The sequence below is a fragment of the Mytilus californianus genome, unplaced genomic scaffold, assembly GCF_021869535.1.
Source record: "Mytilus californianus isolate M0D057914Y unplaced genomic scaffold, xbMytCali1.0.p SCAF_4, whole genome shotgun sequence".
Lineage (NCBI taxonomy): Eukaryota > Metazoa > Mollusca > Bivalvia > Mytilida > Mytilidae > Mytilus > Mytilus californianus.
This window is the reverse complement of record NW_026262690.1, coordinates 100,331,622-100,819,208: the sequence shown is the minus strand read 5'-3', so window position 1 is coordinate 100,819,208 and position 487,587 is coordinate 100,331,622. Positions and strand designations below refer to the sequence as shown.

Genomic DNA, 487,587 nt, shown 5'->3' with positions numbered 1-487,587 from the left:
CAAAAATTAGTAGACTGGTTTTCTACCTTGCAACATACGGGTATTAGAGCCAAACAAATAAAGGACAGGGAACCAGTCTACAAAAATTAGAAGTCGTACCATAGATTAGAAATTTCGTATTAAAATCGTCTAAAAATAAGTTAATATTTCTGATACCAATAATGATTATCTTGATGTGTAGATATATGATACAAATTTAAATTATTATGATAATACAGATGTAAAAAATTTATATCACTATTTTACGACTTAGAAATAAGCCAATCAATTTAGGTCTTTCTTAAAGTTCTTGGAGACAATTTGTTGTCAATATGGCCGCGTTCTCACGTTCCTGATTACTTTTTTGAAAGGTGGATACATGTAATGGTATTCCTGTGTAAGAAATTTGCTTATAACTTTCGATAGACTGTCTGATAATTCACTATTTCTGTGATAGATAAACTATGTGCAGTATTTTTTTAAAACTAGAATATGAAATACTTAATACTCCTTTTCGTACGTGTTGGTGCAGCTCATTCGTCACATTATGCTTATCACTGGGTCCATAGATATTTATCTAAATTCGCCCCAAAACAATGAAAGTGACCCTATAAACATGCATAACATAGTTTAGTCATTATAATGTGTTTGAAATTGATTTGTGACAATAATTCTTCAGAACATTGTTTATAATATATTAATATGAGTTAATCCGGGTCCGTTCACCCAAAATTATGTTTGCTCCCATTCACGTTCGCACCCTTTTTAAAGGTTATGTTTTGAATAATTTTTTAATTGTGCTTTAGTAAGTTTTGAACATACATGTATTGCTATAAGATAAAGATAATAAATTTTTTTATTGTTTAAAAATAAAGTGACATTCTAAAAACGTAAACCGGTTTTGATTTTGTGAATTTTTTTGACGAAATGAATAATGAATATTGTCATGATGATCAAAGGCCTAGTCAGTTGTCTCGAAAACATGTAAAGATCTGTAAAAGAAAGGAGGAAGATACCAATTGGCTTTCAAACTAGTCACAATGACATTGCTATGACAACAATGAATAAAACAAAACCGGGCTACAAAACACAATGAAGGTCCCACCATCCAGACCATCTATCATGTTTGACCTTGTTGTATATCATTCTTGTCCAAACACACATGAGATCAAAGGGCACAAGCTGTTAAAAACAATTATCTTTCGTGTTTTCTGGTCTTTTCTATTTAAATTCTTCATTGTTTTTACTCCTACCAAACTAGCTACTTTTGCATACATGTGACATAGTTGTCAAGTCACAACTGGAGATTTGAAAATTTTCAGCATGAGTTTGGGCCTCATAACTGGAGATTTTTTATCGACATATTTATCACAGTTTTCAGTGTTCATCATGTTCATTTTGATGATAAAGCTACATATTTCTCCTTTTTTTTAAGATAACAGTATTACTATTAATGTATTCTCTCTGAATTGTTACCATGTGAAATGTTTGTCAACACTAAGCTGTACTGTTTGTATGTGAAGTTTTCCCTTTCCTCATCTTTGTCATCATTAGTGTGTTTCTCAGTTCCATCATCCAATAATTATTTATGTGTTCTAAAGTGTTTATTCATTTGTTGGAGCTACATGTATAGTTTATTAAGCCAGATTTAGGAAAAACTCTCACACTCTCGAGGGTGGATTTTAAACAAAGAAATGCTATCATCAGGAAAATTTTTTTTTTTCATATCAAAGAATTATTGAAATAAAATTGTTATAATTTATATCTTTTAACTACGAAAATACCAAATCAGCTTGCAATTTCTATCGATCACATACTGAAATCTGACTGATTGATCAGGTGTGTTTCCCAAGAAAATACATTTTGTTTGCTTATAAAATCTTATGTTAAATAAAGTCCAGACTCATTTTAAGATGTATGGAATTTATTTTGATTGTTTAACTGGCAGTATTCTTTGGTAATCAAAAACAACAAATTTGCGGGAAACAATAGGATGCTCCTTCCTATATTTTACTCAAAGTCCTGTGACAAGCGCGACCTGAAGAAATAAAGAGATTTCTGCGCAATTGCAGGAAACTGAAAAAAAAAAAGTTAACGATTTTGAGTTCATTAGTTCATGTTTATAGATTTGTTTTTTCTCTAATTTATTGATTTTCTTACTGAAATTGGGGACTTCATCCCCATATAAAGAAAAGTAAAATAACAAAAACACCAAACTCCAAGCAAAATTCAAAATGGAAATTCTCTTATAACAAATGGCAAAATCAAAAGCTCAAACGAATGGAAAACAACTGTCATATTCCTGACTTGGTACAGGCATTTCCTTATGTAGAAAATGGTGGATTAAACCTGGTTTTATAGCTAGCTTAACCTTTTGCTTGTATGACATACAAACAAATGTATGTGAAGTGCAATGAGACCATAAAAAACTGAACGAAAAAAAATGCCTAACAAAATAAAAAAATTTTCTTTTATCTTTCTGAAACACAAAATGCACTTCAGTTTTATATACATGTAACTAGTGGATACCAGGCCTTTTCCAACTGCACAGGTTAGTCTGTAATTTTTAAGACCATTTTTGTTTTTTTTTCTAAATCTATAACATATACATGTATATAAAACAACTTTAAATTTTTTTATTGCATTTTTTTAAATAACTGTCAAGATAACCAGATGTTATATAGTCTCTTTTAAGTGACTGACTTCATGGTGTTAACATGGTTAAGGAATATATCTGTTGTATGGTTAAATTAATATTTGATAAATCTTCATTGAACCATGTTCATGATGAACTAATTAATTGTGACTTTTTGTCCTATTACAATGTAGTAAATAAGTGACTTTCTGTCTTGTGACTATATCTTCATTTACCAAGTAATTGACCAGGTAGGGACTGGTTGTCGAGCCTGCAACTTTTGTCGCAAAAGCGAGACATAGCGATCCTAACTTCCGTCGTCGTCTTCTGCGGCGTCCACAAATATTCACTCTGTGGTCAAAGTTTTTGAAATTATAATTACTTTCTTAAACTATCCTGGATTTCTACCAAACGTGGACAGAAGCTTGTTTATGATCATAAGATAGTATCCAGAAGTAAATTTTGTAAAAAAAAAAATCCTGTTTTTCCGTATTTTACTTATAAATGGACTTAGTTTTTCTGCCTGTTAACATAACATTCACTCTGTGGTTAAAGTTTTTAAAATTTTAATAACTTTCTTAAACTATCCTGGATTTGTACCAAACTTGGACAGAAGCTTGTTTGTGATCAAAAGCTAGTATCTAGAAGGAAATTTGTAAAAATATATTTCCTGTTTTTCCGTATATTACATTGTACTTATAAATGGACTAAGTTTTTCTTCCAGTTAACATTACATACAGTCTGTAGTTTTTATACAACCGCAAAAAATTTTGGTGGTTGTATATTGGTATCACGTCGTCGTCATCGTCCAAAGACACTTGGTTTCCGGTCAATAACTTTAGTATTAGTAAATAGAAATCTATGAAATTTAAACACAAGGTTTATAACCACAAAAGGAAGGTTGGGATTGATTTAGGAATTAGGGGCCAAAAAAGGGGCCCAAATAAGCATTTTTGTCGAGCCTGCGACTTATGTCGCAGAAAGCTCGACATAGGGATAGTGATTTCCGCGGCGGCAGCTACGGCTACGGCGGCGGCATTAGCTTACTTCTTAAAAGCTTTATATTTTAGAAGGTTGAAGACCTGGATGCTTCATACTTTGTATATAGATGCCTCATGTTACGAAGTTTCTGTCAGTCACATGTCCAATGTCCTTGACCTCATTTTCATGGTTCAGTGACTACTTGAAAAAAAAGTTCAGATTTTTTGGAATGTTAAATTCTCTCTTATTATAAGTAATAGGATAACTATATTTAATATGTGCGTACCTTGCAAGGTCCTCATGCCCATCAGACAGTTTTCACTTGACCTCGACCTCATTTCATGGATCAGTGAACAAGGTTAAGTTTTCGTGGTCAAGTCCATAACTGAGATACTATAAGCAAAAAGGTCTACTATATTTGGTGTATGTAATGATAGTAAGGTGTACATGTCCAACTGGCAGGTGTCATCTGACCTTGACCTCATTTTCATGGTTCAGTGGTCATAGTTTAGTTTTTGTGTTTTGGTCTGTTTTTCTAATACTGTATGCAATAGGTCAACTGTATTTGGTGTATGGAAATATTTTACGATGTTCATGTCAGTCTGGCAAGTTTTATTTGAACTTGACCTCATTTTCACGGTTCATTGCTCAATGTTAAGTTTTTGTGTTTTGGTCTGTTTTTCTAATACTGTATGCAGTAGGTCAACTATATTTGGTGTATGGAAATATTTTACGATGTACATGTCAGTCTGGCATGTTTTATTTGACCATGACCTCATTTTCAAGGTCCATTGCTAAATGTTAAGTTTTATATGACCGCAAAAAATTTTTGCGGTCGTATATTGGTATGACGTTGGTGTCGTCATCGTCCGGTGTCGTCCGAAGACACATTGGTTTTCGCACAATAACTTTAGTTTTAGTGAATGGATCTCTATGAAATTTTACCACAAGGTTCAATACCACAAAAGGAAGGTTGGGATTGATTTTTAGGGTTATGGTACCAACAGTTAAGGAATTAGGGGCCATAAAGGGGCCAAAAATAAGCATTTTTGTAACTTCCAGACAATTACATGTTCTTGTGTGTTAGTGTATGGATCTCTCTGACATTGTACCACAAGGTTCCATATCACAAAGGGAATGCTGGGATTGATTTAAAGGGTAATTGCCTGAAAATTTTAGGAATTGGGGGCAAAAAAAGGGGCAAAAAACAAGCATTTTTCTAGTTTCATGACAATAACTTGTGTGTAAGTGTATGGATCTTTCTGAAATTGTACTACAAGGTTCCATATCACAAAGGGAAAGCTGGAATTGAGTTTGGGGGTAATTTCTTAAAACGTTTAGGAAAAAGGGGCCAAAAAGGGGCTAAAAATAAGCATTTTTCTAGTTTCCAGACAATAACTTGTGTTCAAGTGCATGGATCTCTCTGAAATTGTACTGCAAGGTACCATACCACAAAGGAAAGGCTGGGATTGATTTTGGGGGTAATTGCCTCAAAATATTAGGAATTGGGGGCCAAAAAGGGGCAAAAAAACAAGCATTTTTCTAGTTTCAGGACAATAACTTGTGTGTAAGTGTATGGATCTTTATGAAATTGTACTACAAGGATCCATATTACAAAGGGGAAGCTGGGTTTGAGTTTGGGGGTAATTGCCCTAAACATTTAGGAATTTGGGGCCAAAAAGGGGTAAAAAAACAAGCATTTTTACAGTTTCCAGACAATAACTTGTGTTCAAGTGTATGGATCTCTCAGAAATTGTACTGCAAGGTACCATACCACAAAGGAAAGGCTGGGATTGAGTTTGATGAATCATAAGGGTGTTCAAAAAATTGGGGGGGGATTTTTTTTTTCTTTAAAATTTTCCATTTTCAGTTGGTTATTTTTGATTTATATATAAAAGCAAATAATAATGATATGGTTTGATTTCATCAAAATTTGAAATATTGGGTTCTTTGATATGCTGAATTTAACCGTGTATTTAGATTCTTAATTTTTGGTCCCATTTTCAAATTGGTCTACATTAAGGTCCAAAGGGTCCAAAATTAAACTTAGTTTGATTTTAACAAAAATTGAATTCTTGGGGTTCTTTGATATGCTGAATCTAACCGTGTATGTATTTAGATTTTGGATATTGGACCATAATAGGTAAATTAAAACTTTTTAAGTTCTAAGACCACCTTCATTCTGTGTCAGAAACCTATGCTGTGTCAAATATTTAATCACAATCCAAATTCACAAGCTTGAATGTTGTGTCCATACTTGCCCCAACTGTTCAGGGTTCAACCTCTGCGGTCGTATCAAGATGCTCCCAGCGGAGCATTTTATTGTGTTTTGGTCTGTTTTCCTAATACTGTATGCAGTAGGTCAACTATATTTGGTGTATGGAAATATTTAATGATGTACATGTCAGTCTGGCAGGTTTTATTTGACCTTGACCTCATTTTCATGGTTCATTGCTTATGTTAAGTTTTTGTGTTTTGGTCTGTTTTTCTTACACTTTAAGCAATAGGTCAACTATATTTGGTGTATGGAATGCTTGTAAGGTGTATATGTCTGTCTGGCAGGTATCATCTGACCTTCACCTCATTTTCATTGTTGATTGGTCAATGTTCAGTTTTCCTGGTTAACTTTTTTTCTTAGATACCTTAAGCAATAGGTCAACTATATTTGGAATGATTTTAATGTGTACATGTCTGTCTAGCAGGGTTCAAATGACCTTGACTTCATTTTCATGGTTCATTGGTCAATATAGAATTTCCATGGTTTGGTCTGTTTCTTTTATACTATAAGCAATAGGTCATCTATATTCTGTGTATGGAGGGATTGTATTAAAGGTGTACATGTATTTCCGGCTTGGTTTATCTGACCTTGACCTCATTTTCTTGGATCATAAATGTTAATGTGATACTTGTAGGTAAACTTTATTATAGTTTATATGTAGGACTATCAACATAAAATCAATGGTCAGTATAGTAGGCGAGACATTTCAGCGTGTGCACTCTTGTTCTAGTTTTCAGACAATAACTTGTGGAACGGTGTATGGATCTCTCTGAAATTGTACAAGTTTCCATACCACAGAGGGATGGTAAGGATTGGCTTTGGGGTTTAATGGCTCAAACCGTTTAGGAATTAGGGGCAAAAAAGGGGGAAAAACAAAGGTTTCCTTGTTAATTAACAATCACTTTTAAGTACAATGTTAAATTTGGATTACCTCCCTTACACTGCTTTAAAATTATGTATAAAGAATTTTGTATTGTTTTGAGGTGATTAGCTGTCAATTTATTTTTTGAAGTTACTTATAAAAATGCTGATTAAAGATATATTATTTTTAGACATGACTACATGTATGTATGTCATTTTCTATTTTAAGACTTTTATAATGTATTTAAATGGGTAATTATGGTTGCAAACTCCATTGGAAATTTGAATTGAGATTATGACCATATGATGGCATATCTTCAGGGAAAGATTTTTTTTTTGGATAAAGGGGAGGGGGAGGGGGATGTTAAAAAAAAATAGGGGGGGAGGGGGGTAAAAAAGAAATTGTGGGTGGGGACAATTTTTTTTTCTCATTACAGATTTCAGAAATTAAAAAGATAATTTCTTCAAATATTAAATTTTTTTTTTGCAAAAAAAAGGGGTGGGGTGAAAAAAAATTTTTGCCAAAAAAAAGGGGGCAAAATTTTTTTTTTTGGGGGGAGGTCAGTTTTCAACAGTATAGTGTATTGCACAAAAGAAAAAAAAAGGGGGGGGGGTTAATTTTTTTTTGGGGGGGGGGGGATTCGCAACAGCATAGTGAATTGCACAAAAGCAAAAAATTGAATATAAATTCAAATCATATAACCAATTCTAAGTTCTTTGACTACAGTTATTCTAGATCTGTGTCAGAAACCTAATATGTGTCAAACATTTAATTTCAATCCAAATTCAGACCTGTATCAAGCACGAATATTGTGTCCATTTTTGCCCCAACTGTTCAGGGTTTGACCTCTGCGGTCGTATCCAGCTGCTCTCGGCGAAGTAATTTTCTAAAACATTTATTAGATTCATAAACCATTCTGGATTTTTACCAAACTTGGACAGAAGCTTCTTACAATCAAAAGATAGTATCTATAAGAAAATTTTTAATAATTTTTTCCCCATTTTGTTGAGCCTGTGACTAGCAGCAAAAATAGGCGAGACACTGGGTCTCTGGAACCCTTACAATTTTTTTTTACAGTAACTTATAATGTCCTATCAAAATTTTAATTGACCAGTATTTGCCAGTATTGAGCAGTATATCACTGTATTCACCCCGGCATGGTCAATACTAGTATTGACCGCTTTTTTGCCAACCTGGTAATATAACTCAAGAGTATTTTGAGAGCTGTAAACACAGCCATTTTCATTTTATTTGTAATGATGAACCTTAAAAACAATCTGTTACTTTTGAATATGGTACCCTACATTATTGGCTTCATGACTTACATGACTTAGGGCTGAACAGTACATGAATCTTTACCAAATAATGAAATTGCCCAAAAAAATGAATTCCCAGCATTATTTAATTTCTGTTGAAAAGGAAACTTAAATACAGATGCATATCTGACTTTGGTCATCTTGTTAGGATTTTTACTTACATGTATGATGTTATTTCAAGGTAAATACTATCAGTCAGGGGTAATACTTGTACAAGTGTTTTTTATTTACTGGTACAGGTAAATTATTTTGGAGGTAGAGTTATATCCTTTAGACATTCCGATATTTTTTACTTATTCAAGTAAAAAAGTCTTATTTTCTTCTACTCTTTAATTTCTCTTAACTACATTGCTCTAATCGGACTATCATACTAACTTTAGTATAATAGTTCCAGCTCTGATAGAGTGTTTAATTGTGCGTTGAAAATCTCATTTGTCTGGTATCTTCAAAATATGTTCATTTACAAGCCCCCAGAGAGCAATTTTTGAAGGCCTTGCACAGTTACTTAACATCTTTGCACAACAGATTTCTTTGCTTAGTTCTTGAGATACAAGGTTGAACTCTAATGAAAAAAAAATTAATTGGCAAACCAGAAAAATTCTCTTTAGGCATGTTTTGCAATTGACCTCCCAAAACTTGAGAATTTAAGGGGTTGTAAAAAGAAATTACTGGTATAATTAAATTTTTGGAGAAGATTAAGGGGAGATAATTTGAATCTTGAAAATAAAATCAAAATCAAAATTCTTACAAAATTCTTTATACTTACATCTTCAAGTAAATAAAAATGACTTGTTTAAGTATTACCCCTGACTGACTATCTTTTAGATAATGTTTTTATGCCCCCGCCGTGGCGGTGGGGGCATTAAGTATTACCCTTGTCCATCTGTACGTACGTACGTCCGTCCGTACGTCCCAAAATTGGTTTCCGTTCTCTAACTTGAGTTTGCCTCAACCAAATGTTATGAAACTTATACACAATGCTTATTACCACAAAACACAGATCAAGTTTGAATTTTGGTGGCGTCACTTTAACCGTTCTAGAGTTATGCCCCATTATAAATGGAAAAATTGCAAAATTTTGAGTTTCTGTTCTCTAACTTAAGTTTGCCTCAACCAAATGTTATGAAACTTATACACAATACTTATTACCACAAAACACAGATCAAGTTTGAATTATGATGGCGTCACTTTAACTGTTCTAGAGTTGTGCCCCTTTATAAATGGAAAAATTGTAAAATTTTTAGTTTCCGTTCTCTAACTTAAGTTTGCCTCAACCAAATGTTATGAAACTTATACACAATGCTTATTACCACAAAACACAGATCAAGTTTGTATTTTGGTGGCGTCACTTTAACCATTCTAGAGTTATGCCCCTTTATAAATGGAAAAATTGCAAAATTTTTATTTTCTTCTAAATATAAAGTAATTTTTAAAATTGGAGTTATCTTCCTTTGTCCATGATTATAGTTGAATCAACTACAATCAATGCTTTATACAATGCAATGTTTAATTTTGACTTCCACTGATAAAACACAGATCAAGTTGAATTTGGGTAGTGTCACTTTAACCATTATTGAGTTATACCCCTTTATAAATCGAAAGATTGCACATTTTTTAGTTTCCATTCTGTAACTTAAGTTTGCCCCAACCAAACATTATGAAACCTATACACAATATTTATTACCACAAAACTAAGATCAAGTACACATTTTTTGTTTCCATTTTCTAACTTTAGTTTGCCTCAACAAAATGTTATGAAACTTATACACAATGCTTATTACTACATAATACAGATTAAGTACAAAATTTGGTGGTGACACTTTTACCATTCTTGAGTTATGTCCATTTATAAACATAAAAATTGCTGAATTTTTCGTTTCCGTTCTCTTACTTTAGTTTGTCTCAACCAAATGTTATAAAACTTATACACAACCCTTCTAGAGTTATGTGTGTTTACAAATAGAAAAATTGCTTAATTTTTAGTTTCTGTTCTCTACTTAAGTTAGCCTCAACCAAATGTTATGAGACTTACACACAATGCTTATTTCCACAAAACTCAGATCAAGTTCAAATTTGGGTAGCGTCACTTTTACCGTTCTACAGTTATGTCCCTTTATAACTATATGATATGCAAGTGGGGGGCCAAAAACAAGCATTTTTGTAGTTTCTGGACAATAACTTATGTGTGAGTGTATGGATCTCTCTGAAATTGTACCACAAGGGTTCCATATCACAAAGGGAAGGCTGGGATTGAGTTTGGGGGTAATTGCCCCAAACGTTCAGGAATAAGGGGCAAAAAAGGGGTCAAAAACAAGCATTTTTCTAGTTTCCAGACAATAACTTGTGTTTAAGTAGATATAAGAAGATGTGGTATGAGTGCCAATGAGACAACTCTCCATCCAAGTCAAAATTTATTAAAGTAAACCATTATATGTCAAAGTACAGTCTTCAACACGGAGCCTTGGCTCACACCGAACAGCAAGCTATAAAGGGCCCCGAAAATTACTAGTGTAAAACCATTCAAACGGGAAAACCAACGATCTAATCTATATAAAAAACAAGAAACACTTATGAACCACATCAACAAACGACAACTACTGAACCTCAGATTCCTGACTTAGGACAGGTGCAAACAATTACAGCGGGTTTTAACGTTTTAATGGTACCAAACCTTCACCCTTATCTGAAACAATAGTGTAACATTTTGTTTTTTTTCTCCTAATTATTTTCCATTTTTACATTGATTATTTCTGATTTATATATAAAAGCAACAAATACTGAAATTGCAGGAGATACACACCAAACAGGGTGTGTAAGTTATTTCATATAACAGATTAACTAAGTATTGTGCAACAGCACATTATTGCGCAATAGCACAGTATTGCGCAATAGCAAGAAATCTTCAATTGCACAGTATTGCGCAATAGCATTAGCAATAAATGGGTCAATATCTTTAATTGTTTTTACATAGGCGGTAATGGTAACGTTTTTTCCTGTAGCTCAGTCCATATCGTAAACTTGGATATGTATGATAGCTCGTTTCGAAGCTGTGACATTTTCACATATGTGTTTAAATTTTTCGGGGTACGAAATGAGATTACTTTTTCCGTAAATTAGCATACCCCGAACATCCTTTCGTGATGCGGCTCCTCGTGGTAAAAAATCCCTTTTTTGACACAATAAGTTCTTTGAAAATTTAATACTTTGAACACATTTAATAGCTCCATAGTTTTTACACATTTATTCTATGTTCCTCTACTTTCCTAATCACCACAAATGGTTAAGCTCAGTCATTTGTTAAAAATAGAAACATGTCCAATATCACTACACAGAGATTTTTTGTTTACACACAACTTTTGAGTTCCTCATTTCGAGGCGCATTAGGGAATTTGACCCATATTGAAATCCATAGTTCTGATTTTTCCAAATATTTTTATGTGATCTTCATCGGTATGACATTCTGAATAAATCTGTGTATTTTTGTCCATTTCTGAAAAAAAATAAAGTTGTTTCAGCACTATAAGGCAATGACACTTTTATCGCTATATTTATTTGTTTTGAATACAATGTGTATGTATAATTAATTTCTTCCAGTATACCTTCACTAGTCAAAACATGGACAAAACATCTGATGACAACCTTAAATTACAATACACAGACCCTGTTAAAGCATTCAATAAAATTTTCTGGTGCCTAAAAGTGCATTTTGACAGAGAAATTATGCAAAAATGTAGATTTCATAAAAAAAACACCAAAATACTTAATTATTTTTACCAGTGGAAATCTGGTATTTTATACTGTAGAAACCACTCTAAACTACTGTGAATGTCATTTTTGTCGAGCCTTCGACTTGTCGAAAAAGCGAGACATAGCGATCCTACATTCCGTCAGCGTCGTCGTCGTCGTTGTCGTCGGCGGCATCCACAAATATTCACTCTGTGGTTAAAGTTTTTGAAATTTTAATAACTTTCTTAAACTATCCTGGATTTCTACCAAACTTGGACAGAAGCTTGTTTATGATCATAAGATAGTATCCAGAAGTAAATTTAAAAAAAAAAATAAATCCATTTTTTCCGTATTTTACTTATAAATGGACAGATTTTCTGCCAGGAAACATTACATTCACTCTGTGGTTAAAGTTTTTGAAATTTTAATAACTTAAACTATCCAGGATTTCTACCAAACTTGGAAAGAAGCTTGTTTATGATCATAAGATAGTATCTAGAAGTAAATTTTGTAAAAAAAAAATTCCATTTTTTCCGTATTTTACTTATAAATGGACTTAGTTTTTCTGCCAGTTAACATAACATTCACTCTGTGGTTAAAGTTTTTAAAATTTTAACAACTTTCTTAAACTATCCTGGATTTCTACCAAACTTGGACAGAAGCTTGTTTATGATCATAAGATAGTATCCAGAAGTAAAATTTGTAAAAAAAATCCAGTTTATCCGTATTTAACTTATAAATGGACTTAGTTTTTCTGCCAGTTTACATTACATTCACTCTGAACTTTCTTAAACTACAATGTATCTTGGATTTGTACCAAACTTGGACAGAAGCTTGTTTATGATTAAAAGCTAGTATCTAGAAGGAAAATTTGTTAAAATTTGTTCCATTTTTTCCGTTTTTTACTTATAAATGGACTTTGTTTTTCTTCCAGTTAACATTACATACAGTCTGCAGTTTACGTTTTTAAAACATTTATTAGATTCATAAACTATCCTGGATTTTTACCAAACTTGGACAGAAGCTACTTACAATGTACAATCAAAAGATATTATAGAGAGGAATATTTTTATTAATTTTTTTCCTCATTTTTGTTGAGCCTGCGATTAACAGCAAAAGTAGGCGAGACACTGGGTTCCGCGGAACCCTTACAAATTTTTATCATATAATTAGAGTGCAATGAAGTGCAAATTTTCAAAACTTGTCCTTTCACATAATTCTATTTGAAAAAAAATGTTTTTTACATGTATTTCAATGAAAACCTTTTATCAGTGAGAAATCCACATGAGGTTTTAAAGGAAACATTGTGACATCACACGTATTATGGCGTCATTAAATAACGACGGATCAAAATAAGGCTAATTATAGTTTGCAGTGTTACATGAGAAACAGTTGCCGCAAGATTTAACTCGAAATATGGATTCGAAAAGATCAGTAACTAAGCATTTTTATATAATATCAAGACCATAGTAACAGTTTTCATATCAGCATATTTTTAACATACCGACTGTATTTCAATTGCATAAATACCATAAATAAACAATTTAAACTTGCCTAATAAAACAAAATGCTTACCAGTTATTCAGAACTTTTTAAAACCTCTATTTTGCTGTCTCAGGTTAAAAAGTATTGATATGTCTGGAACTGAAATAAGACAAAAAATTTTACTTCGGCTGTGTTATCATTTGATTTAAATACACAAGTATTATTGAGAGAGAAAACATCAAATTTTGAAAGTTTTACCACAAAGAAAGAAAAATGCTTCTCCCTTGTGGCTTATCAACCTTCATTTAAACATTAGGAGCAATGAGTAGTAGCTTAATAGTTGAATAGGCGCAGCACTATTGTTTTCAAAAGGTTTGACCCTCCCCCTTTTTCACTGAGAAAAGACAATATCTTGTGATTTGCTAGTGTGCATTGAAATATATAATAATTCATGATTTTCTTAATACATGTTTGTCTGTTTATTTGCATATGATTTCTAATGACCAGGGGTCAAATTTATTGGATAAAAGCACATGTGATGATGTACATTGTGTATCTCACTTTACTCGTATCTGAAGTGTGTTATTTCCCTTGATTATCAGTTATCCCTGTAGACCGGAATGATAATTACATAACAAAGACTTTATTGTGTCATGTTTACTTACAATTTAATAATATAAATGTTTTCATAAGTTAGTTCATGCCTTTTTCAATTAAATAAGGTGTTCCTTTCGGATCTCTCGGGGTAAACGAAGCTATGATTGTGCCTAAAAAAAGTGTTCAGCCCCGTGCCAGTAATGCATTTTAAAAGCGAAAATTTCATTGAATTTTTGCTGATCTTTATCGATAATGTTTATCTAAAACTAGCTGGGATAACTTGGTTTAAATAAAAAACTACTAACCGTCATTTTCACACTTTTCTCTGGTGTACAAGGTGCAATCATCCATAAATCAGTCTGAAAATTGTTGAAAATTTTCTTGTAATTTGGGTCAATATCTTTAATCGTTTTTACATAGGCGGTAATGGTAACGTTTTTTCCTGTAGCTCAGTCCATATCGTAAACTTGGATATGTATGATAGCTCGTTTCGAAGCTGTGACATTTTCACATACATGTATGTGGTTAAATTTTCGGGGTACGAAGTGAGATAACTTTTTCCGTAAATTAGCATACCCCGAAGATCCTTTTGTGATGCGGCTCCTCATGGTAAAAAATCCCTTTTTTGACACAATAAGTTCTTTGAAAATTTAATACTTTGAACACATTTAATAGCTCCATAGTTTTTACACATTTATTCTATGGTCCTCTACTTTCCTAATCACCACAAATGGTTAAGCTCAGTCATTTGTTAAAAATAGAAACATGTCCAATATCACTACACAGAGATTTTTTGTTTACACACAACTTTTGAGTTCCTCATTTCGAGGCGCATTAGGGATATTGACCCAAATCTTCAATAGCACAGTATTGCGCAATAGCACATTATTGTGCAATAGCAAGAAATATTCAATTGAAAATAAATACAAATCTTTTAACCAATTTCAATGGGATTAATTTAATGTCTTTAATTTTTGGGGGTTCTAACCTTGTATTACTATTTTGGATATTGGGCCCTATTTTTAAATTGGTCTACATTGAGGTCCAAAGGGTCCAAAATTAAAGTTTTTTTGATTTCATCAAAATCTGAATTATTGGGCTCTATGATATGCTGAATCTTATTGTGCATTTAGATTTTTTATTTTGGGCCCTGTTTTCAAATTAGTCCATATTAAGGTTTGAAGGGTCCAAAATTAAACTTTTGTTTGATTTCAACTAAAATTAAATTTTTGGTGTTTTTTTATATGCTGAATCTAACCATGTTGTTAGATTTTGGATATCAGACCATACTAGGTGAATTAAATGTCCCATTTCAAATTGTTAAGATCTTTGACCACATTTATTTTGTGTCAGAAACCTATATTATGTCAAAAATTTGATCACAATCCAAATTCAGACAGTATCAAGCTTGAATATTGTGTCCAAACTTGCCCCAACTGTTCAGGGTTCGACCTCTGCAGTCGTATCAGGCTGAGCTCGGAGAAGCATTTTATTGTCACCAAAGACTGTTCCCTCCAATTGACAAACCTGAAGATCATAAAGAATATTTTCTAAAAATAAAATACATTGATAGAGGTATTGATTTTATTAATTTGTCTAGTATTTTTCATGACTCTACTGTTCCAAACTTTATACCTCCATATTTTGATAACATCGAGCGACCTATAATTTCTTATTCGTATAAAAAACCCAGTAGAAGTTTATATTTTAATTATACGTCAGTTACATCAGACGTCAGTATAGAAAATAATGCTCCTTCAACATGAGACAGTGACACATCGAAGTTTAGATATGATCCCTATTGCCATGTAATTACAGGGGACCTCAACATCGTTCAAGACCGAGAGGTTATAAACTTTCTGAAAAAAGGACCAAAATATCGTCCACTATTGAAAATAATTGGGAAGAGTGTCGTCAGGTTAATAAAGATGCTCTTTCATTCTATTGTGAAAAATGGTGTAAGCGGGAGAAATCTGACAAAAAATCACTTGATTCCTATTTGAATAATTGTCTGAATATTGTTAATATCTGCATATCACATTTCGAAAAAAAATTTAAGAAATCAATAAAATACGCCAATTTCTAGGATTAAAAACAAAGTTCAAGTATTCGCAAAGGGTTTGGTGTTCTTACCATGTCACTACCACAGTTCAGCTTAAGGCCTCCCCTGAACATTTGAAGGTCCCCAATATGTATTGATTACCTAAACTACACAAAAAACCTGTATAATATCGTTTCATCTCAGCCTCTAGTAAGTGTTCTACACTAATCTTTCGGTGCTTTTAACGAGTTCCTTAACTACTATCACAGAACTTATCATTAATTTTTGTAATAAAACATATGAAAATAGTGGAATTAACCATTTTTGGAGTGTAAAAAATCCTTTGGATGTTTTAAATAAATTACTTGCTTTTGATGGTCCTTTTGATTCGGTTGACAGTTTTGACTTTTCCACTCTTTATACTACACTTCCACACAATCCTATCAAACATAAGTTTTCCTATCTAATTAATGGTCGTTTGATAAATCTGATTGCAAATTTATTTGCTGCAACTCATATGAAGCCTTTTTCTCAAATGAGAAAGGTGAATATGCTAGATATACTTACTGGAGGTGTGATGAGATGATTAAACCCCTAAATTTTCTCCTTGACAACATTTATGTACGTTTCGGCAATCAAGTTTATTGACAGGTTGTAGGTAGTCCTATGGGCACCAATTGTGCCACTTTAATAGCAGACTTGTTCCTATACTGTTATGAATCACAGATAGGCCAAACTCAGTAAAGAACCGTCTAAATTCCATTTGATTGATAAATTCAACAACACTTACCGTTATCTTGATGCTATTGTTTCGTTAAATTATTAAGAATTCTCTAAATATACTGCTGAAAATTATCCAAAGGAACTTAATTTAAATAAATCAAATATCAACAGCAATAACTGTCCTTTCCTAGATTTAGATATTTCAATATTACACCAGAAACTCTAAACAAAAATTTACGACAAAAGGGATGATTTTTCTTTCCCTATTGTTAATTTTCCTTTTTTGGACGGAGATGTTCCTTTGGAACCGTCTTGTACGGTGTTTATTTATTTCAACTCATTCGCATTCAATGTGTAATTAAACTTTTGAGATCATTAATAGGTGATGTTTATCCAGGTGGGCGAAGTTTTTACCATATCAGTAGCAACTGACTTAGACAAGGTCAATGGTGATTTAACTTCACCTGCCAGATCTATCTGATTTTTTATGTTCAGGGTTCCATTATTTATCCAATTGTGACACATACATACATTTTTGTCATGAAAATGTAGTTATAACAAATTTTTAAGGTAGCACAATACAAAGATTTTTTCACCCCCAATCAGACAACTTTAAACTGATGTAATTTCTTTCATCCAGCTTTAAATTTTATAAATGAGGTACCAAAAGAAAGAAGAAAGATTAATCTTTCAAATGGTGAAAACGTCAATTTGACATAATTATTACATAATTAATTATTATGTAATTAGTTGCTATATTGAGATGTCCACACTTGAATGAAAATAGCTTCTTTGTTATTCATAGCATCCCAAAATATTTTATAGATTCTTGTATAACACAGTTTGACCTCCAAAAGGGTGTCTCAGATTTTTCCTATTGTATTTTCATTTTCTCATAAACCTTCAATGAAGTTTGCAACCTAAATTCATAAGAGATCACTAAATTTAATTGGGTATAAAATTTGTTCTATTGATGTTTTTGGAAATCTGAGACACCCTTTTGAAGATAACTGGTCAAGGAACAACATGTGTGAAAATCAGACATATAGGGGCACCTATCTAGGAGCTAAATTCATTTAAAACTACATTTTCATGACAAAAATGAATGTGTCACAATTGAATAAATAAGGATTTTCCTACTTGTACCCCATTAACTTCAATATAATTCACACATGTACCATTGGGATATTTCAGGATTGGCCTTCAATCATAAATCAATTAGGTTTTGACCAGTAAGAAAGCATTCAATTTCAGCAATTCTTAATATATAGAGAAAATGCACACCCTATGCATCAAAAACCAGATCTGGCGGGAGATGTTACATCATTATTGACCTTGTTGTAAGTCAGTTGCTACTGATATGGTCAAAACTCCGCCCACCATGATAAACCTTTACTACTAATGATCTCAGAAGTTTAATTACACATTGCATTTACTTTTTTCAATATGGATTTTATTCATTTAGTACATAACATAATATATTTTGTTTTTTTATTGTTACAAAAAGTAAGTTATGCATGTGTACACAGAATGATCAGTTGGTCAGTTTAGGGGATCCTTATGGGGGATTTTTAGAATTGTAATTGTATACAAGGACACTATAGTGTTTTACACAAAGTAGATTTTGTTCAATTTTGCAGTTTGAAAATGAAATATTTAATTTGTATTTTCTATTAAAAAGAATTCACATCTAAACATTCTCCCCCAAGAAATTCCAGTACATTAATTGTTATACAATTACATTTGTTTAATTTCTGTACATTTATATTTTAATTCCCTCTATATCTCCAAATTGTTACTTTGTTTTTTTTCTCCTGGCAGCTACATTAATGAAATGTATTTTTATTTGGAATTCATTATCTTCATTTTTCCATTAATCCCTAATCCACCTCTTTTTCGTAACGGGTATTAGTATTGCTGGTCAGTGGTCATAAAGCTATCAACTGATTCTATTGATTAACCACAAAGTACTGCCCACACGTTTTTATCTTGTATCAGTCAGACACGTGCATTTGTTTATACATGTTGTAAAACTAATTATCATCAAAACTCATTAACAGTTCAAGATATGTAAATGAAATTTTCTTCTGTGGTTTTGGAATATTAAGAAGTAACAAAAACAGCTGAAAATGAAATTTTGATAAAATTTAGTTGCTTTTGTATTGTGCTACCTTAATTTAAACATATTTTATTTGCTAAATTAGAGCAAAATAGATTAGACAAAAATAAATCATAATTATGATGTCTTCTTTCCATAATACAATACGAATAAATACAATAATAGTATAACGAGCATACATGTAAAGCAATTTATAGAATTAAATAGGAGCTATAGGTAAAAAGAAATCTGTTTGACCTTTTGATGAAATTTTGAACATATTTGAAAATTCCGATATTTTGTTTATTTATAACAAATTTAATGGGTATATAGGAATCACCATATCCGTCTATCTGTCTACAAAAAAGTGACATGGTTGAAATCAGTAATTGTCCCCTGAAACCATAATACATGTATATATACAAATAAGTCAACATGGCCGAAATTGTCAACTGACTCCTTGTAGGAGTTATTGTCCCTAAATGACCTTTTTTTTCCTATTTCTAAAATATTGCCAATTACATTTTGTATTTCAAAAACTTTAAAAGATAAGTATAAACTGTAAACAGTTAAAATGATCATCAATACAAGATTTACAAAAATGCCACAAAATAAGGTTTACAAGTAAGCAAACATACTTGTAACTGATGGTGTTAAAGTAAAATAAATATCAAGATTGCATATTTTTATCAGGTGAGCAATTCAGGCTCTTGGGAGCCTCTTGTTTTTATTAGCTCACCTGGCCCAAAGGTCCAAGTGAGCTTTTCTCAACACTTGGCTTTCCTTGTCCGTCGCTGTCTGTTAGCTTTTACAAAAATCTTTTCCTCTGAAGCTTCTTGGCCAGATTTAACCAAACTTGGCCACATTTATCATAGGGGTATCTAGTTTGAAAAATGTGTCTGATGACCCACCTGCGAATTGACATGTCCGACATGGCTAAAAATAGAACAAAGGGATAAAATGCAAGTTTTGTCTATTATCTTATATAGAAAACCACTATAAAAAGAGAAAATCTGACAGGGCAGAAAGGTTCAAAATGTTGAGATCCATCTACTGTCAATTTCAATCAAAACTGTCAGACGGCTTCTTATAGGGATTTAATGATGTGAAATGATTAATATTAACAATTATTTTGCGTTTTTGCCTAATATCTTTATCAAAGTGATCGTAATCACTTATGGAAAGATTGGTAGAGTAGTTTGAATAATTTCAAATTATATGTACATTGTAGGTTTGGTGTGGACCCCAAAAAAGCTTGATTGATAGCACTATTGCAGACAGTTGCGTTTACTGCAGTTAATATATACCGGTAGTATTTCAGCTAAATGTGAGTCAATGATAGTAGGCCCCTTAATTTACATAAAAATTTTATTTAAATTGCAATTTTATATTTTAATCAAATAATGTTCCCTGTTTCATGTTTAAGAAATAATTCATGCAAGCCATAGATTTGTTGGAAATTTTCACATTGCCTGGTTCGTTATATTTGAATTTTATCTCGAGCATTAGCGAGGGATAAAATTAATGAATATAACGGCCCAGGCCATGTGAAAATGATAACAAATCTATGGCTTGCATGAATTATTTCTTAATTAAATCCTTTAATTTGAAAGCAATGAAACAAACTACCAAATAACCTGGAATTTTGTAAGATCAATATATAATTGAGTAGGATGGGCTGATTCAGACCAGTCTAGACTAAATTTAAAGGTCAAGACTGGTCGAGACAGGTCGAGACCGGTCAAGACAGGTCAAGACTGGTCGAGACTGAGTTGAACCTGGTTGAGCATTTGTTGAGACCATTTCAGACTATATCAAGATTATCAAGTACTGAATCAGACTTATTAAGTAAAGTCGAGACCAAAGTCGAGTACAATTAAGTACTGTCGAGAATATGCCGAGTCGTTATCAAGTAAAATCTGTGCTCGACCGAGCACAAAATATGGTCTTTTCTGACTCTGAGCAGTTTGTAGTGGTGGGAAGTAAATAGTAACAGCCATAAATATGTACATCTCTTAGTCTGCGCTAAGTATAGATATATCAAGAATTTTATCACGCTTTTGTTTACAAAGCGAAAGAAGCACGTCATATTAGAATTTACGTTTACATCTTTAGAATCAAAAGAAATTATCGAATAAAGATTATTCTAATAAAGTTTTTTAATATAGGAGATCTCAAACCAATAGATAAAGAGACTTGAAACTAAGACATTTGTCTCCCAAAATTAACCTGAAAAGGATGTTTTGTGAGGATTTTGTATGATGAAACATAGGTATACCATTGTTCTCCTCTTATGGTCACTAATTGATTTTGAAAACAATTTTATTACACTGTAGATGAATGTTACCAGGTTCTCACTTACATGTAGGTGAGTCCATGAGTCCTGGACTCATGAAAGTCTGTCTGGACTCATCATTTTCAAAACTGCAGGTGAGTCCAAAGTGAACACATATAACATCAAAAGTATAAGAATAATCAAAATTTGCTGTCAAACATTTTCAAATTTCATCACCTATGAGATGGCTAGCTTTTCAGAAAACTTTTTCAAAAGCTATTACTTGTTATAACAGTTGTTAATCATATTGTCAAACCGGTATTGTATCAGTGCTCTTACGTAATCATGCTAATAAAATTGACATAACTAGCCAGCAAAGTGACAAAATAATAGATAATACATACCTAAATGAACTGTTTTAAAGATATAACCCAAATTTTGCCCAGTTCATTATGTACACATGTACACATAATGAGAATTATTGGGAACTATATATTTCAGTGTGTATAGATTTAGTACAAAAAGTAGCTAATCTGTCTACTTTCTGTTTGGGAGGCTGATACCTCAGGAAAGAATTGGAACAATAGTTCCAATCTTTCAAAAAAACTATAATAGCAAAAATGATCTGCAGGACAAGATCTACAAATATGTCAAATTTTGACAAAATTGTTAGTAGACTATATTTTTTGGGGTAAAGATTGCATAAAATGCAATTAAAACCCTATGGTACTGACTTGATATCTAAATCTTCCAAGGTTTATCACTACTTTTTAAGATACACAAAATATAGTGCATTGATCATAACATTCTAAACATCCTATCCATGAACATTCCCAGAAATTTATCAATGAAATATATGCTTAGATATTGAAGTTACAAAATGATATTAAACTTGTCAAGAAAATTACATGTAACTTGTGTAAGTGCAGGAAACTTAATATCTGTTCTAAAAATATCAATGATGTCATTGTTAAAGTAATCTTTAAGATTGTAGTTATCTACCTTTGTCCATAATTGTAGTACATCCAATGCTTTATACAATGCAAGGTTTAATTTCACTTCCCACTGATAAATTAAAGCAATCTTTACCCTTCAGTGCTTACAAGCACTTTGATTTAACCCTTTTTTGTGTTTTGGGCAACAACTAAAGAAGATAAAGTTTGTGAAATGGAAAAATGATAAGCAACACAAGATCAACCAAAAAGAGATTTTAATCATGAATTCCATTTTAGTCTACAATGATGGAGAGTGTGAATTGACGAAGATGTACATAGACCTAGGTGCACACCCTCTAGTAATACAAGTTATTGCCCTTAAATGTCGATTTTTACCAATTTTTGGCATTTTTGTCTATTATCCCGAAAACTATAAGAGATAAATAGAAATTTAAAACAGCAAACAAGATCAGCAGGACACAGAAATATACAGCATGGTCAAATACAATGTATGTTGGTCAACTCTTTGGTGTTATTGCCCATTAAATGATGATTTTTACGCATATTCAATTTTTAGGTTGCTTTATAGTATAATATTGTTACATTTTATATTAGTATTTTCATCAAAATGATCACAAGTATTTTTAGGATTTATTTATCGCTAATTATTAACTCAAATGTAAATTTTTATCTTTGAAATTATCTCAAATCATTAAAAAACAAATGGGTTTTAATTTTACTCCCACAGAATATTCTAAAGAATCCAAAAATCATATCCAAGTTAAAACAAATATGACTGAGCCAGTTTATCAGCAAGGTAGGGCCAAAACATAAACACATTTTTTCTAGAGTTTATTGATGTGTAAACTGGGGCGATTAACTAACTCACAATCTGAATAAAAGTCTTTCATAAAGTGTGTTAGTCAGTGGCCTAGTTTACACACCAATAAGTTTTAAAAAATATGTTTAAGCCTTATAGAATAACTAATCCAAGAATTCAAATATTTAAAAAAAAGTCAAAGAGTGACCAAATATTCATTTATTCAGGAATGCACGTATCACATGAATGAGTAAATCATCATTGCCATGTTTTTTCATGAGTTAAATATTTTTCGATACTTGAATTCTTGAATTAGTTATTCTTTTTATTAAATTTACTTTTTTGGGGAAATAAAGTATACAATGCAAGGAACTATATCTTTTCTATGCATTATTAATTTGTATTGATGCAAAGTCATCAACAATATCTTGACAACACACATTGTTGTATGACGTCAGAGGAGTGAAGTTATCAGATTTATTTTACATGTGAAATTATCTGTTTTTATTTCGCTGGGAATTCAAAGTATCTCATTGCAACCAATGTAATAATTATACATTGTAACTTTCAACACAAATATTTGCAATTTATAATTAGCAATAATTTTCATTGGGTACCAAAGAAATTTCAGGATTAGCTGGGATATTTCACCCCAGTATACCAGTATACCAGTATAATACATATTGTTATATTTATGATTTATAATTCACAAATTTTCTTTTTTCTTTACAGAAAAAATTTGACTGTAGTGATGTCAGACTCCAGTCTCTTAGAGTTACTATCAGTAACTGATAAAGCTGTTAAAGCTTTGAACAAATCTCATTCCTTGCATTCAAATCAGTCTTTAGAATCATCAGTGGAGTCAACTAGAAGTCAGTCTGTAGATAATTGTATTAAAAGTCAGAAAGAAAATAAAAAAGAAGAGCACAATTGTTATCTATCTGATGTTAGTACAACAGCCAGTGATGTCCTTATAAGGTCTACTTTGATAGATGATGAAGGAAAACAACACTTATCAAGCAGCTTAGTTGCAGTCAGAGGTGGAAAAAATGAGTCAAAATGTTCAAAAACATCAATAGGTATAGACAATTTTAATAGCTCAGGACCACAGAAAGTTAAAATGTCTACCAAAAAATTAAGGGAGATCAGATCTCCATGTGAGGATGAACCAAACACACCATTTTCAAATATTTCATCTCAAACTGTAAATTCTTTGACAAATGAATGCTTAGAGATATATTCAGATGCTAAAGCAAAGCCTTATGTGACAAGACACTTTAAAGAAATTAATTCTCAGTTACATATTCCAATAAAAGATTCTTCAATTAAAGATGAAATATTTTCATATTGGTCAGAGAAAAACACACCAAATTTAGATATTATATTACAAAGCGACAGTCTTGTAACTTCTGATGAAACTGAACAAAGGCAATTTGAGTATGAAAATAGTATTTTACTCAGTTCTAAGAACAGCAGCGAAGATAGTGAAGTTCTTATTGAGCGTCATACACCAAAAGTTACAAGAGCTATAAAAAACAATCTTGTAGGAAATAAGGAAGGTTTACAAATGAGACCTAAACAGTTGGAGTCAAAAGATAGCATAGATTTGATACCACATAAAGAATTAGGTAAGTTTAGTATTAACTTTAAGTTGAAGTATACCTAGATATGTGGTACATGTATATCAGATTTTTAGCGGTCGTATATTGGTATCACGTCGTTGTCGTCATCAGCGTCGTCCGAGGACATTTGGTTTCTGGACAATAACTTTAGTATAAGGAAATATAAATATATGAAATTTAAACACAAGGTTTTAAACCACAAAAGGAATGTTGGGATTGATTTTGGGGGTTATGGTCCCTATGGTTTATGAATTAGGGGTCGAAAAGGCGCCCACATAAGCATTTTTCTAGTTTCCAGACAATAACTTGTGGAACAGTGTATGGAATTGTCTGAAATTGTACCACAAGTTTCCATACCACAAAGGGATGGTTAGGATTGGCTTTGGGGGGTCATGGCTTAATCTGTTTAGGAATTAGGGGCAAAAAAGGGGGGAAAAACAAGGGTTTTCTGGTTAATGGACAATTACTTAAGCTTTGTTTCTTTATGTTGGTACTTTTTGCTATTTGTTTGCTAGTTCTAGGATGAAATATTTTTTAGCTGTTTCTAGAAACATCAAATACTGTGATTTAAATACATATAATATTATAATAGTGTATATCAAAGGGTTCAGTGGTAATAAATTTTTATACTCAGAATTGGTTATTGTTTGTTTGTTTTTTTTTTTTTGCATTAGAGTTACCTCCTTTACAATGGTTTTGTTATAAAGAAATGTTATATTCTCTTGAGGTGATTAGCTGTCAATTTATTTTTAGAAGTTACTATTAAATGCTGATGAAGGAATTTTATTTTTAGATACAGTTAACTCTCGTTGTCTCGAACTCGGTTGACTCGAAATTTCGGATGAGTCGAAGTTTCCACGTGGTCCCGAAATTTGCTCCATATAAATGTATGTATTTCGACTCCTGATAAGTCGAAATTGGATGAGTCGAAATTTCGGTTGAGTCGAATTTAATTTACGGTCCCAAGGTTAACAAAAGCATTCAAAATTCATTATTTATCTCGAACTAATACACAAATGTCAAAACATGACCTCTGGGATTTAAATGGATTGAAGAGTTAATCTGACAATACACGTGTAATTAAATTTCCGGTCACTGACCACTGTATTGATTTATGACATGCTATTTCCACGAGTGTTTACCTAAGTTTATCTTTTATAAAAATTTTATAAATAATTAGTGATACATTGTTAATACTCATGAAAAAGTATTTAAAATGTTTACAAAAACAATTAATCGTGATTTACACTGATGCGCTTGGATGTGCATAAAGTGGGGATAAGACTTCCGTTGGTGATCACCTAAAAACTACTCAATCGGCGTCTTTAATCTTGTATTTTCTTTTTAAAAAGAAAGAGTGAGATGAAAGAAAATGAAGAGAAATCTAAATTTTCTAAAATCTCTTGTATCCGAGAATAAACAATTTTGTCAACTTTAAATGACCTAAATAACGCTAAGATTGATTGGAAAATTACTCTCTTGGATAAAAGCCATAGAAAACAATTGAATAAGTAAAAATAATATTATTATGATAATAATAATGAAAGACCACGACATACAAATACATCGATCTGATACCAGAACATTGATCCCCTTTCCAGATTTATTTTAGCTTTACCAAGCTAAGCAAGAGTTGTGTCCTTTGGTCTGTCAAACTTCTGGTTTTCGTTTGAGTCGAACTACGTGTATCTCGAAATATTTCTCTGGTCCGGCTGAGTTCGAGATAACGAGAGTCGACTGTATTACTATAAAATGTTGCTGATGAAGGTTTTTTAATTTTAGCCATGATTATGATGTCATTTTCTATTTTTAATACTTTTATGATGTATTTAAATGGGTTTTTATGGTTGCAAAGTCCTAGCTGTCAATTTATTTTTAGAAGTTACTATTAAATGCTGATGAAGGAATTTTATTTTTAGATATTACATTGTACTATTAAATGTTGCTGATGAAGATTTTTTTAATTTTAGCCATGATTATGATGTCATTTTCTATTTTTAATACTTTTATGATGTTTTAAATGGGTTTTTATGGTTGCAAAGTCCTAGCTGTCAATTTATTTTTAGAAGTTACTATTAAATGCTGATGAAGGAATTTTATTTTTAAGATATTACTATAAACAAGCATTTTTCTAGTTTCAGGACAATTACTTGTGTCTAAGTGTATGGATGTCTCTTAATTTGTACCACATTTTACAAAAAGAAAATTTCTTCAAAATTATTTTTTTTGGAAGGGGGGTAACATTTTTTTTGGGGGGGGGGGGGGGGAATTTTTTTTCCTCAAAAGAAAATTCTCTTCAAATATAATTTTTTTTGGAGGGGGTAAAAAAAAATTTTTTTTGGAGGAGGGGGGCAATTTTTTTTCATCAAGATTTAAGAAACTCAATTTTCCAAAGAAAAAAATTGGGGGTCACAATTTATTTTCCTAATTCTTTGTATATAGTCTGAAAACAGATTTACTAAGTATTGCACAACAGCACAGTGTATTGCACAACAGCAAGAAATCTTCTATTGAATATAAATTCAAATCATACATTTGGATTACAGACAATAACTTTAGTTTAAGTGTATGGATCTCTATGAAATATAACCAAAAGGTGCAATACCACAAAAGGAAGGTTGAGATTGTTTTTGGGGGTGATGGTCCCAACCGTGTAGGAAATAGGTGTCAAAAAGGGGCCAAAACAAGCATTTTTCTAATTTTTTTTTGGGGGGGGGTTCAATTTTTTTCCTCAAGATTTAAGAAATTGTCAATTTTTTAAAATTGGGGGTCACAATTTATTTTGCTATTTCTTTGTACAAAAAAAATGTATATAACTGTCAGATATTATTATTCTTCCTATTATAAACCTATAATCTCAACCAGATTATTCAAGAAGCAACAAAGGTTACACCTGATTCTAGTACACTAATTGATAATTTTTATGTCACCAATAAAGATTTGATACTAGAATCACATGTTGCTAAATTCTCAATAAGTGATCATTATCCAGTTCGTTTAACTAGAAAAGAAAAAAATTCCACTTATATCAAAAAAGATATTCATACTACCATTTCTTACAGAAATTTCAAAAAATTCAATGAGACAAGTTTTCTAAGTGACTTTGCTATTGCACCTTTTGATAAAATTGTATACATGTATTCAGATGTGGTATGACATATTTAATGGAGTTCTAGATAAACAGGCATGTCAGTAACTGCTAGTAGTCTGTTGTTATTTATGTATTATTGTCATTTTGTTTATTTTCTTTTGTTTCCTATTCTGACATTGGACTCGGACTTCTCTTAAACTGAGTTTTACTGTGCGTACTGTTGTACGTTTGTTTTTTCTACATTGGCTAGAGGTATAGGGGGAGGGTTGAGATCTTAAAAAACATGTTTAACCCCGCCGCATTTTTGCGCCTGTCCTAAGTCAGGAGCCTCTGGCCTTTGTTAGTCTTGTATCATTTTTAATTTTAGTTTCTTGTGTATAATTTGGAGTTTAGTATGACGTCCATTATCACTGAACTAGTATACATATTTGTTTAGGGGCCAGCTGAAGGACGCCTCCAGGTGCGGGAGTTTCTCGCTGCATTGAAGACCCATTGGTGGCCTTCAGCTGTTGTCTGCTCTATGGTCGGGTTGTTGTCTCTTTGACACATTCCCCATTTCCATTCTCAATTTTACCAATTGTTACTAAAAGAGTAAAAAGAGACAGACAACCTGAATGGTTCAATAATGAAATTACATATGCCAGGAAGATGAGAGTGAAATACCATAGACTAGGAATGTGGTCCAAGTTCAAATTTTGGAGAAACAGGACAAAACACATAATCGATGAATCTAAAGGAAATTTTTATTCAAAGATGGTAAAAAATTCAAAAGCTTCAAAAGATTGGTGGAAATGTATTCACAGTCTCAACCCATCCCAACAAGAAAAACCATATGAACTTTTAAATGAAGATGGTGCTAAAACTAATAATGTCAGTGATATTTGTAATGTTTTTAATAAGTTTTTTACATCATGTGTTGAAAACCTGAGGACTGACAGATGTATGAGCAAAAATCATGATTATGCAAAATTAACTCAATTTGTACAAAAGAAATTTACTAAGTCAAAACAAGTAAAATTTTCAATTCCACCAATCACAGTAAATGATCTATTTAATGAGATGATCAAACTTGACATTAATAAATCCACCGGATCTGATAACATAGGACCAAAAATTTTAAAATTGAGTGCTCCCTTCATAACTTCATCTTTAACTTACATTTTTAACAGAATAATAGATACAAGTACATTACCCAGTGTTCTAAAGAATGCAAGAGTAACCCCTGTTTTTAAAGCTGGGGAAAAATTCATGGCAACAAATTATAGACCAATTTCTGTACTTCCTGTTTTATCAAAACTTTTAGAAAAGCATGTTTCAAAATATTTGTATGACTATCTAAAAAGATTAGATCTTTTACACCCAGCACAGTCTGGGTTTCGACAAGAACACTCTTGACAAACTGCCCTTATCAATATCATAGATAAATGGGTACAGGATATGAATGAATGTAATATCAACTTAGCAGTCCTATTGGATTTTAAGAAAGCTTTTGATGTAGTAGATCATGATATTCTCCATAAAAAACTTGAAATTTATGGATTTGATAATGCTGCTGTTTGTTTTTTTAAATCCTATTTGAATGAAAGAACTCAACAAGTACAAATTGGTAATACTCATTCCAAAAAACTTATATCAAGTATGGTGTCCCCCAAGGCTCCATATTAGGGCCCCTTCTGTTTATATTATACATAAACGACCTTCCTATCTATATGAAAAATTGTTGCACTGATTTATATGCTGATGATTCAACTTAACATCTTTCTGGTAATTGTTATCAAACTCTGCAGTCAAAGGTACAAGAAGATTTACATGGTGTTGAGGAATGGTGTAATGATAACAATATGTTCATCAATAAAAATAAAACAAAATATATGATTATTGGAACAAAGCAAAAAGCAATGCCACATTACAATGAGAGTTGTTTAACTATTAACAATCAAGTGATACAATCTTCCACATGCGAAAGTCTCTTAGGCATTAAAATTGACCCTTCCCTCACATGGACAAACCAAATTGATTTGATCTGCTCAAAAATTTCATCTAGGCTATATCTACTATTAAAGATTAAGAAATTTCTAAATCTAGACTGCAGAAAATTATTCTATAATGGTTATATCTTGGCACTAATTGATTATTGTTGTATAGTGTGGAGTATTTGTAGCAGTGAGGGTTTAAATAGGATATTAAAATTACAAAAGAGAGCTGCTAGAATAATACTAGAAACAGACCCTTTCGCTCCTTCCGAGCCCTTATTCAAACACTTAAACTGGATGACAGTTGAACAGAGAATAAAATATCACAAGTTTGTGATGACATTTAAGTGCATCAAAAATGACGCACCATCATATCTTACTAACAAGTTTCATTATGTTTCAGACAGAAATCCATACCCCTTGAGAAATGCTATTCAAGGAAACCAGCTCATACTCCCTAAACCAAAAACAGAATTGTTCAAAAAATCTTTTATGTATTCTGGACCATTCTTATGGAATAATTTGCCAATACCGTTAAGAAATATTACAAATGTTAATTCTTTCAAATACAAAATAACAGATCATTTATTGAAATCAACCTAGCTGTATAAAAAATATTGAAAACTGATTATGTCATCACGTTTATTTTTTCATAACATTTCATCAAGTTGTATTGAATATTATTATCATACTTGTCTTTTTATACTAATGTATGCAATGTATATGTTTGCATTTTGTTTGATTTTTTATGATGAGGGCCTCAGGGAAGATTAGTTATATAGCTAACTGTGTAACCCTCTTAAAATAAAGTATTGTTGTTGTTGTTGTTATATAGTCTGAAAACAGATTTACTAAGTATTGCGCAACAGCACAGTGTATTGCACCACAGCAAGAAAACTTCAATTGGATATAAATTCAAATCATACAACCAATTTCAAGTTCTTTGACTACATTTATTCTGTGTCAGAAACCTATAATGTGTCAAACATTTAATTACAATCCGAATTCAGACCTGTATCAAGCTTGAATATTGTGTCCATTTTTGCCCCAACTGTTCAGGGTTGGACCTCTGCGGTCGTATCCAGCTGGGCTTGGTGAGGCAGTTTATTAAAAATCTGTCAGACAGGACATACAAATGTATAATTTATACCTATGTGTGTCCATTTGTCAGTTTTTGAATCTCACATATATTGTTCAATAAAATGCTCCGCTGGGCGCAGCTTGATACGACCGCAGAGCTCGAACCCTAGATTCAACATATCAAAGAACCCCATATATTCAATTTTTGTTGAAATCAAACAAAGTTTAATTTTGGACCCCAACTTGGACCAACTTGAAAACTTGGCCCATAATCAAAAATCTAAACACATGTTTAGATTCAGCATATCAAAGAACCCCAAGAATTCAATTTTTGTTAAAATCAAACTAAGTTTATTTTTGGACCCTTTGGACCTTAATGTAGACCAATTTAAAAAATGGGACCCAAAATAAAAAATCTAAATACACGGTTAGATTTGGCATAACCAAAGAACCCCAATAATTCAATTTATGAAGAAATCAAACAAAGTTTAATTTTGGACCCTTTTGACCTCAATATGAACCAATTTGATAGAGGGGCCCACAAATAAAAAATCTAAATACATGGTTAGATTCTGCATATCAAAGAACCCCATTTATTCAATTTTTGTTGAAATCAAACAAAGTTTGACCAACTTGAAAACTGGGCCCAAAATCAAAAATCTAAATACATGTTTAGATTCAGCATATCAAAGAACCCCAAGAATTCAATTTTTATACGACCGCAAAAATTAAAAATTTTTTGGTCGTATATTGGTATGACGTTGGCGTCGTCGTCGTCGTCTGGCGTCGTCCGGCGTCGTCCGAAGACCATTGGTTTTCGCACTCTAACTTTAGTTTAAGTGAATGGATCTCCATGAAATTTTACCATAAGGTTCAATACCACGAAAGGAAGGTTGGGCTAAGGAATTAGGGGCCAAAAAGGGGCAAAAAATAAGCATTTTTGTAACTTCCAGACAATAACTTGTGTGTAAGTGTATGGATCTCTCTGACATTGTACCACAAGGTTCCTTATCACAAAGGGAAGGCTGTAATTGATTTTGGGGGTAATTGCCTCAAAATTTTAGGAATTAGGGGCCAAAAAAGGGGCAAAAAACAAGCATTTTTCTAGTTTCATGACAATAACTTGTGTGTAAGTGTTTGGATATTTCTGAAATTGTACTACAAGGTTCCATATCACAAAGGGAAAGCTGGAATTGAGTTTGGGGGTAATTGCCCGAAATGTTTAGGAATTGGGGGCCAAAAAGGGGCCAAAAATAAGCATTTTTCTAGTTTCCAGACAATAACTTGTGTTCAAGTGTATGGATCTCTCTGAAATTGTACTGCAAGGTACCATACCACAAAGGGAAGGCTGGGATTGAGTTTGGGGGTGATGAATCATAAGGGGGTTCAAAAAATTTGGGGGGGGGGGGATTTTTCTTTTTTCTTTTTTTCCTTTTTTTTTTTTCTTTTGAAATTTTCCATTTTAAGTTGGTTATTTCTGATTAATATTTAAAAGCAAATAATAATGATATGGTAGGAGATACACACCAAACAGGATGTGTAATTTATTATATAATAAGTATTGTGCAATAGCAAGAAATTTTCAATTGCACAGTATTGCACAATAGCAAGAAATCTTCAATTGCACAGTATTGCGCAATAACAAGAAATCTTCAATTGCACAGTATTGCGCAATAGCAAGAAATATCCAATAGCACAATATTGCGCAATAGCAAGAAATTGTCAATTGTACAGTATTGCGCAATAGCAAGAAATATTCAATTGCACAGTATTGTGCAAAAGAAGATACTTCGTATAAATTGCTTATTTCTTGATCAATTTCAATGGGGTTTTATTCTTGAATTCTTGGGGTTCTTTAATATGCTGAATCTAACCGTGTATTAAGTTTTTGGATTTTGGGCCCCGTTTTTAAATTGGTCCACATTGAGGTCCAAAGGGTCCAAAATTTAACTTTGTTTGATTTCATCAAAAATTTAATTATTGGGGTTCTTTGATATGCCGAATCTAACCGTGTATTTAGATTCTTAATTTTTAGTTCCGTTTTCAAATTGGTCTACATTAAGGTCCAAAGGGTCCAAAATTAAACTTAGTTTGATTTTAACAAAAATTTAATTTTAAGGGTTCTTTGATATGCTGAATCTAAACATGTATTTAGATTTTTGATTATGGGCCCAGTTTTCAAGTTGGTCCAAATCGGGGTCAAAATTAAACTTTGTTTGATTTCAACAAAAATTGAATATATGGGGTTCTTTGATATGCTGAATCTAACCATGCATTTAGATTTTTGATTTTTGGTCCCCGTTATCAACTTTGTCCACATTGAGGTCATAAGGGTCCAAAATTAAACTTTGTTTGATTTCATCAAAAATTGAATTCTTGGGGTTCTTTGATATGCTGAATCTAACCATGTATTTAGATTTTGGATATTGGACCATAATAGGTGAATGTCCAATTTAAAATTTTTAAGTTCTTAGACCACATTCATTCTGTGTCAGAAACCTATGCTGTGTCAAATATTTAATCACAATCCAAATTCAGAGCTGTATCAAGCTTGAATATTGTGTCCATACTTGCCCCAACTGTTCAGGGTTCGACCTCTGCGGTCGTATCAAGCTGCGCCCTGCGGAGCATTTTATTGATAAAATCAAACTAAGTTTAATTTTGGACCCTTTGGACCATAATGTAGACCAATTTGAAAACTGGACCCAAAATTAAGAATCTAAATACATGGTTAGATTAGGCATAACAAAGAAATAAATGTGGTCAAAGATTTTACAAATCTAATGCGCCATACTGTGCAATTAAAGATTACTTCTTGAAATTTTTCAATATTTGAAATTTGAAAAAAAAATAATATTTGAAGAATAATTCTTTTTAATTTCTGAAATCTGAAATGAGAAAAAATTGACCCCCCACAATTTCTTTTTATACCCCCCCCCCCCCCCCCCCCCCTCCCCCTTTTTCCCCCATAAAATTCTTTCCCTCAAGATATGGTCATAATCTCAATTCAAATTTCCAATGGAGTTTGCAACCATAATTACCCATTTAAATTTACCATAGTGCTAACTTAATCTATTTTATAATAGAATTTAAAATATGGTGTCAAATCTTTCATATGGATTTTTTTGTAAAAAAAAAAAGATGCAACATTTGCAGATATTTTTACTGGTCTTCCTTTATAAATATGCATTTCTTTAAACATAATTTAAAAGCAGTGTAAGGGAAGTAATCAAAACGTTGTATTTGGATTACCTCCCTTACACTGCTTTTGAATTGTCTTAATTGTTCATTAACCATTACTTTATACATAATTTAAAAGCAGTGTAAGGGAGATAATTCAAATGATGTATTTGATTTATATCCCTTACACTGCTTGAAATTATGTTTTGTACTAAAGTATTTGTCCATTAACCAGGACAACCTTGTTTTTCCCCCTTTTTTGCCCCTAATTCCTAAACGGTTTGAGCCATAACCCCCCAAAGCAAATCCTAACCATCCCTTTGTGGTATGGAAACTTGTGGTATAATTTCAGAGAGATCCATACACCGTTCCACAAGTTATTGTCTGGAAACTAGAAAATGCTTATTTTTGGCCCCTTTTTGGCCCCTAATTCCTTAACTGTTGGTACCATAACCCCCAAAATCAATCCCAACCTTCCTTTTGTGGTATTTAACCTTATGGTAAAATTTCATAGAGATCCATTCACTTAAACTAAAGTTATAGTGCGAAAACCAATGTGTCTTCGGATGACAACGACGACGATGACGCCGCCGCCGACGCCAACGTCACACCAATATACGACCGCAAAATTTTTTTGCGGTCGTATAAAAACTAGGAAAAACTTTAATCAAAGGAAGAGGTATATTTTTTGCCCCTGAAATTGAGAAAAACATGAACTTATCCAAGCCATTCAAAATTGTGTAAATTTTATTGATTAGTGAACATGTAAATATATCTTTAGGTAACTTGTGATATGTCACTATGATGTCATAAAAAATCACAAAATTAACATATTTGACCTAAAATGGTCATTTCACTCATGGTTTTTGGTTAAAATATAAATGAACAACAGCTTTACCCCAAAAAAAAATTATACCCACCCTCCAAATGAGTGGGGGAATACTGTTTTACCCCTATCTGTCTGTCTAAATTTTCGTTGCATTTTTTCTCAGGAACTACAAATCAGAGCTTTCTGAAACTTATTATATGGATTCCTTTTGTCAGCATTGTGACTTGTTTTTTGAATTTGTGGCTGATCAACTTCCTGTTTACCAAATACTTCTATATTCTAAACATATTCTGAAAATGAACCTATATGAAATTTTGTAGCAATTTTCTAGGGAATTTCAAATCAGATCTTTCTAAAATTTATTATCAGGCTTCAGCAAACTAGTTTAACCCCGCCAAATTCTGTATGTGCCTGTCCCAAGTCAGGAGCCTGTAATTCAGTGGTTGTTGTTTGTTGCTGTATATCATATTTGTTTTTCCTTCATTGTTTTGTACATAAATCAGGACGTCAGTTTTTAACCGGATTTTTTGAAGTAAAAATCGGTTATTAATTTGGCGATGTACGGCGGGCGGGCAGGCGGGCGGGCGGCTGCCAAACAGTGTCCTTTAATTTACATGAAAATGCTTTGAAGAAATTTTTTCAAATTTAGATATGTTGTTTCCTGTGACTAAATGAAGGTCAAGTTCAATTTTCACGATTTTAGCTTTTCTCGTTAGTCAGTTATAGCCCTTTTCCAAGAATTCAATTTTTTATGAATTGATCCATTTATGTACGAAGGGAAATAACTCATTTTTAAAAAGATTTTTAAAAGACATTGTATTAATGATTAATGACATTTTGGATTTTTTTTTCTTTTCTTTGGTAAATTGTTTGAACAATTTTGTGGTAGGTTTGTTTGTTATTCTGTATAAACTAATTGTCTGAGTGTGTGTTAATTTTAATTTTTACTTGATCCTGTTCCAGATTTGCAAATTCATTAGATAATAATCTATTTGTAATAAAGGATATATTTCATTACATTACCTTGTGTAGATAAAGTTGTAGAATTTCATAGATAAGTTGCAGATCTTTATTAGTTTGTTACAAATGAAAGAAAAAATATTGAGAACTATTAACTATATATATAAAGTTTGATTACACTAAGTGTTTTTAAATGATTTTCACCTTTTATGAAGATAACACACCATCTGGTAATTGTCAATCTCCCAATTATAATTGTAGTGACAGATTTATTTGAAAACTATTAATTATATTAGATTATTATTTGAAAATAAATATAACATCATATCTAATTTTAGAGGACTATAGTTAAATCATATCTAAATTTAGATTTACATTATTGGTTCATGGAAATTTTAAAGTTATTTCCCTTTGAACAGAAATGGTTTAACTAAGAAGTATTTCATCAAAAATTGAATTCTTGGGGTTCCTTGATATGCTGATTCTAGCAATGTACATAGATTTTGGATATTGGACCATAAAGGGTAAATGTCCAATTTCAAATTTTTCAGTTCTTTGACCACATTCATTTTGTGTCACAAACCTATGCTGTATCAAATATTCAATCACAATCCAAATTCAGAGCTGTTTTAAGTTTAAATGTTGTGTCCATACTTGCTCAACTGTTCAGGGTCTGACCTCTGCAGGAAAATCTGGTTTGCTGTCTCTCTGACAGCCTCTTGTCTCATTTGAATTGTTTTACATTTGTCATTTCAGGGCTTTTTATAGCGGACTATGTTGTATGGGTTTTGCTAAAAATTTTGAAGGCCATATGGTGACCTACAGTTGTTAACTTCTATGTCATTTTGGTGTCTGGTGGAGAATTGTCTCATTGGCAATCATACCACATCTTCTTATTTTAATATTCATGTCAGCATGCTCTTCTGTGTGACATTGTTTCAGATTCATTGCTCATCGACTTCCTGTTTACCAAATACTTATATATTCTTAATAAGATGGGCATGTATGAAATTTTCATAGGAATATATTAGGGAACAACAAATCAGAGCTTCCTGAAATTTATTATCAGGCTTCATGTCAGCATGCTTTACTGTGTGACATGCTTTCAGATTCATTGCTCATAAACTTCCTGTTTATTAAATACTTATATATTCTAAACAAAATGGTCATGTATGAATTTCTTTCCATTTTTCTAGGGAAGTACAAATAATAGCTTCCTAAAATTTGTTATCAGGCTTTATATCTGCATGCTGTACTATTTGACATGGTTTTAAATTCATCGCTAATCAACTTCTTGTTAATTGAATACTTGTACACATGTATAGTATTCTAACACATACAGGAAATGTATAAAACTTTGTCACATTTTTCTTGGGAACTACAAATAAGGGCTTCCTGAAATTTGTTTCCAGCCATTATGTAAACATGTAATATGTTTCCAGATTATTCTCTCTTCACCTTCCTGATTATCAAAAACTTAAAGCGGGGTAATCATTAATGAGTAAAAGCTCACAGTTCTAGTTGTATTACACACATTAACATCTTTTTAGTATGCATCTCGTATCAAAATATCTTTTTGGGTTAAGCTGTTGCTGCTATCTAGAATATTAATGAGGATATTTTGGCAGTTTTTGTTGTTTTGCACAAAATGTTAGAACTTTGAATTAAGCCCTAATGCCAATATGTGAGACAAAATTCAAAATTATACACCTAAAGATATCTTCCAGCAGAGATCTCCATGGATGAAAATTTAATCATGGAGGAACTTGCACCTGGACAAAACCAAGCACATCATGATTGAAATTATTTTGTTCCTCTGTTTCATTTTAAGGAATACCCAGACTCACCGTGTAGAACACCACATGCAGGGTGTTGGCTATGTTTGACACTGGGTGGCGGTTTTGAATAGGAGAAAAGAAAATCAAAGTAAGTAAAAGTATCAAAATTTTGTTAGCACCAAATAATATATTGCACGGAAGTAACCAAACCAAAATTTATTTCCAGCAAGCAGAAGCAGACGTTTCCAGTGCTCTGTTTTCTCAAACACCTCTCCCTAGTTTTCTGTGTTGCAGATATTGTGACTTCAAATGCAAGTTTGAGGATAAAAAACTACTTTTGGTGATTTTTTCCCGTATAATTTATATAGAAATGAATTCCTATCATAGAATTTAACCAAATGCCAGCTTCTTAGTCAAAATTTATTGTTTTTAAAGTGACAAACTTAAGGTATTTTATTTGGCCCAGCGGAAACTGGTGAAGAAATTTGATGAAGTGTAGGTGTTTGTGGCTTTGGTTTCGGGTTAATCTTATAAAGAGGTCTGCTTTATGATTTTGCTCCATGTTTTAGTGTATTAAGCCAGAGCCGTGACTTATTCCTGACCATGATAGTAAATGAAAAGGAAAACAAATCATGTTCAGGTTTAAAACAAAACACTTTGAGGCTTTTTCTTTATTTCTAACATTAGAAATGCATGTTACTTAAAAAACTAAAATATGGGCCAAATGAAATACCTTAAGTTTTTAATGAGTCATCATAACAGAGTATGTGTGTTTGAATTACAAACTATCAGATAAAGACCGAATTATAGGCAAATCTATCCTTATTTTAAGAAATGCTCACCCCCTTGAGACGCAAAATCTGACACCCCGAGGGACACGTTACATTTCGATGAAAAATTCTTTAAAAACTAAGTTTTGACTAAGAAGCTGGCATTTGGTTAAATTCTATGATAGGAATTCATTTCTATATAAATCATAGGGGAAAAAATCGCCAAAAGTAGTTATTTGTCCTGAAACTTGCATATGAAGTCTCAAAATTGGAAAACTAGGGAGAATTGTTTGAGAAAACGGAGCACTGGAAACGTCTGCTTCTGCTTGCTGGAAATAAATTTTGGTTTGGTTACTTCCGTGCAATACATTATTTGGTGCTAACAATTCTCAAAAAAGATATTTTGATACTATTACTTACCTGGATTGCCTTTTCTCTGATTCTAAACCACCATCCTGTGTCAAACATAGCCAACACCCCACATGTGGCGTTCTACACGGTGAGGCTGATTTATTGTTTATTATATTAATTTCACTATATAATAACAAAAATTTTCATTAATGGTCATTTGTAACAATTGCAATATCAAGTCTGGCTCTTAGTCAAGGATGACCACATTTCAGATGTCCTGTTTCCATGAAAGTCATTGCCTTCAGGAGGTTCCTCAGATTTTCTCTTTCTATTTTGGTTATTCTATTTGGACTTAAAAATCTTGGTAGTTTTTCTCACTGTCAAATTCAAATCTGTATCGATGATTTGCAGCATCCACAACAAGAATTTTCGTACACTTTTTTGTGAAATGTTGAATAAAATATTTGGGGCGGGCAATAATTTAACACTGAATGATTTAATGACCTAAAATTGCAAATGCCATAGTAATGGACCATGTAACTTGCATCTTTCGATTTTTAATGTAAACTGGATTTATTAAATTTATTGTAAACTACGAAATGAATTCGGAATTAGGATACAAATTTCTTTAGATTATAAAGGTGTTAGACCACCAATTCAAAACCCCTATTTAATCAACCATATTAAAATTTTCACAGCTTCCTAAATATTATACCTTAAGTTTAAATTCATAAAAAACAGGTATATTCTGAATTGTACATGTATCACCTTTCTATATGCCAATTTTCAACCAATGTTTAAAGTCTTGTAGTGAAAAAGTCAACTAATTCTAAAAATAACCCCTGAAAATCTTGAATATTAAAGTATACAATGGAGAGCATTAATCCTCAATATTAAATGCAAAATCAGGGACAAGTAAATTTTGGATAAAAATAGTCTGAATACATTTCTCTTTCACCAAAAGTTTAATATCTGCAAATTTTTTTGTTAGTTTATGTAAACAATGACATCAAAGGCACTATTTTTTGTCAGAGTAGAGCTGTTTTATTTTCTATATTGGAGTGGGTGAATAAGTGGTCCGACACTTAAAGAGACATAAAAGTTTTTCAGAAGTCGTTTGTTTTGCTTTATTCTAAATCCTTGGTCAATATGTAGTAAAATAAATCATATCTTATCATATTGCAACTTATATTTGCAAAATGCAATGCTCAATTTGAACTGACTGTAATGTATGACTTTAATAGAAAATACTTGAAATTCAATTTCTGACAACAGGAACATAAACTTTCAACAACAAGATCAATTTAGGTTGATTTTTTTTCCTAATGCATTAAAGACTTTTTACAACCTTCACCATGAGTTTAGTAAAAAATCAAAGGTAATGAAGTGTCAAGGAATATTGCCATGCCCTCCTTTTTTCTTAGTTATCGGTAATGGACCATTAATTGATCAATAATACAGTTATGGTCATGAGTTGATTTCAAAACCTACAACCATATCAGGAACAATAATAGATCTTGTTTTCTCACTGCAACCACCAGATATACTGCTTAATATGGGACTTCTTATTAAGAATAGGCAAAGTATTACCCGGTTCCAGGTTGTCCCAGGCTGGATAATACTCAAAGAAACGGGTAATACTGTTTAAAGCTTGTTTTTTTACACAGAATAGTAAAGACTTGTTATAGTTTCATAGTATTATAGCTAAATATATACATTTTATACAGATAACCATTCAGAGTAATTTCAAGAGGATTGAAAATTCAATTTCTTCCTTTTCTCCAATAATTCTATGTAGGCAGAATACAAGATTTGCACATTTTAGGATACCTTGTAAATTTCCAAGCTTTGTTTCAATAAACCAAACTTTGAACACTTGTAGAAATGAAAAGGCTCCCAGAAGGCATTTCAACATTTCAACAAAGTTGAATCAACGTTGATCTGTAACGTTGAAAAGACGTTGAATTAACTGTTGGTTTTGAAAGGTTAGAACAGCGTTGAATATCTGACATTGAAACAACGTTATATTTTCAACATTGTATTGACGTTGATTTTTGATTGAATATAAGTCGAAACTTAACATTGAAACAACGTCACCCTAATATTGCAGCAACATTGTTTCATGTTGAAATAAGTAATTCATTGCTTGTTGTTGGTTCATCTGTCATATTTGTTTGTTGTTACAAATTTAGGCGGTTGTTTTTTCTCCTTTGAATTGTTTAAAACAAATTGTGTCCGAGTCTTCTATCGCAGACTATACGGTGTGGTGTTTCCTTATTGTTTAAGGCCGTTTAGTGACCTCCATGTCAATCGAACTCTGGTGGATATTTGTCTCATTGGCAATCATACCACATCTCCTTATATCTATAATACTTAGTAAACACAAAAGATATTGAAGCCACATGACTCTACAGAGGACATCAGCAAGATTTGATCTTTGAAAAAAACCCAGATGTGTAGGTATGACGAAAGCTCATATAGCCAAAAGGTGATCTGGTAAATGAATACAAATAATCTCTTTTAATTCATTTTTATACGACCGCAAAAATTTTTGGGGATCGTATAATGGTATGATGTCGTCGTCTACGTCGTCTGCGTCGTCTTCCGAAGACACATTGGTTTCCGGACAATAACTTTAGTTTAAGTTAATGGATCTCTATGAAATTTTTTAAGGAGGTTTAATACCACAAAAGGAAAGTTGGGATTGATTTTGGGGATGGTGGTCCCAACCGTTTAGGAATTAGGGGCCCAAAACAAACATTTTTCTAGTTTCAGGATAATAACTTGTGTATAAGTATTTCGATTGCTCTGAAATTGTACAACAATTTTTAATACCACAAGTAGAAGGTTGGGATTCATATAAGGGGTTATGGGGCAAACAGTTTAGAAATTAAGGGCCTAAAAGGGGCCAAAAAACAACAATTTTTGTAGTTTCCGGACAATAACTTGTGTGTAAGTGTATGGATCTCTCTGATATTGTACCATAAGGTTCCATATCACAAAGGGAAGGCTGGGATTGAGTTTGGGGGTAATTGCCTCAAACATGTAGGAATTAGAGGCCAAAAAAGGGCCAAAAACATGCATTATTCTAGTTTCCAAACAATAACTTGTGTTAGATGTGTATGGATCTCTCTGAAATTGTACTACAAGGTTCCATACTACAAAGGAAAGAATTGGATCGAGTTTTGGGGTAATTGCTCCAAGGGGGGATTCCAAAAGTTGCGGGGGGGGGGGGGGGGGGTGGGGGGTTCCAATTTTTTTTTTAAATTTTAAAATTTCAAATTTTGTAAAAGTTTCAAGAAGTAATCTTCAATTGCACAGTATTGCGCAAAATATTTGTAAGATCTTTTACCACATTTTTTTTGTGTCAGAGACCTATATTATGTCAAAATTCAGACAGTATCAAGCTTGAATATTATATCCAAATTTGCACCAACTGTTCAGGGTTCGACCTCTGCAGTTGTATCAGGCTGCGCTCAGCGAAGCATTTTATTAATATTTTCGTGAAAATGAATTGTAGTCTCCAAACTCCTCCAACCATTTCTGGTGCATATTCCTTCTTTAATTCAGCTTCTGTTATTTTTGTGTAGACATCCATTACTCTTCCTGAAAAGAAAACCACAAATAATATTTTGTAAACATAAGTTAACAATTATGTAGAACGTCAAAGGCAGGGAATAAAATGTTATATAAGGCCAGGTTTTTTTAATTAATTTACTGGTTTACAGAAACGTGGATTTGTTTTTACCATTTTTCGCTCCTGTACATGTACCAATGCCACCCATCTGGAGCACCAGGATCTATTGTTAAAATGCCACCCATCTGGAGCACCAGGATCTATTGTAACAATGCCACCGGTCTTATTGATTGCAGTTTATGTTTTAAATTTGATTATTCTCGTGTATCAGCTGTGTAGATACCGCACTTTCACATGCTGTGTCTTATCTATGTTTAAAATATATCTGGATAATAACAGATTAGTTAGTAGCATATTTCGATGAACGTCCCGGTTAGACGTCAATTTGAGCTTATATTTCTTTGGAATATTCCTCATTTTACTAAATAATGTGCAAAAAAATTAAAAGGCTTAATTGATTACAATTTTCTATAGCAAAATCCTTATTTATGAACTTTAGTTGATGCAACAACAAACGATGTACAACCATAATGATTCCTCTTAACACTGAAGGTGAATAATTTTTTACACCACTGCATACAATCTGTTTTCTCCATGAACCTCCATTGTCGACATGTCAACCAACATTAAACGTTGAAACAATATATTTACTTCAAAATTAAAAATATCAACCACATTTCAACGTTGAAATGACGTTGTGTGCCGGGTGGGCTGATTATTGTTAAATAAACAAATCTGTGTAATAATCTGAACAATTACTTATTAATTAGTGATGTACATATATACTGCTTAGTAAACATTTTTAGCAATGAACAAAAATTGTTAAAAAGTAATTTTCCTTACATATAATTGTTAATTCTTAATAGTTATATACATGTATATATATATTTTAAAAAATCAAATTGAATTCTTTGGCTTTATGTTAACAGTTTGGTTGACTAATCTTGACAGAATGTCGAATAAATAGATTTTTAGGAGGATTATTGAGAAAAGCTTTTCACATTTGTCTAATGTATCTTCATGTACACTTGTCTTAGAGTTGCTGGAACAATAGTTTCTCAGATTTATATATTTTATAATAAGAGTCTCAAACAAGTGAACTTATAAATTAAAATAATATTTTTATGCCACACCTACGATAGTAGAGGGGCATTATGTTTTTCGGTCTGTGTGTCCATTCGTTTGTCCGTCCATTCGTTCGTCTGTCCGTCCGTCCGTCCTGCTTCAGGTTAAAGTTTTTGGTCAAGGTAGTTTTTGATGAAGTTGAAGTCCAATCAACTTGAAACTTAGTACACATGTCCCCCATGATATGATCTTTCTAATTGTAATGCCAAATTAGAATTTTGACCCCAATTTCATGGTCCACTGAACATAGAAAATGATAATGCGAGAACTATGGACACATTCTTGTTTATTTTTATAAATATCATTAATATATTGCATTTGTGATTAATCATTGAATTCTCTTTAGAATTCAGGCCAGTTTTCACATGTTTCATATTACCCAGTATTACCTGGTAAAACCCAGTAAAACACGGTTTTCACAGTATTTCCCTCTGGACTGGGCAATAAATATAAGTTTTGCCAACTCTGCTTCTTAATGGGACCATCATATTATGATTTTTTTGTTTCAATGAAATAACTTTTATGTTTTAGGTAAATAACAACCTTTATAATATCATAATCACAGGCACTTGTCTCTGATTTTTTTTTACATATATACCTTAATATATTAATAAACAAATTTTGATGCATCAGTTTCGATATAATAAGATATTTTTTCTGGTCTTATATACTTTTACCATCTTATTTCTGAGATTGATTCTGCTGATAAAAACATTTTTTCATCAAAATTATCACCAGAAGCTGCAAGAGCTTGGACTTTATCTCTATTTAGGTATCTATAAAATAAAGGTGCCAACTTGGCGTCCGTCGTCCGTCGTCGTCCGTCATCGTTAACTTTTACAAAAATCTTCTCCTCTGAAACTACTTGGCCAAATTAAACCAAACTTCATCATTGGGGTATCTAGTTTAAAAAATGTGTCCGGTAACCTGGCCAACCAACCAAGATGGCCGCCATGGCTAAAAATAGAACATAGGGGTAAAATGTAGATTTTGGCTTATATCTCTGAAACCAAAGCATTTAGAGCAAATCTGACATGGGGGTAAAATTGTTAATCAGGTCAAGATCTATCTGCCCTGAAATTTTCAGATGAATCAGACAACCCGTTGTTGGGTTGCTGCCCCTGAGTTGGTTATTTTAAGGAAATTTTGCCGTTTTTGGTTATTATCTTGAATATTATTATAGATAGAGATAAACTGTAAACAGCAATAATGTTCAGCAAAGTAAGATCTACAAATAAGTCAACATGACCAAAATGGTCAATTGACCCCTTAAGGAGTTATTGCCCTTTATAGTCAATTTTTAACCATTTTTCGTAAATTTTTGTAATCTTTTACACAAATCTTCTCCTCTGAAACTACTTAGACAAATTTAACCAAACTTTTCCACAATCATCATTAGGGTATCTAGTTTAAAAAATGTGTCCGGTGACCCCGCCCCATACCAAGATGGCCGACATGGCTAAAAAATAGTACATAGGGTAAAATGCAGTTTTTGGCTCATATCTCTGAAACCAAAGCATTTTGAGCAAATCTGACGAGGATAAAATTGTTGATTAGGTCAAGATCTATCTGCCCTGAAATTTTCAGACCAATCAGGCAACAGGTTGTTGGTTTGCTGCCCCTGAATTGGTAATTTTAAGAAAATTTTGCCGTTTTTGGTTATTATCTTGAATATTATTATAGATAGAGATAAACTGTAAACAGCAATAATGTTCAGCAAAGTAAGATCTACAAATAAGTCAACATGACCAAAATGGTCAATTGACCCCTTAAGGAGTTATTGCCCTTTATAGTCAATTTTTAACCATTTTTCGTAAATTTTTGTAATCTTTTACACAAATCTTCTCCTCTGAAACTACTTAGACAAATTTAACCAAACTTTTCCACAATCATCATTAGGGTATCTAGTTTAAAAAATGTGTCCGGTGACCCCGCCCCATACCAAGATGGCCGACATGGCTAAAAAATAGTACATAGGGTAAAATGCAGTTTTTGGCTCATATCTCTGAAACCAAAGCATTTTGAGCAAATCTGACGAGGATAAAATTGTTGATTAGGTCAAGATCTATCTGCCCTGAAATTTTCAGACCAATCAGGCAACAGGTTGTTGGTTTGCTGCCCCTGAATTGGTAATTTTAAGAAAATTTTGCAGCTTTTGGTTATTATCTTGAATATTATTATAGATAGAGATAAACTGTAAACAGCAATAATGATCTACAAATAAGTCAACATGACCAAAATTGTCAATTGACCCCTTAAGGAGTTATTGCCCTTTATAGTCAATTTTTTACAATTTTCATAAATTTTGTAAATTTTTACAAAATATTTTCCACTGTAACTACTGGGCCAAGTTCATTATAGATAGAGATAATTGTAAGCAGCAAGAATGTTCAGTAAAGTAAGATCTACAAACACATCACCATCACCAAAACACAATTTTGTCATGAATCCATCTGTGTCCTTTGCTTAATATGCACATAGACCAAGGTGAGCGACACAGGCTCTTTAGAGCCTCTAGTTTGCTGATGGAAACAGACCAATTAAGTGTGCTACTGATCTAATTGACAATGATTTTGAAGTTAATATATCTGAACAAGATTTTAAAATTTTTTCAATTTTGTCGTCAGGCAAATATACCTTGAAAGTTACAGAGTCAATAACATGTCCTAAATACTTTATCCTTGTAGAGGGTACTAATGAGGACTTTTCATAATTTATATAGAACCCAACTTTTGAGAGCATGGTGATCAAAATACCAGCTTGAGATTGACATAGTTTTGATGAATTAGCTTCGATAAGTGAATCATCAATATAATGAAATGCTGAAATTCCCATCTTTCTAATATGTGAAAATATAACCTTCATTAGTTTTGTAAAAACTCTTGGAGCTGATGAAATTCCAAAACATAAACAGTTGAATTGATAAAGTTTTCCTTTCCATTGAAATTTTAAATATTTTCTATATGATTCATCAATTGACACTGAAAAATATGCATTTTGGAGATCAAGTGACACAAAATATGAGTGTTTCTGAACTGAATTTAAGACATTTTCTATGGTCTCCATTTTAAAATGATGATATTCAATAAAATGATTAAGTCTTTTCAAATTAATAACCGGACGAAAACTGCCATTTTTCTTTTTCACCAAAAATATATTAGATAAAAATTCTTTATTTTCATGCTTACATTCAGATATAGCACCTTTTTGTAATAAATCTGATACTTCATCATCAACTATTGCATTTTGCATTTTACCAAAATCTATCACTTTAGGAGCAGTGAGTACAAATGTATACTGAAAAGGATCTTTCCAAAATTCAATACAGTAACCCTGAATTGTTTCTAAAATCCATTTATCGGATGTAAGCTTTTTCCATTCTTTCTTTTTTGTTTGCAAAGTACCTGCTTTAAAAGTAACATTTACACTTACGCTTACATTTGAAATTTTCACCTGTAAGACCCTCTTGGTCTTCTTTGGTAGCCTCTGTGGTAGCCTCGCCCTCTTGGCGGATACCACTAGGATGCCTGGCCCCTCATACTGGGCCTTCCTCTTGAGTTATATACGACCGCAAAAAAATTTTGCGGTCATATATTGGTATGACGTTGGTGTCGTCGTCGTCCGAAGACACATTGGTTTTCGCACTCTAACTTTAGTTTATGTGAATGGATCTCTATGAAATTTTACCATAAGGTTCAATACCACAAAAGGAAGGTTGGGATTGATTTTGGGGGTTATGGTACCAACAGTTAAGGAATTAGGGGCCAAAAAGGGGCCAAAAACAAGCATTTTTGTCACTTCCAGACATAACTTGTGTGTTAGTGTATGGATCTCTTTGACATTGTACCACAAGGTTCCATATCACAAAGGGAATGCTGGGATTGATTTTGGGGGTAATTACCTCAAAATTTTAGGAATTAGGGGCCAAAAAAGGGAAAAAAAACCAAGCATTTTTCTAGTTTCATGACAATAACTTGTGTGTAAGTGTATGGATCTTTCTGAAATTGTACTACAAGGTTCCATATCATAAATGGAAAGCTGGAATTGAGTTTGGGGGTAATTGCCCGAAACGTTCAGGAATAAGGGGCCGAAAAGGGGCCAAAAATAAGCATTTTTCTAGTTTCCAGAGAATAACTTGTGTTCAAGTGTATGGATCTCTCTGAAATTGTACTGCAGGGTACTATATAACAAATGGAAGGCTGGGATTGATTTTGGGGGTAATTGCCTCAAAATTTTAGGAATTAGGGGCCAAAAACGGGGCAAAAAACAAGCATTTTTCTAGTTTCATGACAATAACTTGTGTGTAAGTGTATGGATCTTTCTGAAATTGTACTACAAGGTTCCATATCACAAAGGGAAAGCTGGAATTGAGTTTGGGGGTAATTGCCCGAAACATTCAGGAATAAGGGGCCAAAAATAAGCATTTTTCTAGTTTCCAGAGAATTACTTGTGTTCAAGTATATGGATCTCTCTGAAATTGTACTGCAAGGTACCATATCACAAATGGAAGGCTGGGATTGATTTTGGGGGTAATTGCCTCAAAATTTTAGGAATTAGGGGCCAAAAAGGGAAAAAAAAACAAGCATTTTTCAGAGTCAAAGAGTGCATCTACACATGCAAATTATCATTTTTGTAAAGTTTCATTAAGTTTGGAGCGTTTTGAAATTTTGGACATTTTTGCTGTTGCCATGGTTACAGTGGATAATTCCAAAATTCTAAAAGCAGACATCTCATTGCCACATGTCATGTTATATATCAATACAGTTTCATTGACTTTGGTGAAATACTCTTTAAGAAAATGCTGATTTTATACATTTTCCCACAGGGTCAATGTTAAACTTGCCCCCAGTTTCCATGACAACAGCGGCCATTTTGGAGTATCCAAATATCATCTTGGCATCTTGGCATACTGGGTAACATTTTCATTAAGTTTCATCCAGTTGGGTCTTATAACAAAAGAGTTAGAATTTTTGATATTTTAGCTGTTTCCATGGTAACGGCAGCCATTTAGAAAATTCCGAAAAAACTCCAAATCAGCACATGCCAGTTACCATTTCTGTGGAATTTCTTCCAGTTTGGAACACTTTGATTTTTTTCGCATTTTTGCTGTTTCCATGGAAACGGCGGCCATTTTTTACCATTCCATAGCAAGGTGCACAACTTAACATGGGGGTCCTCATTATAGTAGAGTTCCATCAACATTGATCCATTGGATTCCAAGAACTCGCGCGGACAAAATTTGTGCAAGAAAAATAATAAGAAAAAAAAGAAACGTAGAATAACAGTATGTCACCCCAACTCCATTGAGGGTGCCATAATGATAAGGTTTGAATAGGTAAATCAAAATTTTTATGTTCTTAGACCACATTCATTCTGTGTCAGAAACCTATGCTGTGTCAAATATTTAATCACAATCCAAATTCAGTGCTGTATCAAGCTTGAATGTTGTGTCCATACTTGCCCCAACTGTTCAGGGTTCGACCTCTGCGGTCGTATCAAGCTGCGCCCAGCGGAGCATTTTATTGACATCTGTGGTCGATATTGACGGATATTAGAAGCATCACTTATTTCCTTCATTCTTTTTCCTACATCATTAGGGAAAAGTTGTTCTATTGGGCAGCTTGATGAGCAAAGCTGTTGAAAGCGTTTGTTAACATATGGTCGAATAAAGTACATTCTTTTGATATTTAACTCAAAAAACGTATTACATGAGAGAGCCAAGGCCTGAGCCACATACTGTTTTGCCTTTGATAAGTCAAAACGACAAGTTTTAAGCATTTCAGTGAGATTGATCAGAGGAACAATAGCCATGCCCAATACTTTTTGAACGTCCTGAAGACTTTTATCACGTTGTTGAATGTTACTGAACAAGCAACTCCAGATTTCTGGATTTATCAGAGGAGGCACCAGACTTTTACAATTCACTGGAATTTGTGTTTCTTTTATGAAAGAAGATACATCAGCTTTTTGCGTGCATGCAGAAGTTACAAATATTTTTTGAGGAATCGTCAGATACGGCCTCTGAAAACTTCGTTTGGTCATTAAAGATTTTAGGCATTTCAAAGTCTTGTACTTCAGAATTATCAATAACAAATTGTTCCGAAAGCTGATTATGATTGCTAAATACGTTATCAATATTTAACTGCCTCTCGGGCACACCAACAGAATCAAAATCATATTCTGAGACTTTGTAAAATTGTTGATTTTCATCAATTTCCAGTTCACATGTACCGGTCTTGCTAGTACTTGGAACTTCGTCAGAAGTACGCTTAAAGTATTCAGATACTAAATCAGCAATTAAACTAGGATCAATAGCATAAATCTTCTTAGACTTAGGCTCTGACTTACGTTTTTTCATTGGTGCTTTACCCTTTACGTTCTTTCCGGGACCTTTCCCTGGGCCTTTTTTCCCCGTCTCGAACCCGACCTCGTCGTGGCTCCTTAGTAACCTTAACTTTTTCTTCAGTAATAACGGCAGTTTTTCTTACACTCTTGTTCTTTCATTCTGGGTTCATTTTCAAAACCCGAAAAACTTGCATCTAGTTCGTTCTCTGAGTCAAACAATTTAACTGCTTCTGTGGTGTCCATACGGGATTTTTCACCTTCACTCTCAGACATAATCGAACTTATATCGCTACATGACCGAGCCATCGGCAACGGAGAAAGTTGAAACTAATATATTAAATTTGGAAGAGAAACGTTCTTCACTTCACGTGGCCTTTGTGACAAAAAAGCGCGGGGACATGGATGTATTGGCTTATATATCATGCTGGCAATCACCCGTGCATGAAATCTTTTATTTCTTTAAATAGCAAAGACACGTGGCTATTTTGTTGACAGATATTCACATTAAACACGAAGCATCCAGGCTTTATGATAAATAATAGATAGATAGAAAGAAACTTAAGAAGACAAAAATAATAGCACAAAATTGTCCAATTTTTGTGTTGCCTCACTCCACTCTGCTGTACATATTTAATTTTCTGGAACTAAGCCCCCCTTCCAAAAATCCTGGATCTCCCCCTGTGAGTTATATCCCATGAGGGGGAGGTTAAGCTTGATTTACAGAAAAATACATCTTTTTACATTGTTCACATGACATTTCGTACATATATTGAGTTCATTACCTACACCTGGATATACTATTGAATTAGTGACTGAAAAATTGAAATGTCAATTATGCTGAGAATTTTAAGGTAAGATGACCTTCACTGTTATGTAGCGTCTTAAGCTTGTTTCTGGACAGTTTCATAGAATTAACTAAAGTTGTTGGATGAATTAATATGATGGCATGTTTTTCATAAGACTGTTCATCAGATAATGACATTATTACCAACTACCACTAACCAGTAACAAATGTATTAAGTCATGCACGTATAATGTGCTAATGAAGCTAGAAAAAAAAATTGGGTTCTTAAATTGCTATTTTTTTTGTAGAATCAGTGAACTGCAGCTTTTCAAACAGTGAAAAAATAGAAATAATTACTGTTCCTGAAAGAATTGTAACTGTATCAGCTAGGACATCTTTGTCAACAGAATTATCTTACAAAGAAAAGGAAGACATAATGATACCTCCAAGATTATCTTCAGAGTCACAGCCAGCCAAAAAGGTAGCAATTTATGTAATTTAACAATATAGCATTATACATGTTCCTTCATGAATGGCTTTTACAGGGGTCTGGAAATGCTATGTCTGACTAGTCCGACTCTTTCATTTGAACAACCAGACAAGTATTTTGTTTTATCTGGGTTGCCCGTGGACAAGTAAAAAATTGCATTTGACTACATTTAATTAAAAATATAGAATAATTTTCACAACTTATTAAGATGTATAACTTTATGTAAAAGAAACTAATGATCAACACGTGAAAAACATATATTTAAGTCAAAACAAAAAATGGCAACAAGACATTCCAGACGTCTTGGCTTACAAATTCACCTGACTATCCAGTGAAGAAACTTCTGAAATTTAATTAAATTTTTGCACAATTTGTAGGAAACACCCACAACTTGCTGGTCAAAGTCTTACTCATTTTTTGGCAAATTAATAGATAGGACTTTCAATGTTCTGCAAAACACCAAGCTTGTCAGATGAAAGAAAACAATAAAATTGAATAGGTGTCTGGGGAAATGGACAAAACAGTAATTGCCTTCCAGATTCAATTTTGTTGTTATGCTTTTGGGTTTCTGTCTCATTTATGTTAACCCCATACCTCCTTTTATGCATAAACAAATATCACAAACATCATTTATATTGTGATACAAAACAGTTTTAAGAGTCACACAAGCTTACAGTAAAAAGTAAAATAACAAAAACACCGAACTCCAAGGAAAATTCGAAACGGAAATTCCCTTATCAAATGGCAAAATCAAAAGTTCAAACACATCAAACGAATGGAAAACAACTGTCATATTCCTGACTTGGTACAGGCATTTCCATATTAAGAAAATGGTGGATTAAACCTGGTTTTATAGCTAGCTAAACCTCTCACTTGTATGACAGTCGCATAAAATTCCATTATATTGACAACAATGTGTAAACAAAACAAACAGACATAATAGGTAAAAATGTCAAAAAAATAAAATACTCCAATATTCATTGTGAAATTCAGGGCAAATTACTTTTTTTCCGGACAAGTAAAATTTACAGTTTAACTTACCCAGGGACAAGTGTTCACAACAAGTATTTCCACACCCCTGTTTTACAACAATAGTTAAAACTGTTCCATGAAGCCAGAGTTTGTAGGTAACATTTAGGACTTAAGGTCAATTAAATGACCTTTGTGTAAAAACAGTCATTTGTCAAAACATCTTTATTCAAGAAAATAACATCATCAATATGTATGGCAATACAAATTAAATGTGAGCAGGAGGACAACTGTCAGTGCAGGACTGTGGGTCCAACAGTCCAAAAACTGTTGCCCAACAACAGATACTTCCAAAACAGTTTTATAGCAATGTCCATAGTTTGAAATAAAACAATTAATCAAGATAATACATGTACTGGTAGTTAGAATTTTTTTTTTATTATTTAAAAAAAATGGGATAGAAGGACTATTGCTAATTACATTTTTGAATTTAAAAAAGTATTTCTTTAATTGCATAATTTTTTTTTTACATTTCCATAAATAAACACACTAACGGGAGAGGGTTAAGATTTAACAATGGAGCATGTTATTGTGCCTGTCCCAAGTCAGGATCCTAGTCAGTAGTTGTCGTATGTCATATCTTAATGTTTTTTTGGTGTTTGGAGAATTAAGTGATAATGGCAGATATTACATTGGTTCTGTTAAATTTATATACTGGGGAATATTAACAACTTGACAATTTTTGTGTAGAGACCTGTCTATTTTTGAAACTGTATGTTTGTGCTAGATTTCTTTTGTTAATTTTGTCATTTATGTATACCCCACATCTTCTTGTATACATATATATATAATACAAGTTTTCCACTAGACATAATTATAGAATAAGTAAAACAACACTGAGTAATACCACATCAATATAAAAATAAGAAGATGTGGTATGATTGCCAATGAGACAACTCTCCACAAGAGACCAAATGACACAGAAATTAACAACTATAGGTCACTGTACGACCTTCAACAATGAGTAAAACCCATACCGCATAGTGACATAGCCCCGAAATGACAAATGTAAAATAATTCAAATGAGAAAAATAATGGCCTGATTTAGTTTTCTTTAGACTTCTTGTGAATTGTCATACTGACTTAATTGAGAATTTTTGTTGACAGGATTTTTTTTTTCTTGTGTTGAAATACACATAGGGAACGCATTTTACATTATGGTAGTAATTAAACCATTTTTAGCTCACCTGACCCAACAGGCCAAGTGATCTTTTCTCATCAGTTATTGTCCGTTGTCGTCCCTCGTCATTGGTTAACTTCTACAAAAATATTCTCTTTTTAATAGTCCAGTGGATAAGTGGAAAGTTTTGTTTTATTTTTAATTTTTTTTTTATTATTTATAACTTCCTATTTACAGCATAATATACACAAATATAATAAGTTATTAACAATATATAATGTATTGGCAAATTATTCCACAAGAATCAGGTCTCTACAATAACTTTTTTTTCAACTTGCCCAATAGGACAAGTACATACCAAAACTTGCTTGTCGGAATGGAATTGTAACTTGTCCAAAAAAAATCTTAATATTTAGCTTTTTTGCATTTTAAGTTGATTTAATGAACAAAATAATTAAAACAATAGAAAAGAATTTGATTTATATCTCTTGATATCCTTTTAAAAAATATGAGTCGAGAACAACTGAATCTAGTCAGTTCACAAGACTTAGGTTATAGTTTTCATCAATGCCAAAGTCTAATCAGACTCTGCAAATGAGACACAGTCTGGTAGGCCTGTCAGTCTACACTCATTTGGTTTGTTTCCTGGTCTTTTATGTTGATAAAATATTGATTATGATTATTGCCTTACTACAATCAGCTTTGTTTTTAATATATTAAAATGTTTATTCAAACACAATCAAGTATTATTTTGTCTACATATGATAAAAATATGATTTTATGAATTTTATGGTCAATAATTTCTTCATTTTCATTTTAAAAATATTTTTGTTAAATAAAATTTATCATATTTATTATAAAGCAACAGCATAAGGTAGGGAAACGAAGTAATGGTTTGTCTTGGTCCCGAAATGTCTTCTACGGTGCGGTCCGTCAGACTGGATTCTGAGAATAATTTGCATTTCATCTGTTATAAATTATCTGACAAAGAACCAGTTTCAAGTTTCAAGTAAACTTGTCAAATGAATATTTGTTTTTATCTTTTCTTGTTTTTGTTTATTACTTTGATCATCAAAGTTGGATTTTAATTTATTTTCTACAGAATGATTTTACTTGTCCCTTCGGACAAGCTTGATATGGCTTTTACTTGTCCGACCTTTTTTTCCTCTGGTACCGGACAATCAGACAAGCCTTATTGTCGAGCCCTGAGAATGGTCCAGAATAAAAGATTTCTTGAACAATTCTATTTTTGGTTTAGGGAGTATGAGGTTTCCTTGAACAGCATTTCTCAAGGGGTATGGATTTCTGTCTGAAACATAATGAAACTTGCTAATAAGATATGATTGGGCATCATTTTTGATGCACTTATATAATTAAATGTCATCACAAACTTGTGATATTTTATTCTCTGTTCAACTGTCATCCAGTTTAAGTGTTTGAAAAAGGGCTCGGAAGGAGCGAAAGGGTCTGTTTCTAGTATTATTCTAGCAGCTCTCTTTTGTAATTTTAATATCCTATTTAAACACTCACTGCTACAACTACTCCACACTATACAACAATAATCAATTAGTGGTAAGATATAACCATTATAGAATAATTTTCTGCAGTCTAGATATAGAAATTTCTTAATCTTTAATAGTAGATATAGCCTAGATGAAATTTTTGAGCAGATCAAATCAATTTGGTTTGTCCATGTGAGGGAAGGGTCAATTTTAATACTATAAGCAATAGGTCAACTATATTTGATGCATGGAATGATTTTAAGGTGTACATGTCTGTCTGGCAGGGTTCATCTGACCTTGAATTCATTTTCATGGTTCATTGGTCAATATAGAATTTCCATGGTTTGGTCTGTTTCTTTTATACTATAAGCAATAGGTCATCTATATTCTGAGTATGGAATGATTGTATTAAAGGTGTACATATATTTCCGCCTTGGTTTATCTGACCTTTACCTCATTTTCTTGGATCATAAATGTTAATGTGAAACTTGTAGTATAACTTTATATGTAGGACTATCAACATAAAATCAATGGTGAGTAAAGTAGGCGAGACATTTCAGCGTGTGCACTCTTGTTCTTGTTGGGATGGGTTAAGACTGTGAATACATTTCCACAAATCTTTTGAAGCTTTTGAATTTTTTACCATCTTTGAATAAAAATTTCTTTTAGATTCATCAATTATGTGTTTTGTCCTGTTTCGCCAAAATTTGAACTCAGACCACATTCCTAGTCTATGGTATTTCTCTCTCATTTTCCTGGCATATATAATTTCATTATTGAATCATTCAGTTTGTCTGCCTCTTTTTACTCTTTTAGTAACAATCGGTGCATGTCTATCTAGAACTCCATTAAATATGTCATACCACATCTGAATACATGTATTTGGGTGACTTTCATGTTCAATTTTATCAAAAGGTGCAGTAGCTAAGTCACTTGGAAAATTTGTCTCATTGAATTTTTTAAAGTTTCTGTAAGAAATGGTAGTATGAATATCTTTTTATGCCCCCGCCGTAGCGGTGGGGGCATTAAGTTTTACCCTTGTCCGTCTGTACGTACGTACGTACATCCGTCCGTACGTCCCAAAATTGGTTTCCGTTCTCTAACTTTAGTTTGCCTCAACCAAGTGTTATGAAACTTATACACAATGCTTATTACCACAAAACACAGATCAAGTTTGAATTTTGGTGGCGTCACTTTAACCGTTCTAGAGTTATGCCCCTTTGTAAATGGAAAAATTGCAAAATATTTAGTTTCTGTTCTCTAACTTAAGTTTGCCTCAGCCAAATGTTATGAAACTTATACACAATGCTTATAACCACAAAACACAGATCAAGTTTGTATTTTGGTGGCGTCACTTTAACCGTTCTAGAGTTATGCCCCTTTGTAAATGGAAAAATTGCAAAATATTTAGTTTCTGTTCTCTAACTTAAGTTTGCCTCAACCAAATGTTATGAAACTTATACACAATGCTTATTACCACAAAACACAGATCAAGTTTGTATTTTGGTGGCGTCACTTTAACCGTTCTAGAGTTATGCCCCTTTATAAATGGAAAAATTGCAAAATTTTTATTTTCTTCTAAATATCAAGTAATTTTTAAATTTGGAGTTATCTTCCTTTGTCCATGATTATAGTTGAGTCAACTACAATCAATGCTTTATACAACGCAATGTTTAATTTTTACTTCCACTGATTAAACACAGATCAAGTTGAATTTGGGTAGTGTCACTTTAACCATTATTGAGCAATGCCCCTTTATAAATCGAAAGATTGCAAAATTTTTAGTTTCCATTCTGTAACTTAAGTTTGCCCCAACCAAACATTATGAAACCTATACACAATATTCATTACCACAAAACTAAGATCAAGTACAATTTTTTTGTTTCCGTTTTCTTACTTTAGTTTGCCTCAACCAAATGTTATGAAACTTATACACAATGCTTATTACTACATAAAACAGATTAAGTATGAAATTTGGTGGCGACACTTTTACCATTCTTGAGTTATGTCCCTTTATAAACATAAAAATTGCCGAATTTTTCGTTTCTGTTCTCTAACTTTAGTTTGTCTCAACCAAATGTTATAAAACTTATACACAACGGTTTTAGAGTTATGCGTGTTTACAAATAGAAAAATTGCTGAATTTTTAGTTTCTGTTCTCTACTTTAGTTAGCCTCAACCATATGTTATGAGACTTACACACAATGCTTATAACAACAAAACTCAGATCAAGTTCAAATTTGGGTAGCGTCACTTTTTCCGTTCTTCAGTTATGTCCCTTTATAACTATATGATATGCAAGCGGGGGCATCATCTGTGTCCACATGTGGACACTATCCACATTTATTTAATATAGGTGGCATTTTTTTCTTTTCTAGTTAAACATACTGGATAATGATCACTTATTGAGAATTAAGCAACGTGTGATTCTAGTATTAAATCCTTATTGGTGACATAAACATGATCAATTAGTGTACTAGAATCAGGTGTAACTCTTGTTGCTTCTTGGATTATCTGGTTGAGATTATAGGTTTCTAATAAATTTAGCCATTTTTGTGTTGTTTATTAAGTTTCAAAAAATTTATACTAAAATCACCAACTAAAATAATATCTGAATTATGATTGATGGCAGTTGTTATTTCTTTTTCAAATTCATCAATCCAATTAATTAATGAACTAGGAGGTCTGTATACTGAACATAATAAAAATGATTTTTTGTGAACCGGTTTAATTTCAAACCACATTGTTTCAATGTCACTTATTTCAAATTCAGCTTTTCTATTAAATGTAACTTTTTCTGAAAAATAAGCAACCAGACCACCTCCACCCTGTGATATTCTATCTTTTTGGTTTAAAATAAATTCAGGAATTTGTATAAAATTATCCTGGGTTTTCCTGTCCAAAAATGTTTCACAACAACAGTATATATCTGGAGGATTTTCGGAGAACATTAAATTGTATTTGATTTCATCTAACTTTTTTTCAAGTCTGTTGACATTATGTTAATATATTTTTACCCTTCGTTGAAGAAAAGTCATAAACATTATCCTTTCCTTTAGATACTTCTTGTAGATGAGTTAATTCATAACAATTATTTAGTAAGGCAAATAAACATGCTGTAACTAATACACTTAATCCAATGGAAAAACAAAGCTTAAAATCAACAGGTGATAAGGCCTCAGGGGGATTGCATAAAACATTTGTTTCAGTACATTGCAAATTAATTACCTCATCAATAGATTCATAAGTACCATAATATTACTAGCATGACAAATGAAAAAGTTCTGGCCAGAACAAGCTTGTATACGAGAAGAATTAGAACACCAATAACAACAACGAGAAGAATTCACAGTATAAAACAAAAGTTCTTCCTTTGATGAAGGGGAGACATAATAACGATAGTGGCGAGTTTTTGTTGTTGTTGATTACATATAAAGCTAGCCTAGCGCCTGTGGGTTGAGGTGACCAAATTTTTGTGCGGACCTTCTATTACTTGTAGTTGCTTTGATCTGGACCTTAACACAAAATTCAACCAGAATCATTCATGCGTAAATATAGGCCCAGGTGACCAACTTTTTTCGAGATCCTTCATTACCATCAAAGATGTGCTCACTGAAAAGATATCATTCCACTCTGACTTTTATAGTTGCTTAGACTCTGTATCGTAATGCAAAACTTAACCAGAATTAATTATGTGTAAAATGTAGGTCGAGGTGATCAATTTTTTTCATGGACATTCGTTACTATCCAATATGTATGCACTAATAGAATATCATTCCTCTATAACTCGCTGTTTGTTTCGATCTAGACCTTATTGCAAAATTTAACCGTGACAGAAAGACAAACAAACAGACAAAACACTATATCCACTCCCAAACTTTGTTCGACTAAGGGATGATAAAGAGGTAAAAACTATGAATAAACACATTAAACTGGGTCTGGAAAAGGGTAAAATTTCCTAATGAAAGTTTATATTTTGATATGAGCATCAACTGTAACCAAAAATATACTTATCTGAAATTGTAAAATACGATGCTTTTATATATAATTAATTATTTATTATATCTTTTTGGCTAAGGCTGTTGCTCATATTTAGAAAAAAACCTGCTCTACGTGCTAAAAAAAGCTTGCAAAAGTTGGATACAAGTGATGTAAATTTATGATAAACATGGCATATATAAACGAGATGTCAGGTTTAGTGTTCAGTAAGAAATAAAGTTGAGGCATATAGTATAACAAAGTGCTATTTAATGTTTCATTATTATTGTCGAGCCTGCGACTTTTGTCACAAAAGTGAGACATACATGTAGCGATCCTACAGTCCGTCGTCGGCGGCGTCCACAAATATTCACTCTGTGGTTAAAGTTTTTGTAATTTTAACAACTTTCTTAAACTATCCTGGATTTCTACCAAACTTGAACAGAAGCTTGTTTAAGATCATAAGATAGTATCCAGAAGAAAATTTTGTAAAAAAAAAAATCCTGTTTATTCGTATTTTACTTATAAATGGACTTAGTTTTTCTGCCAGTTAACATTACATTCACTCTGTGGTTAAAGTTTTTAAAATTTTAATAACTTTCTTAAACTATCCTGGATTTGTACCAAACTTGGACAGAAGCTTGTTTATGATCAAAAGCTAGTATCTAGAAGGAAATTTTGTAAAAATATATTTCCTGTTTTTCCGTATATTACTTATAAATGGACTTAGTTTTTCTTCCAGTTAACATTACATACAGTCTGTAGTTAAAGTTTTTAAAACATTTATTAGATTCATAAACCATTCTGGATTTTTACCAAATTTGGACAGAAGCTTCTTACAATCAAAAGATAGTATCTATAAGAAAACTTTTAATAATTTTTTCCCCATTTTTGTTAAGCCTGTGACTAGCAGCAAAAGTGGGCCAGACACTGGGTTCCGTGGAACCCTTACAAATTTTTATTATTCATTATTTTACTTACTTTATGCCATGTGTAGTTAGGACAAACAGAACTATAATGTATGCAGCTCTTAGTTTCATTATTTACTCAGAATGAACTACCCCTAATTTGATAAAAATAATGTCTGTCCAAGTTTCAGACAATAGCAGGTGTTATTTTTTCTCTTATAAAGTTTTTTAATCAAATTGCCTAAATTACATGACTTCAAGAGCTGTCCTTTATTCATGTGGGGCATTATCAAATATGACCAGATTCTGCAATTTCAGATAAAATTTACGAGGTTTACCAAATTTGAACCACCATCATCACCATATTCAATCATCATCATCACTATCACTGATCATCATCTTCATCAACAAAACATGTATAATGTTGTAACCACTGCATATAAAGTTGTGACCACTGCATATAATGATGTGACAACTGCATATAATGTTCCGACAACTGCATATAATGTTGTGACAACTGCATATAATGTTCCGACAACTACATATACTGTTGTGACAACTGCATATAATGTTGTGATAACTGCATATAATGTTGTGACGACTGCATATATGTTGTGATGACTGTATATAATGTTGTGAACGCTGCCTATAATGTTGTGACCACTGCCTATAATATTGTGACCACTACATATGCTTTCACTACTGCATATAATGCTGTGACCAGTGCTTATAATGTTGTGACCACTGCATATAATGTTATAACCACTGCATATAATGTTGTGACAACTGCATATAATGTTTTAACCACTGCATATAATGTTGTGACAACTGCATATAATGTTCCGACAACTGCATATAATGTTGTGATGACTGCATATAATGTTGTGACAGCTGCGTATAATGTTGTGACCACTTCATATAATGTTGTCACCACTCAACATTAGGCAGTCATGGTGTTCCATACAAGCACAGGTTCTCTCTTTATTTAATAGTATTGAGCACAATTGTGGTCAAATCAAAACAGACTTTCGCTTGAGATTTGAGATACAGCAAAATTATTATCTATTTATCTATTATCTATAATCTATTATTTTTCGATTCCTTCATCAATTCATATTACCACAAACAAGGAAATAACACCTTTTAAAACAGTTGTCATGCAAAAGGCTACTAAAAACAACAAGAAGGTAGAGATGGTAGGAAATTAATACCCGGTACATAAATAAATAAAGCATTAATGTGATACTTCAATTCTCCCTGAAGTCTCCTTGTTGGGTCTTATAAGCTGCCAGGTAGAAGTCACTTCTCCCTACAATTGTTTATTATGGTGACTCCTGTAACTGATGTGGCTATTATTGATATGTTCATTTTATGGTATCAATTTTGTGTTGTTTGTCTGTAGACTATGGAGATTTAGGGTAGACATAAATGAGATGGAAATCCTAGCTGGTAATATTCAATGATTATAATAAATCTATACGTTAGCGTAGATGTTTAAAAGTTTGATAACCTTGCTTCTATATTTACAGGTATCTAATCACCTACTAAGACAAGGTGCCCCAGTAGAAGGAATGGAATTACAAGACAGAAAGAAACTATCATCTGATGTACAAATTTCTCAGTCAGCAGTGTTTGATAGAGAGAAAATCAAAGAAGCTCTTGCTAAAAGGTACATTCTATAGGTTAGACACTTGGAAAAAACACTACCTGTAAATGGTACCAATTTTGTCTTGCAGATGAAATTTGTATGACAGGGCTTCAGTACCTTTCTAATATAAATACATTTAAATAAAGAACTTTTTCGCCAGAGATATCCAGTCTTTGACAAAAAGTGGTGAGATTGACTGTACTTTGCATTGTGGGAAAATTTATTTTAGCTCACCTGTTACAAAAGGACATGTGAGCTTTCCCATCATTTAGGGTCCACTATCTGTCGTTTTCCGTGGTCTGTGTCGTCATCCATTAACTTTTACAAAAAATCTTTTCCTGAAGTTGCTTAGTAAAATTTAATTAAACTTAGCCATAATCATTATTGACTGGGGTATTTAGTTTAAAAAATGTGTTGAGAAAACAAACTGCCTGATCTACGTACAAAACAATAAACGTAAATAAATATGATATACAGCAACAAGCAACAACCAGTGGAGGACAGCACATCACAAGAACAATCTACAAATAATAAATATAACATACAGCAACAAAAGACAACTACTGAATTAAAGGCTCCTGACATAGGACAGGCACATATAGAATGTTGCATGGTTAAACATATTTGAGTATGCCTGACACTCTCCCTAACCTGGGACAATGTAAGAGCAAACTATAAAAATCAGTTGAAAAGGGCTTTCAAAAAATCATCAGATAGATACAAAGCACAAAAACAACTAACAAAAACACTAACCACACAAAGTACAGATCTAAGAGTGCTCCACAGTGCCTGAAAGCTAGTTTGAAGCCAATGATAACTATGATCTTGTGCAATGCCAAACTTTAAGTATCGACAGAATGTAGAACCATGAATGTAGATTAATGCATAGCAGCTATATTTAGTTGGGTTTTAATTAATTAAAAACAATATCAATATTTATACCGATAAAATCAATATTCAAAGATCTAATTACTGTGATAAATTTGTAACCTTTTAGAATAACTTTATTTAAAGTATTGATAAGTATTTGGTTTTATGTAAATTTACAGGCTTGATAAAGATTATGTTCACCAAGACTAAAAAGTAATTCAGTATATCTCCAACCTTTTTTTAGTGTAAAGACATCATAAGCAGTCTAAGAAAAGCATGATCCATTGTCATTGTTATTCATATTTTGTAGACATGAAAATTCTGGACCTGTGAAAAGAGTTATCCAACCAAAGTTTGTTAAACATAAGGGTACAGATTCAACAGAGACAAACCAGACTGACACAGTAACCGCTTCAGTAGCAGCAAGTGTGGCAATGGCTGCTACAGCACCTTTTCTTAAAGTAACTATATATATCTTTTTTCAAACTGAGAACATATTTTTGCCTTTTTTATTTGCCCAAATGCAACTTATACTTGTTCAAAATTAGAAATGCATATCAAATTGAATCCTCAAATCTTTCAATTGAAAACTGTGTTAGTGAATAGAAATAAATGCGTTGTTATTACCGGTACTCAGAATTTCTCTTTTCCAGAATGGTGTTATTTATTTTTCTCAAAATACAAAATAATCGTTATTAGGATTTACCAAAAATATTAGTCATTTATTGGTCATTAATGATTGATTGATTTATGGCTGCAAAGTTGCATAGGGTATTATATTTTTGACCCTTCAGTCGTCTGTCCGTCAGTCCTGTTCTTGTCATCGCAACTCCTCTGAAACCACACAACAGAATTTCATGAAACTTTGTAGATAATAAAGACATACTATGGAGATGTGCATATCGACAGGAAATTATGATTGAGTTTTTTTTACTATGAGTAAATGCTCCTTTTAACTTAGACTTTAAATATACCTTGTGTGCAACAGTTTGTCATCACAAATCCTCTGAAACCACACAACAGAAGTTCATGAAACTTTATAGATGATTAGAACATACTATGTAGATGTGCATATCGACAGGAAATTATGATTCAATTTTTTTATACGCCCGTCAAAATTTTGACGGGACGTATTATGGTATACAAATGTCGTCTGTCTGTCTGTCCAGCGTAAACATGTCGCACCGTAACTTGAGAACGACTTATTCAAATTTCTTGAAACTTGACATAGTTGTTTCTTATGATGGTCAAACGATCTGTATACTTTTTGGTGAAAATAAGATTAAAACTTTTTGAGTTACGGGACTTAGTAACTAAAACAGGTGTGTGTTTTTTTTCACATGTCGCGCCGTGTCTCAAAAACAATTTATGATTATTGCTTAAAACTTTACACACATCTTAGTTATATTAATCTTAAGATCTGTATACTTTTTGGTGATGATTCAAAATTTTTATTTTTGAGTTATTGAGTATTTTGTAAAAAAAGGGGGAGGGGTTTTTCACATGTCGCGCCATATCTCAAAAACGATTTATGATTATTGTTTAAAATTTTACACACTTCTTAGTTATATTAATCTTAAGATCTGTTTACTTTTTGGTTTTGATTCAAAATTTTATTTTAGAGATATTTTTTTTTTTTTTTTAAAAAGGGGGTTTTCACATGTCGCGCTGTATCTCAAAAACGATTTATGATTATCGCTGAAAATTTTACACACTTCTTAGTTATATTAATCTAAATATCTGTATACTTTTTGGTTTTGATTCAAAATTTTGTTTTAGAGATATTGAGTTTTTTTGTAAAAAAAAGGGGGGTTTTCGCATGTTGTGCCGTATGTCAGAAACTATTTATGATTATTGCATAAAAATTAACACACAAGTCGACGGGCGTATCATGCGCTTATGGCGCAGCTGTTTATTTCTATGAGTTATACCCCTTTGAACTTAGAATTATAAATATACTACTGCAACAGTTTGTCATCACAACTCCTCTGAAACCACACAGCAGAATTTCATGAAACTTTGTAGATAATAAGGACATACCATGTACATGTGCATATCAACAGGAAATTATAATTCAATTTTTTTTCTAGGAGGATGTAGGGTTTGAGCGTGCTCACAAAGGTTCTTTGATTTAAAAATTTTTCTGCATTTTACTGATAAATAGACTAAGTACTTGGTAGTCAACATTATATAAATAACACATAGCTGAGAGGGTGATAGAGCAGATTGTTATCCCGAGAAAACATTGTCAACTGAGGCGAAGCCAAGGTTGACAATGTCTTTTCGAGGGGTAACAATCTGCTCTATCACCCTCTCAGATATGTGTTATTTAATTTATTATACTGAATGTCATTACTGTCGATTAAATTTCAAATTCAAAGTAATAAACTATGACGTCTTGTACATAACCATTCGTATTTAATAAAGCGCACACTTGATCAAGAGTCTCCGTGAAGGGTAATAGAGTATTTGCCATAGGATAGAGTCGTATTTAATAAAGCACACACTTGATCAAGCGTCTCCGTGAAGGGTAATAGAGTATTTGCCATAGGATAGAGTCGTATTTAATAAAGCGCACACTTGATCAAGCGTCTCCATGAAGGGTAATAGAGTAAATTAACACCCTCGTATTAGCCAATCAAAATATGGCATTTTAACGTGAAGTATAATAATATATAAATAGCACATAGCTTAGAGGGTAATAGAGCAGATTGTTTCCCCGAGAAAACATTGTCAACTGAGGCGAAGCCGAGGTTGACAATGCATTTTCGAGGGGTACCAATCTGCTCTATCACCCTCTCAGCTATTTTATTTTGATAGTCTATGAAAAAGTTCTTCTGAGGTCAAAATGTAGACCTTGAGTATTGTCTTTAATTTATTCATTGTCCTTTAAATTATCGATTTTTGATTGGTCTGCACGAGAGGCCAATCAAAATCTGGCATTTTGACATGAAGTATAATAATACAGTTTAACATCTGACATCAGAAATAGTAGGCAAAACATGATTCCACAGAACCCTTTCCCAAAATTTTAGATTTACATGCCCTATTTTTACACCCAACTGTATATATAAAGTAACATAAAACAAAAGTTGAATACAAATTTTTATGCCCTGCTTATGATAGTGGGGAAGCATTATGTTTTGTGATCTGTGTGTCCGAATGTCCATTAGTCTATCCATTCATCCCTTTGTCTGTCTGTCCAGAATCAAGTTAAGTTTTGGTTTAAGGTAGTTTAACTTGAAGTTTGGTCAAATTGAATTGAAACTTAGTACACATGTTCATTATGATGTGAACTTTTAAAAATATATATGCCAAATTAGGGTGGATCCAGATTTCCCATTTTCATTGAACTTTGAAATGTGATAGTGTGAGTTGGGCACATTGTCAACTGGCCGCATATTCCTGTTTTTATATTTAAATGTAATTTACATACTATAGTTATATGCCCAATTTAAATTAAAATTCTAAAGATTGACCATTAACACACTTCTTACCTTAAAACAAAAGATTTACAGTTGTTGAAAGACACTGTTTTGATATTTATATTGCCATGCATGTAAGCTGAAAAGAATTGTATTCATTAATATATTTTATTGGTATACTATACAGGCACAACAAGAACTTGAAAATAGAATGAAAGATATGTTATCAAAAATTGCTGAAATACAGAATAGTAGGAAAGTAAATACAAGTGTAGAAGATGACAGAGTGAAAGAACTTGAGAGGCAAGTGACATCACTCACTGAACAAAGAATTCAACATTTAGAAAAATTACAAGAACATCAAGCTGAATTACAGGTATTTTTTGCAATTGTCTACTGGGTCCGTACTGAAATTAAACAAATTTGACATGATTTTTTTTTTTTCGCTTTTTATTGCTGAAGTGTGATATAATCATGCTGTTGCCTACATTGACAATTGAGGAATCGAGAATTGTTTAAGTTTTATGATTAGGTTAATTTGATTGAACCACTAATGGTAAATCAATGATATCTTGTATGAACTTGTATTGACATTGGCACATCCTATTTCAATGGAGATAATTTGTGGAATCCCCTCAATCATAATCCTTTTAACTTGGAAACTTTTTCATGGTTTACATGTTTAAAAAAGTTTGGGATTAGGTCAGTTTATCATATTAACACTTTCGCTCCTGAATTAATTTTTTTTCGCGGGATTTGGTGGCCGAAGTTTATTTCCTCGAGCTAATTCCCCGACCGGGTTTCATTTTGCAAGGTTCCACAGAAAAAAATTGTGATTACGGAAATCGTCGAATTTCAGCAAACGACAGTAAATTGGTCGTTCATAAGCCACGTGGTGAAAGAAAAGTTTGTTCTCCAAGGGGGGTAAATGCCATTTTGTTGATTGACTGCGATTTAAAGCAAAATTATTCTACTTTCCCGTTGAAAATTTGCGTACGGAATTTTTTCAACCTCGGTACTGTTTAAATGCGCTTAAATTACGTTTGAACCAATTTTACTTCAAACAAGTGTCATGCAAACGAATAACAGTCATACTACTCAAGTTCCTTATCCGTAAAAAGTATTCCAATCGATGTCTTCCAGACAAAAAAATGCTTAATAAAGTGTCTGTCGTTTACGAGAAAATTGCGACCGCCATATTGTTTACATGGTTAAAGAAGAGAGACAACTCCAACAAAATCAGGAACATTAATCCTACTATAAACAAGAGTTTGAATTTGGAAACTAACAAAATCCGTCAAAATTGCAAGCAAAATTAAAACCAAAATATTTTATCGAGACAAACAATAAAATGTTGCAGTATTTTATCATTTTCATCCCCATTTGGTTCAGCAAATTAATTTACTTCACACAAACCATTTGTTATACTTCAGTAAATTCCTATATGTACTGTACATGCTGTATGAGATAATTATACAGATCTATGATTTTTTTTCACTTGATGAAAATTTATTGTATAAACGTGGATGCATTAAAAGACTGGATCACATTCATAATTAATAGTTCAAGATCAAGATCAAGATGAGAAAAAGTTTTAATGTTGAATTTTTTTTTTTAATAGTTTATAAAATTTTTGGCATCTTTTTAAATTCATATTTTTTTCATGTTCATACTTCAAAGTTTCTGTCTAGAATTTTTTTTTAACTAAAACTATTCTGCCAGTTCATATGATTTTTTACAAAAATATATGTTTAAAATGTAACATATATAACTTACAAAAATTTACAGATAAATCCTCTAGCTTGAATGTCAACACTGGCCTGCCTGCATGAATTGATATCGGGTATAAGGATTGTTTATATGTGGTAAATGTTCAGTTTTTTTTTAAAACAACTAGTCAACAATTAAAACTTTAACAGACGTCTAAACAGCTTAAAAGTAACAGTCAACATTAACAAAACAGTTCTATCCACTTCCTTGATCAGTTGTAACAATTCCTTACAGTGTGGAATTTGGTAAAGCATTCAGGCAGGCACAGATGTTTTCCACAATCATTACAGCCAAATTTGGTTTGTTTAACCGTCTCCTGATTTCCATTTTTTGTCCTCATGTAGCATAAATGGCATTTTGACTTCTTGTTGAAACTAGATGGCATATGTCTCTGAACAAGTCTGTTTTCAAGTGGAACTTGTGATGGTCTTCCCCTGCGGATGTCAGATGAATAGCCTGCGACTAATCCTTTTGCAATATTTAAAGAAAAGTCAAGGAATGTCATTGAAGATGGATGGTTTTTGCTCATGATAAACAGTTTAAAAGCATTAAATTTTGCCATTTCCAGTAGTACAAAGAAAACCCTCTTACTCCATTTGATTTTTTTGTGATTGTAGCAGTAATATTGGATATACTGGTCGGCACGGTCCACACCTCCCATATTACTAGTATAATCTGCAACCATTTTTGGACAAACAAAGTTTTGCCTAGAGAAATTGCCATCTGTATTGACTAGTCTCTGCACTTCAGATGTACTGTTGTCATGAATAGTTGACAAGACATTTACAATTTTTTTATCTTTCCAAGCTGAAGCTACAAGACATCCTTTTTGGCGGAACTTCATATCCCCACATTGATTTATGCCTTCTGGTCGTTTACAAATTATATCAACGGGTAGTCCCCTACGGTTTATTCGGACTGTTCCACACGCTGCTGTACCATAATTTTCAAATAAATCTACAAAAAGCTCTGGACTTGAAAAATAATTATCAGTATACACATGGTACCCTTTACCCTCTAGTTGTGCTCCCTGTAGACACCTTTTGACAACATTACTGGCGAGGTGTAATTGAGGAGTTGCACGTCTCCCTGGATATATGTCTACGAACTGTATGTAGCTACTTTGAGACTCAGCTAGCATCCACACCTTCACTCCCCATTTATGTGGCTTTGCTGGCATGTATTGTCGAAACTGAACTCTACCTTTAAACGGAATCATACTCTCGTCTATAGTGACATTTCTTTTAGGGTTATACTCCTGGTTGAAGCAGGCATTGAAGTGATTTACCAATGGTTTGACTTTAAACAAGGGGTCATAATTTTCAGCACCTGGTAATGGTTCTAACTCTGAGTTTGAAAAGTGGAGGTATCTCATTATCTGTGTGAACCTGTCACGACTCATGGTTTGCGGAAATACAGGTGTATGCAAAAAATGATCAGTTGACCAGTACATTTTAGTAGATGGTTTCCTATCAACACCCATTTGGAAACAGAGTCCAAGAAAAGCGTTCATCTCAGCAACTGAAGGTCTTACCCAGGCCATTTTGTTCTGATTTGGGTGTTGCTCTTTCTGTTTAAGGGCATAGCGGTCAGTTTCATCTATCAAATTTTCAATTAGCATGTCAGTCAGGAAAAGTTTAAGGAAATCTATAGGATCCTTGTCTTGTGGCATGATCCTAGTTGGCCCTGAGATTCCAGATGGTGTGAAAAGGTGAGGCATTCCTCGTTCATGATATATAAAGTTTTCATGCCAACCATTATGATTATGAAAGACATAACCAGCATCACCAGCAGGTCCAGGGATATCATCATTGATATCAATGTCTGAATCACCGGATTCTATGTAGCCGTCACTGTCATCACCTAAACCCTGCTGAAGTAACTGATGCTGGTATCTAGCTTCAGCTTCATCTATTTCACCTTGAGAAAACCCTTCAAATTCGTCAGATTCATCAGACGACATTTTGTTAACCTTTTTTGACTGAACAAGTGACCCAACGGTGATACGAGACTTACCTTTCATCACTTCTTTTACTTAAATTAACAGATTAAAATAGCAGAAAACACCACTACAGTGTCAGGTTACATGTCTTACTTAGTTGATAATTTTATTTTTACAAGTAAGTAAACGAAATATAAGCGAAAACAAACTTTTTACCGGATTGCATAAATTGTGTAATATTTTTCCGCCATGATTGTTGACATATTTTCCATAACGATGTCTATTTCCGGTTCAATTTAAGGTCGTTAGAATTTTTGTATTTTTAGCACACAAAAAAAGAAATTAAGGATTACATTAATATGCCAAAATTCTCGAGATTTTTATGAATTCGTTGATATGTAAAATGATCGACAAGAACTATTTTTAATTAGCTTTATTTGTGTTTGCAAATGTGATGTCACCGAGATAAATTTTACTATTGTACAAGCACCTGCTCGACATTTTAAGCATTTAAAAATAAACTACGATCCTGAAGTTAAAGCAAAAATAACCTGAAGTTTGTAATTTTATATTATAAATTTAATTTGATTCGTTGTTGCTTTGAATACTTACACTATTTTCATGAAAAAAAACAATTCAACGAGGAGTTTTTCGTTTCGCCATTTTGCAAATGGAGTCGATATTTTTTCATGTTTTATTTTCAGTTTTCGCATTTGATGAACAATATATCCTTTCAACCATTGTAAAACTAAAATTATGTTATATTATTTTAACTTCATTTACACCATGAACCGAAACCTATGGTTAGAATTTAGTATTTTTACTTTTGAAGTTGTCGTTCTAAAAATAGAATTTTAGGTATCCTTAAGGATAATTTCGCCCGCAGCTCCGTGGTGCCAAAAGGATAATTTCGGCTCGCGCTCCAGGGTGCCAAAAGGATCATTTCGGTACGAAAGGGTTAAGCAATTAGAAGCTATTTCATATGATGAACATAAAATATGGCTTTTTCATAGGTGGTAAAATAGTAATGAATCTCAAAAAAAATTGTGTTTTCATTTTTTTAAAGGAGTTATTTCCCCTTAAAGTTGGTTTTCCTTACAATTCATTTTTTTCTGATAATTTAAAACATAAACCAACTTATTTTACATTTTAAATGCTAGAGATGATCATTTTAATAAAAATGAGGAAGGCTTCGATTGTTTTGTTTTTAAGACTACAATAAATTGAAGAAAAAAAATAATTACTTAGTAGACTATACTTTCAATTCATATCCAAAGTACGATGTCCAGTTATACTAAACTGCTGTTTAAGATGTAAACAAATAATTTAGATCTAGTAAAAGAGATTTATATTGAGACAAATACAATATATCTGCTATATCTGCTGATTTACAGGTAGAGCAAAACATTGCAATGTAGCAGGATACCCTCAACTTACTTACCGGTACAATGATTTAACATGTTATAGACATCTTTATATATGAATTAATGATAAATAACAATTGAAAAAAGGCAAGAGAGTGAATTTTTTTTTATAAGGCTTTGCAATAAGCAAGTTGAGTTTGGGTTAAGAAAAAGGATAGAGAAAATCTCTTGTCAAAAAGAAGTGCCCTTTTTCTAAAACTGTTTCTCTCTGTCCTGAGTTTCCAGCTCGAACAATGAAGTTTATTATTGTCTTTTATTATACTAGCTTTCCTTTCATCGTACAGATATTTTATGTCATTCATATTATACAAAAAGTCATACTATGTTGCTTTTTAAATTTCATCATTTACATTGTACTATTGAAATTACAAACAGACATATCTCTATGTCAACAGTTAATACTAGATATATTAGTGGTAATTAGGTCTTTCCACTTCTCCGTGGAAAGAAGCATTGATTCTTGAAAAAGAAACCATTAGTCTGGAGGTTTCTTTGTAAGAGTTATCTCCCTGAACACTGTTTTTCTTGTTATGCCATCGCAACCGTAAAATAAACCGACAAATTTATTTTACCAAATTGCTTGTTATATCTTCAGGATTAGGAGAATAATTTTGATCCTGAGACTCCATATGAGAGTTATTTCCACTTATGCATTTAACATAAGGGATATGCATTTGTAACTGGTGAACCATAGGTGATAGAGACCTAGAGTCTTTTGATTTGAGGTCCTTGGTCCAAAAAAAAGAAAATAAGGTTAAGGTCATATTCTAAATTTTTTATTTTGGCTTATCACTTCTTTTTAAGAACCATAAAAGATATTGACAAAATATTTTTACTTAATTGTTAGTTGCAACATGTCGTTACCAGGGCTTCCAAAATTATTTTTAGCCAGCCGGACATTTTATATATTATCCCGATTTTAATCCCTTAAGACTAAATAAACAAAAGGCAATTATGGTAATCAGTTGCCGAGTTGGCCATCCCAATGATTGATATTTAAAAAAAAAACGATATTAAACTTTCTTTGATTCAAATTCGAAGTTCTGACGTAAACTGTTAAATTGGCAATGCATCATCCGAAGTGTGCAACATCAGCGTACTTATATCTGCCTTAGACTCTTTATTTGTGCAAAATAACGTTGTCAAAAACTGTACTTTCGTTTTGAAATCTGAAACCGGATGTTATCTTGACAATGGTAAAACATGGACCAGAGACCGATACGTTAATTCCGTGTATGTATGAGTGTAAGTAGCTCATTCTACGTTATTTCTTCAAGAAAATAACCGAAATAAACGTGAGATAAAGGTATCAATGACAATTTAAGCATTTTTTGAAGAAATTAGGATGCATAATTAAATTTCACACCTGCGCACATGCACATGCGCACACTTGTACTAGTTCAAACAGAGACATGTCTCTGGTTCAAACAACGTGGTTATGACGATTTTTCATTTTCACCTCTTTAATTTTTTCATCAAATCTTATTTGTAAATGTATTTCTGATAATTTAAATCTTTTTGACTAAATTAATTAGATGTAAACCTGTGAAATGTAAGAAAATAACTTTGAATAGACCGATCAATGTCCGGTTCAAAATAGTTTACCTGTCACCTGAACAGGTAAATTTCAGCTGTTCGACAACTAATTAGCCTTGATTAAAATGAGAAGGTATTAAAGTAGGGGTTGTTTTGATAGTACTTAATCATCATGTCACTTTAATGACCGGAAATGTGTGGCTGTTAAAGGCAAAATGTTAGGTCAAAAAGATCGCAAATTATGTTAAAATGACCATCTCTAAAGAAAGCCTTGAAATCTAAAAAGTGGATGTTCGTTTCGTGCTTTGCACAGCCGGACTTTTACCGGACATTATACAAATGTCCGGAATATATGACCGTTTTGGAAGCCTTGGTCGTTACACATAAATTTTGGTTGAAAGGGTACGTTGACATTAAATGGGAGTTTTCTTCCTCTTATATTTAAAATTGCGCATATGGTGATATAACTCATTAACCATATATAATAAAGACCTAGGGTCTTTTGATTTGAGGTCAAGGTCATAGGTAAATTTGACATTCTAGATTTTGACCTTTGCTTTAACTTCATATGTATACATGATAAAGCCATTGAACTTTTTGCATTAGGTTGCAAGCCATATGACCTTGAAAAAGCCAACCGGAAATGACCTTGTGTAAACTGGAAGTAGCTATTTTTTGTACTTATTTAATGTAAAAGTATATAGAATCATATATTTTTGGAATCAGTGTCAAGTTAATTATCAAATAATACCGGAAGTGACATTTTTCAAACTGGAAGTAACAAATTATCTCCCTTATTTCAAACAAAAGTTTATAGAAACCATATATTTTTGGAATCAGCATACAATAAGCTATCATTTGATACTGGAAATGACACTCTTAACTAGATTTTAATATTTTCATATCAAAATAAATCGTTTCATGTGGAAAGACCTTCAATTGTTCCCTGAACAATTGGTTTTTAATTTGTTTTATTTATTTTGCAGTCAAACCTGCCTTAACAGTCACCTCAATTCAGCGGTGAACTGCCTCTAATGGTCACTTTCAGAATTAGTAATTTTTTATAAATTTGGAATTATAAAGGAAATAAATATACCACTTTATATTAAAAATTTGGGCCATTCGATTTCACTTGTTTCATTTATGTGCAACTCACATGTGAAAAGTTGATGTCAGGTGATTAAAAGGGGTGTATTATTAGTGAGCAGTAGCTCATAGTTGGAACGGGGACCAAATTATTTCCCCCATTACTTCAATGCAATTTTATCCAATTTGAGGGGCAGATTTTTTATTCCATGTATTAGACTGCAAAATTTCAATTACTTTCTCGAACTAGTAGCCCCCTTCATGGTTTCTGGGAGAATTCTTAAAAGGTCATGACCGGCATTTAAGGGAGCAATTCTGTTTTGAGTATTAATAGGGTCATTTTATTAACTTCTGGTTAAAATTGAATAGAGAATTTAAACCATTTACTCAGACAATCATTTAAAAGTTAGCAGAAGTTGAAAGTTTAATGAATACCCTTTAGGTATACAGTCTCACCTCGTTGTGTCGAAAACTCGGATGAGTCGAAGTAATTTCTCGGTCCCGGTAAAATTCCCATTTGATCAATGCATAATTACCTCTGATGAGTTGAACTCGGTCGATTTGAATACTCAGTTAAGTTGACCACATTTTATAGTCCCGTCGATGTAAAATGAATGTAAATTGACCCCAATGTCTCGAAGTTCAAAAGTAAGAATTTTCGAAAGATGCAGACCTAATGATACAAATTCGGATCGGATTGTTTCTTATGTAACCTAATCATTTTCAAAAGAGATTAAAGCTGAGTAAACAAATTTGTTTGTATAACAGTTAAAATGACATGATTATGGTGACCGATAAACAACAAACACCTTTGTTGATCGTCCAAGCGGAAAGTTAGTGTGTTGAACGTATTTCACCTGACATAAAAACGAAACGAATTTAAATGACCCAAGCTGAGATTAAATGAATAGTTAGAATTAAAATTCATTAATTACAATGAATAAAAGGATTAAGACAATTATGATAAATTTATAATGATTTAATGTAAAGCAGACGACCTCATCAGAGACCGTTCAGAACTTGTTTCGTTCCGCGAGTGATTTCATAATTTATAGTGACTGACCTTTGTAAATATTTGTGTATACTATTGATTTTATCTGTGAATGATTTATATCAGTACTTGTGTGTTTAATTATGATGAAGGACAAAAAATATAAGATATGGAGATTAAATACACAAACATAAAGTGTCATATCGAAAAAAGGCACACTGTTCAAAGTATCTAGTTTACACAAATCTCATACAGTATTTCATGCATTCCAAATTTTTGATCCGGTCCCTTTGACATAACGAGGTTCAACTGTACTACAAATTTAAGCATCTGTACATTATTATCATCTCGGTACAATATCCCATTTAAAAGATGGTAGATTTATTAAGGGACTGCATTCGTGGGTACTGGACTGATATCCTGTAACTGGGATCCTATTCCAGTTCAGATTGTTTTATTTTATTTTATTCCAAGTTGACAGTATTTCATCAACCACATTGAGACTTAACATCCACAATAAAGAAAGAACTTTTTTATTATATGAAGATCGATGACTCTCAAATAAAACTTGAATCTGTAGGCTGACATAAAATATATATGCTTGTGGTGGTTTTAGAGTGAATGAATATAAAACTGAAGCCATATGGGTTGGCAAGATTAGGCAGTAATGAAAATTTTTTACCAAATAAGAAATTATCATGGACTACATCAGGAACTTTTAAACATTTAGGGATTCATTTCATTCTCTTAAATGAGGATAAAATGGTAGAAAACTATACAGAAGCCTTCTCAAATTATGGGCATACATGAACTTGACATATATAGGCAAAACCATTGTTATCAAAAACTTTTGTTACCCACTTTTGGTACAGGTTCGGTCAGTACTTCCAAACCACCAGTTCAGGTTATGCAAGAAATACAAGATATTTTCATCAAATTTTTATGGGATGGAAAGCCAGATTAAATAAAAAAGAAGGTTATTATAAATAATTATGATATTGGAGGTTTAAAATTCCCCCATATAGAATGTTTTAGCATGTTACTTTAAATGGCATGGCTATATAAATTACTAGATCCCTTGAATCTTTCCCCCTTGAAGATTTTATTATTTATAGAATAACTAATCGAAGAATTCAAATATAAAAACATTGTTCAACGAGTGACAGAACAACACATTAATTCACAAATGCGTGTAGCACATTAGTTAATTATCAGTGTTCTCATTTGATGCAACGTCATCGACCATGTCTTGACAAACCTCTTGTTGTATGACTTCAGAGGAGTGAAATTATCGGTTTTTATTTCACTGGGAAATTACGGTAAGTCATTGCAACCAAAGTAATAATAAATTAAATAGAAAAATATGGGATGATAAAATAACGTCGTCGTCTGTCGTCGTTAGCTTTTACAAAAATCTTCTCCGTTGAAACCACTGGGCCAAATTTTACCAAACTTGGCCACAATCATCATTAGGGTATCTTGTTTAAAAAATGTGTATGATGACCCCGCTAACCAACCAAGATGTCCGCCATGGCTAAAAATAGAACATAGGGGTAAAATAGATTTGGGCTTATATCTCTGAAACCAAAGCATTTAGAGTAAATCTGACATGATGTAAAACTGATTATCAGGTCAAGATCTATCTGCCCTGAAATTTTCAGACAAATCTGACAACCTGTTGTTGAGTTGCTGCCCCTGAATTGGTAATTTTAAGGAAATTTTGCAGTTTTTGGTTATTATCTTGAATATTATTATAGATAGAGATAAACTGTAAACAGCAATAATGTTCAGCAAAGTAAGATCTACAAATAAGTGGTCATGACCAAAATTGTCAGTCGACCACTTTAGGAGTTATTGCCCTTTAGAGTCAATTTTTAACAATTTTTCGTAAATTTTTGTAATCTTTTACAAAAATCTTCTTCTCTGAAACTACTGAGACAAATTTAACCATACTTGGCCATAATCATTATAAGGGTATTTAGTTTAAAAAATTTGTCCGATGACCCCACCTTCCAACCATCATGGCCGACATGGTTAAAAATAGAACATAGGGGTAAAATGCAGTTTTGGGTTTATATCTCTGAAACTAAAGCATTTAGAGCAAATCTGACATGTGGCAAAAATGTTCATCAGATTTAGATTTATCTGCCCTGAAATTTTCAGACGAATCCGACAACCCGTTGTTGGGTTGCTGCCCCTGAGTTAGTAATTTTACAGAATTTTTGCAGTTTTTTGTTATTATCTTAGATATCATTATCATATCTAATATCTAATACTATTAATTATGTTTTTAACCTTATTTTACATGATTTCCAAAGCATCAGTAAATACAGGTGAGCGACACAGGCTCTTGAGAGCCTCTTGTTTTTTATTTTTCCTATACCCCTATTTAATTATCATGATTTTACGTAATGGAAAGAAAATTATTAACAACACAACTTCTAGGATATCCACGTGCTTAAACAAACGTATTTGTAATGCCTCTACAGCCAGATTGTTTAACAAAAATGGACGTGGATATCCACAAATTTTCCCGTGCAATGCCAAAAAGTGACTAACCTGTTTTAGATTAACTTCACGAAATACTGTAAGGTCAACAGTGAACGGGAGAGCTTTTTTCGCTCTCCTTTTCCTGTGACATCACCTGAAAAACTCAAAACCTTGTATATGTGGTAACTTGAACCCAACATAAGTGTGGTATTCAATATGTGGGACAGACGGGACGAGAGTATTACAAAAGAAATCAAGAACACCTTTACCGCTTTCGTAGACCTAAAAAAGTGTGATCAAATTTCTTTTTTTAGCCCAATGTATGAATTCACCGGAATTATTACAGCCTTTTGTCATCATAGGATATTACCTATAGCTAGTATCGATAAACCTGAAAATCATAAACGGCATTTTCTTAAATTAAAATATATAAATAAAGGTATTGATTTTATTGTTGAGCCTTCGACTTTAGTCGAAAAAGCGAGACATAGCGATCCTACATTCCGTCGGCGTCGTCGGCGGCCTCCACAAATATTCACTCTGTGGTTTAAGTTTTTGAAATTTTAATAACTTTCTTAAACTATCCTGGATTTCTACCAAACTTGGACAGAAGCTTGTTTATGATCATAAGATAGTATCCAGAAGTAAATTTTGTAAAAATAAAATTCTATTTTTTCCGTATTTTACTTATAAATGGACTTAGTTTTTCTGCCGGGAAATATTACATTCACTCTGTGGTTAAAGTTTTTAAAATTTTAATAACTTTCTTAAACTATCCTGGGTTTCTACCAAACTTGGACAGAAGCTTGTTTATGATCATAAGATAGTATCCAGAAGTAAATTTTGTAAAAAAAAAAAATCCATTTTTTCCTTATTTTACTTTTAAATGGACTTAGATTTTCTGCCAGGAAACAACACATTCACTCTGTGGTTAAAGTTTTTAAAAAATTAATAACTTTCTTATACTATTTTGGATTTGTACCAAACTTGGACAGAAGCTTGTTTATGATCAAGTGCTAGTATCTAGAAGGAAATTTTGTTTTCTTCCAGTTAACATTACATTCAGTCTGCAGTTAAAATTTTTAAACATTTATTAGATTCATAAACTATCCTGGATTTTTTACCAAACTTGGACAGAAGCTTCTTACAATCAAAAGATAATATCAAGAGGAATATTTTTATTGATTTACTTCCTCATTTTTGTTGAGCCTGCAATTAACAGAAAAAGTAGGCGAGACACTGGGTTCCGCGGAGCCCTTACAAATTTTTAACTTATCTAGTATATTCAATGACTCTACCATCCAAAGCCAAATACCTCGAAATTTTGATAATATAGAACCACCTATTATTTCGTATTCTTATAAAAAAAAACAGCAGAAGTTTAATTTTTAACCAGATTTTCGAAGGTTATTAAATTGGGGATGTAGGGCGGGCGGGCGGACAGGCGGCCATCACCATCGATTTTAAATTGAGAGTATCAATTCTCTGCATGCGGCCCACAATCGTTTTTAAATTGAGAGTATCAATTCTCTGCATGCAGCCATTTTGTCATCTGTCCGGTTTACGAAACCACTTGATATCTATAAACCACAAAGGACCAAAACCAGCAGTAACCTAACGTAGTCGTAATTGAGTGTCGATATCTTGTCAAGAGTACGGTTGTTTTATTCGACAAGGAAAGCATAAACAGTTAACCGGGTCACAAAAATAATTGTAATAGACATGGTTGTGCAACCTTTTCTAACTAACTTAATACGGAAAATGTAATTATTTTTTTTAAATAACTATGGTCTGTCGTTTTTGAAACAAGAAATTTAAATGGGAATTAGTTAAAAAGTCAAAGTTAAATTCAAAAATAAGTATTCCATGTAAGATTGTTTTCGAAAATCTAATTTGTTGATAATTCTTTTAGTTTTATGTAATAAACTTATTTAAATCACCAGCATGGCTAAAGGAATTAAACCCGGAGGTATTGTGAGGTGACACGTCCAGGTATTCAAGCCATTTCCTGTCGGGCTAAAAAATTCTTATTACACAATTACATAATGCAAGTTCATGCATCGCTTCACTTCTGAGGGTATTGATCAGTGCATGGACACGGCCGATCACTTGTAACTTTCCATTTAAACTATCAGGTGTAATATACATCTTTGTCTTGCGTGTCCAATAATGATATACTATAGTCATTACTAAACTCATACGCTTGTTTACAAATAACATTTCTGGTGTAAAGAATGATATTTATGAAAATCTAAATAATCCAAAAAAAAGATTTGATAAAATAAAAATCTATTTACATATTTTCCAAGGGTAAATTGGGGAAAATGTAAGTATATACTCGTTGTCAATAATTATGGACATTTTGAAACATACAAATATTGATTTATACGCCTAGATAGAAAGTTACGGAACTATAGATAGCCACAATTTAAAATAAATATAAACATGTATATTGAATATAAGAGAGAAACATCCAGAACCAATCTGAATTAAATACAGGTCGATATCTAACTTGCAGATTTATATTTCAATTAGATTGTTCTCGAACAGTTTAAGAAATTCATCATCATCACAATTGTTGGGTATAATGTATAATATGAACATGGTTCTATTAGTAGCTTATGTCAATTTTCCTGTTCCGACATGCATGTTATATATATGCTACTGGACGTACACTTATGATCCCCAAAAAGCCTATATTTGAAGAAATAAAGAAACTTCACTCCGGATAGACTGATAGTAGTTGTATTAACGTCTGATCAGCTAGGGGGTTGATTAATTTATTTAGTTAGATTGTGCAGGAATAAACCATTCCCAATATTGCACTTATGCATAAAATATTAAATGAGAGTAATATAAGAGAAAATATAAATACGAAAAGTCGCATATCTGGTAGAAAAAGTCTCACCAACTAAAATAGGATTTTAAAGTACAATTGTCATTCTTAACAGTCATTAAAATACATGCATGTACGCTGTGATAAAAAGGGGTGCCGCAGTTGCATAGTATTCATCATCAATCTATTTCAAGTTTATATTTTCCTGTTATTTTTATACGCCCGTTTACGGGACGTATTATGGTATACCGTTGACCGTCTGTCCGTCCGTCCGTCTGTCCGTCCGTCTGTCGTCAACATGTCGGACATTAACTCAAAAAAGCTTTAACAATATGCATGAAACTTTGGTGAATTGTTTATATCTATTGATGTGAGCTCCCTTTCGTATTTTATAAATTTCAGATTTACTGTTTCTGAGTTTTGGGGTTTTATTCATTAAAAAAGGGGGGATTTTCCAGTTTTCCGACAATAACTCAAGAATGCTTTCACCAACTTGCAAGAAATTTTGGTGAATTGTTTATATCTATTGACATGAGCTCCCTTTCGATTTTTATAAATTTTAGATTTTACCTTTCCGAGTTACAGGGTTTTATTCATAAAAAAAGGGTGATTTTCCAGTTTTCTGACAATAACTAAAAAATGCTTTCAGCAGTTCTCATGAAACTTTGGTGAATTGTTTATATCTGTTGATGTTAGCTCCCTTTAGAATTTTATAAATTTTAGATTTTACATTTCTGAGTTATGGGGTTTTATTCATTAAAAAAGGGGGGATTTTCAAGTTTTTTGACGATAACTCAAAAATTCTTTCAGTAGTTCTCATGAAACTTTGGTGAATTATTTAAAGCTATTGATGTAATCTCCCTATTGATTTTCATAAATTTCAAATCTGACATTGAGAAGTAATTGAACTTTATTTGTTTATAGTCTGACAACAGATTTACTAAGTATTTCACAACAGCACAGAGTATTGCACAACAGCAAGAAATCTTTAATTGAATACAAATTCAATTCATATAACCAATTTCAAGTTCTTTGACTACATTTATTCAGAAACCTATAATATGTCAAATATTTAATTACAAACCAAATTCAGACCTGTATCAAGCTTGAATATTGTGTCCATTTTTGCCCCAACTGTTCAGGGTTGGACCTCTGCGGGCGTATCCAGCTGCGCTCAGCGAAGCAGTTTATTATAAGTTAACGCAGAGACATGTATGCATCTCTAGTTAATGACAATCAACTATATAAATATCTGAATCTGATGTGACTTACGGTTCATCACTTTCTTTTTTCTTTTTTTTTATTTGGGCAGGAACATATACATTGTTAGATATATCAAGGATTTGTATAGTACTTAGTGTCTTACTATACAAATCCTTGGATATATTGTTCCCTGGTTGGGGGGGGGGGAGGGGTTCTTGGTCAAGTCTAAGAAACATTGTATTTATGAATTTTCAAGAAGAATTCTGTTCTTGGACGTAGTTTTCTTTTTTTTTAGTTCAGTGATTTAAATTGAGAGAAAAAATCTAGTCAGAATTTAAATCGTTCCGGCAATCCCCCACCTAAGACTACTCTAAAATCATGAATGGTCATGCTTCACAATCATCAGAATTTTCTTTGCATTGGTACATTCTGTATCGGTAGTGATTAAGGTATAACAGATAAAGGCAACAGTAGTATACCGCTGTTCGAAATTCATAAATCAATTGAGAAAAAAACAAATCTGGGTTACAAACTAAAACTGAGGGAAACACATCAAATATAAGAGGAGAACTACGACACAACAGAAACACAACATTAAAATGTAACACACACAGAAACGAACTATAATATAACAATGGCCATTTTCCTGACTTGGTACAGGACATTTTAAGAAAAAATGGTGGGTTGAACCTGGTTTTGTGGCTAGCCAAACCTCCCGCTTTTATAGCAATGTTAAATATAACATTAAAATGACAACATTACATGACAGGACTACAATACAAATAAATGGGAGAACATATAGGACAGAGAAACATACGAATAATAGCTAACAAAAGGTACCAGGTTTAAAATTTAAGACGCGCGTTTCGTCCACACAAGACTAACCAGTGACGCTCAGATAAAAAAAGTTCGAAAGTCAAAACAAGTACAAAGTTGAAGAGCATTGAGGACCAAAAGTTCCAAAAAGTAGTGCCAAATACGGCTAAGGTTATATGTCTGGGATAAGAAAATCCTTAGTATTTAGAATAATTCATACTTTTGCAAACAGTAAATTTATATAAATGACTATATAATAGATATACATGATAACACAGAAGTGGTGACTAACTACAGAATAAAAACGGATACATAAAACAACATAAACCAGCACATAAAAATTCACAGCCGAGTTAGCCAAAGAGATCAACGCAAAAAAGTGACGTCACATTTGAATTTCTGAAATTTTCCCAAAATAGGATAGAATTAGGATAGAATTCAAGATTTGGTTTAAAATACTCATATAACAGAGCTACTTGTATATTATCTGTATGTGGTTAGGTGACGTCCCATGATGTCTTACGTATGCAGGTTCACATTAATAATGGTTTCTGATATAACAAGGTTTTATGACATTCACACTGCTACATGTTCTGTATACTAAATTCTTTTGTTATTTTCGGACCGAATGAGGATGTGAATATTTTCCAGGAATAATATTGAGTATCAAATTAATTTCGGGATTTTTTTCTTTCTTGGTATTAAATCACAGAAATTTATAGAATATACTGCTTGTCCGCTTTAGGAGTATTCTTGTCATTTTAGACAGACATATATATGTGTGTATATGTCTCTGGTTTAGAGTGGGTTTATGAATGAATGATAAGTCTTGCAAAGGTACAAGATATAAAGCACATTGAAAATTTATTCCGCCGGTCTGTCTCCGTTCAAAAAAGGAAAGTTGACGTTAGATTGATTCTGTTAATTTTTTTAAACATCGTTGGTCAAATAGCTAAATCAGAAACATATATACGCATATGTATATATGTCTCTGGCTAAAGTATTTATATGTTGTGAGATTTAAAATATTTTAATAAGGGCATTCCCGATTAGGTAAATGTAAATCGCTTGGACGGACCAAACTATATTAATGTACTGTTATAATTTTCTCTGCACATTAAAATATTCAAGGTTACTGATGATAATTTAAAATAGTACAGTTTTTATATGCCCGTTTACGGGACGTATTATGGTATACCGTTGACCTTCTGTCCGTCCATCTGTCCGTCTGTCTGTCCGTCTGTCTGTCCGTCGTCTGTCGTCAACATGTCGGACATTAATTCAAAAACGCTTTAACCAATATGCATGAAACTTTGGTGAATTGTTTATATCTATTGACATGAGCTCCCTTTCGTTTTTTATGAATCTTAGATTTACTATTTCCGAGTTTTGGGGTTTTATTCATTAAAAAAGGGGGGGATTTTCCAGTTTACTGACAATAACTCAAAAATAATTTCACCAATTTGCATGAAACTTTTGTGAATTGTTCGTATCTATTGACGTGAGCTCCCTTTTGTTTTTTTTATAAATGTCGGATTTACCGTTTCCGAGTTATGGGTTTTTTTCATTAAAAAGGGGGGATTTTCCAGTTTTCGAACAATAACTCAAAAAAAATTTCACCAATTTGCATGAAACTTTTGTGAATTGTTCATATTTATTGATGTGAGCTCCCTTTCGTTTTTTATAAATTTCGGATTTACCATTTCCGAGTTTTGGGATTTTATTCATTAAAAAAGGGGGGATTTTCCTGTTTTCAGACAATAACCAAAAACAATTTCACCAATTTGCAAGAAACTTTCATGAATTGTTGATTATGAGCTCCCTTTTGATTTTTATAAATTTCAGACTATATGTTTCCGAGTTATGGGGTTTAATTCATTACAAAAAGGGGGGATTTTCAGTTTTCGGACAATAACTCAACATTTTTGATGAAACTTTGGTAAATTGTTTATATCTATTTTTGTAAGCTCCGTTTTGATTTTTATAAATTTTCGATTTTACGTTTCAGAGTTATATGATTTTATTTGTTTATAGTCTGACAACAGATTTACTATGTATTGCGCAACAGCACAGTGTATTGCACAACAGCAAGAAATCTTTCATATAACCAATTTCAAGTTCTTTGACTACATTTATTCAGAAACCTATAATATATCAAATATTTAATTACAATTCAAATTCAGACCTGTATCAAGCTTGAATATTGTGTCCATTTTTGCCCCAACTGTTCAGGGTTGGACCTCTGTGGGCGTATCCAGCTGCGCTCAGTGAAGCAGTTTATTATATAGATTAGACCGTTGGTTTTCCGTTTGAAATGGTTTTACACTAGTAATTTTTGGGGCCCTTTATAGCTTGCTGTTCGGTGTGAGCCAAGGCTCCGTGTTGAAGACCATACTTTGACCAATATTGGTTTACTTTTATAAATTTTGACTTGGATGGAGAGTTGTCTCATTGGCAATCATACCACATCTTCTTATAACTTTCAACCCATTTGCCTGAATATTAATATTAAAAGAGGAGGGTATATTATTATATATATTTTGGTACTATTATGTGATGGTGTTGTCTGTCTCTGCTTCTGCGTTTGAAGACATTTTAGTTCGCAGACAATAACTTGAGTATAAGTTCATGGGTCTCTATGAAATTTTAGCACAAGGTTCCATACCATTAAAGGATGGTTGGGATTGTTTTTGGGGCTATTGTTCCTGCGGTTTTGTAATTAGTGGCCAAAAAAGGTCAGTTTTACTGGTACATGTAAAATAAATTGGTTCACAGTACAATAACTTTAGTGTAAGTGTATGGATGTGTAAGAAATTTTACTACAAGGTTCCATTCCACAATAGGAAGGTTGGGATTGATTTTGGGGGTATTGTATTAGCGGTTTTGTATTAAGGGGCCAGAAAGGGGCCAAAAACAATTATTTGTCTGGTTTCAAGACAATAACTTGAGTATGAGAGATATTTATTTGGTCAATATTTAAGCACAAGGTTCCACACCACAATAGGAAGGTTGGGATTAATTTTGTGGGTTATTGTCATAGCTGTTAAGGAATTAGGGGCCAAAAAGGGTCTAACAAAAACAATTTTTTGTCAGGTTCACAGACAATAACTTGTGTATAAGTGTATGGATCTCTATTAGATTTTAGCACAAGGTTCCATACCACAATAGGAAGGTAGGGATTTATTTTGGGGGTTATTGTCGTAGCTGTTTAGGAATTAAGGGCCAAAAACAAGCATTTTTCATGTTACAGGACAATAATTCGTGTATAAGAGTATAGATTTCTATGAAATTTTACCACAAGTTTTCATACTTCAAAAGGAAAGTTTTGATTGATTTTTGGAGGGTCATGGCCCAAATCATTTAATAATTAGGGGTTGAAAAGTGGCCGAAAACAACTATTTTTAGCTCACCTGTCCCGAAGGGCCAAGTGAGCTTTTCTCATCACTTGGCGTCCGTCGTCCGGCGTCGTCCATCGTCATCCGTCGTCGGCGTAAACTTTTTACATTTTGAACTTCTTCTAGAGAACCACTGAATGGAATGAAACCAAACATGGCATGAATGTTTCTTATAAGGTGCTGACCAAGTGTTGTTACTTTGTAGCCGATCCATCATCCAAGATGGCAGCCAGCGGGGGCACTTAGTTTAACATAGGACCCTATGGGAAATGCATACAAATGACTTCTTTTAGAGAACCACTGAATGAATGAAACCAAACATGGCATGAATGTTCCTTATGAGGTGCTGACCATGTGTTGTTACTTTGTAGCCGATCCATCATCCAAGATGGCCGCTAGTGGGGACTTAGTTTAACATAGGACCTATGGGAAATACATAAAAATGTCTTCTTTTAGAGAACCAATAAATGGAATGGAACACCAAACATGGCATGAATGTTCCTTATGAGATGCTGACCAAGTGTTGTTACTTTGCAGTCGGTCCATCATCCAAGATGGCCCCCAGCAGGGGGACTTAGTTTAACATAGGACCCTATGGGAAATACATACAAATGTCTTCTTTTAGAGAACCACTGAATGGAATGAAACCAAACATGGCATGAATGTTCCTTATGAGATGCTGACCAAGTGTTGTTACTTTGTAGAGGATCCATCATCCAAGATGGCCGCCAGCGGGGAACTTAGTTTAACATAGGACCCTATGGGAAATACATACAAATGTCTTCTTTTAGAGAACCACTGAATGGAATGAAACCAAACATGGCATGAATGTTCCTTATGAGGTGCTGACCAAATGTTGTTACTTTGCAGTCGGTCCATCATCCAAGATGGCCGACAGCAGGGGACTTAGTTTAACCTAGGACCCTATGGGAAATACATACAAATGTCTTCTTTTAGAGAACCACTGAATGGAATGAAACAAAACATGGCATGAATGTTTCTTATAAGGTGCTGACCAAGTGTTGTTACTTTGCAGCCGATCCATCATCCAAGATGGCTGCCAGTGGGTGACTTAGTTTAACATAGGACCCTACGGGAAATACATACAAATGTCTTCTTTTAGAGAACCACTGAATGGAATGAAACAAAACATGGCATGAATGTTTCTTATAAGGTGCTGACCAAGTGTTGTTACTTTGCAGCCGATCCGTCATCCAAGATGGCTGCCAGTGGGTGACTTAGTTTAACATAGGACCCTACGGGAAATACATAAAAATGTCTTCTTTTAGAGAACCACTGAATGGAATGGAACCAAACATGGCATGAATGTTCCTTATGAGGTGTTGACCAAGTGTTGTTTCTTTGTAGCTGATCCATCATCCAAGATGGCCGCCAGCGGGGGGACTTAGTTTAACATAGGACCCTATGGGAAATACATACAAATGTCTTCTTTTAGAGAACCACTGAATGGAATGAAACCAAACATGGCATGAATGTTCCTTATGAGGTGCTGACCAAGTGTTGTTACTTTGCAGTATGTCCATCATCCAAGATGGCTGACAGCAGGGGACTTAGTTTAACATAGGACCCTATGGGAAATACATACAAATGTCTTCTTTTAGAAAACCACTGAATGGAATGGAACCAAACATGGCATGAATGTTCCTTATGAGGTGCTGACCAAGTGTTGTTACTTTGCAGCTGATCCATCATCCAAGATGGCCGCTAGGGGGGGGGGGGGGGGGGGGGGGGGCTTAGTTGAACATAGGACCCTATGGGAAATACATACAAATGTCTTCTTTTAGAGTACCACTGAATGGAATGAAACCAAACATGGCATGAATGTTCCTTATGAGGTGCTGACCATGTGTTGCTACTTTGTTGCTGATTTACTGTTCAAGATGGCCACCAGGATATTTTATTAAATAACGGGACCAATATTAATCCAAATTTGGCCTCAATCATTATTATTTGGGTATCTGTTATGATTTTTATCTATCTTTACATGATTTCTAAAACCAAAGTAGAGTCAGGTGAGCGACACAGGCTCTTGAGAGCCTCTAGTTCTGGTTTGCAGGCAATAACTTGAGTATCAGTGTATGGATCTCTATTCAACTTTAGCACAAGGTTCCATACCACAATAGGAAGGCTGGGGTTTATTTTGGAGGTTATTATAGTAGCTGTTTGGGAATTAGGGGCCAAAAAGGGCCTAACAAAAACAATTATTTGTCTGGTTCACAGACAATAACTTGAGTATAACTGTTTCGATCTGTATTAAATTTAAGCACAAGGTTCCGTTCCACTACAGGAAGATTGGGATTTATTTTGGGGGTTATTGTTGTAGCTGTTTAGTAATTAAGTACCAAAAAGGGGTAAAAAAGAAGCATTTTTTATGTTTCAGGACACTAATTTGTGTATTAGAGTTTGGATTTCTATGAAATTTTACTACAAGGTTCCATACTTGAAAAAGGAAAGTTTGGATTGATTGTAGGGGGTCATGGTCCAAACCGTTCAATAATAAGGGGCTGAAAAGGGACCAAAAAACAAGGATTTTCTGATTTCTGGACAATCAATTCTGGATTTCTTGGATGGAGAGTTGTCTCATTGGCACTCATACCACATCTTCTTATATCTAATAACTTGAGTATAAGTCTATATATTGCTATTTAAATGTGCCACAAGGTGTTATACCAGAAAATAAAGTTTGGGATTGATTTTAGGGGTTATGACCCTATTGGTTTAGTTAAAAGGGGCCATAACCAATACTTTGTATAAATTGCTTATTTTTATGCCCCTGCCGTACGGGAGGGGGCATTAAGTTTTACCCTTGTCCGTCTGTAAGTTTGTCCGTCCGTACGTCCCAAAATTGGTTTCCATTCTCTAACTTTAGTTTGCCTCAACCAAATATCATGAAACTTATACACAATGCTTATAACCACAAAACACAGATCAAGTTTGAATTTTGGTGGTGTCACTTTTACTGTTCTAGAGTTATGCCCCTTTACAAATGGAAAAATTGCTGAAATATTCGTTTCTGTTCTCTAACTTTAGTTTGCCTCAACCAAATGTAATGAAATTTATGCACAATGCTAATTACCACAAAACACAGATCAAGTTCGATTTTGGTGGTGTCACTTTTACCGTTCTAGAGTTGTGCCCCTTTATAAATTTAAAAATTGCTGAATTTTTCGTTTCCGTTCTCTTACTTAAGTTTGCATCAACTAAATGTTATGAAACTTATAAACAATTCTTATTACCACAAAACTCAGATCAAGTACAAATTGGGTAGCATCACTTTTACAGTTCTTCAGTTATGTCCCTTTATAACGTTATATGCAAGCGGGGACATCATCTGTGTCCCATGGACACATTCCCTATTTATTTTAGCAATTTCAATGGGGTTTAATTCAAAAGTCTTGAATTCTTAGGAGTCTTTAATATGCTTAATCTAATTGGGTATTTTATATTTAGATTTTAGGGTCTTTAAAAATTAAATTAATGGTGTTCCTTGATATGCTGAATCTAATTGTGTATTTAGATTTTTTTAATTTTGAGTCCTGTCTTCAAATTGGTCCACATTAAGGTCCAAAGGGTCCAAAATACAATTTAAAAAAAAAAAAAAAAATTGAATTCTTGGGGTTCTTTGATATGCTGAATCTAAGCGTGTATTTAGATTTTTGATTTGGGGCATGGTCGGCCCACATTAAGGTCCAAAGGGTCCAAAATTAAACTTTGTTTGATTTCTTCAAAAATTAAATCATTGGTGTTTTTTAATGTAATGTGTGCAATCTAACAATGTTGTAAATTTTTGATTTTTGGTCTGTTTTTCAAACTGGACCATTATCCAAAATAAAACTTAGTTTGATTTTAACAAAAAATTAAACAATGTGGTTATTTGATATGCTGAATCCAACCATGTATTTAGAATTTGAATATTGGACCATAATTGGTAAATGTCTAATTTTAAGAATTTATACCACATTCATTCTGTGACAGAAACTATGCTATTATTACATATTTGCTCAGAATCTAAATTCAGAGATGTTATTGCACAATTAATCATATCTAAATTTAGAGAACTATTTTTGTGGTTTACATCACTGGTTCATGGAAAATAAATTGGTTCACAGTCAATAACTTTAGTATAAGTGTATGGATGTGTAAGAAAGTATAAGTGTATGGATGTGTAAGAAATTTTAGCACAAGGTTCCATACCACAATAGCAGGGTTGGGATTTTAAACAGTTAATCAAGCTCTACATTTATAGATTTATTGTAAACTAATAGAAATTTTTAATTGAGTCATAGTTTAAAATAGATTTGCTGATTCAATATATTAATTGTGGTGATAATTATGTATGCGTTGTGTTCTATTTAAAGATTGTTAACATGTTTGAATATTTTCTTATGGTTGAAAATTCCCTTGGAAATTAAAATAGACCTTTGTCCATCTGTTGAAGTGGAAGTTTTATGTAAGTGAAGTTTTTGAATACAATTGTGCCATACATTATGTTATGTTAAATCTTAAAAAAAAATGTTATTTTTTTTAGATAATATATTTTTATTAAAGGATATATTTCATTACAATACATTGTGTAGATAAAGTTGTTGACATTGATAGATAAGTTGCAGATATTAGTTTGTGACAAATGAAAGAAAAAATATTGGGAACTATTAATTATATATATAAAGTTTGATTACGCTAAGTGTTTTTAAATAATTTTCACCTATTACCAAGATAACATACATGTGGTTATTATCAATCAAACAATTATAATTGTAGTGACAGATTTATTTGAAAATTTTGTTTTTCCTAAGTGGTGTTGATGATAAGCTCTGTAGGACAGTTTAAATATAGTTTGAAATTTACTGTTCATTATTAGATATTTTGAAGATAATTACAGATAAGTTTTATAGGATTTTTAAAGACATTGTATTAATGATAAATGATATTTTGGAAATTTTTTTTTTTTCTTTGGTAAATTGTTTGAAGAATTTTGTGGTAGGTTTGTTTGTTATCCTGTATAAACTAATTTTCTGAATGCTATATATAAATATATTTTTTTTTATGAAATGAACTCCTTTAAAAACTAAGCTTATATTGTCTCTTAATAAACATGTATTTAGATTTTTGATTTTGGGCCCAGTTTTCAAGTTGGTCCAAATCGGGGTCCAAAATTAAAGGGAAAATCCGCGATTTTTTACTTATCATCTAAATATGTACATCTTAACATAAAAAACACATTCACAAAGTTTTAAATTTGTATTCCTTCTAATAATAGAGAAAATCGAGTATTTTTAAATTTTTTGGTTGACATCTGTTAGTGGGTTGTGACGTTTTAACCCGATTTATTGAATGCTGGGAAAAAATTAAATCTGTTAAAGTCTTAATTGCTTATCGATATTTTACGTAATTAAAAGCGCACAAATGACCATTTCTCGTAGCTAATAACCACAATATAAGAATGAAAGAAAATGAACACACGTGTACCGTTTTGCATTGATTGAATAAATCTTCCTATATGAAATATATAATTATTTCCGAAATTAATTTCATAAATTATTGTTGAGATTTTTGCATAAAATATCTATTGAACATTTTTACTGATGTTGAACTGAAAATATTTTCCACTTTTATTTTCCTTAATAATTTCGGCAACCATTTCAAAGCAAAATCTGTGTGAATAGAGAGTGTGAATAGAGAGTGTATATTATTTTGTAAAGTCATTGTCTATTTCTCGATTTGAGGACAATTCGTTTGAACTTTACCTTGGAGCAATTTAGCCTCATGCCGTACACAGGTGTGAATTCAAGCGTACACAGGTGTGTATGTTGTCATTTTGAATGGATTAACAGAAAGAGTATGGCGTGTTTAATGCACCAAGATCGAATACCCGATGACAATAGAGATACAATAATAAAATTGTATAAATTATTTGAAAATAACATTCAACTTTTTAATTCCGGAAGTGTATAAAATTAAAATGAAACAATTTTTGATTACGTTCTATGCAATTAGCATAAAGATTCAAATATGAAGTTAAAAGAATAGTACTTTTAATCTTAAAAAAATAATGTTATATTTTCCCAATTTAATAGAGAGATACCATTGCACATCGGTTTAATTTACTTTACCGGAATTCTTTAACTTGTATTTAAATCTTAGACGAATTATTTGTGAAAAGAATGACAATTATCATTTATTTCATTAATGGATTCACATTCATTATAAATCTAAGCTAATAAATTAATTATTTATTTTGTATGATGATTTTTTACAAGTTAATTCGAGATCAAAGGAGACTAATTTCCCAACAAATGAACTTTTACTCGCTTATTCGTTTTCTTATAATCCTTTTTTTATGAGGTGTTATAAATGTCTTTAAGTTTGAAAACATGAAAATTAAATATAACCATTTTTATATTCTATGATAATTTAGTGCAATGCTTTACAAGGTAGCCGTCATTAATCCAAACTAGTAATAGTAGTAATTAAAGGCATAGCTTAGTAATGTATTTCTGATATTGACAATTTTCGTCTCAACCTCGTTGTTCTTGAAACAAGCCTTTCCTAGTATAAGTTTACTTTATATATATATATACTGTTCCCGGAGTAACTGACGGACTTAACAATGATCTACAGACATCGACCTCTAATTCTTGATATTACAAACAGCATGCATGTACGTTTATGAGAGTGATTATTTATCTTGTGCCTGACGAAAACTAAATGCCTGCATGGTTATATCTTGCCATATGTTTTTATTGGTTTGGTGGAAGTTCACTCAAAATCGTAATTCAAAAATAATGTTTGTGAGATGTAGATTCAATACCGAAGTTCGTATATATATATATTTCACAGGTGTATACCACGGAGAAGCTCTGATTGTATATAACTCCTAATATTTGTTAACAGCAATATTTGATGAATCAGATGAGACTAGTATAAAGAAATATGAGCGTCATGATTTTTTTTTCCAATACAACCATATTGAGTAGGAATTTTTACAAGCTATACTCGTACAAGTATTACAGGGTTCTCATGTCATTTGACTCCGACACACATCTTTTACTTTAAGAAGTATGAAAGGTTCTATATATATATATATATATATATATATATATATATATCTTTAATGTAACACTAATCAAACTCCTAGGCAATAACTAAACGAGTTTGAAGTTTTCATACAGATTTATTCTTATTTACACAATCAATAACAAACTAAATAAATTTAACAAAGAAACACAGTGAAACTACGATATAACAAATGAGATACATAATTATTTTGCTATGCAGAAACTTAACACATCAAGTTTAGTGCACGTGAACACCAATTAGGTACACGATGTTTGATTTTGTATAACAAAAAATATATAATCGAGAAATAACTTTGTAAAGCAAACATTTTTTTTTCACAATGCCTCTCTTTATCTCCGCTTCCTTACAATCACTATTTCCCCTTTCGTCGCACATTCTCTATATTGTTCTCTATTCGGTTAATTTATTTTTTTTCACTATGCCACACTTTATCTCCGCTCCTTTACAATGACTATTTCCCCTGTCGTCATAATCCTTATAAAGATAGGGACATTACACATGGAAGGTGCTCTCTAATCTTCGATAGTGACGATAAGTGCTGCATTACTTTATATCTGCATGTTTGCCAATCGACAATTTTTAAAGGTCATGTCTATAATTTTGTTTTTTACTTATTATCAGCAAAAAATAATGGATAATTAATATCAGAATATCATTCATTAACAGGTGGAATTTATAATTTCAATCACGCACACGATCAACAACATTCATTATGCCTTTTCAGACACAAATATATAAATTGTGCACATGATGTATATTACAGCTGATAGTTTTATGGTTCAATAACACACTGCCGGGTACCTCAATAGAGAGGCCATGCATGGACCTGTATTATGTAATTGTGTAATACGAATTTTTAGTCGACAGGATGTCACTGGCCATGGAATACCTACCTGAATGTGTCGCTTTGACACGACCTCAATCAATAATTTATTTAGTCTGACATGCCGATTATCAATTGGGAGGAAGCCAAAACATTTATAAAAAGATAACGTAAATAAAATTTTAAAAGAAAAAAAACCTATTAATTTTACATCGAACATACCAGATAGGGTCACACGTTAAACAGAATTAAAACCTGTAAAGCATCTTTATAAGTGACCGTTCTGAACTGATCCCGTATCAATTTGATATCATATAAAGCTTAGTTAAAAAAAACACTTAATAAAACACACCATATATGATAAAAGTTGAGATGTCCGATATTCCGACATTTACATATCTATAACCTGGGAATATTATACTATATCAACATGTTATGTCCCAGCTTAAACCTCTACCTAACACTGCTCCTTGTCATTAGCTGTTAATTATCATAATAAAAAGAATGTTATTCATCCGACGTATAACTTTATTAATTAAAAAAATTATCTTGTCTAAATATGGAATTATCTTATATATGACAAGACATTTTGACACTGAATGAGGACTACGGTAATCAGCGATTGATGATGGGAGTTTTTGACGCACGGTCGGTAAATCCCCGATTCTTTTGGTACTTTGTGGTTTATAGATATCTCGAGAGTTTTTAGATCAGGGATGCCGACAAAGTGGCGGCATGTCGAGAACTGATAGTCAATTTCAAAAATCGATTTTGATATCTTTACAAAGAGAATAAATTTTTTTTATTTATGAACACGTGATTTATTATGCTTAAAGAACAAAATATCAATTTTTCATTTTTTTATGCAGAGTTTCCCTTTAAACTGTGTTTGAAATCAACAAACATTGAATTTATGGGATTCTTTGAAATGCTGAATCAATCCATGTATTTAGATTTTGGATTTTGGGCTCCTTAATCAAATTGGTCCACATTGAGGTCAAAAGAGTCCTAAATTAAACTTTTGTTTGATTTCATCAAAAATTGAATTCTTGGGGTTCTTTGATATGCTGATTCTAACCATGTACTTAGATTTTGGATATTGGACCATAATAGGTATTCTTTGACCACATTTATTTTGTGTCACAAACCCATGCTGTGTCAAATATTCAATCACAATCCAAATGTAGAGCTGTTTTAAGCTCTAATGTTGTGTCCATACTTGCCTCAACTGTTCAGGTTTCAACCTCTGCAGTCATATCAAGCTTGCGCCTAGCGGAGCATTTTATTTATAAATGATCTAATCTCAAATGGAAAAAACAAACTGACATTTGAACAGTTTCAATCTCAGTATACAGATAATACCAGTTTTGTTGAATATTATGGTCTTGTTAGTGCAATCCCAGTTAGCTGGAAAAAAATTATATCAGAACAAGTTAGATTAGATATTATTAAAAATTATATTGTAGAAAAACTCAGAATTGATATGAAAAAAAAAATGTAAATATTTTTATCGACTTTTTCTAGAAAATATTAAAGAAAACTGTTTCAAGTCATAAAACAAATGGTTAAAATGTGTTGAAATTGATGATAGGGGGAAATCTACTCCACTGCTTTTCTAGCAACTAAAAACACACATCTTCAAAATTTTCGCTATAACACAGAAGTTTAGGTTCAAACTCTTTTCTTTAAAAATATGGTTTAACAGAAACAGAAATTTGCACTTTTTGCACTGAATCGAAAGAAAGATTATTGCAATTTTTTTGGGAATGTGTATACAGTAGAAATATTTGGATTGCACTTCCAAACTTATTATAAAATTGATGATTTACACTGAAACAGACATATGTAAGGGATGTTATTTTTGGTATGGTGGAAAATTTTTGACACATATAATACAGTTAAACATATAATGTTGATTTTGAAATATTATGTTTATAGCTGTAAAAATTCAGGAGAAAAATCTTCAGTGAAAGGTAGTACTGAATATCTTGAATATTGTATAAGAATAGAGCAACAATATGGTTAATTATTTATCCTCAATACAAAAAGAATATATACATATATGAAAAATGGTTGCCATAAGAAACTGTCCTCGGTGTTTTAAATATTGCATAACTGATAAAACAATTATATTTATATCATTTTTTTGTATTGTTACTTAGAGTTGATGTAATATAATAGACTTTAAAGGAAATATTTTATAGACCATACTTGAAACTGTACACATGTAATCAATCTTAATGTATTTATCTGTCTTTATGTAAAAAAATAGACAAATTACAAGAAGAAATAGAAAAGATATATGAACAAAGCTTAATTCTAATGAAACCATTGATATATAAATGTAAGAAAAAACAAAATATGCTTCACAAGAATCGGCATGCAAGAGCACACATTGTGCATACCTAGATAATACCTAGCAAATGATATTGAAGTTTGAGATCATGATACATCCAGATACCATATCATTTTCACAACAAGCAATAAACAGAAAGTGTAAACAGAAAAATTGATCAGCTATATAAGATCTCCAAAAATAGACCAACAGTGGACTCCTAATAGGAGATTTTGCCCATAAATTACAACATTTTACCAATTTTAACATGTTTTTTGTTTAACCTTTTATCTTTTATTAAACTATTGTGAATAGACAGAAACTGTAAATAGCAAACATTATCATCGAGGAAAGATATACACATAAGTCACAAAACTGAAGCTTATTTCCAGGTGAGTGATACAGACTCGATAGTGTCTCTAGTTCTATGAAACTGAAACAGAAATGCAAGTGAGAAACTTTTCTTACTTTGATTTCAGGCAAAAATGTTGTTGATGACCAGAAGTGCACCTAAAAGAGGAGGAGCATCTCCAGAGACACATCTGCATACTCCTGTCATATACAGAAAACAGGGAATATCCAGTTTTAGGCCAAAAAAAGATTTTGACCAGAGTTCAAGTAGAACAAAAAGTACCAGCCCAGCTAGACCAAAAACAACAAGCCCAGCAAGATCAAATCACAGCAAATGGGTGACAGATGATCCACGTGAATCACCATTTGACACACCAAACCCAAGAAGTAAAGCCCCAAAGCCAGTAGCATTTAATTCATCAAGAATAAAGAAACAGGATAATGAGCTTATAAAAAACAACCACACAAGTAAGACATTTAAAATAAACATGTAATGAGGTCATTCTAGAGCTCATTGCCTGAAATGACCACATAGGAAAAAGTCATTACTTAGTTCTGTCTATCTTTCATTAATATCAATAAAAATACAGATCTTTTCTAAAACCACTGGAAGTTTTCAAATCAAACTTTACACAATCATGTCTAGCTTAAAAATAGTATTTAATCCTCTCTCACACTTCTTTATAACAGGTGAAATTAGTTTAAGAAAAGACAATATAAAAATTGCTACAAAATCTTTGAGTAATGATACATTAATCTGTTAATACCCGGTATCTGAGGATCCAATAAACCCACTCCGTTAATACCCTCTACAACACCCACAACAAAGCTTTTTCTCTGCCTCCCTGCCAACACTTGATTCATATCAGCTTGAACCTACTTATCGAGGTTGGATACACCCAATGTTCCAGATACAGTGGTTGAGTTGAATATAAAGCCATGCAGAACAAATAACCTCTTTTGTAATAGGCACAACACTGCTACTTCTTTACCTCCCAGCCAATACTTGATGGGTTTGCAATTAAAACTTCAAGGTTGGATACACCGGATAAATATAATTACCCGATACAGTGGCGAGTAGAATGTAAAGCAGTGTAGGATGTTTATGATCCCAATGAAGAATTATAGTTGAAAGCCCCCAGCTGCCAAAAGAAAAAATGGCCACTGTTAATTTCTTCTGAATACATCATATTTTGGGGACAATGGATTTGTGACCCATTGTGGTTGTTTTGTTTGATAATAATGTATTAGAATTTTGACAGTGCATTATTTACATTATAAACAACTCTGCCAAATGAAAAATGATAAAAAAAATTGGCTCTCCTTGAAAATCTGAAATAGGTTATGTGTATGCCATGTACACATGATACCGGTACATAAAATTGAGAATGGAAATGAGGAATGTGTCAAAGAGACAACAACCCGGCCAAAGATCAGAAAACAGCCGAAGGCCACCAATGGGTCTTCAACACAGCGAGAAAATCCCGCACACGGAGGCGGGCTTCAGCTGGCCCCTAAACAGCAATGTGCACTAGTTCAGTGAAAATGGACATCATACTAAACTCCAAAACATATAAATGAACTAAAATTAAAAATCATACTAGGTTAACAAAGGCCAGAGGCTCCTGACTTGGGACAGGTGCAAAAATGCGGCGGGGTTAAACATGTTTTGTGAGATCTCAACCCTCCCCCATACCTCTAGCCAGTGTAGAAAAAACATAACACACAGCAATACGCACAGTAAAACTCAGTTTAAACAAAGTCTGAGTTCGATGTCAGAATAGATAAAAAAAGAAACTTAGTAAAATGACAATGATACATAAATTAACAAAGGACTACTAGCAGTCACTGACATGCCAGCTCCAGACCTCAATTAAACTGATTGAAAGATTATGTCTTCATCATATGAAAATCAAGCACAATCCCTCCCGTAAGGGGTTTAGTATCATACCATCATAAAATATATGAGAAGAACATAACCCGTATCATGCCAACAACTGGTTTTAGAATAAATGTGTTTATTTCTGATGCAAAGACCCTATTAGTGAATCAATATTAATATCAAAATATGCCATCTTTAATGACCTGACAACAGTATCGTAACTATATCCCTTCTGAATAAGTCTGTTTAAAGGTTTGGTAAGCTTTTGAGGTGAATGGCGACATTTTTGTGCTTTGTAAAGAGTATTACCATAAAATATTGGATGTGAAATACCTGAACGTATAAGATGTCTGCATGTTGATTTATATTTACGGTTGATGTCCTTGTACCGATGATAAAATTTAGTAAATGTTTTGACTAGTTTGTGATATTGAAAACCCTGGTGTAATTTTTACGTAATACAGAGATTTCTTTCGTTAAAATCAAATCGTTGTTACATACACGAGCGAATCGAACAAGTTGAGATATATAAACACCATAAGATGGTGACAAGGGAACGTCACCATCTAAAAATGGATAATTAACAATAGGAAATGAAAAATCATCTCTTTTATCATAAATTTTGGTATTAAGCTTTCCGTTAAAGATATAGATATCAAGATCCAGGAAAGGGCAGTGTTCATTGTTAGTATTAGCTTTATTTAAAGTCAGTTCAGCAGGATAAATCTCTTTAGTGTAAATACTGAAGTCATCATTATTGAGAGCCAATATATCATCCAAATATCTAAAAGTGCTATTAAATTTTTGTATCAGATGTTGTTTCGATGAGTCTTTGCTGATTTAAGTCATAAATTGTAACTCATAACAATACAGAAACAAGTCCGCAATAAGTGGTGCACAATTAGTCCCCATTGGAATTCCGATAACTTGACGATATATGGAATCTCCATAGCGAACAAAAATGTTATCTAGTAAAAATTCAAGGGCAGTTATAGTATCAAAGCAGGTCCAATTGACATAGTTCTTTTGTTAGTTGTTACTAAAAAAAGACCTAAAAGAATTTAATGAACATACTTTTATAAATTGTAACTTGGATGGAGAGTTGTCTCATTGGCACTCATACATGCACCACATCTTTTTTTATCTATATATATTGGCATTCTGACTTTTAAATGCCCATTTAATTAGGTGTGTGAATTTTTTCTTAATAAGATTATGAGGCAAAGTAGTATACAGGGTAGAAAAATCAAAACTTTGAACAGATTCGAAATCACCAATATAAGCATGTAATTTATCAAGTACTTCCAACGAATTTTTGACACTCCAAAAGTATTTAATTCCACTATTTTCAAAGGCCTTATTTGAACAATTTATTACCAGGTTTTTGTATATTTCAAACTATATGAATCTCAAAGATTTTTAACCGGATTTTCGAAGGAAATATCGGTTATTGATTTGGGGATGTACGGTGGTCATGCGGGCTGACAAGCAGGTGGACGGGCGGCTGCCAAACAGTGTCTCTTCAATAACAAGAAAACGCTGTGATGATTTTTTTTCAAATTTAGATATGTTGTTTCTTGTGACTAAACGAAGGTCAAGTTCAATTTTCACGATTTTAGTATTTCCCCTTTTTAAGTTATCACCATTTTTAATATCCAAAAGTGGTATTTTTAAATAATTTTCTCTTGTTATCATATTATGACTAAGCGTATAGTAAATGTCTTATCTCACAATAAAAATTGGAGTGACAGATTTATTTGAAAATTTTCTGTTTCCTGATAAGATCTGTAGGACTGTATATATAAAGTTTGAAATTTACTAGTAGGACTGTATAAATGAGGTTTAAAATTTACTCTTCATTATTAGACATTTTGTAGATAATTAAATCTCCCTAAACCATATATATTCTTACCCCCACCCCCCTTCAATTTGAGAATGTGCTTTTATTATACCCCACGCAACGAGTTGCGGAGGGTATAATGTTTTTGACCAGTCCGTCCGTCTGTCCGTCCGTCCGTCAGTCTGTCCGTCAGTCCGTCAATCCTGTTTCTTGTCATCGCAACTCCTCTCAACCACACAACAGAATTTCACGAAACCTTTTTAGATAATAAGGACATACTATGTAGTTGTGCATATCGACAGGAAATTACGATTCAATTCTTTTTCTAGGAGTTACGCCCCTTTGAACTTATTTACTTTAATGTACTACTGCAACAGTTTGTCATCGCAACTCCTCTCAAACCACACAACAGAATTTCATGAAACCTTTTCAGATAATAAGGACATACTACGTAGATGTGCATATCGACAGGGAATTACAATTCATTTTTTTTCCCAGGAGTTACGCCCCTTTGAACTTATTTGCCCAATATACTACTGCAACCTTTTGTCATCGCAACTCCTCTCAAACCACACAACAGAATTTCATGAAACCTTTTCAGATAATAAGGACATACTACGTAGATGTGCATGTCGACAGGAAATTACGATTCAATTTTTTTTCCAGGAGTTACGCCCCTTTGAACTTATTTGCCCAATATACTACTGCAACCTTTTGTCATCGCAACTCCTCTCAAACCACACAACAGAATTTCATGAAACCTTTTCAGATAATAAGGACAAACTACGTAGATGTGCATATCGACAGGAAATTACGATTCAATCTTTTTTCCAGGAGTGAGGCCCCTTTGAACTTATTTGCCCAATATACTACTGCAACTTTTTGTCATCGCAACTCCTCTCAAACCACACAACAGAATTTCATGAAACCTTTTCAGATAATAAGGACAAACTACGTAGGTGTGCATATCGACAGGAAATTACGATTCAATCTTTTTTCCAGGAGTTACGCCCCTTTAAACTTATTTGCCCAATATACTACTGCAACCTTTTGTCATCGCAACTCCTCTCAAACCACACAACAGAATTTCATGAAACTGTGTAGATAATAAGGACATACTATGTAGATGTGCATATTGACAGGAAATTATGATTCAATTTTTTTTTCTGATACAATTTTTTTTTCTTACACTTATTTTATTTCTCCAATGACAATGTGGGGACGTGGGGTATGTGAGCGCGCTCACTAAGGTTCTTTAATCTTGTAAACGGTTGAGATCCCCAGCCCTAAACTATATATATTCTTGTATGGGACAATAAAACAAATCAAATGAAATATTGGGGGAGTCCCCGGGTTCAGCCCCACCCCCCTTCTTTTTGAAAACTTGTTAACGGTCAAGATCCCCACCCTGAAACCATATATATTCTTGTATGGGACAATAAAACAAATCAAATGAAATAAAAGGCAAGTCCCCTGGAGTCACCCACACCCCCCTCCTGTTTGAGAACTTGTAAACGGTCGAGATCCCCACCCCTAAACCATATATATTCTTGTATGGGACAATAAAACAAATCAAATGAAATATAGGGGAAGTCCACGGGGGTAACCCCCACCCCCCTTTTTTTTGAAAACTTGTAAACGGTCGAGATCCCCACCCCTAAACCATAAATATTCTTGTATGGGACAATAAAACAAATCAAATGAAATTTAGGGGAAGTCCCCTGGGGTAACCCCTACCCCCCTTCTTTTTGAAAACTTGTAAACTGTCCAGATCCCCACCCCGAAACCACATATATATTCTTGTATGGGACAATAAAACAAATCAAATGAAATTGAGGGGAAGTCCCCTGGGGTAACCCCAACCCCCCTTCTTTTTGAAAACTTGTAAACTGTCCAGATCCCCACCCCGAAACCACATATATATTCTTGTATGGGACAATAAAACAAATCAAATGAAATTTAGGGGAAGTCCCCTGGGGTAACCCCAACCCCCCTTCTTTTTGAAAACGTGTAAACTGTCCAGATCCCCACCCCGAAACCATATATATATTCTTGTATGGGACAATAAAACAAATCATATGAAATAAAGGCGAGTCCCCCTGGGGATCACACCCCTCTCCCCCCCTTTTGAGAACTTGTAAACGGTCGAGATCGCCACCCCTAACCCTAAACCATATATATATTCCTGTTCGTCATTTCAAGAAGATTTGAATGACATACAGGGTCAATCCATAGGCGTCACTTATGCATATCACAAACCAATTTGTACTGGACTTTGCCCAATGTCAGGCGACCATGGGAATGACAATTATTGGAGCTTTGTTTGGGAGACTTCGTAACAGCATCCTGTTACAATAATTTCTTGTTACTGATAAGTTTTATAGATTTTGAAAAGACATTGTATTAATGATAAATAAAATTTTGGATTTTTTCTTCTTTTCTTTGGTAAATTGTTTGAAGAATTTTGTGGCAAGTTTGTTTGTTATTCTGTAAAAATTAATTTTCTGAATGCTATATATTTTTTTTGATGAAGTGAACTTTAAAACTAAGCTTATATTGTCTATTAATAAACATATATTTAGATTTCTGATTTTGGGCTCAGTTTTCAAGTTGGTCCAAATCGGGGTCCAATGAAATGCTTAAACTAAACCTGTATTTCTTTTCATTATTAGTAAGATAATACCACATTGAGTTCCATAGGGTCCTAAATTAAACTTTTGTTTAATTTCATCAAAAATTAAATTCTTCGGTTCTTTGATATGCTGATTCTAACAATGTTTGAGTGTTAAATCATATCTAATTTTAGAGAACTTAGTCATCACTGGTTGTTGTTATTATATTATTGATTATTATTTGAAAAATTGCGTCATATCTTAATTTAGAGAACTATTTATCCAGTTTGAGTTATTTCCCTTTGCACAGAAAATATTATGGATAAAATTAACCTGTGTTTTATTTCAACATAAATTAAATATATATAGGGTTCTTTCAAATGCTGAATCTAAACCTGTATTTAGATATTAGATTTTTGGGCCCAGTTTTCAAGTTGGTCCAACTCAGGGTCCAAAATTAAACTTTGTTTGATTCAACAACAAAAATTGAATTTATTGGGTTCTTTGAAATGCTGAATCTAACCATGTATTGAGAGATTTTGGATTGTGGGCTCCTTTATCAAATTGGTCCACATTGAGGTCCAAAGAGTCCTAAATTAAACTTTTGTCTGATTTCATCAAAAATTGAATTCTTGGGGTTCTTTGATATGCTGATTCTAATATGTACTTAGATTTTGGATATTGGACCATAAAAGGTAAATGTCCAATTTCAAATATTTCAGTTCTTTGACCACATTCATTTTGTGTCACAAACCTATGCTGTGTCAAATATTCAATCACAATCCAAATTCAGAGCTTAAATGTAGTGTCCATACTTGCTCAACTGTTCAGGGTTCAACCTCTGCAGGAAAATCCGGTTTGCTGTCACTCTGACAGCCTCTTGCTACCTGATCTTTTGAAAAGCTTTAGTCCAGGGTACATTGCCTGCTCCTGAAAGAGCTACAGTAGATACAAACTTTTTTAATTTTCAAGACAGAACAACCCCCCCCCCCCCCCCCCCCCCCAAAAAAAAAAAAAAACAACAAGAATTTTCCAGAGTTGTCCACCTCTAAAACCAAGAATATCTATTCGAAAATTTTACAATCATTCTTATCATTAAACATCCATAAATTGAAAGCTAACTAACTTCTATTTACTATTAAATACAAAAAACAATACTTTTTCACTAAATATTTAAATAATAAGACTTCCCTCTATTGCCATTTTTATTCTGGAATTTATTGCTAGTGTTTTATATGAAACTTTTGATTGCAACTTCAATACAGCTGACTCTGGCTATCCCAAAGTCAGCAGGACCAAAAAAATATTTAGAGATACCTACAGTTCGATTAAAAGGAATACCAGAAGTTTGACAAATCAAGGGACACAACTCTTGCTTAGGTTGGTAAGGCTTAAATAAATCCAGATGAATATGGGTAGGGGGTTTGATATTCTGTAATGGTATTTTATTATTACGAAATTATATGATTTTTTTGTCTCTCAGTTGTTTCTTTGTACAGTTACAGCCTGCTTTTTCTGTTAATATAGACAATGCAGTTTCCCATAGGAACTTCTTTTAAGACTAAAACTGCGCCACTTTTACTATGACGTTTTCCAAAAAAATTATGTCTAGGAATGGAAAGTTTACATGCACCACTATTCTTTGCAAAGGTCAAAACAAAGGGCTGTGCAGCTTATTTTCAACATTTATATGCCTCAAACTTCTAAGAGTTTAAACTTAAACTAAAATTCTATACTACCCCTTCCTTAACTTTGAGTCTTCCTGAGAATTCAATTTGAGCGCTTTCCAACTGTTTTGGTATTGGTAAAATTCCAAAGTTGTGTCTATGATATGAAATATGGAGATCATAACAGGGAACTAGTAGGTACATTTGTAATTGAAAAAAAATATCTAAGAAATATTAAGTATCTCCCCAAAATAGTTGTATTTACAAAGAGGAACCTACAAGTTTTCCTATGGTTTTTATCCGAGAGAACAATTTTTATACGACCGTAAAATTTTTGCGGTTGTATAATAATATGACGTTGTCGTTGTTGTCGTCTTCCTCCAAAGACATTTGGTTTCCAGACAATAACTTGATTATAAGTGTATGGTTCTCTATGAAATTGTACCACAAGGTTCCATACCACAAAAGGAAGGTTGGAATTGATTTTGGGGGTTATTGTCCTAACTGTTTAGGAAAAGGGGCCAAAAACAAGCATTTTTCTTGTTTTAGGACAACAATTTGTGTATAAGTGTATGGATCTCTTCGAAATTGTACCACAAGGTTCCATACCTCAAAAGCAAGGTTGGATTGATTTTTGGGGTTATGGTCCAAACCGTGAAGGAATAAGGGGCCAAAAACTAGGATTTTCTGGTTTCTGGACTATAACTTGAGTATAAGTCTATGAATAGGGATGAAGTTGAAACACAAGGTTTCATATCAAAAAAGAAGGTTGAAATTGATTTTTTGGGTTATGACCCTAACAAATAGGAAAAAGGGGCCAAAAAAAAAAACTTTTTTAAAACTAAATGTATAAATGCTTATTTCTTGACCAATTTCAATGGGGTTTAATTCAAAGTCTTGAATTGTTGGGGTTCTTTAATATTCTGAATCTAACCATGTATTAAGTTTTTGGAATTTGGGCCCCAATTTTAAATTGGTCCACTTTGAGGTCCAAAGGGTCCAAAATTAAACTTTGTTTGATCTCATCATTATTGTGGGTGATATGTCGAGTCTAACCTTGTTTTTAGAGTTTTTGTCTCGCCTTGACGGTGTCAAAAAGCGAGACATAGGTATGCTGTTTCTGGTGTCGGCAGCGGCTACAGCGGCGGCGTCAACAATGTATTAGTTTGTGATTAGGTCTAGTTCATGGTGAACCACTAGTGGTAGGTCAATGATATTTGGTATGCAGTTGTATTAGCATTGGCACATCTCATTACCATGGAGATTATTTGGCCCCGCTTCCTCAGTCAAGGTCTATTGATTTTGAAACTTTTCATAGTTTACATGTATTAGTTTGTGATTAGGTCAATTTATGGGGAACCACTAGTGGTAGGTCAATGATATTTGGTATGCAGTTGTATAAGCATTGGCATATCTCATTTCCATGGAGATTATTTGGCTCCGCCCCCTTAGTCATGATCTATAGACTTTGAAAATTTTGCTAAGTTAACATGTATTAGTTTGTGATTAGGTCAGTTCAAGGGGAACCATTAGTGGTAGGCCAATGTTAATTGGTGTTCAGTTGTATAAGCATTAGCACATCTCACTTCCATGGAGAATATTTGGCCCAGCCCCCTCAGTCATGGTCTATTTACTTTGAAACTTTTGCTTAGTTTACATGTATTAGTTTGTGATTAGATCAGTTCAAGATGAACTGCTGATGTTAAGTCAATGATATTTGGTATGCAAATTTATTGGCATTTGCAAGTATCGTTTCCATGGAGATTATATAGCCCCACCCCTGATCATGGTTCATTGACTTTGAAACTTTTACATAGTTTACAAGTTAATGTTTGTGTTTAGGTTTGTTTAAAGGAACGACTTATAATAAGTCAAAGGTATTTGGTATGCAGTTGTATTAGCATTGGCACATCTCATTCCATGGAGATTGTTTAGCCATGTACCTTTAGTCATGGTTCATTGACTTTGAATATTTGCATAACTTACATGTTAAAGTATTGCTATTTTAATTTCAACATTTGCATTATCAAAATTACAAAAAGGCGAGACATATCTCTGTGATAACAGTTTATTAATTTGGGGCCTGTTTTCAAATTGGTCCACATTAAGGTCCAAAGTTTACCAAATTAAACTTTGTTTGATGCAACAGAAATTGAATTTATGGGGTTATTTGATATGCCGAATCTAACCGTGTACTAAGATTTTCAGTTTTGGGGCCGTTTTCAAATTGGTCCACATTAAGGTCCAAAGGGTCCAAAACTAAACTATTGTTTGATTTACAAAAATTGAATTCCTGGGGTTCTTTGATATGCCGAATCTAACCGTGTATTTAGATTTAGGATTTTGGGACCCATTTTCAAATTGGTCCACATTAAGGTCCAAAGGGTCCAAAATTAAACTTAGTTTGATTTTAACAAAAAATGAATTCAAGGGGTTCTTTAGTGTGCTGAATCCATGTATTTAGATTTTGGATATTGGACCATAATAGGTAAATGTCCAATTTCAAATTTTTCAGTTCTTAGACCACATTCTGTGTCAGAAACCTATACTGTGTCAAATATTTAATCACAATCCAAATTCAGAGCTGTATCAAGATTGAATGTAGTCTCCATACTCACCCCCAACTGTTCCAGGTTCGACCTCTGTGGTCATATCAACCTGCGGCCTGCTAGCATTTTATTGAAATTGTTTCACAAATGTTTTCCATATAATTTGTGATTTTAAGTTGACGAAGTTGTTCATTCTAGTATACAAGAGATTTGAGAAAATTTAGATGTCTTTGCTTTTATTTCAATCTTTTTACACAAGATAATACAAGATTAAAGACACTGATTGAGTAGTTTTGAGTTACTCAATTAATCCTCATTTTATGCACAACCAAGCTCATTCATGTATGATTATAGTTAATTGATTCTTAAACAACTTAAATAATTTTTGCTAATCTGTAACAGTTATGTATTACTAATTATTAGCTCACCTGGCCCAAAGGGCCAAGTGAGATTTTCTCATCACTTGGCGTCCGTCGTCCGTAAACTTTTACAAAAATCTTCTCCTCTGAAACTACTGGGCCAAATTTGACCAAACTTGTCCACAATCATCAATAGGGTATCTAGTTTAAAAAATGTGTCCGGTGACCCGGCCAACTAACCAAGATGGCCGCCATGGCTTAAATTAGAACATAGGGGTAAAATGTAGATTTTGGCTTATATCTCTGAAACCAAAGCATTTAGAGCAAATCTGACATGGGGTAAAATTGTTTATCAGGTCAGGATCTATCTGCCCTGAAATTTTCAGATGAATCTGAAAACCCGTTGTTGGGTTGCTGCCCCTGAATTGGTAATTTTAAGGAAATTTTGCCGTTTTTGCTTATTGTCTTGAATATTATTATAGAAAGAGATAAACTGTAAACAGCAATAATGTTCAGCAAAGTAAGATCTACAAATAAGTTGGCATGACCAAAATTGTCAGTCGACCCCTTTAGGAGTTATTGCCCTTAATAGTAAATTTTTAACAATTTTTTGTAAATTTTTGTAATCTTTTACAAAAATCTTCTTCTCTGAAACCATTGAGACAAATTTAACCATACTTGGCCATAATCATTATTAGGGTATCTAGTTTAAAAAATTTGTCCGATGACCCCGCCTTCCAACCATCATGGCCGACTTGGTTAAAAATAGAACATAGGGGTAAAATGCAGTTTTTGGTTTATATCTCTGAAACTAAAGCATTTAGAGCAAATCTGACAGGTGGCAAAAATGTTCATCAGATTTAGATTTATCTGCCTTGAAATTTTCAGACGAATCCGACAACCCGTTGTTGGGTTGCTGCCCCTGAGTTAGTAATTTTACAAAAATTTTGCAGTTTTTTGTTATTATCTTAGATATCATTATAATATCTAATATCTAATACTATTAATTATGATTTTAACCTTATTTTACATGATTTCCAAAGCATCAGTAAATACAGGTGAGCGACACAGGCTCTTGAGAGCCTCTAGTTTTAAGTCATGTGCGTTATGAAGGTAGATGCCACAGTTGTTATGTGGTATTTTATTTTTGTTGTGTGTGTTTAATTTTTACATGATCCTGTTTGGGGGTTGAGATTTGCAAATATCATTTTTATTATTAATTAGATAATAATCTATTTTAAATATTCAATCACAATCCAAATTCAGAGCTGTTTTAAGCTTAAATGTTGTGTCCATACTTGCTCAACTGTTCAGGTTTCGACCTCTGCAGGAAAATCCGGTTTGCTGTCATTGGACAACCTCTTCTCTAACTTGTTAGCATTTTTGATTATTCAAATAAGGTAAAAACACTTGTCAATCAATTTTCTAGTGTGGATAATCAAAGGCTAAGTATTGCATGATTGGTTGTATGATTGTTGTACTGTGGATTTGTTATAATTTGTGGGATATCAATTTTTATGTATTTCATGGGTATAGGCAAACCACTATTTTAAATGTTCCAGCAAAGTACAAATTATACATGGACTGTGATGCAGACTTTGGCAAAACCAGGAAATCAAACAGGGGTTAAAAAAATTTGTTACAGCTCACTAGCCCAGGACTTATTGGTAGCAGGATTTTACTAGCCCTGTTGAAAGAGCTGCTAGCCCATCAAAACTGACCTGCTAGCCCGAGTATACCTTACAAATTTAGAGTGGGTGTCCCTTGTTTTGAATGCAGCATTATACACGGTATTTGATAAAATAAATCAAATAAATTTTTGTTTTATTAATTATAACAAGGATCTCTAGACATCTTTTTGGATATCCCTTGTACTATGGGTTGTTAAATATTTTCGGGCACAGAAAACATGTTCATTGATCTTGTCATGTGAAACCAGTGGTTCAAATCGTATATGTGTTGTTCCCACATACAAAGCAGACTTTTTATCAGCGTGATCAGGAAAATAACGGCAATATTCACAAAACATCATCTCTTGTTTATCATCAGTAACAGTCGACCTTGCCCATGGGGAATCTTTCTGTCCATGACACTATAAATGTTTTTTTTTCCGCTTTTCCTGGTCGTATTTGGCATTTTTTGGGATAAATTTTCAGCCTCATTACCCCCTTCATCTACTGTTTTTCGTTTTGAAACTGACAAAGTTCCTATGGTTGCCGTACTAAATTGTTTAGAAATACTTTGTGCATGGTTTCAAGCTCAAATTAACAGCTGTCCGACAAGACAGGTCAATATCGATCATTACATCATACACCCAAGTACCATTAATTGAAAATCTCAGCATAAGCGATGTAAAATACCCCCTGTACTGAGAAATTGATATTGAAAGTACATGAATTGCGATCAATACATGATACCGGTCCACCCAGAGTTAGTTGTTCTATTTTTAAAATATGTACAAAATCGGTTCAAATTCTTGGAATCCCGGATGACGTACGTAATTGAATCTGATTGGCTAAGATAGAATAGTGATGAGGGGATTTTCCACTTACTATTTCGGAAATGCCAAGAATTGTTTGTTACTAGTCCGTCGGGCATATTCGGTTACAAGTTTTAATTGCCCGAAGTGTAAAAGTCTAGTCCCGGGCGTCGGGTTAGTGGATTTTTTAACCCCTGTCAAATATCCATGAAAATGCATTTTTTCTCAATCCACAAAAATTAGTACCCACAAAAATAAATGAATTCACAGTAGGTCAATCATAGCACACCTGCTGATATATACTATTCGCTAACTCTGGGTTATATCAAGGTACTATGAGTGTTGTAGTGAATATGTCTGCTAATGATCCCCAAAAAATCCTATTTTGAAGAAATAAGTAACCTTCAGTTGGATAGACTGATTGATAGTTGTTTATTTACGTCTGATCCACTAAAGGGCTGACGGAAGTTTTTATGGCCCCGCCATAGTGGAGGGGGCATTAAGTTTTACCCTTGTCAGTCCGTACATCCCAAAGTTGGTTTCCTTTCTCTAACTTAAGTTTGCCTCAACCAAATGTTATGAAACTTATACACAATACTTATTACCACAAAACTCAGATCAAGTACAAATTTTGGTAGTGTCCCTTTATAACTTTATATGATATGCAAGCGGGGGCATCATCTGTGTCCCATGGACACATTCCTCATTTATTTTCAGGTATACTTTCCAAGTTAATTGATTAATTTATTTAGTTAACTTTTTTGGGAATAAATCTCTCCCGAAATTGTACTAAAGCAAAAGGGAGAGGTAATAAGAGAAAAGAATTATTATGAAGTGCATACATTAAGCATATTTCTGTACATCAAAAGAAGGGGTAAACAGAAAATTTAACAAATTTTGTAGGAGAAAAAGACACACATTAGGTATATATATACGGTCGACTCCACTTAATCCTATTATATACTATTCAATTGCATATTTCGGTTAATTGCATAATTTTCTCCTGTGCAAAACCATTTCTTATTCATCTAATGTTAAAAAACCTGGTTATCTGCATAGCCTAACAAGTGTCCTTCGGTTAATTGCATAGAAAACAAACTTCAGCTAGATATTCCTAGTTAAAAAAAAATGTTTTTTTTACCAGAAACAGCAATTTGGTTAGTATATTAATGCATTGTTCTTTTCAGGCGTTGCCAGAGAATAATACACACATCATATTTACACAGTCCTAAAGTAGACATGTTTCCTTGAATTAAAAGATCAATAAATGTACACTTATTGTCCTTACAACTTAAATTATATACTTATAAATCCCCATTTCCATTTTCAATTTTATTTAATTTGTTCACAATATCCGTCAGAAAAAAAAATACATAAAAAAATTAAAAAAGATATACCAGGTACTTTTTGCGCTGTCAACATATCAAAAATAGAAATATATTTAGTAAACATAGATAATTTAACTCATGAATGTAAAAAGTTGCATGTCTGTTCATTTTATTAGCTCACCTGGCTGAATGGGCCAAGTGAGCTTTTCTCATCACTTGGCGTCCGTCGTCCGTCGTCGTCCGTTAACTTTTACAAAAATATTCTCCTCTGAAACTACTGGACCAAATTTAACCAAACTTGGCCACAATCATCATTGGGGTATCTAATTTAAAAAAGGTGTCCAGTGACCCGGCCGGCCAACCAAGATGGCCACCATGGCTAAAAATAGAACATAGGGGTAAAATGTAGGTTTTGGCTTATATCTCTGAAACCAAAGCCTCTAGAGCAAATCTGAAATAGGGGTAAAATTGTTCATCAGGTCAAGATCTATCTGCCCTGAAATTTTCAGACAAATCAGACAACCCGTTGTTGGGTTGATGCCCCTGAATTGGTAATTTCAAGAAAATTTTGCAGTTTTTGGTTATTATCTTGAATATTATTATAGATAGAGATAAACTGTAAACAGCAATAATGTACAGCAAAGTAAGATCTACAAATAAGTCAGCATGACCAAAATGGTCAATTGGACCCCTTAAGGAGTTATTGCCCTTTAAAGTCAATTTTTAACAATATTTTGTAAATTCTTGTTATCTTTTACAAAAATGTTCTCCTCTAAAACTACTGAGACCAATTTAACCAAACTTGGCCACAATCATCATAAGGGTATCTAGTTTAAAAAATGTTTTGGATGACCCTGCCTACCAACCAACATGGCCGACATGGCTAACAATAGAACATAGGGGTAAAATGCAAGTTTTGTCTATTATTTTTTGAACCGTTATAAATAGAGAAAATCTGAAAGGAGCAAAAATGTTCAGAATAATGAGCTCTACCAATTGTCCATATACGTCAAAACTGTAAGACAAATTCTTATAGGAGTTATTGCCTATAAATGACAAATTTTACCATTTTTTAGCTCACCTGGCCCAAAGGGCCAAGTGAGCTTTTCTCATCCCTTGGCGTCCGGCGTCCGGCATCGTCGTTAACTTTTACAAAAATCTTCTCCTCTGAAACTACTGGGCCAAATTTAACCAAACTTGGCCATAATCATCATTTGGGTATCTAGTTTAAGAAATGTGTCCGATGAACCGGCCCACCAAACAAGATGGCTGCCATGGCTAGAAATAGAACATAGGGGTAAAATGTAAATTTTGGCTTTTATCTCTGAAATCAAAGCATTTAGAGCAAATCTGACATAGGGGTAAAATTGTTCATCAGGTCAAGATCTATCTGCCCTGAAATTTTCAGACGAATCAGAAAACCCATTGTTGGGTTGCTGCCCCTGAATTGGTAATTTTAAGGAAATTTTGCAGTTTTTATACGACCGCAAAAAAATTTTGTGGTCGTATATTGGTATGATGTTGGCGTCGGCATCGTCGTCGTCGTCGTCCGGCGTCGTCGTCGTCGTCCGGCGTCGTCGTCCGAATACATATTGGTTTTCGCACTCTAACTTTAGTTTAAGTGAATGGATCTTTTTGAAATTTGATCATAAGGTTAAATACCACAAAAGGAAGGTTGGGATTGATTTTGGGGGTTATGGTACCAACAGTTAAGGAATTAGGGGCCAAAAAGGGGCCAAAAATGAGCATTTTCTAGTTTCCAGACAATAACTGTGGAACGGTGTATGGATCTCTCTGAAATTATACTACAAGTTTCCATACCACAAAGGGATGGTTAGGATTTGCTTTGGGGGGGTTATGGCTCAAACCGTTTAGGAATTAGGGGCAAAAAAGGGGGAAAAACAAGGTTGTCCTGGTTAATGGACAAATACTTTAGTACAAAACATAATTTAAAGCAGTGTAAGGGAGATAAATCAAATACATCATTGAAATTATCTCCCTTACACTGCTTTTAAATTATGTATAAAGTAATGGTTAATGAACAATAAAGATAATCTAAAACAGTGTAAGGGAGGTAATCCAAATACAACGTTTTGGTTACTTCCCTTACACTGCTTTTAAATTATGTTTAAAGAAATGCATATTTATAAAGGAAGACCAGTAAAAATATCTGCAAATGTTTTCATCTTTTTTTTTTACAAAAAAATCCATATGAAAGATTTGACACTATATTTTTATTAATTCTATTATAAAATAGATTAAGTTAGCACTATGGTAAATTTAAATGGGTAATTATGGTTGCCAACTCCATTGGAAATTTGAATTGAGATTATGACCATATCTTGAGGGAAAGAATTTTTTTGGGGGAAAAAGGGGGGGGGGGGGGGGTAAAAAGAAATTGTGGGGGGGCCAATTTTTTCTCATTTCAGATTTCAGAAATTAAAAAGAATTATTCTTCAAATATTATTTTTTTTTCAAATTTCAAATATTGAAAAATTTCAAGAAGTAATCTTTAATTGCACAGTATGGCGCATTAGATTTGTAAAATCTTTGATCACATTTATTTATTTGTTATGCCGAATCTAACAGTGTATTTAGATTTTTAATTTTGGGTCCAGTTTTCAAATTGGTCTACATTAATGTCCAAAGGGTCCAAAATTAAACTTTGTTTGATATTAGCAAAAATTGAATATATGAGGTTCTTTGATATGCTGAATCTAAACATGTATTTAGATTTTTGATTTTTGGCCCAGTTTTCAAGTTGGTCCAAATTGGGGTCCAAAATTAAACTTTGTTTGATTTCAACAAGAATTGAATATATGGGGTTCTTTGATATGCTGAATCTAACCATGTATTTAGATTTTTTATTTGTGGACCCTGTTATCTAATTGGTTCATATTGAGGTCAAAAGGGTCCAAAATTAAACTTTGTTTGATTTCATCTAAAATTGAATTATTGGGGTTCTTTGATATTCCAAATCTAACCGTGTATTTAGGTTTTTATACGCCCGTTTACGGGACGTATTATGGTATTAATTTTGGGTCCTGTTTTTTAAATTGGTCTACATTGAGGTCCAAAGGGTCCAAATTAAACTTAGTTTGATTTTAACAAAAATTGAATTCTTGGGGTTCTTTGATTTGCTGAATCTAAACATGTGTTTAGATTTTTGATTATGGGCCCAGTTTTCAAGTTGGTCCAAGATAGGGTCCAGTATTTAAACTTTGTTTGATTTCAACAAAAATTGAATATATGGGGTTCTTTTATATGCTGAATCTAAACATGTATTTAGATTTTTGATTATGGGCCCAGTTTTCAAGTTGGTCCAAATTGGGGTCCAAAATTAAAATTTGTTTGATTTCAACAAAAATTGAATATATGAGGTTCTTTGATATGCTGAATCTAACCATGTATTTAGATTTTTTATTTGTAGGCCCCGCTATCAAATTGGTTCATATTGAGGTCAAAAGGGTCCAAAATTAAACTTTGTTTGATTTCATTGAAAATTGAATTATTGGGGTTCTTTGATATGCCAAATCTAACCGTGTTTTTAGATTTTTAATTTGGGTCCCGTTTTTTAAATTGGTCTTCATTGAGGTCCAAAGGGTCCAAAATTAAACTTAGTTTGATTTTAACAAAAATTGAGTTCTTGGGGTTCTTTGATATGCTGAATCTAAACATGTGTTTAGATTTTTGATTATGGGCCCAGTTTTCAAGTTGGTCCAAGTTGGGGTCCAAAATTAAACTTTGTTTGATTTCAACAAAAATTGAATATATGGGGTTCTTTGATATGCTGAATCTATCCATGAATTTAGATTTTTTATTTGTGGTCCCCGCTATCAAATTGGTTCATATTGAGGTCAAAAGGGTCCAAAATTAAACTTTGTTTGATTTCATCAAAAATTGAATTATTGGGGTTCTTTGATATGCCAAGTCTAACCGTGTTTTTAGATTTTTAATTTTGGGTCCTGTTTTTTAAATTGGTCTACATTAAGGTCCAAAGGGTCCAAAATTAAACTTAGTTTGATTTTAACAAAAATTGAATTCTTGGGGTTCTTTGATATACTGAATCTAAACATGTGTTTAGATTTTTGATTATGGGCCCAGTTTTCAAGTTGGTTCAAGTTGGGGTCCAAAATTAAACTTTGTTTGATTTTAACAAAAATTGAATATATGGGGTTCTTTGATATGCTGAATCTAACCATGTATTTTGATTTTGGACATTGGACCATAATAGGTAAATTAAAAAAAAATCAAATTCTTAGACCACATTCTTTCTGTGTCAGAAACCTATGCTGTGTCAAATATTTAATAACAATCCAAATTCAGAGCTGTATCAAGCTTGAATGTTGTGTCCATACTTGGCCCAACTGTTCAGGGTTCGACCTCTGCGGTCGTATCAAGCTGCGCCCCAGCGAAGCATTTTATTGGTTATTATCTTGAATGTTATTATAGATAGAGATAAACTGTAAACAGCAATAATGTTCAGCAAAGTAAGATCTACAAAATTAGTCAACATGACCAAAATTGTCAATTGACCCCTTAAGGAGGTATTGCCCTTTAAAGTCAATTTTTAACAAATTTTTGTAATCTTTTACAAAAATCTTCTCCTCTGAAACTACATAGACAAATTTAACCAAACTTGGCCACAATCATCATTAGGGTCTCGAGATTAAAAAATGTGTCCGATGACCTCGCCTGCCAACCAACATGGCCAACATGGCTTAAAATAGAACATAGGGGTAAAATGCAGATTTTGGCTTATATCTCTGAAACTAAAGCAAAAGTATAATGGTTTCATTATTTCATGCATCAATTGTAAGCAAAAATATCAGGTGAGCGACACAGGCTCCTTGGAGCCTCTAGTTTCATTCTGCCTATCATCATGAAAACTATGATATTTAGAGAGAAACATTTTTTTCCCGTTATGCCTTATATGATTTAAATTATAATAGATAAATAAACACTTTAAATCACAAAAATGATCAGCAAGGCAAGATCTATTAAAAAGTCAAATTTTGCCGATATTATGAGTTAGTAGACTGTCACTCTTCATAGGAGTGAATGTCCTTAAATGAGGATTTTTTTTACCCTCTTTTGTGTTTTGAGCAAAAACTAAAGAAGATAGAGAGAAACTAAACAGACTAAAAGATCAGTAATACAAGATCAACAAAATAGAGATTTTTTTGTCTTGAAGTCTATTCTCGTCTACAATGTTGGAGAGTGTCCTTTGTTTGATATGCACATAGACCAAGGTGAGCAACACAGGCTCTTTAGAGCCTCTAGTTTTCTTATTGGATGGTAATTAGCTATGAAAATCAGTCATCTGCTTACTTATGATTACGTTGAAATATGATAAAATCAGTCATCGGCTCGCTTATGATTACGTTGAAATATGATTTAAGAACAAGACTTTAAATGCTTGTACTTTAAATCCCTGCATGCAATAGTAGTCTGATTTTCTTCTTTATTACTACACATATATAGATAAAACATTGTGAATATATATTTTATGTTATAATGAACATAATTATTTAGGTTATAAGTCAAAAATCGCAAATTTTGCCTTTAAGATTTGCATTAAATTCAAATCACTATATAAATAAATAAATCTAAATAACATATAACTGAGACGGTCGTAGAGCAGATTGTAACCCCAAGAATACAATGTCAACCCAGGCAAAGCTCTATTGCCATCACTTGGCGCCAGTTGTTGTCATCTGTGGTCAGGTATATATCATAAATTGTTTAAAAGATCTTTTCTGAAAGTACTGTTCAAATTTTAACCAAACTTGTGGTGAATGATCCTTAGGATATCTAGTATAACATTTGTGTTTTTTTCCCTTGGTCAGTCAACAAACATGGCTGCTATGGCTTAAAATAGAACATTAGGGTAAAATGCATTTATTTTGACTTAAGTCTTGAAAACATAAGAGATAGATACAATCTGACTGGGGGAAAAAGCTCACAATGTCAAGACCTACTTCCTGTTATTACTGGAATTACCAGATGAAGATGACTCCTTAAAGAGATTGTATTTTTAGTTACAAGTTGAAAAATTCTTAATTGCAATTCTTTTCAAGTAATAAAGCTGCCACTCTGAACTGTATGCTAATCCACAAGGCCCTACAATATACTATCTAATGCACCCAGCGATCATTTGTGTACAATGAATTTACTAATCGTATTGACAGAACACTTAAGTCCTGGATATTTCATGGCAATGCACTGTAAATAATTGCAAAGGTATTTTACCAGATTCTCTATTTCCTCACCGTCTTTTGGCATCACTTTACCTTCAGCAGAATTCAGACATACTACAAATGACCCGGAATCATTCCATGCTCACTACAATGAGCAATTTTATTCAGCCATTCCATGTATCTTTGTGCACTTTACAACATGTATAATCAGTACTTTTAATCTTTAGATTTACTATGTTTTTTTACATTTTTATGTGTTAATATTTCCAGGACTAAATGCTTGGTTGCAATAAAACGGACTTATCCTGCTTGAAAATAATAGTTTAGATAAATAAATAAGTATAATCTACCTGTATTTACCTGAGTTTACCTGTAAAAGAATGCACGCAAATGTATTCAAAAGCTGCACGCAAATGTAATGATTTTTGCGCGCAAATGTAATGCACCGATGCTCACTTATTATGTTTACCTGTGTTGACACCTGATAGCAGAAAATACTGACCAAGCCGGAACATACAATTTCTATATTATGAAATAACTTTTCAACAAAGACTATATATAAAAAGTAAAATAAAAAAAAAATACGAACTCCAAGGAAAATTAAAAACGGAAGGTCCCTTAACAAATGGCAAAATCAAAAGCTGAAACACATCAAACTAATGGAAAACAACTGTCATAATCCTGACTTGGTACAGGCATTTCCGTATGTAGAAAATGGTGGATGAAACCTGGTTTTATAACTAACTAAACCTCTCACTTATATGACAGTCTCATAAAAATTCAAATGTATGACAACAGTGTAATAATTTAGATTTTAGAATTTAAAGTTTTAATGCAATTTTGTTAAAAATAAAAATTTAAGATTCAGCCGAACATGCTTAGGGTGCAATCAACAGTTTTTTTCTATGACGTCATATTTTAAGGGACCATGCCTAAGTGACCCTTAGTGGTGGAATGGTTAATAAAGATACTTGTATAAAACTAGATATTACTGGAATCAGAATTTTCTCTAGTTTATATTGAAATAATAATATACTGTACTTTTAATATAGTAAAAAAGTTCTATCCAGAGAAAATGGGGAAAAAGTTGCCTAATCTGAACATAAAAAACCTGAAATCAGGTCATGTGCATACCCATGTAAACATGATACAGGCACATTTCCCATAATCAAAACTGTATGAAATTCATAGGTTTTTACCTGGCCTTTAATAAAAATCTTGTTTCAGGGTACGGTTTCCTGCTTCGAAAAGAGCTACAGTGGCTGCAAATAAGTTTTCAATTTTCACTGCCAAAAAAACAGGATGTTTACAGTGTTGTCTCCCCTCAAAACATGAATATTTAATCTTATTTTTAAAATTATTTTAATCATTCAACCTGTTTAATTTGAAAGCTAATTAACTAATTTTTACAATCAAATACAAAAAACATGATACTTTTTCACCAATTATATGAATAAAAAGGGATTTCCCTCCATGGTTATTTTTAGTCGGGGAATAACCCCTAGTTTTTTATACGAAACTGTTTATAGCATCCTTAAGCAAAACTTTGTATGCGATATATAAAAAATTCTCTACTTTTCTGAATCTGTACATTATATCGATTAAAATGATGTCTTACTTTAAGGATTGCGACCATCGATAGTGAAACTACAGCTCATTTTTTATGTCGCATAGTATTGGCATATTGGCCAGTGGCAAATAGTTAAACTGGCATATTCCAAACATTTCCTGTATCACATTTTCATCAGTTATACAAAGAAAACAAATCATAAAATTGGGTTTCTATTGAATAAATAGAATAAAAACTATGAAATAAACATAAATAAAGTTACTTTAAACAGATTTTGTCCCTAGTATTATATGAACTAAGGTGTAGCTGAGTTGAGAAAAATATTGAAATAGTGTATTTCTTAGGAACGGCACTTGTAGCTATTTGACTATAAAAAGTACCAAATATATAATATAATGAATAAAAATGTATGTTACACTGATCAGTAGTAAAGGTCAAAGTAGAAAAAATCTACACTTTTCATGTGCAACTTTTGGTTCCAAATATATGAGAGAATGAATAAAATTATTATGACGTCTCAAAAAGATGAAAAAACTTCAAAATTTGCACACAGTCTGGTTTTCTTATATCTGGTTGCTATGTACAAATCTGTAATATTTGCATTAAATATACCAAACTGATGCTTTTAAATTAATGTATGCATGCCATATGATATTTTTCAGAATTGTTTTACTCCATTCAGTAACACATTTCTATGCTAAAACCTCACTATATTATATGTTTGACCCTTTAAGGGTGCAATCAACAGTTTTTTTCTATGACGTCATATTTTAAGGGACCATGCCTAAGTGACCCTTAGTGGTGGAATGGTTAATAAAGATACTTGTATAAAACTAGATATTACTGGAATCAGAATTTTCTCTAGTTTATATTGAAATAATAATATACTGTACTTTTAATATAGTAAAAAAGTTCTATCCAGAGAAAATGGGGAAAAAGTTGCCTAATCTGAACATAAAAAACCTGAAATCAGGTCATGTGCATACCCATGTAAACATGATACAGGCGCATTTCCCATAATCAAAACTGTATGAAATTCATAGGTTTTTACCTGGCCTTTAATAAAAATCTTGTTTCAGGGTACGGTTTCCTGCTTCGAAAAGAGCTACAGTGGCTGCAAATAAGTTTTCAATTTTCACTGCCAAAAAAACAGGATGTTTACAGTGTTGTCTCCCCTCAAAACATGAATATTTAATCTTATTTTTAAAATTATTTTAATCATTCAACCTGTTTAATTTGAAAGCTAATTAACTAATTTTTACAATCAAATACAAAAAACATGATACTTTTTCACCAATTATATGAATAAAAAGGGATTTCCCTCCATGGTTATTTTTAGTCGGGGAATAACCCCTAGTTTTTTATACGAAACTGTTTATAGCATCCTTATATTCATTACACATTATGCATGTGTGCAAGTGTCCCTATCTTTTTGATAACTACAAGTTTTAGAGGCTTTATTGTAAAATATGTTTTTGTATTAGTTTACACTGAATACATGAGTAAAATGATTATTATTCATATTGAAAACCATAATAGATAGAGAAAATCTGACATGGGGAAATGCTCTAAATCTCAAGATCTACCTATTTCCTATTGTCAACAAAATTATCAGATGACTCCTTATTTCCCTTCATGATAATGTATGACTAATTTTCATGTTTTTGCCCAATATCTCATTCTCAATAACTAAATTAGATAGGTAGAAACTGTTATCCCTTTGGTATCTTCTGGCTCTCTAAAAGGCAAAAATGATCAACAATACAAGTAATAATATAGCAGATAAAAATTAAAAAAAATAAAATAAAAATGATCAACAAAATAAAATCTACAAATAAGTTAACATGATAGTAATAGTCTACTGACCCCATATAGGAGTTATAACCCTTGAAACATGAGTTTAACCCATTTTTGGATTTTTTGCAGAAGCTTCACAAAAAGTCACAATTATAACCAATTAAATTTTTTTTAAATTTCTGCTTATAATCATTTAAACAATAATAGATATACAGAAACTTGATCCAGTTTTAATGATCAGCAAGACCGATTTTAGTCTACAGAGTTTCTATTCAGCACACACACAATCTTGTTGTATTGAATAAATTTATTTTTTGTCAAAAATACCAGAAATGTGATACAGACTCCTGTTAGCCTCTTGTTTGAAAATATGTGATCCAAAAACTCACAATTAAAGACAAATACACTCACCAAAATAGGTTTCTCAAAAGATGTAAAAAAAGGCAGTAATCATGCAAATGTTTAATATTCTTTTAACTTTATTTTTTCAAAGAAAACAAAGTAAACTTTTCCTTATTTATGCATATGGACTGGGCTAGGTGAGTTATACAATGCAAGCTCATACAAATGTCTTGTTTTCTACTAAAAAATTATAAAAGTATTCATGTTATTATTGACTACATTACTTAATTTACTAGTGATTGTTTTTTTAATTAGGCATGGGTATCCTTGAAGAAATACTAGCCTCATCAGAATCTCCAAGACAGACATTTGCATCACCTCAGCTTCCAATGTTACAGTAAGTTTTGTTGTCTTAATTAAAAAACAATCTTTTGTATTTATGGTTTTGAGCCTTCAAATACTTCTTTTAAAAAGAAAGAAAAAACTACACAGCAAAGTTTGGTTTGTAAAGGACTACTGGATTACTTTGACATCCTCCTCTGAATGTCCATGTCCAACTTAAAGGAGTAGGCCTGGTAAGACCCCTTTTTGGCCCCAAAATATAGCATGCTTACAAATTTGTTAAAATATTAACTTTTAGCTATTTATAAGAAAGTAGAATACTTTTGTTCCATAAATATGGACTGTTTTTGACAATACAATGCACATGCATTAGGTACTAGCATCATTAATTGATGCAAAATTACTGTAAACTTCTCAATTTTAGCATTTGTTCTAATTTTTAGATGGTTTTGTCTAAAATGGAAGTGGCCGCACTTGTGTTCAGTCTTAATATTTAGATATATGTTGTATTTGATGATAATATATAACATATATAAATTGTATTTGATGATAATATATAACATATATAAAGGTTGAGATGGAACATGAATGGGGCCACTTACATTTTAGACAAAATACATCTGAAAAGTGAATTTTTATGGCATAATTGATAGATTTTTCATATTCAAGCTTGAATTTGAGTGTCTTTAATGACCAAATCAGTTCAAATCTTTTACATAAATTAATTGAATTGATTGAAGTAGACACATTAGTGTTTAAAAAATGTCAAAAATCTTTCATCAGATGTACTTAAAATTTTAGGCCAAAATTAGCCCTTACCGGACCTTCTCTTTTGATAAATAGTTAGAAAAGGGTTGGTAAAATTTTCTGTGCAAATGTGTTTCTGAAGATGAGCTGTATTTCATCCTTGCTTGATGTTTAAAACACATCTGATATACAAATGATATGTCTGAGTCTCTGAGGCACTGTAAGTTGTATGATCTTCTAAACTGTGGAGGTGCACTCTAGTGAATACATTCAGCAAAACTATGTAAGTGTAACCTTTTCTTAAAGTATGACTGTTTTTGGAAAGATTGGAACCATTCATCTAAATCTTTCTGAAGGCATTGACCTTAGCTTGTCCATCATGTTGCAGCCAGGTTAGCCACTAAATCCCAATGCATGTAATTTTCAGGTGTATGAGAAATAAATGGACATGTTAAAAATATTGGTTATATCTTAAGAGTAGTATGATTGTCATTAGTTTTGTGAATTTCCTGGCTAGTTTAGTCTTTGTTATGAAGTAAAAGTACTGATACAATACCAATATGATTGACAACTATCATTGGCAACTATACAATTAGACAAAAAGGCAGAGTTATAATAAGAATCCCATGTCTTTACCATATTTACTACAAATGTTAATTGACCAAATTACAGAATAACACAATTTAGCAGACACTTTATTACACAACCTAGTACACAGCTGAATATACAGTTTTTGACCTTAATAGTATAAAATTATGTTAGCTGTTGGATAGATAGAAATGAAAGATTTAAGTATTTACATAATATTTTTTATTCAAAAAATTTACGGAAGCCATCATGAAATGATTGACCATTATTGAATATCTTTGTCACAGATGACCAAGGATATGTTCCAATTGTTGTAACCACAACCATGTCCTCTTTTCTTCAACTGTGACATCAGTGAATGAGACTTATCACTGAAGTTTTACAAAGTTATGTCCCTTGGAAATGTAATTTCTATAGGAAATTGCATTGCATGTGTTCTCAATGTAAAAATAAGGAGATGTGGTACAATTGCCATTGAGACAACTATCCATCAAAGTTCAAATGAAGTGGATGTAAGCAATTATAGGCAAGCAAGCCTACATATCTTGTCAGGTTTTAATGAAATTTATTTCAAGGTTTATATCAGTAAGGCCTTGGATAAGTTCAAAAATCAGTACTGATCAACTATTTTTTACAGGAATTATGTCCCTTTGAAATGTGTGATATATATATATATACATATATATAAACACTCTCAATCCTGGTATTATGATGAGTTTACCTACAGTTCTTGTCAGATCTCAATGAAAATTATATCAGAGGTTTATATCAGAAATGGTTGGATGATTTCAAAAGAAATTGGAAAACTTAAAAATGATTGCAATCTTTCCTCCAGTGAGCTTTTACATCAAAGTTCATGTTTTTTACCTTGTACTATAAGATATGGGATCATATAAACTTGCCTGGATATTTTTTTCTCGTCTGCGACAAAAGTCACGGAAAAGGCAATACATAGGTGTTGCTTTTCCGGCATCATCGTTAAGTTTTCTGCTCAAGTCAGTTTGATAGGAACTACTTGTGATAGATCAGTGATATTTTCTATAAGATTTTTAGTGTGTCACATTTTGGATTGGCTATTTCAAAGGACAAAATGGATCTAAATTGGAAAGATAGTATATCCAGTGTATTTGATTGGTGATGTGGATGTTGTCCTTTTTGCAAGGTTATTAGTGGTACAACCTATAATATGACAGAAAATCTCTCAATTGTTTCATTATCTATTGTCATCTTTCTGAAAGAGGCATAAGCTGTCAAATTCATGTTCACCAATTCGACTCAAAATCTTATATTTTATTTATAAAATACTTAAACGTCTATCCAAATCCCTAAAAGTTCTAAAGAAACAATTTACAATGCAGGGACTCGTTATATTGTATCAGCATTTCATGTGTATTTTAGAATAGTTGCCATTCAATTAACCATGAGATGATCTATGAAGAACTTAGGTCATATGACCTAATGTAAACATAAATATAAATATAAATACACAGCATGCACATGCAATTGTATAATGACGATTTTCTAGGTGTTTTTGGTTTCATGTCATCTCATAGATTAAAATGATATATAAATCATCATTTTACCTGTATTTGAATGATTTTTTTGTGGACAGAATCAGTCAACCAAACGGATCTTATCAATGGCAGCCTTGTTTCACTTTTCAGTGGTGACATTCTTCCTTTTTGATAACTTAACAGTTAATACTTGTTACCAGGTGGAATAAGGCTTATGATGACTCGAATGTGGAACTTTCAAATACTTATTAAATATAACAAAGACACGGCTGTCATACGGTAACGACAACCACTGAAATACATGCTCTTGACTTGGGACAGGCACATATAGAATGTGGCAGGGTTAAACATGTTTGAAAGCGCCAACCCTCCCCTTAACCTGAGACAATTGTGTAACAGTACATCATAAGAACAAACTATAAAAATCAGTTGAAAAGGGCTTAACTCATCATATCAATACAAAGCAGAAAAAACATCTAACAAAAACACAGACCAGGCGTGGCAGGGTATTTATACATCCCTCACAACAAAAAAGATACTAAGTACAGATCTTAGAGTACTTGCAGTTACTGAAAGCAAGTTCAAAGCCAATAACAGCTAATAAAAAAATCATGTATCTAAGACTAAAATATCAATCTGTACACATCCAACATCCAATGGATTTAGTGTAAAAATGTCATTAACAGTCAGAGAAAAACATGACCTTGTGCAATGCCAAAATATAGGTATTGACAGATTGTAGTACTGTGAATGTGCATATGTGTTGAGCAATGATATTTAGTATGGTTTTAATTTTCTGATAATAAAATCAATATTTATACTAATAATAACAATATTCAAAGATTTAAATAATTTAAGAGTGTTGAATTGGTAACCTTTTAGAATTAGTTTATTTAAAGGATTGATAAGTTTTACCAGATTGTATATAAATTTCTTTCTTGGTATTATTCAAGTTTGTTTATTTCACACTGTTTTGTATGTAAGATTTGTACGATGTTAATACATGTATGTCATCAGTCATTATATATAGTATACAAAAATGATAGCTCTGTTCACTAATGTGTTTACTCGATACTTCGTACAATGTTGCAAATAGTACATTTCTTCATTTTGCATTGAAGGACTTCCATAATCAATTTAACTTGAGTAAAGAGTGTTCTTCTTTTTTCGTTTTTCCATAAATCCTTTTAAACTTGCCGAAAGCTTTCAAAAATACAGTTTCAAACCATGTTTAACATTTTTTTCTCGCCTTTATGATATTTGGTATGCAGTTGTAATAACATTTGCACATCTCATTCCCATGGTGATTGTTTAGCCCTGTACCTTCAGTCATGGTTCATTGACTTTGGATATTTGCATAACTTACATGTTAAAGTATTGCTATTTTAATTTCAACATTTGCATTATCCAAATAACAAATAGGCGAGACATATCTCTGTGTTAACAGTTTATTTAATTTGACAGTGATTTCGTGTTCTGAAATTTTACAATATGTTGTTAAAACCCCAGTGTGCTGTAATATTGTAAAATGTTGACAAAAATGAAGGAATTTTCTTAACCCCCCCCCCCCCCCAAATATTGTTTTTAATCAGTTGCATTCCCACATAGGTCACATGGTTTCGTGGTTTGTCCAGCCACATATAGTACTATTGTATTATATGTCTCAGATCCAGCTAACACTTTCAGTTTTCGAGGTAGAACTTTAATATGATGCAATGTGATGATACATATGATACAAATTCAGACATGTCCATCCCATCACACGTGTCTATTTTGCCCAATCGTGTCTACAAATTCATATCTCACCTAAACATGTCCGATTTCCTTCCACCCAAACGTGTCCAATTATTTACTTAGCTCAAACGTGTCCAATTTTTACCTCGCCCAAACGTGTCTGAAAATTGTTAACTATTAAGATGCCTATAAACTTTATGCTCTAATATGTCTAATATGACGTCTGTGATGTCAGTAATGTCTATAGCAAATTCAATCAATGGATACAATTGAAGAAGTCGGGTTTCTACTCGAGTCCAAAGGAATTATTATGCCCCCGCCGTAGCGGTGGGGGCATTAAGTTTTACCCTTGTCCATCTGTACGTACGTCCCAAAATTGGTTTCCGTTCTTTAACTTGAGTTTGCCTCAACCAAATGTTATGAAACTTATACACAATGCTTATTACCACAAAACACAGAGCAAGTTTGAATTTTGGTGGCGTCACTTTAACCGTTCTAGAGTTATGCCCTTTATAAATGGAAAAATGGCAAAATTTTTATTTTCTTCTAAATATCAAGTAATTTTTAAAATTGGAGTTATCTTCCTGTGTCCATGATTATAGTTGAATCAACTACAATCAATGCTTTATACAATGCAAGGTTTAATTTTGACTTCCACTGATAAAACACAGATCAAGTTGAATTTGGGTATTGTCACTTTAACCATTATTGAGTTATGCCCCTTTATAAATCGAAAGATTGCAAAATTTTTAGTTTCCATTCTGTAACTTAAGTTTGCCCCAACCTAACATTATGAAACCTATACACAATATTCATTACCACAAAACTAAGATCAAGTACAAATTTTTTGTTTCCGTTTTCTAACTTTAGTTTGCCTCAACCAAATGTTATAAATCTTGTACACAATGCTTATAACTACATAATACAGATTAAGTACAAAATTTGGTGGCGACACTTTTACCATTCTTGAGTTATGTCCCTTTATAAACATAAAAATTGCTGAATTTTTAGTTTCCGTTCTCTAACTTTAGTTTGTCTCAACCAAATGTTATAAAACTTATACACAATTGTTCTAGAGTTAGGCGTGTTTACAAATAGAAAAATTGCTGAATTTTTAGTTTCTGTTCTCTACTTAAGTTAGCCTCAACCAAATGTTATGAGACTTACACACAATGCTTATTACCACAAAACTAAGATCAAGTTCAAATTTGGATAGCGTCACTTTTACCGTTCTTCAGTTATGTCCCTTTATAACTATATGATATGCAAGCGGGGGCATCATCTGTGTCCACAACTATCCACATTTATTTTTTTATAAAATCCGCTATCCAAGGTTATCAATGCAAATGTATTTTTGGCACAATTCCCGAAAATTAAACAAGGTAATGAATTAAAAGAAGTTAAGGGAGCTACCATTTGATTTTTATGGGGAGCTAGGATGAAATTTGAAGAAAAAAAAGGCAGGACCTGTTTCGAGTAAAAAATAAAGACAGGATGAGCAGCTTGGCAAAAAAAATGCAGGATGACAATTTATGTATAAAAAGTCAGGATAAACTAATAAAAAAAAAGGCAGGACCGAATAGAGTGAAAAATAAAAAGGCAGGACAGAGATTACAACTAAAAAAAGGCAGGACAAAATTTTTCATCCAATGGAGACTTTGTAAAATTGCAGAGATGTTCAGAGGTCATAAATGTGAATTGAAGCAATTTTAAATTGGCAACTTAACTTTAATTTAATAAACAAAAAAATTATATTATTGTAGTAAATAAACCATTTTTTAAGACGTTTCGGCCACTGGCCTTCTTCAGTTTCTTTATTATCCTTTTTCACTACATGGTAGACATTTTACTTTCACAATCATTAAAATGTTATAGATTTACTTCCTTGGTGATGTTATGAAGGTCAAAATTGGTCAATTCAAGCAATATTTGTCTGCTATAAAAAGGGGGAATAAAGAGCAAGGGATAGGAAACGAATGGGAGTCTGAGAAATGATGTTGTTGATTTTTTTTTTAACCGCACAGCGTCCATTTCTCCTTCCCTTTCCCCCTCTCTCTCTCCCACTAATCAAAACAATATTGAAGCCTTGGCTTCCGATCTTCCGCTTAGCTACACCACTGTTATGCAATCTTACTATTTAGGTCTCTAATAATATTTTTGACAAATTAGTATGCCCAGTCTTGAGTCTTGACTCAGAAATTGATAGTTATTTGACCTATCATAGGGCTAAACTTTGAGCTGAAAGAAGTGGGAAAAGTCTAGATCCATTCTATTTATTGACAAAACTCCCTCTGAAACAGTTCATTTAAACTTTTGTAAATTTATATTAGAAGTAAAAAAGTCTGCTTCAAATGTTGGGGCATGATCTGAACTTGGATGATTGATTTATTGGTGTTTAACGCAACTTTCAACACTACTGTGCTATTTCGTGGCGGTCAGTTTTTATTGGTGGAGGAAGCCGGAGTGCCTGGAGAGAACAACCGACCTTATGTAGGAAATCAGACAATCCTAGTTAATTTAGATTGGAGTCGAGTGCACCTGCCCCGTGCAGGATTGGAACTCACAACCTCAGTGTTGACTGGCTAGTGATACAGTAGTTCGACTACTTAGACCACTCGGCCACAAAGGTCCCTATCTGAACTTGGAAGATAGCCAGTAGAACATTTCATTTCAATTCAGTCTTTGATTTATCTAGCAAGACTTTACACCGAAAACATAAACCCCCATCTAAAAGAGGCTTTCGTGTTGTCGAAATCTCTTGACAACAACGGTACATATTCTTGGTATACATATGTCAAGAATATTGTACCTGGTAGCAATATCTTACATAAAATAGAATATTGTAAAAATTTGAAAGCAGTTAAACTACTCAAGATTCTTATCAAGAGAGAAATAGAAGCCAAGTTTAAATTTTTAACTGAAAATAAATTACGGTAAATAGTTATGACGAAAAAAAGTATTTTTATACAAAATATAAAACTTGATCAAGATAAAGAATTTTACTTAATGTAACCACAATTTTATTACAAGAAAATGTTTCCCCAAACTCTGTATAAGTGACCAGAATCTTAAAATTAAAAAGGGTAGATATCTTAAAATCACGCGAGAAGATAGACTTTGTAAACTATGCCCAGTTCTTGAAAACGAGGAGTCAAATTGTTATATAAATAATAAATTAAGATTGGATCTATTTAAAAAGTTAAAATGGGAAGACAGATTTTTGTCACTTTCAAAAGACCATTAAATTATTAAACCCTATATCAACAGAACATGTGAAACTAATCAGATTTTTTTTTAAACAGTCATTAGCACTGAGGACAGAAGCAGCTTATTTTTTCAGGTTTTTATAAAGATATTTCTTGACTGCATTAATGATTCATGTTCAATTAATATTGCATGTCACAAACATTTTGATTTGTTTATATGACAATAAAGATTATAGTTATTATTACAAAAGATATGATGGTCTTTTTGAACTTTTTTGATTCGAGCGTCACTGATGAGCCTTTTGTAGAAATGCGCATCTGGGGTACAAAATTAAATAGAATCACATTTATTAAAACTCACATTTGGGATGGTCATCAGAGATTCTGTATTAAATGGATGCATTAATTTCTGAATTTACAGCATATAAACCCCCAACTTTGTTCCTGAGTCAGTGTAATTCTGTCAGATTGACCTCTCAGTTACCAAGTGTCAACCTAAGAAAGAGGGCAATGATTATATATAAGGAATGGCTGGAAGCCATAAATCTCATAATGTCAATGTCTCAATAGTGAATTTCTCAGCAGCAACTAAAATTCATGTACAGTGTCATAATATAAAAATAAGAAGATGTGCCAATGAGACAACTCTCTACCAGAGACCAAATGATATAAAAGTTAACAACTGTAGGTCACTGTACGGCTTTCAACAATAAGCAAAAACCATATCGCTAAAGGGTAATGAAAAAATTAAATGAGACCCAAAGTCATAACATTGAATAAGGATTCCAATAACAGAATATATAAACAATTTATAAAGCACTCAAAGAATTCTTATAAAAAGTATAATGAACAGCCTGACAGAATGACGTTAGTAAAACAAAACAGACATATAAGTCCAGCAATGCAGAAAATCCTAGAAAGGTATGATAATGTATTGAATAAAATTTAACCATTTGGCAAAGTTAATTGTAGGCCATTGTAGCAGTTAGGTTTCAATTTAGACCATTTTTAGTTTTGATTTTCTCAAACCTTTTATTATTAGCTCACCGGGGCCCGAAGGGCCCCATGTGAGCTTATGCCATCACTTGGCGTCCGTCGTCTGTCGTCGTCGTATGTCGTCGTAAACTATTTCAAAAATCTTCTCCTATGAAACTACTGGGCCAAATACCTTCAAACTTTAACTAAATGTTCCTTAGGGTATCTAGTTTATAAATTGTATCCGAAGTTTTGATCCATCGACAAACATGGCCCCCATGGCTAAAAATAGAACATAGGGGTCAAATGCAGTTTTTGGCTTATATCTCAAAAACTAAAGCTTTTAGAGCAAATCTGACATAGGATTAAATTGTTCAATTGGTCAAGATCTATCAGTTTTGAAATTTTCAGACGAATTGAACAACCTATTGTTGGGTTGCTGCCACCGAATTGGTAGTTTTAACAAAATTTTGCAGTTTTTTGTTATTATTTTGAATATTATTATAGATATATATAAACTGTAAGCAGCAATAATGTTCAGCAAAGTAAGATCTACAAAAAAGTTAATATGACCATAATTGTCAATTGACCCCTTAAGGAGTTATTGCCCTTTAAAGACAATTTTACACAATTTGTTCATCAAGTTTGCTAACATTTAAAAATCTTCTCCTCTGAAACTACTGGGCCAATTACCTTCAAACTTTAAGTAAATGTTCCTTAGGGTATCTTGTTTATAAATTGTATCCGAAGTTTTGATCCATCGACAAACATGGCCGCCATGGCTAAAAATAGAACATAAGTGTCAAATGCAGTTTTTGGCTTATATCTCAAAAACTAAATCTTTTAGAGCAAATGTGACATAGGGTAAAATTGTTTAATTGGTCAAGATCTATCTGCCCTGAAATTGTCAGACGAATCGAACAACCCATTGTTGGGTTGCTGCCACCGAATTTGTAGTTTTAACAAAATTTTACAGTTTTTTGTTATTATTTTGAATATTATTATAGATTTATATAAACTGTAAGCAGCAATAATGTTCAGCAAAGTAAGATCTACAAAAAAGTTAATATGACCATAATGGTCAATTGACCCCTTAAGGAGTTATTGCCCTTTAAAGACAATTTTACACAATTTGTTCATCAAGTTTGCTAACATTTAAAAATCTTCTCCTCTGAAACTACTGGGCCAATTACCTTCAAACTTTAAGTAAATGTTCCTTAGGGTATCTTGTTTATAAATTGTATCCGAAGTTTTGATCCATCGACAAACATGGCCCCCATGGCTAAAAATAGAACATAGGGGTCAAATGCAGTTTTTGGCTTATATCTCAAAAACTAAAGCTTTTAGAGCAAATCTGACATAGGATAAAATTGTTCAATTGGTCAAGATCTATCAGTTCTGAAATTTTCAGACGAATTGAACAACCTATTGTTGGGTTGCCGCCACCGAATTGGTAGTTTTAACAAAATTTTGCAGTTTTTTGTTATTATTTTGAATATTATTATAGATATATATAAACTGTAAGCAGCAATAATGTTCAGCAAAGTAAGATCTACAAAAAAGTTAATATGACCATAATTGTCAATTGACCCCTTAAGGAGTTATTGCCCTTTAAAGACAATTTTACACAATTTGTTCATCAAGTTTACTAACATTTAAAAATCTTCTCCTCTGAAACTACTGGGCCAATTACCTTCAAACTTTAACTAAATGTTCCTTAGGGTATCTTGTTTATAAATAGTATCCGAAGTTTTGATCCATCGACAAACATGGCCGCCATGGCTAAAAATAGAACATAGGGGTCAAATGCAGTTTTTGGCTTATATCTCAAAAACTAAAGCTTTTAGAGCAAATCTGACATAGGACAAAATTGTTCAATTGGTCAAGATCTATCAGTTCTGAAATTTTCAGACAAATTGAACAACCTATTGTTGGGTTGCCGCCACCGAATTGGTAGTTTTAACAAAATTTTGCAGTTTTTTGTTATTATTTTGAATATTATTATAGATATATATAAACTGTAAGCAGCAATAATGTTCAGCAAAGTAAGATCTACAAAAAAGTTAATATGACCATAATTGTCAATTGACCCCTTAAGGAGTTATTGCCCTTTAAAGACAATTTTACACAATTTGTTCATCAAGTTTGCTAACATTTAAAAATCTTCTCCTCTGAAACTACTGGGCCAATTACCTTCAAACTTTAAGTAAATGTTCCTTAGGGTATCTTGTTTATAAATTGTATCCGAAGTTTGTATCAATCGACAAAAATGGCCGCCATGGCTAAAAATAGAACATAAGTGTCAAATGCAGTTTTTGGCTTATATCTCAAAAACTAAATCTTTTAGAGCAAATGTGACATGGGGTAAAATTGTTTAATTGTTCAAGATCTATCGGCCCTGAAATTATCAGACGTATCGAACAACCCATTGTTGGGTTGCTGCCACAGAATTGGTAGTTTTAACAAAATTTTGCAGTTTTTTGTTATTATTTTGAATATTACTATAGATATATGTAAACTGTAAGCAGCAGTAATGTTCAGCAAAGTAAGATCTACAAAAAAGTTAATATGACCAAAATTGTCAATTGACCCCTTAAGGAGTTATCGCCCTTTAAAGACAATATTACACAATTTGTTCATCAAGTTTGCTAACATTTAAAAATCTTCTCCTCTGAAATACAGGTGAGCGATTCAGGCTCTTGAGAGCCTCTTGTTTGGTTTCCAAAACTTGAAACCATTACGAATCCAAATAAAACCACCAAAATCGTCTTAGGTAATATTTTCAAGTTTTAAATAATCACACAATTTCTTACAGAGAAATATAATATGTCACTGATTCATGTAAATATAGAGACATTGGGTACTAGGAGAGTACATTTCGTCCTCCACAATTCACCAACATTGCATACAAACGGTCCAACGATTTACAGAAAAGAACCAAAAAGATTAAAAAAGGAACGGAAAAGAGAATACCTCTGTATGAAATCTGGATAGTGTTAACAATTCCTCGTAAAAAGTGAACAGATGATTAAATTTAGATAGTAAATTTTAAAGGGAATACAGCAACGGATTCAGGATTTTGAAAAAGAGAGGGCCTGCAGGCCCCAAACTAGGTAATAAGTAGCTCCATAAGGGGGACCAGGCACCCTCCCCCCTAACTCCCCTCTGGGATATGTGAACAAAAATATGACTTGGTTTATTACTACCGATAATAGTTTTTTTGTCTTGCCTGTGAAGAAAGAGGCGAGACATAGGTGTTACTTTTCCGGCAGAGTCGGCATCAACAATTGTTAAGTTTTATGCTGAAGTTTGTTTGATAGGACTACTTGTGATAGATCAATGATATTTTCTATAAAGTTGCATTACTATCAGCACATATCACTGTAGGCAGTGACTTTCAATTAATAACCAATTTTCAATGTTAAGTTTTCTGCACAAGATAGTTTGATAGGAACTACTTGTGATAGACAATGATATTACTTTCAGTTTGTCGACCATATCCAGGCCCTGCCCCATAGGTCATGGTCCAACAACAAAAATAAATGAAAAACAAGTACTATCATACAGTACTATTAAATTTTAGATTGTTTATATGAAAGATGTCAGCATATTTGCTTGTGGCATTGTGGATGCTAATACAATAAATATACAAGTCTTCATCACAATTTCCTATCGGATGTTAAATGTCAAATAAACTTGTTAATGTGCCAGTGTGTCATTTGATTCAATCTGGGACTATATATATAAAAGAAGTCAATACATTATGTCCCAGATTCAATATAATTGTCAACTGAAAATAAATAAAAAGGCTTGTATTCTCACTTATTTTCCAAACCAAGTAAGAAAATTTTGCGGAAACTATCTTTTTATTTATAGATGGACTTTAATGATTTAAATTTTTGCAATTTGCTAGTCTCCTTCAGATTTTTACAAAAACGGTTTCATTATCGGTTCCTTCCGGTCCTTTTCTGTAAAATCGTCGCTCTTTTCTGTAAGTCGTTGGACCCCACACAAAGTGGTAAAACTGATGACAAAACATAACTAAATTTTACGGGAGCGTAGCTATAATCCGACACCCCGAAATTCCGACAGTCCAGTAGTCTGACAGTCCGATAGTCCGACAGTCGGTTAGTCCGACGGTCCAATAGTCCGACGATCCGATAATCCGACAGTCCGAGGGTCCGACACAAAGCCGTGCTGCTGCAAAGGATATGGATCTCAGTCGTCTTCATATAAGCTTATTAGTATACTGTCGAAACGCGAGCAGTGTTTAAAATTTAAAATTTGGAATGCGTTGTAATGGGATCCAAATTAAATCCTATACTGTTCGAACAATTAATTTAAGATTCCATTCCTGTTCATCATGTTCCTCTTCTTCTTTCTGTAACTCCCTCCTGTGGATAGGAGCACATCAATTGCTTGATTTTTACATGGGCTTATATTACACGGACGAAAATAGCTAAAATCACTTTGGTATTTTACATTATAAAACGCACTTGCTTATTAAAAACGATGGGCTTATATTAGACAGAAGATATTAAAAGTTATTCACTTTGTTACTTCGTTTTACGCTGAAGTTTCTAATAGTCTAAAATCTAATATGTTACTGATTCACTTTATGACGAAGTTGATAACGAGAATGTCTGTTTACATACATGCGCGTGCATGTAACGCATTATGTGGTTAAATGTGAAATGTCACATGTATTAGATGTATTTTTCTCATATCTGAGGGGCGTTAGCCCCGAAGATATGAGACGACTTCATAGGATTGATTTACATAGAAGTAATAAATAATTTTGTTTATCTGTTCTCTTGTTCTTAAAAGAGCAATTAGTTTTGATAAAATAGGAATAGTGTCATTATCTCAAATTTTCCAGATGCAGTAACACTTTCAGAAGATGTTTCATAGTTACAGATTTGGAATGAAATCTTAATAGATTGCGTCTATTTTTCTGTCATCAAAATGATACCTTATCACTATTAACTATTTCTGGTTTAATTGCCAAAACCTGAACTTTTTGCTGATATGATAACACTTCTATGTAAATTATAATATGGATCTAAGCATTCCTAGTCATAGAATCATCACGACATGACACCAATTATATGAAAAAGAACGGAACAAAGATGGGCAATGACATTAAGACAGTACTTATTCACACACAGCAGACAAAGCAAATAGTAGTTAAGACCGATGGCTGCAGTGCTGAAGGTCCGGGGTTCGATTCTGACTCTGGGCGCGAGACATTTCATTAATTAGAAGTGTGAATTTCACCCTCCCTCTCACATCTCTGGTACCCAGATAGGAGTTTAAACTTTGGGGCCTCGGTGGTCAAAGTTGTCCCCAACTTTGACCTGGAAATCAATCTGCTGATAACTCTTCGGTTTGTCTGTTCCTGCCGAGCAGCCCCGTGGTTCTCTACGAGTACTTCGGCTTCTTCCACCATAATTACAGACTTCCCGATGTCCTAGCGCTCCCTTTGTGTTGGGGTGGGGATTGCCCAGGCCTTGTATATATTGTTGTAAATACGTTAGTGACACACCTCCATTAATCCCGATAGGGAGTGTACTCGGATTCCACTGTATCCTTGCAGCTTTTGAGGGGTGCTCTGAATAACGAAGGATTCTACCAGAATATACATAGTCATACGATACCACAAGCTCCAACTGTATTATCCTCAATGCGAAGTGAACCCTCTTTTTCCTCACAAACAAACAGCTCTATTATAATACGAAGAATATTGTGTGTATAAAAATGTGATGTGAACAAATGTAAGTGAAAATAGTTTCTTTCTTAGCCTTCCCCATAACATTCAAATGGTTGCCCCCAGTATGACACCCGTCAATCAGGGCTCTACATTGCAAGTAAATGTTTTCACGTCAAAGACGTCACGTGTAAAATCATACGTTTATGAACATCGCAAATTCCTCTGTCATTTGATACTTCAAGTTTGCTTGAACGGATTTTCGTAAATATTGATGTAAAAATAAAGCCTCATATTTTAAATCATTTAAGGGTATTAGCGGATTCATCCGAGGAGTGCTGATTGAATATTTAGCCCGCTGCGTTCATTTCCGGTTCGTATGGCTACTGACTGATTTGATAATTTTCTGTGTGAAAAAATATACCAATTTACAAACGTTAATGTCTATATAGTAGATATAAGAAGATGTGGTATGAGTGCCAATGAGACAACTCTCCATCCAAGTCAAAATTTATAAAAGTAAACCATTATAGGTCACAGTACGGTCTTCAACACGGAGCCTTGGCTCACACCGAACAGTAAGCTATAAAGGGCCCCAAAAAATTACTAGTGTAAAACCATTCAAACGGGAAAACCAACGGTCTAATCTATATAAAAAACGAGGAACGAGAAACACTTATGAACCACATCAACATCTATAGAGGCATATTTTTCAGAGACAAGTGACCGCGCGTCGGGCTGTCGGATTATAGGACTGTCGGACTATAGGATTGTCGGATTATTAGACTGTCGGACTACAGGACTGTCGGATTATAGGTCTGACCCCAAATTTTACTAGAACTCGTTCAATTCTTGGTGCGTTTTCTGCTAGGTCTTTATTCATTGTATATATAAAATTAAGAAGATGTGGTATGATTGCCAATGAGACAACTTTCCACAAGAGACCAAATGACATATGTATGTTCACTACAAAGTGTCCTGCAAAATATTTAAAGTGAGATAACAAATAACATTAAAAACTGAGTGTTATATTAATGTCACCATTTCCCTCTACATATACTGTGACATGCAAATATTATATTAGGCAGGTTGGCAGTGGCTATTTTACCGGCTCAAACAAAATAGTCTCCTTGGCGCTATTTTGCCAGCCCCGGCAAAATAGCGATTTAGATAGAGTTTTGCTATTTTGCCGGTCTTAATTCAGATTTTCAGTATATTAATTAAGAATAGAAAAAATATAGAAACACGCACTTTAATAAGTAATCTCTAAAAGAAAATATGTCTTCTTTAAAACATTTATACATAAGCAAAGCATGCATATTAAAATCGATATTCTAATTAAAAATTATAATTAAAATATCCTACAAGTTTTGAAATTAAAAGTATCATTCAACAACCTCAAAATACTTTACAAGTGTTACTAAACCATTGCCTTGCTTTTGGTGCATTATTTAGTCTTACACAAGGAAGATGCTGCCAGTGCAGACATGAACTACACATAACACTTGTTTCTTTTTCGTCTGCATCACTTTTGCAAAATTGCAGATGTATACATTATATTCAACTTTCATAGAATAAATGCTGTCAATAGATTTCCATGCATCGTCTTCTGTATCCTTGGGAGACTTTTATATGTTAAGGACACAAATAAATACGAATAAAATAGTTTTGTTATAATATGCTGATCTCACTAAAAATAACGTCTGCTACCCGCATTGACAGGAAACAAGAGAGAGAGAGAGAGAGAGTAATTATCAAACCGAATACGGAATAACCCTTTCTAATTCCGGAACGATACAGATATAACGAAAATTAGATATACAACACGTCTGCACAATATTTCTTTATTAATTTTCTCTTCATATGAGTCGGACTTAATTCAAGTTTGTTTAATAACGAAGTGTCGACTTCCATTTTTGAACGTCAATGTTCAACAGAAATTAATGTACATGTAATTTAATTAGTGAAGTTCACCAAAAGTGAATAAACCAGACCCTGAAGGCAAATCGAGGACTAAAAGGTTATGGACATCTAGCCATACATATCATTTGTGCATAAATAGTTTCAATAAAAATTTAATTTCATATAGTCTGAAAAAAAACCCTGAAATAATACCAACAAAATAGCGCAAAGGAGACTATTTTGCCGGAGCTGGTAAAATAGCCACTGCCATTGTATTCTATAGATGGAAGAGAATTGTATGCTAAATAAGTTCATAACGTAACCAACACCAATTTATCTTTCTGCTGGCTGTATATATCACATGAGCACGACATTCTCCGTATACGAGGCTAGACTAGAGATCCAAAGAAAAAATTATCAGCAAAACGACACTTTTTCACTGAGATAAATCAGGAACATATATATTGACGTTAGATATACTGTTCCCAGGATAAATTAAAGGGACATTTTTCGGACATAAATTTGAAATGTGAATAAATCGAGGATATCTTACTTATTTAAGCAAGACGACTTAAGGATGTTCGCTACTCTGTTTCAAAATAGCAAACTTTTTAAAAGACTGTTATAAATTGATTGTATATAAATAAAGAAACTAAAAAAGCAGAAAAAAATGAAGGGTCCGTGTGCTTTTTTTCGAGATATAAGCCATTGAAAATTTGGCGGGAAATAATTCTCTCTAGACCTTTCATACATTAAACATTGGCACCTTTTTTCTTTCAAAAACGATGAAAAAATAACAAGGATTTTATAAGATTTATAAAGATGACATTTTAAACTGTATGTTATCAAATTATGGAAAGAAAAGTAGGGGTTAGTGGGCAAAATTTTTAATGGCACTACATGGATAAAACCAGAGGATTCCGAATATCTGGCAAAAATTCAAAACCAAGAGGAGCGAACATCCTTAAAAACTAGTAATTGTTTTTATAGCTCCTCAAGTATGCATATATCCCAAGTTTCATATTGTTGGATCTGAGTGTTCCTGACGACGGTAAACCTAAACTGAATTGCGCTTCGGACGCACCAAAGTGTTATTTTCATATTCTACGTATATATTTTTTTCTCTTAGTGTAATCAGTAATTGTCTTTATAACGGATATTCCTTTTGTAAACAAAAACAGAATGCATGTCAGCATATTTTGGAATACTTGCAGGTAGCTTGCGGTCCATGTTAAAGGTCTTGTAATCCTATGTATAGGACTTTCTATTTCGTTGTGAATTGCTTATATCTGTCACCAAATCTGTCTATACGTTGCATTGTATTTCTTTGTTAAATTGACACGTTTGCTAGTCAGGGTTCAAGAGCGCTTTGCTTTCGAGTTTCCGTGTGCTCGTAGCGATTTTTTTTGTCATGAATTGATACACAATATCCTTTCTTTTACATTATAAGTTGAGGAATTGATCTGATCGGTATGTTTCGCATAAGGTATTGGTTACGAAACTAGTCACCACAGTTTGCCGTACTTCTCTAGAAGCATACAATTATTCGCCAAGTTTCCATCTCAGCAGACTTTTTAGTTCGTGTCATGATTTGTTTAGTGTTCGTAGAGACATTATATGTCTCTGGTGTTCGTTTTCATGCAAGTAAAAATAAGTCTCCATTAATGACATTGTTTGTTATCAACTTGAATGGAAATGTTGCTGAAATGCGACACGATCAAGAATTCATAGCATGCAAACTAATTCTCATGATTTATTTTAGCACGGAAAGTTTTGATTTATAGATAGTGTTCCTGACATAGTGTAGTGAAAGTGAACGTAGAAAATATTTAATTTTCATCCCAATCGCCGATATCTATGATCAAAATTCAATTTAGTGTTGTTATGGGCGTAATTTATATGCTTTTTGCGTGTCAATGGTCATTCGCAGGTTAGAAATGATTAATGTCTGATAAATCAATTGAATTATCAAATCACTTGGTTCTAACAATGTCTACCTGGGATAACTACCATGCACGATACACTGTCATCAGCAGATTTTTTTTCTGAAGATTGCGTGAACAACGAACCAATTATCTGTCGTTTAAGGAGGGGCATATTAATGGTTTTTTGTTTATATTGCGAACCCTAAGAGAGTCGGCCTTTAAAACAGTTTCATATTATTTTTTTGCACGCAATGTATTGTAATTTAATTTGTTAAACTCATCCATGTGCAGGTAAAGTTTTCCTGAACGATCTAACGACATTACTTGAAGAATGCATTAACTGATTATTTTAACATATGACATATTTTGATCATATTTTTGTCAATTCTTTACATAGTGTGTCGATAAAATGGTATTATTGTTACCTGCACTTTCCGTATGAAATCGGGTCCCTGTCTGGAAATTCTTTTCGGCAATTAGTCTCAGAAGTAACAATAATTATTAGCTCACCTGGTCCAAAGGGCAAAGTGATTTTTTCTCTTCACTAGGCGTCCGTCGTCCGTCGGCGTTAGCTTTTACAAAAATCTTCTCCTCTGAAACTGCTGTGTCAAATATAACCAAACTTGGCCACAATCATCATTGGGTTATCTAGTTTAAAAATGTGTCCGATGACCCAGTCTGCCAACCAAGATGGCCGACATGGCTAAAAATAGAACATATGGGTAAAATGCAAGTTTTGTCTTATTTTGAAAAACGTTATAAATAGAGAAAATCTGATAGGGAAGAAATGTTCATAATGTTGAGCTCTACCAATTGTTCATTTACGCCAAAACTGTCAGACGACTTCTTGTAGGAGTTATTGCCCTTAAATGACAAATTTTACCATTTTTTCATTTTTGTCTATTATCTTGAAAACTATAATAGATAGTGAGAAACCTTTAAATGCAAAAATGATCAGCAAGACAAGTTCTTTACAAATAAGTCTCATTGTCGAAATCGTCAGTCGACTCCTTATAAGAGTTATTGCCCTTTGATGACGATCTTTACCAATTTTTTGCGTTTTTGCCTTATACATGTATCTTAAATCTTAGTAGACTGTCACTTTATATAGGAGAGATTACCCTTAAATGAGGATTTTGTTTACCCTCTTTTGTGTTTTGAGCAAAATCTAAAGAAGATAGAGAGCCCGGAAACTAAACAGATTAAATGATCAACAAAACAGAGATATTTGTCATGAATTCTATTCCCGTCTACAATGTTGGAGAGTGTCCTTTGTTGAATATGCACATAGACCAAGTCCAAGGTGAGCGACACAGGCTCTTTAGAGCCTCTAGTTTCTTATTGTTACTTTTTATGGGTAATCGTAGCCAGTGCCCAAACCTTTACGATTGTGTGCATTTCTTCAACATACTTTCTACATCTACATCCAGAGAACATAACAAAATATAAAGACTAAACTGAGAGCAGCTACAGAACAGGATTTTATCTATGTATTGGCTCTCCTAATTTACACAAGTAATGTTATAACGGGGTAAGGCCACTTTTTCCTGAATTTATTTCTCACTAAGGCCATTTTACTCAGTCAAAGTATCACAGCCAGATATATGTACTTTATAATTATGCCCCCGCCGTAGCGGAGGGTGCATTAAGTTTGACCCTTGTCCGTCCGTACGTCCGTCCATCCGTCGGTCCGTACGTACGTACGTCCCAAAGTTGGTTTCCGTTCTCTGACTTATGTTTGCCTCAACCAAATGTTATGAAACTTATACACAATACTTATTACCACAAAACTCAGATCAAGTACAAATTTGGGTAGTGTCACTTTTAACGTTCTTCAGTTATGTCCCTTTATAACTTTATATGATATACAAGCGGGGGCATCATCTGTGTCCCATGGACACATTCCCCATTTATTTTGTATATTTCTAAACAAGTCACATCAAATTATAAACGCCCGAGGCAAATTTTGAGCATTTATCCCTATAATGAACAAGACTGTGGACATCGTTATTCTGTTGGGCATAAAGCTATGTATTGTCGTTCGGGTACAAATTAATTTATTTTGGTTAGCGATGTCATTCTATGCAGATTTGACAAAAACATGTAAAATTTTGCAATTTGGTATAAAAATGCCGTCAACAGCAACATATAGGGCGGAATAACTTTTTGATTTAATGGATTGTATTTAGTGTTGTAATTGAACCAAAAGATGATTCATCAATATTCATGATTTACTTCAAAATGGGGAAATAGTAAAAAATTAAACAAATGGTATTAATCTAGGTTTTACATGTATACATATTTTTTTTCAAAAGTATATTATTTATCAATGATGAATCACCTTAAAGTTCAATTCAACAATTTATAGTCATGGTCTAAGCTGTATAATCAAAAAGAAAAAAACACAACAATGGTATTATTTTTTTATTTACAAAATCAATTAATAAAATGTCATCTCATATGAGCACAACATCAACAATTCAAGGATACACAGATCATCGCACCACTGAAATATAATTTAAGAAGATTCAAAATGAACATGCAAATCAATAGACATAAATGTGATGATCAAGTAAGTCAAATTTTAATGTTCATACCAAAAATATAAGTTAAATCAAGAAAATTCCCTGAACAAAGCACTACAGTCTACGGAATGTTTATTTTTTAATCACTGATGGTTAGTTTTTTCACAATGTCTTTCAAAACCTGTCTCAAACTAGAGGATGATTTCTTGCTAGACCTTGAGGATTTGCTTATCTTATTCCGATCAAATCTGGTAACTGCAAAACCACGAATCCTCAAAAATAAATGGGTAATGTCTTCAGTAACAGATGAAACAAATATACTATCTTCATTTGCCATAAGAATGTTACAATCCTACTTGACCATGAAACCTTCCATAATCCTTTCTCTTAAGGGCTCAGTAAGAAGTGAATTTGGACTTAGAACTGAGCTAGTAGACTTGCGTACAATAAATTTCATCTCATGCACTAGCAAAAACAAAGTGTTTCATGCCTTTTGGAGACCACAACGATCTTGTACATTGTACCATTTTGCTGTATTGGGTAACACAATTATGACTATCTGAGTTCATAGTGAAGTATGAAATAAACCAAGTTAATGCGCACTATATCTTGTATATCTTTTATGTATAGTGAATACATAATATATCCTGATATGTATAATAAAATGGACCGGTCATTGCTGCTTAGGTTTGATTGTTCTTTTTCAGAATTGTCTTTTTGCACCTTGGTCATCTGTGCCATAATTTCACCAAATATGTCTTAAAAAATCAATTGCATAAATGTTGTTACTACATTCTCTGAATATGTTGAAAAATAGTCTAAAACTGCTGTCTTAGGGAAAGATCTGAACGCACCTAATGAAGTTTGCGAAAAATATATATTCTCTATTATTGCTTTGTGTAATTTTGCTGGTTGACTCTTCAAAAACAGTGTTAATAACCTGTTGTAAACAATCCTTAGCAGAGGTATTGTTTTTAAGTTGATGGAATAAATATTGAATCTCTTGTGAATTTACATTAAATGGATCACTTGCAATGTTACACAGTGATGCAACTGTGTAGATTCAGAACTACAAGATGTGGAAGGTTGTGTTGCAGAAGAACCTTTGTTAACACAAAAGTCTCTGGCCTGAATTTTTTGACCATTCTGTTTTTAGGTATCCCCCCGAAGGCCGAGATGGTTTTCAGTTTCTTGTCACACAAACTGGACATTGATACTCGGTATCGGGTCCTTTCGCTTCAAGAACACGTTCGAACCCTACACGTTCGCACTCCTGGATTCGTTCGCACCCTATTTTTATTCAAAGACAGGTTGAATAATTAGGTGTTTTTTTTAGATGTTTATATCCAAATATTTATATTTTCATGAATAAAAATAAAAAAATGAAATATTGTTTTTTGTGATTACTAGTAGATGATTAATTCTTAAACGTTAATCATTTATGATTACTGTTAATTTGTATTTACAAAGCTAATTTGAAATTATTGTTATGTGTTTGAAAATCATAGCTGTTGTTATAACTATGGAGTTACCCTCAATATTTTATTGCTCTATTTTAGTTGCTCTCGTGGCAATGTCATTGTGACGAGTTTGATAGCCTTTTCATATCTTCCGCCTTTCTTTAACAAATCTTAGATGAGCGAACATTATTCATTTCAGTCAAAATAATTCACAAAACACTAAAGGAAACCTGTTTACGTTTTTAGAATGTCACTTTATTTAAAACATTAAAAAAAACTTAGTATCTTTATTTTATAGCAATATCTGCGACTCATTTCACAAAAAACTTAGGGGAAAAGTTTTCGCAAGTCATGAACAGTTCTGTATAACTTACGATCAATTTTAGTCATAAGATTTTTGTGTGAAAAGAGCCCCAGAGCTATTTCTGTTTTGGGGGATATTCAATTCATTTGAAATTTTATATATATATGTCGAAAAAACCCTAGAACTCCTCTTTTGGTTGTTGTCTCAGTGACGAAAACCCCATTTCGCATTAATACCGGTTTCGTATCTTTTGATTGGTCTCTCTTTCTCTAATGTTTTGTCAGTTTTATTTACATTTGTCATTCTACTTTTTATAATAGCACATAGATGTATATGTAAGATACACTAATTAAAACACGATTAAAAAATTATTAAAAAAAAAGACCTTTAAAAAGAGTGCAAATGTGTAGGGTGCGAACGGACCCAGTTTGCGAACGTGACGTCGTGTGGGGATGCGAACGTGAAAGGGGGCGAACATGAATGGGAGTGAACGAGATTTTGGATCACTATCTGATACCTGTACTGTGGGGTGAGCATTTTTTTGTCTTTTTTTTAACTAGGTACAGCGAAATAGTTGCTACAGTCACTATCACTTGGGTCATATTCTGTACTGTCCCAAGATAAACAATCTGACATGTTTGAGTCCAAACCAAATTGAGAATACCAGATTTTCAACTCATTCTATTTATGGCATGCTTATGTTTTTTAGCTCACCTGGCCCGAAGGATGTGAGCTTTTCCCATCACTAGGCGTCCGTCGTCTGTCGTCGTCCGTCTTCCGTTCACTTTTACAAAGATCATCTCCACTGAATTAAACTAATGGGCCAAATTTTACCAAACTTGGCCAAAATCATCAATGGGGTATATAGTTTAATAAATGTGTCCGATGACCACGCCTGTAAACAAACATGGCCGACATGGCTAAAAATAGAACATAGGGGGTAAAATGCAATTTTCGTCTATTGTCTTGCAAACCGCTATAGATGGAGAAAATCGGTATCGGGTCCGTTCGCCAAGATTGCATGTTCGCCCTGGGTCCGTTTGCTCTGAGTCCGTTCGCCCATAGAGTCTGTTCGCCCTGGGTTCGTTCGCCCTACTTTTTATAAAAAACATGATAAATATTAATGTCATAATGTTTTATGAGCTTATTCAGATATATATATATATGGTAAATATGAAATAAAATACATGTTTCTAAAAAAAATGATAAAAACATAGAAGTAATTAAGAATTAATGGCTTGTTTTGGAGCATTATTGGCTTCATTGTTAAGTATGTTTTTGTTTAGAATTACTTTTAATGACTGTTGATTGTAATGTAAAATGCTGATTGGGTAAAGTTATGATGTCTTTGATCTCACTGATTGTTTTATTAATTGTCACTGGTGTATTAATAAGGTCGGAAAATTAAAAACATTTTTTTTTTTTTTAAATTAACTTGTCGGCTTGGAATGAGTGAAAACAATGATGTATGAATTGTTAGACATGAAAGGGAAATTTAGTTTTCGCAGCTCAATTGAACTCTTTGATCTAAAAATTTGTTTTATTTAATAAAGCATGCTGTAGAAATGTAGAGTGAATGGCTGTGTGATTGTGTCCTTTTAGTATTTTTTTTATATAGAATATTTCACTTCAGTGCTCTTCAAAATAATAGTGATAAGACATAATTGGTGTGTGATGCGAACTGAGGATGCGAATGACTAAGTTCGAGTTGGGTCTTATTATTACTGATCAAGAAAAATAATTATCTGGTAGCAGCATTACAACATAAATATTCGGCGAAATTTTCAACAAACTTTGACATACTTTATTCAAATATTTAACATTAAACAACAAGACAAAAAATTAAAATAAAAAACAGGGCGAACAGATCCGGGGCGAACGGGTATCAGGGCGAACGGACCCAGGGCGAACAGGTATTTGGACGAACAGGTACTAAGACGAACAGGTACTAGGGCGAACGGACAGTTGCAAAAATTTTGAGAATGATGAGATCTACCTAATGACAATTGACATCAAAACTGTCAGATGACTTCTTATGAGTTATTGTTCTTAAACAACAAATTTTACCTTCTTTTTTTTTAAAATTTTTGCCTAGTATATCGAAAATTGTAATAGATAGACAGAAACTGTAAATATGATAAATGATCATCAAGACAAGATCTACCAATAAATCAATATGCTCGAAATCGTCATCGACGCCTTATTAAAGTTATGGCAATTTTTCCATTTTTTTTCCATTTTTGTCTATTATCTTGAAAACTATAATAGATAGATAGAAACTTGAAATAGAAAAAAATGATCAGCCAGACAAGATCTACAAATAAACCATCATGGCTGAAATCATGTTTGATTTATTTGTAGATCTTGTCTTGTTGATAATTTTTGCTGTTCAAAGTTTCTATCTATCTATTATAGTTTTTGAGATATAAGGCAATAATGCAAAACATTGGTAAAAATCGTCATTAGAGAGCAATAACTCCAATAAGGAGTCGTCTGACGATTTCGGCGGTGTTGACTTATTTGTAGATCTTGTCTTGCTGATCACTTTTTCGCCTTAAAGATTTTATCTGTCTATTATTGTTTTCAAAATAATCAGCAAAAATGTAAAAAATTGGAATAATTTGACATTTATGGGCGATAACTCCTATAAGAAGTCGCCTGACAGTTTTGACGTAAATGAACAGCAGATAGATCTTTACATTTACCAAATGTCTCCCAGTCAGATTTTATCTATGCAAAGCGGTTTTCTAGATAATAGACAAAACTTGCATTTCACCCCTATGTTCTTTTAATAGCAATGTCGGCCATGTTTGTTTGCAGGTTGGGTCATCGGACACATTTGTTTAATCTAGATAACCTAATGATGATTGTGGCCAAGTTTGGTTGAATTTTGCCCAATAGTTTCAGAGGAGAAGATTTTTGTAAGATATTAATCAAAAAACGCAAAAAAATTGTAAAAGTCATTAATGGGCAATAACTCCAATAATGTGTCGTCTGACAATTTCGGCTTATTTGTCATTCTGATAATTTTGTCAGTTTTTTCTGTTCATAGCGGTTTTCAAGATCAAAGACACAACTCGTATTTTACCCCAATGTTCTATTTTTAGTCATGTCGGCCATGTTGGTTGGCAAGGCGTGGTCATGGGACACATTTTTAAAACTAGATACCCTAATGATGATTGTGGCCAAGTTTGATTAAATTTGGCCCAGTAGTTTCAGAGGAGAAGTTTTTTGTAAAAGTTAACGACGACGGACCCCAAGTGATGAGAAAAGCTCACTTTTGGCCAAGTGAGCTAAAAATCGTACAAGCTCATTAAATCTATCTAATATTATGTCCCAGATTAAATATACAACATGTAACAGTATCTATTTATAATTAGTTCCCTACCGACGAAGTCGATGGGGACTTTAGGTTTGCACTCCGTCCGTCCGTCCGTCTGTATGTCTGTCTGTCCATCCATCCGTCAGTCCGGCAAATCAGTTTTCCACACTTTTTTTCTTCATGCTTGAAGATATTGATTTGATATTTTGTGTATTGTTTTATCATGACAAGTTACAGATCAAGTTTGAATTTTGTTCTGGTCTGATGATTTTGTGCAGAGTTATGGTCCTTTGACTTAGAAAATTCACTAAAATAATCAGTTTTCCACACTTTTTTTTGTTATTGATGAAGATATTGATTTGATTATTGGTACATAGTTTTATCATGACAAGTTACAGTTCAAGTTCGAATTTTGTTCCGGTCTGATGATTTTGTGCAGACTTATGGTCCATGGACTTAGAAAATTCACTTAAATAATCAGTTTTCAACACTTTTGTTCGTCATGCTTGAAGATATTAACTTGATATTTGTTATATAGTTTACACCATTATAAGTTATAGATCAAGTTAGAATTTTGTTCCGATACAATGAATTTTTAACTGGCAGGGGACTATGTATTGCCATGCAATACTCACAGAATGCTTGTTAATTTATTCATGATAATAATTAATTATAAATCATCTCCGGAATCAGGAATGCAAAGTTAAATGATCAAACTAAATTTTTAAATAAATTAATCAAAATCAATATTGTTATTGGCATTTAAATTCGAATAATACGTGTACAAATGAAAATCTAAAACTTTAATTGAAAATTATACGTTTTTCAACGGTCCTAAAAGAAATATTTGATAGGAAATTATAAATTTTATAAATGTTTTTTTTTTTTTTTATTTGGGGGGGGGGGGGGGGGGGGACATCGAAGATGTTAATCACTCTTAACTTTGCCTACTAATTAACAAAAGTGAAAACTGAACAGAGAATGTACATCGAACAAAGGTTGATGGGGTAATCGTTGTTTACATTATTACATTATCGTAACTACCCGGAATCATTCAGTTATAGCGCGCAGAATTGTAGGTTACAATCACCCATTAGATATTATGGGCACATCCATTGTATTCAGAATTAAAGACAATGGCTAATCCTGATTGGTCGATGTTTGCAGCCGGTAATTTTTATCACTAGACACTTCGTGCATTGTTCATTATAAAAAAGGCAAAATAATATATTTTCCTAAGCCCTAACGGAACTGAAAGGTCTTTTCTACGCTGTGACGAGACAGTGGTTTTTAAGTGCAGAATTGATAGGTAAGGGAGATGAGTACAAATTACAAGAAAAGCAACGAGAACCTATATTTTTGGACTAAAAAATACTGTCCTAATATTTTTTTTGTCAAGCCTACGACTTCTGTCGCAGAAAGCTCGACATTGGAATAGTGGTCCGGCGGCGGCGTTAACTAACTACTTAAAAGCTTTATATTTTAGAAGGTGGAAGACCTGGATGCTTCATACTTTGTACATAGATGCCTTCTGAAGTTTCCGTCTGTTATATGACCATTGTTCTTGACCTCATTTTCATGGTTCAGTGACAACTTGAAAAAAAAGTTAAGATTTTTTGTAATGTTAATTTCACTCTTATTATGAGTAATAGGATAACTATATTTAGTATGTGCGTACCTTGCAAGGTCCTCATGTCTGTCAGACAGTTTTCATCTGACCTCGATCTCTTTTCATGGATCAGTGAACAAGGTTAAGTTTTCGTGGTCAAGTATATAGATCAGATACTTTAAGCAATAGGTCTACTATATATGGTGTATGGAATGATTGTAAAGTGTACATGTCCAACTTGCAGGTGTCATCTGACCTTGACCTCATTTTCATGGTTCAGTGGTCATAGTTTAGTGTTTGTGTTTTGGTCTGTTTTCTAATACTGTATACAGTAGGTCAGCTATATTTTGTGTATGGAAATATTTTACAATGTACATGTCAGTCTGGCAGGTTCTATTTGACCTTGATCTCATTTTCACGGTTCATTGCTCAATGTTAAGTTTTTGTGTTTTGGTCTTTTTTCTAATACTGTATGCAGTAGGTCAACTATATTTGGTGTATGGAAATATTTTACGATGTACATGTCCGTCTGGCAGGTTTTATTTGACCTGACCTCATTTTCATGGTTCATTGCTTATGTTAAGTTTTTGTGTTTTGATGTGTTTTGATCTGTTTTTCTTTAAACTATAAGCAATAGGTCAACTATATTTTGTGTATGGAATGATCGTAAGGTGTACATGTCCAACTGGCAGGTATCATCTGACCTTGACCTCACTTTCATGGTTCATTGGTCAATGTTAAGTTTTCACGGTTAAGTTTGTTTCTTAGATACTATAAGCAATAGGTCAACTATATTTAATTTATAGATTGATTGTAAGGTGTACATGTTTGTCTGGCAGGGTTCATCTGACCTTGACTTTATTTTTTTGGATCATGTTAAGTTTATGTGACACTTGTAGTAAAGCTTTGTATTTAGTACTATCAACATAAAATCAATGGTCAGTAAAGGAGGCGAGACATTTCAGCGTGTGCACTCTTGTCTTTAATTCTAGCAAGGTTTCTTTCTAAAAATCAACTTTCTAAAGACTTTATCTCGAAAAAGGGTATTACTTGTATAAATCCACGGTATAAATGATCCACTCAAGGATTTGTATAGTAAGATACAAATCCGTGATCCACTGCAAACATATTTTGGTTCTTCTGAACAGTGTTCTATAAAAAAAATTTAAAGATAAAATCAAAAATCATACTTCGAAAAATGACAGACGAACAAACAGACAACTAACTTATCCTCTTCATGCCGACTGGCATATAAGGCTGATGACAGGTCTCTCCACTGTTGTCTGTCCTTTGCAATCTTTTCCATTTCACCCCAGGTCTTTCCCATGCTTTTAAATTCACTGTCAATTGTCCTTCTCCATGTTTCTTTTGGTCTTCCTCTGTTTCTTTTACCTTCCGATGGTGTCCATTTCAGAGCTTTTTTGGTGATGTTATTCTGGTCTTTTCTTAAAGTGTGTCCTAGCCATCTGAATCTCCGTTGTTTAATGGTGGTCATCAGATCTTTTTGTCCTGTTCTTTCGTACTGTTCTTTATTAAATATCTTTGCTGGCCAATATATCTTACAAATTTTCCTCATGCATTTGGTGTGAAATCCAGAGAGTCTCTGGCTGTCTTTCTGTGTTATTCTCCAGCATTCTGCACCATACAACAAGATAGAGAGCACATTACTCTGGTGGATCTTTATTTTTGTTTTTTTCACGTATTTTGCATGTCCTCCATTTTTTTTTTAGTTGGTGAAAAGATGTTCTGGCCTTCTGGAGTCTGTTTGAGATGTCTTTTTCTGTTTCGTTGTTTTTGCTGAGTATACTGCCCAGATAGGTAAAGTCGTCTACTTCTTCTACTGGTTCACCCTCTTGTTTGATTGCAGTGAAGGTAGATGTAAGCTGCATTGTTTTTGTTTTCTTCTTGCTGATGTTCAATCCAATTTGGTGTGCATATTTGTCTAGATCTTGGGTTTTCTTTTGTAGATGGTCAGCATTGCTTGAAAGTAGAGCTATATCATCTGCAAATTCAAGATCTTCCAGCATTGTTGTTAAGTTCCATCTAATTCCTCTATTTTATTCCCTATTGCTTGCCTCATTACCCAATCAATAGCGACAAGGAAAAGCATAGGTGACATGAGGCATCCTTGTCGTACTCCACTAGTGATATTGAACCAATTGCTTATTTTGTTGTTGTGGATAACGCTACATGAGAAGTTGTTGTATAAGCTCTTGATTATTTGGACGAGTTTTTCTGGACATCCATATACTTTGAGGATCTGCCATAGACATTCCCTGTGGATACTATCAAAAGCCCTTTCAAAATCGACGAAATTTATATGTAATTTGGTGTTCCATTCTATGCACTGTTCCATGATGTTTCTTAAAGTGAATATGTGATCCATGCATCCAACCCCAGGTCTAAACCCTAATTGTTCCTTTCTTATAATTTCATCTATTACAAAGCTGAGTCGCATGCAGATAATTTTGCAGAAAACTTTACTAGAAGTGTGATTCCACGCCAGTTTGTGCAGTCCATCTGATTACCCTTCTTCTGTAGTTTTACAATTAGCCCTTTAAACCAGTCATTTGGGAGTATCTCTTCAATCCATACTTTTGTGAATAGTTTGTGAAGTTGTTCTGTTGCAAGTGTAGTGTCTGTTTTCAACATTTCACTTTCAATATTGTCAATGCCTGGTGACTTGTTGTTCTTCAATTTATTAATAGCCTTTGATATTTCTTCTTTGGTTGGCGGTCCTAGTTCAATATCGAATGGTTCTCCTATGGGTTCATCAACAGATGGTGTTTCTACTGGTTCTGGTCGATTTAGAACCTAATTAAAGTGTTGTGCCCATCGTTTCAGCTGTTCATATTCTATGGTGATCTTCGCTCAATTTTAACAGGTCCACTACAGGAGTTAAAGTTTCCTGTTAATTCTCTCGTGATTCTATAAACTTCACTCATATCTCCTCTGTTGGCTGCTGTTTCTGCCTCATTTGCCTTGTTGTCATTATATTCTCTTTTGTCGTTTCTAAGTTTCCGTTTGGTTCTTTATTAACTTGAGAGTACTCTTTGTTATATTTTTCTATAATTCTCTTTGATCTTGCACTCTGTTTTTTCTCCTTCAGGTTTCTTCTTTTATCTATAAGGGCCCATGTTTCCATTTTTATTCATTTCTTGTCATTCTTCTTTCTGTTACCAAGCACTGTTCTGCATGCATGAGTGTAGTAACTGTCTTTAATATCTTTCCAGGTGGATTTCACGTCTTGTTCTAATCCTTCACCTTCACCTTAGTTGCATTTTATTTTGCTAAGTTTGAATTCCTTGTTCTTTGGAACATAGAAAATATAATTGATATGTTCAATAACTTTCATCACCTTTATTTGATATATATATATTTCTGTGACTGCATCTTACGATCCTTTACGACAGATAATTTAGCTAATCTGCAATTAATTACATCTTCATGCCTTATATATCATGAACTGTGTTACAACTCTAGATTATACTGACGAGGAAAGGTAACACTAGGCCACCGAAAGGTGAATTTTTATTCAGTCTAGGTGGTCAAGTGGCCTAGAGCGCTGACACAGTGCAGGCGGTTTTGTCAGGATATGCCAATAGCATGAGTTCGAATCCCGGCGAGTGATGAACAAAAATTTGCTTCCGCAAATTTACAGATTTAACATTGTTGTGCTGATATTTAGAGTAAAAACAAACCCGCAATTTTTATACGTGTGCATGCAAAACAAATTTCTTGGTAGAGGGGTCTAAATACAGCACAAACAACATTTTCCAAAAGACCAAAAAGGTGAAAAAGTATATTTTAACAAAACGCATTTGACTAGCAGGTCGAACAACGGATGTTCTTAAACCCTGCTGACTGCCATTGGCGATTGCCAAATAAACGGATCACCAGATGTAACAAAATGGATCTTAACTATTAATTTAATACCAAACAGAAAACAATAAACTTGCGGAAAAGATGGTTTACCGCAAACAAAAGATGCAAAAATTAGTACACCATATCCGGATTTCGACAATTAATGTCTCTTCAGTGATGTTAGGAATCGAAACGGTATTTGGAAGGCCATATAATTTACCTCAATTTAGGATAAACTCTTGAATTTTGAAGAGTCGAAATAGGATGAACGGATCATATAAACCCGAAGGCAACTATAATACAAGCCCAAACGAAAAAATATAAACAAGTTTATATTGATGACAACGTTCAAACCTATGATTGCGTTGGATAAAAACCGCAATGTTTATATGTGTGCATGCAAAACAAATTTCTTGGTAGAGGGGTCTAAATACAGCACAAACAACATTTTCCAAAAGACCAAAAAAGTGAAAAAGTATATTTTAACAAAACGCATTTGACTAGCAGGTCGAACAACGGATATTCTTAAACCCTGCTGACTGCCATGGGCGATTGCCAAATAAACGGATCACCAGATATAACAAAATGGATCTTAACTATTAATTTGATACCTAACAGAAAACAATAAACTTGCGGAAAAGATGGTTTACCGCAAACAAAAGGGGCAAAAATTAGTACACCATATCCGGATTTCGACAATTAATGTCTCTTCAGTGATGTTAGGAATCGAAACGGTATTTGGAAGGCCATATAATTTACCTCAATTTAGTATAGACTCTTGAATTTTGAAGAGTCGAAATAGGATGAACGGATCATATAAACCCGAAGGCAAATATAATACAAGCCCAAACGAAAAAATATAAACAAGTTTAAATTGAAAACAACGTTCTAACCTATGATTGCGTTGGATGAAAACCGCAATTTTTATATGTGTGCATGCAAAACAAATTTCTTGGTAGAGGGGTCTAAATACAGCACAAACAACATTTTCCAAAAGACCAAAAAAGTGAAAAAGTATATTTTAACAAAACGCATTTGACTAGCAGGTCGAACAACTGATGTTCTTAAACCCTGCTGACTGCCATTGGCGATTGCCAAATAAACGGATCACCAGATGTAACAAAAAATGGATCTTAACTATTGATTTAATACCAAACAATAAAACAATAAACTTGCGGAAAAGATGGTTTACCGCAAACAAAAGGTGCAAAAATTAGTACACCATATCCGGATTTCGACAATTAATGCCTCTTCAGTGATGTTAGGAATCGAAACGGTATTTGGAAGGCCATATAATTTACCTCAATTTAGGATAGACTCTTGAATATATATACACACTTAGTATCTTAAGAAAATGAAATCCTTGAACCCTCTCCCACCTGAATCGATCCTTGTCTCGCTTGATGTTACCTCTCTCTATACTAACATCCCCCATGACGATGGTATTGAAGCCTGTAGGGAAGTCTGGAACTCCCGCAACACCTTACATCCAGCTACTGAATGTGTAGTCCAGCCTCTAACTTTGGTATTGAAATGCAATAACTTCACATTCAATGGTGAACACTTTCTCCAAGTTAATGGAACAGCAATGGGAACAAAGATATTATGCCAATATTTTTATGGGGAAATTAGAACAGCGAATTCTCAACTCTTCTCTTTATCCACCTCTCTCTTGGTTCCGATTCATCGACGATATTGACATGAAGTGGAATAATACTAAACAAGAACTAAATTTGTTCATTCAACATGCCAACGATGCTCATCCCTCAATAAAATTCACTTATGAAATCTCTGACTCTAAGATCACATTTCTTGACACTTCTACGCAAGTGAAGGATAGGATCAAATTTACAGATCTGTATTGCAAGCCCACCGACAAACATCAATATCTTTCTCCTTTGAGTTGTCATCCTAAACATTGCACCAAGAGCATTCCCTACAGTCAGGCCATACGAATAAAACGGAACTGCTCCACCATGATACTGCAAAAAGGCGACTACAAGAACTTCGCAGTCACCTAAAAAAAATGGGGCTACAAAAGAAAATACATTGATAAAGGTTTCTCTCGTGCTAACAACATTAGCCGAGATGAACTTTTACAATATAAAGACAAAAAGGTCATCAAAAGAGTGCCGTTTGTGTTGACTTACCATCCCAAATTTGACAAGTTATCACACCTAATCCGCGAAAAATTGGAAAGAAATTGAAAAACATCCTAAACTATCCAAGATCTTTCCCGAGCCACCTGTACTGACTTTCCGTAGGCCCAAAAGCCTTAAAGACTTACTGGTGATAGTTGTTTTATCCTCTAAAGCAGGCTCTTCGTCTGTGGGCTCTTGCAAGGGATGCGGAAACAAACGATGTCTGACTTGCAAACAAATACTGAATACCCAGACTTTTAACAGTCACTCCACTGGTACGGAATACACCATATTTTGCAATGTTAATTGCAAGACTACAAATGCTGTGTATCTTCTATAGTGTAAATGTGGTAAACAGTATGTTGGCGAGTCAGAACAGCCATTTCATAAACGAATGAACGGCCATCGTAGCGACTATGAATGCAAGCCAGACCTTCCTCTGAGTCGACATTTGAGATCCCCTGGCCACACTAAGGCAGATCGCAATCGACTGACCATTACAATCATAGACCACAACACTGCTTGGTCTAGGGAGGATAGACTCACTCGGGAAAGATTTTGGACAGATCTCTGTCCTGATTGTTCTTCCTTTTATTTGTATTGTAGTCCTGTCATGTAATGTTGTTATTTTAGTGTTATATTTAACATTGCCATTAAAGCGGGAGGTTTGGCTAGCCACAAAACCAGGTTCAACCCACCATTTTTTCTTAAAATGTCCTGTACCAAGTCAGGAAAATGGCTATTGTTATCTTATAGTTCGTTTCTGTGTGTGTTGCATTTTAATGTTTCTGTTCTGTCTTTGTTCTCCTCTTATATTTGATGTGTTTCCCTCATTTTTAGTTTGTAACCCGGATTTGTTTTTTCTCAGTCGATTTATGAATTTCGAACAGCGGTATACTACTGTTGCCTTTATTTGGATAAGAAAATTCAAAATTTTGGCACCAAATGGGATAAATGAAAAGGTGTAGTTGTAATTCGCACAGTGCTTGTCATTTGGGTTATATAAATATTACTATACACAGTCTCTGTTGCTATTTCTTTACCTTTGTTAACTCTAAAATTCTTGAATTATACTAGTTTAAATCGCAGGGTTCTATTCATTTGGGATATACAAGTACGCAGCCACGTTCAATTACTTAACCTTTGTCAAAATTTATTATTATTGTTTTCATCATTATCAACTGCTATTTATTTGGATGTTTAAATACGCAGCCTCTTTTGTTATAAATTTACCGTTGTCAAATTGGAAATATTAATTCGGAATGTATTTCCACGCAGTCTTTGTTGTAACATCTTAACTGTCGTCACCTTTGAAATTTTAGAAATGTACCAGTTCATATCGCACATTACTATCTTTATAAGAAGCATATCTATGCAGTCTCTGTTGTAAATACCTATGTAACCTACGTCATTTTTGAAATTTTACAATTGTACAAGCGTTTTTGTGTTCGGTTTTTAATTGTATAAAATTCAAGATCGTTATACTGAAATCAGAATAGATTGATATGATTCATTTTACATCATAATCATACTGATGAAGGATATCTGTTATCCGAAATATTAATAGATAATTACATTTAATGTTTCCTTTTTTTAATATTGGTGTTGTTTTGTACACTTTCTAGGCGTTTATATATATATATATATATAAGTTGCCTAGAAAATCAACCAAACGATGTTAGAGTAGATCTGTTTCTTTACTTCCTCCCCGAGTGGGGCTGGAACCTGTACTTTTTATTTCTAACTTCTACGACAACACCGCCTAGCATTGCGCAGACACCTTATCCCCTCTTCTAACTATAGCTGATAAAAATCAGCTTTCGTTTCGGGAGGTGTTACCTTCTCGTAGGAATTAAACAAGGATGTCTGATACAATACACATATATATATATACTTTATATGATCTGTGCATTTATATTCAGAACATGAACGTGCATTTGTTACTTTTTTCGGCAAGCAATACAATTCATGGCATACATGTACAGTTATCAGTATCATTGAGAATATTGGTATTATTAATTTCAATTTTAAAAAACATTTTTGTTTATGAGTTAATGTGGTTCAACACAGTTAAATGGAATATCACTGAAAAACTGTTCACTTAAGATTTGATAAATGGACAGTGATTGCAAACAGTCCACTTAAACTATTCTTCATTATCCCTGATTATACAAATTCACTGTAACATATATAAAGTTAAAAAAATAAAGCATCCGCAATACAGGCTAATTCCATTGAGTGGACACATTGATACATGTAGCAATGGAAAATTTCAAAATATTTCCATTTTTCAAGTGCAACAGAGGGTGCTAAATATACCGACATGAAATGGAACAATATTTCATAAAATTTTTCAACCAAATCTAAACGCTTAATGTTATAGAACATAACTTGCGAACAATGACATAAAGTCATAGTCTCTTCTACGGCAATTTTTCCTTTAACAACGTTGCCAGAATCTTGACAAGTCCATACAGAAGGATAAAAGCGCAACAGAACACCGTTTGTTTAATTTATTTTTTCTTGAATATATGATATGAAACTTGGGACCTTTTATGTTGAAATCCTTGGTCTTTGATGTTGAAATTGAGTTCAAGGTCACCGGTCAATTTGATGTGCTATATTTTGACCTTTGCTTGAACTTCCTACTGGTAAATGAAATACCATAAAGTGTTTTGTATATGGTTGGACGACATATGGCTTGAAAAATTCAATTACGTGACATTCTGTAAACCGAAAGTAGCCATTTTTGCACTAGTTTCATCTAAAAGAACATAGACTCCATATAGTTTTAGATTCAGTGTGTAATTACCTATCACATGAACCAGAAGTGACATTTTGTTTACCGGAATTAGCTCATCATCTCCCGTATATTTCGAGCAAAAGTATAAAGAAACCATATATTTTTCAAATAATGTGAGCTATCAGATGACACCTGAACTGACATTTTGAAGACCGGAACTAGTCAATAATCTCATGTACATGTATTTCAAAGGGAAATACTAGCCTGGCATCTTGGCCAAAACGCTTTCATATGACACCGGAAGAGGCATTTTTTTAGACGGGAAGTAGTCAAGTATCTCCCTTTTAGGTGTCAGACCTCCAATTCACCCACTCTTAATTAAGAACATATGTAAAAGATGCCGTTCCCTGATAAAAAATAGTGCTTTTGATGTCACTATTTTCTTAAACTAACATACAAATTTGCTGAGATTAACCTTTTGGTTTTTAATTCTTTTAATATTTACTTTTACCTAATTTCTGTAAGAAAAAGAAATCGTTTGATAATATTTGACCCTTTAGTTTCAGAGAAAGAATTTTTTTTTATTTAAAGTTTCGGTGGACGACGACAACAGACCCCGTGTGATATAAATAGCTCACATGGCTGGGTTTTGTGCTAGGTGAGCTAAGAACGATGCATGTTGATGAAAATTACCATCTCAAGTACAGTTTAATACTGTAATAAAAAATTATTTTAATATGTTTCCGTCTGATATAGAACTGATGATATTGCCCTTTTAAGTAGTATGAAGTAACTATTATTTAAAAACGCTTATTAAAAGTCAAGTGGATGTCCAAAATTAAAAAAGGAATACAAATACGATTGAATATAATTATTTGCCTAATTTTATTGATTCTGACGTTTGATTCAAATAGGACTAACGTCTTGTCCACAAATCACCAGCACCGTATCAGGATCCACCAGCACAACGCCAGGACCCCCCAGCACAGACTCAGGACAGGTCTAAACTGAGAAAATGTACAATTTTGATAAGTAGCTACGGTTTTTCACCAAAATGATTTGCGGATTTTGTTATAGAAAGCGGACTCCATGAGCTTTTTTGTTTATTTTTTTTCGTCCTAGATAATTTCAAAATTAGCACTTTTGTGTTAAGCAATTCGTGTTACGCATACATACATGGCCAATTTTTTTAATTTTATGCCTTTGAATCCATAAGAAACAAAATGTTATATTATGTTATATTCGAGAAAACGTCAAAAATCATCTTTTTCATCTATGTTTTAATTTGTTCAAAAATAACTTTTTCATACGTTTTTTTATTGTTACCTGCAAAAGTTTACATAACAATTGCAAATTATGTCTTTTTGTGTGTGTGTGTGTGTGTAGCATTTTGATACTTTGTACTGTCTTCGTGTTATTGACTTGTATACATTGTTTTACATATTTGAACAAACTTATATGAATAGATGACCCAAATTAAAGACCCAAGTTTTGAAATGAAGTTGACAGTACCAGCGATGTTTTTTTATATTTTATTTTGACGAAATTGAAACCAATTGATTTCTAATAGCGAAATATAATTGCTACATTCCACATTTATGAATGTTTGTATCAAAACAAATATATTTTTTTGTTTAATTCGTAACTAATGCTAATTTAAGCTCCGCTTGATATTGTATTTTATTTTGATATTTGTTAGTTATAAGAACACGATAAGAAATAATTAAAGAATTTGAGACATTCATTACGTATAGGAAGACAACGTATGTATTGTCACGGTTGATATCTTAAGGAAATTGTACGTATAACATGTTAGTGTATTTATTCCCAATTGAACTGACAGGACATAAATTTTGACAAGAGAAATGTTGGCTATTATCCAACCCTGTTTATAACTTCTGACGTCATGTTCATTGACAAGTGTGTGTTTCCATGGTTGGAAATGTAGGACATAAACCTCTCACAATAGATTTTCCGATCGATTGCCGACAGAGACGGCTCTTTAATAGCAGGTGTAGAATTGCAAATAATGTTTCCCCATTTCAATCTTAAATATCGATGCGAACTTGCTTTTGAACTATACTGGCTTAACTAATAGTTGAATTCATCACGCAGGCGAATAGACACGATCGCACGTAAACTAATACTTGTTTAAAACACACAATCAAGTAATGATTAACTGAAAAGAAATGTTTCTGCATAAATTTTAGTTGTTTCCTCATAGCCTCATAACAATCAACTTGCAACTGATACGTTATCTGACTGAATATTGCCAGTCTGAAACCTAAATATAAATATAATTGAAATACTTTAATACGGATATATGAACACTCCACGGTTTCTAAGCAGCTACTAATGATATATGATTTAAATTGTTGACAGGCGATCAGTATGTTCGATCCAATTTTAAAGTGACAATCCGTGTGTGCGTGTTTAATTTTGCAAAGAATTTTCTAGTGATACCGTACACCACAGTATACATATTGAATTTTTTGGTATCCTTTGGTGATTCACTTCTGTAATAATAGAGTAACTACTTTGCGTGATCACACAAAATGTGAATATCAAAAGAAAAAGGCCGATTAGTTTCACGGAATATAAAACGCATGCGCCGAAATAGAAAACATTGTTAATTTTCAAGTGGAAGGCGGTAGTAGTATATCATTCATACTAGCAAAGACATAGTATATGTCTATGATACTAGTTACAGTCAATGAACGTAAAACGTAAATGGAAAAAGTTTAATTAATGAGGAATATTGTCAACAATGTCGATGCCACCTAGGACTCAGAGACAACAGTGCTATCTATGTGATTTACCACGTATGCCATGGGCTATGGTTCATGATTTTTCTGAACCCGTGTGTCGGGGTTGTGTAAACTATGAAGGGGCTGATAGAATTGAAATGGTACTCGATGCGGCAAGGAATATGAAACGGAATCATGGGTTCCATGACGGTCGCCAGTGTATAAAACCTATTGGACAAATTCCCGGAACTAGAGCTAATTTGGAACACTTTGAACAATCTAGAGCTTCATCTGCAGACCGTTTTGAAGGTAGGCAAAGAGGTGTAATGAACGAATTCCCACCTCGACTGACGAATGGAATTCACAACAGACCGGAAGAAAATATTGCTGAACATTCAAGGGGACACATTTTCCCGGTGTCTGTTAACCGTTCAGTGTTTCCAATACACCCATCGATTCACAGCAGTGGAATGAATGTACCGACTCGACATCCCTATGGCGCAATGCCGGGTACGAATATGGCTCATGTTCCAACAGTTGGTACAATAAATGGAAAGAGAGAGCACGATGACGAAGATCTGACAAACAGTAGTTCCAATGCAGACGATATTTTTAAGTTCAGTAGTCAAGAAGAGATAGTTAAACGACCACCAATGATACGTGATTCAACTAACCTCCTTTCTACGTCAGCACCATTCGAAATTCGATTCAAAAAGGATCACAATATTTACGGCAGAGTGTTTGCATTTGATGCTACTTCAAAAAATGGAATCGAATATGAGTTAAAAGTATACATTGAATACCCTCTAGGTTCTGGGAATATCTATACAAGTGCGACAAGTGTTGCAAAACAGATGCACTATGATAGTATGAAAGAAATTGGAAAGGGACTTTCCTCTGGTTATAAATATATTGAATACGAAATGAAACATGGGGGTGGAGACTGGAAAAATTTAAGTGACTTCTTATCAGAGACTGTGCGTTTCTTTAAAGAACCTGCAAAGCAGGATCTTGTTCCAACTCAGTATAAGCATCCAAATTTACCACCACTTCCCACACCAGGAAATATTCATAGAACTTTACCAACTGGTCATGCAAGAATGATCGGACACCAGGCATCATTTGAAAGTCAAATTAAGAAGCGCAAAACATCTCCTGAACCAGAAAATGACTTCGGTGAACAAAGAAAGAGGCAACAATGGATTCAAAGCCAATCGGAAGCCCTTAAATTGACAATTAATTCAGCAACGTACGGACCTACAAGTTCGACTTCCATGTCGCCCAATGGAAACAACACTGTGACATCAACACCCCCAGATGGAGTAAATGGACCTCATAACGGACCATCACCAATGGCAGCTTTAATGAATGTCACAGATAACATTTCGTCTGGTTCTTGTTCTCCGGGCCGTAACAGCACTCACCATTCCCCTAACGGCGTTCTTCCAAGGAGCAGATTGACAACAGGACATCCACAAATAGCAGACGGAATTAGTGGTAACACTCATCCGGAGTCGTCAGTTTCAAGTTCAGAATCTTTACGATGTACACTTTGTCACGAACGTCTAGAGGATACTCATTTCGTACAATGTCCATCAGTTGCGGATCACAAATTTTGTTTTCCGTGTTCTAGAGACAGCATAAAGCGACAAGGTGCAGGGACAGAAGTATATTGTCCGAGTGGAAAGAAATGTCCTCTTGTTGGGTCTAACGTTCCTTGGGCATTCATGCAAGGAGAGATCGCTACGATTCTTGGAGATGATATGAAAGATATAGCAAAAATAAAAAAGGAAAGGGACACATGAAATTTAAGCTTATGTACCCTGCCCTGGGTATATTTTTTCCTACGACACTGTTAAGATAGATTTTATATCAAGAGAGCACTGAATTCTACAGTTGAGTTCAGAATTGAGAACGAAGACATGATTCATTGCTATATGTAAGTTGGATTATATCTTGATGTGCACTTTTTTTTTTAGAAAGGTGTGAATGGAATCAGGAATAAGATTCTCTTCAAGCGGATGTCATTTGTATCCGAGTAACGTCAGACAGTTTGAGATTTTCAGAAGCATTTAGCTAGTGTACTGAATGTCTTATAGACTATTAATAGATGAGCCGTTTTGAACGAGCTTGATGTGTTTCGTTGATGGGAGGACACATGTAAAGTTATGAACATCATTGTTGTTATTTATGTTTTAATACTAAGCATTGTGTATTATTGCTGTTTTGTGACAGTTAACTCAATAATTATCGAGAATTCGGACTCATTTGACTTACTAATAACAGGGGAAAATACTCAAAATGGAACATGTTTATTGACAATTTCGTAAATAATGTGAATCTTCTCGAGAACATCGTTTCGAATGAAATTAGGTGACAAGCATTTAACTTGATTTATTTGAACGTTAAACATGTTAAAGGGGAACAAACTCAATAATGTAATATAAAATCAATTGAATCGTATATTGGGTCAACAGATATTAATTGTTTGTATACATCGTTAGCTGTTGCAATCGTATTTTTTATCATAGACACGAGTCCATCATATGAAATTTGATAGAAATTTGAATTGAAAAAAAGCAAACAAACAAAAAAAAACCCGTTCCGGAACGTGTGCAAGCTGTGCAAGTTAATATACTGTTTGTAGAGACTGCTACAAATAAATATTTTGTTCCAATATCTTTTTAGCAGAGACATATATGAGGGTATGGATGGGGGTCTTTCAATTCTGTATTCTTTAATTTTTTCGCTCATTATTATTTATCTTTTATTTTTTTCCCCATTTTTCTCTATTCTTTAATTTCTTTTGCCCATTATTCTCTATTCTGTAAACCCCATCCACACCCTCATATATTACATGGTATTTTGTTGCTGCTTTTACCAAGCTTGCAAAGCCTACAACTAATTTCAAAATTTCTGAAGCTAAATTTATGATGTGCACAATTTTCATTTATCGATTTTGGTGAAAGGACAAGGGATAAGAAATCCTATTTTTTGGTCTCGGATTTAGTTCATGTCGACTTTAGTTTTCATAATGAAATAAATAGATATTTTAAGTTCCAATATTTGAACATTTTATTGGCTGGACTATTGATTGCCTGTATGAGCAAAATTGAGTGAAATAAAGAAAATTTAGGATAAATTTCAATGTTGATTTTAAGCTCACCTTTCCCAAAGGTCCAAGAGAGCTTTTCTCATCCATTGGCTTCCGTTGTCGTTAAATTTCACAAAAATCTTCTCCTGAAACTACTTTGCCAAATTTAACCAAATTGAGGCACAATCATCATTAGGGTATCTAGTTTAAAAAAATGTGTCTGATGACTGGTCTGCCAACCGACATTTTTGTCGCCTTCGTTCTCAGAGTCAAAAGGCAAGAGAGACTCAGCTGTGCTGTTTCTGGTAGCGTAGGTGTCTGCGGGGTATCAACAATTTGTTAAATTTTGTGATTAGGTCAGTTGAAGGGGAACCTCTAATGGTAAGTCAATGCTATTTGGTATGCAGTTTTATTAGCATTGGCATATCTTATTTCCACAGAAAATATTTGGCCCTGTACCTTCAGTCATGGTTCATTGACTTTGAATATTTTACATGTTAAACAAAGTATTGCTATCTTATTTCAACATTCACATTAAAATTACATACAGGCAAGACATACCTCTGTGTCTGTGTGTCAGCTTATTCTCAGAAACTATACAAATCAAAGCCTCATGAAATTTGGTATCAAGCTTAATGTTATACCTTGGAATGCATTTTTTTACATCAACTTCCTGTTAACAAAAGCTTCATGTTAGCTGCAACCAATACATGAGATAAAAGATAGACTGAAATTGTTCAGGAAAGGAGTTTCTGAATTATTATTTTAACCTTACATGAAGTTTGCAACTAAACTCATACATGGTCACATAAAGTAAGGATTAAAGGTCTGAGAATACGCAAGGATTGTAGTGACTAATAATAAGAATAAAACAAAGTAAGTTAAAAAAGGACTTTCCACAATAACTACCTGCTTACCATTCCAGAGCATTTGATTTTACCCACAGGTTTTGATGGGGTTTGTGTTGCTCAGTCCTTTGTTTTTTTTATTAGTGTTGTGTGTGACACTGGATTAGTTTTCTCATCACTTGGCGTCCGTCGTCGTCGTCGTCATGGTCTTTCGTCGTAGTTAGCTTTTTACAAAAATCTTCTCCTCTGAAACCACTGGGCCAAATTTAACCAAACTTGGCCACAATTATCATTAGGGTATCTAGTTTAAAAAATGTGTCTGATGACCCCGCCAACAAACCAAGATGGCGGCAATGGCTAAAAATAGAACATAGAGGTGAAATGTAGATTTTTGCTTATATCTCTGAAACCAAAGCATTTAGAGCAAATCTGACCGGGTAAAACTGATTATCAGGTCAAGATCTATCTGCCCTGAAATTTTCAGACAAATCTGACAACCTGTTGTTGAGTTGCTGCCCCTGAATTGGTAATTTTAAGGAAATTTTGCAGTTTTTGGTTATTATCTTGAATATTATTATAGATAGAGATAAACTGTAAACAGCAATAATGTTCAGCAAAGTAAGATCTACAAATAAGTCGTCATGACCAAAATTGTCAGTCGACCCCTTTAGGAGTTATTGCTCTTTATAGTCAATTTTTAACAATTTTTTCGTAATTTTTTTTATCTTTTACAAAAATCTTCTTCTCTGAAACTACTGAGACAAATTTAACCATACTTGGCCATAATCATTATTAGGGTATCTAGTTTATAAAATTTGTCCGATGACCCCACCTTCCAACCATCATGGCCGACTTGGTTAAAAATAGAACATAGGGGTAAAATGCAGTTTTTGGTTTATATCTCTGAAACTTAAGCATTTAGAGCAAATCTGACAGGTGGCAAAAATGTTCATCAGATTTAGATTTATCTGCCCTGAAATTTTCAGACGAATCCGACAACCCGTTGTTGGGTTGCTGCCCCTGAGTTAGTAATTTTACAGAAATTTTACAGTTTTTATACGCCCGTTTACGGGACGTATTATGGTATACCGTTGTCCGTCTGTCCGTCCGTCTGTCCGTCCGTCCGTCTGTCCGTCTGTCCGTCCGTCGTCAACATGTCGGACATTAACTCAAAAACGCTTTAACCAATTTGCATAAAACTTTGGTAAATTGTTTATATCTATTGACGTGAGCTCCCTTTTGTTTTTCATAAATTTTAGATTTTACGTTTCCGAGTTATGGGGTTTTATTCATTAAAAAAAGGGGGATTTTCCAGTTTTTGGACAATAACTCAAGAATGCTTTCACCAACTTGCAAGAAATTGTAGTGAATTGTTTATATCTATTGGCATGAGCTCACTTTCTATTTTTATATATATTTTAGATTTTTCTTTTCCGAGTTACAGGGTTTTATTCATAAAAAAAAGGGGGATTTTCCAGTTTTCAGACAAAAAATCAAAAATGCTTTCAGCAGTACTTATGAAACTTTGGTGAATTGTTTATATCTATTGACATGAGCTCCCTTTTGATTTATATATATTTTAGATTTGACATTTCTGAGTTGTGGGATTTTATTCATTAAAAAAGGGGGGATTTTCCAGTTTTCTGACAGTAACTCAAAAATGCTCTCAGCAATTCTCATGAAACTTTGGTGAATTGTTTATATCTATTGATGTAAGCTCCCTTTACATTTTCATAAATTTCTAATATGACATTGAGAATTAATTGAACTTTATTTGTTTATAGTCTGACAACAGATTTACTAAGTATTGGGCAACAGCACAGTGTATTGCACAACAGCAAGAAATCTTTAATTGAATATAAATTCAATTCATATAACCAATTTCAAGTTCTTTGACTACATTTATTCAGAAACCTATATTATGTCAAATATTTAATTACAATCAAAATTCAGACCTGTATCAAGCTTGAATATTGTGTCCATTTTTGCCCCAACTGTTCAGTGTTGGACCTCTGCGGGCGTATCCAGCTGCGCTCAGCGAAGCAGTTTATTTGTTATTATCTTAGATATCATCATAATATCTAATATCTGATACTATTAATTATGATTTAACCTAATTTTACATGATTTCCAAAGCATCAGTAAATACAGGTGAGCGACACAGGCTCTTGAGAGCCTCTAGTTCTTTTTGTACTCTTTTCATTTTTTGCCATTGCATTGTCAGATTCTCTTCGACTATAGTTTTGATTTCCCCCTTGGTATTTTTCTCCCTCTCTTTTTCTACTTCAAATTGAGTGTAATTTTAATACATGTCAACAGGATAGGGCTTTCCATAAGGCCATATGTTAAAGCATCACTTGGGGGACATCTTCTTTATAAACCTTTTTAAAGATCTTCTCTCCTAAAATTTCTGAACCAATTTTCGACAAAACTTTGGATGATTGATCCTTAGAGTATCTAGTAGAAAGATGGTGTTTTTTCTCAGTCAGTCAGCAAACATTGTCCCCATGGGTATAAATGTGTAGAATGCATAAATTGTCATATCTTGAATATCATAATAAATGGAGAATATATGTGAAGGGGAAAATGATCAGAATGTCAATTTCTATCGACCTTCTTCCAATTCTTTACCAAAATTGTAAGATGACTTCTTTGGGGAGTCATTGGTCTTAAATGATGATTTTTGGCTACCGTGGATTCATTTTTATTTGTGAGATACTAATTTTCGTAGATTTTGTGGGTGTACATGAACCATGAATTTTAATGTTCAATGAAGTACAAATTTTATAAAGGCTTGTATGTAGACTTTGGCAAAACCATGAAATCAAATATACAAGAAAATGCAATTTTTCCTCAATCCAAGAAAATTTGTATCCATCAAAATAAATGAATTCACTGTAATTTTCATGATTTTGCCTATTATCTCAAAAATTATATTACCTTAGATAGGTAGAAACTGTAAACAGCAAAAATGACCTGCAAAACAAGGTCTTCAAAAATGTTAAATGGCCAAAACCATTGGATGACTCCATCTGGAATTAAAATCCTTCAATGATGAATTTTGACTAATTTTAGTGTTTTTGCCTTATTATCTCGAAAAACTGTAACTTATAGGTAAGAAACTATAAAGGGCAAATATAATCAGGAATGCAAGATCTGCAAAACTTCCAATACAACCAAAACAATTAGGTTCGTATGAAACTACTGAACTAATTTCAGCAAAACTTTGGATGATTATGATCCTAAGGGCATCTAGTATAAAGTTGGTTTTTGGAAAGATTGGAACTATTATTCCAACTCTTTCCTAAGTCACCGGCCTCCCAAATATGAAGACTAGCCAGATTAGCTACTAAATTTATACACACTGAAATACAGTTCTCAATAATTTCCATGTCTGTGTATATATGCACATATGAACAGTGAAAAATTTGGATTATATCTTTCGAGCAGTATATTCAAGTATGTATGTTTTTTAAATTTTGTCAATCTGCTGGCTAGTTTGGTCATTTTTATTAGGTAAGTGTACTGATACATTACCAGTATGAATGACTGCTGCCTTGATAACAAACAATCAGAGACAAGGTGGGGCCTTAATTGGAATGTCCAACCCTACTAAATGCCAATCATATTGATTTGATTAATAATAAGCCTCAGTCTTGCATAATTAATCAGACACTTTATTACATAACTCAATACACCATGCCAGACCTCAATAATGAAAACACAAATGTATAAAAAAAGAGAGGCGAAAGATACTAAAGGGACATTCAAACTCAATTGTCGAAAATAAACTGACAATGCCATAGCAAAAAAAGAAAAGACCAAAAGACAAACAACAGTATACAACACATAGAAAATAGAAAACTAAAGACTGAGCATCACAAACCCAACCAAAAACAGGGGTTGATATCATGATTGATTTATCTAGAAGTGATAGATTTAATAAATTACCCATAACTTTTGATCTACACTACATAAAATGATTCTATAAATTATGTCTGATAGATTCGAGATTAAGGATTAACAATATCTACTTTTTCAAATGAAAAGTCAAAATATTGAATCTGGTTTTATAAAGATATTCAAGTGGGGTCTATGATAACTTAATAAATGAGTGTGATAATGATCGGTTATTAATCAATAATTTAGGTTACATTTATCAGTGACTGATGTTTTGAAACAATAAGTAAAATTTCAGTGGTCTTAAGTAGCTCATCTACAATATCTCTAATCACTGAGATTGAGAGTTCTAACCTCAAAGGTGGCAGTTGTGTTCGACTCTGATCTAAATTGACTGAATAAGGATTGCCAGTTTGCCTTTTTTACTCAAAATCTATAGTGGAAAATATAAACAGCAAAAATATAAGAAATACAATATCCATGTTCAAAGAAGGACCAGAGTGCAGAAGGTCATATCCAGACTTTTGTTGTATATTAATAGCTAATCTTAAATGTTACAACTCTCACTTCTAAGTTGAAAGCAGAAGCAGCAGATTGGTTATTAAAATATATATTCTATTTTACTGTAAAGGTTGTATCATAAGTTGATGAATGGATTTGAAGTAAAAACGATATCATTAAAAAGCAAATTTGATTACTTAATGAACAAACAAACAAATTCTGAAGATAAACAGAAAAGAAAAAAGGTGTTAAATTGACAAAAATTACAATAATGTAAAATGAAATAAAACAAAAAATAAAATACATTGAAAATATGAATAAAATAAGATAAGAACACAAATAAGATAAAATAAACCCAACTTTTAGGTATTAGGAGGACTTATTTTTTCTCATTTTCTACATGCGTTCTTGCTAACTGTAAATTCAGAAATTATATTGTGTGTATTTATAATTGCGATATTTGAAGACCAAAAAAAATGTGAGATTAACTATTGTGATTTCAGGAAAAGCTTCATACAGATATATGTATCAGAATGCGAGTTCTTATTATTTCGATACTCCCCAGTTGCAATATTCACATTAATAAAAACCTCTCAATAATTTCTGAATTTACAGTATATTGATTATTTTATCAAAATTTCAATAATTTTCTAACATAAACAAAGCAATTATAATAGAAATAATGCACTATATAAGCACATTATTCAGCATTAACAATGTAGTTGTAAACAACCCAACTCTGAATTCAATAAATGCTGCTGTAACTGTTTTAGTCATAATAAACCTTAGTAAACCTACCAACAACCTGAAAACATCAACTTCTTTTTAAATTTTACTTATTAATTGAGTATTAGTATCAAATGTACTAGTGTGTAGGTTTACCCTTAATAGCAAAAAGCAACAAGCAATAAGAACTGCCATATACCTCCAAAACTTGTTGGTACAGATAAGGGTAAACAGAAAAAAAAAACACCTTTTCCTGCAGAAACCTTGTTTAATATTGATTGATACTAACTTCCTTAACACTTTGGCACACTGTTCTTAAACTATAGTTATGTGTTCAAGGCTGAAACAGATACTTCATGTCTGTGTATTTAGCAAGGATAAAATATGAACAGACATTAGAAAGTTTTGATTTCAAATGCAAGGGCATTCATTTTCTGCTTAGTTTCTTTGTTGTCTCGTGGTAATGTATTCAAAATTTGCCTTTTGATCGATATGACATTTCGATGAGATATAGGACTGGTATATTTTTTATATATATATAAAATAACTATACATGCATGGTCTCGAAATATAAAGTTTATTGTACAAGGCTTAGGACCAGGTAGAAGGCGAGGCTTTGCTGAGCATTTCTATCTTGTTTCGAGTCGAGAACAAATAAAATTTATATTTCGCTACAATCAATAGTTATTCTCTTTATACTGCACTTCTTACAACTATTCAAATAAAGTATTTTGGATAAAAACCACCAATGTTGGATATGAAATGGACGAAGTACAAAAATCTTGAACCTCGTATTCCTTATTGACATCATTAATAAAACTGTATGGAAGCTGACATTGTCAACATCATAAACAAGGCGATATATGGTCAATGACTGCTACTAATATCATTATACGGCTGAATATAATCATCTTTTTCTTAATGTGCCACTCCACTATAAACATATGAACTATAAAAGGCACTATAAAAATTCTATGAAAAAAGCTGACATTGTTGGTTTAATTAAGTCTCCCAAACAAAGTTTGGAGACTTATTGTTTTTGCTCAGTTATTAGGTCTTTCCACTTTTCCGTTGGAAGACCTATTGCTTTTGTTCTGATAATTTTTTATGGCCCCGCAACAAAGTTGTCGGTGCCATATAGTTTTACCCTTGTCCGTCATTCTGTCATTCTGTCATTCCGCAACAAACCATTATACAGACTTTTTTTCTAAACGCCTTCAGATATTGGGCTGATTTTTGGTACATGTATGTGAGTTAACCATGATGAGTTACAGATCAAGTTTAAGTTTCCTTCCGCTCTGCTAATTTTTGCCAAAATTATGGGCTTTGGACTTTGAAAATTGTTGAAAATCACAGTTATACAGACTTTTTATCTAAACCCCTTCAGATATTGGGCTGATTTTTATACGACCGCAAAAAAAATTTTCGGTCTTATATTGGTATGACGTTGGCGTCGTCTTCGTCTTGACACATTGGTTTTCGCACTCTAACTTTAGTTTAAGTGAATGGATCTCTATGAAATTTTACCATAAGGTTCAATACCACAGAAGGAAGGTTGGGATTGATTTTGGGGGTATGGTATCAACAGTTAAGGAATTAGGGGCCAAAAATAAGCATTTTTGTAACTTCCAGACATAACTTGTGTGTTAGAGTATGGATCTCTCTGACATTGTACTACAAGGTTCCATATCACAAAGGGAATGCTGGGATTGATTTTGGGGGTAATTGCCTCAAAATTTTAGGAATTAGGGGCAAAAAAAGGGGCAAAAAACAAGCATCTTTCTAGTTTCATGACAATAACTTGTGTGTAAGTGTATGGATCTTTCTGAAATTGTACTACAAGGTTCCATATCACAAAGGGAAAGCTAGAATTGAGTTTGGGGGTAATTGCCCAAAACGTTTAGGAATAAGGGGCCAAAAAGGGGCCAAAAATAAGCATTTTTCTAGTTTCCAGACAATAACTTGTGTTCAAGTGTATGGATCTCTCTGAAATTGTACTGCAAGGTACCATACCCCAGAGGGAAGGCTGGGATTGATTTTGGGGGTAATTGCCTCAAAATTTTAGGAATTAGGGGCAAAAAAGGGGCAAAAAACAAGCATTTTTCTAGTTTCAGGACAATAACTTGTGTGTAAGTGTATGGATCTTTATGAAATTGTACTACAAGGTTCCATATCACAAAGGGAAAGCTGGGTTTGAGTTTGGGGGTAATTGCCATAAACGTATAGGAATTTGGGGCCAAAAAGGGGCCAAAAAACAAGCATTTTTCTAGTTTCCAGACAATATTTACTTGTGTTCAAGTGTATGAATCTCTCTCAAATTGTACTGCAAGGTACCATACCACAAAGGGAAGGCTGGGATTGATTTTGGGGGTGATGAATCATAAGGGGGTAAAAAAAATTGGGGGGGGGGGATTTTTTTTCCTTTTTTTTCTTTTTTTTTCTTTAAAATTTTCCATTTTAAATTGGTTATTTCTGATTTATATATAAAAGCAAATAATAATGATATGGTTTGAATAGGTAAATTAAAATTTTTTAAGTTCTTAGACCACATTCATTCTGTGTCAGAAACCTATGCTGTGTCAAATATTTAATCACAATCCAAATTCAGAGCTTGTATCGAGCTTGAATGTTGTGTCCATACTTGCCCCAACTGTTCAGGGTTTGACCTCTGCGGTTGTATCAAGCTGCGCCCAGCGGAGCATTTTATTAGTATGTGAGTTAACCATGATAAGTTACAGATCAAGTTTAAGTTTCGTTCCGCTCTGCTAATTTTTGCCGAAATTACGGGCTTTGGACTATGAAAATTGTTGAAAATCACAGTTATACGGACTTTTTTTCTAAATGCCTTCAGATATTGGGCTGAGTTTTGGTATGTAAGTTAACCATGATGAGTTACAGATCAAGTTTAAGTTTCGTTCCGCTCTGCTAATTTTTGCTGAAATTACGGGTTTTGGACTTTGATAAATTGTTGAAAATCCCAGTTATACGGACTTTTTTTCTAAACGCCTTCAGATATTGGGTTGAGTTTTGGTATGTGAGTTAACCATGAATTGTTACAGATCTAGTTTAAGTTTCGCTCTGATCTGCTGATTTTTGCCGTAGTTACGGGTTTTGGACTTTGGTAAATTGTTGAAAATCACAGTAATACAGACTTTTTTTCTAAACGCCTTTAGATATTGGGCTGATTATTGGTATGTGAGTTAACCATGATGAGTTACAGATCAAGTGTAAGTTTCTTTCCACTGTGATAATTTTTACCGAAATTACGGGTTTTGGACTTTGGAAACTGTTGAAAATCACAGTTATACAGACTTTTTTCTATACGCCTTCAGATTTTGCGCTGATTTTTGATATGTGAGTCTACAATGATGAGTTACAGATGAGGTTTATGTTTTGTTCCAATATGCTGATTTTCATGTCGTTTCAACACATCTTCAGTACACCCACTTCCTGTTTACTGATAGTTTGAAATTTAACTACTCATTGATCAAGGAAATTTTTCATCAAACTAGTATTGGTCTAGAGAGCTGGATACTTTCCATGCATGTTTGTGTTCACATGTGTTATTGAAATTGCAGATTTTAAAACTTTTTGAGACGGGGCCATTCGTGTCGTTCCCACACATCTAGTTGTTTTTTTCTTCTGTCTAATTTTTTTCTTGCACGGTATTGTTGTTTCAAAAGATGTCGCTTAGATTTTTGTCGAGCCTGCGACTTTTGTCGCAGAAATCTCGATATAAGGATAATGATCCTGCAGCGGGGGAGTTAACTAACTTCTTAAAAGCTTAATATTTCAGAAGGTAGAAGACCTGGATGCTTCATACGTTGTATATAGATGCCTTATGATATGAAGTTTCCATCTGTCATATGTCCACTGTCCTTGACCTCATTTTCATGGTTCAGTGACTACTTGAAAAAAAAGTTAAGATTTTTTGTAATGTTAATTTCTCTCTTATTATGAGTAAGAGGATAACTATATTTGGTATGTGCGTACCTTGCAAGGTCCTCATGCCTGTCAGACAGTTTTCACTTGACCTCGACCTCATTTCATGGATCAGTGAACAAGGTTAAGTTTTCATGGTCAAGTCCATATCTCAGATACTATAAGCAATAGGTCTACTATATTTGGTGTATGTAATGATTGTAAGGTGTACATGTCCAACTTGCAGGTGTCATCTGACCTTGACCTCATTTTCATGGTTCAGTGGTCATAGTTTAGTTTTTATACGACCGCAAAAAAATTTTTGTGGTCGTATATTGGTATGACGTTGGAGTCGTCGTCGTCGTCCTCTGGCGTCGTCCGAAGACACATTGGTTTTCGCACTCTAACTTTAGTTTGAGTGAATGGATCTCTATGAAATTTTACCACAAGGTTCAATACCACAAAAGGAAGGTTGGGATTGATTTTGGGGGTCATGGTACCAACAGTAAAGGAATAAGGGGCCAAAAAGGGGTAAAAAATAAGCATTTTTGTAACTTCCAGACATAACTTGTGTGTTAGTGTATGGATCTCTCTGACATTGTACCACAAGGTTCCATATCACAAAAGGAATGCTGGGATTGATTTTGGGGGTAATTGCCTCAAAATTTTAGGAATTAGGGGCCAAAAAAGGGGCAAAAAACAAGCATTTTTCTAGTTTCATGACAATAACTTGTGTGTAAGTATATGGATCTTTCTGAAATTGTAATACAAGGTTCCATATCACAAAGGGAAAGCTGGAATTGAGTTTTAGGGTAATTGCCAAAACGTTTAGGAATTGGGGGCCAAAAAGGGGCCAAAAATAAGCATTTTTCTAATTTCCAGACAATAACTTGTGTTCAAGTGGTTGGATCTCTCTGAAATTGTACTGCAAGGTACCATACCACAAAGGGAAGGCTGGGATTGATGATGGGGGTAATTGCCTCAATATTTTAGGAATTAGGGGCCAAAAAGGGGCAAAAAACAAGCATTTTTCTAGTTTCAGGACAATAACTTGTGTGTAAGTGTATGGATCTTTCTGAAATTGTACTACAAGGTTCCATATCACAAAGGGAAAGCTGGGTTTGAGTTTGGGGGTAATTGCCCTAAACGTTTAGGAATTTGGGGCCAAAAAGGGGCCTAAAAACACATTTTTCTAGTTTCCAGACAATAACTTGTGTTCAAGTGTATGGATCTCTCTGAAACTGTACTGCAAGGTACCATACCCCAAAGGGAAGGCTGGGATTGAGTTTGGGGGTGATGAATCATAAGGGGGTTCAAAAAATTTGGGGGGGGATTTTTTTATTTTTCCTTTTTTTTCTTTTTTTCCTTTTTTTTTTCTTTTAAAATTTTCCATTTTAGGTTGGTTATTTCTGATTTATATTTAAAAGCAAATAATAATGGTATGGTAGGAGATGCACACCAAACAGGATGTGTAAATTATTATATAATAAGTATTGTGCAATAGCAAGAAATTTTCAATTGCACAGTATTGCACAATAGCAAGAAATCTTCAATTGCATAGTATTGCGCAATAGCAAGAAATCTTCAATTGCACAGTATTGCGCAATAGCAAGAAATATCCAATAGCACAATATTGTGCAATAGCAAGAAATTGTCAATTGTACAGTATTGCGCAATAGCAAGAAATATTTAATTGCACAGTGTTGTGCAAAAGAAGATACTTCGTATAAATTGCTTATTTCTTGACCAATTTCAATGGGGTTTTATTCTTGAATTCTTGGGGTTCTTTAATATGCTGAATCTAACCGTGTATTTAGTTTTTGGATTTTGGGCCCCATTTTTAAATTGGTCCACATTGAGGTCCAAAGGGTCCAAAATTAAACTTTGTTTGATTTCATCAAAAATTGAATTATTGGGGTTCTTTGATATGCCGAATCTAACCGTGTATTTAGATTCTTAATTTTTGGTACCGTTTTCAAATTGGTCTACATTAAGGTCCAAAGGGTCCAAAATTAAACTTAGTTTGATTTTAACAAAAATTGAATTCTTAGGGTTCCTTGATATGCTGAATCTAAACATGTATTTAGATTTTTGATTATGGGCCCAGTTTTCAAGTTGGTCCAAATCGAGGTCCAAAATTAAACTTTGTTTGATTTCAACAAAAATTGAATATATGGGGTTCTTTGATATACTGAATCTAACCATGTATTTAGATTTTTGATTTTTGGGCCCCGTTATCAACTTTGTCCACATTGAGGTCAAAAGGGTCCAAAATTAAACTTTGTTTGATTTCATCAAAAATTGAATTCTTGGGGTTCTTTGATATGCTGAATCTAACCATGTATTTAGATTTTGATATTGGACCATAATAGGTGAATGTCCAATTTAAATTTTTTAAGTTCTTAGACCACATTCATTCTGTGTCAGAAACCTATGCTGTGTCAAATATTTAATCACAATCCAAATGCAAAGCTGTATCAAGCTTGAATGTTGTGTCCATACTTGCCCCAACTGTTCAGGGTTCGATCTCTGCGGTCGTATCAAGCTGCGTCCTGCGGAGCATTTTATTGTGTTTTGGTCTGATTTTCTAATACTGTATACAGAAGGTCAACTATATTTTGTGTATGGAAATATTTTACGATGTACATGTCAGTCTGGCAGGTTTTATTTGACCTTGATCTCATTTTCACGGTTCATTGCTCAATGTTAAGTTTTTGTGTTTTGCTCTGTCTTTCTTATACTGTATGCAGTAGGTGAACTATATTTGGTGTATGGAAATATTTTACCATGTACATGTTAGTCTGGCAGGTTTTATTTGACCTTGACCTCATTTTCACGGTTCATTGCTCAATGTTAAGTTTTTGTGTTTTGGTCTGTTTTTCTAATACTGTATGCAGTAGGTCAACTATATTTGGTGTATGGAAATATTTTACGATGTACATGTCAGTCTGGCAGGTTTTATTTGACCTGACCTCATTTTCATGGTTCATTGCTTATGTTAAGTTTTTGTGTTTTGGTCTGTTTTTCTTAAACTTTAAGCAATAGGTCAACTATATTTGGTGTATGGAATGATTGTAAGGTGTATATGTCTGTCTGGCAGGTATCATCTGACCTTCACCACATTTTCATGGTTGATTGGTCAATGTTCAGTTTTCCTGGTTAACTTTGTTTCTTAGATACTTTAAGCAATATGTCAACTATATTTGATACATGGAATGATTTTGAGGTTTACATGTCTGTCTGGCAGGGTTCATCTGACCTTGACTTCATTTTCATGGTTCATTGGTCAGTATAGAATATCCATGGTTTGGTCTGTTTCTTTTATACTATAAGCAATAGGTCATCTATATTCTGTGCATTGAATGATTGTATTAAAGGTGTACATGTATTTCCGGCTTTGTTTATCTGACCTTGACCTCATTTTCTTGGATCATAAATATTAATGTGATACTTGTAGTAAAACTTTATATGTTGGACTATCAACATAAAATCAATGGTCAGTATAGTAGGCGAGACATTTCAGCGTGTGCAGTCTTGTTTGTTGTACACTTTATACGCTTTTGAAATTGACCCTGACACTTTTCTTTGTAATAGTGATCTCCCTGAACACTGTTTTTTGTTATGACATCTCCTTCGCATGAGAGCTATTTCCCCTTTTTTATCTAACATAAGTGAAATGTTATAGTAACTCATAAAACATAAGTCATAGAGACCCAGGATCTTTTGATTTGAGGTCCTTGATCCAACAAAATTAAAATGAGGCCAAGGTCAAAAATCAAGGTCATATTCTAAATTTTGATTTTGGCTTATTTTCACTTATTATCATAAACCGTATAAGATAATGACAAAATATTTTTACTATTTTGTTAGTTTAGGCATGCCGGTACACCAAAATTTTGGTTGAAAGGGTACGTTGACAATTAGCGAGAGTTTTATCCTCTCTTATATTTCAAATAAGCTTTATGGCTATATACTCATTAGTTATATATAGAAGAGACCTAGGCTCTTTTGATTTGAGGTCCTGGCTTTATGACCTTGAAATTGATGTCAAGGTCAAATGTGATTTTGACGTCCTAGATTTTGACCTTTTGTGAAACTTCTTATTGGTATATGATAAGTCATCAGCTCTTTTACATTAAGTTTCAGACATATGACCTTGAAGAAGGTCAATCCGAAGTGACCTTTTGTAAACCGGAAGTAGCTGTTTTTGCATTGTTTTCATGTGAAAATTACTAGAACTTTGAATTTTGGAATCAGTATGAAGTAAGTTTCAATTAACTGAGACCGGATGTGAAATTTTGTAAACCGGAAGTATCTTCTTATTTCCCTTTTATGAATCAAAGGTTTTGAGAAACCATATATTTTTAGAATCAGCGTTAATTAAGGATGTTAGCTACTCTATTTAAAAATAACAAGCTTTTTAAAAGACTGTTATAAAATGATAGTATATAAATAAAGGAACTAAAAAATCTGAAAAAAATGAAGTGTCCCTGTGCTTGTTTTCGAGATATAAGCCATTGAAAATTTGGGGGGAAATGATTCTCTCTAGATTTTTCATCCTTTTAACATTGGCCGCTTTTTTGTTTCAAAAACTATGAAAAAATTACAAGAACTTTATGAGATTTTCAAATATGGCTTTTTAAACTATTTGTAATAAAATTATGAAAAGAAAAGTATGGGTTAGCGGGCAAATGTTTTTAATGAAATAACATTGATAAAACCAGAGGATTCCGAAAATCTGGCAAAAATTCAAAAACAAGAGGAGCAAACATCCTTAAGCTATTTTATGTCACCAGAATTGACATTTTAAACCGGAAGTGAATATATTCCTATCAAAACATGTGCAGTAAGGGTGGAAAGACCTTCAATTGTTCTTTGAACAATTGGTTTTTAATTATTATTATTCTTTTTTTTCTTCTTCATCTTCTTCTTCTTCTTCTTCTGCCACTTTTAAACTTGAACTTGTCTGCACCGATTCTCCAAAACCACTTGTCAACAATATGTTAGACTAACATGTTTAGTGGTGCAATCAGGATTTTGTTTGTGAAATGGGGTTTATAAAGGGTAATTTGAGATGCCAAACGAAAGGAGGGGTTTATTATAGAACCCTATGGGATTTTAATTTTTTTAATTTTCAAATGATTATGACTTGAGAACAGTTAGTGATAGACACATGGCGTCTTCAGTAATGACCATGAGAACATATGGCCAACTGAAAGGTCAAAAGGTCAATGGTCAATTATAACCTTGACCTTTGACCTTGAACTTTTTTAATTTATTCAATAGGGAGAGTCCTTAGGGGTTTATACTTATGGGGAATTTGTTTGGGAGACTTCGTAACAGCATCCTGTTACAATCATTTCTTGTTGTTCTTATATGAGTTGTTGCTCTGAATGATGATTTTATCATACACATTTTTGGCAAAATAGGTTCTCTGAATTTACTTGGGCAATTAAAAACCAAACTTGATCCCAATCATCCTTGGGGTATCTAGTTAAAAAGTGTGTCAGCTAGATGAAACTGCCTTCCAGCCAACATGGCCAACAAGGCTAAAAATAGAACATAGGGGTCAAATCATTCAAATGCAAGTGTTGTTTATTATTTTGTAAACCCTTGGAGTTAAGAGACAATCTGATGTGCAAAAAATGGTCAGAATATATTGTAAAGGTCTACATACTGTCTATTTTGACCCAAATTATATGAATGACAACCTTTAGTACAATATTGGTGTTTTTCTATTGTCTTGAAAACTATTATAGATATAGATAAACTTTGAAAAGCAAGAATAATCAGCAAGGCCAGATCTATAAATAAGATAGCTGTAATTGTCAGTCAACTCCTTACAATGACATAACCAAATTGTAATGAGACTTATCACCCAATAAGTCAACATTTACCTAAATTGTTAATCAACTCCTTATATTAGTAATTAATTGCCCTTAAATGACAAGTTTTAACCATTTTCGTCTTGCATTGACAGAGTCAAAAAGCGAGACATAGGTATGCTGTTTCCGGTGTTTGCGGCAGCAGAGTCGGCGTCTATAATGTATTAGTTTGTGATTAGATCAGTTTATGGGGAACCACTAGTCAGTAGTGGCAGGTCAATGCTATCTGACATGCAGTTGTATTAATTAGCATTGCGCGTATGGCACATCTCCTTTCCATGGAGATTGTTTAGCCCTGTACCTTCAGTCATGGTTCATTGACTCTGAATATTTTGCATAACTTACATTTTTAAGTATTGCTATTTTAATTTTCACATTTGCATTTTACTGTCAAAATAACAAAAAGGACATATCTCAAGAGAGATATATGATAGCTAAGAGAGAAAATGTATGACACACAGATAATTATTATGAACATAAGTACAAATAGATGAACATAATTGAATTTGTGGATGGACTTATAGTAAAACTTACCCTTTCAAGTCTATAAAAGTTTAAACATATTCAGATTTTTTTTAAATTTGAAGTTTCATATGACTTTAAGCTTAGGAATCTCTGGCCGTAAATTATGATTTTTACCAATTTTAGCATATTTTTGCAATTATCTAGAATATTAAAAGGTAGTATTCACCGAGCATTTTTTCTTGCTACAGGTTGTGCAAAATTTTTAGAAAAAAACGAATTTGTGTGATAGAAAGAAAACTAAACTATTAAATTATATGATAAAACTTGAGATGAAAGTTCTTGAGTATGCGCTTTCAGAAAATAAATGTAATGATTGGGATCAAGGCAGGTCTGATTTTCTTGCTACAAAACAAAATAGGTAAAGTTATTACACATTCCTTTATAAAAGTTAGGTAAACACATGATTTTCTTCATTGTAATGGAAAGTCTTGCAAATGAATTACATTTCTCTCTCAAAATTTGCATATTGAATTAGACTGTAATGTGTTCTGCTATTTTACAATCCAAAATGGAGCATCTTAGACACCCCGTCTAATGTAAGTATAAAGTTGAGGTTTCAAACTGTTTCTATTTTGAAAGCCTCACAGATTGGAGTTTGTTGCATGCCTGTGTAATGAATAAATTGAGTTCAAACCAATATCTTGTATATGATAGCCAATTCTCAAACCACTTTGACTAATATTTGTTTTCATTTTTCCAGCAAGCGTAGTATTATGTTATGATGTTGTCTGCGTCTGCGTCTGAAGACATTTTGGTTCGCAGACAATAACTTGAATATAAGTTCATGGATCTCTGAAATTTTAGCACAAGGTTCCATACCACTAAAGGATGGTTGGGATTATTTTTGGGGGCTAATGTAATTAGGGTTTTGTAATTAGGGGCCAAAAAGGTCAGTTTTACTGGTTCATGGAAAATAAATTGGTATGCAGACAATAACTTTAGTGTAAGTGTATGGATGTGTAAGAAATTTTAGTATAAGGTTCCATTCCACAATAGGAGGGTTGGGATTGATTATGGGGGTTATTGTCTTAGAGGTTTGGTAATTAGGGGCCAGAAAGGGGCCAAAAACAATTATTTGTCTGGTTTTAAGACAGTAACTTGAGTATAAGAGATATTTATTTGGTTAATATTTTAGCACAAGGTTCCACACCACAATAGGAAGGTTTGGGATTAATTTTGGGGGTTATTGTCATAGCTATTAAGGAATTAGGGGCCAAAAAGGGTCGAACAAAAACATTTTTTGTCAGGTTCACAGATAATAACTTGAGTATAAGTGTATGGATCTCTATTAAATTTTAGCACATGGTTCCATACCATAATAGGAAGGTTGGGATTTATTTTGGGGGTTATTGTCGTAGCTGTTTAGGAATAAGGGGACAAAAGCAAGCATTTTTCATGTTTCAGGACAATAATTGGTGTGTAAAGTATAAGATTTCTATGAAATTTTACCACAAGGGTCCATACTTCAAAAGAAAAGTTTTGAATGATTTTTGGAGGGTCATGGCCCATATCGTTTAATAATTAGGGGTCGAAAAGGGACCGAAAACAACTATTTTTCTGGTTTGCAGGCAATAACTTGAGTATAGAAGAGGGACGAAAGATAACAGAGGGACAGTCAAACTCATAGATCGAAAACAAACTGACAACGCCATGGCCAAAAAGACAAACAGACAAATAATAGTACAGATGACACAACATAGAAAACTAAAGACTAAGCAACACGAACCCCACCAAAAACTGAGGGTGATCTCAGGTGTTCTGGAAGGGTAAGCAGATCCTGCTCCACATGTGGCACCCGTCATGTTGCTTATATAAGTGTATGGATCTCTATTCAATTTTACCCGTCATGTTGCTTATATAAGTGTATGGATCTCTATTCAATTTTAGCATAAGGTTCCATACCACAATAGGAAGGTTGGGGTTTATTTTGGGGGGTTATTATAGTAGCTGTTTAGGAATTAGGGGCCAAAAAGGGCCCTAACAAAAACAATTATTTGTCTGGTTCATAGACAATAACTTGAGTATAACTGTATAGATCTGTATTAAATTTAAGCACAAGGTTCCATTCCACAATAGGAAGGTTGGGATTTATTTTGGGGGTTATTGTTGTAGCTGTTTAGTAATTAAGGACCAAAAAGGGGTAAAAAAGAAGCATTTTTCATGTTTCAGGATGTAATTTGTGTATTAGAGTTTGGATTTCTATGAAATTTTACTACAAGGTTGCATGCTTTAAAAGGAAAGTTGGGATTGATTGTAGGGGTCAGGGTCTAAACCGTTCAATGATAAGGGGGTGAAAAGGGGCCACAAAATTAGGATTTTCTGATTTCTGGACAATAACTTGAGTATAAGTCTATATATTGCTATTTAATTGTGCCACAAGGTGTTTTACCATAAAATAAAGTTTGGGATTGATTTTAGGGGTTATGACCCTATTGGTTTAGTTAAAAGTGGCCAAAACCAATACTTTATGTAAATTGCTTATTGTTTTAGCAATTTCAATGGGGTTTAATTCAAATGTCTGGAATTCTTGTGAGTCTTTAATATGCTGAATCTAATTGGGTATTTAAAATTTGGGCTTTAGGGTCTGTTTTTGAAATGATTCATATTAAGGTCCAAAGGGTCCAAAATTAAACTTTATTTGAATTCTTTAAAAATTAAATTGTTGGTGTTCCTTGATATGCCGAATCTAATTGTGTACTTAGATTTTCTTAATTTTGAGGTCTGTCTTCAAATTGGTCCAGATTAAGGTCCAAAGGGTCAAAAATACAACTTTTTTTTATTTCAAAGAAAATTAATTCTTGGGGTTCTTTGATATGCTGAATCTAAGCGTGTATTTACATTTTTGATTTGGGGCATGGTCGGCTCACATTAAGGTCTAAAGTGACCAAAATTAAACTTTGTTTGATTTTCAAGAAAAAAGAATGGTTGGGGTTCTTTGATATGCTGAATCTAAGCGTGTATTTAGATATTTGATTTTGGGCACAGTATTCAAGATGGACTGAATTGGGGTCCAAAATTGAACATTGTTTGATTTCATCAAAAATTAAATTGTTTGTGTTGTTTGATATGGTCAATCCAACAGTGTTTTAGATTTTTGATTTTGTGCTTGGTTTTCAAAGTTGGTCCAAATTTGGGTCCAAAATTAAACTTTGTTTGATTTCTTCAAAAATTAAATCATTGCTGTTCTTTAATGTGTGCAATCTAACAGTATTGTAAATTTTTGGTTTTTGGTCTGTTTTTCAAACTGGACCCCATAAAGGTCCAAATTATCCAAAATAAAACTTAGTTTAGATTGATTTTAACAAAAATTTAAACAATGTGGTTATTTGATATGCTGAATCCAACCATTTATTTGGAATTTGAATATTGGACCATAATTGGTAAATGTATAATTTAAAAATTATTGAAGAACTTATACCACATTCATTCTGTGTCAGACACTATGCTATTATAACATATATTTGAAAAGGGGTGGTCATAGTTGAAAATAATTATAACATCATATCTAATTTTAGAGAACTATTTTTGTGGCTTACATCACTGGTTCATGGAAAATGAATTGGTTTACAAACCATAACTTTGGTATAAGTGTATGGATGAGTAAGAAATTTTAGCACAAAGATCCATACCACAATAGGAGGGTTGGGATATTAAATAGTTGATTAATTCTACATTTATAGATTTATTGCACAACTAATGGTTAGTCATAGTTTAAAATAGATTTGCTTTTTCAGATATATTAATTGTGGTGATAATTGCTGCTATGTGTATGCATTGTGTTCTATTTGAAGATTGTTAACATGTTTGAATATTTTCTTATGGTTGAAAATTCCCTTGGAAATTTAAATAGACCTTTGTCCATCTGTTGAAGTGGAAGTGTAATGTAGGTCAGTGAAGTTTTTAAATACAATTGTGCCATACAATGCAAGAAAAATGAGAGATAAATATAATTCACTGGGAATGTGGGCTGAATATAGTTCTGGAGAAACAGAACAAAACATATTATTGATATATCTAAACAGAAATATTACAATGATATGATAAAAGACTCAAAAGATTCTAAAACACTATGGAAATGTATTCACAGTCTAAATCCATCTAATCCATCAAAACCACATGAACTTATTGCAACCGGAGACCATATAACTACAGATCATAAAGAAATTGCTAATGAATTCAATAATTATTTCACCTCATGTGTTGAAAAATTAAGGCATAGCAGGACACCAAGTAACTCAAATTTTAATACTCTGACAAACTATGTACAAATGAAATTCTTAAAAAAAAGGCACAACAAGTTCATCATTCCTCCAGTAAAAGTTTCAGAACTATTTGATGAAATAATTAAACTAGATGTTAAGACATCTTCTGGTTCTGACAATATAGGTCCAAAAATTTTATAACTGAGTGCTCCTTTCATAGCATCTTCCTTAACATACATTTTTAATCGAATGATTGATACTGGTATTTATCCATCTGTTTTAAAAAATTGCCAAGGTAGCTCCAATTTTCAAATCTGGTGAAAAAAACGTAGCTAGCAATTGCAGACCAATATCTGTTTTGCCAACATTATCAAAATTAATAGAGAGACATGTATCTTAAACATCTGTATAATTATTTGACAAAGTTTCAAATTTTACATCCTTCCCAGTCTGGTTTTAGACCTAACCATTCATGTCAAACTGCCCTAATTAATATCATTGATAAATGACTACATGAAATGAATAATGGAAATATCAATTTGGCAGTCCTCCTGGATTTTAAGAAAGCTTTTGATGTTGTTGATCATGAAATTTTATGTAAAAAACTTCAAATTTATGGCTTCCATGAAGATACTGTTGATTTTTTTAAATCATATTTGAGTGAAAGAACACAGCAAGTCCATATAAATAATCAGAAAAGGGCTGCAAGACTTATTTTAGATGCTGATCCACTTTCATCATCAACTCCACTGTTTAAACAGCTTGGGTGGATGACAGTAGAGAACAGAATCTCATACCACAAATCTGTTTTGATGCAGAAATGCCTTATGAACGAAGCCCCTGTATATCTCACTGAAAAATTTAAAGAAATGCCAGAAATAAACCAATATTGTTTGAGGAATGCGTCTTGCAAAAATTTACAAGTTCCAAAAGCCAAAACAGAGCTGTATAAGAAATCTTTTATATATTCAGGATCTATTTTATGGAATAACTTACCAACATCCCTGAAAAAATCAACCTCAAGTACAAGCTCATTCAAAAAAGATTTAAAAAAATTACTTGTTGGAACATTAAGAAGCTGTGTAATTTTATATGTATAATAATTTTCACACACTTACTCAAACTTAAGATATTGTTGAGGTAATTTGAATGATGCCAATACTATTTGAATTTGTAATTTTTACTTGTTTTGAAAATTGTATATTTCATAACAATTTTTTATTTCATTTTTTCATATATGTGTGTTTGTTTGATATTTTGTAATTGTTTGTTTTATTTCATTGTATTTCATGAGGGCCTCGGGGAAGATTAGTTTTATAGCTAACTGTGTAACCCTCTTTAAATAAAGAATTATTATTATTATTATTATTATTATTATTATTATTATTATTATTATTTTATGTTAATCTTAATAAAAAAAAAAATTTTATTTTTAGATAATAATCTAAAATTTATTAAGGATATATTTCATTACAATACATTGGGTAGATAAAGTTGTTGACATTGATAGATAAGTTGCAGATATTAGTTTGTAACAAATGAAAGAAAAAATATTGGGAACTATCAATTACACATGTATATATATAAAGTTTTATTACAATAAGTGTTTTTAAAAACCATGTTCACCTATTATCAAGACATGTTGTAATTATCAATCACACAATTATAATTGGAGTGACAGTTTTATTTGAAAATTTTGTGTTTTTCCTAAGCGTTGTTGCTGATAAGCTCTGTAGGACAATATAAATATAATTTGAAATTTACTGTTCATTATTAGATATTTTGAAGATAATTACACATGTACGGATAAGTTTTATAGATTTTTTAAAGACATTGTATTAATGATAAATGATATTTTGGAAATTCTTTTTTCTTTTCTTTTGGTAAATTGTTTGAAGAATTTTGTGGTAGGTTTGTTTGTTATTCTGTATAATCGAATTTTCTGAATGCTATATATATTTTTTTTTTGTTGAAGCGAACTCCTTTATAAACTAAGCTTACATTGTCTATTAATAAACATGTATTTAGATTTTTTAACCGGATTTTCGAAAGAAAAATCGATTATTGATTTGGGGATGTACGGCGGGCTGCAGGCGGCTGCCAAACAGTGTCCATTCATTAACATGAAAACTCTTTGATGAAATCTTTTCAAATTTAGATATGTTGTTTCCTGTGACTAAATGAAGGTCAAGTTCAATTTTCACGATTTTAGCTGTTCTCGTTGTTGAGTTGGTGTTGAGTATGGTGTAATTAATAAGTATATGGATAGATAGTCTATCTATGATTGTATCTGTTCAATTGATTTTAGTCATTAGTTTATTTTTATTCTTCCTATAAAACTACACACAATTTGTATAATAGATTTTTACAATTAACTAAATATACACATTTGTTCATGTATTTGGATTAGGACAATGTATTTACTATTAATTTATTCATGCAATAATTTCCACTTTTTATCAAGATAACAATCATGTGGTAATTATCAACTAACAAAATTATAATTGGAGTGACAGATTTATTTTTGATTTTGGGCCCAGTTTACAAGTTGGTCCAAATCGGTGTTCAAAATTAAACTGTGTTTGATTTTAACATAAATTGAATATATATGGGGTTCTTTGAAATGCTGAATCTAAACCTGTATTTAAATTTTGGATTTTTGGGCCCAGTTTTTTAAGTTGGTCCAAATCAGGGTCCAAAATTAAACTTTGTTTGATTTCAACAAAAATTGAATATATATATGGTTCTTTGAAATGCTGAATCAAACCATGTATTTATATTTTGGATTTTGGGCTCCTTTATCATATTGGTCCACATTGAGGTCCAAAGCATCCTAAATTAAACTTTTGTTTGATTTCATCAAAAATTGAATTGTTGGGGTTCTTTGATATGCTGATTCTAACCATGTACTTAGATTTTGGATATTGGACCATAATAGGTAAATGTCCAATTTCAAATTTTTCAGTTCTTTGACCACATTCGTTTTGTGTCACAAACCTATGCTGTGTCAAATATTCAATCACTATCCAAATTCAGAGCTGTTTTAAGCTTAAATGTTGTGTCCATACTTGCCTCTACTGTTCAGGGTTCAACCTCTGTGGTCTTATCAAGCTTGCACCTAGCGAAGCATTTTATTTTTTTAGTTAACATTCAGATTTAGTCTGAGGTTAAAGTTTTCAGTCATCAATAACTTTGTAAAACCTTCATGGAATTTTATGAAATGTGGACAGAAGCTTGTTTATGACCAAAAGACAGTATCCAGGGCGAATTTTTGAAAATATTTATTTTCATTTTTCTGTTTTTTTACTGATAAATGGACTAAGTTTTTTTTTGTCTTGCCTGCGACGTCGCAGCATTCTAGACATAGGTTTTACTATCCGGCGGCGTAAACTTTTTGTATAAAGCTTTATATTTCAGAAGGTGGAAGACCTGGATGCTTCATACCTTATATGCAGATACCTTATGTGACGAAGTTTCCGTCTGTCATATGCCCATTGTCCTTGACCTCATTTTCATGGTTCAGCGACTGCTTGAAAAAAATTACAGTTTTTTTATCATGTGAATTTCTCACTTATTATGAGTAATTGGATAACTATATTTGGTATATATGTTCCTTGCAACGTCTACATGTCCGTCAAACAGGGTTAACCTGACCTCGACCTCAATTCATGGATTAAAGTTCCTTGAATAGGTCTGTTTCTCAGATACTACAAGTAGGAGGTCAACTGATTGTAAGGGGTACATGTCAGACACAGGTTTCATCTGACCTTGAACTCATTTTCATGGTTCGTTGGTCATTGTTAATTTTTTGTGTTTTGGTCTGTTTTTCAAGTACTATAAGCAAAAGGTCAACTATATTCGGTGTATGGAATGATTGTAAGTTGTACATGTCTGTTTAGCTGGTGTCATCTGACCTTGACCTCATTTTCATGGTCCATTGGTTAAGGTTAAGTTTTTGTGCTTTGGACTGTTTTTCAATAACCATAAGCAAAGGGTCAACTGTATTTGGTGTATAGAATAATTGTAAGGTGTACATGTCTGTGTGACAGTTTTTATCTGACCTTGACTTCTTTGTCATGGATCTTTAAAAATGTTAAGTTTATGTGATACTTGTAGTAAAATCTTTATCATAAAATTAGTGGTCAGTAAAATAGGATCTACTTGTGATAGATCAATGATATTTTGTATGAAGTTGCATTACTATCAGTACATATCAGTTTGAAGACTATTTTGAGGCCCTGGCTCCAAGGACATGGTCCAGTGACTTAATTAATTAGCAATTTTCAATGTTAAGTTTTCTGCTTAAGTTAGTTTGATAGGAACTACTTACAATAAACAACGATATTTTCTATAAAGTTACATTACTGTCTGTAAATCTCAGTTTGTCGACCAATTTCAGGTCCTGCCCACTAGATCATGGTTCAGTGACTGAGTTAATAAGCAATGTTGCTGTCCATCAGATTGTCTTTTTCTGAATTTTATGCTGATAGGCGAGACATATTTCTGTGTCAACAGTTTATATTTTAACTTCTGTATTTTACTGATAAATAGACTCAGTTTTTAAGTCAACATTACAATTGCAGGGGAGACGCAGGGTTCCTCGGAACCCCTTACAAATTTTTAGTGAATACTTCTTTAATGGTGCAAAGATTTATATATAGCAGCAATATCAGCACAATATGTAGAATCTTTTGAAGAGGGTCTCTTATCATCGTGCAGTCTTATTAAATTTCATAAGTTTTGTTTCTGTAGTTGAAGTTTGGTATTCAAATTTAAATATAAAGGTTTATGCTCAGCTTAAAAAGTGTTTTTCAAAACACTGCACATTGCATTATTCCAAACTTTTATTATTGAATCTGTTTTATTGAATCATTAGTTTTGGCAACACCCATTTAAAGTAAATCTAATGAAGGAAAAAACAATCTTCATCAAATATTCCTGTTACCTTTCAAGTTGGTTGTAAATCAATAGGTAGAAAAAGGTTAGATAAACCAAAAGAAAATTTTAAAATTAAATGGATTGATGATAAGTCCTAGACTTTCTATTCTTATCAAGAAATGATTTCTCTGCTTGTTACTGCACAACAGTGTTATGTTGGAATACATGTATTAGGAAATGTTGAGCAACAGAAGGATTTGCCGACCAACTGAGAGCATTAATTATTGTTATAGTGACAAATAGATAGAGAATTATCCAATGATTTGAATTGTACATACCTAGGAAACTTGATTACTAGTACAAATGTTATCTTCTGACTCACTTTAACATATGAAGCTACACTTAAGTTGACTGCCTATATAGACCAGAATAATTATTGAAGAGATGTATTGAAAGATCAAAAGGCCAGTACTATATAAAAATAAGAAAATGTGGTACAATAGATTGAGAAAACCAGAAACATCAACTAGGACCTGCACACCATACAAACTATTTACAGATTTTTTTTACATTAAATAATTTAATGTAAAAAAAATCTGTAAACAGTTTGTGTTTTGTTAACATCAAGTTCATGCAAGTTATGTGATTATGTGCAAAATATATAAGGCAATATTCCTTAGTCTTCTCATGATCATGAATACTATTTTTTATCTTGGTTTAATCAGGGGTGTACAGAATTTTACACCGGTGTATGCATTTTCAACACCGGTGTAAAATTCCGTACACCCCTGATTACACCAAGATAACAAATTTATTTCTTATGAAGCCTTCCTGCGCATTGTCAAATATTACATTTTGTTATTTTTCTTTATTTTCAAGAAATTTAAATTTTTAATTTTTTTTTATTATTATTTTTTTTTTTTCATTAATTTTTTTTTTTTTATTAATTTTGGCAAAATTTTATTCCCAGATGAACAAGGGTGGGCTGTTATTAACACCTGGATAATTAACCAATCAGATTTCAGGATTCTTGCTGCGAAAGAAATAAAATATGTTATTAATGGTTGTAGACACACTCTCTGTGGTTTTTATATTCAGACTGTAAACAATCTTTGTGGTCCTCAGATTTTTGTGGATTGACCATTCATTTTCCTATGTTGCTTTACATGCTTACTTTTGTACATAATTGTTTCCTGCATTTTGTGTTGCAGAATTTTCATTTGTATCCTGTCTTCTTCAAGATTATTTATTTGTAGCTCTTACTATTCATTTTGAAAATCCTCCTGCCCTACCTCCCCCACCCCAGAAATCAAATGGTCTTCCCCTAAGGAATAATTCATGAATTCCCTTGAAGATTGTTCTGATAAAAGCATTAATTTGCATGCCTGCCAACAGCAACAAAATGAACTATTTTGAGAGAAAAATTCTGAAATTGGTTGATTATATTCTAATTGTTAAAGAGTAACGAAGTTTGGTACACCTTTTACACTCTGGCATGTTTACTTTTTGCTAAATTTTAATAAAACAAATGATATATATGACATGTCTGTCCAGCAGGGTTCATTTGACCTTTATCTCATTTCCATTGTTCATAATGGTAAATTGTAAGTGATCTTGGATTTTTATTATGCCCCCGCTGTAGCGGAGGGGGCACTAAGTTTTACCCTTGTCCGTCCGTACGTACGTACATCCCAAAGTTGGTTTCCGTTCTCTAACTTTAGTTTGCCTCAACCAAATGTTATGAAACTTATTCACAATGCTTATTATCACAAAATACAGATCAAGTTTGAATTTTGATGGTGTCACTTTAACCGATCTAGAGTTATGCCCCTTTACAAATGGAAAAATTGCTGAATGTTTCGTTTCTGTTCTCTAACTTTAGTTTGCCTCTACCAAATGTTGTGAAACTTATACACAATGCTTATTATCACAAAATACAGATCAAGTTTGAATTTTGATGGTGTCACTTTAACTGTTCTAGAGTTATGCCCCTTTACAAATGGAAAAATGGCTGAATTTTTCGTTTCCGCTCTCTAACTTAAGTTAGCCTCAACCAAATGTTATGAAACTTATACACAATGCTTATTAACACCCAATACAGATCAAATTTGAAATTTGGTGTTGTCACCTTTACGGTTTTAGAGTTATGCCCCTTTACAAATGGAAAAATTGCTGATTTTTTTGTTTCCGTTCTCTAACTTCAAGTTTGCCTCAACCAAATGTTATGAAACTTATATATAATACTTATTACCACAAAACTCAGATTAAGTACAAATTTGGGTAGCATCACTTTTACCATTATTCAGTTATGTCCCTTTATAAATTTATATGATATGCAAGCGGGGGCATCATCTGTGTCCCATGGACACATTCCCCATTTATTTTGTTTCTCAGATACTATAGGCAATAGATCAGCTATATTAAGTGTGTAGAATGATTGTAAGATGCATATAGTTCATCTTACCTTGACCTTATTTTTGCAGTTCATTGGTCAACATTTAATATTTGTGATTAGGTTCATTTTTCAGATACTATTAGCAATAGGTCAACTATACTTATGTATTGATTATAAGTAAAGTATGCATTTCATGTGGCAGGGTTCATCTAGCATTGACTTCATTTTCATGGTTTATAAGTCAACATTCAGTTAATCGTGGTGAGGTCCATTTCTCAGATAATATAGGTCAATTGTATTTGTTGAATGATGAATGATGTTAGGTGTAAATGCCTGTCTGGCAGGATTCATTTGAACTTGACCCAAGATTCAGGTATCTAAGATTTTATTCTTTAGACATCTGTCTGAAAGAGTTCATCTGACCTAATGCCAGGTCATCGGTAAAATTTCAATTTTTGTGATAATATAGATATTTTAAGGTAAACTCTATTTGGTATATAGAATGACTGTAAGATGTATATTTTCAATTTATTTGTCAGCTTTATGTTTTCGCTATTCGGTCAGTTTCTCTGATACTAGTGGTTAGGTCTGTTTCTCATTCATTGTTTTTAGTCCCCTACCGACGAAGTCTATATAGATGTGTAAACATTCTGTATCAGACTATGGTACCAACCATAAATGCTGAATTACAGCTAGTTCTGCATGAAACTGTGTAAAGTTATCCAGGCAGATCTTTTAATCAATTGTAGTTCCCCCCTGCAAGAACAAAAAATAGTCCACAAAGAATCAATAGTTTCAGATATTTGGTAAAAATAAACAGATTTTTAAGAATTAATAAATTCTATTTTATTTAATCAATGTTGTTTTTAATTATTTTTCAAATTTACAATATAAACATGAACTTGTACATTTTATTTCAGGCCATTAGGAAATAAATAATTTTAAAATCCCCCCTTTTTTCCTTACACACAAATGAAGAATGGTTGATGCCTTATTAATTATTTTAACCAAGGAATTAGATATTATGCTCACGTTTCACTTTGTACAATTCTATTAGTTATTCATTTTTAGAAATTTAAAACATAAACGAATCATTGTAAATATCATCATGATAATCAGTTTATGCTGTCAGACATAAGGCCACTTTCTGCTGTTGATTTGCTAAAATGAAAGCCTCTTAATGCCTCAACAAACTATTACATGATAAAAAAAAGTTCGAACAAATTTCTTATATACTTATCTGATTACAAATCGGCTTTAGGTGAATCTGGATACAGTACATCAAACTCTCCGTTTGTATTTTTAAGGCGTAATTACATTTGCTGACGTCACTTCTGCTCCAAGTCCTTATAATTTTCTAATTTAAACAAACGTTTCACTCTAAGTGAAACATACATTACCATTGATGATAATTATTGACATCGCATATTTTTGAGACAATTCGAAGGAATTTGCAAAGAGTTTAAAACGATGATTCATTTCATTATCATTAATCTGAGATTTTTTCAAGTTCTATCTGCCTTATTATGATAAAGAAAGGCAAATTTATGAACTTTGATAGAGATTCAGAAATTACGTCTTTGGAAGACAGAAATGATAATTTGGCAGTGTACCACTATAAAAAACGAGTAGAAATTGAATATTAAAAGTCTCAAAGTAAGTTATAGTTTGTTAAAGTCCCAGATTTCGTATAACTCTCACAATCTCTCTTCTGCTGTATTAAGGTTGAACAAACTGCTGAGTTTATATGTATTTTTAAATGTAAAGAGAATATATTTTTATCGACATAAACATGATAAATCTGCTATATTATTTATTCAAGTAATTGTTCTATTGTATTAATTTGACTATAGTTAACCAGATCGTTTTTGTCTCGCCTACGACTTTTTTGTCGCGGAAAGCGAGACATAGGGATTGCTTTTTCGGGGACGGCAGCTCCAGCGTCAACAATTATTAAGTTTTCTGCTTAAGTTAGTTTGATAGGAACTACTTGTGATAGATCATTGATATTTAATACAATGTTGCATTACTATCAGTACATATCAGTTTGACAACTATTTTGAGGCCCTGCCCCCAAGGACATGGTCCAGTGACTTTGAATTAATTAGCAATTTTCAATGTTAAGTATTCTGCTTTAGTTAGTTTGATAGGATCTACTTGTGATAGATCAATGATGTTTTGTATGAAGTTGCATTACTATCAGTTCATATCAGTTTGACGACTATTTCGAGGCCCTGCCCCCTTTGTCATGGTCCAATGACTTTGAATTAATTAGCAATTTTCAATGTTAAGTTTTTCTGCTTAAGTTATATTAATAGGAACTACTTACAATAAACAACGATATTTTCTATAAAGTTACATTACTGTCTGTACATCTCAGTTTGTCAACCATTTTCAGGCCCTGCCCACTAGATCATGGTCCAGTGACTGAATTAATAAGCAATGTTGCTGTTCATCAGATTGTCTTTTTCTGAATTTTATGCTGATAGGCGAGACATATCTATGTGTCAACAGTTTATTTAATTCAACATGGTTGTCAGATTGACCATGCATGGTCAACCATGGTGTGATGAATGACCATGATTGACCATGCATGGTAAACCATGGTGTGATGAATGACCATGGTGTAAAACACATCCCACCATGGTTATCAATGATGAGTGATCGTAACTATGGTTGCATTTTGACAGGGCCATAAAAAAGATATGAAACTTTTTTCAGACAAACTTTGATCTGCTTTGATTTTTTGTTGGCTCGAATTAAAAAATTTTTTTGAGATTTTCAAATTTTCTTTTAAAATGTATGTTTGTAATGCCTATTATTCATCCAAAATACAAAATTTCTCCTTGTTTAATTTGGGTTTCACTTATCTGTACATTTTATTTTTATTTTTTCCAGTTCATGTGCAGTTCCTCCTGTGTAAATATGACCACAGAGTTTTAAGAATGTTTCTTTCTCCATAAACAACTGTTCAAGAACTAATATTTTATACTTTTAAGTAATGTTTTAAACATCATGTTATATCATAGAAGAACAGTTCTAGAACACTTATATTCTAGAACCTGAAATCAAGATCAAATTGTGTTTTAGAACCTGAAATCAAGAACAAATAGTGTTCTAGAACTACAATGTTCAAGAACTTTCTTAGTGATTCAAGAACAGTTCTTGGTGTTCTAGAAAAGTTTTTCAAAGTTCAAGGACTAAAAACCTGTTCTAGAACATCTTTCACAGGAGCAAATTGAGTGAGTGAGTGAATGCAACACTCAGCATGGCTTTTAATAGAAGCTGATATCTGACGGTTTTCTCCATCTATAGCACAGGAATCAGCCAGCTACTTTGCCCCAAAGTATATTGTTGAAAATCACAAAAAAATGTTTTAGAGAGAGATCGATATGTTGACAATAGTTCTATTTCTAAAAGAATAAAAATCTAAAAATAATCTGTAGTGTTTGTGTGCCTAGAAATAGACAATCAAAACTGACATTGAAATGTTTTTACGCAAATAATTTTGCGAAATAAAACCTATGTTAAAAGCCCTTTACAAGAAGATTTTTCAACTCATAGATGACCCGAACAAACATGAAAGACCTGAATTTAAAAGTAACAAATATCCTCAAACAATTTGGAATTTTATTGTCATAGATAGTCTGATTGAAAAAAAGTTCTTCTATTTGGATATCAAAAGCGAGATTGCCTGCCAAAGGATGAAGCCAATATCTTTGTTTTTTCATTGGACGGGTTGGGTCTACTTCTTTTATGACACAGATGGTTAAGTGTTATTTTCTTGTGACGTGTGTGAAACTTTTATTTCAAGTATTTCATGCTTGAAGCTCGTCATTCACGTTGTTTTCTGAAAGTTGATAAAAAGAAACGAGTGGCTTTTTTTTTCATTGTTGAAATGGCCATTTATTTCCTGTTTGTCCATGGACATACCCACGTTTTACAAACTTATGTGAAGATAGTATGCATTGTACGTTTAAAACAGCTGCGCAATAATGTTTGGAACAAGAAATTATTAGATAACCATACCAAAAACTAATGTTAGTAAGCTGAAATATTTATAAATTTACACATATATCTGTCTTGTAAGAATTTTTTCTTTCCTTTTTCTGACTGCCCGACCTGACTTTTTGACATAAAAAAATCCGTAAACCAACAAATTAAAAAACCCTGGCTTTGGAAAAGAAAAGATATCTTTCTCATAATGTAGATCGATTTTCTAACCCTAATCTTACAGTAAAACATGCTGATTGCCCCTTCCATGGTATTGTTAATAATCATAGTTTACACTTTACAGCTAAGATACCTGTTACCTATTACTTTGAATTTTGTTGTAACCATGGACAATGCTGATTCAAGTTTCCTTTGAATTGTTAATTAAATGCAAAAGCATGCCATATACGAAAAAGTTTGTTAAAGTTATTTATTCATTTTCAAATTTTCAGGATTAAAACAGAATTTTTAACTTGCATACTTGTTTGATCAATTTAGTGATAAATATCAAAAAAGTTATATAATAGAATAGAAATAGAATAGAAAATTTTATTTTAAGTCGGGTTTACATGAAACATTACAAACATAAGCTCTGTAGAGCTTTTTGCCGACATAATTAACAATAACAACACATACAATATTAAGACATGTTAAACATACACAATTTTGTACTATGTATTTTTTTTAGCAGTTGAGACAGAATTCTTTTTTCCCTTTGAAACTTGTGAAATGTATGTTAAAACTGAAATAATAATCACGAGGATTAGTTAAAAGAAAACAATAAATATACCAGAAGAAAACAATAAATATACCAGTTTATACACAAAATATTTTTAAGAAAACTTTTATTATATAACATACTAAATCTAAACATCATTATCCAAATTAGATACCATTACATAGCAATATACATTTCTATAACTTAAAATGTTATATTATTGGCTTTCTTGGGGCTACTCATTCATTGACAAATTTAACCTTTAATTTTTTTTAAACCTAATAAAATATATGTAAATTGAAAATGCCTACTGGTAAAATTATGTGAATACTTGTACAAAAAAGTTTGATAAATACATAACAATGCTGGGGAGATCCCTGCACCAAACTTAAAATTGTATGAAATGTCACCTGGGGAGATCCCGGCAGGTGTGAGCTACTTGACTAAAGAAAATTACCGACCTGGGGAGATCCCGGCAGGAATTAACTTAATACCTTAAAATACATAATTGTTCCTGGGGAGATCTGATCCTGGCAGGAATTAACCTATCTGATGTATTATTGAATTGGGGGAGTATAATTCCCCTTGAATTATAAAGGCCGAGTATAAATCCATAATATGAGTAGCCCCTAAATTAGTGAGAAAACAAGTCTAAATATACAATGTACATATGTATAAAACTAAACTTAATGATTAAGATAGTTATTAATGATTAAAACAATTCATACATGTGAACCTCCCGACAGGAGTACAATAATCCCGTTTTCAGGGGTCTCCTCCCGTTCTCCCGTTGAAGAGAAATAAATCCCGTGTATGAAATATTTCATGAATAAAAACTTTAAGCCGCCATATCCTGTGTAACTGACATTACCTGAAGTTAAATTTTACATGTAAATCAAAGAACATGCATAATTATATGGCTTCACTTGCCAGCTTGGGTGTCAAACATACTGGTAATCAACGATTTTTACCTCAGGCTAACTGTAGTTACGACATAAGGAACATATCCGATATCATCTGTGAAACAGTTATTCCATAACAGTCAACCAACTGGTGATGGCGTCTGTAAAATTTACGAAGGGATGATTTCAACTTCACCATTTGGAACTCTTGGTTTAATAGCTTCCTTGTGAGCAGCAATCCTCTATCAAGGAAATCATGATAGGAAATACAAGCCTATGAATATCGTATCAATTGGGAGATATATACTCCGTATGCAGGCGCTGCTGGAATGTTGCTACATAGAAATGGAAAGTTCACAATTGGGAAGCTGAAATCATCTCTTTTGTCGTAAAGTTTTGTTTTCAACCGACCCTCATTGTCAATTTCTAGATGTAAGTCAAGATATGAGGCAGACTTAACTGTATCTGTAGTATCCTTTATCTCTAGTTCGATGGGATAGATTTGTTCAACATAGTCACCAAACAAAGTTACTTCCCTTGTTTGATTCTGTTTAAAGTTATTTTCCTTTAAATAATGTAAATTGTTAAAAGAATATGAATAAAATATAAATTGAACAAAATAATCATAAAAGGATGGTAATAAAATGATTTTAAATATCTTAGGACAAATACAAAAAATAATAATTTGGAAATTATTTGAGGGTTCTATACTTCTTTTCAAGGCTTAAATTGAAATTTATTTAATAAGTATGACCATTATTATTGGATTTATCGACCGTACAAGGGCTGTATAGCCTAATTTAATCGGGGTTGTTAAAAGCTTCCATATACTATAACAGTATATGCATGTTTAATATCAAGAAATAATGTTCCTTCTGCAGTGAATGTTGTATAGAATAAAGACAAAACAAAAGAAAAAAAAAATGAAATTAAAGAATGTATGAAAAACAGAATGTTAGATTGAATAAAGTTAAAGAAAATTTAATAGTACAAGGGTACTATAAACATATTACATTCTGATGGAAAGTTGAAGAAAAAAACACTTTAAAAGACAATTTCTACATCACACGGTTACATTTACGACACAATTTATGTCGATAAAAATCCTCCTGATCTGAGTCCTAATCTCCTGACCAAAATTTCCCAATCTCCTGATCTGAGTTTCACAGTCCATCACATGTATGACAATTACTAAAGAACTAATATCATAAAGTCAATATTATGTATAATTATGTGATGTATATTATTAAAAAGTCTTGTGTGAAAAATCCCTTAGGTTCAACTAATAAAATATGAAGCTTACTATCTATCTATACACTAAACAAATACATACTGGTAAGATACAAAGTATCTTATTCGAAACCCAGATGGTGTAGCTGGGAACAGTGGGTGGGATAGCTGATTACAAAACTTATGTTAGGTCAGCTTGTTACTTTTATAATGAGGTCATAAAAACACATACCACCTCTAGGAGTAATCTCTAATAGAATCTAAAATAAATTACCTAAAAATAGATTGACTGACTTCTTAACTCTTAGATAGAAGATACTTTGTGTCGTGTATAAACTATAATTTAATAAATCAAATTTCCTTTTTAATGCCCTGTATCATATATGGCTGTTAACTCTTTTGTACATGTTGAAAGTTCAATAAGAATTTGTTTCAAAAAATCTTTTTCAGACAGTCCCATCTTGGTTTGTAATAACGGACAATTTCTAAAAGCTTTGTTACCTAAATTTAAAATTTACAAATGATTTCAAGAGGCAGTAAATGAACAAAAGACACTAGCTTGGTATACTTAAAAATTTTAATAAGGAAAGTTAAACCAAAATTCATTAAAAAATAAAAACCAGGAGACTGCCAGAATGCAGGATTTTGCTTCAAAAAACCTTAGAGCTTCTGGGGGCCTTAAGCAGCCCCCATACCCCCGGTCATAAAAACTAGCGATCTAGCTTCCCACGGCAGATAGGAAGGCGTCTGCATTGGTGAGTTGGCTACTTTTTGGTTTCAGCCTCCTACTTCAAATTCTAATGAAAGCCCTGATACAGCAGTTATAAGCAGGCATAACTTAGTATAGAAAACACTTGCCAACGAAAAATACCAGAATTATTCAAGAGGAGAATTCCATCAGTCATAAAGATTACAATATTCAGCCGTTTAATATAATTTTGTTGTTTGACTTTTAATAGAGTTTTATTGTCTCACCTTGGACGAAAGACACAGAATGCGAGTCAAAGGGATTAAAATCCAGCTGAGGTGGCTTAAACTATTTGTATAAAGCTTTATATTTCAGGTAGAAAACCTGGATGCTTCATACCTTGTATGGTATACCTTATGTTACAAAATTTCCATATGCCATTTGTTCATTGTCCTTTACCTCATTTTCATGGTTCAGTGACTGCTTGAAAAACAATTATAGTTTTTGTCATGTGAAAAAATCAAGTATTATGAGTAATAGGATAACTTTATTTGGTAAATTGCTTCCTTGCAAGGTCTACATGTCTGTCCGACAGGGTTCACCTGACCTCAACCAAATTTTATGGATCAGTGATCAAAGTTGAGTTTACTTGGTCAAGTCCCGTATTTCAGATAGTATAAGCAATAGTTCAACTATTATTTGGTGTATGGAATGATTGTACAATGCACATGTCTGACTGGCAGGGTTCATGTGACTGAAGTTGAGGTCATTTTCATGGTTTATTGGTCAATGTTAAGTTTTCATGGTTTTTGTCAGTTTATCAGATACTATAAGCAACGGGTCAACTATATTTATTGTATGGAATGATTGTAAGGTGAACATGTCTTTCTGGCAGGGTTCATATAGACTTGACCTCATTTTCATGGTTCATTAGTCAATGTTAGGTTTATTTGGGTTGGTCAGTTTTCCAGGTACTGAAAGCAATAGGACCCCTATATCTAGTGTATGGAATGATTGTAAGGTGTTCATGTCTGTCTGGCATGATTCTTCTGACCTTCACCTCATTTTCATGGATCATTGAAAATGTTAAGTTGTGATACTTGTAGTAAAACTCTCATATTACAAACTTTCAACATAAATTCAATAGTAAGTAAAACAGGTGAGACATTTCAGTGTGTGCACTCTTGTGTTTTGTCTGCATAAGTTCAAACTAGTGTTTTATTAAAACACTTATTATTATTATTAAAATAAATTGGTGCAATTGTGTACTTTATTTTAGGGGCAAATGCTACTAAGCATTTTGAAAAATAGAGAAAAAAAGGACACATTTTGGCCCAAATAGATTTCTCCCCTATTTTTTCAATATCAACAAGTAAATTTCCACTATAATTATACATGTAGTCTGTTGTTGATTGGGTTACTAGATTGTATGAGGGAAATGTTGACTGCATTGCAGCCTGTCTGTTCTTAGTTGGTCTGTCTGTCCCTCTGTCCACATGTCATACGAAAGCAAGAGAATGCTTTGATCAAATTTCATGAAATTTGAATGGAACATTTCATTTGATGGAAGAAAGCTCCATTTTAATTTTGAAAATCATTTGGTTTGTCATTCCAGAGATGCAGGACTATAACCATCAGATTTAAGACAATTTTTTACATATCACTCACTTTTTTTAACTTGATTATTTATGCTTTGATTGATTTACGCTGTTAATGAGATTGATAAAAGGAAGCTCTCCTTTCCATTTTGAACAATTATCTGGTTGTGGTTCCAGAACTATTTTTAGGGAATTTACCTGTAAGAATATTTCCATTTCTATGTAGCAACATTCCAGCAGCACCTGCATATGGAGTATATATCTCCCAGCTGAGACTATATTCCAGAGCTTGCATTTTCTATCATGATTTCCTTGATAGGGGGTTGCAGCTTACAAGGAAGCTATTGAACCAAGAGTTCTAAGTGGTAAAGTTGAAATCATCCCATTTGAAAATTTTACGGACACCATCACAAGTTGGTTGACAGTTAAGGAATATCTGTTTTACAGATGAGGGATAATATAATAATGTTCAAATTGTTGTAACCACAATCCTGTCATCTTTTCCTCAAATATGACCTACCAAATAAGACTTCGTTATCACCTGGTTTGTACTTTAATGAACAACACTACAGATGCCTCATGTGGAACAGGATTTGCTAACCCTTCTGGAGCTTCTGAGATCCCCCAGTTTTTGGTGAGGTTCCTGTTGTCTGTAGTTTTCTGTGTTGTGTACTATTGTTTAATTGTCTTTTCATTCATTTTTCTTTTGATGCCATGGCCTTGTCAGTTTGATTTCAACTTATGAGTTTGAATGTCCCTTTGGTATCTTTCACCTCTCTCTTATCCATTTAGAGCAAAATTTTGAAACATTGTTTTTCTCAGTTTTCTGCATTTTACTTGTAAATGAACTACCATCTGTTTTTATATGACCGCAAAAAATTTTGCGGTTGTATATTGGTATGACGTTGGCGTCGTCGTCATCGTCTGAAAACACATTGGTTTTCGCACTCTAACTTTAGTTTAAGTGAATGGATCTCTATGAAATTTTACCATAAGGTTCAATACCACAAAAGGAAGGTTAGGATTAATTTTGGGGGTTATGGTACCAACATTTAAGGAATTAGGGGCCGAAAAGGGGCCAAAAATAAGCATTTTTGTAACTTCCAGACATAACTTGTGTGTTAGTGTATGGATCTCTCTGACATTGTACCACAAGGTTCCATATCACAAAGGGAATGCTGGGATTGATTTTGGAGGTAATTGCCTCAAAATTTTAGGAATTAGTGGCCAAAAAAAGGGCAAAAAACAAGCATTTTTCTAGTTTCATGATAATAACTTGTGTGTAAGTGTATGGATCTTTCTGAAATTGTACTACAAGGTTCCATATCACAAAGGGAAAACTGGAATTGAGTTTGGGGGTAATTGCCCAAAACGTTTAGGAATAAGGGGGTCAAAAATAAGCATTTTTCTAGTTTCCAGACAATAACTTGTGTTCAAGTGTATGGATCTCTCTGAAATTGTACTGCAAGGTACCATACCACAAAGGGAAGGCTGGGATTGATATTGGGGGTAATTGCCTCAAAAGTTTAGGAATTAGGGGCCAAAAAGGGACAAAAAACAAGCATTTTTCTAGTTTCAGACAATAACTTGTGTGTAAGTGTATGGATCTTTATGAAATTGTACTACAAGGTTCCATATCACAAAGGGAAAGCTGGGTTTGAGTTTGGGGGTAATTGCCCTAAACGTTTAGGAATTTGGGGCCAAAAAGGGGCCTAAAAACAAGCATTTTTTCTAGTTTCCAGACAATAACTTGTGTTCAAGTGTATGGATCTCTCTGAAATTGTACTGCAAGGTACCAATACCACAAAGGGAAGGCTGGGATTGCATTTGGGGGTGATGAATCATAAGGGGGTTCAAAAAATTTGGGGGAGGGATTTTTTTTTCTTTAAAATTTTCCATTTTAAATTGGTTATTTCTGATTTATATATAAAAGCAAATAATAATGATATGGTTTGAATAGGTAAATTCAAAATTTTTAAGTTCTTAGACCACATTCATTCTGTGTCAGAAACCTATGCTGTGTCAAATATTTAATCACATCCAAATTCAGTGCTGTATCAAGCTTGAATGTTGTGTCCATACTTGCCCCAACTGTTCAGGGTTTGACCTCTGCGGTCATATCAAGCTGCACCCAGCGGAGCATTTTATTTTAAATTAATCTTTAAGATAGTCTAAGGATTAAAGTTTCAGAGATCAATAATTTTGTCAAACCTTCATGGAATTTTACAAAACTTGGATTGAAGCTTTTTTATGATCAAAAGAGACTAACAAGGACAAAATGTGGAATCATACTAGGCCTAACATTCTTGAATATCTAGTTTTTAGTCCCTTCCCGATGAAGTCGAAGGGGACTTTAGGTTTGCACTCCATCCGTCTGTCTGTCTGTCCACACTTTTTTTCTTCTTGCTTAAAGATATTGATTTGATATTTGGTATATAGTTTTATCATGACAAGTTACAGATCAAGTTCGAATTTTATCTAGGTCTGATGATTTTGTCCAGAGTTATGGTCCTCGGACTTAGAAAATTCACTCAAATAATCAGTTTTCCGCATTTTTTTCGTCATGCATGCAGATATTCATTTGATAATTTGTATTTAGTTTTATCATGACAAGTTACAGCTCAATTTCGAATTTTGTTCCGGTCTAATGATTTTGTGTAGAGTTATGGTCATTGGACTTAGAAAATTCAATAAAATAATCAGTTTTCCACACTATTTTTTGTCATGCTTGAAGATTTTGATTTAATAATTGGTATATAGTTTTATCATGACAAGTTACTTATCAAGTTTGAATTTTGTTCTGGTCTGATGATTTTGTGCAGAGTTATGGTCCGTGGACTTGAAAATTCACTCAAATAATCATTTTTACCCACTTTTTCTCGTCATGCATGAAGATATTGATTTGATAATTTGGATATAGTTTTATCATGACAAGTTACAGATCAAGTTCGAATCTTGTTCTGGTCTGATGATTTTGTGCAGAGTTATGTTCCTCGAACTTAGAATATTCACTCAAATAATCAGTTTTCCACACTTTTTTTGTCATACTTAAAGATATTGACTTGATATTTGTTATATAGTTCACACCATGACAAGTTATAAATCAAGTTAGCATTTTGTTCCAGTACAATGAATTCTTAACCGGTAGGGGACTATGTATTGACTTATTAAGAAGGGATATAGTTACGATACTGTTGTCAGGTCATTAAAGATTGCATATTTTGGCATTAATATTGATTCACTTATAGGGTCTTTGCATCGGCACTAAACACATTTATTTAAAAACCAGTTGTTGGCATGACACGGGTTATGTTCTTCTCATATATGTTATGATGGTATGATATTAAACCCCTAACGGGAAGGATTGTGCCTGATATTCATATGATGAAGACATAATCTTTCAATCAGTTTAATTGAAGTCTGGAGCTGGCATGTCAGTTAACTGCTAGTAGTCTGTTGTTATTTATGTATTATTGTCATTTTGTTTATTTTCTTTGGTTACATCTTCTGACATCAGACTCGCACTTCTCTTGAACTGAATTTTAATGTGCGTATTGTTATGCGTTTACTTTTCTACATTGGCTAGAGGTATAGGGGGAGGGTTGAGATCTCATAAACATGTTTAACCCCGCCGCATTTTTGCGCCTGTCCCAAGTCAGGAGCCTCTAGCCTTTGTTAGTCTTGTATTATTTTTAATTTTAGTTTCTTGTGTACAATTTGGAGTTTAGTATGGCGTTCATTATCACTGAACTAGTATATATATTTGTTTAGGGGCCAGCTGAAGGACGCCCCCGGAGTGCGGGAATTTCTCGCTGCATTGAAGACCTGTTGGTGACCTTCTGCTGTTGTCTGTTCTATGGTCGGGTTATTGTCTCTTTGACACATTCTCCATTTCCATTCTCAATTTTATTGCCATGCAATTCTCTCAGAATGCTTGTTTTACTATTTTTTTATGTTTTTTTGCCCATTACACATGTATTTTAAAAACTATTATAGATAGAGGGAAACTTTGAATAGCAAATTAGATCAGCAAAACAAAATTTACCAATAAGTCAATATGGCCAAAATTGTGAGTCTAATCCTTATAGCAGTTATTGCCCTTAAAAGACAATTTTTACCAATATTTATAGATTTTGCTCATTGTCTTAAGAATTATGATAGAAAGAGAGAACCTTTAAATAGCAAAAAAGATCAGCAACACAAAATCTTCAAAATAAGTGATTAAAAGTCAATATTATGAATAGAAATCTTCAGTGATAGGCCCTGAATAACAATTTTAACATTTGTTTTTGGTTATTGTCCATTATCTTGAAAACTATAATATTTAGAGGGAAACTTTTAAACAGCAAAAATTATCAGCAAAACAAGATAAAAAACAGAGATTTAAGTCACAAATTATATTCTTTGTACTGTTGAAGATGCACAATGATTCAAGTGAGCAACACAGGCACTTTAGAGCCTCTAGTTTAGTTGTAATATTATATAAAACTTAAACATGAAGTTAAAATTGGAAAACTATAAATCTGAATGTGATAAAGTGAACTGAATAATTTCAAGTAGCTGATAATTTTTCCCAAATTTATACTATTTTTTTTTTATTATTTTAGGGCAGATATTGATGAACACCTGTCTAAATCACCTGAATTAAGAAAAGCAGAAAAGCTAGTAGGTGACTTATCTGGTATAAATGATGATGTCAAGTCACTTGTTCATGTAAGTTCATTTAGTCTATATAATTGTTTGTTTGTTTGTTGGTATTTACTGACACTTTCAGCTACTGTTGCTATATCAGCCTGTTTTTTTTTATTGGTGGAGGAAGTTGTTGTAGTACCTGGAGAAAACCACAGACCTGTAGCGGGAAAACTATTAATAAATTTCAATTAAGATCTCTAACTGTGAGTCTAACACCTCTACCTCAGAGTTGATAGACTAGTAATCACTGTAGAGACCACTTGACCACTTGGAGGCCTCCTTAAGTGAACGATTGAATAAACAAATGGGGTAGATACAAATGAGAAATCTTAAACAATTTGCATAACTCATATTATTTTAAGGACTCTGTACAGTCTTCAGTGGTAAATAGTGTGCTTCAATTGGTTAAGAATTGCTTTAGGAAAACACATTAAGCAGATATACATTGTAACTTTGCTATCAGGAATATGTCAACCAAGTAGTTCTTAAATACAATTCAGTTTATTTTATAATGAATAGAATTGATTCCAAGACATGATACAATGAGAACAAGTTAATGGTCATCTTGTGCTTGAGTTATCTATTACAATGCTGTTTTAGTTGCTAGTCAAGTGATATCCTGCAAATATCTAGAATACCTGAAGAAAAAAAAAACTATATTACAATATTAAGGCAGCTTTCACAAAAAAAATCCATTAACCTCATTTCTTTTCAAGTTATATGAGTGCTTCATTTGCTCAAGCACATTTTCCAAAAATTTGATCTTTAATCTGTAAAATTTTTAGGCTGTTCCAAAGAAATGTGTATCTTACCACTACTCACGCCTTACTATGTACTGTTCCCCAATTTTATACATGAAAAAGCATATAACTCTAAAACAGGAGATTATTTTTGCAGTTGATTTATTTATTGGATTTTCAAATGAACTGCTTGAAATTTGCAAGGGGTCTATTTATTCAAACATTTTTGGTTCAAGCCTCTACATCAAACAGCTTGATATATTATACCTTAGAATATAATTGATTACTCCAGTAAATGTTTTTCAACCATTAACCTTGTCTTATAATTTCTACACATAATTTTGATTGAATATTTCAGAAAATAAGATTAAAAGAACATTTATTGTTTCTTTGTCACATGGTATCTCTCAAAAAGTCATGTTACTTGCTCCAAAAAGTTTTAAAAATCTACAATTTAAGTGTGGAAAAATGATGAACAGACATATTATTTCCAAAATAGGATATAGTTTAAGTGCACTTATCCACCTAAATTCTCAAAAAGAACATAATCTCCTCTTATCTTAACTTCTGCATGTTTTTAATTGTCTTTTTGAAATTTAAATTTAAAATAACACTATATACCCAAACCAAAACTGCAAGCATTAATTACAAGCATGCAGCATTTTCATTTGTATGACGTCAGGTTTTACATTAATGTAAAAGATCATTCATGAAATTTTGCGTAATTTTATTTTATTATAAATTTGTACATTTGCCAAAGCTATAATGCATTATTTCTTTATGTGATGCATTAGAACAGGAATAACAGTTCTGTAGTGTTTTTGTTTCAATATTTCAATTTTCTTGAAACCCCAGGATCTCATGCATGTGTATTGCACATGAATAGGATACGAAAAAAGTTTCAGCAACATCGTCTATGGGAGTGTAAACCAATGGAAAAGATTCAAACAGACCAATCCCATTTAAGTATTTAAAGATATGCAAATCATGTAAGAATTATAATCTAAATTTATTATCTGAATATTTGTCAATTTTAACTCTGTGAAAGTTTTTGAATCAACTCTTTGAATAATTGTGAGTTGTGTCTATACTGATGCTGAATGAAAAAGGAATAGAAGTCTGATCACTTAATTATGATTAAAGGCTTTTGTGACATTTTTGAAATGGAGAAAGATGTTAAAAAGGGTAGGTAGGCACCGCAACATCAAACAATCTAAATTTTACTTTTGGCCCTATTTCATTTTTTAATTAAGTAAATGATTCTGTGTACAATAACATTATGATTTGGTTTAATTCCTTCTCCCATTAACATACACTTGAATTTCTATAAATCTAATATTTTCATTACTTTAATTACAATATACAAAAAATGTACTTGATAGATTATCTTTCAGTCAAACAATTTCGTTTTAAATGATTTTAGTCATTTGTGGGTTAGATAGGGATAAAATATATGTCAGTATGTTGAGCAAAGGTATGAACATCTTAATTAGGATAGTTTGCATATTACATCTTAGATAAATGTGCTAATTGGTAGAATTAACATATTTCTGTAGATCAGGTTGAATAATGTACTTAAAAATACAGACAGATGCTTGAAAAATGTCAAACTATCAAGCATGCAGGTATACAGCTTGCCATGAAACATAGAACAAGTCTTTAAAGAGCCAAAATTATCAGCACGACAAAATCTACAAATGTGGCAAATGGCCAAAATCTATATTTGGTGTATGGAAAGATTTTACGATGTACATGTCAGTCTGGCAGGATTTATTTGACCTTGACCTCATTTTCACGGTTCATTGCTCAATGTTAAGTTTTTGTGTTTTGGTCTGTTTTTCGAATACTGTATGCAGTAGGTCAACTATATTTGGTGTAAGGAAATATTTTACAATGTACATGTCAGTCTTGGCAAGTTTCATTTGACCTTGACCTCATTTTCACAGTTCATTACTCAATGTTAAGTTTTTGTGTTTTGATCTGTTTTTCTAATACTGTATGCAACAGGTCAACTATATTTGGTGTATGGAAATATTTTACGAGGTATATGTCAGTCTGGCAGGTTTTATTTGACTTTGACCTTATTTTCATGGTTCATTGTCTATGTTAAGATTTGTGTTTTGGTCTGTTTTTCTTAAACTTTAAGCAATAGGTCAACTATATTTGGTGCATGGAATGATTGTAAGGTATATATGTCCGTCTGGCAGGTATCATCTGACTAGAACCTCATTTTCATGGTTCATTGGTCAATGTTCAGTTTTCCTGGTTAACTTTGTTTCTTAGATACTATAAGCAATAGGTCAACTATATTTGATAGATATAAGAAGATGTGGTATGAGTGCCAATGAGACAACTCTCCATCCAAGTCACAATTTGTAAAAGTAAACCATTATAGGTCAAAGTACGGCCTTCAACACGGAGCCTTGGCTCACTCCAAACAGCAAGCTATAAAGGGCCCCAAAAATGACTAGTGTAAAACCATTCAAACAGGAAAAACAACAGTCTGATCTATATAAAAAACGAGAAACGAGAAACACTAATGAACCACATCAACAAACGACAATCACTGAACAACAGGTTCCTGACTTAGGACAGGTGCAAACAAATGCAGCGGGTTTAAACATTTTAACAGGCGCCAACCTTCACCCTAACCTGAAACAATAGTGTAACATCACAACATAGAAAGACACACTATAAAATATCAATTGAAATGGCTTAACAAAATCAAGACATATAAACAAAAACGAGTAAACATACACTTAAAGAATAAAATTGATCTATGAAGCAATGTAAATACAAAATTAATAAAAAAAAAAAAGGGGGGGGGAGATGTAAAAAAAATATCAGAAAGATAACCATAACCTTGGACAAAATGCCGCCCAATAAAATAACGTACACAGGTAAATAAAAATAATTTTGTTGTAAGGTATACATGGAGTATGGAAATATTTTTTTGTTGTTCATAGTACGAGAACAGAAGTGAAAATTTATCTTCATACCAAACACTTATCAAATGTGGTATATATTAAAAATAGTGAGACGAGATATAACACTAAATAAGTAAACATTAAATAACAAAAATGCATTACGAAATGTATCAACAGGTCAAATTAACACGAAAGTACGATTTGAGAGTACTCGCAATTACTGAAAGCTAGTTAAAAGCCAAAAACAATTAGTAATAAAAAATCATGCATCAGAGACTAAAATCAACTAAAACACATCCCAGGGATTTAGTGTTTTAACGTCATGGACAGTCAAAGAAGACATGACTTGTGCAATGCCAAAATAAAAGTATCGACAGGCAGTAGGATAGTTAGCAGTTAACCTTTTAATAAATATGTATAATGTTATATATAGATAAAGTAATCTCTATCTAGAAAATGAACGTGGATGTGTATTTATACATCCCAAAAACCGTTTGAAAAGAATACAAATTTAGTTATGTTTTAATTTGCTGATGACAAAATCGATATTTGTGCCAGTTTTACTATATTCAAAGATCTAATTACAACATTGGTAAGATAACCTTTACTAATAAGTTTGTTTAAAGGTTCGATGAGTTTACACGGATCACATAGTGATTTCCGCACTTTTAGTACAATATTACCGTAAATAAAGGCAACAGTAGTATACCGCTGTTCGAAACTCATAAATCGATAGAGATAAAAACAAATCTGGGTTACAAACTAAAACTGAGGGAAACGCATCAAATATAAGAGGAGAACAAAGACACAACAAAAACACAACATTGGAATGTAACACACACAGAGACGAACTATAATATAACAATGGCCATTTTCCTGACTTGGTACAGGACATTTTAAGAAAAAAATGGTGGGTTGAACCTGGTTTTGTAGCATGCCAAACCTCCCGCTTTAGGATGTGAAATACTGTTTTTAATCAGTTTTCTACAGGTACAGCCAAATTTACTAATCAAATCTTTGTATCTATGAAAGAATTTAGTAAAAGTTTTAAGTAATTAATGGTAACGAAATCCCTGACTTAATAATTTACCAGTGATGCATTGATTACGTTCGTTAAAATCTATGACATCACTACACACACGGGCATAACGAACGAGTTGGGATATATAAACACCGTATGATGGAGCCAAAGAACATCGCCGTCTAAAAAAGGAAAATTAACAATAGGGAATGAAAAATCGTCTCTTTTGTCGTAAATTTTAGTATGGAGTTTCCCTTTAGAAATTGAAATGTCTAAATCTAGAAAAGGACAACTACTGCGGTTTATGTTAGATTTATTTAAAGTAAGTTCCTTTGGGTAAATTTCGGTAGTATATTTAGAGAACTCTGGATTATTTAACAAAAAAATATTATCAAGATAACGGAAGGTTTTGTTGAATGTATCATCCAAATGTAACAATGATGTGTCTTTTCTGAGTTTGGTCATAAACTGAGATTCATAGCAATACAGGAATAAATCTGCTACTAAAGGGGCGCAGTTAGTGCCCATAGGAATACCTACTACCTGTCGATACACTTTATCGCCGAAACGTACATATATGTTGTCCAGGAGAAAATTTAAAGCTTCAATCATATCTTCACATTTCCAGTAAGTGTATCTAGCATACTTTCCTTTATCGTTACAGAAAAAGGCTTTAAACGAGTTACAGCAAATAGATTTGCAATGAGATTTTTCAAAAGACCATTTAATTAAATTTGAAAACTTTTTCTTGATAAGATTGTGTGGAAGTGTAGTGTAGAGAGTAGAAAAATCATAAATGTCAACAGAATTAAAAGGACCATCAAAAGCATGTATTTTATCTAAAACCTCTAAAGAATTTTTAACACTCCAAAAATAATTAATACCATTATTTTCATAAGCTTTATTACAAACGTTAATAAGTTCTTTGATAGTAGTAAGGGAGGTAGTTAGAAGCACTGACAAATAAGTAGTAGAATACTTACTAGATGCAGAGATGAAAGGGAATTTAAATGGTTGTTTGTGTAATTAAGGTAACCAGTACATAGTCGGGACTTTCAAATGTTCGGAAGAGGCTTTAAGCTGGGTAGTGGCAGTGATATGCTTGTTTACAATTTGACTCTCTGTGGAGCGTACAGACCTGAATGTAGAAGAATTGATAATTTCGTTTTGGAGAACTTCCATGTAGTATATGCGTCACACCACCACTACATTATTGGCTGCTTTGTCTGCCAGTACAAACACAAACCGCTTTGCGAGTACTTGGAGTTTATTTTTTATTCTAGAAATGGGTATATCATGGGCCCTATTATTAATTTCAGAGTTGTTTTCAAAATGAGATATACGAATATCAACAGTATTCATAATTTTATTCAAAAATCTGTCTAGAGATTTTTCACATTTACACCAATTTTAACAGTAGGCAGACAGAGTGTCTTTAAAGACCTGACGACACTGTTTCCAATCTATCATAGATGGAGGACGATATTTAGGTCTTTAAGAAAAGTTTTGATGATGTTGAGGTCTCCTGTAATGACATGACCATAGGGAACATATCTAAAACTAGATGTTTCACAGTCTCAAGTGGAAGGAGCATTATTTTCTATATTGACGTCTGATGTAACTGACGTATAATTAAAAATCAAACTTCTGCTGGTTTTTTTTATAAGAATACAAAATAATAGGTGGTTCTTTATTATCAAAATATGGAGGTATTTGGCTATGGATGGTAGACTCATTGAATATACTAGATAAGTTAATAAAATCAATACCTCTATTTATATATTTTAATTTAAGAAAATGCCGTTTATGATTTTCAGGTTTATCGATACTAGGAAACAGCCTGTGATGACAAAAGGCTGTAATAATGCGGGTGTATTCATACAACGGGCTACAAAATGAAATTTTATCACACTCCTGAAAAATAGCATGCATGGAATGATTTTTAGGTGTACATGTCTGTCTGGCAGGGTTCATCTGACCTTGACTTCATTTTCATGGTTCAATGGTCAATATAGAATTTCCATGGTTTGGTCTGTTTCTTTTATACTATAAGCAATAGGTCATCTATATTCTGTGTATGGAATGATTGTATTAAAGGTGTACATGTATTTCGGGCTTAGTTTATCTAACCTTGACCTCATTTTCTTGGATCATAAATGTTAATGTGATACTTGTAGTGAAACTTTATATGTAGGACTATCAACATAAAATCAATGGTCAGTATAGTAGGCGAGACATTTCAGCGTGTGCACTATTGTTTGAGTTTTTAACCGGATTTTCGAAGGAAATATCGGTTATTGATTTGGGGATGTAAGGCAGACGGGTGGGCGGACGGGCGGCTGCCAAACAGTATCTCTTCAAAAACATGAAAACGCTGTGATGAATTTTTTTTCAAATTTAGATATGTTGTTTCTTGTGACTAAATGAAGGTCAAGTTCAATTTTCACGATTTTAGTATTTCTCCTTTGAGTTATCGCCATTTTTAATATCCAAAAGTGGTATTTTTAAATATTTTTCTCTTGTTATCATATTATGACTAAGCATAGTAAATGTCTTATCTCAAAATAAAATTTGGAGTGACAGATTTATTTGAAAATTTTCTATTTCCTAAGTGGTGATGATTATAAGCTATATTATTAGACATTTTGAAGTTAATTACATTATTTAATTATTATATATGTAATGTTAGAGTACTATGTTAAACCATAGTTCTTTTCAAAGGGAAATAACCCTTCAGATTTGCAAGTATGATTTTCATTATTAATAAGATCTTGGAAATATCTTAGCATATGATAATCATTGGGAGTGACAGATTTATTTGAAAATTTTCTGTTTTCTGATAAGATCTGTAGGACTGTATATATAAAGTTTGAAATTTACTAGTAGGACATTATAAATGAAGTTTGAAATTTACTGTTCATTCATTAGACATTTTGTAGATAATTAAGTCTCCCTAAACCATATATATTCTTACCCCCATCCCCCTTCAATTTGAGAATGTGCTTTTATCTTGTAATCGGTCGAGATCCCCACCCCTAAACCATATATATTCTTGTATGGGACAATAAAACAAATCAAATGAAATGTTGGGGAGTCCAAGGGTTCACCCCCACCCCCCTTCTTTTTGAAAACTTGTAAACAGTCAAGATCCTCACCCTGAAACCATATATATTCTTGTATGGGACAATAAAACAAATCAAATGAAATAAAAGGGCAAGTCCCCTGGGCTCACCCTCACCCCCTCCTGTTTGAGAACTTGTAAACGGTCGAGATCCCCACCCCTAAACCATATATATTCTTGTATGGGACAATAAAACAAATAAAATGAAATATAGGGGAAGTCCCCTGGGGTAACCCCCCCCCCTCCCCCCCCCCCTTCTTTTTGAAAACTTGTAAACGGTCAAGAACCCCACCCAAAACCATATATATTCTTGTATGGGACAAAAAAACAAATCATATGAAATAAAGGGCGAGTCCCCTGGGAATCACCCCCCCCCCCCTTACTGATAAGTTTTATAAATTTTGAAAAGACATTGTATTAATGATAAATAAAATTATGGATTTATTTTCTTCTTTTCTTTGATAAATTGTTTGAAGAATTTTGTGGCAAGTTTGTTTGTTATTCTGTAAAAACTAATTTTCTGAATGCTATATATATTTTTTTGATGAAGTGAACTCCTTTAAAAACTAAGCTTATATTGTCTATTAATAAACATGTATTTAGATTTCTGATTTTGGGCCCAGTTTTCAAGTTGGTCCAAATCGGGGTCCAAAATTAAACTGTGTTTGATTTCAACATAAATTGAATATATATAGGGTTCTTTGAAATGCTTAATCTAAACCTGTATTTCTTTTCATTATTAATAAGATAATACCACATTGAGGTCCAAAGGGTCCTAAATTATACTTTTGTTTAATTTCATCAAAAATTGAATTCTTTGGTTCTTTGATATGCTGATTCTAACAATGTTTGAGTGTTAAATCATATCTAATTTTAGAGAACTTAGTCATCACTGGTTGTTGTTATTATATTATTGATTATAATTTGAAAAATTGCATCATATCTTACTTTAGAGAACTATTTATCCAGTTTGAGTTATTTCCCTTTGCACAGAAAATATTATAGATAAAATTAACCTGTGTTTCATTTCAACATAAATTAAATATATATAGGGTTCTTTCAAATGCTGAATCTAAACCTGTATTTAAATATTAGATTTTTGGGCCCAGTTTTTAAGTTGGTCCAAATCAGGGTCCAAAATTAAACTTTGTTTGATTCACAAAAATTGAATTTATGTGGTTCTTTGAAATGCTGAATCTAACCATGTATTGAGAGATTTTGGATTGTGGGCTCCTTTATCAAATTGGTCCACATTGAGGTCCAAAGGGTCCTAAATTAAACTTTTGTATGATTTCATCAAAAATTGAATTGTTGGGGTTCTTTGATATGGTGATTATAATATGTACTTAGATTTTGGATATTGGACCATAATAGGTTAATGTCCAATGTCAAATATTTCAGTTCTTTGACCACATTCATTTTGTGTCACAAACCTATGCTGTGTCAAATATTCAATCACAATCCAAATTCAGAGCTGTTTTAAGCTTAAATGTAGTGTCAGGGTTTAATCTCTGCAGGAAAATCCGGTTTGCTGTCACTCTGACAGCCTCTTGTTGCCTATTATTTTGAAATTGTAATAGATAGATAAAAACTTAAAATAGCACAAATGATAAGCAAGACAAGATCTACAAATAAGTCATATGGCTGAAATCTTAAGTCAACTCTTTATTGGAGTTATTGCCCTTTAATGATAATTTTCAACATTTTTGTGCATTTTCTGCCTATTATCTTGAAAACTATAATAGTTAAAATGAAACTTTAAAAAGGAAATCAGATAAGATCTACAAATATGTCAACATGAATGAAATTGTCATTTGACTCTTAAAAGAGTTATTCTCCTTTAATAATGATTTTTACTAAAAAAAAAATGGCCATTGTTGAAGATGCAGGTGAGTAACACAGGCTCTTTAGAACCTCTGTTTTTTGTAACATAATGGTTTAAATTGAAAATAAATATAAGCTGTAATAATCCATTTATATTTTTAATATTTTTTTATTAGGAGGTTGACAGATGTAAATTATTAGAGGACAGGAAAAAAAAGGTAAAGCACAACCATTTTTATGACCTTGAATGACATTGTCTTCCAGTATCTCACAAATGGGTTTCCATTCAATAATTTGTCAAAAACATTTAAAATTTTATCATTGTAAGGCTTAAACACTAGTCAAGTAGAATTTGACTGTTATCATTTGTCATTTCAAGGTTTATAGGGAAGTAAATAGACAGATTCTATGTTTCTGCTCATGCAATGATTGAGGATGCTCAAATAAAACCTTTGAAACTTAAAGGAAATAGAAGATACCTTTTAACACTATTGAGGTTGAATTAAACAATTTTGTAATTTAGAATTTGTTCCCTTTGATATAAATATAAAGACTAGCAAGGTTTCATATTTTTTGGATTCAATGACTTGAGTAACAAGACAAAAAAGTTTATGCTTGTTGATGATGTTTGTTAAGTTTCACAAACACTTTTGGAAAAATCTTCACTTCTGAAACATACAGACCATTTTAAACCAGGTTTTAGCTGATTGCTTTAAGGGTATCTTGTATAAAATGTTTTAGCTCAGCTGGCCCAATGGCAAAGTGAGCTGTTCTCATCACTTTGCGTCCATTGTCATCTGTCATTGTCTGTTGATTTTTGTCTCACCTTCGAGGAAAGTTGTAATGTAACACCGCTGTTCTTGGTTAGGGGGAGGGTTTAACGCCAGCAAACATGTTTAACTCTGCCACATTCTGTATGTGCCTGTCCCAAGTCAGGAGCTTTTAATTCAGTGATTGTCGTTTCTTGCTGTTTATCATATATGTTTTTCGTTGGTTGTTTTTTACATAAATCAGGTGGTTGGTTTTCTTGTTTGAATTGTTGTACATTTGTTATTCTGGTGCCTTTTATGGCTTACTATGTGGTATGAGTTTTGCTCATTGTTGAAGGTTGTAATGTGACCATTAGTTGTTATCTTCTAAGTCATTTGACTCTGGTGGATTGTTGTCTCATTGGCAATCATACCACATCTTCTTATTTTTATACGACCGCAAAAAATTGGTATCAAATCGTCGTCGTCAGCATCTTGGTTTCTGGACAATAACTTTAGTTTAAGTGTATGGATCTCTATGAAATTTTACCAAAAGTTTCAATACCACAAAAGGAAGGTTGGGATTGTTTTTGGGGGTGATGGTCCCAACCGTTTAGGAAAAAGGGGCCAAAACAAGCATTTTTCTAGTTTCAGGACAATTACTTGTGTATAAGTATTTTGATTGCTCTGAAATTGTACCACAAGGTTCAATACCACAAGTAGAAGGTCGGGATTCATTTTGGGAGTAATTGCCCAAACCATTCAGGAATGAGGGGCCAAAAAGGGTCTAAAACAAGCATTTTTCTAGTTTTCAGACAATAACTTGTGTTTAAGTGTATGGATGTCTCTTAATTCTTAATTTGTAACACTTTTTTTTTTTTGGAAGGGGGGGGGTAAACAAAATTTTGTTTTTTTTTTGGGGGGGGGGGGCAATTTTTTTCCTCAAAAGAAAATTTTCTCTAAATATTATTTTTTTTTGGCAGGGGGTAAAAAAAACAAAAATTTGGGGGGGGGGGGGGGGTAAAAAAAATTTTTGGGGGGTAAAAAATTTTTTTTTTTGGGGGGGGAGGGGGACCAATCTTGATGGAACTATCCTATAATGTTGACCACCTGACTTTGGAATGTGCAAGATGGCCACGGTTACCATGGAAACTTAAAATGTAAAAAAAAAAATCAAAATTCTAAATCTTTCATTAATTAAAAATTTCAAAAATTTCAAAATGCTTCAAACTTGAAAAAACTTCATAGTAATGATAAGCACCATTTATAGATGTGGCATTTGGCGTTATAATTTCCAAAATGGCTGCCGTTACCATGGAAACAATGCAAAAAAGGTTAAAATGCTCCGAAAACCTTAAAGTAGCATTTCCTCTCTTAAAATGGTAGGTCAATTCCATTGAAACTTTGATGGTATGTTCCCTCCCATGTACCAATGTAGCATCTGTCATTAAAATTTTTGGAATGGTCTCTGTTACCATGGAAACCAGCAAAAATGTCAAAATTTTCAAAATTCTCCAAACTTAATGAAACTTAATATGATTGTTAACTGGCATCTATAGATGACACTTTTGACTTTGGAACTTTCAAAATGGCCGCCGTTGCCATGGAAACAGAAAAAATGTCAAAAATTTCAAAATGCTCTAAATGTTCTGAAAATTTATAGAAAGACATATAGCAATATATTTATGTGCATTCACTGTTTAAAATGTTTCGAAATGGTTGCCGCTTAGTGGCAATGGGGGACAGGGTGACATCCGCTATTGCTTACAATGGCAATTCTAGTTTTTATTATTATTATGGCACCCTCAACGGAGTTGGGGTGACATATTGTTATTCTACATTTTTTTTTTCTTATTATTTTTCTTCCACTTTGTTTGTCCAGCTTATATCTCGGAATTTTATGAACAAATGTTAATGGAACTATTCAATAATGTTAACCAGGATGTGCAGATTTGCAATCGGGGTATGGCATTTTCAAGATAATCTAGGTATAGTCTGAAATGGTCTCAACAAATGCTCAACCAGTTTCAACTCAGACTCGACCAGTCTCGATCCAGTTTGACCTGTCTTGACCAGTCTTGACCTGTCTCGACCTTCAAGTTTAGTCTAGACTGGTCTGAATCAGCCCATCTTACTCAATTATATATTGATCTTACAAAATTCCTGGTTATTTGGTAGTTTGGTTCATTGCTTTCAAATTTAAGGATTTAATTAATAGGTAAAAAAAAAAGCTAAAATTTTCAGTTTTGACTAAATTCAGATAGATACCTATAAATTGAATATTTAAATTTGGCAGCAATAAACCAAACTACCAATTAACCTGGTATTTTGTAAGATTAAAATATAATTGAGACAGCTGTAGATTTTGATGAAAATCAAAGTTGATTTGAAAAAGTTATAGAAATTGTTAAAGGTGACTATCTGAATTTAGTCCGAACTGAAAATTCCAGCTTTTTTTTACCTACAAATTAAATCATAGAATTTGAAAGAAATAAACCAAACTACCAAACAACTTAGCATTCTGTAAGATCAAAATATAATTGAGATAGCCCTATAGTTTTATGAAAATCCAAGTTGATTTGGAATAGTTATAAAAAAAATTCAAAGGTGACGACCTGAATTTAGTCCGAACTAAAAATTCTAGCTTATTTGACCTATCAATTAAATCCTTAAATTTTACAGCAATACACCAAACTACCAAACAACCTGGCATTGTGTAAGATCAATATATAATTGAGAAAGCTGTAAAGTTTGATGAAAATCCAAGTTGATTTGAAAAAAGTTATAAAAAAATTTAAAGGTGACTATCTGAATTTAGTCCGAACTGAAAATTCTAGCTTTTTTTTTACCTATTAATTAAATCCTTAAATTTGACAGCAATAAATCAAACTACCAAACAACCTGGCATTCTCTAAGCTCAATGCATAATTGAGATAGCTGTAGAGTTTTATGAAAATCCAAGTTGATTTGAAAAAGTTATAGAAATAATTAAAGGTGACTATCTGAATTAAACAAAACTGAAAATTCTAGCTTTTTTTACCTATTAATTAAATCCTTTAATTTGACAGCAATGAACCAAACTACCAAATAACCTGGAATTTTGTAAGATCAATATATAATTAAGTTAGATGGGCTGATTCAGACCAGTCTAGACTAAATTTAAAGGTCAAGACTGGTTGAGACAGGTCGAACAGGTCAAGACTGGTCAAGACAGGTCGAGACTGGTCAAGACTGAGTCAAGACTGGTCGAGACAGGTCAAAACTGAGTTGAGACTGGTCGAGCATTTGTCGAGACCATTTCAGACTATACCAAGATTATCAAGTACTGAATCAGACTTGTTAAGTAAAGTCAAGACCAAAGTCGAGTACAGTTAAGTACAGTAAAGTACTGTCGAGATTATGTCAAGTCTTCTCAAGTAAAATCTGTGCTTGACCTTACAGGTCCAGTAAAGTGATATGCATTAGTGACGCCTTACAGGTCGAGCACAAAACATGGTCTTTTCAGACTCTGAGCAGTTTGTAGTGTTCTTCTTCCTCCTCTTCTTCTTCCGCCGCTTTTAAATTTGAACTTGTCCGCACGCTTTCTCCAAAACCGGTGGTCAGATTAACTTAGGGTTCCACAATATGTTAGAATAACATGTCTAGTGGTGCATTCAGGGTTTTGTTTGTGCAATGGGGTTTATAAAGGGATACTTCGAGGGGCCAAAAGAAAGGAGGGTTTTACTATAGAACCCTATGGGATTTTATTTTTTTTTATTTTCAAAAGATTATAACTTGAAAACAGTTACTGATAGACACAATCTTTATAATTGAAAGTGTTCTAAATGATAAAGCACATTAAATGAAATAAAAGGTTAGTCCCAAGGGGTTACCCCCACCCCCTGCCATTTGAGAAAGTTTTAATATCTTGTAAGTGGTCAAGATCCCCACCCCTAAACCATATATATTCTGGTTTGTCATGATAAAGCACATCAAGTGAAATACAAGGTTAGACCCCAGGGGTCACCCCCACCCCCTGCCATTTTAGAAAGTTCTAATATCTTGTAAGTGGTCAAGATCCCCACCCCTAAACCATATATATTCTGGTTTGTCATGCCAAGATGATTTGAATGATAAACAGGGTTAGTCCCCAGGAGTCATCCCGACCCCCTGACGTTTGAGAAAGTTCTAATATCTTGTAAGTGGTCAGGATCCCCACCCCTAAACCATATATATTCCTGTTTGTCATGTCATGAAGATTTGAATGATATATAGGAGAGGTTCCCAGGGGTTCCCCTCACCCCCAATGTTTTAATATCTTGTAAATGGTGGAGATCCCCACCCCTAAACCATATATAATCCTGTTCGTCGTTTCCCGAAGATTTGAATGACATACAGGGTCAGTCCCTAGGCTTCACTAATGTATATCACTTTACTGGACCAAACTAATTTGTACTGGGTTTTGCCCAATGTCAGGCGACCCTGGGAATAACGAATTATGGGAGCTTCGTTTGGGAGACTTCGTAACAGCATCCTGTTACTATCATTTCTTGTTATATATATAAAGTTGAATTTTTTTATTCGTCGTTTTTACGTCCTGCTGGCTAACAAATTGGGCCTCGTTATTTAAGTAGTATAGATTATGAGTTTGAAAAGCTGTGACATTTGGAAATCTCTCTTTTAATTCTACTTTCATGTACACGCACTGAAGTTCCTCAATATTTTACAAAAGCTACTGCCAATAACCCAGCCAGGTCTTTTCTACTGACTGTCTCATAGGAAGAAAACTTTGTCACCATTTTTGAATTTTTCTTTTGAAGTCTTGATTTGCTTACGTAGTGCTCTTCTACCTTTTTCAGACGATGCTGCTGCAATAAAAGCTTTTCTAGCTTTGTATAAGCCAACTAAATGCTTTTCCATAACATTACTAATGGTTGTACCTTCTAATGCAGGAGACTTGTTAACAATAGATGATGGCATGTTTGGTTTCCTTCCAAAAGCTATATGATATGGACTATCGCCATAGACATTTAAAAGACTGTTATTAGCATGAACTGCCAAACTGACGGCAGTCTCCGAAGAAAGGTTACAGCTCTCTTTCATTTTTTGATTGTTTCTGTAAGAGTTGCATTGTTTCTTTCCACTACTCCATTTGACCAAGGACTGTATCCTGCTGTTGTTTTCACTGACGTTCAATTTTTATGCCCCCGCCGTAGCGGAGGGGGCATTAAGTTTTACCCATGTCCGTCTGTACGTCCGTTTGGTTTCCATTCTCTAACTTTAGTTTGCCTAAACCAAATGTTATGAAACTTATACACAATGCTAATTACCACAAAACACAGATCAAGTTTGAATTTTGGTGGCGTCACTTTTACCGTTCTTGAGTTATGCCCCTTTACAAATCGAAAAATTGCTGAATTTTTCGTTTCCGTTCTCTAACTTAAGTTTGCCTCAACCAAATGTTATGAAACTTATGCACAATGCTTATTACCGCAAAACACAGATCAAGTTTAAATTTCGGCAGCATTTTCCATTCTAGAGTTTCGGCAGCGTCACTTTTACCATTCTAGAGTTATGCCCCTTTACAAATGGAAAAATTGCTGAATTTATTGTTTCCATTCTCTTACTCAATGTGTCTAAATATCTCTGAATTAAATTCCCCTCCAGTATCTGTGTAAACACCAACTTCAGGAGCACCATATACATCAACCCATATCTGCATGAACTTGTGTACAATAACTTTAGAATTCTTCCTTCTGATGATTGCAGCTGCACTCAGTCTGCTGAATAAGTCATAATATGTACAAAATAAAAGTGATGGCCAATTTTATGAAGGTCCATTGCTACAATTTGAAATCATTGAACCTAAAGTATTCAACTATAAGCAAGCATTGCAGCACCTCGATTTAGGAGAATACTTAAAACACCCTCTGACATGTGACTGTTCCCACTCGCCTAATAATTACTGCCCCTCTGGCCATGTTATTACTTGGGATCTAAACATTATTCAACATGAACATCTCCAAAAGGTGATATCTCATGGTCCTAAGTTCAAAGAACCCGAACACAACAGTTGGAATCATAACTTCAAAATAATTATGGATTCTATTGAGGGCTACACCAGAGCATGGGCTAAACGAGAAGAAGTTGAACTGGACAACTTTGTCAGAATGGATCAAAACAATCAGGTCTCTTCTAAAATGTTGAATTCATAAGTTGAAAAACTGCGTGAATGATCGACCAAAGACAATTTTTAGAGACAAAGAAGCTGTGAAATGTCTATCATCTCTTCACGATAAATATGTTGTTGTCCCTGCGGACAAAGCTTCAAATAATATTGTATATGTACGTAAATCTTACTACTACGAGTGTCTTGTAAAAGAACTAGGAATAAGTGAGCACTCAGGTAATCCCACATACAAAAACATGTGGTAGCATACGCTTTAAATTTATTGCTTTAAGATACCATGCGGCATATTTTGTTAATAGTGAATAAAAAGGTAAAACATGCTATACAGAGGAACAAGTGATCAGTAATGCTGGAGTTTTTTATTGACAACATATTTGTTGAGTTTGGAGGTAGACTTTTTCAAAAAATTGTTGTCATTCCTATGGGAACGAACTGTGCACCTCTCCTTGCCCACCTCTTCTTATTTTCATACGAGTCTGAGTTCCTTAAGACACTTGTCAAAAACAAGAAGATCAAAGAAGCCAGATCTTTTAATTCCACATTCAGATATATTGATGATGTTCTTTCCATTAACAATCCAAACTTTTCTGATTTGACACGACTTCCTTTGCCTCATTTTAAGACTTACACCTCATATTTGACATAAGCGGCCATCTCAGTACCAGAATCTATGACAAACGAGATGATTTTAATTTTGAAATTATCAATTTCCCTCACCTTAGCAGCAATATACCAACTTCACCTGCATATAGGATATACATTTCCCAACTCATTCAGTATTCAAGAGCTTGTAGCTGCTACTCAGACTTTTTAAAACGTCACCAGTGTCTGAACAGAAAGTTGATGAACCAGGGTTATGTCAAAGAATGACTCGTCCTTTTTCTAAATAAGTTCATTGGAAGATACCAAGACCTTGTTGATAAATATTCCGTATCAACTTCACAAATAATACATGATGGTCTTGGAAGTATAGATTGTAGGTACTAACAGGCTTTGTTTATCATCTTAATTACCTTTTATTAGTTTTTGTATTTTTAACCTTTACTGTTTAGTTCATTTTTGGTAATATACTTTTAACCTGGCTCAGTACTTGTACATCCCACCATTGTGTTATTGTGCTATGGTGGAGTATGGTCATGTTTGTATTCTTTTCTTTCATTTTTGTTTATGTACTTTGTCTATCATGTCGATAGAGTGTTTATATGCCATTTTGTTTTTCTTTGTTGAAATAGTTATTTGTTTTTATAGTGATTAAGTTTATTGACCGCTATACCCCAGTTTTTGACATTTTTACCTATTATGTCCGTTTGCTTTGCTCACACGTCAATATAATGGAATGCTGTCATACAAGTGAGAGGTTTAGCTAGCTATAAAACCAGGTTTAATCCACCATTTTCTACATAAGGAAATGCCTGTACCAAGTCAGGAATATGACAGTTGTTTTCCATTGGTTTGATGTGTTTGAGTTTTTGATTTTGCCATTTGGTTAAGGATTTTCCTTTTGAATTTTCCTTGGAGTTCGGTATAGTTGGAACTTGTGGCAGATTTAATACTTTGAGCAGATTTCTTTAAGAATCGTCTTTGTTTCAGAATCAACTTTGCAAAAGAGATAAAAGTGTAGTGTTCATACTAGTTCAACGACTATTTCAAGGCCCAATTGGTCATGGTCCAGGGACTTTGAATTAATAAGCAGTTTTCAGTGTTAAGTTTTCTGCTTAAGTTAGGTTGTAAGAACTACTTACGGTGGACAATGATATTTTCTATAAAGTTGCATAGTCAGTAAATCTCAGTATGACAATCATTTCGACGCTCGCCCACCAGTTTATGGTTCAGCGACTTTGAATTAATTAGCGATCTTGCTGTCCATCAGATTGACTTTTTCTGAATTTTCTGCCAACAGGCAAGACATATCTCTTTGTCAAGACAACAGTTTATTGTTTCTGTTTGTATAATACTTGTCTTTAATTCTTATACAGTAACGACCACTTGACTTAGGTTCACATCAACTAGCTGTCCAAACATGGTAACCTTGTTATATTTGAGATCCAGAATAGTGCTTGCTAGCTTAAGAGTGGTTTTACTTAACAGTAACAGTATTTCACAATCAACCACTTCTGTTTCAACTGAGCATTTAATTGACCCAATTATTGCTGGGATTTTCACTTTCTGATATGAGTAGACTGTCCATCACCAAACTTGAATGGTATATGACTTTCATAACAAGTCCTGGATCAAGTGATTCTACAAATTCATACAACCTTTTAGAATCACTCAGAGGTAAACTGTTAAAAATAAATGGTATATTTACAGTTTCATTTGATTCATCACTCTCATGTTCTGTTACAACAGATACAGTTAAGTCTGCCTCATATCTTGACTTGCATCTAGAAATTGACAATGAGGGTTGGTTGAAAACAAAACTTTACGACAAAAGAGATGATTTCAGCTTCCCAATTGTGAACTTTCCATTTCTATGTAGCAATATTCAAGCAGTGCCTGCATATGGAGTATATATCTCCCAGTTGATACGATATTCTAGGGCTTGTATTTCCAATCATGATTTCCTTGATAGAGGGTTGCTGCTGATAAGGGAGCTTAATTAAACCAAGAGTTCCAAGTGGTGAAGTTGAAATCATCCCTTTGTAAATTTTATGGACGCCATCACGAGTTGGTTGACCATTATGGAATATCCGTTTCACAGATGATAGCGGATATGTTCCAAATGTCGTAATTACAATCCCGTGCCCTTTTCCCCAAATTTGACCTACCAAATTAGATTTATTACTGGGTTTGTACTAACATGAGCAACACGACGGGTGCCACATGTATAGCAGGGTCTGCTTACCCTCCTGGAGCACCTGAGATCACCCCCAGTTTTTGGTGGGGTTCGTGTTGCTCAGTCTTTCTATGTTGTGTTTTGTGTACTGTTGTTTGTCTGTTTATCTTTTTCTTTTTTAGCCATGGCATTGTCAGTTTATTTTCGACTTATGGGTTTGAATGTCCCTTTGGTATTTTTCGTTTCTCTTTTTCTGTTAAATTCACATCAAGCTCCCTTGTGTGGACAATCTTTGATCTAATGAAATTTGGAATCACATATTCTACATCTTGAGTTATTTCCATTAAAGACTGGATTCATTTAAGTCCTAAGTCAACTAATGTTACTTGATCTATCAGCTTGATTACGAGAAAATCGTCTTCTTGAACTGAGACAACTATGATAATAACCATCACTAACAAAAAGCTGATTCTTCTTTTATAGTTACAACAGACTCTGGTTCTTTAGGGGCAAGTTTAGATTTTGATGCAATTATTCTATTCAGAGCGGACTTCATCGTGTCGAATTTAAGGTTAACATGCAGTTAATGCCAGCTGACGATTACTTTGACTGAAAGCTGATTCCTATTTTATAGTTACAACAGACTCTGCAGAAGTTTTTAAAAGCTAGAATTGCATCCGGAAGTGCCATATCATGTTTCTTAAATTTATTGTATCTCTGCTCTAACTCAATAGTATAATCAGACATGCTTACATCCTCTTCTCTGTGGAACTTATTAAATACAATATAAGCAGTATTTTATCCTTTTCAAAGAATTTGTCCAACTCAGGTATCAGCTTATCTACTCCTTCATCAACATTCAAATCACTGGGATCTACTTCTAGGGCTACCTCCCTTGGTTTTCCTTGGGACGACAAAGCTAAAGCTAGACCTCTCTTTTTCTTGTCAAGATCAGTCACAAGTTGCCACATTTTTACCTCATTTTTCCATTGTTGATAACTTTTATCTTCGGTCAAACCTGGTGGGTTCTTGTAACTAGGTGCTGTTGGCGTTGCCATCTTTATTAGCTCTGCTACCACTGTTTGTTGGCTAATTATGGCTTGTATTCTATTGTCTGATCTCATGTCTTTACTAATCTATAAATAAAGGCAACAGTAGTATACCGCTGTTCAATAGTCTTGATTCGATTGAGCAAAAACAAATCTAGGTAACAAACTAAAACCGAGGGAAATACATCAACTATAAGAGGAAAACAACAGAACAACAGAAACACTGAACTACAACAAAAGCAAACACAACATACATAGAAACAGACTGTGTGATAACAACTGCCATATTCCTGACTTGGTACAGGACATTTTAAGAAAAAATGGTTGGTTGAACCTGGTTTTATGGCTAGCCAAACCTCACGCTTATAAACAAAACCCACCAAGTAACATATATCTGAAAATAATATAAACAAAATAATAGAAAACACAATAGTTAACACAACAATCAATCAATCAACTTAACTTTTTTTCCAAATTAGATTTATTGTTAATTTATTTCTGTGAATTTTGCTCAATATAAATCTTGTTTTTTCGGGATATTTTAGATTGACACAGAGAAAGACCTGTTACTTGGACCATCACCATTAGATCTTTATCTTATTGTAAGTAACTTTAATATCTTTATCATGAAAAAGGGATTACAAGCAAGGAAGTCAATAACCTCTTTATAATGATGGACCTATAATACATACAAAGGATGACAGGAATCACTCTAAGTACTGGACAGTATAACAGATGGAATTATTGAAATACATGTACGTATGGTACAAAAAAAAAGAATAAATGTTGGGAAAAAAATGTATGGTAATGAGGTGGAAGGGACTTTTGGAGCTGAAGACAGCATCTAGTCCTTAAGTACCTGTTGTTATGTTAGATCTTCAGGATAAGGTATGTTCCTAAGTAATTTTTTATGATAGGTCAACAATGTTTGGTATGTGGGTTGGTTGTTTAAGGCAACACCAATTTAATGTTTAGTTCTTTGGATTTTTAAATGTAAAAAAATGGGGTGAGCTAGCGAAATTTTTATTTTTTTTTATTTTATAAAAATGACCTTTTTTCAGGCGTAGAGAATTTTATGGAGCATGTGATATTTTTTTTTTATAATTTTGTTCTCCAAAAAAATAAATTATATCAAGCAATGGAAAATTTGATGTTCGAGAATATAACCAAAATCATAATGAAGCATGAAATATAGGTCGGTACTCTATAGTCCAACTAATTATGATGTCTTGAAAGGCTATTTATATTTTGTTTTCTGTCAGAGGAAGTCATTAAAGAAAAATTAATTAAATACAGTCGCACCTCATTGTGTCGAACTCGGTAATGTGTCGAAAACTTGGTTGAGTCGAAGTAATTTCTTCGTCCCAGTGAAATTCCTGTTTGATCAATGCATAATTACCTCTGATGAGTCGAACTCTGTTGACTCGAATACTCGTTAAAGTCGAGTAAATTTTATAGTCCTGTAGATGTAAAATTGATGTAAATTGACCTGGAAGTTCGAAAGTAAGAATTTTCGAAAAGATGCAGACCTAATGATAAAAATTCAAATCGGATGTATTTCTTATGCAACCTAATCATTTTCAAAAGAGATTAAAGCTGAGTAAACATACTTGTTTGTATAACAGTTAAAATGACATGTTTATGGTGACCGGTAATTAACACCTTTGTTGATCATCCAAGTGCAACGTTAATGTGTTGAACATATTTCACCTGCCATCAAAATAAAACGAATTTATGAATAGTTAGAATTAAAATTCATGAATTACAATAAATAAAAGGATTAAGACAATTGTGATAAATTTATAACAATTTAATGTAAAGCAGACGACCTCATCAGTGACAGACCTCATCAGTGACCGTTCAGAACTTGTTTCGTTCCGCGAGTGATTTCATAATTCATAGTGACTGACCTTTGTAAATATTTGTGTAAACTTTTGATTTTATTTGTGCATGATTTGTATCTATACTTGTGTGTTCAATTCTTATGAAAGACTTAAAAATATTGAGATTGAATACACAATCATAAAGTGTCATATGAAAAAAGGCACACTGTTCAAAGTATCTAGATTACACAAATCTCTTATAGTATTTCATGCATTCCAAATTTATGACAACACACTCAACCTCAGATGAGTTGAACCTCGGATAAGTCTAATACTTTGGTCAGGTCCCTTCGACTTCGACATAACAAAGTTCGACTGTATAAAATAAGTAGATGTGGTATGATTGCAAATAAGACAACTATCCACCAAGTTCAAATGAAGTGGATGTAAGCAATTATATATACTATTATGGTTCATTGGTCAATGTTCAATATTTAAGTCTCCCAAAGTTATTGGTTTTGCTCAGTTATTATCATTATTAGTCCCCTACAGATGAAGTCGAAAGGGGACTTTAGGTTTGCACTCTGTCTGTCTGTCTGTCCATCCATCCGTCAGTCCGGCAAATCAGTTTTCCACAATTTTTTTCTTCGTGCTTGAAGATATTTTTTTTTATCTTTTATTTGTTTTTCAATAGTCAGGATTTAATATACATGTACCCCTACACTACCACCTGACAAGGGTATCAAGGGGTTACATATAAAAAATAATTCAGTATACAATATATATCACTGACAAGTTGACTTTTATAATTATACATGTAGTATTTAAGGTTACATATAAATTTTATTTGATTATATTCTCTCGCTCTCTGACTTTCTCTCATACAATACAAATACTCTTCACTCATTTGCTTTGCTACAATATGTACATGATGTATCTTGACTTACATTTTAAAAACAAAATATTTTAAAGAAAAAAAAAAACAAAAAAAAACTCAAGGCTAAATATTTGCTCATGATATATAGATATTTTATTCTCTCACTTATATGAAACAATAATTAATTAAATATTACATGTAAAGGAGACCAAAATTTTTCACACACTTGGACTCTATTATTTTTCTTTGCAATATAATATTCAAGAAATTGGTATTTCTTTATTCTATTCTTTAACCCAACCATATTTGGTTTTGTTTCATTTAATTTACATTTGTATATATAGTTTGAAGATATTGATTTGAAATTTGGTATATAGTTTTATCATGACAAGTTACAGATCAAGTTCGAATTATGTTCCGGTCTGATGATTTTGTGCAGAGTTATGGTCCATGGACTTCGAAAATTCACTCAAATAATCAAGTTTCCAACACCTTTTTATGTCATGCTTGAAGATATTGATTTAATAATTGGTATATAGTTTTATCATGACAAGTTATAGATGAAGTTTGAATTTTGTTCCGGTCTGATGATTTTGTGCAGAATAATGGTCCTTGGACTTAGAAAATTCACTCAAATAATCAGTTTTCTGCACTTATTTTGTTATGCTTGAAGATATTGATTTAATAATTGGTATATAGTTTTATCATGACAAGTTACAGATCAAGTTCAAATTTTGTTCCGGTATGATGATTTTGTGCAGAGTTATGGTCCTTGGACTTAGAAAATTCACTCAAATAATCAGTTTTCCACACTTTTTTTCGTCATGCTTGAAGATATTGACTTGATATGTGTTATATAGTTTACACCATGACAATTTATAGATCAAGTTAGCATTTTGTTCCAGTACAATGAATTCTTAACTGGTAGGGGACTATGTATTGCCATGCAATACTCTCAGAATGCTTGTTATTAGTATTATTATTATTATTATTATTATTATTATTCTTCCTCTTCAACCACTTTTAAATTTGAATTTGTCTGCACCTGTTCTCCAAAATCGCTAATCAGATTAACTTAGGGTTCAACAATATGTTAAACTAACATGTATTGTGGTGCGATCAGAGTTTTTTTTTTGTTTGTGCAATGGGGATTATAAAGGGGTATTTTGATGGAGCAAAAGAAAGAAGGGGTTTACTATAGAACCCTATGGGATTTAAATTTTTTTTATTTTCAAATAATTATTACTTGAGTGATAGACACATGGGGTCTTCAGTAATAACCATGGGAACATGTGACCTACTGAAATTATGACCTTGAACTTTGACCTTGAACTTTTTTTTCTCAATTTATTCAATAAGGAGAGTCCTTAGGGGTTTATACTTATGTGGACTTTGTTTGGTAGACTTTGTAACAGCATCATGTTACAATCATTTCTTGTTTTAATTAGATCTTCTCCAGATACAACAAGCAATAGGCTAACTATATTTGGTGTATGGTTTGATTGTTAGGTTTACTTGTCTGCCTAGCAGAGTGTATCTGACCTTGACATCATTTTATGGATCATTGATAAACTTGTAGTAAAACCCTCATATTACAGACTTTCAACATAAATTCAATTAAAGTAAAGCTGGCGAGACATTTTAGTGTGTGCACTCTTTTGTACCTTAAATATTTGATATTAATAAACTCATTCTTCAATCATAAAATCTAATAAATATGATTAACCACTTTAGTTACTCAAATATAATAGACTTATCTTTTATCTACTTACTGTTTCTTATGATTCTTTCAGACATCCTCCCTCAAGAATATTTCTACACCATACAAATCAGTACCAGAGCTGTCATTTCATCATTTTAATGCTCCTCTTCTACCTGGATTCAATGAAGCAGAACAGGTGTTACAAGATGTCTCTAAGGCAAGAAATTGCCTAGAGGCTAACCTGCAAAGTGTATTAAGGTCCCAACAGGAGTATGAGGTTTATACCATTTTAGAGAATTTGCATCAAAATAGGTAATTTATTATTATTATTGTGGAAGTTACTTCAACTGTTCTTTATTCATTTTTAGGAAATTCCCTGGACAGGTCACAAAAACAAGTGGTGGGGTTGAATTATTTTTATGCCCCCGCCGTAGTGGAGGGGGCATTAAGTTTTACCCTTGTCCGTCTGTACGTCCGTCCGTCCGTATGTCCCAAAGTTGGTTTCTGTTCTCCAACTTTAGTTTGCCTCAACCACATGTTATGAAGCTTATACACAATGCTTATTACCTCAAAGCACAGATCAAGTTTGAATTTTGGTGGCGTCACTTTAACCTTTCTAGATTTATGCCCCTTTACAAATGGAAAAATTGCTGAATTTTTAACCGGATTTTCGAAGGAAATATCGGTTATTAAAATGGGGATGTACGGCGGGCGGTCGTGTTGGCGGACGGTCAAACTTGAAATTTACTAGTAGGACTGTATAAATGCAGTTTGAAATTTACTGTTCATTATTAGACATTTTGTAGATAATTAAGTCTCCCTAAACCATATATATTCTTACCCCCACCCCCCTTCAATTTGAGAATGTGCTTTTATCTTGTATGGGACAATATAACAAATCAAATGAAATATTGGGGGAGTCCCTGGGTTCACCCCCACCTCTCTTCTTTTTGAAAACTTGTAAACCGTCAAGATCCCCACCCTGAAACCATATATATTCTTGTATGGGACAATAAAACTAATCAAATGAAATAAAAGGCGAGTCCCCTGGGGTCACCACCACCCCCTTCTTTTTGAAAACTTGTAAACGGTCAAGATCCCCACCCCGAAACCATATATATTCTTGTATGGGACAATAAAACAAATCAAATGAAATATAAGGCGAGTCCCCTGGGGTCCCCCCCCCTTTTGAGAATTTGTAAACAGTGGAGATCTCCACCCCTAAACCATATATTCCTGTTCCTAATTTCAAGAAGATTTGAATGACATACAGGGTCAATCCATAGGCGTCACTTATGCATATCACAAACCAATTTGAACTGGATTTTGCCCAATGTCAGGCGACCATTGGAATGACGAATTATTGGAGCTTTGTTTGGGAGACTTTGTAACAGCATCCTGTTACAATTATTTCTTGTTACTGATAAGTTTTATAGATTTTGAAAAGACATTGTATTAATGATAAATAAAATTTTTGATTTTTTTCTTCTTTTCTTTGGTAAATTGTTTGAAGAATTTTGTGGCAAGTTTGTTTGTTATTCTGTAAAAACTTATTTTCTGAATGCTATATATTTTTTTTATGACGAAGTGAACTCCTTTAAAAACTAAGCTTATATTGTCTATTAATAAACATATATTTAGATTTCTGATTTTGGGCCCAGTTTTCAAGTTGGTCCAAATTGGGGTCCATAATTAAACTGTGTTTGATTTCAACATAAATTGAATATATATAGGTTTCTTTGAAATGCTTAATCTAAACCTGTATTTCTTTTCATTATTAATAAGATAATACCACATTGAGGTCCAAAGGGTCCTAAATTAAACTTTTGTTTAATTTCATCAAAAATTGAATTCTTTGGTTCTTTGATATGCTGATTCTAACAATGTTTGAGTGTTAAATCATATCTAATTTTAGAGAACTTAGTCATCACTGGTTGTTGTTATTATATTATTGATTATAATTTGAAAAATTGCATCATATCTTATTTTAGAGAACTATTTATCCAGTTTGAGGTATTTCCCTTTGCACAGAAAATATTATGGATAAAATTAACCTGTGTTTCATTTCAACATAAATTAAATGTATATAGGGTTCTTTCAAATGCTGAATCTAAACCTGTATTTTAATATTAGATTTTTGGGCCCAGTTTTCAAGTTGGTCCAAAATATCAGGGTCCAAAATTAAACTTTGTTTGATTCAACAAAAATTGAATCTATGGGGTTCTTTGAAATACTGAATATAACCATGTATTGAGAGATTTTGGATTGTGGGCTCCTTTATCAAATTGGTCCACATTGAGGTCCAAAGGGTCCTAAATTAAACTTTTGTCTGATTTCATCAAAAATTGAATTCTTGGGGTTCTTTGGTATGCTGATTCTAATATGTACTTAGATTTTGGAATGTCCAATTTCAAATATTTCAGTTCTTTGACCACATTCATTTTGTGTCACAAACCTATGCTGTGTCAAATATTCAATCACAATCCAAATTCAGAGCTGTTTTAAGCTTAAATGTAGTGTCCATACTTGCTCAACTGTTCAGGGTTCACCCTCTGCAGGAAAATCCGGTTTGCTGTCACTCTGACAGCCTCTTGTTCGTTTCTGTTCTCTAACTTTAGTATGCCTCAACCAAATTTTATGAAACTTATACACAATGCTTATCACGACAAAATACAGATCAAGTTTGAATCTTGGTGGTGTCACTTTAAATGTTCTAGAGTTATGCCCCTTTACGAATGGAAAAATTGCTGAATTTTGCGTTTCCGTTCTCTAACTTAAGTTAGCCTCAACAAAATGTTATGAAACTTATACACAATGCTTATTACCACAAAATACAGATCAAGTTTGAATTTTAGTGGCGTCACTTTAACTGTTCTAGAGCTATGCCCCTTTACAAATGGAAAAATTGCTGAATTTTTCGTTTCCGTTCTCTAACTTAAGTTTGCCTCAACCAAATGATATGAAACTTATACACAATACTTACCACAAAACTCAGTTCAAGTATAAATTTGGGTAGCGTAACTTTTACCATTCTTCAGTTATGTCCCTTTATAACTTTATATGATATGCAAGCGGGGGCATCATCTGTGTCCCATGGACACATTCCCCATTTTTTTCAGTCTAATTTAGTGGAATAGCAACAGATTTAGGTGACTTTTTAGCTCAGCTGACCCAAAGGGTAAATTGAGCTATTCTCATCACTTGGTATCTGTCATCTGTTAACTTTTACAAAAATCTTCTCCTGAAATTACTGGGTAAATTTGAACCAAACTTGGCCATAAACATCATTCAGGTATTTAGTTTAAAAAAATGTGTCTAATGATCCTGTTTGCCAACCAACATGGCCAACATAGCTAAAATTACAACATAGGGGTAAAATGCAATTTGTCTATTATATTGAAAATTGCTATAGAAAGAGTAAAGGAGTTATTACCTATAAAGGACTATTTTTACCATTTTTATGTCCCCGCCCCAGCCGTAGCGGATGGGGCATTAAGTTTTACCTTTGTCCATCTGTACGTACGTCCATACGTCCGTCAGTCCATACATCCCAAATTTGGTTTCCATTCTCTAACTTAAGTTTGCCTCAACCAAATGTTATGAAACTTAAACACAATGCTTATTACCACAAAACGCAGATCAAGCTTGAATTTTGGTGGTGTCACTTTAACTGTTCTAGAGTTATGCCCCTTCAAAATTGAAAAAAGATGCTGAATTTTTCATTTCCGTTCTCTAACTTTAGTTTGCCTCAACCAAATGTTATGAAACTTATACACAATGCTTATTACTACAAAACTCAGATCAAGTACAAATTTGGGTAACGTCACTTTTATTGTTCTTGAGTTATGTCCCTTTATAATGTTTTATGCAAGCGGGGGCATCATCTGTGTCCCATGAACACATTCCCCATTTATCTTGTTTATTACTTGTTCTAAGTTATTATCATCTAGAATATTAAGCAGTTGTTGATGTAATGCTGAGTCAGGTTTATTTGGTCTATCGAATGTTTCTCCCATGTATGTGGCCTAGGTTAAAGGAGGTAGATTCCTTATAGGAGGTATTTTTAGCCAAACTATAGTAATATTAGACTTACAGTAAACAGCAGAAAAGATCAGCAAGACAATTATATGTGCAACTATATTAACATGGCTTAATTGTTGGAATTGGTGAACATACCAAACTGTTTGATTTAAAAAATAGTATCTTGGGTCATTTTTTCTACAGAGCCATTTTATTTACTAATGATTAAATACCTTTGAAATATCACATTTTATTCTTGCAACAATTTCAACATGAACAAATAAGGGCTTATCATGCCCTCTTTGCGCAGAATTTTATTTTTGCGTTCGTATATTGGTATGACGATGGCGTCGCTGTCGTCGTCCGGAGTCGTCGTCCGAAGACACATTGGTTTTCGCACTCTAACTGTAGTTTAAGTAAATGGATCTCTATGAAATTTTACCATAAGGTTCAATACCACAAAAGGAAGGTTGGGATTGATTTTGGTGGTTATGGTACCAACAGTTAAGGAATTAGGGGCCAAAAATAAGCATTTTTGTAACTTCCAGACATAACTTGTGTGTTAGTGTATGGATCTCTCTGACTTTGTACAACAAGATTCCATATCACAAAGGGAATGCTGGGATTGATTTTGGGGGTAATTGCCTCAAAATGTTATGAATTAGGGGCCAAAAAAGGGGCAAAAAACAAGCATTTTTCTAGTTTCATGACAATAACTTGTGTGTAAGTGTATGGATCTTTCTGAAATTGTACTACAAGGTTCCATATCACAAAGGGAAAGCTGGAATTGAGTTTGGGGGTAATTGCCCAAAACGTTTAGGAATAAGGGGCCAAAAATAAGCATTTTTTTTAGTTTCCAGACAATAACTTGTGTTCAAGTGTATGGATCTCTCTGAAATTGTACTGCAAGGTACCATACCACAAAGGGAAGGCTGGGATTGATTTTGGGGGTAATTGCCTCAAAATTTTAGGAATTAGGGGGCAAAAAGGGGCAAAAATAAGCATTTTTCTAGTTTCAGGACAATAACTTGTGTGTAAGTGTATAGATCTTTATGAAATTGTACTACAAGGTTCCATATCACAACAGGAAAGCTGTGTTTGAGTTTGGGGGTAATTGCCCTAAACGTTTAGGAATTTGGGGCCAAAAAGGGGCCTAAAAACAAGCATTTTTCTAGTTTCCAGACAATAACTTGTGTTCAAGTGTATGGATCTCTCTGAAATTGTACTGCAAGGTACCATACCACAAAGGGAAGGCTGGGATTGAGTTTGGGGGTGATGAATCATAAGGGGGTTCAAAAAATTTGGGGGAGAGATTTTTTTTTCATTTTTTTCCTTTTTTTTTCTTTAAAATTTTCCATTTTAAATTGGTTATTTCTGATTTATATATAAAAGCAAATAATAATGATATGGTTTGAATAGGTAAATTAAAAATTTTTAAGTTCTTGGACCACTTTCATTGTGTGTCAGAAACCTATGCTGTGTCAAATATTTAATCACAATCCAAATTCAGTGCTGTATCAAGCTTGAATGTTGTGTCCATACTTGCCCCAACTGTTCAGGGTTCGACCTCTGCGGTCGTATCAAGCTGCGCGCAGCGGAGCATTTTATTGTAATTTGGCAAATTTTTATTTTTTTGGAATTTTAGCAATAATTTATACCCAGGTGTTCATAATTTAGCTGGGATGGGATGTTATTTACATCAGGGTAATTAACCAATCAGATTGCAAGATTCTTGCCTCATAAGAAATAAAGATTTTAATATTTTTTTTAAGGCAATTGCTTTTTTGCCTTTATGCTATGGTGAGACTGCCATATTTGTGATGTATGTATGTGGACTCATGTCAAAGTGGTTGAAGGAGATTCCTTTTCAGCTATGATAAATTTCCTACATTTTTATGATTAAACTATTTAGAGTAAGACCAGTTAAAAAGACAATAGTGGACTGGTGAAGTTTCAAAACATTAATTTATAGATGTATTTTGCATTTTTTCATGTTTTCCGATTGACTTGGGTGAATTAAGTAGAAGGTGAAAACGTGCTTTTTTATCAGTGTCATTTAGATAGATTTTTCTTAATAATATCAAATGATGTCTGTTGTTGATTTAAAATTGAAAATTCCAATGAACAATCTCCTATATCATTATTTAGTGAGAAACATATCTGTTTTTCCACAACATTTGGTAAACAAATATGATAATTCTGGATCGTGACCTTCACACGTTTTGCTGTGAAATAATTACATAACTGCGTTACGAGTACACTACTTGTTAAATAAAATTGAGAACCAAGCCCATTGAATTTGTAGACTGGTACAGTCGAACCTTGTTATGTCGAAGTCGAAGGGACTGGACCAAAGTATTAGACTTATCCGAGGTTTGACTCATCCAAGGTCGAGTGTGTCGTTATAAATTTGGAATGCATGAAATATGGTATGAGATTTGTGTAATCTAGATACTTTGAACAGTGTGCCTATTTTCGCTATGACACAATGATAGTGTATTCAATCTCCATATTTTTAAGTCTTTCATAAGAATTTAACACACAAGTACAGTTACAAATCATGCACAAATAAAATCAATAGTATACACAAATATTTACAAAGGTCGGTCACTATGAATTATGAAATCACTCGCGGAACGAAACAAGTTCTGAAAGGTCACTGATGAGGTCGTCTGCTTTACATTAAATTGTTATAAATTTATCACAATTGTCTTAATCCTTTTATTTATTGTAATTAATGAATTTTAATTCTAACGATTCATTTAAATTCGTATCATTTTTATGGCAGGTGAAATATGTTCAGCACACTAACATTGCGCTTGAATGATCAACAAAGGTGTTAATTACCGGTCACCATAAACATGTCATTTTAACTGTTATACAAACAAGTATGTTTACTCAGCTTTAATCTCTTTTGAAAATGATTAGGTTACATAAGAAATACATCCAAATGAATTTTTATCATTAGGTCTGCATCTTTTTCGAAAATTCTTACTTTCGAACTTCGAGACATCAAGGTCAATTGACATTAATTTTACATCGACGGGACTATAAAATTTACTCGACTTAACGGAATATTCGAATCAACAGAGTTCGACTCATCAGAGGTAATTATGCATTGATCAAACGGGAATTTCACTGGGACCAAGAAATTACTTCAACTCATCCAAGTTTTCGACACAACGAAATGCCACTGTAATATGATATTTGAAAAGAACAATTTTTTATGCCAAAGAATATTTTTGTTCACTTCCAGTCTTTGTAATTTAAGTGTACTTCAAAAGATTCTGATTTCCAGCAAAATAATGTTTCACTTCATTAAAACATGATTATAATTGCCTTAAGTTAATTTTTAATCCATTTATTTGAATATAAACGTCATATTCCTTGCTAACTCACTCCTCAAAGATAGTCTATTTTCGTGAATTTTTCTTCATCTGCCATTGAAATTGATACTAACCACTGATATGACTACAACTGCAATGATATTAGAGTTATGCTCCATTCATCTGAGAAATTTTGACCCTGTCCAGCAACAACCTTGTCATCTGAACTCCTCCTACATGTTTTATTGTATCTAGAAAAATGTTGGTATCCTAATATACAGATGTGCATGTAGGATGCTCATGTCCATTGAGATTTTCCAGAGACATGCCTCAAAAATTTTTGGCCCCGTCCTGCAACTACCTTGTCATCTGAACCTTCATGGCTTATCATATCTTCATGTAATTTGGTACATCAAAAGACCCTAATATGCAGATGTGCATGTGGGAATGATATTCCAGTAATAGTCCATTGAGCTTTTCTAGAGTAATGCCCCTGGAACTTGAAGCTTTTGGTACTGTCCAGCTCCTACTTTGTCATTGCAACTGATTATGTTATGATTCATTATATCTTTTAAGAAAATTACAATATTGTTAGAACCTGATATACAAATATGCATGTATGTGGGATGTAAATGCATCTGAAACAAAAATAAAACACTAGAAAAAATTCCCTGTAATTAAGTTACAAAGCATGTTTAAAAGTTAAACCAGGCCTCAGGGTTTTTTGTCCAGCTAAGGGGACAGTTCTAGTTCATCGTAATTATTTTCATCAATAAAAATAAGGAGAATATACCAAGAAAGCAATTGTAAACCATAAGTAAAAAAAAGCAGCCAACAAGAAAAATTGAGGAAAAGACAAACAGCAAAACACTACACAGACAACTAAAGATAGAGCATCACAAACCCCACCAAATAAATAATGTGGTCCTGGCACTCAAGAAAAAATATTGGATTTCACTTTATTTAAATAATCTGAAAAGGCTTTATTTGAAATAAATTAATTTGTTTTCAGAAAAAGAATTTGGGATTAAGAGAAGGGTTGAAATTTATATTAAATAGCATATTTTTGTCTGATGACCAATTGATGTTAATCCATACTGGAATATAAGGACAAAAGTTCTGGGCTCTGCATTGAACAGAAAAAGATGAAAAAAAGACAAAAAAGACCTGTAGCTGTGTCATTTTAAAGCTTTATTTTTCAGATCAGATCCAGAAAGAGCACATTTGAAACAAAAAATTGATAAATTGGTTACAAAACTAAGACAGCAAGTTGAGGTATGCTTATCAGAAAAAAATGAAAAAGAAAAGAACATAATGATATGAATTAGTGTGCAGAACACATGTTCTGGAATTATTTTCATTAGGTTTGCTTATAACCAAAAGTTTGGAAAGCCAGAACTGCATTATATTTGAAAGCTTAAAAATCAAAAGGGTATAAATAGAACAGCCAAAACCATCTAAGGTCACCATTGCAACCTTAATTTTAGCACAATTACACAGTTTTGTGATCTTGAACTTTACAAACAAAATGTGTCATTTAAATCGTAACAATACCTAAACATTAGATACTTGTGAATGCTATCCTAAATGACTGAGATAGTCCAATAGCAATTATGCAGTGATAGTAAAATCAAATTATATTATTTCTGTTCACACAACATTTGTTACTGAAATAACCTTCATGAAGTATGCTAGTGACTATAAGTTTGCTAGCAAAAAACACAAAAGGTTATAAATAGAACTGCCCAAAATGTCTAAGGTCAACTTTGACATAAAGAGTTGCAAACTTAGCTTTACCACAAATACATTATTTTTATTATACGACCGCCAAAAAATTTTGCGGTCGTATATTGGTATGACGTTGGCGTCGTCGTTGTCCGGCGTCGTCGGTGTTCGAAGACGCATTGGTTTTCGCACTCTAACTTTAGTTTAAGTGATTGGATCTCTATGAAATTTAACCATAAGGTTCAATACCACAAAAGGAAGGTTGGGATTGATTTTGGGGGTTATGGTACCAACAGTTAAGGAATATGGGGCCAAAAAGGGGCCAAAAATAAGCATTTTTGTAACTTCCAGACATAACTTGTGTGTTAGTGTATGGATCTCTCTGACATTGTACCACAAGGTTCCATATCACAAAGGGAAGGCTGGGATTGATTTTGGGGGTAATTGCCTCAAAATTTTAGGAATTAGGGGCCAAAAAAGGGGCAAAAAGTAAGCATTTTTCTAGTTTCATGACAATAACTTGTGTGTAAGTGTATGGATCTTTCTAAAATTGTACTACAAGGTTCAATATCACAAAGGGAAAGCTGGAATTGAGTTTGGGGGTAATTGCCTAAAATGTTTAGGAATAAGGGGCCAAAATGGGGCAAAAAATATGCATTTTTCTAGTTTCCAGACAATAACTTGTGTTCAAGTGTATGGATCATTCTGAAATTGTACTGCAAGGTACCATACCACACAGGGAAGGCTTGGATTGAGTTTGGGGGTAATTGCCTCAAAATTTTAGGAATTATGGGCCAACATATTTTAGAAGGTGGAAGACCTTGATGCTTCATACTTTGTTTATAGATGCCTTATGTTACGAAGTTTCCGTCTGTCACATGTCCATTGTCCTTGACCTCATTTTCATGGTTCAGTGACTACTTGAAAAAAAAGTTTTGATTTTTTGTAATGTTAATTTCTCTCTTATTATGAGTAATAGGATAACTATATTTGGTATGTGCGTACCTATCAAGGTCCTCATGCCCTTCAGACAGTTTTTACTTGACCTCGACCTCATTTCATGGATCAGTGAACAAGGTTAAGTTTTGGTGGTCAAGTCCATATCTCAGATACTATAAGCAATAGGTCTAGTATATTTGGTGTATGGAAAGATTGTAAGGTGTACATGTCCAACTGGCAGGTGTCATCTGACCTTGACCTCATTTTCATGGTTCAGTGGTTATAGTTAAGTTTTTGTGTTCTGGTCCGTTTTTCTCATACTTTATGCAATAAGTCAACTATATTTGGTGTATGGAAATATTCTATGATGTACATGTCAGTCTCGCAGGTTTATTTGACTTTGACCTCATTTTCACGGTTCATTGCTCAGTGTTAAGTTTATGTGTTTCAGTCTGTTTTTCTTAAACTATAAGCAATAGGTCAACTATATTTGTTGTATGGAAGGATTGTAAGCTGTTCATGTCTGCCTGGTATGGTTCTTCTGACCTTGACCTCATTTTCACGATTCATTGGTCAATGTTTAGTTTTCTTGGTTAAGTCTGTTTCTTAGAAACTATAAGCAATAGGTCAACTATATTTAGTGTATTGAATGATTGTAAGGTGTACATGTATTTCTCGTTTGGTTTATATGACCTTGACTTCATTTTCTTGGATCATGTTAAGTTTATGTTATAGTTGTAGTAAAGCTTTTTTAGGACTATCAACATAATATCAATGGTTAGTAAAGAAGGCGAGACATTTCAGCATGTGCACTCTTGTTCTAGTTTCAGGACAATAACTTGTGTGTAAGTGTATGGATCTTTATGAAATTGTACTACAAGGTTCCTTATCACAAAGGGAAAGCTGGGTTTGAGTTTGGGGGTAATTGCCCTAAACGTTTAGGAATTTGGGGCCAAAAAGGGGCCTAAAAACAAGCATTTTTCTAGTTGCCAGACAATAACTTGTGTTCAAGTGTATGGATCTCTCTGAAATTGTACTGCAAGGTACCATACCACAAAGGGAAGGCTGGGATTGCGTTTGGGGGTGATGAATCATAAGGGGGTTCAAAAAATTTGGGGGAGGGAAGTTTTTTTTCTTTTTTTTTTTCTTTAAAATTTTCCATTTTAAATTGGTTATTTCTGATTTATATATAAAAGCAAATAATAATGATATGGTTTGAATAGGTAAATTAAAAAGTTCTTAAGACCACATTCATTCTGTGTCAGAAACCTATGCTGTGTCAAATATTTAATCACAATCCAAATTCAGTGCTGTATCAAGCTTGAATGTTGTGTCCATACTTGCCCCAACTGTTCAGGGTTCGACCTCTGCGGTCGTATCAAGCTGCGCCCAGCGGAGCATTTTATTATAATTATGCCCACACCGTATGCAATGAGGGCATTTAGTGTTACCCTTGATTTTCTGTCCTTCCATCCCTCTTTCTCGTCGTCCCCCCCATGTTCGTTTCCGCACTCTCACTTAAGTTTTTCTCATCCTAATTTTATAAAACTCATACACAATGCTAAGACAGAGTTCGAATTTGGGCAGTGAGTCAATTACTGTTCTAGAGTTATGCCTCATTATAACTTGGAAAGTTGCAAATTTTTTCGTTTCTGCACTCTTACTTAAGTTTTCCTCATCCAAATTTTATGAAACTCATACACAATGCTAAGAACCAAAACTTGAAGAAAGAGTTCGAATTTGGGCAGTATGTCACTTACTGTTCTAGAGTTGTGCTCCTTTTAAACTTGGAAAGTTGCAAAGCTTGAGCAGGGGTATATGTGTCCTCAGACACATTCTTCTTTTATTCTTGTATGAGTTTCTTATCCACAAATAGTTCAATGTGATTATTCTGCTAGATTTTTTTCCCTTAGTTTACAATTCTGTAGTCCATGTTGTGGAAACTACTTTCTTAACCTTCATGAACACTATGTAGATATCGATGTCACTGTAATGTATCCTGTGGTTCAAAGAAAGTTGAAATTAAAAAAAAAACAATTTTTTGGATTGAGAATTATAAGGATTAAACACATATTTTCCAGGGGGCCTCGGTGGCCGAGTGGTCTAAGTAGTTACTACTGTAATCACTAGCCAGTCAACACTGAGGTTGTGAGTTCGGACCCCGCTCGTGGGGGTGCACTCGACTCCAGTCTTAATTGACTAGGATTGTCAGTTTTCCTATCGAAGGTCGGTGGTTTTCTCCGGGCACTCCGGCTTCCTCCACCAATAAAAACTGGCCGCCACGAAATAGCCCAAAAGCGGTGCTTAAAAGTGGCGTTAAAACACCAAAAATCAAATCAAATCAATCATACTTTCCAGCTGTTATTGAGGCGTTAACTGGGACACAGACTCACAAACTTTACATAAAAGTCTATCCGACATTAATTCAGTTTGTGAGTTGATGAGTGAAAATCTCACTTATTATGAGTAATAGGATAACTATATTTGGTATGTGGAATTCTTGCAAGGTCTACATGTCTGGATCATTGATCAAGGTTAAGTTTTCGTGGTCAACTCCTTATCTCAGATTACATGAGCAATAGGTCAGCTTTATTTGGTGTAAGGTGTACATGTCCGACTGGCAGGTTTCATCTGACCTTGATCTCATGGTTCATTGATCAACATTAAGTTTTTGTGGTTTGGTCTATTTCTGAGATTCTATATGCAAAAGAGCCACTATATTTGGTGTATGGAATAATTGTAAGGTGTACATGTCTGTCTTGCCAGTTTTTTCTGACCTTGACCTTTATTCATGGTTGATTGGTCAGTGTCAGTTTTTCATGGTTATGTCTATTTCTCCAATACTTTAAGCAATAAGTCAACTATATTTGGCATGTAGAATGATTGCTTGGTAAACATGTTGTCTTGTAGGGCTCATCTAACCTTGACCTCATTTTTTTGGTGCATTGGTCAGTGTTAAGTTTTTGTAATTAGGTCTGTTTCTCAGATGATATAAACAATAGGCTCAATATATTGGGTCTATGGCATGATTGTAAGGTGTACATGGCTGACTGGTCCTTACCTTGACCTCATTTCCATGAATAATTTATGTGATACTTGTAAAAAAAACCTTGAAATTGAGTAAAGGAGGCGAGACACTCTAGCGTGTGTCAACCCAAAGCACTGAAGACATAAAAGCATTTGGCTCTTTTTTTGGTCTGATTGGACAAATTCCAAAACCAGCTTATAGTATGGTGATATCAGCTGGCGGATGGGCTGCAAGAAAAAGTGGGTACCTAATTTGTGTAAAAGAGAGGCGAAAGATACCAAAGGACATTCAAACTCAAAGTAGAAAATAAAACTGACATTGCCATGGCTAAAATAAAGACCAACAGACAAACAACAGTACACAAAACACAACAAAGAAAAATAAAGACTAAGCAACACGAATCCCACCAAAAACTGGGGGTGATGTCAGGTGCTCCAGAAGGGTAAGCAGATCCTGCTCCACATGTGGCAAATGTCGGGTTGCTCATGTTAGTACAAACCCGGTAATAAGTCTAATTTGGTAGGTCACATTCTGGGAAAATGGGACAGGATTGTAGATACGGCAATTGGAACATATCCGCTTTCATCTGTGAAACGGATATTCCATAATGGTCAACCAACTCGTGATGGCGTCCATAAAATTGACGAAGTGATGATTTCCACTTCACCACTTGGAACTTTTGGTTTAATATCTTCCTTGTCAGCAGCAACCCTCTATCAAGGAAATCATTATAGGAAATACAAGCCCTGGAATATCGTATCAACTGGGAGATATATACTCCATATGCAGGCGCTGCTGGAATGTTGCTACATAAATATGGAAAGTTCACAATTGGGAAGCTCTTGAGTCATAAACTTTTGTTTTCAAACGACCCTCATTGTCAATTTCTAGATGTAAGTCAAGATATGAGGCAGACTTAACTGTATCTGTTGTATCCATTATCTCAAGTTCGATTGGATAGATGCGTTCAACATAGTCACCAAATTTTGAATTACTGTAAATTCTGAAATTATTGCGTGCATTTATTATTGCGATTTTGTCATTTTAGACTAAAATGCGATTTTATTTTTTAGTGATATTGAGAAAAATCCTGTTTAATTCATATAAAAAATTTCAAAATGCGAGTTTAAATTATTGCGATTATAAACTTGTCGCAATTTTTGCAATAATAAAAACATCGCAATAATTTCTGAATTTACAGTATTTAGTGAGAGAGCATCATCTATATAGCGGAAAGTAAAGTTAAAGGATACTGCTAACTTCTTTTCTTTCTTCCTAAGAAGTTCCTGTATGAAATCAGCCTCATATGAATAAAGGAACAAGTCGACAAGAAGAGGAGCACAGTTGGTTCCAATTGGAATACCAATTTTTTGTTGAAAAACACGTCCTCCAAATGTAACAAATATATTGTCAATCAAGAATCTTGATAATGTCAGTTTCAGAGAATTTTTTGTTTGAATCAGAGTGATTCTTTACAAAGTACAATTTATCCCTCCCTAAGACAAGATACTTGTATCTAAGTTTGCCATTTTTATGCCCCCGCTGTAGCGGAGGGGGCATTAAGTTTTACCCATGTCCATCTGTACGTCCGTCTGTACGTCCCAAAATTGGTTTCCGTTCTCTAACTTTAGTTTGCCTCAACCAAATGTTATGAAACTTATACACAATGCTTTTTACAACAAAACACAGATCAAGTTTGAATTTTGGTAGCGTCATTTTTACCGTTCTTGAGTCCTTTAATAACGTTATATGCAAGTGGGGACATCATCCGTTTTTGTCTTGCCTTGACGGAGTCAAAAAGCGAGACATAGGTATGCTGTTTCCGGTGGCGGCGTCAATAATGTATTAGTTTGTGATTAGGTCTAGTTCATGGTGAACCACTAGTAGTAGGTCAATGATATTTGGTATGCAGTTGAATTGGCATTTGCACATCTCATTACCATAGAGATTATTTGGCCCCGCCTCCTCAGTCAAGGTCTATTGACTTTGAAACTTTGCTTCGTTTACATGTATTAGTTTGTGGTTAGGTCAGTTTATGGGGAACCACTAGTGGTAGGTCAATGATATTTGGTATGCAGTTGTATAAGCATTGGCACATCTCATTTCCATGGAGATTATTTGGCCCCGCCCCCTCATTCATGGTCTATTGAATTTGAAACTTTTGCTTCGTTTTCATGTGTTAATTTATCTTCTTTTGAACTGAGTTTTACTGTGTGTATTGCTATGTGTTTCTTTATTCTACATTGGCTAGAGGTATAGGGGGAGGGTTGAGATCTCACAAAACATTTTTAACCCCCGCCGCATTTTTGCGCCTGTCCCAAGTCAGGAGCCTCTGGCCTTTGTTAGTCTTGTATGTTTTTATACGACCGCAAAAAATTTTTGCAATCGTATATTGGTATGACGTTGGCGTCGTCGTCGTCGTCCTAGACACATTGGTTTTCGCACAATAACTTTAGTTTAAGTGAATGGATCTCTGTAAAATTTTACCATAAGGTTCAATACCACAAAAGAAAGGTTGGGATTGATTTTGGGGGTTACGTTACCAACAGTTAAGGAATTAGGGGCCAAAAAGGGGCAAAAAATAAGCATTTTTGTAACTTCCAGACAATAACTTGTGTGTTAGTGTATGGATTTCTCTGACATTGTACCACAAGGTTCCATATCACAAAGGGAATGCTTGGATTGATTTTGGGGGTAATTGCCTCAAAATTTTAGGAATAAGGGGCCAAAAAAGGGGCAAAAAACAAGCATTTTTCTAGTTTCATGACAATAACTTGTGTGTAAGTGTATGGATCTTTCTTAAATTGTACTACAAGGTTCCATATCACAAAGGGAAAGCTGGGTTTGAGTTTGGGGGTAATTGCCCAAAACGTTTAGGAATAAGGGGCCAAAAATAAGCATTTTTCTAGTTTCCAGACAATAACTTGTGTTCAAGTGTATGGATCTCTCAGAAATTGTACTGCGAGGTACCATACCACAAAGGGAAGGCTGGGATTGATTTTGGGGGTAATTGCCTCAAAATTTTAGGAATTAGTGGCCAAAAAGGGGAAAAAAAACAATTTTTCTAGTTTCAGGACAATAACTTGTGTGTAAGTGTATGGATCTTTATGAAATTGTACTACAAGGTTCCATATCACAAAGGGAAAGCTGGGTTTGAGTTTGGGGGTAATTGCCCTAAACGTTTAGGAATTTGGGGCCAAAAAGGGGCCAAAAAACAAGCATTTTTACAGTTTCCAGACAATAACTTGTGTTCAAGTGTATGGATCTCTCTGAAATTGTACTGCAAGGTACCATACCACAAAGGGAAGGCTGGGATTCAGTTTGGGGGTGATGAATCATTAGGGGGTTCAAAAAATTGGGGGGGGGGATTTTTTTTTCCTTTTTTTTTTCTTTAAAATTTTCCATTTTAAGTTGGTTATTTTTGATTTATATATAAAAGCAAATAGTAAGGATATGGTTTGAAAAGGTAAATTAAATTTTTTTTAGTTCTTAAACCACATTCATTCTGTGTCAGAAACCTATGCTGTGTCAAATATTTAATCACAATACAAATTCAGAGCTGTATCAAGCTTGAATGTTGTGTCCATACTTGCCCCAACTGTTCAGGGATCGACCTCTGAGGTCGTATCAAGCTGCACCCAGCGGAGCATTTTATTTTAATTTTAGTTCATTTATAATTTTTGTCGAGCCTGCGACTTTTGTCGCAGAAAGCTCGACATAGGGATAGTGATCCGGCGGCGGCGGCGGCGTTAGCTAACTTCTTAAAAGCTTTATATTTTAGAGGGTGGAAGACCTGGATGCTTCATACTTTGTATATGGATGCCTCATGTTACGAAGTTTCCGTCAGTCACATGTCCAATGTCCTTGACCTCATTTTCATGGTTCAGTGACTACTTGAAAAAAAAGTGAAGATTTTTTGTAATGTTAAATTCTCTCTTATTATAAGTAATAGGATAACTATATTTGGTATGTGCGTACCTTGCAAGGTCCTCATGCCCGTCAGACAGTTTTCACTTGACCTCGACCTCATTTCATGGATCAGTGAACAAGGTTAAGTTTTCGTGGTCAAGTCCATATCTCAGATACTATAAGCAATAGGTCTAGTATATTTGGTGTATGGAAGGACTGTAAGGTGTACATGTCCAACTGGCAGGTGTCATCTGATCTTGACCTCATTTTCATGGTTCAGTGGTTATAGTTGAGTTTTTGTGTTTTGGTCTGTTTTTCTTATACTGTATGCAATAGGTCTACTATATTTGGTGTATGGAAGGATTGTAAGGTGTACATGTCTAGCTGGCAGGTGTCATCTGACCTTGACCTCATTTTCATGGTTCAGTGGTTATAGTGGAGTTTTTGTGTTTTGGTCTGTTTTTCTTATACTGTATGCAATAGGTCTACTATATTTGTTGTATGGAAGGATTGTAAGGTGTACATGTCTAGCTGGCAGGTGTCATCTGACCTTGACCTCATTTTCATGGTTCAGTGGTTATAGTTGAGTTTTTGTGTTTTGGTCTGTTTTTCTTATACTGTATGCAATAGGTCTACTATATTTGGTGTATGGAAGGATTGTAAGGTGTACATGTCTAGCTGTCAGGTGTCATCTGACCTTGACCTCATTTTCATGGTTCAGTGGTTATAGTTGAGTTTTTGTGTTTTGGTCTGTTTTTCTTATACTGTATGCAATAGGTCTACAATATTTGGTGTATGGAAGGATTGTAAAGTGTACATGTCTAGCTGGCAGGTGTCATCTGACCTTGACTTCATTTTCATGGTTCAGTGGTTATAGTTGAGTTTTTGTGTTTTGGTCTGTTTTTCTTATACTGTATGCAATAGGTCAACAATATTTGGTGTATGGAATGATTGTAAGGTGTACATGTCTAGCTGGCAGGTGTCATCTGACATTGACCTCATTTTCATGGTTCAGTGGTCAAAGTTAAGTTTTTGAGTTTTGGTCTTTTTTTCTAATACTGCATGCAATAGGTCTACTATATTTGGTGTATGGAATGATTGTAAGGTGTACATGTCTAGCTGGCAGGTGTCATCTGACCTTGACCTCATTTTCATGGTTCAGTGGTCAAAGTTAAGTTTTTGAGATTTGATCTTTTTTTCTAATACTATATGCAATAGTTCAACTACATTTGGTGTATGGAAATATTTTATGATCTATATGTCAGTCACACAGGTTTTATTTGACCTTGACCTCATTTTCAAGGTTCATTGCTCAGTGTTAAGTTTTTGTGTTTTGGACTGTTTTTCTTAAACTATAAGCAATAGGTCAACCATATTTGTTGTATGGAAGAATTGTTAGCTGTACATGCCTGCCCAGCATGGTTCATCTGACCTTGACCTCATTTTCATGGTTCATTGGTCAATGTTTAGTTTACTTGGTTAATGTTAAGTTTATGTGACAGTTGTAATAAAGCTTTATATTTAGGACTATCAACATAATATCAATGATTAGTAAAGAAGGCGAGACATTTCAGCGTGTGCACTCTTGTTGGAGTTTAGTGTGACGTCCATTTTCACTGAACTAGTACACAATTTTATTTAGGGGCCAGCTGTGGACCACCTCCGGGTGTGGGATTTTCTCGCTGCATTGAAGACCCATTGGTGGCCTTCGGCTGTTGTCTGCTCTTTGGTCGGGTTGTTGTCTCTTTGACATATTCCCCATTTCCATTCTCAATTTTATTATTGTGATTAGGTCAGTTTAAGGGGAACCGTTAGTGGTAGGTCAATGATAATTGGTGTGCAGTTGTATAAGCATTAGCACATCTCATTTCCATGGAGAATATTTGGTCCCGCCCCCTCAGTCATGGTCTATTGACTTTGAAACTTTTGCTTAGTTTACATATATTAGTTTGTGATTAGATCAGTTTAAGATGAACCGCTAATGTTAAGTTAATGATATGCAAGTTTTAAATAGTTTACAAGTCAATGTTTGTGTTTAGGTTTGTTGAAAGGGAACGACTTATGATAAGTCTATGGTATTTGGTATGCAGTTGTATTAGCATTGGGACATCTCATTTCCATGGAGATTGTTTTGCCATGTACCTTATTACCACAAAACACAGATCAAATTTGAATTTGGGTGGCATCACTTTTACACTTCTAGTTATGCCCCTTTACAAATGGAAAAATTTGCTGAATTTTTCGTTTCCGTTCTCTAACTAAAGTTTGCCATAACCAAATGTTATGAAACTTATACACAGTGCTTTTTACCACAAAACTCAGATCAAGTTTGAATTTGGATAGCGTCACTTTTACCTTACTTGAGTTATGTCCCTTTATAATATTATATGCAAGCGGGGGCATCATCTGTGTCTCATGGACACATTCCCCATTTATTTTTTATGAAACAAAGCAGGACCAACTCAATTTGTCTTTTAGTTTGGAATGGGGAATACTTTTGTAAAGTATAGAAAAGTCAAATGTTTTAATACTGTTGCAAGATGAAATAGTCTTAGATTATATGTACTCTAAAAGAGCTTTGAAATTTTTTAGTATCCACATCTGATTCCCGCCACCTCTAGAATAAGCAGTTTCACAATAACTTTAAAGCCTGGCTTTAATTGCTAATAAAATTGATGTGAATAATTTAGAAAGCGGTTTCGTGGAGCACTTGGAAGACCCAGCAATATAACATTGTTTGTAAAGACACTTGTGTAGTTTAGGTATCCAATACAGTGATGGAAGATCCAGTTCTTCATATTTTATTGAAATTCCAAAGGAACATAGGACAGACCTATGATTATCCAGGATTTCCTCCTTGGTAAGTGTCCTGGGGGGTATAAGTTGAGTTTCCAAGTGAATTGTCAATACCCAATTCAAGCAGTTAATGTAATGTGCTTTACACACAAAAACGATGTTGTTTGAGGCTTCATCTGCAGGGACAACAACATATTTGTCATGGAGGTAGGACAGGTGTTTTGCAACATTTGAGTCTTTAAAGATTGATGTAGCATGGATATACATAGACCCATTCAGTTTTTTAATTCTGATTTGTATCAACGACCTCACAGCCTTAATCAATTCAGAAAGAGTATCTATGTCTTCTTTCTCGCGTTTAACCCATTGCCTGGCATAGTCCTCAACTGAATCCATCAGTATTTTGAAGTTGTGTTTCCAATTGATGGATTCAGGTTCATGATATTTCGGACCTTTGGATATTACATAAATATGTCCATTGTCCTTGACCTCATTTCATGGTTCAGTGACTGCTTGAAAAAAAAAGAAGTGTTTTTGTCCTGTAAAATACTCAGATAGGGTTCACCTGACCTCAACCTCATTTCAGGGATCAGTGATCAAGGTTAAGTTGATGTGGTCAAGTCCATATCTCAGATACTATAAGCAATAGGTCTACTATATTTGGTGTACAGAATGATTGTAAGGTGTACATGTCCAAATTGGCAGGTTTCATTTGACCTTGACCTCATTTTCATGGTTCAGTGGAAAATATTTAGGTTTTGTGGTTTTGTCTATTTCTCAGATACTATAAGCAATAGGGCTCTATATTTGGTGTATGGAATGATTGTAAGGTGGACCTTTCTGATTGTCAGATTTCATCTGACCTTGACCTCATTTTCAGGGATCATTGGACAATGTTTTGTTTTTGTCCCCCGCTTATAAGCAATAGGAAAATTGAATTCGGTGAATGGAATAATTGTTTGATGTCCATGTCTGTCTGGCTTGGTTCATCTGTCCTAAACCTCATTTACATGGATCATTGATATTGTTAAGATTATGTGATATTTGTGGTAAAAGCTTCGTATTACAGACTTTCAACATAAATTCAATCATAAGTAAAGCAGGCGAGACATTTCAGCGCGTGCACTCTTGTTACATTTTTAGCAATTTTTTTTAAAAACACAATGATATTAGAGAGATTCTGTTAACAACAAAAATGATCATCAAAAATAGTACCCCAAATAAAATAATGAATTTTTTATGTGCCCCCCAGGTTGTCTAAATGTTGATATTGTTATTGTATTTTGTGTTGAGTTTGCCAGCTTATTTAACAAACATGCTGGTTAGATTTCTTTGTCTTATATTGTTGATATGTATCACTTCAGGTATTTTCTTCAATGCACAGATTTAGTGTAATGAAAATCTAGAGCTGACTTGGACTTACAGTGAGGTGTGAGCTTTTGCTCAGTTAAATGGCAAAATAATTTTGAGATGAAGGACAGCAATAAAAGTGTGTTCTTTTGAAAAATAAAATTTTAGTGTGAGTGTAGGGGTTTTGAGTAATGAATTAATACACAATATCCTCTCTTTTTTATAATGGTATATCAGAATGAAGTGCTGCCTCAAGTTGAATAAAACTGGAGAGGAAATTAGCCTTTACTTACTGCTTGTTAATTTCTTTAATTTATGATCTTTCTTTAACAGAGGGAGATTACTGATGATGTAGTGGTAGCAGAAATACAAAAAGCCCATCTTCCTATCTATAGAATACCTCCACCACCAGTTGTTTCTACACAAATTGTACAAGGCAGAGAAAAATTGGGTGTGACAAAAACAGTTTCAGGACGGGCTAAACATGGAGCAAGGATTAATTTAGGAGTAGGCAGGAGACAACCTGGAAACGAAAACAAACAAGATGTGGTTAAACCTATAAAGAAAGTAAGTGTCTTACTAAATAGATTAAAGCTTGCCTCAATGGAGTTGATAGTGCAGTGACAAATCAAGAAAAAATATCTTTGTTTAATTGACGTCACAGCTGAAAATTCACCTTAGGATAGAATAAACTTTATACCATTATTTTAGCCATATTTTCCTATGTTGCAGATTTTACTTAAATCTTCATAAAGTGTGACTTTCAGGTTTTTTTTTTATTATCTAATACTAGAACGGTTATAATTAATACCTGAATGATGATTTAAATAATTCTTTATTATAAAATGTCACCCAATTGTAGCAACTTTCATTCAACATCCAACTTAAAATCATATGAGGTAAGTTTGATATTGTGACTATTTAGCTCACCTGCCCTAAAACATGTAAAAACAGGGCTAAAAAAAAAAATTTGAGCCAGCCAGACATTTTTTGTCTGATCATGATTTTAATCCCTGGAGACAAAAGGCAAACGTGGTAATCAGTTGGGCATCATATTAACGATGATTGACACTAATATAATATAATATTATAAACTACTTTTGATATAGATTTGATGTACTGAGGTAAACTGTTAAATTGACAGTGCATCATTCCGAGTGTGCAACATTAGCGTACTAATATCTGCCTTAGACTCTCTATTTGTGCAAAATTACGCTGTCAAAAACTTTACTTTTGTTTATAAAAAGCACATTTTCCTAATACCGGATGTTGGCATGACAATGGTAAAACACGGACCAGAGAAGGATGCGTAAAATCCATGTCATTTACAAAGCACAATTGAGTTTAAGTAGCTCTTTCCACGTTTTTTCTTCAAGAAAATACTCGAATGAATGTTAGATAAAAATATCTGTTAGTTTTAGCATTTATAAAGAGTTCAGATGCATAATTAAATCTCGCACTTGCACACACATGTACTAGTTCAAACAATGTGGTTCTGACAATTTTTTTTAAGTAAAACCTTTCTTACAGCTTTTTAAATTTTTCATGAAATCATATTTGTATACGTATTTCTGATAATCCAAATCTTTTTGACTCAATTAATTAGAAGCAAACCGCAGAAATTTAGGAAAATGAACTTTAGATAGACCAATCAATGTCTGGTACAAAATAGTTTACCTGTCGCCTGAACAGGTAAATTTCAGCTGTCCAACAACAAATTAACCATGATTGTAATAAGAGGGTATTAAAGTAGGGTTTGTTTTGATAGTAATTATTCATCATGTCACTCTTATGACTGGAAATGTGTGGTTGTTTAAAACAAAAGGTTAGGTCAAAAAGATCGCATAAACTTTTTTTTTTTTCTGAATTATGTTAAAATGGCAAGCCCACTTTATATGTCCATTTCAGGCTCGTCACAACAAGTCAGAAACACAATTTATCGGACAAGTCCGGACAATACATACATTTTGGAAGCCCTGTCTAAAAGGTGTCTGCCATCCCTTTGCATCAGTCGTCTGGTTTAAACTTTTTCAAAGATCTTCTCCTCTGAAACCACTGCACCAAACTCAAACCAAACTTGGGCTGAATGATCCTTAGGGTATCTAGTATAAAGTTTGTGTTATTTATTATTGTCCATCAAGAAACCACTAGTAATCCAATTTTGATCTGAAACAGTCAGCTCTTATAAAACTGAACAATAAATCACAGGGGTTAAAAAATCCACTAGCCCGACGCCCGGGACTAGACTTTTACACTTCGGGCAATTAAAACTTGTAACCGAATATGCCCGACGGACTAGTAACAAACAATTCTTGGCATTTCCGAAATAGTAAGTGGAAAATCCCCTCATCACTATTCTATCTTAGCCAATCAGATTCAATTACGTACGTCATCCGGGATTCCAAGAATTTGAACCGATTTTGTACATGTTTTAAAAATAGAACAACTAACTCTGGGTGGACCGGTATCATGTATTGATCGCAATTCACGTACTTTCAATATCAATTTCTCAGTACAGGGGGTATTTTACATTGCTTATGCCGAGATTTTCAATTAATGGTACTTGGGTGTATGATGTAATGATCGATATTGACCTGTCTTGTCGGACAGCTGTTAATTTGAGCTTGAAACCATGCACAAAGTATTTCTAAACATTTTAGTACGGCCACCATAGGAACTTTGTCAGTTTCAAAACGAAAAACCGTAGATGAAGGGGGTAATGAGGCTGAAAATTTATCCCAAAAAATGCCAAATACGACCAGGAAAAGCGGAAAAAAAAACATTTATAGTGTCATGGACAGAAAGATTCCCCATGGGCAAGGTCGACTGTTACTGATGATAAACAAGAGATGATGTTTTGTGAATATTGCCGTTATTTTTCTGATCACGCTGATAAAAAGTCTGCTTTGTATGTGGGAACAACACATATACGATTTGAACCACTGGTTTCACATGACAAGATCAATAAACATGTATTCTGTGCCCGAAAATATTTAACAACCCATAGTACAAGGGATATCCAAAAAGATGTCTAGAGATCCTTGTTATAATTAATAAAACAAAAATTTATTTGATTTATTTTATCAAATACCGTGTATAATGCTGCATTCAAAACAAGGGACACCCACTCTAAATTTGTAAGGTATACTCGGGCTAGCAGGTCAGTTTTGATGGGCTAGCAGCTCTTTCAACAGGGCTAGTAAAATCCTGCTACCAATAAGTCCTGGGCTAGTGAGCTGTAACAAATTTTTTTAACCCCTGAATCATTAAGTAATTTTTAGACTAAGCCACTGCATTAAATTCAGGACTGCAGACAATTCGATTGCAGTCAATTAAGATCTGTTCAGTCTATGTTAAGACTGTTATGCAGTTGTTAGTTACCTGTTCACATTAACATCACACTCAATTGTTTGAAAAGGTACTGAACAACACTGAATTGACTACAAGGAAATTTTATGAACAGTACTGATTTTACCACAGTGGATAAGTCTGAAAATTGACTGAAAGACTTAACATGACTGAATAATTTCTTATTCAGACTTTTCAGATGATGTTAAGATCAGAATGTCTGTTTAAGACTAAGCTTCATTTACTAGTGAACATGAATGCTATGGCTGAAAATAGAACATATGGGTAAAATGTAGTTTTGGGGCTTATATCTCAAAAACTAAAGCAGTAAAAGCAAAACTGACATGGGTATAAATGATTAGCATGCTAAGGCTTATCTGCCACGAAATTTTCAGGCCAATCGGTCAACCCTATTTGGAGTTAATGCCCCTGATATAATAAAGGAGAAGGTCTGGTAAGGGCTAGTTTTGGCCTAAAATTTGAAGTACATCTGTTGAAAGATTTTTGATATTTTCTAAACACTTAAGTGTCTACTTCAATCGATTCAATTGGTTTATGTAAAAGATTTGAACTGATTTGGTCATTAAAGACGCTCAAATTCAAGCTTAAATATGAAAAATCTATCAAATATGCCATAAAATGTCACTTTTCAGATGGTTTATGTCTAAAATGTAAGTGGCCGCATTTGTGGTCAGTCTCAACCTTTATATATATTATGTATTATCATCAAATACAACATATATTTAAATATTAAGACTGAACACAAATGCGGCCACTTCCATTTTAGGCAAAAACCGACTTAAAATTAGCACAAATGCTAGAATTGTGAGATTTCAGTAATATTGCATGAATTTATGATGCTAGTACTTGATGCATGTGCATTGTATTATCAAAAACGGCCCATATTTAGGTTAAAAGTGTAAATTGCAAAAATTATCAGTATGACAAGATTTATTTACCCGGAAAATTTGAATAAAAAACTAACTATATGAAAATGAGGAGTCAAGGTATGATTGCCATTGACTACTTGTTTAGGAGATATTGTCCCTGAAAAATCTATTTTTGTCAAGCCTGCGACTTTAGTCGCAAAAGCGAGACATGGCGATCCTACATTCCGTCGTCGGTGGCAGCGGCCACAAATATTCACTCTGTGATTAAAGTTTTTGATATTTTAATAACTTTCTTAAACTATCCTGGATTTCTACCAAACTTGGACAGAAGCTTGTTTATGATCATAAGATAGAATCCAGAAGTAAATTTTGTAAAAAAAAAAAATCCTGTTTATCCATATTTTACTTATAAATGGACTTAGTTTTTCTGCCAGTTAACATTACATTCACTCTGTGGTTAAAGTTTTGAAATTTTAATAACTTTCTTAAACTCTCCTGAATTTCTAACAAACTTGGACAGAAGGAAAAAAAATCCTGTTTATCCGTATTTTACTTATAAATAGACAGAAGCTTGTTTATGATCATAAGATAGAATCCAGAAGTAAATTTTGTAAATAACTTTCTTAAACTATCCTGGATTTATACCAAACTTGGACAGAAGCTTGTTTATGATCAAAAGCTAGTATCTAGAAGGAAGTTTTGTAAAAATTTATTTCCTGTTTTTCCATATATTACTTATAAATGGACTTAGTTTTTCTTCCAGTTAACACTACATACAGTCTGCAGTTAAAGTTTTTAAAACATTTATTAGATTCATAAACCATCCTGGATTTTTACCAAACTTGGACAGAAGCTTCTTACAATCATAAGATCATCTTTATCACTTGTTCATTTAATAAATTTATGTTTCAACTCTTTTATAAATCTATAGATTTGATTGCTTCCTGTATTCATTTTTTACAAGCATAACTTTTTTCTTACATTTCAAACGTTTAATTTTATTAACTGTAAATCTATTATGTGCATTCCTCTATCACACTGAAAACATAGACAACAGCAAAAGTAGGCGAGACACTGGGTTCAGCGGAACCCTTACAAATTTTATTTTCTAATTTTTAGCAGTTGTTGGCTGTTATCATGAAAACTATAATAACTAGTTGAAAAGTGTAAATTGCAAAAACGGTTGAGCACAACAAGATGTATCTACCCTTAAAATTGGAGAAAAACCTGTTAACCTGTTTTGGAGTAATTGCCCATACAGTACTTGCAACTTTAGGCGTTACTATTTTAGCGATCAATCAGCAGTCATCGATCAGTCACCGATCAGTCAAGTTCGTTTCAAACTCTCGTCACCAATTCGTCAGACTTATAGTAAAAATATTTGACGGATCGGACGGATTGGATCGATTGACCTTTCTGACGGTTTGAACTCTACTACATCACATGATGAACTAATACAAATTACGGAATCTTAGTTTCGTTTCATTTAATTAAAATGACGCCACGGAAAATACGAAACGTTCAAGTACAAAAGATCAACATTTGTGTTGGTAATCATTCAGCAAAGTTTTAAGAATTTAAAATGAAAAGAAATATGCAGATAAAACTGATTTTAAATATTATTAGCTCACCTGACCTGAAAAGTCAAGTGAGCTTTTCTCATCACTTTGCGTCCGTCGTCCGTCGTCCTGCGTCCGTCGTCCATCGTCCGTAAACTTTTACAAAAATCTTCTCCTCTGAAACTACTGGGCCAAATTTGACCAAACTTGGCCACAATCATCATTGGGGTATCTAGTTTAAAAAATGTGTCCGATGACCCCGCCAACCAACCAAGATGGCCGCCATGGCTAAAAATAGAACATGGGGTAAAATGTAGATTTTGGCTTATATCTCTGAAACCAAAGCATTAAGAGCAAATCTGACATGGGGTAAAATTGTTTATCAGGTCAAGATCTATCTGCCCTGAAATTTTCAGATGAATTGGACAACCCGTTGTTGGGTTGCTGCCCCTGAATTGGTAATTTTAAGGAAATTTTGCCGTTTTTGGTTATTATCTTGAATATTATTATAGATAGAGATAAACTGTAAACAGCAATAATGTTTAGCAAAGTATGATCTACAAATAAGTCAACTTGACCAAAATGGTCAGTTGACCCCTTAAGGAGTTATTGCCCTTTATAGTCAATTTTTAACCATTTTTCGTAAATTTTTGTAATCTTTTACAAAAATCTTCTCCTCTGAAACTACTAAGACAAATTTAACCAAAATTGTCCACAATCATCATTAGGGTATCTAGTTTAAAAAATGTGTCCGATGACCCTGCCCGCAAACCAAGATGGCCGACATGGCAAAAAAAAATACATAGGGTAAAATGCAGTTTTTGGCTCATATCTCTGAAACCAAAGCATTTAGAGCAAATCTGATGGTATAAAATTGTTCATTAGGTCAAGATCTATCTGCCCTGAAATTTTCAGACCAATCAGGCAACATGTTGTTGGGTTGCTGCCCCTGAATTGGTAATTTTAAGAAAATTTTGCAGCTTTTGGTTATTATCTTGAATATTATTATAGATAGAGATAAACTGTAAACAGCCATAATGTACAGCAAAGTTAGATCTACAAATAAGTCAACATGACCAAAATTGTCAATTGACCCCTTAAGGAGTTATTGCCCTTTATAGTCAATTTTTTACAATTTTCATAAGTTTTGTAAATTTTTGTAAATTATTTTCCACTGTAATTACTGGGCCAAGTTCATTATAGATAGAGATAATAGTAAGGAGCAAGAATGTTCAGTAAAGTAAGATCTACAAACACATCACCATCACCAAAACACAATTTTGTCATGAATCCATCTGTGTCCATTGTTTAATATGCACATAGACCAAGGTGAGCGACACAGGCTCTTTAGAGCCTCTAGTTATAAAAGAATGGTGACTTTCGTTTCTATTAAGGTTATACATTTTCATCCCCGAAGAGTGCTAAAATGGTGTTTATCGCGATTGGGATTTTTTTTCCCGAAAATGCTCTGGAAAATGAAATGATATGATCATTTATTGCCAATTTCGTTGTATTATTTTCAACATTTTTAAGTATTTCTATCCTTATTATCATAAAATTCTTATAAAAAACTTATCTGGGGGCCTTTAAAATAACTAATTACAAATAACATTGCTGATTTTTAAAAAAAAAAAAAGAAATATTGGTAATTTGTTAGGGTTTAAACAATGCGAATGACTTTTAGTATCTTTCCTCCAATATTCATTTAATTTTGTGAAAAACAACACATAATGATGTAAAAAAATACAATGGCGGTCAATAAGTTCCATTAAATGAAGAAATGATTGCATTCTTATTCAACAAAAACAAAAGTTTATGCATATTTATCCTTCAATTATTCACATTTTATACAAAATTACTCATCTAAAGGCATTTATAATGACTGATTGCAATTGGCATTGCATTATTTCTGATATAAAAGAAGAAATATTTGCATTTTTAAGCAACACAAACAAAAATTTAGTATTTTTTCCCTGAAATTCAGCATAATTTATGAAAAACAACTAATCCTGATGTACAAAAAGTAATGAAATCAAATGGCGCTTCAAAATTTCTATCAAAATAAAGAAATTATTGCATTCATATATTTAACACAAGCAAAATTTTAAGCCTTATATATTTAAAATTCTCATAAAAAATCTTATCTTGAGGCCTTTGAAATAACTAGTAACAAAAAACATTTTTTTCATCAAAAAAAGAAAAATTGGTAATTTTAAACAATGCGAACAACATTTCAGTATATTTTCTCTGATTTTCTTTTAATCTTATGAAAAACATACAATCCTGAACTATAGAAAGTACAAAAATCTAATGGCGGTCAATAATTTCCATTACAATAAAGAAATGATTGCATTCTCTATCAAAATAAGAGAATATGAAGTTATACGTATAATGCGTGAAAAGTAATTTATATATTTTTTTTATGTGTAATTGCGATCAAGTTGATTACAAATTAACGAGTAAAGGTGTCTTCGTAGAGGTCCGCGTTTATCGAATGTAAATACTGTGGAGTTCATTTTACATAAGAATTTTAATTATATAGGTATCCGTCCGATCCGTGCATATAATTAATTTACTGATCGATCGCTTAACGTCGTCACGGTAACTCTTACATAGCTTATTTGACGAATCTGACGGATTCTATGGGTCATCGATCACTGATCAGTCATCGATCAGTCAAACATCTGTCACTGATCATTCACCAATCAGTTAAGTTCACGTCAAACAGTAACGCCTAAGGTTGCAAGTACTGTAAAATAATCAATTTTTGCTGTTATCATGAAAATTATAGGAGCTAGGTTAAAAGTGTAAATCACAAAAAATTATACTCATGACAATTTCTGTCGGACCTGGGGTCAATTTACATGCCAAAGTAATTAATTACATTTCAGTAGCATTGATTTTCAAATGTAATTAATTACATCACAGTTACATTGATTTTCAAATGTAATTAATTATTAATTACATTTCAATTACTTTTGTCCGAAGACATGTAAGAGATTTATCATATAGGATAAAATCATAGGACAATACTCTAGAATGAAACTTTTACACATGCACTATTTTTAACAGTGAAAACATTTGTACAAGCTTTGTTTTCAAATTTCAAGCGTCATTATTACATTTAATCATCATTAGATTTTTAATGCTGATTATCTGATTGCATTTCTTATTTTTAGGGAACTTTTTTGGTAAAAATTATAAATAAAGATAGATACAACGGAATACATTTATTATTCTTATAAAACTTTTTCTTAAAATTTCAAGTTTCTACTAAAATGTAATTTTAGATTTTTTAGAAAGGTTTTCTTATTTACTTCATGTGTGTAACAAAATTTAAAGTAACTTTCAAACTTGTCTTTTTGCAAGTCAGAATTGTCAAGTATATTGGACTCCATTCTTGTATGTTTTGACAGCTATATTGAAATAATATCTATCGAATTAGATTGAAACATATGAATATGATAGTTTAGAATAAAAAATACTGTAGCATTATAATCAAAGGTCATTCTTGTACTTCAAATTAAAGTAAATATCTTGAGGCTAAGATTGTCAGAACAACATATTTAGAAATGATATGTCAAGCATGTCAATAAATTGCTTTTGTTTTTAATTTTTAAATTTTTATGTATGCATGTGAAAAAAAATAATTAATTAATTAAAAACAGATAAAGATTATAATACATGCTGTTATTCATTGGTTGTCGTTTGTTGGTGTGGTTCATAGATGTTTCTCATTTCTCGTTTTTTATATAGATTAGACCGTTGGTTTTCCTGTTTGAATTGTTTTACACTAGTCATTTTTGGGCCCTTTAGAGCTTGCTGTTCGGTGTGAGCCAATGCTCAGTGTTGAAGGCCGTACTTTGACCTATAACTGTTAACAGTTTATACATTGTGACTTGGATGGAGAGTTATCTCATTGGCACTCATACCACATTTTCTTATTTATATTTAATGATTAGTGAAGTATTAAGGAATGTTATATATTTTTTCAACACATTAAAATGTTTATAGCATTGAAAATGAGTAAAAATCAAAGTACCAAGTGCATATTAAATGTAGGAAAAATACAAATAACAGGTGCATGATGTGTGATTGCATCAGAAAAGCCAACAATGTTTAAAATGTCCCAGCCGATATCAATTTGTAATTGAAAGTAATTGAAATGTAATTCATAATTACATGACAAAAAGGCAATGTAATAAATTGTTTTCAATTACTTTCAATTACATGTAATTGAAAACATGCTCAATTACACATTACATTGAATTACTTCTAATTTGTAATTAATTACAGCTAATTACAATTCATTTTTTTAATTACTACAGGTCTGATTTCTATCAACACTGAAAATTTCAGAAAATTCTGTCAACATGTGTTAATACCCCTGAAATATACATTTTTTGTCTTGCCTGCGACAAAAGTCACAGAATGTGAGATATAGGGATTACTATATGGAGGCGGTGGGAGCATTTACTATTTATAAAAAGCTTCATATTTTAGAAGGTAGAAGACCTGAATGCTTCATACCTTGTATGCAGATACCTTATGTTATGAAGTTTCTGTCTTTCATATACCATTGTCCTTGACCTCATTTTCATGGTTCAGCAACTGGTTAAAAAAAATTACTGTTTTTTTTATCAGGTGAATTTCTCACTTATTACAATAGGATAACAATATTTGGTTTATGGGTTCCTTGAATCCTTGCAGCATTAATATGTCCTTCAGACAGGGTTCACATGACCTCGACCTCATTTCATGGATCAGTGATCAAAGTTAAAGTTACATGATTAAGTCCATTTCTCAGATATTGAAAGCAGTAGGTCAACTATATTTGGTTTATGGAATAATTGTAAGGTGGACATGCCAGTTTGGAAGGTTTTCATCTATTCTTGAAATCAGTTTCATGGTTCATTGATCAATGTTAAGTTTTTGTGGTTTGGTCTATTTCTCAGATAGTATGAACAATGGGTCAACTATATTTAGCGTATAGCACTTTATAGAATGAGTGTAAGGTGAACAGGTCTGACAAGGTTCATATGACCTTGACCTCATTTTAATGGTTAATTAAATAAAGATAAACCCAACGTCCACGGATTACCTCCTCATCTTCATGCAATTACTGTAATTTTTTAGAAAGTACATGGCTCGTTTACGGAACCCAATGGAACATATTAGTTTAACTAATGTCCTACAAATATTTTGTTACATAATCTATAATTATGTATATGAATAGATAGATTCCACCTGATAAGAAATTTTCATATTTGTATCAATAATATCTGTTATTGATCAATTATATGTTTGCATCAATCCTACACTAATCTTGTGTTTCGGTGGTTTTTTCTATATGATGAATAAATATTGTTATATCAGTCGCCATCATCAGGGATTATTATGCTGAGCCTGACTCAGCTAGTATAACCAATTGGGAAGGACTGAATCGGAATCTCGGCAAATCATAAAAATAACAACTTGTGCTTGAAGGTTGTAAATTATAATTCCACCAGAATTAATACAGAAATTATTTGTGTGAATGTTTGTTTATTATGTAAACTTAAAGAAATAGAAATACAATATTTTACAATATGTTTGAATAAAATATATGAACATTAAATGCAAACATTATATGAATAAATCAAGTCAAAAACGAAAGTAGAATTTGCAGTTCAATTCAAAGAAATAAACAATTACAGTTCATATTTGTTGAATAAAAATGTAAGTCATGTTAAAGGAATCATAAGACTATATATTTAAAAAGTTTATAATCGATTTGAAATGTACTTGACAGTGATTTGTCACTATATCCTCAGGATAAAATTGTCTTGTCATCCATTTGTAATCAAGGTAAGGCAAGGAAGGTAAATGAAAATTCACACGGTGATGTCCAGATTTAATTTCCGGAAAATATGAATGACTGTTAATACAATCGAATAACGGTGTTAATCATTATAGGAGATGTGAAAAGAATACTCCCCATCTGATATCAATATTATATATATATATATATATATATATATATTCCAAAAAGATAACACATATGAATGTCACTATATAAATCCAAAATTTCAATAATTACACAGAATTATATACAGTCGTTCTCTAAGAGAAGAATCATGTCCATGATTTGTTGTTTGTAGATGGTTGGTTTTCCCTTTACGACTATGCGTACTTCTGCTTTCCGTACATGTTTGTCGAAACTTTTAAATGAGTTCACTATAATTCCTGGTTATGGCAAAGGTTTTTGTCCTTAAGAAGAATGATGTCTCCTTCAATGAGATCACGGCGATCTTCAGTCCATTTTCGTCATTGTTGTAACGGCAGATACTCTTTCCTCCAACGGTAGGACAAATGCGGCAGATTGAAGATCCAAGTTGTACCAGAATTGAACAAAAAATTCTTGAAGGGTCCGTCCTCAATGTTGATTGAGCCAATCCTCAAGTCGTCGATTGCACCAATAAAGTTTGTTCCACAGTCAGATCGGAATATCTTAATTTGGCCTCTTAGCGATAAATCTTCTGATGGCATTTATGAAGGCTGAAGAGCTCATTTCTTCGATGAGTTTGATGTGAACATCTCATGTCACTAAGCATGTGAATAAAATTGACCAACATTTTGAGTTGGCTATCCATCACAGGTTTTACATCAAACAATTGTCCATGGTCTAAAAGTGTCTATTCTAATGTAAGTAAACAGAGGTGACAGATCAAGACGGTCCTCTGGCAAATCAGACATGATTTGGTACTCGGTTTTTCCTCTGAGTTTGCGACATGTCACACTTCTGTGAATAATAGATATCAAGTGTATAGCGCCAACGATCCAGAATCCTGCGGATCTAATCGTTCCATCTGTGAAAAGGCGACCTTGATGTTTAATCTTGTCATGGTAGTGTTGCGATATTAATGGTTTCTTTTCGAGAAGGTCTAAGTCAGATTTGAATATACGGCCTCCCATTCGTAATAGTCCTCCTTCGTCATAAAGCAGGTTGAGGTTAGCTATCGGGCTTCATTTATGAATTTGTTCGTTACTTCGAATGCTATCTATTTCTTCTCTGTAAACTTGGTATTGTGCGGACATCAAAATGAAATTTTCGGCATTCCAAAAGTTTTCTAGAGAAGTCACTGATTCTGCCTTTCTTGTCCGTGTAAACTGGAGAAATGTTCCAAATAGGCTATCGCTTGCATAAGCGATGTTGGAGAATTGAAGGAATCTATCAGTTCCGATACCTTTACACACTGGTTTTGCATATGTCTTTGCAACATTAACAGTTGCACAGATTTCTCCATCGTCGTCTGGATCGATTAGATGATATTCGTCCTCAAAATTTCCTTTCTGTTTTGAGAAAAGAAACTGTTTCGGTCCTAGAAACCATTCACTACTATGAATTCCATGGGCTGGTATGGATCTTGTCCCTGAATCTGCAGGGTTACAATTTGTTGGTACGTAATTCCATTGACTTGGAAGGCTAAACTTCCTTATTCTTTCTACTCTATTAGCAACGTAGATAAAGAATCTTCTTGTCTCGTTACTGATATAACCTAAGACCACTTTACTATCTGTATAAAATTTCACGCTGAAGTGAATTTTAATCACACTTAAGTGCAATGGTGGCATTGTGAAGCTATCTTGTTGATTTTTTTTTTTCACGTTCACATGTTGATGTAGAGGAATAGCCTTCCAGCAAGTCTTCGAAATGAACAATCACTTGAGCTTTTTAAAAAAGGACTAAAGACGCATTTATTCAAAGTTGCATTTGTGGATCACTTATAGTATTGACCTGGATCTGTGATTGATTGTGTTTGACTGATGTTGATTTGCTACAATAATATTTTGTACTTTTTAATTTGATTTGTTGTGTTTCTGTATATTTGGATATAACTTTTTACTATGAGTCGTTGTCTTTCAGTAACAAATTTTATGAATACAAAGTAGTAGCATTCAGCAATTTCAAAAGATAAGTCTATGACTTCAAATTCTAAGTCCATTTATATTTTTTAGTTTAGAAAATAATTTTTTAGATTTTTACTAATTCATTGATAATTCTTTTAATCCATTTTCTATCCAATTTGGTGAAGTTTTTAGAGTCTTAAATTTTTATATTTGATTTGATTTTGTATGGTTTTAAATGTATTTTTTACTTTGCAGTTTGGGGTATGAACGAATTTGTGTATACTTCTAACATGTAAAGCACTTAGAGTAATTGTATTGTTATATAATGGGCTTTAAAAATGCCTTGTAATAATAATAATAATAATAAATGATAATAAATAGAGGTCAATTTGTTTGTTAGAAGCAGCTTTTCAGGTTTTTAAGTAAACTTTAGGCTGAAACTGTAACTAAGGACACACATAATTTTGCAATTCTTTTATTTCAAATGTTACAAACCTTTTTTTAAAGAGATGTAGGTACTTAATAATGATATTCAAACAGTATAAGATTATCTTTCAATCCTGATTTGTATGGAAAACAGGCTTACTGCAGGAAGATAATTCTTTTATTTCAACCATACACATACATATTGTTGATACCCAAATGCCATAAAAGATTTATGGACAATAATGAATGCAAATTTAAACACAACTAATAAAAAAGAATCTACTTGTCATAATAATTGCACATCTGTAGATTTTAAACTAACAATCAGGCATTATGTATATAGACCATCCCACATCTGCAAAAGGCCCATCACACTTTGGGTGAAGACCATTGCAGTTCAGCTTGACCATCGCATTTCAGCATCCCCATCGCATCTCTGAGTTCTACACATATATACTGTTTCTATATAGAAATCGAAATATTCACAATTGGAAGCTGAAGTCCCCTTCCCTAGATTTTCCATTGAACATGATGGAATTTTGTGATGGAAAAAATGCCATCAAAATTACATCATGTTGATGGAGTATTGGAACAACTTTCCATCAACTTTCCATCAATGCTGGAAAATGGTTGATGGAAAATGTTTAATGGAAATTTTTTTTATGGTGATGGAAAATTGATGGCATATTTTAATATTGATGGAAAATATGCCATCAATTTTCCATCTGATCGATAATTGATGGTATGTTTGCCATCTGATGGAAAACTGATGGTATTTTTGCCATCTGATGGAAAACTGATGGAATATTTTCCATCTAATGGAAAAATGCATGGAAACTTGATGGAGAATTTACCATCGGATGGAACTTGATGGATGAGTAAGGAAAATATCTTTAGAAAATCTTTCCGTATATGGCATTTTCTGTAATTTAATAAAACAATATTTTTTCTCTTTCATCTATAGGTTGTCCTGTTACATGTGTGTATCTTTTAGTTCAGTGTCCCATTGTACTTGCTGTCCTTAAAGTTGAATTTATTGATTGCTAATGCTGCAAAATAAAAGTAAAAGAATCTAGCATATACAAGAATAACTAAACATTATAAAAATATAAAGTTGCATCTACTGTAAATTCTGGAATTGTAAAATGAAAATAACACTTTTATTAAAAAAATAGGGCAAATTTCTACTGTATTTGTTTCACTTGCAGGGTCAATATCTAGAAGTTGTCAAATCCTTCTAGAAATTGAATATTCAGAGGTGGATTTAAGGGGGGTTGGGGTAGAGCTCTCCCCCTTTTGAGCTTTTGAGCTACATAAACTGTTTTTGCATAGAAGTTTTACAAGTCCTACTCCTAATGTTGACTTAACTGCCATCCTTTTCAAAATCCTGGATCAGCAACAGACATAACTGTAAAATACATTTAACCTCCTGTCAGTACTATATGTCATCATAGTGCCCATCCCAAGACACTGCAGGTGCAACCGTTGTTCTTGCTTTTGTTTAATATTTGTTTTTCATTGTACATTAACATAATGGGTCTTGCCCATTTTTTTAAATCATGATTTTGGTGCGTAATTGTGTATATAAAGATATATTGTTTTGTCATTTGTGGATAGATGTCTTATTGGCAGTCATACCACAGATCTCTAATTTTATACCAAAATTACTTTATTAGAAGATTCTTATTTTAAGTAATACTTTATTAAACAGATTGCCTTAAAAAGATACAAAACAACAGATTGTCTTAAAAAGATACAAAACAATATTAGTCTCCTGTCTTACACAATTTTAATAATATTTATATGCATAAATCTATTGTCTAGATTTTTTTCTTGTCTCTCAAAAGTTAAGAAGAAAATATCACTATTTTGAACTAAAAAAGCATGCTAATATTCAAAATGGTGGACATTCTAATTCATTGTACTTACTCAAAAGATGTAATCCAAAATATGTGTGAACATCAATCTTCCTATTATCAAAGAGTCATGTCATCAGAAGACTAAATCTGCACTATTCAATGTCAATAGAATTAATTGGAACTTTTTGATCTACATCCATTGTAAAATTCATATTTTGTTCATGATAGAAGACATCTTTGCTTGTTGTCTGCATATCTATGTCAAGTTCAAATTTGAATTTGTTGATATGTTGAGGTAGTTAAGGGTATTGTGACAATCTGATTCCTTTGAAATGTGACCCTAATAAATACTGTTAATTACTTAAATCTTGAATATTTGCTATAGATATAAGAAGATGTGGTATGAGTGCCAAAGAGACAACTCTCCATCCAAGTCACAATTTGTAAAAGTAAACCATTATAGGTCAAAGTACAGTCTTCAACACGGAGCCTTGGCTCACACCGAACAGCAAGCTATAAAGGCCCCCAAAAATTACTAGTGTAAAACCATTCAAACGGGAAAACCAACGGTCTAATCTATATAAAAAATGAGAAACGAGAAACACTTATAAACCACATCAACAAACGATAACTAACTGAACATCAGATTCCTGACTTAGGACCGGTGCAAACAAATGCAACGGGTTTAAACGTTTTAATAGGTACCAACCTCCACCCTTATCTGAAACAAGATATATATATATATAACTATATAACTATAAACAAGTCTAAATTGAAAACAACTTTCAAACCTATGATTGCGTTGGATAAAAACCGCAATTTTTATAAGTGTGCATGCAAAACAAATTTCTTGATAGAGGGGTCTAAATACAGCACAAACAACATTTTCCAGAAGACCTAAAAAGTGAAAAAGTATATTTTAACAAAACACATTTGACTAACAGGTCGAACAACAGATGTTCTTAAACCCTGCTGACTGCCATTGGCGATTGCCAAATAAACAGATCACAAGATGTTGCAAAATGGATTTTTTAAAATTATTAATTTAATACCAAACAGAAAACAATAAACTTGCGGAAAAGATGGTATACCGCAAACAAAAGGTGCAAAAATTAGTACACCATATCTGGATTTCGACAATTTATGTCTCTTCAGTGATGTTAGGGATCGAAACGGTATTTGGAAGGCCATATAATTTACCTCAAATTAGGATAGACTCTTGAATTTTGAAGAGTCGAAATATTAGAAATAGGATGAATGGATCATATTAACCCGAAGGAAAATATAATACAAGCCCAAACAAAAAAATATAAACAAGTCTAAATTGAAAACAACGTTCAAAACCTATGATTGTGTTGGATAAAAACCGCAATTTTTATATGTGTGCATGCAAAACAGATTTCTTGATAGAGGGGTCTAAATACAGCACAAACAACATTTTCCAAAAGACCTAAACAGTGAAAAAGTATATTTTAACAAAACGCATTTGACTAACAGGTCAAACAACAGATGTCCTTAAACCGTGCTGACTGCCATTGGCGATATCCAAATAAACGGATCACAAGATGTTACAAACTGGATCTTTTAAAATTATTAATTTAATTATAACCAAACAGAAAACAATAAACTTGCGGAAAAGATGGTATACCGCAAACAAGAGGTGCAAAAATTAGTACACCATATCCGGATTTGGACAATTAATGTCTCTTCAGTGATGTTAGGAATCGAAACGGTATTTGGAAGGCCATATAATTTACCTCAATTTAGGATAGACTCTTGAATTTTGAAGAGTCGAAATATTAGAAATAGGATGAATGGATCATATAAACCTGAAGGAAAATATAATACAAGCCCAAACAAAAAAATATAAACAAGTCTAAATTGAAAACAACGTTCAAACCTATGATTGCGTTGGATAAAAACCGCAATTTTTATACGTGTGCATGCAAAACAAATTTCTTGATAGAGGGGTCTAAATACAGCACAAACAACATTTTCCAAAAGACCTAAAAAGTGAAGTATATTTTAACAAAACGCATTTGACTAACAGGTCGAACAACAGATGTTCTTAAGCCCTGCTGACTGCCATTGGCGATTGCCAAATAAACGGATCACAAGATGTTACAAAATGGATTTTTTAAAATTATTAATTTAATAATAACCAAACAGAAAACAATAAACTTGCGGAAAAGATGGTATACCGCAAACAAAAGGTGCAAAAACTATATATATATATATATAAAATATCCATTTATTGTTTATTTTTTATCATTATGTTATAAGCCATAGTAATTGCAGGAAAATATATAAAAACATGTGCTCCCCTTCATTTGGCCTCAAACTCTGTGTACATTTATAATAATTCCTGTCTACAGAGATAAATGGAAAACAGATGGCACATTATGTTTCTATCACCAGCTCATATTTCAAATTGATGAGAAAGAGGGCATGCAAATAATTTGTGTATACACAATTAAATAAAGATGCTAGAAATTAAACAAAATGTAACCTGCAACAGGTGAGGCTTAATTCATTTGATGGAAAATATAAAAATAAAAATGTTGTTCACAGAACAAAGTCACATAAATAGTGACAAAAAGTTATTGAACAAAAATTAATTTGTCACAATTAATTAATTTACACTGGTTGAAATAAAAACCAAAGTATTCTTGAAATCCTTTCCTGTTACAAGATATCATAAGTGTATTGTACAGTTTAGGAAATTATTTGTAAGCATTTTTATTTGAGGATCTTTTTTTTTATAATTTATACCACAATACTTCTGAGCAACATGAAGCGTGAGTCATTAAGGATGAAATAAATAGATAATTATAAGGAATCATAACCAATAATTCAAAGAAACATGTTGTGTAATGAAAGTAATTGTTAAAAACTAATCATGTGTAAAATTTTAGAAGAAAAATGCTTGAAACATCCTTTGAAACTATTATGTCTGACATTTTAAAAGACAAGTTTCAAATTCCATCCCACTTTCCATCCCACTTTCCATCAAAGAAATTTTCTAAGTCCAATTTCCATCAAACTTTCTACATTTCCATCCTACTTACCATCAGATGGAATAAATGCCATCATATTTTCCATCAAGGGGTAAAAATGCCATCAAATTTTCCATCAGGGGTTAAAAATGCCATCAAATTTTCCATAAAAAAAATGTTGATGGAAATAACATTCCTTATTTCCATCATCCTTTGATGGATTTTTTGGGCTTGAGATGGAATTCCATCAAGTACCATCAACTTTCCATCAATTGTCCATCAAGTGTTGATGGAAAATGAAGAAATTGATGGAAGATCTAGGGACGGGTCATCTTTATTGTCATAAAATTTAGTTTTCAAACTGACCCTCATAATCAATTTCCAGATGTAAATATAATAATAAGATGATGTGGTATGATTGCCAATGAGACAACTCTTCACAAGAGACCAAATGACACAGAAATTAACAACTATAGGTCACCATACCGCCTTCAACAATGAGTAAAACCCATACCGCATAGTCAGCTATAAAAGGCTTCGAAATGACAAATATAAAACAATTCACAACAGGTCACAACAGGCACATACAGAATGTGGCGGGGTTAAACTAGCTTGGAGGCGCCAACCCTCCCCTAACCTGGGACAGTGGTATAGCAGTACAATATAAGAACAAACTATAAAAATCAGTTGAAAAGGGCTTAACTCATCAGATAGATACAAAGCAGAAATACATCTAACAAAAACAAAGAGTGGATGTGGCAGGGTACTTATACATCCCCACAACAAAAAGACACTAAGTACAGATCTGAGAGTACTCGCAGTTACTGACAGCTAGTTCAAAGCCAATAACAACTAATAAAAAAAATCATGCATCTAAGACTAAAATATCAATCAGTACACATCCAACATCCAATGGATTTAGTGTAAAGACGTCATTAACAGTCAGAGAAAAACATGACCTGGTGCAATGCCAAGATACAGGTATCGACAGATTGTATGAATGTGCATATGTAAATAAAAGTAATATTTAGTTTGATTTTAGTCTACTGATAACAAAATCAATATTAATACCAATAAAAACAATATTCAAAGATCTAATTATAGTGTTGAATTGGTAACCTTTTAGAATTAGTTTATTTAAAGGATCGATAAGTTTACCCGGATCGAATCTAAAAGTCAAGATATGAAGCAGACTTAACTTGACTGTGGTATAGTCTTTTTTTTCAAGTTCAATGGGATGGATGCATTCAACATATAGTTATAAAACTTTGACTTATTTAGTGAGGCAAACACATCTTTATTGGAGAGGATTATTCAAGCTAGAACTGTTTTATTCTTATTGCAATTAGCATAATCTTACACTGATTTAAAAAAAAAATATTTGAATTTTAGTACTTTTATAAAATAAGGAAAATAGTTAGCTATTTCAGGTTTAAACAATGTCAACTAATATCATGTGATAACTTAACTATATTTGCTCTATAAAATCACTAGATTCATCTGATTTTGACCTCATTTCATGGTTAATTAATCAATGGTAAGTTTTTTTTTATACATGTAGTAAGTCAGTTATATATAATTAAGATGATGAGATGTTTAAGTGTATGCACTCTTGTCTTATGAAATCACTGTAGTTTTAAATGTTTTGCAACTTCATTATCATATTTCTAGGATTCCAGGAATTTATACGAAGATGAAGATTTTATGAACAGAGTTTATGGAAAAACCAGATTCCAAGGAAAGAGGACAATTGCAAAAGACCCTTATCTTCACTTCAAAACTGAACCAAAACAGAAAGTAGAACAACCTCAAGGAATGACTTATACTAAAGGTAGTCATAAATTAGTAAACTTGTGAACTTTAGAAAATAAAAAAGATATGATAAGAGGTATGATGGGATTTAAAAAAGAATCAAATTAAGGTAATCATTTGGCAGTTAACATTTTCACTTCAAAGTTTACTGCCAAATGATTACCATAATTTGATTTTTTTTGTGTCAATGATTTTATATGAAGAGCTCAGATATGTTATTTTCAATGTACATTCTTTATCCCTTAAATTGCAACATCAAATTTATCTCAAAATAATCTGAAATTTCCCTATTTGTAGACAATATTTTAAAGATTTAAATATCTCTAATTTAGTAAAGAGGGCTGAGATTCCATATTCCATTTATGGACTAATAAGCTACTTTGCCACATCTTGAACTTACAGTTTGTTGATGGTCAACTCCAACAACAACTTGCTTGAAAACGATTTTAGTTCCTCATTTCTTGATGAGATCACTGTGTCTAATTAACCCTGGCGAAAAAAGGTTTAGCCTCAATAGTAACTAAAAGAGGGACGAAAGATACCAGAGGGACAGTCAAACATATAGAGTACAGTGGTGGACCACTTAACAGACAGAGAAATGGCAGGATTGATTTCTGTGTTCTTATTTGTTATTTGTATGAAATTGTAGAATATAGATACACGTATTACTATTTTCGATTGTGAGTGTAATATTTTGTACAACCATTCTAGATTAAGGTTCAGGTGGACCCTTTACATGGATTGTAATGTCGTCATATCAAGGAGGGTTTAGTACAGTGAATTTGTCATAGTTTGGTCCAGTTGGTCATGATTTGGGTCAGTGTTTTTGAATAACAAACAAATGACAAAATGTAAACATTGGATGTTTTCCTAAAAGAAGTTATGCAGATAAATTTTACCTGGTAAATAGCTTTGTGTAAAGCTATTATATTTGTAAATGCAAATTTTGTATCATACAGGTAATAAATAGTATGAAACCTACAACACTTGATTACAACAATTTTTAAATTTGGGTTATTGTTTTTCACACGTAAAAAAAAATGTTCTCCTTCTGCTGGTAACAACACATTATTTGTTATAATTTACAACTGCTTTTAAATATTCTGAAAATTTTAGCTGCTTTTGCAAATAATTCTATTTATATGAAAATTCAGTGTCATCATGTTTGGTCCATGTTCGACATGGTTCAGATCTGTAATTCATAGATGTATATCATACATATGAAATAAACTTAGTGAGATAGATGAACAAATGAACAAACATGATACAATTATTTAAATAATTTTTAAGCCTATAGCATTATTGAAAATACATGTACAAGGATAACAAAAATATACTCTAAATCAAATTTTATATTTAATAGATTTTTTTTATTTCATAGAAAATTAAATGAGACTTCATTGCATATGACTATTGTCATTTATTTTTTTAATTCAATGTTTTAAACAAAATCCAAGCATTAAAAAAAAGTCAATATTCAAATTTTAACTTGTGTACAAAAATTGTCATTGCATACATTTCAACATTGTATACCCGCCAATATTTATCGACCTGAATAAGACTGATAAAGTTGGGTATGATTATTTTTTTCATCTCTACTTCCTTTAAATGCTTGAATTTTAAATTATATATTCTAGTATCATCTACCTTCAAATGGAATATTAAGTAAAGCTGTATAGTGATGCTGTATAGCCTTAACAAACAATAAAACTTGTGGCTTGTAGGTTGATTTAAAACTCTGAATGAAACAATAAGAGGGGGTGTGGCTTGGCTTGAATTGATATAGTATAAAAGATTAATATTTCAATGGTTTATAAATGCAATGAAAAAATAAAATTAAAGTTTTAAATTATTTTCAGTTAATACTTTACCATGTGAACATGTTTTGGAAACTGTTTGATTTAAAATATAAAAAAATGTTCCCTAAATACTTAAATTCATCTGAAAAAAGTTTGTATGCGTTATTACCTGAGATTTTCTTCTTCAATTCAGGTCATGACCTGCATTTTCATTTTCATAGGTTGACAGGTATGTTATAGAAAATATTATATCTCACAAGACCTACCAGTACACCCCACTAATAAATAGAAGTCATATCCCAATGAATTCAGACCTACCAACTTGCCCCATTGATGAAAAGGAGTTTTATCCTGCTGAATAAAACCCTGCCAACTCACCCCACTAATGAATACTGATGAAAAGCTTAGAAAATAGAAATGTCTTTTTTTTTTTTCATTTTTTGTATCAACTATGTAGAAAATACTTTGACTCTGTTACTTACGATGTTATTGACCATTTTAATGTTTAAACTTCTTGCTTTACAATAAAATAAGACATGAATCATGACTGTTTTACATAAATTGATTTGCACTTGACAGGACTTTTAAAGGCTGGATCAGTAAGATAATACCATGTGTCTGTAGAAGTCTTCATGGATGTCTGCTAGGGTAAACCTTGTAGAAATGGCAACAAAGCCTGCTTTGACGTCTTTTACTTACAAAAACACTTTAGACGCTTATTGTAATTACAATAAGGACATTCTCTTTGATGCTGATTGGAAAGATATACTTGTCTTTCACTGATTGCTCGTTAGTGTTTAATTATTCTCAATTTAAAGAAAAAAGTTACCAATCTGTTAATTAGTTTAAAAACAAATTGCTGTTAAATTATTATGATAATATATAACGCTATGATTTCATTAACTGGTTGCTTTTCCAATATTATGTACAGGAATAAGGGCAATAAAGCCCTTATTTGGCCCAAATATAAGTGCAAATTGAAAAGATACCAAATATTTTTATGCCCCTGCCGTAGCAGAGGGGGCATTAAGTTTTACCCTTGTCCGTACGTACGTACGTACGTCCCAAAGTTGGTTTCCGTTCTCTAACTTTAGTTTGCCTCAACCAAATGTTACGAAACTTATACACAATGCTAATTACCACAAAACACAGATCAAGTTTGAATTTTGGTGGCGTCACTTTAACCATTCTAGAGTTATGTCCCTTTATAACTTTATATGATATGCAAGCGGGGACATCATCTGTCCCATGGACACATTCCCCATTTATTTTAAATTTGTCATAACTACATTAGTATTCAGAAAATAAAAACTAATTTCATATTTAAAGAGTTACCATGGCAACAAACTATGACAAAATGTGTATATTTTTTACAAATTCTTGATTTTCCCTGTTTTACTTCTAAGTTTAATTATATTTTAGATTGGAAAAGTATGTGCACACCCAAACAACAACTTTATATTTGGTTAGAATATATCAATAGATATAATAAAGCTTCTCTTAAATTATTTTGTTGTTTTTATTAAACTTGGCCACAATCATCATTATGGTATCTAGTTTAAAAAATGTGTCCGATGACCCTGCCTGCCAACCAACATGGGCTACATGGCTAAAAATAGAACATAGGGATAAAATGCGGTTTTTGGCTTATATCTCTGAAACTAAAGCATTTAGAGCAAATCCGACAAGGGGTAAAATGTTCATCAGGTTAAGATCTATCTGTCCTGAAATTTTCAGACAAATCAGACAACCCCTTATTGGGTTGCTGCCGCTTAATTGGTAATTTTAAGGAAATTTTGGAGTTTTTGGTTATTATCTTGAATATTAATATAGATAGTGATTAACTGTAAACAGCAATTATGTTCATTTAAGAAAGATCTACAAATAAGTCAACATGATCAAAATTTCAATTGACCTCTTAAGGAGTTATTGCCCTTTATAGTCAATTTTTAACAATTTTTTGTAAATTTTTGTCATCTTTTACAAAAATCTTCTCCTCTGAAACTACTGAGACAAATTTAACCAAACTTGGCCACAATCATCATTAGGGTATCTAGTTCAAAAAATATGTCCCATGAACCCGCCTGCCAAACAACATGGCCGACATGGCTAAAAATAGAACATAGAGGTAAAATGCAAGTTTTGTCTATTATTTTGAAAACCGTTATGAATAGAGAAAATCTGACAGGGCAAAAATGTTCAGAATGTTGAGCTCTACCAACTGTCCAGATACGTCAAAATTGTCAGACGACTTCTTATAGGAGTTATTGCCCTTAAAAGACAAATTTTACCTTTTTTATTCATTTTTGCCTATTTTCTTGAAAACTTTTAATAGATACTGTGAAACATTAAATTGCAAAAATGATCAGCAAGACATTGTTGAATTCGTCAGCCTACTCCATATGAGAGTTATTGCCCTTTGATGATGATTTTTACAATATTTTGCGTTTATGCCTTATTTCTTAAAAATTATAATAGATAGATAGAAACTTAAATAAGCAAAAATGAACAGCAAGACAAGATCTACAATTAAGACAATATAGAGGAAATCATCCAATCTGCTAACAAGTCACATTTTGGTGATAAAGGTAGTAGGCTGTCACTCTTCATAGGAGTGATTGCCCAACCCTTAAATAAGAATTTATTTTTACCCTCTTTTGAGTTTTGAGCAAAACTAAAGAAGATAGAGAGAACCTAAATAGACTGAATGATCAGCAAAACAGAGATTTTTCTTATGAATTCTATTCTCGTCTACAATGTTGGAGAGTGTCCTTTGTTTGATATGCACATAGACCAAGGTGAGTGACACAGGCTCTTTAGAGCCTCTAGTTTGTTTATAGTGATATTTCAAAATTTGGCAATTGTGTGAATTTATCTCCTTTTCGTTAGTAGGGCTTGTTAGCAGGCCTTAATTTAGTGGGAGTCAACTCCTTTTCATTATATTAGTTGACATCAATGTTTGGTATAATTTATATTATGTTTATTATAAGAAAATTTGATTTATTAAATTATAGTTTATACATGACACAATGAATCTTCTATCTAAGAGTTAAGACTTCAGTCAATCTATTTTTAGGTACATTTATTTTTAGATTCTATTTGTGATTACTCCTAGTGGGGGTTATGTGTTTTGATGACCTCATTATAAAAGTAACAAGCTCAGGACATATCATACGTTTTTTAATCAGCTATTATTTTCACTGAAATCGAACTATCTACACATATTGTTAATCTACAACATTTCATATGGATTTATTTAATCTTTGAACATTAATTGACATTATTCTTTGATCTTTGAAGACTGTGTCTATGAATTTGATCAGCTCTTTATTATCCATGTGACAATTGTGCGTCCTAAACGAACTCCGTCTGATCCGGAACTTGGAGAATTGGGCTTTCACAAGAATCTGCTCTAAGTCTGAGCCAAGTAGAAATAACTTTGGTTTCCCATTAACGCCCGTAGATCCTCATAGGATGGCTCTAGTTTGTATTGTTAGAATTCCAGGGCCGATATCTTTGAGATTGGCCATGACATCATGTACAATAGACAAGACACGCCCACTGATTTGAATATGAGTGCGCGATCCCAAGATGATCAACACCTCCATACAAATATAAACAATGAGGATTGGACTCTGTTCTCGTTGACCTGGTGTTAAAGCTATCGTCGAATATCTACAACCTTCAACAGAACGTGATTTCTTTGAACAATAAAGTAACTGACAATCTTAATATTTTTTATAATAGTAATAACTTTTTAATCGTAGCGATAATCTTTCCTACTTCTAAGACACTGTTGGTAAAAGTCCGCAAGTCCTTCCAAACATGATCAACACTAGTCCAGTTGTTCGGACGATTCTTAATTCAACAGCACCCTCGGCAACTCTTAGTTTATCCACAATTACACAATTGGGGTTTACCATACTACTGCAGCAGGGAGTGAAGAAGAAGCACGGAGATTCGAGGACACAAACAGAATATACATATATACGTCTGCACTACTTTAGGATATGCAACTGAATATCTTCTATTGGTGGAACTTTGCCTTTATAATTCGAGGATCATACTCCCCCAATTCAATAATACATCAGATATTTTTTTTTTTTTTTTTTTTTTTTTTTACTCCGCTGGGATCTCCCTGGAGTCTTGTAGGCCTGTTGGGATCTCCCCAGGTCGTTTATTCTCTTTATTCTATATTGCTCTACACCTGCCAGATATCCCCAGGTGAACATTGCATAAGTATAAGTAATAATTATGTATTTTAATGCAGGGCTTCCAAAATTAATTTTAGCCAGCCGGACATTTTATATACATGTATTATCCTGATTTTAATCCCTTAAGACTAAATGAACAAAAGGCAATTATGGTAATCAGTTGCCGAGTTGGCCATCCCAATGATTGGCATAAAAAAAGCGATATTAAACTTTCTTTTATTCAAATTCGAAGTTCTGACGTAAACTGTTAAATTGGCAGTGCATCATTCGGAGTGTGCAACAATAAATTACATCAGCGTACTCATATTTGCCTTAGACTCTTTATTTGTGCAAAATAACGTTGTCAAAAACTTTACTTTCGTTTTTTGTCTCGCCTACGACGAAAGTCGCAGAAAGTGAGACATAGGTATTACTATCCGGCGGCGAAAGCGGCATAAACTATTTGTAAAAAGCTTTATATTTCAGAAGGTAGAAGACCTGGATGCTTCATACTTTGTATGCAGATACCTTATGTTACGAACTTTCCGTCTGTCATATGTCCAATGTCCTTGACCTTATTTTCATGGTTCAGCGACTGCTTGAAAAAAAAGTTTAGTTTTTTTGTTATGTAAATTTCTCACTTATTATGAGTAATAGGATAACTATATTTGGTATATGGGTTCCTTGCAACGTCTACATGTCCATCAGACAGGGTTCACCTGACCTCAGCCTCATTTCATGGATCAGTGATCAAGGTTAAAATTACGTGATTAGGTCCGTTTCTCAGATACTACAAGCATTAGGTCAGCTATATGTGGTGTATGGAATTATTATAAGGGATACATGTCAGTCTGGCAGGTTTCATCTGACCTTGACCTCATTTTCACGGTTCCTTGGTCAATGTTAAGTTTTTGTGTTTTGGTCTGTTTATCTAATACTATAAGCCATTGGTCAACTATATTTGGTGTATGGAATGATTGTAAGGTGTACATGGCTGTCTGGCAGGTGTCATTTGTCCTTGACCTATTTTCATGGTTCATTGGTCAATGTTAAGTTTTTGTGTTTTGGTCTGTTTTTCTAATACTATAAGCAATAGGTCAACTATATTTGGTGTATGGAATGATTGTAAGGTGTACATTTCTGACTGGCAGGTGTCATTTGTCCTTGACCTCATTTTCATGGTTCATTGGTCAATGTTAAGATTTTGTGTTTTGGTCTGTTTTTCTAAAACTATAAGCAATAGGTCAACTATATTTGGTGTATGGAATGATTGTAAGGTGTACATGTCTGTCTGGCAGGTGTCATTTGTCCTTGACCTCATTTTCATGGTTCATTGGTCAATGTTAAGTTGCTCTTGTTTGGTCCTCTTCTCAGATACTATAAGTATTCACATTTCCAACTGGCAGATAAGTGATAAGTTCATAAAATTTTCTGTATGGAATGAATGTTATGTGTATATGTCTGTCTGACAGGTGTCATCTTACCTTGACCTCATTTTATGGTTCATTGGTCAAAGTTCAGTTTCCTCAATGAGGTTTGTTTCTAAGATACTTTAGGCAATATTTGTTAAATAAATTTGTTGTATGGAATGATTGTACGGCCTACATGTTTGTCTGATAGGGTTTATCTCACCTTGACTTCATGTTCATTCATCATTAAAATGTTAATTTAATGTAAAGCTTATATAAACTTATTTTTTTACTTTCAACATAAATTCAATTATGAACACTAAAACAGGCGAGACATTTCAGTGTGTCCACTCTTGTTAAATTTTATACCGGATGTTATCTTGACAATGGTAAAACATGGACCAGAGACGGATACGTAAATTCCGTGTACGTTTGCAAAGCATGAATGAGTGGAAGTAGCTCCTTCTCGTTATTTCTTCAAGAAAATAATCGAAATAAACGTGAGATAAAGGTATCCATGACAATTTAAGCATTTTTTGAAGAATTACGATGCATAATTAAATTTCACACCTGCGCACATGCGAACACGTGTACTAGTTCAAACAGAGACATGTCTCTAGTACAAACAACGTGTTTATGACGATGTTTCATTTTCACCTTTTTAATTTTTTCATCATATCATATTTGTAAACGTATTTCTGATAATTTAAATCTTTTTGACTAAATTAATTAGATGCAAACCCCTGAAATGTAAGAAAATAACTTTGAATAGACCAATCAATGTCCGGTTCAAAATAGTTTACCTGACACCTGAACAGGTAAATTTCAGCTGGTCGACAACTAATTAGCCTTGATTAAAATGAGAAGGTATTAAAGTAGGGGTTGTTTTGATAGTACTTAATGATTATGTCACTTTTATGAAAATGCGTGGCTGTTAAAGGCAAAACGTTCGGTCAAAAAGATCGCGAATTATGTTAAAATGACCGTCTCTTAAAGCCTTGAAAACTAAAAAGTAGATGACCGTTTCATGCTTTGCCCAGCCGGACTTTTACCGGACATTATACAAATGTCCGGCATATATGACTGTTTTGGAAGCCTTGTTTTAATGTATTATTTTTACTCCGCTGGGATCTCCCTGGAGTCTCGTAGTCCTGCTGGGATCACCCCAGGTCATTTATTCTCTTTATTCTATATTGCTCTACACCTGCCGGGATCTCCCCAGTTGAACATTGCATAAGTATAAGTAATAATTATGTATTTTAATGTATTATTTTTAATCCGCTGGGATCTCCCCGGAGTCTCGTAGTCCTGCTGGGATCTCCCCAGGTCATTTATTCTCTTTATTCTATGTTGCTCTACATCTGCCGGGATCTCCCCAGGTGAACATTTCATACAGTATAAGTAATAATTATGTATTTTAATGTATTATTTTTACTCCGCTGGGATCTCCCTGGAGTCTCGTAGGCCTGCTGGGATCTCCCTAGGTCGTTTATTAGTCCCCTACTGACGAAGTCGAAGGGGACTTTAGGTTTGCACTCTGTCCATCTGTCTGTCCGTCCGTCCGTCCGTCTGTCCATCCATCCGTCTGTCCATCTGTCAGTCCTGCAAATCAGTTTTCCACATTTTTTTTTTTCGTTCTTGAAGATATTGATTTGATATTTGGGATATAGTTTTGCCATGACAAGTTATAGATCAAGTTCAAATTTTGTTCCGTTTTGATGATTTAGTCCAGAGTTATGGACCATATCTAATGTTAGAGTACTATATGTTAAACCATATTTCTGTACAAAGGGAGATAACTCATTTTTTAAAAGACATTCTTTGGTAAATTATTTGAAGAATTTTTTGGCAGGTTTGTTTGTTATTTTGTATAAACTAATTTTCTGAATGCTATATATATATATAAAAAAAATTATGAAGTGAAATCCTTTAATTAGATAATAATCTATTTTTATTAATGTATATATTACATTACATTGTGTAGATAAAAATTGTTGACATTTTATAGATAAGTTACAAATCTATATTAGTTTGTGACAAATAAAAGAAAAAAATATTTGGAACTATTAATTATATTTGATTATAATTTGAAAAAAGATATACACTGTATTAAATCATATCTAATTTTAGAGAACTATTAATCATATCTAATGTTAAAGTGTTTTCCACACTTTTTTTCATCATGCTTGAAGATATTGATTGATAATTGGTATAGTTTTATCATGACAAATTATACAGATCAAGTTAGAAATTTTGTTTCGGTCGGATAATTTTGTGCAGAGTTATGGTCCTTGGACTTGAAAAAAATTCACTAATTTAATCAGTTTCCACACTGTTTTTAGTCATGCTTGAAGACATTGACTTGATATTTTCTTTTTGTTTACACCATGACAAGTTATAGAACAAGTTAGCTTTTTGTTCCAGTATAATGAATTTTTACCAGGTAGGGGACTATGTATTGCCATGCAATACTCTCAGAATGCTTGTTCTCTTTATTCTATATTGCTCTACACCTGCCGAAATCTCTCCAGGTGAACTTTTCATATAGTATAAGTAATAATTATGTATTTTAATGTATTATTTTTACTCCGCTGGAATCTCCCCCCGAGTTTCGTAGGCCTGCTGGGATCTCCCCAGGTCGTTTATTCTCTTTATTCTTTATCTACACCTGCCGGGATCTCCCCAGGTAAACATTTCATACAGTATGAGTAATAAGTATGTATTTTAATGTATTATTTTTAAACTCCTCTTGGATCTCCCCAGAGTCTCGTAGGCCTGCTGGGATCTCCCCAGGTCGTTTATTCTCTTTATTCTATATTGCTCTACACCTGCCGGGATCTTCCCAGGTGAACATTTCATACAGTATTAGAAATAATTATGTATTTTAATGTATTAGTGTTACTCATCTGGGATCTCCCCGGAGTCTTGTAGGCCTGCCGGGATCTCCCCAGGTCGTTTATTCTCTTTATTCCTCTGTACCTGCCGGGATCTCTCCAGGTGAACATTTCATACAGTATAAGTAATAATTATGTATTTTAATGTATTATTTTTTACCCAGCTTGGATCTCCCTGGAGTCTTGTAGGCCTGCTGGGATCTCCCCAGGTCGTTTTTTTTCTTTATTCTATATTGCTCTTCACCTGGTGAACATTTCATGCAGTATAAGTGATATTATTTTTACATATTTACTCCGCTGTGATCTCCCCGGAGTCTTGTAGGACTGCTGGGATCTCCTCAGGTGAAATTTCATACATTATAAGTTAGCTGCAGGGATCTCCCCAGAAACATTTATGTATTTTAATGTATTATTTTTATTCCACTGGGATCTCCCTGGAGTATCGTAGGCCTGCTGGGAATTCCCAGGTCGTTTTTCCTTTTTTTATTTACAGTATAAATACAGATACAGGTACAGATACAGATACAGATATTAGTACCAATATTACTGATTCTCTTTATCGTTATCAGATGCAGAATTCAGAACACTCACACCGGAATTAAAGGAAAGCAGTACCTTGATTCCTGCCACCACAATAATGATGTGTTAGAACGACAGGCACGCAATTTATGGGACTTATCGTTAAGCATAAGAATGCAACAAGCTTATAAATCAACTTTACGGTTTTTTTTTTATCATTTCTGAATATAAGTGGCATACAGAGTTCCATGAACTGTCTCCTACTTTTACAGAGAACCATTTGATTTACTTTACAACATACTGTAAGAACCGAAAAGAAATTGCAGCATGATAATAATAAATTGTATATAGCTTGGATTTGATATCATTATTTGCTTGTCATAACTACCCTACAACAGGGACCGAGCAATTACCTTATACCGTATAGCGGGTTATTTTTGCGGGGTGTTTATTTTCGCTTATTTTGGCGGATAAACGAAAATTGCGAAAATAAATTCCGTGAAAATTTATGCATACGTTGGGTACTTTCTAATAGCTAAAGCGTTTTGTGAACAATCTATTTTTTCCGGTCGGCAAGTCAATAGCGGTATATGTTAGTTTTAACAACATAAATGTCAAAGGGCATTGTACATACATGTATTTTATAAAATGACTGTCAGGTGTGTATACCCTTATTAATAAGTGTCAATTAGAATAAGAGTGTAAGGAACTCTTATCAGATAATTACCCTAATTAATTAGTGTCAAACTATAACTCATGATAATTTTGTAACCTAATTAGTAAGTACATCAAAGGTCCGGTCAATTTCGTAACTAATCAACTGTAAAATTTACAAGACTTTTGAATACCTGTAACAAATATCTAAGTCATCGGTATTCTATAAACTGTATCGATATCAGAATATAATCAATAAATACGACGTCATTCAGGTAAAAACAAATCATTTTACCATAACAATAGACACTTGTTTGTCAAGTTTTACAACTTTTTAACTGCAACAATTTCAGTATCTGCCAAAATATTTAATTGGGTATTTAAGAATCCACCAAAATAAAAACCACCAAAATTTTTCTTATACTTTGTTGCCCCTTAATCGCGAAATTTTATACCCGCAAAAATAACCCGCTATACGGTATATTGTGTTGATCAAGAAATAGCAACTTATGCTTCTATGAACAGGCCACCATTTTCATCACCCATGTTACAGCGTTTGTGCAACATGTTATCAACAGGAGTTTCTCACTTTTCATAAATAATGTTGCATTGTGCATTTAAACAGCTTTCTTTGGTTTATTTCGATGTGAAAAATTCACTTGTCAAAATAGGGATGCAATCTAAATTGCTTAATAATCAGTGATGTTGATACCAGTAGTACCTTTACTTTTTGTGTGAAACTAAGAACACCAAAGACTGATCCTTTTAGAACAAGAGTGAATTTAACAATCAATGAGAACAGTTTGAACCAGTTGAGACAATGAATAAGTACTAAAAGTACATTTTAGAATGGGAGCAGTATAACTTTCTCCTCTATTCTTTGAGGTGACTTTGATGCAAGGCTTTTATTAACCATTTTGGACAACTTTAAATACTCCTTGGTTATAACGTAAGCAGTTTTGTGATTATTCTTGAGAGATGGTCCTCAGAATGTTGTATAAGATACATCAAGACTGAGAAGAAGGTTATTTGTAAAGATCATGAAAAATGTATCTTTTAGTCTTTGTTATAGTTTTCATATAACCAATTTATATTTTTATAAGGCATTATTTTTTAGTCTTTGTTATAGTTTTCATATAACCAATTTATATTTTTATAAGGCATTATTTCTTGGGGTCTTTCACTCATTCATTTTTATGAATTCATTCAATTTCGCCTTTATAATTCAAGGGGAATTATACTCCCCCAATTCAATAATACATCAGATAGATTAATTCCTGCCGGGATCTCCCCAGGAACAATTATGTATTTTAATATTTAAGGTAATTCCTGCCGGGATCTCCCCAGGAACAATTATGTATTTTAATATTTAAGGTAATTCCTGCCTGGATCTCCCCAGGAACAATTATGTATTTTAAGGTATTAAGTTAATTCCTGCCAGGATCTCCTCAGGAATAGGCCTGCCGGGATCTCCCCAGGTTGGTAATTTTCTTTAGTCAAGTAGCTCACACCTGACGGGATCTCCCCAGGTGAAGTTTCATACAGTTTTAAGTTTGCTGCAGGGATCTCCCCAGCATTGTTATGTATTTATGTTAAACTTTTTTGTACAAGTATTCACATAATTTTACCATTAGGCATTTTCAATTTACATGTATTTTATTAGGTTGCATTGCTATCAGTTCATATCAGTTTGACGACTACTTTGAGGCCCTGTCCCATAGGCCATGGTTCAGTGACTTTCAATTAATAAGCAATTTTAAATGTGAAGTTTTCTGCTTAAGTTAATTTGATAGGAACTAGTTGTGAAACAATGATATTTTCTATAAAGTTGCATTGCTATCAGTACATATCAGTTTGACGACTATTTCCAAGCCCTGCCCGATAGTTTTCAATGTTAAGTTTTCTGCTTAAATCAGTTTGAAAGGAACTAATTACAATAGACAACAATATTTTCTATAAAGTTGCATTGCTGTCTGTACATCTCAGTTTGTGAACCATTTTGAGGCCCTGTTCACTAGTTCAGGGACATTGAATAATTAGCAATGTTGCTGTCCATCAGATTGTCATTTTCAGAGTTTTATGCTGACAGGCAAGACATATCTCTGTGTCAACAGTTTATTGTATAATTGTGTTTTTATTATTTATTTCAGGACATACAGTTAGATCAACTAAGTCACAAACATCTGTTGGAATAAAGCAGTTTTATTTCAATCCAACACATGGAACTTATATACCAGTCAATACCAATGTTACATCAGGTAGGTTTGACATCCTTACAGTGTGCCCAGCAAACAATATTACCAAATTTGTTTTAGACATATAGTGACATAAAAAACAGAAATGTTGTCTCTTTATCCTATTCAAAATAAATACTTGAGCCTTCCCTGAAACTAGATAAACAAAAAGCTTAAGAATAAATTTTGCAGGGGGGTATTTAAATATATTGAAGGAGATGCTTTTATACTCTGTAATTTGATCCAATTTAAAAAAAAAATGAGAAAAATATGGCAGAAATGTCAATGTCTTAAAGAGGGTTTTAGAAAAATTATGTGCTTTTGATGGTCCTTTTAATTAATTCGCTTGAAAATTTTGACTTTTCAACTCGGAATCTACTCAGCTAAAAAATTTAATTTTTTGCTCCATGCCTAAACCAAGAGCCTAGCTATGTGCATACTGAAAAGTAGCAAAGTATAGACCCCTGGCTTGACATCGCACCAATCCAATTGGAACGATGGTTCCAAATAAATGCGTGAGGCTATCAGGAAGCCTATGAGGCTATCATGCCTAGAGGCTATCATGCCTATGAGGCTATGAGGAAGCCTATAATGAGGCAATGAGGAAGCCTATAAGGAGTCTATGAGGAAGCCTAGTAATGTTGATGTTGAATTGGTGTTGGAATGAATTTGTATGAAATTTGACAGTTTATCCCCAGAAATTCTTGGGGGATGAGTGAAATTTTTGAAACAACCAGTGATAAAATTTCATAAATGAAATCAATAAAATCTGCTATAAACTGTGCTGAGATTGATTCCCCTGTCATGGCAATATTGAAGGTGAAAGGAGGGGTTGGTGGGTGGCAAGTTTTTAGCTAAAACACTATAAGAGCAAAAATAGTACTGTTATTTTAATGATATTTTTTCGTTAAATAGTCAAGATTTCTCTAGATATACTGGTTCTCTGACCGCCATAAAATAGCACAAAAGTTCTGAAAGTGGCTTTTAAAAACACTAATCAATCAATCAATCAATCAATCTAAGTATACTATCGAAATTCACCCAAATGAACTGACTTTAAATAAATCAAATATAAACAGCAATAACTATCCATTCCTAGATTTAGTTATTTCAGTTTTAGTTGGGAAACTCTTCACATAAAATTACAACAAAAGGAACGATTTTTCGTTCCCTATTGTCAGTGATTGTAAATTTTCATTTTTTAGATTTTGATGTTCTATTTGCATCATCTTACAGTGTTTATATATCCCAACTCATTCGCTATGCCCTTGTCTATAGTGACATTTTGGATTTCAATGAAAATAATCTATATATTACTGGTAAATTATTATGTCAAGGATTTCATTACCACAAATTACTAAAAACCTTTACTTAATTCTTCCATAGATACAAAAACTTGGTTTGGAAGTTTTGCCTGTACCTGTAGAAAACTTACTGCAAACAGGATATCATATCTAAATTTTTGCAGTGATGTCGTTTACCCAGCTCGTAAATTTAGTAAACTTATTGATCCTTTAAATAAACTTATTCTAAAACGTTACCAATTCAACATTGTAATTAGATCTTTGAATATTGTTTTTATCAGTAAAAATATTGATTTTGTTATCAGTAAATTTAAACCAAACTAAATAACAGTCCTACAATCTGTCAATGTTTTAAAGCAAGTGCTTTTATGATAGGGGGAATCTGTGTGACATAGATTCATGCAGAGGGATTCAAAACTGGTCGAAGTAAAAAAAAACAATCTCGTCCCCTTTCCCCTGAATGTGACCTACGTTTGCATATCACCGGGCTTGTACTTACATGAGCAACACGACGGGTGCCACATGTGGAGCAGGATCTGCTTACCCTTCCGGAGCACCTTAGATCACCCCCAGTTTTTGGTGGGGTTCGTGTTGCTCAGTATTTGGTTTTCTATGTTGTTTGGTGTACTGTTGTTTGTCTGTTTGTCTTTTACTTTTTTGGCCATGGCATTGCCAGTTAGTTATCGATTTATGAACAATTTCTGTTGATGCCAACGAATCCAAGTATTTTTTAGCTCACCTGGCCTTCTTTTTCTTCTCAAAGGAACAATTTCTGTTGATACCAAAGAGTCAAAGTATGTTTTAGCTCACCTGGCTTAAAGGCCAAGTGAGCTTTTCTCATCACTTGGAGTCTGTCGTCGTCGTTGTTCGTCATTAACTTTTACAAAAATCTTCTCCTCTGAAACTGTTGGGCCAAATTTAACCAAACTTGGCCACAATCATCATTAGGGTATTTAGTTTAACAGATGTGTCCAATGATCCCGCCAGCCAACAAGCATGGACGACATGGCTAAAAGTAGAACATAGGGGTAAAATGCAAGGTTTGTCTATTATCTTGAAAACTGCTATGAATAGAGAAAATCTGACGGGCAGAAATATTCAGAATGTTGAGAACAACCTGCTGTCCATTTACAGGAAAACTGTCAGACATCTTCTTATAGGAGTTATTGCAACTAATGTCAAATTTTTACAGATTTTTATGCCCTCGCCGTTGCGGAGGGGGCATTAAGTTTTACCCTTGTCCGTCTGTACGTACGTACGTCCCAAAGTTGGTTTCCGTTCTCTAACTTTAGTTTGCCTCAACCAAATATTATGAAACTTATACACAATGCCTATTACCACAAAACACAGATCAAGTTTGGATTTTGGTGGCGTCACTTTAACCGTTCTAGAGTTATGCCCCTTTACAAATGGAAAATATGCTGAATTTTTTGTTTCCGTTCTCTAACTTTAGTTTGCCTCAACCAAATGTTATGAAACTTATACACAATGCTTATTACCACAAAAAACAGATCAAGTTTGAATTTTGATGGTGTCACTTTTAACCGTTCTAGAGTTATGCCCCTTTACAAATGGAAAAGATGCTGAATTTTTCGTTTCCGTTCTCTAACTTTAGTTTGCCCCAACCAAATGTTATGAAACTTATACACAATGCTTATTACCACAATATACAGATCAAGTTTGAATTTTGGTGCCGTCACTTTTACTGTTCTAGAGTTATGCCCTTTACAAATGGAAAAATTGTTAAATTTTTTTTTTTTTTTTTTTCTAAATATCGAGTCATTTTTAAAATTGGAGTTATCTTCCTTTGTCCATGATTATAGTTGAATCAACTACAATCAATGCTTTATACAATGCAATGATTAATTTTGCCTTCCACTGATAAATTAAAGCAATTTTTACCCTTCATTTCTAAAAATATTTAAAGTCTTCTTTGAAAATTGGAGTTATCTTTCTTTGTGCATAATGGTAGTTGAATCAACTACAACCAATGCTTTATACAATGCAATATTCAATTTTACTTCCTACTGATAAATTAATTTGTTTCCGTTTTCTAACTTTAGTTTGTCTCAACCAAATGTTATAAAACTTATACACAACCGTTCTAGAGTTATCCGTGTTTACAAATAGAAAAATTGATGAATTTTTAGTTTCTGTTCTCTACTTAAGTTAGCCTCAACCAAATGTTATGAGACATACACACAATGCTAATTACCACAAAATTCAGATCAAGTTCAAATTTGGGTAGCGTCACTTTTACCGTTCTTCAGTTATGTCCCTTAATAACTATATGATGTGCAAGCGGGGGCATCATCTGTGTCCACATGTGGACACTATCCACATTTTTTTTATTAGAGCGTCACTGATGAGTCTTTTGTAGACGGAACGCGCGTCTGGCGCAAATACAAAATTTCAATCCCGGTATCTATGATGAGTTTATAAACAATGCTTATTACTACCAAACACAGATCAAGTTTGAAAATTTTGGTGGTGTCACTGTCTCCATTCTTGAGTTATGTCCCTTTATAAATGGAAAAAAATGATGAATTTGCCGTTTCTGCACTCTAAATTTTCTTTGCCTCAACCAAATGTTTTTAAACTTATACACAATGCTTATTACCACTAAACACAGATCAAGTTCAAATAAGGGGGGTGTAACGTACATTGTTTCTTAACTTACCATATTACTGATTGTTATTGAACAATGAGAGCACTCAAACACCCAAGCAATCTCTAATGACAACATACAGAAACAAATGTCCTTAAGTTTCAAAGAAAACAAAACATCAATCGGTATGAATTAGTACATTGATCTTGTATATTTACAAGTGGGGTCATCTGTTTCTTCTTTCAATTGGTCTAAATCGGGATCCAAAATTAAAATTTGTTTGATTTCAACAGAAATTGAATATATGTTGTTATTTGATATGTTGAATCTAGCAATGTATTTAGATTTTGGATTTTGGGCCCTTTACAAATTGGTCCACATTGATGTCGAAAGGGTCCAAAATTAATCTTTGTTTGAATTTAAAAAAATGAATTCTTGGGATTCTTTGAATCTAACCGTGTATTTAGATTTTAAAATTGGGCCATGATAGGTAAAAGTCCAATTTCAAATTTTTCAGTTTTTCGACCACATTCATTCTGTGTCAGAAACCTATGATATGTCAAATATTTAATCACAATCCAAATCCAGAGCTGTATCAAGCTTGAATGTAGTGACCATACTTGCCCCAACTGTTCAGGGTTCAACCTCTACAGTAATTTCAAGCTACACCAAGCGGAGCATTTTATTAACCGGATTTTCGAAGGAATATCGGTTATTGATTTGGGGATGTACGGCGGGCGGACGGGCGGCTGCCAAACAGTGTCTCTTCAATAACATGAAAACGCTGAGATGATTTTTTTTCAAATTTAGATATGTTGTTTCTTGTGACTAAATGAAGGTCAAGTTCAACTGGGCACAGCTTGATACGACCGCAGAGGTCAAACCCTGAACAGTTGAGCAAGTATGGACACTTCATTTAAGCTTAAAAAAGCTCTGAATTTGGATTGTGACTGAATATTTGACACAGCAAAGGTTTGTGACACAAAATGAATGTGGTCAAAGAACTGAAATATTTGAAATTGGACATTTACCTTTTATGGTCCAATATCCAAAATCTAAGTACATATTAGAATCAGCAAACCTCAATGTGGACCAATTTGATAAAGGAGCCTACAATCCAAAATCTCTCAATACATGGTTAGATTCAGCATTTCAAAGAATGTCATAAATTCCAATTTTTAACCGGATTTTCGAAGGAAATATCGGTTATTAAAATGGGGATGTACGGCAGCGGCTGGGCAGCTGCCAAACAGTGTCTCCACAATAACATGAAAATGCTTTAACAAATTTTTTTCAAATTTAAATATGTTGTTTCCTTGGACTTAATGAAGGTCAAGTTCAATTTTCACTATTTTAGTATTTCTCCTTTTTGAGTTATCACCATTTTTAATATCCAAAAGTGGTATTTTTTAAAAAATTTTCTCTTGTTATCATATTATGACTAAGCGTATGGTAAATGTCTTATCTCACAATAAAAATTGGAGTGGCAGATTTATTTGAAAATTTTCTATTTCCTAAGTGGTGATGATTATAAGCTATATTATTAGACATTTTGAAGTTAATTACATTATTAATTATTATATATGTAATGTTAAAGTACTATGTTAAACAGATTTGCAAGTATGATTTTCATTATTAATTAGATCTGGGAAATATCTTAGCATATGATAATCATTGGAGTGACAGATTTATTTGAAAATTTTCTGTTTCGTGATAAGATCTGTAGGACTGTATATATAAAGTTTGAAATTTACTAGAAGGACTGTATAAATGAAGTTTGAAATTTACTGTTCATTATTAGACATTTTGTAGATAATTAAGTCTCCCTAAACCATATATATTCTTACCCCGACCCCCTTCAATTTGAAAATGTGCTTTTATCTTGTAAACAGTCAAGATCCCCACCCTGAAACCATATATATTCTTGTATGAGACAATAAAACAAATCAAATGTAATAAAAGGCGAGTCCCCTGGGGTCACCCCTAGCCCCTCCTGTTTGAGAACTTGCAAACGGTCGAGATCCCCACCCTTAAACAATATATATTCTTGTATGGGACAATGAAACAAATCAACTGAAATTTAGGGGAAGTCCAGGGGGGTCACCCCCTCCCCCTTCTTTTTTGAAAACTTGTAAACGGTCAAGATCCCCACCCCGAAACCATATATATTCTTGTATGGGACAATAAAACAAATCAAATGAAATATAGGGGAAGTCCAGCCCCACCCCCTTCTTTTTTGAAAACTTGTAAACGGTCAAGATCCCCACCCCGAGGCCATATATATTCTTGTATGGGACAATAAAACAAATCAAATGAAATAAAAGGCAAGGCACCCCCACCCCCTCCTTTTTGAGAACTTGTAAATGGTCAAGATCCCCACCCCGAAACCATATACATTCTTGTATAGGTCAATTGAACAAATAAAATGAAATATAGGGGAAGTCCATGGGGGTAACCCCAACCCCCTTCTTTTTGAAAACTTGTAAACGGTCGAGATCCCCACCCCTAAACCATATATATTCTTGTATGGGACAATAAAACAAATCAAATGAAATAAAAGGTGAGTCCCCTGGAGTCACCCCAATCCCCTCCTGTTTGAGAACTTGTAAACGGTTGAGATCCCCACCCCTAAACCATATATATTCTTGTATGGGACAATAAAACAAATCAAATGAAATATAGGGGAAGTCCATGGGGGTAACCCCCACCCCCCTTCTTTTTGATAATTTGTAAACTGTCAAGATCCCCACCCCGAAACCATATATATTCTTGTATAGGTCAATTAAACAAATCAAAATGAAATATAGAAGTCCACAAGGTAACCCCACCCCCTTCTTTTTAAGAACTTGTAAACGGTCGAGATCCCCACCCCTAAACTATATATATATTCTTGTATAGGACAGTAACACAAATCAAATGAAATTTAGGAGAAATCCCCTGGGGTTACCCCCACCCCCCCTTCTTTTTAAAAACTTGTAAACGGTCAAGATCCCCACCCCAAAACCATATATATTCTTGTATGGGATAATAAAACAAAGCAAATGAAATAAAAGGCGAGTTCCCTGGAGTCACCCCAATCCCCTCCTGTTTGGGAACTTGTAAACGGTTGAGATCCCCACCCCTAAATCATATATATTCTTGTATGGGACAATAAAACAAATCAAATGAAATATAGGGGAAGTCCATGGGGGTAACCCCCACCCCCCTTCTTTTTAATAACTTGTAAACGGTCAAGATCCCCACCCCGAAACCATATATATTCTTGTATAGGTCAATTAAACAAATCAAATGAAATATAGAAGTCCACAGGGGTAACCCCACCCACTTCTTTTTGAGAACTTGTAAACGGTCGAGATCCCCTCCCCTAAACTATATATATTCTTGTATGGGACAATAAAACAAATCAAATGAAATTTAGGAGAAATCCCCTGGGGTTAACCCCACCCCCTTCTTTTTAAAAACTTGTAAACGGTCAAGATCCCCACCCCGAAACCATATATATTATTGTATGGGATAATAAAACAAAGCAAATGAAATAAAAGGCGAGTCCCCTGGGGTCACCCCCACCCCCCTCCTGTTTAAGAACTTGTGAACCGGTCGAGATCCCCACCCCTTAACCATATAAATTCTTGTAGGGGACAAAAAAAAACAAATCATAGGAAATAAGGGCGAGTCCCCTAGGAATCACCTCCCACCCCCCCCCCACCCCCCCCCCCCCCTTTTGAGAACTTGTAAACGGTCGAGATCTCCACCCTTTAACCATATATATTCCTGATCGTCATTTCAAGAAGATTTGAATGACATACAGGGTCAATCCATAGGTGTCACTTATGCATATCACAAACCAATTTGTACTGGACTTTGCCCAATGTCAGGCGACCATGGGAATGACGAATTATTGGAGCTTTGTTTGGGAGACTTCGTAACAACATCATGTTACAATTATTTCTTGTTACTGATAAGTTTTATAGATTTTGAAAAGACATTTTATTAATGATAGATAAAATTTTGGATTTTTTTCTACTTTTCTTTGGTAAACTGTTTGAAGAACTTTGTGGCAAGTTTGTTTGTTATTCTGTAAAATCTAATTTTCTGAATGCTATATATTTTTAGCTCACCTGGCCCAAAGGGCCAAGTGAGCTTTTCTCATCACTTGGCGTCTGTCGTCCGTTGTCCGTTGTCCGTCGTCCGTTAACTTTTACAAAAATCTTCTCCTCTGAAACTACTGGGCCAAATTTAACCAAACTTGGCCACAATCATCATTGGGGTATTTAGTTTAAAAAAATGTGTCCAGTGACCCGGCCAACCAACCTAGATGGCCGCCAAGGCTAAAAATAGAACATAAGGGTAAAATGTAGATTTTGGCTTATATCTCTGAAACCAAAGCATTTAGAAAAAATCTGACATGTGGTAAAATTGTTTATCAGGTCAAGATCTATCTGCCCTGAAATTTTCAGATGAATCGGACAACTCGTTGTTGGGTTGCTGCCCCTGAATTGGTAATTTTAAGGAAATTTGCCGTTTTTGGTTATTATCTTGAATACTATTATAGATAGAGATAAACTGTAAACAGCAATAATGTTCAGCAAAGTAAGATCTACAAATAAGTCAACATGACCAAAATGGTCAGTTGACCCCTTAAGGAGTTATTGCCCTTTATAGTCAATTTTTAACCATTTTTCGTAAATTTTTGTAATCTTTTACAAAAATCTTCTCCTCTGAAACTACTAAGACAAATTTAACCAAACTTGTCCAAAATCATCATTAGGGTATCTAGTTCAAAAAATGTGTCTGATGACCCCGCCCGCGAACCAAGATGGCTGACATGGCTAAAAAATAGTACATAGGGTAAAATGCAGTTTTTGGCTCATATCTCTGAAACCAAAGCATTTTGAGCAAATCTGACAGGGCATAAAATTGTTCATTTGGTCAAGATCTATCTGCCCTGAAATTTTCAGACCAATCAGGCAACAGGTTGTTGGGTTGCTGCCCCTGAATTGGTAATTTTAAGAAAATTTTGCAGCTTTTGGTTATCTTGAATATTATTATAGATAGAGATAAACTGTAAACAGCAATAATGTACAGCAAAGTAAGATCTACAAATAAGTCAACATGACCAAAATGGTCAATTGACCCCTTAAGGAGTTATTGCCCTTTATAGTCAATTTTTTACAATTTTCATAAATTTTGTAAATTTTTGTAAATTTTTACAAAATATTTTCCACTGTAACTACTGGGCCAAGTCCATTATAGATAGAGATAATTGTAAGCAGCAAGAATGTTCAGTAAAGTAAGATCTACAAACACATCACCATCACCAAAACACAATTTTGTCATGAATCCATCTGTGTCCTTTGTTTAATGTGCACATAGACCAAGGTGAGCGACACAGGCTCTTTAGAGCCTCTAGTTTTTTTTATGAAGTGAACTCCTTTAAAAACTAAGCTTATATTGTCTATTAATAAACATATATTTAGATTTCTGATTTTTGGCCCAGTTTTCAAGTTGGTCAAAATCGGGGTCCAAAATTAAACTGTGTTTGATTTCAACATAAATTGAATATATATAGGGTTCTTTGAAATGCTTAATCTAAACCTGTATTTCTTTTCATTATTAATAAGATAATACCACATTGAGGTCCAAAGGGTCCTAAATTACACTTTTGTTTAATTAGTCCCCTACCGACGAAGTCGAAGGGGACTTTAGGTTTGCACTCCGTCCGTCTGTCCGTCTGTTCATCTGTCCATCCGTCAGTCCGGCAAATCAGCTTTCCACACTTTTTTTCGTCGTTCTTAAAGATATTGATTTGATATTTGGTATATAGTTTTATCATGACAAGTTATAGATCAAGTTCGAATTTTGTTCCGGTCTGATGATTTAGTCCAGAGTTATGGACCATAACTCTGGACCATATCTAATGTGAGAGTACTATGTTAAACCATATTTCTGTACAAAAGGAGATAACTCATTTTTCAAAAGACATTCTTTGTTGAATTATTTGAAGAATTTTTTGACAGGTTTGTTTGTTATTTAGTATAAACTAATTTTCTGAATGCTATATATATATCAAAAAAAATTATGAAGAGAAATCCTTTAATTAGATAATAATCTATTTTTATTAATGTATATATTTCAATACATTACATTGTGTAGATAAAAGTTGTTGACATTTTATAGATAAGTTACAAATCTATATTAGTTTGTGACAAATGAAAGAAAAAAATATTTGGAACTATTAATTATATCTGATTATAATTTGAAATAGATATACACTGTATTACATCATATCTAATTCTAGAGAACTATTAATCATATCTAATGTTTTTTTCATCATGCTTATAAGATATTGCTTGATAATTGGTATATAGTTTTATCATGACAAGTTACAGATCAAGTTCAAATTTTTGTTTCTGTCTAATAATTTTGGGCAGAGTTATGGTCATTGGACTTGAGAAATTCACTCATATAATCAGTTTTCAACACTGTTTTTAGTCATGCTTGAAGATATTGACATGATATTTACTTTTTGTTTACACCATGACAAGTTATAGAACAAGTTAGCATTTTGTTCCAGTATAATGAATTTATACTCAGTAGGGGACTATGTATTGCCATGCAATACTCTCAGAATGCTTGTTTCATCAAAAATTGAATTCTTTGGTGCTTGAATATGCTGATTCTAACAATGTTTGAGTGTTAAATCATATCTAATTTTAGAGAACTTAGTCATCACTGGTTGTTGTTATTATATTATTGATTTATGATTTGAAAAATTGCATCATTTCTTATTTTAGAGAACTATTTATCCAGTTTGAGTTATTTCCCTTTGCACAGAAAATATTATGGATAAAATTAACCTGTGTTTCATTTCAACATAAATTAAATATATATAGGGTTCTTTCAAATGCTGAACCTAAACCTGTATTTAAATATTAGATTTTTGGTCCCAGTTTTCAAGTTGGTCCAAGTCAGGGTCCAAAATTAAACTTTGTTTGATTCAACAACAAGAGGCTGTCAGAGTGACAGCAAACCGGATTTTCCTGCAGAGGTCGAACCCTGAACAGTTGAGCAAGTATGGACACTACATTTAAGCTTAAAACAGCTCTGAATTTGGATTGTGATTGAATATTTGACACAGCATAGGTTTGTGACACAAAATGAATGTGGTCCAAGAACTGAAATATTTGAAATTGGACATTTAAATACCTATTATGGTCCAATATCTAAAATCTAAGTACATATCAGCATATCAAAGAACCCCAAGAATTCAATTTTTAATGAAATCTGACAAAAGTTTAATTTAGGACCCTTTGGACCTCAATGTGGACCAATTTGATAAAGGAGCCCACAATCCAAAATCTCTCAATACATGGTAAGATTCAGCATTTCAAAGAACCCCATAAATTCAATTTTTGTTGAATCAAACAAAGTTTAATTTTGGACTCTGACTTGGACCAACTTGAAAACTGGGACCAAAAATCTAATATTTAGATACAGGTTTAGATTCCACATTTGAAAGAACCCTATATATATTTAATTTATGTTGAAATGAAACACAGGTTAATTTTATCCATAATATGTTCTGTGCAAAGGGAAATAACTCAAACTGGATAAAAAGTTCTCTAAAATAAGATATGATGCAATTTTTTAAATTATAATCAATAATATAATAACAACCAGTGATGACTAAGTTCTCAAAAATTAGATATGATTTAACACTCAAACATTGTTAGAATCAGCATATCAAAGAACCAAAGAATTCAATTTTTTATGAAATTAAACAAAAGTTTAATCTAGGACCCTTTGGACCTCAATGTGGTATTATCTTATTAATAATGAACAGCTCGACCGTTTCCAAGTTCATAAACAGGAGGGGGTGGGGGTGACCCCAGGGAACTCGCCTTATATTTCATTTGATTTGTTTTATTGTCCCATACAAGAATATATATGGTTTCGGGATGGGGATCTTGACCATTTACAAGTTTTCTAAAAGAAGGGGGGTAGGGGTTACCCCAGGGGACTTCCCCTCAATTTCATTTGATTTTTTTTATTGTCCCATTCAAGAATATATATGGTTTAGGGTCGGGGATCTCGACCGTTTACAAGTTATCAAAAAGAAGGGGGGTGGGGGTTACCCCCATGGACTTCCCTTATATTTCATTTGATTTGATACAAGAATATATATGGTTTAGGGGTGGGGATCTTGACCATTTACAAGTTTTCAAAAAGAAGGGGGGTGGGGGTGACCCCCCCTTGACTTCCCCTATAGTTCATTTGAATTGTGTTGTTGTCCCATACAAGAAAATATATGGTTTAGGGGTGGGGATCTCGACCGTTTTCAAGTTCTCAAATAGGAGGGGGTGGGGGTGACCCCAGGGGACTCGCCTTATATTTCATTTGATTTGTATTATTGTCCCATTCAAGAATGGTTTAGGGGTGGGGATTTAGACCGTTTACAAGTTATCAAAAAGAAGGGCGATGGGGTTTACCCCCATGGACTTCCCCTATATTTCATTTGATTTGTTTTATTGTCCCATACTAGAATATATATGGTTTAGGGGGTGGGGATCTTGATGGTTTACATGTTCTCAAACAGGAGGGGGGTGGGGGTGACCCCAGGGTACTGGCCCTATATTTCATTTGATTTGTTTTATTGTCCCATACAAGAATATATATGGTTTCGGGATGGGGATCTTAACCATTTACAAGTTTTCAAAAAGAAGGGGGGTAGGGGTTACCCCAGGGGACTTCCCCTATATTTCATTTGATTTGATTTTATTGTCCCATACAAGAATATATATGGTTTAGGGGTGGGGATCTTGACCATTTACAAGTTTTCAAAAAGAAGGGGGTGGGGGTGACCCCCCTGGACTTCCCCTATAGTTCATTTGAATTGTGTTGTTGTCCCATACAAGAATATATATGGTTTAGGGGTGGGGATCTCGACCGTTTTCAAGTTCTCAAACAGGAGGGGGTGGGGGTGACCCCAGGGGACTCGCCTTATATTTAATTTGATTTGTTTTATTGTCTCATACAAGAATATATATGGTTTTGGGGTGCGGATCTTGACCGTTTTCAAGTTTTCAAGAAAAGGGGATGGGGGTGACCCTCAGGGGACTCGCCTTATATTTCATTTGATTTGTTTTATTGTCCCATACAAGAATATATATGGTTTAGGGGTGGGGATCTTGACCGTTTACAAGTTCTCAAACGGGAGGGGGGGGGTGGGGGTGACCCCAGGGGACTTGCCTTCTATTTCATTTGATTTGTTTTTTTGTCCCATACAAGAATATATAGGGTGGGGATCTTGACCGTTCACAAGTTTTCAAAAAGAAGGGGGGTGGGATGAACCAGGGGACTCCCCCCAATATTTCATTTGATTTGTTTTATTGTCCCATACAAGAATATATATGGTTTAGGAGTTAGGATCTCGACCGTTTACAAGATAAAAGCACATTCTCAAATTAAAGGGGTGTGGGGGTAAGAATATATATGGTTTAGGGAGACTTAATTATCTACAAAATGTCTTATAGTGAACAGTAAATTTCAAACTTCATTTATACAGTCCTACTAGTAAATTTCATACTTTATATATACAGTCCTACAGATCTTATTAGGAAACAGAAAATTTTTAAATAAATCTGTCACTCCAATGATTAACATATGATAAGATATAACCCAGATCTAATTAATAATTAATAATGTAATTAACTTCAAAATGTCTAATAATATAGCTTATAATCATCACCACTTAGGAAATAGAAAATTTTCAAATAAATCTGTCACTCCAATTTTTATTGTGAGATAAGACAAGTCATAACATGATAACAAGAGATAAATATTTAAAAATTCCACTTTTGGATATTAAAAATGGCGATAACTCAAAAAGGAGAAATACTAAAATCTTGAAAATTGAACTAGACCTTCATTAAGTTCCAGGAAACAACATATTTAAATTTGAAAAAAATTTGTTAAAGCGTTTTCATGTTATTGTGGAGACACTGTTTGGCAGCTGCCCAGCCTCCCGCCGTACATCCCCATTTTAATAACCAATTTTTCCTTCGAAAATCCGATTAAAAATTGGAATTTATGGCATTCTTTGAAATGCTGAATCTAACCATGTATTGAGAGATTTTGGATTGTTGGCTCCTTTATCAAATTGGTCCACATTGAGGTTTGCTGATTCTAATATGTACTTAGATTTTGGATATTGGACCATAAAAGGTAAATGTCCAATTTCAAATATTTCAGTTCTTTGACCACATTCATTTTGTGTCACAAACCTATGCTGTGTCAAATATTCAGTCACAATCCAAATTCAGAGCTTTTTTAAGCTTAAATGAAGTGTCCATACTGGCTCAACTGTTCAGGGTTTGACCTCTGCAGGAATTCCGGTTTGCTGTCACTCTGACAGTCTCTTGTCGAAAATACTTTAGATCCGTTTAAATCCAAAATCATATCATCAAGTGTTGGTGTAATATGATGTGAACTCAAAATAGCCTTGTTCGGTTCCTTCATATCCACGCATCCTATATTGGTATCACGTCGTCGTCGTCCGAAGACAATTGGTTTCTGGACAATAACTTTAGTGTAAGTAAATAGAAATCTATGAAATTTAAACACAAGGTTCATAACCACAAAAGGAAGGTTGGGATTGATTTTGGGGGTTATGGTCCTAACAGTTTAGGAATAAGGGGCCAAAAAGAGGACCAAATAAGCATCTATTTAGTTTCCAGACAATAACTTGTGTTTAAGTGTATGGATCTCTCTGAAATTATACACAAGTTTCTATACCACAAAGGGATGGTTAGGATTGGCTTTGGGGGGTTATGGCTCAAACCGTTTAGGAATTAGGGGCAAAAAGGGGGGAAAACAAGAGTTTCCTGGTTAATGTACAATTAAGACAATTTAAAAGCAGTGTAAGGGAGGTAATCCAAACACAAACAATGTTTTAAATTATGTATAAAGGAATGTTGTATTGTCTTGAGGTGATTAGCTGTCAATTTACTTTAAGAAGTTACTATAAAATTTATGATGATTAAGGAATATTGATTTTAGCCATGGTTATGTATGTCATTTTCTATTTTAAGACTTTTATGATGTATTTAAATTGGTAATTATGGTTGCAAACTCCAATGGAAATTTGAATTGAGGTTATGACCATATCTTGTTTTTTGTTTGGAAAAAGGGTGGGGGAGGTGAAAAAAGGGGGGGGGGGGGGGGGGGTAAAAAAGAAATTTTGGGCGGGGGACAATTTTTTCTCATTTCAGATTTTAGAAATTAAAAAGAAAATTTCTTCATTTATTTTATTTATTTTTTTTTGCCAAAAAAAGGGGGGATACATTTTTTTGTTTTTTTTTGTTTTGGGGGGGTTGTTTGGCAAAAGGGTGGGGGAGGACAAAAAAAGAAATTGTAGGAGGGGGACAATTTTTTCTCATTTCAGATTTCAGAAATTAAAAAGAAAATTTCTTCATATTTAATTTTTTTTGCCAAAAAAAAAGAGGGGGGGGGGGGTAAAAAATTTTTTTTTTTTATTTTGAAGGGGGGTCAATATGCAATAGTGTATTGCACAAAATCAAATAAAAAGGGGGGGTAATTTTTTTAATTTTGGGAGGGGGCAATTCACAACAGCATAGTGTATTGCACAAAAGCAAAAAATTGAGTATGAATTCAATTCCTATAACCAATTCTAAATTCTCAATGGTTTTGTTATAAAGAAATGTTGTATTCTTTTGAGGTGATTAGCTGTCAATTTATTTTTAGAACTTATATTAAATGCTGATGAAGGAATTTATATTTAGATATTACTATTAAATTTTGCTGATCAAGGGTTTTATGCCCCCGCCATAGCGGAGGGGGTATTAAGTTTTACCCTTGTATGTATGTACGTCCGTCCGTACGTACGTCCCAAAGTTGGTTTCCATTTTCTAACTTAAGTTTGCCTCAACCAAATGTTATGAAACTTATACACAATGCTTATTACCACCAAATACAGATCAAGTTTGAATTTTGGTTGGGTCACTCTAACCGTTCTAGAGTTATGCCCCTTTATAAATGGAAAAATTACAAAATTTTTAGTGTCCGTTCTGTAACTTAAGTTTGCCTCAACCAAATGTTATGAAACTTATACATAATGCTTATTACCACAAAACACAGATCAAGTTTGAATTTTGGTGGCGTCACTTAAACTGTTCTAGAGTTATGCCCCTTTATAAATGGAAAAATTGCAAAATTTTTAGTTTCCGTTCTCTAACTTAAGTTTGCCTCAACCAAATGTTATGAAACATATACACAGTGCTTATTACCACAAAATAAAGATCAAGTTTGAATTTTGGTGGGGTCAATTCAATCATTCTCGAGTTAGCCCCTTTATAAATGGAAAAAAATGCAAAATTTTTAGTTTCCGTTCTCTAACTTAAGTTGCCTCAACCAAATGTTATGAAACTTATACACAATGCTTTTTACCACAAAACACAGATCAAGTTGAATTTTGGTAGCGTCACTTAAATCATTATCGAGTTATGTCCCTTTATAAATCGAAAAATTGCAAAATATTAAGTTTCCGTTCTGTAACTAAAGTTTGCCCCAACCAAACATTATGATACATATACACAATACTCATTACCTTGAAACTCAGATCGAGTACAAATTTAGGTAGCGTCACTTTTATCGTTCTTTAGTTATGTCCCTTTATTATGTTGTATGCAAGCGGGGGCATCATCTGTGTCCATGGGGACACGTTCTCCATTTTTTTTTTATAAAGACGTGTAAAGTGAGCTATGACACTGGTAGTGATTTTCTGTAAACCGGAAGTGGCAGATTATGTCTTTTATTTCACAGAAAAGTCCCTTGCAACCGTATGTATTTCAGATCAGTCTAAAATATGCTTTCATATGACATCAGAATTGAAATTTCTAAACCAGAAGTAGCTAACGAGTTACCTTGTTTCAATTGAAAGTACTTAGAAACCATATATTGTTTTGGTATCAGTGTTTAGGCTACCTGTTTTCTCATACCTTTAGTGTTTGTTTTTACCTTTTTATCTTTCTTATCAATCACTTTAAAATCTGAACAATTGGGTTTTAGTTGTTATTACTATTATTGTTATCACACATCAGCATACTTAAATTTTAGATTTGCAAAGTGCAATGAAGGATTAATTTTCTGTATAATTTTAGAATTTCAGTCCCAGAGATAAATGAAAATGATAATAGCAGAAATCTTGTTTCGTGAGCTGTTTGACAATCTAAATTGAATTGGCAACTTGCAAGAGAGTAAAATAGTGATGGGAATCATGAGATCTATTTTATTGAACAATATATGACTTATTTGTTTATTAGGGGGAAAACTGAAGTTCTTAACCTCCAAAGACCGATTAATTTCGAAATTTCTGCTGTGAATATGTTAATCAAATTTGTACAACAATGTATAAAGAACCAACATCCTTTCTTTGTAGGGCCTATTCCTGGAAGTCTTATTCCAATGGCAATACCACTTGGTGGACCTAGGATGGAAGGAGGATTAACAGCTCCTGTTACCATGGCAACACAAGGGGGTCTAATTACATCCACTCCTGTGTCAAAAATTCAGGTCACAGCTGAAAAAAACTTTGCTCTGATAACAATTCCAGCAAAAGAAAATATAACTAATCAAAGGAGAGCACAAGAACTTTCAAAACAGGTAAAAAGATGGCAAATAGTTTTTCTAACTTTTATATATTTAGTAAAATAAGGTCGCATGAGACAGTTTTAACAGACTCTTTTGATGAATATTAGTGAAATTCTGATGATCAATTTATGCATTTTTTTAAAATTAGTTTGAGACACTTAGTTAATTCAACCTTATAATGACTTTCAAATTCTATAACCAATTTTATTAAACTCCATGTTTAAAATTCTAGTATTTTATTGGTTAGTATGAGGATTTTGTTACACTCTTTAACACATGTTTAAGTTGTTATGATATTGTAATTATTATATTTATTTATCTTGGCCTAATTTGTTTTGTGTGGCATTGTAGTTGTTTACAAAATAATCTTATAACTGTGCAGTTCAGAAATCACTGTAACAATCAAGGAATGATTAGAACTTTCTATTTTACTTACATAACGATTCCAGAATGATCAGAATAAACGATGCGTAATTAAAAACGTCAATATTGTTCTAGAAATTTCCGTTCTATACTTTTCTAGGAGTTTCCTTTCTACAGTGTTCTAGAAGTTTCCGTGACTATATATATATACATACACTAAAGTTAAACTTTCAGACATAGACATTAATATTCTCATAAGTTCTCTCAGTTGGATTGATACTTTTATTCACGTTAACTACATCATACTAGATTGTGACTTGTGACTAATTGGACATAATATTCTGTTTGGATTCCCGCAACAGTGAAGAGAAGAATTCCAGATAAAGATCGGACATATATTTTGACAGTTAAGTTGACAATTCTATTTGTGTAATCCTTCTTGTAAACTTGTGTATAATAAATCTTGTTAAATTTTATTATTGATTTGTGTCTTTTGTTGGCTACAATTTGAAGGTGATTTCTGGCCGTAACAGAAATTGGGGACTCGTCCGGGAGAACGTTAATATCAGATTAAATTTTTCTGTATTTATAGAATTAGAATTAGCCAACAAAATTCGACAAAATGGCATTTGATGCTGGTAAATTTTTGAAAACGCCAGACCTGAAAGGGTTTGATAAACTAAAGAAAGACGAATTAGTGTTGCTTGAGAAACATTTACAAATAGATTTTAGAGCATCTATGAGAAAACAAATTATAAAAAATTTGGTAATAGACAATTTAGTTGACGCAGAAATTTTTGGTGAAGAGGCTCTTGAACTTAAGGTCGAAAATGTTGATGCTATCAAATTAAAACAGCTTGAATTAGAACATGAAATTAGATTAAAATAATTAGAAAAGAAAGATGAATTTCAATTAAAACAAATGGAAAAACAATTGGAAAACGAAGTTGAAATAAAACAATTGGAAAAAGAAAAAGAAGTAAGACAGGCAGAACTTGAAATGAAGGAAAGGTTAGAGATGGAGAAGATGAAAGAAAAGGAAGATGAATTCAAATTAAAACAGGCAGAACTTGAAATGAGGGAAAGGTTAGAGATGGAGAAAATGAAAATTGAAATGGACAATAAAGTAGAAAACAACACTAATGTAGTGTCAAAATTATTTCATTTTGATGCAGCAAAAAATATACGTTTGGTTCCTAGATTTTGTGAAAAAAACAGTTGATAAATATTTTCCACAGTTCGAAAAAATTGCTCAAAATTTGAAATGGCCAAAGCCTTATTGGACTACAATGCTGCAAAGTGTTTTTGAAGGCAAGGCACTTTCATCAGAAAGAAGTTCTGATTATGACATGGTAAAACAGGCAGTTTTGAAAGCTTATGAGGTAGTGCCAGAAGCATATAGACGGAAATTTAGGTCTTATAAAAAGTTTGATTCACAAACCTATGTTGAATTTGCTAGGGAAAAAGAAGATCTATTTGATAAATGGCTTACGTCAAAGAAAATAGATAACAATTTTGATAAAATAAGACAATTGATGTCATTACAAGAGTTCAAGCAGTGTGTTCATTTAGACTTAAAAAACACATTTAGATGACAAAACTGTTAAACATTACAAGATGCAGCTGTTATTTCCGATAATTATACCATTTCACATAAAAGAAATTTCAAAAGTCAAAATTTTAATACTTCGAGCGGAAATTACAAAAATCAAAGTACTGAGCGTACTGATAGTAAGCCTGTTGCACAGAATAAGAGTCAGTCTAGTTATAATATGTCTAGTCCGAAATTTGATACTTTTAGGAAGACGTCACTAACTTGTGCTTATTATAAGAAAAGTGGTCATTTGATGGCTGATTGTTTTAGACTCCAGAAGAAGAATGAAAGAGATAATAAACCCAAGTCCAGTGCTTGTACGATACACCTTATTACCAATATGTTGGAATGTCCTGCGAGTCAGGCTTTTAAATCCAGTTTTTGTGATTACATGGAAGATTATAAACCCTTTATGACTGATGGGTTTGTTTCTATTGTTGATAATACATCTCCTCAGCATATTAAGATTTTACGAGACACTGGAGCTTCTCAGACTTTATTGTTAGAAGGTGTGTTGCCTTTGTCTGAAGAGACTTCTGTTGGTGCCTCCGTTTTGTTACAAGGTGTGGAGTTAGGTTGTATAGATGTTCCCCTCCATCGTATTTATCTGAAGTCAGATTTGATTACTGGACCAGTTGTTGTGGGTGTTCGTCCTAATCTCTCCGTTGAGGGTGTTTCTTTATTGCTAGGAAATGATCTAGCTTTAAACAAAGTGGTTGCTGAACCAATTGTTACCAGTGAACCGGTGGTGGATGTTAAATCACCCAAAGATTATGCTGAACTGTATCCAGCTTGTGTTGTTACTAGGGCGATGGCAAGAAAACAACAAAATGAGGATATACAAGAAGACCAGTTTGATTACATGGACCTTTCTGACACTTTCCTTGCTGACATTGAAGGTCCCGGTAGCTCAGAAAAGGCCGTAGTAAGACCACCTAGTACTAACACGAATGTAATTATGCCATGACCAGATGTTAACAGCCATTCATTAGACAGAAGGAAATTTGTTGAAGAACAAAATAAAGATTTGAGGTACTTCAGCTCCGCAAGAGGGCTCAACCACAGGAGGATGCAGACAAAGTGGCCGAATGCTACTACCATCAAGACAGCATTTTGATGAGGAAGTGGAGGCCCCCTGATGCTACCCCAGAGGAGGAATGGAGAGTGGTATACCAAGTGGTGGTGCCTAAAGTTTATAGGCAAGAAATTATTGGTCTTGCCCATGACACCGCCTTGGCTGGAGTCTGGACACTTAGGTATAAGGAAGACTTGCCTTAAGATCTTGCATCATTTCTACTGGCCCAGACTTAGAAATGATGTCGCAGAATACTGCAAATCATGCCATATATGCCAGGTTGTTGGTAAGCCTAACCAGAAAATACCACCAGAACCAGTTCTGCCAATTCCAGCCTTTGAAGAACCTTTCAGCAGAGTACTAATTGGCTGCGTTGGACCTTTACCAAAGACCAAAACTGGAAATGCATATTTATTGACGATCTTGTGTACATCTACTCGCTTTCCTGAGGCTATTCCGTTAATGAATATCAAGACACCAACTACTGTCAAAGCTCTTATCAAATTTTTCAGGTTAGTAGGACTTCCTAAGTCTATCCAGTCCGACCAGGGTTCAAACTTCATGTCAGGTTTATTTCAGCAAGTCGTGTACCAGTTAGGGATGGCTCAGTATATATCAAGTGCTTATCATCCAGAATCTCAAGGTACCTTAGAATGTTTTCATCCAACATTGAAGATCATGATTAGAACTTTTTGTCTTCAATTTGACAGAGACTGGGATAATGAAGTTCACTTTCTACTTTTTGTGGTCCGTGAGACTGTTCAAGAATCCCTTGGTTTTAGTCTCTTTGAGTTGGTGTTTGGTCATACTGTAAGGGGACCTTTGAAATTGGTTAAGGAAAAATGGCTTACGGAACACACTGACTTGAATCTTCTAGACTATGTATCTAGATTGAAAGAAAAATTGTAAACTGCTTGCCAAATTGCTCAGAAAAATTTAAAAACTGTTCAGAATAAGATGAAAATATGGTATGATAAAGATGCCAGGGACAGAGTTTCTGAGCAGGGTGATAAGGTACTTGTATTTTCGCCAGTCCCTGGACATCATTTACAGGCCAAATAATGTGGTCCTTATACCATAGAGAGTAAAATTAATGATTTGAATTATATTGTAAAAACACCAGGTCGGCGTAAACAAAATAGTGTGTGTCATATTAATATGTTAGAACCATATTTTGATCGTGCTAATGAAGATGAGAGTAAACCAGTTGCCACTTTAGCCATGGTTAAATTGGAGAACAATCACGACAAACCAGATATAATTGAACCATCTTTTGATTCAAAGACTATGGAACAAACTGTTAGATTGGAAATTTCAGAAATTTTGTCAAATTTATAGACTCAGAACTTGCACATCTGACTTTTAGTCGTAAGGAAAAATTAAAAACTTTGGTATTTTTTTTTTTAAATCTTTTTCCATATGTGCCAAACAAAACCGCTGTTGTTTGTCATGATGTTGATGTAGGCGATGCTTCTCCAATTAAGCAACATCCTTACCGGCTCAATCCACTCAAACTTGAATTTATGAGACAAGAAATTAAATATATGCTTGACAATGATATTATTGAGCCGAGTAACAGTGAATGGAGCTCTCCTTGTCTCCTTGTGCCCAAACCAGATAAAACCTTTTGTTTTGTAACTGATTTCAGAAAAGTAAATTCAGGTTCAAAATCTGATTCCTATCCGATTCCAAGGATAGACGATTGTATTGACAACATTGGTCAAGCAAAATTTGTGAACAAATTTGATTTATTGAAAGGTTACTGGCAAGTACCATTGACACAGAGAGCTCATGAAATATCAGCTTTTGTAACACCAGACGGCTTATTTCAGTATACTGTCATGCCGTTTGGTATGAAAAGTGCTCCAGCTACATTTCAAGGAATGATCAATAATGTTATAAAAGATTTAGACTGTTGTTATGCTTATATTGATGATCTTATTGTATATAGTGATAGCTGGGAAGAGCATTTTACACATTTATATGATACTTTTGATATTGTCACAATCAAATTTGACTGTTAATCTTGGTAAAAGTGAATTTTGTCAGGCCACTGTTCATTATTTAGGGCACACAGTTGGCCAAGGTCAAGTGAAACCTATTATGGCTAAAGAGGATGCAATTACCAAATTTCCTCCTCTTACAAATAAAAAACAACTTATGAGATATTTAGGCATGATTGGATTTTACAGGAAATTCTGTTCAAATTTTGCTACTGTTGTTCAACCATTGACTCATCTTTTACGGAAAGATTCTAAATTTATCTGGAGTGATAATTGTCAAAACGCTTTTGAAAATAGCAAATCACTTTTAATTAATAGTCCAGTTCTGATTACTCCAGACTTTGAAAAACAATTCAAACTTGCCGTTGATGCAAGTGATGTAGGAGTTGGAGCTGTTTTATATCAAGAGACAGATAATAATGTTGAGAAACCTATATCATATTTTTCTAAGAAATTAGATAAACATCAGAAAAATTATTCAACTATTGAAAAAGAGTGTTTTGCACTGTTGTAATGATAGGTAAGCACGGAGGTGTATCTCAGCTTTTAAAAGACACTTCTCCACACTTAGTAGAGGTTCATTGCGTAGCTCATCGTCTAGCATTAGCCTGTGTCGACACGGCAAAATAAATTCCTGACATTAAATGTTTGGAAAGCATTGTTAGCACTGTATATTCGTATTACAAACGTTCACCCACAAACCTTGCCGAACTATGATCATGGCAACTTATCATAGATGATCCGTTGATAAATCCGCTTGACATTCATGAAGTCCGCTGGCTTTCTATGGGAAACGCTTTAGACAATCTCCGCCGTTCTTTCTTTTCCATTGTAAACATGTTAGGTGACCAGAGTGACAGCGCCATTGTGGCTAATTCTCTTCACAACAGTATGACAACATACAAGTTCTTTTCCATGATCTAATTTTTATCCGACCTGTTTGGTAAAATTAATCAGCTCAGTAAATCACTTCAGAAACGTGACTTGTCTTATGCCACCGTGAAACAATAAGTTGACTCTTTTCTCATGGCCATAGAGGCCGAATACTTAACAGAGCTTTCTTCATTTGGACCATTATGTGCCGAATTTCTAAAATCAACAGACCAATCTGATAGCTACAACACTATCATCTTTAAACGTAACCACCGTGATATTCATCTAAAGACAAAAGCCGTGCAATGTGCCTAATTGATACATGATAATATTCGTGACAGATTTCCAGACTGCAAAATTTTCAAAGCATTCTCTGTATTTGAACCGTCGAACTTTCCTAGTAGTGTTGCCGACCTTCCTCGCTACGGTGAACAACAGTTAGAGTGTCTCGGAGACCATTATAGTATAGTCAACAAAGAAGAACTACAAATATAATGGGGCATACTTAAGTGTTTGATCTTCAACAACTACAAGGGACTTTCGTTTGCCGATCTGTTGACTGCAATTATTTCCAGAAAAGACTAGTTCCCAAATGCAATTTCGCTAATGGAAGTTTCACGTGTATTGCCGGTTTCAAGTGTTGAATGTGAAAGGGGTTTTTCAAGGCAGAACATTATAAAGACAAAACTACGGTGAAGTCTGGGTATTGACGCTTTAGATCAACATATGAGGATAAGCTTAGGAGGTGTAGATGTTAAGGACTTCGACCCTGTTCCTGCTATCCGCAAATGGCAGTCCGTTCGTAACCGCCATGTTTATCAGAACAATGCATTTAGCAAGCTCATGAATGTAAAATCTTAAATTAGACTAAATGAACTCTAATCTTGTGCTGACCTGTGCTTCTTTTCAATGTGCTCATTGTAATATTTATTGCTTGTGTTTGTCAACATTGTGCTCTTCTGATATCTTATTGTTGTTATATGCTTACGTAAAATATCATGTTGTTATTCATTTAATTATTTATCAACTGAGTATGTTTTTATTTGTTCCTTATTTTCTAAATCAGGTTGGGAAATTGTACAAAGAAAAATGTTATCACTGTTCAGTAGATTTGACACGGTTTGATGGTTATCTAAACACTATCCTTCATTGGGCCTCCTCAATGTTATTTATAAATACCGCGTTAGTTGTAAAAGTCACGTGGTCAGGTAATCAATACACAAAAAGAAATGTTTCATGTGTATTGATGATCAAGTTGTACTGCAATTAAAGCCAACATCAACAATTTCAAATAAGATGTCCTTAATTTACAAAGTGTTAAGTACTCACAGAGAGAAAATAGATTATATAAACAAAAACAAAAACATGAGAACAGTCAGGTACTGAAGCTGATTGATGGTTACTGTATCACGATACACAGAAAAATGACACAATACCAAGGATAATATTTTATTTATTTTTAGAATGAAGAAAACAAAACAGTTATAAATAATTTTATTGCATATAACACTACTAATTATTCAAACACATATATATCAATTTATCCATCCTCTCAGTTACATTTAAGTATCCAGCTGATCATTGACTGTCAAAAATATTTCCTTGAAAAATGTCCGGCTGTCATTAGAAAATTTTGGAAACCCTGGTCTGCACTTCAACATTTTGATGTTTATTTAAATCCTTGAATGCATCCTATTCTGGTTTATACTGATCATAATCCTCTCACCTTCATACATAAAATGAGAAACAAGAACCAGTGGTTGACTAGGTGGAGTTTATTGTTACAGGAATATGATGTTATTGTAAAACATATTAATGGTAAAGATAATGTAATAGCAGATGCTTTATCTAGATCTTATTAAAACACTGTATACATACTATGTATGTTTGTATATATTGTTCATGAAAAGTTCTTGTTGCACTCAAACTTTTTTTTAAAGGGGGAGGTGTTACGATATTGTAATTATTATATTTATTTATCTTGGCCTAATTTGTTTTGTTTGGCCTTGTAGTTGTTTACAAAATAATCTTATAAATGTGCAGTTCAGAAATGATAACGATTCCAGAATGATCATAATAAAAGATTCGTAATTTAAATGTCAATATTGTTCTAGAAATTTCCGTTCTACAGTTTTCTAGGAGTATCCTTTCTACAGTGTTCTAGAAGTTTCCGTGACAACTATATATAAACAGACTCTAAAGTTAAACTTTCAGACATTAAAATTAATATTCTCATAAGTTCTCTCAGTTGGATTGACACTTTTATTCACGTTAACAACATCATACTAGATTGTGACTTGTGACTTATTGGACATAATATTCTGTTTGGATTCCCGCAACAGTGAAGAGAAGAATTCCAGATAAAGAAAAGACAAAAGATCGGACATATATTTTGACAGTTAAGTTGACATTTCTATTTGTGTAATCCTTCTTGTAAACTTGTGTATAATAAATCTTGTTAAATTTTATTATTGATTTGTGTCTTTTGTTGGCTACAATTTAAAGGTGATTTCTGGTCGTAACAAAGTGGATAACTACTTTTTAGCTCACCTGAACCAAAGGGCCAAGTGAGCTTTTCTCATCACTTGGCATCCGTCGTCCATCTTCGTTAGAAAAATCTTCTCCTCTGCAACTAATTTAACTAAACTTGGCCACAATCATCATAAGGGTATCTAGTTTTAAAATGTGTCCAATGACCCCGCATGCCAACCATGATGGCCAACATGGCTTGGGGTAAAATGCAAGTTTTGTTTATTATCTTGAAAACTGCTATAAATAGGGAAATCTGAAAGGGGCAAAAATGTTCAGAATGATGAGAACTACCTATTGTCTCTTTTCATCAAAACAGTCAGATGACTTCTCATAGGAGTTATTTCCCTTAAATAACTAATTTTATCAATTTTTTTCAATTTTGCCTATTTTATCTTGAAAATTATAATAGAGAGAAACTTGAAATAGAAAAAATGATCAGCAAGACAGGATCTACATGTTAGTCAGCATGGTTGAAATCATCAGACGACTCCTTATTGCAGTTATTGCCCTTTAATGACAATGTTTATCAAGTTTTTGCGTTTTTGCTTAATATCTGAAAATATGTAATAGATATATAGAAATTAGATAAGAAAAAATAAGTTACATGGTTGTTATCGTCTGACCAACCCTTATTGGAGTTGTTACCCTTTAATGACAATCTTTACCAATTATTTGTGTTTTTGGCTTACATCTGAAAAAACTATAATAGATAGAAATTTAAATAAGCAAAAATGATCAGCAAGACAAGACCTACAAATAAGTCCACTGGCCGAAATCATCAGTTCACTCCTTATTTGGAGTTTTTGCTCTTTAATGACGATTTTTTTTACCCATTTTTAGTGGTCTGCGTCTTATCTTAAAAACTGTTATAGATAGATAGCCACTTTAAATAGCAAAAATGATCAGCAAGACTAGATCTACAAATAAGTCAACATGGCAGAAATCATCAGTCGAATACTTATTGGAGTTCTTGCTCTTTAATGACGATTTTTACCAATATTTTACGTTTTTGCCTATTGTTTTGAAAACTAGAAAAGATAGATAGACACTTTAAATAGCAATTATAATCAGCAAGACAAGATCTACAATCAAGTCAAATTTTGCGGAAATCCTTAAAAGACACTTTAAAGGAAAGTTTACCCTTAAATTACAACTTTTTATCCTTTTTTGTGTGTTGGGCACCAACTAAAGAAGATATAGAGAAACTTTAAAACAGAAAAAAATGATCAGCAATACAAGATAAACTAAAAAAGAGATTTTTGTCATGAATTCTATTCTAGCCCACAATGCTGGAGAGTGTCCATTGTTGAAGATGCACATAGACCTAGGTGAGCAACACAGGCTCTTTAGATCCTCCTACTTTAATGTTACTCTCTCTGTGTGGTTCTCTTGGTATTACTTACCTTAATTTGACACCATGACATCAGATTGGACTCTAATTTGAGGAATAGATGTTGCTTAGAGACCAGATTTCGATCTTAAACTAATATACAGTCGAACCTCGTTGTGTCTAACTCCCCTTCCCTAGATTTTCCATCAAACATGATGGAATTTTGTGATGGAAAAAATGCCATCCCATTCCATCATATTGATGGAGTATTGGAACAACTTTCCATCAACTTTCCATCAATGCTGGAAAATGGTTGATGGAAAAGGTTTGATGGAATTTGTGTTCATGATGATGGAAAATTGATGGCATAATTTCCATCTGATGGATAATTGATGGTATTTTTGCCATCTGATGGATAATTGATGGTATTTTTGCCATCTGATGGAAAACTGATGGTAATTTTGCTATCAGATGGAAAACCAATGGAATATTTCCATTACATGTAAAATGCATGGAAACTTGATTGAGAATTGACCATCAGATGGAATTTGATGGATGAGTAAGGAGAATGTCTTTAGAAAATCTTTCCATTTATGGCATTTTCTGTGATTTAATAAAACAATATTTGTTCTCTGTCCTCTATAGGTAGTCCTGTTACATGTGTGTATCTTTTCGTTCAGTGTCCCATTGAACTCGCTGTCCTTAAAGTTGAATTTGTTGATGGCAAATTCTGAAAAAATAAAAGTAAAAGAATCTAGCATATAAAAGAATAAGTTAACATTTGTACAGATATAAAGTTAGTTAGTTACATTTGTTGTCAATTCTGAAATTATCAAATGAAAATAACACTTTTTGAAAAGATTTGTATTAATGTGTTTTTTTGCAGGGTCAATTTCTAAGAGTGTCAAATCCTTCTAGAAATTTAATATTCAGAGCTGGATTTAGGAAAGGGGGCTCCCCCTTTCTGAGCTTTAGAGCTACATACTTATTGCATAGAAGTTTTATAAGTCTTACTCCTAATGTTGACTTAATTGCCACCACCACCACCCTGGTTCAGCAGCTGATATATACATCTGTACAATACATTAAACCTCATGTCAGTACTAAATTATCATCATTATAATAAGTGACTGTCCCAAGAAATAAAGAGGTTTTCCTTTCTTTTTTGTTTAATACTTGTTTTTCATAATCATTGTACTATAACATAATGGGTCTTGCCCATGTTTTATATCATACTTTTGGTGAGTAGTGTATATACTATACATGTATATATAATGATATATTATTTTACCATTTGTGGATATATAAATGTCATATTGTCAGTCACACCACAGATCTCTAATTTTATAGCAAAATTACTTTTTCAGAAGTACTACCGGTATTTTATAAAACAAATAATGTTTTAAAATGATACAAAATATGACTCATGTCCTACACAATTTTATGATATGTATATGCAAATTTTTTGTGTCATTTGGTCTCTTGTGGAGAGTTGTCTCATTGGCAAGCATACCACATCTTCTTATTAATACTTTTTATAAATCTATGACCTTCTTTTTTTCTTGACTCTTAAAAGTTAATAAAACACTTTAAATGTCACTACTTTGAACTAAAAGAGCATGCACATATATTCAAAATTGTGGAAATTCTAATACATTGTACTTACCAAAAGATATAATCCAAAATATGTTTACACCCGAGACGTCCCAAAAATATATATAGGCGGTAACACTACACAGTTTTGTACATACACATGGCGACACGAAACACAATCGGAAATCCATTTTACGATATCAAATGTTTCAAAACGGAGTGGAAAACATCGTGTGCATGACGTGGGTGCTTACATTTGTCACTCTATGCGCAATTTCTGGTGGAAAAGGGCAATTGGCGCAAGGCGGACGTCCTTCCCGATCACTGTGTTTAATAGCTTATTTAAATGGCTGTCAAGTTCCCATTAAAAAAAATTGACTTGTATTTATTTTAATGTCAGATCCTTAAACTCCCATCAAAATAAGATACTAGTACTTACTACTAGCAAATTTCTTGGCCATTTTTGATGGCTGCTTAGATTGTTAAATTACCAATCAAAATGGTTCCCTTCCCCACCCCCTCCTCCTCATGTTCACTAATACCCTTAAGCATTTCATTGTCTTAATTCAATAATTGTATTTAGATACATATTGTTCACCATGGCTTAACGATGCTCGCTGTTCAGTTTCAAATATTAAATTAGGCCTAAAATAAAATATTGTCTGTTTCAACAATCCCTACCGACCCTGCAAAAACGGGTCCGACTCCTACAATTTTATTGTCAAAACTAAGTCAAATATTATTTTATTCAGTTCTAATTTTCAGGCTTGCCAGATCCACCGATATTGTTCCAGCTTTTTGGAAAAAATAAAATTATTTCCCTACCTACCTATCCACACCTGGCTTGGCGGTGTCGGGATTGGGGAAACAAACAATATATTAATTTAGGCTTAATAAAAACCAGATATAAAGGATACATGTTAAGTTCTTCTCCTTTCTGTAATTAAATTTGCTGTCTCTGTACTTCCAACTAGTATTGCTGAGTAAAGGTAACTGGAATCTGCATGCAATCTGTTTACTATCAAAGTTGGCAGCTCCATTTTAAAATCATTAAATCCCCTAAAAGTAAAAAAAAAATCCACAAAAAATCAATTGTTCAAGACGTTTTGAAGCAATAAATTCAATAGAAATATTATTGCATGTTTATACAGTACATTGGAAGCCATTTGGAATCAAATTAATTACCCTCCCCCTTTTTTTATCCCCTGAAGATTAAAAACCGGCGACTTATTATTTTCACCAAATAACCATTCACACAACTCAATATTTTTTTACCCAGTTATGCCTGTTATGTGACAACAAGATTATTCATTGTCAAATACTCATGTTAAAAATAAATATATAATTTTCAGTTTATGATTTCAGACTTTCTGATGTTGATTTGCTCAAATAAAAACAATAAAAAAATCATAGTTCCTCAATAAATTATAATTTATAATCATAATATACACACACATGTTGAATTAAATTTTTAATGCACTTATCTGAAAACATCTGCATCGGATTTTCCAGCATCGGATTTTCAAGTTTGATCTCCATATCAGCGTAATCACATTTTGATGACGTGTTTCTCAAGTGCGCTAACGTCGAAGTGACAATCTCGCCCCATATTATATCGACCAGAAGTTGATCCGTTCCCGTACCGGTATTATGAAAATAGATCAAGGGTGTTGCATAAAAATATTACAACTGGCCAGTTTTAAATAAAAGAAAAAAACAACGTTAATTTAATCGGCACAGGGTGCATGCGGATGAACTTTTGGCCGCATTAGGCCGAGAAAAAAAAATCTGTGTTTCCGGTAACCCGACCGACCCTGTTTTTTTAGCCCCGACCCTTATATTTTTATTGAATCTTCCAAAAAAAAAAAAAAAAGTATCAACCGACCCTTTTTTTGACACAGGCTTCTGTTAATCGACATAATTATTTATCTAACTTGCTTCTACTGGCACAGAAAGCCAGTAAAACATTTTATTTATGTCAAAAGGTATTCGAAATAGGTTAAATCCAAGAAATTTGCACAGCAGGTGCTTCAAAAACATTGCAAATGGCAAATGGCAAAAAAAAAAAAAAAAAAAAAAAAAATCCGACCTACCGACCCTATTTTTCAAAATGATGTTACCGGAAACACAGATTATTTTTTTTTAGGCCTTATCTAGAACGGTATTTTCTAGGGTCGAACTGTTCAGTACAATTACAAAAAACATGTGGTCATGATTTGTTTACATTTTACACAAGTTGAGAAACCAATGTTTCACGTTGTCGATCATTGATCTGATAATTAATAGAAACGCACTTATGTGAACTTGGGAGAAAATCAGCTTGTCTGGCAAAACAGCCGTTGGCGTTTCTCGAGTTCCCTGCCGTTTATATCGCGAAAATCTCGGCATTTTTCTTACTTTGAAATACGGCCAAACTGAAATTCGTAATTCTTCCATGAACAGGAAGATAGCTAGCTGTGTAAACTATAAAATTAAGTGACCCATTAAGTGCATGGCTTCACCTGACAGCTTTGGTGTCAAACACATTGTTAATTAAACACCAATAATCTTTGCTTTATGTCAAAAACAATTTGTCTATTTCAAAAATGTTTGCCAAAAAAAAAATGAGTTACTTCCCCTTTTTTATCACCTTTTCACAATATATTCCGTTAATTTATGGGTTTTTTTTTCGTAATTAAATAAATATAAAACAAATTGAATGCAAATGCATATTAGAATATTTCTTTTAATTATTTTTAACCTGAAAACACTTAAAATATAAATATTTTGAAAATTGTTTTTTTCATCTTCACCTCCATTCATTGATCTATAAAGTGCATAAAAATAATAATTCAAATTGGTTAAAAGTAAGTTTGCATAAGATACTAAAGATGAGTAACTAACAGGGTAACAAGTTGCTTTCTTTAAAAAAAGAAATGCAATCGTAAACCCAAATGCTTGTTTGGCATTAAATATTAGATAATTGTTTTTGTTTTAGATAAGAGTTAGTTTCTAGGCTTATGTTCAAATACAAATGTGAAGAAATTTAATCAATTAATGATTATTTTTGCTTAAAAACAGAAATGCAATACGTGAAACTTAATAGCTGTTTTTATTGGAATTTGAGATATGTTCATGGTTATTTGAACAATGGCTTGATATTGTTCATTATTAAGATCCTTACACCTGCTCTGCAAGGTTTTGTGATGCTTAGGGTAGTAAGCATTGGCAATTTTAAGTTGTGTGCTTTGTGCTCTTAAAAGTTTTAGATGACAAACCTCTTTTGTTAAAAACAAAAACTTTTTAAAACCTTTAACTCGATTTGAAGATATTTTTTGAATGTCCCTTTTTATTTTGATGTTTTCTTATATTTTAAATTGTGGGTCATGAAAAAAGGTCTGCAAGTTTAATTGTAAATATATATAATTTGAATTGCACTGTATTCTCTTCACCTTGATGACCAAAACCAATTCATTAAGAAAGCAATTTACAGCCTAGACAAAACATGTTACACCTTGTACTTATAAATAAACAAATAAATTGAAAACAACAAAACAACTAACATAATCAAACCTGAAATTATCACTGAATACCCATTTCTAAACATTAGTTTGTTTAAAGGCCACATTTATGAACTGTTGTAAGGTGTTTCTTTTTTTTATTTGAACAAGTTTTTTCATTAACTTTCAAAGGGTGTCTTTTACATGGTAAAGTTACACTACTGTCTTATGGTATGTATGTAAATTCTTTTAAAACAGGTGTATTCATAAGCACATGTCCCAAGTCAGAAGCATGTTGTTTAGTGGGGTTTTTTTTGGTGCAGTTCATATTTGCTTTTTGTTTCTGGTTTGATGTTAAATTAGATTTGATTTTTCCTGTTTTGAACTGTTTTATAACAGTGTCTTGGGGCCCCTAGTAGGATGCAGTTCAATGTGAGCCAAGCCTTTGTGTTGAAGGCTGTATTATAACCTATAATTGCTTACTTTGACTACACTGTGTCTTGATGGAGAGTTGTCTCATTGGTATTCCTACCACATTTAAAACAGATATTCCGTCTGACATTTGACAAATCCATTAGAATAATCTAAATATTGAAATGGAACTGAAGTTGCCTTGTAGGTTTCTTATATTGACCTATCCTTTTTCTCTCGTGCTGGATAGTTTTATACTAGTCATTAAATACTTTTTACAGTTATAATAAAATGAATAATTCGAAAAGTGCCCAATCAATTATTAAGGAAAAACCTCGAGGGAAAAACATAACATTTAATATCCCAACACAAATGCAAGTACATAAAATACAACATAAGCTTGAAATCATAAAAAAATATAAATCCTTGTTACTGCTATAAGCAACAATTTGATAGATTAAAAGGTTTAAGAAAAATTATTTAAGGAAAACAAAAGGAGGAATTTTTTTTGGCGAGCTACCTTTTGATAAATTTTTTATGGATTTTAAAATACTGTAAGTGGGAGACACCTTCAATGTCGTCCCTCCTCTGGGTACGGTGGGGAGAAAAAGGTTTTTATTATTGCGAGCAACCATTTGATGAAAAATAACTGGGTATAAGAATTTTTAATTAAGACAGGAGAAAGATTTTTCCGCGACCATTTGATGAACTAAAAATGGATTTCAGATTATTGTATTAAAAAAGGCAGGACATATGTATTAAGAAAGGCAGGACAAATGTATTAAGAAAGGCAGAACAAATAGCAGATTTTATTTATTTAGTAAGGGGTAAATCTCTTAGTTAATTTATCTTAAACCGGCGTTTTGCATTTGCGCCGATCTGCATTTCACTTGTGACGATTTTTTCTTTCAATTGCACAAGTTTTATATGAGAGCATGACATATGTAAGGTATCCTAAAGTATTTAACGACTAAAAAAACCCATTTAAAAACATAATTATAATAAGAAAAAAAATCATTAACCTCGCAAGATCTTTCTATGATTTTTTTTTAGTATTTATATTGTCTTTCTATTTTTTCCAAATTAGATTACTAAAAAATCATTTGAATAGGCTATTGTCTCATTCGTAAAGTCTACATCTCACTCCACCTGCATGGACTTTCAATGTAGCCATTATGTCAACATATGGTAACAACAGGCGTCGCTCTATATACAGTTGACCAGGAGCTTTTGATTAATTAGATAACGCGTTTACATCGGTACATTATCACAATGGTCACACAAAGCTCTTCTACTTGTGGTCAAAAAAATAAAAATATAACATAAATAAAACAAACTTCAAAATTTCCTAAAAACTATTTTTTACATGCATAAAACCTAAGTGTCAATTATCCTGTCGTCTTTCAAAATCTTCTTGCACTAGTCTATTTTACATTTTCGTATTTAATATATTAAATTCGAAAATTCATCATCTAATCGTTTTCAAGAAATAATAATTTATTTTTTTTTATTTTGACGAACATTTTGAAGAGCCTAAATATTACTACAGGTTAGATAATCTGTTCCCTGGCCCAGATAACTATAAATAGAAATTATTATTTCTTATCTCTTGCATCTGTCATCACTCGGTGTCTATAAATAGACATTTGATATCTTATCGCTGATCCTGTTAAGTCTGCTGAAATTGCATGCATGATTAATTTTAAGGTTATCGATCGTAATTAAAGCGGCACATTTTGAACAGATATATCATGTTAAGGAGGGGTATTTGCGAAAAATAACAGTCGTGAGAATGTTTGAATTTCGCGAGCCGTAAGGCGAGGGAAATAAATTCTCAAGACTGGTATTTTTCGCAAATACCCCTCAAGAACATGCTATATCAGTTTAATTACACCGAATGTTAACGTACAAAACGCATTGATGATCGTGACATTACAAGCGTCCAGTCGGATAGAGTATTTTTTGGCAAATACCACGGCAGAGAGGGTTAAAAAGGCATATCCTTTTTGCATATAGCCCGGCGCTGTTTAAAAATGAACGATATTCATTTGATAAAAGTAAATTGGTGAAAAATACACTGGCTATCAACCAATCAAAACCCAGGATTCTTACATAAGGTGTAATTAAATTCATTATTTCATTGCTTGAAGTATTATTTCTTTCATCTGCATGGTCAAATGTATTTTTTTTAAATACATTTTAGATTTAGATTTCAGTTTTAGTTTTTTTTTTCATATTCAATATCAATTTATTCACATTCTAATAACGAAATAGGATCCAGATATACCTATAACAATCTGATTTGTTATTTTAATCAAGGAGGTTATATGACCTCCTTGTTTTTTAAAAAGGAAATAATGTTGCAATATTTAAACAAAGAAAATAACTGTATCTCAATTTGCAATGTACTTTCATAATTAATTTAAACGTTATTGTCGAGCCTTCGACTTTTGTCGAAAAAGCGAGACATAGCGATCCTACATTCCGTCGGCGTCGTCGTCGTCGTCGGCGGCGTCCACAAATATTCACTCTGTGGTTAAAGTTTTTGAAATTTTAATAACTTTCTTAAACTATCCTGGATTTCTACCAAACTTGGACAGAAGCTTGTTTATGATCATAAGATAATATTCAAAAGTAAATTTTGTAAAAAAAAAATTCCAATTTTTCCGTATTTTACTTATAAATGGACTTAGTTTTTCTGCCAAGAAACATAACATTCACTCTGTGGTTAAAGTTTTTGAAATTTTAATAACTTTCTTAAACTATCCTGGATTTCTACCAAACTTGGACAGAAGCTTGTTTATGATCATAAGATAATATTCAAAAGTAAATTTTGTAAAAAAAAAAATTCCATTTTTTCCGTATTTTACTTATAAATGGACTTAGTTTTTCTGCCAAGAAACATTACATTCACTCTGTGGTTAAAGTTTTTGAAATTTTAATAACTTTCTTAAACTATCCTGGATTTCTACCAAACTTGGAAAGAACCTTGTTTATGATCAAAAGATAGTATCCAGAAGTAAATTTTGTAAAAAAAAAATTCCATTTTTTCTGTATTTTACTTATAAATGGACTTAGTTTTTCTGCCATGAAACATTACATTCACTCTGTGGTTAAAGTTTTTGAAATTTTAATAACTTTCTTAAACTATCCTGGATTTCTACCAAACTTGGAAAGAACCTTGTTTATGATCAAAAGATAGTATCCAGAAGTAAATTTTGTAAAAAAGTAAAAAATAAATTCCATTTTTTCCGTATTTTACTTGTAAATGGACTTAGTTTTTCTTCCAGTTAACATTACATACAGTCTGCACTTTAAGTTTTTAAAACATTTATTAGATTGATAAACTATCCTGGATTTTTACCAAACTTGGACAGAAGCTACTTACAATCAAAAGATAGTATAGAGAGGAATATTTTTATTAATTTTTTTCCTCATTTTTGTTGAGCCTGCGATTAACAGCAAAAGTAGGCGAGACACTGGGTTCCGCGGAACCCTTACGAATTTTTTTTAATAACCGGTTCTTTTTTGAAAAATCCTCGTTTTTACATCCATTCAAGGACGTATAAATATAGATTCTACCACTGCATCGAGTGTGATACGATATTTATCCACACGAGACAGTTAAATATTTAAAATTTAACTGTCGAGCGTGGATAAATATCGTATTACACGAGATTTGGTGGTGGAATCTGTTTCTCTAATGATTTTCAAACAATATGCAGGCAAATTTATTCCTTCTTTTCGAATGATCTGCAAAAAGATGTGTTCTTTCTATGTGACGTCATCAGGCATGGTCGCCTTTTTTCATGCCGTCACAATAGGAAATTCAGAGGAAAGCAAGAAAATTCGACGTCATAATCGGATTTTAACCAATGAAGAACTGAGATCAAACGAACCACACGTTGATTAATTTTTTTTTTATACAATGGGTGCAGAAAGGGATAAATTGACGAAGAATTAGAGAATAGATTATATATATACGTCCTTGGTCTATTCTAGACGTAAAATTTTAATAAAGTGCAAGAAAGACTTCTTTTTAATTTCAGTATAAAAAAACGAATTAGCCTGCTTTGTACATCAAGTACATCTTCCCTAGACTCAAAATCTTAAATGAAATGCTAGTAATACTTCTTTTATAGATTTTAGTTTTAACGATTCTCGTTCCGAATATAAATCGCATTGTTTACATGAAATCTTATCTCATATCTAAACACAGCTGGTTTCAACGTTCGACTCTAATTAAAATAAGTACGCATATATGTAGGTAAATATTAGCAGCTTGTGATTGCGTGCAAGGAAGTATTCAAATGCTTATTAAAGTAGCTTGCATCATAACAAATTTCGCATCATATGTAACATATCTCTATAGCAACTTTAAGATGCTAATGCTTATTCAACAGGTCAATTAATAAGCTATTGCGCATGTATATGAAAGGTGGTCATAGAAAGAACAGATGTATTCCGAATAACATCCGGTGTTCCGAAAGACTACGGACATCGTCCAATATATACTGCGTAAACCCTCAGGGGTTTACACAATAAAGATAAAAAAAAGTAACTAACAGGTTAACTTGTATGAAACTCATTAGCCACTAAATATTTAAATTCAGCTGCAGTGTGAACATGTTATTAGTCACTATTTATGACCAGAGATTTTTATAAAGCTAAACATAAAAAATTGTGCCAAAAGTATTGAATTTTATTACTCCCCTTCAACTGAAACTTGATTTTACCTTAGTGCCCGAGTTTTATTTTAGTTTAATTGCTCTTTTTTCAATGACATTTTACGAATAAAATTGTTATTTTTCTGACTAAGAGCACCCTGCCCTTTTTAAATCCTGGCTAGAACACTGTATCTTCATGTGAATGTGAATATATATATATTTAACAAACAATAGTTAATTTCAGTCCCAAAGATTTTCTTTTTTATTTGGTTGAATTTGTAATACAGATTATATTTTTTCTCAAGTCAAAATACCAGGAATCATCCAGGACTTTTTTTTTTTTTTTTTCCATTCAGGTAGAATTTGTAAATGTCCTGAAAGTTGGATGAATGATGATCGAAAAGTCCTGATATATTCTGGTTTATATAATATGATTTTTGAAAGTCTTGAGATATCCTGAGAATTTCCCCAGTTTTAAACTGCTTGATTTGAAAGTCCTGACATTTTCTGGAATTCTCCCATTAAGTTTTTTCCTAAAAAAAGGACTTATAGCCTAACAGGATATTTTCAGGATATCCCAGGATAATCTTGAGATATCCTTATTATAAAAGTTGTCAGGATTTATTTCTGCAAGGGGTGTATACATCATTTGATGGAAAATGTAAAAATAAAAGTATTGGTTACAGAACAGTCATATAAATAGTGACAAAAAGTAATTTTAACAAAAAATAATATGTCACATTTAATAAGTTTACACTGGTTGAAATAAAAACCAAAGTATTCTTGAAATCCTTTCCTGTTACAAGATATCATAAGTGTATTGCATAGTTTAGGAAATTGTTTGTTGCAACTTTCTAGCAAACAAACTCTTTCTTGCAACATTGCAGCAAAATACTGCAACTTTCTCACGAACAAATATTATTGCAGTAACATGATGAGATTATGTTACAGGTTACAGCTGCAACAACATGTAACTTTCTTGCTAGTACTTCTTGTAAACAAATTTGTTTGCTCCAATATAATAGAAAACTTTTTACTTCAGTAAGGGATGTTAAATTTTCAGACACAATTTTGCTGAAATTTTCTAAGGTTTTTTTCCATCAAGCAAAATGACAGAGTTTAAATACCATCATACTTTCCATCAAAAAAATATTCTAAGTCCAAATTCCATCTCACTTTCCATCAAAGAAAATGTTAAAGTCCAATTTCCATCAAACTTCCTTCATTTCCATCCTATTTTCCATCAGATGGAATAAATGCCATCATATTTTCCATCAGAGGGTAAAAATGCCATCCAATTTTCCATCAAAAGAATGTGGATGGAAATAAAATTCCTAATTTCCATCATCCTTTGATGGATTTTTTTGGTTTAGGATGGAATTCCATCAAGTACCATCAACTTTCCATCAATTGTCCATCAAGTGTTGATGGAAAATGAAGAAATTAATGGAAGATCTAGGGAAGGGTCAGTTGTGTCGAAAACTCGGAGGAGCGGAAGTAATTTCTCGGTCCCAGTAAAATTCCCGTTTGATCAATGCATAATTACTTCTGATGAGTCGAACTCAGTTGATTCGAATACTCGGTTAAGTCGAGTAAATTTCAAAGTCCCGTCGATGTAAAATTAATGTAAATTGACCCCGATGTCTCGTAGTTCGAAAGTAAGAATTTTCGAAAGATGCAGACCTAATGATGAAAATTCAAATCGGATGTATTTCTTATGTAACCTAATCATTTCAAAAGAGATTAAAGCTGAGTAAACAGTCTCTGATGCATGATTTTTTATTATTAATTGTTTTGGCTTAACTAGCTGTCCGTAACTGCGAGTACTCTCAAATCGTACTTTCTTTTTAATTTGACCTGTTGATACTATTTGTAATGCTTTTTTGTTATTTAATGTTAACATGGATCTTGTCTATATACCAGCTTTGATTATTTGGTATTACTACAAATTTTCACTTCTTCGTACTATGAACATCAAAATTATTTAATTTTTCCTTAGATGCTGTTCTTGGATCTGTACAGGAAGTTTTATCTAGCACTAATTGTATAGTTTTATTGTTGATATTCACCCCATATGTACCAAGTGTTAGCTTAGTTTTATTGTCGAGCCTGCAACTTTTGTCGCAGAAAGCTCGACATAGGGATAGTGATCCGGCGGCGTCAGCTAACTTCTTAAAAGCTTTATATTTTAGAAGGTGGAAGACCTGGATGCTTCATACTTTGTATATAGATGCCTCATGTTACGAAGTTTCCGTCAGTCACATGTCCAATGTCCTTGACCTCATTTTCATGGTTCAGCGACTACTTGAAAAAAAAGTTAAGATTTTTTGGAATGTTAAATTCTCTCTTATTATAAGTAATAGGATAACTATATTTGGTATGTGCGTACCTTGCAAGGTCCTCATGCCCGTCAGATAGTTTTCACTTGACCTCGACCTCATTTCATGGATCAGTGAACAAGGTTAAGTTTTCGTGGTCAATTCCATATCTGAGATACTATAAGCAATAGGTCTACTATATTTGGTGTATGTAATGATAGTAAGGGGTACATGTCCAACTGGCAGGTGTCATCTGACCTTGACCTCATTTTCATGGTTCAGTGGTCATAGTTTAGTTTTTGTCGAGCCTGCGACTTTTGTCGCAGAAAGCTCGACATAGGGATAGCGATCCGGCGGCGGCGGCGGCAGCGGCGGCGGCGGCGTTAGCTAACTTCTTAAAAGCTTTATATTTTAGAAGATGGAAGACCTGGATGCTTCATACTTTGTATATGGATGCCTCATGTTACGAAGTTTCCGTCAGTCACATGTCCAATGTCCTTGACCTCATTTTCATGGTTCAGTGACTACTTGAAAAAAAAGTTCAGATTTTTTGTAATGTTAAATTCTCTCTTATTATAAGTACCGGTAATAGGATAACTATATTTGGTATGTGCGTACCTTGCAAGGTCCTCATGCCCGTCAGACAGTTTTCACTTGACCTCGACCTCATTTCATGGATCAGTGAACAAGGTTAAGTTTTGGTGGTCAAGTCCATATCTCAGATACTATAAGCAATAGGTCTAGTATATTCGGTGTATGGAAGGACTGTAAGGTGTACATGTCCAACTGGCAGGTGTCATCTGACCTTGACCTCATTTTCATGGTTCAGTGGTTATAGTTAAGTTTTTGTGTTTTGGTCTGTTTTTCTTATACTGTATGCAATAGGTCTACTATATTTGGTGTATGGAATGATTGTAAGGTGTACATGTCTAGCTGGCAGGTGTCATCTGACCTTGACCTCATTTTCATGGTTCAGTGGTCAAAGTTAAGTTTTTGAGTTTTGGTCTTTCTTTCTAATACTGCATGCAATAGGTCAGCTATATTTGGTGTATGGAATGATTGTAAGGTGTACATGTCTAGCTGGCAGGTGTCATCTTACCTTGACCTCATTTTCATGGTTCAGTGGTCAAAGTTAAGTTTTTGAGTTTTAGTCTTTTTTTCTAATACTATATGCAATAGTTCAACTATATTTGGTGTATGGAAATATTTTATGATCTATATGTCAGTCACGCAGGTTTTATTTGACCTTGACCTCATTTTCAAGGTTCATTGCTCAGTGTTAAGTTTTTGTGTTTTCGTCTGTTTTTCTTAAACTATAAGCAATAGGTCAACTATATTTGTTGTATGGAAGAATTGTTAGCTGTACATGCCTGCCTAGCATGGTTCATCTGACCTTGACCTCATTTTCATGGTGCATTGGTCAATGTTTAGTTTACTTGGTTAATGTTAAGTTTATGTGACAGTTGTAATAAAGCTTTATATTTAGGACTATCAACATAATATCAATGATTAGTAAAGAAGGCGAGACATTTCAGCGTGTGCACTCTTGTTGTGTTTTGGTCTGTTTTTCTAATACTGTATGCAGTAGGTCAACTATATTTGGTGTATGGAAATATTTTACGATGTACATGTCAGTCTGGCATGTTTTATTTGACCTTGACCTCATTTTTAAGGTTCATTGCTAAATGTTAAGTTTTTGTGTTTTGGTCTGTTTTCCTAATACTGTATGCAGTAGGTCAACTATATTTGGCATATGGAAATATTTAATGATGTACATGTCAGTCTGGCAGGTTTTATTTGACCTTGACCTCATTTTCATGGTTCATTGCTTATGTTACGTTTTTGTGTTTTGGTCTGTTTTTCTTACACTTTAAGCAATAGGTCAACTATATTTGGTGTATGGAATGATTGTAAGGTGTACATGTCTAGCTGGCAGGTGTCATTTGACCTTGACCTCATTTTCATGGTTCAGTGGTCAAAGTTAAGATTTTGAGTGTTGGTCTTTTTTTCTAATACTATATGCAATAGGTCAACTATATTTGGTGTATGGAAATATTTTATGATCTTTATGTCAGTCGCGCAGTTTTTATTTGACCTTGACCTCATTTTCACAGTTCATTGCTCAGTGTTAAGTTTTTGTGTTTTGGTCTGTTTTTCTTAAACTATAAGCAATAGGTCAACTATATTTGTTGTATGGAAGAATTGTTAGCTGTACATGCCTGCCTAGCATGGTTCATCTGACCTTGACCTCATTTTCATGGTGCATTGGTCAATGTTTAGTTTACTTGGTTAATGTTAAGTTTATGTGACAGTTGTAATAAAGCTTTATATTTAGGACTATCAACATAATATCAATGATTAGTAAAGAAGGCGAGACATTTCAGCGTGTGCACTCTTGTTGTGTTTTGGTCTGTTTTTCTAATACTGTATGCAGTAGGTCAACTATATTTGGTGTATGGAAATATTTTACGATGTACATGTCAGTCTGGCATGTTTTATTTGACCTTGACCTCATTTTTAAGGTTCATTGCTAAATGTTAAGTTTTTGTGTTTTGGTCTGTTTTCCTAATACTGTATGCAGTAGGTCAACTATATTTGGCATATGGAAATATTTAATGATGTACATGTCAGTCTGGCAGGTTTTATTTGACCTTGACCTCATTTTCATGGTTCATTGCTTATGTTACGTTTTTGTGTTTTGGTCTGTTTTTCTTACACTTTAAGCAATAGGTCAACTATATTTGGTGTATGGAATGATTGTAAGGTGTACATGTCTAGCTGGCAGGTGTCATTTGACCTTGACCTCATTTTCATGGTTCAGTGGTCAAAGTTAAGATTTTGAGTGTTGGTCTTTTTTTCTAATACTATATGCAATAGGTCAACTATATTTGGTGTATGGAAATATTTTATGATCTTTATGTCAGTCGCGCAGTTTTTATTTGACCTTGACCTCATTTTCACAGTTCATTGCTCAGTGTTAAGTTTTTGTGTTTTGGTCTGTTTTTCTTAAACTATAAGCAATAGGTCAACTATATTTTTTGTATGGAAGAATTGTTAGCTGTACATGCATGTCTGGCATGGTTCATCTGACCTTGACCTCATTTCCATGGTTCATTGGTCAATGTTTAGTTTTCTTGGTTAATGTTAAGTTTATGTGACAGTTGTAAGAAAGCTTTATATTTAGGACTATCAACATAATATCAATGATTAGTAAAGAAGGCGAGACAGCGTGTGCACTCTTGTTGATATTAAAGAAATTTCTTGGTATTCCTAAACGGAAGATTTTATACACACAGAAGAAGAAGTATACTTAACAACAAAATTATTTTCATTTACCTGTGTATAATATGACGCAGGTTTCTTCAAAAATGATGATTTTCTAAAAATTGTTTGACATTTCACAGTGATATCATACTTTAACTTTGTTTAAACCTGTTTATTTACTTTTGACTTTAATTATTTATCCCTTCTAATTTTTTATTAACTGTGTATTTGCATTCAGGTGTCACAGGTCAAATTTATTCGTTCATTGTGTGTTAATTTACGTTTTTTGATTGAGTTAAGCCTTCCAATTGATATTTTATAGTGTGTTTTTCTATGTTGTGATGTTATACTATTGTTTTAGAAAAGGTAGAAGGTTTGGTACCATTAAAACGTTTAATCCCGCTGCAAATGTTTGCACCTGTCCTAAGTCAGGAATCTGATTACAGTAGTTGTCGTCTGTTTATGTAGTTCATACGTGTTTCTCGTTTCTCGTTTTAACATAGATTAGACCCTTGGTTTTTCCGTTTTACACTAGTAATTTTTTGGGGCCCTTTATAGCTTGCTGTTCGGTGTGAGCCAATGCTCCGTGTTGAAGGCCGTACCTTGACCTATAATGGTTTACTTTTATAAATTGTAACTTGGATGGATAGTTGTCTCATTGGCACTCATACCACATCTTTCTATATCTATTGTTTGTATAACAGTTAAAATGACTTGTTATTGGTGACTAGTAATTAACACCTTTATTGATTGTTCAAGCGGAATGCTAGTGTGTTGAATATATTTCACCTGACATAAAAACGAAACGAATTTAAATTACCCAAGCCGAGATTAAATGAATCGTTAGAATTAAAATTCATTAATTACAATAAATAAAAGGATTTAGACAATTATGATAAATTCATAATAATTTAATGTAAAGCAGACGACCTCACCAGAGACCGTTCAGAACTTTTTTTGTTCCGCAATTGATTTCATAATTTAAAGTGACTGACCTTTGTAAATATTTGTGTATACTATTGATTTCATATGTGCATGATTTGTATCTGTACTTGTGACGTTGTGTGTTTAATTATTATGAAGGACCAAAAAATATGGAGATGGAATACACAATCATAAAGTGTCATATCGAAAAAAGGCACACTGTTCCAAGTATCTAGTTTACACAAATCTTATATCGTATTTCATGCATTCCAAATTTATGACGACACACTCAACCTCAGATGAGTCGAACCTCGGATAAGTCGAATACTTTGATATGGTCACTTCGACTTGACACAACCAGGTGCGACTGTATTTATTTATATAAATATGTAACCTTTTTTGTAATAAATTAAGATTTTTAGTGTAAACAAATAGCACCTTAATTAAACATATAGCACCTTAATATTTAGTATTGCATGCATACAATATACCTACTAAGAGCAGATAATAAACTTTATTATTCCAATTTTTTTTATTATTTTTTGAAGGATATGAATTTTTCTGGATTTTGATCTCGCCTGTGACAAATGTCTTAGAATTTGTTAAAGCTTAAAGCTTTATTTCGAAAGGTAGAAGACCTGGATACTTCATATCTTGTGAACAGATGCCTTATGTTATAAAATTTCCTTCTGACATATATCAATTGTCCTTGACCTCATTTTCAAGGTTCAGTGGCGGCTTAAAAAGTATATTTTGTTATCACATGATTTTCTAATTTGTTATGAATATTATGATATCTATATTTGGTATATTTAACCGTTGCAAGGGCAATGTCAGTCCAGACAGGATTCACCTGACCATGGCCTCATTTTACAGATTTGTGACCAAGGTTAAGTTTTTGTTGTCAAGTCTGTTTTTCAGGTCAACTATATTTGGTGTATTGAATCATTTTAAGCTGAACATGCCTGGTCTTGCAGATTTCATCTGACCTTGACCTCATTGTCATGGTTCATTGGTCACATTAAGTTTTGTTATTTTGTCTGTTTCTCAGATACTATAAGCAAATAGGTCAACTTTATTTAGTATATGAATGTTTGTTAGGTGAACATGTCTATCTTGCAAGGTTCAAATGACCTTGACCCCATTTATAAAGGCAAGATTCTGTTATATCTGTAGGTAGATCTTAATATTAATGATTTCAAAAAAGAATTTAATCATAATCAATAAAGCAGATGATAAACATTACAGGCCTCTCTTGTGAGGTTTAAAGGACAAAACTGAATTTATATTTCCAACCAATTCATTAAAAAACATGAAAAATCAATAAATCAATGATTTTTTCACAAACAAAAAAACATGGCAAACTGGTACCTCTTTTAAAGATGGAAAAAAAAAGCTGTTCACAGAATGTCTTTTTTTATACGAATGAAAGGTTTTATCAATCTTATTATCACAGTGAGTGGGGATGGACTTCTCACAATTTTTTTCTGCGTTTCTGGACTAATCGTGATCAGATCGGGACTTTTTGTGATTTTTAAAGAAAAACAAAGGTGGTATGCCCAGAAAACATGGAAATTAATTTGTTTTTATGTATTTTTATGATAAAGAAATTGTCCTACTGAATTTAGTTATGATCCATACCTATTAAACCACTCAGAAATAGTTTTTTTCATTGTGTATTATAGTAAAATTCCCTGCCAACATCATGGGAGAAATGCAACAACATGATCAGGTAGAATGAAAATGTGTTGATTTCATTACAATTTTGAAATTCAGACCAATATATGAAAGTAAATGGGTATTATATCTATAATTATTTTCCTTTTAGACACAGTGCGCACCAGATTTCATGAAATTTTAAACATAAAAGCGCTTTCTGTTGATTTATCAAGAGAACGGAGGACTAGCAGTGATCGAGGCACTTGACTAATCTTGGTTTAAATATGTTTTCTTTCGTAAAAAACTAGTGCATTTTTTTTCTTTGAAAAGAACAGTTAAATTAACACTGCTGAATTATTGGTATGACTATATCGTTATTCGTTCATAGAATTACCCAAGAGGACCAAAGAATACCTTAAAATACCCTCAAAGACTAAAAGTAGAAGAAAAAAATCATTAATTAAGTGTATTTATTAGACTTAAAGAATTTATTATTGGAAAATACGCTGAATTGTTTTGATCTAAAAAGTAGGGTGTTGTCTGATATAATTAGGTCTTTCTATGTTTCAATCCATGTCCTGGTTCATTATTACAATAAAATGGAAATTCGGATAACAAATCTATTTCATATTTTATCAATAAATGAGTGATGTCAGATTTTCAAAGTACATACATGGAGCTGTTATACAGTGGATACAATAATACTGTGTTATAGACGTCTCACATTAAGGTACAAAACAGTAATTAGAGATCGAAAAACTTCAATAAAGTGGCCCTGCCGTGAAATTAGTTCAGGGGAAATTATAGCCATATCTCATTGTTTAGAAAAATAGAATTTCCAGGTAGAAAATAGCAAAACACTGAAGCTGAAAAAAACAATTAAACCCCTGAATTGCGCTATAATACTTCGTGTAAAAACTCATGAAAGATATATATACATGCAGCTTATACTTTTGTATAACAAACTATTTAGTATTTCCTCTTTGCAAGACTTATCAGTGAAGCTCGAATCAAAATAGTCGACCAAGAATTGTAAAAGCCTCATGTAACAACCCCCTCCCCAACAAACAAATAAAAAATCCAATAAATGGTTCACTTTTGCCTTTATTTGATTTTGTGACTTTAGTTTATATAAGGTTTTAAATGGATTTTAGTGAATTGTTGGAATCTCTGTAAAAACTTTTTTAACTTTTTTGATTCGAGCGTCACTGATGAGTCTTTTTATAGACAAAACGTGTGTCTGATGTACAAAATTTCAATCCTGGTATACATGCTCTCTACATAAAGAATTTCACTCATTTTGTTTTGATGAATAAAGCACACATATTCACACACAAACCAACTTACAAAAAGACAAAAGACCTAACGATCTAAAATAAAAAAAACTGGAACTTACTAAAAGCTCATTTAAAGCTAGACTTAAATATCAATTAGTAAACATACAACAGATCTAGTTTAAAGAAGTCATAAATGGTCTGAAGTAAGCATGATGACCCTTTACAATAAAAAAAAATAAGAATACCGATAGTGTGGACAATGTGTAAACCCACAAGTTTTTATAACTGTAAATTATTACATCTTTAGTTGAGCTTTAATTAATTGATAACAATGTAAATATCGATAAAGACAATAATTAAAAATTTTACTATAGTGTTAAATTTATATTGTTTAAGAGTTAAGTTTATTCAAAGGAGCCATCCCTGTGGTTGACTAGGGTATGGAAATATGGTCACCCTGGCTTCTGTTTTCCTTCATTAAAACCGTTGCTTAAAGTTGTGCATCCCTTTGTCTATGTGGGATGTATAAATACACACGCTCTCAATGGAAAGGATAAATCCAATGTGTCCTGTAGAAGAGATACGGAAGATACCAAAGGGACAATCAAACTCATTAGTTGAAGACAAACTGAAAACACAATTGCAAAAAACAAAATAAAGACGAAAAGACAAACTAAATAGGGTTAGCCATGCATGCATGGCCAAGGTTAATTCTACTTTCACTGATATTTCATTATGAACTAACTAATCCCCCTTAGCCATGCATGCATGGCTAACCCTATTTAGTTGGGTTAATTTTCATCATACATTTCTTATCAATTTTCCAGAATTCAAAATTATTCCAGATTCAAATAATTCCTTGATATAAAATGAAAGGAATATTATTGTACAATTCTGTGCTCATAACATAAAGTAGACACTTACAATTAAGTGTTTTCATTTTCAATCATTTCAACAGCCGTGTGAATGTTTTGATCACAAAAAGTCCTGATCTGATCATGATTAGTTCAACAAGGTGGGAAAATCGTGAAATTCCGTCCTCATTCCGCACTGTTATTATGATATATACAGATCCTGTGTCTATGCTTCACTAACAACTATCTGACATTACTTTATTTATAATTCAGTTGAAAAAATCTTTCAGGATCCTTGGGTTTTGTCAGAATGATACACATTTTAAATTTCAATGTAATTTCATTGCTTGACCTAATATTTATCAGAAAAGAAATTGTCAGATCCTTGAAAGTGAAGCATGTTGATTTGTTTATTATCATGCATAATTTTTTTAACCAACTTCTTTTTAGGTATTACCTAATGTTGATATTGATACAGATTTATCTGAGATGTCAGATAAACATATGCACAAAATATCTGTGCCTACATCACCAAGGTCAGAGCAATCAAATTTCAGAAGACCATCACCAACCAGATCAGAGAAACAAACAGATCTGACTAATAAGAGATCTGAACAATTGTTAGATAGATCAAATTATATTCAGTCTCTGCATTATTCTCCAAAAGACAAATATCAAGATACTAATAAGGTAAAACTGGTGTTGGATATTGTTTGGTTTTATAAAATTAACATGTATTTGTTTTTCCTTATTCATCTCAACCTGCATTTAATGTGAATTGTTCTGTGAAATATGATGGTTTTTAACAAGGAAAAATCCAGTTATTAAATTGGTGAAGTACGGCTGGCTGCTGCCAACAGTTTCAGTCAATTACTTATGAACCATTGAATGAATGCATTTCAAATTTTAATATGTTGATACTAATGACAAAATGGAGGTCAATTTGGAGATTGATGATTTTCACTTTTACGGTTCAAGAGTTATGGTCCTTGATATATTGGAAAATGGCACTCTATGTCATTTCTGGTCAATAACTTATGAACCGTTCTCCAATTAATTTGGTTTTCCAATTATAATTATAATATGCAACTGATGACTAAATCTAGGTCATGTTTAATGTTGACTATCATTAATTATACTGTTCAGGAATTATGATCCTTGATCTATTGGAAAATGGCACTTTATGTGGTTTCCGTACAATTACTGATGAACCGCTTGACCAATGCTTTTAAAATTTTAATATGTTGTAACTGATTAAAAAATGGAGGTCATGTGTGATATTGATGATTTTCTCTTTTGCCTTCCAGAATTTATGGTTCTCGATCGATAGATTGAAAATTTGCACTTTATGTCGTTTCCGTGCAATTACTTATGAACCATTCAGCCAATGCTCTTAAAATTTTAATATGCTGTTTCTGATGACAAAATGGTGGTCGAGTTTGATATTAACTATTTCCATTTTGGAGGTCAGGAGTTATGGTCCTTGATAGATTGGAAAATAGGCTTAGAATGTGGCAGGTCAAAAAAGCCTGAAAGCACCTTTCAAAATACAGAAAACCCAGTTTGCTGTCAATTGGACAGCTCATTCCTTTTTTTTTTTGTCTGTTATGAAACAAATGTTGCAGAATTCTAGTCATAGGGATGCTAAAGGGAGTTTTGTTATTTCCCAGCTTTGAGGAGGCAATATATAGTGATGCACATGTCTGTTCTTTCATCTATTTTTCTTCAGTTCATTGATCCCTTCATCCGTCCATCACAAGTTTGGTTCCAAATGATAAAGTACTGCTTGACAAAATTGAAATTTTAAAACAATGTCATGGACCATTAAATACAGGTCACATTTGATTTTGATGGTTTTGCCATTTACCATTCAACAGTATGCCCTTTTGTTACCTGCAGATTTTCTTTTTTTTCAGTTTCAATGATAATAAAAAATACCAAATCTTTTGAAACTTAAACGTTTGTCATGTCAGTCTTTGAAGTTCTGTCTTTAACTTCAGCTTAAATGCAATAGGTATGCATTTTAAAGGAGGCCTAACAGGAGATATGGACTCATCAATTTCTAATTTTAAGACTCCCTTAAATGTTCCTTCTGACCCTCAAATACGTCTGAGTATTCCGAGATAATGCTTTTCATAGACGAAATGCCTGTTACATTCTGGCTATCGGACACACCATAATGTTTTGAAATTGTATCTTAATTAGATTCATAGCTTGAATAGCATTTGCTCCCAGTAGAGGTGTGTATTTATCAGCAACAACAATAAACTTGACATTGTGTCGTTTATATGTTTTTGGATTCTTTAGACACAGCATGCATGTGCCATACAATTTCATAGTAGACTTATTATACATTGTTAGCTTGTCATTTCCACTCTCAATTTGGAATGATTGAGATAAGAACTGGGTATTAGATTAGCAGTCACACTGCTATCTAATTGAAATTTAACCCCTTTGTTTTCATCTATTAATTAAGCATCGGTGCAAATATTTTATTCTGGATCGTGTTTACGTTTTATACATCGTGTGTTTCTACAGCCATAATTTCGTATTTGCTCTTGTTCTCATCTGTTAAATTGCCTTACATCTAACCTTCTACTCCTAGGTTTATTTTTTTGTCTACATTGCGAAGCAAAATGATTCTGTTTCCCACAATTGTCACATTTGTTCCCATATGCGGGACATTTGCCTTTAGTGCACTGTTTTCCACAATATAAAAAATTTCTTTTGTTTTGCTTTTGTGTAAATGTTTTTTTGCTTGATGAAAGAGAATTTATTTCTTACCGCCTTAATGTCTTCTATGTCCAAGTTATTAGATGCTCCTGTCATTGTTTTCATTTTTGCTGAAGTAGATTCTAAAGCACGACAAATGTCTATGCACTTCTTTAATGTCAATTTGTCTTCTTGCAAAAGTCTTCTTCTTGCCGTGTTGTCCCGTATTCCACATACAATCCTATCACGAATGCGGCTTTCTATTTAATCTTGATAGTTGCATGTTTTTGCAAGTTTTCTTAGCTTTGAGACGAAAGTGTCGATGTTTTCTGCTTCTCTTTGATTACATATGTTTGAAAGTGTATCTTTCAAATGTTTCATTTGTTTTGCCTATACAAAATGCTTCAAATTTCTCAATCACTTTTGCCTTCTTCATTGTCGAAATCTAGTCCATCAAAAATATCCATTGCCTCTGGACCAATGCATGTAAGCAATGTAGCAGTACGTAGTTTTGCCTCTTTTGCAGATAAACCTGATGTGATTTCATAATTGTCCCATGTCAGCTTTTTCCAGTTTGTTGAGGAGCCTCGGTGGCCGAGTGATCTAAGTAGTCGATCTATTGTATCACTAGCCAGTCAACACTGAGGTTGTAAGTTCGAAGCCGGCACGGGGCAGGTGCACTCGACTCAAATCTTAATTGACTAGGATAGTCAGTTTTCCTACCTAAGGTCGGTGGTTCTCTTTGGGCAGTCCGGCTTCTTCCACCTATAAAAACTGACTGCCACGAAAAAGCACAATAGTGTTGAAAGTGGCGTTAAACACCAACCAATCAATCCAGTTTGTTGAGATATTTCAATCCAAGTCCGTTTTCATCAGTAATGGAATACCATATACCGGTAGCGGGTTATTTTCGTGGGTGTAAAATTTCGCAATTATCATTGAATAAGGTATACAAAATATTTTGGCAATTATCATTTTGGCAATTTTAAAACTTTTATACAACACCATTGCATGTGCACTTTTAAATTGGCGGAATTTATTTTGGCATTTTTGTTCTATCTGCGAAAATAAGTGAAAATTTACACCCCGCAAAAATAAATGTATGCAGATACCTTATGTTATGAAGTTTCCGTCAATCATATGTCCATTGTCCTTGACCTCATTTTCATGGTTCAGCGACTGCTTGAAAATAAATTTTGAGTTTTTTTGTCATATGAATTACTCACTTATTATGAGCAATAGGATAATTATATTTGGTATATGGGTTCCTTGCAACGTCAGACAGAGTTCACCTGACCTCAACCTCATTTAATGGATCAGTGATCAAGGTTAAAGTTACGTGATTAGGTCCGTTTCTCAAATACTATAAGCAGTAGGTCAACTATATTTGATGTATGGAATTATTGTAATGGTTACAAGGTCAGTCTGGCAGGTTTCATCTGACCTTGACCTCATTCTCATGGTTCATTGGTCAATGTTAAGTTTTTGTGTTTTTGTCTGTTTTTCAATTAGCATACGCAATAGGTCAACTATATTTGGTGTATGAAAAAATTGTAAGGTGTATATGTCTTTCTGACACAATTAATCTGACCATGACATCATTGTCATAGATTTTTAAAAATGTTAAGTTTCTGTAATGCTTTTAGTAAAACCTTTATCTTTAAGACTTTCAACATAAAATCAATGGTCAGTAAAGCAGGCGAGACATTTCAGCATGTGCACTCTTGTTAACATCTGACACAATGTTTATATCCCATAGTATATCTTTAAGAGAAAACCAAGTTACAGTCAACTGACCCATATCCTATGGGTGACACCCGTAAATTTCACCCCTCACCTGGGATTTTTTTAATACCCTCCGGGTGTTTAAATAACCTGGGAATTTGGAAAATGACCCGTTTAATAAGTTTAATGGTTTAATAATTTAGTCCAAAAAAAAAATTTGAGTTACTCCCCCCTTTTTTGCCACCTTACAATATACTCCTTAAATTTATGGGTTTTTTTTTTGTAAAAAGATTAAATCTAAGGCAAATTGAATACAAATACATATCAGAATATTGTTTTCTTTTTTTTTTTGTACCCCTCGCAATGCATTGCAGGGAACATAGAAATACCGGGTGTCCGTCTGTCTGCCTATCCGGTCTTGTTAGCGCTCTCACCTGTACAGTTCTAGCCAGAATTTTATGAAACTTATATCATAGGTTTATATCAGCAATGTCTTGGACAAATTCGAAAATCAGTGCCACAGATCAATTATTTTTAAAAGAGTTAAGCCCCTTGGAAACATTAATTATATAATTATATGGAAAGTTGCATCGTTCGGGCTCTCATGTATACAATTCTTGCCAGATTTTTATGAAACTTATATCATAGATTAGCATGTCTTGATCGAGTTCGAAATTATCAGTGCCTATCAACTATTTTTAAAAGAGTTATGCCCCTTAGAAACATTAGTTATATGTAAAATTGCATTTTTAGCGCTCTCATGTGTACAATTATTGCCAGATTTTTATGAAACTTATATCATAGGTTTATATTTGTAATGTCTTGGACGAGTTCGAAAATCAGTGCCGATCAATTATTGTTATACACCCGTCAAAATTTTGACGGGACGTATTATGGTATACAAATGTCGTCTGTCTGTCTATCCGTCTGTCGGTCTGTCTGTCAGGCGTAAACATGTCGCACCGTAACTTGAGAACGACTTATCCAAATTTCATGAAACTTAACATAGTTGTTTCTTATGATAGTCAAATGATCTGTATACTTTTTGGTGAAAATAAGATTAAAACTTTTTGAGTTACGGGACTTAGTAACTAAAACAGGTCTGTGTTCTTTTTCACATGTCACACCGTATCTCAAAAAACAATTTATGATTATTGCTTAAAACTTTACACACTTCTTAGTTATATTAATCTTAAGATCTGTATACTTTTTGGTGATGATTCAAAATTTTATTTTTGAGTTATTGAGTATTTTGTAAAAAAAAGAGGAGAGGTTTTTCACATGTCGCGCCGTATCTCAAAAATGATTAATGATTATTGCTTAAAATTTTACACACTTCTTAGTTATATTAATCTAAAGATCTGTATACTTTTTGATTTTGATTAAAAATTTTATTTTAGAGATATTGATTTTTTTTTTTAAAAAGGGGGTTTTCACATGTCGCGCTGTATCTCAAAAACGATTTATGATTATTGCTTAAAATTTTACACACTTCTTAGTTATATTAAACTAAAGATCTGTATACTTTTTGGTTTTGATTCAAAATTTTATTTTAGAGATATTGAGTTTTTGTAAAAAAAAGGGGGGTTTTCTCATGTCGCGACGTATGTCAGAAACTATTTATGATTATTGCATAAAAATTCACACACAAGACGACCGGCGTATCATGCGCTCATGGCGCAGCTGTTTATTAAAAGAACTATGCCCCTTGGAAATATTGATTATATGGAAAATTGTAATATTAGCGCTCTCGTGTGTACAATTCTTGTTAGAATTTTATGAAACTTATATCATAGGTTTATATCAGCAATGTCTTTGAAGAATTTCGAAAATCAGTGCCGATCAATTATTTTTAAAAGAGTTATTCCACTTGGAAATATTGATTATATGGAAAATTGCCTTATGAGCGCTTTAATGTGTACAATTCTTGCCAGATTTTTATGAAATCTTTATTATAGGTTTATATCATCAATGTTTTTGACGAGTTCAAAAAATCAGTGCCGATCGATTATTTTTAAAAGAGCTATGCCCCTTGGAAATATTGATTATATGGAAAATTGCACAAATGCTAGCACTCTCATGTGTACAATTCTTGCCAGATTTTTATGAAATTTGTATTATAGGTTTATATCATCAATGTCTCAGACAACTTTGAAAATCAGTGCCAATCAATTATTTTTAAAAGAGTTGTGTCCCTTGGAAATATTGATTATATGGAAAATTGCATTGTTAGTGCTCACATGTGTACAATTCTTGCCAAAATTTTATGAAACGTATATCAGGTTTATATCAACAATGTCTTTGAAACTTTTGAAAATAAGTGCTGATCAAATAGTTTTAACGAGTTATCACCTTGGAAAAATTAATTATATCGGAATTTGCATTGCATTTGTTCTGAAGCCTTCATTTCTCTAAGTTATTTATTATTTGTTTTAAAGAAAGTGTTTTTTTAGTTAATGCCCTTGTAACTTGGATAGATAAAATATGTGCAACGCGGGGGACATTGGAACTCTGTTCTTTTATTCTATTTTAGAACAATTAAAAAATTTATGTTTTGAAAATAATTTTTTCATCTCTATTTCCTTTAAATGCTTAAATTTTTTATTATATTATAGTATCAACTACCTCCATGGAACAATAATTAAAGCTGTACATTTTCGTGCATTTTGTGAAACATTTGGCTTGTGACTTGAATTAAACTATGAATAAAACAAGAAGAGGGGGTATGGCTTGGCTTGAAATGATTCAATGGTTTATAAAAGCAATGAAAAAATTAAATTAAAATTTTAAATTATTTTCAGTTAATACTCATCCATGCCATGTGAACATGTTTTGGAAACTTCGATTTGAAATATAAAAAAATGTCCCCTAAATACTTAAATTCAGCTGAAAAAAGTTCTTACATGTTATGACCGGAGATTTTCTTCTTCAATGCAGGTCATGACCTGCATTTTCATTTTCATAGGTTGACAGGTATGTGAACTACGTTTAATATACAGCATGGTTAATCTACATTGTTTAAATCGGGTAAGAATTAGAGAAAATGATTTATAAAGTATAATAACCCTAAAATTAAAAAAAAACAAGAATTATAAAGGGCTATACTGCTTACTGAGTAGCCCCTTAAACACAAAGAGCAAACCAATATATCTGATTGTATATTCAGGTAAACTTACTAGAAATGTTAGCTTATTATAATCATACAGCAGCTTCATAGATATACTAACATAGTGATGCACATATGTTATTTCTAATGCTATATTTTACATTTTGTTTGTAGATGTTGATTAAAAGGGCATTAGCTATGAGATGTAAAAAAAATAAAATATGATTTTTTTGTTTTGTTCAACCATTAATGAAAGTGAAATAGTGAAATAATAAATCACTTTTAGTAGCCAGTTTGGTTCAATTTTGTTAAAATAGGCTAAAAAAACATCGCTGATGAATTATTCACTTGCAAGTAAATAATTCTACCTTTTTCAATCCGTATTTATGTGACCTTCAATTTAACCCCTTAGCTAATAAACTAGGCATGTTCAGCTATTAAAATGAAAAGAATGTCAACATTGAAAGTGAATAAAGGGTATTGCTTCTCCTAAGATACAGTATAAGATACCGACAAAATATTTTTACTAAACTGTTAGTTGCAACATGTCGGAACATATTTATTTTTGTTAAAAGGGTTTGCTGACAGTTAATGGGAGTTTCATCCACTGTAATGTTTGAAATAATCTGTATTGTGATATAACTCATCAACAAGTAGAGACTTAAGGCCTTTTGATTTGAGGTCCTTGCTTTATGACCTTGATCTTTAAGTCAAGGTCAAAGGTAAATTTGACATTCTAGATTATGACCTTTGCTATAAATTCATATTTAAACATGATAATACTATAGAGGTTTTTGCATTAGGTTGGTAGACATATGACTTTGAAAAGGTCAATCAGGAGTGACCTTTTGTAAACCGGAAGTAGCCTATTTCCTGCACTGATTTCATAAAAAAGTATCTAGACACATACATTTTTGGAATCAGTGTGAAATAAGCTATTATTTAACACAGGAAATGACATCTTATGGGAGTTTTCTCCCCTCTTATATTTGTCCCTGTGCAATGCGTTGCTGGGGACATAGAAATAACGGGCGTATCTCCGTCCATCCGGTCCTTGTTGGCGCTCTTACATGCACAATTATTGCCAGATTTTTATAAAACATATCATAGATTTATATCAGCATTGTCTCGGACAAGTTTGAAAATCAGTGCCCATCAACTATTTTTAAAAGATTTATGCCCCATTGAAACATTAATTATATGGAAAATTGCATCATTAGCGCTCTCATGTGTACAATTCTTGCCAGATTTTTATGAAACTTATATTGTAGGTTTATATCAGCAATGTCTTGGATGAGTTTGAAAATCAGTGCCGATCAACTATTTTTAAAAGTGTAATAGAAATATAAATTTTATCCCCGAAATTTGCATTGTAAGTGCTCTCACATGTACAATTTTTGCCAGATTTTTATCAAATTCATATCAAAAGTATATATCACCAATGTCTCGAACAAGTTCAAAAATAAGTGCCATTCAAATATTTTTAAGGAGTTTCCCCTGGAAATATTAAATATATTGGAATTCGCTCTCAAGTCTTCAACTCTCTAGTAAGATAATTTAAAAAAGTTTTAAAGAACAAAAAAAAAATGTTTGCCCTTGGACAGAACAGATAAAATATGATGCCGCCTGCATCATGCGGGGGACATTTAAACTCTGTTCTTTTATTAAAATTAGCTGTATGATGACATAGCTCATTAACCATATATGGTAGATACCTAGGGCTTTTTGATTTGAGGTCCTTACTCTATGACCTTGAACTTTATTTCAAGGTCAAAGGTAAATTTGACGTTCTAGATTATGACCTTTTCTATAAATTCATATTTAAACATGATAATGCCATAGGGGTTTTTGCATTAGGTTGGTAGACATATGACTTTGAAAAGGTCAACCAAATGAACTTTTGTAAACCGGAAGTAGCCATTTCCTGCATTGATTTCATATAAAAGTACCTAGAACCATATATTTTTGGAATCAGAGTGACATAACCTATCAGATAACACCAAAAGTGAAATTTTGTAAACCGGAAGTAGCAACTTATCTCCCTTATTTCGAACAAACGTATATAGAGAGCATATATTTTTGGTATCAGCCATAGTAAGTTATTATTTGACACTGGAAGTGACTGATTTAACTGAAAGTGGCTTGTTATCTCCCTTAATTTATGAAAAAAGTGCTGTAAACATTGTATTTTTGGAATCAGTGTGTGATAAGCTATCTTTTAAAGCCAAACATACTGTTTTTTATCCAAATTTTCTTATCTTAAGGGAATTTTGGTGGAAAGACCTTCAATTGTTCTCTAAACAATTGGTTTTTAATTATTTTTTTTCATTCTTGAACCCGGTCATTAGATAATTCCAGATTTCAGCAAATGATCTGTTTTCATCATTATTCTAGTCACCAACCTTATCACTTTTCAGGTCTAAAATGCTAATTTTGTTTTGAACAATGTGATTGAAATACAGATCCTGTGTACCAGCTTTGTTTACTAGTATCTGACAACACTTCTTTGTTTTGATTTTCATCATGGTAAAGGAGTTATTTCCCATGGGAAGTATAAAATATAAAGGTGTTGTCCAAATGATTGCAAACATACTAACTTATACAATTCTTGCCAGATGTATTGAAGCAGGGAACAAAAAGGAGATGTGGGGTAAATGTGAACAAGTTGGTAACCATTTGAGTTCTAAAAAACCAAATATAATCAGCAAAACATCACTCTTTTGTCAATTGGTATCAAATTTCTGTTTTGACCTCTTGCTATGGTCAATCAAAGATGAATTATTTAACCCTATTTTTATACGACCGCAAAATATTTGCATTCGTATATTGCTATCATGTCGTTGTCGTCTTCCAAAGACATTTGGTTTCCGGACAATAACTTTAGTATATGTGAATGGATCTCTATGAAATTTAGCCACAAGGTTCAATAGCACAAAAGGAAGATTGGGATTGATTTAAGGGGTTATGGTCCCAACTGTTTAGGAATTAGGGGTCAAAAAGGGGCCAAAAAAGGCATTTTTCTAGTTTCCGGACAATAACTTGTGTATAAGTGTATGGATCTCTATGAAATTGTACCATAAGGTTCCATACCATAAAGGGAAGGTTGGGATTGACTTTGGTGGTTATGGCACAAACCGTTCAGGAATTAGGGGCAAAAAAGGATTAGGGGCAAAAAAGGGGGGAAAAAACAAGGTTTTTCTGGTTAATAGAAATCTATGAAATTTAAACACAATGTTTATAACCACAAAAGGAAGGTTGGGATTGATTTTGGGGTTTATGGTCCTAACAGTTTAGGAATTAGGGGCCAAAAAGGGGCCCAAATAAGCATTTTTCTAGTTTCCAGACAATAACTTGTGGAAAGGTGTATGGATCTCTCTGAAATTAGACCACAAGTTTCCATACCACAAAGGGATGGTTAGGATTGGCTTTGGGGGGTATGGCTCAAACCGTTTAGGAATAAGGGGCAAAAAAGGGGGAAAAACAAGGGTTTCCTGGTTAATGGACAATTACTTAAAAGTACAATGTTATGTTTGGATTACCTCCCATACACTGCTTTTAAATTATGTATAAAGAAATGTTGTATTGTCTTGAGGTGATTAGCTATCAATTTATTTTTAGAAGTTACTATTTAACTGATTAAGGAATATTAATTTTAGCCATGATTATGTATGTCATTTTCTATTTTAAGACTTTTATGATGTATTTAAATGGGTATTTATGGTTGCAAACTCCATTGGAAATTTGAATTGAGATTATGACCATATCTTGAGGGAAATATTTTTTTTTTTTGAAAAAAAGGGGGGGAGGTGAAAAAAATTCGCAACAAATTTGGATGACCTCCCTTACACTGCTTTTAAATTATGTATAAAGAAATGTATTGTCTTCAGGTGATTAGCTATCAATTTATTTTTAGAAGTTACTATTTAACTGATTAAGGAATATTAATTTTAGCCATGATTATGTATGTCATTTTCTATTTTAAGACTTTTATGATGTATTTAAATGGGTATTTATGGTTGCAAACTCCATTGGAAATTTGAATTGAGATTATGACCATATCTTGAGGGAAATATTTTTTTTTTTTGAAAAAAAGGGGGGGAGGTGAAAAAAATTCGCAACAAATTTGGATGACCTCCCTTACACTGCTTTTAAATTATGTATAAAGAAATGTATTGTCTTCAGGTGATTAGCTATCAATTTATTTTTAGAAGTTACTATTTAACTGATTAAGGAATATTAATTTTAGCCATGATTATGTATGTCATTTTCTTTTTAAGACTTTAATGATGTATTTAAATGGGTATTTATGGTTGCAAACTCCATTGGAAATTTGAATTGAGATTATGACCATATCTTGAGGGAAATTTTTTTTTAAAAAGGGGGGGGGGGGGGGGGAGGGTGAAAAAAATTCGCAACAGCATAGTGTATTGCAAAAAAGCAAAAAATTATAAAATTATAAATATATAAACTCAAATCATATAACCAATTCTAAGTTTTTATACGACCGCAAAAAAATTTTGTGGTCGTATATTGGTATGACGTTGGCGTCGTCGTCCGAATACATATTGGTTTTCGCACTCTAACTTTAGTTTAAGTGAATGGATCTTTTTGAAATTTGACCATAAGGTTAAATACCACAAAAGGAAGGTTGGGATTGATTTTGGGGGTTATGGTACCAACAGTTAAGGAATTAGGGGCCAAAAAGGGGCCAAAAATGAGCATTTTCTAGTTTCCAGACAATAACTGTGGAACGGTGTATGGATCTCTCTGAAATTATACTACAAGTTTCCATACCACAAAGGGATGGTTAGGATTTGCTATGGGGGGTTATGGCTCAAACCGTTTAGGAATTACGGGCAAAAAAGGGGGAAAAACAAGGTTGTCCTGGTTAATGGACAAATACTTTAGTACAAAACATAATTTAAAGCAGTGTAAGGGAGATAAATCAAATACATCATTGAAATTATCTCCCTTACACTGCTTTTAAATTATGTATAAAGTAATGGTTAATGAACAATAAAGATAATCTAAAACAGTGTAAGGGAGGTAATCCAAATACAACGTTTTGGTTACTTCCCTTACACTGCTTTTAGATTATGTTTAAAGAAATGCATATTTATAAAGGAAGACCAGTAAAAATATCTGCAAATGTTTTCATCTTTTTTTTTTACAAAAAAATCCATATGAAAGATTTGACACTATATTTTTATTAATTCTATTATAAAATAGATTAAGTTAGCACTATGGTAAATTTAAATGGGTAATTATGGTTGCCAACTCCATTGGAAATTTGAATTGAGATTATGACCATATCTTGAGGGAAAGAATTTTTTTGGGGGAAAAAAGGGCGGGGGGGATAAAAAGAAATTGTGGGGGGCCAATTTTTTCTCATTTCAGATTTCAGAAATTAAAAAGAATTATTCTTCAAATATTATTTTTTTTTCAAATTTCAAATATTGAAAAATTTCAAGAAGTAATCTTTAATTGCACAGTATGGCGCATTAGATTTGTAAAATCTTTGATCACATTTATTTATTTGTTATGCCGAATCTAACAGTGTATTTAGATTTTTAATTTTGGGTCCAGTTTTCAAATTGGTCTACATTAATGTCCAAAGGGTCCAAAATTAAACTTTGTTTGATTTTAGCAAAAATTGAATATATGAGGTTCTTTGATATGCTGAATCTAAACATGTATTTAGATTTTTGATTTTTGGCCCAGTTTTCAAGTTGGTCCAAATTGGGGTCCAAAATTAAACTTTGTTTGATTTCAACAAAAATTGAATATATGGGGTTCTTTGATATGCTGAATCTAACCATGTATTTAGATTTTTTATTTGTGGACCCCGTTATCTAATTGGTTCACATTGAGGTCAAAAGGGTCCAAAATTAAACTTTGTTTGATTTCATCTAAAATTGAATTATTGGGGTTCTTTGATATTCCAAATCTAACCGTGTATTTAGGTTTTTAATTTTGGGTCCTGTTTTTTAAATTGGTCTACATTGAGGTCCAAAGGGTCCAAAATTAAACTTAGTTTGATTTTGACAAAAATTTAATTCTTGGGGTTCTTTGATTTGCTGAATCTAAACATGTGTTTAGATTTTTGATTATGGGCCCAGTTTTCAAGTTGGTCCAAGATAGGGTCCAGTATTTAAACTTTGTTTGATTTTAACAAAAATTGAATATATGGGGTTCTTTGATATGCTGAATCTAAACATTTATTTAGATTTTTGATTATGGGCCCAGTTTTCAAGTTGGTCCAAATTGGGGTCCAAAATTAAACTTTGTTTGATTTCAACAAAAATTGAATATATGAGGTTCTTTGATATGCTGAATCTAACCATGTATTTAGATTTTTTATTTGTAGGCCCCGCTATCAAATTGGTTCATATTGAGGTCAAAAGGGTCCAAAATTAAACTTTGTTTGATTTCATCGAAAATTGAATTATTGGGGTTCTTTGATATGCCAAATCTAACCGTGTTTTTAGATTTTTAATTTGGGTTCCGTTTTTTAAATTGGTCTGCATTGAGGTCCAAAGGGTCCAAAATTAAACTTAGTTTGATTTTAACAAAAATTGAATTCTTGGGGTTCTTTGATATGCTGAATCTAAACATGTGTTTAGATTTTTGATTATGGGCCCAGTTTTCAAGTTGGTCCAAGTTGGGGTCCAAAATTAAACTTTTTTTTATTTCAACAAAAATTGAATATATGGGGTTCTTTGATATGCTGAATCTAACCATGAATTTAGATTTTTTATTTGTGGGCCCCGCTATCAAATTGGTTCATATTGAGGTCAAAAGGGTCCAAAATTAAACTTTGTTTGATTTCATCAAAAATTGAATTATTGGGGTTCTTTGATATTCCAAATCTAACCGTGTATTTAGATTTTTAATTTTAAGTCCCGTTTTTTAAATTGGTCTACATTAAGGTCCAAAGGGTCCAAAATTAAACTTAGTTTGATTTTAGCAAAAATTGAATTCTTGGGGTTCTTTGATATGCTGAATCTAAACATGTGTTTAGATTTTTGATTATGGGCCCAGTTTTCAAGTTTGTCCAAGTTGGGGTCCAAAATTAAACTTTGTTTGATTTTAACAAAAATTGAATATATGGGGTTCTTTGATATGCTGAATCTAACCATGTATTTTGATTTTGGACATTGGACCATAATAGGTAAATTAAAAAATTCAAGTTCTTAGACCACATTCTTTCTGTGTCAGAAACCTATGCTGTGTCAAATATTTAATAACAATCCAAATTCAGAGCTGTATCAAGCTTGAATGTTGTGTCCATACTTGCCCCAACTGTTCAGGGTTCGACCTCTGCGGTCGTATCAAGCTGCGCCCCAGAGAAGCATTTTATTTTACTACAGTTATTCTGTGTCAGAAACCTATTATGTGTCAAATATTTAATTACAATCCAAATTCAGACCTGTATCAAGCGTGAATATTGTGTCCATTTTTGCCCCAACTGTTCAGGATTGGACCTCTGCGGTCTTATCCAGCTGCGCTCGGCGAAGCAATTTATTCTGGTTTCCAGACAAATACTTAAGTATTAGTCAATGGATCTCTATGAAATTGTACCACAAGGTTCTATACCACACACAGAAGGTTGTGGTCCATTTTGTGGGTTGTGGCTTTAATTGTTAAGAAACTAGAGGCCAAATAGGGGCCAAAAACAAGACTTTTCTAATACTGGCTAAGCTGGTTCTAACATAAATTATTTCTGATCGATATAAAGAAACAACAAATACTGATATGGCAGGAGATACACACCAAACAGGATGTGTAAATTATTATATTTAGTTTGTAAACAGATTTGGAATTTTTCCTATACCCCTATTTAATTATCATGATTTTACGCAATGGAAAGAAAATTATTAACAACACAACTTCTAGGATATCCATGTGCTTAAACAAACGTATTTGTAATGCCTCTACAGCCAGATTGTTTAACAAAAATGCGCGTGGATATCCACAAATTTTCCCGTGCAATGCCAAAAAGTGACTAACCTGTTTTAGATTTACTTCACAAAATACTGTACGGTCAACAGTGAACAGGAGAGCTTTTTCGCTCTCCTTTACCTGTGACATTACCTGAAAAACTCAAAACCTTATATATGTGGTAACTTGAACCCAACCTAAGTGTGGTATTCAATATGTGGGACAGAAGGGACGAGCGTATTACAAAAGAAATCAAGAACAACTTTACCGCTTTCGTAGACCTAAAAAATTCAAAAGTTTGATATATCAACATATAGATAAGCATAATCAAAATCTAAAATTTATTAAATTCCAACCACTTGAAACAGTTCAGAAACAACCAGGAGAATCACACAAGCAATTTGAAAAATCACGTGAAGTTCGCGAATTATTTTGGATAAAAAGACTTCAAACAGCTTATCCTCTCGGTCTTAATGACAAAATATTAGGACAGGGGAACATAACTAAAACTTCAATCGATTTCATTAATATTGTCGATAAACGACTTAGGAATAAAAGGTCTCATGGCAAACGCAAAAACCGTAATCAACGTATTAAACATCGTACAAATTATACTCTTGCTGATCTGTTATCTATAATAAAAAATAATGGCAGACATCAAGTATTATGCAAACTGGGTCAGATACCAATAAGTAAATTATATGCTATTTTTCTGGAGTGTGATACAATTTCTTTTTTTAGCCCAATGTATGAATACACCCGTATTATTACAGCCTTTTGTCATCATAGGCTATTTCCTAGTATCGATAAACCTGAAAATCATAAACGGCATTTTCTTAAATTAAAATATATAAATAGAAGTATTGATTTTATTAACTTATCTAGTATATTCAATGACTCTACCATCCAAAGCCAAATACCTCCATATTTTGATAATATAGAACCACCTATTATTTCGTATTCTTATAAAAAACCCAGCAGAAGTTTGATTTTTAATTATACGTCAGTTACATCACATGTCAATATAGAAAATAATGTTCCTTCCACTTGAGATTGTGAAACATCTAGTTTTAGATATGTTCCCTATGGTCATGTCCTTACAGGAGACCTAAACATCGTCGAAGACTGTCAGGTCATAACTTTTCTTAAGAAAGGACCTAAATATCGTCCTCCATCTAAAATAGATTGGAAACAGTGTCATCAGATCATTAAAGACGCTCTGTCTGTCTACTGTAAAAATTGGTGTAAACGTGAAAAATCTGATAAAAAATCTCTAGACAGTTATTTGAATAAAATTATGAATACTGTTAATATTCGTATATCTCATTTTGAAAACAACTCTGAAATTAGTAATAGGGTCCATGATATTCCCATTTCCAGAATAAAAAATAAACTCCAAGTACTCGCAAAGCGGTTTGTGTTCGTACCGGCAGACAAAGCAGCAAATAATGTAGTGGTGGTGTGACGCATATGCTACATGGAAGTTCTCCAAAACGAAATTACAAATTCATCTACATTCAGGTCCGTACGCTCCACAGAGAGTCTAATTGTAAACAAGCATATCACTGCCACTACCCAGCTTAATGCCTCTTCCGAACATTTGAAAGTCCCTACTATGTACTGGTTACCTAAATTACACAAAAAACCATTTAAGTTCCGTTTCATCTCTGCATCTAGTAAGTGTTCTACTACTTATCTATCAGTGCTTCTAACTACCTCCCTTACTACTATCAAAGAACTTGTTATTAACTTTTGTAATAAAGCTTATGAAAATAATAGTATTAATTATTTTTGGAGTGTTAAAAATTCTTTAGAGGTTTTAGATAAAATACATGCTTTTGATGGTCCTTTTAATTCTGTTGAAAGTTATGATTTTTCTACTCTCTATACTACACTTCCACACAATCTTATCAAGAAAAAGTTTTCATATTTAATTAAATGGTCTGTTGAAAAATCTCATTACAAATTTATTTGCTGTAACTCGTTTAAAGCCTTTTTCTGTAACGAAAAAGGAAAGTATGCTAGATACACTTACTGGAAATGTGAAGATATGATTGAAGCTTTAAATTTTCTCCTGGACAACATATATGTACGTTTCGGCGATAAAGTGTATCGACAAGTAGTAGGTATTCCTATGGGCACTAACTGCGCCCCTTTAATAGCAGATTTATTCCTGTATTGCTATGAATCTCAGTTTATGACCAAACTCAGTATCTAGATGATATGTTTTCGTTAAATAATCCAGAGTTCTCTAAATATACTACCGAAATTTACCCAATAGAACTTACTTTAACTAAATCTAACATAAACAGCAGTAGTTGTCCTTTTCTGGATTTGGACATTTCAATCTCTAAAGGAAAACTCCATACAAAAATTTACGACAAAAGAGACGATTTTTTATTCCCTATTGTTAACTTTCCTTTTTTAGACGGCGATGTTCCTTTGGCTCCATCATACGGTGTTTATATATCCCAACTCGTTCGTTATGCCCGTGTGTGTAGTGATGTCATAGATTTTAACGAACGTAATCAATGCATCACTGGTAAATTATTAAATCAGGGATTTCGTTACCATTAATTACGTAAAACTTTTGCTAAGTTCTTTCTTAGATACAAAGATTTGATTAGTAAATTTGGCTGTACTTGTAGAAAACTGATTAAAAACTGTATTTCACATCCTAAATTTTACGGTAATATTGTACTTAAAGCACGGAAATCACTATGTGATCCGTGTAAACTCATCGAACCTTTATAGTTTACATTGGCACTAATATCGATTTTCTCATCAGCAAATTAAAACATAACCAAATTTGTATTTTTTTCAAACGGGATGTATAAAGACACACCCACGTTCGTTTTGATCTATAAAGAGGTTAAACTCCTACTGTCTGTCGATACATTTATTTTTGGCATTGCACTAGTCATGTCTTCTTTGACTGTCCATGACATTAAAATACTAAATCCCTGGGATGTGTTTTAGTTGATTTTAGTCTCTGATGCATGATTTTTTATTATTAATTGTTTTGGCTTTTAACTAGCTGTCAGTAACTGCGAGTACTCTCAAATCATACTTTCTTGTTTATTTGACCTGTTGATACTAATTGTATTGCTTTTTTGTTATTTAATGTTATTCAGGGTTATATCTGGTCTGTGTGCCATCTTTGATGGGTGTTTGGTATTACTTTAAATTTTCACTTCGTACTATGAACATCAAAATTATTTATTTTATAAAAATATTTCCTTTCTCTATTGGTACTGTACACGTATACCTAACACCAAAATTATTTTCATTTACCTGTGTTTAAAGTTATTGCAAATGGCTGATATTTTTGTTCCAGCATATTGTTTTTCTTTATTTGTTTAACATTTCTTACCGATATAACATGTTACTTTTATTATTCTTCCCTTACTTTATTTATTTTGTATTTACATTGTGTCATAGGTCAAATTTATTTGTTCAGTGTATGTTCAATGGTGTTAATATGTCCTTTGATTGAGTTAAGCTATTTCAGTTGATATTTTATAGTGTGTCTTTCTATGTTGTGATGTTACACTATTGTTTCAGAAAAAGGGTGAAGGTTTGGTACCATTAAAACGTTTAAACACGCTGCATTTGTTTGCACCTGTCCTAAGTCAGGAATCTGATGTTCAGTAGTTGTCGTTTGTTGATGTGGTTCATAAGTGTTTCTCGTTTCTCGTTTTTTATATAGATTAGACCGTTGGTTTTCCCGTTTGAATGGTTTTACACTAGTAATTTTTGGGGCCCTTTTCATAGCTTACTGTTCGGTGTGAGCCAAGGCTCCGTGTTGAAGACCGTACTGTGACCTATAATGCTTTACTTTTATAAATTTTGACTTGGATGGAGAGTTGTCTCATTGGCACTCATACCACATCTTCTTATATCTATTTACTAAGTATTGCGCAACAGCAAAGTGTTGCACAACAGCAAGAAGTCTTCAATTGAAAATAAATACAAATCTTTTAACCAATTTCAATGAGGATTGATTTAAAGTCTTGAATTGTTTGAGGTTTTTACCATGTATTACTATATTGGATATTTGGACATTTTTAAATAGGTCTACATTTAGGTCCAAAGGGTCCAAAATTAGACTTTCTTTGATTTCATCAAAAACTGAATTCTTGTGGTTCTATGATATGCTGAATCTAACTGTACATTCAGATTTTTAATTTTGGGCCCTGTTTTCAAATAAGTCCATATTAAGGTCTAAAGGGTCTAAAATTAAACTTTGTTTGAATTCATGGGTTTTTTTTTTATATGCTGAATCTTAACCATGGAAATAGATTTTGAATATTGGACCATTAAGTAGATTTAATGTCCCATTTCAAATTTTTTAAGTTATCTGACCACATTTATTCTGTGTCAGAAATCTATAATGTGTCAAATATTTAATCTCTATCCAAATTCAGAGCTGTATCAAGCTTGAATAGTGTGTCCATACTTTCCCCAACTGTTCAGAGTTCGACCTCTGCGGTCGTATCCAGCTGCTGCAGGCGGAGCGCATTTTTTCCTGATTGCAAACCTTACTAAAAGTATGGTAACAAAAATCATTACACTTTATGTATAGGGATCAATTTGTTTGTATCACACCAACTTCAGTACATGTACTTTTCAAATTTCCAAGATTTAATCAGGGTCCATGCATTATAGAAATAAAGGCTGACTCTGGTAAATATAACACCAAACAAGTACTATCTTTAAAAAAGATATCTGACGCATTCAGATGTGAGCATAAAGACAAAAACAAACCATGAAAAAGGCTGATGAATCTGAAAGTTGAGTATATGCACTTTTCCCTAAAAAATTAAAATATATACTGCATGGTACTTAACTAAATGTATATATATATATATATATATATAGGCAAGTCTAAATTGAAAACAACTTTCAAACCTATGATTGCGTTGGATAAAAACAAATTTCTTGGTAGAGGGGTCTAAATACAGCACAAACAACATTTTCCAAAAGACCAAAAAAAGTGAAAAAGTATATTTTAACAAAACGCATTTGACTAGCAGGTCGAACAACTGATGTTCTTAAACCCTGCTGACTGCCATTGGCTATTGCCAAATAAACAGATCACCAGATGTAACAAAATGGATCTTAACTATTAATTTAATACCAAACAGAAAACAATAAACTTGCGGAAAAGATTGTATACCGCAAACAAAAGGTGCAAAAATTAGTACACCATATCCGGGTTTCGACAATTAATGTCCCTTCAGTGATGTTAGGAATCGAAATGGTATTTGGAAGGCCATTTAATTTACCTCAATTTAGGATAGACTCTTGAATTTTGAAGAGTCGAAATAGGATGAATGGATCATATAAACCCGAAGGAAAATATAATACAAGCCCAAACGAAAAAATATAAAGAAGTCTAAATTGAAAACAACGTTCAAACCTATGATTGCATTGGATAAAAACCACAATTTTTATACGTGTGCATGCAAAACAAATATATATAGGTATATTTCAAAGACAAAGAAGTACCTATAGCTCTGCTATATAGACACAAAAATAAGATATTAGTAGGTTACAATCTGTAATGAATAACAAATTTGAAACAGTTTAGATCCATGAAGAAATGTCAATTATAACTAAATGTCAAGAACTTTAACAATTAGAGATACAACCTTTTTCGGTGTGTATATCGAGGACGGACGGACGCCAAAGGGAGATGATCTATATAATACAGCTTTTGACAAGTAATTAAATTTGCGGATATATGTATTTTGACATTTCTTATTTCAAGAATAATATTTTGTACTCTTTGAGATTGTTATTACGCCTTGGAAGTTTTAGTCCATAAGATATATATTTATAGCACTCAAGCTATTTCATATAGCTTAATTGACCTGGTAGATCTAATGAACCTGTCAGTGATATTTACCTACTCATGTATCAAAGGCTAAGCCTACAAAATCAAAATAATTTTACAGTGGTGATAATGACACCTTCTTTACCTGAATTAATTTTTATTTATCTGGATAATTTCATTTTTAAGTTTGATTTTATGTCCGTAATGTTTTCCTTTTATTATAGCATATATCTTTTATTGTTGGTTTTTGTTCAATTCTGTTATTTTGTCCAATCAGAGTAAAGATTTGTGACATCATGCATGCCGTTACCATAGTGAAGCGTCCTTTATAAATAGGTCACAAACCGAAATTATTACCGACTGCATCAGAAAAAACCTCTTTTAAAAACATCTTTCATGATTGTAGCAATTGAACCAGAGAGTAATAAAGATTTTCTTTGCTCTATCATTCACTGAATTTTTCATCATAAATGATTGTGATTTCAGGTGTTACAGTGCAAATAGAATGGATGTATTCAAATCCCTGCACTTTGGTTTAAAAAAAACATAAAAAAAGATGTAACTGAATGAGTATGATGTAAATACGAACATTTGAAATCAATTAATTACAAGATTTTGTGCCTATATATAATTTTCATTTTGACTTTTGGTGTAGTATTCTCTTAGTATCTAAGATATTTTAAGATTTCTTGAATAGTTTAATAGATGGTTTTCTAATACAGCATGCTTTTAAAATTTTGAAGTTTTAGTAAACTGGCAATTAAAAATTTGTTGCAACATGACTTACTAAACTTGCAACTTGACTTTCAGTATCTGCAGGTACTCTTAGATTTGTACTTTGTGTCTTTTTAATTTATGTGAGTTGTTTTTTGTGCTTTCTCCCAATCTGATGAGTTGAGCCATTTTTAACTGATTTTTATGCCCCACTTACAATAGTAGAAGGACATTATGTTTTTCGGTCTGTGTGTCCGTACGTCCGACTGTCCGTCTGTCCCGCTTCAGGTTAAAGTTTTTGGTCAAGGTAGTTTTTGATGAAGTTGAAGTCCAATCAACTTAGACTTAGTACACATGTTCCTTATGATGTGATCTCTCTAATTTTAATGCCAAATTAGAGTTTTGACCAGAATTTGATGTTCCACTGAACATAGAAAATGATAGTGCGAGTGGGGCATCCGTGTACTATGGACACATTCTTGTTATGGTTTGTTATAATGTTTTAATATTACACCACTGTCCCAGGTATGCGGAGGGTTTAGCACTCACAAACATGTTTAACCCAACCACATTCTTTATGTGCCTGTCCCAAGTCAGCAGTCTATCTCAGACAGTCATTGTTGTTAATTGATGTATGTCATTTTTATGTTTCATTTAATGTTTTGTCATAAATCAGGCCTTTGGTTTTTCTCGTTTTAATTGCTTCACATTTTGTCATGTAAGTGCTTTTCATAGCTGACTATACAGTATGGGTTTTGCTCATTGCTGATGGCCTAAGATGACCTATAGTTACTTGCATCCACATCATTTAGACACTTGTGGATAGTTTTTGTCTCGCCTTGACGGGTGAAAAAAGCGCGACATAGGTATGCTGTTTCCGGCGGCGGCTGTGTCAACAATGTGTTAGTTTGTGATTAGGTCTAGTTTATGGTGAACCACTAGTGGTAGGTTAATGATATTTGGTATGCAGTTGTATAAGCATTGGCATATCTCATTACCATGCAGATTATTTGGCCCTGCCCCCTCAGTCATGGTCTATTGACTTCTTAACTTTGCTTAGTTTACATGTATTAGTTTGTGATTAGGTCAGTTTATGGGGAACCACTAGTGGTAGGTTAATGATATTTGGTATGCAGTTGTATAAGCATTGGCATATCTCATTTCCATGGAGATTATTTGGCCCCGCCCCCTCAGTCATGGTTTATTGACTTTGAAACTTTTGCTCAGTTTTCATGTATTAGTTTGTGATTAGGTCAGTTTAAGGAGGACCGTTAGTGGTAGGCCAATGTTAATTGGTATGCAGTTGTATAAGCATTAGCACATCTTATTTCCATGGAGAATATTTGACCCTACCCCCTCAGTCATGGTCTATTGACTTTTAAACTTTTGCTTAGTTTACATATGTATTAGTTTGTGATTGGGTCCGTTTAAGATGAACCACTAATGTTAAGTCAATGATATTTTGTATCCAAATGTATTGGCATTTGCAAGTTTCATTTCCATGGAGATTATATAACCCCACCCCCTCAGTATGGTTCATCGACTTTGAAACTTTTACATAGTTTACAAGTTAATGTTTGTGTTTAGGTTTGTTTAAAGGGAACGACTTATGAAAAGTCAATGGTATTTGGTATGCAGTTGTATTAGCATTGGCACATCTCATTTCCATGGACATTGTTTAGCCCTGTACCTTCAGTCATGGTTCATTGATTTTGAATATTTGCATAACTTGCATGTTAAAGTATTGCTATTTTAATTTCAACATTTGCTTTATCAAAATAACAAATAGGCGAGACATATCTCTGTGATAACAGTTTATCTTATTAGCAATAATACTACATCTCCTTATTTTCCTTTTATATTGCTATGATTTGTAGGATGAAGATTTAACAGAGTTATCAGAAGTGGTATATGATGAAGATTTCTCACCGGAATCTGCACCAGGAATTGAATTACCAGGTTACAATGAACCTTCACCACCAACTCAAAGGGAATCCTTCCAACCTGATATTTCTGGTCATAACAGAGTAATTTGGGTCTCAGATCAAATAGCAGAAGATATTAAAAGACAAGAAGCATTAGAAAACAAGGCTGTAGAATGGTATTTAAGAAATACAAGAAAGAATGTAAAGCATTTAGGGTTTATTACAACAGTAGACATAATTGTTCAAACAGGAACAAAAGCAAATCAAGAATTATTATACATTTCATTTGTTTAGCTGAGCTATCTTGCAGGATCTCTAAAGGTACCCTGGTATGTCATCCTAAAACAAGATCTGTAAACATCCATTATTCCTCTTCCATTCGAAATAAAATTGTTAACCATGAGTTTCCAGTCAGAATAGGAGACAACATTTAGCTATGGTTTTTCTCCCCAAGGTAGAAACAAAATTTAATGAATTAATAAAACTTTCCTCATTGATACAGCTTCTTCCTGAAAAAAACATATGACCTGTATCTTGAGTATAGGACAATGGCTATCTGAGATTGTTCTATCCATGCTAAGAAATTTACTGAGCAAGATGTATTAATAAAATACACAGTCATGTCTAGTCTAGAAGGTAATGTTGGAAATGTTGCACAAGACTTTACATTTTTTTCTTATTTATCCTGCATGATTGTAATGTCTTGTGTTCTAAGTGATATTTAATTTAAATTATAGAATAACTTATCTAAGAATTTAGATATAGAAAAATATTCAACTAGTGACCGAACATCACATTAATTCATGAATGCCCTTAGCCCATGAGTTTATTATCAGTGTTTTTTGGTCACATGTTGAATATTTTTCAATATTTGAATTCTTTGATTAGATATTCATTTTATTACATTGACAATGGGATTTTTAATGGAAATAAAGTAGAAAATGCAAGAAACTATATCTTTTTCTACGAATTTACTATTTGCTCTGATGTAACGTCATCGACAACGTCTTGACAACACCTATTTAACAGTTGCATAGGGTATAATATTTTTGACCCATCCATCTGTCCGTCCGTTTGTCCATCAGTCCTCTTCTTGTCATCACAAATCCTCTGAAAAACGCTGAAAGCGAGACATAGGGATTGCTGCGACGGTGTCAACAAAAGTTTTCTGCTCAAGTCAGTTTGATAGGATCTACTTGTGATAGATCAATGATATTTTGTAAGAAGTTGCATTACTATCAGTACATATCAGTTTGATGACTATTTTGAGGCCCTGCCCCTAGGTCATGGTCCAGTGACTTTGAATAAATTAGCAATTTTCAATGTTAAGTTTTCTGCTTAAGTTAGTTTGATAGGCCTACTTGTGATAGATCAATGATATTTTGTATGAAGTTGCATTACTATCAGTTCATATCAGTTTGATGACTATTTTGAGGCCCTGCCCCCTAGGTCATGGTCTAGTGACTTTGAATTAATTAGCAATTTTCGATGTTAAGTTTTTATGCTTAAGTTATATTGATAGGAACTACTTACAATAAACAAATATATTTTCTATAAAGTTACATTACTGTCTGTACATCTCAGTTTGTCGACCATTTTCAGGCCCTGCCCACTAGATCATGGTCCAATGACTGAATTAATAAGTAATGTTGCTGTCCATCAGATTGTCTTCTTCTGAATTTTATGCCGATAGGTGAGACATATATCTGTGTCAACAGTTTATTCCATGAGTTATGCCCCTTTGAACTTAGAATTTTTGCATAAATATGTTACTGCAACAATTTGTCATCGCAACTCCTCTGAAACCTCACTACAGAATTTCATGAAACACTGTAGATAGTTAGAACATACATGTTCTATGTAGATGTGCATATCAACAGGAAATTATGATTCATTTATTAAGTCATCCAAACAAAGTTTAGAGACATTGGTTTTGCTCATTTCTTCTTATTATTATTCTTCTTTTTCTTCTTCATCTTCAAAAAATTTTTGTGGTCATATATTGGTATGACGGCGTCGTCGTCGTCCGAAGACACATTGGTTTTCACCCACAATAACTATAGTTTAAGTGAATGGATCTCTATGAAATTTTACCATAAGGTTCAATACCACAAACGGAAGGTTGGGATTGGTTTTGGGGGTTATGGTCCTAACAGTTTAGGGATTAGGGCCCAAAAAGAGGCCCAAAAAGGCATTTTTCTAGTTTCCAGACAATAACTTGTGTTTAAGTGTATGGATCTCTCTGAAATTATACCACAAGTTTCCATACCACAAAAAGATGGTTAGAATTGGCTTTGGGGGGTTATTGCTCAAACCGTTTAGGAATAAGGGGGAAAAAAGGGGAAAAAACAAGGGTTTCCTGGTTAATGGACAATTTAAAAGCAGTGTGAGGGAGGTAATCCAAAAACAAAATTGTACAATGTTGTACAATGTTGGATTACCTCTCTTACACTGCTTTTAAATTATCTATTTAAGACTTTTATGATGTATTTAAATGGGTAATTATGGTTGCAAACTCCATTGGAAATTTGAATTGAGATTATGACCATATCTTGAGGGAAAGAATTTTTTTTTTTTTAGAAAAGGGGGGGGGGGTCAATTTTTTTTCATTTCAGATTTCAGAAATTAAACAAAATTTCTTCACATGTTTTGGGATTTTTTTGTTGGGGGGCGGGTTCAATTCGCACAGGCACAGTGTATTGCACAAAAGCAAAAAATTGAATATAAATTCAAATCATATAACCAATTCTAAGTTCTTTGACTACAGTTATTCTGTGTCAGAAACCTATTATGTGTGAAATATTTAATTACAATCCAAATTCAGACCTGTATCAAGCGTGAATATTGTGTCCATTTTTGCCCCAACTGTTCAGGGTTGGACCTCTGCGGTCTTATCCAGCTGCGCTCAGCGAAGCATTTTATTCAAATTTGAACTTGTCTGCAGCAGTTCTCCAAAACCGCTTTTCAGATTTACTAAGGGTTCCAAAATATGTTAGACTAACATGTCTAGTGGTGCCATCGGGGTTTTGTTTGTGCACTGGGGTTTATAAAGGGGTACTTTGAGAGGCCAACAGAAGGGAGGAGTTTACTATAGAACCCATGGGATTTTTGAACTTTTTATTTTCAAATGATTATAACATGAGAACAGTTAGTGATAGACAAATGGGGTCTTCAGTAATGACCATGGGAACATATGGCCTACTTCAGGTCAAAAGTTCAATGGTCAATTATGACCTTGACCTTTGACCTTGAACCGATTTTATTCATTTATACAAAATTTTTGCAAAAAAATTGGAAATTCTATTGAATTGAATGAATAATAGGGAGAGTCCTTATGGGTTTATACTTATGGGGAATTTGTTTGCAACAATTTGTCATCGCAACTCCTCTGAAACCTCACTACAGAATTTCATCAAACTTTGTAGATAATTAGGACATACTATGTAGATTTGCATATCCTTAAGAAAATTTTATTAGTTGACTTTTGTAGGATTTAGGAGTCTTTGAGCTTAGTAATCTGATGAGATTTTGTTTAGCCAATGTGGGGACGTGGGGTATGTGAGCGTGCTCACAAAGGTTCTTTAATTTCACATGTGAAATTATTGGTTTTTATTTCACTGGGAAGTCACAGTAATTCTTGCTATCAATGTAATAAAAACACATATCTATTCGTTAAGGGAAATGAAATTAATATCCTAGCCTAATAAGAACTGGAAAAAATGAATCTTGGCAAAAACAGGATTATGCCCTACAAAATACAGGAAGTAATTTTGTACAAAGATGAAAATAAATTTGCATGCTGCTTTGTTTCTCAAAATGAATAAGCAGGTGTCATATGGAAAATTGAACCCCCTTTATTTCCTTTCAATGAATTTCAAAAAACATAAGGTTAAGCGTTATAACTATATAAAGTAGTTTGAAAAGCTATGACAATTTGAAAAACTGAGGTCTAGAGGGGGTTCAATTTTCCATGGCTAAGTTAAAAATTTTAAAAATATATTTTTTGACCAGTTTTATTCCTACCAAGTACTTATAGATGTATTTTTACTATATGCCACGGCTGGAATAACTGTGACAGTTTGAAAATCTGAGGTCCATTAGGGGGGTTCAGTTTTCCATTGTAGTTGGGGGGGGGGGGAGGTAAATTTTCCATGGCTGAGTAAAAATGTTTAAAAATATTTTCTAACATTTTTTATTCTTACCATGTTCTTATTAATGCATTATAACTATACCATGTACTTACTAATTTATTTTATATTATAACTATATAACATAGCTGGAATAGCTATGACAATTTGAAAAACTGAGATCTATAAGGGGGTTCAGTTTTCCATGGTAGTCGCAGTATGACATAGGGATTACAATCAGGTGGTGGCGATGTAAACTATTTGTATAAAGCTTTATATTTCAGAAGGTAGAAGACCTGGATGCTTCATACCTTGTATACAGATACTTTATGTTACAAACTTTCTGTCTGTCCAATTGTCCTTGACCTCATTTTCATGGTTCAGCAACTGATTAAAAAACAAAGGAGTGGGCCCGGTAAGACCCCTTTTTGGCCCCAAAATATAGTACTTTTACAAATTTGGTAATAATGTAAAATTTTAGCTATTTTTTGGAAAGTAGAATACTTTTGTTTCATAAATATGGGCTGTTTTTTGACAATACAATGCTTCAGGTACTAGCATTATAAGTTCATGTAAAATTACTGAAATCTTCACAATTTTAGCATTTGTGCAAATGTTTAGACGGTTTTTGTCTAAAATGGAAGTGGCCGTACTTGTGCTCAGTCTTAATATTTTAATATATATTGTATTTGATGATGATACATAACATATATAAAGGTTGAGACTGAACACGAATGCGGCCACTTACATTTTAGACAAAAAACTATCTGAAAGTGACATTTATGGCATATTTAATAGATTTTTCATTTTTAAGCTTGCATTTGAGGCCTCTTTAATGAACAAATCAGTTCAAATCTTCTACATGAACTAATTGAATCGACTGAAATAGACACTTGAGTGTTAAAAAAATGTCAAAAATCTTTTATCAGATGTACTTCAAATTTAAGGCCAAAATTAGCCGGACCTTCTCCTTTTGTGTATTTTATGTGAATTTCTCTCTTATTCTGAGTAATAGGACAACTATGTTTGGTATATGGGCTACTTGCTAGGTCTACATGTCCATCAAATAGGGTTCACCTGACCTGGACCTAATTACATGGATCAGTGATCAAGAATAAAGTTACTTGATTAGGTCTGTTTTATCAAATACTGTAAGCAGTAGGTCAACTATATTTGGTGTATGGAATGATTGTAAGATGGACATGTCAGTCTGGCAGGTTTCAGCTGACCTTGACCTCATTTTCATTGGTCAATGTTATCTTTTTGTGTTTAGGTCTGTTTTTCTAATACTATAAGCAATTGGTCAACTATATATTGTGTATGGAATGATTGTAAGGTGTACATGTCTATCTGGCTGGTATCATCTGTCCATGACCTAAATTTCATGGTTCATTGGTCAGTGTTATATTTTTGGTCATTTTCTTAGATACTATAAGCAATAAGATCAACTATGTTTATGTATGGAATGATTGTAAGGTGTGCATGTCTGTCTGGCATGGGTCATTTGACCTTGACCTCATTTTCATGGTTCATTGGTCTATATTAAGTTTTCATGGTTTTGTCTGTTTCTTGTATGCTATAAGCAATAGGTCAACTATATTTTGTGTATGTAATAATAATAATAATAATTCTTTATTTAAAGAGGGTTACACAGTTAGCTATAAAAGTAATCTTCCCTGAGGCCCTCATGAAATACATTGAAATATAACAAACTTATCAAAACAGCTTTATGGTATGATTTATGTAATGATTGTAAGGTGAACATGTCTGTTTGGCTTGGTTTATCTGACCTTGACCTCATTTTCATGGATCTTTAATAATGTTGAGGTTATGTGATACAAGTAAAACTTTATTTTTAGTACAATCAATATAAAATAAATCATGAATATTAAAGCAGGTGAGACTTTTCAGTGTGTGCACTCTTGTTAGTGTTTTACATCATTTAAAATTTCAGAAAACAATAAACCAAACTTGCCATAGTTTATTAAAACATCTTTTTTATATAAACTCTTTTCTTCAGATCCTAAAGTTTTGTCTTTGATATAAAGTTGATGATAAGTTAAAATAATGTTGTTTGATTAATATTTAACTTAAGAATAAATTTACAAAACTCTTCAAATTTGAGATGCTTATACTAGTATAAGTACAATAAAAATTATTGGCATATCTTATTTCTATTCAGATTACTTTGCCAAGCAGCTTAAGTCTTGGATTCATTGGCTACAAATGTTTTACATAGATTACATGTTAAAGCATTTCAATTTTAATTTCAATATATGCATTTTACTGTCAGGATAACATGTACAGAGGAGACATCTCTGTCAACAGTTTATTGTTTTTTAATAGATCATCCTTCCTGTCTCTGTAGACAAACTCACTCACTCGGCTGTGTTTGTATCATCATGATGCATGATTTTAATCTTTATTTTAAAACAATCATGATGTCAGTGTTAAAGAAATTTTTATGCCCCACCTACGATAGTAGAGGGGCATTATGTTATTTGTTATGTGCGTCTATTCGTTCGTACGTCCATCTGCTTCAGGTTAAAGTTTTTGGTCAAGGTAGTTTTTGATGAAGTTGAAGTCCAATCAACTTGAAACTTAGTACACATGTTCCCTATGATATGATCTTTCTAATTTTAATGCCAAATTAGAGTTTTGACCCCAATTTCACGGTCCACTGAACATAGAAAATTATAGTGCGAGTGGGGCATCCGTCTACTATGGAGACATTCTTGTTATACATTCGTCAAAATGGGGATGTATTATGGTATACCAACATCCGTCCATCAACTCTTTGTACTCAAAATCGCCCCAACAAATTCTCATATAACTAACTCCAGTATTCCTGGATTGATTTCCTTCAAATTTTACATTGTTGTACAGATTGATGAATTGGAGCTCTCTTTTGATTTTTAACCAATTTTCGGGTTTGGCGCTCCACAGTTGTGGGACTATCAGATTTTAGTAAATTTTTCACATTTTGTACCATAACTTGAGTTTGCTTGGATTGATTTAGTTGAAACTTTACATAATTGTTGGAATTGGTGAATATAACAAACTGTTCGATTTAATAAACGGTGTCCTCAGGCATGTTTTTTTTTACAGAGCCATTTTATTTGCTTATGATAAAATACCTTCAAAATATCCTTTTATTCCTGCAACAATTTAAGAATGCACAACAAGTGTGTATCATGTGCTCTTTGCTCAGCTATTTATCAAAATTAGAATTATCTTCCTTTGTCTATAATTGTAATATTAATTGAACAAACAACAATTATCTACAAAGGAACACATCTCCAATTCATACATAACATTGCCTTCCAATGGTTGATACAATGCTATGCTTAATTTTTAGTTCCCATTGTCAAATGAATGCAATCAGTATACTTTAGTGCTCACAAGCAATGCTATAGTCTCTAAGTTATGGATAGAGAGAAACTTTAACCTACAAATATAATCAGCTAGAGAAAATCTACATATAAATCAACATGTCAGTTGACACCTTAAAGGAGTTATTGCCCTTCAATGATGATTTGTTCCCCAATTTTTTGCAATTTTGGCAGATACCATAGAAGATACAGAAAAACTGTAAAGAGCAAAACTAATCTGCAAAATAGGATATAAAAAAAAATGACTCGATCAAACAAACCATGTCAAAATTTAATTAGTTTATATAAGATGGCATCTACTGTTGCTGGTAACTTTATTGTTTCCTATTGTTACCAGGTGAGCAATTTTTATATTTTTAGGGTGGAACAAGAGTTGATGGCCAAAGTAATATCGCAGATGTCAACAAAAAGAACAATTGAAACACCTCATATCAGCCATTTTGTTGAGGAAGTTGAAGAAAGTGTTTGTAGTGATCATGAAAATTCTATGTTTTGTAAGTTAGTTTTTTCCTGCAATTTGTTTGCTTTGATGTTATCACTACTTTGCATAGGTGAACTAATAATCTCTTCATTGCAAAAGGACTATTTAAAATCAAAGATAAGGTTTTATAAAATGTAATTAAAAGCTTATAATTATTTTATTATACCCAAAGCTATGAAGAAGTAGTGAACATATTTTTTTTGTCTCTTGCGTGTCTTGCAGCCGGGATAAGTAATGGTCTGTCTCCATCCATCCAAAACACATCAATACTTAGAGACATACAACTTTCATACTTTGTAGGATTATTTGTCATCATATTCTCTTGACCATGCTGTATCGTCAGTTTGTTTTGATAATTTAAACTTGAGGTTTTTAGCTCACCTGGCCCATTACGTGGCATCCTGCGTCCATTGTTGTGGTCCGTCCTGCATTTTAATGGTCTAATATTTACAAAAATCTTCTCCTCTGAAAATACTGGACCAATTTTAAACAAACTTGGCCACAATTATCATTTGGGTATCTAGTTTTAATGCCTGCCAACCAACATGGCCAACATGGCTAAGAATTGAACATGGGGGTGAAAAGCAAGTTTTGTGTATTATCTTTATAACTGCTTTAAATAGAGAACGCCTGACAGGGGCAGAAAAGTTCAAAATATTGAGATCTACCTACTGCCAATTTTCATCAAAACTGTCAGACAACAGCTTATAGAAGTGATTGCCCTTTAATGATGAATTTTACCAATTTGTTTTTATATTTGCCTATTAGCTTGAAAACTATATTAGATAGAGAAATACTTTAATCAGCAAAAATGATCAGCAAGACAAGATCTACAAATAAGTATCATGGTCCAAATCCTAAAACGACTCCTCATTGGAGTTACTGCCCTTTCATAATGATTTTTGCCTAGCCTGCCACAAAAGTCATGGAAAGCATGTGATAGATCAATGGCATTTTGTATAAAATGCAATACTATCAGTAAATATCAACTTGACGACTATTTTGAGGCACTGCCTCCAAGGTCATGGTCCAGTGACTTTGAATTAATTAGCAATTTTCAATGTTAAGTTTTCTGCTTGAGTCAGTTTGATAGGAACTACTTGCAATTGTGATAGATCAGTGATAGTTTGTATGAAGTTGCATTACTATATCAGAACATATTAGTTTGACAACTATTTTGAAGCCCTTCCCCTGTATGTTATGGTCCAGTGACTTTTAATTAAGTACCAATTTTCAATGTTAAGTTTTCTGCTTAAGTAAGTTTGATAGGAACTACTTATGGTAGACAATGATATTTTCTATAAAGTTGAATTACTATCAGTTCATCTTATTTCGTCGATTATTTTTAGGCCCTTCCCCCTACTTCAAGGTCCAGTGATTTTGATTAATTAATTAGCGATGTTGCTGTCCATCAGATTGTCTTTTTTCAAATTTTCTGCCGACAGGCAAGACATATCTCTGTGTCAACAGTTTATAATTGTTTTGTGTTTTTGGCTGATACCTTAAAGACTATAATAGATAGATAGACATTTGAAATAGCAAAAATGAAATGCAATACAAGATCTACAAATAATTCAACATGGGCAATATTGTTAGTCACCTCCTTATTGGAGTTATTGCCCTTTAATGACGTAATATCTTAAAAACTATAATGGATAGATAGACACTTTAAATAGCAAAAATGAAATACAAGTCATGATCTCCATGAGTCAACTTTGCCAGGTTGCTCTTTAATGAAGATTTTCACCAATTTTTGGCTATGTTGCCTATTATCTATTAAAGATAGATAGATACTTTAAAAGGCAAAAATTATCAGCTAAACAAGATCTACAAACAATGCAAATTTTGCTGAAATTGTTAGTAAATTGCTTATAGGAGTGATTGCCATCAAATGACTATTTTTTTTACCCTTTTTGTGTTTTTGGCAAAAACTGAAGATTGTAGAAGAAGCTGTAGGCAGAAAAAAATTATCACCAACACAAGATAAACAAAAATATATTTTTGTCATGAATTCCATTCTATAAAAATAAGGAGATGTGGTACTCCATAATGTTGGTAAATGTCTATTGTTGAAGATGCACATAGACCTAGGTGAGCAACTGTGACAGGCTCTTTTAGAGCCTCTAGTTTTAGTATTCTAATAATGGTACATTGTGAAAGCAACTCCTCTGAGAATATAAAACAGAAAGCTCTGCTTATTGGTACTATTGTTTGCCATTATATGTAGTTGACCATATTACCCCCATATATATATAAATCTTTATTTTGAAATGACCATTTTTATGGGAGTTGTTGGCTTTGACTTTTTTTGGAGTATTGTGACACCTTGTGAGTGGAACTCATCTGACACAAAGAGCTCTTATACTTGGTTGTGTTGTTTGCCATCATTTTCAGTTGACTGTATTAAACTGTCATTTTGTTCTGACCATTTTTAGTGAGATTTTCTCCTCACTTGGAGTCTGTCGTCTGTTGTGGTCTGTTAGCTTTTACAAAAATCTTCTCCTCTGAACCTACTGTCAGAGCCAAATTTGACCAAACTTGACTGCAATCATCATTTGGGTATCTAGTTGTAAAAATGTATCTGATGACCTCGCCAGCAAACTAACATGTCCATCATGGCTAAAAATAGAGCATAGGGGTAAAATGCTAGTTTTGTCTAATATCTTGTAAACTGCTTTATATAGAGAAAATCTGACAAGGGTAGAAATTTCACAATGTTGAGCACTACCTAATGTTCCTTTATATCAAACTGTCAGACAACCTCTTATAGTTTATTTTACCAATTTCTTTCATTTTTGCCCATTTTCTTGAAAACTATAATAGATAGATAGACATTTAAATAGCAAAAATGATCAGCAAGACAAGATCTATAAATTAATCAATATGGATGAAATTGTCAGTCAACTACTTATTGGAGTAATTGCTCTTTAAAGTCACATGAAACGAGTTTCGTGTAAATATATTGTTAAAGAAATTATTGAACCAATGCATACATATATACTTAATTAGCAGAATGTTGAGCTCTACCAATTGTTCATATATGTCAAAACTGTCATACAACTTCTTATAGGAGTTATTGCCCTTAAATGACAAATTTTACCATTTTTGTCTCGCCTTGACGGAGTCAAAAAGCGAGACATAGGTATGCTGTTTTCCGGCGTCGGCGGCGATGTCAACAATGTATTAGTTTTTGATTAGGTCTAGTTCATGGTGAACCACTAGTGGTAGGTCAATGATATTTGGTATGCAGTTGTATTAGCATTGGCACATCTCATTACCATGGAGATTATTTGGCCCCGCCCCCTCAGTCAAGGTCTATTGACTTTGAAACTTTTCATAGTTTACATGTATTAGTTTGTGATTAGGTCAATTTATGGGGAACCACTAGTGGTAGGTCAATGATATTTGGTATGCAGTTGTATAAGCATTTGGCATATCTCATTTCCACGGAGATTATTTGGCTCCGCCCCCTTAGTCATGGTCTATAGACTTTGAAAATTTTGCTAAGTTAACATGTATTAGTTTGTGATTAGGTCAGTTCAAGGGGAACCATTAGTGGTAGGCCAATGTTAATTGGTGTTCAGTTGTATAAGCATTAGCACATCTCGTTTCCATGGAGAATATTTGGCCCCGCCCCCTCAGTCATGGTCTATTTACTTTGAAACTTTTGCTTAGTTTACATGTATTAGTTTGTGATTAGATCAGTTTAAGATGAACTGCTAATGTTAAGTCAATATGATATTTGGAATGCAAATTTATTGGCATTTGCAAGTATCATTTCCATGGAGATTATATAGCCCCACCCCTGATGATGGTTCATTGACTTTGAAACTTTTACATAGTTTACAAGTTAATGTTTGTGTTTAGGTTTGTTTAAAGGGAACGACTTATAATAAGTCAATGGTATTTGGTATGCAGTTGTATTAGTATTGGCACATCTCATTCCATGGAGATTGTTTAGGTATGTACCTTCAGTCATGGTTCATGGACTTTGAATATTTGCATACCTTACATGTTAAAGTATTGCTATTTTAATTTCAACATTTGCATTATCAAAATTACAAAAAGGCGAGACATATCTCTGTGATAACAGTTTATTTTCATTTTTGCCTATTATCTTGAAAACTATAATAGATGGGGAGAAACTTTAAAATGCAAAAATGATCAGCAAGACAAGTTCTACAAACAAGTTCCCCCATGGTCGAAATTGCCAGTTGATTCCTTATTAGAGTTATTGCCCTTTGATGACGATTTTTACCATTTTTTGGCGTTTTTGCCTTGTATCTTAAAATTATAATAGATAGATAAAAACTTAAATAACCAAAAATGATCAGTAAGACAAGATCTACAATTAAGACAATATGGAGGAAATTGTCGGATGACTCCGTATTGGAGTTATTGCCCTTTAATGACGGTTTTTACCATTTTTTTTGTGTTTTGCCTTATATGATAAAAAATATAATAGATAGATACTTTAAATCACAAAAATGATCAGCAAGGCAAGATCTACTAACAAGTCAAATTTTGCTGATATAGTTAGTAGACTGTCACTCTTTATAGGAGTGATTATCCTTAAATGATGATTTTGTTTTATTGTTTTTTTATTGAATATGCACATAGACCAAGGTGAGCGACACAGGCTCTTTAGACAGACACGTCACAGTTTTAATACACAAATCTTCAAAAAATTAATTTTTATTCTTGTCTGTACTAGGAGGATTCTGAATTGTACTAAATTTCTAGTAGGATTCAGGATATTATTACTTTTAGCACTGCCAAAATATCAACATTATCAAAAATCAAAAATATCTTTTAACTAATAAAAGTAAAAAATTGCATGTCTGTCCGTTTTATATTTTTATTGTTGGATTGTTTTAAGCTTTGAAAAAGAATCATTGTCGTGATTCAAAATTGCACTAAATAGATTAGTGAACAAGGCTTTAAATGATTTAGATTAGCTCCTGACATACCACAGTCATAAAATACATCACAATTGACTAGTAAAAGTCAATAAATAAAATTAATGGTTTATCATTTTCTTCCTTATTAGTGTCATATATCCATAAAACTTGTGAATATGTATTTTATTTTATCTTACCTCCTATACATTTCTTGGAATATGATTGGTTAAAAGCGTCCGCATGGAGACCGTGTATATTCCATATTAGGTTAGTAGGGAGGTGGGGCTTATTTCATACACGGTTTGTAGTGGTGTTACGTCCCTTTATAAAAACAAAACGGTACTGAGAAAATTGATGATGAAGATTGAAATAAATTTATAAAACACATTTAAACCTAACAAGTTGTTATTGTTGGCATCTGTTTTTGTAGGATCAATTGAAGTAGTTTCTTAATGCTAACGGTATTGAAGACTTGCTCATTTTGATAGGTCACTAGTTTAAATTTCACACGTTAAGATAGTCGGTAAGATAAATTCGTTACATAGTGTGCTAGTGACGTAATACGGTATATATGGGGTCAGTAAATTCCATATATACCGTATTAGGTCACTAGCACACTATGTAACTAATAGTATTATTAACATATTTAGATGACAAGTCAAAATTCACGAATTTACCCTTTAAGTGAAAGGTTATAAGTACCTTTTAAATATGCAAAGTACTGTAAACTGAAGTAAGTGATATAACTGCACAATATTACCCTAGATGGATCACAGAAACATAATTATATTGTAAATCAATGTTAGAACAATGTATTTTGACAAAGAACAACTAGCTGCCAGATGGATGTGAAATATTTGAAGTTTGCCAAAAATTGTTAAAAATTTTTCTAAAATTATTACAAAAGACTTTGAACTCAAAAGAATCTAAATCTTTATAAATCTTTAACTAATCTGATTTATTGAATGACACATTGTAGTAATGGAAGCGCTTGGTCATAAAGGACTTCAATTGTTTATTGATGCTGGTCAACCTGTAGACATGTCCTTGGTTAACTCATTAGTCAAAGAATGTGTACTTGAAAAAGTCTTCAGTTTGTTAGGGAAGAAATCTGATGATGCACAAACTGGTATGGCTCATACAGAGATTAGAATATCCACAGCTAGTAGCACAGAACATGAACAAATCAGAGGTTTACAAAAGGTAATAGCATGTTACAAAGTAAACTTATAGTTGAAAGTGAATTTCTATGAGTAATTGCACATGACAAGATCTAACAGAATTACCTAAAACAAGAAAAGCTGTAGTCTCTTAAACGTCTTTTATTTTTTATTTTTTGTTTTTTTTTGGGGGGTTCTTAATAACAAGTTAGTTTAATACTCTAATCACTGACAATATGTATTATGTTTGAATTAAATATGTTGGAAAAGATATCACATTAATTGTTTGTCCCATGGTATCCCTCCCCCTCTAAAAAACATAGAAAATTTATCATCTTTTTAGCTCACCTAGAGTAAAAGGCCATGTGAGCTTTTGCCATCACTTGGCATCCATTGTCTGTCTGTCCATCCGTAATCAGATTTTTTTTTTTAAATCTAATCATAAACTAGTGGGGCAAATTACACAAATCTGTATTTGAATGTTCCTAAGGGTATCTTGTTTAAAAATGTATAAGGGGATTTGATCCATTAACAAAAATGGCCACTGTTGCTAAAAATAGAATATGGGGATAAAATGCAGTTTTTGGCTTATATCTCAAAAATCAAAGCAGTCATAACAAAACTGACAAAACTTAAAATGATCAGCAGGTTAAGGGTATCTCCTATTACATTTTAAGAATAATTTGATAACCCATTTTGGAGTTACTGCCCCCAAAATTTCAGTTTTTGGCTCATATCTCAAAAACTTAAACACTTAGAGCAAAACTGACAATGACAAATTATATTATAAGCAGGTCAAGATCTATCTCCTATGACATCTTTAGTAAAATTAGACAACTCATTTTGCAGTTATTATTGCCCTCGATCTAAAATGTCGATGTTTAGCTAATTATACCCCACGTAACAAAGTTACCTAGGGTATAATGTTTTTGAACCATCAGTCTATCTTATCTGTCTGTCTGTCCGTCCATCAGTTCATCAATCCTGTTCTTTTCACCTCAACTCCTCTAAAACCACACAACATAATTCCATGAAACTTTGTGGATAATAAGGACATACTATGTAGATGTGCATATCAAAAGGAATTTATGATTCAATTTTTGTCGAGCCTGCGACTTTTGTCGCAGAAAGCTTGACATAGGGATAGTGATCCGGTGGCGGCAGCAGTGGCGTTAACTAACTTCCTAAAAGCTTAATATTTCAGAAGGTAGAAGACCTGGATGCTTCATACTTTGTATATAGATTCCTTATGATATGAAGTTTCAGTCAGTCATATGTCCATTGTCCTTGACCTCATTTTCATGGTTCAGTGACTACTTGAAAAAAAGTTAAGATTTTTTGTTATGTTAATTTCTCTCTTATTATGAGTAATAGGATAATTATATTTGGTATGTGCGTACCTTGCAAGGTCCTCATGTCTGTCAGACAGTTTTCACTTGACCTCGACCTCATTTCATGGATCAGTGAACAAGGTTAAGTTTTCGTGGTCAAGTCTATATCTCAGATACTATAAGCAATAGGTCTACTATATTTAGTGTATGTAATGATTGTAAGGTGTACATGTCCAACTGGCAGGTGTCATCTGACCTTGACCTCACTTTCATGGTTCAGTGGTAATAGTTTAGTTTTTGTGTTTTGGTCTGTTTTTCTAATACTGTATGCAATAGGTCAACTATATTTGGTGTATGGAAATATTTTACGATGTACATGTCAGTCTGGCAGGTTTTATTTGACCTTGACCTCATTTTCACAGTTCATTGCTCAATGTTAAGTTTTTGTGTTTTGGTCTGTTTTTCTAATACTGTATGCAGTAGACCAACTATATTTGGTGTATGGAAATATTTTACGGTGTACATGTCAGTCTGGCAGGTTTTATTTGACCATGACCTCATTTTCTTGGTTCATTGCTTATGTTAAGTTTTTGTGTTTTGGTCTGTTTTTCTTAAACTTTAAGCAATAGGTCAACTATATTTGGTGTATGGAATTATTGTATGGTGTATATGTCAGTCTGGCAGGTATCATTTGACTTCACCTCATTTTCATGGTTCATTGGTCAATGTTCAGTTTTCCTGGTTTACTTTGTTTCTTAGACACTATAAGCAATAGGTCAACTATATTTGATGCATGGAATGATTTTAAGGTGTACATGTCTGTCAGGCAGGGTTCATCTGACCTTGACTTCATTTTCATGGTTCATTGGTCAATATAGAATTTCCAAGGTTTGGTCTGTTTCATTTATACTATAAGCAATAGGTCATCTATATTCTGAGTATGGAATGATTGTATTACAGGTGTACATGTATTTCCGCCTTTGTTTATCTGACCTTAACCTCATTTTCTTGGATCATAAATGTTAATGTGAAACTTGTAGTATAACTTTATATGTAGGACTATCAACATAAAATCAATGGTCAGTATAGTAGGCGAGACATTTCAGTGTGTGCACTCTTGTTTATCTAGGAGTTATGCCCCTTTGAACTTAGAATGTTTGCCTAAATATACTACTGCAACAGTTTGTCATAGCAATTTCTCTTAACCACACAACAGAATTCCATGAAACTTTGTAGATAATAAGGACATACTATGTAGATGTGCATAGATAGGAAAGTATGATTCAATATTTTTTCTAGCAGTTATGCCCCTTTGAACTTAGAATTTTTGCCTAAATATACTTCTGCAACAGTTTGTCATCACAACTCCTCTGAAACTACACAAAAAAAAATTCTTGAAACTATGTAGTTAGTGACATAAAATGTAGATGTGCATATCCACAAGAAATTTTGTTTACCCAGATATAATGTGGGGGCATAGAGTATGCTTACAATTTTGGCTTATATTTTAAAAAACTGAAGCAGTAAGAGCAAAATAGGCTCCAGAGAAATGGTCAGCAGGTTAAAGTCTACCTCTAAATGAGATATCAGTAATTTTTAGAATTGCAGTAATCTTCCTTTATACATTATTGTAGTTTAAAGAACTACAATTATATCTCCAATTCAAAGTAATGCTTTCCAAAGCTTAAAAAGGGGGGCCTCGGTGGCTGAGTTGTCGAACTACTGTATCTGTGAACACTGAAGTTGTGAGTTCGAATCCTGCACGTCACAGGTGCGCTCGACTCCAATCTGAATTGACTAGGATTGTCAGTTTTCCTACCAAAGGTCGGTGGTTCTCTCAGGGCACTCTGGCTTCCTCCACCAATAAAAACTGACTGCCACGAAATAGCACAATAGTGCTGAAAGTGGTGTTAAGCACCAATCAATCAATCAACAATCCAAAGCTTAATACATTGCAAATTTTAGTTTCCACTGCAAAATGAATACAATCTTTTATATAACATAGATATTTAATGCAAAGGGAATTCTAAAGATGAAAGTCCATTAGGCTGACACAGTTCCATAATGCTTCCAATTATATACAAACAGAGAATATCAAATAACTGCCATATGCCGAATTCCTGACTTCAGCGGTTTATTTGTGAAATAGAAGAAAAGAGAACAATCGGTATCTGAGTGAATCTATATCTTGATCAATCTTCATAAATTGATTACAGAATATTCAGAAACCGTACAGCTTAACTAAGTTTAAGAGTACACAACAACCCTATTGTTTGTGCATTATACGCTCGGGAATACATATGTCTTACTATTTTGCATGTATTATTAGCAAATGCTATATTTTAACTCTAGTCCTAAACAAAAGCGCTGTTCTTTTTTTACCTGACAATCTTAATTTCAGATCAAAGTAAAGAGGCTAGGATTTATCATTTGGGTTGGCTTTGGCTGACTTTGTGTAATACACCGATCCCGTCCTCGTTATTTTTCACATAAAACATTTAAATTTCATATCCTTCAGTTTGCATATAAATATTATTATTCAAATTTCTTCTAAAAACTTACACACCAGAGACGAATAGTAACGTTTGGCTTAGTTCACCATGCAGGAATTAATCTATCGTCGACAGAGATAAGAGATATGATTACAAGACATTGATACTACAGATTCCCTAAAATCCTTCAGTTTGCATAAAAACTATCATTATTCAAATTACGATTTTGAATCAACACCCACCAAACCAATATAAAAATGTAAGGCAAAGTATACCATGCAGGCATAAAGCTATCGTCAGACATAAGAGAAATAATCACTCTTATAAATGTACATGCATGCACTTTACAATATCAAACTTTCGTAAATGAAATAAGTCTTATAAATCAAATAAGAAAGCGAAATAAAGTGAGGAAAATATATTTATTGATACACAAAATATATATGAAATTGAAAGTCTATATAAAAAGTCCATGACTGTTTATCAATGTTTAGTCTGTTTACTGACTATTCAGAGTCAGACATGTCACTTGTACATTCTTTGAAGCCTTCATATACCCCATCCGGTGATGGGAACTCTTTTCTGATAGTGTTGACAACATAAGCTTGTAGGGTTCTTCTGTTTTTCTTGCCAAGTTGTTGGCCTCTCCTGACCCAACAAACAAACTGACGATACGCCATAAGTCGGCTTTGTCTGTTAGAAAGTACCTCTGGAGCTCATCCTCGATGGCGCTTTTATCTCAGGAAAGTAATATAGCTTGTTTCAAGAACAATGGGGTTGATACAAACTGTTCTTAAATCGTCATTGTCAGTAATACATTCCCCCATTTCTATTTTACCTTCGAACAGTGTAAATTTGTTGCAACATAGACATTCAGCCGTCAATGGCATGACAATACATTTTATAAATGAACAGCATTTTGTATTATGCTGACGAGGGTTGATTACTATATCAAGATGTCGAGAACTTTCGGCATCTTCTATTTGCCGGAGTTCTTCCTCTGTATACTCTGGTTCTAGTGCATACCAAAATTGACCATTCTCATCAAAATATGTTTTACATGAGGGACTTGAAACACTGTAATTACATTTGCTCTCCGAACTAGATATTTTAAGCTAGGACATAAAAGATACATTGAGGGACCATTAAAACACCTCATATAAAAACAAACACGTTCTATTCATAAGAAAACAAATACTTGAGGAAAATTGGTCTCCTTTGATCTCAAATTAACTTGTTAAAAAAAATCCTCAAACAAAATAGATGATAAATTAATTTGCTTAAATTTATAATGAATGTCAATCCATTAATGAAATAAATGATAATTGGCATTCTATTTTAAAATAATTCTCCCAAATTATCTCCAGGTGATTGTTATTTAAATTTTATTATGTAAGAATGAAATGTTCAATACACAGAAATTTAAAAAATAATGCACGTTGTACTGTTGTATTTTTTTCATTACAATTTAGATTATAGTTTTCAATTTTTTTCACCTGTTGGCTTTTATATATTTCCAGATTTAAATACAAGTCAAAGAATTTTGATAAACTAAATTGAACACATGTGCAATGGTATCTCTCTTTTAAATTGGAGAAATATAGCATTGAAAGTATTATTATTTTATTCTTTATGCTTGAATCTTTATGTTAATTGCATAGTTCGTAATCGAAAATTGTTCATTTTATAGTTTTATACACTGCTGGAGTTAAAAATTTGAATTTTAATTCCAATGTATTTATACATTAAATTTTTTTTTTTTATTGTCATCGGATATTTAATCTCAATGTATTAAACTCGCCATTCTCTTTCTGTTAATCCATTCAAAATGACAACATTCACACCTGTAACAGTGTACGCTTGAGGCTAAATTGCTCTCATTGTGAATCTGAATTGTTTTACAAAATGCTATCTATTTATATGTCTATAAACAATGCCTTTCTGTTATAATATACACATTCTCACACAGACTTTGCGTTGGAATGGATGTCAAAATTATTAACGTAAATAAAAACGAAAAACATTTTCAGTTCAATATCAGTAAATAATTTGTGTTCAATAAATATTTCTGGAAAAAATCGCAACTGTTAATTTATAAAATTAAATCGAAAATATATACCAAAACCATAGGAACTTTTATTTAATCGATGCAAAACATGTGTTCATTTTCTTTCATTCTTATTTTGTGGTTATTAGCTACAAGAAACAGTCTTCTGCACGTTTTTAATAATGTAAAAATGGGACAAGTGATTAAGACTTTAACTGATTTTAATTTCATACCCAGCATTCAAAATCGGGTTAAAAACATCACAACCCTATGATGTATCAACAATTGTTAAGTTTTCTGCTTAAGTTAGTTTGATAGGAACTACTTGTGATAGATCATTGATATTTTGTAGGAAGTTGCATTACTATCAGTACATATCAGTTTGACAACTATTTCGAGGCCCTGCCCCGTTAGTGATGGTCCAGTGACTTTGAATTAATAAGCAATTTTCAATGTTAAGTTTTCTGCTTAAGTTAGTTGAAAGGATCTACTGGTGATAGATCATTGATATTTTGTATGAAGTCGCATAACTATCAGTACATATCAGTTTGACAACTATTTTGAGCCGTGGCCCTTAGGACATGGTCCAGTGACTTTGAATTAATTAGCAATTTTCAATGATAAGTTTTCTGCTTAAGTTAGTTTAATATGAACTACTTGCGATAGGACAATGATATTTTGTATGAAGTCGCATTACTATCAGTACATGTCAGGTTGACAACTATTTTGAGCCGTGGCCCTTAGGACATGGTCCAGTGACTTTGAATTAATTAGCAATTTTCAATGATAAGTTTTCTGCTTAAGTTAGTTTGATATGAACTACTTGCGATAGGTCAATGATATTTCCTATAAAGTTGCATTACTATCAGTACATATCAGTTTGAAGACTATTTCAAGGCCCTGCCCCTTGGTCATTGTCCAGTGACTTTGAATTAATTAATGAAGCTAGATTGATAGGAACTACTTACAATAGACACTGATATTTTCTATAAAGTTACATTACTGTCTGTACATCTCAGTTTGTCGATCATTGCTAGGCCCTGCCCGAAAAGTCATGGTCCAGTGACTTTGAAATAAAAAGCAATGTTGCTGTCCATCAGATTGTCTTTTTTTTTAATTTTATGCCGACAGGCGAGTCATATCTCTGTGTCAACAGTTTATTTATATTATAATTAACATATTTAGATGATAAGTAAAAAATTGCAAATTTTTCTTTACCAATTCAATTGACATCTTATAGGAGTTGTTGCACTTGAAATACAATTTTTTATACATTTTTACAATTTTGCAGAAACTATAGTAGAAAGAGAGATTTTTTTTTTAAATTCTAGTGAAAGAAGATCTAAAAATAAGTCTGCAAGGCTGAAAATTGTCAATTTACCATTCTGATGTTGAAATGAACATGACATGAAAGAATTATTTCTTAATTGATCCCTTGTAAGAGTTATTGAAATGGAATGATGTTTTTTACCCTTTTTGGCAGTAACTATAGTAGATAGAATGAACTGTTTAATGGTAAAAAGTAAAATCACAAAAATACTGAACGCCGAGGAAAATTCAAAAAGAAAAGTCCCTAATCAAATGGCAAAATCAAAAGCTCAAACACATCAAATGAATGGATAACAACTGTCATATTCCTAACTTGGTACAGGCATTTTCTTATGTAGAAAATGGTGGATTGAACCTGGTTTTATAGCTAGCTAAACCTCTCACTTGTATGACAGTCGCATCAAATTCCATTATATTGACAACGATGCGTAAAATTGTTCAGCAAAATAAGATCTTCAAATTAGTCTAATGACCAAAATCATAGATTTACCACTTATAGGTGTTATTTCCCATGAAAGATGATATTAACCCATTATTTGTGTTTTTTTAAAGACTATAAACAAGGAATTATTTAAATCTGGAATAATTTTGAATTCTGAAAAATTGATAAGAAATATATGATGAAAACTAATTAGGAGGGTTATCCATGCATGCATGGCTAAGGGGGGTTAGTTAGTTTATACTGAAATATCAGTGAAAGTGAAATTAACCTTAGCCATGCGTCTTTAGTTATGTTAGTTTTGATCATACATTGCTTATCAATTTTCCAGAATTCAAAATTTTTCCAGATTCAAATAATTCCTTGTTTATAATAGAAAGAAAGAATTGTAAATTGCTAAAATGTTTAGCAAATAAGAGCTGCTAATATAATAAGTCTACATGGCTGAAAATTGTCAATTGACCCCTTATAGGAGTAAAAGAGGGACGAAAGATACCAGATGGACAGTCAATTGCCCTTGAAATATGATTTTTACCTCTTATTTAATTTTTTTATTTATTTTGGCAGAAACTTTAATAGATTGAGAGAAATTGTATATAACAAAATTTTTCAGCAAACTAATATCTGCAAATAAGTCAGTATGGACAAATTCTCAATTGACCCCTTATAGGAATAAATGTCCTTTGCCTATTATCTTGAAAACTAGAATAAATAGAATAAAAACTGTCTGCAGAAAAATGATCAACAAAACAAGATATACAAAATATACAGAAATTAATGGATTTTTTTACTTATTTCCTGTTTTTGTCTTGCCTGCGAGACATAGGGATTACAATCCAGTGGCTGCTATGGTATAAACTATTTATATAAAGCTTTATGTTTCAGAAAGTAGAAGACCTGGATGCTTCATACCTTGTAAACAAATACCTTATGTTAAAAATTTTCCCTCTGTCATATGTCCATTGTCCTTGATCTCATTTTCATGGTTCAGTGGCTGCTTGTTTTTTTTGTCAAATGAAATACTTATTATGAGTAATAGGGTAACTATATTTGGTATATGGGTTCCTTGCAAAGTCTACATGTCCATCAGGTAGAGTTCACCTGACCTCAACCTCATTTCATGGATCAGTGATGAAGGTTAACATTACATGGTCAAGTCTATCTCAGATACAATAAGCATTAGGTCAACTTTATTTGGTGTTTGGAATGATTGTAAAGTGTACATGTACGACTGGATGGTTTCATCTGACCTTGTATGCTGTATCTTGTATGCAGATACCTTATTACATAGTTTCAGTCTGTCATATGTCCTTTGTCCTTGACCTCATTTTCATGGTTCATTGACTGCTTGAAAAAAATTAAGCTTTTTTTGTCATGTAAATTTCTCATTTAATATGAGTAATAGGATAACTATATTTGGTATATGGGTTCCTTGCAAAGTCTAAATGTCAGTCAGACAGGGTTCATCTGATCTCGACCTCATTTCATGGATCAGTGATCAAGGTTAAAGTTTGGTGGTCAAGTCCCTATCTCAGATACAATAAGCAATAGGTCAACTATATTTAGTATATAGAATGATTGCAAGGTGTATATGTCTGACTGGAAGGTTTTATCTGACCTTGACATTTATTTCATGTTAGTTTTTGTGGTTTGGTCTATTTCTCAGGTAGTGCATGTATAAGCAATAAAATACTATATATTTGGTGTATGGAATGATTGTAAGCTGTACATGTCTGTCTTGCAGGCTTCATATGACCTTGACCTCATGTTCATGGTTCATTGGTCAATGTTAATTTTTCAGGGTTTTTGTCTCTCCTGCAATGAAAATCACAGAATGCAAAACAGGGATTAAAATCCAGCAGCAGTGGTGATGGCATAAACTATTTATTTAAAGCTTTTATTTCAGAACCTAGAAGACCTGGATACTTCATACCTTGTATGCAGATACCTTATGTCAGGAAGTTTCCGTCTGGCATAAAGTGCAAACATTTTTCTATTTAGTTTTTGGACGCTATCAATCAAACTATTTTTTTCAAAATTGAATACTATAAGGTATGGGGAAAATCTGGATTCAGAATATTTTTTTTTTCTGACATCTACTTGACCACAATATTTTTTTTCATCAAATTGGGGAACAAAATATTTTTTTAGGAAAAAACCATAACCCCTCCCCCACCCTTGAAGTTAAATGGGAGTTCCCTTAGTGTTTGCGGTTTGGTCTATTTCTCAGACATTAAAAGCAATAGGGTCACTATATTTAGTGTATGGAATGTCTGTTAGGTGAACATGTCTGTCTGGCAGGTTTCATCTGACCTTGACCTTATTTTCATGATTCATTTGGCAATGTTTAGTTTTTGTGGTTTTAGTCTATTTATCAGATATTACAGGCAATAGGTCAATTATATTTAGTGTATGGAATGATTGGAAGGTGTACATGTCTGTCTGACAGGGTTAATCCGACCTTGACCTCATTTTCATGGTTTATTGGTCAATAATAAGTTTTTGCAATTTTGTCAGTTTATCCTATACTATAATCAATAGGTCAACTATATTTGATGTATGGAAAGATTGTAAGGTGTACATGTCTGTCTTGCATGGTTCATATGACCTTGACCTCATAACTATGGTTCATTGGTCAATTATAAATTTTCGTAATTAGGCCAATTAAAATTGATTGATAGATTTTCATCCCCCCCTGCTGGTCTGAAATCATCCCGCCTCGATTTGAAGTTCTTACAATTCCTGTTTTTTTCATGTCTATAACCAGTAACTGTGCGGATAAATTTAGTTTTTTCGTTTTTCTAGTAATTTAACTTGAATAATTCAGTCGATTTATACTGCTGCTCTATGAAGACTACATTTTCTTCCGAGAACAAAGATTAGTTATGGGAAAGGCCAGAAATATTTGGGTTACGATTAATAAGCGGTGTCTAAGAAGGCAAATTGTGGCATATTTCAGTGATTAGAAAACCATGGATTTTTATGCCCCTGCTGCAGCGGAGGGGGCATTAAGTGTTACCCTTGTTTGTCTGTACGTACGTCCCAAAATTAGTTTCCGTTCTCTAACTTTAGTTTGCCTTAACCAAATGTTATGAAACTTATACACAATGCTTAATACCACAAAACTCAGATCAAGTTCGAAATAAGGGGGGCTCCACTTTTACCATTATTGAGTTGTGTCCCTTTATAACGTTATATGCAAGCGGGGGAATCATCTGTGTCCCATGGACACATTCTCCATTTATTTTATTTATTCAATGACTTTTTGAAGTTGGACTGTGAATGATATCCAAAGCTCAAGAATTGTGTCACACATTGATATAAAAACATAACTGTGACAAAGAAATTGATGTTAGCACTAAGTTGTGCGATATAATTTACACTGTTCAGAAACGGACTGTATATTGAGTACAAAAAGTCAGTCAACGTATAGCAAGATTTACCCCATAACTGTCCCTTTTTGTTGTCAAACATCAAACACCCTCTGACCCTAGCCCCACAATTAAGTCATTAAACATATACATGTATTTGCACCTTGCATAAGAATCTTAAAAGCATCAACCCTAGTATTTTCAACACAGTTTGAGTTTTCATTTAACTCTGTACTCATGATACTTGTGTTTCATACCAATGCATATGCTTCATTGTTTGGGCACTATAAACCATAGATTAGAAAGCAAAAGAAATTTGATGTAGGTAGTCTAAAAGAAGGCATTTCTACTCATTTTTTGTTGAGCCTGCGACTTCTGTCGCAGAAAGCAAGACATAGGGATAGTGATCCGGCGGAGGCGGCTGTGGCAGCGGCAGCGTTAACAAACTACTTAAAAGCTTTATATTTCAGAAGGTAGAAGACCTGGATGCTTCACACTTTGTAAATAGATGCCTTGTGTTATGAAGTTTCCTTCTGTCATATGTCCATTGTCCTTGACCTCATTTTCATGGTTCAGTTACTACTTGAAAAAAAAGTTCAGATTTTTTGAAATGTTAATTTCTCTCTTGTAATGAGTAATAGGATAACTATATTTAGTATGCCGTACCTTGCAAGGTTTTCATGCCTGTCTGACAGTTTTCACCTTCCTCAACCTCATTTTATGGATCGGTCAAGTCCATATCTCAGATACTATTTGTAATAGGTCTACTATATTTGGTGTATGGAATGATTGTAAGGTGTACATGTCCAACTGGCAGGTGTCATCTGACCTTGACCTCATTTTCATGGTTCAGTGGTTAAAGTTAAGTTTTTGTGTTTTAGTCTTTATCTCTAATACTATATGCAATAGGTCAACTATATTTGATGTATGGAAATATTTAAGATGTACATGTCAGTCTTGCAGGTTTTATTTGACCTTGATCTCATTTTCACGGTTCATTGTTCAATGTTAAGTTTTTGTGTTTAGGTCTGTTTTTCTTAAAATTTAAGCAATAGGTCAACTATATTTGATGTATGGAATAATTGTAAGGTGTATACTGGTATGTCTGTCTGGCAGGTATCATCTGACCTTGACCTCAGTTTCATAGTTCATTGGTCAATGTTTATTTTTATACGACCGCATCATATATTGGTATGACGTTGGCATTGTCGTCGTCGTCGTCCGAATACACATTGGTTTTCGCACTATAACTTTAGTTTAAGTGAATGGATCTCTATGAAATTTTACCATAAGGTTAAATACCACATAAGGAAGGTTGGGATTGATTTTGGGGGTTATGGTACATACAGTTAAGGAAAAAGGGGCCAAAAATAAGCATTTTTGTAACTTCCAGACATAACTTGTGTGTTAGTGAATGGATCTCTCTGACATTGTACCACAAGGTTCCATATCACACAGGGAATGCTGGGATTGATTTTGGGGGTAATTGCTTCAAAATAGTAGGAATTAGGGGCAAAAAATTCGTAAGGGTTCCGCGGAACCCAGTGTCTCGCCTACTTCTGCTGTTAATCACGGGCTCAACAAAAATGAGGAAAAAAATTAATAAAAATATTCCTCTCTATACTATCTTTTGATTGTAAGTAGCTTCTGTCCAAGTTTGGTAAAAATCCAGGATAGTTTATGAATCTAATAAATGTTTTAAAATAAAAACAAACTGCAGACTGTTATGTAATGTTAACTGGAAGAAAAACTAAGTCCATTTATAAGTAAAATACGGAAAAAATGGAACAAAATTTTAACAAAATTTCCTTTTAGATACTAGCTTTTAATCATAAACAAGCTTCTGTCCAAGTTTGGTACAAATCCAGGATAGTTTAAGAAAGTTGTTAAAATTTTAAAAACTTTAACAACAGAGTGAATGTTATGTAAACTGGCAGAAAAAACTAAGTCCATTTATAAGTAAAATACAAAAAAAAATTGAATTTTTTTTACAAAATTTACTTCTGGATACTATCTTATGATCACAAACAAGCTTCTTTCCAAGTTTGGTACAAATCCAGGATAGTTTAAGAAAGTTATTAAAATTTCAAAAACTTTAACCACAGAGTGAATGTAATGTTTCCTGGCAGAAAAACTAAGTCCATTTATATGTAAAATACGGAAAAAATGGAATTTATTTTTTACAAAATTTACTTCTGGATACTATCTTATGATCACAAACAAGCTTCTTTCCAAGTTTGGTACAAATCCAGGATAGTTTAAGAAAGTTATTAAAATTTCAAAAACTTTAACCACAGAGTGAATGTAATGTTTCCTGGCAGAAAAACTAAGTCCATTTATAAGTAAAATACGGAAAAAATGGAATTTTTTTTTTACAAAATTTACTTCTGGATACTATCTTATGATCATAAACAAGCTTCTTTTCAAGTTTGGTACAAATCCAGGATAGTTTAAGAAAGTTATTAAAATTTCAAAAACTTTAACCACAGAGTGAATGTAATGTTTCCTGGCAGAAAAACTAAGTCCATTTATAAGTAAAATACGGAAAAAATGGAATTTTTTTTTTACAAAATTTACTTTTGAATATTATCTTATGATCATAAACAAGCTTCTGTCCAAGTTTGGTAGAAATCTAGGGTAGTTTAAGAAAGTTATTAAAATTTCAAAAACTTTAACCACAGAGTGAATATTTGTGGACGCCGCCGACGACGACGACGCCGACGGAATGTAGGATCGCTATGTCTTGCTTTTTCGACAAAAGTCGAAGGCTCGACAAAAACAAGCATTATTCTAGTTTTAGGGGCCAAAAAGGGGCCAAAAATAAGCATTTTCTAGTTTCCAGATAATAACTCGTGGAACGGTGTATGGATCTCTCTGAAATTATACCACAAGTTTCCATACCACAAAGGGATGGTTAGGATTTGTTTTGGGGGGTTATGGCTCAAACCGTTTAGGAATTAGGGGCAAAAAAGGGGGAAAAACAAGGTTGTCCTGGTTAATGGACAAATACTTTAGTACAAAACATAATTTAAAGCAGTGTAAGGGAGATAAATCAAATACATCATTTGAATTACCTCCCTTACACTGCTTTTAAATTATGTATAAAGTAATGGTTAATGAAAAATTAAGACAAATTAAAAGTAGTGTAAGGGAGGTAATCCAAATACAAAGTTTTGATTACTTCCCTTACACTGCTTTTAAATTATGTTTAAAGAAATGCATATTTATAAAGGAAGACCAGTAAAAATATCTGCAAATGTTGCATCTGAACACGGAAACACGTGAAATAACAAATCAAAAACGTTGCACGGAAAAAAAAAAAACACTCTGGAAAAACGAAGCCAAGGAATAAAATCGTAAATATTTAGGAAAAAAGTACCAAAAGTTATTACTCAGCCGTTCTTGGAGATCATGCAGTCATTATAAATTGACATGGCGACCCTGCATGTGGTCACTTTTTAGCGTCATCTAGTTGCATACGATTTATTATAGTAATACAATAGGCTATTAATAAATATCTTGGGACCAGTTAATTAGTTTATAATTTAAAACAATATCTGGGCTGACTTTGAATTAGTCCCGGTTTACTTTTAATCAAATGCGGGACAAGCACGAGAAAATAAGAGTACCGACACGAAACACGGAAAATAATTAAGGGAAACACGAAGCATGCACGTTGAACCAAACACGAGAAAATGAGAAATAAAACATCAAAACACAAATTCACGTGAAATAAAAAGGCCGAAAACGTTGCACGAAAATAACCCTTTACCACCCTCTAAATAGGTCAAACTAGATGTCGACACCTCATGTCAATTTCGTTTGCTAGGTTAAAGAAATCTTCAACTTGGTCTAATTTGCTTGTGAAGACCACAAAACCGTCATCCCTATTGACAGTGTAATTTGATGTTTTCTCTCCATTGGAACTTATCTAAGATTTTAATGAATAGGACAGACAGATGCAGATCTGTGCATGTTGGTGAAAATATACCATCCATGGGCGCTCCTATAATGTGTTTGTAAAACAGTCCATTAAACTCAAATTCATTGTTTCTAAGAATTAATTTAACAAATGCAGTTAAATCTATTTTGTTGAGAATCTTTAAAGTATGTTCTCCTGTGTGTCAATTAATTCTAATGCATTGATAACAGTTTCATCTTAATTATCAATGATCATATTTGTGAACCTTGATATACATCATAGGCAATAAGAGTGCATTCTTTTTTGACCTCGTGTGACTCTATTTTATTAATGGAATCTTTTTATTTTGAATGTAAAAGTTATGCCTCTTCAATAATGATTTTATAATTAGATCAAGTAAGTATCTCTCGGGGAGAGTTGCATTTATTGATGATTGGTGGTAATGAACATTAATGTGTCCTGCTAGCTGACCAGTTCGCAATGCCTCATTACTTATTTCTAGATTAATTTTATGAATTTTTGGAAGAAGGTACATGTGTCCCCCATGTTTTGAATCATTATTATTCTTTAAGAAATTATACGTCTGGGAATCTTTTTTTTTTTCCTCATTGCATTATATTTAACACTTCTCTCAACATGCCAAAATTGTAATGATTTACAATAAAAAGAAAATATTATCTTCCACACACATGACCATGCAAACACTGATATATAATTTCTTGTTCAGTTGAATTAATAATTAGAATAAAAAAGTTCTAAGGTTCACGAATTGTCTTTATTTTTTTAAAAAGCAACTTGTATTTTTAGTCTTGTTGAAATATCACAGCTGCCTTCATAGTTAAATCTGTTTTAAAGGTCCATTTTTGATGGTTATTATTGCCTTTTATTGTCTTTCTTGTTCACAGTAATTTGCCCTTTAATACTTTCTAGAAGTCAATTTTAACACCACCACAATTGCAAAGCATAGGAAATCTCAATAAGAAATCAGTAGTCACAAAGGCTAGAGTCAAGTTTAAGAAATCTTATCTTTTTCCATTTTTTTATTGTCTCGCATGCGACGAAAGTCGCAGAAAGTGAGACATAGGTATTACTATCCGGCGGCAGCGGCGACGGCAGCGTAAACTATTTGTATAAAGCTTTGTATTTCAGAAGGTAGAAGACCTGGATGCTTCATACTTTGTATGCAGATACCTTATGTTACGAACTTTCCGTCTGTCATATGTCCAATGTCCTTGACCTTATTTTCATGGTTCAGCGACTGCTTGAAAAAAAAGTTTAGTTTTTTTGTTATGTAAATTTCTCACTTATTATGAGTAATAGGATAACTATATTTGGTATATGGGTTCTAATAAATGTCCTTTGCCTATTATCTTGAAAACTAGAATAAATAGAATAAAAACTGTCTGCAGAAAAATGATCAACAAAACAAGATATACAAAATATACAGAAATTAATGGATTTTTTTACTTATTTCCTGTTTTTGTCTTGCCTGCGAGACATAGGGATTACAATCCAGTGGCTGCTATGGTATAAACTATTTATATAAAGCTTTATGTTTCAGAAAGTAGAAGACCTGGATGCTTCATACCTTGTAAACAAATACCTTATGTTAAAAATTTTCCCTCTGTCATATGTCCATTGTCCTTGATCTCATTTTCATGGTTTAGTGGCTGCTTGTTTTTTTTGTCAAATGAAATACTTATTATGAGTAATAGGATAACTATATTTGGTATATGGGTTCCTTGCAACGTCTACATGTCCATCAGACAGGGTTCACCTGACCTCAGCCTCATTTCATGGATCAGTGATCAAGGTTAAAGTTACGTGATTAGGTCCGTTTCTCAGATACTACAAGCAGTAGGTCAGCTATATGTGGTGTATGGAATGATTATAAGGGATACATGTCAGTCTGGCAGGTTTCATCTGACCTTGACCTTATTTTCACGGTTCATTGGTCAATGTTAAGTTTTTGTGTTTTGGTCTGTTTTTCTAATACTATAAGCCATTGGTCAACTATATTTGGTGTATGGAATGATTGTAAGGTGTACATGTCTGTCTGGCAGGTGTCATTTGTCCTTGACCTATTTTCATGGTTCATTGGTCAATGTTAAGTTTTTGTGTTTTAGTCTGTTTTTCTAATACTATAAGCAATAGGTCAACTATAGTTGGTGTATGGAATGATTGTAAGGTGTACATGTCTGACTGGCAGGTGTCATTTGTCCTTGACCTCATTTTCATGGTTCATTGGTCAATGTTAAGTTTTTGTGTTTTGGTCTGTTTTTCTAATACTATAAGCAATAGGTCAACTATATTTGGTGTATGGAATGATTGTAAGGTGTACATGTCTGTCTGGCAGGTGTCATTTGTCCTTGACCTCATTTTCATGGTTCATTGGTCAATGTTAAGTTGCTCTTGTTTGGTCCTCTTCTCAGATACTATAAGTTATAGGTCAACTATATGTGGTGTATGGAATGATTGTAAGGTGTGCACGTCTGTCTGACAGGTTTCATCTGACCTTGAGCTTATTTTCATGGTTCATTGGTCAATGTTAAGTTTCTGTTGTTTGGTCTTCTTCTCAGATGCTATAAGTAATAGGTCAACTATATTTGGTGTATGGAATGTATTTTATTATTTAACTGCTGATTACTTACATTGAAATAGATTATTTTATAAAAATCTTTAAATAACATTAATAATGATAATAAATAATAAAAACTTTTAAGGGATCATTACTAAACCGTGATTAACAAAAACATTGGAAGGTGTGAAAATGTTAAAATAAGGTCACTCATGCATGAATGTTTAACATAGAATACAGTTCACTCCAGTCCCTTCATAAAGATTAATTGGCTGAATATGTACAGATTGAAGAACTTTTGAAATTTTGTTTGCACAACAGAATCACATTTACTGATTTTTGATACATATGAAATAAGATAAGTATTGAGATAAGTAAAATATATTTTAGCATAGCAACATAAACGGATAAATAGATAATATGAAAATATGACTTTTTACAATATTTTGATCAAAGATTGAAGATAATTTTAGTTTTTTTTTTTTTTTTTTTTTGGGGTGGGGGGGGTCTTTCAGGTTCATCTCAAGGAATTGACAAATATTTATCCAGTTTCTGCAATGCCTTAAAACTTTTCCTTGTGCACAGGTTTGTCTGTACTCAAGAGGAAATAAAAAAAAAATGGCCATATTTGTCAATCCCTTCTGATGAACCTTAAATCTAGATGAAAAATTATTTCATAAGAAATTTCAAAGTTTGCTTTTAGTAGTCATTTGACTTAATGTTTCAAAAAAAATATTTGTATAATGCGATTTTATTTACTCTAATGTTGTTGCTATATTTGCCTGTGATTTATTAGCCAAAAGTGTATCCCATGTGATTTTATGATGCTGTTTTTTCTAAAAACATGTTACTCAACATGAATGTAAAAGCATTACAGACCTATATTTAAGCCTAAGGTCAAGGTAACTAAAAAAGACTAAAATTTGAACATAGGTTTCAGGATGTATTCAATGGGATGTTCATTTAATGTAAAGCTTATATAAACTTATTTTTTTTACTTTCAACATAAATTCAATTATGAACACTAAAACAGGCGAGACATTTCAGTGTGTCCATTCTTGTTTCATACATGTACCGGTACTTCTGTTTATTTTAGATTCTTTATATCACTTCTGTAGCCTTGAAATCTTTTTTCAAGTTTCTATAAAAATATGATTTTATATTTTTTTTATAATTGCAGGATGAATTTGATAACAGACATGTTAACACTCCCAAGCCAACACCAAAATCCAGTCCAATAATGTCACCTGTACAAATGAAATTGCCACCTTCAACACCACCAAACTCACCTCCTATAGGCCAAGAAATTTATGATATTAAAAAGTTTGAAGTGATTAAACCAGAATATGAGTCAGAGTTATCAGAATCTATTGATATAAGTGAAGAAATGAGACAGTTGCAAGGTATTTTAAAGCATTTTTATATGTGCATATATTTTTGTCCTGCCTTGACCAAGTCGTGGAGGCGAGACTTAGGCGGTTGTTTCTACCTGCGGTATCAACAATTTGTTAAAGTTTTTGATTAGGTCAGTTTAACTGGAACAACATATAGTAAGTCAATGATATTTGGTATGCAGTTGTCTTATGATTGTCACATCAAATTTCCATGGAAATAATTTGGCTTCGCAACTCAGTCATGGTCTATTGACTTTCAAATTAGCATAGTTTGTCTGATAAAGTTTGTGATAAGTTGATTTTAAGGGAACCACCAATGATAATGGGAAGTCCATGAGTTTTGGTGTAATGTTGTATTAGAATTAGCACATTTCATTTCCATGGATATTATTTTGGCCGGCACTTTCAGTCATGGTTCATTAACTTTGAATGTTTTGCATAATTTACATGTTAACCCAAGTCAAACTGAACTGCTATCATTAGCAGTTTATTAGCTGTTATTTACCAGTTCTTCATATTTTTAGCAGTCTTTCAGCTGTTCATAGCATTCCATCTAATAGCAGTTTGAGAAACTGCCTTATTTCACCATTTCTTAGCATTCCTCTTAGCATTCATCTTCGCATTCATCTTAGCAGTCTGGATCTACCTTCTTAACTGTTGTCAATTTGTCAATTGGACAACAGTTATGACAGCAGTTCAATAGCAATTTGATAGCAGTTTTGGTTTTAATCTTTGTTATAAAAATGCTTGGATCTGGCTGTGTTTTCAGCTTGATAGTAAACCTTTATTTGAAGGTTATTTGATCATTTTCAAATGTGCATTTTGGCTCCAAACTGAGTGTAAATACTTGCTAGTGAAAAACTGTATTTATGTCAATTATAAAGTTTAATTTGGGCTACATGGAATAATTTCTCACACCTGCAGTACAGTAAGTTGAAGTTACAGATAATGCATCTGTATTTTCTGACATAACTTTGTAGGGAAAAACAGAAATAATACAGAAAGCCAAAAAAAAGGGGGGATAGTTGTTTATTCAAATAGAATATCTGATGATAATGGGATTGTAATAAAATACTAGCATATACTAACAGTGCAAGATGTTATTTGAAAATAAAAATATGAATATTTTAATATAATTTTGTAAAAAAAAACAAAAATAAATCATATTCAAGAGTTGAAAAAGGGGAAGGGAATATTAGGGAAACCTAGGTCACATATAGCTGATTGTTTAATATTGACCAAACAATCCATTTAGTGAAGTTAATATATGTTACTTAAGTTTGTTTCAGAAAGTGGAAACATAATATATTACATGTTTTAAGAATTATTTTGTTTAATTCCAAAAGAGAAAGAGGAGATAACTGTTTTCTTTTGGTCCACACAAAATATATATAGTAGAAGAGAAATTAATTAGTAGTACATTTGGTAATTAAAAAATAATAAAAATAAAATAACTTTTAATCTGAAAATCACTTAGTCAAGGTAATAAATAGTCTCTTAAGTAACCACTCTTATTGAATAAGTTGCTTTTTATAAGCACTGAAATTTAAAGTGCATTATAATTCTTAACTGTTCCTATTATTCTGCCACTGACATAATTAATAAGGGGTATTAGGCCAGGTACAGTACTCACAAAGCATGTTTACACCCCTTAACAAGTCTGTTATTGAATTAAAATAGAGTCATTTGATTGCAGTTACTGCTCAAATTACAAATATAAGTTGGTACAACTTTTTGAAATTTCAACAAGACTTGTAGTAAAATATTAGAATTTTATTTTTGCATTCATATCTTGTACACTGTATATTCATGTGTACCTTTGTATTCCAACTTTGACAGATCTGATAGCATTCCATAGCAGTTATTAGCAGTTTAGAAAACCATATTAGGATGTACAACTTAGCAGTTTCTATGAATATTCATTATTGATAGCAGTTTTTGAGTATCTCATTTAAATTTTTCGTCAAAAATAACTGCTAAATAACTGTGAAGGCTAAATAAACTGCTAAGAAACTGCTATGGAATGCTATTGGAATGCCTATATGCAAATTAACTATTGCCTTGTATTTGGCAACTGTGAATGCTAATGAACTGCTAAAGAACAGCTGTCGAGTAAGAACTGTAAATGCTAATAAACTGCTAAAGAACTGCTGTCCACTTTGACTTGGGAAAGTGTAGCTATTTTAATTTCAACATTTGCATATTACTGTTGATTTATACATATTAATGATAAGTATATGTCTGCAAGTTGATGTTTACCTATAAACAATAATTAGTCTCATGTACCATACCACATTTATCTATAACTAATATTGATTCTATGAATAGAAATGGAAGTGTTTTATTTGGAAGGAACCCATATGCTTGCCATTATTTATACTTTAATATCATCCACAAAACTTTTAACATACTTATACTAAGACACAATTGTATAAACACTATACAAATATCTTATTCACAAACAATTCTAAAATACATTAAATAACAATAATTGTATCATTTGGCTTTCTAGGGGGCTACTCAATTAAACTTACAATGAAAATAATTAAAATAACACAACTCAAAAACACTGCCTACTCATTAATTGCCTAAATTATGCACCTGTGGTAGATCCCAGACAGGTGATGCTTTTTGTTCATAAAAACCTGTGGTAGAACCCAAACAAGGGAAACAATTATAAGAACCTGTGGTAGAGCCTGGACAGGTGAAATTTATTAGAACCTGTGGTAGAACCCAGACAGGTAAAAATTCTTGAAACCTGTGGTAGAACCCAGACAGGGGAAAATGCAATAACCTGAGGTAGAACCCAGACAGGTGAGCATTAAAAACATACAGGAATCTGATGTTCAGTAGTTGTCGTTTGTTGATGTGGTTCATAAGTGTTTCTCGTTTCTCGTTTTTGTCGAGCCTGCGACTTTTGTCGCAGAAAGCTCGACATAGGGATAGTGATCAGGCGGCGGTGGCGGCGGCTTAGGTAACTTCTTAAAAGCTTTATATTTTAGAAGGTGGAAGACCTGGATGCTTCATACTTTGTATATGGATGCCTCATGTTACGAAGTTTCCGTCTGTCACATGTCCAATGTCCTTGACCTCATTTTCATGGTTCAGTGACTACTTGAAAAAAAAGTTAACATTTTTTATACGACCGCAAAAAATATTTTGCGGTCGTATATTGGTATGACGTTGGCGTCGTAGTCGTCTTCATCGTCGGAAGACACATTGGTTTTCACACTCTAACTTTAGTTTAAGTGAATGGATCTCTATGAAATTTTACCAAAAGGTTCAATACCACAAAAGGAAGGTTGGGATTGATTTTGGGGGTTATGGTACCAACAGTTAAGGAAAAAGGGGCCAAAAATAAGCATTTTTGTAACTTCCAGTCATAACTTGTGTGTTAGTGTATGGATCTCTCTGACATTGTACCACAAGGTTCCATATCACACAGGGAATGCTGGCATTGATTTTGGGGGTAATTGCTTCAAAATATTAGGAATTAGGGGCAAAAAACAAGCATTTTTCTAGTTTCGTGACAATAACTTGTGTGTAAGTGTATGGATCTTTCTGAAATTGTACTACAAGGTTCTATATCACAAAGGGAAAGCTGGAATTGAGTTTGGGGATAATTGCCCAAAACGTTTAGGAAAAAGGGGCCAAAAATAAGCATTTTTCTAGTTTCCAGACAATAACTTGTGTTCAAGTGTATGGATCTCTCTGAAATTGTACTGCAAGGTACCATACCACAAAGGGAAGGCTGGGATTCATTTTGGGGGTAATTGCTTCAAAATTTTAGGAATTAGGGGCCAAAAAAGGGGCAAAAAACAAATTTTTCTAGTTTCAGGACAATAACTTGTGTGTAAGTGTATGGATCTTTATGAAATTGTACTACAAGGTTCCATATCACAAAGGGAAAGCTCGGTTTGAGTTTGGGGGTAATTGCCCTAAACGTTTAGGAATTTGGGGCCAAAAAGGGGCAAAAAAACAAGCATTTTTCTAGTTTCAAGACAATAACTTGTGTTCAAGTGTATGGATTTCTCTGAAATTGTACTGCAGGTACCATACCACAAAGGGAAGGCTGGGATTGAGTTTGGGGGTGATGAATCATAAGAGGAATCAAAAAATTGGGGGGGGGGATTTTTTTTTCTTTAAAATTTTCCATTTTAAATTGGTTATTTCTGATTTATATATAAAAGCAAATAATAATGATATGGTTTGAAAAGGTAAATTAAAAATTCTTAAGTTCTTCGACCACATTCATTCTGTGTCAGAAACCTGTGCTGTGTCAAATATTTAATCACAATCCAAATTCAGTGCTGTATCAAGTTTGAATGTTGTGTCCATACTTGCCCAACTGTTCAGGATTCGACCTCTGCGGTCGTATCAAGCTGTTCCCAGCGGAGCATTTTATTGTAATGGTAAATTCTCTTATTATAAGTAGTAGGATAACTATATTTGGTATGTGCGTACCTTGCAAGGTCCTCATACCCGTCAGACAGTTTTCACTTGACCTCGACCTCATTTCATGGATCAGTGAACAAGGTTAAGTTTTGGTGGTCAAGTCCATATCTCAGATACTATAAGCAATAGGTCAAGTATATTCGGTGTATGGAAGGACTGTAAGGTGTACATGTCCAACTGGCAGGTGTCATCTGACCTTGACCTCATTTTCATGGTTCAGTGGTTATAGTTAAGTTTTTGTGTTTTGGTCTGTTTTTCTTATACTGTATGCAATAGGTCTACTATATTTGGTGTATGGAATGATTGTAAGGTGTACATGTCTAGCTGGCAGGTGTCATTTGACCTTGACCTCATTTTCATGGTTCAGTGGTCAAAGTTAAGATTTTGAGTTTTGGTCTTTTTTTCTAATACTATATGCAATAGGTCAACTATATTTGGTGTATGGAAATATTTTATGATCTATATGTCAGTTGCGCAGGTTTTATTTGACCTTGACCTCATTTCATAGTTCATTGCTCAGTGTTAAGTTTTTGTGTTTTGGTCTGTTTTTCTTAAACTATAAGCAATAGGTCAACTATATTTGTTGTATGGAAGAATTGTTAGCTGTACATGCCTGCCTGGCATGGTTCATCTGACCTTGACCTCATTTTCATGGTTCATTGGTCAATGTTTAGTTTTCTTGGTTAATGTTAAGTTTATGTGACAGTTGTAATAAAGCTTTATATTTAGGACTATCAACATAATATCAGTGATTAGTAAAGATGGCGAGACATTTCAGCGTGTGCACTCTTGTTTTATATAGATTAGACCTTTGGTTTTCCCATTTGAATGGTTTTACACTAGTAACTTTTATAGCTTGCTGTTCGGTGTGATCCAAGGCTCCGTGTTGAAGACCGTACTTTGACATATATTGGTTTACTTTTATAAATTTTGACTTGGATGGAGAGTTGTCTCATTGGCACTCATACCACATCTTCTTATATCTATGTATAAGAACCTGTGGTAGATCCCAGACAGGTGTTTTAAATGAGAATTCCTGTGGTAGATCCCAGCAGGTACAAATAACTAATTTAATAATGACCCTTAAATTAAACAAAGCCTTAATTATTTATAAGATGTAATTAATGAATTGGGGGAAAATAATTTCACTGAAATTAAGTTGGCAATACAAACAAAAAACAAAACAAAAACAACATATTTTTATGAGTAGCCCCTTTAAAAAAAAAAAAAAAATAATAAGAACAATTTTTTAGGTGTAGCTGGGGACGGTGGATGGGCTGAATTAATTTTCCACAAATAAAAATTGACTGTTTGCAGTGCAATGCTCAACTAACAACTGACCCCCTTATCAAAATTATATACAGATGCTTCTCTGATTACACCCATGCTGTCATCATGCTGTTTCCTATCTATGATCTATCTCCTATCCCAAGTCCTCTAATTAAACTAAGCTGACAAGCTGACATTTAACAGTAAATAAAAGATTAAACCCAGGGAAAGAACAGACCACAGGAATTTATAAAAATATGTATATACTCTAATTTAATTGTTAAATTCCCATTTATACATATTAATGATAAGTATATGTCTGCAAGTTGATGTTTACCTATATTTAACAATAATCAGTCTCATGTACCATACCACATTTATCTATAACTAATATTGATTTGATGAATAGAAATGGAATTGTTTTATTTGGGAGGAACCCATATGCTTGCCATTATTAATACTTTAATATCATACACAAAACTTTTAATAACTATTTCTAATTTTATTAACATACTAATACTAAGACACAATTGTATAAACACTATACAAATATCATATTCACAAACAATTCTAAAATACATTAAATAACAATAATTGTATCATTTGGCTTCCTAGGGGGCTACTCATTAAAACTTACAATGAAAATAATTAAAATAACACAACTCAAAAACACTACCTGCTCATTAATTGCCTAAATTATGCACCTGTGGTAGATCCCAGACAGGTGATGTTTTTTGTTCATAAAAACCTGTGGTAGAACCCAAACAAGTGAAACAATTATAAGAACCTGTGGTAGAGCCCGAACAGGTGAAATTTATTAGAACCTGTGGTAGAATCCAGACAGGTAAAAATTTTTGAAACCTGTGGTAGAACCCAGACAGGTGAAAAATGCAATAACCTGTGGTAGAACCCAGACAGGTGAGCATTAAAAACATACATGTATAAGAACCTGTGGTAGATCCCAGACAGGTGTTTTAAATGAGAATTCCTGCGGTAGATCCCAGCAGGTACAAATAACTAACTTAATTATGACCCTTAAATTAAACAAAGCCTTGTTGGAAAATAATTTCCCTGAAATTAAGTTGGCCAAATTGAATGTGTAGCATGAGTGAAAGCCCAAAGAATTGATACATATTTATTGTTTCGAAAAATTGAATAGACCATCAACATGGATGAATGTACTTGAATTTAACTACATATATGAAAACGAAAACAAACAAAAAATAAAATAATGAATTAACAGCAATAATAAAAACAAAAATTACAAAATTTAATTCTTAAAATATTTGACTCCTTTGATTCAAAATTAGGAAAACACATCTTGTTTGTGCTTGCAAACAGTTTCTGGGTTAGTTCTATCATAATGTATATAGCAACTTGATGACCATCTACCTAATGTCTGGATGACATGATCCTGAAACCCTGCTGATGTAGCAGCACCAATTGGAAAAGAATGGCCACAAAATTTACTATTATAATATCCTTATCTGCACAGCAAATCTGGAAGTAGAGTTATAAATCTAGACAAGAAGTGTATTCATAGTCATCACTAAGAAATAAATAGGAGTCTGTATTAGCTCCATAATTTTTTCAAATTTGTATATATCTTATCATCACATCAACTGGATGTTATTAACTTCTTGAAATGGGTCACATTTAATTAATATCTTGAATTACAAGTGTGTCCTGCAGAGCAATTTCCCTACTAAAAAGAAATTCACCACATTGGAAAAATCCAAAAAAGGCTAGATTAAATGAAAACTGCAATATTAAGTCAATAAAAACTCCTTGATTTAACATAAAGCACAATCTTTCAGAATATGAGATGTTATAGGTAATCTCTTATGTTTAACATTATTTTGTGACTTTTTATACCTCTAGATATATACTCTAAGGGTGCACAATTTGTTAAAGGGTCTGGATGCCCACTTCTTAAGTAATTATGCCTAAATCCTGCTAAATACAATTTAATTGTAGCATGGGCTAACTTATGAGAATTCTTACAATAAGTTACAAAATAGATTAAATAATCTTGTCTATAATTAGCACACTATATGATTCTGATTAGTCAATGCCATAAATGATGTAAACATTGAAAGCTAGAACCATATGTCTTTCTCGTACTTATACACAAAATGCCTTCCACAGTTCCTCAATGTGCTGGTGCTAAGCAAGGTGAAGGTTCTTGGTCTGCATTCGGTGCCTACAAGCAAGTAAACCAAATTATCACACGGTTAATAACAACTTGCAAACAATTTCAATTGATTTAAATAAGTAAATTCTCACTGATATTCTAAGGATTTTATTATTCATTTAATCAAAATACTTTTATATTATTTCAAAAACATGTTTTATGTTACCATGTTTATCGCAAGTCAACACTATACTAGAACTGCATACCATAACCGGAAGTAAACATCAGGCTCAATACACATTTTTCATGGTTTATTGTGACCCACGAAACCCATGAAAATTGGTATACCACCACAGTATGTTGAAAAAGAGAGGCAAAAGATATCAAAGGGACATTCAAACTCACAAGACGAAAATAAACCGACAACGTCATGGCAAAACAAGAAAAAGACAAACAGACAAACAAAAGTACATAAAACACAACATAGAAAACTAAAGACTGAGCAACACGAACCCCACCAAAAACTTGGGTGATCTCAGGTGCTCTGGAAGGGTAACAGATCCTGCTCCACATGTGGCACCCATCATGTTGCTCATGTTAGTACAAACCCGGTGATAAGTCTAATTCAGTAGGTCACATTCAGGGAAAATGGGACAGGATTGTAGTTACAACAATTGGAACATATCTGTTGTCATCAGTGAAATCGATATTCCATAATGGTCAACTAACTCGTGATGTAAAATTTACGAAGGGACGATTTCAACTTCACCACTTGGAACTCTTGGTTTAATAGCTTCCTTGTGAGCAGCAACCCTCTAGAATAGATAGATAGAAACTTACCTTAAAAAGCAAAAAATAATCAGCAAGACAATCTACAAATAATTAACATGGCATATATCTTATGTTGACTCCTTATAGGAGTTATTGTCCTTTGATTACAATGTTTACTGGTGGGACACCATGCATGTAATCTTCCGTAATGAAAAAAACGCTTGGAGGATTTTAAGTTTTTACGATGCTCTAATTTATGTTTCTCACAAAGGTCAATTTCTACGTCCTTAAAATTAGTGAATTTGATTCTCACATTTTGGGTATATATACACAGGACAAAAGTCTAATGAAATTATAAGAAATTAAACACATATTACTGTTTCTGCTGTTCCTCATCTTGAAGCCTCTGTGAGGTCTTCAACAATAATGAAGTCAATTAAATATCGTACAGTGAGCAATCTCAAGAAGACTGACCCCTTTTTATGTGAACATATTGCATGCCAATTATCATATTTTTTTTAACATTCATTGCTGAACAAATTTTGAATTGGATCCTAATTTTTGACAGTACACAAATAAAAAATATGTACAGCACATTTAAGTTACAAGCATACAAAAAGATTAAAACTGTAACTTTGGTAGATGTTGGAAATTTGAGAGATGAATAAAAAGGACCAAAAAAAAAAGTTATGGGGGAAGAATAGGTAACATGTCCTGTCTATAAGATATAAATTCAATCATTTTTGATAGATAAAATATTAAGAACAATTTCAAAATTACCGGTATTATAGATATGAAAATGAGAAGATATGGTATGATTGCCAATGAGACAACTATCCTCCAGAGTTCAAATGAAGTGGATGTAAGCAATTTCAGGCAACCGTACGGTCTAAACAATGAGAAAAACCCATACCGTATAGTCTGCTATAAAAGGCCCGGACATGAAAAATTTTAAACAATTCTAAAGAGAAAACTAACGGCTTAATGTATAACTAAACAATTTTCAAAAAACGAATATGACAGACATGAACCAACGACAATCACTGAACGACAGGCTCCTTCCTGACTTGGGACAGGCACATAAAAAATGTGGCAGTGTTAAACATGTTTGTGAGCACTCAACCCTCCCCCTAACCTGGGACAGTGGTGTAACAGCAAAACATGAGAACAATCTGTAAAAATCAGTTGCAATTGGCTCAACTCAAAAGATTGGTAGAGGCACAAAAACAACTAACATAAATGCAATAGATACAAAGCATTGAAATAGGAGTACTCGCAGTTACTGAAAGCTAGTTCAAAGCCAATCACAACTAATAAATAAATCATGTTCTCCCAGACTAAAGTTTTCTTTAACTGCAATCAATCACCTGAATAACAGTTTGATTTTATGAAATTATATGAAATTTAAAAAAATGATTAATCAACCAAAACAATTTAAAAAAACATCAAGACGTTAACACATGGTTAAATAATACACCAGTGTGTACACAGTATTGGCATATCTAGCTTTAAATTGCAGAGAGTCTTAAAATTAAGCTGTTAAGAAATTGAACAGTCTGCAATAACTCTACCTGATATGTTTCTCACTTGGAAAATGAACCTATGGCAGGGTTCATCTAGTTTTCTTAGGTCTACCTCAAACTGGGTAACCTTCTTTGTAGATCTCCAACAGTAAAATAAATAAATGAACAAAAAAGAACAAATGATAGAATAAATACAGAAATTAGGGAAAAGCACTTAAAATACAGGAATAAGGGAAAAGCACTTAACTCAATACTATAAGTAAAAATATGATTGATTGATTGATTGATTGTTGGTTGCTTTACGCCGCATTAGCACAACAAGGCTATATCGCGGCGAGGTAAAAATATGAAAACACTAGTACAAATTTATAATAATGCTGTGAAATATTCCTAATGCCTTCTTCAAGGAATGCTAATGTATAGTTCAGAAAAAAGAATTGGATTTGAATTTCCCCTGTAATGAAAATATAAGTATAGTGTTTTTATATGATCGCAAAAATTTTGCGGTCGTATAATGTTATGGCGTTGTCAGCGTCTTCTTCGAAGTCTGAAGACATTTGATTTCCAAATAATAACATGAGAATAAGTGTATGTATTTCTATGAAATTGTACCACAAGGTTCCATACCACAAAAGGAAGGTTGGGATTAGGGGTTATTGTCCTAACTGCCAAAAAGTGGCCAAAAACAAGCATTTTTTTCTTATTTCAGGACAATAACTTGTGTATAAGTGTATGGATCTCTATGAAATTGTACCACAAGGTTCCATACCTCAAAAGGAAGGTTAATTTGGGACTGATTTTTGGGGGTTATGGCCCAAACTGTTTATGAGATGGGGGCAAAAAAAGGGCCAAAAAATTAGGATTTTCAGGTTTACGTACAATAACTTGAGTATATTTCTATGGATCTCTATGAAATTGTACCAGAAGGTTCCATATCAAAAAAAGGAAGGTTTGGATTGATTTTGGGGTTTATGGCACTAATGATTTAGGAAAAAGGGCCAAAAACATACTTTTCTAACACTTTGTATAAATTGCTTATTTCTTGACCAATTTCAATGTGGTTTAATTCAAAGTCTTGAATTCTTGGGGTTCTTTAATATGCTGAATCTATCCGTGAATTTAAATTTTGGAATTTGGTCCTCTTTTTAAATTGGTCCACATTGAGGTCCAAAGGTTCCAAAATTAAACTTTGTTTGATTTCATCAAAAATTGAATTAAGGGGGTTCTTTGATATGCTGAATCTACCTGTGTATTTAGACATTTAATTGTGGGGCCTGTTTTCAAATTGGTTCACATTAAGGTCCAAAGGGTCAGGAATTAAAACTTTTGTTTGATTTATAAAAAAAAATGAATTCTTGGGGATCTTTGATATGCTGAATCTAACCATGTATTTAGATTTTTGATTTTGGGACCGGTTTTCAAATTGTCACCATTGAGGTCCAAAGGGTCCAAAATTAAACTAAGTTTGATTTTAACAAAAATTGAATTCAAGGGGTTCTTTGATATGCTGAATCTAAACATGTATTTAGATTTTTGATTTTTAGGCCCAGGTTTCAAGCTAGTCCAAATCGTCGCCCAAAATTAAACTTTGTTTGATTTCAACAAAAATTGAATATATGGGATTCTTTGATATGCTGAATCTAACCGTGGAGTTAGATTTGAATTTTGGGTCCTGTTATCAAATTGGTCCACATTGAGGTTCAAAGGGTCCAAAATTAAACTTTGTTTGATTTCATCAAAAATTTAATTTTTGGGGTTCTTTGATATGCTGATTCTAACCATGTATTTAGATTTTGGATATTGGACCATAATAGGTAAATGTCCAATTTCAAATTATTTTAAGTACTTAGACCACATTCATTCTATGTCAGAAACCATGCTATGTCAAATATTTGATCACAATCCAAATTCAGAGATGGATTGCACAATTAATAGAAATTATAAGTTGAGTCATAGTTAAAAATAGATACAGCAACAAATCTAATTTTAGAGAAGAAATTATGTATAGATATAGTTTGAAATGTACTGTTCATTTTTAGATATTTTTATAAATAATGAGAGGTAAGTTTTATAGAGTTTTTTTGAAGAACTTTGTAGTAGGTTTGTTTGTTATTCTGTATAGATTAATTTTCAGAATGCTATATATGTATTTTTTTTTTTTTGATGAAGTGAACCTCTTTAAAAACTTAACTTTTAATGTCCATTAATAAATAAATTTATTAAAGTATTGGTGTACTTGGCTATGCTGAATCTAACTTTGTATTTAGATTTTGGATACTGGACCATAATAGGTAGAAGTCCAATTTCAAATTTCAGTTTTTTTACCACATTCATTCTGTGTCAGAAACCTATGCTGTGTCAAATATTTAATCACAATCAAAATTCAGAGCTGTATCAAGCTTGAATGTAGTGTCCATACTTGTCCCCACTGTTCAGGGTTTGACCCCTGCAGTCGTATCAAGCTGTGCCTTGCGGATCATTTTATTAACCCGATTTTTGAAAGAAAATTCTGTTATTGATTTGGGGATGTACGGCTGCCATACAGTGTCTGTTCATTTACATGAAAACGCTTTGACAAAATCTTTTCAAATTTAGATATGTTGTTTCCTGTGACTAAATGAAGGTCAAGTCAATTTTCACGATTTTAGCTGTTCTCTTTGTTGAGTTGTAGACCTTTTAGTAGCAAAATTTATTTTTTATTAATATGAATTTGAGTTATTTCCCTTTGAACTTAAAATTGATACGGCATCATGATTGAACTTTGCCAAATGGGGTCATGTGACATATATAATTGAATATCTAAATGAGCTCTATTCAAAAATGAAAATTTTAAACCCCCTTTTCCATCCTAAAGAGAAGGGTGGGGTCCTTAAATGCAAACATTAAAACTTCTAAGATGGTAAGGTTGTCCCATATCAAATGGAAGTCCATACAGTGGACATTTCAATTATCAAATTGCTCTCCCCCAAAAATGGGTTGGGTGGGGTTATTGAGTGCAAAAAATAATTTGTCTTAAAAGGTTGTAATGATACATTTCAAATATCAAATTCCTGTCCCCCTAAAATGAGTTGGATGGGTTTATTATGTGCAGAAAATCAAACTTACTAGATGCTGGTGTTGTCACATATCAATGAAAGGTCATCAAGTCTACATTACAAATATCATACTTTCAATCTCAAAAATTTAGGTGGATAGGGTCATTAATTGCGAAAAGTGAAAAGTTTAAGAAGGTATGCTTGTCGCATATCAAATGAAAGGTCGTAAAGAGTACATTACAAAATCAGACTTTCAAGGGAAACCCCTTTCAAACAATTGAGATACTTGTTTATAAATCTTGTTTGAATGATCATTGTTTATTTGTAAGTACGGATAAATGTATTAACACATTTACTTCTAGTGTTGCTTCTTATTCTCTTTAAAAAAAAATATCAATACTAATTATAGAACAGAACAGTTTGTAGTTTATTATAATCATAAAGCAACTAGGTCTGCCAGAAAGTGCAAGTGTATATAGAATCTTTGTAAATCTAAGGGTTGTAACGTCAAATTTTCAGAATCACTCACAATTCTCCTTAACAACAGAATTAAAAGATAGAGGTATTTATGATACATATTTTTTTTATTTCTGAAAACAGTATAATTATTTTAAGGTAGCTTAAAATAAGCTATATATGTTTGCACTAACGTTGAGGTTACAAAGGGGGATGCAATTTTGGGCATTTGTTGCGATTTATCTCTGAATCCAGCATGGTGTCATATAATTTTCATTTGCTATGTTGAAAAAGAATGAAATAAGGCAGTTAATGTAGAAAAATGTGACAACAACATGACATTGCAAGAACCCAATTTCTGCATTTCAAATTTTGGTGGTTGACCTAGGTGAGGGACACAGGCTCTTTAGAGCTGCTAGTTTGATTTTCTAATTTGTCATTCCAGAGTTGCAGGACTTTAACAAACCCGCCGCAGTGGAGGGGGCATTAAGTGTTACCGTTGTCTGCCTGTAATTCCCTAAATTGGTTTCCATTCTCTAACTTAAGTTTGCCTCAACCAAATGTTATGAAACTTATACCCAATGCTTATTACCACAAAAAACAGATCGAGTTTGAATTTGGGTAGTGTCACTTTAACTGCTCTTTTACAAATGGAATAATTGCTGAATTTTTTGTTTCCATTATCTTACTAAGTTTGCCACAACCAAATGTTATGAAACTTATACACAATGTTTTTTATCACAAAACTCAGAAAAATTCGAATTTGGGTGGCATCACTTTTACCGTTCTTGAGTTATGTCCCTTTATAATGTTATGTGCAAGCAGGGGCATCATCTGTGTCCCATGGACACATTCTCCATTTATTTACAAATTCACACTGAACCCAAGTATACTTGGATTGATTTTTGCAAAACTTTACATCGTTGTTGGTATAAATAAAAAGAAGCTTCCGTTTTAATGTTTATGCCCCCGCCGTAGTGGAGGGGGCATTAAGTTTTTCCCTTGTCTGTCTGTACGTCCGTACGTCCTAAAATTGGTTTCCGTTCTCTAACTTCAGTTTGCCTCAACCAAATGTTATGAAACTTATACACAATGCTTATTACCACAAAACACAGATCAAGTTTGAATTTGGGTGGCGTCACTTTCACCTTTCTAGAGTTATGCCCCTTTATAAATGGAAAAATTGCTGAATTTTCGTTTCTGTTTTCTAACTTAAATTTGCCTCAACCAAATGTTTTGAATCATAAACAATGATTATTACCTCAAAACACAGATCTAGCTTGAATTTTGATGGCGTCACTTTTACCGTTCTAGAGTTATGCCCCTTCCCAAAGAAAAAAATTGCTGAATTTTTCATTTCCGTTCTCTAACTTAAGTTTGCCTCAACCAAATGTTATGAATCTTATGCATAATGCTTATTACCATAAAAGACAGATCAAGAATTTTGATGGCGTCACTTTTACCCTTCTAGAGTTATGCCCCTTTACAAATGGAAAAATTGCTGAATTTTTTCGTTTCCGTTCTCTAACTTTAGTTTGCCTCAAACAAATGTTATGAAACTTATACACAATGCTTATTACCACAAAACTCAGATTAAGTTCGAATTTATGTAGCATCACTTTTACCGTTCTTGAGTTATGTCCCTTTATAACATTATATGCAAGCAGGGGCATCATCTGTGTCCCATGGACACATTCCCGATTTATTTTTTATTTTCTGGTTTGTCATTCCAAAGGTTACTGTACTTTAATTGTCAGATTGGGTTAAATTTTTCATATTTTGTACCATAACTTGAGTTTTCTTGGATTGATATATTGACAGCTTTACATAATTGTTGGAACAAGGAGGTTATATGAGAAGGAGAGAGGACGAAAGACACTAATTACACATAAAATGTTACCATCAAGTGGGTGTTAATTAGTTGAGATCGATTCGTCGCAGAGGGAGACTTTGTCCTAATTACACATCCGAGTAAGAACGGAAACACCCGAAGTGTTAAAAACCGACCAAGATTTTACAAATTAAACCCGAGATCATGGCTCAATTCTCAACAGTATATATATATATAGCCTAACTACGAGAAGTGAAGGTTTGGCCAGTATCCTATGATATTTAAAAATACACATCGGATGTTTTCTGTTGACATATTTAGATCTAGAAATATTCTGCATATGCAAAAAGTACGACTCAACCGAAAATTAAAATTTAAAACATAGATTATTTATAAAAATGTGCAGGAAAAATATCCGTATATAAAAAAATAGACACGCTTTCCTGTCTTGGTATATATATTAACAAATTGACGTATTTTCCCTTTTTTTTATATATATATATATATTACAACCGTTCATGGCCTGAAAAAGAGTATTACATATGACTGCTAATAGTGCAATGCTCAAACAACAACTGACCATCTTATAGAAGTTATATACAGATGTTTCTCTGATTACACCCATGCTGTCATCATGATGTTTCCTATCTATGATCTAACTCTTATCCTAAGTTCTCTAATTAAAACAAGCTGACAAGCTGACACTTAACAGTAAATAAAGATAAAAGTCAGGGAAAGTACAGACCATAGGAATTTATATGAAATATGTATAAACTCTAATTTAATTTTTTCAATTTCCCTTTATACCTTTTACTGTCAGAACAGTAGATGTCTTCCATATAAACACTAACAAGTCTCATATACCATACCACATTGAACAGTAGATGTCTCCTTATAAACAATAACTAGTCTCATGTACCATACCACATTTATCTATACTGATACAGATACTATGAATAGAAATGGAAATGTACTATTTGGGTGGAACCCATATTCTTGCCATTATGGATATTATGATATCATACACAAAACTTTTAATTTATTCTATGACTCCAGGGACTTAGGTATATGACAGAAACAGTAGCAACTATGACATTGACGATACGACGGATGCAGCAAGTAATGACTTTGTTCATTGTTAAGTCTGTATTCTATTTTCTGTGGTTTATCGATAATGATTCATGTACCTTGTTTAGCTAGTTGATTCTTGTTTAGGTGTTCCTCTTGATTAAGTAAACTGTGACTTTGTTAGAACTCCTCTTTTTAAAAGGTGTTCTTGGTGATTCTTTTATACCCTGTATTTGTAGCTCTCTTGTTTAGGTGTTCTCTGGTATTTTTTAATACCCTGTATTTGTAGCTCTCTTGTTTAGGTGTTCTCTGTTATTCTTTTATACCCTGTATTTGTAGCTCTCTTGTTTAGGTGTTCTCTGGTATTCTTTCTATCCTGTATTTGTAGCTCTCTTGTTTAGGTGTTCTCTGGTATTCTTTTATACCCTGTATTTGTAACTTATTTCTTAACATACTCCTGCAGTGTTGACAACCTTGACAATAAACGTGACCTTCAGACTTGGACATTGCTATAAGATTGAAACAGACAATCCAGTATAACCAAATAGTATATCAATGAGTTTGCTGCTGACATCAAGATTATTTGATTTCTATTTTTTATTAATAAAATATATAAATAATTTGGCCCTTGGGAGTCAAGTACTCAGCAAAGGGAAATTTAGCTCCAGGCCCTATCGACGACACTTGGTATAGATGGACCAAGCCCCATGGACATGGACACTCCGTCAACCAACCGGAACCAGATGAGTTCCTATAAGGGATGAAACGCTGCTCCATCTCATAGCAGGTGGCTACGATAAAAGGGGGTTAGATTGACGGTGGAGAGAGAAATAAATGTAGATGTATTACATTAAATGACTTGGGGGAAATGAGAAATTAGACCAGTGGTCAATTTCGAAAGGGTCCAAAAAGTCAGGTGTGAAACAGCTGAGTGATCCCCAAGGTAATAAATGGGAAAAATTGGGTTTTAAGGAATGCAACCTTCAACTACACACTGTGGAATTCTATTAAACACAATTTAAGCTGTACATAGTTTAATGATATAACACACAACTGACTAATTCATGAAAATAAAATATGTAAGAGTTAACATGTAATCTTAGTTCTACATAGATTTATATATATATATACATACATAATATACATAATAACTGTAAAAAAATTTAACTCTTACAAATTTGTTGCTGTGCGTTCTTAATAGAAGATTTATCTGTTCTAACATAGCGACAATAACTATCAGAACTTCATCTACCCAATGTTTTAATTAAGTGATTTTGTAACTTTATGATAACTAATGTATGACTTTCCCTGTCAGCATCAAAACTCAAAATGAACAACTACCTAGCATCCTGGGGAAATTTGAGAAGGGTATGTATCACTCCTTTGCCTTATAACCAAGCCAGAGGCATGTCAGTACCAAACATGTGCTACACACATGCAAACTATGATGTGTCATCAATAAACAATGCTTATAAATAATAATATGCTTCTAATAACTATTCTAATTTTTTTAACATACTTATATACTAAGACACAATTGTATAAACACTATATTAATAACATATTAACAAACAATTCTAAAACTATTATACTAAGTACTTATGAAAATAATAATAAATGGTTTTTTTTTTCAATGTTTATTTTGATTCTTTGAAAAAAAAATTTTTTAGATAAACTTTTTGTTCACGATTTTGAAGTGTTGAAAAGGGGCGTATTATACACAACTGCGTACTATAGGCAAAATATGGTATATGGTGTATGGAATGATTGTAATATGGCAGAGTCTATATGACCTTCACCTCATTTTCATGGTTCTTCAAGTATTTCAAGTTTTTGTGTTTTGGTCTGTTTTCAAGTTACTATAAGCAATATGACCACTATATTTAGTGTATGGAATGCTTGCAAGGTGTACATATCTGTCTTGCATAGTTCATCTGTCCTTGACCTCATTTTCATGGATCATTGATAAAAAAAAAAGTGCCAGAATGTATATTGCTTTTATGATGAAAGTGCTGCCTGCATGGTTGATATGAATAACCATATTTATTTATTTATTTATTGACTTTTAAGGGAAATTATCAAGACCAGAAGAAAAAGTGATGACACAAGAGATCCATACAGTAGACACCCCAGTTACAACTCCAGTTCCAGAGGAGGATATATTCAAAGAACAGAGATCAATGAGTCCCCTACCATCAACTCCAAGCAAGGAAAGAAAGGAATTTGTAATACCATCAGTACAGGTAGTGATACAAATTTTACAGTATTGAGGTCCTGTAATGTAGAGTTCTGCCAAAAAATTGTCCTCCAACACTTGTGCTGTTAAACAGAAAATGTATACCCCAACTCAAAAATTGGTGGCTATATTGCTATCCCCTTGTAATTCCTTTCATCAAAAAAAAAAAAAAAATTTCAGAAAAAAGTGAAATAACAAAAATACCGAACTCAAGGAAAATTCAAAACGGAAATTCCCTTATCAAATGGCAAAATCAAAAGCTCAAACACATCAAACGAATGGTAAACAACTGTCATATTCCTGACTTGGTACAGGGAATCACTGCATGAGCAGAACAAATCATCTTGTGAGCAGCTTGACAGCGATGAGTTGTAATGTGTGACTACTTTTCAGATCTGTCAGACACCTACTTCCTGTTTTCCTATACTTTAAATACTTCAATATGTTGAATGAACTTAAAATTCTTCATCAGTTGCAAATTTCTCCAGTACAGCTGAAGAAGATGACTTAATATTTTGTCAACAGTTTGATGAGTTGTAAAATGTTAGCGCTTTTTTGGATCTGTTAGATATTTACTTCCTGTTTGCTGATACTTTGAATTTTTTAACATGTTGAAAGAAAACAATATTTTCTTCAAACTTTTCTCTATTCCTACCGAAGGTCTGTGGTTCTCTCCGACAATCCGGCTTCCTCCACCATTAAAAACTGACCACCACGAAATACATGTAGCACAATAGAGTTGAAAGTGGCGTTAAATACCAATCAATCAATCAATCAATCAAACTTTTCTCACGAACTATTGAACAGAATTACTTCTTATTTGTCAGTGATACTTTGTAAAGTGTGAGTATTTTTATGGCCCCACCACATAGTGGTCAGGGCCATATAGTTTAACCATTATCTGTCATTCCTTCATTCTGTCAATCCGCAACGAACAGTTATACAGACTTTTTGTCCCCTGCGTAACGCGTTACAGGGGACATGGAAATTCTGTCCATCCGTCCCGTCTTGTTAGCACTCTCACAGGTACAATTCTTGCCAGATTTTTATAAAACTTATACTATAGGTTAATATCAGCAATATATCAGACAAGTTCTATAATGGTGGATGATCGACCTTTTTATGCCCCCATCGTAGTGGAGGGGGCATTAAGTTTTACCCTTGTCCCTCTGTATGTACGTCCGTACGTCCGTGTGTCCATTCGTCCGTACATCCCAAAGTTGGTTTCCGTTCTCTAACTTTAGTTTGTCTCAACCAAATGTTATGAAACTTATACACAATGCTTATTACCACAAAACACAGATCAAGTTTGAATTTTGTTGGTGTCAGTTTTACCGTTCTAGAGTTATGCCTCTTTACAAATGGAAAAATTGCTGAATTTTTCATTTCCGTTTTCTAACTTTAGTTTGCCTCAACAAAATGTTATGAAACTTATACACAATGCTTATTACTACAAAACACAGATCAAGTTTGAAATTTGGTGGCGTCACTTTTACCGTTCTAGAGTTATGCCCCTTTACAAATGGAAAAATTGCTGAATTTTTCATTTCCATTTTCTAACTTTAGTTTGCCTCAACCAAATGTTATGAAACTTATACACAATGCTTATTACTACAAAACACAGATCAAGTTTGAAATTTGGTGGCGTCACTTTTACTGTTCTAGAGTTATGCCCCTTTACAAATGGAAAAATTTCTGAATTTTTCATTTCCGTTTTCTAACTTTAGTTTGCCTCAACCAAATGTTATGAAACTTATACACAATGCTTATTACCATGAAATACAGATCAATTTTGAAATTTGGTGGCGTCACTTTTACCGTTCTAGAGTTATGCCCCTTTACAAATGGAAAAATTTCTGAATTTTTTTGTTCCAGTTCTCTAACTTTAGTTTGCCTCAACCAAATGTTATGAAACTTATACACAATGCTTATTACCACAAAACACAGATCAAGTTTGAAATTTGGTGGCGTCACTTTTACCGTTCTAGAGTTATGCCCCTTTACAAATGGAAAAATTTCTGAATTTTTTTGTTCCCGTTCTCTAACTTTAGTTTGCCTCAACCAAATGTTATGAAACTTATACACAATGCTTATTACCACAAAACACAGGTCAAGTTTGAATTTTGTTAGCGTCACTTTTATTGTTCTAGAGTTATGCCCCTTTACAAAAGGAAATATTGCTGAATTTTTCGTTTCCTTTCTCTAACTTTAGTTTGTCTCAACCAAATGTTATGAAACTTATACAGATTGCTTATTACCACAAAACACAGATTAAGTTTCAATTTTGGTGGCTTCACTTTTACCATTCTAGAGTTATGCCCCTTTACAAATGGAAAAATTGCTGAATTTTTTGTTTCCGTTCTCTAACTTTAGTTTGCCTCAACCAAATGTTATGAATCATTCACAATGCTTATTACCACAAAACACAGATCAAGTTTGAATTTTGGTGGCGTCACTTTTACCGTTCTAGAGTTATGCCCCTTTACAAATGGAAAAATTGCTGAATTTTTTGTTTCCGTTCTCTAACTTTAGTTTGCCTCAACCAAATGTTATGAATCATTCACAATGCTTATTACCACAAAACACAGATCAAGTTTGAATTTTGGTGGCGTCACTTTTACCGTTCTAGAGTTATGCCCCTTTACAAATGGAAAACTTCCTGAAATATTTGTTTCTGTTAACTTTAGTTTGCCTCAACCAAATGTTATGAAACTTATGCACAATGCTTATTACCACAAAACTCAGATCAAGTACAAAGCTGGGTTACGTCTCTTTTACAGTTCTTGAGTAACATCCCTTTATAACCTTATATGCAAGCGGGGGCATCATCTGTGTCCCATGGACACATTCCCCATTTATTTAATCTTATTTCTGCATATTTGTATTTTAAAAAGTAAACCCCATTATCTGCATATTTTCATCCTCACCATTTCCAGTGCTATAAATTTGAGGTATTGCTAGCAATAAAGTCTACATCAAAATCAAATTTATTTGACTGGTTCACACACATGTACGTGACACAACTCAACAAAATTTCCTGTCTCAATCGCTTACCCTTTTCTTTAACTAAACGACAAAAGGTGATATAATGTTTGATGGCTGAATGCTCAGTTTCAGTAACAAAGGAAAATACTTCTTGTACCATTATTTTTTAAATATCCACATGCATGGCTTCCAAAAAATAAGAAAACTGCATCTGCATATTATCTTGAGTTGTATTAATAAGGTCAAAAGAAGAACCTGCATATACATTTTAACAAAATAGAACAGATCAGAGTTTTTGATCTAACTTCCCATAGCTCATATTTTATGCATATTCAAGACGAAATAACACTTTAAGATGGACGTACCTAGTGCATTTATTAATGGATCATTTCTAGTTTTATTCCATATCATTGTGTATATATTGTAATGCTTTAGCATTGTGTATAGTGTAATGCTATAAATGTACTGGTGTTATGCTATAAGAATGTACCAAAGGCAATTTTATGAGAATGTATCCAGTATGATGCTAAAAAATGTACCTAGTGTAATTTGATAATGATGTACCTAGTGTAAAGCAAGATGACTGTTCATAATATAATGATATACGAGTTTATCTAGTGTAGTACCACACGTATTGTGCCTGTATACAATGCAAATGAATTGCTTTTTATATAATATAAAAATAAGGGGGTGTGGTATGATTGCCAATGAGACAACTATCCACCACAGTTCAAATAAAGTGGATGTAAGCAATTATTATTGACAACCATACAGCCTTCAACAACGACAAAAACCCATACCATATAGATGGCTATAAAAGGTCCCGACATGAAAAAATGTGGAAAAATTCCAACCAGAAAACCAACAGCCTAACATTTTACGAAAAACAAATATGACAGACATGGACCAATGACAGCCACTGAACCACAGGCTCCTGAATGCTTGTTGTAAAATTTTGAACTAGATGATAGAATAGAGCTGACCGTGCGAGATCATCATGGATAATCAAGGTCATTAAACAAACCTTGTAGTAGAATTTTGTAGTATTTCTGCAGAATTTAGGATAATTAAATACAATTGGTTCTTAAATTGAAAAAAAAATCACTCTTTAGTTAACTCATTTCACATCTCATTTTACCAAAAATATTAAATGATCTACTTTTCATTTACCCTGAAAGACTTAAATTGCAGTAACAAGTGTCACATTATTTTCTTGCGCCCTAACCCCACCCCCATCCACCCACCCACCACCACCACCACCACCACCTCTTTTTACCTTCTTGAAACTCTATTTAGTCATAATCTTCTCCTTTAAAATTGCAGTCCCTCCTTCTGAATGATACACAAAAACACAATAAAAAAAAAAAAAATTTCCCTATCCCTTCAAAATTGGAATTTGATAAAGAAGAAATAACATGTTCTAATTTTATCATACATGTGTACTTTCAGTTTCAACCATGGTTCTAATTTAAGATTTTACTTTCCCCCAAAATTGCGGACGGAATAGAAGACACCTGTTTATTTTCTGCACCTGTGTATACAGTTGAAAACTGAGAGTTGAATTACATAGTTTTTATTTATTCTGAGATAAATGTTAGAGTGCTCAATTTTAAGTTTCTGTGTAATGTTTTGTGGACTGAATCTGATGGGGTTTTTTGTTGTGGTCTTTGTTCTTTGACTTATTTGTTACACAGGTAGTCGATTAACCCCATGGTATCTTCTTACTTTTTTATATAAATGTAAATCATGTCCTAAAATTTTCAATTGCATAAAAAACGAACATGCCAACATCTTTCTAGATCAACACTCTTATTCACATAGCATATAATTATTCATAACCTACAATTTTTATGCTACTGTGTATATTTCTTTCAAAACTATGGTTTTTCAAAAAATATTGTGGGGTCAATTCTGGTTTGATTTTAATCATATTTTAATCAATTTTGTACGAATAGAAGCAGAATTGTCACAGGTTTATTTGTTTATTTGTTTATTTGGTTATAATTTTTTAATCAGACATTTTGACTTTCTGTTGATATAAACACGAGTCGTATTGTGTACCCTCTCCTGCATGTCTAAAACAAAAACATTGGTAATAGAGTCAGGCTAACTAACAATAGGATACTCAGATTTCTGATTGGAGTCATTCTGATAATTTCTTTGAAGTTTCACATCACAGGTGAATTTTTTATTCGTGATAAGACCGCACTTAGTCATTTCTCGTTCGTTTGCACATTTTCTGCTTAGAGTAAGGGAGATTACTTGCCTAACTAACGACGCAGGTTTTTTATCCCGAATTCAGCTAGAGGGGTGCAATAACATATACTTTGCCTTAAGGAGGTCTATATAATTCAGTTTGACAACTTCAGACATCCTTTTTTTTTTTTACCTTTTTCAACTGTACCAAGTCACTACTTTACCCAAAAATTCATGACCCAAATTTTTTTTTACATGTAATTTCATCCCCCTACTTACTATTTTATGCATAGAATATTAAGAAATGAATTTGGAAAGTCTAGGAAATTTTTTTTCAAGTGCACTGTTCACACTAGGGACTATATTCGTAGACAACAAAAATCAAAGGATGATAACTATGTCCACTTAACCAGAAGATTTGAGAAACAGAGTGGTGATATATTTCACAGATTTATTTTACATTCAATTTGTTATGCTCCCCCAAAAACAATTTGGGAGCATACAATAATCGCTTTGTCTGTCCTTCTATGTTTGTAAAACAGATGGTTTCAGGATAGTTATTTCAGTATCCCTTGCTTGATTTTAATGAAACTTGATCGAAGAGGAAGAAGCCGTCAGATATTTGGGTGAAAAAAATCAAGGTCAGGGTCACTGTTACTAAAGTACAAATAAGGTTTTGAAAAAAGTTTCTTGATGGTAATTTGAGTTTCCCTTGCTAAATTGGAAAGAAAGTTCTACAGATGAAAGATATAGGGAACAGAAAGAAGTTTATTAGGTTTGGGATCAATAGGTGAAAGTCAAGGTCACTGTTACTAAAAATAGAAAAAAATATTTCTGGATGGTTATCTTGCATGATTAAAATGAAACTTGTTCAGATGTGAGCAGGAACATATATATTGACGGGACTTGACACTACCTGATTGTAGTCGATTTTATCGTCGTGCCATAGTTAATAAAGATACGATACAGAAAAGGACATGTGTTAAAAACGGACTCGCTATTATCCTAATAATTTCTGATATTATCAATAAAATGTCATTCAAACTAGTTTTATAGTGATGCTAGTGTATCGAACTTGTATTCTGTCCCTTCAAATTTGTTAAAATCGCAAGTATTTCATCACAGAATTCAAACAAGGTAATAAAAAAATGGCGGCGATGATTTACAAATTCCCAAACTATTATAAAACACTTCACATCAAATAAATCAAACTTATTTTGGTAATTTTATATGACAAAATATATCTTCTAAATGATAAAACTTGTATTTATTTACAATTAGAGTTATGTGGTTTATTTGTTGAGCAGTTCTGATAGTTTTTCAGTCAGACGCTACCAAAATCCGTAAATCTCGGGAAGTCTCGGGGAGTCCGAGATTTTATCAATTTTATACTGAAAAGCGTATCAGATTCATTTCCCGTTAGATATACTGTTCCCAGATGTGAGATAGAGAGAAGTGAAAGAAGCTTGTTCATTTTGTGCCAACAGGTCAAAGGTCAAAGTCACTGTTACTAAAAATAGACTTAATTTTGTCAAGTGGGGATTGTATCCAATTACAAACACATTTATACGAAATCCTACTAAACTGTTCCAAAAATAATTTCCACATCAACAAATCATTTTTCATACCTGATGTCACCCTAATAAAGTGAAACAGTTTTGAAACTTTGCCCATGGTCGAATACAAACGACAACTAAAGGCTCTTCCTGCAGGTAGAGCCTTTGTGCAGAAGGCTAATGAACCACAAATTGAGTGCAATTCTTTTAACATTACTTTTTTCACAGCCAAAAATTTAATAATTCTGTCTAAAAGTTCTTGAACCTTTTTATGTGGAATTTTAACAAGCACATTAATAGTATCAATTGTAAGACCCAGATATTCAATCAGTGTAGTTGGATTTTCAGTTTTTTCATTTGCAATTGGGTCTCCAATATCTTTGCAAATTTCATCATACTGAAACATCAGTTGTTCACATTCATCAGAATCTGATTTGCCACCAAATAAAAAATCATCTAAATAGTGGTCTATATTATTTGAACCAGACTTACCGGAAGTAATCTAAATGCTGACTTACAATGAGTACATATCAGTTTGATGACTATTTCAAGGCCCTGCCCCCTAGGTCATGGTAAAGTGACTTTGAATTAATTAGCAATTTTCAGTGTTAAGTTTTCTGCTTAAATCAGTTTGATCGGAACAACTTGTGAGAGATCAATGATATTTTCTATAAAGTTGCATTTATTAATTTACTATCAGTATATATCAGCTTGACGACTATTTCGAGGCCCTGCCCCTAGGTCATGCCCCAGCAGCTTGGAATTATTTTAGCAATGTTGCTGTCTATCAGATTTGTCTTTTTCTGGATTTTCAGCTGACATGCAAGGCATATCTTTGTGTCAACAGTTTATTAGTTATTGGACTTTCACCTCTTTTGGACTATCCTCTCACAAGACCCTTGTGAATGCAACTCCTCTGAGAACATTTGACAGAAAACAATAGAACTTGGTAGGATAGTTTGCCATCTTTTGTAGTTGACTATATGGTACTGACATTTTATTTGACCATTTTTACTAGAGTAATGTTGATATAGATTAACCCTAAATACTACTAAAATTACATCACAATTATCTATTTACATGCAGCAGGGCCCTCTTTGATGGCTCAGTAGTATTCCTCTAGTTTTCATAGAGATTAAAAACAATAAAAGAATCTTCACAAATGCATCTCTTGACAACTTTGTATTTTTCATTATTGGTATTCAGGTAACTAGAGAACATTTTTTTTTCATCACTTGTACTTGTTTGGTTTTTTTTCAGCTTTCATGGACTTCTCCTTTTTATACGACCGCAAAAAAATTTTTGTGGTCGTATATTGGTATGACGTTGGCGTCGTCGTCGTCCGAAGACACATTAGTTTTCGCACTCTAACTTTAGTTTAAGTGAATGGATCTCAATGAAATTTACCATAAGGTTCAATACCACAAAATGAAGGTGGGGATTGATTTTGGGGGTTATGGTACCAACAGTTAAGGAATTAGGGGCCAAAAAGGGGCCAAAAATAAGCATTTTTGTAACTTCCAGACATAACTTGTGTGTAAGTGTATGGATCTCTCTGACATTGTACCACAAGGTTCCAAATCACAAAGGGAATGCTGGGATGGATTTTGGGGGTAATTGCCTCCAAATTTTAGGAATTAGGGGCCAAAAAGGGGCAAAAAACAAGCATTTTTCTAGTTACATGACAATATCTTGTGTGTAAGTGTATGGATCTTTATGAAATTGTACTACAAGATTCCATATCACAAAGGGAAAGATGGAATTGAGTTTGGGGGTAATTGCCCAAAAAGTTTAGGAATAAGGGTCCAAAAAGGGGCCAAAAATAAGCATTTTTCTAGTTTCCAGACAATAACTTGTGTTCAAGTGTATGGATCCCTCTGAAATTGTACTGCAAGGTTTCATATCACAAAGGGAAAGCTGGGATTGATTTTGGGGGTAATTCCCTCAAAATTTTAGTAATTAGGGGCCATAAAAGGGCAAAAAAACAAGCATTTTTCTAGTTTCAGGACAATTACTTGTGTGTAAGTGTATAGATCTTTATGAAATTGTACTGCAAGGTTCCATATCACAAAGGGAAAGCTGGGTTTGAGTTTGGGGGTAATTGCCCTAAACGTTTAGGAACTTGGGGCCAAAAAGGGGCCAAAAAACAAGCATTTTTCTAGTTTCCAGACAATAACTTGTGTTTTAGTGTATGGATCTCTCTGAAATTGTACTGCAAGGTACCCTACCTCAAAGGGAAGGCTGGGATTGAGTTTGGGGGTGATGAATCATAAGGGGGATCAAAAATTTGGGGGGGGATTTTTTTTTCCTTTTTTTCCTTTAAAATTTTCCATTTTAAATTGGTTATTTCTGATTTATATATAAAAGCAAACAATAATGATATGGTTTGAATAGGTAAATTAAAAATTTTTAAGTTCTTAGACCACTTTCATTCTGTGTCAGAAACCTATGCTGTGTCAAATATTTAATTACAATCCAAATTCAGTGCTGTATCAAGCTTGAATGTTGTGTCCATACTTGCCCCAACTGTTCAGGGTTCGACCTCTGCGGTCGTATCAAGCTGCGCCCCAGCGGAGCATTTTATTAAATTTACCTAGAGTTCTGTTTTTTTTGTTATTACATCTTTTTGTACTAAAAATGAATCATTATTTACATAAATGCCAGGTGAGCTTAGCAGACTCTAGGGAACATCTAGTCTTTTTTTTTTTTACAAGAGCAGATACAGGGTAAATGAACAAACAATCATAAAATTGTACGTATAAATGATGTAAAACAATTAATGAAGGACTTTTGTCTTTTGTTCATTTGTTGTATTCACTTTATCTGTCCACCTTCAGTGAAGTAACTTAAATGGTTCACTTATTTACCTTTAAACAGAAGGTGGCAATCTTAAAGAATAGACTATGTATATTTGTTGAGAAATCATTATAATTTATATTCCTGTTATGTTCACAAAATCCCAAATTGAATATATTTTTCCAGGCTCAAGGGACAGAAGTTACAGATGAATGCACACAAATGCCAGAGACTGCAGCAGAAATGAAAGAATCAGCTGTTGAAACAGTATTACCTGAACCATGGGGTGATCCTTATTTACCAATACCAGAAGAAAATCCTGATTTTGAGATGGAATTTGTTGATCATCCAATTCCAATGTAAGATATTAGTATTGCATATCAGAGTTGGCTAATAGAGAATTAATATCCAAAATTCTGTCTCATAAAGTAGTCAATCTCTCAACATTCAGGTTTTTATAAATGAAAATAATGCTTCATAAATTTGGTGCATTTGAAGCTCTTTTTCTGGATTACCTTCATTAGAAAAGCTTAAATCCAATAATTTGAAATATAATGATGTATAATATCTGCAATCTAATATACATTTTTAAATCTTATGGATGAACTGTTTAAATTGAAGTTTCTTTAAGGTCAAATGATAATATTATAGGTAAAAAAAAATGTTAAAAGTGGTTTTTTTTTTTATTTTCCTGGCTGCTAGTTTGCTGATGAAGTAAATTATTTGAGTGAAGCCTTATATTTCTGAAGGTAGTAGACCTGTATGCTTCATTACTTATATACAGATGCCTTATGTTACAAATTTATGTCTGTCATATGTCCATTGTCCTTGACCTCATTTTCATGGTTCAGCCACTGCTTAACAAATTAGTTTTTTTCTCATGTGAATTTCTCACTTATGAGTAAAAAGATTACTATATTTTGTATACAGTATGAGATACTTGAAAGGTTTTCATGTCTATCTGACAGATTTTACCTTGACCTCATTGCATGGATCAGTAATCAAAGTTAAGTTTTGTGTGATCAACTTGGATAAAATCAGAACTTTTTTTTCAATTCATCGAGCAGTTTCAGCGAAGAAGATTTTTGAAGGAAAATTTATGTGCACTCTTGTTTTCTTATTTTTTATACGACCACAAAAAATTTGCGGTCGTATATTGTTATCACGTCGTCGTCGTCCGAAGACACATTGGTTTCCGGACAATAACTTTTGTTTAAGTGTATGGATTTCTATGAAATTTTACAGTAAGGTTTATGACCACAAAAGGAAGGTTGAGATTGATTTTGGGGGTTATGGTCCTAACAGTTCAGGAATTAGGGGCCAAAATGGGGCCCAAATAAGCATTTTTCTAGTTTCCAGACAATAACTTGTGAAATGGTGTATGGATCTCTCTGAAATTATTCCACAAGTTACCATATCACAAAGGGATGGTAAGAATTTGCTTTGGGGGTTATGGATCAAACTGTTTAGGAATTAGGGGCAAAAAAGGGGGAAAACAAGGGTTTCCAGGTTAATGGACAATTACTTAAGTACAAAACATAATTTTAAAGCAGTGTAAAACACATATTGTCAAATTACCTCCCTTACACTGCTTGTAAATTATTTATAAAGAAACGTATTGTCTTTAGGTGATTAGCTGTCAATTTATTTTTAGACGTTACTATTTTAAAATTGTTTAATAAAGGTAATTTAATTATAGCCATTATTATGTATGTGAAGGAATTTTATTTTTAAATATTACTATTTAATGTTGCTGATGGAGGCTTTTGAATTTTAAAAAAGCATTTTTCTAGTTTCCAGACAGTAACTTGTGATTAAGTGTATGGATCTCTCTAAAATTGTACTACAAGGTTCCATACTACAAAGGAAAGACTGCAATTGAGTTTGATGGTTAATGCTAAAAGGGGGATTCAAAACGTTTGGGGGGAAGGGGGGGTTTCCAATTTTTATACGCCAGTTTACGGGACGTATTATGGTATACCTCTGTCCATCGTCAACATGTTGGACAGTAACTCAAAAACTCTTTAACCAATTTGCATAAAACTTTGGTGAATTGTTTATATCTATTGACGTGAGCTCCCTTTTGTTTTTTATAAATTTTAGATTTTACGTTTTCGAGTTATGGGGTTTTATTCATTAAAAAAAGGGGGATTTTCCAGTTTTCGGACAATAACTCAAGCATGCTTTCACCAACTTGCAAGAAATTGTGGTGAATTGTTTATATCTATTGACATGAGCTCCCTTTCGATTTTTATGTATTTTAGATTTTACGTTTCCGAGTTACAGGGTTTTATTCATAAAAAAAGGGGGATTTTCCAGTTTTCAGACAAAAAATCAAAAATGCTTTCAGCAGTTCTTATGAAACTTTGGTGAATTGTTTATTTCTATTGATGTAAGATCCATATATAATTTTATAAATTTTACATTTTACATTTTTCGGACAATAACTCAAAAATGCTGTCAGCAATTCTCATGAAACTTTGTTGAATTGTTTATATCTATTGATGTAAGCCCCCTTTACATTTTCATAAATTTCTAAAATGACATTGAGAATTAATTGAACTTTAATTGTTTATAGTCTGACAACAGATTTACTAAGTATTGCGCAACAGCACAATGTATTGCACAACAGCAAGAAATATTTAATTGAATATAAATTCAATTCATATAACCAATTTCAAGTTCTTTGACTACATTTATTCAGAAACCTATAATATGTCAAATATTTAATACAATCCAAATTCAGACCTGTATCAAGCTTGAATATTGTGTCCATTTTTGCCCCAACTGTTCAGGGTTGGACCTCTGCGGGCGTATCCAGCTGCGCTCAGCGAAGCAGTTTATTTTTTAAAAGGGTTCATATTTTTTTTCAAAATTTTCAAAATTTCAAAATTTTTTGAAAAGTTTCAAGAAGAAATCTTCAATTGCACAGTATTGCGCATTAGATTTGTAAGATCTTTGACCACATTTATTTTGTGTCAGAAACCTATATTATGTCAAAAATTTGATCACAATCCAAATTCAGATAGTCTCAAGCTTGAATATTGTGTCCAAATTTGCCCCAACTGTTCAGGGTTCGACCACTGCGGTCGTATCAGGCTGCGCTCAGCGAAGCATTTTATTATATTTTGACAAAAGGAGATAGCTTTTATGCTGGAAAGGGGGGGGGGGCATAAGAATACAAGAGTGCTCATAAATTTTCCTTCAAAAATCTTCTTCCCTGAAACTCAGCTATCGTTAAAAATGTGGTAGCTACCAGTAGGTTAAAAGTGTAAATTGCTAAAAATGATCAGATTTATGAACCCTGCAAAATTCAAAACAATATGTCCCACAGTGTAGCATCTCCAACTGATATAGATACCCTCGAAGCATTGGAAAAAATAAAAGTGAAGTCAGGTAAGGTCAAATTCTTCTTATCTGCATTATATTCTACATTATACTGACAAGTAAAGTTTTGTGATACTTATGCCTAATAATGAAGCTACTATCTAGGGCTGATTATGATCCTTAATTGGCTTTCTCCCTCTTCAAACATCAGAATCAGACAGGGTGGTACCTGTTAAAAGAAGCATGTGACTAGTTCAAACTTGTTAAAAACACATTTATCCTACCTATATTTTTTTTTTTTTTTCGGGTTAAATTTTCACTGTGTATATATAACTTTCACTAAAATGTCACCATATTATATTCTTAAAGATGTAAACAACATACACTTGATTGACTGACAGATAATCAATTAAAAATGAATGCATGTACTACAAACTTAAATACACATAACTCAGAGATCTTTCAATAGTCGTTTAAATTAAGTTCATTGGGGCATGGTAAAAAATGAAGGATTTCATAACTTTTGTGCTGGTGTAACAGAGCATTTTGAAAACATATTTGTGCAAATATCTGTTTAAATGTAATTTATTTTAATTTTACACATTATATTCCAAATGTTCAGATTATGACAACAATCAATAGATGTTGTTAACTAACATTCATGAACATGTCGCTGATTACTGTGTTGTCAAAAGGTATGACATGTAATGATTAGCCAATTTTGTGTAAACTCGATAATTATCAGTTTTATGTATGAAACGTTTAAACAGCTATAGATTTAGGAATAGGCAGGGAAATTTACGCTGGGTCAAATTTTCACGTTTCTGTATGTGCCGTGAACAAAGGGAAAATTAAACATGCACGAAAAAAAAAACCAACATACAATATTCATTTGACATTTTCGTAGAACAAAGTTATATCATATTTAAGCTTGAACAACACTGTATTTCGAAATAAACTATTGTTTTCTTTCTAAAAGTGTAAACTGCAAAAATTATCAACATGACAAATCTATCTACTAAGAAAAATTGAGAACCCTTTTTGGTGTGATTGCCCCTGAAATGTATATTTTTACTGTTGTTTTTTTTTGTAGTTTTGACATTTAAAAGACTATGGGATCTAAGTTGAACATGTAAATTACAAAAAATGATCTATAGTACTGTGGATTCATTATTATTCATGGGATACCAATTTTCGTGGATTTTGCGGATAAAGGTGAATTTTCTATTTGCTTTTATGCAGACTTTGGTAAAACCATGAAAACAAACATCCCCCCAAAAATTCCATTTTTTTCTTAATCCACGAAAATGGTACCCACAAAAATAAATGAATCCACAGTAAGTGCCTAATATAGTTCTAATTAGCAAACTGACAATTTTTTTCCCCAGGAAAGCAATTCAGGTACAGGTGTGCCTCTTGTTAAAAACATTATGATATATTATACCGGTAATATCTTTTTTATACCCCCGTTTACGGGACGGTATACCCCTGTCCGTCCATCCGTCGTCAACATGTCAGACAGTAACTCAAAAACTCTTTAACCAATTTGCATGAAACTTTGGTGAATTGTTTATATCTGTTGACGTGAGCTCCCTTTCGATTTTTGTAAATTTTAGATTTTATGTTTCCGAGTTATGGGGTGTTATTCATTAAAAAAGGGGGATTTTCCAGTTTTCGGACAATAACTCAAAAATGCTTTGAGCAGTTTTCATGAAACTTTGGTGAATTGTTTATATCTATTGATGTGAGCTCCCTTTTGATTTTTATAAATTTTAGATTTTAATTTTCTGAGTTATGGGGTTTTATTCATTAAAAAAGGGGGATTTTCCAGTTTTCGGACAAAAACTCAATAGTGCTTTGAGCAGTTTTCATGAAACATTGGTGACAGGTTTATATCTATTAAAATAACCTCCTTTTAGTTTTTTATTAATTTCTGATATGACATTGTGTAGTTATGGAAATTTATTATTTGAAAAAGCGACAGGCGTTTCATGCGCACATGGCACAGCTATTTTTTATATTTGAGCATTTCCTCTGGTCTTTATTTAGCTAAAATAGTAATTCACACCAGTATCATAAATACAGAAGTCTAACTAACAAAAAAATAAATATATATTTATTATTTTGTCTTTTTATATCCTTAATGGTTTAATTTTTGTCACATGAATTGGTCAAAAAGATATATTTCATGGCTATAATGGATTATTTGTGGGATGCAAAAAGCTTAAAAAGCACTTAAATTTGACTATTTTCCCATATTTACACACAACACATATTTAAGAATACTTTTATTATTAAAATATTAAACATACTAAATCTATATAAAAAATAAAATGTAACTTAACAGTACATATCTTTCTACAATGGATGAATAAAAATATAATACATTATTGGCTTTCTTGGGGCAACTCATTCACTTAAAAGAAAATTTCACTTTATAAATTTTTAAAACTATCAAAGTACGAGTAAAATAAAAATTCCTTAAACAATTTGTAAAAAACTCTGTGATTACTCGTACAAAAAAGTTATACATAAATTAAGTTACAGTGCTGGGGAGATCCCGGCATGTGTAAAGCTATATAGACTTAAGAGAACAAACGGCCTGGGGAGATCCCTGCAGGCCTACGAGGCTGCAGCCGAGTAAAAATAATACATTAAAATACTTAATTGTTCCTGGAGAGATCCCGCCAGGAATTAACCTATATCAATTGTCATATGAGTATCCCCTAACACAAGAGATAAAGTAAATATTTATATGCATCAAATTATAGACTAACTGACTAGAAATATAATAGAAAATATAACAATGTAATATATTATTTAATGTTGATTCCATCTCCAAAATAGGGCTTACCTTATATTGTAATTACCTATTTAGTGTCATCACCTGCTCCTACAGATTTTAACCTAGATCTTCAATGTCAGAGAAGTTGCATAGGTTTTTCTTTTGCACCTGCTACATGTATTATGAAATTATTTGCAAATTTTTTCCCATTTTAAAAAATGAAACCAAGAAAATTTACAAAAAATAGTACAAATTTTATATGTAATTAAGTTTTACCCTTGTCTGTCTGTATGTCCCAACATTGGTTTCCAATCACTCACTTTAGTTTGCCTCAACCAAATTTTATGAAATATATACACAATGCTTATTACCACCAAACTTAGATCAAGTTCGAATTTGTCCCTTTATAAATGGAAAAAATAGTGAATTTGAATTAGTACATTGGCTCTTGGGGCATCTGTGTTTCATGGATGCATTCTTTTATGTTACATGTTTTTTTCAATTATTTTGATAAAATTGAGAATGTTCATTATCAAAAAAATTGAATTTTTTAAAGAAAAATACTGTGCAACCTGGGCACTTCAGTCTTTTTCTTGGATGGTTTTAATGTAATTGTCTTGTCAATGCCTCTTTATTCATTAGTACATTTTTTTTTGCAGTACTTTGTGTTCAGCTCCTGCAGATGACATGGTGGGTACACAGTCCCTTATTTCTGTACCTAGATCTGGTTCTCCCAAAACCATAACTCCTAACGGACAGTCTAGTCCAGTTCCATCTGATGATAGTACTACTCTGCAGTCGAGTGTATCTGACACTTTTAACCAGAGTGTGTCAATGGGTCAGTGGTTACTCAGTAAAAGTGAAGGTGAAGTGGCAGATTATATATTGGATGATGGTAAGTAATCGTGAGGTCGTTCCGGTGTATTGCTATCGCCTAAATTTCCATTATGCAAATTAGTTTTGGGTTTTCAACCGATCTATAAAAATTATAGATCTGCGGACATTATCTAGTGCAAAATAAAATTCCTTATCGCTTGTTTTAAATTCATTTTTTTCAATGGATACTCTAAAAAAATTTTTTTTTTAAACACAAATTAATAATATTAAAATGTTTTGTCGTTATACACAGAAAGGTAACAGTTGAACGGCAAACGCCTGAATCTCACAGATAAAGGTCAATCTGTCGACACAAAAAGTTCCCGTATGTAAAATGTTTACGCCCACCTATAATTTTTTTCTATGGCATATTTTGAGAATGATGTTCCATTCTGTAGGAAATTAAAACATTAAATTTACTAAAACACAGAATAGTAAGTGTAGAAAACAAATTAAAAGATATATTTGCGCATGACTGGTTATGCATGATATGCTGGCAATGTGCGCAATGTCCTTTAATCCAAGATTGAAAATTAGTTTCAAAATGGCGGATTCCAATGTTTACATTTTTCCATCAATTTGAGAGCTGACACAAATTCGTATCCAATCATTAATTTGCATATTATGTACAGTGTAGGGTAGCTTATCCAATGGGATTTACTGTTACAGAGTGGTTATACGTTACCATCCATCGTTACAAAAGTGGGATGTGTTTTGTGTGTATAGCTGAAGAATGTTTGTGTATTCAATTTTACGGTAAAAAATCAATGTTATCTTCATTATATTTCCATGCATACACAAGTCATAACAGCAAATGCATTTTTATAAAACTTTTAAGGTTAACAGACATGTTTAACTGTCTGCTTTAGCAAAAATTCTTGCAAATAAACCTGATGGGTCTTTTGAATTCAAGCACAGCAGACAAACACGTGGTCGATCATTGATGTTTGTTTACCTAAATTGCAAGTTGTTGTTTTACTAAATACTTAGAAATAACCACTATTGTGTTATTATTGTTTCACAGCAGATAGAATTAATTTTACAATTGCATTTTAATACTTTCAAGAGTTCAGTGGCGGATCCAGAACTTTTCATTAGGGGGGGGGTTATTAACACCTGTCATTTATCCATAATCCAACACAACTTGAGGTAATCCGATGTTCAGTACTTCAGTACTTTGATTATTTGTTTTTACCATGAAGGTCATTTCAGTTAGTATTAGCACTTTAGTTATTTATGAAAAGTTACAACCCATAAACATGAATTGCTTTGTATGCATCAGTCTCTGTGCCTCACACAAAAATGTGCAATTGGGGCCCTTGCTGGCATGTCAGTTTCCTCACAATTTTTGCAATTGTATTCTATAGGTATATGTATTATCATTTGATAATATGATTTCATATAATAACATTAGAATTTCAAACATTTATTTTTATGTATTTTTATGCCCCCACCGTAGCGGAGGGGGCATTAAGTTTTACCCTTGTCCATCTGCACGTACTTACGTACGTCCCAAAATTGGTTTCAGTTCTCTAACTTTAGTTTGCCTCTAACAAATGTTATGAATCTTATATACACAATGCTTATTACCACAAAACACAGATCAAGTTTGAATTTTGGTTGCATCACTTTTACCGTCCTAGAGTTATGCCCCTTTACAAATGGAAACATTGCTGAATTTTTCGTTTCTGTTCTCTAACTTCAGTTTGCCTCAACCAAATGTTATGCAACTTATACACAATGCTTATTACCACAAAACTCAGATCAAGTACGAATTTTGGTAGCGTCACTTTTACTGTTCTTGAGTTATGTCCCTTTATAACTTTATATGCAAGCAGGGGCATCATCTGTGTCCCATCGACACATTCCCCATTTATTTTTCATTATTTTATATAGAATATGATGAAACTTACTGAAGTATGAGTAAATTGTTCTTTATAGAAATAAGATGATGTGGTATGATTGCCAACTCATTCTGTATAGTAGGCTTTTTGTCGAGCCTGCGACTTTTGTCGCAGAAAGCTCGACATAGGGATAGCGATCCGGCGGCGGCGGCGGCGGCGGCGGCGTTAGCTAACTTCTTAAAAGCTTTATATTTTAGAAGATGGAAGACCTGGATGCTTCATACTTTGTATATGGATGCCTCATGTTACGAAGTTTCCGTCAGTCACATGTCCAATGTCCTTGACCTCATTTTCATGGTTCAGTGACTACTTGAAAAAAAAGTTCAGATTTTTTGTAATGTTAAATTCTCTCTTATTATAAGTAATAGGATAACTATATTTGGTATGTGCGTACCTTGCAAGGTCCTCATGCCCGTCAGACAGTTTTCACTTGACCTCGACCTCATTTCATGGATCAGTGAACAAGGTTAAGTTTTCGTGGTCAAGTCCATATCTCAGATACTATAAGCAATAGGTCTAGTATATTCGGTGTATGGAAGGACTGTAAGGTGTACATGTCCAACTGGCAGGTGTCATCTGAACTTGACCTCATTTTCATGGTTCAGTGGTTATAGTTAAGTTTTTGTGTTTTGGTCTGTTTTTCTTATACTGTATGCAATAGGTCTACTATATTTGGTGTATGGAATGATTGTAAGGTGTACATGTCTAGCTGGCAGGTGTCATCTGACCTTGACCTCATTTTCATGGTTCAGTGGTTATAGTTAAGTTTTTGTGTTTCGGTCTGTTTTTCTTATTCTGTATGCAATAGGTCTACTATATTTGGTGTATGGAAGAATTGTTAGCTGTACATGCCTGCCTAGCATGGTTCATCTGACCTTGACCTCATTTTCATGGTTCATTGGTCAATGTTTAGTTTACTTGGTTAATGTTAAGTTTATGTGACAGTTGTAATAAAGCTTTATATTTAGGACTATCAACATAATATCAATGATTAGTAAAGAAGGCGAGACATTTCAGCGTGTGCACTCTTGTTTTAGTCCCAGAATGACAAAATGTGAAAGTACTGTAAATTCAGAAATTATTGCATGCATTTATTATTGCGATTTTTTAAGGAAGGACAAAAATGCAAGTTTTATTATTGCGATTTAAAGAATATCTGCCTACAGATATATGTATCAAATATCAGAGTGCAAGTTCTTATTATTGCAATATTCACCCAGTCGAATTATTCACAACCATTTCTGAATTTACAGTATTCAAATGAAAAGACCAATTGCCTCATTTATGCTTCACTTATTTTTTGTGATTTTATTTTTTAGATAACCTGACCCGAACAATCAAGTGAGCTTTTCACATCACTTGTTCATCCATTGTCTGTCGTCATTGTCCGTTAACTTTTACAAACATCTTCTCCTCTGAAACTGCTGGGCCAATTGAAACCAAACTTGGTCACAATCATCCTTGGGATATCTAGTTAAAAAATTGCCAACCAACATGGCCACCATGGCTAAAGATAGAACATACAAGTTTTGTCTATTATCTTGAAAAACCACTATAGATAGAAAAAATCTGACACAAGCAAAAATGTTCAGAATGTTGAGATCTACCTTTTGTCTGAATACATCAAAACTTTCAGACTACTCATTGGTTATAGTTATTGGCCTATAATAATGATTTTTACCAAGTTTTTGCTCTTTGTCATTTATCTTGAAAACTATAATAGATAGCTAGAAATCTAAATAGCAAAAGTGATCAGCAAGACAGATTCTACAAATTAGTCAACATGGCCCAAATTGATAGTCTACTCCTTATAAGCATTATTGCCCTTACATGATGATTTTTATCATGATTTTGCATATTATCTTGAAAACTATTATAGATAGATAGGAACTTTAAAAGCAAAAACGATCAGCAGGACAAGATCTACAAATACGTCATTATCACTGAAATTGTCAGTTAACTCTGAATGGAGTAATTGCCCTTTAATATGTTTAATAATGAATTTTCCCAATAGTGGTCATTGTTGAAGATGCAGGTGAGTGACACATGCTCTTTAGAGCCTCTAATTTTTATGTTTCAGATTTGAGACAAAGAATAGCAAAGTCAACAAAACACAGGGGAGACTGCAGTATAGCAGATACACTAAAAGACACCACAGAACTAGTAGTATATAACATTTTACAATTGATTTTTTTTTAAATGTCATAATCAATAATATGGTAGGCTTCACAAAATGTCCCTTTAGTTTCTCCCTTTTTTTTATTTCGCCAATCAAAATTCAATGTGGACTTTCATAGTACCATCAGTGTTCATATGTGCTTCATCAGCCAGATCTCATTAACTAGTAGGCCAGTAATTTTGTAACTTATTGTATAGGAACATTTAAGGAAGTTCAAATTTGTTGCAAGAAGATCATGTAAATAATATCTCATGGACCATGTGTTGTCCTTGGTGTTTGTCCTTGTTAGTATGCAATTTTTTATAGGAGTCAGGTATTGGTGGATGATGTGGTCTGTTGCAATGTGCATCTTTTTTGTGTATTATTTGTAGATATGCATTTTTGGGAGTAGGTAAAGAAGGTCACTGTGATCTACCTTAGTTCTTTTTCCAAAGTTCATATCTCGGTACCTATTAGTAAAATTATCATATAAAGTTGTGTGGAGATGCATCTTGAGGAGTAGGTTAGCATTTAGGTAATATTAAGATTCTCCAAAATTTGCTCTCTGAAATAAAATTATTTCTATATATTGTGCAGAACAAGGCAAACTTTGTGATTGTAGATTGCCTATGCTTTATTTGAAGAATTGGTATGATGCCAAACCTTATTGGTGGGGTAAATGTGAAAATGAGTAAATTAGTGTTTCTGAATAATCATTATTACATTTTCATGGAAATATTTGATTTAATCTCTTTGTTTAAATATGATAGTTATAATATCAAAGGGGAAAAGCCTTTACAAGTCTGTTATAAATGCTGTGAATTTTTCATTCAATTCTTGTCCATCATAGAAAATAATATCTCTCTTAAATGCCATATATATTATGCAAAATTCTAGGATTCACTTATGTTTATATATATAATACATACAAAATGGCAGTGTCATTTTATGATTTTCAATAATAACTTAAACTTTACAGTACTGGAATAAAGCTTTATATAGAAAACCAAAATGTTACATAAAAAATGGTTGTATGGAATAGAGGTTGACTAAAAGTATTTTGGGAGATTCCTGTTATCTCTTTGTATGTGTTATTTTTATTATTTTTAGAAATTACTAATAAATGAATCTGTCTTTGCAAAAATATTTTTACATTTGCAAAGTCTCTTTGATCCTTGTTGTGTGTCCAACTAGCTACTTTTGTACAATTCAGGATGAATCCATGGAACCATTCAGCGAAGGAGAATTCCAGTATCGTACAGACCTTTCACCAGAAAAGGATCCTTTACTTAATTTCATAGCAAGCCTTCAAAAAACACCACTTCAAGGACAATTTGCAATGCCTGAGGACCATGTTCACCAGATTTTAAATCAATCAGGAAAAAGCATTGGGGAAATAACAATGGTAGGGCAGAGTGGTGACCAGCCATCTAGAGATCAAATCAGTTTATCACCAATGTACAGAGATACAAATTCTAGAATATCGACCTTTGATTTAGAGCAGAAAAACCAGTCTCTAGAGCAAAGAGAAAAGAGGTCCCAGAGAGATGGCAATAGATTTCCAACTCAGATTTTAAAAAGAAATGTTTATTCACCCACAAAGGAGATGTCACATGAACTTTATTATAGTAATGGATTCTTAAATCAAGGTAACATGGAGAAAAAAATGTTTTCCTTATGCCTCATCACATTGCATAGCTCATCAGAAAAATCAAATTATGACTTTTAACATCAAATATGCATGGCCTTGTTTATACATAACTTTGACGACTGCCTACCAAATATATTTGAATGTTTAATTTTCATATTGCTTTAACCAGAACTGTTCAATTGTACAAATGTACAAACACCAGTTATCAACAATTACATTAAGGTTTATACCATCCTTTAGACCTGAGTTGAAGTATTTTTTTATGAGGTTTTATTGTGATAATCAGAAATTCAACTTCCATGCCCATTAATTTTATTGAACAGACTCAGCATCCTCAAAAATGATTTCTGGACCAACCGAAACAGTAATGTACCTATAGGCTATAAAGCAACTCTACTGAATTGGTCTATTACTTTTCATAGAGCTGTCGTCAACCTTACCATTAGCCTCAGTATTGAAAATTGAATCAGTCAACCATGATATTGCTGTCAGATTATCATTTCTACCAGAATTTTATCTAATGAAGTTTCTTTTTTTTTATGACATCTACTTTCAAACAGAAAACTTGCTTCAATCTAAACTGTAAACTCAAACACTGTAATCACAATCAAGCATCTATGAAATAGAGATCACACCATTCTTTTTATCTATATTTAAGAATTTCTTCTTGCAGTATTGCCTGATGACATTTTATGTCAATATAACATCTAATTCCCATAAAGAAGCTCCAACCTGAAACTTAAGCTCAGTAGTGAGACCCCAAAATCATGGTAAAATGAATTGACCATTACAAGGAGATCGTATATCTGTTTGACCTTAATATTGAATAGATGTTAACATAGGGGTATTTTCTGAGAAATTTCATGCTGCTATTGACCTCTCATCTACTTCACATTAGGGACCTCGGTAGCTGAGTGGTCTAAGTAGTCCAACTACTGTATTACTAGCCTATCAATTCGGAGGTTGTGAGTTTGAACCCTGCACATGGCAGGTGTGTTCGGCTCTAATTTTAATTGACTAGGATTGTTAGTTTTCCTACCAAATCTAGTAAGTTCTCTCCGGGCACTCCAGTTTCCTCCAACAATAAAAACTGACTGCCAGGAAATAGCCAATAGCACTGAAAGTGGCGTTAAAAACCAATCAATCAATTAATCAAATCTTCACATCAAATTGTTATTGACTCCATTCAATAGAATTCCAGAGGCGAGACATAGGTCTGCTGTCCCCAGCAATAGCATCAACAATTGTTTAAGTTTGTAATCAGGTCAGTTTAAGGGGAACCACTGATGGTAAGTCAATTAAAAGGGTAAATTTGGTAAGGGTTTTATTTGGCCCAGAATATTAAGTCCATTGTTTGAAGATAAAAATTGTTTCAAGTGGATGAAAAGACACGTAAGAACGTGAAATAGAACTTTTTTAGTGTAGCTTTTCATATAAAGCCTTAAATTCATATGAAACAAGTTTCTTGTAATTTTAATGTTATCGAAATTTTTGAACCAATCATGCATGCATATATACTAAACTAAGTCTTGTATGCACCATTTTTATATCTATTACGAATCTATAACGTATTATTGACAATATTTCATTCAGTGAGTGTTGATCGCAAGCTAATTAACTTTCGAGTTTCTTGCCGAAGTTTACTGGATTGTGACATCAATAAACAATCATCACAGAGCATGTGGAGCATGTGACAAATAAGTGAATCGATAGAGCCATGATTATTTTATATTTGTTTTTCTATTTTCCATGCATTCCCATTTGTTAATTAAACTTTTCCTTAACTTTAATATATTGCAAAACAAACAAAAACCAATTTTGGTCATAGCAATACAGACACAAAACAAACATAAGAAAAACTCAGCAATAGCAGTTGTTCGATGATTTGTTATATTAAATTTTTTCTTTAAGAATAAGTATTATGCCCCGACCGTCACCAGAGTAGGCATTAAATGTTATCCTTGTCCGTCTGTACGTCCCAAAATTGGTTACTGTTCTCTAACTTTAGTTTGCCTCAACCAAATATTATATACAATGCGTATTACCATAAAACACAGATCAAGTTCTAATTTGGGTGGCGTCACTTTTACTGTTTTGGAGTTATGTCCCTTTATTATATATGGAAAAATTGTTAAATTTTTCGTTTCTATTCTCTAACTTTAGTTTGCCTCAACCGAATGTTATGAAACTTAAAAACAATGGCTATTACCACAAAACACGGATCAAGATCGAATTTGGGTGGTGTCACTTTTACTGTTCTCGAGTTTTCCCCCTTTATAAAGTTATATGCAAGCAGGTGCATCATCTGTGTCCCATGGACACATTCTCAATTTATTATCCCCTGCGCAATGCATTGCAGGGGACAATGAAATACCGGGCGTCTATTTGTCCGTCTGTCCCGTCTTGTTAGCACTCTCACGTGTACAATTCTTGCCAGATTTTTATGAAACTTATATCTTTGGGTTATATCAGCAATGTCTTGGACAAGTTTGAAAACCAGTGCCGATCAATTATTTTTAAAAGAGTTATGTCCCTTGGAAACAATAATTATATGGAAAATTTCATTGTTAGCGCTCTCATTTGTACAATTCTTGCCAGATTTTTATGAAACTTATATCATAGGTTTATATTAGCAATGTCTTGAATGAGTTCGAAAATCAGTGCCGATCAATTATTTTTAAAAGAGTTATGCCCCTTGGAAACATTAATTATATTGAAAATTGCATCATTAGCGCTCTCATGTGTACAATTCTTGCCAGATTTTTATGATACTTATATCATAGGTTTATATTAGCAATGTCTTGGACAAGTTCGAAAATCAGTGCTGGTCAATTATTTTTTGATGAGTTATGCTCCTAGGAAACATTAGTTATATGGAAAATTGCATTGTTAGTGCTCTCTCATGTGTACAATTCTTGCCAGAATTTTATAAAACTTATATCATAGGTTAATATCAGTAATGTCTTTGACAAATTCGAAAATCAGTGGCGATCAGTTATTTTCAAAAGAGTTAAGCACCTTGGAAATATTGATTATATGGAAAATTGCATTGTTAGCACTCTCATGTGTACAATTCTTGCCAGAATTTTATTAAACTTATCTCATAGATTTATATCAGCAATATGTCTTTGACACTTTCGAAAATAAGTGCTGATCAAATATTTTTAACCCCTTGGATATATTAATTATAAACAGAAATTGCATTGCATTTGCTACGTGTTCTTTTTAGTTATTGCCCTTGTACCTTGGATAGATAAAATATGTGCAACACAGGGGACATTGGGCCTCTGTTCTTTTATTACTATTTACCTTCCAGTGTATGTTTGTTTACATTCTTTCATCACGGTTTTCCTCTCAAACTTGCACTATACTATGGACGTAGTTCTAACGAGAGGTCTCTAAGTAAATGTCACTGCATACGGGAAAATATCGGTGAATTAGAGTACAGGGAGACAATAATTCAATAGCAATACATTTATGAAGATTTTGATAATACATGTATAAGGGATTTTGTTGACAAATGCGCTCTTTGTTTCCAGTCCCAAAAAACAATGGAAATTTACCTGTTTTCTTTAATATTCATGGAAAATCAATATGTGTGCTATTTGTGACGTCATGAAAAGAACATTGATATGTAAATTTTCAACAAAAAAAGGTATATTTCCTACCAAGTCAATGTTATAACTATGATTCATTGTAATATTGGTCAACAATTCCTAATTTAAAATTTCAGCTGGGAATAGGGGCTATTTTACGGTTAGAAAATACATACACCATTACAAACTCAATCCCAATTTTATATTCTTGTACGTGTCTACAATAAAACAAATCTATTCTATTTTTAGAAATTTACCTGTGATAATACAAACGTCACAAAAATAAGTCACTTTTTGTGGCGTTGATACATTCGTGTGACGCACAGTTTATACTTCATTTTTGGTGTACTGGTGTTCTGTCGTAAATTCATGGAAGGTGTCCATTGTTATTCTGTGGTTTACATGTTGTAATGTACTATTATATTAATAGTCGTTGAAGGGGACTTTAGGTTTGCACTCCGTCTGTCTGTCTGTCTGTCTGTCCATTCGTCAGTCCCTTGGACTTAGAAAATTCACTCAAATAATCATTTTTCCACACTTTTTTTCTTCATGATTGAAGATATTGATTTGAAATTTGGTATATAGTTTTATCATGACAAGTTACAGATCAAGTTCGAATTATGTTCTGGTCTGATGATTTTGTGCAGAGTTATGCTTCTTAGACTTAGAAAAATCACACAAATAATCAGTTTTCCGCTCTTTTTTTTTGTCATGCTTGAAGATATTGATTTAATAATTAGTATTTAGTTTTATCATGACAAGTTACAGATCAATTTCGAATTTTGTTCCGGTCTGATGATTTTGTGCAGAGTTATGGTCCTTGGACTTAGAAAATTCACTCAAATAATCAGTTTTCTGCACTTTTTTTTGTCTTGCTTGAAGATATTGATTTAAAAATTAGTATTTAGTTTTATCATGACAAGTTACAGATGAAGTTCAAATTTTGTTTTGGTCTTATGATTATGTGCAGAGTTATGGTACTTGGACTTAGAAAATTCACTCAAATAATCAGTTTTCCACATTTTTTTTGGTTATGTTTGAAGATATTGATTTAACAATTGGTATATAGTTTTATCATGACAAGTTTCAGATCAAAGTTCGAATTTTGTTGCCGTCTGATAATTTTGTGCAGAGTTATGGTCCTTGGACTTAGAAAATTCACTCAAATAATCACTTTTCCACACTTTTTTTGTCATGCTTGAAGATATTGACTTGATATTTGTTATATAGTTTACACCATGAGAAGTGATAGATCAAGTTAGCATTTTGTTCCAGTACAATGAATTCTAAAGCTGGTGGGGGACTATGTATTGCTATGCAATACTCTCAGAATGCTTGTTTATTTATGTATTTCTCTGTTCTGGGTGTTCTTGCGTTTATTTGTACTGTATTCCTTTCACGTAATGTTGTCATTTGAGCAGTAATTTTAATATTGCCATATAAGCGGGAGGTTTGGCTAGCCATAAAACCAGGTTCAACCCACCATTTTTTCTTAAAATGTCCTGTACCAAGTCAGAAATATGGCAGTTGTTATGAAATAGTCTGTTTTTATATATGTTGGCGTTTGTTTTTGTTGCAGTTCAGTGTTTCTGTTGTTCCGTTGTTTTCCTCTTATAGTTGATGTGTTTCCCTCGGTTTTACTATGTAACCCGGATTAGTTTTCGCTTAATCGATTTATGACTATTGAACAGCGGTATACTACTGTTGCCTTTATTTAGTCCCTTTTTGAACCTACTCCTTTTGTATTCAATTGCATTACCATTGGCACATCTCATTTCCAATGATATTATTTTTCCCTGCCCCAACAGTCAGTCCATTAACTTTAACTTTGCCACGCAATGGGTTAAACGCGAGAAAGAAGACGTAGATACTCTTACGGTATGGATTAACGCTATGAGGTCTTTAATACAAATCAGAATTAAGAAACTGAATGGGTCTATTAATACCCATGCTACATCAATCTTTAAAGACCTAAATGTTGCTGAACACTTGTCCTACCTCCATGACAAATATGTTGTTGTCCCCGCAGATAAAGCCCCAAATAACATGGTTTTTGTGTGTAAATCACATTACATAAACTGCTTGATAAATGAATTAGGTATTGACAATTCACTTTAATTGATGTTTATATAAAGGATTATCTCAGTTTTAGTCATAAGATAGGGTTTCCCCTTTTTGTACCTCTAGATCATGTTAGCCTCATTTTCAACTTAGTTTGGGATATACGTCATCTATTTTTTCCGCTTTCAGATCAATAGCAGTGCACTTTTGTCGTCAGATATTTTCATTACGTTTTGATTGGATTTTCATATTTTAAATTTCCACCACCATCCCCACCTCCTTTTGTTGCCAGTGCCTCTGGGGATTATATAGTATTCATTATTAATTGTTGTATATACATGTACTTATAGCTGTAATTTTATGACTTTAGTTCTTTGTATTCATGTTTTTCTAAATATATTTTGATATTTTATACTACTCATGCCGACGTATGAGTTTCTTTTATTCTCTACTCATGCTGACCTATGAGTTTCCTTTAACCTCCTCATGCTGACATATGAAATCTTATTTTCTACTCATGCTGACATCTGGGTTTCTTTTATACTACTCATGCTGACGTTTGAGTTTCTTTTATATCTTCTCATGCTTATGTATGAGCTCTTTTATTTCCTTCTCATGCTGACGTATGAGTTTCTTTATACCTTCTCATGCTGACGTATGAGGTCTTATTTTCTACTCATGCTGACGTATGGGTTTCTTTTATACTACTCATGCTGACGTATGAGTTTCTTTTACATCTTCTCATGCTTATGTATGAGCTCTTTTATACTCTACTCATGCTGACATATGAGCTTTAATCTTTTCATGCTGACGTATGACCTTTTTACTCTTTACTCATGCTGACGTATGGGTTGTTAATTTTATTTTTCATGCTGCATGTACTTATGAGCTCTTTAAAATTTTTCATGTTTAAGTTTGAGCTCTTCTACTCTGTACTCGTGCTGACTTATGATTTTATGTTTATTTTATTTTCTTACTGAGGTATGAACTTTTTAAAATTTTAATCATGCTGGACTTTTCGATAAAATTGTATACTTTTATCATCAAATTTTATCTTATCCCCCAAGTTTTCTGTATATTAATTTTCATTTATATGTTAAAAGGGGGATAACTCTTAATGTTTATTATGTGTATGCAGCTGTTAGTCCCCAGTTTTTCCAATGTAATATTTCTATTTTCATATTATATATTAGTTTTAATAAATAGTTTTATTAGCACTGGATCTTTATTTAGTCTGAGGATACATTTATTCCACATTGAAAAACAACACATAGATACTTGGTCACTTATCACAATACTGGATATCAAAGGAGATGCAAGGTATACATCAGTGAGATAGTTATGTCTTGGAAACATAAGACATTATTAAGGTCAAATACAGTCTTCAACAATAAAGTTATTTTGCTCTTTGTCAACTTTAAGGATGAATATAAACTCAACATATACCCTTACAACACTTACTAAAGAGGAAATCCTGGATAATCATAGGTCTGTTCTATGTTCCTTTGGAATTTCAACCAAAGATTCAGAACTGGATCTTCCATCACTGTATTGGATACCTAAACTACATAAGTGTCCTTACAAACAACGTTATATTGCTGGGTCTTCCAAGTGCTCCACGAAACCTCTTTCTAAATTATTAACATCAATTTTATCAGCAATCAAAGCTGGGCTTCAAAGTTATTGTGAAACTACCAATTCTAGAGGTAGTGTGAATCAGATTTGGATACTAAAAAATTCCAAAGATCATATAGAGTACATACAATCTAAGACTCTTTCATCTTGCAATAGTATTAAAAACATTTGACTTTTCTACACTTTACACAAGTATTCCCCATTCCAAACTAAAAGACAAATTGAAAGAGTTGGTCCTGCTTTGTTTCATAAATAAAGAATGGCCAACGTAGATACAAGTATCTTGTATTAGGGAGGGATATATCCTACTTTGTAAAAAATCACTCTGATTCTAACAAAAAATTCTCTGAAACTTACATTATCAAGATGCTAGATTTCTTGATTGACAACATATTTGATAGTTTAGAGGACGTGTTTTTCAATAAACAATCGGCAAGCCCATGGGATAGCAGTATCTTTCAACTTTACTTTCTGCTACAAAGATGATGTTCTCTCACTAAATAATTCTAATTTTGGTGACTATGTTGAACGCATCTATCCCATCAAACTTGAGATAAAGGATACAACAGATACAGTTAAGTCTGCCTCATATCTTGACTTACATCTAGAAATTGACAATGAGGGTCTGTTGAAAACAAAGCTTTATGACAAAAGAGATGATTTCAGCTTCCCAATTGTGAACTTTCCATTTTTATGTAACAACATTCCAGCAGCGCCTGCATACGGAGTATATATCTCCAGGGCTTGTATTTTCTATCATGATTTCCTTGATAGAGGGTTGCTGCTCACAAGGAAGCTATTAAACCAAGAGTTCCAAGTGGTGAAGTTGAAATCATCCCTTCGTAAATTTTACGGACACCATCACGAGTTGGTTGACCGTTACGGAATATCCGTTTCACAGATGATAGCGGATATGTTCCTAATGTCTTAACTACAATCCTGTCCCCTTTTCCCGAATGTGACCTACCAAATTAGACTTATTACTGGGTTTGTAGTAACATGAGCAACACAATGGGTGCCACATGTGGAGCAGGATCTGTTTACCCTTCTGGAGCACCTGAGATCACTCCCAGTTTTTGGTGGGGTTCGTGTTGCTCAGTCTTTAGTTTTCTATGTTGTGTTTTGTGTACTATTGTTTGTCTGTTGGTCTTTTTCTTTTTTAGCCATGGCGTTGTCAGTTTATTTTTGACTTATGAGAATGAATGTCCCTTTGGTATCTTTCACCTCTCTTTTAAAACTTTTCCATACCATAGTTTACATAATTAAGTGTCGCTATTTAAATTTCAACATAAGCATTTACGATCAGGCAGTACTTATATCTTTGTGAACACTTTAAAGAGTTAAAATTAGACAACAGAGGGAAGGAAAGACTACTAAATGGCCGGTGCTTATAGATTTACCAATGTCTGCAGTCCCATCCTTCCATCTCTTTGAAATCTAACAGTTGTGCAGGTTTTTTTTATGCCTGCAGATATTGATCTGATTTTAGGTATATATGTCTATAATGATGAGTTACAGAAGTTAATTGGGTTTTGTTTTTTTTTTACTTTTTACCAAAATTATGGCATTTGTACTAAGAAACTTTTACTTTTCTAGATCTTTGATGTTATGCTTGCAATCTGAAGCTGTTCTTTGGAGCATCAGTGTTTAATAATGACTTACTTACAGGTCAAGTTTGTCTTTCATTTCAGAAACTTCTTTTGGCAAAATTGCAACTATTTGACATTGAAAATTGTACAGTTCCAGATAAAATTATAGAACCTTAAATGTGAATGAATAAAACCATTCTATGAAAGGATCCTGAAACTCAAGATTATGAAACACATAGCATGTATATATTCAGATGTTCAGCAAGACATATCTCCAGTACTATGGCATAAATATGTCAGCGCTTCCTGTGGCACATGTTTCAAAAGTGACTTAAAATAAAATGTATATAAAGGCAGAATGTTGGTTCAAGACCCTCCTGGCCGGCTAAATCACAATACATGTAGTACATTTTAGTAGAGATTTCTCAAGCCTTCTGAATAAGTTATGATTTGTACATGTTTTGTTTACTCTAATATCTAGTTACAATATAAGAATAAGGAGATGTGGTATCATTGCCAAGAGGCAACTCCCAAATTATCAATTAAGACCAAATGACAAAGATGTGAACAATTATTTGTCAGTTTAAGTCTTACTTGAAGTCTGCAAGTGACATCATGAAACTTGTCATATGGAACCCATCAAAAAAGAGAGGGCACTTTTTTGGCCTCCTGAATTGAAATAAGAAATGTGGTATAAATTTGCCAAATAACATGCTTTAGATGCTTCAGATTTTCTGAATACATCAGACTTGAAATCATTAGCAGTTATATTTTTGAATTTGTCATACATATTTGCATTTGGGCTTCAATCTTCTTGCATTTAATGCAAAAAAATTGCCAAAATACCTTTATTTTGACTGTAACCACAGAGGTCCCGGGTTTGATACCTGGAGGTTACAATATGATTTCCCAGGTTACTTTTAGTTAATTTTATAAAGGACATCAGAGATAATGCTTTTTACATCGCGATGACCTTGGGGTCATTCAGATGTATTGCTATCGCCTAGATTTCCATTATGTAAATTAGTTTTGGGTTTGTAACCGATCTATAAACATGATAAATATGTGCACATAAACGAATGCAAAATAACATTCCTTATCGTATGATATAAATACATCTCTTCAATGAATACTGATAAAAATATTTTTGTTTACAACATAAATTAATAATATGAAAATGTTTTGTAGTTAGATATATATATATAAGTAAAAAATCATTGATAATGTCAATGCAGACGTACCGAAAAATTGTGTTAAAGCATGCGGAAGAATATCTCAGAGAACTTTTTGCGAGGACCGGTGACTCTGTAATTGTTTTTGCGGGAAAATATGAATGCCTACTCGTATCCAATCTTAGAAAAATCGAATTTTTACAGAAAAGTGTCCACCATGTATACTGATTTGTATCACTACAATATAAGAGTTATTACGGTGAAGTTGAATTTCCTGTCATTTATTCATCATCCACGCACGAACTTGTCTCAGAAAAAAATATATCTCTGTACATTAACCTCAGTTTCAGGTAAAGAGATATGTTGTTTTTTTCTGAGACAAGTGCTTTTGACCATCCTCAAGAACTTGTGGTCATCCGATGTTCAGTACTTCAGTACTTTGATTTATTATGTTAGGACTTAAATTACCACATATCTTGTGTATATGCTGTTATTTGTGTTTTAAATGGTACCATACTAAGATCAATATGCCATAACACATCAATAACATATATCACATAAAACTTTATTCATGAACATATTACAGAAGTCAATGCCAAAGTATTTAACTTGTTTAAACAAAGAATTATTCAATTAGTTTATCAATTGACCTGTTTTAAAAAAACAATCTGTATTTCAGTTAATTTATCAATTGTCTCATTTTAAAAAAGAACAATTCGGATAATTGGACATGAAACGAGATGTACAGAAAAAATTGCTTGTTAGAGTCCTTTTAACTTTTTACAGAAGAACTTGCTGGGACAGCAGGCTGCAATCTGTAACTACATATTTCTATGCACATAAATGTAAGGAGATGTGAGATATATGTCAATGAGATGACAACACAATGACAAAAATAACCAAACGATTTTGGAAGGTAAATTCCTTTACTACAGACACCTCTATATATATGATGTCTGGTTTGAATTTCAGGGGTACCACTCTACCATATGAGAATAAATTTAGCAAACCTTAAAACCCCTTAACATATGGTTTCATTGAATTGGAAAAACTAATTTAAGCAAAATGGAATTTCTGCTGACAAATCTTTATTTTATTCTTCACTTTGAATCCCATTAAATATTTCAATACTTGGATACAATATTTGTTGAATGATGTTTTTCAGATTTAAGCATGCAAGATTCAGCTGTGATAAATGATCAGAAAAGAAGTTCAGTTGAATTTAATGATAAACCAGAAATTCTATCTGGAAGAAGACAACAAGATAAACATCATATTCCCTCAGGTGGAATAACTGTTACTCAAGGTGGCTTAATGCCTGGTGGTCGCTCTGCATGTGAGTACAGAAGAATTATACTATATATTGGCTAATATGCAAAAAGACAAGTTATGAAACGAAAAAGTGAGATTGTTTGAACAAACCGATTTAAGTATAAAGTTGTCATTTCAAACTGTTTCTACTCTAAAAAGCCTAATTGGAGTTTGTTGCCTGGGGTAAAGATAAATTGAAGATGATGATGATGATGATGATGATGGATGGCTGCTTAACTTCCAGCAGCAAATTGATCTGCATTTTCAGGACGAGAACATGTTAATGTAATATGAATATTAACCCTGCTTTGTACTAAACAGACAGGCTGGGCCGGATTTTTAGCGTGCTAGTTCACATGGTAACAGTCCACAGGAAGACATGTCAACTTACCCAGACACATTATTCTGACTCCGAGCCAATCAGTCTTTGCTCTTACTCCTTAATGCAGGGTGCTTAGCGGAGAAGCAACAAATACCAATTTTAAAGTCTTTGGTTTGACCCGGCCAGGGTTCAAACTCATGACCTCCCACATTCGAGGCAAACGCGCTACCATGAGACCACAGAGGCGGTTTAGATAAATAGAGATCAAGCATATCTTGAATATGATAGCTAATGACCAAACCATATAAACCAGTGTAATTGGTTTTCCAAAACGGTTTTAGTAAGGGTTTATACAAACTTGGTGTATGTAGTCAGTCTGTAATTGTCTCGTATTGTAATTTTCTTGTAGTCTCTTGTTTATTATCTGAAATCTTTTCTGAAATCTCATAAGTGTAAACAATTCCTGTAGTTATGCCTCCACTGTAGCGGTGGGGGCATTAAGTTTTACTCGTGTCTGTCTGTCTGTCTGTACGTACGTACGTCCCAAAATTGGTTGCCCCAACCAAACATTATGAAACCTATACACAATATTCATTACCACAAAACTAAGATTAAGTACAAATTTTTTGTTTCCGTTTTCTAACTTTAGTTTGCCTCAACCAAATGTTATGAAACTTATACACAATGCTTATTACTACATAATACAGATCAAGTACGAAATTTGGTGAGAACACTTTTACTGATCTTGAGTTATGTCCCTTTTTAAACATAAAAATTGCTGAATTTTTCGTTTCCGTTCTCTAACTTTAGTTTGTCTCAACCAAATGTTATAAAACTTATACACAACGGTTCTAGTTTTATGCGTGTTTACAAATAGAAAAATTGCTGAATTTTTATACGACCGAAAAAAAATTTTGCAGTCGTATATTGGTATGATGTTGGCGTCGTCGTCGTAGTCGTCGTCGTCCGAAGACACAGTGGTTTTCGCACTCTAACTTTAGTTTAAGTGAATGGATCTCTTTGAAATTTTACCAGAAGGTTAAATCCACACAAAAGGAAGGTTGGGATTGATTTTGGGGGTTATGGTACAAACAGTTAAGGAATTAGGGGTCAAAAAGGGGCCAAAAATAAGCATTTTCTATTTTCCAGACAATAACTGTGGAACGGTGTATGGATCTCTCTGAAATTATACTACAAGTTTCCATACCACAAAGGGATGGTTAGGATTTTCTTTGGGGGGTTATGGCTCAAACCGTTTAGGAATTAGGGGCAAAAGAGGGGGAAAAACAAGGTTGTCCTGGTTAATGGACAAATACTTTAGTACAAAACATAATTTAAAGCAGTGTAAGGGAGATAAATCAAATACATCATTGAAATTACCTCCCTTACACTGCTTTTAAATTATGTATAAAGTAATGGTTAATGAACAATTAAGATAATTTAAAAAAAGTGTGAGGGAGGTAATCCAAATACAACGTTTTGGTTACTTCCCTTACACTGCTTTTAAATTATGTTTAAAGAAATGCATATTTATAAAGGAAGACCAGTAAAAATATCTGCAAATGTTGCATCTTTTTTTTTTTCAAAAAAATCCTTATGAAATAGATTAAGTTAGCACTATGGTAAATTTAAATGGGTAATTATGGTTGCAAACTCCATTGGAAATTTGAATTGAGATTATGACCATATCTTGAGGGAAAGAATTTTTTGGGGGAAAAAGGGGGGGGGGGGGTAAAAAGAAATTAGGGGGGGTCAATTTTTTCTCATTTCAGATTTCAGAAATTAAAAAGAATTATTCTTCAAATATTATTTATTTTTCAAATTTCAAATATTGAAAAATTTCAAGAAGTAATCTTTAATTGCACAGAATGGGGCATTAGATTTGTAAAATCTTTGACCACATTTATTTATTTGTTATGCCGAATCTAACCGTGTATTTAGATTTTTAATTTTGGGTCCAGTTTTCAAATTGGTCTACATTAAGGTCCAAAGGGTCCAAAATTAAACTTTGTTTGATTTCAACAAAAATTGAATATATGGGGTTCTTTGATATGCTGAATCTAACCATGTATTTAGATTTTTTATTTGTGGACCCCGCTATCAAATTGGTTCATATTGAGGTCAAAAGGGTCCAAAATTAAACTTCGTTTGATTTCATCAAAAATTTAATTATTGGGGTTCTTTGATATGCCAAATCTAACCGTGTTTTTAGATTTTTAATTTTTGGGTCCCGTTTTTTAAATTGGTCTACATTAAGGTCCAAAGGGTCCAAAATTAAACTTAGTTTGATTTTAACAAAAATTGAATTCTTGGGGTTCTTTGATATGCTGAATCTAAACATGTGTTTAGATTTTTGATTATGGGCCCAGTTTTCAAGCTGGTCCAAGTTGGGGTCCAAAATTAAACTTTTTTTTATTTTAACAAAAATTGAATCTATGGGGTTCTTTGATATGCTGAATCTAACCATGTATTTTGATTTTGGACATTGAACCATAATAGGTAAATTAAAAAAATTCAAGTTCTTAGACCACATTCTTTCTGTGTCAGAAACCTATGCTGTGTCAAATATTTAATCACAATCCAAATTCAGAGCTGTATCAAGCTTGAATGTTGTGTCCTTACTTGCCCCAACTGTTCAGGGTTTGACCTCTGCGGTTGTATCAAGCTGCGCCCAGCGAAGCATTTTATTAGTTTCTGTTCTCTACTTAAGTTAGCCTCAACCAAATGTTATGAGACTTAAACACAATGCTTATTACCACAAAACTCAGATCAAGTTCAAATTTGGGTAGCGTCACTTTTACTGTTCTTCAGTTATGTCCCTTTATAACTATATGCTATGCAAGCGGGGGCATCATCCGTGTCCACATGTGGACACTATCCACATTTTTTAAGAAAGTGGTTGTTTGTTATTTTGTTATTGTCGAGTGGTATGCAAAAACTCATTTTATAAATGTCTAGTGTCAGTGAGCAAAACATTCTAGGTCACCAACGGCAGGCTTACTAAATATTTTGAGATATATTTTATTTACCTATCTCAAAGACCAAAGTTTCATAATGTATAAAGCCTTCCATTGATGAAATGAAAAGCTTAATGATCACATCAACCTGTATTTTACAGCTGTAATTTAGGTAAATTATTTTCTGTGTTTATTGATGAGAAGTCCTGAAGTCCAATGTTTAGTTCAAGTAAACTCTCCTGATAGAGCAAATCTCAAAGTCAAGACAGCAACCCACATAATTGAGCATTGTACACCAATTACCAGCTCCAAACAAAACTAAACCAAATTTAACATAAGGGATATCTGTCTGTTAACCAAAACATAATCTTTGCAAGTCATACTGGCTTAAAGCAGGAAGATATGTTAGAATAATAATTTTATTATAAACAATCAAATCAGTTCCTGCCTGAGCAAGTCAGCTTGCAACCTTCAGTGTGAGGAAGAACCTGCCTACTTTATATAACTATCAGCTGATCTTTCATGCCAAACAGGCATTTAGGTTCATGATTGCATTTCTTTTTTTAAAGCAAGCAACTTGTTGTATTATTAGTATGGGTAATAAGATTTTATTTATGTTTATCTATATAGATACATGAAATTATATAAATTGTTCCTAAAAATTGATGTTCAGAGATAAGATCTATGTTGTATGTTAATCATGCATTTATATTTTTTAATAGAAATGATAAAACATACTTTTTATGCTTGAAATTGAAAGCTAGCATTGTGCCAAGTTTTTAACGCATCTTAATTTGAGAAGAAAATCAATACATTCATACAGAAAATGCTTCAAAAGGTTTTTAATTGTGTTCAAATTTCAAATGCTTTCATCAAGTGATACTTAAAAATAATAGTAACTCTTTGAATACCAATTTTTACGGTAATTAAGGGGCATAACTATTGAATGGTACATATAAAAACCATTAAACTTGACCTGTATTTCTGTATTTTATGGTTCATCAGTGACATTGTCTTCAAGTTTCAAATGATTTGGTCAAGCAATGCTTTTTCATTTTCTGGAAACAGAAGAAAACCAAACTTCTATGGTAACTAAGGAGCATGACTCTTGAATTGTAAATGTCAAAATTACCAAAATCAAACTTGACCTGTATTTTATGGTCCTCAGCATTGTGTTAGAGTTTCAATAAATTTAGTCAAGCAGTAGTTTCAATATCATCCAGAAACAGAAAAATAAAAAAAACTTTTAAGGTAACTATTTTGAAGGACACAGTTATACCTTCAATAAGGAGCAAAATCAAAATTTTACCTCACTGCAATTTAACACAGCAGTAATGTTAACTTTCTATGGAACATCAAATTGAAATGAAAATAACAAATATTTCTTTGGGTTTTTTTCCGAGATCTGCCATGTAAATTGGCTTAAGGGTGAATCTGGGGGGATATAATTGCTTCTGTCCACAAAAAAAAAAAACAATTAAAGCTTACTGTCACTTTGTTAAGTTTTCCATCCTGGTTCATTTATAGAACATGTGAAGGAACCCAAATTGCACCTATTTTGACAGATTTTTCACCATAATTTATTAAAGAAACAGACAAAAGTTTCCATTCTGTATTTATTTTGTAGATATATCCTTATTTACTATATAGCTCCACAAATTTAATTTTGAATCCATACTGAGTCATAGAAAAATGGGTTTAAACTGACCTCCAAACGATCCAAGAATATGTAATGAGGAGTACCTTAAGGATGTATTCTTCTGATGTTTCAGTCTCGTTGAAATCTTGATCGGGAATTATTTCCAAAACATGTGTGATACAAGTGGAAAATATCAATGAATTTTAAAAATATTATAATAAAACTAAACTCTGTGAAAAAGTTGTGTACTTACAATAAGTAGTTTTTATACGACTGCAAAAAAATTTTGTGGTCGTATATTGGTATGATGTTGGCGTCGTCGTCGTCGCTGTCCGAAGACACATTGGTTTTCGCACTCTAACTTTAGTTTAAGTGAATGGATCTTTTTGAAATTTGACCATAAGGTTAAATACCACAAAAGGAAGGTTGGGATTGATTTTGGGGGTTATGGTACCAACAGTTAAGGAATTAGGGGCCAAAAAGGGCCCAAAAATAAGAATTTTCTAGTTTCCAGACAATAACTGTGGAACAGTGTATGGATCTCTCTGAAATTATACTACAAGTTTCCATACCACAAAGGGATGGTTAGGATTTGCTTTGGGGGGTTATGGCTCAAACCGTTTAGGAATTAGGGGCAAAAAAGGGGGAAAAACAAGGTTGTCCTGGTTAATGGACAAATACTTTAGTTCAAAACATAATTTAAAGCAGTGTAAGGGAGATAAATCAAATACATCATTAAAATTATCTCCCTTACACTGCTTTTAAATTATGTATAAAGTAATGGTTAATGAACAATAAAGATAATTTAAAACAGTGTAAGGGAGGTAATCCAAATACAACGTTTTGGTTACTTCCCTTTCACTGCTTTTAAATTATGTGTAAAGAAATGCATATTTATAAAGGAAGACCAGTAAAAATATCTGCAAATGTTGCATCTTTTTTTTTTTACAAAAAAATCCATATGAAGGTCCAAAGGGTCCAAAATTAAACTTTGTTTGATTTTAGCAAAAATTGAATATATGAGGTTCTTTGATATGCTGAATCTAAACATGTATTTAGATTTTTGATTTTTGGCCCAGTTTTCAAGTTGGTCCAAAATTAAACTTTGTTTGATTTCAACAAAAATTGAATATATGGGGTTCTTTGATATGCTGAATCTAACCATGTATTTAGATTTTTTATTTGTGGACCCCGTTATCAAATTGGTTCATATTGAGGTCAAAAGGGTCCAAAATTAAACTTTGTTTGATTTTAGCAAAAATTGAATATATGAGGTTCTTTGATATGCTGAATCTAAACATGTATTTAGATTTTTGATTTTTGGCCCAGTTTTCAAGTTGGTCCAAAATTAAACTTTGTTTGATTTCAACAAAAATTGAATATATGGGGTTCTTTGATATGCTGAATCTAACCATGTATTTAGATTTTTTATTTGTGGACCCCGTTATCAAATTGGTTCATATTGAGGTCAAAAGGGTCCAAAATTAAACTTTGTTTGATTTCATCTAAAATTGAATTATTGGGGTTCTTTGATATTCCAAATCTAACCGTGTATTTAGATTTTTAATTTTGGGTCCTGTTTTTTAAATTGGTCTACATTAAGGTCCAAAGGGTCCAAAATTAAACTTAGTTTGATTTTAACAAAAATTGAATTCTTGGGGTTCTTTGATATGCTGAATCTAAACATGTGTTTAGATTTTTGATTATGGGCCCAGTTTTCAAGTTGGTCCAAGATAGGGTTCAGTATTTAAACTTTGTTTGATTTCAACAAAAATTGAATATATGGGGTTCTTTGATATGCTGAAACTAAACATGTATTTAGATTTTTGATTATGGGCCCAGTTTTCAAGTTGGTCCAAATTGGGGTCCAAAATTAAACTTTGTTTGATTTCAACAAAAATTGAATATATGAGGTTCATTGATATGCTGAATCTAACCATGTATTTAGATTTTTTATTTGTGGGCCCCGCTTTCAAATTGGTTCATATTGAGGTCAAAAGGGTCCAAAATTAAACTTTGTTTGATTTCATCAGAAATTGAATTATTGGGGTTCTTTGATATGCCAAATCTAACCGTGTTTTTAGATTTTTAATTTGGGTCCCGTTTTTTAAATTGGTCTTCATTGAGGTCCAAAGGGTCCAAAATTAAACTTAGTTTGATTTTAACAAAAATTGAATTCTTGGGGTTCTTTGATATGCTGAATCTAAACATGTGTTTAGATTTTTGATTATGGGCCCAGTTTTCAAGTTGGTCCAAGTTGGGGTCCAAAATTAAACTTTGTTTGATTTCAACAAAAATTGAATATATGGGGTTCTTTGATATGCTGAATCTAACCATGAATTTAGATTTTTTATTTGTGGGCCCCGCTATCAAATTGGTTCATATTGAGGTCAAAAGGGTTCAAAATTAAACTTTGTTTGATTTCATCAAAAATTGAATTATTGGGGTTCTTTGATATTCCAAATCTAACCGTGTATTTAGATTTTTAATTTTAAGTCCCGTTTTTTAAATTGGTCTACATTAAGGTCCAAAGGGTCCAAAATTAAACTTAGTTTGATTTTAGCAAAAATTGAATTCTTGGGGTTCTTTGATATGCTGAATCTAAACATGTGTTTAGATTTTTGATTATGGGCCCAGTTTTCAAGTTTGTCCAAGTTGGGGTCCAAAATTAAACTTTGTTTGATTTTAACAAAAATTGAATATATGGGGTTCTTTGATATGCTGAATCTAACCATGTATTTTGATTTTGGACATTGGACCATAATAGGTAAATTAAAAAAAATTCAAATTCTTAGACCACATTCTTTCTGTGTCAGAAACCTATGCTGTGTCAAATATTTAATAACAATCCAAATTCAGAGCTGTATCAAGCTTGAATGTTGTGTCCATACTTGCCCCAACTGTTCAGGGTTCGACCTCTGCGGTCGTATCAAGCTGCGCCCCAGCGAAGCATTTTATTGAATAATAAAATTTTCAGATTTTATAACCAATCCGGTCAGTGTCATCAGCCAAAATGTTGAGAAAATGGATGAGGGGTACAAAGAAATGATTTTACCAAAAATATGTACATCCCATATCAATTTTTTCTTTTCAAAATTCTTAGATATGTATTTTTTCAATCATTTATAACAAAGAAGTTGAAATAATATGCTTTTTGTTCTTAAAAAAAAGAGAAAAATCCCAAATTTACAAAATTGACAGCATGGTCAATTTGACATGAAAAAGCAACAAAATTTTATAAATCTTTCTCATATTAACACCAACATATAGTTTTTTAAGTTAAATTTAATCAGATTGATCCTCTTCATCTTTAGTGAAAGTATGAAAAAAAGTTTAATTGTGAAACTGTGATTCTTTTCATGATAATAGCCCAAAAATGGGTAAAAATTGATGAAAATTGGAAAGTCATTAAAAATGGGGTACTTTCAAAATGGCTGTAGCTATAAAAGAAGTGCACCACCATATGATTTTTGTCTTGCTTGACAGAGTCAAAAAGCGAGACATAGGTATGCTGTTTCCGGCGTCGGCGGCAGCGTCAACAATGTATTAGTTTGTGATTAGGTCTAGTTTATGGTGAACCACTAGTGGTAAGTCAAAGATATTTGGTATGCAGTTGTATTAGTATTGGCACATCTCATTACCATGGAGATTATTTGGCCACGCCCCCTCAGTTATGGTCTATTGACTTTGAAACTTTTGCTTAGTTTTCATGTATTAGTTTGTGATTAGGTCAGTTTATGGGGAACCACTAGTGGTAAGTTAATGATAATTGGTATGCAGTTGTATAAGCATTGGCAGATCTCATTTCCATGGAGATTATTTGGCCCTGCCCCCTCAGTGATGGTCTATTGACTTTGAAATTTTTGCTATGTTTTCATGTATTAGTTTGTGATTAGGTCAGTTTATAGGGAACCACTAGTGATAAGTTGATGATAATTGGTATGCAGTGGTATAAGCATTGGCATATCTCATTTCCATGGAGATTATTTGGCCCCGCTCCCTCAGTCATGGTTTATTGACTTTGAAACTTTTGCTTAGTTTTCATGTATTAGTTTGTGATTAGGTCGGTTTATGGCGAACCACTAGTGGTAGGTCAATGATATTTGGTATGCAGTTGTATTAGCATTGGCACATCTCATTACCATGGAGATTATTTGACCCCGTCCCCTCAGTCATGGTTTATTGACTTTGAGATTTTGCTTAGTTTACATGTATTAGTTTGTGTTTAGGTTTGTTTAAAGGGAACTGCTTATGATAAGTCAATAGTATTTGGTATGCAGTTGTATCAGCATTGGCACATCTCATTTCCATTGAGATTGTTTAGCCATGTACCTTCAGTCATGGTTCATTGACTTTGAATATTTGCAAAACTTACATGTTAAAGTTTTGCTATTTTAATTTCAACATTTGCATTATCAAAATTACAAAAAAGCGAGACATATCTCTGTGATAACAGTTTATTTCTTCATCAATTACTTTCTTACAGTCATATAAACCCAAATATCAGGTTAAGAAAAAATAGTTGAATTCTAGAAATTTTTGGCTCCTCAGAGGTGTACACCCATAATTGCCCAATGCTTAACTACACATGTGAAAAAATTGAATAATCATGTTTTTGTTTTATTTCTCCACTTTTTTTTAACAAATGGACAATATTTCATGCTTGTTATGCATTTTGTATGAAAGTGATGTTTGTTACATATTTTAATTTCTCAATTTTAAAAAGTAGACTTTCTGCAAACGAAGCATGCAACATTGCAGTAAATTTTACTTTTTTCACTTGAGACTTCATCTGTTAATATATAATGTGACCATTTGGTGTATCTTTTAGGATGTTTAGCTATGCTGAAAGACGTGCATAATGATAAATGATAAAATTATGAAACAATTAGTTTCTAAGAAAACCTATATGATATCCTTGGCTTTTTATGCAAAATGGGTGCAAATTGGGTACTCAGTGCAATTTGGGTACTGTTACGTTATGTGACTTACAAACCAATCTGATTATCTTTCACTCCATGTGGTAACATTTGTATGTCATGGTGTATAAGATTTGAAGACTTCCCATTTAATAGAGGTCATATTAAGATGACATTTTAGCATCAAATTTAACCTTTCCCTAAAAAATTTTGGTTAAGAATTTTTGACAATGAACTATACAAAAGACTTTGTAAATTGTGAAAAATATAGCTCGGAAATCAGATATCCTATATATATTTTTGTAGAATTGTTCTGATTTTATTCACCGACTTAATTGCAAATATTCCCTAACTCAGCAAAAGTAGCATAGCTTTATTTATTATGCTCCCTGAAAAGTTTTGGGAGTATATTATAATTGCTTTGTTTGTTTAGTCGTCTGTCCATCAAATTCATATCTTATAGGTTTGTATTTATAGTGAAGTGTTTTTCTTTACTGGTTTTTAGTACACCTTCTTTGATTTCCACTGATCAAGATTGAAAAAAAAGGAAGGTGATATTTTCAATTTCTAAATGTTTTGATTGTCTTGTTGTTTTGCTGTCTTATTAATGTATACTGTAAATTCAGAAATTATTGCGAGGTTTTTATTTATGTGAATAACGCGACTACTTGAGTATCGCAATAATAAAAACTTGCAGTCTGATATCAAATACATATATCTGTATGTAACTTTTCCAAAATTCACAATAGTTAAACTCGCATTTTTGTTAATTTTTCAAAAATCGCAATAATAAATGCACAATAATTTCTGAATTTACAGTACCCTTTTATTCAAACCCAAAGGATTGACTAGAGTATAGAAATATTGACATCTCTGGACTTCTCCCGCCCTACAGTAAACCCTTGATAAAGAGGTGTGTCCGTTTGGCTTGTGTGGATATATAAATACACAGCTACGTCCTGTCGAAATGGAGATGTCCTATATCTGATGCCTCGTGTAGGAAGAGTTTCACGCTCTCTACACTTTAAATAACCATTTGAATAATTATTTTAGGGAAATTAGATCCACACACAAGTTAAATAATTGAAATCTTTAAACAGCAACAAAGGTCAGCTAGATCTTCAAATAGTCCCATAGCTGATTTTAACACATTTATTGCCCCTTTTGCAAAGACAATTGTAGATAAAGAAAAAATTTAAATGACAAAAAAATCCAGGAAGACAATATCTACAAATAAATAAAGCGGCCAAAATAAGTTGAATCCTTATATAAATTGTTGTTCTTAAAAACACTTTTTATTTTATCCATTTTTGCCTTTATGAAAACTATATCAGACAAAGAAACAGCAAAATTTGTCACCTAAACAAGACTGCCATTGTTGTTCTCTTCAATACATAAGTTATTGGAACTCAATGCAATTTTTTTTCTGTTCTACTCCCCTTCCCCTAGTTTTGCTGGATAGGATACAATGTAACCCCTGATGTGGACTATGTTATTTCATATAAAAAAGATAAAATCATAGAAATTATAAAACAACCAAAAATCCTTACACAATTATATTATGATTCCATTCTTGATCTTCGAACACCATATTCTTGATCTTCAAAAACCATATTATGAATCAATCCCATTGTCTGTCGCCCTTTTACCCTTTGACATTCTTATTTTAGCATTCTTGGTAAGATTGAAAATCTGAAACAATATTTTTTATGCCCCCGCCATAGCGGTGGGGGCATTAAGTTTTACCCTTGTCCGTCTGTACGTACGGAATTTTGGTTTCTGTTCTCTAACTTGAGTTTGCCTCAACCAAATGTTATGAAACTTTTACACAATGCTTATTACCACAAAACACAGATCAAGTTTGAATTTTGGTGGTGTCACTTTAACCGTTCTAGAGTTATGCCCCTTTATAAATGGAAAAATTGCAAAATTTTTAGTTTCCGTTCTCTAAGTTAAGTTTGCCTCAACCAAATGTTATGAAAATTATACACAATGCTTATTACCACAAAACACAGATCAAGTTTGAATTTTGGTGGCGTCACCTTAACCGTTCTAGAGTTATGCCCCTTTATAAATGGAAAAATTGCAAACTTTTTATTTTCTTCTAAATATCAAGTAATTTTTAAATTGGAGTTATCTTCCTTTGTCCATGATTATAGTTGAATCAACTACAATCAATACTTTATACAATGCAATGTTCAATTTTGACTTCCACTGATAAAACACAGATCAAGTTGAATTTGGGTAGTGTCACTTTAACCATTATTGAGTTATGCCCCTTTATAAATCGAAAGATTGCAAAATTTTTAGTTTCCATTCTGTAACTTAAGCTTGCCCAAACCAAACATTATGAAACCTATACATAATATTCATTACCACAAAACTAAGATCAAGTACAAATTTTTTGTTTCCGTTTTCTAACTTTAGTTTGCCTCAACCAAATGTTATGAAACTTATACACAATGCTTATTACTACATAATACAGATTAAGTACAAAATTTGGTGGCGACACTTTTATCATTCTTGAGTTATGTCCCTTTTTAAACATAAAAATTGCTGAAACTTTCATTTCCGTTCTCTAACTTTAGTTTGTCTCAACCAAATTATGCATGTTTACAAATAGAAAAATTGCTGAATTTTTAGTTTCTGTTCTCTACTTAAGTTAGCCTCAACCAAATGTTATGAGACTTAAACACAATGCTTATTACCACAAAACTCAGATCAAGTTCAAATTTGGGTAGCGTCACTTTTACTGTTCTTCAGTTATGTCCCTTTATAACTATATGACATGCAAGCGGGGGCATCATTTGTGTCCACATGTGGACACTATCCACATTTATTTTAGTTTTTTTTAGCAACAAAAATATAGTCTTTATTCTATAGATTGCCTGTTACAATTATGCTTCACTGTCCAGTGGAGTATTCCTGTAATATACTTTGAGTGGCCAGGAAAATACTCAGAATATAATTTATAACATTACATAAACTATGACAATATATATTTATTATTCTATTAAACTAATTTCTTTGAATTTATGAGAAATACATTTTGAGAGATCGTTTGCTGTCATTCATAACCCTTTGTTATTCCTTTATAAACAATTCATACACATCTAAGAATTTCAATTTTTGCTCTGAAACATAGTATGACTTGTAAATGCAAAAACCTAAAACTGTCACAAAATAGTTAAAATCATAATCTGATATTTTGTATCTAAATAAATACTATATGTTTTTCTGATTTCTTGTTTTTGGTCCCCTGCTGACGAAGTTGAAGGGGACTTTAGGTTTGCACTCTGTCCGTCTGTCCATCCATCAGTCCGGCAACTCAGTTTTCCACACTTTTTTCTTCGTTCTTGAAGATATTGATTTAATATTTAGTATATAGTTTTATCATGACAAGTTATAGATCAAGTTCGAATTTTATTCCGATCTGATGATTTAGTCCAGAGTTATGGTCCATAAAAAAACTCCATAACTAATGTTAGAGTACTATGTTAAACCATATATCTGTACAAAGGGAGATAACTCATTTTTTTTGGTAAATTGTTTGAGGAATTTTGTGGCAGGTTTATATGTTATTTTGTATAAACTAATTTTCTGAATGCTACATGTATATATATATATATATATATTTTTATTAAGTGAAATCCTTTAATTAGATAATAATCTATTTTTATTAAGGTATATATTTCATTACATTACATTGTGTAGATAAAAGTTGTTAACATTTTATAGATAAGTTACAAATCTTTATTAGTTTGTGACAAATGAAAGAAAAAATATTTGGAACTATTAATTATATTTGATTGTAATTTGAAAATAGATATACATTGTATTACATCATATCTAATTTTAGAGAACTATTAATCATATCTAATGTTAGAGTGTTATAGGTTTCCTCACTTTTTTAGCTCACCTGGCCCGAAAGGGCCAAGTGAGCTTTTCTCATCACTTGGCGTCCGTCGTCGTCGTTAGCTTTTTACAAAAATCTTCTCCTCTGAAACCACTGGGCCAAATTTAACCAAACTTGGCCACAATCATCATTAGGGTATCTAGTTTAAAAAATGTGTCCGATGACCCCGCCAACCAACCAAGATGGCCGCCATGGCTAAAAATAGAACATAGGGGTAAAATGTAGATTTTGGCTTATATCTCTGAAACCAAAGCATTTAGAGTAAATCTTACATGGGGGTAAAACTGATTATCAGGTCAAGATCTATCTGCCCTGAAATTTTCAGACAAATCTGACAACCAGTTGTTGGGTTGCTGCCCCTGAATTGATAATTTTAAGGAAATTTTGCAGTTTTTATACGACCGCAAAAATTGAAAATTTTTTGGTCGTATATTGGTATGACGTTGGCGTCGTCGTCGTCGTCGTCGTCGTCGTCGTCTGGCGTCGTCCGGCGTCGTCCGAAGACACATTGGTTTTCCCACTCTAACTTTAGTTTAAGTGAATGGATCTCCATGAAATTTTACGATAAGGTTCAATACCACGAAAGGAAGGTTGGGATTGATTTTGGGGGTGATGGTACCAACAGTTAAGGAATTAGGGGCCAAAAAGGGGCCAAAAATAAGCATTTTTGTAACTTCCAGACAATAACTTGTGTGTAACTGTATGGATCTCTCTGACATTGTACCACAAGGTTCCATATCACAAAGGGAAGGCTGTAATTGATTTTGGGGGTAATTGCCTCAAAATTTTAGGAATTAGGGGCCAAAAAAGGGGCAAAAAACAAGCATTTTTCTAGTTTCATGACAATAACTTGTGTGTAAGTGTTTGGATATTTCTGAAATTGTACTACAAGGTTCCATATCACAAAGGGAAAGCTGGAATTGAGTTTGGGGGTAATTGCCCGAAACGTTTAGGAATTGGGGGCCAAAAAGGGGCCAAAAATAAGCATTTTTCTAGTTTCCAGACAATAACTTGTGTTCAAGTGCATGGATCTCTCTGAAATTGTACTGCAAGGTACCATACCACAAAGGGAAGGCTGGGATTGAGTTTGGGGGTGATGAATCATAAGGGGGTTCAAAAAATTTGGGGGGGGGGGGGGGGGTTTTTCTTTTTTTTTCTTTTTTTTCCTTTTTTTTTTCTTTTAAAATTTTCCATTTTAAGTTGGTTATTTCTGATTAATATTTAAAAGCAAATAATAATGATATGGTAGGAGATACACACCAAACAGGATGTGTAAATTATTATATAATAAGTATTGTGCAATAGCAAGAAATTTTCAATTGCACAGTATTGCACAATTGCAAGAAATCTTCAATTGCACAGTATTGCGCAATAGCAAGAAATCTTCAATTGCACAGTATTGCGCAATAGCAAGAAATATCCAATAGCACAATATTGCACAATAGCAAGAAATTGTCAATTGTACAGTATTGCACAATAGCAAGAAATATTCAATTGCACAGTATTGTGCAAAAGAAGATACTTCGTATAAATTGCTTATTTCTTGATCAATTTCAATGGGGTTTTATTCTTGAATTCTTGGGGTTCTTTAATATGCTGAATCTAACCGTGTAATAAGTTTTTGGATTTTGGGCCCCGTTTTTAAATTGGTCCACATTGAGGTCCTAAGGGTCCAAAATTTAACTTTGTTTGATTTCATCAAAAATTGAATTATTGGGGTTCTTTGATATGCCAAATCTAACCGTGTATTTAGATTCTTAATTTTTGGTTCCATTTTCAAATTGGTCTACATTAAGGTCAAAAGGGTCCAAAATTAAACTTAGTTTGATTTTAACAAAAATTGAATTTTTAGGGTTCTTTGATATGCTGAATCTAAACATGTATTTAGATTTTTGATTATGGGCCCAGTTTTCAAGTTGGTCCAAATCGGGGTCCAAAATTAAACTTTGTTTGATTTCAACAAAAATTGAATATATGGGGTTCTTTGATATGCTGAATCTAACCATGTATTTAGATTTTTGATTTTTGGGCCCCGTTATCAACTTTGTCCACATTGAGGTCAAAAGGGTCCAAAATTAAACTTTGTTTGATTTCATCAAAAATTGAATTCTTGGGGTTCTTTGATATGCTGAATCTAACCATGTATTTAGATTTTTTATTTGTGGACCCGCTATCAAATTGGTTCATATTGAGGTCAAAAGGGTCCAAAATTAAACTTTGTTTGATTTCATCAAAAATTGAATTATTGGGGTTCTTTGATATGCCAAATTTAACCGTGTATTTAGATTTTTGTCGAGCCTGCGACTTTTGTCGCAGAAAGCTCGACATAGGGATAGCGATCCGGCGGCGGCGGCTACGGCGGCGGCGGCGGCGGCGGCGTTAGCTAACTTCTTAAAAGCTTTATATTTTAGAAGATGGAAGACCTGGATGCTTCATACTTTGTATATGGATGCCTCATGTTACGAAGTTTCAGTCAGTCACATGTCCAATGTCCTTGACCTCATTTTCATGGTTCAGTGACTACTTGAAAAAAAAGTTCAGATTTTTTGTAATGTTAAATTCTCTCTTATTATAAGTAATAGGATAACTATATTTGGTATGTGGGTACCTTGCAAGGTCCTCATGCCCGTCAGATAGTTTTCACTTGACCTCGACCTCATTTCATGGATCAGTGAACAAGGTTAAGTTTTCGTGGTCAAGTCCATATCTCAGATACTATAAGCAATAGGTCTAGTATATTCGGTGTATGGAAGGACTGTAAGGTGTACATGTCCAACTGGCAGGTGTCATCTGACCTTGACCTCATTTTCATGGTTCAGTGGTTATAGTTAAGTTTTTGTGTTTTGGTCTGTTTTTCTTATACTGTATGCAATAGGTCTACTATATTTGGTGTATGGAATGATTGTAAGGTGTACATGTCTAGCTGGCAGGTGTCATCTGACCTTGACCTCATTTTCATGGTTCAGTGGTCAAAGTTAAGTTTTTGAGTTTTGGTCTTTTTTTCTAATACTGCATGCAATAGGTCAGCTATATTTGGTGTATGGAATGATTGTAAGGTGTACATGTCTAGCTGGCAGGTGTCATCTTACCTTGACCTCATTTTCATGGTTCAGTGGTCAAAGTTAAGTTTTTGAGTTTTGGTCTTTTTTTCTAATACTATATGCAATAGTTCAACTATATTTGGTGTATGAAAATATTTTATGATCTATATGTCAGTCACGCAGGTTTTATTTGACCTTGACCTCATTTTCAAGGTTCATTGCTCAGTGTTAAGTTTTTGTGTTTTCGTCTGTTTTTCTTAAACTATAAGCAATAGGTCAACTATATTTGTTGTATGGAAGAATTGTTAGCTGTACATGCCTGCCTAGCATGGTTCATCTGACCTTGACCTCATTTTCATGGTTCATTGGTCAATGTTTAGTTTACTTGGTTAATGTTAAGTTTATGTGACAGTTGTAATAAAGCTTTATATTTAGGACTATCAACATAATATCAATGATTAGTAAAGAAGGCGAGACATTTCAGCGTGTGCACTCTTGTTAATCTTGGGTCCCGTTTTTAAATTGGTCTACATTAAGGTCCAAAGGGTCCAAAATTAAACTTAGTTTGATTTTAACAAAAATTGAATTCTTGGGGTTCTTTGATATGCTGAATCTAAACATGTGTTTAGATTTTTGATTATGGGCCCAGTTTTCAAGTTGGTCCAAGTTGGGGTCCAAAATTAAACTTTGTTTGATTTCAACAAAAATTGAATATATGGGGTTCTTTGATATGCTGAATCTAAACATGTATTTAGATTTTAGATTTTTGGCCCAGTTTTCAAGTTGGTCCAAATTGGGGTCCAAAATTAAACTTTGTTTGATTTCAACAAAAATTGAATATATGGGGTTCTTTGATATGCTGAATCTTACCATGTATTTAGATTTTTTATTTGTGGGCCCGCTATCAAATTGGTTCATATTGAGGTCAAAAGGGTCCAAAATTAAACTTTGTTTGATTTCATCAAAAATTGAATTATTGGGATTCTTTGATATGCCAAATTTAACCGTGTATTTAGATTTTTAATTTTGGGTCCCGTTTTTTAAATTGGTCTACATAAAGGTCCAAAGGGTCCAAAATTAAACTTAGTTTGATTTTAACAAAAATTGAATTTTTTGGGTTCTTTGATATGCTGAATCTAAACATGTGTTTAGATTTTTGATTATGGGCCCAGTTTTCAAGTTGGTCCAAGTTGGGGTCCAAAATTAAACTTTGTTTGATTTCAACAAAAATTGAATATATGGGGTTCTTTGATATGCTGAATCTAAACATGTATTTAGATTTTAGATTTTTGGCCCAGTTTTCAAGTTGGTCCAAATTGGGGTCCAAAATTAAACTTTGTTTGATTTCAACAAAAATTGAATATATGGGGTTCTTTGATATGCTGAATCTTACCATGTATTTAGATTTTTTATTTTGTGGGCCCGCTATCAAATTGGTTCATATTGAGGTCAAAAGGGTCCAAAATTAAACTTTGTTTGATTTCATCAAAAATTGAATTATTGGGGTTCTTTGATATGCCAAATCTAACCGTGTTTTTAGATTTTTAATTTTGGGTCCCGTTTTTTAAATTGGTCTACATTAAGGTCCAAAGGGTCCAAAATTAAACTTAGTTTGATTTTAACAAAAATTGAATTCTTGGGGTACTTTGATATGCTGAATCTAAACATGTGTTTAGATTTTTGATTATGGGACCAGTTTTCAAGTTTGTCCAAGTTGGGGTCCAAAATTAAACTTTGTTTGATTTCAACAAAAATTGAATATATGGGGTTCTTTGATATGCTGAATCTAACCATGTATTTTGATTTTGGACATTGGACCATAATAGGTAAATTAAAAAAATTGAAGTTCTTAGACCACATTCTTTCTGTGTCAGAAACCTATGCTGTGTCAAATATTTAATCACAATCCAAATTCAGAGCTGTATCAAGCTTGAATGTTGTGTCCATACTTGCCCCAACTGTTCAGGGTTTGACCTCTGCGGTCGTATCAAGCTGCGCCCAGCGAAGCATTTTATTGATTATTATCTTGAATATTATTATAGATAGAGATAAACTGTAAACAGCAATAATGTTCAGCAAAGTAAGATCTACAAATAAGTTGCATGACCAAAATTGTCAGTCGACCCATTTAGGAGTTATTGCCCTTAATAGTAAATTTTTAACAATTTTTCGTAAATTTTTGTAATCTTTTACAAAAATCTTCTCCTCTGAAACTACTCAGACAAATTTAACCATACTTGGCCATAATCATTATTAGGGTATCTAGTTTAAAAAATTTGTCCGATGACCGCGCCTTCCAACCATCATGGCCAACTTGGTTAAAAATAGAACATAGGGGTAAAATGCAGTTTTTGGTTTATATCTCTGAAACTAAAGCATTTAGAGCAAATCTGACAGGTGGCAAAAATGTTCATCAGATTTAGATTTATCTGCCCTGAAATTTTCAGACGAATCCGACAACCCGTTGTTGGGTTGCTGCCACTGAGTTAGTAATTTTACAAAAATTTTGCAGTTTTTTGTTATTATCTTAGATATCATTATAATATCTAATATCTAATACTATTAATTATGATTTTAACCTTATTTTACATGATTTCCAAAGCATCAGTAAATACAGGTGAGCGACACAGGCTCTTGAGAGCCTCTAGTTTCATCATGCTTGAAGATATTGATTGACAATTGGTATATAGTTTTATCATGACAAGTTACAGATCAAGTTCAAATTTTTGTTTCGGTCTGATAATTTTGTGCAGAGTCATGGTCCTTGGACTTGAAAAAATTCACTCATATATTCAGTTTTCCACACTGTTTTTAGTCATGCTTGAAGATATTGACTTGATATTTTCTTTTTATACGCCTGTTTACGGGACGTATTATGGTATACCGTTGTCCGTCTGTCCATCTGTCCGTCCGTCGTCAACATGTCGGACATTAACTCAAAAATGCTTTAAATAATATGCATGAAACTTTGGTGAATTGATAATATCTATTGACATAAGCTCCCTTTCGTTTTTTATAAATTTCAGATTTACCGTTTCTGAGTTTTTGGGTTTTATTCATTAAAAAAGGGGGGATTTTCCAGTTTTCCGACAATAACTCGAGAATGCTTTCACCAACTTGCAAGAAATTTTGGTGAATTGTTTATATCTATTGACATGAGCTCCCTTTAGATTTTTATAAATTTTAGATTTTACGTTTATGAGTTATGGAGTTTTATTCATTAAAAAAGGTGGGATTTTCCAGTTTTTGGACAATAACTCAAAAATGCTTTAAGCAGTTCGCATGAAACTTTGGTGAATTAATTATAGCTATTGATGTAATCTCCCTATTGATTTTCATAAATTTCAATTATGACATTGAGAAGAAATTGAACTTTATTTGTTTATAATCTGACAACAGATTTACTAAGTATTGCGCAACAGCACAGTGTATTGCACAACAGCAAGAAATCTTTAATTGAATATAAATTCAATTCATATAACCAATTTCAAGTTCTTTGACTACATTTATTCAGAAACCTATTATATGTCAAATATTTAATTACAATCCAAATTCATACCTGTATCAAGCTTGAATATTGTGTCCATTTTTGCCCCAACTGTTCAGGGTTGGACCTCTGCGGGCGTATCCAGCTGCGCTCAGCGAAGCAGTTTATTGTTTACACCATGACAAGTTATAGAACAAGTTAGCATTTTGTTCCAGTATAATGAATTTTTACCCGGTAGGGGACTATGTATTGCAATGCAATACTCTCAGAATGCTTGTTAAAATTGAGTTTTGTTTGAAGATTTTCCACCTTCGCCAAAAAATCTTATAAAAATGAACATGTAATAAAAAAATGTAAATCTTGCTCTTCTGTTTTACAAAAATTACATTTACTATCTTTAGAAATCTTTCGTTTAAATAGCAACTGATTTTACTCTGTATAGAGATTTCTTTAAATAGAAGTTGCTGCCATTCCTTCGGGATGGAGGATTTTAATGTCTTAGATTTTTACTTTGTCATTAGTATATTTAAAACAGCTACTTTGTTGGATGATGATACTGTAGCAGTTTCCATCTAAACATTTTCATCTTGTTCTCTCTTAAAAATTTAGATATAAATTCGTTTACTAATGGCATATGTGGCCTGTAATCTTAACTTTAAATATCTTGTCCAAATATTGATACCAATTGGCTGTGTATATTTTTGATCTACTAAACTATTATATAACATTTTATTATAGATATCTTTTGTTTGGATTTGTTTATTTCCCCATCTCAATTCATCCTTACAAATATTGATTTTACTCTTTATAGAGTTTTCTTTAAATAGAAGTTGATGCCATTCCTTCTGGATGGAGGATTTTAATGTCTTAAATTCTGAAATCCAATTTGACTTATTGCTTAACTTTTCTAAAATAAAAACCTCTGATAACTTTCCCTCACAATCTAATATGTCGTTAATATATATCAAACCACTTGTTACCCAGTTTTGAAAGAACAAGCTTTCGTTGCAATGTTTAATGTGTCTATTTCCCCAAACTTTCTGTTTTCTGATATTTGAAAAATTATCTTTAAATTTTGTTAAACGTCCCTCTGTTTTCACCCAACTTGAAATTACTTGCAAATAAAATTACGGAATTTTCCCAAATTCTTTTAGTGATTTTACATTATCTAAATTCATGTTAAAGACAAGAAAATTTTTCCCCAGATTGTTGAAATATTTGATAGGAATAGTTGTTAATTTGGAAACCCATGAAGCTTTCAGTGCTGTAAAATAGCTATCAAAATCAACCATTTTTAACCCCCCTCTTTGATATTTATTGATAAGTGTGTTTCTTTTTACTTTGTCATGTTTACCTTCCCAAATATATTTAAAACAACAGCTTTCAATTTCTTTAATGTATTTGTCTGGAACAATACATAAAGTAGCCAAAAATGTAAATTTTGGTAGTATCAAACATTTTATAATCAATATTATCCTGACCATAGCTAGTTTTCTTTTTTTCCCATGACTTAAGTAAGGATATATTTTATCTATTTTAGGTTTCAATTTAACTTTTCACGTTCTTTGTTGTCGTTCTTTGTTGTCGTGACCAAAATAAATCCCTTAAAAGCATTAACTGGTTTGTCTGTAATCTCAAAGCCATAATTTCTACTGACAAAACAAAAAGTAAAGCAGATAAAGAACATCCTTTACGGATTCCTCTAGAGTTTTCAAAAATCTCGGATACCGGTACCTATCCATTACTTATTACACATGTCTGTATTCCCTTATATAAAGTTTCCACCCATGATATAAATGATTCATTAAAACCAAAATGTTTTAGAATGCTTAACATGAATTTCCATTCCAAAGAATCAAAAGCTTTAGTAAAAATCAACAAATTTAATAGCCCCATCTATTCCGTATATTCTGCATAGTCGATTATATCTTGAATTTGCCTTAAATTGAATCCAATAAAATGATTTTTTATATATCCAGTTTGTTCTTCATTAATTAGTTTAGGAAGCAGTTTTTAAGTCTCTGTGCCAAAACATGAGAGAGTATTTTCAAATCTACATTTAATAATGATATAGGACGATAATTGTCTTAAGATATGGGTCATTCTTTTAAAATAATAAAGATAGTACACCTGTTCTTTGGGTATATGATAAAAGTTTTTCCCTTCTGTCCTTTATTAAGGTAGATGGGGTGTCTAAATTATAATCCATAGAATTTTTTAATAATTTGCCAAAATGTAGTTTATATCATGCTTATTTAAAAATAATAATAAAAAGAATGGGTCACGGGGCTTATTTTCACGCTACGGGTTGTGCAAAATTGACAGATTTTGTATAGATTATGCATGGAAAACCCAATTTTCTGCCATAAAACGAAAACTACACCATAGAATTTTGAGATAAAATATGAGAAGATAGCTCTAATATTATGCTTTCAGATAAGAAAAAGAAAAAATGGGGTCACCGGGCCCGTTTTCTTGCTACATAATAAAATAGATAAATTCCTAACACATTCTATTGTAAAAATAACTTTATCTGAATTATCTGCCCTTACATTTGAGTTGCCTCCCCTTATGTGGCAAAGTTGGAAAAAATTGAATCAAACAAAAGTATTCTGTTTTTTGTAAAACACAACCATAGATATCATAAAACATGTCATTTTCTATATTAAAATGAAAATTCTTACACATGAATTACTCACTACTCTCAAAATTTGCACATTTTATTAAAGGTCTAGACCGATTATTTCCTGGTATTTCAAAATCCAAGATGGAGGAAGACACCCTATCTACCTTAAGAACTTTAACTAACTTGTTTTTAATTTTTCCCAGAATGTCTAATAAAATCCCAAAGTCAAACCGTCTAGATTTAGCTTCATTGTGTTAATAGCATTAGTGCATTCATCTATAGTAACCTTCCGATCACATTCTTTAAAGTCATCAATATTTATCTCCCTTTCCATAATAGTATCAGATACATATGTATGTAGCAAATTTTTATCTGGGCATGTAGTTGTGTATAATAGTTTATAATAATTCTATATCATTTCTAAACAAAGTTACTGTTTTATTGAGTTGTTAATTGTTCCAGTAAGATTCAGCTGAATGTTTAGAATTATTTCAGATAAAACTGAATCGATTGTTTTGATTTTAATTTACAAAAAATATTTATCGTATTTTTCATATGTAGCATCCCCTTTTACAGGCTTAAAACCTATTCATGTAAATACAAACTTAAGATTGCATATCTACTGAAACCCACTATAAAAAAATTGGAAATCTGTTTGAGACAATTATCCACTGAAGACAAATGATTATACATCACTAAATGAAAATGATTAATTGATTTCTCCCTTAATGTCCAGTGGCAAATATGTTGTGTATATTCATGACGAGATGTAAAGTGGGTCGACCTGAAACAAAATTCAACAATTTTAGAGTGGCACTTTCATGCAATGGAGCGTTGGCTAGAAGCAAAACAAATGCCGTACTAGAATAAAGTTGAACCATGATAAAAATTGTAAGTTAAGCTATTAATCCCCAACCCCCATGATTTTCTCAACCATAGACGAATGCCAAAACTAAAAGAAATGAATTTACAGACAATAACGGCCATTATAAGTAAATGAGATATGCACTTATTTTGTAAATAAATTCCTATTGCAGCCAAAATTTTCTATTTCTGACAGGTTTGAGATAATTAACCATAAGCATTTGAATTCATTGAAATTGTAAATTATGGTATTTTGCTGGCCGTTTTTTTCCCTGATCCTACTTTGGACCCCCATGATTCTAAGGTGTCTAATTAGTCATGCCCTATTAACTTTTAGTAAATAAACCTCAACTTAAAGACCTACACTGGGTTAATAAGTTTGAGGTACAATAAGTAAACAAAAGAGATCCTTTATGAAATGAGATCGTCCCAGATACCTTAGATAATTATTTTGCGTTGAATAACAATTTATACACAACACATATTTAAGCAATACTTTTATTATTAAAATATTAAACATACTAAATCTAAGCATTGTATTAAAAATAAAATGTAACATAACAGTACAGATCTTTCTACAAATATAATAAATTATTGGCATTCACTTAAAAGAAATTTGACTTTATAAATTTTTAAAACTATCAAATTACGAGAAAAATGAAAATTCCTTAAACAATAAGTAACACTGTGTATCATCGCCACCGGAAATTTGGTACTAACGAAGTGGAGAGAAATGGAAAAAAAAGTAAACAAGGTAAGAATTCATTCAATTTAAAGCATTTCTACTGATTTGACGAGGGTACCGCTTAAGAAATGATTTTCTGATATATAATTCTTTAAATTATTAGGCCGATAAGTACAAAATTAAGACAAGATTTTGTGTTATACACCAAAACTTGCCACTTAGTACCCGAAAATTTCGAGGTCGATCGTTCTTTGTCGCCACATTAGCAAGATACTCAACTGTTTTTCATTATTTCTCCAGACACACTTTTAGATAATTATAGTGGGGCATCATATTTACTGAAATTTGTTGTCAAAAAGATGTTTTTTAAAGAATATAGACCATAAAAAATAAAGTCTAGGGTACAGCAACTTGCTCGTGTTGACAAATTTACTGTATGGCAACTTTGTTTTCAACTGTACTTGCTAATTTTAAAATATTTATTTGCCGTCCTTTTAAAAAAAATAAAGTATTAAGTTCAAATATCTCATTATGCATTTGATAAAAATACAATCCGCTTGACAGCATTTAAGATGTATACACAATATAAGGCTTGAACACAGTCCTATTACATCTTTTACATACCCGATGTATACAATATGAATACGGCATATACAAAAGCTGGCAAATGTTGCAACTTTCGGAAAGGCATGTCACTGTTTCACTGACCTGTTTTTATGCCCCTGACGTTATTTGTGTCTGTCCCTGGTCAGGAACATGTAATATAGGGGCTGTCGTAGGTTGCTGTCTGACATTTGTTCATGATTTTGTTATAAATCAAGCAATTTTGATACGGTATATGGGTTTTGTTCATTGTGAATGGTATAATGACCAATAGTTGGTTAAATCCTTTTCATTTGGACTTTGTTGGATAGTCCTCTCATTGAAAATCATTCCACATCTCCTTATTCAATTAATGTTATTGTCTAATTTGTAAAAGGTAGATACAGCCAATATATTAAAATAAAGAACATTAATTTTCTAAGAAATGCACAAGCTCGGTGGCTAACACTGTTTGAATTTTTAAAAATATTAACCTTAAATTAATCATTTTTGGAAAGAATGAAAAAAAATATGATACAAGGGATATAAATCCCGCTGTGACTACGGCATAAACTATCTATATAAACTTTCTACTTGAGAATAAAGATGACCTTGTATGTAGTTTTTTTGGTTGTCATTTTAATGCTATATACTTATTAATACAATACACAAAAGCTAGCATCTTCGACTTGTAAGTTAAAGAAATATAATCAAATAACATCTAATAAGGACAGGTTGAAATATTTTTTAATTCCTGATGATGCATACTCATAAAATCTTTTGGAAAAATCCACGAAAATTTAAATGTTGATTTGATAGCATTCTTTTATTTATTTGCACTCCTAAACAGTTTTGTTAAAATACCGAAATCGGTAAATTCTTATTGTGAAAGAATAAGTCGGGTACACCTTTTTACATCCAGGCGTACTTTAGTTGCACTTTTTTCTTCTTATTAAGAAAAATGATTTTAATTTTAGCATCTATCTAAAGATTAGATTATTTACACACACAAAAAAAAAAGGCTAACTGTTGATTTTGAAACACTATGAATTCACATTTATATTCAACCAAATAGATAGGCCGAGATCCATACATTTATAAGTTTCAAAACAGAGAAGGTGTGTTTGAAAACAAATAATCACGTTCTGCTACATGCATATCTTTTAAAGCAAATGCAAGTCTTACTTGTATTAATTATATAATTTTAATTGGCACAATATCACGTTAAAATTTACTGAGAAATATTATACATAGTAATCATGAAAATGTACTACAATGAGAATTCGGACGAATACACTCCTTCTCACTACCCCTCCATCTACTCCTTTAAGTTTAGGCCAAACAGCCTTAGCAACAGTGTTTTATTCTTTTTTCCCTGTAAATAAAAAGATTGATTGAATTTATTTAAACTAACAAAAAATACAATCTTAATTTCAAGAAGATTAATTCAAAACACAATTCATGATTTATTTCTTCTAATTTTCAATGAAAAAAAGGGTATTTTCTTCACTTTTCTTTGAACAAATTATTCGTTTCAGAAATTAAAAAAATAAACAATGTATTTAACCCAGCACATTCTTAAAGTGTCTGTCCGAAGTCACGAGCCTGTACATGTAGTTTGGTGGTTGTCGTTGGTTCATCTCTATCGTATTTGTTGTTTTTCGTACATTGTTTTGTTATGAGTTAGGCCGTTAGTTTTCTTGTTGAATCCTTCCATATTTTTCGTGTCGGGGCTTTTTAAGGTACGTGTTTTTGTTGTTGAAGGCCGGACGAGAGCATATAATTGCTTAGTACATACACTTTATTTGACCCTGGTGATTAGTTATCTTATTTGCAATCATACCACATCTCCACTGTTTATATTAAAAAAAAAATTCTTTCAAGCACCAAGGAAAGATGAATGGTCGTTTTTTTTATTGAACTTACAAAATTTCACCCTGACAACAAATAAGACAACAGTCGTTAGTAGTATAGCGATATATGAATGTCTTTAGGAGAATATGGTCGAAAAAAAAACTTTTTGTCTTTAAAAACACAAAGTCGAATAGAGGTACGCAACGACGACTTCTGAGCGAAATTAATATATATTATAATATTTGATATGTAGTTTATTTTGTATATTTGAAAGCCGGTAAAGCTTTGATATGGACAAAATATCGTCACTTGATATTATCTAAACAGTGATTAATTTCATCTTTAAATTACAATATATTGCAAGACGCCAAAAGTTGTTATTTTGTAATTCGCCGTACAACATTCTGCAATACGCCGTACAATAAACAAACAATGTTTTGATCCAAATTTTTTATAAAACGTCTTTTTGACAACAAATCTCAGTAAATATGATGTCACATTATCATAATCTAAAAACGTATCTGGAAAAATAATGAAAAACAGTTGAATATCTTGTCAATAGGGCTACAGAGGACGATCGACCTCGAAATTTTCTGGTACTAAGTGGCAAGTTTTGGAGTATAACACAAAATCTTGTCATAATTTTGTACTTATCGGCCTAATAATTTAAAGAATTATATATCAGAAAATCATTTCTTAAGCGGTACCTTCGTCAAATCAGTAGAAATGCTTTAAATTGAATGAATTCTTACCTTGTTTACTTTTTTTTCATTTTTCTCTCCGCTTCGTTAGTACACAATTTCCGGTGGCGATGATACACAGTGAGTAAAAAACTCTGTGATTACTTGTTAAAAAAAAAGTTTAAATTACCTTACAATGCTGGGGAGATCCCTGCAGCTAACTTTATACTGTATGAAATGTTCACCTAGGGAGATCCCTGCAGGTGTAAAGCTATATAGACTTAATAGAATAAACAGCCTGTGGAGATCCCAGCAGGCCGAAGAGACTCCGGGGAGATCCCTGTAGAGTAAAAATAATACATTAAAATTCATAATCGTTCCTGGGGAGATCCCGGCAGGAATTAACCTATCTGATGTATTATTGAATTGGGGGAGATGATTCCCCTCAAATTATAAAGGTCAAATTGAATGAGGTCATAAAAATGAATGAGTGAAAGCCCCAAGAAATAATATTAATGCTACCAAATACAAAAATAAAAATAAAAGATATTGGTTACATGCAAAATATAATAGAATTTCAGAAAAAACACATTTTCTTCTGTGCTTTACAAATAACCCTCTTATCAGTTCTTATATATCTGATATAACAGTCAGAGACCAACGACCAAGTGTTTGTATGATATGATCTTCAACTCCAGTAGCAGCACCAATTCTGAATGAGTGACCACAGAACTTACTTTCGCTATAACCAAGACGGATTAAAAGCTGTCTTAAGTAGTTAATGAAAGTTTCCCTAGATAATGGCCTTGTATCAAAATCACTTTCAACAAATAAAGGAAAACTTTGTAAGGCTCCCATTTCTAAGGGATACTTCAAGTACTTGTTGATAGTATTCACTTTTAAACGCTAAAAGTCAAAACCTTGAATTGATGTTATGATCCATGACATTGTGTGCATATTTCAATGGTTTTGGTCATGTGGTACTTACATCTGAATAACATCATTCTGAAACTAAAGAAATACACATTTTTAAGGTAACTAAGATGCATTACTCTTGAACAGTCCATGTGAAAACCACCAAAATTGAACTTGACCTGTATTTTATGGTCCATAATATTGTGTTCAATTCAAAAGATTTGGTCAAACGGTATATTAATTATCAACCAGATAGGGAGGAAAAAACAACTTTTAAGGTAACTAAGAGGCATGACTCTTGATCAGTAAATGTTAAAATCACCAAAATGAACTGTATTTTATGGTCCTCAATGTTTTGTTCAAGTTTCAATAAATTTAGTCAAGCAGTATTTTAATTATCATCCGGAAATGAATGAAAACTAAACAAATAAGGAAATTAAGGGACAAAACTCTTGAAAATTAAATGTCAAAACCATCAAAATTGCTCTTGACCTGTATTTTATTGTTGATGGCATTGTTTGAAAGTTTCAAAAGATTTGGACAAGCAGTACTTTTATTATTATCTGGAAACCAAACTTTTGATTGATCAACAGAGGGAAACATTTGCATCACTATATACTCTGTTCTTGAAGGCAGGGGTATAATAAGTTATTGTATTATTTCTTGCAATTATGTCTGCTATCCTCGAGTTCATTTTTATGGTTCAGAAATTTTTTTTTATCACATATTTTTAGCTTTTCTCATCACTTGGCGTCTATCGTTTTTTTTTCATTTTTGCCTATTATCTTGAAAACTATAATTGATAGAAAGAAACTTTAAGTTGCAAAAATGATCAATGAGACAAGATCTAGGATTAAGTTTGCATTGTCGAAATTGAGTTGACTCCTTATTAGAGATATTGGCCTTTGATGACGATTTTTACCAATTTTTTGCCTTTTTGCCGAATATCTCAAAAATTATATTAGATAGATAGAAACTTAATAATCAAACATGAGCAGCAAGACAAGATCTACATTTAAGACAAATGGAGGAAATTTAAAGATGACTCTTTATTGGAGTTATTGTCCTTTAAAGACGATTTTTACCAACTTTTTTGCCTTATGTGATAAAAATCATAATAGATAAATAGAAACTTTAAATAACAAAAATGATCAGCAAGGCAAGATCCACAAACCAGTCAAATTTTGTTGATATAGTAAGTTTTCATAGGAGTGACTGCCCTTAAATGAGGATTTGTTTACTCTCTTTTGTGTTTTGAGCAAAAACTAAAGAAATTAGAGAGAAACTAAACAGACAAAATAATCAGCAATACAAGATCAACAAAAAAAAAGATTTTTGTCATGAATTCTTTTCTCGTCTGCAATGTTGGAGAGTGTCCTTTGTTGAATATTCACATAGACCTAAGTGAGCAACACAGGCTCTTAAGAGCCTCTAGTTTTCTCTTATTATTAGTAACAAGACAAATATATTTGGTATATAGAATCATGCAAGGTGTACATGTCTGTCAGACAGGTTCAACCTGACATTGACCTCATTTCATAGATCTGTGATCAATGATAGGATTTAGTGATTAGGTCTGTCTGTTTCTCAGATATTATAAACAATAAGTCAACTATACAAATTATTTGGTGTATGAAATGACTTAGCTGTGTATGCCCATCTAACAGGGTCCAAGAGACATAACCTTGTTTTCACATATCAATCACAATCTTAAGTTTATGTGGTACCTGTAATAAAACCTTGATCTTAAAGACTTTTTAGCATGAACATTTGTGGGGTTTTTTTTCTTGAGCTCACCTGGCAAGTAGGTCCATGTAAGCTATTGTCAACTTTTGCATTTATCACCCATGTTTCAATCTGTCCTTTTCTCCATCCATCCATCCATCATTAGACAATTGACATTTTCCTATTCTATTCTAAAACCCCCATAATATAGCACAACAGCATTGGTTCCACATAGTTCACATTGAATGATGATATGGAGAAAATGATGTTGATATAGCAAATAAATTCAATGAACATTTCACAAAGATTGCTGAAAGTATAGTTGCTAACAGTATATGTAGTTTATATCATCCTGATAGTGTGTCACTTATCTCATTCTGTTCCATAAACTACTTAAAGCCTTGATTATTACCTTAAAAGAAATTAACTGGGAAATATTTCCATTTCAGTGAAATCTGCAATGCGTAAACCTCCCCAGATAAAACAATCTGTGGAACAGCCAGATAGATCAGTTGGCATGAACCAATACAATGCCATCCATGTTAGAAGTTCAGACAAAGACATAAAAGACTCTTTTGAAGGATCTCAGGGTAAGTATCCATATACAGAATTTACCTGACTTAGCAAACTTTCCTCACAACAAACATTACTTTTTCAAGCTGGCAATATTTGTATAGAGAGAAGTAATCAAATATTTTATTGATAAAAAAACACTACACAGTATCTGGATTAATATGATACAATGACAATGATTTATGGAGAAATTGGTATCCCACGAATAATAATGAATACACACAACCGGCCCTGATAAAATTCCAGTGAAAATAATTGAAGAAACAGCCAACATTATTGCACCAATACTTACAAGAATTTATCAGCAGTCAATCAACACAGGCCAAATCCCAGAGGACTAGAAAAATGGCAATATTGTTCCAGTATTTAAAATAGGAGATCGTTCAAACCATCTAACTACAGACCAGTGTCATTAACATCAGTGGCATCAAAAGTGCTAGAACACATCATAGTATCACAAACTATGGACCATTTAGACGACCAGAATATCCTCAATGAAAATCAACATGGGTTTAGAGCAACAAGGTCATTGGAAAGCCAACTTCTGATGACCACCGACGACATCACCAAACGAACAACAATATCCTAGTTGACATAGCAGTCCTAGATTTTGCAGAAGCTTTCGACAAATTTGCTCACAAAAGGCTATTAGAGAAGTTACAATATTATGGCAGTGGTGGAACATCCAGAACATGGACTGACTCATTCCTCAGCAAAAGGATCCAAAATGTAGTTGTAGATGGGGAATCTTTCAGGTGTTCCTTTGTAACATGGGGGGTTCCCCAGGGAACAGTACTTGGACCCACATTATTCCTTGTGGTCATCAATGACATTGCAGACAATCTCCATTCCACCGCCATATTGTTTGCAGATGACTGTGTAATTTACAGACCAATACACACAGAAAAAGACCATCAATTATTGCAAGAAGATCTTGACACACTTGTAAACTGGTCCAGCACATGGCATATAGAATTCAACTTTTCCAAATGGGCAATAATGCAGCCACAAACAAAAGATCGAAGACAGATTTCACTTATAAAATGAAAGGTGCAACTCTTGAAAAAGTTAGGCATCAACCATATCTTGGAGTGGAACTAAGCAACAATCTGAAGTACAATTTGCACATTGACCAAACTTGCAAGAAAGCATCAAGAGTCCTAGGATTCCTTAAGTGAAATCTCAAACACTGTCCATCTAGTGTATAGGAAAGAGCATATACCAACCTCGTGAGACCAAAATTAGAATACTGCTCAACAATTTGGAATCCTCATACAAACACCAACATCAATAAATTAGAATCTGTCCAAAAGAACGCAGCAAGATTTGTCCTCAATAAACCACATGATTTAAAAAAAACAGACAGCACAACAGAAATGGTAAAAAATCTTAATTGGGAAACATTAGATCAGCGGCGAAAAACATCAGACACAATCCTCTTGTATAAGGTAGTCCACCACCTTATTGCTGTGCCTATTCAACATCACCCTACTATGGCAGAAATAAAATCAACTCGCCACAGCCATGCATGGAAATTTCAGACAATTTGGACAAATGTAAATATGTATATATACTCGTTCTTTTCACGAACAATCATCTTATGGAACCAACTACCACCACCTGTGATAGACGTCCCAGAATTTGATGCATTCAAGGGAGTATGCTAAACTTCCACATAAATGAACAGTTTAAATACGTTTTTTCTTTTAAAAAATTTTGAGGCTCTGCTATGCGTGTGTGTAAATAGTCCTTATTGAGATGTCTGCTTGCGGATGTTACTAAGTAACCTGATTGAAGTTGAAGTATATGCCTATAATGTAAAACACACAATAAAAGACAATACATGAATTTAATATTTTATGGTTGGATCGTGGCAAGATGAAAAAAATGAGTTTGCTTTTAAAATAAGCTTTTTTAAAAACTATTTAAAAAATACCAAAGACCAAACAATGAAGACAGTGTTGAAAAAAACAGGTCTACACTTTGAATTTTTAAGGAATTTACACAAAAAAGTATAATAAAAATACCTAACTCCAAGGCAAATTCAAAAAGAGAAAGTCCATATAAACTGACAAATTCATACGCTATCAATCAATGGAACAAGTGAAAAACAATTGACATATTCCTGACTTGGTACAGCCATTTTCCGAAGTAAATGGTAGGTTAAACCTGGTTTTATAGCTAGCTTGTATGACAGTCATTTATAGTTAAAATGTATTGACAAAATTGGTAGAGCAACCCAAACAGACATAATAGGTTAATGTGACAATAATTGGGATCCAGCAGCCAAAACTGTGTAAACATACAGGACAGACATACAACACAACTGACTAAAAATTTCAAACAAACATACAAATTAATCTAACAAAGATGCCAACAAAAAAGGTGTAAATTTGACAATGACGTCAACAAAAAAAAGTGTTTGTAGTTGATAGTACATACCGTATATAGTATACACTTTCTTGATAAAGTAAAAATTAAGTAAATATAAACAAAATAGAAACATCTATGTAAACACCTTGTGTGAATCGCACCTCAGGACCCACCTGCACCAGGAATGCCCAAAGTTAAAGAGTCAAAAACCTGATGGTGGGATGCATAAATATTGAGTCATGTCAAAAGTCATACAACCAACAGAAACTTAATAGCATGAAGACAAATAAGTGGGAAATTAAAGTAAAATAAAAAGATACACAACTTCAGCAGCTATAATCTATAACTCAAGACCATCTTGTACTAACTGTGAAGTAGACACTGAATATTTAACTATTAGGTCTTGTACTTTCTGATGAACTTTTTGAGAAAAAGGATGAGACGTTCTTTGACAAGCAAGGGTCAAATAAGTATAGAGTTATAGTCACTTAAACTTCTCCAGTCTAATATTAAGGGGGTATCTGTTTGACTGTTTTATACGCGATCACATATGATTTGAATGCAAACATTCATTGAATACATTATCCAGTCTTTAGACAGTGCAAAACCAATTCCAATTTTTCAGTTTAACCATCTACTTACAAAACCTACCCAATTGATAAACAATCTTTAAAAGACCTAAATGTTGCTAAACACTTGTCCTACCTCCATGACAAATATGTTGTTGTCACCGCAGATAAAGCCCCAAACAACATCGTTTTTGTGTGTAATTCACATTACATAAACTGCTTGATAAATCAAGTAGGTATTGACAATTATGTTGGAAACTCAACATATACCCCCACAACACTTACCAAGAGGAAATCCTGGATATTCAAAGGTCTGTTCTATGTTCCTTTGGAATTTCAACCAAAGATGAAGATCTGAATCTTCCAACACTATTGGATACCTAAACTACATCAGTATCATTACAAACAACATTCTATTGCTGGGTCTTCCAAGTGCTTCACAAAACCTCTTTCTGAATTATTAACATCAACTTTATCAGCAATCAAAGCTGGGCTTAAAAGTCATTGTGAAACTACCTATTCTAGAGGTGGCGTGAATCAGATGTGGATACTTAAAAATCTTTTAGAGTACATACAATCTAAGAGGAAAGACTCTTAGATTGTATGTATCTTGCAATAGTATTAAAACATTTGACTTTTCTACAATTTACACAAGTATTCCCCATTCCAAACTAAAAGACAAATTGAAAGAGTTGGTACTGTTTTATTTCATAAAAAGAATGGCCAACGAAGATACAAGTATCTTGTCTTAGGGAGGGATACATCCTATTTTGTAAAAAATAACTCTGATTCAAACAAAAAATTCTCTGAAACTAACATTATCAAGATGCTTAATTTCTTGATTGACAACATATTTCTTACGTTTGGAGGATGTGTTTTTCAACAAACAATCGGCATTCCCATGGGAACCAACTGTGCCCCTCTTCTCTCCGACTTGTTCCTTTATTCATATGAGGCTGACTTCATACAGGAACTTCTTAGGTAACACTCCACAGTTAGAAAATAAAATTAAAATTGAACCACACAATGTTTAATCATCTTCTATTCCTGGCTTTCTAATACATTAAGCCAACTGTTTGTGTCATACATGTGCATATGTATGTAATCAGTATCTTCCTGGATTTGATTTCCAAAGGTTAAAATGGTGAATAATAATTTCTTTCTCGTGTATCCACGTCAACATTCTGCACTTATTTACCATAAAATATTGCAAAAAGGGGCATGCAAATGTCACATATTCCCCCAAAATTTGGTTTAAACTAGAATTTCAATGCCTTTGAGTTGTACTTTTTCTGAAACTGTTGACATTAATCTACCAAATGATCAAATAAAAATTTGATGTCTTTCACCTCATTTTTTCGTAAAATTTAATCACAAAGTTCGTGCGACAAATATTTTGAAAAAAACATTACAATAATTGCCGGAACCGGTGTCTGGTATGGATATGAAAATACGGACTGTCATACGGAAAATCTTGATGTTCCTATAAACCCACTATGAAGGCTATAATAATATTCAGCTATCCAAAAAAGAATTTTATTGCACACTAGCTCTCATATTTGAAAAATCCACAGGGGCCAAAATGCGAAACTACACACCTAACTGTGGAGTGCTACCATAGGAAGAAAGAAAAGAAGTTAGCAGTATCCTTTAACTTTACTTTCCGCTATATAGATGATGTTCTCTCACTAAATAATTCAAAATGGTGACTATGTTGAACGCATCTATCCCATCAAACTTGCGATAAAGGATACAACAGATACAGTTAAGTCTGCCTCATATCTTACATCTAGAAATTGACAATGAGGGTCGGTTGAAAACAAAACTTTACGACAAAAGAGATGATTTCAGCTTCCCAATTGTCAACTTTCCAATTCTATGTAGCAACATTCCAGCAGCGCCTGCATACAGAGTATATATCTCCCAGTTGATACGATATTCCAGGGCTTGTATTTCCTATCATGATTTCCTTGATAGAGGGTTGCTGCTCACAAGAACGCAAATAAACCAAGAGTTCCAAATGGTGAAGTTGAAATCATCTCTTCGTTAATTTTATGGACGCCATCATGAGTTGGTTGACCGTTGTGGAATATCCATTTAACAGATAATAGCAGATATGTTCCAAATGTCATAACTACAATCCCGTCCCCTTTTCCCCAAATGTGACCTACCGAATTAGACTTATTACAGGGTTTGTACTAACTTGAGCAACACTACGGATGCCACATGTGGAGCAGGATCTGCTTACCCTTCCGGAGCACCTGAGATCACCCCCCGTGTTTGGTGGGGTTCTTGTTGCTCAGTCTTTAGTTTTCTATGTTGTTTTTTGTGTACTATTGTTTTTCTGTTGGTCTTTTTCGTTTTTAGCCATCGCGTTGTTATTTTATTTTCGACTTATGAGTTTGAATGTCCCTTTGGTATCTTTCGCCTCTCTGTTAAATATATTATTGTCCTAAATGTTGCTGTAATATTTGACACTTGAAGTCAGTAAGCAACTGCAAGTTACTTCTTACTGTCTACAGTGAGATGAAATTCTGTATGATTTATTTGCCATCCATCAGAACTTAAAAACTGAAGCATAAGGATATGTTTTTGGGTTGGTACTTTTTGGAGAAAAATAAACTTGCGTCTTTGAATAAATATTCTAACCCAAATACTTATGAAATGGAAATTCCCAACTAAATAACCAACACCTCTTTCTTTATTTATGCGAATTATGTGAACTGGTTGTGTTTTGCAATAAAAAGAACTCATATTCTGATATCTGATGTATATATCTGTATATATTTGTATGCAGCTTTTCCTGAAATGGCAATAATTAATCTCAAATTTTTTTGGTCATGTCATGGTCTCGATAATTTCTTAATTTACAATATTTACCAAATCTTCCTGAAAATCCAATGTTTGTCCACACTATAAGTGTAACTCATCTTTTTCTGTCAGTAGGGGACATTATTCTATATAACAAATACCCTCAGAATGCTTGTTAAGTATACTTTCACATGCTTTTTTGTTTCAAATTTTAGATTTGTATTGCTTTATTTCATTAACAGATCAACTGAGTTCACATGCATATACTCCTGATCAAATGCGTTTGGATACTCTTGTGCAGTCTGGTTATCTGACACAATCCCTTACTTACTCAGGGGAGCTTATTCAGTCTGGACAGTCAATAGACAGAAGTACTTACAGAGATTCATCAGAATACAGATATATGAATCCATCAAGAACTGAAAGAGGCCAGTCTCTTGGACTTACTTATTCATTTGAAGAAGAAGATAACTACAAGAAAAGTGATAACATTGAAGAGCCTGTTAAATTAAAAATGTCTGTTACATTACCAACAACAGAAGATTCGAATGATGGCAGTCAGCTATCTGAAATTGACATTACAGATAGAAATACAAAATAGAAATTATACCCTTGTCCAAAACTGTCAGAGATATATGGTAATTTTATTTTCATTTAACATCTATCTGTTGCATTACTAATCAATTTTAAATGTCCTTCCTCAATGTTGAGGTGAATGAACTATTTCTGCATTGTAAACATCTCATTCTTCAACTGTAGTATTCATTTTATTATTGAGCTTAGTTTAAATTGATAGGGATAAGTTTTATTTTCACAATAGCTAGGGAAAAGCATACAATGTTGATATCCCACAGTTGTTTTATTTATCTATTTATATGTGATTTTCTACTATGGCATCATTGTAATACAGAATGAATATTATAAGGTTTATTATGCTTTTTCTTAAAGAGACTTTAAATTTATTCTTTTACTTCAGTAGAATTTGTGTTGTGATATTACTTTGTGTTAAATGGAATATATAGTTGAGGGTTGTATTCTTAAATTTTACTGAAACCCTTTCTTGAAACAAGAATAAGCAAATTGGTACTTTCATTTCATTTCTTCATTTATGGGTATGAAAAAAAATTGAATTCTTGGGGTTCTTTGATATGCTGAATATAACCGTGTATTTATATTTTGTATATTGGACCACAGAGCTGTATCAATACTTGCCCCAACTGTTCAGAGTTCGACCTCTGCGGCCGTATCAAGCTGCGCCCAGCAGAGCATTTCATTTATATTATTTAGAAACAGTTATATAATATTATATAGGATCTATACCTTTTTGAACAAAAAAAATTTGGAGAATAACGTGCTAATATAAGTACTGTTATACTCAATTATAAACAAAACTATGTCACAATTTGTATAAAAGTTATGTTCGGTTAGTACTCCCATGGAAGTAAAATGAGAAGGAATAACAACGATAAATTAGTATGTATTAATGACCTGCAGAGCTCTGTACTAAAGTCATATGATTTTATCCAATTATTGTCTCAGCGACAAGACCCCTTTGATTACTATCTGTGATACCGGGATTGTAAAATTTCTTATCGAGAACGGTAATTATAAAGCACCTGTGGAAAATCATATAATACTTCCATGGTACTCCCCACCACTGCTAGAAAAGATTGTGAAAAGTTGTTCCTAAGAAAAGAAAAGAAAAGATGTTTCAGAGTTAAACACAAGAGATTTTGTAATCTTCTTGCTTTGTATTTGTACAGACTTTGAGACGTTTCATACCCAGGTAAATTTTCACTGTGAGGCATTTTACATCTTGGTAAATTGTGATAGCAAGATGTTTCATACCTCAAATAAGACTTTATATTATGTGAAGATGTAAATTTAAGTTGATAGGGAAACATTTTTCAAAGGATATTCAAAGAAAATATTATCTGAAACCTGAATTTTGACTTTCTGTCCTACATCAGATTGGGCCACGAACCCAGGCTAGAAGAAACCTTGTTCCGTGATATTGGACTCATTCATAAAAAGTAAAATAACACAAATACCGAACTCCAAGGAAACTTCAAAACGGAAAGTCCCTTATTAAATGGCAAAATCAAAAGCTCAAACACATCAAACGAATGAAAAACAACTGTCATATTCTTGACTTAAAACTCAGTTGAAACTTCCTGTTTGCATAATTGTCACCGAAACAAAAGTAGCATAATTGTTTCCTGAGGGATTTGAAACTCATGTTTATTAAATAGTTCTATTTTAAGGTGTTGTATTCTACAAATTGTTATGAAAAGTTTTTACCAAAACAAATGAAATGTCATTTATTTTCTCCCAACACTTCGTTCGTCCGAAAATAAATATCGTCTTTCCTTAATAAATAATGACAGACACAGTATATAGGACCATGGAAGTATTATTTTTATTGACCCTCATTTTACTTCCATGGGAGACCAAGAATTTCAAGTCTCTTTATCTATTGGTCTCAGGTGTAATGCAGGAACTATAAGGGAAAAGTTTTTTAGAGGATTTTTATCATGTTTATTTATCATATATCTTCTGTTACAAAAAATATTCTCCTTTTAAAAGAACTGCATTTATATGCAATTGATTTATATCAAGTTTTTTTTTCTCAACCACAATAATGGAAGACCAAATACGATTTGAAATAATGCATACAAATATTCCTCTTTCTGATTTCGACTATGCAACCAAATATTCCTCTTTCTGATTTCGATCATGCAAACAAATATTCCTCTTTCTGATTTCAATCATGCATACAAATATTCCTCTTTCTGATTTCGATCATGCAAACAAATATTCCTCTTTCTGATTTCGATCACTCTGATTTGTTTGTCACTTACAAATATATATTTGCCTTAAGAGATGAAATTTGTTTTCAAAATTAGATCATGCTAATATGAATTGTATCGAAAATATACAGGTAAATAAATATTTCATATTTGAAATGTTTGGGTTTTTTTTTGTCTCGCCTTGAGTCCAGACCTGCCAAATATCCCGATTTATGGGGATATCCCCCATGAAAGGTGTTTACCTGAATTTTGAAATTCTTTATTATATAAACTGAACTTCTAAAAACAGGCATTCAAATGAGTTAAAAGGGTATTTAAGCACACATATATACTCATTCAAAAGAACACAGTAGTAGATTAAGAACATTTATAACAATATAAGATATCATTAGTTCTTCGTGTGCTTAAAATCCCCCATGGAGATTTTGAAAAGCTGGCAGGTATGCAGTTGACGGATTCAAAAAGCGAGACTAAGGTATGCTGTTACCGACGGCGTTGGTGGTGTCGGTGGCGGCGGCGTCGTCAACGATGTATTAGTTTGTGATTAGGTCAGTTTATTGGGAACTACTGGTAATATCATGTTTTATTGTTACCTGTAGTTATTGTTACCCGAAAAATATATTCAGACAGACACTGATCTAAAAAAATGTTTGATTTACGTGCAATCTGTGAAATAAATTTAAACAATTAACTTGTGATGTATAAAATCTTTAACATGGTCCAGATGTATTGACCTATGTAACGTTCACTTTTGCCAAACGGAGTCGATTAAAACAACTCACAAAAGACAACTTTCGAATTCGTTAAAATGCTTATGCTATTACATCACTGTAAGCACAGATTGTTCGATGACTTCATCTACGCAGATTGACCTCGGATCAACCGGTGTAACTCATTCATTAAAAAAAAAATCAAGATTGGTGTATTCAGAATGGAATTGCTTATTGTTCGATATAGACGTGCATTTATATGGATCTATAGTTTGCGACGGGTGTCTGGAGTGGTACCACGTTAAGTGTGTTGGCCTCAAAATGCCACCCGCTAAGGCAACACACTAGATGTGCAGGGAGTGCCACCAATAGAAATAGCTTAAAAGAATTGTAAATATGTATAAATCTGTATCTGTATCTTCACCTCCAAAATAGGAGATCGAGGAAATCCTCATTTAAACCATAACCAAATAAAATCACACAATACTGTCAAGTAACTTTAAAATATTATATGTACAGTTAAACATAGACGTTGAAATTCATCAGTGTTTCTAGTCCCGTTAGAATTTTGATAAGGACCAGTCAGAAGTCTGGAGTATTTCAAACTTTACACAACTACATAATAGGATGCATAAGACACAAGGACTGACAAACACATGATACATCTCATCGTCTCTGTTTAAAAGGGGAAGAGAAATATTTTTTTTTTTAAACTATCATGATAAATAAAAATAAAATGGTGGAAGAGGAAAAATGCACCAATTTCCACTTTTCTGTGGAAAGACCTATTGGTTTTGTTCTGATTATTATTTTTTTTTTCTTCTTCCGCCACTTTTATTTCTTGCGTGTAAATTTTGTTTCGCAAGATGTCGCTTTGATGTTTGGTATATGATATCGCACAGTTTATGCGCCTTTGAAATTGACCCCCCTTAACCGAATACTTTTTTCTGTAGGAGTTATCTCCCCAAACACTGTTTTCCTTGTTATTGCATCTCCTCCGTAACAGTAAAAGAGAGCGACAAATTTATTTTACCAAATTGTTCGCTCTATCCTCAGGATTTTTTGTCCAATTTTGATGGAAGCGATATGAAGACTCCATATGAGAGTTATTTCCCATTTTCCCCTTCTGTATTTGACATAAGTGATACATTAATGTATGGCATGAATGGTAAGTGATAGAGACCTAAGGTATATGTATTTAGGGCCTTTGGTTCATTAAAATGAAATTGAGGTCAAGGTCAAAGGTCAAGGTCATATTCTAAATTTGGACTTTTCCTTGTTTTATGATCTCCTTTGTCACTTTTAAAGATATATATAAAAGAACTAGTGCAAAATGTTTGCCTGATTGTGATGAAGATATGATACATTTGGTGTGAAACAATCCTATGACATCTTATAGGAGTTATTGTCCCTGAAATGATTTAATTAAAGGCTAATTGATTATAACTCCAACTTTGTACATGATAAAGCCATAGGGTCTTTTGCAAACTGTTGGTTGACATATGACCTTGAAAAATATCAACCGGAAGTGACCTGGAGTAAACCGGAAGTAGCCATTTTTGCACTTATTTCATGGAAAAGTACCTAGAAACTATTTATTTTTTAAATACACATACATCGACCTATCATTTGAGACCGGAAGTGACCTTCAATAAACCAGAAGTACCTAATATCTCCCTTATTACATTTTCTTCTGATTATTATTAGGTCTTTCCACTTTTCTGTGGAAAGACCTATTGATTTTCTTCTGATTATTATTATTAGGTCTTTCCACTTTTCTGTGGAAAGACCTATTGTATTTGTTCTGATTATTAGGTCTTTCCACTTTTCCGTGGAAATACCTATTGCTTTTGTTCTGATTATTAGGTTTTTCCACTTTTCCGTGGAAAGACCTATTGCTTTTGTTCTGATTATTAAGGTCTTTCCTTTTCCAAAAGGGAAAGACCTTACTGTATTTCTTCTGATTATTATTATTATTATTATTATTATTAAGGTCTTTCCTTTTCCAAAAGGGAAAGACCTTACTGTATTTCTTCTGATTATTATTATTATTATTATTATTATTATTATTCTTTTTGTTCGCCAAACTTTGACAAAATTTTCCTCCGTAACCGTAAGCCATGTTGCTTTCAGGTTCACACTTTGTATCGGTGTCACAAATACCTATCCGGACCTCACCCTGTGAGTCGTGAAATTTTGTCGATCCGGAGTTATCCCTCCGAAACCTAAAAACCTTGTTATCATTCAAACACCGTAACCGTAATAGGTAGAAAAAAAGCAAAGGGTGAAATTTGTTCAGGACCAGACCCCGGTTCTTCGTTACATTTGGATCGAAAAGATTCAACGACTCATTGGTAGGGTTATGCCCCTTTGAAAATTAACCGGTGTCGGTTGGCCATCAAAACTCAGAAACCGTAAGTCGTAGCCACCTAGGATCTTCGCCAATGATCATCAATTCATGTGACTTTCAAAATGCCTCAAGGTCAAATTTGTATGTTGACCTTGACCTTTGACCTTACACCTTGTTATGGGATAATCTCAGAAACCATTATACTTACAGAAGTTTTGAATAGTGGAAAATGTTTGGGTCATTAAGGCGCAACTTTGTTACATTTTGACCGAAGAAATTTGACCTTTCTGTAAGGGGCATAACCCCTGTTTTAGGATTCTGAAAAGACAAAATCAGCTTTTACTATATAACCAAAGGTCCTAGATCCATGGGATCTTCAACAATGACATTTGGGACCAATGACCTTGACAAAGGTCAAGGTCATCTCCCAGATAGCGAATTATGTGTTTTTGACCTTATTTAAAGGATTTAAAGTGTGTTTTAAAGGTTTTTAAGGTTGACCTTGACCTTTGACCTTACAACTTTTTATTCGATATTTCAAAAACGATTATACTTACAGAAATAGTAAAAAGTGAAAAATGTTTGGGACATTAAGGCGCAACTTTTTTAAATTATGACCGAAGAGATTTGACCTATCCGTAAGGGGCATAACCCCCGTTAACTGTTTCTGAAAAGACAAAATCAGCTTTAATTATTATTATTATTATTAAGGTCTTTCCTTTTTCAAAAGGGAAAGACTTTACTGTATTTCTTCTGTTTTTTATTATTATTAAGGTCTTTCCTTTTTCAAAAGGGAAAGACCTTACTGTATTTCTTCTGTTTATTAGGTCTTTCCACTTTTCCGTGGAAAGACCTATTGGTTTTGTTCTGATTATTAGGTCTTTCCACTTTTCCGTGGAAAGACCTATTGGTTTTCTTCTGATTATTATTATTTTTTTTTTTTTTCTTCCGCCTAATTTTTTTCCTTCTCTGTTTTTTTGTTTTGCAAGATGTCGCTTAGATATTTGGAATATGATATCGAACAGTTTATACGCTTTTGAAACTGACACCGCTTAACCGAATACTTTCCCATATAAGAGTTATCTCCCCAAACACTGTTTTTCTTGTTATCTCTAAGGCTTCGCAACCGTATAAGAAACCAACAAATTTATTTTTCCAAATTGCTCGTTATATCCTCAGGATGTTCTGTTTTATTTTGACCGAAGCCGTATAGAGATTCCATATGAGAGTTATTTCCCCTTTTGTATTTGATATAAATGAAATGTATTTTTAACTGGAAAACCATAAGTGATAGAGGCCTAGGGTATTTTGATTTTAAGTCCTTGGTCCAAAAAAATGAAAATGAGGTCAAGGTCATGTTCAAAATTTTGATTTTGGCTTGTTATCTCTTATTTTCAGAAATCATATAATTATCGACAAAATATTTTCACACAATTGTTAGTTGCGGCATGTCGTAACACATAAATTTTAGTTGAAAGGATACGTAGATATTTGATGCAAGTTTTCCCCCTTTTATATCTAATATTAGTCGTATGGTAATATAACTCATAAACAATTTAAAGTAGAGGCCTAGAGTCTCTTTATTTGAGGTCCTTGGCTTATGACCTTGAAATTGAGCTCAAGGTCATAGGTAAATTTAACGTTCTAGATTTTGACCTTTGCTTTTACCTCATATGTATACATGATAATGCCATGGGATTTTTTGCATTAGGTTGCAAGCAATGTGACCTTGAAAAAAACAACCGGAAGTGACCTTTTGTAAACCGGAAGTAGCTATTTTTTGTACTAAATTACTGTAAAAGTATAAAGAACCATATATTTTTGGAATCAGTGTCAAGTAAACTATCAAACAATACCGGAGGTAACATTTTTTTGAACCGGAAGTAAAAAATTATCTCCCTTATTTATATCTTTTTGTATAGAAACCATATATTTTTGGAATCAGTGTACAATAAGCTGTCATTTGACGCTGAAATTGACATTTAAAACCAAATTTTAATATTTTCATATCAAAATAGATCCTTACTGGTGGAAAGACCTTCAATTGTTCTGTGAACAATTGATTTTTAATATTGTTCTTACATCTGTTCTGAAAAAAAAATCCACATGCTTGTTATCAGATGTTCTCTGAAACTACATGTCCAATTGACTCCAAAGTTTGCAGTCAACAGGGTATACATGTATTACATCTTCATAAAACAACGTGGTGCGGATATCTCTCAAGAATTTTCCTTGAGAAAAGAAATTGCAATGCCGTAAAAATCGCTTGCTAGTTCCGTAAATCTCAGTGAAATCCTACAATAAAATGTCCGCTCCTAGATTAAAATACAAATCTGTGTTACAAACTGCTGCTGAAAAATGTACATTGTACGAAAATAATCGATAAACGTGTTTTAAAGTTACACAGGATCAATTAAATCCAAAGCATGCACTGCTCGTGAACTGTGATCGAAACGTCAATTACCTACAATGACAAAAGAAATACATTGTGTGTATTCCGTCGCTATACATGTTGTCTGTCCAACGTCCCCACCTAAAAAGAAATAAAATTACTAAGTTTTTCGCTAATATAAAGCCTCGTCACGTGACGCCACAACCTGGCGCGAGACAAAGACGCGCGCGGACCCTGAAATAGAATACGTCCCCACCTAAAAAGAAATAAAATTACTAAGTTTTCGCTAATATAAAGCCTCGTCACGTGACGCCACAACCTGGCGCGAGACAAAGACGCGCGCGGACCCTGAAATAGAATAAAAACTTTCCAAACTAAATATAGAAACTTAACCAACACACTAATATGGACCCTTTAAAGAAAGAAAGAAAGAAAGACAAACAAACAAACATACACATATATCAATCAATCATGTTTCAGAAGGGGGAAAGACCGTTTACAATTGCTTTTTAAAGCAATTGATTTATATTTATTATTATTTTTTTTCTTCCGCCTATTTTTTTTTCCTTCGCTGTTTTTTTGTTTCGCAAGATGTCGCTTAGACATATGGTATATGATATCGAACAGTTAATACGCTTTCGAAACTGACACCGCGTAACCAAAAACTTTTCCATGTAAGAGTTACCTCCCCGAACACTGTTATTACTTATACGTCGCAACTGCATAAGAAACCGACTAATTTATTTTACCAAATTGCTTGTTATATCCTCAGGATGATTTGATTAATTTTGACCTAAGCTATCCGCAGACTCCATATGAGAGTTATTTCCCCTTATGCATTTGATATAAGTGATGTGCATTTGTAACTGAAAAACCATAACTTATAGAGACCTGAGGTCTTTTGATTTGAGGTCCTCGGTCCAAAAAAAAGAAAATAAGGTCAAGGTCAAAGGTCAAGGTCATATTCTAAATTTTGATTTTGGCTTGTTATCACTTATTTTCAGAGATTTGTATAAGATATCGACAAAATATTTTTACAGAATTGTTATTTGCGACATGTCGTAACACGTAAATTTTAGTTGAAAGGGTACGTAGACATTTAATGGGAGTTTTCGCCCCTTTTATATCTAATATTAGCTGTATGGTAATACAATGTATAACTCATTAACAATGTATAGTAGAGATCTAGAGTGTTTTGATTTGAGGCCCTTGTTTCATGGCCTTGAAATTGGGGTCAAGGTCAAAGTTTGATTTGACGTTCTAGATTTTGACCTTTGCTTTAACTTTTAATGTATGCCTGATAAAGCTATGGTAC

The 487,587-nt window shown here is 33.0% G+C and overlaps 3 protein-coding genes and 7 long non-coding RNA genes across 21 annotated transcripts; 7 read left to right on the top strand and 3 right to left on the bottom strand.

Annotated features, from left to right (window-relative positions):
- Positions 1 to 285: 285 nt before the first annotated feature.
- On the top strand, positions 286 to 480,976 carry LOC127698926 (TALPID3 protein-like). Of its 5 annotated transcripts, XM_052202652.1 has the most exons (32): positions 286 to 376; positions 19,953 to 20,048; positions 21,058 to 21,151; positions 23,484 to 24,379; positions 50,585 to 50,757; positions 60,833 to 60,972; positions 62,132 to 62,282; positions 65,434 to 65,622; positions 95,474 to 95,813; positions 120,286 to 120,367; positions 203,937 to 204,042; positions 213,831 to 213,872; positions 224,943 to 224,999; positions 228,891 to 229,111; positions 237,348 to 237,420; positions 250,226 to 250,459; positions 270,532 to 270,691; positions 284,291 to 284,398; positions 301,743 to 301,966; positions 332,621 to 332,860; positions 356,085 to 356,308; positions 364,012 to 364,145; positions 370,013 to 370,236; positions 388,883 to 389,105; positions 407,709 to 407,881; positions 417,594 to 417,766; positions 424,179 to 424,414; positions 428,380 to 428,465; positions 429,671 to 430,106; positions 441,327 to 441,497; positions 472,134 to 472,274; positions 478,253 to 480,976. In XM_052202652.1, exons 4-32 carry the CDS (start codon positions 23,503 to 23,505, stop codon positions 478,609 to 478,611), a joined length of 5,997 nt encoding a protein of 1,998 aa, XP_052058612.1. In that variant the 5' UTR covers positions 286 to 376; positions 19,953 to 20,048; positions 21,058 to 21,151; positions 23,484 to 23,502; the 3' UTR covers positions 478,612 to 480,976. The 5 variants fall into 5 exon arrangements, with proteins under 5 accessions (XP_052058612.1, XP_052058614.1, XP_052058615.1 ...); XM_052202654.1 differs by lacking the exon at positions 21,058 to 21,151; XM_052202655.1 differs by lacking the exon at positions 213,831 to 213,872.
- LOC127699048 (uncharacterized) lies at positions 41,661 to 73,892 on the bottom strand. 2 transcript variants are annotated; one of them, XR_007981045.1, is made up of 3 exons: positions 73,461 to 73,892; positions 65,319 to 65,385; positions 41,661 to 41,991 (listed from the first exon to the last, which is right to left on the bottom strand). It is a non-coding gene; the product is annotated as an uncharacterized LOC127699048 (long non-coding RNA). The 2 variants fall into 2 exon arrangements; XR_007981046.1 differs by having other exon boundaries at positions 73,541 to 73,892.
- LOC127698963 (piggyBac transposable element-derived protein 4-like) lies at positions 66,971 to 68,610 on the bottom strand. The gene has a single exon (XM_052202746.1). It carries the CDS (start codon positions 68,557 to 68,559, stop codon positions 67,228 to 67,230), a length of 1,332 nt encoding a protein of 443 aa, XP_052058706.1. The 5' UTR covers positions 68,560 to 68,610; the 3' UTR covers positions 66,971 to 67,227.
- Positions 129,141 to 131,791, top strand: LOC127699061 (uncharacterized). Its single transcript, XR_007981062.1, has 2 exons — positions 129,141 to 129,782; positions 130,284 to 131,791. It is a non-coding gene; the product is annotated as an uncharacterized LOC127699061 (long non-coding RNA).
- LOC127698949 (probable E3 ubiquitin-protein ligase IRF2BPL) lies at positions 158,583 to 162,388 on the top strand. The gene has a single exon (XM_052202728.1). The coding sequence runs from the start codon at positions 159,346 to 159,348 to the stop codon at positions 161,128 to 161,130; it is 1,785 nt and encodes a 594-aa protein (XP_052058688.1). The 5' UTR covers positions 158,583 to 159,345; the 3' UTR covers positions 161,131 to 162,388.
- LOC127699009 (uncharacterized) lies at positions 238,711 to 246,733 on the top strand. The gene is made up of 3 exons (XR_007980994.1): positions 238,711 to 238,883; positions 245,824 to 246,523; positions 246,671 to 246,733. It is a non-coding gene; the product is annotated as an uncharacterized LOC127699009 (long non-coding RNA).
- LOC127699029 (uncharacterized) lies at positions 239,044 to 458,041 on the bottom strand. 6 transcript variants are annotated; one of them, XR_007981022.1, is made up of 4 exons: positions 426,585 to 426,632; positions 246,303 to 246,890; positions 246,009 to 246,155; positions 239,044 to 239,068 (listed from the first exon to the last, which is right to left on the bottom strand). It is a non-coding gene; the product is annotated as an uncharacterized LOC127699029 (long non-coding RNA). The 6 variants fall into 6 exon arrangements; XR_007981021.1 differs by lacking the exon at positions 239,044 to 239,068 and adding an exon at positions 457,725 to 458,041 and having other exon boundaries at positions 246,018 to 246,155; positions 426,585 to 427,033; XR_007981020.1 differs by lacking the exon at positions 239,044 to 239,068 and adding an exon at positions 427,181 to 427,324 and having other exon boundaries at positions 246,018 to 246,155; positions 426,585 to 427,033.
- Positions 288,822 to 289,781, top strand: LOC127699053 (uncharacterized). Its single transcript, XR_007981053.1, has 2 exons — positions 288,822 to 289,124; positions 289,618 to 289,781. It is a non-coding gene; the product is annotated as an uncharacterized LOC127699053 (long non-coding RNA).
- On the top strand, positions 389,444 to 394,908 carry LOC127699022 (uncharacterized). The gene is made up of 2 exons (XR_007981012.1): positions 389,444 to 393,974; positions 394,121 to 394,908. It is a non-coding gene; the product is annotated as an uncharacterized LOC127699022 (long non-coding RNA).
- Positions 446,481 to 461,111, top strand: LOC127699012 (uncharacterized). Of its 2 annotated transcripts, none has more exons than XR_007981000.1 (3): positions 446,481 to 447,414; positions 448,304 to 448,915; positions 458,804 to 461,111. It is a non-coding gene; the product is annotated as an uncharacterized LOC127699012 (long non-coding RNA). The 2 variants fall into 2 exon arrangements; XR_007980999.1 differs by having other exon boundaries at positions 446,481 to 447,664.
- Positions 480,977 to 487,587: the final 6,611 nt, after the last annotated feature.

Excerpts from the sequence above, each read along its gene's own strand:
- LOC127698926 (XM_052202653.1), top strand. The coding sequence starts at position 23,503 with ATGTCAGACTCCAGTCTCTTAGAGTTACTATCAGTAACTGATAAAGCT. Across the intron at positions 229,112-237,347 it reads GAGAATTTGCATCAAAATAG|ATCAGATCCAGAAAGAGCAC; the intron begins GTAATTTATTAT and ends TTTATTTTTCAG. Across the intron at positions 424,415-428,379 it reads AGATTATATATTGGATGATG|ATTTGAGACAAAGAATAGCA; the intron begins GTAAGTAATCGT and ends TTTATGTTTCAG.
- LOC127698963 (XM_052202746.1), bottom strand. The coding sequence starts at position 68,559 with ATGGCCTGGGTAAGACCTTCAGTTGCTGAGATGAACGCTTTTCTTGGA.
- LOC127698949 (XM_052202728.1), top strand. The coding sequence starts at position 159,346 with ATGTCGATGCCACCTAGGACTCAGAGACAACAGTGCTATCTATGTGAT.